At 40.3% G+C, this 469553-nt stretch overlaps 10 protein-coding genes across 14 annotated transcripts; 5 read left to right on the forward strand and 5 right to left on the reverse strand.

Annotated features, from left to right (window-relative positions):
* The first annotated feature begins 41188 nt into the window (after positions 1-41188).
* On the forward strand, positions 41189-54995 carry chrna4b (cholinergic receptor, nicotinic, alpha 4b). The gene is made up of 6 exons (XM_022211119.2): positions 41189-41648; positions 45337-45488; positions 47862-47906; positions 48002-48111; positions 49534-50959; positions 54370-54995. The coding sequence occupies exons 1-6, from the start codon at positions 41597-41599 to the stop codon at positions 54493-54495; spliced, it is 1911 nt and encodes a 636-aa protein (XP_022066811.1). The 5' UTR covers positions 41189-41596; the 3' UTR covers positions 54496-54995.
* A 19385-nt stretch (positions 54996-74380) lies between these two features.
* zgpat (zinc finger, CCCH-type with G patch domain) lies at positions 74381-80957 on the reverse strand. Its single transcript, XM_022211118.2, has 7 exons — positions 80790-80957; positions 78566-79200; positions 77010-77143; positions 76635-76799; positions 76361-76483; positions 75300-75705; positions 74381-74819 (listed from the first exon to the last, which is right to left on the reverse strand). The coding sequence occupies exons 2-7, from the start codon at positions 79147-79149 to the stop codon at positions 74681-74683; spliced, it is 1551 nt and encodes a 516-aa protein (XP_022066810.1). The 5' UTR covers positions 79150-79200; positions 80790-80957; the 3' UTR covers positions 74381-74680.
* Positions 80958-81395: 438 nt separating this feature from the next.
* tti1 (TELO2 interacting protein 1) lies at positions 81396-120948 on the forward strand. Its single transcript, XM_051949106.1, has 14 exons — positions 81396-81525; positions 83325-84064; positions 86887-87224; positions 87313-87595; positions 88649-88826; positions 89066-89352; positions 91923-92327; positions 92498-92657; positions 93141-93308; positions 95696-95847; positions 98953-99093; positions 99754-99958; positions 113450-113537; positions 118705-120948. The coding sequence occupies exons 2-14, from the start codon at positions 83339-83341 to the stop codon at positions 118922-118924; spliced, it is 3351 nt and encodes a 1116-aa protein (XP_051805066.1). The 5' UTR covers positions 81396-81525; positions 83325-83338; the 3' UTR covers positions 118925-120948.
* An 830-nt stretch (positions 120949-121778) lies between these two features.
* On the reverse strand, positions 121779-201920 carry LOC110962969 (V-set and transmembrane domain-containing protein 2-like protein). Its single transcript, XM_051949107.1, has 4 exons — positions 201568-201920; positions 132919-133088; positions 130625-130669; positions 121779-124387 (listed from the first exon to the last, which is right to left on the reverse strand). Exons 1-4 carry the CDS (start codon positions 201683-201685, stop codon positions 123926-123928), a joined length of 795 nt encoding a protein of 264 aa, XP_051805067.1. The 5' UTR covers positions 201686-201920; the 3' UTR covers positions 121779-123925.
* An 8247-nt stretch (positions 201921-210167) lies between these two features.
* Positions 210168-297031, reverse strand: ctnnbl1 (catenin, beta like 1). The gene is made up of 16 exons (XM_051949794.1): positions 296865-297031; positions 295961-296185; positions 293188-293294; positions 292610-292751; positions 289757-289852; positions 282421-282514; positions 277371-277462; positions 275115-275187; positions 273775-273833; positions 273240-273388; positions 265290-265471; positions 252230-252327; positions 246848-246928; positions 226141-226278; positions 222855-222927; positions 210168-210878 (listed from the first exon to the last, which is right to left on the reverse strand). The coding sequence occupies exons 1-16, from the start codon at positions 296892-296894 to the stop codon at positions 210790-210792; spliced, it is 1728 nt and encodes a 575-aa protein (XP_051805754.1). The 5' UTR covers positions 296895-297031; the 3' UTR covers positions 210168-210789.
* A 39871-nt stretch (positions 297032-336902) lies between these two features.
* Positions 336903-340176, reverse strand: LOC127534576 (uncharacterized). Its single transcript, XM_051950149.1, has one exon. The coding sequence runs from the start codon at positions 340093-340095 to the stop codon at positions 337351-337353; it is 2745 nt and encodes a 914-aa protein (XP_051806109.1). The 5' UTR covers positions 340096-340176; the 3' UTR covers positions 336903-337350.
* Positions 340177-399494: 59318 nt separating this feature from the next.
* Positions 399495-411001, reverse strand: e2f1 (E2F transcription factor 1). Of its 2 annotated transcripts, none has more exons than XM_022214699.2 (7): positions 409667-411001; positions 408089-408188; positions 406483-406702; positions 406183-406335; positions 405629-405743; positions 405245-405527; positions 399495-402730 (listed from the first exon to the last, which is right to left on the reverse strand). In XM_022214699.2, the coding sequence occupies exons 1-7, from the start codon at positions 409916-409918 to the stop codon at positions 402489-402491; spliced, it is 1365 nt and encodes a 454-aa protein (XP_022070391.1). In that variant the 5' UTR covers positions 409919-411001; the 3' UTR covers positions 399495-402488. The 2 variants fall into 2 exon arrangements, with proteins under 2 accessions (XP_022070391.1, XP_051806164.1); XM_051950204.1 differs by having other exon boundaries at positions 399495-402733; positions 409667-410997.
* A 4117-nt stretch (positions 411002-415118) lies between these two features.
* Positions 415119-427249, forward strand: znf341 (zinc finger protein 341). 2 transcript variants are annotated; one of them, XM_022214694.2, is made up of 16 exons: positions 415119-415200; positions 416202-416312; positions 417308-417498; positions 417797-417946; positions 419277-419615; positions 419716-419899; positions 420189-420282; positions 420373-420463; positions 420572-420752; positions 421324-421574; positions 421754-421962; positions 422466-422562; positions 422759-422891; positions 424835-424946; positions 425158-425228; positions 426366-427249. In XM_022214694.2, the coding sequence occupies exons 1-16, from the start codon at positions 415170-415172 to the stop codon at positions 426920-426922; spliced, it is 2802 nt and encodes a 933-aa protein (XP_022070386.2). In that variant the 5' UTR covers positions 415119-415169; the 3' UTR covers positions 426923-427249. The 2 variants fall into 2 exon arrangements, with proteins under 2 accessions (XP_022070386.2, XP_022070387.2); XM_022214695.2 differs by having other exon boundaries at positions 420192-420282.
* Positions 427250-429376: 2127 nt separating this feature from the next.
* Positions 429377-445379, forward strand: LOC110965592 (mitochondrial carrier homolog 1-like). Its single transcript, XM_022214697.2, has 12 exons — positions 429377-429793; positions 431627-431711; positions 431790-431896; positions 432733-432792; positions 433401-433458; positions 435638-435689; positions 437721-437780; positions 437883-437976; positions 439435-439482; positions 439559-439626; positions 442546-442621; positions 442901-445379. Exons 1-12 carry the CDS (start codon positions 429641-429643, stop codon positions 442973-442975), a joined length of 936 nt encoding a protein of 311 aa, XP_022070389.1. The 5' UTR covers positions 429377-429640; the 3' UTR covers positions 442976-445379.
* Positions 445380-446059: 680 nt separating this feature from the next.
* On the forward strand, positions 446060-462202 carry phc2a (polyhomeotic homolog 2a (Drosophila)). Of its 3 annotated transcripts, none has more exons than XM_022214692.2 (7): positions 446060-446389; positions 449540-449702; positions 453102-453180; positions 454654-454765; positions 456662-456788; positions 457452-457686; positions 460620-462202. In XM_022214692.2, exons 2-7 carry the CDS (start codon positions 449565-449567, stop codon positions 460772-460774), a joined length of 846 nt encoding a protein of 281 aa, XP_022070384.1. In that variant the 5' UTR covers positions 446060-446389; positions 449540-449564; the 3' UTR covers positions 460775-462202. The 3 variants fall into 3 exon arrangements, with proteins under 3 accessions (XP_022070384.1, XP_022070383.1, XP_051806165.1); XM_022214691.2 differs by having other exon boundaries at positions 446061-446271; XM_051950205.1 differs by lacking the exon at positions 446060-446389 and adding an exon at positions 448874-448892.
* Positions 462203-469553: the final 7351 nt, after the last annotated feature.

Below are 469553 nucleotides of genomic sequence, written 5' to 3' on the forward strand. Positions count from 1 at the left end.
TTCCAAATTGATAATATTCCAGTCCTGTGTCAACAATATTTTAAAAATTGAGGTAATACAGATATTGTTTCCTCTTGGAGAATAATATCTCAGACCAAACCTAACTGAGTGCACACAGCTCATCATTAATCATCAGAAAATTACTGAATTGAATTGATCTTAATTCCCTCAAGGCTTTTGCCAGAAGCAGGTCTAGTCATCATTTATCAGACTGTGTAAAGGATATGACAGTTTTATTGATTTATAACCTGACTTGACTAATTAGCTGAATGTACTAATTTGCACAGCAAAGTCACTCTAATTTTTAACTGTGCTTGCATTGGAAGACATATATAAAAATAAGGAGAGCTAATTTCATGGCCTTTACAATTACATAACAGCCAATGCTATGCTTGTGATATCCTAAGACAATACAAAATTGTTGTTCTAAAGCCACTTTCTTTGAAGGATAAAAATCTGTGATACTTTCTTCAGTTTTAACTATGGTTTAAAACTCATCTTCATAAACTTAGCAGGAATAGCCACACTAGCAATGCCGCACTCAGAGGTAAAGCAGTGCATGAGCTAAATGCTAGTTTCAATGTTAGCTTAGCATATGTTACACTTAGGGTTGCCAACCATCCCTTAAAATATGGAATCGTCCCATATTGAGCAACAAAATTTCGCGTCCCATACGCACTTTGTCCCATATTACCATGAGAATCAAAAATCAGCCTGAAAAAAGGCAACCTAATCAATGAATAACAGGGTGCTTCATGTGAAAATTTACGGTAATCTCATTGCCAGCCCTCTCTTACTCTGTGACCAATGAACTGACAGCACACTCACACACGAGTAAGACAATACAGAATCTGGCTCATCTCATTGGTCGAGGTCCTTTCACATGGAAAGAAGGTATACCGGCAAACAAGAGACAACAACAAAGCAGCATGGATGACACTGACGTGGATGACAATTTTCAGGCCTCGGACACTTCCGATGGAACTCCTCCAAGGAAGATTAAGAGGCTACAGAAATACAGAAGCGAATGGGAATGAGAACACATGTGGGTGGAAAAAGTGTGCGAGAATATTTACAAGGCGCATTGTACTGTCTGTCGGCGCGCGTTTTCTATAGCTCATGGCGGACTTTATGAAGTTTAACAGCATGCATCTAGTGCTGTACACGTTAAAACCACAAGACACAACAAAACCAGGGGAATCTTTGACCGGTTTGTTGTCCACCAGGCAACGCCAGAGGCAAATATGGTATAAAAATAAGAATGATTTCTTTTTACCCTTTAAGTCCCTAGTCTGTCATCAGTGTTTGGGTAAGCACACTTTGTAATACCGTAATTATGTCACTGTTTATGCTATCGGAAAAAATCCAATGGTTTCTGAAAGCTGAGTCGTTGCACTTTACAGGCAATGTGTAGTTTTATGTCATTTTATTTTTCATTGACAGTACCCTTCATACCCTTCCAGTAAGCAATAGAAGCAGCCACTTTGTTCCCAGAGAGAGAACTGCCCTGTGCGATTAAATAAAAGCTGCAAAAAAGCTTAATTTCATAGTTTTTTCCCCACTAAAACACTAAAATCAAATTCTGTTTGAGTGTTTTTCTTAAACCATCAGTACACTCTTGTAGCAGGCGGTAAATTGTAAATAACATAACCTCATTATCGGAGTCATTAGGTCATTCCCTCACACAGTAGGGTTTGTTAAGTGCCCAAGTGGCCAGGTGTGAATGGGTTGTTATTTTGCACTGAGAAATAAATTGTTGAATAATTTGTTTGCTATGCATTTGTATCACTCAAAAACATGCATCTAATTAAACTCAGGTTTGACTCAAAAAAGGTTAAAAATCGTTTCACGCACAAAAAAAAGGCAAAAAAATTTTCACCTTGCCGGGAGGGGTGAAGGCAATCGGGTCGGCCAGCCCTGCCAGCGAGGTGTCCCTTATTTATTTTTCAGGGAGTTGGCAACCCTAGTTACAGTAAACACACATCACTGAAGCAGATCAAAAATCTGTTTGTTTGGCCTGTATTAGGCCATTAAACAAGGCATTGGAGTACAAAAATTAAATCTTCATCCTGTGTTGTATCCAAATTTTATGCAATAAAGAACCCTGAGGGCCTCGTGAACATCTTTACAAAATACATCCACTTTTTTCTAGACATGTCTTTAACAAATTATGTGCCAACTCACATAGTAGTGTTGAAGTACAGTGGTTTGAGTATCCTTTTTCCTTTCCCTAAAGTTGCTCAGGAGCACATCCGTGGTTATGAGGGAGTGCCAGATTTCTGGTCACCTTTCTCAAGCCAGTGGTGCATAAATACCCACCGCCAGGCCTAATGAAGACGAGGGTGACTTATTTAGCTAGTCCTGGTGATTAGATAGGTAGAGGGGAAGTTTCCTTTTTTGTTGTTGTTTAGGCCTTGGCGCACACTGTTAGCCCTACTTTATCGCTGTCTCGTGTGGTGATGCTCATCTGAAGCATGGATGACTTTGTAAAAGCATTGTAGCTGAGGCTGACAGTTTTGAGACTCTGCATGACCTGACGACTTTGAAGCAATTTAAGAATTTTGTTCCAGATTGCATTGTCACTTTTTTCAGTGAGCAAAAGGTTAAGATGGTAGCTGAAGCCGCTGCGTTTGCTGACGATTATGTGTTAACTCATGGTAAGGATAGTTGGTCTCCTGGTGTCCGTGGTGGCCGGGGACACAGGGATGAGGTGAGTTCATCGTCTGGTCATCCAGTAGGACATCTTGGGAATCAGCATAAATATGGACAGGGTGCTCGTGAGTCTGACAAGGGCACTAGAGCAGGGACTGCTTTGTTTTAAAAGATAAGAATAGGCAGTCTACAGGGAATAGTAAACCCAAGCTAGCAATGTGCACTGAGCAGTTTGCTAAACAGTCGACAAAGACTTTGACTGGTGAGCGTTTGGTCTATATCTTGAGTCCTATTTGCCTTTCATCATTGAAGGATTTGTTTCTTTGGTCAGAAATGAGAAGGTTCGAGTTGAGATATTATGAGACACTGGTACTTTTGATTCATTCATTTTAGCACCAACTTCACCATTTTCAGATGACACCTATCTAGGTTAGTGTTTGGGATGGACTTGGAGGTGATGCAGGAACCGCAGCATAATAATGTTGTTTTGTGATTTGTTTCACGGTGAGGTGGAAGTTGGTGTGCATCCTGCTCTCCCTATTTTAGGTAACGATAAAGCAGGGAATCGAGTGTGGGCTGATGTTTTTCCACCTGCTATAATTACTTGTGCACTTTTGGTGAGTAGTGGGCCTGACAAGAAGAATGAAAGTGAATTTGTGTTTAGGGCCTGTGCTGCCACTCGTGCAATAAAGCATGCACAGATGGATGACACAAAGGTCACTAAAAACCATTATTCTTTACAACATGGGATGACTATTCCTGATATTCCTTAGTCAGCTTCTCATGGTGGTTTGGTGTCAGAATAGTGTATTGATAATTCCTTCAAGGTTCTGTTTGAGATGGCTCAGCCTTGTGGTGAGATGGAGAATGAAGCTCAGTGTTATTTAATTAAAAATGACAATGAGAAAGCGGATGCCTCAGGGAGAACATTTTGTTTGTGAGCCTTTTGTCATCCAGGTTTCATTGTATGGTGTTTTTTATTTGGATGTTAAAAAAAATATATGATCGCATCTTGAGGTATTTCTTCTGGTCTCGGCTGAAGAAATATGTGTCTGCTTACATTAAATTATGCCATACATGTCAACTAAATAATAAGACCAATCAGAATCTTAGGCCTGCTCCTAGGTCATAAGTCATCCTTTTGAACATCTGATTATTGCTTGTGTGGCTTCCATCTAAATCTGGTGCTGCTTACATGGTCATAGTGACTTGCCAGTGCACAAGGTACCCAGCTGCATTGCTCCATTGCACCCTTTTAAATTCTGTTTTATTACCCAAAGCAAATTCCTCCAAATTGCCAATTAGCCTAGCATTAGTCAATTTGGGGCTACTTTCAGGTGTGGTCTCCTAATCCCTGTCCCATTTCTTGCTTTCCAATTTCCTTTACTCATATTCACCCTTTTGTTTTTTCCTTTGTGTCTTAACATGTTTCATGTGTCATAGTTAGTTGTTGGTATTGTCTTAGTTTAATAAATGGACCTACATATAAGTTCAGCACCTCCACTGTCTTGTTCACATTTCGGTCACTAACTTGTCTGGAGTACAGCTACTGAGCTTCTTGCATGAACAACAAGGGGTGCTTCATATTCAGCATTATTATTTTTAATCTGTTGTAAATATTTTGCTGCTCCATTGCAGTTACATTGTGTAATATTTCTGCATAAGCATTTAAACCCATTTCAGCAGAAACATTTAGCCTACTTAGCCTACATCTGGCAACCATGGAGCAACAGAGTTCTTGCACTGTCTTGAAATATGGTGCTCTTGTAAACCCAAGTAAAATGGAACACTGAAATAGTTTTGTTGGCCATCAGGCAGAAAGCCTGCTCTGTTGATTTTTATTGGACAGATAAGCTGTCAGTCCAAGTGAGTAAGCCAATGGTAGCACACCTTGACCCACCCTACACCTGTGCAGCTGAATTAATGCATGCATGCAGTCAGTCAGGCCAAGCAATGAAAGACCACACAGTCAAGCTGAAGTTCTCAGCAAAAAGTAACACTTTATAATAACTATACACTATTAAGCATTAGTTAAGCATTGGTTCAGCATAATTTAAGCATTAGTTAATCCTTAAATCCTCATGAACTCATCATGAATTCACCATTAGTAATGCATTACAAAGCATGAGTAAAGACAGTTTTAAATGTTCAACTAACACATTATTATGTATATTATTATTACCTGTTTGCCTCTACGATCAGCTGCCATCTCTCCAGCGTGACTTCTGCATTTTGGAGCATGCGCACTAGCGTTTTTGACGGTAGGAGCATGCGCAGTAGCGTCCTACGCGTCCCAGAGTCCTACGCGTCCCAGCCTCCTCCGCGGTTCTGGAGAGCGAGACCGCGCGGTTTTTGTTTTTTATTTTTCTCAAATGCGGAAGTCGGAGAGAGAACCATATCACGCTGGAGAGATGGCAGCTGATCGTAGAGGCAAACAGGTTGCAGAAATTATCTAGTGTTATCTTGCAATATTTGAAAACGGTATATTTGTTTTACTGTAAAGCACTTTGTGCAATTCAAGGGCACACACACACACCAGAAGTAGGTGGCTGCCTGATTCTGGGATTCCGCCAATGTAATTCAATGGGAAACGAGCGGATTCCTCCTCCTGCAACTCTTACCTTTGGCAGGAGGAGGAGTGCACTCGTTTCCCATTGAAATGCACTGGCGGAATCCCAGAATCAGGCAGCCACTTACTTCTGGTGTGTGTGTGCCGTAAAGAGATAGTTCACTGGTTTACTTGAAATGTTAAGGATTGCAAAGTGTGTATTTAAAAGAGCTTGTATTTTATTTTTCTATTTTATACGATCACAGACTGTTGTTATTTGAAGATGTTTGTCAAGTTTACTTGAAATTTTATAGATTGTATTTGTTTAAAGTGTGTATTTAAAAGAGCTTGTATTGTTTGGGACCAATAAAACTGACACTTTGTATATCTTTGCTTCTGTGTTATTTATAAATGCTTTATAAAGCATAGATAGTCCTCACTTTAGATGGGCTCACGGAATATACTTAACTAATGAGTAGTAACCGCATTAATAAGTTATTCATTGAGTATGAATATGTGTTTGTGAATCATATACTAACACAGTTGCTAACCCTTTATAAAGTATTAACAACTGAGGTTATCAATGAGCAACAAAACATTTTTAACTGGGTTTATTAAGTGCTTAGTAATGCATAATAAATGCCATACAGATCATGAATTCATGATTAATTAAGCACGTATAACTAATTAGTTACAAATGATGAGTTAATGATGAATTAAGCACTTTACTAATGTTTAACTAATGCTTAATAATGTGTTAGTTGAACATTTAAAACTGTCTTTACTTATGCTTTGTAATGCATTACTAATGGTGAATTCATGATGAGTTCATGAGGATTTAAGGATTAACTAATGCTTAAATTATGCTGAACCAATGCTTAACTAATGCTTAATAGTGTATAGTTATTATAAAGTGTTACCAAAGTTTTATTTTCAACCTGGAAAAGACTGGAATCTGGACTGACCAACAGACCTCAGGATGTGCTGCTTGGGACAGTCTCTATTTACAAGCCGCTGAAGAGATGGTCAGGTGTTTTTTGTTGGATTGGACATGGTAAGCTAGAGAACCCTGCAAATCCTGGTTCAGTGCAGGCCTCAAGCCTGGTTGCATTATTGTTGTGGCAGTAGGAACAAGCTGTGCCAACAGTTTTTTTTCTTCCTCTTTATTCATTTTTCCTTGAGATTTAGAAAATCTTAAACGGGCATTGTATTTTTGAATGGTATGATTATGTTTGTGAACTTAAAGGATTGAAATTTATTGAATTGCATAAATTAGATACTTCCTATTTTATTATTTTGTAATTTTTAATTTGGTTTATTGTATGTGCTGTTTTATTTGATTTACTTCAAGTGTTTAGTTTTAGTACAGTTTGTTAAAAAAGAAAATTGTGTTTCACTAGTTTCCCTCCAGCTCCAGAAACCGTACTTAACTAACCAAGTGGTTAGTGGTGTATAGATAATGGATGGATGGATGTCTGGTGGTTTATATCCTAAAGTTGCTCTGTGGGCCACAGACTTAATTCCAAACAGCCTAAAACACCTACTTGACTTTATATCTACATTTGGATGTGCACTTAATTTTACATGCGGATTTCGTACAGCTACTACAATTTAAGAACTGCACTAATTTGTCTTTGCAGCACTTGTAAATTAATTGAGATGCAGCAGAAATTACTTAAACAATAGAAATAGTTGCTGAGTCCATTAAGGCCATTCAGCGCATTTCAATAAATCCTACTTGGCAAAATGAACAAAACCTAATACAATTCGAAACAAGCAAAAACAATTAAAGTCCAAGCAGACAAAGAAGCATTGCTAATAAAACAACAGAAGTGAAAAGTTTTTAGTTCATAATAGGAGCTTAAATTTGTTAATGTAAAACGTGAGCACACATCAGCGTGCTGCAATGGAAAGAAACCAGAATCTGCCCTGTCCATGACCTGCAAACCTGAGCTAAAATGACTATCCTGTGCTGTCTAGAAATGGACTTATGCAAAAGGTGACCTTTATGGCTGTGTGACCAGACAGGTGAACAGATTTTGTACCACAGATTGATAAATCAGATGGGGAAACTATATTCACAAATATTTCTGTATTTTTTCTTTTTTGCCTGCTTTAGAGGCCTCTCCTAAGACTGAGCAGACTGTTTTACCTGCTTGATGCAGCAAACTATCAGCATGTAAATATTTCTAGAACCTAGACACTATGCAGAGCGAGAGAACACATTTGGCCACAGAGCAGTGAAGACGCTGTCATTGCTTCTACATTGATTAGTGTTCAGTGTGAGCTACATTGTTGATCTCACACAGACATTGGATGAAGCCATGCTGATGATCCTAGAAACTGATAGAGATGGGTTCATCTGAACCTGCTTTGTGTTTTTATGTAAAAATGCTCCTGTGGACTCATGGATGCTTTAGTCTGGAAATGATTCAACAGTAGTTAATTATGTGAAGATGCTGTCCAGTCTTTGGAGGATGGGTGGGATGCAATCATCTTTGTTGATTAGCGGTATTAAAATTTAATATTTCTGAAAGAGGGGAAATGAAAAGGACAAGGAAGAAAAAAAATAATCAGCATATATTTGACAGAGGTGAATGAACTGGAACTAAATGCAGGGTTGTCTTCTTCCACACGCTTCAGATGGAAAATAATTTGATAATTGATTGGTGCCATTATTGTTGCTTTGGGAATGTGCCAGCTCTAATTAACAGTTTGGCAGAAGATTTTGTGATGAATATGGGTTCCTGGAGAGATGTGTGATTGGCATATGTTGAGTTAATGTAATTTCAGAGCGGTTCAAATGAGCTACAAAGCTCTCAGAGCCAACTAACAGAGGCTATTTAGTCACATTGTGGTTGAGGACAGTGTTTGAATGAAGGCAGTGAGGTCTGAAGTGAGAAATAAAGGCTTTAGGAGGAAGTGGAGATTCTTTTTTATAATTCCCTTGAAAGTCACCTGGTGTGGAAATGGGAAGTTGAAGGTCAGAGAACCAGTCAGCAGTTTTAAAGAAGAAATTTGTGCCACTGAAATGAATGTGACTGTAGGAGGCTCCAAAGGGGAATAGACATTAAAAAAGGACGACTGAAGGTCTTGAAACTATTCCATCATATGAGGTAGATATGTGCATAAAGAGCATAGCTGCAAAGGATTGCACCAAGAGCTGACACAAAGGCTGGTGTTTATGTTTAAAGTCTATGGATGCTAGTTTGACAGGGGTGACATTAACTGAGATGAAAATGTGTCAGTTTGAACAAAATTAGTGATTATGCCAGACTGTATAAGTCTACTTCATTAACATGCAGAAATTATAGGTAAATGCCAGGGAAACTACAGAAAAACTAGTGTTCTGAGTGAGTTGTGAGATCCGTCTGAGGCTGAGCTGTCACACAGACAGGAAAAACTTCTACATACAGCGCTAGCTAGCTTACATCTGACGTTGGCGTAACCAGCATATTGGCTGTTTGCGGCAAATAAACATGGACCGTACAGACTATCCAATGGTTAAATGTGTACAAGTAATGTGAAGCTTTGCTGTCAGGAACTAGTCTGACACCAAAAGTTTTAGTTTCTGAGGGAAAAGCACCAAAAAATGCCACTGATATGCCTGCTCTTCAATATTAGCTGCTGTTGGGTTGTTATGAAAGAAAACAAAAGTCATACAGATGAGTGTAAGCAAAAAAGATCACTTAAACCTTAAAAGGTGGGCGTTATTTGGCCATTTTGTGTAGTTATACTAAAATCATTTTTTGTAGCAACTTGTTGACCACAGGAATGAGGCGGACGCCGTTTCCTTTCTTCATTTGACTTTTGTATCTTCTCCTCAAACTGTCCGTGGGATTTTAGTTTTGTAACTCTTCCAGGAAAGACACTTTCTGAACACAGTAAGAATGTACTCCACTTAGTGCTTGCATCACTGGGGTGTAGTAGTGTGAGTCTGAATTAATGTATCTATATGTGTGTGGTCTGTACGTGGCAGGCAGTAGAAAGAACACAGATGGCACCATGGTTTGTACTCACACAGAATTGCCAGCATTGTCTTTCAGCAAAGAAGTTACAGTCATGAGTAATACACATCAATGATTTGAGCTGGTGGATGGGAGACTAATGTGTAAACTAATTTCTTAACCTTTGAAAATCCTTGAAGCTCAGGTCGTAAATACATGGAGGCAGGGCTGAGATGATGTCAACAAGTCAGTAGCCAGACCAAATTGTGAAACCTTAGTCACATTAGTAAATGTAGACATCTGTGGTCTCCTCTGAAAATATCTTTTATCACCCACCGGTACAGTGTACAAGAGAAGTGAATACAGTGCAGTATCACCTAAATTCCTTGAGTTGCATCCCTTAGCACCATGCTGCTTGGTCACCCCAGTGTGTTTTAAACACTCCATTTGTTTATTAGACAAGGCCCCACTCAGTTAACCCTGGTGACATCACTAGGGGTTTTTGGATCTTACTGAGATGCTTCTCGAGGCTTACATTTCTCTTTTGGCTATAAGAAATTCTCTTGATCTTTTGAGTGATCTCTGTGGGAGTGGATTCGTTTTCTGGGATAATGTGTGTGGTGTGAGCTCTTGAGCACATTGGAATCAAAGTAGTCAAAATATTGATTTTGCTCTTCAGTCCTTTGGAATGATTGGCTTAAATGTACCGTCAACCCTTTCTCATTTCTCATAACAATCTTTAACCAATAAGCTATCCCCAGCAGTTCCTAAGTAATGGCTGCCTTCTGTGACCTGCCAATGTTTCATTTCTAACTGCTCTCACTGACTTAAGCAGTTATAGTGTTATAAGCAATTTAAAGTCATAAACTGAGCTAACTGTGTAGCTCCAGTAACATAGACGCTAAATCCACAACAGTCCAGTGTGTAGTTAAGCCTTCTGTGTTAAAAGAAAGTTTGCCGTGAAGATTTCCTTTGTGGGTGATTTGTGCTCTTGGGAATCTTATAGTACAGGTTGTATAGACACATTGAATATCATCCAGGCAGGATAAACCAGTTTTCTGACATCATCTATCAATAGAAGACGTAGAGACTCATAATGTTTGTTTTCAAGATCTAAAAATGAAATAGTTAACATATCATCCCTCTATTTTTAAAATGTGAACTAATTAGAACAGAGTAACTCCAAACTTGGCTCACAATCAAAAAATTAAAGTAGGGAGGAAATACTTGGCATATGAATGGTGTCGCAGTAAAAAGTAATCTAACAGACAGGGAATGAATAACTTCAAATTCAAGCTTTAAAATGTCATGGACAACAAATGAAATGGGATATGTTGGAAGTCGAAATGTTTAACTCAGCAGTCTTTTAGTCTCTTTACAATTTCTTCCTGACACTTTTGGATTGGAAACGATTTATGACACTTTTAAAGGAAACAAGCAAGAAGGTACCCAGACCTCTGATGCATTAGTGTTACTTGGGAGAGCTTTAAGTTACTGTAATAAAAAAAAATCTTCAGGTTGAAGGCAGTGTGAGATACCAACATACATGGCAATTTGTCTTCCTGTAAATACTATATACTTAAAAAGCACTAATGTGATCAGGGGACTCGACAGAAATTTCTGCATGTCTCAGAACGCCTTCTCACCTCTCACTAGCCGACGAGGATATTCCTCATTTTCAGGGGTCAAAAATGAGCATTAAATATAAAGCAAGACACTGAAATTAGCTGTAGATTTTTGCAGCGAGTGAGCTAAATTGCACATTTATGTTGATTTAAACAGACAGCTCATTACAGCACTAAAATCTAATACATAACAAACAATACACAACTTCCTGAACTTCACTACATTCTCCCAGGCAAATGATGGCAGTGCTGTGATGTATGTCTCAAACCACAGTGGGTGGTGGGGGAAACACAATGGGGAACCCCAGGAAGTCTTGTCAAGCTCTGCTTCACAATTATCGCTCATCCATCTTTAAAATCTCATCCCTTTTCTCCATGTCCACCAGCACAGAGGTACTCACCTTCCAATTATTATCACAGCTGGCATCCAAATTGGAGGAATCAAATCTTCTGCCCTCCAAAAATGACTGATGTGGACAAAAAATTGTGGAAATAGAAATCAAAAATCTATCTGCACTTCACAGTGAGATGTGCCTCACTAATGAATGCAAACTCTGATTTGATCATTTTCTGATACCATCCTCTGATTCTATTTTGTTGTCAGATTATCACCTGTCTATAATGCAAAACAGCTTTTTAAAGTGATGTAGGTAATTGTATTTTTGGAAAGCTTACCCTGTGTTTTTCTCAGGGACTTCCTACTTTTCCCAGAACACTTTTAGTAACTCCCAGTAAACATATTACCTTGTTTATACATTCTAAACAAGCGAGTAAGCATGCTTTTCCGTTAAGTTGTCATGGAAACTGCCAGAGGTACTGCGGGAACTGTAGCTACACATCAGGGCTCCAGGGGCAATACAGATATCACACAGAAACCCCACAAACTATGGCTTCTCAGCCTGGGATGCCTGTGTTTTTCTCCTCTTTGTCTCTGATGCAAACAGAGATATGAAGCAGGTTGTTACCGTTTCATTTTCATTGTGGATAGATGCATTTTACTTTTTCAGAATGCGTTAAATGCATTCCATACAAATGCTGTCCCTGTTGCAACTGCTGCTTTCTATCACAAAGTGCAAAAAAAGCATGTAAATGGCATGCTTGTCACAGTCTGATTAAGTATGACACATACATGGGCTGTTGCGGTGGCACTAAATAACAACAAGTGAACTATGAGTGAGCTGAACTATAAACATAATTGTGAACAGTCATAAATCTGACCATTTAAATTTATGGGGAGGGACTCATCACTAGTGCAGTGACAAGGACTTGGTTGTAAAACAGGATCAATCTGACAGGACTGTGAATCCAATGGTGCCTTTGTGCCACAGTTCGGTCTATAGCTCTTGAAAGTTTTATGTTTATAGTTTGGTGTTTACCTCCTTGGTTTATTGTTCTGGAAGTACTGGAACAGAATTTATTTACTTTTTGGTTCTGTCCCACTGTCACCGACTGCTTGCTGAAATGGAATCCGAAGACGATTTTGGATTGTTGGTTCTCTGTTGAAAATTTGTGAGGTCTTCATTTACTATGTGAAGTGTGAAGAAATTATATATGTTGTGAATTGACACTGATAGCCCTATAAGGTGCAGTCAATTCCAGCCATTTTCAGTACAAAAAATCGCTAATATTTCATTTGTAAATAAAAATATGACGAGAAATACAGAGAATATTGGACGCGCATCACGAGGTACATTTCCTCGAAAACGACCTATTCGTGGATTATATACCGACTTCAAGACATGTTTTGGACAAAATATTTTACTGGCTTGTTTCGTTTGGATGTAAAAGGTTGGATTATGGCCGTTTTTTGTGGAATATTTTCATCTGTGTGTAAAACTCCGCAAATGTGAGTCGCGCTGTGTACGTTGAAGCCATGTATAGACAATGGATGGATGAATATTCGTTGTTTGTCGGACAAATGTGTTTATATTACCCGCTGTGGTAATCACATCTGAAAGTGGTTTATACCGGCGGATTCATGAGAATCTAAGCTTTCCATCGGCGTATAGTGTTTGTATAATCGCGTTTGCAGCTTCAGACATTTAAGGAAATGTTTATACAGATCTCAAAGCGTTCCGCGGGTGGTAATGTTCAAAACTTTGGTGCCACTTTTTTTGCGATGAAGATAACATTAAATTAATCAGAAATACAGACTAGACATTGTTAATGTGGTAAATGACTATTTTAGCTGGAAACGGCTGATTCTTAATGGAATATCTACTTGGGGTACAGAGGAACATTTCCAGCAACCATCACTCCTGTGTTCTAATGCTACATTGTGTTAGCTAATTGTGTTGAAAGGCTAATTGATGATTTGAAACCTTTGTGCAATTATGTTAGCACATGAATATAAGTGTGAGGTTTTATGGAAAACATGAAATTGTCTGGGCGACCCCAAACTTTTGAAGGGTAGTGTAACTACAAATAAACTGAAATGAATTAAAATGAATTTGGCATAATTACTACATTTAATACGATGATGTATTTGTTCCTCACAAGGTTATTTATCTTAATATTATTTTTAAAAAACAACTAGTTCTTACTTTGCACACCAAATATGAAACTTGTAAGACTTTGAACAAGGAATTAAGTCTGCCTTGTTGCTGCCTCATGGGAGCAAGACGAGCGTAAAGCAGCTGGCCCTTCAATTTGGACACGGTTAAAACAACTTCCATTAAATTGAAAGCACCACTGGATAAGAGCCTGAAGGCATGAGTGCTCATCAAATGAATTAAGAGGTGTATATAAAGACCAAGGGCTTTGGTTAAACAGCACTCTCAATTAACTGCATTGCAAAGTAATTTTGCAGCGTGACTAAAAATAGACTGATTGGCCAAAGCCACTTACCATTTGCATTTCATATGAGCCCCAGTTGTTGTATGCACTTCTCATGTAGTCGTTTATTCCTATATGATGTTTCTGTGTCTCAGGGGAGCCAAAACTAGCACTTATCTATTGAGAACAGGCTGTGGTATTGATGAGAGCCCACCCCCACCAGGCCTCAGATGCTGATATTAAAATCAGGGGAACAGCATTAGTCATTCAAGCTGCACTTAAGTGCCCCCCATTTAATTAAAGCTATCAAAATGGGGTGCTCTTTAAACAGAGGAATCTGTGGGCATTAGTGAAACACTCGTGACAACAGGCAAATTAAAAGTAAAATTAAAAAGGTATTGTGCCACTGCGCTTTGGTTCAGGTAATTAATTATTTTAATTTGTGGAAAAAATGTACATTCGTTTCTTTTTACAAAAGTGTGTCCCTGAAATGTATCTCTGAAACCAACGAAAAGAAAAAAAAAAGTTCTGTCTTCATTTGTTTGAGGGACTTTCAGGACCTTCAGGAAAAAATCTCCAAAGCAAACGAGCTATTCATGCTGCGGTGTGAAAAGAAATGTCTCTCTTCAAGAAAGAATTAGATTTTCATAGTGATGCAGATGTGGTGTTTAATGTTACTCAGTTATTCAAAACAGAAGCCAGTCTGTCATCATATGTCCTCCATGTATTCATCTTATCATATGGCATACCTCTCCCTGAATTGCTTTGAAATCTCACAGTAATAAATGCTTTCATTTTCTGAGCTGTATAGGATTACCTAAACTTGAATTTATTTTTCACAGCAACATGTCTCTCCAGCAAAATGAACTATGTGAATTAAAATCTAAAGAGGTTTTTATTTTACTAAATATTTCAGGGTTTTATAGGCAAAAACATTAATTACAAAAATTAATTAAATATGAGCCTTTAAAAAAACTATACTGCAATTTTCCTTTGAAAGCAACAAAATCATAAAGAAACTGAAGCCTGGAGAGAAAAATGGTGTAGTCCCATTATGCCATACACAACGCAGCCGACAGCAGCAGGAACTCAAAACCAGCAGCATCCTCACCACTTACCTTGGCTTGGTACCACACAGGGGATTTACAGCACTGAGGTCCAATTCAAAGGCAGGACTCTCTACCATTTTTTAAAATGTATTCATCTGTCTTGGTCAGCTGTTTCACACAGAACTCACCGGCTCAGTGTCATTCCAGAGGGATTTATTTCTTATAAATAAAAGATCGTCATGAAACAAACTAACACAAAAACCTTTCTTCCATAACTAGACAGTATTTCCAACATATGATGACAGAGAATGTGGAAAGAAACACCCCAGACACCAGTGTGTGGACAGCTCAGTTAGTGCAGTGCAGTGATTGTTCATCACTTTCAGACTGGAAATGTGGCCACTTTCATTAAAGCTGCAACAAACAAGCTGCAACTTTTGCCAAGTTTCACTCATCAAAATATATTCTACAATTGAGGCCTAAGCATGATCAGCCCAGAGGCCTGCAGGATGTACAAATATATTTGCAAAATTCTATCACCAAACAAAGTTGAAATGTTGCTTAGAATATGTGTGTTAGTGGTGCTTGCAAAGTTCCTTCTTGTGACTCGAGCCCCAGATGGCAAAGTTATTCTAGACTCTTTTTCTTTATTTATGACCAAGACAGCATGAATTATAAACTGGACTTGAAGTTGTTTAGTAGAGAACTTAACAGACTAAACCTGAGCTCTGAGAGGTGATAACCTTCACATCATCAGCAGACATTTGTATCTAAAAAAAAATTGCAACTCAGTGTCAACTGTCAGTCATGAGCTATTGTGGTTGGTCCCTCCATGAATTTGTGATGTGATTGCAACAATTCAAGAATTGAGAATTCAAGCAATCTCCGTGAATTCTGTGTGACCTTGCAATTTTGTCCAATCACCACAACTTTTCAACAATTCTAGCCAGCCTCCTTTGAGTTCCAGCAATCACAGCAGTCCCCAGCGCAAACGTAATGCACGTACATTACAAAATTCACTTACTTGTTTATAGTTTGAAGATTCAGACATGTCCAATTCTAATGTCTCTCATTTTGCAAAAAAAAATTAGGACTGAAGACTTTGCAAAACAATTCCCTGATGCTCTTCATGAAAGCGGAGGTAAACTGTTTTGCACCCCATGCAATATTGTGGTGGAATCCAAATGAAAATCACTGATTGACAAACACTTTTCTACTGTGAAACATATTAGGAGAATGACCGAAACGAGTGGCCCACAGACCAGACAAATCACCATGACAGAAGCTGTTACATCCAAAACTGTTGTGAGCACTGAAAGATGAAGGTAAGTTAGATTAATTATTCCGCCAAGGAATGTGGCAGAGTCATGTGATGATCGGCGGATATGAATCATTTCTGTTCGCAACATTACTCAAAAGCGGACTAATGGATTTGGATGAAATTATCAGGAAAGGTCAGAAATGACACAAGGACCAAGTGCTTAGATTTTGGCAGTGATGCTGATTAAAGCCTGGATATACAAATTTGTTAAGGATTTCCCATTGGGGTAGCGGCAACCATGGCAACAAGTGAACAATACGTCAGCTGCCTGCTGATGATCACATGATTGCAATCCTACTACAAATCCACTGCTGTGGACTTATTGGAAATGATGCAGGGAACAATTGATTAAATTGTGGGGATGTTTCCAAGTCCCATCAATTCCCGCCATCTGCTACATATTTAGGTCAGGTGATTTGGTATCCGTACATAACGTGCACATGCATAACACACACCTGTGTTCAGCGTAAGGTCAGGTAATGATGGAGTATTGTGCTCTCTGAGTGCTTTTCCTGTTAATTGATGTGACAAGCTGTGAGTGTGTGTGTGAATATGTGTGCTAGGATATGAAAATAACTTTGTAAGTCACTGACAGATATGTCCAATTATGATTCATTTAACCATAAATTACCATTTTGTGCCTTAAATCTACCAGCCACTTCATAACCAGTATCTGGCTGGTGCTAGTTTCTCACCATGGTGTTCTAGCTTGTGTAAATGGGTTGGAGTGTGTTAAAGAATTAGTTAAATATTGTCAGTTAAAATGCTGAAACATGTTGTAAAAACTGAAAAAAAATGCAACTTTTCACCAATTGCTACCATCTCCCACAATTTCATTGCAACAAATACGCTTAAAACGTTGCAATTAACATCACAATTTTTTTTAGAAAAGCTGCAGCGAATTCAGACATTTATGCCCGCAAAATCGTGGAGGGACTGTGTTTTGTCAGATTAAGTGAAGAAACTGATGTTTTGATGAAAAGGTAATGCAGTAAAGAGGGACCAAGCAGCAAAGCAGGGAAACTTTCAGACTTTAAGGCTTTATTTCACCAAAGGAAACAATCAATAGAAAAAACAGCATTGCAAAAGATTAAAATACATCAGTAAAGAAAAAGTATCAACAGAAATTCTAACCCTGGGCCCTTTAAATAAACTGAGATCAACAAAACAACAACAGGAACAGAAGTTTGAACTGAACAAACAAGACCTTCTGAATGACACAAAAGAATGTAAATCATAATGTAAATCAAAGGAGTTAAACATTTTTAACCAAAAAATATGTTGGCGATTATTGTTTGAAATGAAAGGAAACACAACACTGCATGGTGCCAATTGTTGATAGGTCCATCACAGTTGATCAAAAAAAAAAAAACCCAACAACTAAAAACAAAAAATTAATTTCCCCAAATGAACGTTGACGAAACAACATCTCTACCAACACCCTCCAAACGTCAGACTGGGTGGCCTGTATCATAGTTTTTGTAACTTACTCAAAGTGACAAACTGACCAGCAGAGGTAAGAAAGAAAACTGTTGTTTAGGTAGAAGCTCGATGTACTCTTTCATATACTTTTCCTCCTTCACACAGCTAACTGTGTCACCTTTAGAGTCTTGCCCTTGAGGAGAGACTGTCTGTAGGTATCTGCTGTTGTCTCAGTTTATACGAGTCACAGCATTGTGAAAGCAAAGTCACACGAACAACAGAGTTCTTGCAGAGGCATGATTCAGGATGGGGATTCAGCCAGGACAAGGCAATTACACCTTTTAAGTGTGACCAGTGTGGAAAAGATAGAAATCCTTTTGTCATCTGTTACAAGCAAACTTTATCTGCAACTGTGTTGGTAACCACTGTTGAATGTTGTTCCCCTCTTTCCTCTTGCCTCCAACTATCCATCCTCTATACACCGCTTTATCCTCACTAGGGTCGCGGGGGGGCTGGAGCCTATCCCAGCTGACTCGGGCGAAGGCAGGGGACACCCTGGACAGGTCGCCAGTCTGTTGCAGGGCTACATATACAAACAATCACACTTACATTCACACCTACGGGCAATTTAGAGTGATCAGTTAACCTTAGCATATTTTTTTGACTGGGAGGAAGCCCACACATGCACAGGGAGAACATGCAAACTCCATGCAGAAAGATCCCAGGCCCAAGCTGGGATTTGAACCAGGGATCTTCTTGCTGCAAGGCAAAAGTGCTAACCACTAAAGTACTGTGCAGCCCTGCCTTCAACTAGCCAAATTAAATTTAGATGAAAAATTAACCATTGAACCTCTATCCAGGTTTAAAGTATTTAAAAGGCTGTCTAGTGAGACAGCTCAGACTTGTAATAGAAACAAGGTTCTCCCACCAAAATGCAGCTGGTACCTTCTTCCCAGCTTGAGCTCAGAGTACATCCATCCATTGTCTATACACCACTTTATCCTTACTAGGGGTCACAGTGTGGGGGTGTGGGGGGGGTGGGGCGGGCCGGCGGCTGGAGCCTATCCCAGCTGACTCAGGCGAAGGCAGGGGACACCCTGGACAGGTCAGATCAGAGTACAGAGTATACTAAAAACAAATTTACCAAACAAATGCTTCAAAACCCTTCACCACCTGCAGCAGTTCCTTGGTGTATTTTGGACAAACAAAAAGAGCTGTAAAGATTTGCCTATCTAAACCGAAGACCGCTGTTACGATCTAAAAGATGTTTAGGGAATGAAGAAAGTAACAATGTAAAACCCAGGTTAAATAAAGAAAATCGAGACAAATTCTGAGAAGAAAAGGTGATGAATGTTTATTTATACAACTTGATAACGTAAAACTGGAAGCCCATATACCACCTAGTAAAACTAAAAAGCTAAAGAACAAAGGAAACTACCCAAACTACTGCAGGCTCCTCAGCCACTGGAGGCCTGCAAAGCTCACAAACCCTCACAAAACTACCCCACAAAGCCGACAGGTCACCACTGCTCCACACAGGACTGCTGAGAGAAGAGGCCAAAGAGGGAGAGCAAGACCACAGCTCACTCCGGCTACCTGTACTCTCCTGCTCAATCAGACTAAACACCGGCACCTGCCACACCTTCACAGCAGCAGCAATCAGGCTAATCACCAGCACCTGCCACACCTTCACAGCAGTAGAGGAGCCTGAAGAAAGAGAGGGAGAGAGAGAGAACACAAAGCAGCACACCAACACACAGGGCATGTAACAACCGCAATATGTACACAAACATGGACTGTGCTATGGCTGATATTTAGTACATGCTAACCATGATGCTGCTGCATTTTTACATATCATTCTCCCAGAGGAGATGACATCATAAATTCAGTCCATAATTCAATATGCTTCATTGGTGTCAACATCAGGTTTACAATACTGCCAATAACTGACATATTCAGGGATATTTTAATCATATGTCACTCAGCCTGTGACATGCAGTCATATATTGTGCAGCTCAGTACCGAACAGAATCTGTTGTTTTTCATTGTTGTCTTGTTCTGTGAGGTTTGGGATTGACGAGCCATAATTTTTAAAGTATTCCTGTCTTGTATTATTGTGGTTGGCTGTCATTAGTGGTTGGACAGCAGTGTCAGTCTGAGGTTGTTGTCTGATCAGTGAGTCTCAGGACTGGCTGACAAAAGGAATTTCTTTAGCTTTTGGGTTTCGACTTGAAATCTAAATGTGACTTGGGGACTCGATTTGAGATGAAACCAAAATATATGTTTTCTTCTTTAACCGTAAAAATCAGTGAATAACGGTCTCACATGGCCCCTGCAAATGTGACAGATGGATTTTGATTAAGAAGCTAGTGGTTTCATAAATAAGGAAGAGAAACAAGAAATTCATCTGTAATTTAATGTCATGTAAGAAAAACTTTAATATTAGAAGTTGTGTAAAAATCTGATATTGTAAAAGAGGTTGAAGTGCATGTCTAAAAACAGTTGAAGACACTATAAAAACTGTTAAAAATGTATCAGTAAGCTGAGACGATATCGGGAGCTTTGATCCACTTGTTCAGACTTAAGGGTTAATGATTATGATTGGTTGCTCATGCCTGCAGAGGCCAGAAGGGTGAGCTCTCAACCGCCATGCTCCATTCGGACGGAAGCTGTGTGTCTTTCTCATATCGCCTTCTTCAGGTATGATCTGTATGAAATGTGGTTGTCAACTTGTTCACATGTTTTTTGTTAATGTGCTAGGTGATTTATGAGTGGTTTTGGAGTGTTTTTTCTGTCCTTGAAAGTGTTAAACTGTTTAAATGAGTTATCTGCTAAACGGCTAGCCAAAAGTGCATCCTAGCTGTGACCAGCATGGACAGCAGCGGTATGTTGCTAGTAGTGACTGGGCTGCCAACTTATGACCAGACGTTAGAGTGAGATTTGGTTTGTGTGGGACGCTGAAAATTAGAGGTCCTATTTCCTGCATTCTGGTGTAATTTAAGAGCATTTTGCCTGTTGAAATCTTATTATAGAGATAACATTAAAAAAAAACACTGAGCTTAAAAAAATCAGACAAGAACAGAGCAAGTGCAGGCGGTACCTGGTCAACTCGTGCGTATTCAAACTCGTGCGTATGCAAACTTGTGCGTATGCAAGGGTTAGGGTTAGGGTTAGGGGCGACAATTCAGCAACTGCCAGTGGTATATAAATCCTTGTTTGATCACCATAAATAAATAATAAAACACTGATTTTACATTCACTCAATACCCACAACTGATGACTTGCCCCCCCCCCCGCCACCCGCACGTACATTCACACAGCCCCGACAGAAATACACAAGAAATAAACATGCCACCTTCTCCGCCCCCTTCGAAGAGGAGAGATATTAGAAGTTTTTCTCAGCCAGCAGCAGCAGCAGGGGACACTGTAAGTAATGTAAAAGACGTCAATGTTGTGGACGTGGGGAACACACCACTAATGTTGCTACTGAAAGTCCAACCTGCATCAGAGTTAGCATAACATTAAACTGTGTGAACTTGCTAACCTGCAAAACTCGAGTAGGAAGCTGCTTAGAGAGAATTGTCCTCCTGTATGTGTTTTCTACTGTTAACGTTAATTAAACTGTGAGAAATGTAGTGAACTCTGCAGGAAAATATAGAACCAGAAAAACGTGAGCAAGAAGCTGCTTAGAGAGAGAGGTCCCAGTCTGAGTTTCACAGGAAAGTGTTGACAGTCAAAAAAAAAAACACATGCTGCTGCTTTTCTTCTTGTAAACGGCCTGGTTTTGAAGGAAAGAAGGCTAGAGCATGTTGTGACTTTACACTTTTGAAACCAAATGCCTATTAGTGTATTTATTTATTAATTAAAATGTATTTAATTACTATCACCTGAACCAATACACATGAAGTTAGTATAAGTCAATACAGATTTATTTTGCATTGATCATTTAGCTTATCAATTAATTAGGTTCATATTCGTGAGAAATGTAGCCCTGACCCCCGTTCACCCAATCTGTTTGGTCTTATTAATGTCCCGTCCCCAGCAAAAAGTGTACATGCAGGTTATGCTGTTATATCGTCCCTACCAATGCTGAGACCAAACCTACGCCCCTGGTGGACTTGCTGAAATAAGCTGCAAGACTTTCCAGAGTCTTGAAAAAGACTTTACATTCAGCGATCATCTGTGCAGACTGCGACAGGACGAGGTTCAGTTTGTGCCTGTAACAGTGAGTAAAAAACAATGCTTCCGGTACTTTTTCTCTGATTTTTGCCTGCACTCCATTTAGCTGCGATGCCATCACTGATGCACCATCATATGTTTGCGCTACCAACTTGTGTGTACAGTTTAACTTGTCCAGTACACCTAAGACATAGTCAGCGATCGCTGTCGCTCTCCTGTCATCACTGACATCGTCAAAGCCCAGAAAAGCCTCCTTCACCTCACTGCCAGACACATACCTTAAAATAATAGACAGTTGAGCCTTATTGGTGATGTCTGTCGTTTCGTCCACCTCCACAGCAACAAACTGTGTCACACTCAGCTCTTCTTTTATTTTGTCCCTCAGAACATCTGGGATCACCTCAATCAAGTCATTCTGGATTCTGTTTGACGTGCCGGGAAACACCGTAGAAGACACCAAGTGGGAGGCAAGATTTTCATCCTTGCTGGCTAGCAGGTGCAGCAGTTCAATGTAATTTCCCCGATTTGATGAAGTTTCAATTTCACTGTTTCCACGGAAAGCCAGCTCTCGTTTACCAAGGAAACACACATCTATGAGACTCTGAAGAATTTCTCTGTTCTTCTTAACCTTATCATTGTGTATGCTAATGCCTAGCCGCCTTTGCTCATCCAAAGCCAGGTCAATTCTGCTGTGGCCTAATGTTTTCAGAGCAATATGGCTCTGAATGTGGACCACCAATTTTTCATGTTTGGCTATGGCACAGGGCAAGTTGTTCAAATCACAATATCCAGCATTAGTCCAGACCTTGTCAGTGGTGCCGCCAAAAAGCAAACATGGAAAGCAGGACAGCCGGTTCAGCGTAGCGCATCCACAGAGCCAATCCTTCCTTTTGTACCATTCACTCTGAAAAGTACGAACAATTTTCTGCCCTTTCCTTTGCTGAAGATCCAGTAGCTCAGGTGTTGGTCTCCCATCATTCAAAAGTTTACGTTTTTCTTCAAAAGAAAGACGTGCAAATTGTTTTAATCTCTCTAGCGATGTCATCCTGCCGGTGAGCCCGCCAACTAGCTTGAGAGCGAAGTATCAATTCACTAATTCTCTGTGAACGTACGTAGAACATTGGCAAACCACGGTAACGTAAAAAAGGCAGCGTAGCGATCTGCCTTTTTACGTAAATGATATTTATATGGTGAAACTGACTGCGGATGCGCGAGCACACATCGTTGCGATGATATGAGAGATAAAGGCAGAGCAGCGCTGTGCCTTCAGGAGAGGGTGTGGCCTTCACTGTACTACAGCGCAAGTGTGAGTTATTTGTGCAGCTCTTCTGCCTGGCCAGGAGGAGTGTTGAGTCATTTTTATTGGGCTGTGAAAAAGCACTAAATGCCGTCACTTTCAAACCGAAAGGTACTATATATAGTACTATATCGGAAATTATAATTTGAAAAATTATATATATATATATATATATATATATATATATATATATATATATATATGTATATATAATAAAAGCAATTGAAAAAATATAGAAACGAATTATGAAAATGGAATGATTTCATTTATTCCTTTCAGCCTTGGGTAGGCAGTGCCTACCCTGCCTACCCTGACTGCACATCACTGAATATCTGACTCTGAAGTTGAACATAAAGTTCATTAAAACCGGCACTGATCAGTAAATTATCATTTATTATTTTATTAGTCCTTCAGTTTCTGTTGGTCCAATCAACCGAAGGACTGAATTACTGAACTAGAAACTGATTAAAACAAGTCAACGGACAGTAAAACTGTCTGTGGAAAATGTGCTGCTGCTCCACCGATAAATACCAACAAACTAAAACAAACTGGAAGTGTTGCTTTTAGTGATTTTTAATAAATAGCAAATATGAGGCTTTTATTTTCCTGGAAGTAAAAGGAAACACTGCTTTTCCGCAGTTTCGCTACCTTAACTTTAGCTCCACTTGCACCATGTTCTAACTGACAGATCTTTTTTTTTATATTAAAATAGCTGCATTTCTTTTGTATATTTGGTCTTTTCTTATGTTGCTGCTGTTTCATTGCAATTATATTTGAATAATGTCACTTCAAATACAGATAACTGAAAAGAAAAAAACTGGCTCTGAACTACTCAATGAACTGATACGTCATCTAGAGTAAAACTGAATAAGAAATCTTAATAATATAAAATGGAACTGACTGAGCTGTATTAATTAAATCCAGATATTTCAAATTGAAAGAAACACAACATTGACTGAAAGATTTAAGTCAATTAAACCTTAAATTCATTTACCAAAGAAAATCATCCATGTCTTACCTTAAAATGACCAACATTTTAAAAATATATATATAGCTGCAAAGTAAAAGTTTTACACTAAAGATGAATTTCTGATGAACATTTAATGGCATTAACTCAATTATTATGAGGAAACAGATATCCATTTCTAATATTTCTATCAAATTTGTTTATGTCTATAAAATATACTGGACATCAACAAAAATGTCTGCATAGTGAAATATATGATGTCCATCTGCATTTCTAAATCATATTGATGTTTGAATAACGGGAACTGCAGCCCACGTTCAGTCGAGTTAGCAGAATTACGGATAAACAACGTTTTTAGGTTTCTCTGACAAAATAAATGTCGTGATTTGTTTTACAGAAAACTTGATGATTTCAAAAATGTGACTGTGAAAATGCATATCAAACTGTAATAAGCGTTAGCTAGCTGCTCCACTTGCTCTGAATATTTCTGTTTTCGTCTTTGTCCTGCCCAAACGAAAAATGAATCCATATTCTGGCTATATTACCGACAACAGCATCCCTGGAGTGACCGGAAGTAAACCGACCTAGCGAAAGTGCTAATGAGGTCTGCTCTGGCATGTATTATTACCGTCCCACATGTAGCTTTGAAAATAAATCTTCTACAAGACACAGAGATGTAGCTCTTTATTTTTTTGCCCGTGTGATATTTCGAGTGAGGTGTGAGAGCGTGTGAAGGGACTGAGTTGTGTGTGTCTCATGGCCAAAGCGTGAGAGTTGGCAGCCCTGTTGTGATAAATAGGACAAACGTATTCAGTTTGAGGTTGTGTTTTTATGTGCTTTGGAAATTCATGTGCTATTGTGTATATTTCAGAAACAGGGCTATGTTATATACAGTACTACGATTATTTTTGAGTCCTTGTTTATTATTTTTTAATTGTTGCTAAAAACCAATAGAATATATTTTGGCATAACTACCTATTCACTAGAAATAAAATATATATTTGTTGTTTGAACACATATGTCAGGAATGTTGTTGTTTGTACATATGTTTATTTGTAAATAAATTTGGACTGAAGGTGCCAGAGGAAGCATTGTGTGTCCTTAGCGTTCTTTGTCACGTCTCCTTCAGGCCATAACACAAGTTGGTGACCTATACGTGACCTATGTGTCTATGCGACCTATGACCTATACGATCTTGCATGTGTTACTGTCTTGTCCCATTAAGTTTTGTCCTGCAAATTGGGTGAAACCCAAACTTCTCTATCATAGAGGGTGAATGGATAGATACAATGGCTGATATTTTTTGCCTAAATTTTAATTGGTATTTAAATTTTTTTCAGTGTTCTTCTACTTCCATAAATTGCTCAATGTGCTTTTAGTTTCAAGCATTCAGTGCCCTTAAATATCTCCAAAGCTCTAAACTCACTTCTCTGCAAAGAGACATACTGGATGCACACTTGTTTGATGTGATGTTTTCCCTCTGACATAATGAACTGCTTAATTTATCATACTTCTTCTGAGTTGTCACCTTTGACAGATGTTTGTTCTGTACTTTTCATACTTTTATTGGGATGGTTTCACTTGGACCTGACCTCACCTGACCTGCCCTCACAACCATTTCCGTCATCAGTTTCTTGCTATGATTCCTAGCACCAGGAAGCCAGCATCACTTACTACTACTCTTGCTTCAACAAACCTCCACTTTTACACACCAGGCTGTCAAATTCTCAGTCTGTATCAGTGCAGATACCAGCAGGTTTGCTCCTTCTGTAGTAGCGATCACTCTTGAGCTGCTTGCCCTCACAAGCTCACAAAACACGACCGAATCACGAACCCTACGTCACGTTTCTACAACTTCCATCGACATCCCAGTGCCGAAATACACACTCAGAACTCACCCAGCCCAGATTTGCTAATTTCCACATCAAGCGCCTTCAGACAGTTTCCACTCGACAGTCATCTGCAGGCCCTTGACATCAACAATCTCCTGTCCTCATTCTGGCACAGAGATGCCAGTTTACTCATCTCTATCATCCCATTCAACAAATTCAGCTCTCGTTCTGGCACCAAGATGCCAGTTTAACTCATTTGTATCCCTCACTTAAACAATTTTGGCTCCTTCTGGCACGGGGATGCCAGCTTAATTTATCTCTATTATCCCAGTCAACATATTCGCCTCTCATTCTCTTCTCATCGAACACATTCTGTTCCGTTCTTCTGTCACCATCTCGAGCTCATGACCATGGATTAGGGTGAGAATGTAGACTGACCATAAATCGAAGACTTCACCTTCCGGCTGATCTCCCTCCTCATCAAGAGGGTTCAGTACAACGCCTGCATTAATGCTGATGGTGCATGTGTTATTTCACAGATATTTCTCAGAGCGTGGTGTGGGCACACACATCTGGTGCAGCAACAGTTCAGCGAGGAAACACAGAGGTGAGGTAACCGTCACGCACAGGTGAGGTAAACAGTGTGACACAGGTGTGAGCCTGTGTGCAACCGTCATGAGTGGGTGGCAACAACAGAAGCAACCAGCTCAAAACATGTCTTTTGACTACACTGTATCGTGCACTGCACAAGCTGCTAGTGGAGCATTTTATATCATATCTCTGCCTTCTCTTAATCATAGTTTTGATCACTGTAGGTAATTTTAAATATGTTAAGGAAACTCTGTGGGGCAGAACATTGTAGTTTCCTTTTTGTTCAGGACTGTAATGAAGATTATCTCACAGCAACTCCAGGTGTCTATCATTAGTGTGCTTTTACAGATTTTTGAATTTTTAAGTACATTACATTGAATTGTTCAGGAAAGTATTCCACTAATGTGATAAACCTTCAATCCAGAGTGAAGTAAGTTTTGGAAATATCTCAGTTTTCCCCCGAGGTTACTGTCCAGCACACTAATGGCCGGATGTTTACAGTCGGTGATGTTGTCAGCAGTTGTACACATCTATGCGTTGTTAAAAACCAGGTCACATAAACACAGTGAGAAACACACACATACCCATATATGTGCACACACTCCCTTGATCCTCTTTATACTGAGCAGATGACAGCAGGTCGTGGGGAGACAGATTAAGATGGATAGTGACCCGAACAGGGACAGAGAGTGAAAGGAAGAAAAGCAGGAGAAAGACAGAAAGAGAGAAAGTTGGGATGAAAGTGGTCATAAAGTAGAGAGTGAAAGTCAACATGATAACTGTCCTGCTAAGCCAAACACACACATTGTGCCTATGTGCAGAGGTATTGCTGTGGATATTGTCTGTATTAAAAGGTAGAAATACAGGAGTTATGTGAACATTGTTTCTAAATGACTCAGCAGTTCAGTGACTATCAGTGTTCAAGGCTTCTGTGTTGAAAGCATTTATATTCACAGAAAAACTATTTGCACCTTTATTCTGACTGACAACTTAAAACTTTTAAAAGTGGAAAAAGCTGTAGGTTCAGATGTTTAATAAGAATACAAATATAATGCAAATATAATAATTCAAATTATGATGAGGCTTTACACTGATCAGGCAAAACATTATGACCACTGATAGGTGAAGTGAATAACACTGATTATCTCTTCATCATGGCATCTGTTAGTGGGTTGGATATATAAGACAGCAAATGAACATTTTGTCCTCAAAGCTGATGTGTTAGAAACGGGGAAAATGGGCAAGTGTAAGGATTTGAATAAGTCTGACAGGGGTCAAAGTGTGATGGCTGGACAGCTGAGTTAGAGCATCTCTAAAACTGTAGCTCTTGTGAGAGGTTACCGGTCTGGTGGCAGGTGTCAGGTGTCAGAATACACAGTGCATCACAGTTTGTTGTGATGGGACTGCATAGCCACAGACCAGTGAGGGTGTCCATGCTGACCCCTGTGCACCGCTGAAAGCTCCAACAATGGTCAGGTGACCACAGAGCAATGGAAAAAGGGCTGGTCTGATGTACCACGTTTTCTTTTACATCACGTGGATGGCCGGATGCGTGTGTGTCACTTACCCGGGAAACACATGGCACCAGGATGCACTATGGGAAGAAGGCATGCCGACGGAGGCAGTGTGATGCTTTGGACAATGTTCTGCTGGGAAACCTTGGCTCCTGCCATCCATGTGGATGTTACTTTGACACATACCACCTACCTAAGCATTGTTGCAGACCAGTGTGGTATCTGATCTGTTACATGTATTACTTAATAAGTTAGTAGTATAGAATCTGTTTTGTTTGTTCTAGTATTTGATATGAGTTGCTTGTTATATGTAGTGTTTGCTCTGGTGTCTCTGACCACAGATGGAACCTGCATTATATTCAACCCATGCCATGGGAAAGTGTTCTCCTGTTTACGGAGCCCTGTTGGAGGTGTTTTTATGAGGGTTCTTCTGTCTAAAATACTGATTTAGGGATTCTTCAGCTGTTGTAGACAAGGGGGTTTGTTTGGGGATGCTCTCTGCTTTCCCCATATGGTAGGCAATAAAGAACCATTTGTTTTAACCCCTCCTATATGTTGAAAACCTATAAAACCTGATTGCTAGTCATTATCAAGCGAGGAGGATTCAATTGGCCGGCTCCTTCCAGGCAGGTTCTGTCTGTACTGATGCTGCTCTTTCTTTTAATAAAATACTTATAAAGAAAGTCAGTGTCACGGACATTTTCTCCTTCACCTGCACATCATGGACACCAGAGAGAGAAACAACGACACCAGGTACACCCTTCCATGGAAATGGTATCCCCTGATGGCTGTGGCCTCTTTCAGCAGGATAATGCACTGTGCCACAAAACAAAAATGGTTCAGGAATGGTTGGAGCAGCACAGCAGTGAGTTTGAGGTGTTGACTTGGCCTCCAATTTCCCCAGATCTCAATTCAATTTGTGGGAAGTGCTGGCTCCACCATGCAACTTCCAGGACTTAAAGGACCTGCTGCCAACATCTTGGTTTCAGATACCACAGCACACATTCAGGGGTGTAGTGGAGCCCGTGCCACGTCCTGCCTTTTCAGCAGAATGCATGTTATAGAAGGAACAGAGGTAGTGTCAACTGTAACTGATGACTGTTTCAGTCCACCTAATTTATTGACATTTTCATTTGAAGCATAAAATAATCCAAAGTGGACATTACAGAAATTGCAAAAAAAGAAGAAAAGTATTGCAAAAAGGAGTTTATGCTTAGCAAAGTGTTAAGGTTAACATAAGTACCATATTTCCATTATATTTTCAACTTCATTATTATTCATTTTGAGGTTTGGCTAATGTTCTTTAAATGACATTATCTTGTTGGGCATCCTCTTCTACATTGATATATTAACACAGAAGTAGAAAATTAGCAACAGCTGTTTATTTTGAGGGGCTGCACAGTGGAGTAAGTGGTTAGCACTTCGCCTTGCAGCAAGAAGATCCCTGGTTCGAATCCCGGGGTGGGCCTGGGATCTTTCTGCATGGAGTTTGTATGTTCTCCCTGTGCATGCGTGAGTTTTCTCAGGGTACTCCGGCTTCCTCCCACAGTCCAAAAACATGCTGAGATTAATTGATGACTCTAAATTGTCCGTAGGTGTGATTGTGTGTCTGTATATGTAGCCCTGCGACAGACTGGCGACCTGTCCAGGATGTCCCCTGCCTTCATCCGAGTCAGCTGGGATAGGCTCCAGCACCCCCTGCGACCCTAGTGAGGATAAAGCGGTGTATAGAGAATGGATGGATGTTTATGTTGATGTAGCTCCTAATAGTTGTGCAACAAAAGTGGATGTCACTGCACATCAGCGTAACGTTTTTGCTGATTTTGTATACATCTGGTTAAAATTTGTTAAACTTAACTGACCCCCAAAAAACCATGAAAATTACAGCAACACTGTTTTCCAAGAGAAGTTGTAAAGGTGAATTTGATAGTCGTGATTTTTGGATACCTGCCAACTAGTAAAAAGGAAAGTAGCCACACTGAACAAAGATATATAGAGGGCATGAACATGGTCTTCTTTTCCCACACAGAGATTAATCTTAAAATCTTGTATATGTTGTTTTGATAAGCAGTGTGACCAAAACACAGACACTCCTTTGATCAAAAGAAGACGTTAAAATGCAACTTTAGTCAAATGACACAATGCCACGGATGACAAGAGAAAGATGAGAACGGGCTACTGCCATCCTGGATACAAACATCTCAGTTGGGGAATGTTCACAATTTCACCATTTGTGGTCTAAAGAGTAGTTTCAGAGGACGTGGTATGACAATCTGCCACATCACCACAGACCAAGTCTCACAAGCCAAACTAAACATCACATCTGGCTCGACCATTAGCAAAGTAATTTGCCATCAGTCACAGAAACTGCGGATGGTGTGCACAGAGAATATCTCAGACTGTGAACAAATTGCAGAATGACTTCCTTCACTCCACTCATGTTCATTGGACAGTAGCTACATGCAGGATAGTTCTTTTGACTGATGAATTTAATCGTCATTTTAGCTGTACAGAGCAGATAGCAGACGCTGGTTTGGCATCATATAGGGAGATGCTATGAGAATGTCAGCATCATGGACAGTGAACATATCTGCATTTCATCAGTGGCAACCTGAGTGTCCAGTGATAGAGATAATATACTCACAGCCATGTTTATCTCGTTGATTTCTTTCCATCATGTCACCAGAACATGCACTGCCTTTACTTGGCCTCTGGAAATGTTCCACATTCTACAACATGAACATGTTCCCTATAAAATCCATCAATGTGATCAAGGTGTCAGGTATCACCCAACAACCATATGAATTCTCTCTAGTACAGATTCATGACACAATTGATTTCTGGTCTATGACCCCAGTCTTCATCTACTCATTTTTTTCCAATATGCATAGTGGTTGATCCATGACGGCCATTCTGGTGTGGAGATGCAGTGTGTTGGAACAAGTACTTCCTCCTTTATGTCAGAAGGTATATGCTGTGTCTATATTTTTATTTAGCATAGTTGTGATGTTACACATCCTGCTCCCTAGTACACCCCATAAACTCTTTTAAAAACAATCTTCAAATGTTGTTTTCTGCACCTATGCTATTCAGGAAAGTGCGGCTCAAACATTTCACTCATGATTCATACTCTGAAAATTTAACTCAAAGTAAAGGAATGGTTTTATTTTTCTGCTTACTGACAGTGATGTCCTTGAGTGGTTCAGTCACCTAGGAAGACCTTTGGATCATTCAGTTGCAAAGGCAGAAGAAGCGCTCAATAAACTCAGTGTGACTTTTGTGAGAGAAGCAGGAACAGATGCACACTAAACAATCTGACAGATAATGTAACAAAACCTTTAGAACAATTACAGGTACGAATAAGGTGAATAGGAACAGCTCAATTAATTAGCTAAATTGTGTTGTCTGAAATCAGTTACTGCACTTAGAAATGATGCATGACCTAGAAAGAGAACTGATTGAGTTCCGTTTACTCAATAGATTACCTTAAAAAAAGTGTCTACAGGCTTACATTATTTCCTAGTTTTCCTATTGAAACAGTGTTTGCCTTAAAGTGTGAAGAAACACAGTTACAGTGTGAGCCGTGGGGTGTGTGGTTGAATGATGAAGGTAAATGGTATTGTAATTTTTGCAGATTCTTAATATATTGGGTGGAGCACAGTGACAGTTAAAACAGAGGGCGGAAACGAGATGCCGTGCATACAATAATTTATTGGCAGGGAGCAGTTTTCTTTAAAATCAAAATAACCAGGTTTAAAGCCGGTGGGGTCAATGTCCGTTAAAACTAGAAGTCTGGACTCTTCTGCTTGAAGGCCACCTGGAAGACACAAAACCACTGCCAGCATGGATGTCCAACACCATCAACCCTCCCCCAGGGATGTACACACACCAGAATGTTACTAACAGCCCAAAGGGATACTCACACACCAGGCAGAGCTATTAGCCCTGCCGCTGTGAGTGTGACGCATCGTAACATTCTGGGTCTTTTCCTGCTTCGCCTCGGCGCTTCCCTCTGCCCCGGTTCCCGGCCTCGTGCTGTCTCCTCTTGTCACTTCTCCTCTTTCCTTCTCCACCAGTTGGAAAAAAAATCACACATGGCTTGTTCGGGAAACACACTGAGATGGCCAACTAAGGGTCAGAGGTGAACAGTAATAGAAGTCGTCCAGGCACATTGTCAAGTCGTCGTGTTGACTGGTGATGGATGAGTCAGGCTGTTACTGCATGCTAGAGAGAGCCAAAGGATAGACAAGATCCTGGTGTCACCATGTGGAGCGCCCAAGACAAATGGCTCTTAATATGCATTGGCGATTTCCCCTAATTCACTTGACATTTCAGAGACATCTTGTTAATTCCACCCTGTCTCAGTGTATTCGTATGCAGCACTAGCATTAGTGCTTAATGGAAATGCTGAAGATAAATGTAGGAAGTAGTGTGATTTTCACATACTAAAGATAAAAGTAGGAATATCTCTGCAGTTTCATTTAGCAAAATTCAAGGATATTAGATCATAAAACAGTATATGATTCTGCTCCCTGCATAAAAAATAAGGAATTACCTCTTCAACTAAATCATAAATAATGAATAAAAATTCAAAGACATGTAATTGTGACAAACATGAGTTAGGTAACGTCATAGACTGCAATCACTATAAAATAATGTCTGCAGTTGCATCTTACTATGTTGTCTAAAATAGTTTATATTTGTGACATTTTCAAACTCATGTAATATTTCTATAGAGGGCCTTTAACATCTTCTGAATGCATAAGTCTGTTATTATATCTAAATATTAGATCTTTGGTGGTAGAGGGGGATAAGAATGCCCATGTTCTCAACTTATCTCAAGCACTCAGTGCTTGCAGTTTTATTGATTAACTATTGACAAAATCATGATTTTTACAAGACATAGATATTCAATTGTATATTCAGTCTAATGAGAAGAGTCCTGTAAAAAAAAAAAAAACTACATGGCACAAAAGAATCTTGAATGTTAGTGATAATTAATGTTTACAATATAGGAATTTATTATTTAAAGGAATTCTTCTTTTGCATACAATGTGCCACATTCAGTAAGATGAAAAAAAGAAGAAGTTTTTTATACTGAAAAGTGAATCTGTGCCCATGAACTGTTTCCCTGAGGAGCCTCCTCAGCTGTTTTTTAACTGATGTTGCTGACACACCAGGGACTTCCCACTGTACTCCTCCACATACAACACTATCCTCTAAACACATCCTCCAGATATACCACCTTCTGTAGCCATATCATTGAGATGATGTATGGGGCACATATTTATCATGGCTTATTTACTCTGTGAATTGGAAGTGAGCTGGCATCAGAGTTGATTTCAAGCCATTTTGCTGGCGAATATTATTTTTATTGCATTATGAGGCAATATAATAAGGAAACATGAGGAAAAACATGCAAAATATCTCTGCATTTCAAAACCTGTGTGCAAGCACAACCCATATGGTGTTCTCTCTTCTGCTGCTGCTTTTGTAATCACTTCAATATGCTGTATCCATTTTTGAATCAAAGTGGAGCTGGAGGGTGTTGTATGTTGATGCCTCTCTTTGTGAGTTTTTTTGCTCTGGTAAATGACAGTCTTTTACCAAGCTCATGCATTTTGGTTTTACAGAGGGAACATACAAATTCTAAACAAAGGCTGCACCCACATGAAACAGTGTCTTTCCCACAGAAAAGTGTTTGAAAAGGATAAGCATCAGCTCCAGATGAGCATAATTTTCATGATTCAAAATCTCTCTGAAACTATTAAACCTGTAGGTGTGAATGACCAATTTAGGCAGAAGTGTTGACAGATTTTTTTAAACAGAGATTATGCAAGAGCTAGACAACAATTTCCAAACTATTCACACCAGGACAGACTAGTTCCTTCAGATCAACATTACATTACATTGAATATTTTTAATCTAATTAGAGCTGTATGCAGAAAAACAGGCAGTAATCAGTACTAACAGTATTTAGTTGGACATTTCAAACTGGGGGGCTGCACAGTGGCTTGGTGGTTAGCACTTTTGCTTTGCATCTAGATCCCTGGTTTGTGTCCCAGCCTTCCTGGGATCTTTCTGCATAGAATTTGCATGTTCTCCCTGTGTATACGTGGGTTTTCTCGGCACTCCAACTTCCTCCCACAGTCCAAAAATATGCTCAGGTTACTTGGTAACTCCAAATTGTCCGTAGGTGTGAATGTGAGTGTGATTGTTTGTCTCCATGTGTAGCCCTGTGATAGACTAGTGACCTGTCCACAGTGCGCTCTGCTGCCTTCAGTTGTGGTCAGCTAGGATAGACTCCAGCCCCGCCATGACCCTCATGAGGATTAAGTAATGTAAAGACAATAGATGGATGGATTTCAAACAGATGAGGGATTTCTGAGGGTGAGTTCAAGACAGTGAGGTCTCTGTTTCACTTGGAGAGTGAGCCAGCTACTGGGCTTCATCATTCAAAGAGTTCAAGTCAAATCAGCACTGTAGCGGGTGTTCCTTTACCGAGGCAAATAAACGTGCACCTCTGGGAAGAACAATAGTGGCACACTTACAGCTGCCTCTTATTTCCCATTTGTAATTATGCTGTGTCCCAAGTGTTCACATACTCTCTATGATGTAAACGCATGCCATGAAATCCCCTCACTTCCCTCATTTCTTTCCCCAGGGCTCATTTTACGTACCGCCTCAAGGAGATAGAGGGGGGTCATGGGAAGAGCATGAAGAGATGGCTCTTGCAATTAAAGTCAACATGAAAAGTGAAGCAGGGATGCTGCTAAATTAGTCTGTCTCCAAATCTAAACTGTAACTTTGTCCTTTTTGCATATGCTGCCCCTTTGTGTGCGCTTCACCAGAAATCGATAGCACACACTGGACATGCCTTTGCATAGAGAATACTGAGTCAGCAGAGGCAGTAGAGGATTGCAGGGCTCAAATCTTTTCTGTGTAGCAATTAAACTGTAATTGAATTTTGCTGCAGCCACTGTGTACCAACTGATTTTACAGTATTATCTTAAACCTCAAGAGGCTGTGGAGTTAATCATGTCCATATATGTTGGGTAATATCAACAAAACCACTGAAAGTGAAGCTCCAATGTGCACAACTTTGTCAATAATTACAGTGTATGTGATTTTTCATTAGTTTACCGTAGCACTGTTTAATTATTTCTTAAGAAGATATAAGAAGAGATTGATACTGCTCTTATGTCTCTGAGTGGAGGAACAGTGGAGGCTGAGGGAGGTTTTCTGACCTGCTGTTTGTCTTCATTATAAAGAACAACAGGGAAATCATGAATACAGGGAATCTGATACTCTGAAAAGTAAAGTCTTTGCTCCAGTAACAGTCCCAGCACTAGACTTTTTTTGTCCTTCTTCAAGAAAATTTGTGCTTCCAAATAGCCAGTAGGTGACAAATTTAGGGTTTAATCCACACAGTGTCTGCCCACTATTATAATATTTTAAAAAAATTAAAGTATGTGGCATGTTTGAATGTACAAGTCAAGGATAATTTATCATCACATTAGTATGTGATGATTGGTGTATGTTTGTCCGTCTGAGATCGGTTTTGTTAATAGTAAAGAGCTACAGCTGAAATGATTTTAAATAAATCTCTATCCCTTTCTGATTGCTGGGTCAAGTTAGGTGTGGCTACGGATTTAGATGAAATTTTCAGTTAAGGTCAGAAATGACACAAGGATCAAGTGATTAGATTCTTGCAGTGATGTGGCTTATTGTCTGGATCCATGGATTTGTTAAGGATTTCTGTATGATTGTGAGACAGCGTCACGGCGCCCTGGTAACTATGACAACAAGTGAACAGCTGCATGCTGACGATCACATGATTGCGATGCTACTACAAATCAACCGCTGTGGACTTATCGGACCTTATCTGTAGGAAATGATACGACTCAGCAGCCTTGGTGGAATACTGCGTTATCTGAGAGATTTTCTTGTTCTTTTTGACCTCTATCATACTGGAGGTTAAACATGCAGACATGCAAAATGGCATTCTTGGAAATGTATCTTAACATGTTGCCAATCATGCCAGATGTACAGCCCAAACATAATTATGATACCTAAATGTCAAAAAGGTTGGAGTGGCACAAATGGCACAGTTCTGAAGTGTGGTGAAAATGTTGAAGACATAGAAACTTCTGACCATTCATCTCCTTGTCTATTTTTGTTTGGCATCTGATGATAATTTTTCTGTATATCCTATGGAATAAAGAATTTTATTTCCCCATCATATAAAAACAACAGTATATAGTACTAGAATATAAATGTCTTCTTCCACTGTGTCCACTGTAACATGTGCTGCTCTAACTTAACACTGAAATAGTCTACCATGAAGGTAGCTACTAATTTTACTGACTTGTAGCGGCCATGAAGACCAGTATAATGTAGGTCTAATGAATCTGCAACATCATGTTGATCCATTTATTAACAGTCAATGAACAACACAGGGAGCCATGACCACTATTGTTCATGGACCGTTCATCATTTGGTTTAATGATGTTTGTGCCTATTGATTTTTACTGTAATCAAAATAATATTGATCTTAAACAACACTTATATCAGACAGCATGAAAGGAAGCAAACACAACTGTCACAATTATTCTTCGTAGTAAAGAGAAGTCCTTTCTTTCAAGAGCAAAATGACTTACATTCATGTAACCACTAGAAACTGTAGTGATATCCTGTTGAGACTGTGTGCGTCCAGCTAACAGATGGTGTTCACCTCTCAGATGCCAGAGGTGCCCCATCTTTGTTGTTGCCTGTTCACTGGCCATCTCAGCTAGCTCACCCCTGGGCTGTTGCAGGTGTGATCATGGTTGGCATCCAAGCGTGTCAATATTTGCCTTTGCAAACGCCTGCTCCAGCGTTCAGGATAGCTTCAGCAACCCTGCTTTTATTTAAGTAAGCAAACTCAACAGAAAGAATATGACAGCAAACGCAACAACAATGTTATTATTTTCACGATTTCAGCATTTCGTTTTCAGGCCTACAAGGCTACATAGGGATGTACATGTAAAACACCTTAATTTTACACAGACAATCCAGGAAAAGTGCAGAATTTGTGTATGTGTTGAAGAAGCACTCCCCAAGATTGACAGGTGATCTGAGCAGACTTAGTGGGCTGAGTGATTATGCATGCATGGGATGAATCCCCATGTCTGTGTGTGCTTATATGTCTGAAGGTGGATGTCTATATGAGCGGAGCAAAGAAACCTGTATGAATCACAATGGTGAAACATGCGCTGTTGAGTGAAGCCTGACCCGGTGGTCTCAGATCCTGGGGCGGTTTCAGGGAGCTCTCTTCACGGAGCCTGGCTTCAGTGGGAACACACTCTGTGATCTAGTCAATACTACAGATCCCTCACCAGGTTTGGGGAACCCATCAATAATGCAACTATTCCCACATATGATTCAATCCCCAAATGACTGCACACCACTGTATGAATAACATAAAATCTATAGCTCTCGTTATTTAAAAGTCCCTGCTAACAGGGCTCCACACAGTGATAGCCAATGTAAGGCATCAGTCTTAGGACCATTAGAGTTTAGAGTAGTAGGTGGTGGTTATGGGGCAGTTCTGGTGTTAAAAGCCTTTTCTTTTTATTTTTTTTGTCAAGGACAGAAATAGATGACTATAGTTAATTTCACATCTAACCTGATTAGTTTGGTTTAAGTTCTGGTGAATATGCCTGGTTGGTTCATCTATTGTTGGCTGATGTGAAAGCTGTCTATTGAACTCTGGTGTGGACCCAACAAGTGGACCAAGACGATCTAAGAAGAAGCATCTCTTTCAAGTAGACTCTAGTGCAGTTTATTTGTAGTAAACAAAAGGGCCAGCCACAGAATTATATGATAATACATGTGATTGTAGCATGAATTCAACAGCTATGTCTATAAAATATGCTAATTGTTCCCTCACAAGAGAGAAAAGGAGACTCCCATGGTTGAACAGTTAGAAGAGGTTAAACAGCAGGGTGTTGTACTTGTTATATGATTTGAACAACTGACATTGTTTTCTTCACTACTTCTTTGTTTTAAATCTGACTTTGTGAGTCTTCATTTAAAGCCAGGCTGCATGTAGAGATTAGCAGTGAAACCTTTTTTAATCACACATTTTGTCTTCAGGTCTTATAAAGTCCTCATGAACATAAAATCAGATCCTTTTTTTCTGCTGATTCTTTAGGCCAACATGAAGGAGACAAAGAAAACCACTGTTCCTTGGTGGAAATCTCAGAGATAGCAAGTCATGAATTCAATAAAACAATGTTGTAAATACACTGCCCGTCTTTTTAAAAGTAATTTTACTATTAAATGGAATTAAATTAATATAATTTTTTTTTATTGGTCCAATTTATTCCATTTTCTTTAGGTTGCTCTCTCCGCAGGCACTTCCAGACATCCAGCATTCAACTAATTATTCAACCAATTATTCATCCATCCATCCATTCTCTATACACCGCTTTATCCTCACTAGGGTCGCGGGGGGTGCTAGAGTCTATCCCAGCTGACTCGGGCGAAGGCAGGGGACACCCTGGACAGGTCGCCAGTCTGTCGCAGGGCTACATATACAGATAGACAATCACTCTCGCATTCACACCGACGGGCAATTTAGAGTAACCAATCAACCTCAGCATATTTTTGGACTGTGGGAGGAAGCCGGAGTGCCCAGAGAAAACCCACACATGCACAGGAGAACATGCAAACTCCATGCAGAAAGATCCCAGACCCACCCCGGGAATCAAACCGGGGATCTTCTTGCTGCAAGGCGAAAGTGCTAAGCACTACACCACTGTGCAGCCCACCAATTATTTAATAAATGTAATTTCTTCTGATTTTGAAACACGTCGGTCCTCTGTCATCGAACTTGTCTGACCTGTATGACCAAGTTGGTAGTCAGATTTAGCATAGTAGTTCCTGGAGTGAGAGCCTCCAGGTGGTGTTGTCGGGCTTCTCACTTCAGATATTGGAATTGAATTCCTTAGTCAGAGAAGACCAAGCTAAATTTGTTAGGCTCAGATTGGTCCAGCATATTTGGACCTAAACCTCGTTGGAACTAGCACATTGAATGCATAGTCCCGAAAATGAAGGACATAGGTAACCATCTGGTATGGCGCTGGGGAGTGTTGGTAAGATGACACTGCAATCCTTCGAGTCCTGCTCTGAACACGACTAAAAGTTTAAAAGACTTATTAACTGGCAAGGCACTGCACATACAGTAATTACTCCGCCAAGGAATGTGGCGGAATTATGTCATGATTGGAATTTTTTTGTCTGTGTTTGTTTGTCTGTCTGCAACATTGCTCAAAAACAGACTAACAGATTTGGATTAAATTTTCAGGTAAGGTCAGAAATGGCACAAGGACCAATGGATTAAATTTTGGCAGTGATGCAGCTTATAGTCTGGATCCACAGACTTGTTAAAGAGTGTCGTCACTGTAACTATGACTACAAGTGAACACTACATCAGCTGCCTGCTGACGATCACACGATTGTGGTCCTACTACAAATCGACCACTGTGGACTTATCAGGACTTACTCGTTGGAAACTATACAAGGAACAATTGATTAAATTGTGGGGGTGTTTCCGATTCCCATCAATTCCTGCCACCCGTTACATATTTAGGTCACGTGATTCAGTATCTGTATATGGCGTGCACATGCATAACACACGCCTGTGCTCAGTGTAAGGTCATTTTGTTTGTGGATACATCTATATTAAATGGCCACATTCTATGTTGCCGTGATTTCTGATCATCAATCACTAATTAACAAATACAGCTTTTCTAAAAAATAATGCTGCATTTCTGACAATACAATATGGGGTAATGAACAGCCTTGGCGGAGTACTGCGCTCTCTGAATGCTTTTCTTGTTGTTAATGCCACATTTTAAAGCTAAAGAGAAAGTATCAATAAGTATTTGGATTCAGATTTCGATTATGTTTTGTGGCTGCAATGTACAACGTTTAAGACTGAAACCATCCAGCCTAACTGTTTCAACACAGGCCACTATAGGTCAGGAACTGTGTTTGGGTTGTGACTTTGTGAAGTAGAGGTCAGAGTGTCTGTTTAAGGATCAGCAAAGGCTTTCCAGCATCAGGACAAGGTGAATTATTAAAGAGTCTGCTGGAAGAGGTGACTGCTGCCTGCCTTATACTCCATTAACATTCGGAAAGCAATGAAGCACAGATGGTTCTTCTCATCTGCTGCAATGTCCACAGAGGGAGCTTATATGTGTCTGTATGTGGGTGTGAAATAAACTAATGTATGTGTCAGCCACCAGGCTGTAGTTGGCCTATTTGTGCATCCTGCCCTTATACTGAAAGTGAAATCTCCTCTTATAGTACCCCCCTGCTGCTCACGTTGTCCCACTTGCAAATTCCTGCTGGAGTCCTGTCAGGAATCCAAGTAAATAATCTGCAATCAAATCTTTGATAACAAGAACGTACATCTGTGCTTGTGGCGGTAACACTGGGGAGAGGAATCTGTCAAGTCACTGTTAGTCATCACTGGATCAAGAGAACTGTGTCTTTGATTAGAAAAAAATCAATGTGTGCACTGCGGAGGCTTTTCTCTGTGGGCTCATAGTGTATTGAAAAGAAACATATCTGACAAAAGCATCTACAACAGCAAAATATATCTCCGGCTGGACCGCTTTTGTTGTCCTCTATCATATAACGCAGTCAGAACGAACTGTCAGAAAGTCTAAAGCTGGCTTCTGCTTTGCCCATTGTCAAGTAAGCATGACTCTTAAGTCAAGGTTTTTTAAGTGTTTTCAGTTGTTCGATCAAAACATGACATGATGGTATTGCTGGGGAAAAGTAAAAGATTTGCGACATGAGTAAAGCAAACTTAAGCAAATGCGACTGTCTCAATGGATGGACAGCCTTGGCACTGAGCTCTGCTGACGTATAAAAGCTGTGAAGGAGACGGGTAGTGAAGCACCGAGAAATCTCCGTCTTTGTGTATGAAATTACATGAAAGAAATTGACAGCAGTTGAGGGTCAATAGTGTTGAAAGGAGAAAGGAGAAGCTAAGATAAAAGAGGGCAGGTTGAGATGATGGGTTCTGGGAGCCAGAGCAGAGATTGAAGACTATCCAAAGGTCCTATGACTCACCGACACTTCTTTTTTTTTTTGTTTTACCACAGAGGATGTTGACAGGTAGCTATAAACTAGCTGTACGCACAGTGTAACACAGCTCACACACTACAAATACACACAATCACTAACACGCACAGAACTGTATACTGCATAGACACACTAACTGGCAAAAAAGTTCTGTGTTTTTAATGGAAAAAGTGAAGAAGAAACAAAAAACTGGAACATGGAGGAAATAAAAAATAAGTGGGAGGGAAGAGAGAAAGCAAAGAGATGAATTTGTGTGTGTGTGTGTGTGAGAGAGAGAGAGAGAGGAAGAGAGAGAGTAAAAGAGAGAGAGAGATGAGCAGAGGAGGCGGAGAGATGAGAAGTGAGGGAGGGAGCGCTGTAGACAGGGAGGGTGGAGAAGAGACGCATCAGCTACACTTGGATGAAGGATTCCGGGGGAACAAGGAGGGACTTCCAAGTGCGTGATGAGGAAAACTACACTACATGTCTGTGGTCCCTCATGTTGCTACAACAGGACAGAAGAGTGACTGAAAGGATGGACAGATGGAACCAGGAGGAACGCCGAACCCTCTGCTGACACACACTGACATGACCTCTCCATCCGGCTGTTTAACCTGAACTGAACCTCCTAAACACGTGCTGTGACGGGAGAGAAATTCCCAAGTTTGATCTTTTCTGGGATGACTGACCACCTGGACTGAAATCCAGCCTAAGTTGAGAGGAGTTCAGTCACAGAGTTGGATACTACTGGAGGCGAGATGGATATATACAAATATTTGAGCTTACTGATCTTCACTCTTCCTCCACAGGGTAAGTCATTTTTGTTTCTGTCAGTTCCAGCTGCTTCATCTCTCATTTTCTCTTTTTTTTTCTCTTCTTTTTTGACAGGAGAGACTGTACATAAAGGAGTTAGTGCCAGAGAAAAAACAGTAGGGCTGTATATACAGTGCTCAAAAATTTTAGGGAACCGTTAACTGGACAGATCGATATCCCAAAAGTTCAGTTGAATTAATATTATACTGTGATGACCAAGTGTTCCCTTAATTTCTTTGAGCAGTACATTTAGTTTTTGCTGAAGAGAGACTATTGCACATATGTTGGAAGAGTAAGGAAGAGGTGATTCAACTTTTACTCATCTCAAATTATAATTCTTCATTTATTTTTCATTTGAAATGTTGCAGTGCTCGAGTCCTTCAGCAACAACAAAGTTGGTGCCTGAACTCAGTTCACTCATTGCTGACCACTGCCGCTCTATGCTCAAAAATAAAGCCTGTATTTTTATTATTTTATAATGTTTGTCCTAATTTACAGGAGCAATACAAAAACGATCGAAAATTTAGCAATGGGTCTTGTTTTTTATAAAATAAAATATGACATTCAGCCCTTCTGCTTATCCCAACTGTCTTTGTACAATCCAACCTCAGCTTCATTATTCATTTGGAAGGATTTTTGTTGAAGTCTAATTTAATAAGATGAGTGATACAGTCACTAAAGGAAGCACACAACGTCTGAGATACAAAAACTTGTTATTTATAGTTATTTTTAAATTGAATAGGCATAAAAACTGCCTCTATTGCTGTCTAATCTTTGTAACTTAGTAACAAGCCTAATCTGTTGAGTTCAAGAGCAGCACCTACTTGGTACAAACTAAAATTACTGATGCAGTATTGGCTAATGAGAATGCATTGATCAAACATGGACGGAATTGGGTCCAGTAGCTATGACACATTGAAATAATAACTAACCAGGATGAATCTGCTTGGCTTGTGTCTTGCAAAACATGGAAATATCTAGTAAAAAAATGCCACTTAGAAGGATTGCCTCATCCAGACAATGTTGCTTTTTTTATTTAAATTGTCTGCATTAATAAATACCGAGTATATGCAATAAATTAAAAGTTTCAGTATGAAAAGTAAATGTTCTCAGTCCTAGAACACTGTAAATATCCCAGTCTGTATCAGTGCCACTGATAGTTTACTGTAAAGCACATGATACAGAACTCAGCCTACTCTACAGAAACGACTGACATGACTTACACATTGTCAAAGTCAGGACACCCCGCGAGCTCTCTCATCTAAACCCATTAGTTAGAAGGCTGCTTTAGAATCTACAAGAACGTCCCTTTTTATTCAATATCGGCTGCATTCAACAGATAGTGTTTTGATCTGATGTGATTAAACAAAAGCTACCTGTGTTAGTTTCTCTCATCTGAGACATTAGAGACATTTCAAGGTTGTTTGGTGTCTGAATGTGTCAAACTGTTTCAGGAAGAGAGGACGTGATGGAAAAAGAAACTCTTCAATGAGATATTGATCCTTAGCCTTTAAAAACTGTGGATGCCAGTTTTCAGGAAATTGAGGGACAGCCCATCAGCTCTGATTGAGTGAGTAGGAGGAACCAGGAGAACCCTAGCAGCATGACAACAACTGAATCCTTGTTTTAACAATACAAGTTTATAGTGAGAGACAGAGTGTAACATGCTTGATTGTATACAACAAAACAATCACCTTTCTGCAAATGAAAATTCAACTGTATTGTTTTACTTTACAGAAACAATGAGGTAATTGTGCATAATATAAAACATTGCATAAAGATGCAGTAGTTCAATGTATAAATACAGATAGATGGGGGTAAATTGAAAGAGTTCATGGAAATATATTCCTTGGGGTGATAATAGATGAGCAAATCAGTTGGAAATCACATATCAAACATATACAAGGCAAACTTTCAAAAAAAATATTTCAGTTTTAAACAAAACAAAACATGCTTGTCACCATAAATCACTATGTATCCTGTACTGTTCCATTGTCTTACCATATTTCAACTACTGTGTAGAGATCTGGGGTAATAATTACAGGAGTTAAATCTGCTCATTAACTGTTCTTCAGAAAAAGGCAATACGGTTTATTCACAATGTCAGCTATCGGGATCATACTCACTCACTCTTCACACAGTTAAAAGCATTAAAATTTACAGATATAGTGAAATTCCCAACCACACAAATTGTGTACATAGCTAAAAATAATGTTTTGCCACAAAATGTACATAGATTGTTTAGGGATCGTGAAGGGGGAAATCAATTTAGAGGAAAATACAACATTAAAATGAACAAAATCAGTACAAATAGAAGAAGATTCTGTATTTCATTCTCTGGCGTAAGACTTTGGAACAGTCTGGGAAAGGAGATCAAGTAATGTCCAAACATGCAATAGTTTGAAACAAAATATAAAGTTTTCACAGTGGGGGTGTGACAGTCACTGGGTGTGCACTGGTTACTGTTATTAATTATTTGTTTCTTTAAAGATTTGTTTTCTGTATTTATTTATGTGCATTATTAGTTGGGACTTTTTCTTCTGTTGTGTTTTGCTATTGTTAAATCCTTTTGTCTTTGTCTTTTTGTGTAAATGTAGACAGATATTGGTGTATATTTATTATAAATCATGTTCAATATTAGTATTATTGTTTGTAAATGGATGTATTTTGAAGAAGCAGGTAGAATGGATTTGCAACAATTTGTGTAAGGAGAAGGAGTGGGATTAGATTAGCTTTGACTTCTTCCCACTCGTCTTTGAGCAAGTTATTCATTTTCTTTTGTTGTTGTCTGCTTTGTATGTTTAAATGTCCAAAATAGCTTGAAAAAAAAGAGATGCCACTGAGGCCTGCTAAATAAATTACAGCCTCTGATGTAATGTTGTGACAATGAAGTATTGCACAGAAGCACAAGCTCCAGAAGGAAAAGAAAGCCAAATTGAATCTGAAAAAAAAAGGACCAAACTACAAAAGACACTGCACTGCACAGGCCCTGGGACGACACATGTCTCGTTAATTGTTGCCAGACCTCGTTAGGCCATCCTCAGAGCAGAACGATGTGACTGGGTTGCTCCTTGTGGGTGAGAGGGAGGGATGAGACGTCTCGACAGATCGCTCCATCAGCATGTCCATTTGGAGACACAACGGATGTCCTCAGATTCAGATTCATCCTTCTTCTTTTTCTGTTTCTGTCCTCCCTCCCTCCCTCCCCCTCATCACATACACACCACCTCCTCCCCCACCTCCATTCATCTCATCCCTCAGATACTGTCTCATGTAACCATACGCCACCTGTATAATAGAGGTCACCCTACTTTTAGATTGCACTCCCTATTCTCCCGTATGGCTGCATCAGCTAAATACATTACAGATGAATGTATTGTGAATGGGAGCAAATATATTCCATATTTGTGTCATGTATTTGAAAACACAGGAGCTATTTCATACATAAAAATGTAAAAAGAGAAATCATTCAAAATGGGAATGATGGTATAGAAGCTCAATGAGGAAGGCTGCAAAGAAGCAGCTGTCACAGAGAATTAGAAATAATATCTGATGCATGTGGAAATGTAGTTTTAAACAAATTAATATGTTCTATATTGTTTTTTATGACTAAAAATGGCATTAAGCTGCACATAAATATCTAGAACTTCTCTAAACTTTCTTTAATCTTCTTCTCTGCCCTCAGTTTGTTTCCAAGTTCGACCTCGTGCCCACGCTGAAGAGAGGCTGCTCCAGAATCTGTTTGTAAATTACAATAAGCTCTCCCGACCAGTACAAAACACGACAGACACAGTGCTGGTCCACTTTGGACTGTCTATTGCCCAGCTTATCGATGTGGTGAGTAAAACCTCACAGCCTTGCTAAATTTCATCAATAGCCAACTCTGGATGTTATTAAATTCCAGCAGAAATTAAATTGTATTTTTTTTTAACCTTCTTTGTAAATGTCCTGTGTGTTCTTCCATTTAGGAAAAAAATATCTCCTCCTCTTCCACTATTTATGTGTTAAAATTTTTGAAATCAGCTTCACTACAGGAAACAACAACCATCAAGCAGCAACCTTGAGTGGATGCTGTTGCTTAGCTCCGCTCAAGACAGCTGTAATTGGTTTAAAGAAATACAAAAGAGAATGTTTCTGTACTCTATAGAAGAGACCATTCTGACACAGCACTGTGTGGAATAGTCTGAATGTGAGACTATTTTCATGATGGCATCCAATATTTGTAATACATTTATTCAAATTAAATAAGATATACAATATAGTTCAAAAGTTTGAGGACACCCAGGCAATTTCATGTTTTCATGTTTTCCATGGAAGCTCACACTTTTATTCATGTGCTCACATAATTGAACAAGGGTTTTCTAATCATCAGTGAGTCTTTCTACACCATTAGCTAACACAATGTAGCATTAGAACACAGGAGTGATGGTTGCTGGAAATGTTCCTCTGTACCCCTATGTAGACACTCCATTAAAATCAGTTGTTTTCAGCTAGAATAGAAATTTTACCACATTAACAATGTCTACACTGTATTTCTGATTAATTTAATGTTATCTTCATTGAAAATATGCTTTTCTTTCAAAAATATGGACATTTCTAAGTGACCCCCAAACTTTTGAACTGTAGTGTATATGTTTATTAAATTGAATAATAAAATAAATATATTGTTTATTTCATTTCAAACAATATTTGCATAAAAAATTTGAACATCACCATTCTATGAAAGGCTGATTGTTACAGTTTAACCAGACAGCTGAAGTCCCTTTCTTATCACTTCCAAACATGAAGACAGACCATGGCTTGTTGAATGAGCTGTCAAACACACATTCACCAACGAAAAGAGAATTCATGAGTCTGAAAACTTTCATAAATGCTCAGCTACAGCAGAATAAACAGCACATACTATTTGCATCACCGTAAGTGTCATGTTACCATGGCGACTGTGTAATTTAACTGTGTAATTCATTTATTTTTAATTGTACTTCTGTTGTATGTACATTCATAATAACCAGCTCAAAGCTACACCAAACAAGTGAGATAAATTTAAATACAGATCACTTATCAGGGGAAATGAAACCACAACAGAAGAGATTGCATTACTTTCCCAAATTAAATTCACTTGTCAAGTATGCTAACACTGGCAGTAAATATTCAAAGCTGTCTCTTGAACAGCTTTCCCAGACACAGTTGGTCTCACCAAAATAACATCTTTATTGTCTCTTACTCCTATGGTATCTTTGCTTTCCAGACAAACTGTGGTTTTAAACATGAGCATGCAATGTGTATTTCACACAATTGCTGTGTTGATTCTGTTGATTCAAGGAAAAAGTTGTTTCACCCCTTACTGCCATTTCGAATCCATCCCATTGCATTGTGCACCTTAAATATTGTACAGCCTGCATTACTGCAGGTATGATTTCCAGGTTTTTGACACACAATTAGTTGTCAGTACTTGTTCCACTTGCATAGCAGTGAGTCAGCTCTGGGTGAAGTTGTCTCCTCCTATAGAACGTATTCACTGTCTGCTGCATCTTAGATGTTGCTGTGGAAGAGCTGGAGAAAGCAACTTTCTAGTGAGGGTGTTTTTGCATGAAATACTGCCTCATATTTACTTTCCTAGGTTTATTGCACAAGCAGTTGTCTTTGTAAGGACAGTTATGTACATTAACATTCAAAAGTTTGGGGTCATCCAAAACAATTTCATGTTTTCCATGAAAACTCACACTTTTATTCATGTGCTAACATAATTGCACAAGGGTTTTCTAATCACCAATTAACCTTTCAACACCATTAGCTAACACAATGTACCATTAGAACACAGGAATGATGGTTGCTGGGAATGGGCCTCTGTACTCCTATATAGATATTCCATTAAAAATCAGGCCTTTCCAGCTAGAATAGTCATTTACCACATTAACAATGTCTAGAGTGGATTTCTGATTAATTTAATGTTATCTTCACTAAAAAAAAAAGCTATTTTTCTTTCAAAAATAAAGACATTTCTAAGTGATCCCACACTTTTGAACAGTAGTGTATGTTGATTTGTTTTATAACTGATTCATGAGATCGTGTGGCTGCTTTGAAAATATAAATGACTAAAAAATAATAAATTCTGCCTATGTGATGCTGAAGAACAGACTGACATACAATTCACCTGGAAGAAAATTAATGTCATAGAATTTTCATACCATTTTTTTGTTTCCATCAAAGGATGAAAAGAATCAGATGATGACTACAAACGTCTGGGTCAAGCAAGTATGAAATGATGAGAGATTAAATGCAGGCTAAAAATACACTTCAATACATAATAAAAAGTTACTGTATAAATTATGACAAATGTTCTCCTGTAGGAATGGAATGATTACAAACTCCGCTGGAACCCTGAGGAGTATGAAAATGTCACCTCCATCCGCATCCCCTCAGAGATTATCTGGAGGCCTGACATTGTCCTCTATAACAAGTGAGAATCTGTATCAATACTTTGAATGTTAAATGCAGTTCAGACTCTTCTCAGTCACACAGTGTGCTTCCTGTGCTCCTAAATGTTGTCATTTTCAATGCAAAAAATATTCATATCACAAGTGCTGTTCAAATTGTGATGATTTAATTCCAACAGATGGCATGACTAGAAGGAAAACGTGGTGCTGTTGCACCACACATCTTGTCCTGTGCCAATGCCATAAAGTAATTTACCTGAAATAAATGTGAACAAGGTCAGTCTTAATGGATGTGCTCACAAACAAAGCTCAGTATCACAAGAAGTAGTACATTAGGCAAGGAATTAGAAGATGAAATGTAATTGGATGTGTTTCAGAGGGCTGGAGATAAAACTGTCCAGTGTGAGCGCCTCAGGTCAACCTGTATTAGTTTAATTTAAAATTCAGGAAATTGACTAATACGAAAAACTGTACCAACTGCATCACAATTTCCTAAAAAAAGATGCATGTCACAACAGGATATGAAATGGATAGAGTTGAATTAAATGCAAAATAATAAAGATAAAAAGGATCTTTTAACTTTATTAGATCACTACGTTTCTTAGTCTGTGCAAATACTTGAGCATTAGTGTTCTAAATGAGCTACAACTAAACTGAAGACGACTGAGTGGTTTGCAGCAGGTTTGCAGTGATTTGAGAGGTTTAGGGTTCATAAAGAGATGAATCAATTGAACATAAGGCAGACGATAAAAGAAAGGGCAGGTTTCACAGAGAGAACACTACCCTCTAGTATTTTGTCTTTGTCATAAAAACATATTTGAATGTAGTACATCAGACAATGTAAATGTGAAGGCCATTGGTATCAATGAACAACTATTCTTGCTTTATTGCAAAAATTCAGTTTACAAAACTGTGACAAGTGTGAACTGAAAAAGAAAAAGAATTCAATTAGAATATTGTGTAGTGATGTACAGTCGTCAACAGAGATGAAAAAGTTGACACTGTGTTACTCCTCAGCAGATACAAAAGATATCACCATTTATGCAGTGGTTTAGTCAATCATTCAACTAGAAATAGCGCTAGCTTTTAGTTTCTGGAGCGCACTGATTGTAAAAACTGATTGTTTATTCTTGTTCAGAAATTGTATTTATAAAAAAATAAATTAAAAGCCTCTAAATCTTTGGTCAAGTTCCACTGACTTGCTGTTTCTGGAGATTTCAATTGAAAACATCCTTTGAATCTTCCTGGCTACTGAGTAAGCATTACCTGCTGAGGACGACCGTGTGATGAGGTAGAAAATGTTAAAAAATCAGCTGACCTTGACCAATCAAAAGTTCTGCTCCAAGAGATCACACATAAGTAAAACCTCACAGGACAACTTTTGTTGGAGGTAAAAATGTAAAGTGTTTGATGAATGCCCTTTATTTCCTATTCTTCATCTGCAGTGCTGATGGCGACTTTGCAGTAACTCACCTCACAAAGGCTCATCTGTTCTATGACGGTCAGATAAAGTGGATGCCTCCCGCCATTTATAAGTCTTCATGCAGCATAGATGTCACATTTTTTCCTTTTGACCAGCAAAGCTGCAAGATGAAGTTTGGCTCTTGGACATATGACCGTGCCAAGATTGATCTGATCAGCATGGCCAATGACGTGGACCAGATGGACTACTGGGAGAGCGGCGAGTGGGTCATTGTCAATGCAGTGGGCAAATACAACACAAAAAAGTACGAGTGCTGCACGGAGATCTATGCAGACATCACTTACTACTTCATCATTCGAAGGCTTCCCTTGTTCTACACTATTAACCTCATCATCCCCTGTCTGCTTATCTCCTGTTTGACTGTGCTGGTGTTCTATTTGCCGTCACAATGTGGAGAGAAGATTACTTTGTGTATTTCAGTGTTACTATCCCTCACGGTGTTCCTCCTACTGATCACAGAGATTATACCATCCACGTCACTGGTGATTCCACTGATCGGTGAATACCTTTTGTTCACCATGGTCTTTGTCACACTCTCCATCATAATTACTGTGTTTGTATTAAACGTACATCACCGATCGCCACAAACACACGGAATGCCCCACTGGGTGCGGAGAGTGTTCCTGGACATGGTACCTCGAGTCCTCTTCATGAAACGTCCACCAGGCACAGCAAAGCAGAACTGCAAGAAGCTTATTGAGATGATGCACCGTCCACACACGATAACTACTACAGGCAACTCACAAGCCCTTTGGACGTGGTTTGAGACAGGGTCCAGACAGATGGCCCAGACAGAGAATACACTCCCAAAGACACCATCCGACAGTCCAGGCATCCTTGTCTGCTCACCGTCTCCCCCCTCTTCACCTCTTGAGAACCACAATGAGGAAGGTCTCCCACCAAAAGCCAGCATTTTCAGCCCAGCCATGTCTGGTCAGTATTCAGTCCTTTCAGAGAACCAAACTCTACGGGGACACAACTCTGCTGCCATGTCCTTTTCCCAGTTGTCCTTGCCCCCATCTTTGCCACTGTGCTCACTTCGCAGCCTGTCCAGGGAAGACACAAGTACACTGGCCCCGAACGGTCGTTCTGTCAGTGCAGAGCAAATGTGTGACCAACAGCTCCCTCAGAGAGATGGACATCGGTGTCGCTCCCGCAGCTTCCAGTACTGTTGTCTGCATGATGATGGGCTCACTGGGATCACAGGACAAGTGAAGAAACCAGCCCTGATAGATCAACCAGCAGAAACCCCAACAGCAGAGGCCACTAAAGACGCAAGTACACAACAGGATACTACGATTCCAACTATATCCCCAGCAATGCAACAGGCCATCGAGGGAGTACAGTACATCGCTGATCATCTCAGGGCAGAAGATGCAGACTTTTCAGTGAGTTGACAGATTTTTTCATTTAAGTAACCAGTACAGCCTTGTCCATGACAAAAATGCTGATTATGATGTGCAGAATCTGTATTTCAAGTTTCAGCTCAGATTCTGCACATGTTGTTCATGCTACCATTCTTATATTACTGTTGATTTGAGGTTTGTTCCAGACTGACTATTTTAGAGTCTGTATCTTTAAAGCCAAAGGAATTGCTGTTGCGTCCACCTCTTTCATGAAGAGAGGGTGGTATTTTCTCTTAATTTGTGAATCCTTACACATACTGAGGATACATGCAATAATTTTCATTGCATGAAAAATGTGATTTTGACATAATATGACCATATATTATTTAATATTTTTGGAATATAATCCTTGTAGAATGTGCAACAGGTATTTTTACTGCAGATTTGAGCAGTTATTAGAACATGTAAAACTGTGATATTAAATCTAAATTTTTAATATACAACCCCAATAGTTTAAATTGTACCCCAGTGGGTCAGCATTCCTAACATCTCATTTTGTTTGTTACAACACAACACAACACAACACAACACAACACAACACAACTACCTGTTAATTTTTTCTTGTCATTCAACTGAAGTGAGGCAGAAAAGGTACATTAAATAACTAGAAAAGCACTCAGAGAGCACAGTACTCCGCCAAGGCTGCTCAGTCATTGTAGGATTTCTGATGGATTAAATCTTTAAAAAATTTGTGGTCCGCAGCGGTCAATTTATTGTAGAATCGCAATCCTGTGATCATCAGCAGGCAGCTGATGTAGTGTTCACTTGTTCTAGTGCAGAAAAACAAACTATATAGTAAAATAAGTAGGGCTGGCCCGAATAGTGGTTTCTGGCCTTCGAATATTCGGGCCCTATTAAAGACGAATATCCGGATATTCATTACGCCCCATAACGTCCAACCGGGGGGGTGGGGGAGACGGGGGAGACGGGCCGAATATTTGGATCCGTTTGTGTGGTTCGTGCGGCGGCACGGCAGCGGCGGCGGAGATGGCCCGAATAGTCGGATTCATTTGTCTGGTCTCCTGGGTCCACATTTTGCCCTCGTTTAGTCTGTAGTTAAACTGAAGAATTCCCAAACACTGGTCTTCAGCATCTTGTCTTGTGTTTATGCAACGAAGTGAAGCGTGACTTCAGAGTCAGCGGATATTCAGATACCAAAATGAATATCCGGATAGTGCCGTAGCGAACGAATATTCGGATATTCGGGTCCAGCCCTAAAAATAAGTGTTGTTGTCATAGTTACAGTGATGGCGTGTCGCTATCTCGCAGAAATCTTTAACAAATCTGCGGATCCAGACTATACATCGCATCCCTACCAAAATCTAATCACTTGGTCATTTCTGACTTTACCTGAAAATTTCATCCAAATCAGTTAGTCCGTTGTTGAGTAATGTTGTTAACAGACAGACAGACAGACAAACAAACCAACAGTGATTGTCACATAACTCCACCACGCTCTTTGTTAGAGTAATAATCAGACTGAATTTTACAGAGGGAAATTTATGATATAATAATGTGTGCATAAAGCAGGAGGGACAGGGGACAAGCATAGACAGAGTTGTAACCATTAATTGTAATGGTTAACATGTACACCAGCCAAACAAGTCTCTGTAATTCTGGCACTCGCTGCAGTCTTAACTGTTCTCTCTACTCTTGTCATCATGCAATAGAATATCAAACCAAAGTATTTCCTAAATGACAAGCTAGCCTTTATGGTTGTCAGAATGAGCTTTTGGTGAAATGAACAGTTCGTATTGTTTGCAACTGGTAACAACAACATATATCTGACCCCCTTCATTATTGTGGTTAAAGTACTTTATCTGCAGTGTCTTTCATGTAACTTACCGTTCCTCATGCACTTTCATGTCTGATGTGGGACACTGTAGAGTCTCCCTGTTGATGTATGACATAATGCACGACTGATTTTGATGCTCATATCAGAAAGTGACATACTACATTTGCCTTTGATGATGTTGCCTAGCAACACAGGCAACTCTTAGGCTCCACCTACAGACAGCCAACGGTCTGCTGAGTACCTCAGAAGACCCTGAACTACCCCCAAAAGAGCCAACACTGATGCAAACAACTTCAAACTTGACACTGCACTTAGGCATGTCCCTAGCGACAGATCAGAAGTACAGCGCACAAGATCTGTCAAGTACAGAAAGAGACACACATGAACAGACAGATCCTTTCATTTGTTGGTAACATTAAATACGTGTTTTTATCACTGTGTATGCATAGCTACCAGCATTCTTCATATACTTTTATTTAAATATGCTGTGCTTGGAGGTTTCGCAAGTGCATCTATGAGGGAAAGATATAGACCAAATCATCTGTGCCAACACTGGTAAAATAAATAGTGATAAATTTAGTCAGTAATAACAGCAACCAGCATTTTCTGATTATAAAAAAATTCTTTATAAACTTGTTTTTCTTACAATGTGGAACTTAATATTACCAGTTACACAAACACTACTGTTTAAAAGTTTGAGGTCACACAGGCAATTTCATGTTTTCCATGAAAACACACATTTTTTCATATGCTAACATAATTGCACAAGGGTTTTCTAATCATCAGTTAGCCTTTCAGCACCATTAGCTAACACAGTGTAGCATTAGAACACAGGAGTGATGGTTGCTGGAAATGTTCCTCTGTACCTCTCTGTAGATATTCCATTTAAAATCATTCATTTCCAACTAGAATAGTCATTAACCACAGTAACAATGTCTATAAAAAATTGCTTTCCTATCAAAAATAAGGACATTTCTAAGTGACCCCAAACTTTATAATGGTAGTATATGAACAATGACATAACATAAATAAATTCTGCAAAACAATTGGAGAAGTTTGGTGAAACTGATTCTTGTGTTGAGTCGTACTGTAAGGCTTTAGTTTTGGCAGAGTAGAGAGAAACATTGTTCATCTTAATTTCTTTGAAATATGTTCTTGAAAATAATTTCAGTTAGAAGAGGGCTAAGCATAAAATAGTTAAGTATACAGCAATGACACAGCATTAACTGCTGAGTTGCTAGGCAAAATTGCAGGGTCTGCGTGGAATGGGGGGAGATGTCTGAAATGTAAAATATAATGAAACTTATTGTATTTACTGACATTAGTCACTGTCAATGCTACAATGCATTTTCTCCAGCTGCGGCCAGAAAGGGTCTGCCTTTAAAACAACGGGACCTCAGCAATTTGACCTTGATGTTTTTTTATGAGAAACACAAGCAAGGATTGACTGACATTTAGGAGATAGCAGCCTCATAATGAAAAAAATCAGCCATTCGAGAGAAATCAATCAAGGGTGAAAACTGACAGCTGGTAAAAAGAAAGGTGGTGTGGTGTGCAATGTGAAATGTCCCTCTGTGCTGTTTCTCTTCTCTGCCAGGTGAAGGAGGACTGGAAGTATGTGGCCATGGTCATTGACAGGATATTCCTCTGGATGTTTGTGTTGGTGTGTATACTGGGATCTGTGGGACTCTTTCTTCCACCTTGGTTGGCTGGAATGATCTAGAATCAACATCGAGGACACTGGACGCTAACTGGAGAATGTGCTGTATTATATTGTAAAAAAAAATGGTGGGGGTTATCATTGATCTTATAATTTTTTATTATTTTTCAAAGCAACTACAAGTCCTTGCTCTTACCCCGGGTTATCAAAAGGTTACTCATGGAGGGACAAGATGAAATTTCTATCATTGATTCCAGTAGGTATTTCAATTATTTATGAGGGCAAAAGGCCAACAGAGAAAATATCCTTCCACGCCACTCCATTCTGACATTGAGAAGTAGAGCTCAAGCTGTCACCTTTGTAAAGAAGTAAAAAACCAGACCCATTTACAGCAGCAGATAACACTACAGAAAGACCAAGCAGGTTTGATTTACATATCTCACTTTTAACATTCCTAAAACAATGTCAGTGCTGCGGTATCTTGACAACAGAACAGCCGACAGTGTATCACGCTCACCAAATATTCATAAGAATATGTTCATTAAATAATGTTGTTTCTGTGAGTCCTGATTGTCAGAATTCTTTGCTGGGAAGAGTTTCTGTGTAAATTCAGTTTTGTGCAATGGTCACTGCATAGATAAGCACACATACATGTTTGAGGCTTTCTAATCCTGACAATTAAACAATCACATTTATGCAATAACTCTTAATAATAATTTAGCCTTTGGTGGGGGAAGTGTTTAAATTCACTCTCTCCAGTTGCTTAAGCCCTCCTCCCCTCAACCACAAAAACTTAAAGAACATATAAAAGAAGAGGACATGTCTACTTTAGTTCCTTTTCTTGATAAACAGAATAGGAATAGACAAAAATGAGTTTCGCAGCCAAAATTATTCCTTTTGGCATTGATACTAAAGTGAATTTTAAAAAATATGCACCACATTAATTATGAAAACATTTCAATACTTTTTTTAAAAAAGAAAACCAGCCTCCACTCTGCATTATGAGCTGAGTCCTGTACAATCAGCTCTGAAACTGAACAGCTTTATGGGTGTAAAAGAAAAAGAAAGCTGCCCTTGACGCACAAACAGGTCACAGTTTTCTGTCAGTGACAGACAGTAGACGGGGTGAGAGGCTGAGGATGAAGTCAGGTCTGAATTAAACACACCCAGAGTGATGCCAGCAAGTTTATGGTGACTGTTAATTTAAAAAAACATTAACGTAAGACACCAATCCCCAAGCTATCACATGTTATTTATTTATTTATTAACCTTTACTTAACCAGGAGAAATCTCACTGAGATTAAGAACCTTTTTTTCAAGGGAGTCCTGGTCAATATAGGAGCAGCAAATACAAAACAGTTACAAAGTTACACATTTAAGACACTAGCAAAAAACAAATGAAAAACTGCATTTACAAGCAAGTTATGAAACACAAGTGCATTTTGTGACGTCAGCCTCAAGAAGTCGCAGTTTAGATTTAAAAGTTCTCACTGAGATTAACTCGGTTAATTTCCAGTCTTTCTGCAACACATTCCATGCAAAAGGTGCAGAGTAAACAAAAGCCTTTTCACCCAATTCAGTGCGGGCATATGGAATAGAAAGCAACAAATGATCTTGTGAACAGAGAGAGTAAAGATCAGCACTTTTCTGTGCAGTTAGAGAACAAATTTAGGTGGGCAGTAGTCCAAGTATTGCCTTATTTACACTACCATTCAAAAGTTTAGGGTTACGCAGGCAATTTCATGTTTTCCATGAAAACACACACTTTTATTCATGTGCTAACATAACTGCACAAGGGGTTTCTAATCATCAATTAGCCTTTCAACACAATTAGCTAACACAATGTAGCATTAAAACACAGGAGTGATGGTTGCTGGAAATGTTCCTTTGTACCCCTATGGAGATATTCCATTAAAAATCAGCAGTTTCCAGCTAGAATAGTCATTTACCACATTAACCATGACTAGACTGCATTTCTGATTATTTTAATGTTCATTGAAAAAAAATAGTTTTCTTTCAAAATAAAGGACATTTAAGTGACCCCAAACTTTTGAACAGTAGTGTATGAAAGTAAACCAATGACGGATCCTTCCTGTGGCTAAAGCCGGCCATCCCACCCGAGAGTATAACTCGCAGTCATGTGTTGACACTTTAAGTTTATGTGAAACGATGTTAGTAAATGTGGTAAATCCATTACAATATATTATTATCTTAGGATGGCTTTATAATTGAATGACTCCAACGTTTTATGAAAACCATCACATTTAGTTCATTATCATATACAGTGAGGCAAAAAAGTATTTAGTCAGCCACCAATTGTACAAATTCTCCCACTTAAAATGATGACAGAGGTCTGTAATTTTCATCATAGGTACACTTCAACTGTGAGAGACAGAATATGGAAAAAAATCCAGGAAATCACATTGTGGGATTTTAAAATTATTTTTTTTTAATTATGGTGGAAAATAAGTATTTGGTCAATAACAAAAGTCCAACTCAATAAAATATAATATAAAGAAGTAATGTAACCTTTTTTGTCAATGACAGAGGTCAAATGTTTACGGTAGTTCTTCACCAGGTTTGCACATACTGTAGCTGGTATTTTGGCCCATTCTTCCATGCAGATCAATTGAGCAGTGATGTTTTGGGGCTGTCGCCAGGCAACACAGACTTTCAACTCCCTCCACAAATTTTCTATAGGGTTGAGTTCTGGAGACTGGCTAGGCCACTCCAGGACTTTTAAATGCTTCTTACAGAGCCACTCCTTTGTTGCCCGGGCGGTGTGTTTGGGATCATTGTCATTCTGGAAGACCCAGCCACATTTCATCTTCAATGCTCTCACTGATGGAAGGAGGCTTTGGCTCAAAATCTCACAATACATGGCCCCATTCATTCTTTCCTTAACACCGATCAGTCGTCCTGTCCCCTTTGCCGAAAAACAGCCCCAAAGCATGATGTTTCCACCCCCATGCTTCACAGTAGGTATGGTGTTCTTGAGATGCAACTCAGTATTCTTCTTCCTCCAAACTTGACGAGTTGATTTTATACCAAAAAGTTCTATTTTGGTTTCATCTGACCACATGAAATTCTCCCAATCCTCTTCTGGATCATCCATATGCTGTCTGGTAAACTTCAGACGGACCTGGACATGTACTGGCTTAAGCAGGGGGACACGTCTGGCACTGCAGGATTTGATTCTGTTGGCGTAGTGTGGTACTGATGGTAGCCTTTGCCACTTTGGTCCCAGCTCTCTGCAGGTCATTCACCAGGTCCCCCCATGTAGTTCTGGGATTTTTGCTCACCGTTGTCATGATCATTTTCACCCCACGGGATGAGATCTTGTGTGGAGCCCCAGATCGAGGGAGATTATCAGTGGTCTTGTATGTCTTTCATGTTCTAATAATTGCTCCCACAGTTGATTTATTCACACCAAGCTGCTTGCCTATTGTAGATTCACTCTTCCCAGCCTGGTGCAGGTCTAAAATTTTGTTCCTGGTGTCCTTCGACAGCTCTTTGGTCTTGGTCATGGTGGAGTTTGGAGTCTGACTGTTTGAGGCTGTGGACAGGTGTCAGTTATACAGATAACGAGTTCAAACAGGTGCCATCAATACAGGTAACGAGTGGAGGACAGAAGAGCCTCTTAAAGAAGTTACAGGTCTGTGAGAGCCAGAGATCTTGCTTGTTTGTAGGTGACCAAATACTTATTTTCCAACGTAATTTACAAATAAATTCTTTAAAAATCCTACAATGTGATTTCCTGGATTTTTTCCCCATATTCTGTCCCTCACAGTTGAAGTGTAACTATGATGAAAATTACAGACCTCTGTCATCATTTTAAGTGGGAGAACTTGCACAATTGGTGGCTGACTAAATATTTTTTTGCCCCACTGTAGACCTGACTTTTGCTGAATGGATCTTTTCAAAATCTGCACCAGCAAGAATTGAACATAATTTAAACTTAACAATCAGAAGAATGATAATACATTTAATTTAAAAATCACTTTTAATTTACAGAAATCTCAAACTTGCTAAAGATTACCTCATCAGTTTTGTGTGAAACATTTTTAGCTATTAAGTAAAGGTTTATTGTTTCGCAGGACATTGAAACAACTTGGCACAGAATTGTGAGCTGTGTTGAGTCATAAATACTGTATAAGAGGACCATGGATGTTTTCCTCCGTATTTTCAAAGATGCTGACCTGGCATGCTCTCTTACATTAGTAGCTCGGCCCGAGGGGATGGCAGGTTGGTCTGTCTGTCATTTGGTAAGTACCTCTTCCACTCTGGTCCACACTAAAAAATAAGACAATGTGGGCGTTCATGGCTCTCAGTGAATGAGTTCTGTGACTCTAGTGATCTTTACCTCAAGCATCAAAATCAGGTCGACATTTCCAGTTTTCAGTGTTGTATGGGCAATTGGACTGACATGAAATCTGGTACGTGCCTAATGCTATCCTCTGAATTACTTTCATTAATTTTGGTTATCCCTTCACCTTTGCACCATTGTCAGGTCAAATTTAAGGTTGACAGAAGGGCTGCATGGTGGTGCGGTGGCTAGCACTCATAAGGTTCTGGGATGGAATCTGCTAGTTGGCTGAGGACTTTCTGTGTCTGGGTCGTGATGGTGGATTAATTTGTGATTCTAAATCGGCTGCAGGTCTGAATGTGCATGGCTGTCTGTCCCCTTCCATTAGCCTGCTGATGGACCAGTGACCTGTCCAGGGTGAACTCTCACCTGTCACCTAGCATCATATTACAGAAGCCTCCAGCAGCTCAGGATAAATCAAGTCTAGCTAATGGACCAATGATAGCCTAGCCGCGCTAGACAACCCACGGCAACGAATTTAATTCTCTGCCAGGGAGGGTCTAGTTACCCTCCATAAGGCTCGAGGCTGGATTCTCCTAAAACTGGCCGGACCAATCACCATGAAGTGTAGAGTCAGAAGGCGGGCGTAACGAAGTGACGACAGAGGCGTGACGATTCTGACCGAAACAACCAGCGCACAATAAACAGTTATCTTTCGACTCGGCTTTGGCCACAGCCCTTAAAGATTTGAAGCTAAAATTCAACTTGAAAGATAAACAAAGGACGGCACTTAAGTGTTTCATTGAGAAGAAAGACGTATTTGGACTTATGCCGACGGGATATGGCAAATCCTTAATATACCAGTTGGCTCCGCGGCTCCGCTGGTTGGGAAGCTAATGGGACTTAGCCACAATCCGCCAGTGCCCTCGGAACTACGTCAGCCTATTCGTTGCGTTGATTAGTTGTATACCTACCCAATTGCTGCAGAGGGATTTGATAGACAACCTTTTAGCCCGCCTCCCTCCCTGTCGAGCTTCCCTAGACCCTTGTGCCGTCAGAAACATGGGTGTAGCATGGCTAGGCTAGACCAAGGAATGAATCAAATCAAAATTTAAGTTTCTCCACGCATTCGGTTTATAACCAAACACATCATCCTCAGCTGCACTCTGTTTAGTGCAAAGAAGCAAATACTACTTTGACAACACACTTAACTAAGGCCTTGAAGCCACCACGTTGGCATTCATACAAACAAAACACCTGCTTTATGCTAAATGGGTCTAAGCCAAGTTAATAAAGAATTGGTAATGGGAAAAGAAAAGTCATGATTAAGTACTTGTACTTCATGGGAGGAAGCAGGTCTTTTACACACACACACACACACACACACACACACACACACACACACACACACACACACACACACACACACACAGATATATATGAACTGTTGGTTTGATTATTTTTTAATTGTGATTTAACATTTTTTTGTCCCAAAACATTAGAGTACACATTTGGGAGCTCCTACACAATTTGAACAGAATTGTGTGAATTTCATTAAATAATTGTGGCATAGAACAAATAATTGAAGGATCTGCTGCCTGTACTCTTTTTGGTTCACAACAACTACATTGGACTTCAATCTAGTTCTCATAATCAAAATAATGTGTTCATAATTTTATCATTTTTCAGGCATTCAAATGAGCATACACACATTTATAGTTTCCACATTTTGTCAAACAGAAATATCACTTCTTTAATACATTGTGTACATAAATTTTAGGTTGTTTGTCAGTGTATTAACTTTGTTTCTGTTCTTTAACACCATCGGGCATTTTACTAAGGGTTGCTTTGATTGCTAGTTCTTGTTTTTCAGTGTCAAATTCATTCTTGCCTGTGTCTTGAATTTCGTGTTTCAGTATTTTCTGTTCTTCTCCTATGTTTTTGAAAGAATCCTTCCGTTTCTTTATCTCACTTGAACAGTTACTGTCACGTTTACTTTTCATCGGTTTTATGTACAATAAAAGACAGTGAAATTAAAAAAGTTTGTATAAGACATAAATGATGTCATAAAACCACTCCACTACAAGTTTGTACATTTATTTTACTTGAAACTGAAAGACAACGTGACAAATGTCCTTGAATGGATAGAGAATGAACAGTGAAAGTACAAGATTAATGAATATAAGGGAACAAAGCTAACATATAATGCTGAACTATACCCAAAACCAAAAAAATATTGAATCACTGTTTACCAGCGAGTCATCATCAACTCCTGTCTGCTTTAAATCTACTCTCATACATCTGCATCCTGCTGTTTAAACCTGAGCAAGCCCTCAGACTGATTAGATTTTAAAGCATGTAATGTTACACCTGAATGTCAAAAGTGATGACATTGGTGTTGACCTCAGCCAACAAACTATTGCATTTCCACTTCCTCAGCAGAAGAACAACATTGATCATTATGTAAAATCACAGACAGGAGAAAATAGCAATTTAGCACAATACGGAACCAAAGCATTTGTTGAGGTGAAACACCAGCAGCACTGTGGATGTATTCATTGATTTCAGCACATAATCTGTAGAATAAAGGTTAGAAAATAGACTGAAATACAAAGTAGTACACAGACTTTGTTGCAAATTCAAATGAGTTAGAAACACAGTTTTATAACACAGATAAGTTCAAGTGAGTCTTCTGTCTGTATGCAAAAATTCATAAATGACAGGATATTAATTTCCATTTAGCCTCCAGTTTTCAAAGAAAACGCAATACCACGGTATATTGTTAACTGAATTCTGAAAGGAAAGCTGGATGGTCTTTATGAAACTACAAACTCATTTCCATTAAATGATAAGACACGGCTTTTTAGCAGGGATCTCATCTGCATAATTTCGCTATTAAATTGTTGTAGAAAGGCAAATAATGTCAGATGGTTAAGCTCAATTCAGATCCTCTGTGCTGGATCCCTAAAGAGAAAAAAAGCAAAATGCCATACAAGTAGACAAAGTTATTAATAACAACTCAATGTCAAATTATTAAATGTACCTTGATGAAAAATTGACCTTCAGTGTGAATTTCAATTAAGTGATTGGCTTTGGAGATACATATGCCAAGGCTTTGATAATTAATTCCAACAAGGAGAGGACTTTAGATTTAATAACTTTGGCTAAATCCACTGATTAGATGCTTGGCATATGATGAACCTGATTCTAATGCTGCTAGCTGCTTCCTGATAAACTATTTATCAGTTCAATGATTTTCTGGATACGTACTCATGCACATTATGCATGTGCTGTCGCTTCAGAAAATATTCAGAGCCCTTTCTTTTTGCACATTTTCTAGTCCCATATATTTAATCTAAACTTAATGCAATTTGCCTTATTTTCATGAAATTATACCCAGTAACCCATAATGGCAAGTTTATGACATTTATTAAAAATCAAAAGCTGAAATTTCAATTTCTGAAATTATTCAGAGCATTTGGTTAGTGGAATCTGTTGTGGCAAATTGAATTAATTGGACATAGCAACTCACTAACACATATTGTCTTACGGGGCGGCTTGTGGTTCCGATGGTAGAGCAGGCTGTCCACGAATTGCACAGTTTGCTGTTTGATGCCTGGCCCCTGTACATGCCAAAGTGTCCTTGGGCAAGACACTGAAATTGAAGTTGCTCACGATGGCAGGCAGGGACCTTGCATTGCAGCTTTGTCGCCACTAGTGATTGGTGAATGGAAAACATATCAAAGAACCACTACGGTAAAAAATAAATAAAAATACTGTATAAGTGCAGATAATTTGCTTACACTGTGTCCACCCCACTGGACAACGTTTCTGTTTATTTATCACCAAAATGGGTTACATCTGGTCAGTCAGGTACTGTTTGGTTGTTTGGTCAAACTAAGGGGTCCCAGTGAATACATTCCTTACTTGACCAAAATAAATTACACTCACAATTAAATTTTGGAAGCATTATTACCATGGCCAAGAGTAAGGGTGGAAAAGCTTCTCTTTCAGGGTCTGAGATTTGTGCACAGGCCATTGTTCTTCAAAATGCAGGAAAAACTGCTAAGCAGGTAGCTCAAGCCCTTGGCTGAAGTATCCACTGGGTGCAAAAGTGGTGACAAAGGTACAACAAAGAAGGATCCTTCAAAGACTCGTCTTGCTCAGGGCGTCCATCTGGCCTAACTGCAAGAGCCAAGGGTCTGATGAGAAAGGCCACAGGTAAAACGCAGTAGTCAGTCAGAGGCTGAAAAATCTTGGACAAGATGTTTCTAAGAGCACTGTGTATTGTTATTTAACAGAAACTTTGGTGCTAAAAGCTTACAAGAGGCAATGTACCCCACTACTCACCCAACTACAAAAGAAGAGACTGGCTTTCACAAAGAAGTACATAGCTCTGACTCCAAAAGACTGGGAGAACTGGATTTTCTCTGATGAATGCCTTCTCTACTTATTTCCAACATCCAACAGCCAAAACAACCATATCTACACAGGTGATCGTGAAAAAGTACCATCTTCTGATCAAGCAAAATTCAGTGCCCATACTATGGTCTGGGGGGCTATGGCCACTTCAGGTCTCTTAGAGCTGCACATTGTGCCCCAAAGTACCACTGTTAATGCACAATACTATACCAACAACATTTTAGAAAAGATACTATTTCCAGTTTTGACCTGTGACTGAATGAAAAATGTTTAACAGATGTTCGAAACTGGTATTTATGCAAGATGGTGCCCCTGCTTGCTCTGCCCATATGACTCAGCAATGGTGTTCTGAGCATCTACTTGGCTTTCTGCATAAGGAGGAATGGCCACCAAACTCACTTCACTTCAACCCAGTTGAGAACTGTTGGGGAATCCTGAACAGTCGCATCTTTACCGGTCCACCACCGACCACCACGAAATAGCTCAACTCTAGGGCTGTGCAGGAGTGGATGAAGAAAGAACCATCCACACTCAAGAACCTCGTACATTCCATGCCTGAAACACTCAGAGCCACGATCAAAGTGAAAGGGGGTAATACTGGTTATTGAATAAATTGATGATATTGCATATTCAGTCTTTGAGCTTTGTTTTTATGGGAAGAACAAACTTTTGGGACACAATGTACTCACACTGTAGCCTAGCCACGCTAGACCCATGCTCTGAAGACACAAGGGTCTAGGCACGCTCGACAGGGAGGGAGGCGGGCCAAAATGTTGTCTATCAAATCACTCTGCAGCAATTGGGTAGGTATACAACCAATCAGCACAAAGAATAGGCTCCTAGAGCGCCGGAAATCAGAAGATGCGGTAGTTCGGTGAAGCCTCATTTATACAGTCAATGTCTGAAGCTCAAGTATATCACAGACATGTTAACAGAAACATTATTCAGATTCGGTGCTAATGGAGCTCAACGACTGTTGTCGTTTTTGTTGTCGACCCTGGCAGAGAATTAAATTCGTTGCCGTGGGTTGTCTAGCGCAGCTAGGCTAGTTGTTTCCGGTTGTTTCTGTCAGAATCGTCGCGCCTCTGTCGTCACTTAGTTACGCCCGCCTTCTGACTCTACACTTCATGGTGATTCGTCTGGCCAGTTTTAGGAGCATCCAACCTCGAGCCTTATGGAGGGTAACTAGACCCACCCTGGCAGAGAATTAAATTCGTTGCCGTGGGTTGTCTAGCGCGGCTGGGCTACTCACACTGTGTATCAGGACAAAAACCAAGCAATGAAGTCCAAGGAACTCTCTGTAGATCTCTGTGATAAAACTGTGATGAGGCACAGATCAGAGTAAAAGGCCTTGAGCTTCCCCAGGAGCACAGCAGCCACAACAACTGTGAGATAGAAGAACTTTGGAACTACCAAGACTCTCACCAAACTGAGTAACCAAGCAACTAGGTCCTTGGTTGGACAGGTGACTGCAGCCCAGTGGTCAAACTAACAGGGCTTTACCAGTCCTCTGCAGAGACTAGAGATTCTGTTGGAAGGGCAAACATCTCAGCTGCATTACATTAGTCAGGTCTTTATGGTGTAGTGGCCATATGGAAGACTCTAAAGTCCTTTTCAGACATCTGATACGTAACATTGCTGTTTCAGTCTGTATTTCAAACATGCTGTATGTCACTTAGCAAGTAATACTCCTAACAACTTCATTACACATACCCACCACAGTGCCAGAGAGACCACAGCAAAGTGTCATTTATGTGAGATTGTGCAGTACATTAAGTGATGTATAATACATAATAATGCAATAACCAACAAAAGACTAAATCTGAACATAAATCTAAGCTAAGAACAGAAAATCAAACTGTCAAAAATAACTAACATTCAAACTTTCTTTAGCATTTCCTAAACACTGAAAACAGTGTTTATATGTGATGATAATGTTTCTACTTCTCTGGCTGTGATACAGTTCAGGACTTAACCTGAGGACAGCTGCTACAAATAATGTAATTGCAGCTGATAAACTGTGATTCTGTGTGACGACTCACCCGTCTGATGTTAAGAAAAGTACCCAGAGTGACTTGCTGCTCAACCCTGATTGATGCTGTCTCCGTGTCTTGTCTGTGATCAATTATGAGTAATTAGTAAAGTTACTGATGCTGTTGTTCAATATGCGTAAATTCACACAACTCTCTCTCTTTGAAGATGTACATATGGATGCTGCTGCTGTTTGATGTATTTAATAAACTCACAGGAAAGACTCCTAGAAACAACTGGAAGCAACACACAAAAGTTCAGCTTCATTGCGTTAATTCCATTAATTTTTGGTAAGCATCATGTTTTATGGATATTCCCGTTTGTAATGGATGTAAGATGGTGGGGCAAAGTGAAGTGAATGGGAATTGTGATTTGTGATTTGACACAAATTGTGCCTTTTGTGCTGACTGTGATATTTGTTTGTGATATTTTCTGTACCAACATTGGTAGGAGAAGCCTTTCCTAATCCCCTTCACACAACTGAGTCCACATACCCTGTGTGAACCTATCCATTAACCCAGCTCAGACCTGCGACATGTTGACAGTGAGTTAGTAAGGCTGGTCTTGCAGCTCTTATAAAAGTGTCCAGTACCTAATTCAGGCATGAAGCCAACATGTTCAGATGCCGTCAGATTATCGGAAAGGAGGGTATGTCTGAAGGGGGTTTAAGTGAAAGGCACATGACAGCCTGCTTTGAGTTTGCCAAATGGCTTTGAAAGGAGTCTGAGAGATTCTGGTCTGAGACAGGAATTGATCTCTCTGGGCAGAACTCCAAGCATTATGTCTGGTGAACACCAGGAACTGAAGTGCTTATGGCTAAAACCATGCCTACAGTGAAACACGGCGGCAACACAAGGGTTTGAGAGGCAGAGACAAAGAGATGGGTCAGAACTGAGAGGAGGGTGAATGCAGCCAAATACAGAGAGATCCTGGAAGAACACCTGCTCCCGAGAACAGCAACCTGAGACTGGAGCGACAGTTCACTTTCAGTGTCACAGAGAACCAAAGCATACAGCAAGACAACACCAGAGAGACTTCAGGACAGTTCTGTGAACTGTGGTTGGGCCAGTCAAGGACAGTGACACTGATGGTCAAAAGTGTTGATTTTGATCACTTTCAAAATAAATCTACAACACAAAAAAGGCTCTAAAAAATGAAGGGGAAAGAATCCCTTTTAATGAGACTGTATTTGAAAAGCTGAGCGAGACATAGTTCATTCTGGGCGCTTCACATTTTCATTTTATCTTCTTTCATTGCACTTTCAGGTATTAAATTTAAATAATTTATTACTATAAACCACATATGTGACTTAAATGAGACTCACTCACAGCAAGACTCACTGTCTGAAAACCAGTAATATGAGGCCAACATTTTCACAGTAGAGCAAAAAGGTTCAAAGCCAGCTGGGTGCAGTACATCCTGTGTCTGTCAGGAAGGAATAGTCAGAAGATTATTGGCAATCTTAGCCATTAAACCACTTCTACCATGACTGTGAACCTGAGTGGAAACATTTATATCTCTGATGTAACCTGAAATTGTAATACGTGTTGCAAGAGTCATGTTTAAATATAAATGTTAGAATCTGAGATCGGGTGTGGAGTCAAACATAGTGTGGAATAGTTGCATGGATATTTACTTTTTACTTGAAGTCATATTTTGTTCCCTGATTTCACTCAAACCAACTGGCACATGTACATAAAAAGCTGTACTCATACTGAACTGTACGAGCAAACATGGCTGCTTGCAATGGGCAAAAACAGACAGAAGACAGCAATAAAAATTCAAGCTGGTGGGTCAGCTGGAGCTAGGCTGCAGGTTGCAGTCAAGCTCTGGGGCTTTCAGATCAGCCAGGGCAGGTGTCGGGCCTGAAGCGTTGGCAGGGCTCTACCTGCACCTTCCAATGTTAGTAGAGGGACACCAGTGAGAGGAAAAAGAGGAAGCAGCATATTATGATGATCTGAACAATCTAGTGTACTAGTTTAGTTGAAAGTCATTTTGGTAAATAATTGACCCCATTCTCATTTATTTACACATATATTTGTGGCCCAAACTCTGTAGGAAAATATTAGAATCCTGCAGCTGAGGTAGTTATATTCTCTGTAGGCACAAAAACACATTTTACATTTGAGCATGAAAGATAATTTTTGACTTTTGACTAAACAAGTCCAACTCAAGTTCCACTCAGTACAGTGCCATAAGATACAATATAATTTATTAGCTTAGACTGAAATCCAAGTGCATCCTGAAAACCAGCTTTATCAGAGGTATTTTCATGACCACATTTCACATGTAATCGTTTACCCGATTGTACTTGGACATAATGACCATATAAATAACAATTTTAAGAAACATACATAGACAAAATCAGCAACTAGTAATACACTAATCCTGCTTCAGTAGGAGAATGTATTGATGTCTAAAGGAGCTCCTCAGCCTGAAACATTTAAAACGAGAGACTCTCAATCGCCTGTTTGAGGGCAGAAGTTGATACTTTCTATTTAAGCCACGTAAAAGATTAGAGGAAATATTACTAGCAGGTCTGAGCACACTGTTGCTGTGAGAAGCTGACAAGAGTGTTCTAGAGGTTGGTCAATAATCCTTGAACAAGTACAAATTTATTTATATAGTTTGGTTTTAAGTTTCACTGACAGGTTGCTGAACCAGGCTGTACTGCAGTACAACATTGCACGCTGAATCACTGATTTAAAAAATAGAAGCCCAATCTGGCTATTTGCTCCAAAAGATCTAAGCCTACAAAGAAAGTAAATACGCTGCTGTATCAAATAAATGTTATATGAGGAATCCATTAAAGGGAAGAATCTATCTTAGGACAAATATAATTAGAAGAAGAGATCTGTCTGATATTTACATTGGAACTGTCTCTGGTGGTAACCGATATAAGGAAGGATTTCCTCAATTTTTCATGTGTTATTAATGAGAGCAGTTTTGCCACCCCATTCAATTAACCCCTCAGTAGTACCCTGCTACAGAGTGGAGTCATCTCTGTCAGTCAGCAGGAACTGTAAGGTGGAATTGTGAGTATTTTCTCACAGTGTTTTGAAAGAAAGCGAGTGGGCATGCAAATGACTCAATTAGCAATGAACAAAGTAAATGATAAAGGTGAACTGTCTGATCTGAGGAGGAAGCACATCGCTCACCTTTACCAGCTGTATTCTATAAGTGAGAAATTACTTGTACCAGTAAATAACTTATGGATCTAACTGCCACTGAACCCTTTTCCTCAAAAGTAAATCACGCTGGATTGTATTAAACGCTGATGTGAAGTTGAGGGGAAAGGCTGTGGTATACACTACCAGTCAAAAGTTTGAACACAGCTTCTCATTGAATGTGCTTTCTATATTTTCATGACTATTCATGCAAATTCTCACTGGAGGAATGAAAACTATGAATGAACATGTATAGCCACATATACATATATATGTTTTATGTTTTAGATTCTTCAAAGTAGCCACCCTTTGCTTTGATTACTGCTTTGCACACTCTTGGAATTCTCTCGATGAGCTTCACGAGGCAGTCACCTGAAATGGTTTTCCAACAGTCTTCGAGTTCCCAGAGATGCTTGTTGCCTTCACTGTGCAGTCCATCTCATCCCAAACCATCTCGATTTGGTTTAGGTCAGGTGACTGTGGAGGCCAGGTCATCTGATGCAGCACTCCATCACTCTCCTTCTTGGTCAAATAGCCCTTACACAGCCTGGAGGTGTGTTTGAGGTCATTGTCATGTTGAAAAATAAATGATGGTCCAACTAAATGCAAACCGGATGGGATGGCATGTCTCTGCAGGATGCTGTGGTAGCCATGCTGGTTCAGTGTGTCTTCAATTTTAAATAAATCCCCAACAGTGTCACCAGCAAAGCCCCTCCACACCATCACATCTCCTCCTCCATGCTTCATGTTGAGAACCATGCATGTAGAGACCATCCATTCATCTTTTCTGTGTCGCACAAAGACACAGCGGGTGGAACCAAAGATCTCAGATTTAAATCATCAGACCAAACCATAGATTTCCACTGGTCTAATGTCCATTCCATATGTTCCTTGGCCAAAACAAATCTCTTCTGCTTGTTGCTTTTCCTTAGTAGTGTTTTCGTAGCAGCTATTTGACCATAAAGGCCTGATTGGTGCCGTCTCCTCTGAACAGTTGATGTAGAGATGTGTCTGCTACCAGAACTCTGTGTGGCATTTATCTGGGCTCTAATCTGAGGTGCTGTTAACTTGTGATTTCTGAGGCTGGTGACTCAGATGAACTTATCCTCAGCAGCAGAAGAGACTCTTGGTCTTCCTTTTCTGCGGCAGTCCTCATGTGAGCCAGTTTTGTTTTAGCACTTGATGGTTTTATGACTGCACTTGGGGATATATTCAAATTTTTGCTACTTTGTGGACTGACTGACCTTCAGTTCTTAAAGTAATGATGTACTGTTGTTTCTCTTTACTTAGCTGATTGGTTCTTTCCATAACATGGATTCTAACAGCTGTCAAATAGGGCTGTCAATTGTGAACCAACCTGACTTCTGCACAACACAACTGATGGTCCCAACCCATTAAGAAGGCAAGAAATTCCACAATTTAACCTTGACAAGGCACATCTGCCAAGTGAAAACCTCTTCAGGTGACTACCTCATGAAGCTCATTGAGAGAATGCCAAGAGTGTGCAAAGTTGTCATCAAAGCAAAGGATGGCTATTTTGAAGAATCTAAAATATAAAACACATTTTAACTGATTTCACACTTTTTTAATTACTACATAATTCCACATGTGTTCATTCATAACTATGATACCTTTAGTGAGAATCTACAATGTCAATAGTCATGAAATTAAAGAAATACCATGAAACAAGAAGGTGTGTCCAAACTTTGACTGGTAGTGTGTAAAAAGGTTTTGTCAAGATGCTCGGAAAGACTACTGCCTCTTCTGTACTGCGTTCATTTATGCAAGCAATTGAAAGAGATCTTGTGAGTCTCCTATTGCTTTGTTGAGCTGTTAAACTATTAGCTCAATTGTCATTGTGACCGAGAAACAGCTCTAACTCTTCCCTGCATCCCAGTACTGAGCCTGACTGCATAAGGCAGCCTGCAGGAGAGCCACCACAAGCTCCACTGGTCATACTACACTGCTGGAGCTTGGCAAGAGACTAAAATGCGTGTGTGTTTTTTTAAGCTACAGTATACAATAGAGGTGAGTACAGCCCTGAGTAGTATCACTTAAATCTTCAATGATTCAAAACTGTATCTCCTTACAGTAATTGCATAACTGTGGAGTAGAACAGTAACATATTTGTTCAAATGTTAAATTAAAAAGTAAAGCCTTAGATTTACTATATTCAAAAGTCCCATAGTAGGAACATTTTCAACAAAGATCACGATACATTTAATTACAGAGATTCCGAATATTTTAATTTTTTCAAAACTTCCTGTATTTACACCTTTATTTCTGATGACAGACGTAATCAATCTTGTTATAGAGGATACCACATTTCTAGAGAGATGTTCTGATGTTCTTCAGACATATTGTTTTGAGCTGTTCTTTAATGGAGGGGTTGTTTTGCTCTATGTTTCTCTTTAAAATACCCCAAATGGATTCATGTCAGATGACATACTTGTCCAGGTGATAGTTTTCACTTTTTCCTTCTCTAGAACCTGTTGAGTGATTTTGGCAGTGAGCTTTGGATCATTATCATGCTGAAATGTTTCTCTTCTGCCAAGCTTCTGCAGACTGAGAGTCATCTTGTCAGCCAATATTTTGTTCTCTTACATTCATTAATGGTGCATCTATAAATGTCATGTTTTAAACACCCTTTCCACTAATGCAGCTTTTTATCATCACACTCTCAACTCTGTGCTCTCCAGCTGGGACTTTGCATTCACTGTGGTAGTCCTTAATAGGTTCAGGTCAAACACGCTGGACCCCATGTACGTTTTTTTGTTTTATTTGATTTTTTCTTTTTTTTATTTCCTTATCTGACCAAAGGATGTAGTTCCAATATACATCAAGAATCTTCTCCTGCATTTTGGCAAAGTTTAGTGTTGCAGCTTAGTGCCAAAAAGGAAAACAGCGTTTCTCTTGGGACGTGTCTAAAGTTTTGAGGTCATGCAAAGTCTTTCACACTGTCTGAGCTGTCACATAAATTCCTAATTTAGATTGGTAACCCTTCTGCCAAGTCTGAAGCACCTGCTTCCCTGTTTTTCAGAGCTAGATTGTGCAAGTATTGCACTGTCACTGTCATTTTAGGAGGACAACCACCGCAGCTCTGTTTCGTGGTACCGTGTCTTGTTGTACAGCTCCTGATTACTGATGCAGATGTGTTTCATAGATTTTCAGTTGCTCACTAATCTTCCTGGATCCTTTTTCATCGTTGTGAAGCCTCAAATTAAGATGTTTTCAATTCATCTGGCAGTTCTTTTCCCCGTGGAGACATAACGTCGACATGTAGCCTACATGTCCAAAACTGGGAAAGCTCATGCTCTAACCACATTCATGGAGTTAGGCTGATTGGAAACAACCGGTGTGTTCAATCGAGTTTCTACTTTGGGGCCAGTGTTTCTACTTTGGGACCAGTGTTTTCAATAAAATCTGCTTCTCAGATTGGAAATACTGCAGTTACTGTAAAGTTATACAATTTTTAATCGTGACATTTCAGTGACACTGCACAGGATGTGCTCATTTCTGATGTATACTGTATGCATTTCCATTCAGTTTCTGCTATAGAAATAAACTCTATTGACTAGCTAGTTTGCTACAGGAAGAATTGGAAGAATGTAGAAAGCATGATCTTTTTTTAAATCACTTTCTGATCGCGAAATGTGTGATTTCTGTAATGAGAAAGTTGTGCAGGAACCCTTCCAACGTGCACTGGGGAAAACTTTCCATTGATATGCACAAGTTTGTGGTCACATAGAAATGCCCTTATTTTTGAAAGAAAAACATTTTTTTATAGACATTGTTAATGTGGTAAATGACTGTTGGAGCTGGAAACAGATGATTTTTACTGGAATATCTACATAGGGGTTCAGAGGAACATTTCCAGCAACCATCACTTCTGTGTTCTAATGCTACATTGTGTTAGCTAATCGTGTTGAAAGGTGAACTGATGATTGGAAAACCCCTGTATATTTATGTTAGCACATGAATAAAAGCGTGAGTTTTCATGGAAAACATAAAATTGTCTGGGTGACCCCAAACGTCTGACCAATACTGTAAATCTAATTCTAAATACGTGTCCAAGCATTGTTCCTGCCTTTATTTGATTGTTTCTGATATTTCCACACTTTAAATGTGAGATTGATTTTCCTGTTTTACAAAGTCACTTTTGATGTTTTGTCTCCATCTTTGTGACAATAAACTTGCTCATGCTAGAGTGAAAATCACATTTACTTAATGTCTTCATTTACTGCACAGTACATTTGCAGTATGCACATGAACTAGCAGTTGTCGTAGCGGGTGTAAAACGATTACAACAATGATGAACAAACAAACAAAAATAATATATTTTTTTTAGCTATTCAGCATCAGTTAAATGTGTGACTGAACCAGCTACAAAGTATTTTAATGCTCGGCCTACTACACATTCAGAGACTAACCCCTGTAGACCTGCAGCCCTCAGGTGGACAGCTTAATGTGAATTCCCGAGTAAAATGTCACTCAAGGTGGCCTCCCAATCAATTCCCCCATAACACCTCCTTAATCACATAATCCAGGCTCTGATAAGTGCCGATTAGCAGTGAAATCTCCCCTAATAGGCCCGTCTGAATCCATACATGAGACAGACGTCGGCAAGAGTGTGCTGTGCATGCAGACGCTCAGTAATGTGGACAACACACCTGAACCAGCTAATGGCCAGGCAGCAATACCCTCAGACACCCGAGGCTCGTAAGTGGGGTAAAGCGTGAAGCACAGACCCTCGAGGGATCCCATTAAATCAATGTACACAGTGCATTTTGCCATTTTCCACAACCATCAGCAAATACAGAGTGATCCCTCCTGTAAAGGTGCTGCCACTCAACAGAACAGAGCGAGCAGGATTTCCCTCAGGACACTGGGAAAGCTCTGCATGTGTGGCTGCCCTCTGCTCCTCAGAGTATCCACAGACTTCATGGGTGGCTTGCACTCTATCTCATTCTGCTAATATTGCTTTAAAATGCATTTTCATGTGACTATCTGTTTCCCATAAGATGCAAACATAACTGCTTGCTGATGGTAACCAGTTTCTAAGTTACATGGACTCAGGCTCACACTAAAGTTCAGCACAATGTGACTCATGATATTTTACGAATGCAGATGTTTAAAAAGTTGCTGTTTTTAATCTTGCCTTGTTATTATGCCATGTCATACTTAAGATTAAAAACTGGTCAGATGTAACAGGATGAAGACCTAATCTACAGCCGCGTTACATAAATCACAACTATTTACTTGAGTTTGAAAGGCAGCGAGGCAGACGCAGTCACTACCCGACCTGCCAAGAGACAATGTGTGTCAGACTTACAAGCAGACAAGCTGCTCCCCACATTCATTATTTAATAGAAAGGTTACGCTTGTGGCTTCAAAGATGCTGTGTATGAGTTGCAAGAGTCATGGGCATAACTTCAAAACTGCGCAAAGGTCCTTCAACTCCTGAGGATGTGATTTTAAAAGCAGGGTGAAAGTCAAAGTCTGCTGCACTTAGCGGCGGAGCAGCTGCTGGCCAGAATGATTGAAACCTCTGCCTGACAAGTATAACACAGACGACATTAAACATTCTGTGGTAGAGACAGCTTTCCTGAGCTGGAGTTTACTTGTGTGAAGGTGTATGGAAAGGATTGGAGGTCAAGTAAGCTCGACAGTTTAAAAAGCAGTACAGAAATATGGTTTTCCTGATCCACGGGGGGGAGTGACTTTGACACTGGTATATCAGAGATTATTTAATATTTGTTTATTTACATTATTTTCTATTTTGTTTGTAAATACGTACATAAATAACTATGGTGGTAGGGTACTGAGTGAATGATGGAGTAAATAACCCAATGGTACTACTTTTTGGATATGTTGGGTTATTATTTTTTGCTTTGTTATGCTTGTTTTTTTAGTTGTGTTTTATTGTTTTGAATATGTTGATTTGTTTGTGTGCCTTTTTTCTTCGTGTCTGAGAAAAAAAAACATTCATTCATTCATTAAAACAAATGAAAATGGACAGCAGTTTCTCCAAATAAATTTTTTACTTCTGTAAAGGATAACAGACAAAGGGAAAAATAAGCATTACGAATAAAAATCAGCTTTAATCATTATTGTGTACAGTTTGAAACCAGCAGTCATCTATGCTGAGTAAAATGAGGATCAGCAGACCCATCCTGCCTAAAGAGAAGCCAGTGAGAACTAATGTTTTAAAATAAATTGGTAAAACAGTGCAGGAAGTAACTAACAATGGCAAAGAAACAAAAGTTCAATTCAGGAAAGCTGTGCTTCCCTTTATCCTCCAGAGTTTTTCAGAGACCTGAGCTCAGAACTCAGTCATCTTCTTGTGTGTGTCAGCCTTCTTGTGCTCTCTCTGGATGGACAGCTCCTGGGCTTTCTGCTGGGCCAGCAGCCGGCGGGCTGCTGACAGCTTCTCTTCCAGCTGCTTCACTCTGGATGAATCCCTTTGCACACACAAGGAACAAATAGATTAGGAAGGGGGAGAGATGACGAGTCAAGTTGGTTTGAGCTGCTTTCTCCGGAGTAAGCTGGAAACAAGCGTCTAATCTCGAATATTCACACCTTATTTACATTTTCACACAACTCCCACAGTCCTTATTTGTGAATTCAAATTAATTACCACTTTAGTTGACAGGAACATCACAGCAACTAGTGCTCATTTTCACAGTAAATTATAGTTGTGTAAGCCTTTGCATATATACGAGTTACACAATGGCTGCTAATGTGTCTGTATTCATGATGCAGGAGATAACAGCTGCTGAGGAACCGTGGGGAGACACGGAACAATTCCAATGCAGTTAACTTATCATTAATGACATGTTGACTCATTCAGTCTCATTTCCCAATCCCAGCCTCCACAGCAGTCAAATCAGACATAAAGAATTGTGCAATGAATAAGAACATATTGGGATTTCAGTACTGACCTTCCAGTCTGTCTGCTGAGTGACTCATTCAGTTTCTGGATCTCCCTCTCAGTCTGGGACACCCTCTCAGCAGCTTGGAACAGCTTCACATTTAGACTCCTCTTGGTGCTTTGCCCTCCCCTGTAAGCCTCCACCCCAGTCGCTGTTGACGGCGCAGCAGCACCCCCCTCAGCAGGATCAGCGTTCTTGCCTCCGAGCTTGTGGTTGAGAAAGTCAAAGACAGTGTGGCCCCCTCTGGTGGCGACTCGGGGCTTTTTGCGCCGCTTTGGATGGCCTGTGCCATCTTTAGCGGCTTTGCTCTGGGTGCGTTTCTGGGTGAGTTCGGCACACTGGTCCAGAGACTTACCTTTGGGTAGGACGACCGCCATCACTGGCTCTACTCGACCTTCCTGCAGCTTTCCCAGGCCTGAGAAGACAAATCGACTCAGTCCAGAAGAGGAGAAAACACTGCATTGGATTTCTTGAGGGAACAGTAGCAAACTTTTATGTTCCAGTGCATTACTGAATGTAAATGAGTTTCCTTTCGTACGTCTGCTAGCCTGATAACCACTTTTTATGAGAATATTTACTTATTACAAACATGTGAATATAAATAAGTGCATTTTCATTCTGATCCACAGTCTCATCCAGCCTCTGTAATGTTACAGAAGCATGTGCAACATATGCTGTAGTTCAGTATCTCTGTGCTTGCTGCTTCTGGGATCTTATCCAGCAGTTGGCATGATTTAATTCTCTGTGTATAAACAGTTTTAGTGTGCCTACACCACTAAGCATTTTGACATAAGATGAGTATTCTAAGAGGATTTATTATGACTATGTAGGTTTAGAAACACTTTTCTAAGGACCTTTTTCCACTGGACCTTTTCAGTGATCCTTGCTGCCCCCTAGTGTCCCAATAACTACTAGCAACCACCTCATTATACAAATAAAATATATTACATGTTTGTTTTATTTACTGTATTGTTTCATAAAAAAAGCAAACCTCAAAAATAATATCTGAACAGGAGAATACTGTGACTTCAGACTGTAAAACGTTATCACTGTTGCACATTTGTACTGACCTTTCCCATATTCATAGCCCATTTTGAGCAGAAGCTTGGACCCGATCCCTCTGGTATGTGCCTCCCAGCCACCAAAAGTAGCACTGTTTGACGTTTCTGTGGATTCCACTGTGGAGTCTATAACTGTGGAGTAGCAAGTAAAAGAAAACTGTAGTCAGTTGTTTTGACAAGGAGAAAAAAGCAGGAAACAAACTAAGCCACATCAAAATGCACAACCTTTTGTTGGCAGGTAGAATTATAAAGCTGTTTCACCACGTTTTTTTTTTCCTCGTACCTTTTGCGAATCCCATAGCGTCTCCATCTCCAATCTCATCCAGCTCAGAGTCAGAGGAGAGCGGGTCATTTTCTCTCAGCGGTGGGATAACGCAGTCGGCCTCGACCACAACATCTTTCAGCAACAGTGAGTCAAATTTCACAGTGTAGAATCCACTGTCAATCTCTGCAGCAGGAGAAAACACTCCAGTCAACAAATCATACAAACAGGAAGCACTTCATAAACTATGGTTCTGGTTCTTTTTGCTATACTGTGCAACTGTATTCAGATGGCTTGCACATTTTTGGGAAATGGAGTTCATATTATTAGCAGTCATATAAAATGCTGACCAGAGTTTACTGCAAAGTGTAAAGGCAAAAGCAGCTTTTGTACTACCTGTGATTTTGGCTGGGTACCAGATGCCGTCCTCATGTCGAGCCAGGCAGGAAGAGCCTTCTTCAAGATTACTGAGGTCACACTCCACAAAGTCTCTGAGCTCCGAGACATACACCACATCGCCATGAGAAAACCTTCAATAACAGGAACGTTTTTTAGAAACTCTTTTTTGACAGAATGGAGATTGAAGTGGATTATGCAGTTAATAATCAAGGATTAAAGGTCTTCCTCAAATCAGATTTTCAATAAATGAATCTCGTCAGAACATAAATTCAGACACACAATTTAGGACAACAAAACGCTCTACTGTCATATAGGTTAGAAGAATTATTTCAGAAATGTAAATTAACAGATCAGAGATACAAAACAAACAAACAAAAAAAAACATTTAATGTAACTTGCTAAGCTATGGTCAGAAGAAACTGGATGAAATTTTTTAGTCGGGTCCATAAATATTTGGACATTGACACAATTTTCAGCATTTCAGCTCTGTACAGCACCAAAATGGATTAACATGAAACAATCAAGATATGCTTCAACGTTCAATTGAGGGAATTTACATCCAAATCAGGTCAATGGAGGAATTACAACACATTTGAGATGTGCCCTCCACCTTTTTAAAAGGGACCAAATGTAATTGACAATTGGCTCCTCAGCTGTTCCCGGACCAGGTGTGTGTTATTCCCTCATTATTTTATTTGCAAGGAGCAGATAAAAGGTCTGGAGTTCATTTCAAGTGTGGGATTTGCATTTGGAATCTGGTGAGGTCAGCTCTCAATATGAAGTCCAAAGAGCATCACTATTAGTGAAGCAAACCATCATTAGGCTGAAAAAACAAAACAAACCCATCAGAGACATAGCAAAACATTAGGTGTGGTCAAATCAATTGTTTGGTACATTCTTAGTAAGAAAGAATGCATTGGTGAGCTCCGCAATGCCAAAACACCAGGAAGACCATGGAAAACAAGTGTGGTGGATGACAGAAGAATCCTTCCCCTGGTTAAGAAAAACCCCTTCACAACAGTTGGCCAGACCGAGAACACTCTCCATGAGGTCTCTATGTCTTAAAATACCCCATAAACAAGCAGGAGCTGAAGGCAGCAGCAGTAGAGGCCTGGCAGAGCATCACCAGGGATGAAACCCAGTGTCTGGTGATGTCTATGGGTTCCAGACTTCAGGCTGTCATTAACTGCAAAGGATTTGCAACTAAATATTAAAAGTAACAATTTGATTTATGATTATGTTAGGCTGTCCAACTACTTTCGATCTCGTAAAAAGGTGGAGGGCACATCTAAAACGTGTTGTAATTCCACCACTGTTCACCTGATTTGAATGTAAAAACCCTTAATTGAAAGCTGAAAGTCTGCACTTAAAGCACATCATGACTGTTTCATTTCAAATTCATTGTAGTGGAGTATAGAGCTGAAATGCTGAAAACCGTGTCAGTATCCAAATATTATGGCCAGACTGTAGTTGCTACTCATGCAGATTTATGTAAGTTAAATGAATGTAATAACCTGCTATAGATGTGGGTGTGAAAAACAGCCAGATTTTACCTGCAGTTATCTGGAAAGCGACATTTGTCCTCCAGGTAGAATGGACAGGGCTTCATGGACTTCTGGGTGGGGTAGATGTAGAGTACTCTTACTTGTGCCTCATCTCCATCTGGCAGTTCTGCCCCCACCACCATTGCATTGTGATACTCCAGTGTCCCCCATGAGGTCCTGTAGGGCGCTCTTACTTTGGCACCACTAAGCGCATCTTCTTCTTCCTCATTTTCTTCTTCCTCGTCTTCACAATCCACAACCCCACCTTCTCCCGCCTTATCAGAGCTACTGCCTGACGACTCCCCCAGTTCAGAGTAAAAAGCAGCAAACTCGGAGTCCAGACCACCATTTGTACCGTTCGTATCAGCTGTTGCCTCTGGTCCACTACTGTCCTCAAGGCTGGCCAGCAACTGACTCTTTTTGACGGACACTAGACTGGCCTCAGTGAGCTCTATAAGCTGGCGAAGGTCTTCCTTCAGTTTGAGCAGGTCTGACTGCTGGGTGGAGTCCTCGACAGCAGACAGGGCCAACTCCACCTGCTGCAGCTGGGCACCATAGGCAGTGATAGCTGCCTCGAGGCTTTCTTCATCCATGAAAGGTGTCAACCTTTCACAAGGCAGGACAGGAATTACCACATCAACCCTCTAAAACACAAAAGAAGAGAAAAAAAGATGAGGGATTTAAGGTGAAAGCAAGTCAAGAGATGTAAACAGAGGAAGGAGAGTGGCTGATACAGCTGTATTTTCTTCTTTCTCACGACAAGCAGCCATAGTTCATGTCAAATCAGTTTCATTTGCAAAGAATTTTACATACACATGTTAATGTTAAGTGCTTTACAGTAAAACATAGAAAAAAATCAAACAGATGGGACAGAAAACACTTATTCCACATAAGTAATCTTTCAGCCACCCATACAACACACACACACACACACACACACACACATAAAATTCAGCTTTCTATAACCTCTCTCCTATTCCTGCTACAGTATTCACACATGGATTGCATCATTAACGTACACAAAGATGCACACACCCACACAAAACGTCACCAACCGAAAGCCTGAGAGAGAAGAAGTGTATTATTTTTAATTCCAGGGACCAACACATCCTTGATGATCTGAGGCATTGGGTTGGAATATAGCCAGCGAGTAGCTTGGAAATATATTTAGGAGCCGCTCCATTTAAGGCATAGTAAACAAGCAGTAATACTTTGAACTCAATACCACACAAAGCCAGTGTGGTGCCAAAAACTGACTGCTGTGGATGAAATTGTGTGCTTCTGGTTAAAGTTTTGTTGTGCACTTTATATACATCTAAAACTGCTCTATAACAGTCACAACATGCAAATAAACAAAGCTGTACGTCTGTGGTGAGAGCAAAGCTGTTTCTCTGTAAAAAAAAAAAAGTCACATTCGTTCTAACCAAATATTTGTGACAAAAAAATCATTGCAATTCATAGTGTAATCAAGTATGAAATTTACAATAATTATATGGTACTATTTCCAATGTTCAGGCTGTATGTGTGTGGTATGGCGAACACTTGTTTACACAAATTATAAACGATTTACAGATGGGTATTACAAATAAAATAAATAAACTACATCCGCAATCAGCCTGGGCCATAATCTTTAAAATATGACCTTCATGAATGAGTCATTTTATTGAATTAATAACATTTGACAATGTTGAGGCAACAATCACAAAGGGAAAACTGCATTATGAGTTGAATTTGTCCTTTAAAGCTATTTCACCCTTTGAAAAACACTGAGTTGTTATAATGTAAACACAGCAAGTAAGAGTGCAGCAACAGAAAGATAATGCTGAAGGAGGGTAAGATCACATTTTGTTGCAACACCAGCAGTCAGAAAAGTGTTTTCAGTAAAGGTGGGATGTGTTGTACTTTCCTAATCCTGGATAGAACCCATCTACTTATGGCAATGACTGCAAACAGACAGAAACTTCAGAGTATTGGTGAACAGTAAAGAAGCACAGCTGTGTGACTGAAAAAATCCTACTGAAACAAGAAAAATGTTTTAGAATTCAACCATAAGAACTGCTCAGTGCAGGGTGTCTATGCTATGGAAAAGTTCGTGTCATTCATAAAGCTCCTCTTTGTAATTAGGTACCATCACACCAGAATTGTACTGTTTATAACATTATCGGAGACTGGTTTAGCTGTTAGCCGTTTAGAGGCTACCTTTAACAAATGAGTATAATAACACCTGCGTTACCTTTTTAACTGGACTAGCTGTCGGAACCGACGGAAAAAAGGACAGCCATAAAAAAAGCTTTGATAATAATATAAGTACTTTCAAATGAATAAATCCTGCTAATGGAGCACTACACACTGTTAGCCCAGAGCCCGTTCTGTGCCAAGCTAACCGAACTAGAAAGGTGAACTTCCGTAATGAAGTTTTGTTTTTCAAAATAAAGGTGAACGTCTAAAGGACTTCGGGTTGTACTTGTGAAAGCAAACTACAGAGAGAATAAAAATAACATACAACTTGCTAGTCCTGAAATAATCCCTAAAATGATGCCGAACACACCATTTTACACGAGATTATCGAAGGTCATATTTTTCTTTCTTAGAAGTGGTTTATTTTAAATTGTTAAACAACTTCAGTAAAATAATTGTCGTCAAAAGGGAGTATTAACCACAAAAATATTGAATTTATTTTTATGTATTTAAGTTAATGACAAAATGACCATATTTTTCCAGTAAAATAATTTTTAACTATACATTTTTATAGGGATTCTTTGTCACCTTCAAACTGTCTGCTCTTATATTCTGAAGACATTAGAAGTTTTCCGATTGCGACAAACCTGAGCGACGTTGACGCAGTTTAATGACGTCGCGTTTAGCCTGCAACTTCATCACTGTAGTATTTTATGTTTCATGTGAAAGTTAAGCTCTTCAGTGGATGTACAGTTCGGAGTCGTGGTTCCAGTAAAGCTTCTGGTGTGAAGGTAGTATGAATGTTTAACCACGCTTGAACTGCAGCGCAGCTTCAGCTCATAAACTGCATCGATTAGCTAATTCTTACTGCTCACACATGCTCCTGTAATGTGTGTATTGTCTTCACTTCACGTTTGTCTGTGTTTCTGTAGTCATTTGGATACAATAACGAGTCGACAGACCTGCGTATAGCTAAATTAATACTGCTTGATAAAGAATGTTAAATCCAGGGCAGGTTTAAGGTAGTGTCAAACATCATCATGACTGTCACAATCAGCAGCATCTATGCCAGGGGTGTCAAACTCATTTTAGTTCAGGTGCCACATACAGCCCAATGTGATCTCAGGTGGGCTGGACCAGTAAAATCAGAGCATAGTAATCTATAAATAACCAGAACTTCAATAGTTTCCCCTTTGTTTTAGTGCAACAACTATATTCTGAAAATGTTTACATCTAATGAACTGTCTTTTTACTAAACATTATGAGCAACATGAAGTTTCTTGAGAAAAGCACATGCAATTTCAACAATATTAATCCTCAGTTTATCATTTGTGCATTATAACTTACAGATCACAGTATGTCAACAAAGACACAAAACATTCAGTCACAGTTATCTGGAACAAAACGATGTATATTTTTACTTTATGATCAAAACAACTTGTCAAGATCTAGGAATTATATCAAATTTTACACATTTACAATTTGCAGTCAGTCTTCTCTGTATTTTTTTACACTTTCCAAAGTCTTCCCTCTGGCTGGCCATATGTTTGACACCCCTGATCTATGATGATATGTACCATATTCTTCTTTTTTCCTTTCTGTTTTCTTTCCTTCATCATCATCAGTAGCAGCATTTAGAGATAATGGCTTTACATTTGTTACCCCCTAAAATGTTCTGTCCCCTTTTGTTTACTTATTGTTAAGAATATGCAATATAAGCGAGTACAGCCTTGTGCAACATCATTTATACCTGAGTCTGTCTTTAAAAATAGAGGAAAATATGCAAAACACTGGGAAAAAAAATATCTGAGATTTGAATCCCAGTAATAATGATGTTTTGTTGCACTGATTTGTAATATCATAAGTCTTACTTGTTAGTTAGGTTTAAATCTATGACATTATTTTTTAGAAGACCTCCATTGATGATACAGATTATAGATGTTTTAGTTTAAATGCAATTTTGAATAATTTGGCATTAGAGCAATATTGCACAGGGGTAAGCTCAATGTTCAGATAATGCTTGTCACTCAATGTACTGTATTGGGTTTGTAGGCTTAGTCTATTCTTATGGATGCTACTCATCCTATTAATCAGGGGTATAAGTTGCTCCCCTCCGGCCTTCGTCTGGTGGTAACCCAGGTCACAAAAACAGGTACAAATTCTCCTTTGTGCTTACCTCCATCCGAGCTATAAACACTGAGAAGAGAAGGAGGTAATACACGGTTTTTGCTGCTGTAGTTTATCACGTCCTGTGCTGCACTTTATCCTGTCTTGCTGCTGTACTTTACTTTGTCCTGTCTTGCTATCTATTAAAGTTATGTACTGCTACTGACTAAGCGGCTGTTTGCACTGAAGTACACCTGATTAAATGACCTAGCTTGCTGCAAATGCACCTGTCTATTTTATGTTTTGGGTGATGTTTCATTGTTTTTATTGCGTGTTTCTTTGAATAGCTTTTTTGTTGTTTTTATTGTGAACGCTTGTGTAGCTACTGCATAACAAATCGCCCTTCAAGGGACAAATAATGAAGTTGAACTTTTGTTTGACCTCTAACATTCTCCATGTCTCTGTCCATGCTCCCTCTCTAAAGTGGCCCCTGCTGTGATGCCTTCAGCCATGTCTCAGATTAGTGATCCAAAGATCGCTTTTGCTTACCTTCGCCCAGCCTGTGTCCTGCTCACCCGAGAGCCCACTGTGACTAATGTAGAGACTTTGAACAGCCAATTGAAAGAAGTCAATGATGCAACATTGCAGCAGCTCCAAGAGTATGTCCTCTTCCCTCTTCGCTTTGTCCTTAAAGTCCCTGGACCAAGGCAGGACAAGCTGGTGCAGGCTGTGGCCGAAGCCATGAGCCACGTTTTGGAGAACACTTGTGTCCAGAGCTGGGAGACCCTCCATGACCTCTTCTCAGAGCTCTGCCTCTGCCTCTGCTCTCCAACTGATCCTGGGAAGCCTGCAGATGTGTCAGAGGAGCTGAAATCAGCTGTGCTGAGGTGCCTGGATGCCCTGATTCATGCTGCCTATGGTGATATAGTCTTCAAACTCTTTGAACCAATTATGCTGCCTGGATTGGGTGCTGCGATATCACTGCTGCTAGCTTTAGCAGAGAAAGAGCAATCTCGCGATATCCAGGCAAAGGCCTTGAAGTGCCTCCAGGCTTTGACTCTGCACTGTGACTGTACTCAGGAGCATGTGGTCCCATCCTCAGAAGAGCAATGTTCTGTAGGCAGCACCATGGCTTCATTCTTACCTGGGATCACTACGGCTTCAACCCGGATCATTACAGGAGATCTGAGACAAGGCCATGCAGTCACTGTTAGAGCCATCAAGGTAACATATCTCTGTGTTTATTTACATGTCCTTATGTAATGATGGAGCAGGGCAAAAGCACTGTTATATATTCTGGCTATAATCTACCTTGTTACAGGTTAGTCCCTGTATAGTCAGAGACCTCTCTCTGAATCAGCTCTTACAGTGTTTGTATTTTGACTGGATCTCACCAAAGTATTTAGAACTGTAAGTATTATTATTTTCAGTTCAAGTTGAATTTTATGTATAAGTGTATCTCATATAAGACATCGCCGAATATAAGGTTTAATATTTTTCATCAGGCATTGCTCAAAGTGAAATAAATATATATATATATATATATATATATATATATATTCTAGACTCAGTACACATAAATTAAATATTGATGACATCTTACAGCTCATGAAATCCTCAAAATATTAGGATATTATCATCAAGGTTCAAACAAATAAATTCTTGAAATATTTCAGTTTATGGATACTGTGTTCAAAATATATATATTTATCACTTTGAGCGATGTCTCATAAAAATTATTCAACCTTTTTCACCACATTCTAATTGTATGAAATGCATTTGTATATAATGCCAGTAGACAACATACATCGTCTCAGGGGATTTCACACAGTGAAATGACCATCTTACTATATAACAATGTCGCAAGAAATCCAAAGATTCCCTTTGAGCAGTTCTTTGATGACAGTGGGCAGAAGAAATTCCCTTGTACTAGGAAGAAACACCTACCAGAGCCTGGGAGGGCGGCTGTCGGCCTCGACTGGTTGGGATGAGGGCAAAAGTAGAGACAGGAAAGATAGTGGAGAGAAAACAGATGAAACAATGTGTCACCATTGGTGAGGTTAGCAATTTGTAGCTGCTGACCTACTTGTAGAGAGGACGAAACACAAACTACAGGAGAGAGAAGAAACAAAGTTAGTGACATACAATGGTGTGTTACGGCCCCAGGGCCTTGTTCTTCTTCTACGGCTCTGCTTACAGGCTTCCAGCTGGGCGGAGCTGCAATCAGCTAACCAGCCACACCTGGGAAATGCACCAGGCTATATAAGCTAGCTGACTGAGCCAGAGCTGTCTGCTGCTCTGCCACTCTGCTGCGCCCCTGTCTTCAGCTCTGCTCTGCCTTGCCTCTGCTCTTTGCCTATCCTTGCTGCTCCACTCCACACCTAATTTGTAGTGTTGGGGTACGGTGGCTGGAGCATCCCTTTTCCCTATAGCTGCTCAGGAGCACATCCGTGGTTGTAGGGGGAGGTTGCCAGTTTTCTGGTTGCCTTTCTCAAACCAGCAGGCTATAGTGCATAAATACCCACCGCCACGCCTCATGAAGAATAGGGTGAGTTAGCTAGTTAGCTGTGTGAGCGGGCAGTTAGTTAGAAGGGAACTTTCCTTGGTTGCGGCTGTTTAGGCCTTGGTGCCCACTGGTATTCCCCAGCACTTTTCTTTGTCTTGCTGTCTCATGTGGTAGTGATAATCTGAAATATGGAGGATTTTGTAAAGGCATTTGTGGATGCAACGTGTGAGGAGTTTATAAATGGCTGCACAAAGGAGCAGTTAATAAAAATTACTGATCACTATAATGTGGATGTTGGTGATAAAAAAAATAAAGAAACCGTAAAGGCAAATTTGAAATATCATTTAATGAAAGTGAAAGTGTTGGACACAGAAGAACCTGTTTCAGCCTCTGAGAAGGTTGAGAATGTTTCTCCGCCATCATCAGTGACTCCTGCTGTAGGTTTAACTTTTGAACAACAAAAGGAGTTACTTTTGTTACAAATGAAATTAAAAACAGACAAGCAAGTGGCAGTAGAGAAAATGAAACCTGGGATTGAATTAGAGAAGGCATTAACAATTGAGAAGATGAGACAGGAAAATGCAAAACTTGAGCTGGAAAGGCAAAAACTATCTCTGATTAGAAAAGGAAAAGTTGCAGCTGATGTTCTGCTGGCTGACGCTAGTTCAGGTTGTTCTCCAGGAAGGGTGGATGCTTTGAAGGAGTTGAGGTTAGTTCCTAAGTTCAATGAGAAAGATCCTGAAATTTTTTTGTCCTTTTTGAACGCCTAGCTGAGACACGTGGGTGGTCTGATTCCACTTGCACTGTATTGTTGCAATGTGTGTTAACTGGAAGAGCTCAGGAGGCTTATTCCTCCTTGACAAAAAGTGATCAGATTGTAAAATCTGCTGTTCTAAAAGCAAACGAGCTTGTCCCTGAAGCTTATCGTCAGCGATTCAGGAGTTGGAAAAGAGGCAGCAAGTCACATTTAGCGTTTGCTCGTGATATATCAACTCAGTTTGATCGCTGGTGTACTGCAGCTGAGGTGGACAATTTTGAAGATCTGCGTGACCGAATGATTTTGGAGCAATTTAAAAATTCTGTTCCAGAACATATTTCCAACTATCTCAGTGAGCGAAAGGTTAAGATAGCACCTGAAGCCGCTGCGCTTGCTGACGATTGTGTTAACTCATGGTGAAGATAGTTGGTCTTGTGGTGTCCATGGTGGCCGGGGACACAGGGATGTCTCCTTTTCAGTGAGTTCATCTGGTCGTCAGGTAGGTAATTTTGAGAATACTATAAATGCGTTGCATTATACTGTAATGCATGCAGTATCCATGTTTCGTTCATTTTCGTCTTTATACGTGTTTGGGGGAAAAAGTGTCGGTTGGCTTTCTTCATTATCACAGTAGGTTAAACGTTCCTGTGTGCAACCTTAACTAGCTATAAAACAAAGAAAACGTGCAAATAATCTTGGATCAAAGTAAGAAAAAAGAAAGTTGAACAAATACACAGACGTGATTTTCATGATCATCTTTTTTTCACTCTCGCTGTCCTTCAGGTTTGGTCCAGGACTGTGGGAATTGTCATGGAAGACACTCAGCTGCAGTCCAGAGACAGTTGGAAGACTCCGTCACCAGACCTGGGGAGGATCGGACAGCTGATGGTCCATCGCACACCAGATTGGGTAAAGGGCACAGCAACAAAACTGTCTGTGTTGCTGAAGAAGATCATCTCCTGCACCTCGGCTCACAGGCACTGGAGGGTTAGACTGGAGATGGTGGAACTTGCTGACCACCTGCTGGCCAGGTGTAGTCAGACACTGGGAGAGTGTGTTCGATTGCTACTGGAAGCCTTGGTGGGAGCGATCAATGATGAGGAGCCCAGAGTCAGAGAGAGGTTTGGTTTGAGTGACAATTTTGTAAGTAAAAGGAGCGAAGGCTTTTTGATCCCAGATTCTTACCTAAACTCTGGTCCTCTCCTCTAGGTGTGAGGCTGCTCTCAACGAGGTATCCCAGAGGAATCAGAACTGCAGAAGTGAAGTTAACAGTGAATGGAGCAGCGGCCATCAGACCTTCACCGATGTCTTGTCTGAGAATCTCCACTCTTTGGCCACCTCCCTTCCCAGACTGATGAGAACCTCTGATGACCAGAAGAAGCTGTTTGTCCTCAATGTGTTTCTGGGCTACCTAAAGGTCCTGGGGTCACTCGTCTCTGTGGTGCTCAACTCTGCTTCACATCTGGAGAGGATTTCCAAAGCCTTGATGCAGGTAACGTAACAGCCAGAGTATCGGATTATTCTGTTGCTATACTGTTGCACCCTCAACATCCATGAATTTCAATGTAAAACCATTATATACCTTCATATTTATATATTTTTGGGGCAGTTTTCAGACTTCAAACGCATTCTGACTTCTAGTTTTCGGCTGGTATCAGCAGACCGTATGAACTGATAGAAGAACCAGCAGGATGTGTAGAGCTGGCAGTAGCTTGACTAAAACATGAGATTAGTTATAAAGAGCAGGTTGAAGATGTCCCTGTACCGGCCTTCTTTGTTGACGTCTTGAGCCTGAGAGCCATTAACCTTGAGACAAATAAATATTTACCTACACCTTCTGTCAGAAACCTGTAAAAAAAAAAAAAACTAACAGGCTATCCAAGCAGAATTTTTTGTTTTCCATAAACACTGTTTGGGGGTCTGCACAGTGGATTGGTTGTTAGTAACTGTCGCCTTGCAGCTAGAAGATCGCCAATTCGCATCCTGATCTTTCTGTGTGGAGTATGCTTAAGCTCCCTGTGCATGCATGAGTTTTCTTTGATTAGTCCGGCTTCCTCCCACAGTCCAAAAACATGCTGAGTTTAATTGATAACTCTAAATTGTCCGTAGGTGTGAATGCGAGTGTGCTTGTTTGTCTCTCTGTGATACACTGGTGACCTGAGGGTGTCCCTTGCCTTCACCCTAAGTCAGCTTAAATAGTCTCCAGTTTCCCGCGACCCTAGTGAGGATTAAGCAGAGTAAACTGTTTGGAACAGATGGTTTTTTTTGGGAGGGGTTTTTAAACGAGGCAAAAAGTGATTTTAAGCTTGTTTTTGGTTATTAGTTCTGATGGAACATCACGACACAGATCAAATAGTTACTGACTGTCAGAAAATAAAGATTTTAAGATTGTTTCCATTTATACTGTTTGCAGCTCTGATGAATGGGGTAGTTGATTTAAAAAAAAAAAAAAAAAAAAAAGCATAACATGCCTTTGAAACCATTTAGAGGGTTAAGTACATGTAAAATTGTTAAAACCACCAAACACTTTGGTTTGTCTTTATAGGTGCTTGAGCTGGACGTGATGGATGTTCGCATTGTGGAGGAAAGGTGTTACGCTGCTACCATGGAAACCAGCCCAGACTCTCATGATTCTTACACTGCTCACATACAGAGGAAACATTTTCTCTACTTCACAGATGCGAGGATTTTCTCTGTGCTCATGGAGATCTGTAGAACGTTAGGTATGAGTGCTGTTTGATATGAATGGAAGGGATGGGCTCTTATCTTTATACCTACATAACATAATTCATGCCGTCTCAGTTCATTGTTAAAGGAATGTAAAGCATTTATACATAATCACATTAGTCTAATGACGGTTTTGATTGCCGATATCAAAAGAGTTAAACCTTACTGTACGTTTGGCCTATTTTTGACTTTTTTGACAGTTACATAAACTAACTTTCCCTTTTTCTATCTTCAGGTTACTACGGCAACATTTACCTGCTGACAGATCACTTCCTGGACTTGTACCGCCAGTCTTCAGCTTACAGAAAGCAGGCAGCCATGGTGTTAAATGAGATCATCAGAGGTGCTGCTGGCATCGCTGTGGCAGCACAGCGTCAGGGTTTGGAGAATCAGGAGCAGTCTGCCACCCAGGAAGATCTTACAGCCGCAGCAGTCTCTGTCATGGAGGAATACATCAGTCTGAGCAACTGGAACTTGATTACTGTCAGTGAGGAGACAGATAGAGACCAACAGGATCAGCAGGTGAGATCCTCATTTATCAACTGTTTCCACGCAAATGTAATTGAACAATATTATCTTGTCTGTGTGAGTGTGCCGAGTTCAGAAAAACTGCTGACCATGCCTGCAAATATTTAGATTCCTCTAATGGAAAATAATTACAATACAGAGCATAAAACACTCATTCAGTCCTGTCAGCAGAGTTCAGCTGCTGGATGAAGTTCACAAGTTAGAGATAGTCTTGGCACATTTAACTTGTAAAGTAAAATTATGGAAAAGATACACCCACACAATGAAATACTGCAGCCAGTAGCCTTATTGGAGGAAATGGAGAGAAATTTATGGTCTACAGGGAGTGATGATTAATCAGTGGATTGTATTTGTGCCCAGTCTTACCTAAGTTGTGCCAGCAGCTTGCTCCTATTATAGAGAGACCAACAAAGTGCACAAAGTCTCCTAGTGCACACAAGTCTTGTCAGTTCTGGGTTTTCACAATCAACAGTCAAGTCCATAAGTACTTGGGGTATTTTTGCTTGGATTTTATGATTCAAAACTTTAGATAATGATTTATCATTCATTTATGAAATGATCAGAGTGATAGTTTAACATTTTAGAAGTGGTGTAGTTACTTTCTCTGAGAGAGACTAGTTAGGCTGAGCATAAATATTGGAGGCACCTGGACATAAGCAGCCAGACTCTGTTGGGGTAAGAAGAGTCTTACTGTAGCACTGTGGTATCTTGTTTCTTCAGAAGCAAGATACCACAGTGTTCTCTAATCTGAAAAATTAATCTTCTCCTCAGCTTTTGTCAAGCAATGAAGTATGTGCTTCCTAAAACATTACACTATTTCTTTAATGTCATTTTAAAGTTGAAATTTTGATGTGGCAAAGGATTTTATAATGAGCTATAAATAGCCATTATATAATACAAATATCGCATCAACATGAGCTGACTGTGCTGATCATCTAACTCTGTGGGGATGATCTTCATATATAATAAATGATGCCAGTGTTCATTAAATGATGCTCTGAATGAAGAAGTGATCTTTTTTCCATTTAAATTCTAAATTTTACATTGCATTTTGTGCTCTGTACATTTTCTAATCAAGTGTGATATTAGGTTCCATGCTGAGTCTTCAACTCTTTTCACATAACTCTTTTCTGCATTTAAATTTCCTTTTTGCCATATTGCTACATTCCAAACAATAGGCTTCAGGCTTTATTAGGAAACATATCCAAACTTCATCCAGTCGATGGCCTTGAAATGATCGTTGTTTGCTGAACAGATTGAACTCAGGGGACAGCAGCTTCAGGGTTTGAACTAACATCTCTGAACTATCAAGATTAGATTTCTGAGCAGAGAAAACATCTCAGGGCCTCTGCCCACAGAGGTCCCAGGACACTGGCAGCTCTGTCTTACCTTGTAGATTAACTTGCCTTGAGACACCACCAAATGAAAAGAATTCTAAAAACCTGAAATATGCATTAGATAAAAAGTGTTTGGCCAGTAGACAGTGCATTATCCTGCTGAAAGAGGCCACGTCCATCTGGGAATACCATTTCCATGAAAGGGTGTACATGGTCTGCAGCAGTTCTTAGGTAGGTGGTATGTGTCAAAGTAACATCCACATGGATAGCAGGACCCAAGGTTTCTAAGCAAAGCATTGCCCAAAGCATCACACTGCCTCATCCAGCTTGTCTTCTTCCCTTAGTGCAATCCTGGTGCCATGTGTTCCCCAGAGACTCAGCCAACATTCACAGGTAGAGCAGACATGTTTATGCGGCCTAAAGAGCGATGCACAGCACCTAGCCGTCCATGTGATGTAAAAGAAAACATGAATCATCAGAACAGACTACCTTCTTCCAGTGCTTCATGGTTCAGTTCTGATGCTCACGTCCCCATTGTTGGTGCTTTCAGCGGTGCACAGGGGTCAGCAGGAAACCCTGACTGGTCTGCTGCTATGCAGTCCCATCACAACAAACAGTGATGTATTGTGTATTCTGACACCTTTTTATCAGAACCAGCATTAACGTCTTCAGCAATTTGAGCAACAGTAACTCCTCTGTTGGATTGGACTACATGGGCCAGTCTTCACTCCCCACATGCCTCAGTGAGTCTTGGCCGCCCATGACCCTGTCCCCGGTTCACTACTGTTCCTTCCTTGGACCACTTTTGATAGATACTGAGACCCCTGCAGACCAGGAACACCCCACAAGAGCTGCAGTTTTGGAGATGCTCTGAGCCACAATTTCGTCCTTGTTGAACTCACTCAAATCCTTACGTTTCCTCTTTTTTCCTGCTTGTAACACACCAACTTTGAGGACAAAATGTTCACTTGCTGCCTAATATATCCAACCCACTAACAGATGCCATGATGAAGAGATGATCAGTGTTATTCATTCGCCTGTCAGTGGCCATAATGTTCGATGTTCTCATTGATGTCTTCTTCTTCTTTTCCTTTTGGCTTTTCCCTTCAGGGGTCGCCACAGCGAATCAATTGCCTCCATCTAACCCTGTCCTATGTCTATAGATATGTATATTTCCTCAGAATCACAGACTACATCTTTAACTTTTGTCTTTTTTTCTTTCTGTAGCTGCTCAACCTATCCAGACCCCTCTCCATATCCTACGGTGATGCCAGCAACTCCCTCCAAGTTATTCCTCCTTCGTCTGGCTCCACCTGTCCTTCATCATCTACCTACACAGTCCACCAGCTCAACAGCAACATCTGGCAGCTGTGCATCCAACTCGAGGGCATTGCCTGCTTTGCTCAGGCGCTGCGACATGACTTCCGTCCCCTCTTGATGACCTCACTGTACCCTGTGTTGGAGAAAGCCGGTGAGGAGACGCTGCTGGTCAGCCAGGCAGCGCTGAGCTCCATGCTGGACATCAGTAAGGCCTGTGGATACCCCTCCTTGAAGGACCTGATCAATGAGAACTCGGACTACCTGCTCAATTACATATCACTCAACCTGCAGAGGCTCAGCCAACATCCACAGGTAAAGCAGGAGCCAAAAATGACAAGCAGATAAAAATTATGGATGCAAATGTCAGGACTGTAGTGCATTTACATGATTTCTATGACCATTATCACCAGGTGTATATGGATCTATATAAGCTTGTGCTGCCATGAATGTGTATGTCATCATTTTCCCCTCTTATTGGCCAGGCTCCACGGGTGTTGACAGTGATGTTGACTCACTCTGACTGCAGCCTGCTGCCTCTGGTTGAGGACATCGTTCAGGATGTGCTGATGGCTCTGGATCTCAGCTACGAACACACAGCCGCTCTTTTCTGCTCAGTGCTGCACGCGCTCATGAAGGCACTGGGTAAAGTTTCAAAAGTGGTGTCAACTTGTTTATCACATATGCTGAGAGCTAAACAGGAACAAAATGTGACTCATAACATACTGTATCCTAGATTCTCGTAGCCTTTAATCATAGTAATTTGCTATTTTGTAAATACATTTCCCTTGCGTCATTGCTTGGTAAGATCTAAACCTCAGATTCTTTCAAATGCATGTTTTTACGGTTTTATATTGGTGAGTTGTGTATTTCTATAGTGTCCAATTTGGTAGAATGGGTCAAATATGAAGGTAAATTATGGATTTTAGGTTAAATGATGAGTTGACACCATTCTCAGGCTAAAGAAATCCAATAAAAGAAAATGACAGATGAATGCATAGAAAAAGACATTTTACCACTTGCGTTGATCATCAAGATATGCTAGGTTGAATGATTTTGGTTTTTACAGCCTTAATAAAACCGATGTTTAACCCAAGTTCATATATCTTCGTGTTCTTTTTTTGTTAGCAAGGTGGTTTCCCTCCACCAGCAGCAGGACCGGCAGCTGTTCCAGCTCCAAGCAGACCTCCGCTGAAGAGGAAGACCTCAACATCCATCAGTTCCTGCTGGATTACCGCAAACAGAAAGAGCTGGCAGAGGGCATTGGGATAGAAGAGGACGACACAGAGGACCTTGGTAATATGGAATGCTATGAATTCTGCTGCAGGTTATATTAGCTTCAACATGTAGGGAATATGGGTTATTTAAGTTAAAGGTGAAACAGAAATGTGAACATGGCCTATAACCCTCTGAACCCCATAACTCTGAGCTAGAAACTGTAAATACAGAAAGGACTCTGTAAATTCTATGTATTTTAGATGTCTGATTCTGTAAAAGACAGAAAGTTCTTTGGTCCTTGACACAGCTATGATGCCATTATTTTTTTATCAGCTGTGCCAAGAGTCCCATTACAAAAAATTAGGGACTTTTATAATCAGCTGAACTGCAGGATGTGTTGTTAGAGCAGGAGGAGCCAAGAATGGAAAGCAAATTAAAAAATAAGTCAGTAGGTAAAGGTCCATAGTATGTAGAGCCACCATTTTTTCCAATATTGACAACACCTGTGGGCACTTGAAAAAGTGTTAAACATGGACATTCCAGGTTTTAAAAATTTGCACATTGTTTATGGCATTGTAACTTTGACATACTGCACATAAGACATTTTTGAGTTCTCTCTAGTTCTGTCCATGGTTGTGCTGTTTCCATAGATGTGCAGGACTTTATATTGCAGTAAAAAATATTTTGAAAAAATAACCCCTAACAGTAAATGAAAAGGAAACTGCTTTGGGTTCATAGGGTTAAAACATATGGCAAATCAGGCATTTTTGGCTGCAGCAGTGGAGTTCATCACCAAACCATCTACACACGTGGACAAAATTGTTGGTACCCCTCAGTTAAAGAAGGAAAAACCCACAATTCTCACTGAAATCACTTGAAACTCACAAAAGTAACAATAAATAAAAATTTATTGAAAATTAAATAATCAAAATCAGCCATCACTTTTGAATTGTTGATTAACATAATTATTTAAAAAAACAAACTAATGAAATAGGGCTGGACAAAAATGATGGTACCCATAACTTAATATTTTGTTGCACAACCTTTTGAGGCAATCACTGCAATTAAACGATTTCTGTATTTGTCAATGAGTGTTCTGCAGCTGTCAACAGGTATTTTGGCCCACTCCTCATGAGCAAACAGCTCCAGTTGTCTCAGGTTTGATGGGTGTCTTCTCCCAATGGCATGTTTCAGCTCCTTCCACATATGTTCAATGGGATTCAGATCTGGGCTCATAGAAGGCCACTTTAGAATAGTCCAACGCTTTTCTCTCAGCCATTCTTGGGTGTTTTTGGCTGTGTGTTTTGGATCGTTGTCCTGTTGGAAGACCCATGACCTGCGACTGAGACCAAGCTTTCTGACACTAGGCAGCACATTTCTCTCCAGAATGCCTTGATAGTCTTCAGATTTCATGGTACCTTGCACACTTTCAAGACACCCTGTGCCAGATGCAGCAAAGCAGCCCCAAAACATTACTGAGCCTCCTCCATGTTTCACCGTAGGGACAGTGTTCTTTTCTTCGTATGCTTGGTTTTTGAGTCTATGAACATAGAGTTGATGTGCCTTACCAAAAAGCTCCAGTTTGGTCTCATCTGTCCAAAGGACATTCTCCCAGAAGCTTTGTGACTTGTCAACATGCATTTTTGCAAATTCCAGTCTGGCTTTTTTATGAGTTTTTTTCAGCAGTGGTGTCCTCCTTGGTCGTCTCCCATGAAGTCCACTTTGGCTCAAACGACGACGAATGGTGCGATCTGACCCTGATGTACCTTGGCCTTGGAGTTCACCTTTAATTTCTTTGGAGGTTGCTCTGGGCTCTTTGGATACAATTCGAACGATCCGTCTCTTCAATTTGTCATCAATTTTCCTCTTGCAGCCACGTCCAGGGAGGTTGGCTACTGTCCCGTGGGTCTTGAACTTCTGAATAATATGAGCCACTGTTGTCACAGGAACTTCAAGCTGTTTAGAGATGGTCTTATAGCCTTTACCTTTAAGATGTTTGTCTATCATTTGTTTTCGGATGTCCTGGGACAATTCTCTCCTTCGCTTTCTGTTGTCCATGTTCAGTGTGGTACACACCTTTTCACCAAACAGCAGGGTGACTACTTGTCTCCCTTTAAATAGGCAGACTGACTGATTATGAGTTTGGAAACACCTGTGATGTCAATTAAATGACACACCTGAGTTAATCATGTCACTCTGGTCAAATAGTTTTCAATCTTTTATAGAGGTACCATCATTTTTGTCCAGGCCTGTTTCATTAGTTTGTTTTTTTAAATAATTATGTTAATCAACAATTCAAAAGTAATGGCTGTTTTTGATTATTTAATTTTCAATAAATTTTTATTTATTGTTACTTTTGTGAGTTTCAAGTGATTTCAGTGAGAATTGTGGGTTTTTCCTTCTTTAACTGAGGGGTACCAACAATTTTGTCCACGTGTGTAACTGTATATTCACTGTTATTCCAGAGGTCCCTCCTGCCACAGAGTGTGAAGACATCGGAGATATTGATGGTCCAGATGTGAAAGCTGAACTTCCCTCCCACCTCAGCATAGCTAAGGATGTTATGGAGCGCTGCATTCATTTGCTGTCAGACCCCAGCCTCAGGATCAGACTCAAGGTACTGAGCAAAGGAAAATACTCTATGGAAGCAGCACAAACATGGCTAGATATAGATTGATCTCAAAAATATCTTCAAAAAAAGGAAACATTTTTGTAAGTGTGCAAGTATTTCAAAAACTGAAAGAAATGGTGACTGTACATATTATTACAACTACTGGTTGCACATGGGTTATTATTTGATTCCTGTTTGTAGTGAGGAGCATAAAAGTTTAAATTTTTTAATAGAATATGGCTACTGCAAACATCTTTTTTTTTTTTGCAAAATTTTAAATGAGAAATGTAAAACCAAGTGATTTTGATCCCAATTTCAAGTAGTTCTAGTTTAAGGAGAGTCTAAAAGTCGATTCTGCTTGTTTTCACAGGTTCTTACTGTGATAAATGGTGTCATTTTGGTAATTTAAGAAAAAACTGCTTGCGTTTCTGGTGTGGAGCAGATCAGGGTCTCAAGCGTGAAGCAACAGAGAGGCTCAGCAGACCAGCATACAAAACAGTAATGGATTTAGTACAATAATATCCACAATATGTTGCAAAAGATGTATATGAGCAACAGGGGAACTGACGTAATGGAATCAACTCGCACCTAATGCTCCCAAGGGAGGTGACTACTGGACAGGAGGAAAAACTATACAAACAAATGATAGAAATTATAAATACACTACAAACCTATTCAGATGAGTTTTTAGCGAGGCAGGAACTAACCATGTTTTGGTACGACCAAGCTAGGAAAGCTAACTAGATTGGTACCAAACACGCACACAAAGTGATAATTACAAATGCTAGCACAGTGGATAAACAGAGTGGATTTAACATACCCTTAAGGTACACAAACACTGACCCTACTATGATCCACAGAGAGAGTGAAGCAAAATTAACCAACAGCCAAACAGGGCAGAGAGGATGAGGGAATGTGGGTGGATTTGTGTGGTGTGGCAGGAGTGGCATCTCGGCAGATCCAGGGGTTAAGTGATGTTTCCCAGAATGGAATCAGGAGATGATCAGGTTGGCTAAGAAAGGTAGATTGAAGAATTGGACCAGGTACAGGTGCAGCAGGCACAGTTGGTCGTAGCTGAGGTACAAGGGATAACTGGTTAGAATACAAAACATACGAACAAGAGGAGATCAGAACTGAGACCAGGGTTAAGCTAACAAGAGTTCTTTAACAGTCCGGTGTCAAGTAGTGGTCTGAGTCAGTTTTTTTTATGGCAGAGGTAGATGGGTTGCAGGTGAGCCAATCCCCGCGGCACCACTCAGGTGATAACCATTTAGACTTTTTAACTACAATAGTCTGCACCTGCCCGCAGTCCACGCACCTCACTCCAGCCCTCCTGGGGAAAAGAAAAACAGGGAAAGGAGGAGGCAGGGAAAGGCTGGCACCAAGCAGAGCTGGAGGCGGAAGGCTTGACAGTTTCAAACCCGCTGGAGGGTTTGAGGGTTTTGGGGTTTAAAGGGTTTAAGTATGGACACTATCTTTTCTACTTTGTAGTGACTTTGTATCAGTGTGACAAAGTTAGTAAGGACTCTGAGTTAGTAAGTGAAATACACCTGTAAATAACACACAACACACTCTTTAGCAGTCTACAGTTACTTAAAGGAATGTACACTCTGAAGAATTTAAGAAAAATAACCAATAAATTTTGATGTTGGCGCAGTGTATTATATTTGTTAGCTGTATACAGTAGAAGCCTATATTTGTGCAGCCAGGTCCAGGTTTCAGACATACTGATTTTAGCAGATATAACTCCCCATTTTTGCCATCATAGTTTAGAAAAGTAGCTTGCAGATGATAGCTATGTAGCAGTAAGTGTTGAATTAAAATTTTGATCTGATGATTTAGCTAGGTGAAAAATGAAGGATCATGAAAATTATTACAATTGAGCCTGAGATAGATGTCAGTGTGTATACCAAATCACAATCCACCCAAGAGTTATCACAACATTTTTCTCAAAAGCAAATATGGCAAACTCATGAATGAATATTTGCTCTTGACAGAGTGAATGGCTTTCCTCCTTTGGGCATCATAGATTGCTGATCTAAATTTCAAAGCTATTCATCCAATGTTTGCTGAGATATCTCAGTCTGACTCACAGTGGTAGACCTACTGACTGGCCAACAGTGCAGCTAAAAACTGCATCAGTGACAAGTTGGTCACTGGCTAGTGAAAACAGAAATAAGCAGTCATCTCTAGAGTACCGTTACTTTTTAACCAACAACTGAATAGGGAAAAGATGGTTTTTACCTTGCTGACATGTTTCAACCGCATCTGCAGTCTTAATCAGAGCATCGTGTGATGACATATCGTTTTTATCAGGTGATCGCCCTGACAGATCCGATGGTCTCTGGAGGAGGGAATCCCAGATGGGTGAGAGGGTGTAAGCCCCCTCGTCCTGGTTCATGGAATTGCTCGCCCGCTTCCTGAGCTCCACAGCCTTCACAATCCACCATTTATATTTGTTTGCCTCCGATGTTTATGATCCTCCCCTTGTCCTTGAAGAAACATTTGGACGACTCACAAGAATACAAAAAGACAAAGTCGAACAAGAAAACTCAAAATCAGCCATCATGGACCGCTGTAAAAGAAGTATTCACATTATGGAATGGGACAAGGTGGAGGATCAGAGCATCAGAGGCTAACAAATACAAACGGTAGAATAAGGAGGGGGCCTACATCCTCTTGCACACCTGGGTTTCCATCCTCTAGAGATCACCGTCGGTGGGGGGCGTGGCCTGCCTGACACATTCTGACAGATCAGTCACATCGGTCACCTGATAAAATCATCACACTTCAAATGACACTGAGGAAGACTGCAGACACAGTTGAAACATGTCAGCAAGGTAAAAACAATCTTTTCCTCGCTCAGGTGTTGGTTTTAAAGTAACGCTATAAGTAAGAAATGACAAAATGAACATAATCCATCGAGCCATCATCTCTGCTGAAGTAGGCATGTAATAACTTTAGAAAGACAACCAGCTGTCTTTGCCCATGAGTTCACAATCTCAAACAGATCACCAGAGGTGGTTCTGCATCATCTGAAAGCTACATGTGCACATGTATCTGCATATGAAAGTTATGTCTTTGTTGGCTGCTCTGTCTGTCTGTGTGAAGGCCCTGGATGTTCTGGAGTTGAGTATATCTGCACTGAGTGAGAGGGAGAATGAGCTGCTGCCTCTGTCTCACCGCTGCTGGCCAGCCCTCCTACAGAGACTCACAGCTGATGACCCGCTAGCTGTCCTCAGAGCCTTCAGGGTTTGTAAAACTGAATCATTACTAATTGTTACCATCGCCTGTTTCTGAGTATCTTTGAAAAGAAAATAGATAGTTCAATGTGTTGCTGTTGCTTTTACCTTTAATGTTGTGTTACATAATCTGGGTCAGGACATTATGCGCAGCAACTGAATGTATTTCTAAATAATTTTAAAAACATTTACATTTTTTCAAGAATATCATGTTGAATCAATCAAAAGTTGCAGCTTCAGACCCCAGTACAGTCTCAATTCCTTATGAAAAAGCTAACATAGTGAGAGAATCGCGTAGGAGAGACATGGTCTTCTGAAGAATAAAGACCTCAGCTGTGATCTTTCTTCAAAGCACAAGTGTCAGCTGATTCAAGTTGTCACTGTCAGTTAGTGTACTTGTCGGCTCCTGTCTTCAGTTAAGCTATATTTGTACCTTTGTGTAATTTTTGCTGATGAATTGACAAATTTGGACATAATCAGTGAACAGTAATTTAGACACTCAGCGCTACTGCTGGCAAACTGTGTTCTAGTTATTAGCAACATGTCAGATTTTGAGTATATCCAGGTTTTGTAAATACAATGATTCATCCACAGACACTGCACGGGCCCACAGTGGGAACATATTATTGCGGTCTGATAACTCAATGCTGCATTTTTCATTCCACGCCAGGTGCTGTGTATGCTGGGTGAAACGTGTGGTGACTTCATGAGGAGGAGGGTTTCTAAAGAGGTTCTACCCAAACTGAGTGCCTCTCTGGTACGGCAGGCTCCCATCAGCGCCAAGGCCAAGCCCATCTACACTCACACCATGGCCTACAAACTGCAGCTGGCTGTACTGCAGGGGCTGGGCTCGCTGTGCCAGAGGCTGGATCTCGGTAAGACAATAGAAACACAAGATGCGCAAACACACAAGTCACCTAAGACACAGCAGACGGTGTGATCCAATTAGCCTTAGTATGGCAGATCCCTTAATACAGACTGGTGCAACATGATGCCTGGTTAAGTAAGAATGATTATCTCTTTATAACTCTGATATTTAGCTGTGTTATGCAATGAGAGCTCTGATGAATGCCAGCAGTATAATTGTGCTCAAAGTCAAGCATACACACGTGGACAAAATTGTTGGTACCCCTCAGTTAAAGAAGGAAAAACCCACAATTCTCACTGAAATCACTTGAAACTCACAAAAGTAACAATAAATAAAAATTTATTGAAAATTAAATAATCAAAATCAGCCATCACTTTTGAATTGTTGATTAACATAATTATTTAAAAAAACAAACTAATGAAATAGGGCTGGACAAAAATGATGGTACCCATAACTTAATATTTTGTTGCACAACCTTTTGAGGCAATCACTGCAATTAAACCATTTCTGTATTTGTCAATGAGCGTTCTGCAGCTGTCAACAGGTATTTTGGCCCTCTCCTCATGAGCAAACAGCTCCAGTTGTCTCAGGTTTGATGGGTGTCTTCTCCAAATGGCATGTTTCAGCTCCTTCCACATATGTTCAATGGGATTCAGATCTGGACTCATAGAAGACCACTTTAGAATAGTCCAACGCTTTTCTCTCAGCCATTCTTGGGTGTTTTTGGCTGTGTGTTTTGGATCGTCGTCCTGTTGGAAGACCCATGACCTGCGACTGAGACCAAGCTTTCTGACACTAGGCAGCACATTTCTCTCCAGAATGCCTTGATAGTCTTCAGATTTCATCGTACCTTGCACACTTTCAAGACACCCTGTGCCAGATGCAGCAACGCAGCCCCAAAACATTACTGAGCCTCCTCCATGTTTCACCGTAGGGACAGTGTTCTTTTCTTCGTATACTTGGTTTTTGAGTCTATGAACATAGAGTTGATGTGCCTTACCAAAAAGCTCCAGTTTGGTCTCATCTGTCCAAAGGACATTCTCCCAGAAGCTTTGTGGCTTGTCAACATGCATTTTTGCAAATTCCAGTCTGGCTTTTTATGAGTTTTTTTTCAGCAGTGGTGTCCTCCTTGGTCGTCTCCCATGAAGTCCACTTTGGCTCAAACAACGACGAATGGTGCGATCTGACACTGATGTACCTTGGCCTTGGAGTTCACCTTTAATTTCTTTGGAGGTTGCTCTGGGCTCTTTGGATACAATTCCAACGATCCGTCTCTTCAATTTGTCATCAATTTTCCTCTTGCGGCCACGTCCAGGGAGGTTGGCTACTGTCCCGTGGGTCTTGAACTTCTGAATAATATGAGCCACTGTTGTCACAGGAACTTCAAGCTGTTTAGAGATGGTCTTATAGCCTTTACCTTTAAGATGTTTGTCTATAATTTTTTTTCAGATGTCCTGGGACAATTCTCTCCTTCGCTTTCTGTTGTCCATGTTCAGTGTGGTACACACCTTTTCACCAAACAGCAGGGTGACTACTTGTCTCCCTTTAAATAGGCAGACTGACTGATTATGAGTTTGGAAACACCTGTGATGTCAATTAAATGACACACCTGAGTTAATCATGTCACTCTGGTCAAATAGTTTTCAATCTTTTATAGAGGTACCATCATTTTTGTCCAGGCCTGTTTCATTAGTTTGTTTTTTTAAATAATTATGTTAATCAACAATTCAAAAGTAATGGCTGTTTTTGATGATTTAATTTTCAATAAATTTTTATTTATTGTTACTTTTGTGAGTTTCAAGTGATTTCAGTGAGAATTGTGGGTTTTTCCTTCTTTAACTGAGGGGTACCAACAATTTTGTCCACGTGTGTATAACAGCCAGTCATGCTTTCAGGGTTCATGCAGATCTCCTCATAATGGCAGCAATATTTTAACATATCATCATGCAAAAAATCCTACTATGAATTTTAATGGCACATTTGGACGGTTACATCTTTTCAACATGAATTTTATGAGTTTTTTTAAAGGATTAGTTCAATATTTTTGATAAATACAATTATTACCTTTATTTCTAAGAGTCAAATGAGGTCAGTACTAATTTTGTGCATTAAACTGGAGTCAGACTATGGTTAGCTTAGTTTAACCGGATCAGAGGAACAATAAGCCAAAAAATTACTCTAAAACCTGTAAATCGGTCGTATTTACACTTAACCCATGTTGAGTAGTCATTATTTGTGATACACGTGAACATTTTTTGGACAAATGGGTGCATTTTTTTGTTGTTTCTGTTGACGTGGGTTTAGTTTAGTCTGTTGTTTTGATTTGACACAGACACGCCCACACACACACACACTCAGTGTTCATCCATATTTAGACATTCAGAGTGACTTTTCTTTACCACCAGGTGGCAGTCTTGAATAACAGTAAAATTCAGCTTAGGCCACCGCAGCATCATCCATCCATCCATCCATTCTCTATACACCGCTTTATCCTCACTAGGGTCGCGGGGGGTGCTGGAGCCTATCCCAGCTGACTCGGGTGAAGGCAGGGGACACCCTGGACAGGTCGCCAGTCTGTCACAGGGCTACATATACAGACAAACAACCACACTCACATTCACACCTATTGACAATTTAGAATAAACAATTAACCTCAGCATATTTTTTGGACTGTGGGAGGAAGCCGGAGCACCTGGAGAAAACCCACGCATGCACAGGGAGAACATGCAAACTCCATGCAGAAAGATCCCAGGCCCAGGCCGGGATTTGATCTGGGGATCTTCTTGCTGCAATGTTTAAAGTGCTAACCACTATGCTACTGTGCAGCCCGCAACATCATTCAATGTGTCCCAGTTCTCTTTTTCTATTTTACTATCAAGACCTGAAGCCGTGCTCCTGTTTTGAGTCTTAAAAATGTTATTGTGAAACTTAGCATACAGGCATCCGTTTAATGAAACGGAGTCGTTTTTTTTTTTATGTGTATATTCTCTTGTGTTGGAGATGGTGGTTTTCATCAGTCAACACCCTTTAAGATTTTGCGTCCACTTAAGTTAGCCTTGTTGTATGTGATAAAAACTATACATTTAATTTCCTCATACATAAAATCACTAAAAATGCCTTTACACATTGGCAGTGTTGGATTTAACGTATTTTTAAGATGTCGAAGGTGCAGCCAGCTGAGACAATAAGTTCTCACAACAGAAGTTCTCCCTCAAGCTCCATTTCCCCACAATCAAGCGAGAGTTGCTGTTGAATGTGCACAGTAATCAGCAAATCAAGACGCTACAGGAAGGAATGCTGTTTGACTGTCAGAAAGAGCTTTTTTTGTAGTTGTTTATTTTGTCCTTGACATAGCTTCAGCTTGGCTAAATTGTTGTCAGTTATTATGCTCATTAAACGTGTCCCAGTCAGTGTCCAACACTGCTGAACGCTCTTAAGGGGAAACACAGTAGTTACAGTGAAATTAAGAGTGCCTTCATGCTGTGTGGGTCTACTTTTCACTCTAGAACAGGATAAATACATTTTCAAACAACTCCATACAAATATCATTAACTGTAATAGGAAGCAGTGGTTGCAATGACAAAGATGCATGGAAAATTCAGTAAGTGTAACAACAGTGTAATTACTTCTATTGGCCAAGAGAGTAGCAAGAATGCAAGAAGTGATTGCAGCAGCAATCAGGGTTTCTTATTTCTGCACTTGAAACTGATGTTTTTTAATATGAAAATCTGTGTAAAATCAGATTTACGAGTACTGCAGGTTTTACGTTTCCATTCACTGAGAAAACCAGGGAACTTGATTTTGCGTAGTGGTTTCTTCAGCAGATTGCACAGTGATTCAGTGGTTAGCACTGTCCCCTCACAGCTCAAAGATCCCCGGTTCACATCCCTGATCTTTCTGTGTGGAGTTTGCGTTTGTGGGTTTTCACCAGGTGCTACGACTTCCTCCCACAGTCCAAAAACATGCTGAGGTTAATTGGTAACTCTAAATGTTCATAGGTGTGAATGTGAGTGTGATTGTTTGTCTCTATATGTAGCCCTGTGATAGATACACATGTGGACAAAATTGTTGGTACCCCTCAGTTAAAGAAGGAAAAACCCACAATTCTCACTGAAATCACTTGAAACTCACAAAAGTAACAATAAATAAAAATTTATTGAAAATTAAATAATCAAAATCAGCCATCACTTTTGAATTGTTGATTAACATAATTATTTAAAAAAACAAACTAATGAAATAGGGCTGGACAAAAATGATGGTACCCATAACTTAATATTTTGTTGCACAACCTTTTGAGGCAATCACTGCAATTAAACGATTTCTGTATTTGTCAATGAGCGTTCTGCAGCTGTCAACAGGTATTTTGGCCCACTCCTCATGAGCAAACAGCTCCAGTTGTCTCAGGTTTGATGGGTGTCTTCTCCAAATGGCATGTTTCAGCTCCTTCCACATATGTTCAATGGGATTCAGATCTGGGCTCATAGAAGGCCACTTTAGAATAGTCCAACACTTTTCTCTCAGCCATTCTTGGGTGTTTTTGGCTGTGTGTTTTGGATCGTTGTCCTGTTGGAAGACCCATGACCTGCGACTGAGACCAAGCTTTCTGACACTAGGCAGCACATTTCTCTCCAGAATGCCTTGATAGTCTTCAGATTTCATCGTACCTTGCACACTTTCAAGACACCCTGTGCCAGATGCAGCAAAGCAGCCCCAAAACATTACTGAGCCTCCTCCATGTTTCACCGTAGGGACAGTGTTCTTTTCTTCGTATGCTTGGTTTTTGAGTCTATGAACATAGAGTTGATGTGCCTTACCAAAAAGCTCCAGTTTGGTCTCATCTGTCCAAAGGACATTCTCCCAGAAGCTTTGTGGCTTGTCAACATGCATTTTTGCAAATTCCAGTCTTGCTTTTTTATGAGTTTTTTTCAGCAGTGGTGTCCTCCTTGGTCGTCTCCCATGAAGTCCACTTTGGCTCAAACAACGACGAATGGTGCGATCTGACACTGATGTACCTTGGCCTTGGAGTTCACCTTTAATTTCTTTGGAGGTTGCTCTGGGCTCTTTGGATACAATTCCAACGATCCGTCTCTTCAATTTGTCATCAATTTTCCTCTTGCGGCCACGTCCAGGGAGGTTGGCTACTGTCCCGTGGGTCTTGAACTTCTGAATAATATGAGCCACTGTTGTCACAGGAACTTCAAGCTGTTTAGAGATGGTCTTATAGCCTTTACCTTTAAGATGTTTGTCTATAATTTTTTTTCGGATGTCCTGGGACAATTCTCTCCTTCGCTTTCTGTTGTCCATGTTCAGTGTGGTACACACCTTTTCACCAAACAGCAGGGTGACTACTTGTCTCCCTTTAAATAGGCAGACTGACTGATTATGAGTTTGGAAACACCTGTGATGTCAATTAAATGACACACCTGAGTTAATCATGTCACTCTGGTCAAATAGTTTTCAATCTTTTATAGAGGTACCATCATTTTTGTCCAGGCCTGTTTCATTAGTTTGTTTTTTTAAATAATTATGTTAATCAACAATTCAAAAGTAATGGCTGTTTTTGATGATTTAATTTTCAATAAATTTTTATTTATTGTTACTTTTGTGAGTTTCAAGTGATTTCAGTGAGAATTGTGGGTTTTTCCTTCTTTAACTGAGGGGTACCAACAATTTTGTCCACGTGTGTAGGTGATCCATCCAGGGTTGGATGGATGGATGTATGTTACAAACTGCCACTGAAGCTCATCACTGACAGAAAAGTTAGCAGCTGGTGACAGAGGTGGCAGAACTGAGTATGGCTCTTGCTGGGCCAACAGTAGATTTCTTAAAATTTTATAATTGTGTCAAAATTGGACTAATTCTTTTTGATATATATGCTTCTTTCAGTTCACAGCAAAAACAGCAGCTTGTGTGTTTCCCCTCATTGCTCATGTGACAGCCAGTTCCAGTATAGTTGAGTGTTTGTAGGTTTGGTTCACAGTGGGTGGGTGTCTAACATGGAGATGAACCAGCAGTAGTGAAGGAAACGTGGCATGGTGTGGCAGAGGGACATTTATTGGATGAAGAGCTCACCTGGTCAGGTACAATTGGCAACAGGAAGCTCTTGCTTTCTTACTATTCACAATACCTCTAAAGCCGCTTTTCGATCTGCACTTATGTCTGTCAATCTGATGGCAACGCATCATTTTATGTCTGAATTTCTTTTACTGTCAGCACAGCACCAGTCTGAACAGTAGTCATGTTATGGGTAGACATGCACAAGCAATAGTACTTTAAATGTTTGTGTAAAGCAGTTTGGGGAATAATGTTTGTACATTTTCAAAAGTGCCAACTCCCAAAATACGTTTTGCACTGACTTTGCTCTACAATTGTACATTTATTACAAACTGAATAAAATTTCACTGCATTGAAGAAGAAGTCTGTACAAGGTCATATTAATGAGACTATTATCAAAATGACATAACATAGCATAGCGTGTTTTTTAGGAGTCTTTCCTCTAAGTGAATTAAAGACCTACAGCTCCAGACAGCAGGTGAATCCATAGAGAAACTCCAGAAAGAGACATTTATCAAATTTATCATGTGCAACAACAGCAGTACCTTCACTATTACGCAAGTATAAATGATCTCCATCATGGAGAAAGGATAGATCAGAATTAGGATCAATTTATCAATATACACCATGATTATGACCTATTTAGAATTTAATAGGCTTGCTTTTAGTTTTGATGCACTCTTTTATTTATTAATGCTTCATTATATACTTTACATCACACAATGAACTGCTCAACCTCAGGTGTTACTGTGGTTGGTAGACTCTCTCTCCTCACTGAAACAGTGAGGCCAAATCCTTTATTTTTGCTGTAAACTGAAAACATCTGGGTTTGACATCAAATGATCAATATGAGACAAGAGATCAACATTTCAGCTTTTATTTCTAGATATTTACATCTGGCTCTGACGCACAACAGACTGCATCCATAGTTAGGTGTAACCAACATGAAAACCAGACAGCTGTCTATGGGTGACATACAAGCAATTGTGAAGCTGAGAGAAGATTGAAAGTCGATAGCGTTGCTTATTTAAACCAAAAATTCAGTAAAGAAAAGTTGTATTACCTTGCTGACATGTTAGTGTCTGCGTGAGGAATAGGAATGAGGAATATTTATGTTATCGTGGCCTATGTCTGAATGGCAGAATGTCGTCACTGTAATAAACTGATAAAGCAGTAATGTTATGTATTCCACATCTGAATAGGGTTTAAGTGAGGTGCAAAGAAGAGGTGAGAGAAGCCATTAAGTGCACCAGCAGAGCAGTATTTGTCTCGAATAGACAGCATTTTTGTCACATACAGTGAGTACGGAAAGTATTCAGACCCCTTGAAATTTTTCACTCTCTGTCATTGCAGCCATTTGCCAAAATCAAAAAAAACAAATGTAGAAATTTTTGCAAATTTATTAAAAAATAAAAACTGAAATATCACAGTCTAAGGCACACCTGTGCACTAATCATGGTGTCTAATCAGCATCTTGATATGGAACACCTGTGAGGTGGGATGGATTATCTCAGCAAAGGAGAAGTGCTCACTATCACAGATTTAGACAGATTTGTGAACAATATTTGAGAGAAATGGTGATATTGTGTATGTGGAAAAAGTTTTAGATCTTTGAGTTCATCTCATAAAAAATGGGAGCAAAAACAAAAGTGTTGCGTTTATATTTTTGAGTGTATTTCACCAAAATATGTAAAATAAACAGAAAACAAGTGGGGGAAAAAAAGCTAAATATAGGACTCTACTTCCACAGCCTACAATGCAGCTTTTAACACTGCAATGTGACTTTGCATGTCTTACCTGTAATTCAGCGTTTCTTACAATATATTTCAAAGTGAAAAAATTATATTTACTGACCTCTCACCTAAATTGTCAGCAGTGAGGCATAACTCTGGTAGTTTGATTACCTCCTACTGTTTCTGTCCTGTCAATATGGAATAGCCAGCCCATGATAATAAAAACTCAAAATTGTTTCTCTTAAATGGGTTAATTGGCTCAGTGGTTAAGTTTCATTAAGGCAAATATTACTACAGTCATTTAACAAAAAATGTTAATAGACCACAGATAATTTTGGGAGCATTCAGTGTGTCACAGAGCAAAATTGCTTCACTTGAACTATTTTGCAAAGAAAAGTTGGTGAAATTCGGTTGCTGGGTGTTGTTGGAAATTGTCTTTCATGCTCTGATATAGGTCTGATAGAAGGATGGCCCTCTCTGTGTTACACCACATTTATTTGTTTATTTGATTCTTGTAGGTTTTATTAAATAGTACAGTTAACATCAATTTATCATGGAAATAACTTGTGCTTTATACCAGGATTTGTTGGCTTAAATGATATTTTTAGAATGAGCTGAAGATATCACTGTGCAGTGACAAATACCACATTATTTACAGTTCATTCTCGCTTTCTTTACTGATTTTTGTCACTACTTGTTCTTTATGTAAGACAAATATCACACTCAAAGAAGGAAAAATGCGTTGTGGAATTTTCTGTTTAACGAGGTTCAAGGTGAGAAACAAATGCTTCAATCAGACTGGATCTGTCTTTGAGTCATTCATTATCGTGCAGCAAAAGGAGAAGGTCAAACACAGCTTGCAGGCTGTCGGTGAGGTTCTGCGTGCGATACAGAGTACAGAAGTTCCTTTATACAAAAATGTGACTGACGTCAAATTCCTGCTGTTGCCTGGTAGATTACACTTAAGACATTGTTGTCTGTCACCTTACTCAGTTCTTGGTACCAAGTCGGAGTTTGTAGTTTACACATCCGGTGAAGTTCCTGCTATAGCGGCGTTTGATGTGGAACATCTGGAGGCATGATGACCTTATCTTCACCTGACAGGAATCAGAAGCTATACCTAGAAGTAAGACCTATAAGTTCAAAAGTTAACTGGAGTAAAGGTTACACTAAAATGTTATACTAAGGTTAAGTGGAACAGAAGTTATACTGAGAACATGAAGCAATTTTTCCATTAAACTATAAGTCACAATATTTACTATTATTAAGTGTCCCATTAAAATTAATGCAGTAAACCCTTACTGACTGCAACAAAGCTGCAGGAAAGTGGTGGTGATGTGCTGTGTGATGTGCTGTGCCATTGTGCAGCATTGATGCTCAAACAGGGTCTACATGGATGACAAAGAAAGCTTACTTGTCCTTTCATTATAGAAGTATTTAAATCGTCATTTGCATAAGCCAGACTCATTTTGGAACCAAGGGTTCAGCATAAAAGTGGATTTTACTGTGGGAACGTGTTGCAGCCATTTGCACAGGATTTGAGTGGAAAGAAAGTATCAATAAAGACTGGATGCAGATGTCATACGGTCATAGCCTAGCCACGCTAGACCCATGCTCTGAAGACACAAGGGTCTAGGCACGCTCGACAGGGAGGGAGGCGGGCTAAAAGGTTGTCTATCACATCACTCTGCAGCAATTGGGTAGGTATACAACCAATCAGCGCAACGAATAGGCTCCTAGAGCGCCAGAAATCAGAGGATGCGGTAGTTCGGTGAAGCCTTATTTATACAGTCAATTGGTGAAGCTCAAGTATATTACAGACATGTTAACAGAAAGATTATTCAGAGTCGATGCTAATGGAGTTCAACGACTGTTGTCGTTTTTGTTGTCGACCCTGGCAGAGAATTAAATTCGTTGCCGTGGGTTGTCTAGGCTAGTTGTTTCCGGTTGTTTCTGTCAGAATCGTCACGCCTCTGTCGTCACTTAGTTACGCCCGCCTTCTGACTCTACACTTCATGGTGATTCGTCCGGCCAGTTTTAGGAGCATCCAACCTCGAGCCTTATGTAGGGTAACTAGACCCACCCTGGCAGAGAATTAAATTTGTTGCCGTGGGTTGTCTCGCGCGGCTAAGCTAATACAGTCAGTCATTAAAGTGAAAGTATTTTAAAAAGTGCAAACAAAAGTGCTGCCTTCCTCATTGACAATCTTTGTGGGGATCCTAAACATGCTGTGTGTGCAACACAATCAAAAATGTATGTCAGAACTTGAAGTTCTGTGAGGGGAAGCGACAGGACAGAATAAGCCCCAGTTACCTCTAAGAACATGTTAACAAGGTGCTGGTCCATGGTTTGCACAATACTGTAGAATCACACAGTTACATTTTGAGAAGTAATTCTGAGAATCTTCCATCGCAACCTGATTCTCAAGATGCTGTATTGTATTAAGAGCTACTGATTTTCGAGGCCATCTGAGTACACTGAACTCAGCATGATGTTCATGGTACCAGCTTGAGAAGATATGTGCCGTGACAAGAAGCACTGAAAGATGGGTAGCATGTGCCCAGAAATAGATGCTCACGGTCACCGACAACACTTGGGTTGGCTCTGTCATCGAAAGCATGCTCAGTTGGTGTAAATGTGAATAATTAAAGCCAAGAAAACATTCCCTACACCAATACAGCAGCAGCACCAGCCAGCACAGATCCAGGACTGGTGCTGTTTCTGAGCCTACCATCTGCATGTGACAGCAGAGATTGAGATTTATCAGATCAGCTAAAATTTATTCCAGTTTTCTACTGTTCAGTTTGTTTATGCCTGTGCCCACTGTACCCTCAGTTTCCTCATGACAACTTTGCATGGTTTCATACAATGCGCCACTGCCAAACGATTGCTTGCACAGAGCTTTGCTTTAATGAGCAGGTATACAGTTCTACACTACCAGACCAAAGTTCGGACACACCTTCTCATTCAATGTTTTTTATTTATTTTTGCTACTTTCTACATTGTAGATACATACTGAAGACATTAAAATTATGAAGCAAGATATGTGGAACTATGTAGCAAACAATTGTTAAATTACTCTGTTTTATATTTTAGATTCTTCAAAATAGCCACCCTTTGCTTTGATTACTGCTTTGCACACTCTTGGCCTTCTTTCAATGATCTTCATGAGGTAGTCACCTGAAATGGTTTTCACTTCAGAGATGTGCCTTGTCAAGGTTCATTCTTGCCTTCTTAATGGGGTTGGGACCATCAGTTGTGTTGTGCAGAAGTCAGGTTGGTACACAGTTGACAACCCTATTTGACAACTGTTAGAATCCATGTTATGGCAAGAACCAATCAGCTAAGTAAAGAGAAGCAACAGTCCATCATTACTTTAAGAACTGAAGGTCAGTCAGTCCGGAAAATTGCAAATACTTCGAAAGTATCCCAAAGTGAAGTGCAGTTGCAAAAACCATCAAGTGCTAAAACAAAACTGGCTCACATGACGACCACTCAAGACCAAGAGTCACCTCTGCTGCTGAGGATAAGTTCATCTGACTCACCAGCCTCAGAAATCACAAGTTAACAGCACCTCAGATTAGAGCCCAGATAAATGACCTAAACCCAATCCAGATGGTTTGAGACCGCAGAGTGATGGGTATCTCTGGTGCCTTCAGTGAGAATCTACAATGTCAGTAGTCGTGAAAATAAAGAAAAAAATTAAATGAGAAGGTGTGTTCAAACTTTTGACTGGTAGTGTACCTAATAGAGTAGCTACTGTAACGTGGTTCTCCTCAGACTAATTGTTTGCCAAAGGAAAAAATTCTCAAAGAATGACTTTAACTACAAGTTGTAGTGAAAGTCGATCTTCGGGTCTCCGGTATGGGCAGGTTTCTATTTCAGTGTAAGACATGCGCATCTCTAGAAGAAAAGTAAGCAGCTGTTTGAAATTCAAGGACTTTAGTCCCCAGACTTTATGCACAGTGAACTGCACACAGAACATTTTCTAATTTGTGATTTACTAAAAGGGGAGGATTCAGATCCAACATTTGAGAGTCTGGCTACGTCTGGGCAGCCTGTTAACTTGCTGGTGTGTGCAACACAATTTATGCTTAACAATTTCCCAGTGGGATTTTTAAGTATAGTCCATTCACATGCTTTCCTCTGTGTCTACACATGATACTAGAATTTAAGCGGTGCCAAAGGGAAAAACCCTTAAGGGCCATTTTGGGGTTCTTTCTTCTCTTGCAGTACCATTTGGTGATGCAGTACTGCCAAGTGCTGGACCAGGCAATCTCTACATAGAGGTTACCATGAAAGCAACCTCTACCCACATCATGACCACTGGAGATTGTTCTAGTTATAACCATCACATGACTGTCTTTTCTGTCTCATTAAAGAAAGAGTGGAATCTACGCTTTAAAGATCCTTGTACTTGATTTTTCTTACTCGCACTTGACGCTGTCCTCCTTCCTAGAAGAGATTTAAGGGGAGAGATTTGGTCTTGGTGATGGAGAGAATGTGAAAGAGCAGGAGAGAAACAGTCAGTGGCTGCAGTCTCACTCATGTGAATACCGATTTGGCGACAGCTTACCTCTGGGACGCCTGCAGCAAGCCAATTACGGAGCCTTAGTCACAGCCAGAGAAAGACAGAAACATAGATTGACTGAAGCAAATAATATGTTTCACCTCCAGTTCTAGCTTCAGTTCCAATTCCACCCTGTTATTCATTTACAACAAAATCTAACAGCACCTGGCCCTCTCTTCTTTAGTGTTTCTCACTTCTTTGCTTCCCTGCAACAACCTTGATTCCACAAAAGACTACAGGCTATGAGTGCAGCACCAGAAATGGAGTAAGAAAAGGGATAAAAGCAGTTGCTAAATAATCCCATTTAACTCTGAAATGTGCACTGCTGCTTTTATTCTTGACACACAGTGAGCAGGCCTGGTTCAAGTCGAGTGTGGGTTGAATTGGCAAATAGACTAAGCACAGAGGGAGAGAGACGTGTTTTGAAATGAGGCTTGAAAGGCAGCCCAGTTTGCAGCTTAGGGAATCACTAAATGTCTGCTGGGAGGGATGAAGGAGAGAGAGACTGAGGGAGAAAGATAGGAAGAGGAGATGAAATAGTGGAGAGAAGTCAAGTGGCTGGAGGGAGCTGGCAAGGTTATGAAAGGTACGGTCAGCGAATGGGAGGCAGGTCGGAGCGAAAGATAAAAAGATGGAGGGAGGGTTAGCGGAAGGAGGTAGCTCCTCTTCCTGCACATCAACTCCTCAAAGGGAAAAGAGTGAATGTGTGAAATCCAGAGATGTGCAAACAGCCCGCTGTGAAATTTTTTTCTCAGCCATCTCAGCAGTTTTTCTCAGCTCATTAGGAGCTAGCAAAGGTAAAGTCCAGGCTTGGATGATTTTTTTTTCTCTTTCATCTTCTTTTTTCTTCTCTTCATCTTTCATCCGTCTTCCTCTTCTCTTTCCAATCTTCATCTTTACCTGCATGTTCTGTGAAGTGGGATTTTATTTTCATGGTTTGATGAGTTGCCCTATACACACAGCTAAATGAAACCTACTGTGATCTATTAGTTGTTGTTGTATTGATATTTTCCATTGGGATGGGGAGGAGTTTAATGTGATTTGGATATTCTAAAGATGTTTCTTTTGCTGATAAAAGGCTGTACGCTTTCTGCTCGATATGATTTAAATTTCGTACAAGTCCTGTGCTTTGTTTTCTTAGGTGAAGCCGACTTGGATGCTGTTTGTGAAGCCTGTCTGCCCTACCTCAGCTGCAGACAGCCCAGCAGACTGCAGGAGGCCTGTCGAAGGTAAGACTTTATTAAAGCTCACTGCAGTGGTGGAAAGTAACCATGAACATAGTCCATTGCGCTATAGTTTTTGGATGTTTACCTTTTGTCTGTCATTAAGCTTTTGCTCCGCGTTTGTTAAGTTGGAAAACATGTTGTGTTGCTGTAAATTAAGATGACTAAAATAACCTCTCACTTAAATTGTAAAGTTTAAATGCTTACGGCTTAAGACATAAGTGATATACGTGCACACTTATACAGTACATCACATATGCATACCAAGAAGAGCACTCAGAGACTGCTGTACTCCGCCAAGGCTCAGTCCTGTCATTTCCAATGGCTGAAATGTTGAAAAAAGTTGTGGCAGAAATCACATCACCATAGAATGTGACCATTTAATATAGATATACCCACAAACAAAATGGCCTTGTGCTGAGCACAGGCTTGTTTGATGAATGTGTACGTTGTGTACGGATAGCAAATTGCGTGACCTAAATATATAGCGTGCGGTGAGAATTGATGGGACTCGGAAACACCCCCACTAATTAATCAGTTGTTCCTTGTTTGATTGCTGATGGATAGGTCCACAGCAACGATCGATTTGTAAAAGGATCACAATCGTCAGAAGGCAGCTGACGTAGCGTTCACTTGTTGTCATAGTTACAGTGACGCTGTGCCGCTATCTCGCAATGATACAGAAATCTTTAACCCCTTAAGCTTCAGTGTACCGCCGGCGGTACACCTACTAATTTGCATAGGAATTTCAAGAATGTCCGACGGCTGCAAACACGATTATACAAACACTATACGCCGATGGAAAGCTTAGATTCTCATGAATCTGCCGGTATAAACCACTTTCAGATGCGATTACCACAGCGGGTGAGAAAAACACATTTGTCCGACAAAAACGAATATTCATCCATCCGTTCTCTATACACGGCTTCAACGCACACAGCGCGACTCACATTTCTGGGTTTATTATTACACACATAAAAAAAGATTCCATAAAAAACGGCCATAATCCAACCTTTTACATCCAGACGACACAAGCCAGTAAACTATTTTATCCAAAACATGTCCTGAAGTCGGTATAAAATCCCCGAATCGGTCATTTTCAAGGAAATGCACCTCGCGATGCCCGTCCAATATTCCCTGTATTTTTTGTAATTTTTTTTATTTAAAAATAGAATATTAGCGATTTTTTTGTACTGAAAACGGCTGGAATTGACTGAAGCTTAAAGGGTTAACAAATCCATGGATCCAGACTATAAGCTGAATCACTGCCAAAATCTGATCAGTTGGTCCTTGTGTCATTTCTGACCTCTGAAAATTTTATCCAAATATGTTAGTCCATTTTTCAGTAATGTTGCACACAGACAGACAGACAGACAAACCAACTCACATAACACTTCCAAGGCTCCACCCCCTTGGAAGAGAAATAATTTTTCCCAGTGCATTACTACAGTAGATAGTAGATGGTTTTCTGTTTTAAATGATGAGTGTGATGACGTGCAGAAATGTGATACAGTAGTTTGGCTTCAGTGTTCTATCAGAGAGGGAGGACCAGACTGTTTTTGAGTAATGTTGCTAACAGACAGACAAACCAGCGCCAATCGTCACATATACTATTATACAGCTACTTCACCGATACTCGGCCTCCTTGGTAGAGTCATTGTATAAAAGTACTTTTGATTTCGATACTTTGAATTTATTAGATTGGTAACATTTTAGTATGTTACTGAAATTAAGTGTTTTTTCACAGTTATATTCACATGGCTGTAAATCATCTTCTCTCTTAGATCCTTCAGTAAATTAACATTTTCTGCCCAAGTTTCCTTTCATCTGAGAGATGTCTTTGTATCGGTTTTTGTTGTTCTTTGATTATTTGAAGCACATAGGTGGCATTGCATATTTCTCTGCACCAAACAGGCTTTAGAAACATTTGGGTGAGAGTCTTTTAATAGTTCTGATCAAACTACAACCACACAGTCTGACTGAAACACATTACCAGAGAGCAGTGTTAAATCAGTGTTTTCTCCTGACTATGACTTTGAATGTAGTTATTCAAACTGCAGGGCTTTCTCTCATATTTGTAGGACTTTATTACTTCAATAATCCAGTTGACTACTTTTTCCACCACACTGTCCATGTTAGTAGTGACACAAGCCATGACCTCTGACTCTTGTCTCAGCATTTCAACACTGTACTAAGCAGAATGCAGTATATTTAGACTGTACTGTCCAAATGAATTGTTCCTGCAGCTGTCTGACATAATGAACCAAGACATAGGTGCAAAAGCCACTCAGACTGAATCCAAATGTCAGTGGCTCAGACATGTGGGCTGGTCCCTGGTGGCTCCTCGGTTATACTGTGACGTGTCTGAAATGTTTACCATCACTGCAGCGCAGCGCTGTAGGAAGTGAAATGTACAAGATGTGACTTCAGGCCTCACTCATTGCCATGGATACAACAAATACTAGACTCCAGTGTTGGCATTTCATACAAAAAGTATACACTGTCTTGAGTAGTGTTGTAAAGAACACAAATAGATTGAGAATTGTTCAGTAAGTCTGAACAAGAATCCAGAGCTACTGGCTGTCTGGCTCTTCCACATTTTTGTTTTCTATTATTGTGCAGCCAACTTGTGTTGGTTTTTGTCTTGGTCTTTCCTCTACAGCCAGCTTCACTGTCCAATCGTCACTTTAACTTTAAAATAAGAAATGTGGGACTCATTTTACATATAGTTCATAACTGGTAAATGCAGTATGACTGTTTTCCACGCTAATGGTCCACATAGTGCAGCAAGTAGATATCTACAATTCTACAATTTCTACAGTTTCATTTAGCAGATGTTTTCATCCAAAGCAATGTACATCTGAGAGTAGATATAACTCAAGCAAGGATCTAGTCAGGAGAAAACGTGGACACAGACACATATTACTCTCTGTGTCTTTGTGGTAGCGACTGGGGAGGGATTGTGTTATCGTTGGTATAAATATAGGTGTGTGTGCGCGCGCGCACCTTTATGTACACTGGGGGGTGGGATTATGCATGTTAGTGTCTCATTGTACTCTGAAATGAAAGAATAGAACAAATAAACAACTGAAGTTAAAAAAAAAATCAGTTTAGAAACCACAATGTATTTTACACTTTTGGAAGCAGCCACCTGTGGCAGATATAACAGCTGAACACTCATGGCATTCTTTCCACAATGGAAATCAAATATTCTTCAGAAAGTTCTTCCCAACTCTGTAGCAGAAGTTCCCATAAATGTGTGACACTTGTAGGTTGCTTTGCTTTCACTCTTCTGTCCAGTTCATCCCAAACCAGCTCCATGGGGTTTAAGTCTGGAGACTGTGCTGGACACTCCATGTTTTCAAGCTTAACATCTTGTTCCGTTTTCCTAAAGTAGTTCTGGCATAACTTGGACTTATGTTTTGGGTCATTATCTTGCTGTAGGATGAACCCCTGACCAACTAGGTCAGGGGTACTGCATGGTGCTGCAGAATGCTGTAGTAGCTGTTTAGGTTCAGGGTTCCTCTCACTCTGTGCAAGTCACCGACCCTGGATCCAGGAAAACAGACCCAGACCATCACACTTCCTCCTCCATGTTTGACAGTTGATGTCAAACACTGAGGAACCATCCTTTCACCTACTTGACAGTGTACAAAAATCCTACATGATGAACTAAAGATTTTAAATTTTGATTCATCAGTCCATAATACCTTCTTCCAGTCTCCAGTAGTCCACTGGTGGTGTTTCATGGCCCAGGCAAGCCTCTTTTTCTTATTCTGATGTCTTAGCAATGGCTTTCTGCTGCAGCTCCACCTGTCAAACCTGCAACTCCAAGTCTTCTCTTCACAGTTGAAGCTGAGACTTCTTACTACGACCACTATTAAGCTGTGCTTGAAGCTGTTGTTCTGTGAGCCTCCTGTCACCAAGCTGTTGACTCTCAGAAATTTGTCTTCTGATTCTGTTGTGGCTTTGGGTCTTCCAGATTTATTCCTGTCAGTTTCCTCCAGTTACTGAATGCCTTTTGATGGTGAAGAGAACTGTACTTATTGACACCTTGACTTTCTTCACAATTTCTCTGTAGGAACGATGTACATTTTTAAGTGTTATGATGGTCTGTCTCTCTTCTATTGTTAATTGCCTTTTCCTCACCATTTTATAGCAACACATTACTTTCTGCAGTGTAGTTCTGTTCAGATAATAGTCTCGAGGGTATGGTGCCACGGTGTGATCTAACACTATTTTTATGCAGACAGAGGGGGTTGTAAGTAATCAAGAAAAGCTGGGACCAACGTTCAAGGCTTGATCAGCCTCCATATCTTTAAGTTGTTAACCCATTTCTTGTTCCCTGAAAAAGGCCTTTTTGTATAATTCTGAAATTTACATTATTTTTCAGTTTTGGATAACCTTACCTTTTTTTTTTTAACTTCTAACAGTTCACAACTTACCTTTGTACCATTTCAAGCTGGCCATTGGACTTGAACTACTTGAATTTCAATAAAAAAACTGGACAAATTGAAGCGTTGTAAAACCTTTGACCCATATTGTATGTGTGTATGTACACCGATCAGCCACAACATTATAACACAAGTGAAGTGAACATCGATCATCTTGTTTTAAACGATGTTCTGCTGGGAAACCTTGAGTTTGGACACTCTGATGATGTTTGACATGTACCACCCACCCAAGCATTGCGGGGCATGTGCCAGGATAAGCCTGATCGAGGTAGGTCCCACCCTGCAACCCACAGGACCCACAGAATTCACTGCCGCCATCCTAATGCCATAGAACATCTCTAGAGGTCTTATGTCCATTTCCCACTGGGTCAGAGGAATCTTAGCAGCATAAAGAAGACAAACACAATATTAGAGAGGTGGTCATGTTAAGTCTGGCGGGTGTATGTATTGATACTCCTTTTTTTTCTGGTGTTTATTGCAGCTTAGTTTATAAGCAATATACAAACACTTTCCTTGGTGAAGGTAACACATTCAAACAATTTGAAGGTAAAAGACGGTGTTGAATTAATGAGCTTACAGTCAGAAAAGTCAGCAAACCTGGTCAATCTGTCACTCTGAATTACAGGAAGGTGTTTGTCCATACAATAGATATTACGTACAAAGCAAAAAGCAGCCCAGAGCTAATCCTGTTGTCATGTGTCTTTCATTCCTCTACACAGCGTTTTCCGACATTTAGTCCAGGTGGACCCGGATGCCTTCTGGTTTACTCTAAATGAGCTGCACTGCCCATCCTCCTACATCCCACCTCACCCCGACCTCCACGCCGTCCAGTTGAACGGGATGGGCAGGCTGAGAGACGAGTGCTCGGACAATGTGCTCAAACTGCTGAGGGAAGAGTTTGGCCCAATCACTGAGACAATTAACCAGCCAATCAGCTAATGAGCTGGTGATCGATGCAACTAACTCATCTCTCAGAGGAACAGCTCATTGAACCACTGACTGCAACAGCTCCGACTCACTGAAAGAAAATCTGATAACCGTGCTGAAAATCAGCCATCAGATATGCTCATGATAATCCTCATAGTGCACGCAGGTCTGATGAGCAGCAAGGTGGAAAAGGAAGATGATATTAGAACATCTGTGCTGCAGAAACCAGGAACAAACCTGACAGGACTTCCACATTGGACACATGCAGTGACAATGCTGATGCTTTCCATATCATGTGTTTCACAGATATATATACTGTGAGCGAAAGTGTTAAATTTCCTATGTCTATGTATGATAGTTCTTTATTATCTGAAGAAATACTTTCTTCTAAACTACCTTGCTTTGTAACAATCAGTGTTTCAGAGTGTTTCTGAACACAGAATATGTTGGCCTTGAAAATACATGTTTTTTTGTGGATTCTCCAATAATTCAGAAATAGCTCTGTTATGCATAATGCTGATGTCAAAGCAGCCCCTGAAAAAGCACTGAGTTTTGACCCTCAGACTTTTCTGTTACTGACTAAAATGTGTTCACAGCACATAATATTGAAAAGCTTGTCTGTCCAGACTGGCAATGTTTCGAAGTCAAACTTGAAGAGATATTTCCAGGAAAGACGTTCATATTTTCTAAAGTGCAGTAACAAAACTTTTTGCTTTTGCATCCATTCAGATGGAAACTGAAGTATTTCTTTACCTGAATAGTAAAAAAAAAAAAAAAAAAGCTCAAATTGACATTTCCTTCTTATTAGGAAATTCTACATTTAGTCCGTGATGTGTACAGTGGTTTTACAAAGGTACTTTCCCAAAAGGCTTCTGTCTCTAGTTCAACATCTCTCAAGCACATCTGGCCTCAAGATTTTTTTTAAAACCCTGTCTGGTAAATCAAGTTTTCAAGGTTTTACTACATGTATATGTCCATATGGTGTTTGTTTTTTTACATACAAGAAGTCACATCATGAGTGAAATAAGTAGTCAGCACCATGTCTGAGCATTTCCACCTTAAAACTGCACCATGATGACGACAAAAACACAGATTCAGGAAGCTGGATTTTCATTCTGGTTTCAACCTGTATGGCTGACTTACTTCAATAGAAAGAAAATACTGGTTTACAGTGCTTGAGCCGAATTGCGATGAGCTGCTGTGCTTGAGCTACAGCAAGTGGGGAGGAGTGAATGGAGGGAAAGGTAGGGACTTCTGCAAAGAGGAAAACACAATGTACAGTTACAGCTAAGCCATTTTAACGCAGTACGATTGTTTTCTTGGGAGAAAACTTACTTTTTATAGATGTCGAAATTTACTGATGACCGGAGAGGCCATCAGAGCGACAGCACTGTATTTTTCTTATTTTCAACAAATCACGTGAAAAGACTGAGACTCGAGATCTAACTGCCATCCAAAGCAGTTTCAAACTGCTTTTTTCGAATATTATTTTTGATGCACACTCCTACAAAATCACCAGTCATTCTAGAATGATTGAGGTGAAAAATACGCAGTGGCTTGGTGGTTAGCACTTTCGCCTTGCAGCTAGAAGATCCCTGGTTCGTGTCCCGGCCTTCCTGGGATCTTTCTGCATGGAGTTTCCATGTTCTCCCTGTGCATGTGTGGGTTTTCTTGAAGTACTCCGGCTTCCTCCCACAGTCCAAAAACATGCTGAGGTTAATCGATGATTCTAAATTGATCGTAGGTGTGAATGTGAGTGTGATTGTCTGTATATGTATGTATAGATGATGGATGGATGGATGTAAGCTATGTTTCCCACTTTATTGCTTAATCACCCATAAAGACACTACTCTGCAATTAAGCAGTAAGTACTCGGTAAGGTACGACCCAAAAATCTTCTTTCCTTCTACCTGTTATTCCAAGCTTAGTATTCCCATTGTATTATTTTTTTTTATTTAAAGCTGTATGCACTAATTAATACACTGGCTTTTGTGGAGTTGCAGCTGTTAATGAAGGTTATCCTCTTTACAATGAAACTGTACTGTATGTTTGTGGGTCATTTTCGAAGCCTTATGTCTTCAGCAAGAGCCTGTGGACTTGAGAGACAGTTAACATATTGTTGTTTTTGGTCTCCATAGAATTTCCTACAGTTACAGAGGAATAGATGTAACTAGACCAATTTTCTAGGAATTCTATGCCAAGTGTTGCTATACAAAGGCTGGAGGACCTCTGCCCTATTAGAGCACAGGTGGTGTCGCTGTGGACAAATCGAAGACATCATGACAGAGACACTGACCAATCCATCATTGTTACCAGACTGGGCCCTGCAGGGTTCAGGAGCTGTGTAAATGACTACCAGAGCAGCCCCCCCTCATTGCTCCATAATGAATGTATGAGGCCTCTGGTGTGGGGAAACAAGATCGCCACGTGTTTTGTATTTAGCTGGCCTGACTTAATGCTAGTCAGCATGGCACAGCGCCTCTTTATCTCATCCTGTGCTGTTGCTATTTATCCTGCTGTCAGTGCTGACAATAGCACCATTAGTCATCAACAGCAATGGGAGGGGGGCCTTTGGCAGCACCTATTACACTACTGCCTAACACAGTTTCTGCTTAATGCCCACAGAAAGACACACACACACACACACACACACACACACACACACACACACACACACACACACACACACACACACACACACACAGTGAGCAAAGGCTAAAAACTAAACCACAGCTGACAGTGAACAGAGCTGTAAAGACACCTCCAAGACCTGCTTACATATAAATGTGCAGTGCCTCTTCGGGGGGCTGAAAGAAAAGTAAGCTGTCGCATCTCTGAATCAAGGATAAGATTACCCAATTTTCACTGTTGTTTCATATACAATTTATTTCATTTGATAAAGGCATACACTTAGTGTGAGACCAAACATTCTAGAAGAAATGTACATTTTCCCTCTTTTTTTCAACACTGATCTCTTTACAAAACATCAAATCAAAGTTACTGGCTGAAAAAAAACAAAAAAACAATCCCACTGATCACTGCTCCTGCAACCCAGAAGCCAATAACAGAGGCGCTGTTGTTCCTGTGAAGCAAAGGAGAACTGCTCGTGGTCTTGAGACACAAGACTATATTTTGAGGCAGAATGGACAGCCAATTTCAGTGTTTCACTAACAGCCATTACTTCTCACCCTCACTGCTCAAGGCTTTATCCAGTATGTTATCCACATTCATTTTGTCCTAATTGATCCCTTCAGAGTGAACAATTACCCAGAATGCCTCCATCGCCGTTACAGACAGGGCTCGAGCTTCACATAAGTGTCTAAGCAAAGAGATTATCATTGAGTTTGTGCCATTGTAAACAGCAGGAGGAAAATGGCCTCCCAGGCCTTTTCCAACCAAGTTACACGCATGTTCAGGCTCATTGAAGTATAGTAACACTCATGTTCACAGTCCTGCACATACAGTAAAAACACTGCGTAAGTACTAAGATACATTAAGGAAACCCCTTTTCTGAGCAGCTATGAAGAGAATGTGTCATTCATCTGTCTGTACAGCACTTTTGGAGGGCAGTAAAGCAACAGAAAAAAATAGATCTAGTTGACAATATTTCTAAAGTAGAAAAAGATCCAGAAGGAACAGACAATATTTTTAATGAATCAAATTAATAAATGACAAAAAAAATATATCCTGAACTAGCACACTGTGTATGATTGGTTGAAAAAGTTTGTTGAAAAAATTACTGAACATGCACTAACTTTATTTCATATTATACAGTCATATATACAGAGTGGATTAGAGGCTTGTCGTGGGGAGGATTGAGGCTTTTTGAATGATTGATGAGCACTGGGCCAGAGCTTTGGAGTCAGGAACACAGCCCTGCTCTTCATTGACAGTATCTTTCACCGCTATCACATTTCTTGTATTTATTTATTGTCAGGAGTCAGAGGCACACCAAATCAGATTGTTAATTTACTGGCGTGGATTGGATCTTTTCATGGGTTTCCAAACTGGTAAAGTCCACATGGAACAATTCCATTGATTTCTCTAAGCCTTAACGGCCATGAATGATTGAGCCTGCAGCACAAGGCAGGGCGAACAAAAATCATATTTTCTGATGGACTGCAAATTCATGAACTCAAACATACTGTGAAAAAAAAGTACAGCCTGTGAATGTTCTTTGTTTGAGTTGAAATCCCACACTTTCTACACTACCGCTGTATTTACTTGGACTGAAATGAATTGCGACCGTATCTGTCCTTGATGAGTCCTGCTGCTCTGGGACCTTGATGAATTCCTGCTGAAGAAAGCATGTTTCTATCTGAGCAAACACGGAGAAATGACTTGCTGAATGTTAGGGTGTATACAGCTTTTGCACCATTTTCATGACCATTATTGAATACACAAAAAATATGTGATGAATTTAGTGCTTTAAAGCTAAGAAGTCACGGAAAGAATTCAGCTGTGTTTCATTCAGTGCACTGTCAGAATGAAAGGAACAAGATTTTTCTTTACTGGGGATAGACCCAGTTACAAAAAAAGGGTGTATTATTCTGAGGGTGAATCAAACAACAGAGTAAGGCAGTGGAAGAAGTATGGGCATCAAAGCAGATTGTGTCATTTACAGTATCTAAAGTACAAGAAGGAGCAGAGCGCGGGTTAATAGTACGACAAGAGTCTTTGTTTTGTTTTTTTTCGTTTTTTTTCTTTTCTTTTTTTTTTGTTGGTGCTGAAACCACAAACAGTGGAGCTGCCTAGATCTACACACCAGCCCCCATTGCTGAATGTCATGAAGCCAGGCTTTTCAGACAGTGAGCAGTCCAACCTTGACCCATGCACAACAAGAAAAAGCTACGTTTCCTGCACAGTTTACAGCACTGTGCTCTGAATACATTTCTAGGGGTTCTGTATTTGTACGCAGGCCTGCACTGTGTGGGAAGAATAGCTTTTTAATGCTGTGACACACATCATGTTATGCAATCCTTGTGTAATCTATCACTCAGGTGGAATAACCGTCTATGGCGCGCAGCTCGGCTCGTTGATGCAGTCATTGTGGCTGTGGTTCCTGTCCATGTCCCTCTTCCTCAGCTCCCTGCCAGCCTTGTGCTGCTGACTGCTGCCGCCGTGGCTGTGGCCATGGTGGGTGGGTGACGAAGGCCGCTTGCCGTGCTCTTGGTGGTGCCCATGGTTCTGGCGGTGGCTGTGCTCTTTGGTGCCACCGTGAGGCTCCACCTCGTCACCGTCGATGAATCTCACTCCCTTCTTGGTATCATCCAGAGCCTCAAAGTTGTCGTTGTGGTTGCTGTTGACGACGGCGCTCTCTGGCACCACCTGCAGGTAGGCTCTGACGTGGTGGTGACGCGCCCCAGCGTAATCACTGAAGTCAATGACGCGGCACTCGTAGGTGCCCTCATCAGATGGCTTGACTCGGGAGAGGCGGAGTTTGTGAGAGATGTTGCTTCCTACGACTTTCACAACCTGGCAAGGATAGGCATAGTAGAAAAGAAAAGCAAGGGATTATGGTGAGATTGTGGAAGAAATTAAGCTCAACATAACGTTTTCCAAACAGACTCCACTGTGCCCACAAGTGGCAATTACCACTTACAGGATATTGGTTAGCAAACACTAAATTGCATTGCAGTAGAAGCTGTAATGATGAATGGATTTAAGTACCAGACACTATAAGCTGCTGATCAACCAGAGGTCTGTACTATGATGCGGGATTTGATTTTAGCAAGAGAACTTCAGGTTTAACTCTGGGTTTTTAGGACTACGACAGTGGTTCCCTTCTTATTCCCATGTTACTTGTGCTGAACACTTAACCAGCTCCTGAGCAAGTTATGTTCGAGATAACATGGTTTGCTGACCAATTAGTTTTGATGGAGAGCAGCATCACCATTCCTGGAAGATCCTGCAGAGCTCAGTGTGCAGATATTGAGAGGACAAAGTCAAATGTTTTAGAGCTACAAGCAATTTCAAAACTATGTCAGTGTTTCATATGTCTTTGCAGAGCAACATAATCCTCAAACAGAAACGGATGTCTTCCAGCCTGCTCATTGACTTTAAAAGGTTTGCAGTAAGTTTGTATCAGTTTGAACAATGTTTTGATATTTATTACATGCTCCCATAACCATTAAACCACCACCACACAGCTGAAGAATGAAGCTAACATTGTCTTACATGCCCTAAGAATGAGACTGAATGTAAGATTACTGAATTCATCGTCCACATCACCATGAAGATAGTTTCATTACTCGATTGTTTATTTGTTCTTTTTTGTGGTCAGTGTTAAGGCACTACATCTGTGACTTCATTTTACATTCACAGTCTGTAGCTTTTGCAGCTTTCCTTCCTGCCTTTGGCTCAAAGCAGGCACCTTTAGTCTATATTATCTTTCTAAACTCCTTGTTGTGTTTTAAGGTTAAAGTTTGCTCTTACAGCTCTAGTCTATGTTTGTGATTGGTCATACAGTTATACTGAGAAACCCTTGGTTGGCTTATCAAGTTAATGTGCAGCTTCATGTGACCCCTTAGCCTGACTGCAGTTGTTGGGTTTAAGCCAGATACCAGAAAGACTCTGACTACTACCTGGTACAGGCACTAGACCAAGAAATTCCTGTCTGAATGTTCTGAATGAAACAAGGTTGCAGTTTTTATACAATTTTAATTTTGAAGTGGAAGAAAATGACATTTCATCCTTTGAAAATGTTAAAAAAAATTTTTTAAAACTCTTCAATTTTCCAGCAAAAAAAATGTCTGTGTTTTCATTTTGTGGTGCTAAATAATGAAATAATTTACATCATGTTCATCATATTTTCCTAAAAGGCAGTTTTGAACATGTCATTGGTTGTTTCTTTCTTTTCATGCACATTAATTCCAACCCCCAGATGTCAAATCAACCTCAGTTTACCATGTAAATGTTTTTGGACTTGTGTTTTTTGTTGCTCTTTTTCTCTCCATCTTTTCTTCACTGTCCTGTGTTTCTCCCTGTCCATGAATCACCTCATCTTTGCCAGCCTGCCCCTCATAGTCTTTGCCCTTTTATTGTACATGCAGCTGCAGAGGAGCCTTCAAAATGAAATATCGGCAGTGTCATAGCAACACACACAACACGCACACAAAATAAGCTTTTACTTTGCAACACACAAAAAATGTATTTGTACTCTGTTACAGATTTCTCAGTCAGTCAAGCTGTCTGGCAATCAAGTCAGAGGACTAATGAGAAAGAGAATGCACTCACAGTCATGCATCTCACCACATGTACTGATTGTTAGTGCCTTTAACTGCCTATAATTCTTGAAAAGGATATATAAAAGAAATATTAGATAAATGCAATTTGTCAGAGTAAATCTGTGTCATAAAGTTAGTCACTGCTTCCTGACAATCATTTGACACCTAAAACAGACATGAAGTCTCCATGTTTATTGCCATATTTGTGTAATTAAACCTTCTGAACCCCAAAGTCAGCCAACTGGTTTGAAAGGTTTGCGATCTTTAGGAAATAGATTTCTTAATGTCCCTTCTCTACTTCTCTGTGACATGACTTTCCATCAGGAAATTTGTCCAAACTGAAGATTTAATTATGATATTTAATCTAAATCACTATATTCTAAATGTCTCATATAAAATTTTCCAGACACTCAAATTCATTAAAAAAAAATAAAAAATTAAATTTCTGTGCTCTCTGCACGACTGATGAGTGACTCATTTGGGGCCAATCATCATGTGAAAACATTTCTGGGAGTTTTATCTAACCTGCAGGCTGAGTTTACACAAAACAGATGGAAGAAGAAGAAGAAAACAAATGAAAAATGTAAGTGATGTAATATGTTTAGTATGTAGAGTCAACATTTTTACTGTGTTGAAATCATGCGCTTTCATTCCAGGTGTTTTTCAATTTTTATAAAATAATCATCCCAAAGAATTCAATTTTAATGATTTATGACATTATAACTGTCATTCTGCACAAAAGACATTTGAAAAATCTCTCTGAAAAAACTGCTTGAAGTTCAGAGGGATAATGGAGATCATTGGTATGTTACTTTTTCATTTTGTTGTTGTTTTTGTGACATGGTTAGCACTGTTGCCTCAGCTAAGGTAGAAGATCCTCGGTTTGTGTCCCGGCCTGGGCTTGGCTGGGATCTTTCTGCATTGAGTTTGCATGTTCTCCCTGTGCATGTGTGGGTTTTCTCCAGGTACTCCGGCTTCCTCCCACAGTCCAAAAACATGCTGAGGTGAATTGGTAGCTCTAAATTGTCTGTAAATATGAATGTGAGTGTGATTGTTCAGGATGTTCCCTGCCTTGACCCTAAGTCATCTGGGACAGAATAAAACCAAGACATACTGTACAAACTGTGTAATAACAGGACCATGGTATTGATCTTCTCATCTAGTGCTTAGCAAGTATGCAAATGTTCACATTATTTCAAAATGTCAAACTATTCCGTTGATGGTATTAGTATCCTTCTTGCATGCACGTTCAGTAAAACAAGATTTATGTGCTTATAACCCTCTGAACATTTTTATGTAGATTATCTGTTTCATATGAACGGTTTATGGTTACGAATCATAAATTAGGTTTTGCTGTGCTTAAAAAGAATAATGAGCTTAGCATATAATTATAAAGATGCAAAAAGTGACGGTTACAAAGAAAGAACGGGAGAACTACAGCCTTAATGTGAAGCTGAAATCCCTCCTGTATTTCAGGTTATTCATAGTGTTTTGTAAAAAGATAGTTCATTAAAAATGCAAACATTTTCGGAATGTACTTTTCTGCACTAAAAGAAAGGTGGGAAAAAAAACTGTTGTTGTTGTTATTGGTTATTATTATTACTGTCATTTTACTGGTTTGGCCCACATGAGATCAAATTGGTCTGTAAGTGGCCCCTGAACTAAAATGAGTTTGACACCCCTGTTCTAGGGACATCATGAGCTAACCCTTTATAAATACAACTTCATTTATCACCCACCTTCCTCCTCATGCAGATCTTGGACTGTGTGCGTATGTGTGCTGGCATCATCCCCTGCATGTGTGGAAGTGTAGTTATAAATATAAACTCAACACTTAAGGCTGTTCTGAAAGCATGATATGTGACTTTGTGTCTTCATATGTGGGCATCTGCCATGTTTTTGTTGGACTGTATGGATGTGAGCCAGCATCCATCATATACGGAGGACTCATAATGATTTTCCAGCTGTACAGTCTGCTGTTTGGCTCCACCCACACAAACACACACATCCACATATTCAGTCACCCAAACCACAGCTGGTGCTTTCATTACAGCGAATCAGCGGCAGTTACCCTGTTGGGAGGAAGGAGAGAGGTTTCATCTTGATGTACGTGTGTGTTTCTGTGACACATAAACAACAGCATTAATGTGTATTTATGCTCTATTACTTTACATATACTGCTTTTGCACGCAATCCTCTGAAATGCAGTGATTCTGTGATTAGAAAGTATCATTCATTGCTTATTTTTGTGGCTATAAAGTCAGTGCAGAGAGATTTATCCAGGGGAGTCGGTTAGGGAATGTGCAGTAGCTCTCTTCTACAGTTAATTAGAAGGAAAAAGTCCATAATTTTAGGCGCTATATACCCTTTGCTGCTTCTGCGGTCAATAGCCCTCCCTGCTTTTTGTTGTAAACCACTTGCCTGTGCGGTGTACTGAGGTGCAGAACATTCCAGAGTGACACACAGCGAATCCAGAGACCCTTTCCCAATACTGTAAATTTGGTAAGAAACCATTTCAGAGGACAGCTTAACTTGAAACTCACAGCTGAATGGAACATCTGTAGATCGGATGTTTACTACTACTCATGGCCCTCTTGGAGGCAACAGAAGGCCTACTACCTCCACTAGAACCTGATGAGTCATAAAGTGTCTATTGTGAGGAAAACCACACCTGGAGAAGAGAAGATTGTCCTCCTGACCTTTCTGTCTCACTAACACCTCAAAGTTAGTTAACGGAACAAATTTAAAACCTCAAAATAAAGAAATTCAGCATCACTGGGGTGATGATCCCAATGTCTGGACTCAATCTGTGATACCAGGTTGATCAGGACCAGTATCAAAGAAGAACGCTACAAAACTGAAGTGCGACAGTACTAATGGGAGTTAGAAAGAGAGATCATATTCCTTCTATTCTGGCTTCTCTTCACTGGCTTCCTGTGAAATCTAGAATAGAATTTAAAATCCTTCTCCTGACATACAAAGCTCTTAACGACCGATCTCCATCGTATCTTATAGACTGTATACTACCGTATTATCCTAGCAGAACTCTTCGCTCTCAGACTGCAGGCTTATTTGTAGGTCCCAGAATTTCTAAAAGTAGAATGGGAAGCAGAGCCTTCAGTTATCAGGCGCCTCTCTTGTGGAATCAGCTCCCAGTTTGGGTTCGGGAGGTGGACACCCTCTCGACTCTCTACTCCCAGGCTTAAAACATTCCCTTTTGACAAAGCTTCCAGTTACGGCTGACAGGCTTTGTTTTTCTATATTTTACTTAAAGTTGGACTTCTAAAGTTAACTTTAATAAAGCAACAGCATGACAATTTTCTTTATAACTATAAGCTTCAACTCTTAGTGCTTTTACTTTGGCACACTTTTGCAATGGAGCTATGCAAAGGTTCCATCTTGTCTCTGCGTTCCTGAGCCAACTCATCCAGCAGATCATCACAGCTTCACATCCTGCAGCAGCCTCCCCTTCTCTCCTATAAAGACTACACAAGTATCACTTTCCTTCTGCGAAACGGATGAATTTACAAATCAGAATTGGCTTCCAATTCCGCAGTGTTACTAAACTGACCACCACTCCACCAACTGCTTCCAGTGACAATCACAGTTAATTAATTAGTTTATCTATATTTATTCATTCATGTATTCACTGTTTGTTGTTTGTTATGTCATTGTTGTTTATTGTTTGCTTATTGTATTGGTTAATAAGTGTTTTTTGAATAATTATCATTGGTTCTACTGTGTTTGGGAACTGAAGGTCAATGAAATCAGAGATCATGACTTTTGATAATGAGATTGATCAATACAAATAAATTTGATTAATTATTACTACTCAATCTGAATAATTATTATTTTTTCTTTAATATTGGTGGTGTCTGATAAAGTTCAATTTTAATCGCAAAGTCAAGTGTCTACATATGTGGTGTGGCCATGTGAGGGTACACATTTCACATATTCTTTAATTTGTGCTACACTGTAATTATAATTACACGTATGACGCTGTTTATGCTACACCCGTGTTAGTAACTGAGGGGCTGTATGGAGACTAGAGGAGATGTAAACATTGTGTCTATTTCCCAGCCTGTCTCTTTCACTGTTTATTCTTGGAATTTGTTGTTGTAGCTCTAAAAATGCAGGACTGTTTATTAGAATCTCAAGTTGATGCACTGCAGGCCCTGCCCCATGAGGAGGACGCTTAACCACCCACAAGCACCAGCACTGCCTGCTCTTTGGCTGACACTGTGATTCCACAAAGCCACTGAAGATGAAGTGAACATGTTAATGCGTCGTCTGGAGCGCACACTGCAATGAGTGTTGCTACGCTGATCCTTGTGTGTAATACAGCATAAGCACAACATCTGTGGATCATTCAGGACAAGAAATTTCAATGTAATCATAAGCATTTGGTGCCTCATCTCCTCATATAATAGCAAGGCAAACATAAGGGCCGTCTCAAGAAAATAACAAAACATAGAGCTTAACTCACACTTATCTTAGTAGCATCCTTTGGCATCTCCTCCTCAGGAGCCACCTAGAAAAATAACAAACATGTGCAGAATGATTTCATCTTAATACGTTGAATTAATGCAGTTTAACTGGGATTGTCAACATAAAATGGGAAAGCACACATATTGTGTTCTTAATGTTAAGTCCAGACTGGTAATACCTGACAATAAATAACAATAAACATGATTAAGTGAGCTGAGATTTGCCAGTTTTTAAATGTTTTTTCACCATACTGTTTTTCTTGGGATTATTGCTTATCTTCTCCTGTTTTATAGCTGAATTCACCAATTTTATTATTGTTATATTAACGAGTCAATGGTTCTATAATGAAACAAATGTCACTCATAGCACTTAAATTACCCGACTCTGCAGATGTATGCAGTTTTTTGTCTTCTTCTCGATTTGTTTTCTATACATTTAATGCATATTATTCAGTCTGACCACCTTTCATCAGTGTCTATGCATCACCAAAGACAGACAAAGCTGCCAAGTGGCCATGGACATCTAGCAAATAATGCAACAATAATATTAATACCATATTTAATATTGGACTCAAATTTGCCATGACATGAAATGTCCCTCTTTTTACGATTGTACCTCCCCCTCCTCCCGCGCCAAACAAAATATCCTAGTTTTGGATGCTAACATTAGCATTGCATTAGCATAATATTTGCACACAGAAACAAAATCATTTAACAAAAACCAAAAACTACCAGGGTCAAAATGATTATCCCTCTTGATGCTAATAGTCAATTGTTTCCTTTTTGCTGGATAACAGCTTGCAGCCGTTTGTTGTAGTTTGTAACAAGTCTCTGACACATCTCATGAGGAATCCCAGCCCATTCTTCTTTGGCAAATCTCTCAAGGTCCTCCAGATTTGATGGTCTTCTGGCAAGACCCTGGTCTTCAGTTGACCCCACAGATTTTCACTGGAATTCAAGTCGGGACTTTGTGCACGTCAGTCAATAACGTTCACTTTTCTGGAGCTAATTCGTCCACGGGAGTGGCGTATGTTTAGGGTTGTTGTCATGTTGGAAGACAAAGTGACGACCCAGACTCAGTTTTGCAGCAGACTGCTTGAGGTTTTCTTTCAAAATCTTCATATATCCTTCTTGATTCCTTCAACCTTGACAAGATTCCCACTTCCAGATGCATTGGAGCATCATCACATCATAATACTGCCACAACTGTGTTTAACTGTGGGGACGGTGTTCTTTGAGTCATACACCTCTCCCTTCTTTCTCCGAAACATAAGCAACAAACTCAAAGCTTGGTCCCATCTGACTAAAGGGCACGCTTCCAGTATTCATAATCTTTCTCTGATTGTCCTCAGCATACTTCAGTCTGGCTTGAAGGTGTCTCTTCTGTAGACGTGGAGTTTTTCTTGGCCTGCATCCTGACACTCCATATCTGTGCAGGGCTCTAGCGATGTCTTCTTTGATACTACAATTCCTGACTTGGCTAAGTCATTAACTAGTGTTTTGGTGGTTGTTTATCATATTTAGACACATCTCTCTAAGTTTTCTGTCCATAGTCTTTGAACTCTTTCACTTCCTACCTCTGCCAGACTTGTCTTGTACTGGATCTCTTTGACATTCTTGATGAGACTTCTCTCCCCGCTTCTTGACACTTGGAAACACTGTGATAATGTTGTATACCCTTCTCCTGCTTTGTAGGCATCAATAATTCTTTTTCTCAAGTCCAAACTGATTTCTTTTGTTTTTGGCATTATGTTTTTTCAAGTGACTGCTCAAATCCTTCAGGAAATGTTTATATTGCGAGTAAAGTGTAGGACAACCCTCAGTTTTAACATGATTGACTGATTACAAGCTGTGAGCATTACAAAGTTAAAGCATGTGATTACACAACAATGGTTTGTGCTTTGGCTCCATAAAAAGGTCAGTTCTTCAGGGGGCTAACAATATTGACTCTTCTAATTTTTAATTTTTCTAAAATTATTCTGTTATTGTGTGCAAAAATAATTAATTTATGCTTTCTGAAGAAAACTAGTATGTACAGAAGTCCTATGTTGAAAATCCTCTCTTCTGTTAAAAATGCACCTGGGAAAACTTTGAAAAAAAATGTCAAATTTCATAGGATCGCTATTCATTTTGTCTCCAACTGTAAAGGACATTTGTTAAATACCAAAAAGACACTTTCATTTAAGCTAGCTATGCAAAAGGGTCTGATTGATGCAAAGTTTATTTACAGACACTGTAAGAGTTACAAACTACTCACATGAGAAGATAGTCAGAATTACTATTGTGAACCTACTTCATTAGTTGTCCAGGGCTGTCGGTCCGTCCAGTCGAGATGGTTCCTGATGTACCACCACTGGATCTCCAGTGAGTAGGAAGGTTTTCCGGCCCCTCTGAAGGAACAGGCCATCTCCACGTCCTGACCTCTCTGGGCAGTCATATCATGAGGCACCTCTGTGAACATGGCTGGACAGACACAGAATCACATGATTAATGGTTGGGTGTCGTGACTGGCTTGCAGTGTAAATGAGAGACTTAAGATGAAATTGTATCAAATCTGTAATGAGCTGATAACAGTGATCGTGGGTTAAGCCTGGCAACATCCATCCATTATCAATACACCGCTTAATCCTCATTAGGGTGGGTGGAGTTTATCCCAGCTGACTTAGGGTGAAGGCAGGGGACACCCTGGACAGGTCACCAGTCTATCACAGGGCTATATTTAGAGACAAACAATTACACTCGCTTTCACACCTACGGACAATTTAGTCACCAATTAACCTCAGCATGTTTTTGGACTGTGGGAAGAAGCTGGAGAACCCAGAGAAAACCCATGCATTCACAGGAAGAACATGCAAACCCTATGCAGAAAGATCCCGGGAAGGCGGGGACACAAACAAAAGTGCAAACCACCAAGCTACTGTGCAACCAGCCAGATAAAGAGAAAATCTTTGGTGCTAAAATATACTGACAACTAGGTCCTCAGATTTAGTCTCGGATTGGTCGGAAATTATTGAACCAACAATGGGACACAAAGTGAGGCGAGTTTTATACAGTATATCATAAATGTAACACCCGTTAAGACAACAGAAAATGCTAGCAGGTCTGTTCGTGTGTGACACATTTTCGCAGACATTAAAAGTGCTGCAGAGGCTTAAATTGATGGAAGAAACACTTTGTGATAAATATCAAGTAATTGTTTCCAATGGCTGAAATCTTAAAAAATAACTGTGACAGAAATTACTCGACCATAGAATGTGGCCTTTTAGTATAGATACAACCACAAACAAAATAACCTTGCACTGAGCACAACATTACAACAGCCCTAACACCCAACACACTAATCAGTGAAAGACAATAAAAAGTTCAGTTCTGTTTTGGTTGTGTTTTCAAGATTCTAAAGCTGAATGATAATTGTCTGACAGTGACACACTCCCACCTCTGTGCTTCACTGTCAGGACTATCTATTCACTGTGGCAGTCCTAGTCAGGTTCACACCAAACATGCTGGACTCCATCTGAGCCAAACAAATTCATCTTGGTCTCATCTGACCGAAGAATGTTTTTCCAACATTCATCATGTTTAAAGTATTTTAGCAAAGTTTTAGTTTGATTTTGAAATTACTCTCATAAGTCCATGTAGAGGAATGATGCAGACAAGCTGATACATGGATTACATGTGTTTATCACTAACAGATGACTTGTTTCTTTTTTGCAACAAGATCTTTCTTTTTAGTGTTTCTGTCCTGTTCTTCGCTCGATTTCTGGGCACATGTGCAACCTGCATGTCAACAAACTGTCTGTCATGTAAATAAAGTAAAACAAAACTTGGTGACTGCAAGAACTCTTTATTTAAAGTACATTATGTTCTGTCCGACTTCTCTTGTTTCTCAGGCAACAAAAAGGTTATAACCTGATGTGACTGAGTTAAGATGCCTTACTTCAAATCACATTTTCTGCGATGTGAGCATGGCAGCATGGCAAAACTGAATGCGAAAACAAAATAGTAGGATGCTGTGTTGTTCCAATTCAAAAATAACCGAAATTGTATTTTCAATTTTATGAGACCACACACAGATTCAGCTGCTCTTTTAGAATACCAGATTGATGACTCTGACCATAATTTGCTTATTATTAGTAAAAGTAAATTACTTGTTCATATATCGCTGAATTACCTTTAACACTGTAACTATGTTAAGAATGACTAGTTGGCGGTTCTTGTCACTTTTGGGAAATCCTGTAAGACAGACAGAGAGTTTGATTTTAAACTAAAGAATGAGCATTACATGATTTTCTGCAGTCTGCATGGTGGATCGGTGGTTCTCACTGTCGCGTTGCAGCTAGAAGATTTCTGGTTCATGTCCTGGCCTGGGCCTGGAGTCTTTCTGCATGGAGTTTGTATGTTCTCCCTGTGCATAGGTGGATTTTCTCCAGGTACTCCAGCTTCCTCCCAACTGGTAATTGATAACTTTAAATTGTCCATTGGTGTGAATGCAACTGTGATTGTTTGTCTCTATGTGTAGCCCTGTGATAGACTGGCGACCTGTACAGGCTGTCCCTTCCCTTCACCCTAAGTCAGCTGGGATAGACTCCAGCCCTCTCACAACCCCACTGAGAATTAAGCACAGCATAGACAATGGATGGATGGATGGATGGATGACTTCCTGCTTCGTAAAGAAAAATGTAAGCTACTGTTTAATGATATTGAAGTCCTTCTGTCCTTTTCAGCTTTTCCCTGACAGAAGAGTGACAAATCAGAGGACTGTCTGTGTTGTTAATTATTGAGCTATCCCAGAGTGAGCCTAAGTCCTTCTGCAACCTTTAAAATTTCTTGACCCTTGTCAAGTACCTATATTTGATATTTGCCTCACTTATCCAGTCAGTAAAACTGAGTCAAACCTGTGCCAACTTTCATCCTGGTTCATAGATTAATCTCAACTGTTCGACCAGCGAGCTGTGCTATGGATCTGTCTTGTATTACAAGAGCAGTACAAGCCTCAAGTCATACATCCCTCTTGTATATTGATCAAATCTGCTTGTATTTTTCATTTGTGAAAACCGAAACGTACAAGGTATCGATTTGACATTACACAGCCGGAGCCAGCAACAATGCCCACAGCCCTTCTCTTGTAGATGATATTCAAAGCTGAGACATAAAAACTGCTGTGTAAGAGATAGAGCCTCTGAAGTTGCTCTCGGCAATGATAATACATCTTTCCCCACTTAGCTGTGAAGCTCACAATGCAAAATCCATGCGCTTTATTTTTTTTTTTTTGGTCTAATTCTTCCCAGATTTGGAGACCACAGGAAAATGTCATAATCATTTAACGTTGGAGAGATCATATTCACAAAGCAATTTACAAAATCCACACATCACATACTAATCTGATCATATGACGTGTAATTTCTGCCTACCTTTTTCAGTCTTTCTCTAAATTTGAACACCCACTTCAAAAAATGCTGTTACTGCAAAGAAAACAGCACAATTTTCGCATATTATCATGTTTAACTTAATTATCCTCTGCTACTTAGCAAGTGTCAGTATTGCACAGATTCTTGTATGACAGTGATTTAAACATGTGGATCTCTAATAACGTATCTCTTAGTAAAAGTCAAATCTAATATCCACACTGTCGTTGTTGAGGTAATAAAAGGCTGCGATGAGTTGGTCCACTCACCCTGAAGCATTATCAATATCTCCAAGATAAACAGTGGAAGAATCTCAGACGGCTGCTGCAAGTCAGCGCTCAAAACGGCAACCAAGACGGACTCTGTGTCAAACCATTTACCACAAGAGAACGAGGAGATCGACACAGAAATTAATACGAGACAAAGATTTTTCACAAGACGGAGAAAAAGAGATTCTGTATGCGTTTGTGTGATGATCAAGAAAATAAATCATTACAAGAAACTGAATTAATGAGCAAGGCTTTATGAGAGTGAGGTTCTGTGCGTTTGCGAGAGATTAATATATTGGAGGAATAAAAAAAGGAATTAATATGAAACTATGTGTGTCAGAGGTAGGAGAAGAGGAGGAAGATAGAGGACACAGGCAGGGGCGGATCCAGATTAATTTTTGTGAGGGGGCATGGGGGTGTACAACAGATTTTTTTTTTTTTTTTTGGGGGGGGGGGGGGGGGCACTGAAAAGTTGTAAGAAAAATTGAAAGCTGTAACCGACCTCTCGCTTTTACAAAATATTTTTCATGTTTTCTTATTTTTGGCTCTTCAACCCAATAGGAAAGCTGTATATGACCTTTCATTTTGGACTGTTAACATTCAAATTATGATGGACTTGTTTCATTGTTTATGTGAATTATAGCATCATTAGCTGCAGCATCTGCCGGTTATGTAAAACTAGTAAGCTCAACGACAGTATCCTGAGGGCAATTAAGTGACAAATAATGTGCAAGAACAGCACTATATACAGCCTTGTCAATTTCCATTTCTTAGAATGTTTACTGACTATTATCACACCCAAAATAAGAAATAATATTCTGTACTTTTAGCAACTAGTTCTCAGCTGTAAACCAGAAACATCACAGGGTTCTGTGTGCTAATCAGTCTAAATCAAAATGAGTACTACCCAATACACAGTGAACAACAACAATCTGCACCCTTGATTTGTGGTAAAATAATCTGAAATGTTCTGGCACCGTGTACTTCCTAGAGCACCTCCTCTTTTTGCATTCTTCATATGGGGTGGAAATAAAGTAACGTTGGTTTAGCACGTCGATCAAAGGCCTGTAGGTGTGAAGCAGGAAGCCCTCCACAATGAGGATTGGAGTCTCCTCCTCCTCCTTGTGGTCAGACGTCGGGACGATCTCTGTGTCCAGGGTGTTAGACTTCTCAAATTTCACCGGGTTCTCCAGCCACATGTAGATCCTACTCATCATGGTGTCCATGTCCAGAGCAGTGATGACTTCTTAAAGCCATCTTCACCAACTTCAATCTGATCTTGGGACTTGAAGAAGCCATCCTGATGGACCACACAGCATTTGGGCAGGTTCTTGATCAGGCGGTTGGTGAGGGTGGTTTTCCCTCCATTGGTTATGCCGCCGATGATGTGCTTCGTGTTCTCGGATTGGTCAAAACTCAGAAAAAGGGTCAAAAACATCAACAAAAACCGGGTCGGGAGTGATCGGATGTGGAAGAAAGCTGCAAAAGAGAAGGTTGCAGCAGGAAACGCCAACTACTGGAGTCCTCCATGACGCTTGAGTTCAGTGAGTAAGGTAAGAGCAGAAAGGGAGCTGCCACTCGGACGCGGTTCTTCCACCCAGAGAGGACCTCTTTCTGCTGTCGCTGCTACACATACTGCCCTATTTGAGGTTTTAGGTGGATGTGAGGTAATGTTTTTTGAGCAACACACCATAATATGACGTTTTACAATGAAGGTTCTACTATGAAACCACTTTGACATGTTCAGGCGTTCTATGTGTGAAAACTCAGAGATTTCAGGTATCAGAAGGTGGTTTTCAACTTTCTTTGTTAACTTTCTGCTTCAACTTTAAACTAAATTTACTTCACTAAGCCAGCCCTCTGGACTTCCAGTAAGCTGTGTTCCTATTGGCTGTCCAGGTGGCTGCTTGGTGTAATCAGTAACACCTGAGCAGCTCAGTGTCTTCCTGCTTTATGTCTGCAGTCAAACATTTCCTCTGTTTCTCTTCACTGAACCGGGTTTGACTCTGTTGCTTTAGTTTGCTCTTTGGGTGTTGGCTTGCAGCTTCCAGCAGTAAAATCCTCTTTAACGTGTTTCGTGGTGTGTTTTAGGGCTTTGTACTGGATAGTTGTCTTGGTAAATGTGGTTCTTTAGCCACAGTTAGCACATGGTGCTAATGTGTGCAGTGATTAGTGGATTTGGTGCAGCTGAGTTGTGTCTTTATCTTGGCTGTAGTGAGTCTTTAGAGGGTTTTGGTCAGACACATTCTGTATTCCTGTTTGTGAACCAACGTTGGTTGTTCAGAAGGTAAGAGTTCCTGTCCTGATTCTCTGTTTAAAGAGGTTCTCTGGTAGGCTGCAGGAGACTTTAGCGTTTGGGTTGTACTAGTTTGGGTTTTGTACGGTTTTATTTGGACGACCATCTTGAGGCCCCTCCATGTGGTTTAGTGAGGTTTTCTGTAACAGTTCTACAAAGAAACCTACAACAGAAGAGACTTGAAGAGTTTTTAGGAAGTTCTGGAGACCAGACTTCAGAGCAGCAGAAACGTTTGTCAGCAGTTTGAGCAGGAGAAGGTGAGCTTCAGAGTAGAAATAAGAAGGAAACATTCTTGACCTATGTGGTGAGGTCCTGTACCAAGAGTTTGAGCAGGTTGTGAAGCGTCTGTAGTTCTTTGGCCTGAAAACACCAGAAGAGTCGATTCATTAAAGGAGAAAACCGGAGATATTGTTGGTTCTTCTGTCACTCTGCAGTTTCCACTTTCTCGAGACTGAATATCAAGTTTCTATTTTAAATGATTTAACATGTGAGCCCAAGAAGTCTTCAATAAACTCCCTCCATCCCCTGGACACAACATATATTATGATGATCTTTTTTTTTTTTCTTTTTTTTTTTAATGTGTTTGAGTTTTAGTCGTTTAGTTTTGTAATCTGTGTGAAAGGCGCTAAACAAATAAAGTTAAATTGATAAACTGAATATCTGACGATCTCATGATTGTGACAACAGAAGAATTTTTATTGTGATTTAAGAGATTGTTTCATTTTTAAGGTTGAGGTTAAAATCTTGACAGAAAAGATTAAGGAAATAAACTACATAAAGCAATTAAATCAAAGGAAAAATATTTAATACAATAAAACTTTTAAAGAGAAAATTAAACATTAAATACAATTAAATTATATTAGACAATTAAACAGATACTAAACATGTAATTAAAAAAGTAAACTTAGAAGAACACAAACTTTGTTGATACGTTCTTGTTTTGTTTACAGATGTTAAGTTAAAGGAGTTTTATTCGTGATGTATAACCAATCAAATCACTCCAGAAGACAGAGTGACCACAGGTAGATAAAGATTCAGAACCAAAGTAGCACCATTTATACATTTATTCATTACCATTGACAAAAACTAAAATACTGATAATCAGTAAATCAGTCAGCTCACAATTACTACAATTCTACAATGTATGTCTCTTTCCTTTGACTTGCTCTTTGTACAATATACAATGTATATGATGGTGTTTTTTCATGCCAAAGGCTATACTATGATGTCTTCTAGAGCAGTGGTTCTCAACCCTGTTCCTCAGGACCCCATGTCCTGCATGTTTTAGATGCTTCCCTGCTCCAACACACCTGACTCAAATCATCAGCTCGTCATCAGGCTTCTGCAGAGGCTTGATGACGAGCTGATCATTTGAATCAGGTGTGTTGGAGCAGGGAAGCATCTAAAACATGCAGGACAGTGGGTCCTGAGGAACAGGGTTGAGAACCACTGCATTATATTGATGTTTAAATAACAGGAACTGCAGTCAGTCAAGTTAGCAGGATTACGGATAAACAACATTTCTAGGGTTCTCTAACAAAATAAAAATTGTGATTTGTTTTCTGGAAAAATTACATGATTTCAAAAATGTGACTTTGAAAATGTAAATCAAACTGTAATAAGTGTTAGCTAGCTGCTCCACTTGCTCTGAATATTTTTGTTCTCGTCTTTGTCCAGCCCAAACGAAAAATGAATCCATATTCTGGCTACATTACTGACAACAGCATCCCTGGAGTGACCGGAAGTTAACCGACCTAGCAGAAGTGCTAATGAGGTCTGTTCTGGCACGTATTATTACCGTCCCACATGTAGCTTTGAAAATAAATCTTATACAAGACACAGAGATGTAGCTCCGTTTCAGTGTGAGGTCTAACGTTTCTCTGTGTGACTGTGTTTGATTTCCTCTAACAAAACCCTCCTGTTTACTGGGACCTGCAGCCATAGATATATATATCTAACTACTGATTCATATCTATACATATTAGTCTGGTCCGATGCAGTCTCGACGATGATGATTTTCACGAGTACGTGAGGCCGCAAGTACGGACAATTACGGTACTGAGAAACGGCCATAGTCTTCTTACTGCAAAAGTACAAAGCTGCTCGTCTTCTCTGGCATCAGGAAACCTCTTCAAAGCTTCTTCAAATACAAACGAAATACAATCAAAAGATCAAACTAGAAAAGCACTCAGAGTGCGCAGTACTCCATCAAGGCTGCTCAGTTGACGTATTATTTCCAACGGATGAAATCTTTAATAAAAAAATGACCTTCTGCTGAGCACAGGCATGTGTTATGCATGTGCATGTTATGTAGTCAATAACTGACCGTCAAATCAAATAAATTCAGTACATTTCAAAAAAACATTTTAACATTAGTAAATCATTTTTGATATAACTGTACATAAAGTGCAGAATTTCAAAAAAATAGTGACTGAACAACCTGAACCAACTTATAGAGATCTACTATTTATTTACTACTATATCTACTTATAGAGATCTATAGATATACATCAGTGTCAAAAAATGAAAACAATTGAACACTAACATTTTTTCCTGTCTTATATCCCTGCTGCTTAATGGGAGAACTGAGCTGCAGCTGTCAGTATTTTAAATCTGATTTGAACAGTGTCAGGGTCATTCTCTAACACATCTGGAGCTCATTGGTGAGTCTGGTACGATATTTAGTTTTGATTATGTTCATAACTGAGAAAGCTGCCTCTCAGCTGTATGTTTAGCCGAACATAGTCAGCATGTGCAGGGCTACTTTCTTCTCGGTGTCGCGTTATTTGTCTTTCTACTTTGTCCTCCTCTCGTCTGTCCCTCACCTGGGGTTGCCACCTTTCAGAAATGAAAATAAAGGACGCCCACCGCGGTTCTTCAGAGCCATGGTTCAGTAAAGTTGGAAAGATATTCACAGATTCGGACTTCTGGCATCAATAACTCATTAAATATACTTTGTCAAAACATAAATGATACCTCTTTCAAATCGTTGTAAGGTGGACAATATGCTACAAGCCCAGTTTGATCTAAAGTAGCTGTCTTTTAAGTTGCAGGAATAACACTGGTGTCAACAAGAGCCAGCTGAAGGCTGCAGTGATTTTGGTGACACTGCAGTGTATAAGAGTGAGGTTATTGAATATTTCTGTGTCTCTTCACTGTTGCAGCAGTTTTGCAATTTGCAGACCATACCTGTTCCCTCCATAGACACCAATGTTGTTTCTGAAGCTTGAAAGACAGCTACTTTTGATAAAATTCACATAAAGATGACAGAAAAGGGTTCCACGCTGTTGTTGTCTAGCAAAGGATGTGTTTAAACTTATAAGCACTTTGCGGGGAAATGCTCTTACAGTGAAGAAATGAGGGAAGGACAGAAAGGTGAATTTGTGTTCAAATAAGGCTGATGGCTGAACTTAACATGTCTGGCTGGGGTTTGCTACATCGCGTGACCTAAATATGTAGTGGCTGGCAGTAATTGATGAGAAACACCCCACAGTTTAATCATTTTAATTCATCTATTTATTTTTAAATTATTTTTAAACAGTTTAAACAGTTCATTTTCATGTAAATACGAGGGATTATATATATATATATATATATATATATATATATAAAAATTTGTTCCTTATATGATTTCCAACTGATAAACCACAGTCATTTTGTAGTAGGATCACAATCATGTGATCGGTAGCAGACAGTGTTCACGTCATGGTTACAGTAACACTGTGCAGGCTGCAATATCTGGCAATGGGAAATCTTTAACAAAGTTGTGGATCCACATTATTAGCCACATCAATGCCAAAATTTAATCACTTGGTCCTTGTGTCATTTCTGACCTTCCCTGAAAATTTCATTCAAATCTGTTGCTCCGTTTTTGAGTAATATTGCACACGGACAGACAGATTCACAGACTAACAGGCAAATGTACGCAGATCGCCACATAACTCCACCACGCCTTGGCGGAATAATAATAATAATAAAAATAATAACAATAATAAAAATAGCAACTAATGTCATTGGTGCATTCAGGTGCAGTCGGACAATAAAGTTGCGTTCAGGAGCGTCGGAAATCGGAATATCAGCAATGTAAAGTTCCAACGAAAATACTGGGGGGGGCACACGGGGTGGCCAATCAGATCATAGAGGGGACCCCCCCCAGCAGTGATAAAAGGGGAGCAGGACATGTTTCTTTGCAATGTAATCTTACTTCAGCCTACCTAAACTTCCACCACATTCTTAATATTTACGCCTACAGTCTAAGTTTTATGAAAGGACCAAACCAATGACTTTACATGTTTAAGCCAAATTCAAAAACATGCATCTCTATTTCAGCCTCTCATATTTTGCAGAACTGTCTGATTCTGATAGACCCACCTTGAAATTTGAGATGTCCTACCCACAAGTGCTTCAGAATAGACTGTACTTCATGATGCAAGTCTCACTTTATTGAGGTGGGATGCATTGGGAAAGGAATCCTGTGAGACCTAATGCGAGTCCTGCAGAGGACAGTTATAACTGCATTGCAGTTGGGAGCATATGGTAAAAACAATCAACTGAGTCAAAAAAAAAGTGAAGTTGAAAATAAGAATAAAGCAGGTGTTTACTAGCCTAGCTTAGCTAGACTGTATTCCCGTTATAAGGGATATACGGGAATATGGTCTAGCCCTCCTCCATTGACACATTTTGACAGGTTTTCAAGCTCCGAGCAGATCAGACCGAACCAATCAGAGCACCAGAGGCGGGAGTTAACGATGCGACCGCAACAGAGCAAGGTTTCTCTCGTGCGCTTTCCTCTGTTTTGCACGGGCTGAATTTGTCCTTAAAACCTCAACAAGAAGCAGCTCTTAAAGCTTTTCTTTTTAAAAAGGATGTATTTTTAATTCCGACAGGCTGTACGATAGAATGCGCAATGCTGCCCTCCACTGTTGAAAGGGAGAGCTTAGATTTTCCTCAGGACCCCTGTACGGCAAAGGAAGCTGTTAAAACTACAAAACATCATGGCGGAAAGGCAATTGTTAGGTCGCTTAGTGATTGCGTCACACATGTGTTACGCTGATTGGCTCTCTCCAATTCAAGCTGTGATCGGTAGTCCCGCCTCTGGGCTAGATTTGGTTCAATGGAGCAGTTCCAGACTGACTTTATGTGTATTTGTAATACACAATATAAAGGCTGTCTGGTCCCCAGGCAAGGTGTTTACAACCAGAAGGTAAAGCAAGGCCAGTCTGACATTTGGACAAATTTCACAATTATATCGAGAGAGACTGAAAAGATTTGGACTGTTTTACTCGCAACAAATATATGAAAGTAGCCTATTGATATACAGGGTGTCCCTAAAGTCTGGAAACATAGGAAAGCTCATTAACTAGATTTTTTTTGGCCTCCACAGATAAGAAAGAGTTGAACTGCTACTATTCAATGGACATGAAGGATGGACATATCGAAAGATAAGGTTAGGGGTAGGGAAGTGATTTTTTGGGGTGCTAGCATGAATTTTAGCCATGACCGATTCTTTAGTTTCAGCTGATACATTTGGTCGTCCAGAACAATGTTTGTCCATGACACTGTTCATTTCTTTAAACTTTTTAACCACCTTCGGAAAAGTCAAGTGGAATCCTCCTTGGATGACATGCATTAAATTCATCTGCTATCTTTTGATGTGTCCATCCTTCACGGTTTTGTCCCAAGAGTAATTTGAATTGGTGTGCACTGCATCCGCTGTTGGATAAACATAGTGCGTCTCATTTGTCGTCCATTAACACGTGTAACTGCAGGCATAAATTAAATATTTAGTGCACAAATGCACATTGTGCAATTTAGTACAGAATATTAAACCAATAAAATCCATACCATCATAAAAGACACCTCTTATTCCAGTGTTTGTTGGTCTAATCATGATCTCCGACTGGAGAGACCATGACAGAATTTGCCCCTCTTTTGCAAAAAACTTTTTAGCTGCTCACTTCCCCTCTCCATGCTTCAAAAAAAGTCAAATACATCACTTTGCCAGCACTCACACGTTATTTCACAGTTGCCTAACAAGGATATTGAGAGACCCGTCATGCATTTGCTTCCATGCATTTTGCTTTGGGACTTGTGTACCCAAGACTCAATCCTCTCAGAACCACAACGCACTGCTGCAACAGTCACTTTTTAAAAAAATGCATAACGGCTCTGGCAACACTGAGCCTTTTCCGCTCTCCACCTGAATCCATCATGATCGGGCAGCCAGCAGCATTAGCCTCTGAATGTCAATGCAGTTCAGTGTGTGAGATGGCTGCTAGTGCATCAGGCTGCATGCAGTGATCTCTGGAGGTTCTTGAAAATGGCTTCATAACAGCTGAGGAAGTGGCTACAGTGTAATGTGACTCTCAACCTATTATACAATAGTATAATTATGTACTGGTAATTAGGCTGATCTCTGCTACACTCTGAGAAAGAGACATGTATATATTGCTGAATTACAATTCTGTTAAATAGAACTATATTTACATTATACCACTAATTTAGTTAAAATTTCCTGCTGGATATCTTTTGTATGAGCCTAGTCTCCCAAAAAATCAGTTCCTTTAGAACTACACAGCACTGGAACATAGTTGACAATGCAAAAGAAGCATATAGCAACAGGCCCCAACACCAACACCCTCACACCAGACACCACAGGACACCAGTAGAGGTCGTGTAGGGGCACGATATTATCTTTATGTTAAATAATAAGGGTAGATGATTAGTGCATGTTGCCATTTATTGTACTGTTCTTGTATTATTTTTGAAAGATTTTTTTTCAATGAAGATAGCATTAAATTCACCAGAAATACAGTCTAGACATTGTTAATGTGGTAAATGACTATTCTAGCTGGAAATGGCTGATTTTTAATGGAATATCTACAAAGAGGTACCGTTTCCAGCAACCATCACTCCTGTGTTCTAATGCTACATTGTGTTAGCTAATGGTGTTGAAAGGCTAATTGCTGATTAGAAACCCCCTGCACAATTATGTTGGCACATGAATAACAGTGTGAGTTGTCATAGAAAACAAGAAGTTGTCTGGGTGACTCCAAACTATTGAACAGTAGCATATGTGTGATATGGGGTGTGCAATCACTAAAGCATTTTAGTGATTCTGATTCTGCATTTTAGTTACAGTGGGTGTCATACTTATTTCATTTTTATATTTTTTTATCTGTATTTTGTCTCTTAACGTGAAGCATATTGAGGTGGCTTGAACAAAACTTGCCATTGTCACAAATAAGATGGAACTCATCACCCTAAATGTCCAGTCCACCACCACACCTCCATCCTCCTAAAATGGGCTTTGTAGCTTTTTGAAAATGAAAATGTTTTTCCTACTACATCATTCAGCTACTTTACCAGGGGAAGATATGTTTTCCTAACTGAACATGCAGTTTAGTTGTAGAGAAACGTAATTTCTGGGAGATAGGGGTATCTACAAAATCTAAATATATATGTAGCAAAATGACCAAAACTAAAACTGAATATTTCTTAGTGGCTGTTGTTCATGCTGCACAATGTATTTGGAACAGATCAGACGGTTGGCCGAGGGTTGTATTAGCAAGCTTGGCAAAACCTAAAACCCAATTCACAGATAATGGGTGTCAGTCGTTCTTTGTTAACCAGATTCTCTTCATCAGGCTCCGAGTGCGCTCACATGAAAGAGGCAGTCTGATATGTTATTTGACTCTTCAATGCGGGTGTGTCACCATTTTCAGTCAAGAGGAACAGGTTGTTTTAATAGAGAGCTGTGAAAAATATGAAAATGTATTTTCATAAAAACCACTACTACTGCAGAATATCCAAGAGAGGAATGCTGAGAGAAAAGAGTTAATAGATAGTTAATGGAAAAGAGTTAATGTAAATGAATATTCAGGTTTTCCCACCCAATGTCTCTCAGTGCATCAGACCCTCCTCTGGAGCAAGTTACGAGCAGCATCAGTTACCATGGTGATCTAGCAGTTTGAAACAGAGCTACTGTCATGTCCCTGAAAATTCTGATTTCATGCCCAACATACCTGGTATCCCATTAAGCAGCCCTCAGACTCTTGCCTGATATCACAGCATGATGGAGAAGAAGCTAAACGTCTAAAGTGCCTGAAACTTTTGCACAGAACAATACGTCATAGAAGGGATTGACTTTGCTCATGGTCTTCTCCACAGGGAGGTCATAGGCCAGGCTTAGCAAGAACAGCAGCTCCAGAGCTGTCTGGAGTTTAATCTTTCTCAAGGACACTTCAGGACAGAGCAATCAAATCAGCAGCTCATAAAGTTACAACACGGTTCTGTGAGCACTGCTGTTTTACCCCCACGTCATTCATTCTTTTAGATCTAAAAAAAAGTTTCAGAAATACTCGGTATTCGAGTACCACGAGTGCACAGTCTTATCTCAGATTAGAAGACAGAAACACTTTGTGCTCTGGAGTCTTCAGTAATACAGGCTTTACATTTAGCACATGCTGTCATACTTTCTGTGACTTTTCCTTCTTGGCACTGTTTTCAGCTGATGGACCAGCAATGCACAATCTGCCTTCAATAAGCCACAACTACAAACAGTAATTCAATAGTTATTTAAAAACTAATGAGAATGTCAGCTGTCGGAATTGTATGTCAGCTTTAAAGAGTAACTTTTTCTGCCTTCTCTGGTGAAAAGTCTGGTGCTCTATCATGGGTTAGGCTTATAAAACCTTTTCATAACCTATAGCTATATAAATAAAATTGAATTGAATTGAATTGTTAATCTGGATAATCCAAAATGTGAATAGTTTTAATTAGAACTACTTTCTGCTGAAGAAATAGTCCCTTATAAGGTTAGGGTTAGGTTGATGGACCGGCAGCACACCTCTGTGAGGCATGCTGTCTGAATTGCACAGGTCTGCTCTATGCGATTCTATGCTCCTTTTTGTTGTATAAACAGCTTACCAGAAAAAGAAAGGATTTAAAAATAAAATCTTTTTCACAAAATATCACAAAGGTGGCACAACTGTTGTTGGGACTATTTCTTCAGCTCTCTCTCATTCCAGGTTTGTACAGATCCTATGTTGTGTGATGCCACCGTTTGATCAAAATTTTTTTTAAAAAGAAGGAGGCATTCTGGGAAACATTTATTGTTACTTGAAGGAAATTGAAATTTCAGTATCACAAGGCCAATCTAACCCCTTTGTTAAACAGTAAGAAATGGAACTACCAGACAATATTTTCACAGAGTGATGAGAAACATTGCACACTTCCAGGAAAAGCATCTCAATTATCCCCTTGGTTTGTGTTTTTAACCATTTCATTAATATAAGCCACAACATTCTCTGATTTTAGCTCTGGCATAGAATATAAAAACTCCTTAGAAAATACATGTTATTCTGTGTTTGAGTCTGCTATGTTGTCTATCAGGCCTTTGTTTATGGACATGTAGATTAATCAGAGCCTTGTCAACCATGCAGACAAAAAAAAACAAAGAATGAGCTCCAGGAGGTGAAAGTGTTAAGTAAAGCTGCAGAAATTAGTGATAAATCTGAGAATGTGTGTGGTGTCTGGTCCATAGATGTACTTATGTATGAGTGCATCTGAAACAATTAGAACATTGTTAAACATGAACAGCACTCAGAGAGCACAGTACTCCACCAAGGCTGCTCAGTCGCTGTAATTTTTTAACGAATAAGTCTTAATAAGTCTGCAGTAGTGGATTTATAGTAGGAACACAATCGTGATCATCAGCAGGCAACTGATGTAGTGTTCACTTGTTGTCATAGTTACATTGATGCCGTGCAGCTATTTTGCAATGATACAGAAATCTTTAACAACTCCATGGATCCAGACTATAAACCGCATCACTACCAAAATCTAATCCTTGAGTCCTAGTCCTTGAGTTTCTGACTTTCCCCGAAAATTGCATCCAAATCCGTTGGTCCGTTTTTCAGTAATGTTATTTAAAAACATCTGGAAAGTACTTTTTCACCTCAAACTACTGCATCAATGCAGTGTGACAGCCTGTAGCTCTGCTGAAGTGTTACTGAAGCCCAGGTTGCTTTGATAGCAGCCTTCAGTTCATCAGGGTTTTTTTTTTTTAGGTCAAATGTTTCACATCTTCATGAAAAAAACCCATATGGGAGCTCTATAGGGTTCTGGTCAAGTGAGTCAGTCAATCCAGCACAGTAATATCATGGTCAGCCAATCATTTGCTCTCAGTTTTGGCTGTGTGGGCAGCTAAGTCCTCCAACAAGCAGGTGCTGAACATCGTGGACCAGCATCAGCACTCTCACAAGTTCTTGAATCAACTTGCTCCATCAATCTTCTCAATGTTGCAGTTATTCCTGTTGCCTGTGCACATTTTCCTTCCAAACTATTTCCTTCAGGTCAACTTTCCATTAATATGCCTCAATACAGCACTCTGCCAACAGCCAACCTTTTCAGCAATGACCTTCTGGGGCATCTTGTGGAGGACGTCAATGATCATCTTCTGGACAGCATCCAAGTCAGAAGCCATCCCCATGACTGTGGTTGTGTGTACTGAACTAGAGAGATGCACAGTATATATACTATCTGAATAGTTATTTACTCTAAATGAAACATTCTAAGATTATGAGATACTGGATTTCTGAATTTCATGTGCTACAAACTGAAATCATCAACATCACAACAAAAAAAAGAAGTCTAATAATTTAGGATATTTTCAGTTTTTCTTTTCTCGATTAACTGTCAGTAAATATGAATGTTTTTCCTAACGTTTGTGTGTTTCTGGCCACAATGTGTCTGTGTCCTCCATAAAACAATGTTTTCTGCAAGTGTATGTTTTGGTGCATTCTCTTGCACACTCAGAGTAATATATGTACATGCAAGTGTGTATATAATAACTGTGTGTGCGTGCGTCCGTGCGTGTGTGCGTGTACTTCACCACCCTTGGCTTTGCCAGCTCCTTCACTTGAGCTCAGTTTCCTGCTGTTCTGGCCCAAATCCCAGCTGCTGGCCGGCCTCCCCACAGAGCAGGTCAAACACTGTTTTCCCTCTTAATCAAATGAAAAAGGTTAAAAGGAGAACACGGCTTCCTGAGCCAGAGGGTTCAGCCAGAACACCAAGGACGAGTCTTTTTTTCTGTAATTTAACACAGTAAAGGTGCCACCTTTGCATAAGAAATTATTGCCTTATCATCACTCAGCGATTACTTCCTACCACAATCACAATGAGAGCAGAGAGTTCAGAATAACAACTAAGCCCTTGTGCAGTTGTTACTACTCCGCCAAGTAAAGCGACGGAGTTGTGTTACAATCGGCCTTCGTTTGTCTGTCTGTCTGTTCGCAGCATTATTCAAAAACAGGATTTGGATGAAATTTTCAGGGAAGGTGAGAAATGACACAAGAACTAAGTGATTAAATTTTGGCAGGGATGCAGCTTATAGTCTGTATCCATGGGTTTGTTAAAGATTTCTGTATCATTGTGAGATAGCAGCACGGCGTCACTGTAACTATGACAACAAGTGAATGCCACATCAGCTGCCTGCTGACGATCACATGATTGCGATTGTACTACAAGTCGACCGCTGCGGACTCATTGGGACTTATCCATCAGAAATTATGACAGTAATGAGTGATTAAGTTGTGGGGGTGTTTCTGAGTCCCATCAATTCTCTCCGCCCGCTACATATTTAGGTCATGTGATTCAGTATTCGTACGTAATGTACACATGCATATCACATACCCGTGCTCATCGCAAAGTCATTTTGTTTATGGATACATCTATATTAAATGACCACATTCTATGTTACCGTGATTTCTAATCACCAATAACTAATAAACAAATACTGCATTTCTGACAGTGCAATCTGGGGGAAAGAACAGCCTTGGTGGAGTACGGCGCTCTCCGAGTGCTTTTCTAGTTCTGGAATATCAGAGTCTCTGCTGATGTTAGGTGTGTTGGTTTTGCCCTAATCAATCGGGTAAAATGATAGATGTTTTTATAGACGGTGTGATGTGTTCTGTATTCTCACATGTCCATATTATGTCCAATAATCCTGAAGTACAAAGCAGTTTGAGATAAATGTGCTTCAAGCATCTTGTTTCACCACACGTGTAGCAACAGGCGAGTGAAGAGGCTCACGTCAAGAGTGAACAATATCTGAATAACACTCTTTCATTAGAAACAGAAAATTATCTGCTACTTATATCTGCAAATGTGGCACAGTCTGATTTAGTTTAATAATTGTGATATTACCTGAATCTGGTTTTAGCATAACATACAGCTTTACCTCGCACAGCAGATCTAGCAGCCCTCTGCATGGTACAGAAAACTTACTAAAGAAATATCACTTCTCACTCTACAGGAATATCAGGAATTATTCAGCCACATGAATCTGGTTTCTCATCCAGCAGAGACCTTTGTTTGCTTTGTAGGTCCACAGCACTTGTCTGGCTCAGATTCTCCAGTTGGAACAACAAGACATTCAGGACCTGAGCTCAGGCTACTTCTGTCCTATGTGGTATGCACAAAAACATAGCCTATGCAATTCTTCCTTTCTTCTTTGGAAATAGTTAGAAGCACAACCAAGTCAGATATAAATGAGAATCAGTGAAGATGGGTAATGATAGATAAAAACATCCACCATAAATGGTTGTGCTCAATTTTATAAATAGAGGATGGACAGTGGAGGATCTGATATTTAGAGAGCAAACATGTTGGTGGCAGCCAGACGGTAGGTCCCAACTTCAACATTGTAGAAAAGGAGACACTCCGGGGACAATGACACTCAAAACAGTGCAGAGCTGTGCTGAGTGATATAAACTGAGAGACAAAACATCATCTCTGTACTTTATTCAGCTTTATGGATCTGAATGCGTCAACAACCAAAATGTGGACAAATCAAGAGAAATTAAAAGCTGCTCCAGTCACTGTTTATTAAAAATATATCAAAAGATGGAGAGTGAAATTGATGTGTCATCATTAAAAAAAACACACAGAATTATTACCGCTGACTAATTATTGCAGTTATTGCAGTCTTTTACAGTGTTTCTCTGAGTTTGTGAAACACATGTAAATATGAATTTAGGTACAAAAACAGCACATGAGGACCTTTGAAACTGCGAATTAATTTGCAGATTTATTACAATTTTGTGTGCACGTGTGTGTATATATGTATATATATATATATCCACACACACATACATACATATCACATAACACCCATACACTCACAAACTGAAGTGAAAATTAGACAAAATCCACTGAACTGTAATTCCCATCAGGTAAGATTGTCTGACACATCGGTGTAACAGCTCCATCTTCCTGCTGTACTGCATCACTCTGATTCTCTCCCTTCATTTCCATTCACACTTGCCAGGCAGCTCCTCAGAAATAATTAGCGGGTAACGAGTCTCTCACATGGCCTCATAACAAGCTTCACACTCTAATAATGAGCTTCTAAACAGTTCGGTGGTAAACAGCTGCCATCAGTTAGACAGAGAACCTGCCGGAAGCCTTAAGCCCAAGCAAACCCAAAGACAAACCAGCCTGAGCAAGCAGAATCCATGAGATTGTTTTGTCTCTTTGGAACACATTTGAGTTTTTTTGAAGATTGCTAATGAGAAACCACAAATGAATTCAGTGCAGAAAGGCACAGTTGGAATTTGCTGCCTATTGCCTATTCATAAGTCCACAATACTTCACAACTTTCATCAGCAGTCCAAACAACAGAATGAAATAAAGTGTTTCCACAGCATAATAAATGCAAAGTATCTTGAGGGTAGGGAAATTGAGATGCTGTTTCAAACTTTAATGAAAAACAGACCTTTCTGAAAAGAAGCTAGCTATTCCTTCCAAAGCCAACTTCAAAGTTCCTTTGCAGTGAAGAAGTGGCTGCTGGTGATTCCACCACCTCCTAACTCAACAATCTGATTATCTGCCATCTGGATGAACCTGCTCACCATCAGCAGACACCAGAGGTCCAGGTAGGATGGAGGCGGTTGTCAAAGGCAGACATGTGACTGTGAGTCAAACTTCAGCAGCTCTCCATCTCAAACTGCTTCAACCCTCTGGCAAATGATTACCCTGACCAGCCAACATGGTCTGTCCCTGGAGTCGACCCGAACTCGCTGGCTGCTGCCAACATGAATCCAGCGCTCACTGGGATGTTCAGTGAGCTTGGTATTTGGTTAAGTTCAGGCACCAAGACAACTCGGTTAGATTTAGGTAAATGCAGCTGACATAGTTGGTCTGTGCAATGTCTCTGTGCAATTCATGATACAGTTTTTTTCAATTGCTAACAAGCATTGGTCCAAACTGAAGTCACATGTTCAAAACTCTTAACACAGCCTGCATATCCATCATGCATCTCAGCTAAACCGTGAATCTCATCCCCAAAAACTGTTTCATCAACAAAACACTTCATACATGTCTCAAAATAAGCTCATTCAACCACAACACTAGCAAATAGTCTCACTTTGGAAACAAACACTGTCACTCTGAGCACACTGAACTACAAAATACTAACAACAGAGAGCATTACATGAAATAAATTGTAATCTTCCAAGTTTGAATGATTTCTTTTTAGATAAATCAGTATTTTATTATAAAATATGATCTTTGCACTTTGAGTGTTCTAAATCATTGAAATATATATCAACGAGAATGAATCAGTTTACTTCAACAACATTTACGTATTTTCTATATGCCTTTGCATGAAACTTTAGGACCTTACAAAAAATAAAGTTTACTGTAAACAAAAAAAAAATGCAGAATCTCAGAATTCAGGGGGCAGAATAGAAATCAAGAGACAAAAATCAAAAACCTACAACATGTACATACACACGTGGACAAAATTGTTGGTACCCCTCAGTTAAAGAAGGAAAAACCCACAATTCTCACTGAAATCACTTGAAACTCACAAAAGTAACAATAAATAAAAATTTATTGAAAATTAAATAATCAAAATCAGCCATCACTTTTGAATTGTTGATTAACATAATTATTTAAAAAAACAAACTAATGAAATAGGGCTGGACAAAAATGATGGTACCCATAACTTATTATTTTGTTGCACAACCTTTTGAGGCAATCACTGCAATTAAACGATTTCTGTATTTGTCAGTGAGCGTTCTGCAGCTGTCAACAGGTATTTTGGCCCACTCCTCATGAGCAAACAGCTCCAGTTGTCTCAGGTTTGATGGGTGTCTTCTCCAAATGGCATGTTTCAGCTCCTTCCACATATGTTCAATGGGATTCAGATCTGGGCTCATAGAAGGCCACTTTAGAATAGTCCAACGCTTTTCTCTCAGCCATTCTTGGGTGTTTTTGGCTGTGTGTTTTGGATCGTTGTCCTGTTGGAAGACCCATGACCTGCGACTGAGACCAAGCTTTCTGACACTAGGCAGCACATTTCTCTCCAGAATGCCTTGATAGTCTTCAGATTTCATCGTACCTTGCACACTTTCAAGACACCCTGTGCCAGATGCAGCAAAGCAGCCCCAAAACATTACTGAGCCTCCTCCATGTTTCACCGTAGGGACAGTGTTCTTTTCTTCAAATGCTTGGTTTTTGAGTCTATGAACATAGAGTTGATGTGCCTTACCAAAAAGCTCCAGTTTGGTCTCATCTGTCCAAAGGACATTCTCCCAGAAGCTTTGTGGCTTGTCAACATGCATTTTTGCAAATTCCAGTCTCACTTTTTTATGAGTTTTTTTCAGCAGTGGTGTCCTCCTTGGTCGTCTCCCATGAAGTCCACTTTGGCTCAAACAACGACGAATGGTGCCATCTGACACTGATGTACCTTGGCCTTGGAGTTCACCTTTAATTTCTTTGGAGGTTGCTCTGGGCTCTTTGGATACAATTCCAACGATCCGTCTCTTCAATTTGTCATCAATTTTCCTCTTGCGGCCACGTCCAGGGAGGTTGGCTACTGTCCCGTGGGTCTTGAACTTCTGAATAATATGAGCCACTGTTGTCACAGGAACTTCAAGCTGTTTAGAGATGGTCTTATAGCCTTTACCTTTAAGATGTTTGTCTATAATTTTTTTTCGGATGTCCTGGGACAATTCTCTCCTTCGCTTTCTGTTGTCCATGTTCAGTGTGGTACACACCTTTTCACCAAACAGCAGGGTGACTACTTGTCTCCCTTTAAATAGGCAGACTGACTGATTATGAGTTTGGAAACACCTGTGATGTCAATTAAATGACACACCTGAGTTAATCATGTCACTCTGGTCAAATAGTTTTCAATCTTTTATAGAGGTACCATCATTTTTGTCCAGGCCTGTTTCATTAGTTTGTTTTTTTAAATAATTATGTTAATCAACAATTCAAAAGTAATGGCTGTTTTTGTCCACGTGTGTATATACTGTGACATTCACACCCTGTTGTCTGCATTTGGCCTCATGTTTCCATCCACATCACATCTGATGTCTTCTCTCGCGATGCATTGTGGCTAGAACCTTTTTGAGTGTCTCCTTCTATATGGTTTCTGATGAGGCCAAACACAGATCACCTGAATCGGTTTTCAGCTGACAACTGCACTCAGCTGTGTTTGGAATTACATTATTTTTCTTATTCATTTTTATTGTCAATACTTTGATATGATTTTCAACAGATTTCAATGTGGCTGCAGCACAATTTCCTCATGTTTTTCCTCCATCATTCTGTTTTGATTGTGTTTTTAACAGTTTTGAACAAAGGGTGTTAGCATTTGAAAAATGTGCTGTAAAAGTCTAGTGTTTTGCAGGTGGTGAACTAGAAACTGAGAAAAGAGTTCATGAATTTTGGTGACTTTGGTCACTGAATGCATTTTGTGTGAAAGCAATGGAAAGTGATTCACAGTTGATTCACTCACTCTGCTGTGAGTTTTTGAAGTGTGTATCTCCATAGCTTTGCTCTAATGTGCTTTTTGGTTGTTGTTTTAATATGTACACACGTGGACAAAATTAATTTGGAGGTTGCTGTGGGCTCTTTGGATACAATTCGAACGATCCGTCTCTTCAATTTGTCATCAATTTTCCTCTTGCGGCCACGTCCAGGGAGGTTGGCTACTGTCCCGTGGGTCTTGAACTTCTGAATAATATGAGCCACTGCTGTCACAGGAACTTCAAGCTGTTTAGAGATGGTCTTATAGCCTTTATCTTTAAGATGTTTGTCCATAATTTTTTTTCGGATGTCCTGGGACAATTCTCTCCTTCGCTTTCTGTTGTCCATGTTCAGTGTGGTACACACCTTTTCACCAAACAGCAGGGTGACTACTTGTCTCCCTTTAAATAGGCAGACTGACTGATTATGAGTTTGGAAACACCTGTGATGTCAATTAAATGACACACCTGAGTTAATCATGTCACTCTGGTCAAATAGTTTTCAATCTTTTATAGAGGTACCATCATTTTTGTCCAGCCCTATTTCATTAGTTTGTTTTTTTAAATAATTATGTTAATCAACAATTCAAAAGTAATGGCTGTTTTTGATTATTTAATTTTCAATAAATTTTTATTTATTGTTACTTTTGTGAGTTTCAAGTGATTTCAGTGAGAATTGTGGGTTTTTCCTTCTTTAACTGAGGGGTACCAACAATTTTGTCCACGTGTGTATGTGCAAAATGTGTCTTCAGATTCTATTTGCATGTGAACATTCTGCTGGTGTGTACAGCTCTGGTGACTACCATTAACCCTAACCCAGTGAAGCCCATACTTCATGACTACAAAGCCCCATCATCTATTATCATAAATATATTCTTGTTCACACTAAAAAAAAAAAAAGATCCTCATGTTAGTATTCACCTCAAGTTGTATCAGCGTTTTTTGTCTTCTATAAGTTATTTTTATAAGCGCTGATGAAATGCCCTGTGGGATGTGTGTGGTCAGTGCAGCAGGAGCTGAGCTAACAAGCCATAAAACAGTGATGGACGATGTGAAGGTTTAAACAGCCATGTGTAAATGCCACTGTGTTTATGAGCCGTTCCTTGGTGTTCAGGAGGGTTTGGAAATGACTGCTTGCATACTAATGTCTAAGTAATATGGATATTAACATTGTAGAGAATTAGGTGTTGTTGGTCATTCATTGATTAACAATGTAAGGTTTCATTACGTTAAACTGAATGTGATCTGTAACTATTCAGAAAGCTCAGCTCAATGGTGGATTTACTATATTTTAGAGTCTGCAATTCTACAATTTCATTTAGCTTGATGCTTTTATCCAAAGCGACGTACATCTGAGAGTAGATACAACACAAGTAAGGTTCTAGTCAGGAGAAAGCATCCTGGATAAGTGCCATAAAACAAGTTCAAGTGTGATAATAGGACCTTGGTGCCGACAGGCAGTGTGGACGTAATTGGATTTTTTAATTTTTTTGCAATCTGTCAAATGCAAAGGTGTTGAGTGAAGAGCTGTTCTTTTAGTCTTTTCTTAAAGACTGAGAAGGATTCTGCAGATTGAACAGAGTTTGGTAACTTATTCCACCACCGGGGAACCACAGAGGAGAAGAGTCTAGCTATGGCACGGCCCTGTTGTAGTGGTAGGATCAGGCGTCTTTTGTTGGCCGAGTGTAGTCAGCAAGTGGGAGTATAGACCTGAATGAGAGAGTTCAGGTAGAAAGGAGCTGTTTTCATTGTAGTTTTGAATGCAAGTGTCAGAGTTTAGAATTTTACACGGGTAGCAGCTGGATGCTAGTTAAACAATCTCAATAGCGGGGTAACGTGCTGCTTTGGGCTGGCTGAAAACCAGATGTGCTGCTGGATTCTGGATCATCTGCAGAGGTTTGATCGTGTATGAGAGGAGGCCAGCCAGTAAGGAGATGCAGTAGTCAATGTGTGATATTATGAGAGCCTGTACCAGGAGTAGTGCTGCATGTTCAGACAGGAAGGGTCTGAGCTTCCTGATGTTGAACAGGGCGAAACGACATAATCGAGCAACAGAAGCCACATGCGCCTTCAAGGTTCATTGGTCGTCGATCATGACACCCAGGTTTCTGACAGCTTACTGCTTGTAAAGACAGGGGTCAAGGGCTGATCAGAGAAAAATCAAGTTAAGACCGTTTGAACGCAAGTATCATTTCTGAGCTCAAAATGTTGAAATTTTAAATGTGTTTGGTTGCAAAACATTGATGGAGCTTTTATTTTTATTGTGTGAGTATCCTTCCGTAGCACTGTTGTTTGTCACTGCTTAGTTTCTTTTTAGTCACTTCAGTCCCGTTTTCTGTTTTGTAGAAGTTTTGATTAATAAACCCTTTTTTCATTATGGCCGGTTGCCTGTCTGTCATGTCTGCACCTGGGTTTTCCAACCCACCCCGTCGTAACACAAAATGTTGAAACTTTAAACATGTTTGGTTGCAAAGATTGATGGAGCTTTTTCTTAACATTCATTACAGTCACCTGGCAGATGCTTTTGCTCAAGTTGATGTACTGTAACTGCATTCATCAGAATCAGAATCAGCTTAAATGGCCAAGTATGTACACAACATACAAGGAAGTTGGTTTTGGCTGTTGGTGTCACGCAAGGAATCAGGAAAGAGAACAATAAAAAAAACGATGTAAAGAAGAAAAGGAAAAAATAGTTGTCATAAAAATAAATTTAACAAAATATATACAGATATTTACAAGCTAGAAAGGAATATATAAATGCAGTACTGCAAAATGATAATTGCTAGATAATGATACAATACAAAAAGCAGAGATTGCAGTTCTTTGTGCAAAAAATAATGCACATGTACATTGGTATTTTGTACAGATGAGGAGGAATGGCTCAGCTGTTTATTTGGGTGATGGCATTGGGGAAGAAGCTGTTGTTGTGCCTGGTGGTTTTAGTGTACATGGCTCTGTAGCACCTGCTGGAGGGGAAGGGGGAGAACAGTTTATGTTCAGGGCGAGTGCGGTCTCTGCTGAGGTTCCCTGCCCTCTTCCTGGTTCTAGTGGAGAACAGCTCCTGGATGGAGGGCAGGGGGGCTCCAATGATGTTTTCTGCAGTCCTTACTGTGCTCTGTAGTCTGTTTCTGTCCTGCTGTGTCACCGTGTCAAACCAGGCAGTGACATCTTCCCCTGAATCTCATGTATGATTTAGCAGTATTAACACTCTGAACTCCAAGCAGTTTCTGTGTGGTTTTTATTTACTGTTGTTCATTTTTCACTGCAATATAAAGTTCTGCACTTTTATGGAGACAACATGCTTCTAAGGCTTGCTAGAAGTACAGAAAACTCAATTTAAAAAAAAAAACTAAAAGTTTAATTGCTTTGATTACTTACTAAAAATATTAAAAACCTTGAATTAATATGGCCATGTTTTTTCCCAAATCCCCATTGGTGTTAACAGTAATGAAAAAAAAAAAAAAAAAAAAGGTAACTCAACTATTATAGATATTATCTATTTTAAATTAGTTTCTATATTTGTATCCTATGTGTTCTGTGTAACTAAGCCTGCAGGTGAATCACTAATGGCTTCTCAGTTGTGCTGTAGAGCTATTGGTTTATTTTTGGTAAAATTTCTAACGAGACATCTAAAACTGATATTTTGGCACGACACAGATGAAGAGATTGAGGATGCTGCTGATGATTTTACTTAACAGGCCTTTGAAACCTGCAGCAAGTTTGGGGATTCTGTAGGTTAAACAAAAAACTACTTCATTTTGTTTACTTTCCATCATTATTGAAATATTCACAACATATAAATAGCAAGCGGTCTGTAATAAGACACATCAGAGGAGACAGTTGTCAAAACGTGTTCAGGTACAACTAACTTAAAACACTGACGCACTGGTAAATACAAACGGCACAAATACAAACATGGTTTCTTCACAGAAGAAGAAGAATAGATATGAATGGAATTTGATTTTAGTAATTCCCAGGTCTGGATAAGTATGAAAAAATAAAAGAGAGTATTAAAAATATTAAATTTCAGTTTCTAGACTACTGCCTCAATTTTATTCGAAAATGAAAAATTCAAAAATAAATTGATCATCCACATGTCTCTCATGTTATTTAACTGATTACACAATCCTATGTAGCATGGCCAATACACTTCTACGCCACAACCTCCAAACCAGCTCTGCACCAAGTGCCTTATAACTTCACCAACTCAAGACATCTGCAACCACAAATAATCACCAAACCTTTATAGCTTTGCTCATCGTCATTTCCATGTGAATAAACAAGGCTGCACACACTTTTGGTTGTTAATTATTGAAGAAACAGAAAAATGTGGGGGGAACAGTAACATACCATTATTAATTCATTCACTACCTAGGTCCTCACCATCGATTCAAAGCTTGGTCGTTTATTGGATGCAAAGGATCATTATGTTGGTCATGGCTGAGATGAGCTGATCAGCAGCGGCTCATGGGCCGCCAGACCTCCAAGGAGAAGGAGAAGACAGGAAAAGGAGGCAGATATGTATAGGGAGGATGGGTGTGGCATGAGAAGCGAAAAATAATAAGTGTGAAGGGTCATATAGTCGTACGACAGGAAAGGGAGTGATTGAGATGTGGTCATGCTCCTGAACCTCAGCTCAAGATTTGATCTCATTTTATGTGAATGGGAACTAATACGTCAGTCCACTCTGCTGTTCGTTTTGTTTCTGCAGTTTGAAGAAAATTCTGTGCACTAAATTTGTCTAGATCTGGTCTGAACTGATATTTATTATCTACATCTATCTACAATCTGGGCTGCACAGTGGATTGGTGGTTAGCACTTTCGTCTTGCAGCTGGAAGATCCCCAGTTTGTGTCCCAGCCTTCACAGGATCTTTCTGCATGGAGTTTGCATGTCCTCCCTTTGCATGCATGGGTCTTCTCCAGATACTCCGGCTTCCTCCCACAGTCCAAAAATATGTCGAGGTTAATTGGTGACTCTAAATTTCCCATAGGTGTGAATGTGAGTGTGATTGTTAGTTTATATGTGTAGCCATGTGATAGACTGGTGAGCAGACCCATATAATGGATGGATATCTACAATCTTTGAGAGATTATTTGGCGCACAAAGTCACCACGCTACCATCATACACCTCTATTTATACTCAGATATCAAACACGCTCTGAAAAAACTGCAGAGAAACCTGCAAATTTGACTTTGGAAAAAGCAAGGAATATTCTCCTGATACACCTGCTTCTCCACAAAGGCTTAATTTTGCTGTTCCCACCATTACAGCGTACAAAAACACAGCAATTAAAGCCCCTCACCCAACAATCAGTCAATGAACTGAGTATAGCTCACCCCGAAAGACAGAATGATCAATAAAGCCATCTCCAAGGTGAATCTATTGCAGCGCCCAACAGACACAGAAAACCACGATGCAGAGATACAGCCACGTTTTCAGCAAAACACCCAGTGCTCAGACTGCTAAGCAGCACACCAACATTTTCTTTTCCTTTCATTCATAAAGTAAAACACAACACTGCCTAGCCTTTTTGTATGCAGTATGCTTATTTTCTGCAGCAGTGCATCCATTAGATGAGGACTAGCTTCAAAGAAGACAGCAGAAGAGGAGACAAAGTCAGAGGGAAGAGAAGAGTGGAAATGAAAGGAACAAGCCTGCAGAAATCTCAACAGGGAGCATCTTTCTTCCTCTGCCTCCACCAGCCTATTCTCCTGGGCCAGGCAGTGGTGGCAGAGAGGAGACGTAGCAGGAGAGACGGGAGATATCAGCACTCTGTATCTAATCTCCCTACCCTCTCTAATGCGCCCTGGAGTATCATCTCCAGCACGACACAGGCACAGAGATACAAGTCGACAGCTGCACAAGCTAAAACCCAACACTGAGCTTTACAGCTGAAGGTAAGCTTTCTCTGCTGGGCCTGACTCAGAGCAGAAGGAGGGCAAGTTTGTGGGTGGAGTGAAAAGGTGTTAAAGGGGCTATAAAAGGCTTATCAATCAATTCAGTGGTCTACATAAGCAGGACATCCACACAAACATTTACAAGTGGAAAATCTGCCAATAGGGTGATATGAAGTCACCTGCTTCCAGTTCATTTTGCACGACTTTCAGAATTTTCTAAAGTGTCAGTATCACTGAAAAAGGCAAATACATACTGTACCTGCACTAGTAAACAGATATGCTTCCTCCTGCAAGGGGATCTTTAAAACCTGCAGATTTGCATTGCAAATCCCATTGAGGATTTGTTTCACTTGTTCAAAACACATTTTTTTCCTCCCACTGCTGCATTCCCACAGGTACATGCATAGCCAGTATTTAGAGTAGGAAAATAAACAGATTTTTAAAAATCCCTTTGAAAACATCCGCTAGAGCCCCACCAGCAGCGCACAGTGGTATGATCCTTTATATATCCTTTATCTTTTAACTGGGTCAGTATCATGTTTCATCTAAGTCGTGGAGTATTTCCTTGAGAAAATGAACATAAATCCACTTATTTTATTAGCTCTACTTTCAGGGCTTTACATCACATTGTAAGGAATTCCTAAAATTACTGAATGGTGTTCACATAACCTATAGTCGGCAGCCAATGGACAAATGGATGATTTGGCCAATGTGCAAAAATGTGCAATTTTGTACGTAATTAAACATGATGAAGAATACAAGTTCTAATGATAAACGAGTAAATTGATAAGTTGTTGGATCTGTACTGAAGACATCACCGTACCCATAAAGAAAACACAAACATATTTTCTTTGGCAAAGATGTGCTAGTAGTACAGCTGAACAATTTGGGGGAAATATTTAATTGTGATTTTTCTAACAATTATTGCAAATTACGATTTAATTTTCCAAATTTTTGCTAAAATGATACTGTGATAGATTTAGACATGTAACATTCAACTGCACTCTACTCTAAAACAAGAATAGACGTAAAACTCCTCAAACATGTATTTATTTAATGGTTTTAAATTACACTGGAGACAGAACAATGATCACAAAAGCAGGAAATAGTAATAAAATAATAACAATGAAAAATATTGGGATCTAGGTCCGACATGCTGAATAATGTATATGTTCATTGCACTGTTTTAAATTATGATTTTGATTTGAAATCAATTAATTGTTCCACTCGTGGGTCTGTGAGGCTGACCTCCTGTAAAGTGGTGCTTTAAAAAAAAATGCTAACATCAGCATGCTAACCGGTAAACAATGATAATACCTACATGCAGTTTTTGACCAGGTGTAATGTTTACCATGTTCATCATCTTAGAGTAGTGTAATAGTTTGCTAACTATGGACACAAGATACATGTAAATCTGGTGGAACACAAACTGGATCCAATATCAGAAAATAAATGAAGAAAGTGTCTTTCAAGCTGTCACATGAGCCACTCATCCAGCTCTACACAGCACTCATTAAAGGGGAACTTCGTTTTTTTTCAACCTGGGGTCTGTTTCCATATGTAATTTCATACATGTGAGTGATGGAGAAATGAATTTTCGACATAGCTCCAGTATTTAGCCAGGCAGGCAGCTTAGCAGCTCAGCTAGCAGCTCGGCTAGCGAAAAGTATGGGGCAGCTGGCCCCCCCGCGTCAGAGTCCGCCCTAACGTGCTTTTTGCTCCACACTGACCGGCTCAGATAGTCTCAATGAGTGTCCCACAACATACTAGAGACAAAACACCGGTTTTGGCGCGAGCTCTCGCACGATTTCGGAACAAGATTTGCGTTCTAGCGTCCTGAGATTTGGATACAGACCACAACAAAGAGCGATCGCCAGGTAATGTGGAGGTTTTCGTTCACTTCTCATTTCTAGTATGTTGTGGGACACTCATTGAGACTATCTGAGCCGGTCAGTGTGGGGCAAAAGCACGTTCGGGCGTACTTTGACGCTATATGAAATGGCCACATTCTATGGTGCCGCGATTTTTGCCACTGATTCTTTACAAGATTTTACCCGTTGGAAATGATGCAATGACTGAGCAGCCTTGGCAGAGTACTGCGCTCTCCGAGTGTTTTTCTTGTTAGACCATGTGCTGTTTTCTTTACAAAATCTACACAAAAACATTGCTAATTTTGTAAGAATTTTATCATAAATAATTATAGCACCTTCCAAAGGAACTAACAAAAGTCTTTTAGTATTCAATAGATGCAACATTTTATCACGTTTTGAAGTTGTAAACATTTTAAAATGAACACTAAATCACAATTTCTAAGTCACTATAATTTTGTGAATAAGCTGTATATGCTAAGTCAAAAGATCATCCAAAATAAACTATCACTAAACAAAGCCTAAAAGAAAGAAAGGGGGTGCTGAAAGGTAGCCATCAAGTAACAAATAAGGAGTCAGTAATGCAGCTGCCCATTACAACTTTAAGAAGCAAACGCAGTAGAGCTGCACCAACAACCACAAGGGAAGAAGCAAAAACCATCGACCGTGATTAGGTGATTAGGGCCTCTCTTGTGCACAGAATAATGTCTGCTGACAGCAGAGTGGACATTTAAATGTGCAGTGTACAGCAAAGACTGTAACTTACAGGATGGAGCTGTACATCAGTGCAACACAGAAGAGCCACACTTCCATTTGCTTAAAAGATAAAACTGATGACTGGGCATGTCATAATTACATCCAGGCACGCTGTATACAAAATAAATTATCCATGCAGCATTTACAGTGCCTTGTGAAAGTATTCGGCCCCCTTCAACTTTTCAACCTTTCGCCACATTTCAGGCTTCAAACATAAAGATATAAAATTTAAATTTTTGTCAAGAATCAACAACAAGTGGGACACAATCGTGAAGTGGAACGAAATTTATTGGATATTTTAAACTTTTTTAACAAATAAAAAACTGAAAAGTGGGGTGTGCAATATTATTCGGCCCCTTTACTTTCAGTGCAGCAAACTCACTCCAGAAGTTCAGTGAGGATCTCTGAATGATCCAATGTTGTCCTAAATGACTGATGATGATAAATAGAATCCACCTGTGTGTAATCAAGTCTCCGTATAAATGCACCTGCTCTGTGATAGTCTCAGGCATAGGCGTCAGTTTCGGGGGGGGACGGTGGGGACGTGTCCCCCCACTTTTTGTCAGGGGTCATTTTGTCTCCAACACATTCAAATTTTTCACATGTAAGCCGTTGTAAACCCAGTTATTTTCAGCAGTATAGAAAATTCCTGAACGCACCATCTGCACTCAGCCGAGAGTTGCACAGACATGCAGCACACCTTCGTGAGGTTAAAAAAAAAAACGTGCAGATGCTAAATTTGCGCCCGTGCCAAGTGGAAGCTCCGACCAGAGGCATGCAGGGGCAAAATTTCGGCCCGGGAGAATTAGTACTATAGCGGCCCACAGACCCCTCTACCAGCAAGTACTGATAGCTCGACAGGTTGAGCCTCCGCCTTTGGTGCGGTGGTTGTGAGTTCGAGCCCAGCTTGTGGCATTTTGCCGCCGTTCTTCAACATTTTCTCAAAGTGCTGTGGTCTCCATCCCCCCCACTTTTATAAACAAACTGACGCCCTTGGTCTCAGGGTTCTGTTTAAAGTGCAGAGAGCATCATGAAGACCAAGGAACACACCAGGCAGGTCCGAGATACTGTTGTGGAGAAGTTTAAAGCCGGATTTGGATACAAAAAGATTTCCCAAGCTTTAAACATCTCAAGGAGCACTGTGCAAGCAATCATATTGAAATGGAAGGAGTATCAGACCACTGCACATCTACCAAGACCCGGCCGTCCCTCTAAACTTTCACCTCCAACAAGGAGAAGACTGATCAGAAATGCAGCCAAGAGGCCCATGATCACTCTGGATGAACTGCAGAGATCTACAGCTGAGGTGGGAGAGTCTGTCCATAGGACAACAATCAGTCGTACACCGCACAAATCTGGCCTTTATGGAAGAGTGGCAAGAAGAAAGACATTTCTCAAAGATATCCATAAAAAATCTTGTTTAAAGTTTGCCACAAGCCACCTGGGAGACACACCAAACATGTGGAAGAAGGTGCTCTGGTCAGATGAAACCAAAATCGAACTTTTTGGCCACAATGCAAAACGATATGTTTGGCGGAAAAGCAACACAGCTCATCACCCTGAACACACCATTCCCACTGTCAAACATGGTGGTGGCAGCCTCATGGTTTGGGCCTGCTTTTCTTCAGCAGGGACAGGGAAGATGGTTAAAATTGATGGGAAGATGAATGGAGCCAAATACAGGAGCATTCTGGAAGAAAACCTGTTGGAGTCTGCAAAAGACCTGAGACTGGGACGGAGATTTATCTTCCAACAGGACAATGATCCAAAACATAAAGCCAAATCTACAATGAAATGGTTCACAAATAAATGTATCCAGGTGTTAGAATGGCCAAGTCAAAGTCCAGACCTGAATCCAATCGAGAATCTGTGGGCAGAGCTGAAGACTGCTGTTCACAAACGCTCTCCATCCAACCTCACTGAGCTCGAGCTGTTTTGCAAGGAAGAATGGGCAAGAATTTCAGTCTCTCGATGTGCAAAACTGATAGAGACATACCCCAAGCGACTTGCAGCTGTAACTGCAGCAAAAGGTGGCGCTACAAAGTATTAATGCAAGGGAGCCGAATAATATTGCACGCCCCACTTTTCAGGTTTTTATTTGTTAAAAAAGTTTAAAATATCCAATAAATTTCGTTCCACTTCACGATTGTGTCCCACTTGTTGTTGACTCTTGACAAAAAATTACAATTTTATATCTTTATGTTTGAAGCCTGAAATGTGGCGAAAGGTTGAAAAGTTGAAGGGGGCCGAATACTTTCACAAGGCACTGTATTATAGCTTTCCTTAGACTGTAATACACCATTTGCACTGTTTTTAATCACTATATGTTGCTTCTATGCCTCAATGTCAGAGAGACTATGTTTAGAATATCTTAGCTTTATGTCCATCCATCCATTATCTATACACCACTTAATCCTCATTATGGCAGTGGGGGTCAGCTGACTTAGGGTGAAGGTAGGGGACACCCTGGACAGGTCACCAGTCTATCACAGGGCTACATATAAAAACAAACAATCACAATCAGTTTCGCACCTACAAACAATTTAGAGCTACGACTTAACCTGAACATGTTATTGGACTGTGGGAGGAAGCTGCAGAACGTGGAGAAAACCCACGCATGCACAGGAAGAACATGCAAACTCCAGGCAGAAAGATCCCAGGAAGGCCGAGACATGAACAAGGGATCTTCTAGCTTAAAAACCGAGACACCGTGCAGGCCTCTGAGATTTATGTGTTATAGGATTGTTACAGCTGCAATTGAAATACATTTTCACAAACAGAGTTACAGGTTGAATCTCCATATTCAGAAAATTGCAAAGGGGAGCATGAAGTGGACGTCAGAAATGGACTTTACATCTTCCTTTGACACTAACGGCGATGGATGGTGTGTTCAGTTTGACTGAAGGCTCAACATTGGAAGTTATATGGAGCTGTTTGTAAAGAGCCAGAAGAGTCTCCCATTATCTCCACACTGCTGAAAGCCAGAGCTGAGAAAGCCTTTGTGTTCAGTGCTAGAGGCATGCAGGCAGCAACAGGGTGGAGGTGGGGATGTGGTGATGGCAGACAGGACAGCTGGAAGTGAGCCTCAGTGTCTGGCAGGGAGGTGAAATTCCCTTCCACCAAAATCACACCTCTTCCTCCTCCTCCCCCTCCTCCTCTTTTCCAGTTACTCTCTCGGTCTACCTCCTGTTTTCCAACTATTCTCTTCCTCCTCCCTGAAGGTTACTGTTGTGTATCGAGGCTCTCATGGGGCGAGCTGACAGCACAGATAAATGAGTGAACTGGCTTGTTGGATGCACACGCACACACACACACACACACACACACACACACACACACACACCTTTCCTCACAGAGAAATACACTCTTACACTCGCTTTTTAACACTCACTAATTGGGAGTAAATATCCCTGCACACACGTGTATAACATACAGTGGACTTTTTTAAAGGGAGCACAGTCAGAAGAGGTTGAAAATGCACACATACACAGCAGCAGATGTATAGAAAGTCACAGGAGGTTTACCAACAGGGCTTCCTTACACTGCTTTTCCTCTCTGCCTCTATTAAGGCTGACGTTGATGAATGACAGAGATTACAGGACAGACTGCCGCTTAGCTTCATCACAGAGTGAATGTAATCAAACACAGAGGCATGGAGAGCATCCAGGGAACTTTATACTCTGCAAGATGGAGGCAGTAAAGGTAACAGAACAGACAATGTGAGTTTGCATACGAGGAAGCGAGGTTGTACTTTGCAGAAAGAAAAAAACGACAGAAGGAAAAGAGGTTTTCCATCCTGCATTCTGCATTCACCACGCATCTCAGGGCAGGAAATCAATCCCAGTTGGGTAAAAAATTTGTAGGGTGGCATCTGTACGGTCCATCCAAGACATCTAAGTAGTTAGTTTTTCATCAGCTTTCAGCATACGGTTCATTCCAGAAGTGGAGGACATTTTATGCCCCACCCATCAAATTTCAAATAATGCATGTACAAAATACTAAAACGTGCAGTTGTTGTGTAAATTTACTTGCCTGACAAAAAAAACCCGGAGAAAATAATGTTTGGAAATATTTTAAAAAATAAATGAATCTGGAGTTTCCCCTAACATGCCATTTTCTCTTGGTGTGTTAAAAAAATATTAATTTTACCCAAAATTCCCACTTGTTTACGCTTACATTGTTTTTTAATGTTCTTTTGTTCTTTTTATCATTATTATTGTGTGTCTATTCTTTTTGGGGGGTGGGGTGGGGTGGAGGTCACTTTCTCTCTGCTCCTTTCCTCAGACGGTCCATGGTCCCGATGGGAATAGGAGAGTGAACAGAGAGCACTTTCCGTTTGCAGCTTTAAACACAGAACAAAAAATGCTAGACTGTGGTTTAAAATCTGTTTTATTATTTTGACTCATTTTGCTTGTTGTCTAAGCTGGGTTCTGTAAAGTGTCTTGAGACAATTTGACTGTAATTGGGGCTATGCAAATAAAGCAAAATTGAAAAAAATCAGAGTTTTATGCTGCTATTTTTCATGGAGTACAGCAGTTCAGTGAGGACTTCGGCTAGCTGGCGAACCACGCCTGGTTTCACCTTGGTTTGCTCTCTTTTCATTTCTCCTTTTCACAGCCGCTAATGTGACACCGCATGATTGCTGTACCTAACGTACTTTATTTTTACCAGAAAATAAATCGACGGGCATGCAACAAGGTGATCTGCTGTTATCATTCTTTTTTACGACTGATTATTGATGAATATATAGCAGAAAATTATAAAAAGAAGGTTTATTTTTCAATTTTTTTAAGCCCAAATGTCCTCCAATTCTGGAATGACTCATATATTTACACTCTTCTCTTCGAACATTCAGTAGAACACCTAACCTGTTGGAGGAACAGACAGTCTGGGTGATACACTTCACGAATGACTTTTCTTTGCAAGAGACCGATATCAGAAACTAGCTCCAGTTACACTGACATATACAGTATGTTGGTTGCCTGGGGACCAGACAGCCTTTATATTGTGTATTACAAATACACATAAAGTCAGTCTGGAACTGCTCCATTGAACCAAATCTAGCCCAGAGGCGGGACTACCGATCACAGCTTGAATTGGAGAGAGCCAATCAGCGTAACACATGTGTGACGCAATCACTAAGCGACCTAACAATTGCCTTTCCGCCATGATGTTTTGTAGTTTTAACAGCTTCCTTCGCTGTACAGGGGTCCTGAGGAAAATCTAAGCTCTCCCTTTCAACAGTGGAGGGCAGCATTACGCATTCTATCGTACAGCCTGTCGGAATTAAAAATACATCCTTTTTAAAAAGAAAAGCTTTAAGAGCTGCTTCTTGTTGAGGTTTTAAGGACAAATTCAGCCCGTGCAAAACAGAGGAAAGCGCACGAGGGAAACCTCGCTCTGTTGCGGTCGCACCGTTAACTCCCGCCTCTGGTGCTCTGATTGGTTCGGTCTGATCTGCTCGGAGCTTGAAAACCTGTCAAAATGTGTCAATGGAGGAGGGCTAGACCGTATTCCCGTATATCCCTTATAACGGGAATACAGTCTAGCTAAGCTAGGCTAGTATGTTGGACCCTGCAAATATTCTGGTCCCCTACAAATAAACCACTTAATAAAATAACCCCGTCTCTTTGGAAATAATGCCTTCATAAGCTTGCACTGTTTTGCAACAATTACTTCACTGCAACAATGATTATTTAGATGTGTCACAACCAGTAATTTTGAAATAACAAATAAACTTGATTGCAATTACACTGGGTTGAATAATGCAGATTAATTTAACCCCCCACTCAGTGTGAAGCCATGGAGAATCAAGCTGCATTCATTTCAAGCACTTTATTATTTCTAATTACTACTGGCAGGACTAGAATATGTAATCATATGTTGAGGCTTTATATCATGAGGCTGGGTGACATTACATTGTTAACATCAGAGGATTCACATATTCACAGGATCATAATTGCAACATAGTTTCTGTCTGTACTCAACGCTCCCCCCACCACCACCACAGAGGAAGAAGCAGACAGTGATACTTTTGTTGGGGGGTAAACAAAAAAAGGGTTTAACCACTCAGGTAAATCATAATACATGGATTATTGCATTGGTTATTCAATAACCAGGGATATAGATGACTGAATCCCAGGGATTTGGATAAATGAGTGCACATATTTAATTAGATAATTAAACTGTTCTCGTATTCACAGAGTGAATTAAAAGACAAAAGCCAGAGCTGAAAAACCATAGATAGTTCACTTCAGTATATAAGAAGATTCCTACCTTTGTATGATCTGAAAAATGACCAGTAAACAAGGTTTTCCTGTTTGGACATGGTAAAGCAGAATAAAATGAGGCAGTAGTCTGAAGCTGTCAGCTGCAAGATAAAGGGCTGGACATACTGCAGGTCAGACTTATCTTAGTTTTGCTGAAACAAATTCAGATAGAGCTGAGATTAATTTACTCGCGGGGCAGCTTTGCCTATTTTCAGATAGTTTAAACTTGTTTTCCACAAGAAAGAAAAACTGTGGAACAATCAGTTCTACTCATGAAATAACCCGATTCATCCCATTTGCAGATTTTCTTCTCAGTATATATATATATATATAAAAAATAAACTATTTTTAGGTATACTCTGGGAGATGCAATTATGCCAACCCTTTTAATCCAGAGGAAAAAAAAGATATTCAGCATAATTATGCTGAGGCTGTGAGTCTGCAAAGAGTTTGCAGATTTTAGCTCATTACAGTTGTCCAAACATAAGTTAAGACTAATTTGGATCTCATACAGTCCTGCATCATAGCTGCAAATCAGACCTTTACTAAATGTCATTCCCCCTTCTGTCCCGTCTTTGCTCTCCTTTTCCACATCATAACATCCAATAAATAAGAAATGCCATAGGTATTCAGCAGTGACGCACAAATGGCATTTTAAAAAACAAATTATAGCTGCAAGCACAAACAAGGCAGCACAGCTCCAGATCTGCATTTTAATCACAAACACAACAAAACGCACAAAAACAATTAGATTTTTTTTACATTAATATGTTTTTTTTAAACCCAATGCCAAGAAAATTGTTCCCACAATTTAACCATTTAGCGTAACTTTACGAGAAGTCAATTTGCTTTGTGCGTTTTCAAAAAGGTAAATTCATTCACAGCAATTAAAAAAATAATTTTCTTAAATCAACACGTTTAATAAAAGATAAAGAAAGCAGCAGATGAAGTCAAACACACTGTTTCTATCCTGTACAGGGTGTCCCTAAAGTCCGGACACATAGGAAATCTCATTTTATATATATTTTTTTACCTCCACAGATTAAATATGGCTTTATCGAAAGGGGAAAGAGCTGAACTGCTACTTCTCAGTGGACATGAGGGATGGACATATCAAAGGATATGGTTAGGGTTGGGGAAGTGATTTTTAGGGGCCAGAATGAATTTTAGCCATGACCAATTATTTCGTTTTGTCTAATACATTTGGTCGCCCAGAACAGTTTGTCCATGACACTGCCATTTCTTCAAACGTTTTAACCACCTTCAAGAACATGGAAAAGTCAGGTGGAATCCTTCTTGGATGACGTGCATTATGCAAAAAAATATAATTAATGAGATTTCAGGGACACCCTGTATAGTAAAAAGTGGTAGATTGAGATCAAATCTCTTTGTTACACTTACAGCCTTTCAGTGGCAACAGACAGCCTATAGAAGAGAATCTAGCATGCTGTGTCTGTTTTAGGCACCTGCAGCCTGACTGATTAGGACAGATCACCTTACTGTCCTAACTGTCCTAGGTGCCTAACAGGATATTCTAATTTGCAGCAGACTGACACACCTTTAAACCCACTGATCTCTTACTATAATCTTCTGGATCATATTGTTTATTGCTACTTAAGACAATATGACCCTATGAAGATAGCACACTGACATTGCATGGCATTGACATGGGATTTTTTGTCTACCCTCATAGCCTGCACCACCTTTATAATCTGATATCTACTTTTATTCATATTAGGTTCAATCACCGTCATATAGTGCAGTTCAGAGAATGCACCCATACAAAGCAATAAACATACCAGATTTGAATTTGGCCTTTATCTCTTTCATAGTACTCTTCATGTGCCACGTTTAGAACACTGATGACTTGCAAGTGAGCATTTGCGATTTCGCTGTGGACCTCAAACTTAAAGAGAAAGCAGACATCAAATTCTGTGTCAAAGTCGTTTCTCTAAGCCATCCCATCCTATATTATAGAATGACCTGCTGCATGGTGAAATCATTCTGCTACAAGGAGACAAAACATCCATTACACTGCTAAATCCTCATTCTGGTCTCAGGGGGACTGAAGTCTATCCCAGCTGACCGAGGGTGAAGGCAGGAGATACCTTGGACAGGTCGCCAGATTATCACAGTGCTACATATAGAAACAAATGAACACACTTGCATTCACACCTACAGACAATTTAGAGTTACTAATTAACCTCAGCATGCTTTTGCACCTGGAGAAAACCCACACAATCTCCTTGAAGAAAGATTAAAGGAAGGCCAGGATGCAAACCAGGGATCTTTGAATTGCGAGGCGAAAGTGCTAACCACTAAGCCACTGTGCAGCCAAACAAAGACAGAGACAAAACATTCCTTTTTTTATTTCTTTAAATCGGTCAAAATCATCTTGGCCAGAGCTACCATAAAGATGTGGCTTTGGTTTTCGTTGAAAACAGTAATCGGGAAATAATTTTAGTGGAACATTCACACACAAGGAGGTGAGAACTGTGATTAAAATGGCAAATCCATAGAAGACAAACTAGCAGCTCTGCCTTACTAGGGAATCCAAATCCAGTTTTTTTCAGTGTAGGCTGCTGTCAAAAGATTGTTGTGGTTGGTTGTGCCCCATAGTTAGGTGACTTTTGAGAACAGACAGTAGAGGGGGAGCGGTCAACCTGCAGCCTACATTCAATGACTCAAACTAGTGTCAACCTGACCCAGCCTTCATCTCCCCAGGAGACTGGGTGTCATCCTTGACAGCACTCTGTCTTTTCAATTTCACATCAGTAACATTACCAAGTGGGCCTACCTCCACCTATAAAACATCTAATGCATCTGCCCCTCCCTCACCCCCTACATCGCCGCCATCCTTGTCCACAGCCTCGTCACGTCCTGTCTAGATTACTGTCACTCTCTCCCGCTCGGCCTCCCTCACAAATCCCTCTATAAACTTCAACTGGTCTCAAATTTAGCTGCCCGTATCATCACTTGAACCCCCTCCATGTACCACATCACTCCTGTCCTCCAACAGCTCCACTGGCTCCCGGTTCAGTTCCACATCCAATACAAAATCCTACTGTTAACATTTAAGGTCATGCACAACCTTGCGCCCCCCAAATATGTCCAACCACCTCCATGTTTGCACTCCCTCCCACTCCTTCAGATCCTCTTCCTCTATTCATCTGTCTGTCCCTTTGCTCTGCCTCTTGTGTGCGTGTATATATATATATATATATATATATATATATATATACATATATAAAATGCATATATATATATATATATACATATATAAAATGCATATATATATATATATATACATATATAAAATGCATATATATATATATACACATATCTGTACGATGTCCTTGAGTGCAAAGAAAGGCACTTTCAAGTAATTACTTTTACTATTATTACTAATATCATCTCTGCATTAAGCCCAGTGACAGACTGGCGACCTGTCCAGGGTGTCCCCTGCCTTCGCCCGAGTCAGCTGGGATAGGCTCCAGCACCCCCCGCGACCCGAGTGAGGATAAAGCGGTGTATAGAGAATGGATGGATGGATGGATCTCTGCATTATCTGTGGTGAAGAGGCTCAGATCTGTGGCTGTAATCCAGAGACCAAACAAGCAGTTTCAGCTGAAGATCCTGCTCTTTCAGAGAAAAATGTGCATCAGCTCAGCAGTGCGACCAAGAGGATAGTTATGTTGTACATCATGCATGATCTGATTGCCAGTGCATTATTACAAGTTCTACTGTTGAGTTGTCAGACATCTGAAGGAGAATGTTCATCAAAAACAAACTGAGCTGTGAATATTGTGAAGGGGAAAATGCAATTTTACACCTTTTACAGGGACAGTCTTCGCTTTTTATAGCTGTGGACTTTAGATGTGTTTAAAGGCTTACTGGACACCTAAACATTTCATGGTATATTGTAAAATATTAAGTTATAGAAAAATTATGAGACATTTTACAACTCTGGAAATGTCACTGGACCACCAATAGTGGTCCCACTTCAATGGAAGATGAAGTTCTATTACTAAGTGCTTTTGTCTATCTGCATGTTGCTTTATTACACCTGAAAAATGACAGATTCTATTCACACGTAATCACGTATTGGGACTGAATTGGAATGATTGTTCGCTCATTAGAAAGCTGGTGGAGCAAAAGGAAAGGAAGCTGCTACCTCTCTGTACCAAGCGGCCTAAAAAAATTGTAGATGATATATTGAAGTGGGTGGACACAGGACAGACAGTGACTTTGTAGGCCATGACTGTGAATGGAACAGTGAGCCTTGTTAGGAGACTGGCAGGACTGCAATTTATTGCAGTGTCCTGATAGCAAAGCTGAACATAAACAATACAGCAATACATTCTCCTGTGTAATCGCTTGAGATGGTGGGTTTGCTCAGGATAAATACCAAATAATACATTTTGCTTAACGCAGTCTTTTTTAGAACCACATTTTCTTGACAAACTAGCTGTACAAACCAGGAAGAGGGGAACATCATTTTCAAATAACTGTGCAGTCTCAGTTCAGTGCAGCTCATTACATAAACAAAAAAACTCTAACACAAGAAGCACCTCAGGACTCCAGACAGAAGAACATGTAGCTCAGGGGGAAAAAGAGGTAACTGGCATCCTTTCCAAAACTTGTCCAGAATTTTAAAACGAATCCCATTTGATTAATCAGAGGTGAAAAAACAGTTTGGCTGTGATAGACGACTGTCTGCCCTGCCTGCATCAGTCCCGGATCTTTTCATCTTCTCAGCAGCTGCCACACCGGCGACACCTCAGCCACAATGACGTGTAGAAAGAAAGAAGAGGAACGGGGGAAGGAGGAGGGTAAGAGAAGCGTGAGATGCAGCCAAACAAGAGCGAGAAAAAGAGAAAAAAATTCAAAGAGAAAGCCTGACTTTGACATAGCAGACTAAAAAAGAATAACAGGCGCGAAAAGTGTCACATCTAATAGGGACACGACCCATCAGGCCCCCTTCGAGACACCGAACTGTCACACAGGAACATCTCTCTCTGAAAACGGAATGAGCACCGTGTTTGCAGCGCTAATCAGAGCCGACGTTGGGAATATAACTCCTCGATTGTAATCTATTTGCACCAGTGATGCTAAGCTTCATTTGGAATAGATTTCATGTGTTTGTCTTCTTGAAACTACAATTTGGTTGAGCTAATGAGCTCGACGTATTGTACAGCTCAGGAGAACAGAGAGACATCACAGCTTATTAGAGGCTCACTGTTATAACAATAGGATTTAACCTAGAAACAATGACATCTACAAATTAACTTGTTCAATCTGTGCAGAAAATCTAACTAGTAAAGCACTCAGAGAGCGCCGTACTCCGCCAAGGCTGTTCAATCCTCCATATGGCATTGTCAAAAATGCAGCATTTTTTTTAAAATACAATATTTGTTAATTAGTTATTGATGATCACAAATCATAGCAACAAAGTGGCCATTTAATATAGATGTACCCAAACAAAATGACCTTGCACTGAGCACAGGCGTGTGTTATGCACGTGTATGCTATACACACGTGGACAAAATTGTTGGTACCCCTCAGTTAAAGAAGGAAAAACCCACAATTCTCACTGAAATCACTTGAAACTCACAAAAGTAACAATGAATAAAAATTTATTGAAAATTAAATAATCAAAATCAGCCATCACTTTTGAATTGTTGATTAACATAATTATTTAAAAAAACAAACTAATGAAATAGGGCTGGACAAAAATGATGGTACCCATAACTTAATATTTTGTTGCACAACCTTTTGAGGCAATCACTGCAATTAAACGATTTCTGTATTTGTCAATGAGCGTTCTGCAGCTGTCAACAGGTATTTTGGCCCACTCCTCATGAGCAAACAGCTCCAGTTGTCTCAGGTTTGATGGCTGTCTTCTCCAAATGGCATGTTTCAGCTCCTTCCACATATGTTCAATGGGATTCAGATCTGGGCTCATAGAAGGCCACTTTAGAATAGTCCAACGCTTTCTCTCAGCCATTCTTGGGTGTTTTTGGCTGTGTGTTTTGGATCGTTGTCCTGTTGGAAGACCCATGACCTGCGACTGAGACCAAGCTTTCTGACACTAGGCAGCACATTTCTCTCCAGAATGCCTTGATAGTCTTCAGATTTCATCGTACCTTGCACACTTTCAAGACACCCTGTGCCAGATGCAGCAAAGCAGCCCCAAAACATTACTGAGCCTCCTCCATGTTTCACCGTAGGGACAGTGTTCTTTTCTTCGTATGCTTGCTTTTTGAGTCTATGAACATAGAGTTGATGTGCCTTACCAAAAAGCTCCAGTTTGGTCTCATCTGTCCAAAGGACATTCTCCCAGAAGCTTTGTGGCTTGTCAACATGCATTTTTGCAAATTCCAGTCTGGCTTTTTTATGAGTTTTTTTCAGCAGTGGTGTCCTCCTTGGTCGTCTCCCATGAAGTCCACTTTGGCTCAAACAACGACGAATGGTGCGATCTGACACTGATGTACCTTGGCCTTGGAGTTCACCTTTAATTTCTTTGGAGGTTGCTCTGGGCTCTTTGGATACAATTCGAACGATCCGTCTCTTCAATTTGTCATCAATTTTCCTCTTGCGGCCACGTCCAGGGAGGTTGGCTACTGTCCCGTGGGTCTTGAACTTCTGAATAATATGAGCCACTGTTGTCACAGGAACTTCAAGCTGTTTAGAGATGGTCTTATAGCCTTTACCTTTAAGATGTTTGTCTATCATTTTTTTTCGGATGTCCTGGGACAATTCTCTCCTTCGCTTTCTGTTGTCCATGTTCAGTGTGGTACACACCTTTTCACCAAACAGCAGGGTGACTACTTGTCTCCCTTTAAATAGGCAGACTGACTGATTATGAGTTTGGAAACACCTGTGATGTCAATTAAATGACACACCTGAGTTAATCATGTCACTCTGGTCAAATAGTTTTCAATCTTTTATAGAGGTACCATCATTTTTGTCCAGGCCTGTTTCATTAGTTTGTTTTTTTAAATAATTATGTTAATCAACAATTCAAAAGTGATGGCTGTTTTTGATTATTTAATTTTCAATAAATTTTTATTTATTGTTACTTTTGTGAGTTTCAAGTGATTTCAGTGAGAATTGTGGGTTTTTCCTTCTTTAACTGAGGGGTACCAACAATTTTGTCCACGTGTGTATATGGATACCAAATCATGCAACGTAAATATGTGGCAGGGAGCAGGAATTGATGAGACTTGGAAACACCCGCATAATTTAATCAATTGCTCCTTATATGTTATTCGATGGATAAATCCTGATAAGTCTGCAGCAATTGACTTGTAGTATGATCGCAATCATGTGATCGTCAGCAGGCAGCTGATGTAGTGTTCATCTGTTGTCATAGTTACAGTGACGCCATGCCATTATCTCGCAATGATACAGAAATCTTTAACGAATCCGTGGATCCAGACTATAAGCCGGATCACTGCCTAAATCTATTCACTTCGTCCGTGTGTCATTTCTGACCTTCCATGAAAATTTCATCCAAATCTGTCAGTTTGCTTTTGAGTTACTCCACCAGTCCATGAAGTCACATTTTACATCCATTTCTCCCCCTGTTCATGAATTATGTCCTTGACTAATGACAGGAACTGCTTCTGCATGTGTGTGAAATTTTGTAAATATTACTGTATGAATTCTTGAGTTACGACTGAAATTGACCATCAATATCAAATCTCTTCATCCTTGAATCCCAGTGAATATTTGTGCCAAAGTTGAAGATATTTTCCTTAATGCACTTAAGAATGGAAATATTATGGCCCTGCACCGACGACAGGTGTGGTCTGAAAACATAAAAACTGATCCTGTCCATTTTTGACCATCCTGGAAACACTTGTGTAATTAGTCAGGATAAGCAGCAGTAACGTCCATTAGCTACTAAATCTCCTACTAATATCATATCATGCCTTTCAATCAAACAGCCTGCTCTGTTCCATTAGGGGAAATTATTTAATATTTTTTTCAGATTAGGCAGAAGCAAATCAGTTTACATCAGGGAGCAATTTCACTTTATTTAGTGTAAAATATGGATACAATTTGATCAAAGAACCCCAACCTATTGTCCATTTACTCACTTGTTTTGGTCCATTTAACTGTATCTTTTTGTGCAATAAACTGTTAAACTTTGCTTTTAAGCCAAGAACAGGATATTTTTGAGGCATAGCAACCCTGTCTGATACAGTAGAAAACTCATACACGCTTGAAACTGGACTTCAATTGAAGCTATTGTTTCACCCACAGATAAAAATATATAATGATGTACTGCTGCGTAACATGAGCTGTCTTATTCTTTTTATTACAGTTTAGGCTGTACATTATGTTGTTTCATCATGGAACAGGAAAGACACACTGAAAAGGAAGATTTGTATGATGGTGATGAGGGAAAAGCCAGATCTGCCCATATGAGAAACAAACAGATAAATCTAATTAAATCTAGAAACATGATCCAGTTGCCTGACAAGCGGTATGCAACATTTTGGTCAAGCTGCCATCTCAGAGCTGTATGAAAACGCAAGGAATAAGTTAAAAGAAAACTGTCACAAGTGAAATATTATGCAGCTACAGCTGAACAACTGAGCTCTACATAAGTGTTACTGTCTCCTTCATTCATAAGGACAAGTGACTGAAAAGTGGCTGTTTGCAGATGGCATGCGTAACAACAGATAATGTGGTAAACATGCTGCAGGATTGTAAGTCAATATTATGCTGTTCCAGTTTATTACAACTTGGTCTTATTTTCATTTTCATCAATTACTGTATGTACAGATATATTTGGTAAGATCTGGGAAGGGTGCAGTAGAACACTGACAAAGAATCTTTTCAGGATACTAAATCTAAGCAGCAAAATATAGCCAACAGTGAGAACCATTATCCATGAATGGAGAAAACATGGAACAGTTGTGAACCTTCCTAGGAGTAGCAGACCTACCAAAATTATGCCAAGAGCACAGCGACGGCTCATCCAGGAGGTTACAAAGGAACCCAGGACAACATTCAGAGAACTGCAGGCCTCCCTGGCCTCAGTTCATAACTCAACAATAAGGAAGTGCAAACAAACATCTGAATGATCCACAAGACTTTTGGACTGATGAGACGAAAGTTGAACTTTTTAGAAGGTGCGAGTCTCATTACATCTGCCGTAAAAGTAACAGTAAAAAGAATATCAACCAAAGGTCAAACACGGTGGTGGTAGTGTGATGGTCTGGGGCTGCTTTGCTGCTTCAGGACCTGGATGACTTGTTGTGATTGATGGAACCATGAATTCTGCTCTCTAGCAGAAAATCCTGAAGGACGATGTTCAGTCGTCAGTTCGTGACCTCAAGCTGAAGCGTACTTGGGTTCTGCAGCAGGACAACAACCCAAAACACACCAGCAAGTCGACTCCTGAATGGCTCATAAAAAAAATAAAGGTTTTGGTGTGGCCTAGCCAAAGTCTAGCCTAGCCGCGCTAGACAACCCACGGCAACAAATTTAATTCTCTGCCAGGGTGGGTCTAGTTACCTTCCATAAGGCTCGAGGCTGGATTCTCCTAAAACTGGCCGGACCAATCACCATGAAGTGTAGAGTCAGAAGGCGGGCGTAACTAAGTGACGACAGAGGCGCGACGATTCTGACAGAAACAACCGGTGCACAATAAACAGTCATCTTTCGACTCGGCTTTGGCCACAGCCCTTAAAGATTTGAAGCTAAAATTCAACTTGAAAGATAAACAAAGGACGGCACTGAAGTGTTTCATTGAGAAGAAAGACGTATTTGGACTTATGCCGACGGGATATGGCAAATCCTTAATATACCAGTTGGCTCCGCTGGTTGGGAAGCTAATGGGACTTAGCCACAATCCGCCGGCGCTCTAGGAACTACGTCAGCCTGTTCGTTGCGCTGACTGGTTGTATACCTACCCAATTGCTGCAGAGTGATTTGAAAGACAACCTTTTAGCCCGCCTCCCTCCCTGTCGAGCGGTCCCAGACCCTTGTGCCTTCAGAACATGGGTCTAGCACGGCTAGGCTAGCCAAAGTCCAGACTTGACTCTGATTGAAATGCTGTGGTATGATCTTAAAAAGGCTGTTCATGTTCGAAAACCCTCTAGTGTTGCTGAATTAAAACAATTCTGCACACACAGGCACACATATATAGGCACACAATACCTATAAAAAGTCCACTTCTTTAAAGGTGTTCCCTTTTAATTGTTTTAACCTCTTAAATCATGGTCAATTTATCTCCACAGAAATGTGAAAGACTCATTGCCAGTTATAGAAAACGCTTGATTTCAGTTGTTGCTGCTGAAAGTGGCCCAACCAGTTATTAGGTTTAGGTAGCAATTACTTTTTTACACAGGGCCAGGTAGCTTTAAATAGCCTTTCTTTCCTTAAGGAAAGAAAGACCCCAGGTTGAAAAAAACCGAAGTTCCCCTTTAATAAATAAAATCATCATTTCTAAATTTTTTGTGTGTACTTGGTGTATTTGTCTGATATTTACATTTTTTTATGGCTTTAAACATTGAAGTGGGCTAAAATATGTAACAAAATAAGAATTTGAGAAGGGGACAAACACTTTTTCACGGCACTGTGTACATATGGTGCTAAAAATGCCACTAAAATTAGCTTTACATCTGTCTTACACTTCATAAAGATCAAAATATCAGAATTAGACACACTGTTGGAACACTGTCCCCATAAATACTGACACACTGACAGTACCCATAAAAATAGATACAGATGAGAAAATTTAGTTTGTATGTTTTACACCAGGGTCCATCTAAGTGATTCCTAAACACTGCATACACTACCTCTGAGTCCTGAATCCTTAACATGTGGGTTCCTTGTTGTCTCTGAGTCACTTTATGAGTCACATCAGCTGATGTATCAGGTGCAGCACAGAGAGTCAGAGATGTTTTTTTGCCAGTTTTCAGACAACGGTAAGAGATTATTCAGTTGGTTTCACATAATAATTTCCTGTGTGTCTCTACACAGTGATGGCGGATAAAGAATGATATGTTTCATAATGAATCAGACCTGTGACACTAATCTATAGGCTGTAAAGATTTGATTTAGTGTGTATAGTGATGCACAATAGTTCTACAGGGGTTGTCGGAGGATGCAGCAACAGGAGGACAAATTAGATTTTCTGGTGTATCGTAATGTTAATGCCATTAATTTTAAAACCGTTTCTCTCATGCAAGGTGGCTCACTCCTACACTAATCTGAGATCCTGAAGACATTACTGCAAAGAAGGTAAAATGGCCACTGCAGTGGAGCTGCAGTGAAAACAAGCGAAGCCAAGAATCCTGGGAGAGGAGACTGGAAATGTCTAAATGTGCTGCTTAGAAACCATTATCTCTGGGCAAAGCATCCCTCCAGTCAAAAGGTGATTTGATATGCAACATATTCTCATCACTAATCCCTTGTCTGGAGTTATAGCTTCAGCACTGAGCAGTTTCATCCCTCCAGTAGCAATTCAGCTGAATACGCAGCATGCTCTCATCGGTGATAGTGTGTCATGTTTCGGGCAATATAGCTCCAATATTGAGCTGCATCCTCTCTGGCCAAACTGTTCCTCTCTGAGCTGCACAGTCAGATGTAGACAGAAATCCACCCAGGGGACAGTTAAGCAAAACTCAGAGCAGCCCCATTCACAGCTTTTTCTGTTGTGGCAGAATGTCCTCAGCATGTCTCAGCTGTGAAATGTCTCGACTTTCTTCAGCGTGTAGGTACTTTGCACGTCGTTCTCTGTGGAGCCAGCTGTCACTGTCCTGCAGAAGCCTTGTATGAAAAATATCTACTTCATTTTCTAATAAACATTTGCTTCCTTGCTGGGACTCCAAAGGACTGAGATGAGAACGGCAATGTGGTTAAAAAGTTAATCACAATAAAGTTATTCATTTTGGCTGATATCAATAATTATTGATCATTTTTGAATGATTGCCAGAAGAAAAAAAAGTTTGTTTTCATTGAATCACTTAAAGGGGAACTTCGTTTTTTTTTTCAACCTGGGGTCTGTTTTCATATGTCATTTCATACATGTGAGTGATGGAGAAATGAATTTTCGACATAGCTCCAGTATTTAGCCAGGCAGGCAGCTTAGCAGCTCAGCTAGCGAAAAGTATGGGGCAACTTGCCCCCCCGCGTCAAAGTCCGCCCTAACGTGCTTTTTTTCCCCCCACTCTGACCGGCTCGGATAGTCTAAACGAGTCTCCCACAACATACTAGAGATGAGAAGTGAACGAAAACCTCCACATTACCTGGCGATCGCTATTTGTTGTGGTCTGTATCCAAATCTCGGGACACTAGAAAGCAAATCTCGTTCCGAAATCGCGTAATAGCTCGCCATGTGCTGCCACCAAAACACCGGTGGGGGAAACAGCTATTTTCCCCCACCGATGTTTTGGCGCGAGCTATCTAAGACAAAATGAGCAATTTGAAGCTGGCATTTTGGGGGAACCATATATTACAAAAACATTTTACGGACCAAACGGAAAATGCTGTTTTTTTATTAAATGAAAACATATTAATTGCAGATCTGACAATGAATAATATTTGCAATAAACTCGAAAGGACGCCCTGAACCCCAGCTTTCATCTACCATGCAACCGACTGTTACAAACCTCACTCAGAAAATAAATTTACCCTCATGCAGTTCCACCACGCCAAGCTGAATAATGGCATTAGTGTGTATGTGTATGTGTGTGTGTACGCGTTTATTTCTACACTGTTGACAGGTATCAAGCTGTCCAGCTCAGCAGCCCTTTGTAAATACCATCCAGGGCCTCAAACATGGCCAAGAGCCTATTAGTTGGACATGAAAGACAGAATATATGAATCACTGGCAGCCGACTAAAGCAGAGAAAGAGCATGATTGGATTCAAGTAAAGTGCGGCTGTCAGTGTGTGTGTATGTGTGAAGCCCAAACAATACTTTGAACAGCTACACATGTATGCTGGTTAATTTGGCTCCAGTTTTGGTAATTGCAAAACCAAGCACTGCCTGTAGAGCCATTCACAGGCTACAAACGCACACAAATACACACACTTCGCCTGTGTCCATATACATTCACAGCCATTGTGTAGAGGAGAGGCTCTCCACAGCAGTGTAATTAGGCCCGGTCACTGCAGAAATGCTGTAATGGATAACCCTGTCGGAAAATGGCCGGGGGCAGCACACATAATTGAGCATGCCATGTCTATGCGCGTGCTTGTGCATGTGCACTTCACAGAGGAGTGCGACAGAAATGGCATTTCTTGCTGCTTTCTTTTTTGTTTCAGCTTTCTGTATTATGTGTGCAGTAGCACCTAATGAATGTGGAGTTCAAAGACCTGTGCCATTTTACTGTATGTGGGTGCTGCATTCTCAGGACTGCTCTTCCAGACATTAACAGAGTACACTTTAATATCTCTGGCCATCAAGGACCTCTCTGTTAAGAAGCTCTCTGTTTATATCGTATCAGCATGCCCATCACGTTTTTAAAGCTATACTTCAGCAAAAAAAGCAACGCAAAAGTGCTTGGGGCTGCGAGTTCAGAGCAGCAGCACACAGCACAGGTGCACAAAGTGTAACGGAAAACGCATTCTGTCTTTATCACTTGTGATTTAGTTACAGAGATGCGATAACAATCCACAGCTGGTTTCAGACATGAAATACGGCTCTGTCTGTAATGTTTGTAGCCACTTAGACTTACATGATTGATTAATTGATTTTCATGTCATGCACACAAGCGTGCCCAACTCGCCTGGGTTTACAAGACCCCAATATACTAACATTGCAACAATACATCCAAAACACACATTATTCTGCTGCTCAGTTCTCAAATAAAATATGTTGCCTTCTCTCCCAGGCCTGGCAAAGAAATTCTGCCATGAAAAAGGCCCCCTTCTAAAACATAACTCAAGTTGTTCATGTTCATCCAACCAAAATAAGTCAAAACAAGAAAAGCACTCGGAGAGCGCAGTACTTTACCAAGGCTGTTCATTCCAACATATGGCATTATCATAATTTTTTTTAAGGAATGCAGCATTTGTTTATTAGTTATTGATGATCAGAAATCACAACAGCATAGAATGTGGTGATTTAATGTAGATGTACCCACAAACAAAATGGCCTTGCGCTGAGCACAGGTGTGTATACTGAATCACGTGATCTGAATATGTGGTGGTCGGCAGAGAATTGATTGGCCTCGGAAACACTGCCACAATTGAATCAATTGTCCCCTGTATGATTTCTGTCCCGATAAGTCCGCAGTGGTTGATTTGTAGTAGGATCACAATCATGTGATCATCAGCAGGCAGCTGATGTAGTGTTCACTTGTTGTCATAGTTACAGTGACACCATGCCGCTTCCTCACAATGATACAGAAATCTTTAACAAATCCATGGATCCAGACTGTAAGCCGCTTCACTGCCACAATCTAATCACTTGATCCTTGTGTCATTTTTGAACTTCCATGAAAATGTCATCCAAATCCATTAGTCAATTTTTGAATAAAGTTGCTAAAAGAAAGACAAAGACAGACAAACAGACGGACAAAATGTATGCCAGTCATCACATAACTCCGCTGTTCCTTAGTGGAGTAATAAATCAGAATCGTAGCCCTCCCACTGAAGGTACATGATGTTTTATATGTAACATATTCAGACAAATATTTTAATCTTGCAATGTTTTTAAAGGCTGCACCTTTAAATGAAAAAGAAATATTTAGTGCCAGTGTACACTTTATGGACCTGATGAGGTTAAAGAGGTTCACAGAAAGAGCCAGCACCTTTTATACTGTAGCATGACAGACTACAAATAACGTAACCTTTTAATGGTACACTTGAAACAGTGCTTCAGAAAACCATCGAAATGTAAATGCTTGCTTCGATATCAGCCACATGAAAGGCAGCGTAAGAAGCAAACACATTAAAGCTATCTTCAAAGTCAGTTTCCCCCATGTGCTTAAAGTCCGGGGATGCCGCCTGCTGATTGTGTGATGGGTTGATTTCAAAGAGCTGACACAAGGCCATAACGTCATTCATACAGAACAGCCGGATTTACTTTCCTCAGAGCGTGAGGTCCTTCAGAGATAGTTGCCATGGTGAGGCATCGACAGGTTAGGAGAGGCAATGGGTGTCCAAAACAATAAAAGCAACTTATGATTTGGACCACCTACGTTGATGAATCACATATTTAAAAGCAGCTACAGGCTCAGCAACTGACTAACAAGCAGACTTCTCATTTCTGGCCAATGATGAATCAGTTTCTTTGGTAAACTGGCAACTACTGATTGGATCTGCTATTTCTGGCTTCTATAAACTAGACTGTATATGCAATATAAAGAAAAAGACTGAGAGGCCACTGAAATGTCTTTAAAATAACAGATACTTGGGACAGATACATGTATGAGATTAAGGGTGCTGCTCAGGGTTATAGGGTTGATTGGACTACATGTTTCCTTATATGAACAAGTTCTGTCATCAGAGTCAAATCTGATTGAACAGGGCTGCACAATATATTGTTGTGTGCAAAAGTCACATCACAGGAAGTGCAATGTGAAGTGAGGCAACTTACCTCAAAAACATCATGCAACAAAAAGTGCCACCGCTCTCATTTTCCATGACTCATGTACAAAAGAAGTCTGTCTGATAGAACATTATTTATTCTGGTTTCCGACATCTTGGAAACAATGTTTGTTTGTAGCTTTATGTACATGGCACAGAGTTTGTTGACATAAAGGCTCCACATCTGCACAGCAAAATGATTCAGGAATAGCAGACAGACACTAAAATGAAAGATGTGGTTGCCAGGATATATAGACACTACAGATATAGATGCTCATAGAAAACAACCCATGTAAATATGATGACTAGGTTTGAGCTCAGGTAAATCTGACATTAAAACTTCTTATTTGAGTCTCCACAAAGTCTCTGTCTGTCTCTGTCTGTCTGTCTCTGTCTGTCTGTCTGTCTCTGTCTGTCTCTCTCTCTCTCACTCTCTCTCACTCTCTCTCACTCTCTCTCACTCTCTCTCACACACATAATGTCTAAAAGGCCAAAAAATAACAAAAATTAATGATAATTGTGATTATCACTCTTTCCTTAATCTGCCTGCCATAGTCAGCTGTGTAGAAATATTTCAGCTACAGAAAAGATGATGTTGACAAAAAAAAGAGGCTCTGTCAGCAGTCTTTCGATTGTTGCAACCACACAAGGCAGCACATCTAATTAGTTTGAGCAGTCAAATCAGCACCACAAAGTTGTGTATCAGATCTGAAAGTCGTCCAAGGCTAAAAACTATTTCAGGTGCCTTTGCTAGAGTTGCACCATAAGGGAAAAGTTTCCAACAGTTTACACTAATGAAAAAATGTCTGAATGCAGCTTTAAAATAATAATAATTACAACGCAGATATACTTCCTGCAGTATTTTTCCACGTATTTTCTTAAATATTCACTACTGTTTAAAAGTTTGGGGTCACTTCGAAGTGTCCTCATTTCTGAAAGAAAAGCTTTTTTTTTTTTTTCAATGAAGATAACATTAAATTAATAAAAATATAATCTAGACATTGTTAATGTGGTAAATGACTGTTCTAGCTGGAAACGGCTGATTTTTAATGGAATATCTCCATAGGGGTACAGAGGAACATTTCCAGCAACATCACTCCTGTGTTCTAATGCTACATTGTGTTAGCTAATGGTGTTGAAAGGCTAACTGATGATTAGAAAACCCTTGTGCAATTATGTTAGCACATGAATAAAAGTGTGAGTTTTCATGGAAAACAGTAGTGTATATATTTTTGCTATATGCGTCATGTTGTTTGCCCATGTCAGACTAAGCCAGCAATCAGTAACACTTTCTTACATATTCTTAAATAATTATTGCTTATTGTTGTAAAAGGGCTTAGCCAAATGCATGTGCATCTACAAAGTATGCCGCAGTTTCACAGAAGCAGTCTTATCTGGCCTTCAGTGCAGCCTGTAATATGAATATTAGACAGTAGGCTATGGATGTGTATTTTACTGTGAGCACAATGCAAGTCTCAGCAGTATGTGTTTTATAAATTCACTGCAATTGACTGATGAGGCAGCTTTGTAATGGCATTTCGACATTAAATATGATTAAAAGGCAGCTTTTTTAAGCATGTGGTGAACTTTTCAGGTACAAACAATTTGTAATACTGGCTTTAGAAATGCCTTTGTTTCGCGAATAATTTCTTAGATTCCCCCTGGGGAGATTACACATGGTGTGACGTCTATACAGAAACAGGATTTTGTGCTTTACTGTATACACAGCATCATCTTGAAAGCCTTCTATTGTGTGATTATGAGTGAAATAAAGGCAGAAATGAAGAGTAGAAAAATAGAATAATCAACGTCAAACTAACAGGTTACTTAACCCTTTAAGCTTCAGTCAATTCCAGCCGTTTTCAGTACAAAAAAATCGCTAATATTCTATTTTTAAATTAAAAAAATGACGAAAAATACAGGGAATATTGGACGCACATCGCGAGGTGCATTTCCTTGAAAATGACCGATTCCTGGATTTTATACCGACTTCAGGACATGTTTTGGACAAAATAGTTTACTGGCTTGTGTCATCTGGATGTAAAAGGTTGGATTATGGCCGTTTTTTGTGGAATCTTTTTTCTGTGTGTAATAATGAACCCGGAAATGTGAGTCGCGCTGTGTGTGTTGAAGCCGTGTATAGAGAACGGATGGATGAATATTTGTTTTTGTCGGACAAATGTGTTTTTCTCACCCGCTGTGGTAATCACATCTGAAAGTGGTTTGTACCGGCAGATTCATGAGAATCTAAGCTTTCCATCGGCGTATAGTGTTTGTATAATCGCGTTTGCAGCCGTCGAACATTCTTGAAATTCCTATGCAAATTAGTAGGTGTACCGCCGGCGGTACACCTACGACGCACTGAAGCGTAAAGGGTTAAAGACACAATTGTATAGTCTAAACAAGTCTAACACAAATCGGAGAGGCTCTCCAGGGGACAATGATACTTGACTAAATTATGTGGCAGCCTGCTGGAGGCGGAGGAGCTTCTTCAGGCTGCAAATGACTGATCCAAGACCATAGATACATCATGTTCCTCTCTCCGCCTGTCTTCTTCCTCCTCCTCCTCTTGCCTCCCTCAGTGAGAATACCAACAGATGAGTCCTGCCAAGTGCCTCCCCAGGAGAAGTGTGCGTCTCTGAATCAGAGAGTCTTGTGTGTCTTTGTGTGTGTGCGTCTTTCTCCTTTGATGGCAACGTTGGCAGTAATGTGTCTAATGGAAGATAAGCAACACTCTCTCAGACAAGTCTTCACAGCCAAACACTTCCCCAAACATCATCACGCTGAGTGCAATAGAGGGAATGCTCTATCCTCCTCTCCATGTCTGGGAGCGCACACACACCTCGCACCACACACACACACACACACACACACACACACACACACACACACACACACACACACACACACACACACACACACACACACACACACACACACACACACACACACACACACACACACACACACACACACACAGGGTTTGGATCATTTGTCTCAAAGCTGCCTTTATCATCTCTCACACAAAGTCCACAGAGCCTTGCACGAGCAGGAACACGCACACGCACACAAGCACACACACACACGCAGAGTTGGTGATGAGTCCCGCAGATGAGTTCCAGTCATACGGGGACACCTCAGAGAAAGTGTGGCTTTGAATAGCCGCGCTCAAAGCTGCCTGTAATCATTTCTCCTCCAAAGTATGTCCACACACAAACACAAACACACAAACCAGCTGAGTGCTTTGTAAGAGAGCGAAGGACGAGCAGACGACACTTTCAGAGAAAGACGGAGGGAGAGTCCTTGACTGTCGACTGACCTCGCAGCTTGTTTGTGTCGATTTTGAGGAGAGCGTTCTGATCAAGGGGAGGAGAGAGGAGAGGATTCAGAGTTTACTACACACAGTACAGCGAGCGGTTGCAGGCGAGGGAAGGAAGGAGGAGGTAAGAATGATGGAGGACAAAGGAGGTCTGAGTCCACATTGTCAGGCATTGATAACAGCTGAACTGTTCTTTCACAGGTTAGATCGACAAATTGGCTCCGTGTGTCGGATACAACCAGTCAGTTTTATCCATACGATGTCCTCTCTGACCGCAGCCACAGAACAACTGTAAAACATCTGGAGTGAGGTTTCGAGTTAAGCACAGTCATTCCCAGCTCTGCATATGCAGAGACTTGGACAGAACCAGCCCAGATCACATTTAAATGCACTTATTGGGCTGAACAATTTCAGGAAAATATTTAATTGCAATTTTTTTACTGACAGATTTTGCAGCTCGATTTAGATATAGTTTTATTAAGTCAAGCTTCAGTTCAACATGTGATGAAGCATTCCCACATCAGACACAATCAACAGCGAGACTGTATCAGAACTTGTAAATCTACTGACAAAATATTTTAAACCCAGACAGCTTTTGCAGTTCTGCTAATTGCACTGTTTCAAATTACAAATTTGATTTGAAATCTAAAAATTGTCACACAAGATACCATTTAGTATAATCTTTCAATGAGCAAGGAAACCTTCACAGTAGTTTTGAGCCCTAAACTAAACCAAACAGCAAAAGAAAATTACACGTTAGTCATAAAATAAACTGAGACTAAATGGAAACATAATGGTCCAACGCAGACATGAACATCAGTGTAACATGTGAAAGTCCTGTGAGTAATACCGCTGACAGCCAGACATTCCCATTATGAGCTCCTATACGTCTGCTGGCATTGCATACTGACGCAGATGGCACCAACATCAAAGGACACCATGTGCTTATCTCTCAGATGCCAGCAGCTTTCACAGAACAGGAGTATTTCATGCCCTGAAAAAAGATAATGGATTGTCTGAGTATATCTGCTTATGCTGTCACGCAAAACAGCAAACACGCTACAGAAACATTTAACAAAAAAAGCGCATTTAATGCGGACCTACGTGGTGAAAGATTTTTCGCATTTATACAAAATGAAGGCAAAAAGGCCAAAAGAAATCACATGTTCTGAGCAGTATGCAGAATTTTTAAAAGTTGTACCTGCTAAAGGAGATGGATGAACCAGTTTTCTCCATCAGAATAAACTGAGACGATCACACAAATGTTCTACACTCAGTGAAGGACTTTAAAAGTAACTTCAAGAAAAAACATGCTTTTTGAGATTCTTAGGTTTAAAACAATACAGGGCTGGATTACGAACCACATACAGGGAGCGTACTGTCCAGTTACCTAGCATTTCAGGGGCCTCAGCATTAGTTGTTCTGTGATATTCTGATTGGAAATTTGCTTGGAGTCAAATGAAATGATAAAGACCTCAGGAGCAACTTAACCCTCATGTTATCTTTGGAGTCAGTTTGACCCCATTCAGTGTTGAACGTCTCTCAATAAATTATTGACATCATTTTTTTTCTTCATATTTAATACCTTTTCCAAACTTAATGGGGACATCTGGGTGAGTATAAAATTAATGTGACGATATGTTTTCAATGTCCTGTACACGTGTTGTACACATCAGAGTTCTTTGGGGTCAATTTGAACCCATGCTTTTAGCTGCATAAAACATAGATGAAATATCAATGTTTTACACAATTTTGTTTGGTTGTTTTGGATGATACTGAGGTCACTATAACATGCAGTTTTACAATCTTCACAAAGCTTTAGGGCAATAATTTTTTTGAGATTGTGTTTGTTTTTTCTGGGGTCAAATTGACTCCGAACATAATACATGCTACTATACTTGATAACAGAAATTGTTTTTGAATTCCAAATGTTATAGAACAGACACATAAAACTGGGGAACAACTTTAATTATAACAATTTTAATAATAATTTTCTGGAGGTTTAAATTGTTGGAGTGAAATTGACCCTAAGGATAAAAGATGTTAGTAAATTTGAAGGTAATATGAGAGATAAACTCCTTGTTTTAGCCTCAACATGAAGTCTTCACTTCACAGATATCCTCTGTCAAAAATGGCTCATTTCTTTTTGACCAAACAAAGCTTGTAACAAGGCTCCACAAGCACATGTAGCTCAGGGCGCCCCTTGCAAGTTAATCCAGCCGTTGCCGGAAACAAATCTCAGCAGCCATTAACGTGCCAAATGTGATGAATCACATGAGATTCTGAGAACACTGTAAGAGATTTACCTTCTCAGCTTCCAGGATATAACTATTAGAACACATTTTCTTGCCATCAAATCGACTGTGTGATTCCACATTCTGTTTTATTTAATTAACCCCCGAAAAAATCAATTTGATTCCCACCATCTTGTAGCAATGCTCGAAGTTCAACAGCTATCATGAAGGTGTAGCTTGAAACACATCAGTGAATGGCACAGAGCAGCAAAGTCAACACCTCTTAATGTGAAAATGTCACAGATTTGAGTACATTTTGCTCATGACAGGGTAAGTACAAAAAGCCAGGAGACGTGTAAAAGATTGATTTTTAAGTACTGAGACAACCAAGCTGTGTATCAGGTGGAGGGGAGCAGCAGCTACAGTAATATTTTCTCTCCTTTGTGTAGTTTGTCTCAGATCGCCCTCCAGCTCTTGCTTGTCAGTGAGGAGTATATGCTGAGGTCAGGGCCTAAATGCATCGGCTCTACCTACCGCTGAGTCGTCCCACCCTCCTCACCCATCCTTCCTGTTTGTTGTGACACTTTCCTTCTGCTATTTTTATGTCTCTGAGCAGCACAGGTACTGACAGTGGGAGACAGATGGAGAGAGTATATGTCCGAAATAAAATTAGGCAACAATATCAGAAAGAACACGAAAGCAAACAAAACATCTATTGACTTTACACAGCACAATTATTTGGGGCTTTAGAATAAATAGAGCTGAATAGCTGGTGGGTGCAACAAATTACATTATTATGCCTCCAAGGAGCAACGGAGTTATGTGATGATCGGTGGACGTTTGTTCATCTGTCTGTCTGTCTGTCTGTTAGCAACATTGCTCAAAAACAGCCAACAAATTTGGATTAAATTTTCAGGGAAGGTCAGAAATGACACAGTGTATTTTGATTTTGCAGTGATGCAGCTTATAGTCTGGATCCATGAATTTGTTAAAGATTTCTGTACCATTGCGACATAGCGGCACAGTGTCACTGTAACTATGACAACAAGTGAACGCTGCGTCAGCTGCCTGCTGACGATCACATGATTGTGATCCTACTACAAATTAACTGTTGCAGACTTATCGGGACTTATCTGTCCAAAATGATGCAAGGAAGAATTGATTAAATTGTGAGGGTGTTTCCAAGTCCCATCCATTCCTGCTGACCGCTACATATTTAAATCACACAATTCGATATCCGTACACATGCATAGCACACACCTGTGCTGATTTTGTTTGTGGGTAAATCTATGATAAATGGCCGCATTCTATGATGCCATGATTTTTGATCATCAACTAATAAACAAATGCTGCCTTTCTGACAATGCCATAGGAGGGAATGAGTGCTTTTCTTGGCCATGATGAAGGTGCCACGCTGCACTGAGATTAAGATACAGAGTGGACAGGATCAGCTTGGAGACCTTGACTCATCACCCATGTACATCCTGACTAACTCAATCAGCCTTGGGATTGGACTGCTGTAAGTACATTGTTTGGGTGTAGGAGGTGGGGGACATAGTGTGTGCTTGTTTTTTCTATAGAAGGGCAAACACTGGTTTCCCATTGCAGATGGGGGTGACAGAAGACTCAGGTAGTCACAGACGAGCCTGCCTTGGCATACCTGCATGTACGCCATGGCAAGAGTGACAGAGGGCCAAGAGGATCCATTATCATGGTATCACAGGCTGTTTATGAGCCAGGGAGGTTGTTTATCTGTTGGGATTTCTTCACTATAGCAAGCTGTCACAGAAAATCACACAGACATTCTTAATGTTGCCTACAAAGCTTTTGCTGATGCACCAGATTAGGTTTGCAGATAGGATCCATACTTAATTGTTTCTTAATCGTGTTTTTAAAATGAATGGGACATGACTGCAATGCCATAAATGTGTGTGCTCTGTAACATCAAAACACAACTGAAAGCTATCAAAATTGAGACCAATATATTTTAAAAACAAAATACTATTAATTAGGGAGAAATTCAAAGGTTTGTTTTGAAACACCTTATACACTACCATTCAAAAGTTTGGGGTCACCCAGACAATTTCATGTTTCCCATGAAAACTCACACTTTCATTCATGTGCTAGCATAATTGTACAAAGGTTTTCTGATCATCGGTCAGCCTTTCAACACCATTAGCTAACACAATGTAGCATTAGAACACAGGAGTGATGGTTGCTGGAAATGTTCCTCTGTACCCTTATGGAGATATTCCGTTAAAAATTAGCCGTTTTCAGCTAGAATAGTCATTTACCACATTAACAACGTCCAGACTGTCTAGACTGTATTTCAAAAATGAGGACATTTCTTAGTGACCCTAAATTTTTGAACGGTCGTGTACGTGTCAGAAAACAGTTGCTGAAAACGTGGAAAGACTGAACAGTGTGGAGTTAAACCAATAAACCGTTTTTCATAATTTTCTGCTAAGGTTTCATGGTTCGATATAGCACTGGAACCAAACACTACAGTGTTCTAAAAACTGGAGTTTATCAGCATCACTGGTTCTCCTGCTCTATGCTGGCCATGGTCATAATTTTCCTAAAAATGATAAGATGCAGAAGAGGTGGATTGATTTGCAAAGAGCCACATTAATGGGCTGCTGAGGATCATCACCAACAACCACCTCTGTAGAGACTGCTGTACAGGTTTTAGAAACTATTTAGACAACTGGGATTTAATCCACAAATAACTCGCTTCTGATGAATGGGGCTGAACTGACTATCTCCCTCCCTGGCCTTCAACCTCCTGTCCAGCTGACACTGGTGGCAGTACATGCCCATCAATGAGTGTAAGCTGCCTTGTGTGCTCAGCTTATCATAGCAGGTAACTTACTGCAAAGAGACAGAAATAATCTACAGTTGCCTTTGTGATTTTACATTTTACCCATTTGGTTCAGTTTAGAGAAGCTCAGGTCCATTTGTATGATTCACTCAGTTCAGCTGGTGTAAAAGCTCACAATCAGCACCTTCGGTGGACAAACCCCCTCAGAGTTTCAGAGCAGAGAATATTGAATATTTTTTCACATTTTGAAACCTAATTTTTGGAAGTTAGGCGTTTTTTATTATTTGAATTTGACTGCGAAGTAAATAACTTTCACAAACTCATAACACACACTTAGGTTATAATGTACACTACCAGTCAAAAGTTTGGACACACCTTCTCAGCCAGTGCTTTTTATTTAATTATTTTATACATTGTAAATTAATAATGAAGACATCAAAACTACAAAAGAATATATATGGAATTATGTTGGAAACAAAAAATTGTTAATCTTCAGTATTATTCTACAATGTAGGAAATAATACAAATAAATAAAAAGCATTGAATGAGAAGATGTGTCCAAACTTTGGACTGGTAGAGTATATACCATGGATTCTGTGTAATTCCATTCATCCATTATCTATGGACTGCTTAATACTCATTAGGCTTTTATAGGTATATCTGATTATGCTGTAATATATTTAATGAGCAGCTTGTATGTACAGGTATTTACATCTGGATCTGATACACAACTTAGAAGTCAGCATTATTTGTAATGGAACATCAAATTGTTAGGTGAGCAAAAATATTGGAAAAGGGTCTATTTATACATCGCTTTGTCCTCACTAGGGTCGCAGGGGGGTGGAGTCTATCCCAGCTGACTTAGGGTGAAGGTAGGGGACACTATGGACAGGTCACCAGTCTATCACAGCTACACATCGAGACAATCGCACTCACATTCACACCTACGGACAATGTAGCGTTAGCAATTAACCTCAGCATGTTTGTGGGCTGTGGGAGGAAGCCGGTGAACCTTGAGACAACCCATGCATGCACAGGGAGAACATGTAAACTCCATGCAGAAAGATCCCAGGAAGGCAGGGACATGAACTGGCAATCTTCTAGCTGCAAGGCGTTGATGCTAACCACCACGCCACTATAATTACAAAATAAAATATACACATTCTCTTCAGTTAATTTAAGCATAACGGATTCAAAAATTGCTGTGTGTTCACACTTTTTAAACAACCAGATGTGACAAACTGCATTTCTCCTTCATTTAACTGAATATTCTTACAAAATCTCTCTGATGAGATGAGGCAGCTGTTCCAGTCATTATTTTAGAAAAAGCCAATACAGCGCAATGTTTATTCAGTGCTACTTGGATCGGTGCCCATATTAGCTGACCCAGTTAACACTGTTTTCTAAATCTGTAACAGTAAATCAGTGCACCTGACAGAGCTTCCCGTGGCAGTTGTTCTTCTGCATTGACTGTCATGGTGATGATGGGATGCCGCTGTCATGTCAATGCTCTGCTGGCACATGTGAACTGTGAGTGAGCGGGAGGCGAGAAGCAGACGGGGACATTTGGTGTCTGACTCCATAGAAGACACGAGTAAACCCCACAAGCTGCTGCTGAGTGTTTGCCAGGGATGCTGCATTGGCCACTGTTAAATATTTAATAGCAGTTTGATGTCATTGCCTCAGTGTTCCGGTTTGCTTTTAGTGGAAGTCCCCCATCCCCCACCCAACATCACATTTACAAACCATCATCACAGAGATACTAGAGTTGATAAAGACAGTTCTGTAATGGAGGTTTAACTATCACAGGCTGTGACTGCATCTGTGCCAGACCCGGGTTTAGGCTCAAACATCAATCCACTATATTCTTTTCAAATACTGTTATGGCATGGAGGGGCAGCCATGCCTGAAGCTTTTTCAGACGGTCTAGCAGCCATAAAAGATTCTGTCTTCACTGAATAGCGAGCGAATGCTTGTTGAATTACAAAAAAGATGGTTCAAATCCAGTCTGATAATGGGAGTCAGAATGGCGCTGGTTTCTCTGGTGATGGAGGTCAAAACGGGGTGACGATACATGACTGGACCTGAGTGAAGGCTCAGCTTTGGAAATAAATTTTGCTGCTTTTTTCTTTACAAAGGTTTCACAGCAGACCTTTAACATTGATAATTTAGTTAGAAATTCGAGAAAATAGTTACAGCATAAAATATTCATAATAATTCAACATATGTAATAAATTGTGTTAGAAAATTTGACATATTTAACTGTATTGAAATGTACTGAGTCACCATAATTTGGTGCATGCGCTGTACATGTAAAGTCAACAGATAATCTAATTATCAAAGTGCCTAAAAGAAGAGAACTGCAAGACGACGAAAGACAGCCGTCCTGGTGTTTAACAAAGAGGAATAGAGCTAGAAAGTCATTACTAATCAACAAAACAGGTGTCCATTACCACCTTAAGAGCAAAAATCCGTCTGGCTCCATCAAGAACTGCAAAGAGAGAAACAAAAACATGGTGGTAACAGTGCTCTAAGAATTATATTTTAGCTACTACAATCAGGGGAACCAAAATTGCATTTTCAATTTACATTAAAGTGGAAAATGGATTTTCATTTAAACTGATACTAAGGAAACTGTGAAAGTTGATAAATGAAAAAGGGAAAAAAGTAGAAGAGTCTGTTGTCTCATTACAACTGTTGGTTCTATGGAAAGCTTTAGCATCGTATTTGCCCAATGGCTCATTTGCCCTTCACTGATTAATTAAAGCAATTGATTGGGTGGAATAATCGCCTCGCTTGCTACTAATTGGGAGCTAATTGAAAAGTATCAGTGACTAAAACAGCATCTGGGCAGATGAGGATTGGAACATTATGAAAATTGACCTAAGTTTTACAAACTGTTTGTCTTTCAGTGTATTTATCTCCTCCTACTTCTCTCCTGCAGTGCCAACGAAGAAAGAGGAGGATGAATTATGACCCCTAGAGACGTGGACACCTCCAGTACACGGCAAAATTATAGCATAGTCAAAAAAGCAAATGAGTGTCTCTCAATTCCTTCAGTCCTCATGCCATTTGTTTGATATAACTTATTGCAGCATAGCCCACTCTGTGAATTCACCTCATAACTATGGATGTCATTCTAAAATAAGTGGCTAAATTTATTCTGCAAATATAAAGGTGTTAACAGAGTTCAAGCAGGTTTATCCTTTTATCACTCCCATCCTGTAAAATATTATACTAACAATCCACATGAAAATCCTATTAGACTTAACTCTATACTACAGTACAAAGCACTGTGCTTTGTTAATTATTACACTGCAAGGCCAGTTAGTATTTCAATTAGGACTCACACTACATGAATCTAGTAATGCACTTGCATCTGCAGGAGTTTTAAATCGCTTGTTGCCCTCCTCTTTTCTCTCATTTTATCCTTAGGACAAAACAAAAACAAGTGTATCTGCATGCACTCATTTCCATAAAAATCCCTCACATCCACTGTTCAAAAATATCTTTTCTCATGAGCACATTATTCAGTGTGAAAACAGATTCTATATGGTACGGATGCGCCAATCTGCTGTCAGATACCATTTCTATTGATTCCACATGGGGAAAAAAATGATAACTACTAAATATTTAAAGCTGAAATCCAGAGATCTTTTAACATGATGTCTATACATAGACAGAAAAGATCTAATGGACACAACAGCCAGCTAGCCTAGCCGCACTAGACCCAGGTCTGAAGAGACAAGGGTCTAGGAACTCTCGACAGCGAGGGAGGCGGGCTAAAGGTTGTCTTTCAAATCACTCTGCAGCAATTGGGTAGGTATACAACCAATCAGCGCAACGAATACGCTGACGTAGCTCCTAGCGCACCAGAAATCAGAGGATGCGGTAGTTCGGTGAAGCCTTATTTATACAGTCAATGGGTGAAGCTCAAGTATATTACAGACATGTTAACAGAAAGATTATTCAGAGTCGGTGCTAATGGAGCTCAACGACTGTTGTCGTTTTGTTGTCGACCCTGGCAGAGAATTAAATTCGTTGCCGTGGGATGTCTTGCGCGGCTAGGCAAGTTGTTTCCGGTTGTTTCTGTTAGAATCGTCGTGCCTCTGTCGTCACTTAGTTACGCCTGCCTTCTGACTCTACACTTCATGGTGATTCGTCGGCCAGTTTTAGGAGCATCCAACCTCGAGGCTTACCGAGGGTAACTAGACCCACCCTGGCAGAGAATTAAATTTGTTGCCGTGGGTTGTCTAGCGCGGCTAGGCTAACAGCCAGCCAGAACTCTGAAACTACTGACAAGTAAAATGAATAACATGATGATCTATTACAATGTAGTGATCTGCTAGGAAGCCTTAAGTCTCAGCGTGGATGTGATTTCCACTCAACGGTAAGGGCACTCGCCGATCGCAGCAGCCTCCCCTCCAGCAAGAAACATGCTTGGCCACGCCACAAGAATTGATCAGGAACAACTCCAAAAACACTTGACTGGTCCCCATCAAACTGAACATTACTGGGATGTACCTGAACATGTTTGATTCTTAAGACTCCCCTACAATCCTCCCAGAGCAAAAGAATCTGCTGCCAACTTACCAGACACCGCAGGACACTCCCAGCATGTGAACTAAGTTATCACAAGACCCTAGTTCAGCACAATTGTTAAACATTTAAACCAAGCAAATTTGAGGACATCACTTGTCATGGAAATCTGCTCTTTGGAAAAGAGTTGGATGAGAATACTTAGGGTGAAGGTAGGGAACACCATGGACAGGTCACCAGTCCATCACAGGACTACATAAAGAGACAAACAATCACACTCTCATTCACACCTATAGACAATTTAGAGTAACCAGTTAACCTCCGCATGTTTTGGACTGTGGGAGGAAGCTGGAGTACTTAGAGGAAAGCCACGCATGCACAGGGAAACCATGTAAATTCATGTTTTAAATGTATTTTACAGTGAATGCTGGACTGAAGCTTGACTTAAAAAAAAATAAATCTATCCATATATTTATTTCTTCCATGTATCCAGCAGCAAATGTCCCTCTCCCCAACAAAGCTTTCTAGTTCATTCAGTGCGATCCAGAGATGTTCCCAGGCCAGTTGAGATAACACTACCACTCAGAAATTTGGGGTCACTTAGACATGTCCTCATTTTTGAAGAAAAGCAGTTTTTTTCAATGAAGATAGCATCAAATGAATCAGAAATATAGTCTAAGACATTGTTAATGTGGTAAATACTATTCTAGCTGCAAACGGCTGATTTTTAATGGAATATCTACATAGGGTACAGAGGAACATTTCCAGCAACCATCACTCCTGTGTTCTAATGCTACATTGTGTTAGTTAATCATGCTGAAAGGCTGATTGATGATCAGAAAACTCTTGTGAAATTATGTTACCACATGAATAAAAGTGTGAGTTTTCATGAAAAAGGGTTAGGGTTTGGGAAATTGTCTGGGTGACCCCAAACTTTTGGATGGCAGTGCATGTAATTCTGCAGCAAGTTCTAGGTTTACCCTGAGGTCTTTTTCTAGTTGGATGAACAGGAGGCATCCATCCATCAGCTGGCTCCTTTCAACGGGAAGGAGCAACGACTACTTGGAGCTCTCTCCAGACATCTGAGCTCCTCACACCATCTCTAAGGCTGAGTCCAGCCACCCTAAGGAGCAAACCCATTTGCGCCACTTTTAAATACAATCTCATTCTTTTGGTCACTACCCAGAGCTCATGACTACAGGTGAGGGTTGCAACATAGACTGTAGGCCACAGTTCAACTCCCTTTTCATCACGACCCTCTGGGACAACATTGTAATGTTGCTGCTGCACCAATCTGTCCATCATTCTCCATTTCCATTACTACTGATGAAGTTTAAGATCAGATTGTGTAATCAAGATCACGAGCTACAGAAATGCCTTTGTTTTGGGCAGCAACTTCCTTTGAACCCAAACAGAACAATCCACCGGTTTCCGCGACAGAACCATTGTCTTAGTTAATGTCACAGTTTGATATTGTCCCCAAAACATTCAGCCTTACTTTGGGCAGAGTCAGGTCATCTGTTTTCACCTGTTTAGTCTTTAAATGAAGCATCTCCAGACTGTAGCTTTATATTTAATGAACAGATATGAGAGTGCTACCAGTCTCATCATCATTTCTTAGCTTGAAAGCCAACAAGTGTAATTTCCCATAATGTTAACCTGCTGCTTTGACATTCTTTTTTTTTCTTTCCAGAAATACCTCAGCTTTCTTGCTTTCACTCATTGTTGCTTAGAAAAACAGGTTGCAGCTGAGGTCAACCTTTGAGGATTAATTATTCACTTTAAGTCGGTACAAATGTGATCAACCCAGACAAGATTATTATTACATTATTATCTATCCATCCATCATCTATACACCCATCCCAGCTGACTCAGGCGAAGGCAGGAGACACCCTGGATAGGTCGCCAGTCTGTTGCTACATATACAGACAAACAATCACACTCACATTCACACCTACGGGCAATTTAGAGTGATCAATTAACCTCAGCATGTTTTTGGACTGTGGGAGGAAGCCGGAGTGCCCAGAGAAAACCCACGCATGCACAGGAGAACATGTAAACTCCATGCAGAAAGATCCCGGGAAAGCTGGAATGCAAACCAGGCGAAAGTGCTAACCACCACTGTGCAGCTCCTATTATTATTATTATTATTATTATTATTATTATTACAGTTTCTCCCTCTAAGAGGATCTTGTCTATGCTGTACTGTAATTAAGCTGTGTGGGACATGAACTGAGTCATGAATGCTGTTTGTGTAGCTCAGGTGCTGATGAAGTGTCTGCTAATGAAGAACAGTCCAAAGGAAAGTCCACTTTCTGCTCTTCACTTCAAATTTTCCACCCACACTAACATCTGCCAAGCTGGCAGCATGACACCTGTGGACATTACCAGCCAAAGTTAGCAGGACGAGGCAGAGAGCTGTGACAGTGTTCCACTGTATGACGTAACCAAGTGAAACACTGGAGGACATTTAGGGAAGCTCCTAGTGAGACAGGAGGGCCGATGTGAGCCAGAGGAAAGGCTGTTCAGTAAAGGTTACAGAGGGAATATTAGCATGGTCTATCAGCTGACAATACCTCTGCTCTGCTGAACGAATCAGATCAGGACAAAAGAGCTACAGCTCTAAAACTAAACCCTGTCACTCACCAGAACACAACTCATTGAAAACACAGTCCGATTTCAGCTCCATAGACCTGAGTTAGTTTCATTTTAATTCCAATGAGGTTGCCAGCGCACACGCCTTAACTCTTTTTATTACATTTATGCATGACGGCAACAAATCATGCACTTTGAGCGCATTTAGAGAAAACACACGTGCATCAGTTGCCACATAATAAGCAGCAGCTGCATAAAGAGGTTTCCCTCCATCGACCAGCCTCCTCCACCTACCGTTCCCAGAGATGTGGTTCTCCGTGTCTCCGTGTCCAGCACGCCTGGTGGAGGCACTAAGTTGCATGTAGAGTCCAACGTAATGTAAAGTCCCCAGCAGCAGCCTGAACGCTCCCATTTCTCTTCTGGTTTGTCTGCTCTCCTTTCTCTTCTTTCTCTTCACATCAGGTGGAGCGCACGTCGAAAAAGATGTGTTTTTTTTTTTCTTTTCCCTGTGCTCAGTTTAAAATCCAGCTGAATTGTTACGGTTAGGAAGAGCGAGAAGTCGTTGTCGCTTCTCACACAGCTGATCACCACTGAGGCTCCGGTCCGCTCAGCAGCTCTACATGCGGCGGAAGGACACCGCTCCACGATGGGAGGTGCAGCGGCTTGCAGGGGGAATATCAATTACCGGAGGAGTGATATGAAAACTTCACGAAACGACATTTTTCAGCAAGAAAAGACATTTAAGACGCTGCAGGAGACCAGAACCACAACATCAGCGCGTTATAATAATGTTAACTAAATACTGAAGATGTGTTTTCTACAGACGAGCAGATTTGTACAACATTAGCTTAACAAAGTGTTTGCTAGCAGGGAGCAAGCACCCTTTAAAGAGCACATTGAAAGTTCAATTATACACTTCAGCCTTCAACAGAAGCCTGAATAACATGTCAGATCTTTTTTGTTTTAAGTTAGGTTTTTGGCCTTTATGATAGTGCATAGTGGGGAGAGAGACAGGAAACGTGAGGAAAAGACATGCAGTGCATGGCGGGGTCGGATTGTAACCCATGACCACTTGTTTATGGGTCGCCCGCTCACCCTGTTGAGTGACAGGGTAGAATAACACATTACATTTTTGTTTAAATTTTTGTCTAAAAAACAGCATCACTTCTCATAACTGCGTTACTTCTCGGTCAAACAGTGGAACATTGGCTTTTCTTTGGTAAAATTAAAAACTAGATCTTCAATATTACAAATTCAGACCTGATGGTAGGAACACAATGCAAGCAACAACACACCTTCCATTACAGAGATTCAAGTCTTCATTTTATTGATTTATATATATTTATTTCCTTGCAGTACTTCATAGTCCAAGGTTATTATTGATGACAGACTCGATCCTCAGCATGGAGGAGAGATGTTCTGTTGTTTTCAGTGATTTATTGTCTTCAGCTGCTTTTTACAGGACCGGTTCTCTTGCTCCATTTTTCTCTTTAAAATACCACAAAGATGTTCTACTGGATTCATCTGACATACATTACTGTTTAAAAGTTTGGGGTCACCCAGAAAATTTCATGTTTTCCATGAAAACTCACACTTCTATTCATGTGCCAACATAATTGTACAAGGGTTTTCTAATCATCAATGAGCCTTTCAACACCATTAGCTAACACAATGTAGCATTAGAACACAGGAGTGATGATTTCTGGAAACGGTACCTCAGCGTAGATATTCCATTAAAAATCATCCGCTTCCAGCTATAATAGTCATTTACCACATTAACAATCTAGACTATTTCTGATTATCTTTATGGTAAAAAAAGGGGGGGGGGAGTTCTTTCAAAAACAAGGATATTTCCAAGTGTTTGAACAGTAGAGTATATATGTGCATATGTGTGCTTGCACTATTGAGTATTACCTGTGTAGGCCTGGAAACTCAGTGCAACAAAAGTGAATTTTGTTCCAGCTTTTAATTCACTGTAGCTAACCTCTAATTAAACAGCCATGGGAAGTCTGAATTTGAATGGGGGCAAACTCAACTGTTTCCTGTGATGTAGCCTTCAGTCAGCCCATTCATTTGTTCATCTGTGGCATTATTTCAACCACAAAGCATCTTACTGTAATGAGCTCCAGCCCTGGTTTGGAGCTGCAGTGGGTGTTGCCTGTCAGTGAGTCCGGTTCGCTCTCCGTGGTGCTGAAACACAGCCTGAGTATTGGTCTCATACTGAACACTGGAATGCACTAATTCAAATGACAAACCGACTATGATATGGGCTATTGACTGAATGGAATGTATAAAAGAAGTACTTTGTTCTCTACAGGACATCACAGCCAAGAGGATAGTTTGTCCATCTTGTCAGGCAAAATAATATAACGGAGAAACTCACAAGCAGTCTTTAACCAACTGGATTTCTGCCTTAAATCCTTCAAAAAAATTGGAATCGACTGTGTCTGTGTGTAGATATTTTCATGATAAACTGGTCTATGATTGCTTATGTGTTGGACATTACATTCAAGATGATCATTTATACTTGTTGCACAGCAAAAGAAAGGCATGAGTTTTATAATATTTATTCTGTGTGAGTGAGAAAGGGTATAAGGTTCAATCAAGTGCAGACCTGTGAAAGTGCAAGTTGTTTCTATTTATTTAAAGTGCCTGGGCAAGGGTGCCCAGATAGCCCTGTTGACTGAGTGGGTGACCCATATACAGGGGCTATAGTCCCTGATGTGGTGGTCATGGGTTCAAATCCAGCCCCTGGCCATTTACTGCATGTCATTCTGGCAATCTTCTACCAACATTTTCTGTCTCTCTCCACTGTCCTATATATAATAAAGGTCAAAAAAGTACTTGGGTTAAGATATCACACAGATGTGTTACTATAAGGTGATCCAACCTCTGCTTCACATAAGAAATAGCTGCAATATTTATACCAGTTGTAACTCAGTGTGTCTTTGTAACTGCAAACTATCCAGATCTCATGACAGCCAACTATGTGGTTCTCCCTCCACGTGCACATCAGCATAACATAGTACTCTCAAACATAAACTGTGAGTTGCTTTATGAAATGTATTCTTGAGAAAATTTGAGACATTTTCAATGGTCATTCTTCTTAAGGTTTTATTTCTCTTGAGTGCTTGTTTTTCCACTACCACCAGTTCAGCTTGGCTTTTTGTTTTGTTGCTTTTTTTCCAAGTTGTGACCACTGAGTACAAATACTAGTGAGTGTGTGTAATACACCCACAGCTTCATAGTCATTCATCTACAGGTTTTTGGAACGACCTGTCCTAATCTTTACCCTTTTGAATACTCTGAAATCTTTTAATACAAGTATTTTTCATCACAGTTATGGATAACTGAGCTATGGGTCTCTACCCCAAATCCAGGTGTTAAAACACTGATCGGATTACCCGACTCCAGTTGCCACTTCTGACAAGAAGGTTTTGTGGCGCTGCTCCCCCTAAAAACACAAAAAAGAAACTGCTTCCACGACTTTACAGAAGGACTAAAGGAAACAGTGCAAAATGTGCAACATACGAGGTATTTTGCTTCTAATACTGGCTATAATGCTTTTATGATGATCACCAAATGGTGGTCAGTTTACCCCTGGGGTCTCATTAGGCCACTCTGACTGGGATTCTGCATTACTAATATTTATGCCAGACCCCAATAAAACAATCACGGAAAATGACTGTTTCCACAGCAGGGAGTGAGAGAGGCCAGTTTGGTGGTAACAGCTCATACAGTTGACTGCTTCTGCAGCCAAGCAGTTGGACTAGAACAGCAATTAACAGTTTGTTAGGAGTCTGTGAGCGTGAGTGATGACAGCTTCATGTGTTAATAGTAGCCTGATGGGTAAACACTGCTACTGTCTGCGTGTACACCATGTCTACTGACCAACCAACCTTTCTCTGGAAATCACATACTCCTGCAATTAAAGAAATCATAAGACTTAAATTCAAACTCACCTACACATTATTCTCATTATAACAGCTTTTGTCTGTCTGCGTCAAAACTCTCTGTATTTTTTTTTTTTTTTTTAAATTTTAGCCATTAATAAAAGTCCTGCCTCTTTGCTGGACTCAGACAAAAATGAAAGGTGTAAAGCCACACTCCATTTTGTAGTGAAATTTGTCTCTTACACACCTCTCTGTGTTTTGTCTAACTGTTCTACTAACATCTGTGAGAGATAAAGCCCTCATTGCACTCCAAGACACCTTGGACAAGCTAGCCTCCTTCAAACAAGAGTGGATGAGAGGGAAACCTTCACAAGAGCAGGCAAACAGTAAATCTATGAGATATCCAAAAGAATAACACACTTAGTGTCAGCTGTTATAAAAACTAACAGTAGTAAAATACTGAATTTTCATCACAGGGCTTTTCATCTTTTATTTAAAAAAACAGCAATCAGAAATTACACTAAACTGTAAGAGAAACAAAAATACTACTTCTTTGTTTAAAAAAAACATAAAAAGAAATCTCAGTTGTGGTACCAGAATGTGGGATGTTATAGTTTGCCAGAAGTGAACCCAAACTGGAGAGTAAGTGAAAACGAATGACTGAAACAGTGTTTTATATACACTGGGGTCACAAAGACAATTTCATGTTTTCTGTGCAAACTCAGACTTTCATTCATGTGCTAACATAATTGCACAAGGGTTTTCTGATCATCAACTAGCCTTTCAGCACCATTAGCTAACACAGTGTATCATTAGAACACAGGAGTGATGGTTGCTGGAAATGTTCCTCTGTACCCCTAAGGAGATGTTCTATTAAAATCAGCTGTTTCCAGCTATAATAGTTATTTACCACATTAACAATGTCAAGACTGTATTTCTTATTATTTATTGTTTTCTTCATTAAAAAAAAACTGCAGTTCTAAGTGACTTTTGAATGGTAGTGTACACTGTATATAAAACACACAATCAAAGTGACCCCGACCCGTTGCAGTTGGAGACAGTAGGTGTCATCTCACCCCTTATTATGCAATTCTTCAGTGAGCTTTTTTTTTCTCACTACGTTTGCACTGAGAGTCTAATCACAACAGCTTTTAAAACACCAAATTTCAAACCCAAATGAAGTGCTGTGGAACTGTAGTAACTTAAGTCTGACTAGAGAATTTCTTACTGTGTTTTGTTTGAAATGGAGGAAGCCATCATATAAAGCCTCATACAATATATAGTATACAACAGAAGTGAGTACATTCCTGTCCAATATCACAAATTGTTCAGAATTGCATCACTAATTGCATTAGTAAGTTTCACAGCAGAGTATTTCCTCTAGAGTATGTTGTCTGACTTAAATCATACAGAAGCCCTTTGGGGTATTTTAAAGAGAAAGTCAGAGCGGCAAAAGCCCCTCCAGCAAATAGCAGCTAAAAATACAGTCTCTGAAGAATGACGGATCATCCCTCCAGAAATTTATCCTCCAGAAAACTATCCTCCCCGCTGAAGAGGACTGAGTCTGTCAATAGAAATAAAGTTGGATCAAGTGGTTGTGGTTAGCACTGAAACCTCACAGCTAGAAGGTCCAGAGTATGATTTTCCCTGCTGGGTTCTCACCAGGTTCTCCAGCTTCCCACCACGTCCCAAAAACATCCTGAGCTTAAATGATGATTCTAAATTGTCTGTAGGTGTGAATGTGAGTGTGCTTGTTTGTCAGTTTCTGTGTGTCCCTGTGATAGACTCCAGCCCTTGATACCATACAGTGGATGGATGGATTTACCATTGTGGGGTGTGTATTTTTAATGTAGCAAATCTAAACTGTTAGTTTTGGATTTTACATCAGATAACATATCTATTGCTCTCCTCAGAAGTGATGCAAAAATTGATTTTCAGTCATTTGACATTTAATTGCACAAAGGTGTACTGCTTTGAAACTTTCATGCTCTGCAAAAATGCATTCATTTAATTATGCTAACACTTGCTAACTTACAAATGACAGCTAAAGTCAGCATGCCAGTTTTGCAGTTTTTGGTCAAGAGACACAATACTCTGAGTGTAAATTTGCCCGAAGGGTCAAAGTTCATGTAATTTCTTTCAATAGCTGTTGATATACAGAGTGTCCCAAAAAATGTATACACACTTTAAATAATTGTAAACTAGGTGCTTATTATAATTTGTTCATTTTAAGTCTGAGAGGTGGACTAACTGACCCTGTGACTCATGATGCTGTTCATGGAGCCTCCCTGCTAACAGGTCTAAAACAAGAAGTGTATGTCTTCGTGACACTTTGTGAAAGATGTCACTTTTGAGCTTGCATTTCAGGTTCTGGAGGCCTGTATACATCAGAGCTTTAAGTTGCATGTTTCGCACACTTTATCAATCCCTGCACTCACTCTCAATGTCAGAATACCTCCTTCTTTCAGTCCCTACGAAAAGAGAGGAGCCCAAGAGCACAGCGGTGCACAGTGTTTGCACTCAGTCACTCGGAAAATACAATTATTCTCCCTCCCCTCGGCTGTGAAATTGCTGTACAACTGCTGTTAAGCACGCTGCAGTCATAATCACTGATAAGAGATGCATGGGGCTGGGCCTCCTCTGCCAATACAGTGTGCAAGCAACACCCTGCTGTTCTACCCATCGTGCTACAGAGTGATATTAGGGTTGGTAAAGACACTTAGGAAAGCCAGCAGATGTGGCAGCTGTCAGTGAATAACTCCCGTTAACTCCCATCATCGCTGCTTCCTGCAAGGAACCACGGTGATGGATCTAGAGAGGACACAATGCACTAAATGAGTGATAAAACATAAATATAATAAAAACACTAATATTAACAAATGAGTTAGAGTTTCCTACACAAAAAAGATGTCCACATTGTTAGTGCAACTTGGAGTCAAGGAAGGGAAAAGCTCCATCACCTCTGAAGTCAACAGGAACATAATGATAGATAAATTTCAGAAAAACTGACATTATAGAATGAAGCTCTTGTGCAAAAATAACTAAAGTATAGCTGTGAAGCTATATTGGTTAGTGGGTAGACTGTAAAGAAAAAGTAATTTGATGAAATATTTACATTTTTTTGTATTTTATACACACAAAAAAAACAAAAATAATAAAATTACAAAAACAGACTAAATATACATTTAACAACTTGGGGTTAAAAGCTGTAACTTTGGATAACAACATATTTTTTTAATGAAAATGCTGTTTTTTTAAAAACATGAAATTACAGTAAAATATTTTTGCAAATGCATTGTAATTTCACAATTTCCTTTTTTTTAAATTAAAGGAAACTCCAAGTATATACAATTAATGACAAAGAAAAATAAGTGTTGGTTCTGTAATTTTACATAGATGTTTGTTAAAAGAGATACACTCCGCTCCAAAAGTATTGAAACAGTGAGGCCAATTCCTTTATTTCTGCTGTAGACTGAAAACATTTGGATTTGACATCAACAGATGAATATGAGACAAAGGATCAACATTTCAGCTTTTATTTCCAGGTATTTACATCTGTATCTGATACACACAGAAGAAGACAGCCCCTTTTGTTTGAACCCACACATTTTTCATGTTAGCAACAGCACTGGAACAGGTGACTGATAGGTGTGTCCTATTACATTCATTATTAAATCAGTAAGTGGCATTCAATGTCTACATTCAATTTCAGATTTGGGTTTTGCCTGTGCAGATCTATAGTTAGAGGTGTAACCAACATGAAAACCAGAGAGCTGTCTGTGGGTGAAAAACAAGCAACTGTGAAGCTGAAAGAAGATGGAAAATCAATCAGAGCCATTGCGCAAACATTAGCCATAGCTGGTACAATCATTTGGAATGTCCTGAAGAAGAAAGAAACCACTGGTGGACTAAGTAACAGACATTGAACAGGTAGAGCAGAGAATAAGAATTGGCCTCACTGTTCCAGTTCTTTTGAGGTGGAGTGTATCTGGTATAATGAAGCACTAGTATTTTTGGTAAATCATTGCATTTATCATTGTTAGATAACAACATTGTTTTACACTGTTAAATATCCATTAAATATGAAAACGCTGAAACCAGTCAGAATGAACTAAATTACTGATAGATAATAATAAAAATAAGATACAGCTACAGTTTAACATCCACTGATCTACAACTAGATGATGTTCAACCACAGGAAATCATGTTACACTCCATTAAAAACTATTTCTCTCTTCTAGTTTATGCCAATCTAAATTCTAGATAATATTTTCCAGTTTTAGCAGAGTCCTTTCACTTCAGCAGTGGATTAGAAGGTCAAGTATCAGATGGAGTGCTGCACCAGTGGCTGCTTATTTACGACAGCAGGGATGAGGTTTATCTTGATGAAGCTGGCTGTGCCCTGATAAAAAAAAAAAAACTCTCTAATTTATGTATTTAGTTAACTGCTGTTATCTGCAATTTGATTGACACTACTGTGTGCTGTGAAAATTACATAAAGATTGATATCAGACTAAATATAGTTGGTAAATGGAGTTAAGTGGGTCACTACGAGTCAGTGCAAAACAGTTCTGTCTCTCACACTTACAATGTAAGTAACTGGGAATGTTTTTGTTTCCTTTATGCTTAAAGAAAGTAGTCTGGTGCACAAGACAGGGAAAATAATAGGTTTGTTTGTGTATACAGCTGTACCGTAATACACCTCCACACTGATGTGCGTGAACAGCGTCAAATGAAGACAGCAGTGGGCTGAGAGCTCCGGGAGGCTGCTGAGATCCATCCGTGGGTGGGTTCAGACAAATAAAGATGAAGCAGTTCTGCCTTTCTTTCAGGATTCTCACACTGCGAAGGAAGCTGCAGATATACTGCAGGTCTGCCGTCTCCATCTGTGCAACAGTAACCAGGAGCAGGCAGAATGAGATGTGCACAGACGGTTATCAGCATGCTGTGCCAGTGTCACTCGCTAAACCGAGACATTAATCAAACAGACCAAACAGGCAATCAGGATTTTATTACCAAATGTTTTATTAGAAAATATTATACACCTAAATCCAAAACAAACAGAGCAGGTAAAGTAGGGGAGCCGAGGGAGAGATATTGAGTTTGCAGATCTCTGCAAAGTGTCCACAATTATCCCGCAGTGTTCAACACCACAGAACAGAAAATAAACAGCGCTGTCGCTCCGAAAACATCTCACGTTGGCTGTGGGCTTCTGTCGAGCTACAGTTTTCTGCTTCCACACATACTGTTTTCATTAGACCGATAACAATTAAATAACGAAAGTTTGAAGTTATTTCTCGAGTTTCTCTGATATGAATTTTGCTTTCTTTTCCCCAAAGTAAAAGTTGCAATGTACAATGTGTTATTAAATTTTTACAAAAGCATAAAAATAAGTCACTAAGGAAGGATTGCTTTTAGTCCAATCAGTTTTAGCAGTGCTTCTGTGCCTTTATCAGTCCCACGTGGAAGGACAAATCATTTGTATTTGAGTGTGTATGTATGTGTGTGTGTGTGTGTGAGAGAGAGAGAGAGAGAGAGAGAGAGAGAGAGAGAGAGAGAGAGAGAGAGAGAGAGAGAGAGAGAGAGAGAGAGAGAGAGAGAGAGAGAGAGAGAAACGGTGAGATTAGAAATTGTCAACAAGGTCCATGATCCTTTTCCGTTCGGCCTCTTTGAACTCATCACTCTTGCCGTCTCCAATGCTCTCAGCGTACTCTGTGGAAGAAAAATCAGCGGATTAGTTGGTTTGACAGCACAGGTGTAGCTGTTTGACTTTAAAGGTTAAACAGAACATCCTTGGAATCAGAAATTCACAAGATCGATGACTACCCTGCACTGAGAAGAAGACAAATGTGAAAACAAAAATGATCCACTTTCGGTTTAGAAATCTGCTTGAAAATGTTTTATACCTTATACCTTCTACTGTAGGTTTGAAAGGGACACATCCACACCTCTCACCCACACCAACAACCCCCGTCACACCTCAAGCTGCACCCCAAACCCGCCCCCCCGTCACACTCACAGTGTGTGAAGAAATGAGCTGGCTCATCCAGAGGCAGAGAAGCAAGAAACCTGGCGCAGATGGAGTGTCACCCTCCTATCCTAAAGCCTGTACTCACCAGCTGGCTCCAATCTTCACCAGGAGCTTCAACAGTTCCCTTGAGCAACATGAAGTCCCCTCTACATTCAAACATTTCATCATCATCCCGGTTCCCCAAAAAAAATCCTTGATCACAGGACTGAACAACTACAGACCAGTGGCTCTGACATCTGTGGTCATGAAGTCCTTCAAGAGACTGGTGTTGAGCCACCTGAAATCCACCTGGACCTCTGGCAGTTTGCCTATTGGGCAAACAGGTTGACAGATGATTGAGTTAATGCACTACATCCTGCAACATCTAGATGACCCTGGGAGTTATGTGAGGATCCTGTTCATGAATTTTTGCTCGGCATTCAACACCATCATCTCTGAATCCTCTCCACCAAACTCTCCTGCCTCAATGTGTCTCCATCCATCTGTCAATGGATCACCAGCTTCCCGATACATAGGACGGAGCAGGTGAGGCTGGGAGACGTCAACTCAACAATCAAGACTGTCAGCACCCAGGGGTGTGTCCTGTCTCCACTGCTCTTCTCCCTCTACACCAACAACCGCACCTCCAAGCACCCAGCTGATAAACTCCTGAAGTTTGCAGATGACACAACCGTCATCGGCCTGATCCAGGACGGTGGTAAGTCTGCATATCGGCAGGAGGTTGAGCGGCTGGTGATCTGATGCAACCAGAACAACCTGGAGCTGAACACGCTCAAGACTGTGGAGACGATCGTGGACTTCAGGGGACAGCCCTCAGCACCATCAGCAACAGCCCTGTGTCAGCTGTGGAGTCCTTAAACCTCCTGGGGACTACAATCTCTCAGGACCTGAAGTGGGAGACGAACATCTGTTCCATCCTTAACAAAGGCTCAGGGGAGGATGTATTTCCTGCAACAGCTGGGGAGACACGGCCTCCCACAGGAGCTGTTGATGCAGTTCTACACTGCAGTCACTGAATCTGTCCTGTGCACCTCTGGAGCAGCCACACAGCAGGACAGAAACAGACTGCAGAAAACATCAGTGGAGCCCCCTGTCCTCCATGCAGGAACTGTTCACTAGAGCCAGGAAGAGGGCAAGGAACAGCAGCAGAGTATGTACAATATTCTTTCCTTTTTGCACTATATTCTCACTTCAGCTATTGCTCTCACTTTGGCTATTATCATTTTGCACTCTGTCTATATATTTTTCTGTATAAATACATTATTTTCTAGACGTGTAAATCTCTTATGTATTTTTTTTCCTTTCTATAGCCATTTCATTATTCTCTTTTCCTTATTCCTAGCATGACACCTACAACCAGAACCAAATTCCTTGTATGATGTGTAGGTACTTGGCCATTAAAGCTGACTCTGATGTCGAGTGCAAAAGCAGAATGAGTAAAAGGTGATGCCTTTTGTGTTCTTACACTATTCCACAGAAAGTGGAAAGATGCACTGCATCAGCTGCATCAACATCATCATCATCAAGTGTTCCTAACTGCAGCTGAAATAACCTGTCAGGAGCTTCCATTCCTCCTCTTGTCTTTGTACTGTGTATATACCTGCCGAGAAGCACTGTGGGTTCAAAGGCTACACACAAGCTGTATGTTATTCTATTCAAAACAGCTGCAAGGAAATATTATTGTCATTATCAATTTTCTTGATTAGTAAATAAATAATTTAGATTTTTTCTTCATATTGTTTGTTTTTCCAACAAGCAAAAACTCAAACATTAATTTGACAAAAATAAAAAAGCAGGGATTTTTCACACAAAAGAACAAAATGATTGAAAACTTGGATTAAAATTCTAATAATTTTCTGCTAATCTTCTCAATTGTTTCATGTTTTTGCCCAAAGCTGCTAAAGCAGTACTTAGCTTAAACAGTGCTCCTGTACTAGAATACAGCCTCACTCCAGGTTTGCTTCGTGTCACTTTGTGGAAATGTGACTTAATATAGATTTAGTCTGGAATATGAAGGAACTGATCATGAATGAGGCCAAAGGAAACACTTCAGTGGGAAATTTTCCTCCATTTGTCCAAGTTTGGTAGAAAGACAAAGACTTGCTGTAACGTCAGGGGAGAGTAAACCTTTTCCAGAAGATCGCAATACCTCAGAGTGAAATTAAGCTATTCTTTGTTTTTATTTCAGGACAAAGCTGAGAGAGACGGTGCTTTAAAGAACTGCTATCACTCAACGGCCTTTCACTCCAGCAGACGCAGTTTCTAATCTGTCACTTTGCAAAGAAAAAGTCATTCACAACGTCTCTCCTTTTGAAGAAAAAAACAAAAGTTTTCATATAATGAGATGTCTTATGACAACTTCTGTATTGAAATCCAGCCTGTGTCCTCAGGAACAGGTCCAGGTATATTGTGCAGAGCTTGTACTTCATTGTGTGCTTCTGAGCGTTTGATTGTTTTCTTCATTTCTGGTTTCACAAGGCCTCTGAGACCGTCCGACGGTCGATTTGTGAGTCTTATGGGCACGAAAGAGAAAGTTGCAGCTGCCGCAGTGCTGGTGAAAGCCGGGCATCCGCTCTGTCTCTCAGCCAGCCTCTGAGGCAGGGATTACACATTAAACCCAGGGATGTCGAGGCAGAAACATGAAAAAAAAAGACTATTTTTGTCTGGGAGACACTGCAGAGAGGAGAAAATGAAGGGGGCTTTCCTGACAAGATACTGCAAGGGTTTAAGACGAAGAAGCATGGCTGTCAAAGACATCGAGGAGATTCAGAATTTTCGGCCGTAGAGGGATGTTTTTATGTTATTAATTTATACATAAAAGATAGTGAAAGGTGTAATAGGACTGAGCAGGGATCACAGAGATATTGTGGAAGAACACTGAGTGTTCTCCTGAGTGTTGGAAGAACAAGAAAATTGATTTACTTTTGCAGGTTAAGTCGCTTCTAAAAACAACAAAGCAATATTCTTAAAATCAACAGATTACATATACAGATTAATTTCATTTAGTCTGGGTTATTTGCTCTGAAATGGAAAAGAAGAAAAGGGAATAAGGGACCCCGACCAGGCGTGAACTAACCGTGACGTCACCCGTTGGTTTCAACGCCGAGAAAATGAAGCCCGGATTTTGCTACTTCCTGGTCGCCATTTTGGATTTTTGGAGCTAGTGACGTAAAAAGCATCATCAAACAGACTGGACCGGAGAGCAACTAGGGGCAGGATTGGCTGAAGCCTCTCTTATCCCGCCCACATTTTACCGCAGAAGCTTCTGTTGCTGTCTATCAAGTATAGCCACGCCCCATGGCTCCGCCAACTTTAACGATTTATTTAAAATTCAGTATTGATTTATTTTAAGATCGGCCACCCGATCTCTCATTTTGACCATGAAAACTAACGGAAAAAAAATCTTGAGCTGTAGAAAATTAGTCTATCAAATTTTCTTTTTTCCAAAAATGAACTGGGGTCTATGGAGCAAAAGCTTTTTGGAGCCAACCCTTGCGGACTGCGTGATATTGCAAGCTTTTGACACTTCCGTGTGGGCTTCAAATTTGGAGCCAGATGCTACATCCATCTTTATATACAGTCTATGACCCCGACATGCCTATTCACTGCAATCTCTAGTAGCCAGAAAAAAAGCAGCTCTCTGTGTCCAAAACTCAAAAAAAATCTGTGGGAATTTTCACCGGACAAAAATTGTGCTGCTTTTGCTACACCATCAAGGAGGCAGTTATGAGACCATCAGTGTCTGTCTGTTAGCAACATTACTCAAAACAGATTAACGGATTTGGATGAAATTTTCAGGGAAATGTCACAGGGACCAGTTGATTAGATTTAGGCAGTGATGCGGCTTATAGTCTGGATCAATGGATTTGTTAAAGATTTCTGTATCATTGAGAGATAGCAGCACAGCATCACTGTAACTATGACAACAAGTGAACACTCCATCAGCTGCCTGCTGACCATCACATGATTGCGATCCTACTACAAATTGACTGTTGTGGACTTATTGGGACTTACAGTATCTGTTCGAAATGATACAAGAAACAATTGATTAATTTGTTGGGGTGTTTCCGAGTGCGATCAATACCCCCTGCCGGTCGCATATTTAGCTCACACGATTTGGTATCCGTGCACATGCATAACCACAAGGTAATTTTGTTGTTGAGTACATCTACATTAAAGGCCATACGTATTCTATAGTGCTGTGATACCGCCACTCATTTTTTCAAGATTTCATCCATCGAAAATGATACGACTGAGCAGCCTTGGTGGAGTACTGTGCTCTGTGAGTGTTTTTCTTGTCAAAATCTGCAATCCAGTCCTCTTGCTGTCACTTAAAGTAACAAAGCTATGCATAAATTTAGTGCTTTCACTAAAACATACAAACTAGAAAAGATTACATGTTGATACTTGCTTTTTGAAAGTTAATGGCATTATCACTTTAGTCATTCTACTAACTTCCCTCAAGTATACAGTGGGTACGGAAAGTATTCAAACCCCTTGAAATTTTTCACTGTGTCATTGCAGCCATTTGCCAAAATCAAAAAAGTTCATTTTATTTCTCTTTAATGTACACTCAGCACCCCATCTTGACAGAAAAAAACAGAAATGTAGATTTTTTTTTGCAAATTTATTAAAAAAGAAAAACTGAAATATCACATGGTCATAAGTATTCAGACCCTTTGCAGCGACATTCATATTTAACTCACATGCTGTCCATTTCTTCTGATCCTCCTCGAGATGGTTCTGCTTCTCTATTGGAGTCCAGCTGTGTTTAATTAAATTGATTGGACTTGATTAGGAAAGGCACACACCTGTCTATATAAGACCTTACAGCTCACAGTGCATGTCAGAGCAAATGAGAATCATGAGGTTGAAGGAACTGCCCAAGGAGCTCAGAGACAGAATTGTGGCAAGGCACAGATCTGGCCAAAGTTACAAAAGAATTTCTGCAGCACTCAAGGTTCCTTAGAGCACAGTGGCCTCCATAATCCTCAAATGGAAGAAGTTTGGGACGACCACAACTCTTCCTAGACCTGGCCGTCCAGCCATACTGAGCAATGGTGGGAGAAGAGCCTTGGTGAGAGAGGTAAAGAAGAACCCAAAGATCACTGTGGCTGAGCTCCAGAGATGCAGTCGGGAGATAGGAGAAAGTTCCACAAAGTCAACTATCACTGCAGCCCTCCACCAGTTGGGGCAGAGTGACCCGACGGAAGCCTCTCCTCAGTGCAAGACTCATGAAAGCCCGCATAGAGTTTGTCAAAAAACACATGAAGGACTCCCAGACTATGAAAAATAAGATTCTCTGGTCTGATGAGACCAAGATTGAACTTTTTGGTGTTAATTCTAAGCGGTATGTGTGGAGAAAACCAGGCACTGCTCATTACCTGACCAATACAATCCCTACAGTGAAACATGGTGGTAGGAGCATCATGTTGGGGGTGTTTTTCAGCTGCAGGGACAGGAAGACTGGTTGCAATTGAAGGAATGATGAATGCAGCCAAGTACAGAGATATCCTGGAGGAAAACCTCTTCCAGAGTGCTCAGGACCTCAGACTGGGCCGAAGGTTCACCTTTCAACAGGACAATGACCCTAAGCACACAGCTAAAATAACAAAGGAGTGGCTTCAGAACAACTCTGTGACCGTTCTTGACTGGCCCAGCCAGAGCCCTGACCTAAACCCAATTGAGCATCTCTGGAGAGACCTCAAAATGGCTGTCCACCACCGTTCATCATCCAACCTGACAGAACTGGAGAGGATCTGCAAGGAAGAATGGCAGAGGATCCCCAAATCCAGGTGTGAAAAACTTGTTGCGTCATTCCCAAGAAGACTAATGGCTGTACTAGCTGAAAAGTGTGCTTCTACTCAATACTGAGCACAGGGTCTGAATACTTATGACCATGTGATATTTCAGTTTTTCTTTTTTTAATAAATTTGCATAAATTTCTACATTTCTGTTTTTTTCTGTCAACATGGGGTGCTGAGTGTACATTAATGAGAAATAAAATGAACTTTTTTGATTTTGGCAAATGGCTGCAATGACACAGAGTGTGAAAAATTTCAAGGGGTCTGAATACTTTCCGTACCCACTGTAAGAGATTTTAAACTGTTGACAAAGTTTCTGGAACCAATTGTCACAATCAATAATTAATTAAAAGAAATACACATATGTGTATAGTGATTGCCTGTCCAGAGGCTAAACATGATCAAAATGTAACGTCTGCCAGTTACCCTTACTTACTCTTACCCTACTGAGGATGGATGGATGATATAGTAGTAATAATACAACTTGCAAACGTGAACTGAATGTGTACATGGAACATGATCATTAAAATCTACTAAATCTGAGACTTCTTACTGTTGATGCTGTCTGTCTTAGTTCAAACCCAGGAGAAGCTATAAACCTACACCTGGTGACATTTGTCATCCTAAATAATAAAAGTGACAGTTTGCTAAAATGACAGGTTCCTACCTGAATGTATGATAAGGACGACAGATTCATTTGCGCTTCTGTATTTTGCCAACCTCTCACACTGAAAATACACAAATACTTTGGACATGCTCTGATTTTTCACTGGATATACAGAAAGATGCTCACCCTGGGCTGCCAAAGAGTTAGCAGCTTGAAGTGGTCAAAACATAGCAGAATACATTAAAGAAAGGATCTGTTTTAGTGAATACGAAGCCTACAAGGAGTAAAGAAATAAGTTGGGCAGGCATACTAAAATAAGGAGCAATAACAGACACAAGCAGAGTTGGAGGGAAAGAAGAGCAGCACAGTACGTGAACAGTTTGTTGAGACACAAGTTTTAAGTTCAGGTCAGGTCAGAAGACACAGTGTGACAGTAGTCTGCCCTGGAGTACAGAATTCACCCCGTCATTGTGTATTCTGAGGAGAGTAAGGTTATGAAAGTGTAAGACTGGACCACTATCTGAAGTCGCGGGGGTGTAGGCTCAATGTAGTGATAGCAGCAGCATGGATTTAATTTTGATCTGCAGTGGTGTGGGATTCCACTGACCTAAAACAGGCCGAATTTTAAGGTTGACTGAGAAAAGCAGGTGAGGGTACTCAACAGAATCATGAAGTCTGCAGTCCCTTCTACACCAGTCTGTCATAGTGACTGTCTGTAAGTGTGCGTGTGTGAGTGTGTCGATGTCTATAAATGGCGTTGCAGTCGACCACACAGACAGAAAGGTCAGAGATTCTGTGACTCCTCAACTCTCTGCAGAACTTTTTCTTTGGCATGCTGGTACCCTCTCCTTCTGTCACCACGGCAGCACAGCAGAGTAGAGGACAATACAGTACTGAGCATCGCCATTACTCAGGTCAGTGACTGGGACTGATCTGCCATGAATACAAGGAGATCATTTCCGGGAGCAGTTGCTGCAGCCACGGAGAGTTTCAGTGTGATCACAGATGCAGCTGGAAAGCCAGAACTCATGTAAAACACTTTTATACCAGTCTGAAGCTGCTCGGATCCAGCTGCACAAAGAACAGCTGGCACAGATGATGTTATAGTGCAATCTCACCCCAATCATGTTTGCAAATGCTTTAAAAGTTGTCATGTAGAGTAGTTTATATGTAAAGATTCAAGAAGCACGCAAACATAGAGGCAAGGTTTAAAAAATGCATGATGCAAAGACGTCTGAAAAAAGACCGTGAAAAGGACGCTTCAACAACATTCAGCCATCTGCTGAGCTGTTTTTGAAATTGGCCCAAATGCTTTTCAAGGAAACTGCTGGCATGACTCAGTTTACCTGTGTAGTCAGCAAATTAGACAATATGCTATCACTTCATTACTATATTTGGAGACAAGTTCTGTGTAATGTCGACACTACTGAACATGCTCAAGACCAGTCTCTGTGTTCTACCTTTCCTAATTCTAGTGAGTTACTTTTGACATTAACTAGTTTTGGACAACAGTGGAATTCTGTGGCCCAGAGGCTGTTTTTCTGTCATTCTACATTATTCCTTGATCTTGAAGGTGGTCAAACAATTTTACTTTTTATTTAATAATTTCATCTATAAGATGAAGGAGGATAATATGCAGCATTTTTAAAGATTTTTTTGTGTTTGAAGTGTCAGCATTCTGGGCCACTGTCATGAAATTACAGATCCCATCAAGATGATGGCCAACAGCGCTTCAAGGTTGGATGTGCTGTGCATTCAGAGATGGCATTCTGCATTTCTTAGTGTGATTATTTGAGATACTGTTGCCTTTCCATCATCTCCAACTAATCTGCCCATTCTCCTCTGACCTCTCACATCAACAATGAGTTTTCGTCCACACATCTGCCACTCACTGAATATTTTTCTCTTTTTCAGACGATTCTCTGTAAACCCTAGAGACGGTTGTCACACTGATTAGTCATAACAATATGACCACCTGCCGAATATTGTGTTGGTCCCCCTTCTGTGGTCAAAAATACTCTGAACCATTGCGCCTGGACCAGAGGACCTCTCAGCGTGTCTAATGGAGTCTGGACCAGGATATTGGCAGTGGATCCTTTGGGTACTCTGGGTTGTGCAGTGGGGTTGTTTCACTGCATCCTTTTGATGCTTGATCAGAATGGGGTCTAGGAAGTCTGGAGGTCAAATCAACATCTTGGGCGATTGCCATGTTCCTCAAGTGGTTTCTGATTATTTGATGTTTTTGTGATGTGGCGGAGTGCATTTTCCTGTATTTACTTTATTTGCCTGTTTTTGTCTCATTAACACGGATGCCTAAACTCAAGGTTTTCCAGCAGAAGACCATATAGTACCAATATGATCAATGTTATTCACTTAACCTGTCGGTGATCATTACGTTGTGGCTGATCACACACACATGCAAAAAGCACCAGATGTGGGCATGTTAACAATGCAAGAAACTTAATTTTCATTGGAGGAGTCTGAAAAAAAATCATCTCTCCCATCTCTGCTCAGCTTTTTGATCGGCCGTTGCAAGGTCAGACATTTCATACCGTCTAATTCTTTTCAAATATAGCCCAGCCCTAAGGCAGAGGATTTAGTTGCCCAGAACTGTGGAACAGTCGACTCAACTCCACCAGAAAGTACGTTAGATTTCCCTTACCAGACCCAAAGCTGTGTTAACATTCTCTAAAAGGTTCGATACCGAGTCCAAGCGACTGTCACAACTGAGACTGTTTTTTTCAGACAACGAACGTCTCTTTAACTACATATCACGTAACCTTTTGAAGTTCCCAAAACTGAAAACCTCACAGCAGGTTTTCTAAACATTAGTGAAATCAATGCTCTTCCTTCCAGTGCTGAGCCTTTCTTCCTGCAGAGCTGCTTCTCATTCGGTGAGTGAAAGCCATTAAGGTCAAGATGGCAACACTCTCTGCATGTGTTTAACCTTTTCCTGCAGTTTCACATTGACCAGACAGGGCACTTGAAATGGGCTTTACAGTACAGGCTATCGCAAAGGCTGAGGACACCAAGTACTAGCCGCACACACTTAGACACATTTAGGTGGACTGGTATACCGGCACCTTGCTATTACAGATGTGCACACAATGTCACTTAACACATCATCACCACACAGTTCATGACAAACAAATAAGTCACGTCAAGATCAGACAAGGACACACACATTAGTATGTATAAAAACACACAAGGGCAGGCTTGAATATGCAAACTGAATCACAAAGAAGTACACACATGAATAGATTATCTCAGAAGTATGTTAACATGTAAAAATTATGCACATGAAAGAAAGCAAGGATGTGTGTGCAGCACATAAATATGTAGACACACTGTACACATACAAACCAAGTAAAATCAAGGTAGTAACCAAAAAAGTACCGTGCTCAAGCAAGTCACACATGTATGGAAATATGCAGATGAAAACAAAAGTGAGACACTGCCTCATTTAAGGGCCAGATTCCCACACACACACACACACACACACACACACAAAGGACTGGAGAACTGCCATGCTTGCTGGCACTGCCACGTGTGACGGATGGCTCCATCTACAGCGTTACATGCCACCGAGAGCCAGAGGGTGAACGGAGCCTCGTCCTCCAGCTTTATCCGACAATGATACAGGAAGGATGGATGTCGCAATGGGAAGAAAATAACACACCTGCTAGGTCTTTGAAAACCAAACACAAAAAAAATGTGGCAGGACAGGAAACCTTTGAGTAAGCGGGAAAAAGAATGAATGACAGCCAGAAAGTCTCCTTTCACAGTGACAATATGAAAGCATTACAGTCCATATTCGTACACCAGAACGCATTTTAGCATATTGTTTTACCAGCTGTACACAGGTCAAATAAATAAAAACTAATAAACACTTCTGCCTGGATATCTTCAATGCTGGAATTTACTGTGCACATTAAATGCTGCTATATCTTTCTTTTCCACCTGTACATGATATTTCATTATTAAGCTATCATACTATTACACATCACTCTGCTGTGGGTCTCCTAATAGCCACAAGCTATGTAGGCATTTCAAAGCTGGGCCAACACACAAATCTATACATGTAAATGAAGGCTGTACGAACCGAATAGTGGTCTGACATTTCAGTTTGCCTGGATCTATTCCTTTGCTCAGGGAAAAAGGAGGAGAAATTATTCATAGTATTTCATTATATTCCAACATAACCACTTTGGCAGGCACACAGCAGGGGCTTGTCATCAAACAACAACCACAGCCAAAGAGCAGTGATTATACAACATTTTCCTGTAAATTGTCGCTTCCTTGCCCGAATGAGAAGCATTTGAAGAAAAGGCTTTTACAACACATGTCAATAAAATGCTCCTCTGAAAGGATCATTGTAGGCGTAGAAGCAGCTAGTGTAGATATTGTGTTGTGTTTTGCCTTTCCAAAATATAGTCCTTGTTTTTTTTGTTTTTGTTTTCTTTCACTCAAAGATGACAGATTGGTGTTTTTGTGCAATGGTCAGATCAACCAAAAGGTCTGATTGGGAGTCACAGTTTTGTCACACTGTAGTTAATGGGCAACATTACTTTATTTATCTTTTCTTTCTCTCTTTTGAACCCTCTGAAACGAAAACCTCCTAGTGGATTTTAAAAGGGTTGTTTTGTTGTTGTTGTGTTTTTTTTTTCTTTTTTAAGAGTCAAAACTTCACCATTTATGGGAACCAGAAGCTATATATAAAAATGAATAATAATACAATATGTGTATCATATATATATATGTATATATATATATGATTAGAATTTTTTGCAAATAAATAATAAAAAATTCAATTTTAGCTTAATGTGCCTTCACTGAGGAAAACCCTTTATTTGAGACAGGCTGCAAGCAGAGACAAGCCTTTATTTATCATTAAATCCATCAAGTAAGTACATTTTATTATATGTTAATATTCCTCCATATGTTTCACATTAAAAAAACAGCTGTGTGCATGCAGGGCAATCCTTTTGGGTAAACATCTGCAAGAACTGTTGCTAGAGCAGCAGATTACTGCTAGAATTCTTAAGGAGACTACACTTACAGACACTAAACAGCCGCTACAGACTGAAGAGACTGGCCTGACAGGTATCTCAGACTGAATTAATACTGTGGGAAACAAGGGTACATGAGGATGTATTTTCCTTCTTTTTTATTAAAGTGGGCTATTATCAAATGAGAGCTGGGTTACTGTGAAATCTGGTGAGATTTAAGAAAGTAAAGTTGCTCACCTCTCATGATGTGGCGCACCACTTTGACCGAGCCTCCTCTAAGGTTGAGAATCTGATGGACTCTCTGCTGCAGCTACACACAGAAGAAAAAGAGATTCAGAAACACAGCAGACTTGAGCTGAATTGAAATGAAAATACATTTTGGCTCAGAAAGTGTGTTGGTCAGCAATTTATTCAGTTACCAAGTAGATGAAAAACCTGAAAGTCTGGTGTTTTGACACCACCACAAATGAACCACTAATGCTAGTTAGGCCCCCTGCTTTCAGTAATGCAAGATAAATACTAAATACAGCACTACAAATGCACTGCTAGTTACGCTAGCTTCAATGTTGTGAGCAGAAGGAAGCTTAGTTGACTAGATCCCAATTTTAGAATCAAATGTAAAGTCAATAGCACAATGGCTCAATGGCTCATTCAAAATGTCTAATGTTGTGAAAGGACGACTGTGCTGCCTGAATCTAAGCATTGTTTCTGTTTGAGCGCGTTGTTTTTGACAGACCAACACAAGTTATTATTGAACTATTTATGTAGTATACAGTGCCTATCATAAGTATTCACCCCCTTTGATGGTTTAACCTTTTATTGCTTTCATAAATCAATCATGGTCAATAAAATTTAGCTTTTTTAACAAAAAAAAATATTGGAAAAAACTCTTTAACATCAAAGTGAAAACAGATTTCTATAAAGTAATGTTAATGAAAGAAAATTATATAAATAAAAATAATTGTCTGCATAATTATTCACCCCCTTTTTAATTTAATGGTCTAATTCAATAGAGGTCCATCAAATTGTTGCCAATAGTCTCACAATTAGTGAAATGAAGATCACCTGAGTGGTGTGGGTGTGTTTCAAGTGATTGAGTTGTAAAACACCTGTGTCTGAAGGGTCCAGAGAGTGGTTGATCAGTATTCCTGGCTACCATTACACCATGAAGACAGAAGAACACTCTAAGCAACTCAGGGAAAGGGTTATTGAGAAGTACAATTCAGGGGATGGTTACAAAAAAATTTCCAAGGCACTGAACATCCCCCGGAGTTCAGTGAAATCAATTATCAAGAAATGGAAGGAATATGGCACTTGTGTGAATCTGCCTAGGTCAGGCCGCCCTCGTAAACTGAGTGACCGTGCAAGTAGGAGACTAGTGAGAGAAGCCACCAAGACCCCTACAACTACTCTGAAGGAGTTACAAGCTTCAGCTGCTGAGATGGGAGAGATTGTGCATGTAGCAACTGCTGCCCGGGTTCTTCACCGGTCAAAGCTTTATGGGAGAGTGGCAATGAGAAAGCCACTGTTGAAGAAAAGTCATATTAGATCTCGACTAGAGTTTGCCAAAAAGCACGTGGAAGACTCCATGGTCAAGTGGAAGAAGATTCTTTGGTCTGATGAGACCAAAATTGAGCTTTTTGGCCATCAGACAAGACGTCATGTTTGGCGGAAACCAAACACTGCACATCACCAAAAACACACCATCCCCACTGTGAAGCATGGTGGTGGCGGCATCATGCTGTGGGGAGGTTTCTTAGCAACTGGACCTGGAAGGCTTGTAAAGATAGAGGGCAGAATGAATGCTGCAAAATACACTGAAATCCTGGGGGACAATCTTTTTCAGTCTGCAAGAGAACTACGTCTTGGGAGAAGATTTATTTTCCAGCAAGACAATGATCCAAAACATACTGCAAAAGCTACACAGGAATGGTTAAAAAAGAACCAGGTAAATGTTCTGGAGTGGCCGAGTCAAAGCCCAGACTTCAATCCTATAGAGAATTTGTGGCTGGACTTGAAAAGGGTTGTTCATGCCCGATACCCGCGCAACCTGACAGAGCTTGAGCAGTTTTGCAAAGAAGAATGGAGCAAAATTGCAGTGGGCAGATGTGTAAGACTGACTGAGACCTATCCACACAGACTCACTGCTGTGATTGCAGCCAAAGGTGCATCTACTAAATACAGACTTGAAGGGGGTGAATAATTATGCAAACAATTATTTTCATTTATATAATTTTCTTTCATTAACATTACTTTATAGGAATCTGTTTTCACTTTGATAATAAAGAGTTTTTTCCAATAGATTTTTTTGTTAAAAAAGCTAAATTTTATTGACCATGATTGATTTATGAAAGCAATAAAAGGGTAAACCATCAAAGGGGGTGAATACTTATGATAGGCACTGTACATTTCCTTACAAAAAGTGAGAAGTCATATTTCCTTTTCACTTGACCAACTGGTATTAAAATCTTTCACACTAACTAGGAGGAATGATCCACAGGAAGTAAATGTCAGAAGTTCTTGATTATTACCGTAAAAAAGATTGATCAAAAAAATTCAATTCAGTCACATTTATACAACATTTGCAAACAGTAACTATCAGCTAACAGCTGGACTGTGTTACACATGTTTTTACAACAACCAATAGTTGTGCATTTGCAAATTTTCCATACACAAACTAATGCAGACAAGAAAATAGCACATTCTGTCACTTAAGATTATCCATTGTTCATGCTGAGGATGATCAGTGGAGATGGGAGGTGGGTCTGCAGGAACCACTGACGGAACAAACTGCAGCTTACACAGAGGAAGATGTGCAGTTTCTAAAATTGGACCAGGTGCATCAGGTGAGGAGCACCGGAAGCCTGCCTCAGGAAAAACATGATTGTGCACCTGAATCGAACCACCAGCGTCGGACTGTCAAAGCAGAGTTTTACTGTGGTGTCTGAGAAAGAAGCCCAGTGTACAGCATTTCTCTTTCCATAATGAAATTCAAGTTGAAGAGTGGCTGTTTTGACATAGTTTAAGAGATTCGGTGTTCATCACAGATGGTACTCGACATGTTTACATAACAAGGAGCGTGACAAGCGTTTCACAAGCGCTGCGAGCAGTGCATCATTGCACAACTGTAATGGGGATGGTGGCCGAATTTAAATCAAGTATGCTTTTTGATATTCATAAGCTCAGCATCATAACTTTTGATCAATGCTAGTATGAAGGAATGCAAAGGGAACCACTATTTCTACTTAAAATGCACAAATTGATCAAGGTTAGATTACACCTATTTAAAATGTAGGTAAAATATGTTATGCAAGTCACTTCTAAAAAACAAAAGCAGCACTGCCAGAGTGCAGCTAAGACCAAAAAATTAGCAGTGAAGTGAATGAGCTACTTGGTCGCAGCACCTATTAAAAACCATCTGACTGCTGTCTGCTTTTATAGCTTGTCTGATCAGATGTTCTAACGATAATTAATTGGAGAGAGAAGTCATTTGGCAAGCCACAGTCAGTGTGTGTGTGTGTACCTGTGAGATCCCTGAGTTGCTGATCTCCACCATAATGTAACAGATCAACTGAAGGACAAATAGTCCGGCGTCCAGGCGGCGAAGGTAGAACTCATCCTCCATGCTGTCATCCAGGATCTCCCCCTGACGAACCATCTCCTGCACACACATAAAAAAACAGAACAGGCTCATAAAAAAAAGAGAACACATTGTGATGCAAGCGGAGGTGAATAAATCTCTATTTTCTGTTTGCTGGGAGGTTTTCTATTGTTCTCAGCACATTAATAAAAGATTCGACAAACAGAAAATCAGAGACTAACTTTAATTTAGGTGTTGTTTTTCCAGCTTTTCCCACAAATCTATTTTCTCCATTGACCAGACAAACAAACCAATTGATTTCATGGCTAAGCTGCAAAATAGGGGGGGTTCCACTGCCACTGCTCACACATTTCCACATACATACACACACTTGCATAGTTATCCATCTTGAGAGCTCTGTCAGCACGCCAATAACACAGCGCTGCCAATAAGCACAAACAATCACCATTAGAGATTAAGAGGCAGATCTGAGGGGGAGAGCAGAGCCTGAAGTGTAAACCACTGGAGTGATACAGAAACACAGTGTAAAGTGTTTGGCTGTCACATAGCTTCATAATAATTAAAATAACAACAAAAAGTATGCAGTGTTTTTCTTAGTTATAAAGGGTTTTTTGCACTGAAGATGTGTCAGCCTTCACAAATCATTTCATACAATAATAATAATGGCATCAAAATTTTAAACTGACACAAAGCTTTTTAGTAAACATTTTTACATTTTAATTGATTATAACAAATGAGTTTGTTTTTTTCCAGTATCACTGTATAATTGCGGTGTTATGATGTTGGTCATTTTGTCTCCACTGACTGGTGAGCTGCAGTCAGTTCTCAGTGCTACAAACTGATGATGGCAATAGAATATGATGCAGTTTGAAAGTCTGGGAGAACTTTTGTGTCGTAACACAGCGCCACTCGGACTAGAACCTGGAGGCAAAACACCAGCTCTATTCAGAGCAGTAGGGGTTTCCATCTGTTAGTTTCTCTCTTGTTGTCTGTGCTCAGATATGCTGTGATTTAATTCAGCTGAACTCATTTACATAATACAATGTTTCTCTAGTAGTCAGGCAACAAAACGGTCATGAAATAGTGACTAAAACGCGACTTACTACAGTTGTTCTCGATTGATAAGACACATTCCTGGAAAGCTGCTCTCCTTTTCCCTAAACTCTGAACACAAAACCAATTTTCAAGCTACGGTCACAAAACCTCTGACTCTTCTTGCAAAACCAAACTTTCACCCCAAAACAGTTCAATCTGTGCTCAAAACTGAACTATGCTGTCAAGTCATTCCTCAAGTCGATCTAAATTAAATACTCTACTGAGTAGTCACTAAACACTACATAGAAAAAAGGAAAACACAATGCTCAGAATGAAATGGTAGAAATAAATGTTTATTTGGGCTAAATGCATGTTGCAAAACAAAATACCTGAGCATTTGTAACACTTGTACATAGAAAAAAACAGAAAACCTGTGCATTTACATGTAGCACTTATACGTAAGAATAAAGCACAAAAATAGACAAATGAAGTACAAAGAAAAGAAGTGCATTGCTCTGCCACAGCATCATCTCTCCATATTGGGTCAGGCCACAGGACTTCATCTACATCACAGGCCACATTTTCTCTGGCCAGGCAACAGGGGAAGAAAACCCTGGCATGCCGTATCCAGGCTTGACATGCCTCCACACCTATGGCTTGCAGGAGATTTACCCTGGTGTAAGGTTGGCATTCGTATACCTTCCACCGCCATGAGGAGAAGAATTCTTCAATGGCGTTCAGGAAAGGGGAGTACGGTGGAAGGCAAAGACTGATAAAACCTTGGTTCATATTGAACCACTCTCTAACCTGGAGGCCTCTGTGAAAACTCACATTGTCCCAAACAACAACACAGATGGGCTACTCATCCCGCTGCCCTAACAGAGCATCTCGCATGTGATTGAGGAAAATGAGGAGCTGGTGAGTGTTGTAAAGCCCTAGGTTGGCATGATGGTGGACAACACCATGATTGCTGATGGCAGCACACAATGTGACATTGCCACCACGCTGCCCAGGGACACCAACAATGGCCCGTTGGCCAATCACACTGCAGCCTCTCCTCCTTTTGGGGAGCTTAAACCCAGCTTCATCCATGTAGATGTATTCATGGAGTTTTTCCATTGCATCCAGTTCAAAAACTCTCTGTAGAAATTAGGGCTGCAACTACCGATTATTTTAATAATCGATTAATCGGCCGATTATTTTTTCGATTAATCGGATAAAAAAAACTTTTTTAATTTCCGCCTCTTTATTCAGAAATAGAAGATTTGGAATGACAGAACAAATAAGATCATTATAGGGAAGCCTTCATCTTCAACCACTGACAGAGGCCTCACGTCAGTGACATTCATATTGAGGATGCTCTCAGTCAGACAGCTGCTTGCTGTGGTGGACATGATGTCTTTCTCATCATAAAGCCTATCAATGCAATTCATCCTGCCTCACTCCAACACAAACCAGTGTCTTCACTCAGATGTTGTCAGAAAATTAAAATTCGAGGCTTAATCTTCAAAGTATTACCACTATAGTGTGCAAATTACATTCATTTGTAATGCATATTCAAACCATGCTTTAGCTAATGAAAGTGAAATAAAACCTATCTCTCACAGTCACACACGCCCCATCTCTGTCATTAATCAGTTAATAAGCTAACCCTAGCATCAGACAAGCTACCAGAGAGACTGATATTACGTTTCCTCACTTTAAAACAGAACAAATGTAGGATAATGCAGTGACTTAAGATGCGTGTCCACTTGATGCGACACATCAGATGTGGCCGGTTGGTGCGTTTCCAGCTGCGATCCGGTGTGTTTACCTGCTGCTCATTTCTATAAAGTAGACTCGACTTCTACTGTCCTTAAACATCTAAACTAGCCGTGAACTAAAACCAGGACAGGTTCAGCTGCTGCACAGATTATTTCTCGCCTCAAATGCTTTAGAAATACTTTTCCCTGAAGTGTTTTCAAAATAATAGAGAAAGTTTGCGGCCCAGCCGCTGTGTTTATCAGACTCATCGACCTGTCAAGCTGAAAGCGCGGTCACGTCACCACGTAGCGGCCCGCTCGTGACCGTCCGGCACCAGTACGATTTTCAGAAGCGTGCATTCGCATGTAGTGAACACGCAGCATGTCTTTGTTCTGTGAAGCATGAAATGCTCTCATACTTTTTTTTCTTCTCTTTTTTTTTTGTCTGTAAATCCGCTCAGAAATGACACCAACCACCCATGGCGTCATCACTTAAGCTTCATGCAATGCTCTCATACTTTTGAGGACTTCGGTCAAACTGTTTTCTCCATGCTGGTCATGTTTCATTTGCTGAATTTACTTCCCTTTGAAAATACCTCCTCTGCTCTGCCTCCACCTTGCTCTGTTCAACTCGCTCTGCAGGTGAAGTAGACGGCTCCACGACCGCGATATGACGAGTGAATCGGGCGACAAAACGAATCGATAATGCAATTCGTTGCCAACGCTTTTAATAATCGATTATTATCGATTTTATCGATTCGTTGTTGCAGCCCTAGTAGAAATAGATATATATTTTTGTAAGTGATACAGAAAAAGTGATGTAGGCCAACTACAGTAAATCACTACTTACAGTAACCAACATTTATGTGTCTGGATATATACCAACCTATACATACTGGAATCTTTGCTTTTTGACTCTATCAGAGTTGCGTTCAAAGGGCACTCTGTACAGCTGTTTCATGCGTAGTCTGTTGCGCTTGAGGACACAATCAACAGTAGAGAGGCTGACACTGTCAATACCCTCAAAATGCACATGGTCCTCAATGATCCTCTGCTAAATTTCATGAAGTTTAATGGTGTTGTTCTCACAGACCATGTCAACAATTAGGGTCTCTTGGTGTGGGGAGAACATAGATGTCCTACCACCCCGATGTGGCAGTCTTTCATTTCTACATAAAGAGAACATGCACTTACAAAAATACATACATGGAACAGGCCTACAAACAGTCAGACTGACCCTCCATTACAATACTACAGTAGACTGGCACAGTGATGTACTGAAACATGTTTACTATGGTACAGTATATAGTACAGTCATTGTACATATGTAATTGTTGTCAACATTTACATACTATAATGTCTAAAAAGGTAATTACCTGTTCTCTTCTCTAGATCTTCAGATTATGGTGGACACAGTGAATCTACTGATGTTTGGTTGTACCCTTAGTCCGGCCTCCCTCATCGTCATACCATGGACAAGAACATGGTCAATCACAGTAGCTCTGATTTCATCAGATATTACTGTTCTTTGTCCTCACGGACCACCTTGACCTGCTTGACCTCCTCTCACACGAACTCCTCTTCTTAGATTTCTATCCATTGTAGTGCCTCACAAACCAGTGCTCTGGCTTATACAGTGCCTTGCGAAAGTATTCTGTCCCGTTGAACTTTTCAACCTTTCGCCACATTTCAGGCTTCAAACATAAAGATAGAAAATTTTAATTTTTTGTCAAGAATCAACAACAAGTGGGACACAATCGTGAAGTGGAATGAAATTTATTGGATATTTTATACTTTTTTAACAAATAAAAAACTGAAAAGTGGGGTGTGCAATATTATTCGGCCCCTTTACTTTCAGTGCAGCAAACTCACTCCAGATGTTCAGTGAGGATCTCTGAATGATCCAATGTTGTCCTAAATGACTGATGATGATAAATAGAATCCACCTGTGTGTAATCAAGTCTCCGTATAAATGCACCTGCTCTGTGATAGTCTCGGGGTTCTGTTTAAAGTGCAGAGAGCATCATGAAGACCAAGGAACACACCAGGCAGGTCCGAGATACTGTTGTGGATAAGTTTAAAGCCGGATTTGGATACGAAAAGATTTCCCAAGCTTTAAACATCTCAAGGAGCACTGTGCAAGCAATCATATTGAAATGGAAGGAGTATCAGACCACTGCACATCTACCAAGACCCGGCCGTCCCTCTAAACTTTCACCTCGAACAAGGAGAAGACTGATCAGAGATGCAGCCAAGAGGCCCATGATCACTCTGGAGGAACTGCAGAGATCTACAGCTGAGGTGGGAGAGTCTGTCCATAAGACAACAATCAGTCGTACACTGCACAAATCTGGCCTTTATGGAAGAGTGGCAAAGTGGATATCTCAAAGATATCCATAAAAAGTCTGGTTTGAAGTTTGCCACAAGCCACCTGGGAGACACACCAAACATGTGGAAGAAGGTGCTCTGGTCAGATGAAACCAAAATTGAACTTTTTGGCCACAATGCAAAACGATATGTTTGGCGTAAAAGCAACACAGCTCATCACCCTGAACACACCATCCCCACTGTCAAACATGGTGGTGGCAGCCTCATGGTTTGAGCCTGCTTTTCTTCAGCAGGGACAGGGAAGATGGTTAAAATTGATGGGAAGATGAATGGAGCCAAATACAGGACCATTCTGGAAGAAAACCTGTTGGTGTCTGCAAAAGACCTGAGACTGGGATGGAGATTTATCTTCCAACAGGACAATGATCCAAAACATAAAGCCAAATCTACAATGGAATGGTTCACAAATAAACGTATCCAGGTGTTAGAATGGCCAAGTCAAAGTCCAGACCTGAATCCAATCGAGAATCTGTGGGCAGAGCTGAAGACTGCTGTTCACAAACGCTCTCCATCCAACCTCACTGAGCTCGAGCTGTTTTGCAAGGAAGAATGGGCAAGAATTTCAGTCTCTCGATGTGCAAAACTGATAGAGACATACCCCAAGCGACTTGCAGCTGTAATTGCAGCAAAAGGTGGCGCTACAAAGTATTAATGCAAGGGGGCCGACTAATACTGCACGCCCCACTTTTCAGGTTTTTATTTGTTAAAAAAGTATAAAATATCCAATAAATTTCGTTCCACTTCACGATTGTGTCCCACTTGTTGTTGATTCTTGACAAAAAATTAAAATTTTATATCTTTATGTTTGAAGCTTGAAATGTGGCGAAAGGTTGAAAAGTTGAAGGGGGCCGAATACTTTCACAAGGCACTGTATGTACCCTCACATCATTAGCCACAAGTGTGATCAATTTTGAGTTGTTGTGTTCAACCGGTGACACCTGAGCTTTAATTGTGTTTGACTTTTGCCACCTGTGCTCACCATTATGCAACACAAGTGCATCACAATGACAATGTGTTGACAAGATGTGTCTAAACAGGTGAAAAGTGCTAATGGTTTTGCCAAAAGAGTGACTGGCTCAATAAGTGGGTTCAGGCAACTGAGAATTTGGTTCAGACAATAGGGTTTAGTGTTTTAGCAATTGAGAAAAACTGTAAGACTTGTTTCTATAACTGCAAAGTTGTCTTAACAAATGCACTGGTAACAGAATTTAAAGATGATGACTGCTGTAAATTCAGCTGTACTTTCAGGGTTTGAAGCTGCAACTAAAATCAGACAACAACTACGCAGCAAGGAAAAAAGGAGTTGCATTAGCTGGTCTGTGCTTCAAAAATATCCATTACATTGATGTTACATTTTAGTATCATCATTTTGTAAAGAGGTTTAATAGAAACATTTGTATTTAAGTTGCACAACTGGTTTAAATAATGAGCCCTCTTTCTAACTTCCAGCTTCCAATTTACCTCTACAGTTTTGCACTTTCATATTAAAACCTTTGTTTGAATTTCATACTGTGCTGCTTTTCACAGTGACATACAGTTTGTCAAAACAAATTACACTTAGATGAAATGGTCATTTTGCTCTTTTGGTGGAAATTCTGAGTTTAGACTAATCAAATAATTGGTAAAGTAGCCAAGAGATCAATTAATTAAAGAATAGTTGTTAGTGGTGAACCAATTTATACATAAGCATGTCCCAATACTTGGTTTCTCTTTAGGTCTTAGAAATTTGTTTCTTAACCTACACACTCCAATCATAGCTTGCAGAAAGTCTGCATCATTAATCTGTTAACATAAGTTTAATTAGTATCTGTTTCAGTCAGAGAGGCAAGACTAAGAATAGCACAACATAACAGTACATGACACAGAGAATCAAACTGTTTTCTAATGAAAACAAACAGATTTAAGTGTTCAGCTAAAGGGTACCGCACATGACATTTACATCCCAATGATTTAATCTCAGACAAAATTAAAACTTTCAAAAGGCCTTGTCCTTAAAGATCAATCACACAGAAAAACCCAATTATAGCTGTGAAGTTCAGCTCATTAACAAGCCTCAATTGAAGGGCTGCCTCTGAGGACTATAGTACAACAACACTATTTAAAGTCCAGTTTGAAAATTGGGGACATAAAACAACATATCCACTTCTGTGACATCGTGTTACAAGACCAGGTTGTCATCCTACTTTAATGCTTTCATCCTGACAAGAAATGACAGGTAGATACACCTTCAGAACAAAGTCCTGCTCTGCAGTGTCAGTTGTAGCTTGTTAAAGATCAGAACAGTGCTGATAATTAAAACAAGAACCATTAAAAAAATCCTCTTTAGATTCAACCAGGTCAGGTAATCTTAGGAGGTTCGGCAGAAACTGGATTTCTCTTGTAGGTTCTTGAAGACATTACACCTCTAATCAAAGAGGCTTCTTCAATTCTTACTGCCTAATGGGGAGTTACAGAATTTATAGTCATTACAGCTGACATGGCTAATGGTTCATTAATGCACCAGGACTGACATGAGTCAAAGTGCGAATTGTTGTGAAACCAGAGGGTCCACCAGCAACAGTGGTGCCACAGACCCCCTCCTCTGTTTAGAGATGACTGTTCCACTTTGAAATATATGGATTCCTGTACTCTTCTCAAACCATCTGTCCTCTCTAAAATGTGAACATTGCTGTCCTCAAAGGAATGTCCCTTATCCTTCAGATGTAGGTGGACTGCTGAGTCTTGTCTTGAGGAGTTGGCTCTCTTGTGTTGAGTCATCTGCTTGTGAAGTTGTTCTTTGGTCTCTCCTCTGTACAAGTCTGTGCACTCTTCACTTCATTGGATTGCATACTTAACATTGGTCCACTTGTGCATTGCTGTTTTATCCTTGGGGTGAACCAGGACTATAAATTCTGTGACTCCCCATTTGTAGTCAGAACTAAAGAAGCCTCTTGGATGAGAAGTGAAACGTCTTCAAGAACCTTCAAGAGAAGTCCAGCTGATTCCACTGAAGCTCCTATGATTAATAATAAAGCCATTAACTGAAGGGCATTTGCCTCCTGTGCAGCCTCTGGGTAAAACAATGGCCTAGAATTCTGTTTTACTATAAAACAGAGAGTTATCGCATTGTGAAATAGTCCCAAAGCTTGGCCTTGGCTGTCAACTCGTGCTCATTAAAAATGCACAAAACTTGAAACAAAGCTTTTTAAATGTAAATTTTGTCTCCATTTCTTCCAGTAGGGAAAAAAATTATCTTGGTTTCCAGGACAACTCAGCTCTGTTTTGGGAGGGGATATGGTAGCTTGTGGCACATTCACACAAATCTCACAATCTGACTTCAGCGAAGACACAAAAACAGCATGTAAGCCTAAATTACTCATAAATAACACACAAAAGACACATAACCTCTCTGTTTACATTTTCTCTCACTGTATCACACAGGAACCAAGTCTATTTCATGTCACCCTCAACAAAGCAGAGCTTGTAAAAGGCCTTGGACAACTCGATTACACACCGCTTTTCATTTCTAGTGATCAGCTTTTCAATATGGGAATTTATCCTAAATAAAGGAAACAATGCTACTGTGGTCTATCGTGTGTAAAGGCTAGGTTAGTGGTAATATAGAATACTGACCCACAAAGTGTGTCAGCAAGAAGAAATTACAAAAAAATGACTCTGAGACAAAGTAAAAGAAACATCAAGGCAACACTTGAAAAACTGACTTCTGAAGAAATAATTAGTGAGAGGTTCTGTGGTGCTTTTGTCCCTGAGCACAATCCATGTTACTGTAACTGGGAAGCTACCAGCTACAAAAGGTATTAAACAAAAGAAAGTCCACAACTTGAAATCGAGCAGAGCAATTTGGATGGATGTGTCTGACAAAGTGATCCTGTTTGCCAAAATATCAGCTTTTTGCTCAGCATACTTGAAATATTTAGCCAAAAATATTGGATAAAAGTCTAAATAAAAAGTAATGGACACACTACTGGATGATTTATCTAACAAGTAACAGTGCAAGGTTTAAATTATTAGCTTTACATTTTGGATAAACAAATGAAATAATCAGTAAAAGGAATGGGTAAGTCATTTGTGATTTTTTTTCGGTCTAATCTCAGGGTCATGCTTTCATTTGTGTTTGTATTTAATGTGTCTTACCATTGTGTGCGGTGTTAATGCAGTCATCACCTTAATCTGAGACAATTTTCACGTTTAGCAAATCATAAACAATGTCAACCCAGGAAAAATTTCTGAAATATGATAGCTTGGAACATCCAAACTGAATCTCCATGTAATCTCCTATCTCCATGTTAGGAGATACAGGAGAATCAGTTTGGCATTGGGTGAATTGAATCGCATTTCCCTCCCGGGAAAGTTTGGTACGACCAATCATAGCACGGGAGGCGGGAGTTAATGCTGCATCATCTTCAGCGCCTGGATTACCCATAAAACACCTGCGCACCTCCCGTAACCAAACACAAACATTAAAGTTATTCCTAACACCGCTAATCGTTCGGAAGGAGTCTTTTGTTGCGTAGCCTTTTCAAAAATAAGTGTTGTACTTGAGAGTACCCCATGTATTCGCAGATTTTTGTGACAAAAATGGCAGTAATTCACCGCGACGCTTTCTCGGCTGCATGCCATTGTTGTTTGGACTACATGGACGTCAAGGTCAATTTGTTTGTGCGTCACATCAGTGTTACGCTGATTGGTTCTTTCTCGTTCAAGCTGCATTCGTTAGCCCCTCCTTTTTGAAATCGTCTCCTATCATCACAATGCCAGACTGCCTTTATTTGTATTTATATTAATACATAAATAAAGTCAGTCTGGATTTTCCAGGCAAGAAATATGATCATACTTCATGAAAAACCACATTAAAATCAACTGAATTTCATGATGAAGCAAATGAGTTCATGTAAAGTGCTGCCTGCTATGTGAGACATAAAAAGTCAGAAACCTCTGAAATAGAGGCTTGTAGTCCTTGTTAAATTCGTTTGACACTTCATCTACTGGCACTGTATGCTACATGACTTAATTAGCGAGACCATAAGGAACTAACAGCTTCCAACTGCTTAACCTTCAGTAATTCTGAGAAAATCGTGTTCCTGTTGTGTTATATTCTCAAGGTGTCAGGAATTCTACTGTTGACTACTGCCTTCTAATACACTGTACACAAATCAGTTATTCTGTCTCAAGATTTTGAAAATATGGCAAATACTAGATTGGCATAATTTATTGTCATGTGATCTAACAGTCAGAGGCTCTGATAAGTTTATTTACTGAAGAAAGACTGCTGAGGTGGGAGATGTGCATGTGAAAATGACAGAAGAGTAACAGGAAAAAGCTCATGACAGTTCTCTGTATGAACATGGCAGGGAGGAGCAGAGTTTTAAGAGCTTTATCAGCTCCACTTGTAAAGGAGACAGACTTTCAACAAATTCAGACACATTTATACCAGCCTTCAGTATGATTTTGAGTTTTTAGGCAAGTGAAGGCCAGAGATGACAGTTAAGATGATTGTGAGCTAAAAAAGAGTGCTGAGGTATTGTTGACCAATCAGGAATCAGCAGTGTTAGACTGCCCAAAGTGTTCTTAAGACAGGACATGGAAATGACTGACAGGTCCCAGGTGTTAAACGTTTTAGTTCAAAGTTTTTTTTGCTTTCAAAACTTTGCAATGTGCTCAGAATCAGCAACTGATTCTCAAAGGTTTTTCAACACTGACTGTAACTTCACACACTCACAGGAGTGTCCTGGATTTTTTAGCAGTACTATAGGTACTAGTACTGCAATCCTCATGATCCTGAAGCTACAAACCTATGCAGAAAACAGTGATATGAAATGTTACAAGTCCACAATGCCTTTTCATTGCAAGCTTTTAAGTAGCTGCACATGCTTACACTTTGGACTTCTACAACCAAGAAGCAGAAGGACCCTTAAAATACTCCATCTGTAAGAAATTGTCTATGTGGGATGTTTACTTCTAGAAGTCCTTTATGCCAGTAATAATTCCTCCTCTTTGGCTATAGCAACATGTGTTCTCATGCAGGAGAAAAAGTAAGAAAAGCATTTTCAATTAAGGTCTCAGATAAGTCAACTGCTGCACCCTCCAGGGAGGCTCACTGTGATGAAATAGTGAAGAGATGTTCAACACGTGATGAATCAAGCCAGACCTTTGAATCCGTGCGGGGAGTGGAAGGTTTTGAACAATGGCTAGTGCATTAAATATTCATTATTGTGAGTAGTGGAGGCAGGCACTTGTGATATTAAAACAGAAGGCGACATGGGCAATATATCAGCATTCACTACAGCCGCAGAGTTTTGTCTACTCCTGAATTTTGACATTGCGGCCAATATCTTTTGTGTGTCAGCTCAGACCCTCTGGCAAATACCGGACAGAAGAAGTGGAGAAAGAATAATGTGTTGAAAGCAGGGATTGGACAAGTAAATTACTGCAACCTCAGGGGAGCCTGGCAGCCTGGCTACAGTACAGACAAAGTAATAAGCAGTGATTTTCGGTCTCAGTCCCTTTACTGTAACTCAGCCACATTGTGCTTGTGTGTTTGCGTGATGGGGTGTGTATGATTTATGGAAGACTGTGTGTGTACTGCGAGTCTTGTCGTGCCCATTGTAAACCATGCAGTTGAAGTTTGCGTCTGTGTATGGCATGTGAGCAAGAAATGACGGAGTATCTTTGAACAAGAGCATTTATCTGTCATGTTCCTTGAACGTGCATCAGCTTTTGGAAGAGGGACTGTGTCTGGTTGTTATTCCTTGGCTTGGGTACTTATATGCAGAATTAAAGTGATTTCTTTGTCAGAAATTTTGCAAAAACTCACTGTGACTATGTTGTGTGTGTGTGTGTGTGTGTGTGTGTGTGTGTGTGTGTGTAGGACGCAATGCTCTGTATGAGGCTCAAGCAAACAAGAAATAGAGGTTGGATAGCCTCATCATAAAGCAGCGATACAGAGGCTGATAATAGGGTAAACTTGGAGGAAAGAAAACAGCAACTTTGTGAGAACATGAGACGGCGTGTTGATTGGACGGATGGACAGTCCGTGCTGAAGTCTGTCCAAATGCTAAAATGTCAGACAATAGAAAACAGTTAAGTCAATGTTATGTTCCAAGAAATTTCTTATTCCTCATCTTTAGCAGCTTCCTTCAGTGTTTCTGTGGATACAGATTAGAGCCCAACTGACACTAGATTTTTGGGAATTTTTAGGGAGGCTTGAACCTGGCCAAGACTACCACAGTGAATGCATACAGTAGTCCACAGAGTGAACCACAGAGGTGGGAGTGTGATGATATTGGGCTGAATTGGTACAAAAGCTGTTGGGGAGATGACAACTACAGATGGCACAATGAATGTCAAGGGACATCCAAAAATATTGACGGACAAGATAACTCCAAGTGGGAAGCTTTAAAGAGAAAACAACACAACCCCTCCAGCAACGAGCTCCTGAATCATCTTCACAGAAACTTATCATCCTTATTGAGGACGATTCTTTATGCAGAAATGACAGACTTCCCTTTGAACTGGGCTTAGGAGTTAAGACCTCTTGAACTGAAATAAAATAATCTAAACATGAATGAGCTGGTTGCACTGCAGTCAGTGTCTCATAACAATCTGTATTCACATGAATGAATGGTCAATCAATCAAATGCCATGCCATTCTGCATAAGCGATCATTTCCCTCCATCTAATCAAATCTTTTGCTTTCTGAATTGTGACTGTTGCCCGTCCCATGTGCAACCACAATGTCAGTTTGTCTATCATTTTCCATCTGCCCCATCCTCTCTTCCTATTAATTTTTTCCAGTTGTGACGATATATTCCAAGGTCTCTTTCCATATGATGTATACAAAAAATGTTGCTAGCCGTTTCCTAATTTTGTTCAATAGAGTATAATTTATGTTTAGTTATTTTAAAATACCTTCATTGCATATTCTGGATATATAAGATACGTATATGTAGCATGTGTCTATAAAATCACGTCTCTGCTGCAGTGATTTTGTTTGACATTTTATCATTTATGTTCCAAGATTCATATCCGTACATCAGAAGTGGCAACAGCTGAGAGTCCTCATGCAGATGCCAATTGCTATCTTCTTATTTGTCAGTTTATTTTTCATTTTCATAAATGCTGTTCTTGCCATCTTTACTCTACATCTGATATCTGTTTCACACCTCCCATCTGATGTCATCCATGAACAGAGATATTTCAAATGATGAACCTGCTTCAGTATTCCTTGGTCTAATTCTATGTGACAGGTTGGAATTATATTTTTCTTTGAATTTACCAGTGTCCATACTGGCCATTGATCTGTGGATTCCTCTACTCTGTGTTGCGATTGCACCACCATACATTCACTTTAACTGAATCTGTTTGTACAATCATCCATCCACCTGCATGTCATGGTTTCACGTAACCCAGGTGAAATGAAAGGTGACTTTTAAGAAACAGAAAAGAAAGAGAAGCAATGACAGAAAGATAAACAAGCTGCAAAACAAATAAAATGTCAAGTGTGTGAATGAGGATACAGGCAGAGAGAGAACGTAAAGGTGAACATTTATTCTTGGTCGTAATTTATGAAAACTAAATATATCACATCCAGGCGCAAAACCAATTCCAACTTAACACAGACAATTCTTTGAAAATGCCTACAGTCAGCAAAGCTAAACTAGTCCGTTTCAGCTGTATGGTTTCGCTGCAGCCCAGTGAAGGAAACACACACACTCTATCTCACATATACACAACAACCAACTGGGTTCTGAGTGTTAGGAAAGTGCACTGAGGCATTTTACAGTATTGAGGTCGGCTTCAGCCACGTTTTGCTGAGCTTCATCAATCTCAAAGAGCTGTTACCAAAAGAAGAAAGGAGGTTTGGAAGAAAGGGAGGAGAAAGAAGGGTGAAAGCTGTAGCATTAGACGAGAGGAAGAAAGAAGTAATAGGAAGAGGGAAGGAGGGACAGTGAGAAGGTGTGACGTAGAACAGAAATGAGCATGAAGGGAAAGTGAAAAGGATGCAGAAAGAAGACTAAAAGAAGAGAATTTGCGAATGCGCGTATCAAAAGCAGGCAAGAGATTGGATGTAAAAAAAGATGGGTTATGGAAAAGAGGAGTAAAAGAAACAGAGAAGGGAATCAAAAATGAAAAACACAGCAGGACGGAGAAAGTAGCTTTAAGGGAGAGAAGGGGAGAATCAGAAGGATAGAAAGAGGAGAGAAGAGAGATACCGAGGTGGGAGGAAAATAAGCAGCTTATTAAAGGGACTGCGCTGGAGATGCGGAGAAAAAGCAGCAGCAGCTTTTTCTTTGCTATCCTCCTGAGAAATCTATGGATAATATGTTGCAGAGGAAAAACATTTTGCTTACCACCCCTAAAATACAGGCTTAACTAGGGAAAACCAAAAGGCACAGCAGAGAGAGATAAAACACTGCTGCTGACAGCAGCCGATTCAGACGAGGCGCTGGACAGAACTGGGTTGGCGTCTTTATCACCTTATTTAATGCAACATGGCATTCGGTGGAAGCTTTGATTCACAGGCTTAAAATATCATTTGGGTGTTTTCAGCATTAGACAGGAAGGCCTACTGGGCTACAGAGGACATAGAAAACAAATGAGGTAATGTGCAACAGCAGTATCTTTTCAAAGCCAACACAACACAGCAAATAGAGGAAATCTCAACACTGTGAAATCTACTTGTTTACAAGATGAACAGTGACATTTTGTGAAAGTAGCTTAAAAATCCGAACAATGCAAAACAATTTCAGAATTTCAGTGAAATGAGATGAAGGTAAATTCAGTATTTTGAAAAGACACGGACAGGCGGTGTAGGTTTGGAGAAATGAACGTGTCATCCGGAGGTCGACCGCCCCCTGCTACGTGTGCGTGTGAGGGGAGGGGAGGAGGAGCAATTCTCTCCCTGGCTGCTCAGCCTGTTTACAAAGAAGCTGATGCAGAGGCGTGAAGAACAAGGTGCATGATGCTTAATGCAGCGTTTAACCGACTAGTAAAACACTAAACGTTTAATAAATGAGTAGGCGGTTAAACGATTAAACGACTAGTCGCGCACATCCCTAGTAGTGATATGGTCTCTCCCCAGAAAGTTTTGCCATTGTTAACATTTTGAGTCACTCCTGATTTTTCAGATTCTTTGTTGTGTAAACTGGGAGTTCCGTCATCATGACTGCTGTCTTGGTTTCACAACAATTCACACCTTGAGCCATGTGAGTCCCGGCTTGTTAATGGGCTATTAGCTATGTGAGCTGGAGTGACTATAAATTCTACAACTCATTATTAGTCAGAACTAAGGAAGCCTCTTGGATGAGAAGTGAAATGCCTTCAAGAATCTTCAAGAGAAGTCCAGCTGATTTCCACTGAAGCTCCGATGACTAATAAAGCCATTAACTGAAGGGCATTTGTCTCCTGTGCAGCCTCTGAGTAAAACAATGGCCTAGAATTCTATTTCATTATAAAACAGAGAGTTATCGCATTGTGAAATAGTCCCAAAGCTTGGCCTTGCTGCTGTCAACTCGTGCTCATTAAAAATGCACAAAACTTGAAACAAAGCTATTTGAATGTAAACTGTGTCTCCATTTCTTCCAGTAGGGAAAAAAAATGATCTTGGTTTCCAGGACAACTCAGCTCCGTTTTGGGAGGGGAAACAGCAGCTTGCGGCACATTTACACAAATCTCACAATCCGGCTTCAGCGAAGACACAAAAAACAGCATGTAAGCCAAAATCACAAATAGATAATAAACAAAACACACATAACCTCTGTGTTTACATTTTCTCTGACTGTATCACACAGAAACCAAGTCTCTTTCGTGTCACCCTCTCAGAATCAGAATCACTTTATTCTCCCAAGCAGAGCTGGTAGCATTCCTGAAAAGACCTTGGACAACTCAATCACCCACTGGTTTTCATTTCTAATGATCAGCTTATCAACACGGGAATTCATCCTAAATATAGGAAACAATGCTACTGTGGTCTGTCGTGTGTGTAAAGGCTAGGTTAGTGGTAATATAGAATACTGACCCACAAAGTGTGTCAGCAAAAAGAAAATACCAAAAATAATTCTGAGATGAGGTAAAAGAAGCATCAAGGCAACACACGAAAAACTGACTGAGTCATTAATGGCCCATGTGAGCTGGAGCGACTTGCAAATTCTGGAATTCCCTATTAGTCAGAACCAAAGAAACCTCGGATTAGAGGTGAAACATCTTCAAGAACCTACAAGTTGATTTCTACTGAAGCTCCTTCAATGTGTCGAATGTTAACAAGCACATAAGAGATGGATTCTGCAGGGAAAAACATGCTTCCTTGCACAAAGAGTGAATATGTAAACCTAAAAACATCCCAGCACATATAATATCCTTCCTCCCACAACAATGCACTCACATTGTTTCATGAATTCTCTGGCATGGTGTATTTCAGCCGCAGCAATATGCATTGAACCCTTTGATAAATTGGATCACTCTACATACGTGAAAAAATACAGTATTTTCAAAATGCTGACAATGTTAAGCACGTTATGCTTAACATAACTTTTTGATTTCAACTGCAAAAAAATCTCTTTCACAATATCTTACATCTTTTAAAATGCACTAGTATGTCTCTGAGTGCCACACAATGATGTTTTGCATGGAACAGTAAAAAGTTACATATTCCGGCTTGGAGTGAAATGAAGAGAAAATTGTTGCTATGCCACAAATAGACATTTTATCATGGTTTGCCTCACGTGTGTCTGGCCCACAGTATGGCTCTTAAGTGGGGAAGACTAACCATATGGCTTCAAAGATAGCTGCACACACAGACAAGACTTCTTATCACCAGGTTATCACAAAGTCATGCTTTTGCCATCCTGGAGGAAGAGACGAGAGAGCGACAGAGAGAGACAGGGAGAGAGAAACGGAGAAGGAGGGAGAAAAAATGTCAAACTGTCTGGCCTTTTCTTGCCAATCCCTCCACGATGTCTGTCTGAGAAATTAATCTTCTGTAATCTTTAGATAGGAATCTCACACTTATCTGTCTCTACCCACACCTCCCTGCCCCTCATCATTTCCCCTTTAACTCAAATTCTTTCTCTCGTCCTTTTCCTGTTTCTTTTTTTCCCTGCATTTCCCTTTCTATTAACTCTTCTTCTTGTATTCACAATTTGTCCATGTGTCTTTTTTCTACCTTTTTAACGACAGGACACTCTTTGTCTCTGTGTTCATGCCATTATCTCCTGCCTGGTCACTTATCTTCCATCTGTATCCCTCCATCGGTCTGTCCAGCCAACACACTGACAGCTCAATAGGGCCTCATACGGATATCAAACTTTCCATTCCTCTGTAAACTGTCATATGGTTATCAGCAGGATTGTGATGGTATTTTAGGTCTTTTCCCTCACGGCTTTGGAAGTGACGCTGTGTGGAACTGCACATCTTATCTACCAAAATAGACATTTTGATCACAAAAAAACAACCCTTTATAACAGGGATAGTGGTTTGTATCTGAACATCTGGAATGCAATTTGAATGTTCTTTTTTTCATTTTTATCTAGCGACGATAACAAAACCCTACTGAGTGATGATATTGCACTGAAGACTACATTTTTCCTGAATGTGACAGTTCTAATGGATGGTTATCGCTCCTGCTTTATCTTTCCTCAACTGCTCGATTTGAGGTTTAGAAAAACCTCAGTGTGTCACAGATTTTGCACATTTATACCACAGTTTTCTCTGCTGCATGGGTCAGTATGAGCGCATGAATTGGTTGCATTCCTTTATCCCATACTTTGCACCTCAGAACAGGATTGCCTAGAAGTACCGGGCTTTGCAAAAGTTCTGTTGCATGGTTTCATGATCTTTAGAGATGTTTACATATCGGAGTGAAAAATTCCATTAAATAAACTGAAAGTTCTACCTTATAGGCAGGTGTCCTTAATACAATTTTTTTATCCGGTGAGGTTGTATCAAGATGGAAGTCAAAAGAGTTGAGATATCTGCTCTCCTTCATGCTGGCCACAAGTCTGACAGAGCCAAGCAGCTGAACATCAGCCGGATGACCGTCCACAGAGTCGCGGAGAGGCTCAAGAATGGTGAAGATCTTTCAGTGATCTTTCAAGAATGGTGAAGACCTGAAAGATCTTCACCATTCTTTAGCCTCTCCGCAACTCTGTGGACGGTCATCCGGCTGATGTTCAGCACAAAGGAGAGCAGATATCTCAACTCTTTTGACTTCCATCTTGATACAACTTCACCGGAGAAAAAAATTTGTATTAAGGACACCTGCCTATAAGGTAGAACTTTCAGTTTATTTAATGGAATTTTTCACTCCGACATGTAAACGTCTCTAAAGATCACGAAACCAAGTGTAACAGAACTTTTGCAAAGCCCGGTACATATCATAATTCATACAAAAATAACTACAGAAGAGTGACTTAATAGCCAAGTGGTGAGTACACAGTCCATATGGGCACAAATATCCCTGAGCAGCAACTCTCGGGCTCAACGTTCCTCTGGCTATTTATTGTGCATCATTCTCCTACTCTCTCCTCATATGTTCTATTTGTTTTCTGGTAATATCAAATAAAAAGGCAGATAATGGCCCAATAACGTCTCCAAAAAAAGTTCCCATCTCATTCTCCACCGAGCCTTCCACTACTAGCTGCAGCTCGACACACCGATGACTCTGTTAAGCTGTTCTAAGCAAAGGCAAGAAGTGGTAATATTGGAATAATTCAAACAAACATGTTTGAAATGGAAATGAATGAGACCGAGAGCTCCACCCTGCAAGTTGACAAGCTTTCTTCCTCAGGTCTGTAATGACGGAAATCCCAGATGTCAGAATCTGTTTTTTTGAGATGGTCATCAGTAATTTGTTTTAAGGAGAACTATCCAGTTATGATTTTAATATTTGCTAATGATGTGCCTTACAGCATGTGAAAAATAGCATATCGACAAATTTGTTCTCATCTTTGTATATGTATATGTAACTGCTTGTTTTTGTCAAAAACAGTCTGATTTAAAGCTGTAATGTATAATAATGCATGCTACTGTATGCTATTTAAATAGATCCAAGCAATATTGGATGACCTTTTGGAGGAAAAAGATTGATACTGATGCTGAAAGGCATTCATTAGGTTAACGTGACTCATCATTACTAGTACATGCAAGCAACAACAATGATACTACAAATCTCGTCAGGATTTCTCCAGCTACAAACTTGAACAACCTGCTGGTGCAACCGTGTTCAGTCACACTCTGTTGCTGGTTGGTTCAAAACCCCTTGACTCTGCATTGTGTTTGTTTTTAAAGAAGTCGGAAGGCTGAAATGTCTTCTCTGTGCTATTTATTGTACCATCTGGTAAATGTAAGAAATAATCGTGTCAGTGGACTCAGGTGTCTCGTGTACGCCTCTCAGGAACTGACAGTGAATAATACACAGTAATACAATATCAAAACAAAGAAATAAAACAAAATATCTATCCATTATCTATGTACTGCTTAATCCTCATTCGGGTCGCAGGGGGGCTGGAGTCTATCCCAGCTGACTTAGGGTGAAGGTAGGGGACACTCTGGACAGGTCACCACTCACATTCACACCTACGGACATTTTAAAGTTACCAGTTAATCTTAGCATGGTTTTGGACTGTGGGAGGAAGCCAGAGTACCCGGAGAAAACCCACACATACACAGGGAGAACATGGAAATTCCATCCAGAAAGATCCAAGGAAGGCGGGGACGTGACCCGTGAATCTTCTAGCTGCAAGGCGAAAGTGCTAACCACCAAGCCACTTTGCTGCCCAAAACAAAATATGTACCTGGTAAATATGAGAAAACACTCTCATCAGTGGGCTCAGGCATCTTGTGCACGCCTCACTATAAAAATAGCAACACATTCATTTAGGCCAATGCTCACGAGATAGCTAGCTTACAGAGCATTTCAAGCTTCACATACACATAATTAAACAAATCAAAACATAAAATATGTGTCAACACACTCCAATGAACATCTGCGTAGATCGTAGTGCACATACAGTCATAAAATAAACAAAGGAACATAAAAAAATATGTATTTATGAGCCTGTGATGTGCTCCACAACCTAGCTTGTGCACGCTTCTTAGTACCTAACAGTGTGGCATCAATGCCAGTTGCATACTATAGCTCCAGAGAGGGCGCTATTGAGCCAACAACTACAAATTAAATCAAAGCCAAATTACAGCAAGTGGAAATATTTATCATATATACACTGTTACACTGGCCACATTGACTATACCCACATTAAAAACAAATGTGGAACAGCTACTTCTAATGTTGCAATGAGACAAGTCCTTGATGGTTCTTTTTTTGTGATCTACAAAGCAACCCTGAAGATATCCATATTTTGTGTTATTCCATCAATCCAACAAGCTGCATGGGATAAAGCCAGTAAATAGAGAGGCAGATCAGACAGGAGGGAGATGGATGAAGAGAAGGAAAGAGGAGAGATGCTTACATGTTTCTCCCCTTCGATCCTCTTGTCAGCCTGTTGAACAGCCTCCAGGTACTTAAAATGCAACTCCATCAGTCGATCAACCTGGAGAGAGAATGAAATAGAGGCAGAGGGAAAGTGAGAGATGCAGCATACAAGAAAACAGTGAAAATAGGGGAAATGTGAAGGGTACAAAGCAGAGACAGAACAAGATATGCGTCATGATAAATACACAGCACCTCTAATAATTTGCTAATAGGCACTTCATAATAGATATGAATCGTCTACTTCTTATTTGTCAGCATTAAATGAATTAACTACAAATCTTTTTGCGATAGAACTCTTGCAGAGAGGGTTAATGAAGTGATGAACAAAGAGAACAAGTATATTATTTTTAAGATTCTAATTTACTATATCAAGATATGACCAAAGAACTCTTGTGTAAATGCTAAAATGAACAAACAGGTGCTGAAGATGAATGACAGAAGTGAAATTCTAGGATGGTGTAGCAGTGAGAAAGCATTTCATGTTTGTCTAAAATGACAGGTAGTTTCAAAACTTAAGTGTCCTATCAAGATTGCCTTGAGCAACAGACTGTAAATCAGACATTTTTGCACATTAGAACTGTGGGAGTTGCAAGAAAAAAAACTTTACTTGAGATTACTTTCTCAAGTTCCGTAGCCTTTGGCAGCCAGCAGCCAGCATACAGCATGCGCAAGTACAGAGTGATTGTGTGACCTGAATATGAACATGAATGTATTTAACTGGCCATGTAAACAGACTGTCAAAATGGATAGAAACTGATTGTTTCAGTCAAATGTTTTCTAATATGACATTAGAAGAATTTAGAAGCCAGTTTATTCAAAGGAATGTGATGGAGTTATGTGACGATCGGTGTACGTCTGTCTGTCCGTCTGTTATTCCATCTGTGTGCAACATTACTCAACAACGGACAGATGGTTTTGGATGAAATTTTCAGGGAAGGTCAGAAATGACACAAGGATCCCCTGACTAGATTTTGGCATTGATGTGGCTTAAAGTCTGGATCTACTGATTTGTTAAAGAGTTCTGTGTCATTACGAGATTGCAGCACGGCATCACTGTAACCATGACAACAAGTGAACACTATGCCAGCTGTTTGCTGACGATCACATGATTGTGATCCTACTACAAATGGACCGCTGCAGAATTATCAGGACTTATCCGTGGTAAATGACATAAAGAGTAACTGACTAAATTGTGAGGGTGTTTCCGAGTCCCATCAATTGCCGCTGCTCACTACATATTTAGGTCATTAATTCAGTATGTGAACACAACGTACAGATGTATGACACACCTGTGCTCAATGGAAGATTATTTTGTATGCAAGTTGACAAAGAAACCAAGGACAGTACAAAGAGCCACAGCTGCTAAGAAACACATCGCAAATTCAGGCTTTCTTGTAACATTATGAATTTCTGAAACCATAAAATCTTGGAGAAAATGTATGAGATTTTCCCATGGTGATGACTAAAGCCTAAACAAAGAAACAAAATAAATACTCAACTCCTCGAAACTCAAAACCAGCCAGCAGGCTTAAAACATATGTTGTCTTTCAACAAAATGACACCATTAATCAGAATGAGAAACTGTAAAAAACACAAAGTGTTCTCTGCCTTTCAACCTTAGAGCAGTCCTTGAACTACTTACAGTGCCTTGTGAAAGTATTCGGCCCCGTTGAACTTTTCAACCTTTCGCCACATTTCAGGCTTCAAACATAAAGATAGAAAATTTTAATTTTTTGTCAAGAATCAACAGCAAGTGGGACACAATCATGAAGTGGAATGAAATTTATTGGATATTTTATACTTTTTTAACAAATAAAACCTGAAAAGTGGGGTGTGCAATATTATTCGGCCCCTTTACTTTCAGTGCAGCAAACTCACTCCAGAAGTTCAGTGAGGATCTCTGAATGATCCAATGTTGTCCTAAATGACTGATGATGATAAATAGAATCCACCTGTGTGTAATCAAGTCTCCATATAAATGCACCTGCTCTGTGATAGTCTTGGGGTTCTGTTTAAAGTGCAGAGAGCATCATGAAGACCAAGGAACACACCAGGCAGGTCCAAGATACTGTTGTGGAGAAGTTTAAGGCCGGATTTGGATACAAAAAGATTTCCCAAGCTTTAAACATCTCAAGGAGCACTGTGCAAGCAATCATATTGAAATGGAAGGAGTATCAGACCACTGCACATCTACCAAGACCCGGCCGTCCCTCTAAACTTTCACCTCCAACAAGGAGAAGACTGATCAGAGATGCAACCAAGAGGCCCATGATCACTCTGGATGAACTGCAGAGATCTACAGCTGAGGTGGGAGAGTCTGTCCATAGGACAACAATCAGTCGTACACTGCACAAATCTGGCCTTTATGGAAGAGTGGCAAGAAGAAAGCCATTTCTCAAAGATATCCATAAAAAATCTTGTTTAAAGTTTGCCACAAGCCACCTGGGAGACACACCAAACATGTGGAAGAAGGTGCTCTGGTCAGATGAAACCAAAATTGAACTTTTTGGCCACAATGCAAAACGATATGTTTGGCGTAAAAGCAACACAGCTCATCACCCTGAACACACCATCCCCACTGTCAAACATGGTGGTGGCAGCCTCATGGTTTGAGCCTGCTTTTCTTCAGCAGGGACAGGGAAGATGGTTAAAATTGATGGGAAGATGAATGGAGCCAAATACAGGACCATTCTGGAAGAAAACCTGTTGGAGTCTGCAAAAGACCTGAGACTGGGACGGAGATTTATCTTCCAACAGGACAATGATCCAAAACATAAAGCCAAATCTACAATGGAATGGTTCACAAATAAACGTATCCAGGTGTTAGAATGGCCAAGTCAAAGTCCAGACCTGAATCCAATCGAGAATCTGTGGGCAGAGCTGAAGACTGCTGTTCACAAACGCTCTCCATCCAACCTCACTGAGCTCGAGCTGTTTTGCAAGGAAGAATGAGCAAGAATTTCAGTCTCTCGATGTGCAAAACTGAGAGACATACCCCAAGCGACTTGCAGCTGTAATTGCAGCAAAAGGTGGCGCTACAAAGTATTAATGCAAGGGGGCCGAATAATATTGCACGCCCCACTTTTCAGTTTTTTATTTGTTAAAAAAGTTTAAAATATCCAATAAATTTCGTTCCACTTCACGATTGTGTCCCACTTGTTGTTGATTCTTGACAAAAAATTAAAATTTTCTATCTTTATGTTTGAAGCCTGAAATGTGGCAAAAGGTTGAAAAGTTCAAGGGGGCTGAATACTTTCACAAGGCACTGTATTTGTGACATATTCTATTATCAAAATAATGCTTAAACAAGTGACAATTCATCAAAATCAAGTTATTTTATGTCTTTTTTTTAACCCCCAAATGGCCAGGTCTCCCTCAGAAAAGAGATTTTTAATCCCAAGGAACTTCCTGGTAAAATAAAGCTTAAATAAAGAAAACAATTTGCCCTAACCAGATTAAATATATAAATGAACGGACGGACGGACGGACGAACGAACGAACGAACGAACGCTGAGCTCTTCGGCAAAGACATGAAGTCAGCAGACAAGTACTGATGTAATTCAAAAATCTGAGTAGCTGATTATGTACAGTCGGTTTTTTTTTCTCCAGTATTTGAAATATCTGTGCACTTGAAGTGTTTTATGTGTTGATTCAAGAAATTCGATTTTCATTGTTTCTACTGTTTTTGATATGTGGCGTTATAATTTTGGTATGCAGCACACAGGACATGTTTGTGTTCTCTCAACTTCTAGCCATGGTTGTTCTGTTTCCTTATAGGTGCAGGACTCTTAGGTAAAGTGTCAAATGAACAAATAAAAATGTGGCAGGAGCGAAAAAGACTCAGAAACTGCTTGAAATTTAGAGGATGAAGGTCATTTACCACTCCTTTGCTCTACTACCATGTTCTTATGTCGAAGCTACCTGGAAAAAACTATTAATATCCAATATATATAAAGCTGCACAAGGCTTTAGGAAATAATCTGTTAAAAACAGATTATCAAGTCTCTAAAAGTAAGTCAGGTATTTTTAGGAACTTAGCGACTAGCTTCAATTAACAAAGCATTTTGTGACATAAGAAAAACATTGCTTTTGCAAAATGTTCCATCCAGGGTCATGCAAGAAAAATTCATTTTCATTATTGATTAATCTGTAAAAAACAATTTTGGAATTGGGTAATTCTCATGACAGCTTCCCAGAGTCTAAAGTGATGTTCTTAAATTAGTTATCTCAGTGTCAACCAAAATCTGAAAAAAACTGTATTTATGATCATATCTAGTATCATAACAAACAGCAAATATCATATTTGGGAAGCTGAAACCAAGAAAAAGATGTCATTTTTGCTTGAAAAATCACAAGTAATCAGTCACACTAACAGTTACGTTTTCATTTGACAAACTGACTATTTACTGCAGTCTTAAAAGAATGCAATCCATAAACTAAAAATACAGAAATCATGGGTCTGTACAGGATGAAAAAAAATTGTTTGGTCTTAATCCCTTGACACCTGAATTTATTTACAGTTATATAAGATAAAACATTATTTGTGTTTTTGCTTTCCAGCTAATGCTGGATTAAGTGGAGATTGTTAACTAGTCTATTACACATAGAACAGATTATATAATAATTAGGTCCCATGCCAACCAGTCTTACAAGAAATCAGTGTGCGCAAAAGTTCAGAGGTACGTATTGAATATGCACAAGCCGGCACTGGGGGAATGGATACGCTATCTCAGCTGCAGTCTGAATGAAGGTGGTATGATGCGAATTTGCGACAATAGGCGTCAATGGATTAATATGCTCTTAAGGTCCCCCGAAAATATTTTTTAAAAAACTTACATTTTCATAATTCAAAAAGCAACCATTGAAGTTAAAATACTAATCTTATAAAAGTTCCAGTTTAACACAAAAAAAACTTTTCCAATTTGCTCCTGCAGGATTGATTAGATTTGAATGAGAATGGTCAGGCAAAATCCATGAACAACCAGATGTGTGCACAACTGAGCACAGCCCACAAAACAGCAAAAAGAGTTCAGAGAAAAACACTAATCCAAAAGTCTCTTGTGCGAAATAACAAAACAGCTTGGTAGAAAATTGTGTGGTTATGTAGGGTCCTATTGCCTGTAGTAAGAAACTGATTGAGGCGGTATGTTTTCAGGGCATTTAAATTTAGAAAATACAAAGACGTGTTCTGATTCAAGGGGCTGCAAATAACCTGTAACCACAGCATATGGATGATGAACACACATGAACACTTCAGCTGAGGCTTCTTGATGAAGCAATCTGCTGGCAATCAAAAAAAAAAAACTGTGAAAAAGGGAGAGAAACAAAAGAAAACAGCAGGAAGATGATGAAAACTAACCTTCTCACAGTCGTTCTCTGTGAACTTGTTGAGGAGTCTGCTTCTCTGTTGGGACTTGAGATTTCTCAGCATGGAAGCGATGATGGAGCAGACGTGCTCTGAAAAAAAGTAAAGTGAGAAGTGAAGCAAAAACTTCCTTGTTTTTATTACCAAGCAAAATTCTCAAAACTTTTCCCTTCTAACGTCAAAAAGATAACTGCTACTCTCAGACAAACACATGCAGCAGGTATACCTACAGGAGCATCAAAGAGATCAAAGTGCTAAGATTACTGAGCTTAAAATAACCTATGAGCCACAGTTATATTCCTCAGTGTGGTGTCAAAACAGTCTCAAATTCAAAAAACTAACTGCAAAGCTCATTCACACCCACATTCACAGCCCTCAGAAAGAACAAATCGATTAGCACTTGATAATTTGCAATTACAGCACGCATCCAGCTAAGCGTGGCCACTATAACAGAGAGAGCACAGAACAAGAGGAGGAGAAGATGTTAATGAAATTTAGAAATCAATTGTCATTTTAGGGCATGCTGGAACATGTGCAAGGGTTTTGGCTGTGATTGAATTACAGTTTTTGTGGTGATAAACAATTTGTCTGTGGCAGCTCTGGGGCCATTTACTGAGTAGGAGCTATAAAAACCTGTTAATTGACTAAATTAGCAACAAACACTAGCTAGTCACATTGAGTGGCCCTGTTAAACCAATTCATGCTATATAAAACTTGCTAGCTATCTCATTTAAAAGACCTTCTTAGTCCAGGCTTCACTAGTATGTGACAATCAGTAGAACATTTCCCTATGATACTGAATGAAACATACACTGTATGCACAGGGGGAGTAGAATATGACACTGCAACATCTCCGGATATACAGAGCGGAGGAAAAAATGTAATTGGACTTTATCAACAAGAGGTCAATATTCTCTCTCAACAAGGCTTTCCAGTTGCTTAGCAACAGGAGTACAGGAATCAATTCCATTTCTGCTTTTTAAAGGGGGTCATGTTTGCTGTCAATTCCCTTTGTGCAATCCCTTATGACCTGCAGCGCATTTACCCACAAGACAGGGTGGCTGAGAAACCCAAAGGCTCCAATACCTGCTAATGTCAGTTCTTTCAGACCACATAAATATCCATGATAACGTGAACAATATACGCAGAACAAGGCCTAAAAATGCACTGAAGCACAAAACAAAACAAACTGGAGTCATGCTGCTTCAGAAAAAAAAAGGTCCAGTGGAGAATATATTCCACTAAAAGCTGAAAGAAATTGACAAATGCTGATCACTGCTGAATCTGTGAGTCAGTAGCCTTCAACTGAATGAAAGAACTGCTGATGTGAAACTCTTCTGGTCTCCTCGGTTAATGTTCTTACCACTAAACCAAATCTTTTCATGTTCTAGCTCAACTTCCTATCCATTTACTCATTATTAACAAGGCAATTAGAGCCTGTGAGAATGTGGCTTTACATCTTCCTAAACAACAAAATTTCTATGAATAAATAAGCAGCATCACAAGTAAATAAGTCACAGCATCGTAGAGAGTGGATGAGGTTTTCGATGCTGGCTCCTGGAAGGTCTTGGTGAAGGTGGCAGACATTAGCCAATATCACATTTATACACAGCCAGTATGAAACGATTTCTTAGACCTCAAATGCAAGAGTTGTGAACATTCAAGTGCCTGGCTATGAGCCTAGCTGACAAGCTCAAACCCACACCTTTGTCTACCACACATTTTTAAGGTGGCCTTTTACATGCACCTGTTCTGTTTTTGGTTGTCTAACCACTGTCCTAAAACACTCAGAAACTCAAAAATTCTTCATCAGGGCTGTTAGGTCATCAGGCCAGACGTCACATCAGTGAGAAGAGCATGGCAAAACAAAAGAATACAAGTTCATCAAACCTTATGTTACTCATAAACAGGAAGTCATTAATCAAAACAGGGCTTTGGGGCCTTTCAGCTCTTTTTAAGCAGCGAAAACACCCTAAAATTGACCAGTTAGCATGAGAAAACATTTCTTAACTACACTCCTTATTCCTTAAAAGATGCACTAATCTTGTAATTAATTTTAAAAAAAAACTGCAGATTGTAATCATGCAACCTGGTAAATTTAAAAGGGCTCTATGGAAGGCAACATTCACTTTGGTCTTTGGTACAAAAAAAAACCTGCATGACATTTTAAGTAATTAATTAACTATATAAAACTTAGAATAAGTGACTGCATAACTATTCACTTCCTTTAAAGTAATTCACCAAATTCAACACAGGTTCAGCCAATTGGTGCTAAAAGTCACACAAATATTTAAATAGAGATCATCTGAGTGCATTCAAAGGCTTGTAGTAGAGACCTGTATCTGGAAGGTCCAGTCATGGTGAATAGTTCTTCTGCTTATAAGTACACTGTGAATGGTAAAGTACATTCCAAGTAGCTCTGTGAAAAGGTTATTGAAAAGCACCACTCGGGGGATTCTACAAGAAAATTTCCAAGTCACAGATTATCTCTTGGAGTCCAGATAAACCCATCATCAGGAAGTTGAAGGAGTGCACCATGTGCAAATCTGACAAGAGCTGGATGTCCTCAAAAACTGAGTGACCAAGCAAGAAAGAGATTGGTGAGGGAGGTCACCAAGACAAGTATGACTCCTCTGAAGAAGTTAAAAGCCTCAGCAGCTGAGATGGGAGAAACTGTGCATCCTCTAGCATTGCCCATATTAAATCTGGACAAGAGATCACTAGAAGGCATGTAGGAGACTGAAATCAACTAGAAGACGGTTTTTGGACGATGAGATCAAATTTGAGGTTTTTTGCCAGATGCTATGTTTGTTTTTTGCAAATTCATGTCAATAAAAGTCAAATTAAATCTACCATAATTCAAGGCTGAAAAGCAATAAAAGGGGGAAGCTTCAAAGGGGGTGAAATCTTTTTATAGGCATTGTATTGGCATGGTGAATAATTAACAGAGAACTAAATATGGCTTAAAATGTGCTTACTTTAGGGGTTTTAATTTTTCTTAACTAGTGCAGTGCCTTCTCTCAATGGTTAAAGGTTCTGAGTGCAACATTTCAGAACCAGTGGAAGTCACTGGAACATCAGCATTTCAGATCAAAACAAACAGGCACAGCAGTAGAAACTCCTATGTTGAGCTAAAATTAAACAAGTGGACATAATTTAGTTGAGATAGATAGAATAATATGTTTTTAATTTCATAGGATTTTGAGGGCACTTGCTGAACATTGAACTTCACTTTCTCTTTTCCAGTGTCATGTGGGAGATTACTCTCACCATGCTTATAAATACAGGGAGGGCCAACAGTTTCAAAGGGAAGGACTCACATGTAACCTGGCAATAGTCAGATTAATAATTGTGTAGTACTTGATAGTACTCCACAATATCAATCTGGGACCGCTCCATGTAAATCCGTTCGGAGGAAAGAGGCACGGATTGGACAATGCAACAGTATGTCCCGCCTCTGACAGGTTTGTTTTTAGCCAATCGCGGGATCTTCACAACGAGCGGAGCCAATTGGCAGATTAAACTCTTACCAAAACCCGTAGGTAAAAAAGCACAAACATCTTTACCATCCAGAAATGCGCAAAGCGCCTCTCGTTGTTGTTCTTCCTTCAAAAAAGTGACAGGAGATTCAGCTAAAACTGACTTAATAGCAGCATCTACACGATCGTTGTCCTCCGTCGCCATGTTTGTTTTGATCTACTGGCACTTGGTGTCGTCGTCACACCCGGATATCCCGCCCCACACACGAATACTGCTGTGTGATTGGCCCAAACCAACTTGGTGCTGTACGAAAAGTGAAGGCGGGAGCGGAGCAAGATGGTTTCTTGAGAGATTTGTGAACTCACAAATATCACGAGAAATCAACTTGCTGGCAAGGTTAACTCACATGCACTAACATACACACCGGGTCAAACCAATGACATAAACTTAGAACACACACACTCAGATTACAGTATACACACACACAGAGAGGGATTTAATTCTCTATGAAGCGCACCATTATTGCAATACACCTTACAGTTACAGATAAATTAATGCTATATTTACGTATCAAATCTTGCATCTTGCACCTTTAAACTCTGGTTTGCCCACTAACAGGCACAAAAAAGGCATTTACTTCATAGTGTGCTACAGTAATATCCCTTCAACATTTCTTTGAAAATAAATGAGATCTAATGGTATGTGAGAGGAGCAGTTGAAATTCTCAACAGACTTCACAGTTTCAATAACTGACTGGTACAACAGGTATTACATGCAGTTAAAGCTATGTGGTCTAGCTGCACACTGGTTCAGTCCACATATCTCTTATTTTAATGTAGACAACCTTATTTCCTGTACACAATGACAAGGAGGCTAACTGCCATTTCCAGAAGGACACTACTTTATCAGCTTGAACCAAGTGGTAATTGATGTCGCCACCTCCACGCCCTGCCGGGGAGACTATTGATCGCTGGCTGTGGAATGTTCTCCCCAAAGAGTTTAAAACTAAAGAGAGACTGCTCCGTTGAGATTTGCAAAGGGGTGGAAGCAGAATTACATTGTGGGTACCAAATAGAGGGCAAACTGCAAAAAAAACTGCTTCCTCATCTGTCTTTAAAAAGGTGTGCAATCAATACTTCATTTACATGTCTTGCTTTACACTTTAATGTTGGGTACAAATATAAGGGACACAATCTCCCACAGAACAGTAATAACCAATTTTACCTTCCAAATGTACGCAACTTCATCTGGGGTCAGCTTGCACATGGTACGAAAAAGGTCACCCTCAAGAGCAGGCCGAATCGATCATGACAGATGGGGTAAAAGTCAAATCCATACACCATAAAACACGTTAGATGTAGTAAGTAAACTCCAGTTTGTAATTCTGTGGTTAACTCAATAGCTGCATGGTGGTCGTGACAGCAAAGAACCTCCTGCTGCTCAGAACAATCATATACATGAGCCGTCCAAGTTCACTGCGCCGTTTTTAGAATCCTACATAATTGCTTTTATTTTAAAAGAAACATAAAATTCAGCACATACAGCACAAAACCACAACATAAAAACTGTGTAAGAAGGAGAAAGACAAGTCGACCATGTCCATTTGGTGTGAACTGACTCAGCCATGCTGTATATTTGGCAGCAATGACACACCGCTAATGGAGTTGGCATCTCCTCAAAGTAATGCATGAAGCCTTCCCATCACCGTAAACTACTTTAGAGCAGTGAACAAGGTCTCAGTCAACTCTTCCTAGATTGATATACGCAGCACATTTCTAAATGCTAGCATTCACTCATGCTTCATTAATTATTCACTGTTTGTCTCATCTTTGCCCCAGGAGTTCAAGAGTACTAAGTTAACATGCAAATAACCCCGTGGGGCCTGAATACATTTATTGATTGAGAGTAGTTTTGAACAACAGAGGAACAGATAGGTGGTACTGCATTGATAGACAGACTGAGTCTGGACTAACTGTGCCCTGGGGAGAGCAATCAGCTTCTCTGCACCACATGCTAGCCCGTCTAAGAGGGTTATAAAGTCTGCATTCACTGTCTAAAAGAGCAGCACTAAATTCTGGCTCTGAATTCCATTGTAACTCTTCATTAACACATCTCTTGTGTTAAAACTGTGTTTCACAATATACAGAATACACTAAATAGGCTATTGGTTCCTGAGATTTGATACTCGTGAGTAGAGACGTTTAGATTAGCAGAAATTATGGCACAAGGACTACACTTGAACTTGGCTCGAGGGGTCACCGTAGGAGTTTTTCCAGTACAGAAACAGCCCCGTAATCAGCCCTTTTATCTTTCCGTTTCGTTACTAGTGTAGGATCCATGGAACTCACGAGGTGACAGTAATTTTGCAGCTTCAGTGTCAGATCACAGACAAACAAGAAAAGCACTCAGAGAGCGCAGCATTCCGCCAATGCTGCTCAGTCGTCATATCATTTCTGATGGATGAAATCCTTAATAAAAATGATGCTGCACTGAGCACAGGTGTCTGTTACGCATGTATATGTTATGTACAGACACCAAATCGTGTGATCCTAATACAGTTTTCCCCTGGGTTGAAATGGCTGTGAGGTGGTAGGGTGTACGCAAGGGCCAAAGCAACTAGGGGGGGTCCGGGGGCATGCCCCCCGTAAAAATTTTGAAAATCAAGATGCAAAATGGGGCATTCTGGCACAATTTGGAGCACATTTTGTTGTATTTGTAGCCATTTCCAAAAACTAAATTAAATAAAATGTTCATGTTTCTTTTCTAAAAATTAGTCATAGGGAGAAAATATGACAAATATAAACCCACTTGTCCTTGCGATCAAAACATGTCAACTAGTCCAGTCTATTATATTCTGGTCAGATTTCCACAAGCCATTCCAAAATGCCACATCAGTTCTTATTACAAATTTGAAAAAGATGACAAAGGACTTGAATCTGGAATCAAGTGGTGACTTTTACTTTTTTTCTAAAAACAACTACATGTTAGGTACCAAATCCCCACTTCATTTTTATTTAAAATAAAAAGGTTATGTCATGACCTTCATTTTACTTAAAAATGTGAAAGAAAACTTCAACTCTGGATTAACAACTGGTTTTCTGAAGGAGTTAGTTCTGTTTTCAAAACTGTTACCTTTTTGAACAAAGAAATAACTTCTTTAGAATACCAGTTGTTAACCTTGAGTTAGAATACATAATTTTGCACTGTGATATGTGTCAGGCAGCTGAATTAAAGACTTTAAGTAAACATTCCTGAAAACACAAACACCAAATTTGAACACACGCTCTCTTTATTACATGAGGCAAATCAAATATAAGTGGGAATTAATGTTGATCAATCTAAGCTTTCCATGGGTGTATAGTGTTTCTATAATCGCGTTGGCAGTGTCGTTCTATTTTGAAAAATGCTTATCAGATATCAAAACGCCCCGCCTGCGGGCCGGTGAACCGTTGAAATTACAGAATTTGTTTTGCCATTGAATGATATAATTTCGAGCACTCTATAAATCATTTTATCAAAAGAAACTAGGAACTTTATATTTCGTTGAAATCATTTGTCTCGTTCGTGAGAACGGGTTTTGTCGTGCCTAAATGTTTTAACGGGAGCCATTTTTGCAGTCACTATCAATTCGTATCGCCGCGGACAACAAAACAGTAAGCAAACTCAGTAAAGGAAGCGAGATCGATGCCTACACTGCGTTGCTCACTTTATTTTGATGACATGCGATAGTTTTGATACTTAATTTGACGTATGTCTGTGATGCACACCTGCTTTTAGCCCCGAAAAATGAAACCATGGAGCGCTGCCGCTTCTTGTCTGCAATGGGGATGTACCTTCCTGTTTTCAGCCACGGCGAGAAAAGGCTGCCATTCTGGCTTGTTGATTTCAGCGGCGAATATACCGGACTTATGTGTCAATGCTTTCTAATATTTAGCATTACTTTTTTTTTTTTTTTTTTTGGCGCGGACCAGTGAGGCGTCAATGTCAGCAAAATTGTAATGAGGCGGTGGCCTATACCAGCGAGGCCTCGTCGGTCATATAGGTGGGGAAACACTGCTAATATGTAGCGGAATTGATGAGACTTGAAAACACCCCCACAACTTAATCAATTGTTCCTTGTAGCATTTCCAACAGATAAGTCCTGATAAGTCCACAGCGATCAATATATGGAAAATTTTAGAAGACCACTACTTGAAAAGTAGGTCAAGACTACAGAAAGAAATGCTTATTTTTATTGCTTTTTCCCCCCCAGGTTTAACCAATCAGCATTGAATCCTTTCTTCCCTAAAGGACTGGGTCAAACATTTTCCCCATTCCTGTAGGTCAAAAATAATATAAATTTTACTAAAACTTTCATAAAGCTCAAAGTACACAGCAAACTCATTTCAACTTGAGTAATGACTCGTTTCAAAAAAACTTGCTGTACATTATAATGGCTGATATGAAAAAGGTCTGAGTTATTAAATTCCTCCTACTACTGAGTGATAAATTTTGTCTTGATGTTAAGCATGTCCCTTCACAAACAGAATATTAAGTGTTCTGAGTAAAATCTTTCATATACAGCTAAATATGCCACAGCATATTTCATTAAAGTTTACAGGGATGAAATATGATCAATCCCCAGCAGAGGAAAGACCAAACGTGAAGAAGATGTTAATTAGATGCATCTTTACACAAGGATCTAACAGCAAATCTCTCCCTCTGAAATGCACTAATAATAGGATAATAATAGGATTACACAGCGTGACTCTGACAACACAGATTCCAATCAAACTTGTATCATGTAAAATATTACTGATCTCAATCTGAGCCAAAGGCACTCTGAGCTGGGAGGAGGATTAAATGAGAGTTCCATTTAAGTCTCTGCTTTTGACTGAAATATGAGATGCAACATTCATCATTAAATTCAGATAACCAAGTCCCTCTATTAAAGTCACTTATCTAATGTCATATACTCTGCTATGAAGACATGCTTCAAAATTTCCATTTTGTTAATATCAGAGGAGCGATACCAGTGATAAAGTAATGGCCTGATAAAATTCCATGTTTTGTCTCTATAATGAAACTGCCATCATTTTGAGTTTTTGGAATCGGAAGAAGGGCTGCTTTAATAAAGGCATCCTGTTTCTATTAAATGGGCTATTCCATCTTTTAACATCCACCAGAGCTGCAGAGGGATACAATATGACAGTGTTTCTAATACAGGCCTCTTTCTGCCAGCATGCCTCACTCATTACCTATTTTAGTGCATTCATTAGAAAATAAGGGTCATGGTAAGGGCATTCGCAGCACTGGAAGGTGTTTGTGTGGCATTCAGAACCTATCAATTACAAAGGCCTCTGTTCGCTCTCTCAGCCTCTCTTGAGAACTCTCTCTCCGCCAAGCAAACACACAAATGCACACGAGTGCACAAAGAAACACTTTTCCGAGTTGGAGACACAGCTAGGACTATTGTGCCTCACCATGTAAATTAGTTGTTTACTTCTGTTCCCTCTCACACTTGCTCGCATCATTAGCCACCTAAATATAACAACCGGCTGCCACCAATTTCCATCATACAATCTCATTTCAGTGGTAATGACAGAGTACATACACCAATAAACTGAGACCCTAAACCAAGGTGAATGTCAGTGTTGCGACAAGAATACTCATGAGGAGAAAAATGTAATTTGTTGTTTGGATTTTTTTCCCCCTCTAGTTTCCTTTGAGGTTTTTCTTCCCACTTACAATCGCTCTATTAATTATGCTATTCTGTATGCTAATATGGCCTGGCAATGCCTGGTCATTTGGGCTACATCAATTTCAGTCAGGATTTCACAGGGATCAATCTTTGCACGGAGGTCTATGATAGAGAGAGGACAGAATGAATGTGAGAGAGCAGACTAAAGATACAAGGACAGAGAGGTCTCTACCTCCTAATTACTTTTGTTTGAAGCGTATGATAGTTAATTAATCTACAGTGTTGTTGTGTTGTTCAGGAGAGCCACTTGATTCATAGCACTTTCAATTAGGAGCCTTACAGGGAAGGAAGGTTCACTCACTGTGTTATATATTATGACGGGCATCTCATTACAACTATGGCTGTTTGACAAATCAATGGAGACATGAAGGGAAATCCTATAGAGTACACGTTCCAAGTCTAATCAGAAAGAATAATGTGATTTTATGATAGACTAACGATTAAATCATGAATGTTAAACCAATCAAAGCTCATTGTTTTCAATTTGATGATGTCAGACAGTAGTTTATAGTTGTGAATTTTAATAAAAACGTGTATTTGTATAAATGCTGTCTTTCTGCGAGATAAAAGCAGCCATGCAAGCAAATAACTATCTGTTTTTAGCACTTGGAAACATAATGCACTGTTCTGAGAGTCAGTCTAAATGTGTAGTTTTAGAAAGCTTTAAACAAAAAAAAAAAGAAGGCATGAACTAGTATCTGACCTCTGCAGCATGGATTTGAAGGTTTTGCATTATTTGAGTCAAGCCAATAGATAAATTTACTTATTAACCATATCCAAGTCACTTAGTATTGAATATCTGCCAATACCAAGCCCCAAACTGATAACATTTTCCTTACAGTTGCAGTCAGTATACCTCAAGTAAGAAACCGTTATTAAATCCAATGTATATTCTCAACAAGAAAAAAGTGTTCATCAAAGCTACGCCCTCACATTATTTGTATTTTCAGTGTAGCATTATTTTTAGTTGCTATAATAAACAAGTAAACAATGTAAAATATGCCTTTACGAATAGTTTGCAATTCCATTAGTGCTGCATTAATGGCGTAAAACTAGAGCACTCAGATATAATCACAATTCCACTTTAAAGAGGTGTAATAGATTGACTTTCACATTCACAGTCACAGCACACTTGGTGCAGTGTTACAATAAAACCAGCATACTGAAATGGTAACAGCAGTCACAGCTGGTAAAATACCTCATAGGTGGTCGTGATCCTTGTTGTAAAGCCCAGGTGCTGCGTATAAAGCGCCACTATGATTTAAATCACGTGCAAACAGTCAACTTATGGTACTTCTGTCTTGTCACACAAAAACTCCTAAAAATGTCGAAAACTTGTGTTTTCTACTAAAGCGATGGGCTGCTCATCCAGCACGATGAATGTGTACACCTTTTGGCCTTGTCAGTGTCTTGTAAATAGTTCTCTCTCCTTTTTTAAAGTCTCCTACAAGATTAAAACTGAGGGATACTAACAGCTAGACAATTGATTAACAATCACCAGTTATTATGATTACACTATACCATGCAGTATGTTCTATGGGATGTCTTGGACATTTTTTTGAGTGAAGGCTTTACAAATGCAGCTTGAATTCTAAATATTTCACTAGTAACTGATGAAGTCTGTGTGCGCCAGTCTGTTTTTTTCATATCTCAACAACCATTCATCTCTTCTACTTTACAGCTGATTTTGCTCATCAGCTATAGACCATCTCTTCTTTGGAACATGGCAACAGCTTAATGGATTGCCTCTCTCATAGGCAGGAAAAGTGCAGGTAGAACAGACCGACCAAGTCAGTGAAAACTACAACTGTCACCCCAATACATTATGCAGTAGTTACCGTGCTGCACAGAGGGACAGCAAATCAGCCCAATGATCATCATGCACTCACACAAATGCAAAGTCTAATTCACACACTTTCAAAAAATGGCTGCATATGCATCTATTATGGTTGCAGTCTGAAAACTCTCTTTGGCAGTTATGGCCACCTGCTTACTTTCACCTTCACCCTGAACTTCTCTGTAACAATGCTTATTTAAACAATGACTTGTGCAAAGATTTGAAGTCATTGTCAGGTTTATATAGTGGTAGTTGGTTTTAAAGGCCACTAAAAGTCTTACCACAACATTTACTGCAAACATCTTAAACTCCCAGCAAAAGAGGTGTCAATAGACACAGCTGCTGATTTTGACCTCTCCAAGACCTACTCCTTTCATCATCATAGTGTGGATCTCCAGCAACAGCTTTCCCTAAGAATTACAATCAGATCAAGACCTAGACTTGCCAAACTTTACAGAAGAGAAGAACCTCCACAGTGGTTTTTCACATCTCTGTAAAAGTCTGTCTCTTTGGAGTGTGTCTGCTTTGCCAAGGCCACGGTTTCACTGCTAGGCTGGGTTATCTCCCCTACTGTTTCTCCTACTGCTCAGTGGGGTCAAAGGTTAATTTATCAATTCCCTGGGTGAGATGGGACACAATGGGAAACAATTTGCTCTCCTCGGCAGAGCTGGGGAGTCCCACCGGATGTATGGAACTTAATCATTACAGACAGAGAGATGGGAGGGCTTTTTGTATTTTGAATGTCGGAAATCAAACAAAGAGCAGAGAAACGGATAAGGTTCCTTTTTCTTTCAGCTTCTCCTTGTTTTATTCTCTTGTCCTGTATGACATGGACCTATGTCTTTCTTGCTCTCTCTCCCCATCTCTTCCTCTTGTTTGCATTTCCTATCTCTCACTCAGAGACAAGAGAGGTTCAAGAGCGCAGGCAGGAAAATCAATCAAGATTGGATTGATAGTGTAAACTGACAGGCCAAAGAAGCAGCAAACCGTGATACATGAACAGATTAGGACTGAGTGTGTCTGCAGGAAACCGGTGTGACTACACATTGCAGAAAACTAGAAGCTGGAGAAGTAGGAAATGCACACATCTTCAATAATTTAAATTAGGACACTCAGCAATTTATGTTTTTTTTTTTGACAAATCAAAATTGTGACAGTTGTAGGTTGTTAAAGAAGTAGCTTTCAGTCATTATCTACAACATATGGAACAGAAATGCTATATTTTGCTCATTAGTTATGAGTGATTTCTCAGAATACTGAGAAAATTGACAGCTAAGTGAACGAAGCTGTGAATGTCTATGGCAATATATTATATGCAAAACCATTTTTGCTAACATAAACCAGTGACCCTTAGCAATTCGTGTCCTGTTTCTGAAACATCCGAATACAATGAGATAGTGTTTGAGTTCATTAATGCAATAGGAAGCTTCTCTCTTTTTTAAAAAAATGTAAATTATGAGGTAAATGTTTTTTGAACAATAAAATTGCTGAAGAATAATGAACACTGGCATTTCGATGGGTTCTTATAAGCCTCGCTTTCAATATGCAACACTGTAGAAAGTCTGCAACCAGGTCCAAAATCTCCGTGGAAAATAATGGCACGATTTACAGCACAATGAACAACTCTTGAAACTGGAAAGATGAGTGATAGAAACGGAGGTAAAACAAGAGACATAAACAGGCATTTACAACAAAGACCAGTTGAGATCAGCTAGTTGCAGTGCTTGAAGTAGTCCACAACCAGGGCTTTTCAGAGCATGTGTACAGACAATTTTCACTGTTTCTGTGGAATCCATTGATCTCAAATGTTTTATCAGGGAGACAAATGGTAACCGCTGCTGGTGATGGTATGCAAGTGAACAACAGGTTAATGATGTATCTCCCAGTTTTCACTGCTTGCCTCAACAAGTCACACTACTAAACACAGTGACATGCTTTCAGCTGCAGCCTTTGTGAAGGATCCTGTTACTACTGACTCATTGAAATATGTGACTGACCTTCATGCTCTTTCTCTGAAGCACCAGTTTTCTTCATCTTTTGGGGGTTTTCATGAAAAGAGGAAAGATGGTTCCTCAAGCCCAGGATGTCCACAAACTTGTGGCAGTTATCTGCTCCCTCTGGTCCAATCATCCCATGGTCCAGGACCTTCAGAGCACTGGTTCGAGACATTTTCTTTTCTCTGGAATCAAGACAAAGAAACAAGCAATATGCAGATTTACAGTAACAATGGCTGTGTCTCTTACATGGCAATTGAAAAGCAGTTCATATGCCGATAATGAAATCTCACAGTTGTGCATCTGCTCAAGAAAAGTGGCATTCATCAGGCTGAAACAAATTATTTACAAAAACATGTGATGTTAAGAGAGCTTGATAGAACTCATTTGAAACACTTAAAAACCTTATTGAAAAAGCAAGAAAAATGGAGAATAAGGAGGAGAAAAGTCCTTGCATAAAGCTATTGCTAAGAAAATTTCATTAGTTTTATATTAGACAGTACTGTTAGCCCAGTATATAACAAGTCTATGTGAATCCATTAATTATTTAAAATGCATAATTTATAATAAGTATTTATTCAACAAATAAACTCTAATATACAGTAGGTATGTGTCTGTTTTAGATCAACAAAGCATTGCCATTATGAGGGGACCAGTAGTGCCCTGCTCTGTCTACACCCCTTCCCTCCCACTCCACACTTCTTGTGTGTGGAAATGTAGCTGTCTGTCAAAGTGTCACTTCCTCCATTCCAACCAATGACAGATGACAGTGTTATTTCAGAGGAAGGACACATATTTCAGGCAGTAGTGTCTGGTTCTGTAGACAGACATATACATGATAGACAGCTGTGGAGGGCACAGGGGAACGACACGAAGGGTGCTTTCTGAAGAGAAACTAAGGCAATTGAGGTGGTCGACAGCTGATTTAACTCAACATACTGGTGTACTAAAGTTTACTGCTGTCACTCCAAAATGGATTGTGGATCGTGTTAGAGGATATTGGAAATCTAAATCACTCAAAGATGGATCCTACCTGAAGAGTTTATTAACCTGTGTACAGTTCAAAATACTGACCAAACACTCAGATGTGTCCACATCAAATGGCTACATCCAATTAGAAAAAGAAAGGGAGCTCTACTTCGAAAACTCACGAAAATCGATGCACTTAAAACTCTATGAGATTATTATCTGGTTGTCGGACATGCCTTTGGCACATCTTAGGTTCCCGTTGCAGAGCCTAGTCTGACAAACAATTAGCTGTCTGCTTATATAGCATAAAGCTGAAGAACTAAAATAGAGTTTTGATGAAGTGTCTCAGTGAGTAGAGCGGTTTTGTTTTTTTAACTTTTATTCCACTCCCTATGTTTTTGTTATTTTGCGGCTATATTGTGTCTTGGTTAAGAAGCAGGAGCTGCTCTGAGCCCAGCGGCGCTCTTTGTCGTCATCATCAAAACCCCAACTGAGGTGACATCTAATGGAATGATGAAGTTTATCCCTCCAGTAGAGTTCCAGAGACTTGGAAAACATATGCAAAGGTTCACTAAAGCGGTCAGGCAGCATAAAGAAACTTTATGTTGATTTTCCTTTAATTTGTGACCTGTCTGTATATCCCAAAGCTGCTTTGGTTGGCCATGATGGAAAGAGGAAGGAGGAAAATTGTGTGATCTGAAGGGATCTGGTATTTAAGCTTGAATGAGTCAGTGTATTCCGTACAAAGAATAACTGCAGCCACTGAAGCTTGTTTGTATGCATTTGTGCAGAGCAACATTGCAGGCTCAATAGCTGCATATACTCTCTGAATAAATGTTGATACCACAGGAAGACGTGTGAATGCTCAGCTTGGGCTGCATGTGTTTCCACCCAGAAGTTTCTGTTGATAGTGGTAACATACAATAATTCATTCTGCTGCTTTTCAGCTTATGTTGAAATTACTGGTGCAATAAATGTCTGCATAGTAACAGGGCTGCTTTCAGTAAGAAGCAGAAAGACAAATGCTTACATCATTACTTTTCTGTACAGAAAAAAAGTGATGAAATGTGATTACTGGGGTACATGACTACTTCAAAGAGATTTTGCATTTAAATATAATCCAAAAAATGCAATTTGCAACTATCGCATTAAACTTTGATAAACTAATATGGAGATAGTATGAAGAGCTGAAAACACGTCTGATAGCTTCTGCAGTAGGATTGTTCATTAATATGATAAATCCTATGTGTTTGTGTCATTCTCTAACAAACATCATGTATTTTACCTAACTTTGGGCCTGTTATAGAAAACACCATTCATTTTAAAGACCACACTGCCAAAGTCATATCTTGCTCTGTTCTTGTACCTCCTATGCATTTTTTCTGTCTTTATCTTCTTTCTTCCCTGGTGGAAGATTTAATAGAAAAGGATTTCTGCATTTCAATAATGAGGTATCGATCGAAGCCTTAAATCTACGTGTCCAGCGATGTGATCATTAGTGCACAGGTGCAGCAGCTGTGAAGGTTCATAAATGCGTGTAATGTTTCTTTATGACTCTTAAGGTCACATCTCTGCCTTGCTGCGCTTCACCAAGTGTTGATTGATTGAACTGGCACCCTCACCAGGCAACAGAAGAGATGGATGTACAGCATGAGGGAAGGAAACAAAGTTCTGTACTGAGATGTGAATGCCAGACTGTATATCAGGGATTTCCATTACAGAATATGTACAGGTGGGTACGGAAAGTATTCAGACCCACTTCAATTTTCCACTCTGTTATATTGCAGCCATATCCTAAAATCATTCAACTTCATTTATTCCTCATTAATGTACACACAGCACACCCATATTGACAGAAAAACACAGACTGTAGACATTTTTGAAGATTTATTAAACAAGTTTTGACACTAACGTGTCTATGTCCCCCGCCGAAGACATGGTATTTGAAAGTCACAGTCAACAAATGCTCGGTGTGACCTTGAAAATTATGCGAAGGTCACCCAAATTGACTGGTGTCAGGGGATCATCCTAATAACATGTTGACATCAAGTTTGACGAAGATCCCGACAATTCCTTCATGAGATATCGCGCAGACAAGGATGCGGAACGTACGGACGGATGGACGGAGGCGAATACTAGGTCCCCCTCTTCGCACGTTCGCGCAGCGGGGGACAAAAAGAAAAACTGAAATATCACATGGTCATAAGTAGCCAGACCCTGTGCTCAGTATTGAGTAGAAGCACCCTTTTCAGCTCGTATAGCCATGAGTCTTTTTGGGAATGATGCAACAAGTTTTTCACACCTAGATTTGGGGATCTTCTGCATCCTCCTTACAGATCCTTCATTTCTGTCAGGTTGGATGGTGAACGTTGGTGGACAGCCATTTTGAGGGTCTCTCCAGAGATGCTCAATTGGGTTTAAGTCAGGGCTCTGGCTGGGCAGTCAAGAACAGTCACAGAGTTGTTGCAAAGCCACTTTCATTATTTTGGCTATGCCGCTTTGGTCATTGAAAACCAAAGCGTGTTGAAAGGTGAACCGTTGGCCAGTCTGAGATCCTGAGCACTTTGGAAAAGGTTTCATCCCAGGACTTGGCTGCATTCATCTTTCCTTCAATTGCAACCAGTCGTCCCATCTCTGCTGCTGAAAGCACCCCTACAGCATGATGCTGCCACCACCATGTTTCACTATAGGATTTATTGGGCAGATGATGAGCAGTGCCTGGTTTCTCCACACATACAGCTTAGAATTAAGATAAAAAACAGTTCTATCTGGTCTCATCAGATCAGAGAGTCTTATTTCTCATAGTCTGGGAGTCTTTCATGTGTTTTTTGACAAACTCCAATTGGGCTATCATGTGACTTGCGCTAAAGAGAGGTTTCCATTGGGCCGCTCTGCCATAAAGAATCGACTGGTTGAGGGCTGCAGTGATGGTTAACTTTCCTCCATCTCCCCACTGCATCTCTGCAGCTCAGCCACAGTGATCTTTGGGTTCTTCTTTACCTCTCTCACCAAGGCTCTTTTTTCCCGATTACACAGTCTGGCCAGACAACCAGCTCTAGGAAGAATTCTCGTCCCAAACGGATTATGGAGTCCATTGTGCTTTTAGGAACTTTAAGTGCTGAAATTATTTTGTAACCTTGGCCAGATCTGTGCGTTACCACAATTCTGTGTCTGACCTCTTCAGGCAGTTTTTTCAACCTCATTCTCATTTGCTCTGACATGCACTGTGAGGTGTAAGTCTTATATAGGCAGGTGTGTGCTTTTCCTAAAGTCCAGTCAATACAATTAAACACAGCTGGACTCCAATTAAGGTGTAGAGCTATCTTGAGGATGATCAGAAGAAATGGACAGCACCTGAGTTAAATACATGAGTGTCACAGCAAAGGGTCTGACTACTTATGGGCATGTGATATTTCAGTTTTTCGTTTTTAATAAATCTGCAAAAATGTCTACAATTCTGTGTTGTTCTGTCAATATGGGGTGCTGTGTGTACACTGAGACGAAATGAAGTTAAATGGTTTTAGCAAATGGCTGCAATATAACAAAGAGTGAAAAATTTAAGTGGATCTGAATACTTTCCATACCCACTGAATATAGCACTGAATGCTTACTTCTCATAGTTCCACCCTGCTGTAGCACTTTAGCATGTTACACAGTATATGACACCAGAACACACAGGAAACTGAAGAGCTTTTCAAAAACATATCTTTTAAATGACACAGATTACCGATTTAACATTTAACAGTAGTATTGCAACAGATATTTTCTTGTATCAAAAAATGACGGCAAGTAAATGGCATGTAACGTCATCGTATTCTGCTCAAAGAGTGCTTACATAGAAGGTCTTTGTTTGCATTTAAGTGATACGACTTAGATGAACTGAAAACAACTGACGCACCCACTCAAAGTTACATAATCTACAACAAGATGTAGACAGGACTGAAATTCTGAATACGTTAAGGCTACTTGTAACGTAGTTAGTGTAACATGAGACTGTTGTGCTGTTTGGCAGCTGACACTGAGGTTTCAGAAACCATAAGTTTCCTCAAGCAACGTGCTTTTCAAAACAAATCTATGAGGACATTGTCACAGTTCTCTGTTCAGTCAAGATTTTCAGATAGAGGATTCTGCTTGTGCACAAAACCTGGGTATCTTTTATTTTGTAACAAAACAAAAATGTTTTTAAATATTAACATAAAACTTTGCAACTGCCTTTCCATATTTTAACCTCTAATAAGCATACTTAATATTATTACCTAGCCAAAATACAATATACTACCAGTCAAAAGTTTTAGAATTCCCTCATTTTTTTTATTGAACTTCAAGTAGTTCAAGTCCAATGAATAGCTTGAAATGGTACAAAGAGAAGTCATGAACTGCCAGAGGTTACACAAACTGAAAAATAATGCATATTTAAGAACTATAGAAAAGCCTTCTGCAGCAATGGAGGTTGATCAACCCTTAAAGTTGGTGTGACCAATTCCTATAGGTGTCCCAACTTTTCTTGATTACTTACAATCCCCTCTGTCTGCATAAAATGAGTTTTAGAACACATCATGGCACCATACCCTACAGAGTATTATCTGAACAATATTGTATTTTAGAAAGTAGTGTGTTGCTATAAAAATGACGAGGAAAAGGCAATTAACAATAGAAGAGAGACAGAGCATCGTAACACTTAAATGTAGGTCTTTCCTACAGAGAAACTGTGAAGAAAGTCAAGGTGTCAGTGAGTACAGTTCTCTTCACCATCAAAAGGTAATCAGAAACTGGAGGAAACTTTGACAAGAACAGGTCTGGAAGACCCAAAGCCACAACAGAATCAGAAGTCAAGTTTCTGAGAGTCAACAGCTTGGTGACAGGTGGTTCCCAGGACAACAGCTTCAAGCAGAGCTTAATAGTGGTCATAGTAAGAAGTCTCAGTTTCAACTGTGAAGAGAAGACTTGGAGTTGTGGGTTTGACAGGTGGAGCTGCAGAAAGAAAGTCATTGCTAAGACATCAGAATAAGAAAATGAGGCTTGTCTGGGCCATGAAACACCATCAATGGACTACTGGAGACTGGAATAAGGTATTATGTATCAATGAATCAAAATTAGAAATCCTTGGTTCATCACGCAGGATTTTTATACGCCATCGAGTCAGTGAAAGGATGGTTGGATGTTGGGTGTTTTACTGCATGTATGGATGGATGTGACTCTTTCAAACATGGAGGAGGAAGTGTGATGGTCTGAGGCTGTTTGTTGGATCCAGGGTTGGTGACTTCTACAAAGTGAGAGGAACCCTGAACCTAAACAGCTACTACAGCATTCTGCAGCACCATGCAGTACCCTCTGGTATGTTCCTAGTTGATCAGGGGTTCATCCTACAGCAAGATAATGACCCAAAACATAAGTCCAAATGTTGACAGAACTACCTTAGGCAAAAAGAACAAGACAATAAGCTTGAAAACATGCAGTGTCCAGCGCAGTCTCCAGACTTAAACCCCATGGATCTGGTTTAGGATGAACTGGACAGAAGAGTGAAAACAAAGCAACCTACAAGTGCCACACATTTGTGGGAACTTCTGCAACAGAGTTAGGAAGAATATTTGATTTCCATTGTTGAAAGAATCAGACGAGTGTTCGGCTATCATATCTACCTAAGTTTTTTGTTGTTTTAGGAATGCAGCACTTATTTGTTAGTTACTGATGATCAGAAATCCGTGTTATGCATGTATATATGGATATCAAATCGCATGACCTAAATATGTAGCGAGCGACGGGAATTGATGGGACTCGGAAACACCCCCACAACTTAATCAAGTTTCCCTTGTATCATTTCTAGTGGATACGTCCAGATCCACAAGTCCAAAGCCGTCGATGTGTAGTAGGATCACAATCATGTGATCATCAGCAGGCAGCTGACATAGTGTTCGCTTGTTCATTGTTACTCCATTACGTTCCTTGGCAGAGTAACAATGTAAAGCTGGATATTGCATAACATGTGCCCTTGAATACGGAGCCCCCTAGGGGACATCCTTCCTGAAAGGAGCGCTCGTTTTGTCAACGTTTCTACTGACCAAACCGCGACTGTTTCTCTGAATGTATAAAAAGCGCACCGTCCCGCGCGTGGTCCCACTGAACAAAAACGAGCGCTCCTTTTAGCTTCATGCTGGCGTGCAAACCGAAGCAGTCCAACTGCGATAAATACAGAAAGGGCTAATGTGACTTGAGATCAGCAGAGTTCAGAACAATAGACGAAGCACAGTGGTATTCATTAAAATAATTATTTACCGTTTGGCGTGTAATGTCCCAAGGTGATGATCAGCTGGTGTGCCAGGCAAAGCAAACCTCCAAACTAAGTTTGGACAGGAAGTAGTACCGTAGGAATCCGTCCTCTGACTCCCCTGCTGCACGCTCAACAGACTGACTGAGTGACACTGCTCGGGCCCAAGACGGAGTTCGACTTTGAACGCGGAGTTCGTTTTTAAACGCGGAGTTCGACTTTGAACGCGAACTCCGTCTTTGAAAAACAACTTGTCAACAGCAAAAATGACAAAAGTGTTCCTTAAAAAAATAAACGCGGAGGGCAAAAATGACAAAAGTGTTCCTTAAAAATAAACGCGGAGGGATAAAACACAAACGCGGAGGAGAGAAAGTACAACGCGAAGGAAAAAAAACACAAACGCGAAGGAATAAAATACAAACGCGGAGGAGAAAAAGTACAACAGGAAGGGATATAACACAAACAGGAAGGATGTCCCCTAGGGGGCTCCGTACTTGAATGCAAGATGGAGACGAAAAGTTGAAAGATCACCTAGCTATGTCTTTTTGAGTTATCTCAAGTAAGCCAGCAAAGTTGTCCCCTACAAAACCTTAATCTCATGAGGTCATATTTCAGTCTAGCCCAAGATGGCAGATGGGCTGACCACCAGGCATACCAAACAACAATATGTGTAGAAAATTTAAGTGTGTCATGGCATTACTTTTACTGAGAAGCCTCACCTAAGCATGAGATTCATTAGCTGAAGCCCTTCTCCTCTGAGGAAGCGGTCCCGATTGGTGGGAAGCATGAGGCAAGAACATAGACCGTCAAACAAGTTCTCCATCATTTCCTGTTCTTCAGCTGTCGACGGGTTATGGCGCTTGAACACCTGAGATGGAAGGAAGGAAAAGAAAGCACTGAGTGAGGATGTATTTACAAAGCATGCACTGGTATGCACATGCCTATGCATGAGTGTTAAACAAAAAGTTCTAAGACTGTTTGTGGAGATCACGTCTCTTAATTCATCTATTGGAGAATGCAAAGGCGATGTTAATTGTAAGATTAAAGAATGGGTAAAATTAGCTCAGTGTTAAGACTGGCTTGGACATGAATGCACAAGTGAGAGCACCAGAGTTTGCTGCCTAAATTTCTATCTCGGGTGTGGAAAAGCTCACAGTATAATTACGTTTTACTCCTATGTGCCTCAAGAGGATGGTGAGTGAATATGAAGGGTAGTGAGCAGAGCAAACTAAAAATAGTGTCTAAAAAGCTTACAGATAGCTGCTGCAGTAACACATCAATGCCATCCATCTCACCCAGTAGCTCTCTGGTATCTGTGGAAGACAAAGAAAGAGAGAGGAAGATTCAGAGACAAAAATGGAGAAAAGGACAGGAGAGACATAATATTGACATGACTGCCAAAAAAAAAGATATTTGGGGAGCGGTCCGACAGACATAAAACAATTTTTAAAAAAGATCAAGTGGATTGGTAAAGAAAACAAAAGAGAAATGGGAAGGAGAGAGGCTTCAGAGGCATGCAAAAGATCAGAAATACTGACGAGCACATCAGACATGAGGGACGTCCAGAGAGCCAGAAAATGAGGACATTGAAAAATATATCCTAACAAGTTTTTCTATGTAGACTTGAGTATCACACAACACAGTCGTGCTTCTGAGTGGCCACAAATGAAACGCACTGAAATATTGTAAAATTACATGAGGACGTGGCATGACGAACACCCACGTTTACAAAAACAACAATAGCTTGTGCTTTGCATTTGTTACTCTGTCTAGGTTATGTAAACAAAAGCTGAAATTCATTTGAAAAATGTAACTAATCAAAAGCATCTTGAGTAACATGGATGAGATGCTGCATCTTGTCTTATATTAAACTCAACAGTACGACGTGATAATTACATGCAATTTCCATTCATTTCCTAAATAGAAACTGTGTGGCTTATTCTTATTTCAAAATGCTGATTTAAAATATGGTACCTTTTTTGTGCAGGCACTTTCTTCAGTGCAAAACAACATTTTTCAGATTTCGATTTTATTCTATATTAGAAGGCCAGGTGAGAGAAGATGAATGGAGGCAGCACCAGTGAGGAGGAGGGGAGTGAGTGTAAAATGAGACACAACTCCCACTGAATATCAATGTGGCTCGTACCATTAATGAGAATCTGTCCAGTTACTTGATAGTCCTATGGCTATCTGAGGATTTTACCACGTTTGTAGTAAGGGAGGCTACAACAGAAAAGACATCAAAGCTACAAGGAGATACAGTTTAGAACATGAAAGGTGACATAAAATCCAAATGTGACTAAATAAAATGAGGAATAAAAGACAAAGGAAGGAAATAGGGGGTGATAAAAGGAGGAAAGAATAAATCTGTGAAAGGAAGGGAAGTGACAAATGGAAGGAGTGATAACAGAAAGGCAGGCATGAAAAGAGTGGAGAAAGACACAAAGAGGTAGGACTGTGATGGAACATGCCTGAGCCAAGATGAGTAGAAAAAGGAAAGGAGGGGATGAAAAGAGAGAAAAGAGGGTGGGAGAATGTGAAAAATAAACTAGCATCATTTGGAATCTGCAAACCATTTACTGAGACACACTTACTGTCATTGTTTTGCAGCAAGATGGCCAGAATTTCACTGCAGTACAGCTTGTTAGCATCAAACGGCATCTTTGCCTGAGAGGGAGAGAAAAAGAGACCAAATTCTAATTACCACTGGTCTCAAGAAACTGTTCTCCAGAGAATTTAGAAAACCACCATGTGTTCTATCAGAAAATCTGCATTTTTTTAACCTTGAGCAGAGATTCTGCAATATATATTGTATAAATTAGTGGGATGCAACCACAGCAGTTCGAAACACATTTATTCATTCATAACAACTCTGAGTGTTGAGTGAATATACAGGGAAAAAATGACTTCTAGAAGACCATAGCTAGGGCTAAAACAGTTCCTTGAATTATTCGAGCAGTTCGATGGCTAAAATTCCTTGAGCCAAAAATCTCTGAATTGAGGCTTCGTTTAGACCATTACATACTAGACCTCAGGTCACTAACTAGTAGACCACAGGCCGAGTCCGGACTCAGACTTCATCCTATACGAACCCAGACCTATAATGAATAAACTGATTATGAGTTGGCAGGATACTTTTATTTTAATTGATGCACACTTTTCAAGTGTTTACGGCATTTAGCAGATCGGAAACTGAACTACGAAGGCACTTTAACATAGTCAGACTTTTCTTGAGTGGGCTCGACAAAAACTAAAACCTCAATCAGAGTTAACAGGTATGAAGGTGGTTTTCAACTTTCTTTGTTAACTCAGATTTTCTGCTTCAAACTCGTCACACAAACAAGAGTTTTAAAGCTTCATTTGACTTGTTTTCTGCACTAAATGAACCAATCACAAACAGGTTGTTTTGATGGAGAACAACAAGGAACATAAGAGTTTAAGACAGCAAAAAGCTCCTACGGGAAATTATATAATACAGGAATGCTGGTAGAAAACTGTTAAACATGTGTGATTATATTTAATTTACTGACCAATGCAGCTGATTATTTCTAACAGACAGCTGCGCAATGAAATGATCAAACTTGACATTGTATTGAAGTGCATGTAGGTCTGACACTGCCTCATAATGAAGGAAATTACTTAAATTTGTGGCCAAATCAAAGTGAAACTAATGTCACTGATTGAATATTCTCTGTAATAAATACTAATAAATAATTCTGTTTTCTTATTTGTGTTCTATCAGCTGCAATACCAGCAGTTTAAACAAACCAAACATAAAAACACATTTATGCAATTTCTGCATCACAAACTAAATACATGAAGGTTCCCATGGCTTTGAGTTTTAGTTGAATGCCCTGTACTATACTGCATGTGTACAATACACCACTGATGATGTGTCGTGTTCCACCAGGACGGTTATTTCTGCTGCACAGCGCACTCACTCCCACTTTTAATGCTGTAACATGCATGCCAAGTGTGGAATCTGATTATTCTACTAATCGGCATAATAAATCGATAGAATATCCAATTGCCAAAATAATCAATAGCTGCAGCTCTAAACATAATTTATACTAAGTGGAACTAGTTATGGAACAGAAGGTTATGCGATAAACGAGGACACAACTGAAAATATTTATTATTAGATTAATTTGGTTATTTTCTTGATATATTGATTCTTGTTTGATCTAGATTATCTCAGAAAACACCAACACAAAAAAAGCCAACCCTGGCTTCTCAGAGGTCAAGGCAATGCCATAAAATGTCTTGTTTTGACCAACCAAACTAAAACCAAAAATATATTAAATTCAATACAGCATAAAGACTGTGAAAAGCAATACATTTTTAATGTCTGAGAAGATTAAATGACCACATTAAAATTTCCATTTAAAAAGCATATCGCATTTACCTTTATGGGCTTATAATTATATTTATGAGGCAAACTACAATATTTTTACATGCTGTACTTTTCAAAAAACACACTAGACATTACTGCAGCACATCTTCTGACTTTCTGTCTGAAACGCTCAATTTTAGTTCCTGTAACTCCTCCTAAAAAGTCCAGTCTGTTCTAATTGGTCAGCTGGACAGAGCAAAGCAAAAACTCTGGTTATAGACTACAACCTCCAGACTTATGAGTGTCTAGAGTATCGATGAGACTTTTTACATGTGCAAAAAAAGCCATAACAATCTGTAGGAAAGGGAAAACACCAAAGCATAATATGGGCTCTTCAAATACTGACAGATGAACAATTAATTGAATAAAAAAAGCCAATTAATTTTCTATCAATCGGATCATTTAAGTGATTAACTGATGCAAGTTTGAAAATGACAATACTTTGCAAAGTTCTTACCTTGATTCTCTTGAGCAGCCACTGCATAAGTCCCTGCTGGGCTGCCTCGGTGCACAGGCCTGGTCTGAACTCGGCCATATTTTCTGTGATAGCTGAAGAAGATGTTAAGTGTCAGAAATCAAAATTTGACATTTAAGGTGTATGTGCACCCTGCTAAAGCATCCTTGAGAAAGTTTCTATCAATGCTCCTGCTCGAGATCAAATAAGTTGGGGTGGCTGTACCAAATTTCAGAAGTCCAATCAATATCAAAACTGATCTTATTAAGCGGATGTGGTATCAGCCAGACAGCATGACAAATCCACATTAAATAGTTTCTCCCTCGCTGTTTTTCTCTCATTTTATGACATCCAGTGCTTCCACAAGCACAAACAACTTTTACATACTCTGTGTTGTTGTGTCTGCCTTAGCACCTAAAAACACCTGAGTGGTCTTTAATCTAAGGCCAATATCAAAACCTTCAATCAGGAAAAATTAACTTTTTTCTGTGAAATTTGACAGTCGTCTTTTTATAGAGGGTTTGTCTGGTTTTTGTCCCAGCTTCTTCTAATATTTTCATTAGGAAGCTGTCGCTGGCTGTTACTTGATGTCTTTATGAGAGCACTGAAGCAAAAGAGGATGGAGAGAGGGGAGACTGTGGGATGGTGATGAAAGGAGAGGAAGACTAAGAGGAGGGAGGGGAGAGGAAAAGCAGAAGGGAGGAAACAGGGGTGGAATGACAAGCCAAAGATGCAGCATGGAAAGCTGAGGGAACCAGGGACCTGAGAAGGGAGAGAATGAGTAGATAACGAGATCATAAAAGGAAGAGAGGGTTGTGAGAGGATTAAAAAAAATTAATAAAACAAAACAGCAACATCTGGAGAGAAGGGCTGGAGATGACAAAGAAATGATAGAGTTGAAGTGGAAGGATACTGAAGGAGAGAGGAAGGGCCTTTATCAGTGGTTCAAACAGAGCAGGCAGACAGAATCCTGGAGGACAGCAGGCTCAGAGCAGAGAGCAGCCAAGGCAGACAAAAGGCTTATTCAAGCTTGGAGGGCTCCCCTGGTAGCTCACACAGATACACACACAAATAAACTAGAACAGGCAATGCACAAGCACTGCTGCCACGATATAACCCTCATACACAGAGCCAAACACACCTAAACAGGCCTCCTGACACCCGGCCTCAATCTGGCAAAAAAGAAAATATCATCTCAGCACACTCATTCAACACAAAAAGAGCTGAGAGGCAGTAATGTCTGATTCATGTGAGGCTAAATACAGAGACCATGACTTTTCAAGCTATCTGCTAAACCTTGCTCTCTCCAGGACCTTGTCTACACTTATTGCTGTCAAAAACTGATTCTCCATGACTAATGCCAGAGCTGAGTGAGTGTTTTAAAACACCTAAAATGAGACATTGACGGCTTCCTTTCACAGTCACTGAAAATGTCACAGACCCTTCCCAACAGGCAACAGCTGAACGAATATAATAGAAAGTTAGTTTACACCCTCTGCGTGATGTCAAACCCGAGCCTGTGGGAGATCCCTGTCACTGCACTGCCCAAAGCTCTAACAAGGGTTCAAACACACCTTGAAGGCAAACCTCCCTCTGGAGGTGCCTGTCATGTTTCACTACAAGTAAACGAGACAGGGTTTATCAATTATTCTTGCTCAGAACATTCAAATTTTTCAGAGCTTCTATTTCTATCCAAGCATGTTTTTTTAATACAGTGTACTTATATACAGAGCACCTGTAGTGTGCAGTGAATGTCACAGATTTCTCCCAGATATTTGTCCGACATGTTTTGAATATGAAATACACACGTGGACAAAATTGTTGGTACCCCTCAGTTAAAGAAGGAAAAACCCACAATTCTCACTGAAATCACTTGAAACTCACAAAAGTAACAATAAATAAAAATTTATTGAAAATTAAATAATCAAAATCAGCCATCACTTTTGAATTGTTGATTAACATAATTATTTAAAAAAAACAAACTAATGAAATAGGGCTGGACAAAAATGATGGTACCCATAACTTAATATTTTGTTGCACAACCTTTTGAGGCAATCACTGCAATTAAACGATTTCTGTATTTGTCAATGAGCGTTCTGCAGCTGTCAACAGGTATTTTGGCCCACTCCTCATGAGCAAACAGCTCCAGTTGTCTCAGGTTTGATGGGTGTCTTCTCCAAATGGCATGTTTCAGCTCCTTCCACATATGTTCAATGGGATTCAGATCTGGGCTCATAGAAGGCCACTTTAGAATAGTCCAACGCTTTTCTCTCAGCCATTCTTGGGTGTTTTTGGCTGTGTGTTTTGGATCGTTGTCCTGTTGGAAGACCCATGACCTGCGACTGAGACCAAGCTTTCTGACACTAGGCAGCACATTTCTCTCCAGAATGCCTTGATAGTCTTCAGATTTCATCGTACCTTGCACACTTTCAAGACACCCTGTGCCAGATGCAGCAAAGCAGCCCCAAAACATTACTGAGCCTCCTCCATGTTTCACCATAGGGACAGTGTTCTTTTCTTCGTATGCTTGGTTTTTGAGTCTATCAACATAGAGTTGATGTGCCTTACCAAAAAGCTCCAGTTTGGTCTCATCTGTCCAAAGGACATTCTCCCAGAAGCTTTGTGGCTTGTCAACATGCATTTTTGCAAATTCCAGTCTGGCTTTTTTATGAGTTTTTTTCAGCAGTGGTGTCCTCCTTGGTCGTCTCCCATGAAGTCCACTTTGGCTCAAACAACGACGAATGGTGCGATCTGACACTGATGTACCTTGGCCTTGGAGTTCACCTTTAATTTCTTTGGAGGTTGCTCTGGGCTCTTTGGATACAATTCCAACGATCCGTCTCTTCAATTTGTCATCAATTTTCCTCTTGCGGCCACGTCCAGGGAGGTTGGCTACTGTCCCGTGGGTCTTGAACTTCTGAATAATATGAGCCACTGTTGTCACAGGAACTTCAAGCTGTTTAGAGATGGTCTTATAGCCTTTACCTTTAAGATGCTTGTCTATAATTTTTTTTCGGATATCCTGGGACAATTCTCTCCTTCGCTTTCTGTTGTCCATGTTCAGTGTGGTACACACCTTTTCACCAAACAGCAGGGTGACTACTTGTCTCCCTTTAAATAGGCAGACTGACTGATTATGAGTTTGGAAACACCTGTGATGTCAATTAAATGACACACCTGAGTTAATCATGTCACTCTGGTCAAATAGTTTTCAATCTTTTATAGAGGTACCATCATTTTTGTCCAGGCCTGTTTCATTAGTTTGTTTTTTTAAATAATTATGTTAATCAACAATTCAAAAGTAATGGCTGTTTTTGATTATTTAATTTTCAATAAATTTTTATTTATTGTTACTTTTGTGAGTTTCAAGTGATTTCAGTGAGAATTGTGGGTTTTTCCTTCTTTAACTGAGGGGTACCAACAATTTTGTCCACGTGTGTAATTCACAGGACTGCAGCAACTGCTGTGCCTTGGAGTCTTTAATGGTTGTCCTACTCACAGGGATACGCGCTGACAGCGACTGAGGAACTGAGATGTATAGTCACATGGAAACATTTCAGCAACTCTGAGCAAATCATACATTTGCTGTGTTTTCATGATTTCTGAGGTGAAGATGTAAATACAACACCTGCAGCCATAATAACAAGAAAAATACCCATAGAGCGCAGCACTACACCAAGGCTGTTCAGTCGTTGAATGGTTTCCAACAGGTAAGTCCCGATAAGTCCGCAGTGGTTGATTTGGAATAGGATTGCAATCATGTGATCATCAGCAGACACCTGACGTAGTGTTTACTTGTCGTCATAGTTACAGTGACGCCGTGGTGCTATCTGGTGCTATATACAGAAATTTTTAACAAATCCATGAATCCAGACTATAAGAAGCATCGCTGCCAAAATTTAATCACTTGGTCCTTGTGTCATTTCTAACCTTCCCTGAAGATTTCATCTAAATCCATTAGTCTGTTTCTGCATAATGTTGCACACAGGCAAATGAACAGAAGTACAAACACACAGCAATCGTCACATAACTCCACCACATTCCTTGGCGCAGTAATGAGGATTTCTTCAATGTTGATACAGTTACTTATTTAAAATTGAGAAGAAATTAAACCGTGACATTTGAAAAAATTCAGGAATGCTAAAACTTTGAGAAACTGACAGTAGGCTGGTTTCATAAAGGGCTGACACACAGGTGAGAGATGTCAGGTTAACAACTGGTGCATGCTGGCCCTTAAATCACCTACTGACTATCCAAATACATTACTGTACTTTACAGTTCCTGAAACCACGGTGTGATAGTGTTAAATTATGACACTTGATGAACTGACCAACAAAAATGGCATCAGTTTGAAAAAAATGGGCATATTTGGTACGAAATTAATATATTCTGACTTTAATCATTTAAACTGCAATGTATGTAAATAAGACAAATATATCTGTAATTTAAATAAATATGACAATGTAGCATTAATCAATTCTAAGACACTTCTTGTACTGCTACTTCCCTCCCTGAACAACAGGACAGACAGGCTCTATAAAAACAGTTCAATATTTCATTCCTGGCGCCTGCTTTGTTTGGCCACTCTCATCGGTCTAGGATTCAGTTCAAAACATGATGAATGTTTGAATGCAGCAAGCCAGGTTTTTCAACTATTTGATTCAGATGTATTTTGCGTACATTGGACAGGTGACAGTGAAATGACTATTGGACACTGTTGGTGTCCTTCTGTAACTATTTCAGTCAATCCATCTATTCCAGCATTTACCTACAGAGTCTGCTCTGCTTAGTAATGTAAGGAGGAAATTTATCCAGTATTTACGCAAACCCAAAAGCTGAAAATGTGTGTGTCTCAGTGAATTTGGACAAAACTGATTACAGGAATAAAATGTGGAACTATTTCGCTTTCAAAGACAAAACACTTTCTAGTGGTGCTTTTACTGACAACTCCAGTTGATCACAGTAAGTGTTTTGTTTATGCTGATGGCAGTTTCATTTAGAATAATCAAAGAGTGGAGTGTTATTGCTACAACCTTGGTGTACATTTCCTTACCCAGTGTGTTGTAGATGCCATCAGCTTCCTCTTTCACCTGCTCATCCAGCCGCTCCATGTTCTGCACCAGCAAGGCCACCACCTGACCTTCCAACTATAGACACACAAAGATGAAGCTGAAATCAAAGCTTATATTCATATTAGTTGATGATCATGATGAATTAACCCTCTTCAACAAATTGCTGTAGTGCCTGGTTGCACCACCAGGAACAAAATACTGCAGCTCCATTGCTATGTTTAATCCTGTAGTGACTCAAAGAGGTGGTCACTCACTCTGCAAGCAATTCCACGTTGGCAAGACAGGAAGCAATGTGGAGGTCTAACTAGCAACGAACCACCAAGACATGAGACTTCTGTGGGGTCGCCCTGAAACTATGTGCCAACCAACTGGCAGGAGTTTTTAGGGATACTGTCTCTGCAGCTTTCTACAGTCACCGTCAGCCTTAAAACCTTCATTGTTGTGCCTGTGCCTAAAAAAGTCAGCGATCACCTGCTGGAACAATGACCACCCGGTCACTCTGACTCCAGTGATTATGAAATGCTTTGAGAGCATCGTCCGAAAGCACATCAAGGACATCATCCCTGCTGGTCTGGATCAATATCAGTTTGCCTACAGGGAGAACAGATCAACAGAGGACGTAGTCTCCACGACACTTCACATGGCCCTGACCCACCTGCAGCTTTCGAACACCTATGTGAAGATGATATTTGTGGACTTCAGTTCAGCTTTTAATATGGTGTGCCTGGACAAGCTGACACTGAAGCTCCACAACCTGGGACTGTCCACATTGCCGTGTTACTGGGTTGGGGACTTCCTCACTAACAGGCCTCAGGTGGTGAGAATGGGAGACAGTACATTCTCCTGAGCACAGAGACACCACAGGGCTGCATGCTCAGCCCATCCCTCTTCACTCTATTCACCAGTGATTGTTCTTCCATCCACTCCACAAACACGGTCATGAAGTTTGCTGATGACACCAGCGTAGTGGGTCTCATATCTCAGAGAGGAGATCCAGCACCTTATTCGGTGGTGCTCAGACAACAATCTTGTTCTGAACAAGGGCAAGACCAAGGAGGTCATTGTGGACTACAGGAGGTCCAGGAGGACAGAGCACACACCTGGTCACCTAGTGAAGAAGGCTCAACAAAGATTCTTCATCCTTAGGAAGCTGAAACATGCTGGTCTCTCCCCTCAGCTCATGACAAATGTCTACAGAGCCACAATAGAAAGCATCTTCTGTATCACTGCAACAGCATGGTAGGGCACCTGCACAGCTCAGAACAGAAAGAACTTAGCCCAGGTGGTAACAGCACAGGGGATTGTGGGAAGTCCTCTTCCTGACTTGGACTCAACATTACACGGGCGGGGTCCAGAGGAAAGCCCGGCTTATCACCAGCGACCCCACCAACCCAGGAAATGGATCGTTTGATCCACTTCCCTCAGGTAACCAGTACAAAAACATAAAAACTCAAACTACCAGATTGAAAAACAGTTTTTATCCCAAACAGCTTTTATCCCAGAGCTGATCCTGTCCACCCCCCCACCCCACACACAAACAGACACATTATGTACAATAAAGAACTGAGCCTTGCACTGGATTGCACTTTACCACTCATTATACTGCTCATTTTGCACTAATTCAGTTTACATATCTTTTGAGTACAGTGAACCCTCGCTATAACGCGGTTCACCTTTCACGGCTTCGCTGTTTCACGGATTATTTTTTTTTGCGCAGTTTTTTTATGCTTTTTTTAAACAGTGCATTGTGTTCTGCATCCTGATTGCCTAAGGGACTGACCAACGTGAACAGTCTCCGCGCCTCGTCTCCTCTGCCATACAGGCCAGCGCTGCCTGCTGTGGAGTGCTGGATCATTTCTCTCCTTGATCTCCATGTAGTGAGACACCCTGAAAGACGGAGCAGCCTTATTCTTTTCCCCCGCCGTCAACCGGACAGTGGACGTGGTCCCCAGCCGTCTCTGGCCACCGCAGCCGCGTTCCCCAGGAGAAGAGCGCCGGCGCGAGCCTTCCCCACCCCCGACTGCTCCAGTTGATTCAGCCGGCCCGCACTCTGAGGCAAGAGTACCGCCGCGGCGTCCACCTGGCTGCAACTGCAGCGCTCCCCCAAGTGCAGTATTGTATAATATATGTAAAAAAATAAAGCTGACTACTTCATGGACTTCTTTTTGGAATGTAACCCCCGCGATAAACGAGGGTTCACTGTATTTTATTGTGTGCCTTTTTCTATTTGTAATTTACACCTGGGGGTCACCAGTTGAAATTTTGATTCTTGATTGATTTTTTTGATCAAAGGCTTCTGGCTCACCTACTAAAGCCAAATCGTAGTTTACAAGTACAGTTGTAGCGTTGCCACTTTTGCAGCAAATATAATACTGGATCGTTTGGATTCAAAAATGGCTTTTTCTGAGAGAAATGTCCAGTACACCACAATAGTTTAAATTATTAGCTGATTACTGATCGATGACGTAATCAACTATCAAAACAAGAAAACTGGTTAAAACTTCCATTCGTAGTTCTGATTGTTTAACCTCTGACCTGACTTTTTAACCACAGGCCAAGACTTTTCATTCTGATCAAGGGACTGTTGTGTAATATGAAGCACCACGGTCACTTTCAAATCTCTCAATGTCAATGTTTTCACTTTGAAGTTTGTGTGTTAAATCTTTCTCTTTAAATTATTGTTTAAAGTGACACTAAAGAAGAAACTGACACTTCACAAAGAGAAAAAATACAGAGGGCTACAAAAATGACAGAGTCATAGTTCACTTTTAAATCTCGGTCTTGGCAGTAGAAAGTGACTGCTTCTCTGAAAATGCCCACGTTATCAGTCAAGTCAAGATTGGAGACTCATAGCCAAACAAAGCTTGTGGGGTGCCAACCGGCTGGATAAAAGTACTATTACAGACGAAAGAAGACGGACAGTCGACACAGATGTATGAGCCACCAGAGACTGTCGTGGATCATTTTGATTTATCTTATCAAGGATACCACCTGGCCTTCTGGCAGCAAGGACAGAGGAGCTGTGAGCATTACAGCAAAGAGGGGAGACAAATGGATTCAACCAACCCTTGCTGCCCTGAAACCATTTCCCCTGGAAGTAGCTGTAAAGAAGTGTGAGGTTTGTGGGCGCTCCATTGCATGGTAAATGGACTGCATTTGTATAATGCTTTTATACTGAGAGTGCTGCATAGCCACCTGAGCTACTACTGTCACATAAGAGGCCAATTCACACAGGCACACAGCTTTCCAAGAATCTTTGATATATGTCCATCTGGCTCTATGATTCTTCATGTCAGACAATAACCAGGCAGCTAGTCAACAAAAGTAAAGCCTCAGAGAAATGTACTCTTTAGATGCAACACTGCATATTTAGCATACAGTGGATATGGAAAGTATTCAGACCCCTTGAAATTTTTCACTCTGTGTCATTGCAGCCATTTGCTAAAATTAAAAAAGTTAATTTTATTTCTCATTAATGTACACTCAGTACCTCATCTTGACAGAAAAAAAACCTGAAATGTAGAAATTTTTGGAAATTTATTAAAAAAAGAAAAACTGAAATATCACATGGTCATAAGTATTCAGACCCTGTGCTCAGTATTGAGTAGAAGCACCCTTTTCAGCTAGTACAGCCATGAGTCTTCTTAAGAATGACGCAACAAGTTTTTCACACCTGGATTTGGGGATCCTCTGCCATTCTTCCTAGCAGATCCTCTCCAGTTCTGTCAGGTTGGATGATGAACGGTGGTGGACAGCCATTTTGAGGTCTCTCCAGAGATGCTCCATTGGGTTTAGGTCAGGGCTCTGGCTGGGCCAGTCAAGAACGGTCACAGAGTTGTTCTGAAGCCACTCCTTTGTTATTTTAGCTGTGTGCTTAGGGTCATTGTCCTGTTGAAAGGTGAACCTTCCACCCAGTCTGAGGTCCTGAGCACTCTGGAAGAGGTTTTCCTCCAGGATATCTCTGTACTTGGCCGCATTCATCCTTCCTTCAATTGCAACCAGTCGTCCTGTCCCTGCAGCTGAAAAACACCCCCACAACATGCTGCTCCTACCAGAGGGCTGCAGTGATAGTTGACTTTGTGGAACTTTCTCCTATCTCCCAACTGCATCTCTGGAGCTCAGCCACAGTGATCTTTGGGTTCTTCTTTACCTCTCTCACCAAGGCTCTTCTCCCACCATTGCTCAGTTTGGCTGGACGGCCAGGTCTAGGAAGAGTTGCGCTCGTCCCAAACTTCTTCCATTTGAGGATTATGGAGGCCACTGTGCTCTGAGGAACCTTGAGTGCTGCAGAAATTCTTTTGTAACCTTGGCCAGATCTGTGCCTTGCCACAATTCTGTCTCTGAGCTCCTTGGGCAGTTTCTTCCACCTCATGATTCTCATTTGCTCTGACATGCACTGTGAGCTGTAAGGTCTTATATAGACAGGTGTGTGCCTTTCCTAATCAAGTCCAATCAGTTTAATTAAACACAGCTGGACTTCAATAAAGAAGCAGAACCATCTCGAGGAGGATCAGAAGAAATGGACAGCATGTGAGTTAAATATGAATGTCGATGCAAAGGGTCTGAATACTTATGACCATGTGATATTTCAGTTTTTCTTTTTCAATACATTTGCTAAAATTTCTACATTTCTGTGGGGGGTTTTTGTCCAAAATGAACTTTTTTGATTTTGGCAAATGGCTGCAATGGCACAGAGAGTGAAAAATTTCAAGGGGTCTGAATACTTTCCGTACCCACTGTATGTAGATAAATCATCGACACATGATGCTTTTAAGTGAAGTGAAGCTAATGGCATAGAGCTTCAGTAACATCACAAGCTAAGATGTTATATTATGAGGCATAACATTAAAAGCACCTGCATAACATGGATTCATCAGACCAGGCCACCTTCTTCTAATGCTTTACGATCCAGTTCTGACATTCGCGTGTTCATCGTACGTGCTTATAGCAGTGGACAGAGGTCAGGATGGACATTCAGTCAGCCTTGTATCATTGCAGCATTATTAGAGTTTTCAGCTGGAAAACTCTAAAGCTGGAGTTTTCAGCTACAGCAGCTTTATAGGGACCTATAGGGACCACACAGGTAGCCTTTACTACTCACATGCATCAATGAGAATTACCAGTGCCAAATGAGAAGACAGTCAATGTTATTCATTTCACCAGACCGCTGTTTTAATGTTGTGGGTAACTGGTAAACGCAGTGTGCATAATTCAATAATACATCTGCATACTTACATATAGTTTTGGTTTTTTTTTACCTTCACAAAAGGAAGAAAACAACACAAATACTTAAAGAATATTCCTTTTCTGTGTTGGCAAGTGGAAGTCAGAGGTTTTTAATATTCCAACACTGTGGGCTCACTGTCAAATGGAGTCAATATATAATACTGTCCTATTATGTATTATCAATGAATGACTCCATTAATAGCATGTCGCATTACTCATGAACTGCTTCAATATACTAATGAACGTACAGAAAACAATAACAGGATAACTTCAATAGTAAAGAAAAAATTTAATGAAAATAAGATCATAACTGCAATATGGATAAGTGTAGCATCTGACTCACAGGGGCAGTGTGTTTGTTAGGCACAAACCACAGCAAAAGGATTTATTTTTAAACATTTATCAATGTAACATAAAATAAATTATCAAAGGACCATTCCCACTAAAATGGTGGTGCATGTTGCAATGGCATTATCTGTCAAAATTATCATAATAGCATTTTTTGTTGACCTAGTATTTCAATAATCATTTTTCTAAGCAGATTTGCACACTTTTAGAAGTCACACTGAAACAAAAAAACTACTGGTATGGGTAGTTCGGACTGAGTAAAATCCTCGAGACACTTGATAAAAGCCTTCGTTCATGACAAGCCAACAGACAGTGTCATAGTGACTCCCGTGAAGAAGCAGAGGGTTCATAGTGCTTTTCTCCAATATAGGCATTACCGCACATTATTGCAGTTTGACCTTTGCCTGTGTTGCTCTAAATGTCAGAAAACATAATGGGATATCAAGAACCCTGATGCCCCATAATGCACGGGTCTCCCTGCTTCATAGACAGCATGACAGCCTCAACAACCAAAAAGAAAGACGTTGAGAGGGCGAGGGAGAGACAGAGAGAGATGCCAACACACAGCTGGAGGGTGACAAAGAAAACTCCAAAAGAAAAAAGTAAGAGGAGAGATGGTCTAACTATGCAGATGGAAACAGACATTGAAATGCATTTTTTTTCCTTCACTAGCTTCTTAAGAAAATTTAGAAAAGCTAAATTCTTGTACCAAGTACTTGTTAGCATCTACAGAGGAGAAATAGAAAGCAACGTCACTGGAAACATGCCAAATGGTCTGGGATGTACACAGCTCTGCAGCAGGTTAAAACCACCCAGAACATCACCGGTACCCATGTTCCAAAGTCAGGGCTATCAGGCAAACGAAGTGTCTGTTAGTAGACAATTTGTATTATAAAAATAAATTTTTAAGTAATAGTTATTTTAAGCACAACCCCAGACGTAATAATAATAATAACTATGTTTTTCCTGAAGAACAGCATTCCCAAGCTGCTTTGGCATTTAAAACACAGACAATGAAACAAGACATAAGGAGACAAAGCAGAGCAGTGAAATAAAATAAATAGTAAAAATGATAAGTTAAATGAACAATTAGCTAGATTAGCACAAACATCAAACAAAGGAATTGGGTAGGTTAAAAAAATAAAGAAAAAGAGAAGGTTAAAAGTTAGAAATTAAAAATCTAAAAATTTGAGAAATTAAAAAAAAAAATCTGTGATGACATCATACCAATGAGCTAGGCAGCTAAAAGCAAGATAAAAAAACAAGAGCGAACATAAAATAAACAGGGCATAATACAGAATAAAAAAATAAAACCAACGAAAGCTAAAAGTAAACTTACCATAAAAGCAGGTCTAAAACAGTGGGTTTAAAGCAGTGATTTAAAAGAAGTTACTGACTCTGCAAGCCTTATCTCCTCAGGAAAGGTCATTCATCATTCATTATAAATTAACCAATGAAAGTACATCACAATGTTCTATAGCATCAATGTCAATCAATATATCAGATGTAGAAAGATTTTTACTTCCTAGAATCATGGCAACAGACTTACGAATCCGAAAAGCTATCTACAAGTCCGCATGTAAGGCAGAGCCAACTGAAGCTTTGCTTTTGATTCATTACCAGAGTGTAAGGAATCAATTTTTCTCTCCCTGGTTTGAAAGAAAGCCCAGAAACATAAGTACTGACTCAACAAAGTGCTGCTTCATCAATATCATCAAAGACAGATGTAAATTTTTAACTCACCAGAGCATCTATGAGCACCTCAGCACCCTCCTCACTCTCATGGAGTGTGTCGATATCTGTCAGCTCCTGCAGCAGGTCCACCACCGCTATGGCCACATGTGGATCAGGCTTAGGATAATAATCTCATGTTAAAAGAGGACGTAACAACTGTAGCAGTGTACACACACACCACTGTAAAAACAACAAAAGGTTAAAAACTGATGCCGTTCAAATCTGACACCTACATTACCCATAATGCAAATCAACCAGCCAATCTGATCTGATATCTGGGTGTTTCTCAAGTTTTTGAAAAATCGTCTTGTTTCATCAGTGTTCAAGGTAATAATAGAGACATTATAGAGACATTGCTGGGGACTAGCAGTGTCAATTTTGAAGTCATTAGAATGTTTTGTGGTCTATTTGGGGTCCTCACAGTGCCCTGCCTATGAAAGGAGCCTAACTTTTCCCTGTTGTTGTGCAACATTATCAAAGTAAGATTCCAAAATGTCCCAGATTGACCACTGGGATCATGTGCTGCACCAGTGTAAATATACATTAAAGAATCAGTTTGCTCTTCACGGATCTCAGAAACTACCCATTAGCAGGATTTTGAGTGGGTGTGGCTGGAGCGTAACTCGCCCATTAGCTGGGCAACAGCATGACGGCATAATGTACAAGGACAGAGTCTGACAAGACACAGATATTGACAAAAGTGTCAATGTCAGTTTAGATCCCACAAAAAGCTGCAATGCTTTACTCTCTCAGATTTTCCTGTATTGCATGCGGCTCTCAAGCCCAGTTATTCCAGCTTAAAACATAACAGGGTCATTCCATACCAAATAGACAAAAATCCAGAAAAGTGGTTACACCCACCACCTCAAAATTGCTTCACATTTTTTCTCCCATTCTTTGGTACATTTCATTGGGAAAGCCAAAATTTTGAGGTCTTAAACCCAATCCTCATGGTTCTACAGGCCCACAAAGGGAGAAGGGTCATGTTTTTAAGTTTCCGTCTGTAATTTTTTTCAGTTTTCACAACTTTATATCTCAGGAACCTCTCAAGATATCTGCTTGAAATTTTCAGGACAAAAAATATGTATATAGTACATAATATTTTGAGCTTCAAGCAAAGTATATGTCTCATATATTTTGTATACCACACCTCTCAATATGTGAAAAAATTCTTCAGATGAGCTTTTCATCTAGCCATTTCCTGGTCAAGAGAGATCATTTGGTCCTCAAAAATGGTTCAGTTTGGTAGGATACAACATAAAGTAAGTATCAAAGCATGACTAGTACTGAAAATGTTATTCACAACCGTGCAATAATGTCTCAAACATTGGTCATTGGCAAAAAATGACTATTTTGAGCTAAAATTTCAGAATGTGGACAAGGTTGTAGAAGTTTCATACTTGGCAGAATTTTTAATCTTTATCTTAACTTAAAAAAAACTAGAAAAGAACTTTGGTTCTGCTTGTCAACATCTTGAAAATGAGGCACAAAGTGTACAGGGGTGGACATTTTTGACTAGCTGGTGGTTTCTTACAAATTACAATCTAAACACAAACTAGACAATCAAATGTCACTAAATTAAACATTAGAGACATGGAAGTTATTTAGACAATATTTTTTGACTTTGATCTCCACAAGTCCTCAACTCTCTTCAAAATGCTTGCATCAGGAAACCTATAACGCCTCCCTAAACCAACTGCATCAGGCACTGGGGCAACACGCAGGATATGTTCTTTGGGCACCCAGCACTCATCCGTATGTTTTGGCCAGTAAAAGGACTTGGCTGGTCCATGCGGGTGCATAAATTGTACTTCAAAATCATCATGCTGTGAGGAATGTGACTTGAAATTGCCAAGCCACCACTGGCCATCATATAGACATGCTACGTACTGCCCAGGGGATATGTCTTCTGACTCAGCTGTGGATTCTGTAGTGTCACCTGGTTCACTAACTAAAACATAAGAACAGATATGATTTGTTCACTATGTTTCCAGCACCACCTGAAAGAGAAAAACGTCCTTATTGGTATAAGCTGTGGAGAATGAATACAGCAAGACCAAAGTTCATTTTAAGTTTTTCTCCAAGGTTTCATGTGAATCTTCAAACCTACAAAATTTCAAAAATGTGCCACCTTGTCCACATGGAGTAATTTCAGCCTAAATATGGTGAATTTTGGAAACATTTAGTGTCCCATAAATGTTTCAAAAAATTGCTTATGACCCAGACAACAAAATCTGACCTATCCTGACCCAGCGGAGTAATGTTAAGTACCTAATAAATGCATTTCATTTTGGAGCTTATTGTAATCTTATGCACTTTTTAAATGGTTGTGCCTCAACAGATTTTCATCATAACACTTGTCTGACCACTTTATTTTATGCATCTGTATACATTTAAAAGAACTTGAAAATTTGAAGAAGATATATTGAGTACTTCCTGAGTTATTAGAGTTTGAAATCATCAAAAAATGACAGACAGATTTTGGACATTAAGGACCCCCCTCCTTCAACAGGCTGTAAAATGAAAACCAGTGGGCCTGTGAGGCTGTAACTTTGGGTTTTTCAATCATTTTTACCCTTCTGCAGAATAACAAAAAATGAAGACAATCTGAGATGGTGGTGCAACCATCTTTTGTCTATGTGATGTGGAATGACCCAACACATTTCTAAAAACTGGTCAGTTTTTGATTTATAAAAAGGTACCGTAGCTTCATAAAACTTCTGGGCTGTTTTATTTTGACATCGATGATATGTTTCTCATTGCTTCTGGACAACAATGGAGGAAGAGCAAAAAAAAAAACCCAACATTGAAGTCTGAAGATAAATGGACCAAAAAAGAAAGCCAGTCTGCAAGTGAAAGGATATCAGTGTTTTCATGACTAAGGAGACCCAGCAGTGAGTGGACAGCGTTGAGCTCCACCAGCAGGTGGTACAGATCTGGCATCGTGGCGATCACGTGCATTTCCTGGATAATGTCATTCAGATCCAGCTCTGACTCCATGAACCTGGTTTAAGGAAAAAATAAAACAGTAAAAATATATATATATATGAATGATTCATTAGCAATATGTTCCGCTTTCTTACAAATGTTATCAAACTAAGAGGAGAAACATTTTCATTTAGTGTTAGTCTGGCACACAGTATAAATTCACAAAAAACTCAATACACCACAATAAACCAGGGTTCTTCCTGCATAGAATTGTTTGTGCCCCCAAAGAGGATTTAGCTTCAACCGAATACAGACCAATAATGCTTAATATTGTACATATTCCCCTCCAAAAAGGCTTATTCTGAGCTAGGAAAAACCCTTTAGCACAGTTAACAGGATTTTTTTCTGAACTGAAATATATTTAGTTTAACTGACATACAATGTGTTTGTTAGAACATATGAATTTTATTTCAAGTTTCTAAAACAATGAGGAATTTCAGTTTCAGGCTTACTTCTCTGGATTGTCTGGAAACTTAATCCTCAGTTCCTGGTTTTTGTACGACCTTTTTTCAAAGGTCAAGATCATTTTCTTCACTGAGCTCTCATCGACCGGCTCTGCCTGTTTTATTAGTACAAAAGGTGAGAAGAAGGAAGGAAAAAGTGGAGAAAAGAAGAACAAGAAGAAAGAAAAAGAGGATTTTATTGAAGCAAATGCTGCAATAACAACAGAGACATCAGGGTCACCTTAATTATGTGAGTGCTGCCTAGTGGCCTGACATTTTCTCCAGAGGGAATCTGACTGTGTTTCAATGAAAAGAGAATGCATCTGACCTCCTGGTGGCTCAAAGTGGTTGACAAATAATGGCAGGGTAGGACATTTCAATTGTCTGACATTATTGAACAGTGCAGCTCTTTGCTCTGAGTAGATCTTGAAGCAGTTAACCTTTGAAAAAGCTGCAGTGTGGGACAATAACAACAGGCTGATAGACATACAGTTTTCTAATGTTTTATACAGTATGGCACCGACAATCACACAGAAACCTTTATGGTGCAGAGCTTTCCCACCAATTTTGTTGCTACATTATGTTCCTTCCAGCAGCAGTAGTGCTTTAGTACCTCAGCTCACTATGGGTGCTTTCACACATACGCCTTTTGGTCCGCTTAAACCGGACTGGAGTCTGCAACACCTGCAAGTACGGTTTGTTTGGGCTGGTGTGAAAGCAGACCAGATGTTTTTGGTGCGGACTAAAGAACCGGACCAAGGCCACCTGGTCTCGGTCCGCTTCTATGTGAACTCCAGTTCAGTTCGCTCCTGGTGAGAACACAAACCTGTCTCCATTCGGACTGACTTGATGGCGTAGCAGACTTTTTGGTCTACGGAAGCTTCCGTAGCAACCTGCACAGGGAATTTTGGGATAACGATAATGTCTTGCAATGCATCTTCTCCGTGCCAAAAACGACTGTGTAATTTTCTCGTACCGAATGCGAGCTTCATGCTGGAACAACAGCAGTATTTGTGCTTGCTGCATAAAGCAATGATACGAATATATGGCAACAAGAACGAACAGGAGAGCATAGTTCATTGTTTACGAATAAACCTCGATCCATGGAATAAACACAGCCTGTTGCTTTCTTCTGGGATTTTTCTCTCTTCACATGCTGCGCCAATCAGCGTTCACCTACGTCATCTAAAACGCCTTATTTTGTGAACAGCGCCGCCAAACGACTGGGGGGAGATATAACATTCATCGTAGTTGGTTCAACTGCAAAAACACTGGTGTGAATGTGAACCGAACCAGTTGAAATTAGCAACATTGTAACAACTTTTGGGTCCAAACGAACCACTCTAACGGACTAACAGGTGTGAAAGCACCCTATGGGTTTCTAGCTTTGCAATAGTCCCAAAAATAGTCAGTTGCGATGTCCAATTCCTTTAGGGGACCTTAACCAAACCTAAAACTGTAATATACATCAAAATCACTGTATTTTACAGTACCAATCAACACATAGTGGACACGCCTCATTCAATGTTTTTTTTTATGTGTTCTTTCATAGTTTGGATGTCTTTAGAATTAACCTACAATGTAGAAAATAATTAAATAAATAAAAACTATTGAATGAGAAAACTCTTGACTAGTAATATATGTCTAATTTTAGAATTTGCCAAAAGAAAAGTTTTAACTAACCATACTTTGTAAAAAATAAAAAATAAAAAACTGTAACCATAAAGCCACTACATATTAAGCTCCATCAACAGTCACATGACAAATAATCTGGGACTTTTCAGCTGAACGACAGGCTGTGTTTACACAGAACAGGTAGGAGACGACAACGGAAACAAATTAAAAATGTAGCAAAAATCTAGAGTATGCAGAGCTACTGTTTTTCCAGTAGTGGTAAGCACTTTTTCAATGTATGTTATTAAACATCAAACATACAACTATTTTAATGATCCGTGGCTCTATAACTGTGTCATAGTGCATAAAAGATATTTTTAAATCCCCGTCACTTCAAGCTATGGTTGGCTGTTTCCATACAAGTGTGAAAAATGTGTCCACAGTGAGTAAAAATGTGACAGTAGCAAAAATATACAGCCAGAAACTGCTTAGGTTCCAGAGGGAGAATAATGTCGTCACTTTCAGCAATCTCTACATGCATTTTAAACTTGTACATGAAAACATAAGCAGCCCAAGCTGACCAGTCACAATTCTTCTTGTCTCTTCTCTATATGTCTGAACCAACATAGTAGTATGAAGGAGAAGTAAATTAAAACTTTATTACACACTTAAATATAAATCCCACTTCCCAGCATACTGAGTGCAACTGAAACAATGCAATGCAGATAAACAAGAGTGACACAAACACAACTGTAAAGCAGTAAAACATCCTAATTTTTTTACTGGTCAATGAATTTTAAGAATCCTGAAACCTCTCCATGACATCTAACATGAGAACACCACAGGCCATGCCACTGCTACTCAGCAGCACATGAATAAATCTCTTCTGACTTTTACATACCACGTGGAACCCACAGTGTTTTTTTCAAATAACATGTTTGAGGTTGATGATGGGTCTCCAAGTGCTGACAATTCAGTCTCAATGAATTCCTACACAAAGGTGCAGACAAGCTGCCTAGTGGTAATTTCTGTACTAATAATTGTATCTCATTTCTCTGCTGAGACAATAAATATTAAGACAGGGGAAGTCAATTTTAAACAAAAGCTCTAGAATTTATGTGAAAAACATTGAACAGCTCTGTAATAATAATACAGTGGTTTTCCCTACCTCCAGTTCTTCTTCATCCTGGTCCATCAGTCTGTCCAGGATCTTCTTCTTGTCCCCGGTCAGCTCTTCATTCTCTCTAATATCAATTCCTGCTTCTATTCCTATGCCTACTGCTGCCTCCCGGTACCTAGACAGTCCTTTCTGCTGCTTCCCTCCCCTCAAGTCCTCCTCTGCTCCTGCTGACCCTCCATCCTCCTCCCTGGGACGCTTTGCTCCTCTGTCAGGCTGCAAGGTAAAAAGATACAAAGTGAAGAGGTCTACAGGGACCTGTAGATATTTATTTGTGTGTAAGTGTGTGTATAAAAGTACGGATATTTACTTAGGTTTATATACTTCTATAAAGTATATGTAATATGCATATGTAATGCAGCATGTTATATTTCATCAGTACTTGCTTTCCAGCGCGCTGCAAAACAAAACATAACCAAGTACAACTATATCGGAAATGCATTTCTGCGAATTGTGCCGTATAGTAAACTAAACTCCACGAATAAATTAATTTTTGGGCATTAAATTACAATATGATGGACGTAAATGAACTTTTTTTTTGATTGAACAATAGCACACGAGCTAAACTCCTCCGTTTGTTCAACTTGTGTAGAAGTGAGAGCCACCGCAGGGACACAGTTAGCAGCCTTTGGCTAGCAGGTAGCTGGTATCGTTCTTCACTGATAAACGCAGACTACGGTGAAGTTGATCGTCTGACCAGCAGGAGATGCACAGAAGTCGCCGATAACTATTCAGCATAAACAAAACAGCTCAAAACCGGGCTGAACTAAAGTTTGCCTGCTCATGTTCATCAGTAACCTAGCAGCGGTGTTACATGCAACCAAATGAATGAGAGAAGTTATGGTTGGCTAACTTAGCCTTCCGCTAACAGCTATGGGCAGAACACAATGTCTACCTGATAGTTCAGGAGCTCTCCGACATCCATTTGTGCAGGTTAGAAGCCTTAACTTCGTTTGGTTTGGAAATTTAAAAAAGAGTCTGCAGCACTAAGCAGTTAGCTATTCAGCTAGCAACAGCTCTCCATGTACACACGCCTGCCGTAAAGCAGTCTTTTTCATTGTCGTAGCATCATAGTGTCGTAAACCTTATCAGCGGTCCAAGTCAGTAATGATACAATAGGCTATTTAACTACTTCTTTCACTAAGAACATGAAATAAACATTATTCCGTTTATCTATTTGCATAAAGCTGATAAGCACACATATACGTCAAGCAAGACTGCAGTTCTTAGTTTTTTTAACCGGAAATATGTGTTCACCATGCGATGCAACAAATGTATGATACGGTGCACATTGAACACGCTGTCAGGTCCACAGTTGTAAAATTACAAATAAGAAAGGAAATTGTTGTTTATTTTTAATTAAAAACAAATAAACATATTTTCATAGTCAGTGGGTGCTATTGTTAATTCTAACAATGCATTTGCATAGTAGATGAGTGTACAGGTGATGGAGCCACGAACTCAACCTCATTTACTTGTCTTATTGACTTAAATGTCAAGATTTAAATGTCTTAATACATACTGGTATAAATTATTTAAAACTGAAATCAACTTATACTATAGTTGTCAAAAGTGTAAGGAATTTGATCTCATGTATGAATAGGTAAAGTCATTACAGCAAGTAGGTTATAGTTTGGGTAGATTACTTTGAAATGTAGTTAGTGACTGAATACAGACTGTGTGGCATATAAAAATAATGAGGTACTCCGCTAGATGTCATACAGTGTAGTCTAACCTGAATTAATCTCTTTAAAAATGTCAAAACACTGAAATCAAATAAAGTCCATTTGCACATTCGGCATTTACAGTCACTTACATCCAGTTATCCTTACAAAAAGAACTGACACAAACACACTGACCACCCAAAAAAAGTTGTACATATTTCACTGGACTGCCTTTAGTTCTGAGAACGCCACACATTTGCCGTGGCATAAGGTTTAAATAATGTGTTAGACAGTTCTTAACCCAATTGTAGTAGTTCCAGAAATCTCCTTAGTTCTTTTGTTTGCTTGATGCAGACCAACAATTTGACCCTTCTAAAACAGATTAACACCCTTTCCGCAACCACAGTCTTCCAACATTGTTGTTTAAGAAATAAGAAGCTCCTCACTGCATCAGCTAGGGTTAAATAAGTTGTTCCCAGCTGAAACAGATTCAGAATGTTTCAAAATTAAGCTAATTAAGGAGTTCAGCAGATATTAGTTAAGTCACTTTTAACAAAACTGGCTACTTATAAACCTGAGAGGAGTTACTTACTTTGATATACAGTACACGTTCTTCTGTTTCACACTTCTGAGGCTGAAGTGATGTCATTATTGCCAGGAATGAAAAGCTATTATGTGGGGACGGCTGCTGCTTGAACTTTCTATCTTGGCTCAACACACTTTCTTTTCCCCCAGCCACAAAGTGGAGTACTGATCTCAGAGGCTCCTTATGTCAGACATGGTTTTCATGAGTTAACAGCATTGGGCGTCTTGAAAAATTAGTTAAATCATTTTAAAATTGCCACATTTTAAAGAAGTAATATTTGATGGTAATCTAGTTATTATTGGACATGTAACCAAATCTTAATTTCTTTTTGCAAAAGTAATCTTTAGTTACTTTTTATAATCTAATTACCCATACACCATTACATATAATTCGTTACTACCCAACGCTGGAATTACTGCAGTGACACATCTTTTATTGGTATGCTGCATCAAACTACACTACTGGTCAAAAGTTTTATAACACCCCAATTTTTCCAGTTTTATTTGGAAATTGTGCGTGTTAATGTGTCTTTTGAAATGAAAGCATGGGACAAATAAACTAATGGAGTTTTAAAAAAAATCTATTTCAAAACCAAAATATATCCCAAACATTTGACTCAAATTAGCGCTGCAGAATGCTGTGGTAGCTGTTTTGGTTCAGGATATCTCTCACTCCAAGTCTTCTCTTTACATTTGAAACTGAGACTTCTTACTATGACCACTATTAAGCTGTACTTGAAGCTGTTGTCCTGTGAACCACCTATAAACAAGCTGTTGACTCTCAGAAACTTGTCTTCTGATTCTGTTGTGGTTTTGGGTTTTCCAGACCTCTTCCTGTCAGAGTTTCCTCCAGTTACTGAGTGCCTTTTGATGGTGAAGAAAGCTGTACTCACTGACATCTTGACTTTCTTTGCAATTTCTCTGTAATAAAGACCTACATTTTTAAGTGTTATGATGGTCTGTCTCTAGTTGCCTTTTCCTTGCCATTTTTATAGCAACACACTACTTTCTGGAGTACAATATTGTTTAAATAATACTCTGGAGGGTATGGTGCCACGGTGTGTTCCAGCACTACTTTTATGCAGACAGAGGGGGTTGTAAGTAATCAAGAAAAGTTGGGACCTCTGTAGGATTTGGTAGCACCAACTTTCAAGGCTTGATCAACTTCCATTGCTGCAGAACAGCTTTAAGTTATTAAACCATTTCTTGTTCCCTGAAAAAGGCCTTTTTGTATAATTCCAAAATGTACATTATTTTTCAATTTTGGATTACCTTACCTTTTTTTAACCTCTGGCAGTTCACCACCCACCTTTGTACCATTTGAAGCTATTCACTGTACCTAAGCTTTTTGAATTTCCATAAAAATTTGGGAAAATGGGGGAATTCTAAAACTTTTGACCAGTAGTATACAATATAAAATGTTCAAGTAATGCACTCAGGTACCATTTAAAGGTACTTAAGAATACTTAAAATGAACTCAACTAGTAGCAATATCAAAATGCTATTTAGATGTCAATGCACCATTAACACAAAAATAGTAATCATGATGTAATATTATGATATAGCAATCTTAAAATGATCTTTTCATTTTCAACATTTAATGTAAATTTTGCTGATTGTAAAAATGTAGTTATCACAGCTCTGACTTAACGGAATGTTTTTGAATACATTTGTATTACTAATCATCTGTTTCATTTACCTTAACAAAAAACACGTTGTCTAGTTGTGGTGTGACTTTATGAATAGCAGAACTAAATGTATTCACATATCAACACCTTTTACCTTACAATTCCATGTTTACAACAAACAAAAAACACAATAAAAGTGTTTTTCTCCATATGGAACCTTCAGTTATACGGAAAATTAGATATTAATGATTCCTCATCAGGTCTTATACATGAAATCCTGGTTTTATGGGATCATTTTTGCTTTATTCATAACAAGAGAGCTTTATATGTCAAGCTGGCTCACTGTTCCAGACAGGCAGAAAATCACTTTTTCAATGAGCATCCCTGGAAAATGTATGAGTGGTGCGTGGCGTAGAAGCCTCTATTGCAACTCCAGTCTCTGGCCAGTGATGTGTGACAGAAGAGCAATAGAAACAACATTTAAAAGGAATCCAGCTGCCAAGGAGTCAAGCTTGACGTCCCACCAAACTTGAGGGGAAAAGCACTTGATCAAAGGAATGAGAGAGAAACCAAGAATAAAAGGGAGCAAGAGAGGTGAAAAAAGGAATTTATATGGAAATCCTCTGGCTGGAGTCAACGAGGCAATTTCAAATGAATAGAAAGCCTTGATTAGGCAAACTAGAGAGAACTCTTTCTATGTGACTGACAACTGGATAAAAACTAATGAATGTAAAAATTATTTCTGCAGAAACTCTTGTCTATGATGCTAAGCAGCAGTCTTGGTGATGCTGTATCTTTATCACAGTGTTGTGTAAAAACCAAAGCTTAGAATTAGATTGTGTTGGCGACAGATGGATGAGCAGCCACTGTACGCTCATTCATGTTCATCCGATGTAGACAGGCCTGGATGGCAAAAGTTGAGGACTGCAGTGAAACATCAAGTATTAGTCAAAGCAAGACATGTTCAGTACAGCACATATCTCAGCCATCAGTGAGTTAAAAATGTGGTAAACTGGTGCACAAGAAATCAAGCATCATATTTGATCCGATAAAGCAGAAATGTTCCTTTCATCACTGTGAATCGCTTTAGTTCAATTAAGTTGTATTAATATGGTATCAATTCACAACATAACTCATCTCGCTGCACTTCACATAATAAAATATATATCTTAAAATATTATAAAGAAACCCCAACAAATAAAAAGATTCAATTTGAGTGGACATTGGGAACAAAAAAATTGTTCTTTACCAGGAAGAAACCTCCAGCAGAACCAGGCTCAGGGTGGGCAGCTATCTGCCTTGACTGGTTAGGGTGAGGGTAAATGGTGAGAGAACAGGGCCGCAGAAAAAACAGACAGACACTGAATGAAAAACAATAAACACTTCGGACGCAGCTGAGGCCAGTAGCAGCAGATCATTTAATAAAACGTTGTGATCAACTGCTTGAAAAGCAGCGGTAAGATCTAGTAGGACAAGAGCAAAAACAAGTTTATAGTCTGAGGACTTTCATCAGTCTAAGTTCCATATTTATGAGTTATTTTTAATTTCACAGAAGACATCTTGATACAGGGCTGCACAGTGGAGTAGTGGTTAGCACTTTTGCCTTGCAGCAAGAAGATCCCTGGTTCAAGTCACGGCCTGGGCTTGGGATCTTTCTGCATGGAGTTTGCATGTTCTCCCTGTGCATGCGTGGGTTTTCTCCGGGCACTCCGGCTTCCTCCCACAGTCCAAAAAATATGCTGAGGTTAATTGATTACTCTAAATTGCCTGTAGGTGTGAATGTGAGTGTGATTGTTTGTCTGTATATGTAGCCCTGTGACAGACTGGCGACCTGTCCAGGGTGTCCCCTGCCTTCGCCCGAGTCAGCTGTGATAGGCTCTAGCACCCCTCGTGACCCTAGTGAGGGTAAAGCGGTGTATAGAGAATGGATGGATGGATGGATGGATGGACATCTTGATACACCACTTTACAAATAGCACAGATGTAAAGGATAAAATTACTGATTGTTGAATTCCAGTTGGCTTCACATACAGAGTGTCTATTTTGGCACTGTAGGATTAAAACTAAAGAACCATCGTTACTGCTAGCAACACCAGTGCTTTTCCTTTTTGAAAAGTGGTGTGGAAAAGGCCTATAAAAAGTGTTTTACCTTAAACTTTTAAATGCACTGAATAATACATAAACAAAACATATAATACAATGTCATAAATGGAAGAGATCTTTAAAGATGAAGAAATAACATTAACACACTGATTTAATGAATACACCGTGTAGAAATAAACGTTCGCAAATTAAAAAGAAAAAGTGGTGAAAAATAGAGAAAAGTTTGTATGAAATAAAGGAGTTTAAAGGAAGAAAACTAAGCCTCTTAAAAATGTGTTCCAAATTCACAGAGGCTAAGATATGCTTTATTTTGATGTTTAATACAGTTGTAAAAAAAAAAAAAAAAAATAGAAACAGAAAACACCCCAAGTCCTGGACATTCCCAGCACAATGTTTGACTGGGCCAATCCCAGTCTTCACACTAATACCAAAGAACTAAAGTCTCAGAGACCTCAGAGAACATTTGCACATGACTTGACCTCTGTAGTATTTGAATGTGTGAGTTAATGAGAGCTCCAAATTGTATAAAAGAGGAATGAGACACTCTGGCATGACAGCACTGGTTGGTTAGAAACAATGAAGTGGCATAAAAAAACATCTAAGAATGTGAATCTGGACCAGCGACATTACAGTGTTCATACATTTTAGAAAACTTAAAATCAGGACAGTTGTAAACTAATGGAAAACCTATTTTTAACTGAAAATACAAACTTCTCTATAAATATGCAAAAAATAACCACAACAGCAAGCAGTCAAATACTGTCAATCAGATAAATGCCATACTCGATTTTTTCCTGGCACCATCCATGCACAGTTTGTGCACATTTTGCAGAGAGCTGAAAACTACATTGACCAGTTTTGCTATGAACTACTCGAAAATCCACGAAGTCCACCAATCTGCCTGCATGCACTTGATGATTTGCTGTTAGAACAGCAGCAAGCCTTAGCAGGGACGAGTCTCAAAGGGTGTGAGTCTGCTACTGGGTTTGACCCCCTGTGGGTTTGATCCTGTTGTCTTGTCCGTTTGTCTCCTTGTATAAACCTGTCTGTTACAGCCATCACAGGTCAGACTTGGTTTCATCAGTAAATAAAATGTTTGTGTGCTGACCTACATGAAGTGTTGCATTGATCTTCTGACAAAATGGAGTCTTTGGTCTGCTTTGAATGCAGCTGATCCAGTGAGTGCCATACATTGTTCCCTTCACGATTTGATGCTAAGAAAGACCTTCTTTGTTTAGAAAAACTATAAAAAATCTTTCTGGCACTTTCAGTTTTTTCTGATACTTAAACATGAGTGAGCGATGAGACAAATTTAGCCAAAAATGAATCTTTAATATTTCTACGTTATTCCTTTATTTCTGAATCCTCAGACTTTCAGATTATTTTCAATTTTACATAAAAACATGAAGGGTTTTCAATGTGGTCTTATGGTGTTTGTTTCTACCTAACGTTTCATAATGTCCTCTTTCACCACAGCCTTTGTTCAGCAGTGAAGTCAAACCAGATTGGACATTTGGTCATTTGAACCAAAACAACTTCATTATGAACTTTCACATTTAACAGGTATGACATGTATTCTTGCAAAAATGATTTTTAAACAAAAAGTAAACAAGACCTACCCTGACACAAAGAGAGGTCATGGAATTAAATAAAGTCACAGGTTTGAGTATTTGTGGGGATAAGTGAAAAGGAAAAAACAACAGGTATAATCATTACTTTAACAGCTGATCAGCACAATGTCATATTTGGGATTTTTTTACGTAAACATGTCAGCTACAGTAATAAACTAACCCTGACAGAATCTTGCCTTGAAGCCTCCATAATTGCAAATCGCTTTTGTTCCACACAATGATTAACACATTCCACAATTCCTGAAGGAGCCAAAAAGCTTTTCTGACACAAATGTTTGCTTAATGACATTGTCGCTTCATTTCCCTGCAGAATTGTTCTGGGGTGACGCTGGTAGGATAATTTCCACAGAATCGTACCCCATTTCCTTTGAAACAGAACAATACAATTTCACACAAGCTGTGAGGGCTGATTGCATTAAATCACATGAGGTCAGTATGATTGTATCATGCTGCAGAGATCAGCATAAGTGTGCTCAAAATTCAGAGCAGCACAGCTATTTTTAAAAAGAGAGAAACAGGGAAGGAGATGATGAGGACTGATAGGCCTTATCATTTCCCCTCTGCTAAGTCAAGCGGTGCAATCACAGGATTTTCTCTCCTCTTAGACATGATTTGAATTATGCATCACATCAGCAGAGTTCTTCAAAGCCCCATCCCCCACCAATGTGCAAATCAACATTAAGCACTTAGCTCGATTTCCACAACACTCAAGAGTTAACAAGCTGTTTGGGTCATGATGAGTAATGGACGAACAAGATAAAGGCACAACCATCCTTCAAAGGCAAACAAAAACAACTTAAAGTGTCCAGAACAGTCTGACATGGGTCAAAACCAAACAAAAGGGTTCAAGAAACAAGACAGCAAAGAGAGAATCTGCTACAGCAAATTCAGCCCAAGAGCTTACCACATGATGCAAAAACAATTCTCCGACAAGCCCATAATGCCAGCACAGGATCTGCAACTAATTGGTGCAACTATTGGTGTCAAAGTGCTGTGTGTATAATCAGAAAGACTTTGCACAGCTTTGATCTGCAAGGAAGGTGTCCAGAGAAATAGATCTTACAGCCCAAACGGAACATTAAAGCATTAGATTTTGTCACTAAGCATACAGGCAAGATGACAAATCAACAATAGAGTTCTTTGGCTGCGGTAACAGTGGGCATTTGTGGTGCAGATCAGACACAGGAGAAAAACTTTGACACCTGCGAAGCATGTTTGGAAGTAATGTTCTGGTTTGCGTTCAGCACGCAGCAGCTTGTATTGTCGTTATTGCTGACTCCACTATGAATTCTGCATCACATCAAACAGTGAAAGTCAGTGAAAGGAGGCTAAAACAGCCATGGTTCTTGTTTAAAGCCTGGTGGTTGAGCCTATTAATGGAGTTTTGTTTGAGACAAGCGAAGTGACTGTTGCAATATTGAGGCAAAATCTGTACATAAATGTTTACTAAAGTGGCTGACCATGCAGGTAATAGGTTACAGCAGACACGCCTTTCTTGACAGTGTCATGCTCACATTGAGTAAAGAAAGTTCAGCACTTAATGCACTGAAAAGCCACGAAACACAAAAGAATACAAGCTGAACTGATGCTGATACCAGCTCTCGCTCATACTTGCTGCCCTCAACATTCTCCATATACAGCATAACAATGAACAAAGCAACCGGGAACGTCTGGACTATCGATGTACAAAGTCACAGTGACCCAGTGCTTTGTGAGCCTCGTAACTTCTTTTGCCTCATGCTGTGTTAAAATGGCCTGAAAGTGTGCAAGAGCCGGTCCTTGAAAACTCAACAATAAACATTTAGAAGTCCAGTCCTGGAACTAATGATAGTAGAACTTAAGTTTGTAGTAAACTAAAACTAAAGAAGGAGGACTTGTCAAATAAAATACCACAAACAGACACATGGGCGGTGGTTTTCTTGTGTTTGATGCTGTAATATTTGGTTTGCTAAAAAACATGAACTGGTTGAGTGTGTTCCATGTGGTAAAAGCAGATTAGTACACAAACCCTTCAAGCATGTTGCTCTGAGAGCAGGACCTGAGCAACATCACCTTCAACTAATGTATTATTGCTGTTGCAGCTTAGAAAGGTCTCAGTTTTTAAATGGCCCATCAGCTGTGGAAAAGCAGGCAAAGCTGGGGTTGGTTCCAGCTTATTTAAGAGCCTGAAGGATTTTATGGCTACCATTATCATGCCTGGGAAAAATATAAATTAAGTATACATTTTGTCATTCTTATTCTGCTTTGTTGGGAAATTGAATGATAATAACGGCTAATTAACAGATGCTTATTTTGCATAGGTTGCAAAAGCAAAACTGAGCTTTTCATTATGTTAACACACTGAAAATGGCAAAAACAAAAACAAATGTATAGATGAATGCATGGTGCTCAACTGATAAAGAGTGAGAAGAGGCTAAAGCCTGTTTCCCATAAATGCTTTCAAGGAATCCAGCATGTGCCTAATAGCTTCCCTCTCCATTGTCTGCTGCACAAATCTGACACCAATAGGGACTGGAGGCTTCTGCCTGTAACATGGCAGTGGAACAAAGACAAAGACAGAGAGAAGATGGCAAGAGGCAGGACAAACACTTTGGAGATAAATGCATGCAGGGACAGTGTGGGAGGAAAGAAAGGGGAGAAGAACAAGGGATAGGGGAGGTGGAGAGTGGCAAGCAGAGATAGAGGAGAAGAAGGAAAATTAATTTTATCTCCATTATGAATATGAAGGCTGTGGTGTGCTGTAGTGGTGGCCCATGCCTTTGGGTGATAGCAAACTAAGGGCAGCTAATCAGAGCAGCACAAAATGACACATTCACTGTTCTTGGCTGGATGGAAAAGCCTCTGAAACAGACTTCAGAACAAGATGTGATACAAAAACTCTCAAGTGAAACTGATATTCATGAAAGTGTTTAAGTTGGATTAGCAGCTCCTTGAAGGCATGAAAATTAATTAAATTAATTAATCAGCACACCCCTGTGTATAGTAAGTTAAAACCTAATTTAAAGTCACAGAGCTTCAAAACACAGGAAGAGTAAAGTTCAGAATGTTAATGGTCTTTCAGAGATTGAAGTTTTACATGAATTAGTTCACTGGTTTACTGGCAGTGTTGGGGAATAACTAGTTACACTAATGTCATTCAAATTGTAAGCAGAAACAGTTAGTGAGAAGGAATAAGTAATTAAATTGCAGTGCTTGATTAAAATGTTGATTAAAAAAGGATGACTTCTGAATATATTCTTTTTGTTAAAGCGCTTATACGTGGACTCCAACATTCACTCTGTTGCTCTGCATCTTTTCTGTGTGCAGGAATGTCTTCTTTTGGCGGAGTTCAGGATGACACAGGTCAGTAAAGCCGTTTAAATAAGATGGCTTACAAGGAGCTGTATCTACACTTCGACAGCAGGCTCCATTCATGAAGCAGCAGACCATTAAATTTTAAATATTGTTATTAACAGCATCTCTTGTTTGATTTTGTAATTGTCTGAAAGTGAATTCAGTACATGCTGCTCTGGGTAACCTGCCACGGCTGTGACCAGCTGATCACACTGAGGCAGGTGATCATTATTTTTGTCTTGACACCAAAATTTTGACATTGATATGACATCTGCCATTATATTTATATATATTTATTTTATATAATACCATGTATTTCAATACCGATACTGAAATGATTTCACAGTAAAAATGTACAGTCCCAGCACAGCAATGGAATAATAACTAAAAGAATGTAGGTGAATTTGTATTTCTTTGTTATTTTGACAATGTCAGTGCAGAGCAGAGGTGAACATAAAAAGAAGTCACAAAACCACTGGAGGGAAATACTGTACTACAGTGTGTTCATACATTTTCATATCCAGCCAACCTGGAGTAACTCTGATTTAAGATCAGCTCTGCACATGCTCACAATTTTCTTCCTTCACATATCCCACTGCTGCTTAGACAAGGATAAATCGTTGCAAGTATAAATGCAGTATAACTTCAGTGCTTTTTTTAAACAGCCGCTTAATCTATTTACTGGGAACACCTGACTCTTAGCAGGCTGATGCATTGGTTTACGAAGATGTTTTCCATATTAGTAAGTTAGCTAAAAAGACAAACAGAAATTAAAGAATTATTTGAAACACTGTTCAGCAAAGCTGATCACAGCTGATCAATTATAGTACTGGTTCTGATGAAACAGGGTTTGGTATTCCTTCCAACTGCAAAGTATCACAATACCTTTCTGGTATTGCTGTATGCATTTAAAAATCAATAATATTTTGCATATAAAATGAGAAAAGGACTCTAAAATGATTGTATAGTGTAAAGACTATTTGGGTAAATTAACCAGCTTGACTGATGACAAACGGACTCAATGAAATGAAACAAAACAACCACAAAGAAGCACAGAATGATCACAGTGTAATGCACTTTTACAAGCTGATGTTTATGCAGGAAGAGATTGTACAGTTAATTGTTGGGAAACATTCACAGATGTGTGTGTACACACACACACACACACACACACACACACACACACACACACACACACACACACACACACACACACACACACACACACACACACACACACACACACACACACACAGACAGAGCCATCCAGAAAAATAATTAAAGTGTCTTCAGCAACAGAACCTGCATAAATTCTTCGTGTCAAACTTACAGCAAGGTGTTAGAAACACTCATTTTGGTTCATACTGACATGATAGCATCACACGAGTTGCTGCAGATTGGTTGTCTGCACATCAATGATGCCAATCTCCCATTTCACCACATCTCAAAGGTGCTCCATTGGATTGAGATGCGTTGACTGTGGAGGCCATTGGATTGCAGTGAACTCATTTTCATGTTCAAGAACCCAGTTTTAAATGATCTGAGCTTTGTAACATGGTCATAAATGGATGGACATGGTTAGCAACAATACTCAAGTAGGCTGTGGAGTTTAAAGCATGATCAGTTGGTACTCAGGGGCCAAAAGTGTGCCAAGAAAAATATACCGCACCAAATTACACCACCACCAGCAGCCTGAACCATTGATACAAAGCAGGATGGATCCATGCTTTCATGTTGTTTACGCCAAGATCTGATCCTACCATCTGGATGTTCCAGCAGAAATCAAGACTCATCAAACCAGGCAACATTTTTCTCATCTTCTATTGTCCAATTTTGGTGAGCCTGTGCCAGTTGTACCCTTAGTTTCCTGTTCTTAGCTGACAGGAGCGGCAGCTGGTGTGGTCTTCTGCTGCTATAGCCCATCTTCTTCAAAGCTGAACATGTTGTCAACCATAAACCTCCTCCCCAACACACAAGCTGTCTTGAAAGAACAGCTATACCCCAAGACCCTCACAACCACAGTCAGACGTGCAGTACGGCTGACTGTGGACATCTGCCACTTTACTGTGACAAGCAGGGACAGTGCAACCTCTGGTAAAGGTGTGTCCAGATAAAGGTGCCAGAAATGCATGATTTTCCTGCATTTGAATGCAAACCAGCAATGCTTCTTACCATACCAGAAATGAAGTGGATTAAATGCCCAAAAACATTTGTGCAGCTTCACCACCAAACAACAGACCAACTTTAATTTATTTCTGCTGTAGTCTACAGTTTATTTGAGTTTTTCCAACATTTGTTTGTATTTAAAGTTATGTATGTGTAGAAATGGCTTTTATTTCAGCTAAATACATAAAAATGTATGCAGATTCTTGAAATTGTACTTTAACCATGAAGTGACAGCTCAACCGTTTGGCAGAAGCAAATATTTCAAAAACTGCTGGGGCAATTAATAGAAAAAACAATTGATTGATGTTATTATTGTTATTAGTTAACAAGTAACAAGCAATTGAACAGGTTTATTATTATATGTGTGTGTGTGTGTGTGTGTGTGTGTGTGTGTGTGTGTGTGTGTGTGTGTGTGTGTGTGTGTGTGTGTGTGTGTGTGTGTGTGTGTGTGTGTGTGTACATACTGTGCATACTCCAGAGCAGGCAATAATTCATAGAAGACAGACAAAGAGAAATTCCTAATATTACTCTCATTGTTGAATGTAGTCTTTGTCACGCACAAACACTCTTTTCAAATCCCTGCACTAACGCGTAGCTCCACCTTTAAACTTGAGTCACAAGTGATGCTTGAAAATCAAATGTGTCATTATCTCACATTTTTAATGAATTATTCACAACATTGAAGAAATCCCTTTGGATTAATGCCTCCATCGCTCCTTCTTAACACTCACACACAGGATCGAATCCCTGAAGCTTTGGTTGCTTTGAATGACATTTGCAAACCACCACACACACACACACACACACACACACACACACACACGCACACGCACACGCACACACGCACACAGTTCACATGCATACACAATGTCGCGGCTGGACACAAAAAGTCGTACACACTGCTTGCTCCCATTGAGATGCTGTTTATCTTTCCCTCACACACGTTTCCACACACATAATCACATTCCCACAATACAGACATCTGATAGTGGGATTAGCTGTTCAGAAACCACACCAGTGCCCTACGACATCAAAGAGTTCAAAGATTAATTTCTGCCAATCAAAGAAAGGCTTTTTTCTTCTTCTGCTTTTTTTTTTTTTTTTTTTTTTTTTTTTTTTGGAGGACACAGCATTTTCTGTTCAGCTGAGTCCAGGGACAATTTATACAATCTCTTCTGCAAATGTGTTTTAATCATCTAGGAAATCCCCACTGCCAGCATAGGCTAGATACAGAATAAAAGAGTGGTGGACACTAGTTGAAAGATATTAGTGCTTATTCAGGTTCATGTTAAAACTTTTTAGAGTTTTTTTTCTTATAGTGAACAAACATGAACATTCGCTAAAACTTGCATTCTATATTGTACAAATAAGTCCCACTACAGTGTGTAGCATAAATTAGGGTGACCATACGTCCTCTTTTGCCCGGACATGTCCTCTTCTGAGAGGCTGTCCGGCCTGTCCGGCCGGAATGAAGTCCTTCAAATGTCCGGGTTTTTGATCTTGCCTAGCTTGAGCGCGTCACAGACCAGTGTATTTATCATTCACGTTGAATGGTTCCTTTGGAAACACGCTCTGAGAGGCGGAGTTTGAGCCGAACCCCGGATCACAAAGCAGTACAGAGGCGCTCCACACTCACTCACTCCTCGCAGGCTGACAGGCAGGTTGAATGCACCCTGCTAATTTTCATTTGTGAATTTTAAGGACAGTGCTCTAGGTCTCCCATCACTATTTTAAGTGAACACTGTGTGTGCATCATGTTCTTAGCCCCACCCAAGACAATAAAGATTGGCTTACACTCACTGAGCTTGGCATCTCAGGATCAGCCTTCCACTGGTTCAGGTCCTACGTCTGAGAAAGATACTTCAGAGTATCTTGGAGACTAAAAGCATCTGAATTACACAGCCTATCTACAGAGGGTCCTCAAGGGTCAGTGCTCGGTCCTCTCCTCTTCTCAATATACACAACCTCGCTTTGTGCAGAAATTCATTCCCATGGTTTCTCATACCACTGATATGCTGATGATACCCAGCGCTTCCTGTCGTTCCTCCCAGACAACCACACTGTCTCTGCCGAGATCTCATCATGAATTGCAGATATCTCAGCATGGATGAATAAACACCACCTTCAACTCAACCTCTCCAAGACTGATCTCTTGGTCATTCCAGCCTGTAACTCTCTACAACAAGAAATCAGTCATGATTGATGACCTACTAACCTTCAAAACTCAGGTGGCTTCTGTTGCTTGGTTGTGCCGATTCGTCCTGTATGACATCAGGAAGATCAGACCCTTCCTGTCTGAACATCCAATACAACTCCTGGTCCAAGCTCTCATAATATCATGCATCAACTACTGCAGCTCCTTCCTGGCAGGCTCCCTGCATCTACAGTCAAACTTCTGCAGATGATCCAGAATCCAGCATCACATCTGCTGTTCAGATCACTTCACTGGCTTCCAGTTGCTTCCTGCATAAAATTTAAAACTCTGACACTTGCATTCAAAACTACAATGAAAACAATTCTCTCCTACCTGAACTCTTTCAATCAGGTCTACACTCCCTCCCGCTCATTACGCTCGACCAACAAAAGGCGCCTGATCCAACCACCACAACAGGGCTGTTCAATAGCTAGACTCTTCTCTTCTGTGGTTTCCCGGTGGTGGAAGAAGTTACCAAACTCTTTTCAATCTGCAGAGTGTCTCTCACTCTTTAAGAAAAGACTAAAAACCAGCTCTTCACTCAACATCTTTGCACTTGACAAACTGCAAAAAATAAAAACAAAAAAAAAATCTGCCTATAGACACCACAGTCCTATTATCACACTTGAACTTGTTTTATGGCACTTATCCAGGTGGTTTTCTCCTGACTAGATCCTTGTTTGTGTTGTATCTACTCTCAAATGTCCATCGCTTTGGATAAAAGCGTCTGCTAAATTAAACTGTAGAATTGTTTTAAAAGATAAAAACACAGCACAGTATTTTTTTTTTTGCTTATTGCAGAATGATAATAAGGTGCAGTCGGATCATTCTACACAACACTGTCAACAGTAGAGAAATGGACAGCACTAGAGAATGGTCTGGCTATGTATGTATTGTTGCTGATCAAGCTGACAGATTGCCTTAGGCCAAATGTTCCTGTTCTCCACACATCCTGTCCACATGTGTTTACCTCAACCTAACCCTAAAAAAATATCAGCCCCACACTGTAATAGTTAAAAACAGTGTTCATTCTGCAAATGAGAGATTTGAACCAACCAAAAAATTCTGCATTTCTTTTTTTTTAATACATTTATTTCCCTCTGCATAATGTGTTAACAAGAACTCTGGGTAATGTGAACAGCTGGTCAGAATGAGCACAGAAACAGCTGGGAAATTTATGATGAGATATGAGCTGAAGTATAGAAAGTGTAATGTTCAGTTATTTCTAATCCCCTCGCCATCCACAACAGGTGTAAGAAGGGTCTTGCTCTGGAACACTTTAGTGGCACGCAGAGGGACAGCAGTGAACACTATTCAGGCATCGTCACGCTCTGCTGGAAGTTTAAACCACTGCTAAACATAAAATATTCAGTATGTGGTCACAAGCTCTAGCACTTATCAGCTTTACTGCTGTTGGGATATTACTGCACCAGCATGTATGAATGTATTTCTCTGAGCAAAGGCAAGCCCAGGATGTGCAGGATGTCACCTCCCCTCTCCAGGTACCCTAGGGTGGTCTAAATAGGCAATGCAAAGCAACTTCAATCCACATAAAGCTACTATAGACAGAAATAAAACAAATCAAACTGCCAACAGGCGGCTTGAATTGCAAAATACATGTCAAAAATGGGATACTTGCGGATGAACAAGTAAGATGAGATGTTTACTGTCAGTTTTTGAAGGACGTAAAGGACACAATCTGCATTTAGGCAGGGGGAAGAGAAATCCAATTTCACTGTGTATACTGCTGCCGCATTTTAATGTCAGTCGTAAATGTACTCTAGCTGAATCATATCCAGAAGCAAACTGGATGTGAGATGAATGTTAAAGGGGCCATAAGAGAAACTGTTAACTGCCTCGTAGCACAGAACGACTGTAATATATCTGCAGGGCTCGGAGAAAGGCCTCTGCTGTAATTAGCAGGCATATTTGTCTGTTTTGTGTCAATCTGACTTTTGTGTTTTGTGACAGGCCACTTTTGCTCAAGGTGACAGTATATGGAGCATGAAAAACTTGTTCCGCTGTTGGACTGATTCCTACTTGGACTTTTTTTTGTTGTTGCTTCGCAGCAGACGATCCGTATCACTTAAGGTCAAATGCCCCTTCACTTCAGGTGCAAGTAGAGAGGGTGTCCATCTGCATGTCATTCTGTCGGTCCGTCTCTTTGTCCGTGTAATCCCTACCTACAGTCCTCTGCAGTGGTGAGCCACTGATGGCTGGCCTCTCTCTGTGTGAGTCTGATCCCCACCGCCTGTGAAGTCAAATGTTGACAGAGAATCACGAACCACATCAGAATACTAAGGAGGCCAGAGAGTGCTTTTATGAGAAAGAGAGAGAGAGTAGGAGCAGGAAACTCTGTGTGTGTGTGTGTGTGTGTGTGTGTGTGTGTGTGTGTGTGTGTGTGTGTGTGTGTGTGTGTGTGTGTGTGTGTGTGTGTGTGTGTGAGTGTGTGTTCATATTTTTATACTATAAAAAGTATAAGCTTGGCGAGGGCTTATATTTTGTAGTAAGAATTATCACCGTTACTCCAGGATATTTTGTGAAGCTGTACTGCTGCTCGTTCGCTTCAATTCTGCTTGTTTCACTTCAAATGACCTCTTTCAGGGGAATAATCATAAAGACTGCAAACAAAAAACTCTGTGACTCTGTGTCTCTCTTTTTTGTAGCAAATGTCATAAAACAACTCACATTATGCTGGGAGTCTGCGGTAGAGTAAGTAGACTTACGCCATCTCAAAATGAGGCTTATAAGCTTTGATAGCAAACAAAATCTCCTGGCAACCTTGTCATTTTTTGCAGTGCGTGCCTATTATTCTTTGTGCCTAGCAGTGTGAGTGTGTGCTCGAGTGAAGAAAGGGAATAAGAGAATAAAAGCGATAAAGACAGAGATGAAAGGCCAGTGTTGGCTATAGCGGCTGGTCGGCTTGGGTCTGTGGTTTCTGAAGGGTGTCTTGGCCTCTCATGCAAATGAGCTTGCATCTTATCAGCTCTCCATGACACCGAAGTCCAAATAATGAATACTTGGCTGTAGTGGTTGGGTGCGCTTGATTTGGTCTGTCAAGCACACTAAAAGAATAGAAAGCACTAAGCCTTAGTTGCAGTAAGAGTCAGGCTGAATGAAGTGTGTGCAGCCTCGGCTGAAACGATGTAATCTTTGCGCCTGAAGACTCAGCATATAGCATTTGTTCACTAGTGTTAGAGAGTTTTATTCTCAAGTCTGGTGCAATTTCAATGGACTACAAAGTGAAAGCTTCAGTGTGATCATGTGACTAACAGCACAGCAACCGGATGCCTGTCTATGTTGTTCCATCTGTAAATCTGATTATGGCGAAGAGCTGATTATACACACATGCGCAGCTGCTCTGCTCTAATTGCTGCATTCATACTTAGAACTCATCAAATTTAGGGAATTTGTAGTTTCTAATTTGGGATACGAAAATGCAGATAATTAGATTTAAAAATTGACAGTTCAGCATTTTTACAATTAAATGTATTATTTTAGTTCCTCAGAAAGGCATCAGTATATTTTCCATTTTCTTCACGTTTCTTTTCAGATTATATTGCAGGTAGTTGAGCTGTGATTATCACTGACCCTAGGAGAGGGGAAGTGCTTGTTTCCTGCACTTAATGTTAAATGAAGCCATCAACTGCCAATATCAATAAAAAACAAACGAAAAGAAGAAGAGACTTGGTGTTGACACAGAAGACAAAGTAAGTAAATATTCAGCTATAACAAGTAATTTTATTTGTTTAGGATTCCTTCTTTTTAAAAAAAGATCATTATTACTCTGCCAAGGAACGCAGTGGAGTTATGTGACGATCGGCATGCGTTTGTCTGTCTGTCTGTTTGCAACATTACTCAAAAACAGTGAACGGATTTAGATGAGATTTTCAGGCAAGGTCAGAAATGACACAAGGACCAAGTGATTAGATTTTGGCAGTGATGCAGCTTATAGTCTGGGTCCACAGATTTGTTGAAGATTTCTGTATCATTGCCAGATAGCAGCATGGCATCACTGTAACTATGACAACAAGTGAACACTACATCAGCTGAGTGCTGATGATCAAGTGACTGTGATCCTACTACAAATCAACTGCTGCAGACTTAACAGGACTTATCCATCAGAAATGATAGAAGAAACAACTGATTAAATTGTGGGGGTGTTTCCGAGTCCCAGTAATTCCCACCGTCCACTACATATTTAGGTCACGCAATGTAGTCACACAAGCCTGTGCTCAGCACAAGGTCATTTTTTCATTAAAGATTTAATCCGTTGCAAGTGATACAATGACTGAACAGCCTTGACAGAGTGCTGCGCTGTCTGAGTGCTTTTCTTGTTTGTTATGTGCGTGATGACCAGTCCGTAGAAAATTGTCTGACTTGAATCTGGCTCATGGTGCAAAAAAGACTGGAGACTGCTGTTATACAGAATGACACAGTTAAAATCAGAGAACACAAATGGTGAAAAAGACATCAGACGAATAGAACTGAAACAATATCTCAATATCTTTATATCTGCATCTTTTATCTTTTAATTTAATGGGTCTGATGAAGACATTTGTGTTTACTTCAGTATCGTCTTTCACATTATCTTACATTACATGCTGTCTTTGTTGTGCTTCTTGTCTTGCTGTTGCAGTCATCTCTTACCCTCATGGCAATCATTTAACCTTAACCTTATCTGGAGATCACATTGATTTTCTTGCCAGTGCTATTGCTATTAAAACACCTACTTGAGGACATTAAGTCAATGCCTGTGTCATTTTCAGTGTGAGAGGATGTTGTGTGCTTCTCCTCCCAGGCGCCTCTTTTCCAGTGACATTATCCAAATTCAGGAGTTTGTTTACCTACAGCAAAAAACGTGGGTTTGAAAATGACTGCGTCATTGCTGTGCCCTGCTGATGAAGTGAGCAGATTGGAAATGGGAAGGTTAATGAGATTTTCACAAAGTGTCCGTCTAGCGGTTTGAACTCAGATTAAATTGACACACTCTGATTAAAATTAATTGACCTGTGAAATGAGTGTGTCCCTCAACAGTTAAGGATTGATGGATATCGCAGAGGGGTCGGGAAGAAGACAGTGATAAAAAAAGAAGAAGAAAATGAACTTAGTTTGATTTGAAGTAAAGGACAGATATGGTAAGAGACAGCTCATAGTCCATACTAATTACTGAGCTGGGGGTGCTCTGTTTCACAGTACTGTGCGTGTCATACAGTGAATCTTGTCATTTAACTTTGTTTTTGAGAATGTTTTTGTATAGCATGGAGCTTTTATCTGTTTGCGATGACCAGTCCCCTGTACTTTGCAGTGGTCTGCTGGGGAAGCAGCATCACAACCAGTGATAAGAACAGACTGAACAATCTGATCAGGAGAGACTGGATGAATGGATATTTGTAACTGATCACAAACAAATGCAATCCAAAATAAGTTTACCTCAAATTGAAATTCATCCATCCATCCATTCTCTATACACCGCTTTATCCTCACTAGGGTCGTGGAGGGTGCTGGAGCCTATCCCAGCTGACTCGGGCGAAGGCAGGGGACACCCTGGACAGGTCGCCAGTCTGTCGCATGGCTACATATACAGACAAACAGTCAGACTCACATTTACACCTACAGGCAATTTAGAGTAACCAATTAACCTCAGCATGTTTTTGGACTGGGAGGAAGCCGGAGTGCCCGGAGAAAACCCACGCATGCACAGGGAGAACATGCAAACTCCATGCAGAAAGATCCCAAGCCCAGGCCAGGATTTGAACCGGGGATCTTCTTGCTACAAGGCGAAAGTGCTAACCACTACTCCACTGTGCAGCCCCAAATTGAAATTGTCAATGCAGTTTAATTGTACAGGAGCCAAAATTTTAGAAGACAATCTTCAGTATATCCACAAAACTAGAGAGTATAAGAAAAGACCATCCCCTCATTTCTGCCTTTTGTCTGGTGTGTCACACAGTGTGTCTGTAAACAAATTATTCAAGTTTGCAGCCTATTGTGATTTCACAGCAGGATAAGCACTGCTCTCAACCTCTGAACCTTGAAATACACATCATGGTGAAAAATGAGACTTATATCAAGTTGTTAAAAATTAGTGTAATATGAGACTTTTAAGTCCGTTAAGTTGCATAGCAATTTTACTGCAAATTGGACTTATTACTGCATATCCCACAAATGGGATTCGGGTCAGTGCTTGAACTCTTTGTCATGCTCCTCAAACCCTTTGGACCAATGTGTGCATAATGACAAAAATGCATTGTCTTTCTGAAAGAACATGCTTCCCCTGGGACTTTCACTGTTGTAATGGGCATTCCTGGTCTGCAACAAAGTTAGGTGGAACATGTCAAACTAACATCCATATACATGTGAGTTAACAGAACAGTTCCTAGAGGATCAGACTGCCTCTACTGGCTTCTCTACTTCCACAGGTTAACTATGAATATGTACACACATGAACCATCCCTCTAACTACAAAGACAGATCTATCTTGATAGATTTCAAATGTGGATTGATACCAACGGAGGTTTTAGCACCAAGTACGCACATTATTAATAAATGTTAACCAAACCATTAAATATAAATCAAGAAAGCTGCTGCTGTGGACAATGCATAGTTGCAAATAAAGGAATACAAGGAGTTGTGTTTTGTACTGTAGCTTTTTCCACATTTTCTGCTGAATGTCTTTGAAAAACACCCAATAAAATGATTTGAATAGGAAACAAAGAATGATAGCAGTGCTGTGGTGTAACTTGTGTGGTTTCTGAAATGACAACAAAAGTCAGTAACAGCATATTGTGTCTTATACTGTATACACCACTGGTGACCGAGCTCAATAAGATGAAAATTGTGTCTGCATGGCATTTAGTCCAATTGGGGCCACAGGGAAATTAGACCGTGTCTCCTCTGCAACAGATTTCTGCCTGATTGTTGAATGTCAGCGTAAAGTGGTTGCTCTTGAAAGAAGGTTTTGCTGTTTGCTTCTGAAGGGTGGGCGTAAAATACTTACCACTAAAATGGGTACTTGGACTTCCTTGAAAGTGATTGCTTCTAGCAACACTGAGCATACTCATGTTGACTCACGGAAAGACTCTTAAAAACAGCTGGAAGCGACAGCCTTAAACTCTAATGTTATGTCTCATAGCTCACCTGTGTGATGTAAAGGAAAGTGCAGTGAAACGTACAGTTTGGACTAATCGTGACCTGGACTGATCCTCTCTCCATGTTGGAGATCATTTGTAACTGCATGTAATCAATGCAGTTACCAGCACTTTTATTCTACATGGTGCACAACTCTCTCCCTTAGGTGAGAGTTGTGCACCATGCAGCCCCTATCTATGTTGAGCATAGATAGGGGTCTGACCTAATAAGAGGGCTGTCACGCCTGTTATAGAAACATGACCAGAGGGTCCATTAAGATATGCAGCTGGCACGTTCAGTTGTCCTTAGATTAACGGAAAGGAGTGCATGTCTAAAAGTGGATTACATGTCACTTAACAAAAATAATAGCTAGTACATGTTATTTTAAATAAACAGTCATCTTCACTCCATAGTCGCAAAGACAACAAAACAATCTTTGACAAAAAATTTAGAGAGTCTTGTTCAGTCATTTGAAACTGTTGCTAAAAGTCATGTCTTTGTAAGTTAGATATTTTAATGTTTTTTCCATCAAAATAATCTCCTCAGGCCTTAAAATGACACTGAATGTAACACAGTTGCTTATTACCGTAAATGAACAAGTCTTTGAGGTCCCGTCCTCTCCCTGCACTCTTAGCTGCAGTTTGAGCACACCAGCTCACCTACAGCTCTGCTCAAGATTGATTTGTTAGGTCTATGAAATGTTCCACCTGTTTCCAGGTGGAAATGATCCACAATGACATTGCCTGGAAATTGTGCTGATGAAATATCTTCCAGCTTTAAAAAACAAACAAACAAACAAACATATTTTAACAAATTAAATTACTATATTTTTATTGAGGCGGGTTGGTGAAAATTAGATAATCTTCAACCGTCAATGGAAAGAATTTGAAAGGGGACCTGCATCCAAAGTCCATCCAAAATTGTCTTTTCTTGTTTTTAGACATTTTAAAGCCTTGGCTGATAAAGCATTTTTATGCCCAAATATAGATTATTCTCTCAGCGTACAGTCTGTGTGCAGATGAAACTATCTAGTCTCTCATTATTGTAACAGCCCTATGATTTCATCCCTGAAGTAAAACCCATCTTCACACCCCAAATGGCCCCTTTGTATAAATAGTTGACTGCAGTGCATAGACTATAGTGTGTGGCTAATTCACTCTCAATTCAAAGTGATGGAAACTCTAATTGAACAGCCATTAAGACAGTAATGAAGAAACCACTCCATGAATTAACTGTACAGAAACTGAGCTGGGTATTTGTTCTGTGATGAGGAAACAGTTGATCAAGCTGATTCAATCTCACAGAAACATGTTTATGTATTCATTAAAATATATTGTCCATGTAAAGATGCAAGGCCAGATAGCAAGACTACAGATGCTACAAGCCTTGCTGGGAGCAGGGATATAAAAATCAGTGTTCCCCGCATTTGGCAAGGCCATGCCTCACAAACATAACAAGGATGCTGATGGTATTAGAAGAGTCCAATGAGTGGGCATTATACACACGTGGACAAAATTGTTGGTACCCCTCAGTTAAAGAAGGAAAAACCCACAATTCTCACTGAAATCACTTGAAACTCACAAAAGTAGCAATAAATAAAAATTTATTGAAAATTAAATAATCAAAAACAGCCATTACTTTTGAATTGTTGATTAACATAATTATTTAAAAAAACAAACTAATGAAACAGGCCTGGACAAAAATGATGGTACCTCTATAAAAGATTGAAAACTATTTGACCAGAGTGACATGATTAACTCAGGTGTGTCATTTAATTGACATCACAGGTGTTTCCAAACTCATAATCAGTCAGTCTGCCTATTTAAAGGGAGACAAGTAGTCACCCTGCTGTTTGGTGAAAAGGTGTGTACCACGCTGAACATGGACAACAGAAAGCGAAGGAGAGAATTGTCCCAGGACATCCGAAAAAAATTTATAGCCAAACATCTTAAAGGTAAAGGCTATAAGACCATCTCTAAACAGCTTGAAGTTCCTGTGACAACAGTGGCTCATATTATTCAGAAGTTCAAGACCCACGGGACAGTAGCCAACCTCCCTGGACGTGGCCGCAAGAGGAAAATTGATGACAAATTGAAGAGACGGATCGTTGGAATTGTATCCAAAGAGCCCAGAGCAACCTCCAAAGAAATTAAAGGTGAACTCCAAGGCCAAGGTACATCAGTGTCAGATCGCACCATTCGTCGTTGTTTGAGCCAAAGTGGACTTCATGGGAGACGACCAAGGAGGACACCACTGCTGAAAAAAACTCATAAAAAAGCCAGACTGGAATTTGCAAAAATGCATGTTGACAAGCCACAAAGCTTCTGGGAGAATGTCCTTTGGACAGATGAGACCAAACTGGAGCTTTTTGGTAAGGCACATCAACTCTATGTTGATAGACTCAAAAACCAAGCATACGAAGAAAAGAACACTGTCCCTACGGTGAAACATGGAGGAGGCTCAGTAATGTTTTGGGGCTGCTTTGCTGCATCTGGCACAGGGTGTCTTGAAAGTGTGCAAGGTACGATGAAATCTGAAGACTATCAAGGCATTCTGGAGAGAAATGTGCTGCCTAGTGTCAGAAAGCTTGGTCTCAGTCGCAGGTCATGGGTCTTCCAACAGGACAACGATCCAAAACACACAGCCAAAAACACCCAAGAATGGCTGAGAGAAAAGCGTTGGACTATTCTAAAGTGGCCTTCTATGAGCCCAGATCTGAATCCCATTGAACATATGTGGAAGGAGCTGAAACATGCCATTTGGAGAAGACACCCATCAAACCTGAGACAACTGGAGCTGTTTGCTCATGAGGAGTGGGCCAAAATACCTGTTGACAGCTGCAGAACGCTCATTGACAAATACAGAAATCGTTTAATTGCAGTGATTGCCTCAAAAGGTTGTGCAACAAAATATTAAGTTATGGGTACCATCATTTTTGTCCAGCCCTATTTCATTAGTTTGTTTTTTTAAATAATTATGTTAATCAACAATTCAAAAGTGATGGCTGATTTTGATTGTTTAATTTTCAATAAATTTTTATTTATTGTTACTTTTGTGAGTTTCAAGTGATTTCAGTGAGAATTGTGGGTTTTTCCTTCTTTAACTGAGGGATACCAACAATTTTGTCCACGTGTGTAGCTGCAAAGCCATAACTGGGGTGTGGTGGATGGATGGCAGTACAGAGAGAATGTCATGCTTGGAAAGGCTTTATTATGTCTGTCATCAAACAACGTGCTGCTCAACTGGCAAAGGGTGAGACAACATGCATAGCACAGTAAATGCCTCACCTCGCCTTTCTTTTTTACATTTTTTATCAATTTAGTCAGTCCTTTTAAAATGTTTCATGTTTGCTGTTTAAGTAAACAGTTCTATTTCTAAATCTCAAAAGATCTACCTGAATTCTGGAGCTTAATTAATAGTCATAACCTGTCGCAACAACCTGAAATTAAGATGAGCTCGAGCTTACTTCCTCCTGGGGAAAAATGAGCCACAGATGCTCATTTAGTAAAAATCAATATACAGATGGTAGCAGAAGATAGTCATCCGACATTTATATACATACAAGTACAGCCCTAAAGTGTTAACCGAAACTTGGTTGTAAAAGACCTGCTGTGCAATTTATGTCTAATATCATCACTGAAATAGTTTTTCAATCAACATAATGGATTGAACATTTCTTGTCTCTTGTGATTGCTTCCTTCCAACTGCATGTCAAAATAAAGACATCCCACAGCCATCGTTTGTGACTGTGATTTAAGTGTTGTTTTTATATTTTACACCTGTCAACTATTACATTTGAGTCAGAGACCATTATTTTATTACTATTGCTGTAAATAAAGGAACCATTTAGCAGTATCACAAGACATATTATTTCAGAAAAACCCATTGAGTCAAAGTAGAACTTTGTCTCACTTATTCGAAAAATTAAACAAATTCATCATCTATTATATATGCAGCTACAGTAATGAGAAAAGGAAAATGGTTGTTTTTTTATGTATATTAACAACATTTCATCCTCTTTAAAATGGTCCTAATTAATAAAGGTGTTAAAGTCAAACAAATGGCACAATAAATATGTTGTAGTCATTTTCTGATCATTTTTGTTTACTAGCTAGGATTAGATCATCAATTTGAAGCTTGATTGTTTATTGCATGCAAATTAGTGATATGTTGGCGATGACTGAGTAGAGCTAATGCAGTGTTAGGACAAATTTAGTTAAGGATCAGCAGCGACGCCTTGGCTGGTGGACACCCAAAAAGCTTTTGAGAATGAAACAAGAAGTGGGCGTAATGTAGGTTTTGAGAGATGGAACGGTTGAGGAACAGCCCGTACACTTGAGGTCTATGGCCTTGAAGAGGCGGCCTGGAACCCCTCCACTGGATGCTGCATCAATACAGAAGGAGAGACCATTGTACAGGATTCTGGAAGTTGTCAGGGCTTACTCAAAGCAGAAAAGGAATCGAGATAAGGTTGTGACTTGGCCAGTCTTTGTGACAAACTGAGGGTCAAAAGGCAGAGGGTCCTGAGATTCCTCCAGTTTGTTTTTGAAGTACTAGAGATTTGCAAGGACTTAGGCATGAATCTAGTGAGAAGTACATGATGGCCATGGACTACTCGCTTGATTGGTTTGGCTTCATTTGAGGAGCAAACTCGGGTGCCCGTAGAGCTCAATGGGTTAAGCGGGCGACCGACGCTGGTCTCCGACACAGCGGCCCGAGTTCGATTCCCGCTCGCGGCACTGTGCTGCATGTCTTCCCCCAACTCTTCTCCCTGTCTATCTTTCACTGCGACTATCAAATAAAAGCTGAAAAGGCCAAAAAAAATAACTGGGAAAAAAAAAAAAGGATCGAACTCGACTCATTAGTCAACATTGCCCTGGACTCTGTGTGCTGCAGGAACAAAGGAAAGCACTTAAATTCACTGTGTGGCTTAAACTTGAAACCCCCCAAAACTGGCAGAAGGAGCATGCTTGGTATAGCATCAGTAGTAATGCAGGTGTTGTACTGGACCATCATCATGAGGAGGGAGCTGAGGATCTTGCTGGAAATTTAAGAGAACTGGATCAGCAGTATAATAGAGTGGCCGTCTCGCAACCGGACGGTTGCGGTTTGATCCCCCGGCCCGTCGTGCTCATGTCGAGGTGTCCCTGAGCAAGACACCTAACCCCTAATTCCTTCTGATGGGTTGTCATTAGCGCCTTGCATGGCAGCTCCCTCCATCAGTGTGAGAATGTGTGTGTGAGTGGGTGAATGTGATGTATCATGTAAAGCGCTTTGGATAAAAGCGCTATATAAATACACTCATTTATCATTTATTTACCATTTATAATGGTGGAAGAAAATGGTGTCCCAGTGCCAGAAGTGTGAGAAGCAGACTGTTGACAAGGTATAATGAATCTAGTTAAACTGACATCCTGGTTCAAGAATGAGCCAAAACTGTTTAAAGTGGAGGGTAGAAATAAGAAAAACTGGCATTTTGGTGTCAGAATTAAAGCTGATTTTTTTTTTTTAGCAGGAGGATCGAGATGAGTGAAACTGGCATCCCGGTGCCCGAATGAGCCAAAACTGTTTAAGCAGGTAAAAGAGGTGAGTGAAACCAGCATCTCAATGCTAGAATGAGAGCATAACTGTTGAATGGGAGGGAAGAGATGAGTTGAACTGGAGTGTTAGTGTCAGAATCAGGGCAGAAGATTGTCGATTTTGGAGTCTTCAGACTTCTTTGACCAGTGGTGGATCTGCAGCCTCTGGATCTTCTATTGCAGACTGAAACTATGGAACTCCCTGAAGGAAGCTAGATGATTTGTGGGTGGAAGCTGTCTGAAGGTGTTCGATGTTGAAATTAAAAAATCTGGGGCTGGATGAGTTCTGTGTGCGTTTTAGCACTTGAATATTGATGGGAATTGTAGCAGATGTGACGCAGGGTTAGTGACTTGGTTGTGTTTTGTGAGGTTGTGAGGGCAAGCGGCTCGAGAGTGGCCGCCGCTGCAGAAGAGCAAACCTGCTGGTACCTGCATCTTGGCCTCGATACATACTCTGGAGCCACCGAAGCCAACTTAGGTGGCCAAGCCTAATACCTGATGAAGGGAATACTGTCAAGATTTAGCCTGCCTTCGCTACTTCTTGGGTCTACCACTAATTTTGTGGTCTGGGGCTGTTTCTCTGCCTGCAGTCAGAGATTAGTGAGCAACTTTCCAAAAGAAGCTACTTGTGCAAAAAGGGCACCACCAGTTTCTGATGGCACCTACTTTTTAAACCAAATATTATACATCTATTGATAATTTTGATGAATAAATGACAGAAAAAGTTAACTTTCTTTGTTGTTGTTTTATCTGTCTTCTGTCTTCTTTTCTTTGTGTTGATTGTTTATATGCTTAGGTTTTAGCATCAGATTGTAAGTCCTTCAGTGTTTGGATGTTATATATGTCCAAAATTGTGATTGGGTCGATTCTTTGTGGTTGTTTCCTTTGTAAGTTATAGGGTTAGGGTTAGGTTCAGGTAAAACCTCTGATAAGAGCATTGTGAGGGGCCCGGGCTGAAGGGGACTGTGGAATTTAAAAATCTTGATATTCCTATTAAAAAAAAGGTTTATAAAAGACCCATTGAAATCATCTGTGTAGGGTCAGTTGGGCCACTGTGCAGGTAGTTTGGCATGCACTTGATTTATTAAACAAAATACTTTGTTTACCAAGGGCCTCAGTGATAGAAGTGTGGGTCTGTTGATAAAAGAATCCTGAAGGCATTTGTTAAAATGGTTTTTGACTAAAGAATTAATACATATATGTAGTAAAAGAAATCATAGGTAAAGTCAGTTAGTGCTGGGTATCACTAACTGCTAAATTTATGAAAATAGATTAAATGCTAAAATAGTTACATGCTTAAAAAAACAACCAACACATGCACACATAAAAAAAATCAGAACAGTTTAAAATAATATATGTAGACATGTATGATAACAGTTCCATTATGTAATAAATTTAAATAAAAACCAGGATCTAAATAATTGTGGGAGCTCTCCCCTAACCGCTAAGCTATTGTCTGGCTAACTAGTCTAGCTTTAGTTATTCAGATTACCTTAGGGTTAGTGTTATGGATTACATAATGTAAAATAAAATCCATTAAATTCTCCCTCAGACACATCTGTAAAGCAGGGACAGTGATCCAGAATGGAAAATATATATTATACTATCTGTAGTTAAGTAGATACTATAATCCAACATTGTGGCACCATTACAAACGATGTAACTACTTAATATGCAGATTACCTTCCCCCTCTTTCGCGATGCAATGCATAAATAGAAACGTTGCATGAAAATACAATTACCATGCAAATAAGTCATGCAAATGACACTACTGTAAGGAATGCAGCCGTTATCACTGCAGTCCAATCTCTGTTGTTCATTCAAGCCCAGTAATGATAGAAAAAACTAATAAAGCTGCTTTAAACTCCATCTGAACCTCCATTTGATAGACACATACTTAAAGTATTTCTCTTAATGATAACATTTTTTTTCAAAAAATCATTTAAATAAAGGAAGTTTAATTAATTAGTGAAAAGAATACCCCCCTCCTTACCTCGTCTTTTCTTTCGTTTACCTGTCATCATTTCTCTCTCCTCTCCTCATTTCTTCCGTACTCCGCCTCTCCTCGGCCTGACTGATGGTGTGCTGGGGTGAGGCAGACGGACTGTCGGTGAGGGATTGCCCCAGCCAGCCTTTGACACTGGACCCTATTCAGGCTGGGGAAATGATCGATGTTAAATCTAATTTTAAACACCCCCAGTTTAACTCTGGCAGACAGACGGAGAGTAGAGAGTAGCGTCTGGCAACACAGCTGGGGCAACCTGATAAGACCTATGGTTAAAATCTACCTGCGGGTGTGTCTGTGTGGATGCATGGGTTGGTGTGTGTTGCCTTCTTACCTGACACAGCTTTCTTGACACAGGAGCCATCTGTGCTGAACTTAAAGGGGAGTTGGAGGGCGCTACTTCACAGACAGAAACACAGGCTAGGTGATACAGCTGAAAAATGCATCATGAAGAAATGGTTGATTTCAGTCATATCGCTAATTGTTGATAATGTTGAAAGAAATATTATAATAAGGACCAGAAAAAAAAGTTTTAATTTGAGAAAGGTAGCAATTTCATTGTTACCACAATATTTCAAAACACACATTGCACAATAATTAAAGTAAATAATGATAACTGAATGATCCCGTGATGCACATGGATTGAACAAAGCAAGAAAAACCTGAAGGTTCTTGGAGAACAAGCAGGGAAATGCATCAGACCAAGACAGAGAAGAAAACCACTGTGTGCTTAGTACTAGATCTGCCAGTATTACTCAATTAAACAGCACAGATACCTGTGATTGCTGATATACAGCTATAGAGGAAAGTTTTGCTGATGTAATAAAAGCAATGGATTATTTAATGACCCGTGAAATGTGTTTTACCAGCCAATTTGTTTTGACTGGACTCTGCATTTATTAGAAGATGCGCAAGGTAGGATTTCTCTTTTAGAATATTTTAAATATGAACGAATTTGGGGCAAAGTACCTGACATTTGCCCATGAGGAGTGAAGGGGCCAGCAAGAGCTAAAATGTCAAATATGAGGACTTGCTGGATAAGTGTCATAAGCAGGGGTGGCTGATGCTGTTTGCCTGCAGAGAGAGTTGTCAAGGGGCTTCAAGTCTCACTGAAGGGCTTGTGGGATCTGGAGCATTGTGGACATGCACAGGCAAAGGCAGTCTGTCAGGTTGAAGAGAACACTGTGAGAGGTGTGGACTCTGGGGTACACTTAATGCTAAAAAATGTAGAAGGAGTTCAGAAAAATCATATATATATATATAATTCTTACATATAATCGATTCTGCTTCCATTTGTTTTTATTTAGTGCATTCATTTTTGATCAAAATAATTAAAGATCATTCATGAAAGCATAAAGCATTAATTACACTGGAGCTATTTTATTGTTTTCTTGAAAGCGTCCTTCAGTATCTAATTGGGATTTGGTTGTCAAGATGGAGTTTGCATGCAAGTTGGCAGTTTTGCTCTTCCTAATTATCATAATTTTTCACAAATTAGAACCTTTGTTCTTATAAAATGATTGTTTATATATACACACAAAAGTTGAAACATTTGTGGTCACTTAGAAATATAATTATTTTTGAAAGAAAAACTGTTTTCTTCAATGAAGATAACATTAAATAAATCCAAAATACAGTCTAAACATTGTTAATGTGGTAAATGACTTTTCCAGCTGGAAACAGCTGATTTTTAATGGAATGTCTAAATAGGGGTACAGAGGAATATTTCCAGCAACCATCACTCCTGTGTTCTAATGCTACATTGTGTTAGCAAATGGTGTTCAAAGGCTAACTGATGATTAAAAACCCTTGTGCAGTCATGTTAGCACATGAATAAAAGTGTGAATTTTCATGGAAACATTAAATTGTCATAGGAAGAGAGGACAGGGGACTGTAGGTGGAGGAGCTGTGTGGCATAGCAGGAGAGATGTGGAAATGTGGTTCTTCTTGTGGACTGAGTCTTTCTTTTATGGCAGGAGAAGATTATGGTCAGGTGAGTGGTTCCTCGTCACAGGTATCCTCACTGAGCTAGGAATTTAATCAGACCTGTCCAATGAAAGCCTACACTCACACACCTCAATCATTCTCACAAGGGGAAGGGGGAAAGGGAACGAGGGAGGACGTCCAGCTAAGCAGTGGAGATGGAGGGCATGACACTACACTGTGTTCCAAAAGTTCGTTCTCCCCAGAAAAACAAAGCTCAAAGACTAAATATGCAATATAATCAGTTTATTCAACAACCAGTATTTCCCCCTTTCACCTTGATCATGACTTCAGGCATGGAATGTACAAGGTTCTTTAGTGTGGATGGTTCTATCTTCTCTGATTCGAACACAGCAATAGAGTTGAGCTGTTCCATAGTGGTCGATGGTGGACTGGTAAAGATGTAACTGTTCAGGATTCCCCAACAGTTCTCAGTTGGGTTGATATCAGGGGAGTTTGGTGGCCATTCCTCTTTATGCAGAAAGCCAGGTAGACGCTCAGAACACCATTGCTGAGTGATATGGGCAGTGTGAGCAGGAGCACCATCTTGCATAAATACCAATTCCAAACATCTGTAAACATTTTCCGTTCAGCCACAGACCAAAACTGGAAGTACCTCTTCCAGAATGCTGTTGGTGTAATATTGTGCATTAACAGTGATACCTTGAGGCACAATGTGCAGCTCCGAGAGGCCTGAAGTGGACATAGCCCCCCCAAACCACACTGTGGGCACTGAATTTTGCTTGCTCAGAAGATGGTACTTTTTTTACGATCATCTGTACAGATACAATCGTTTTGGCTGTTGGGTGTTGGAAATAAGTAGAGAGGGCATTCATCAGGGAAAGGCCAGTTCATCCAGTCTTTTGGAGTCAGAGTTATGTATTTCTTTTCAAAAGCCAGTCTCTTCTTGCAGTTTAGTGCGTCTTGCATCTTGTAAGCTTTCAGCCCCAATGTTTCTTCCAAATAACAATACACAGTGCTCTTAGAAACATCTTTTTTCAGATTTTTCAGCCTCTGACTGACTGCTGCCTTTTACCCTTTGTCTTTCTCATCAGACCCTTGGCTCTTGCAGTTAGGCCAGATGAATGTCCTGAAGGAGGCAAGTCTTTGAAGGATCCTCCTTTGCTGTACCTTGGCCACCACTTCTGCTCCTAGCGGATAGTTCTGCCAAGGATTTGAGCTACCTGCTGAACAATTTTTCCTGCATGTCGAGGAGCAATGGCCTGTACACAAATCTCAGACTCTGAAAGGGAAGCTTTTCAACCCTTACTCTTGGCCATAGTCACAACACTTCCAAAATTTGGTTGTGAGTGTAGAGAAATTAGAAATTTATCTACTGGGACCTGACAGTTTGACCAGACAAACAACCAAGCAGTACCTGATTGACCAGGTGTAACCCATTTTGGTGACAAACAATTAAACATGTTGTCCATTGGGAAGAACGAACTTTTGTGACACAGTGGAGGACAAACTCTTTAACCCTAGTTTGTAAGGAAACACACCACAGATAAATATTGTACAAACTGAAACCTGTGGACATCCATATCCATACAACAAACTTGTGAATTACAGAAACAAAGTTTGTCAGAGGTTATGATAGACATCAACGATTGTCCCACAAGATGTGAGCAGAGAGGTGATTCATTAATAAATGAGAGAACAGAGATGAGTTTCCCATTATTTCGCAGGCCTAGTTACATTGATGTCACAACTTTTTCCAGAATCCAATCACCCCTGCACTCCCCTGGACCACTTACCTACAAACCCACATGCGCTCAAATCCTCAGTATACCTTACAATGGATCATATAGCCATCCATTATCTATACACCACTTAATCCTCATTAGCATCACAGGGGGGCTGGAGTCTATCCCAGCTGACTTTGGGTGAAGGCAGGGGACCCCTGGACAGGTCACCAGTCTATCACAGGACTACACGTAGAGACAAACAATCACACTCGCATTCACACTTATGGAAAATTAAGAATCACCAATTAACCTCAGCATGTTTTTGAACTGTGAACCCACACATACACAGGGAGAACATGTAAACTCCATGCAGAAAGATCCCTTCCTGGGACGTGAACTGGGTATCTTCTAGCTGCAAGGCAACAGTGCTAACCACCAAGTCACTGTGCAGCCCATGGACCATGTACTTGATATGAAATAAAAAAATTTAAACCAAACAGAAATCAGAGCAGCAAGGCTATTCTTAAGGAACAGTGGTATAGATTCTGGTGTTTGTCTGTGTTTCTCCTTTAAGCTTTTGCAACTCAGCCTGATGATGATTTATGGCTGGCTGAGTGAGCTGATTAAATCACTGAACAGAACGCCAGGTAGCATTACCACGACCATCACCTCATATATATATATAGTTGCATGGCAACCACAACACTACCATCTACCTGTTTGTCATTTGAACTGCTAGACTATCTCTTACGTCTTCTCCTTTTTCTTCTCTCATTCCATTTTCCTTTCCTTGCAGCTATAGACTGTAAAGAAAGAATGCAAGAACTCCAATGAATCTAGTAATCTCTATAGATATGGCAATGCAGACTTCAGTTCTTAAATTCTGTTAGTTGACACAGCACAGACGAAAGGAAACACAAAAGAAAGCAAAGGCACAGAAGAATTTTGTAGCAGGGTTCATATGAATAATTTAATCTTACATGCAGGTCTGGTGCACATATATTCATGCACACTTCAGCTACACCACTGCGATCACAATGCAATTCTCTCCAACGGATTATGTTTGGCACTTTGTTCATTGTGTTTCTGCAAAGGTGCCTTTCTGTGATGGTTTCTTAACAAAGACAGTTCAATGTTTCAAAAACAATTCTGACTTGAAAGCAAAATCCTTGTGTGATCCGCTACTACTCAACATATGTCTCTGAGTTACAGCATCCAGACTGAGAGTTTTGCTGCAGCTCAGTGGGGTTACAGACTCAGTTGTTGTAGATTAAATCTGCTCAGGTCCCCAAATGGCAGCAAACAGGAAAGGGACTGCGGGTTATAAAACTGGTATGAATGCTATGGAATCGTGCAAACACGGGGGAAGTTACGTAATATCAAAGGCAATGCTGATATGTTGCACCCTTTTCGTTCAAAGCTGCACTATACCTGCAGTAAATGCTCTGTCATGTCAGGCACATAATATACCAGTTAAACAGCCTTCTAGCAGCCATGGCCAGCAGTTGATGGCCTGTAAATTGTTGATCAGTGGCTTGGCACAGGCAGGGTAAATTGATTCCAGGAGAATCCTCCAAGAGTATGGCTGGCTCTACAAAGGCCAAATATACAGCCATGCATTAGAATGAGGTGAGGGAGAGGAAGTTAGAGAGAGGCTGAGTGGAGGTGGGTGTAAAAGAAGAGAAAGCAAAAGAGAGAGAAAGAAGGATAAAAATGTCAGTGATTCTATGTGTGTTACAAAGGAGAGACGCTCAAGAGACACAGCAGAGGGTGCAAGAAAGAATAACAGTGAGAATGAAAGCAATTGAGTGTGTGTGTGTGTGTGTGTGTGTGTGTGTGTGTGTGTGTGTGTGTGTGTGTGTGTGTGTGTGTGTGTGTGTGTGTGTGTGTGTGTGTGTGTGTCTTGCTATCATTGTGGGGACATACCATTGACTCCCATTCATATCTAACCCCTAACCCTTACCCTACATCCTAAACTTAACCAAACCCTAACCCTAACCAAAACAATGCCTAACCCTAAAGAAACGTTTTTGCACTTTTAATTTTTTCAGTAACAACAACATGGCCAAGAAAACACTGTTTAAACTTGTGGGGACCTCATTTCGGTCCCCACAAGTGACAGTTTTGGTTTTCCTACAGTCGTGGGGACATTTGGTCCCCACAATATAGCAAAAACATGGACACACACACACAGTGTGTGTGTGTGTGTGTGTGTGTGTGTGTGTGTGTGTGCCTACTGCCAGTGGTTAAACTCGGGTGACTTTATCTGTGAAAATGCTCTAGAATCGTGTCCAGCACGCACTTGAAACACAATTAAAATAAATTTCAAGAACCTTGGAAAATATCAAAACACAACTTGATTACACTCAAACGAGGCCACAAAGATCAGCTGAGCATTTCTGGATTTGATTATACAGCTTTTAAGAGAGAGAAATGTTACTTCTTCCTCAGCTGCCATTGACCAGATAGACACTTTGATAGAAGAGAAATAATTCTGTGTCACTAACTCTGCTACACACCTCAGAAAAGCCAATCACAGCAAAGCACACCACTTAAAACCTCAGGAGCTGTGGGACTTTGCTCATTACCTTGCAAAGATTTGGAACCGCACTGAGAGCAAATTCATCAAACAAAAGTTTAGAATGTTATTTCTGCCCCGCCAGTGTAATTTATCACGTTTAGGGAAGCTGTCACGAGTTAAGTGGATTGCCAGTAATTGTGGCTGGCCCACCACTAAGCAGAACTGACTAAACCAACTCATCAGGGACAGCCTTGTGAAATGGAGGGTAGCGATCTCTTTATCACTTAGCAAAGAATTGAATCTCTCTTTCTCTTAACTTGCCTGTCTTTTCACTTTTTGTTGTATTTTTCTTTATTCTTTGGCTTCCCACTTTAATGCATTAAAACTGAGTGTAAAACAGATGTATTACTAGGAATTGGTTTGTTTTGTAAATGTGTGACACATTCACTAAATGCAGAAGGATTTGTCTAAATGTATAATTTCCCATATGAATATGGGTAAACACTGCAGCATAAGCTGCTGCTCATGATTCTGCAGCATATTACATTATTTCCTCCCTAAGCTCTCTATGTATTTTACATCAGAGTTAATGTCTTTACGGCTTCACTGTAATAAATGTATTTCCCAAATGGCTTCATTTTTATTTTCTTAAATAAGCAGCATTCTGCCAATATGAGCAGCAAAAGTATGACTTCTGGAATTTCTGTGATTGCTCACATCTCATTGTGTTACGGGGTGAGCTACAGAACCCAGGTGCAGGCACAGTAACAGCAGACAGGCGAATAAAGAAAAGGGGTTTTATTAAACCAGACGAAAACTACAATAATGAAAGGGAAACTCGATTGTGGGGAAATCAAGAACAAACTCTTCACAAAATTAACAACAAAAAAAGGGGAAAACTAAACCAAAACCTACTCAGGGCTGACTTAAACTGTCAGCTAAACAGACCACAAAACCTAAAAGTGAACAATACAACTAACTAAAGCAACACAAACAACTGGACTGGCTAAACTGGGGTACTCACAAAAAACAAGGAGACGGGCTTGAGGAACACAGAGTCCAAAAATACTGAGGAGACAGAGAACATGAACTGGCGAGAATCCGGTGGGGAAGAGAATCCAAAAGACAGAAACTGAGTCCAAGACGGGGTATGAGTCTTAGGGTGCTTTCACACCTGTTAGTCCATTAGAGTGGTTCGTTATGACCCAAAAGTTGTTACAATGTTGCTATTTTCAACTGGTTCAGTTCGCATTCACACCCGTGTTTTCACAGTTGAACCAACTACGATGAATGTTATATCTCCCCCCAGTCATTTGGCGGCGCTGTTCACAAAATAAGGCGTTTTAGATGACGTAGGTGAACACCGATTGGCGCAGCATGTGAAGAGGGAAAAATCCCGGAAGAAAACAACAGGCTGTTTATTCCATGGATCAAAGTTTATTCGTAAACAATGAACTATGCTCTCCTGTTCGTTCTTGTTGCCATATATTCGTATCATTGCTTTATGCAGCAAGCACAAATACTGCTGTTGTTCCAGCATGAAGCTCGCATTCAGTACGAGAAAATTACACAGTCGTTTTTGGCACAGAGAAGATGCATTGCAAGACGTTATCGTAATCCCAAAATTCCCTGTGCAGGTTGCTACGGAAGCTCCCGTAGACCAAAAAGTCTGCTGCACCATCAAGCCGGTCCGAATGGAGACAGGTTTGTGTTCTCACCAGGAGCGAACCGAACTGGAGTTCACATAGAAGCGGACTGAGACCACCTTCGGGAGGTGGTCTTGGTCCGGTTCTTTAGTCCGAACCAAAAACATCTGGTCTGCTTTCACACCAGCCCAAACGAACCGTACTTGCAGGTGTTGCAGACTCCAGTCCGCTTTAAGCGGACCAAAAAGCGTATGTGTGACAGCACCCTTAATGATCCAGCGGATCATTAAGCAGAGTGTAAGTGGAAGAGCAAGGCTTAAATACCTGGAGGTGAGAATGTATGCAGGTGAGTTGAATGGGCTGATGCTGCAGCTGAAGCTTGTCATAGCAATCAGCAGAATGGATACAGGTGATGCAGGAGAGTGAGTGAGAAAGAGAGAGAGAGAGACACAAGAGAGACCGAGAGAGAGAAGATAGGATGAGTGTCTGAAATACAACAGAGACAGAAGACAGGAAAAAGAAGGGAGAAGGAAGAAAAGAGGAAGGAGAAAGCAGGGCAGGGGCTAGAGCAGGATCCTAACACATTGATGTCTATATGTCCATACAGACTTCTAATGTTTGCATAACTTAAAGGAAATTTTAAAAATTCAAAGTAAGTGGATCACTTCACACAGCAGGTCCTCAGACATGCAACCACAGTGCTGCATTTACCATCAACTGGCCCTGTGATGGGGACTATCTGAGTGTCTATATTTCACTAGCAAGGACCACACAATTGATTTGAAGCTTGATTGTGTTTTTGGATGTGAAGGATCATTACATTAGTGATGACTGAATTAAGCTGATGTGGTGCGGGGGAAAAGCTTAGTCTGACATCAGCAGCAGCTCTTGGGTCAGCGGAGAGTGGGCGTAACGTACATCTTGAAGGTTGGAGCAGACGAAAAGTCGATAGACTTGAGGCCCATGGCCTTGATTAGGTGGTCTGGAACCCCTCGGCTAGAAGATGCAAAAAAGGAGTGGCCAGAGAACATGCAAGGAATCCGGATGCCGTCAAGATTTGCTCGAAATGGAAGAGGAATTGGGATCAAATTGTGACTTGACTGGTCTTTGTGGCAAACTAAGGGTTGGAAGTCAAAGAATCCTGAGATTTTTCTGATTTGTATCTGGTGTTCTAGAGATGTATAAGGGCTTAGGCGTGAATCAAGTTTGAAGTACATGATGGGCATGGATGCCCCACTTGATTGGTTTGGCTTTGTTTGAGTGAATGGAACAGTGGTCTTTGGAGATGCAGGAAGGTCAAAATAAGATGTGCACTTAAAATGACTGTGTGCCTTGAACTTGAAACCCCTCAAACTGGCAGAAGGAGCATGACTGAAGAGCTGACTGTTGGTTGGGATCTTGTTCATGGGTGACGAAATAATGGAGTGTGAGATAGGCAGGCGGCTGTACTGAACTATCGTGATGAGGAGGGAGCTGAGCCAGAAGACAAAGTTCTTGATTTACCTTTCAATCGACATTCTAACTGTAACCTATGGTCATGAGCTTTAAATGGTGATGGAAGAGTGAAATAGTGTATACAAGAGGCTGAAATGAGTTTTCTCCATACGTTGGCTGGGCATGGTCTTTGACACAGGGCGAGGAACTTGCCATCTGAAGGGAGTTGTGGGAGAGTTGTTGCTCTTTTGCGTCAAAAGGAGCCTGTTGAGGTGATTCAGATGACTGATTTGGATGCCTCTTGGACGACTTGTTGGCATGGCCGATGAAGATTATGTGCCACTGGCATCTTTGCTGGGAATTTAAGCAGAAGGATGACAGGGGTATGAAGCTAGGAGAAAATAATGTTGTCAGAAGTTGGTACTGTTTACCTTTGTTTTCAGCTCAGTAGCAGGTAAAGTCTTTCTCTTTGCTTTCTGAAGAACTGCAACGGTCGAGTCGGAGATTTGGTGTGAAGGGAAGTCAGAGCATCTGTCTGGAGTGTAGAAGTGCGCTGCTCTTTTCTGGATGCAGTGGCTTCTCTGGATGATAGCCTGCTTCAAGAATTAACGCTGGAGCAGTTACATTTTGGTATTCCCTGGTTGTAGCCGGGTCTGGATGAGGAGTGTCTGCTGCACTGAAGAATGGAGAGAGGAGTTCTGATTGGAGTCGTCTCTTTGGGATGGATGATGTGGTTAATGGTGTTTCTGGGGCAATCCCCTCTTCTCCAGGGCCTCGTTTTGAATTAGACTGATTGGCGTGGAGGAGACCTGGAGATTGTCTGAATGTTTCCTCATGGACGGCTGATGGATGGGTGGTTTGTGGTAAGTCAGAGTTTCTAAAACTTCCAGACTACCAGTATGGCTGAGTGATGGCGTGTGTTGCTCCATGCACGAAAAGCCATAATGAACATGAGGGAAGGGCAGATTGGTATATAAAGGCACACAACAGGAAGGAGTGTGATTGAGGTGTGGTCCTGCTCATGAACCTCAGCTAAAAATGTTACCTTCATTTAAAGCAAAGAGATTCAAATGTTTATTCAGGTCTGCTGCAGTGACTATTGCCTCTCAACTCTAACATAAGATTTGTTTGTTTTAGAATTAATTTAGCAGAAAGAACTGAACTAAACAGTCACAATTTATCCACTTCCAGCTGTTCAAGCATGGCAGGCTAGCACAGTTCAAGATACACTGCAGCTCTTTCACTCACTGTTGTAGTGGTTAGTTTTCTGCAGTATATAGTGTGATTTTACAGGAGCTTTAAATGGCAAAAAAACATCAGATGTTAACTCTAAGACCTTTATTCCACTAACCTGAAGATAAACACACAGACAGCAGCAGACACCCACGCGCACATAGTTATTGCTGTTACACTACTTTTCTAGCCTGCAGTACTGTGCTTGAAATTGTCTACATACTGTATATCCTAGGTCTACGTATTCTTTTATTACACACAACTGCCAAACATACACACTATTGCTAATGACCAATTCAGGCTTCCCACATCCATGTGTCCACAAAGGTACTTGTGCTGTCCTCACAACACGTACCTGTGTGCTGTTATACAGCCAGCGAACCTTTCAAAAAAGACTCCGTACGCCGGGTTTCCTTTTATCAGCTTTATGGAGTCTTCTTGAAGCCAGTAATCGGCAAATGGTAAAAAGACTTTGGTTTTCTCCAGGTTCAACAGTACAGAACAAACCTACTCTCTCACAAAGTTTTTCTTCCCAGTTGTATAAAACAAAGATCCTCTCTATCAGAAATGAACACCCACTCTGTGGTAAAAAAAAAGAAGAAAGTAACAGAGATCCTCAATAAAGAGACGTTTCACTCTGGCTCTGATGACAGTTTCTGAAAATCAAATTCAAACAACATATCTAAACACAACTCATCCGACTCATCAGTCATCAAACTCTTAACATCTTAAAGCAAAAGGCATAACACTCCCCGCTTGATATAATCACATTATATCATTATAAATCTCCAAATAACACACATCCAAATAACCACATTTGCATAACATTAATATCATCCCACATGAAATTGAACACCTTACTCAGTCTCTGACAGCAAAATTACAATCTCTGAGATAGGCCTTAGAAATACCTTCGCAGTCCCTCCTTTTACAACTCGCACTTCTACTTTGCGAACTTTTTTGTCACTGCTGGGTAGAGTTTTCACCACCAGTCCCATAGGCCACTCATTTCTGCTTACTTGAAGGTCCTTAAGCAGAACTACATCTCCTTCTTTGACATTCCGCTTGCTGTCAGTCCATTTTCTGCGTTTCTGTAAGGTAGACAAATATTCTCCCTTCCACCTTTTCCAAAATGTCTCTGCTAACTGTTGAACTCGTTTCCACTGTTTCCCAAACAACTGTCCTGAAGAGAAGTTTCCAGATGGAGCAGAAACCGTGCTTGACTTTTGTGTGAGTAACATCGCTGGAGTGAGTATTGTTGGACAGTCTGGATCGGTTGATATTGGGACAAGAGGCCTCGCATTTAGGATAGCCATTACCTCTGCCATGAATGTGCTCAAGACCTCGTGGGTGAGACGTGTCTGAGTGTTCTTTAATAACATGGCATCTAAGATACGCTTGGACACCCCTATAAGCCGTTCCCACGACCCTCCCATATGGGGTGCGTGTGGAGGGTTAAGTGTCCATGAGCATCCCCTCTCTTGCAGGTATCTTCCTACTGCTTTGTCATCTGTGCCTAAATCCAATTCCTTACAGGCTCCAACAAAATTAGTCCCTCTGTCTGAGTACAGGAGCTTTGCTGGGCCGCGAATGGCAAAAAGCCTTCTCAATGCATTTATAAAACTATCTGTGGACATTGTTTCAATCAGTTCAATGTGAACAGCCCTGGTTGACATACACGTAAAGAGGACAGCCCACCTTTTGTTCTGAGCACTTCCACCTCTAGTGCGACGCGTGACAATGGACCATGGGCCAAACACATCCACACCTACGGTGGTGAATGGAGGCTCCGGAGTCACACGGCCTGCGGGCAAATCTGCCATTTTTTGATTCTGAAGTTCACCTCGCAGCTTGCGGCATGTGACACAGTTGTGTATGACAGAAGACACAAGACGTTTTCCTCCAACTATCCAAAAACCAGCACCACGGACAGCTCCCTCTGTAATGTGCCGGCCTTGATGAGCTGAGCGTTCATGGAAGTGTCTCACAAGAAGCGTGGCAATGTGGCTGGCAGAAGGTATAATCAAAGGGTGCTTCTCACTGTCTGTGAGATCGGCAGAGGAAAGGCGTCCACCGACTCGTAACAGTCCTTCTTTGTCAACAACTGGACAGAGTTTTTTGAGTGTGTCATTTTTGTAGTTCATCTGTCCTTCTTTCATCCCTTTGAATGTCTCTTTGTATGCTTCCTGCTGGACTGACTTAATGACAATATTTGCAGCTTGAGTGAGTTCTTTGCTGTTTGTATGTTCTTTGAGACTTTTCCATCCTCTTTGTCCATTTGAGTTCTGTTTGAAGGACGTAGCAACATGAATGAGTCTGGCTACTGCTCTACATAACACTGTCCAGCTTGAAAATCTTTTGAAACGTTCTGAACTCAACTGTGACTCTGTCGCTGCAGTAATCAATATTTTGACTTCAGGTCGTATCTCTTTGTCATTTTCAGGTTCAACCAGTAGGTACTGACTGTCTTGGTGTAATTTATCGATACTGTCTGAATACAGAAAATTTGGGCCTTTGAACCAGTCAGTGTTTTTAAGCTCACCTGCTGGGACTGATCTAGTTGCACGATCAGCTGGATTTAACTCAGTTGATACGTAGTGCCACTGGTCAGGTCGTGTGGATAGTCTAATGCGTGCGACACGATTGGCTACGTACATGTGGAATCTTTTGGAAGAGTTGTGTATGTACCCCAACACGATGCGACTATCAGTGAAAAACTTTACATCCTCTATTTTCATGTCTAACTCTTCCTTAATCGACTCATACATTTCAACTCCGAGTACGGCCGCACAAAGTTCAAGCCGCGGTACAGTGTGAGCAGGGCGAGGAGCGAGTTTAGACTTCCCTAGCACAAAACCTACATGGTATTGGCCATTGCTGTCTACAGAGCGCAGGTAAGCTACAGCTCCTATTGCTACAGTAGAAGCATCTGAGAAGATGCAGAGTTCGTTACTTCTCATTTCTCTAGATGAGCCCGGATTGTAACATCTTTTGATCTGCAGGTCTTCGAGAGCTTTTAATGAATTTTTCCATGCGACCCACACCTTCTCCTTTTCTGGAGGAAGTGGTGTGTCCCAGTCCCTTTCTTCAGATGACAGTTCCCTGAGTAGTGCTTTGCCCTGCATGATTACGGGCGCAGCAAAGCCTAAAGGGTCAAACAGACTATTTACAGTTGACAGGACTCCCCTGCGCGTGAATGGTTTTACCTCGTTTGAAACCCGGTAAGTGAAACTGTCAGTCTGTAAATTCCAGCAGAGCCCTAAGCTTCTCTGAACTGGGAGAGGGTCTACTCCGAGCTCTAAATCTTTTAACTCTTTTGCCCGGTCTTCTACGGGAAAGGCTTCCATGACTTGGTTACAGTTAGAAGCCACTTTATGGAGTCTCAGGTTGGACGCGGCTAACATGTCTCTTGTCCTTCTCAAAAGCTCGACAGCCTCTTCAGGCGTGGCCACCGATGTGAGTCCGTCATCAACATAAAACTGTCTCTTAACGAAATGTTTTGCATCGGTGCCATGTTCTCGCTCACCTTCTTCTGCAGCCCGTCTCATACAATAAATTGCAACAGCGGGTGACGGACTGTTGCCAAAAACATGAACTTTCATTCTGTACTCGATCACGTTTTTTGTCAAATCGTTGTCTTGGAACCATAGGTAACGAAGATAATCTCTGTGGTCTGTGCACACTTCAAAGCAATAAAACATCTGTTCAACATCTGCAGTCAAAGCTACGGGTTCCTTCCTAAATCTCAACAGAACTCCTACTAGAGAATTATTGAGATCTGGTCCACTAAGAAGCACCTGGTTTAGCGAAATGCCCTCATACTCCGCATGTTATGGCCCTCACAGACTAAAAAAAAAAACACACAGGCTCAATGGGGGAGAGAGACCGCAGCATATACAGAAGGACGCCACACAGGATATCTCCAATTAAACCCACAGGCTTTATTTGGCCACCCCAAGATAATCAATAGAAATAACATAAACGAAAGCAAAAACAAAAGAGGGCTGGAGACCCCAGACAAAAGAACAAAAGTGGGAAGACGCCGGGCCAACCACGCAGTGGGCCGTCGCTCCCAGCGTCTCCCCCTAAACTACCCAAAAATAAGAACTAAGGCTGAAATAAACAAAAGACGAATAACGAGACTGTCGGTGATCTCCAGCCCAAATTAATACAACGAAGGAAACCAACAAAAACCCCGGCACCTACATGCACGGGGAAAAACCTGCCTGGAGGGGAGAAAAACCACGGAGGAAGGTAAACTCCCTCCTACCTGTCCAGGTGTCTGTGCCAAGTCGTGCCCCCAATCTCTACACTCCCTGTCCCTTTTATTCCCTCCTCCTCCTCTCATCACCTGAGTGCCGATTGCACTCAGGTGAGCAGCAGGCAGAAGGAGGAGAGAGAGCCAAACCAGAGAGAAAGAGAGCGAGAGAGAGAGACTGTGGCACATAACACCCCCACCCTAAAAACGTGAATGGGGGGAGCGCCGCAGACATCATTCACGCACCTAGCACCTAGACAATGTGTCGGCTAGGACATTTTCTCGGCCCTTGATGTGCCGGACCTCCACATTAACTGATTGTAAAAACAATGCCCAGCGCATGAGCCTCTGATTGGCGTTTCGCATCCGATTAATAAAAACAAGAGGGTTGTGATCAGTGTACACAACAACGGGCGCACTAGCGGAGCCAATATATACTTCAAAATGTTTAAGTGCTAAAATAAGCGCCAGAGCCTCCTTTTCAATGGTCGAATACACACGTTGATGGTGGTTAAATTTTTTTGAAAAATAAGAGACTGGGTGCTCAACACCATCATCTCCATCCTGAAGGAGAACAGCACCCGCCCCCGCATCGCTTGCATCAGCGGACAATTTAAACGGACGATTAAATGTGGGCGCAGCTAGAACTGGGGCATGAGTCAATAGAGCTTTTACACAGTCAAACGCACGCTGACAACTGTCAGACCAACGGAAGACAGTCTTTGGACTCAGTAGGTCGGTGAGCGTAGCCGCCACAGCTGAGAAGTTCCTACAGAAGCTTCTGTAGTATCCCGCCATCCCCAAAAAACGGCGCAGCTCCCGACGTGAAGCAGGAGCAGGGAACGAAAAGATAGCTTCCACTTTGGAATGGACCGGTTTAACCTGTCCCCGACCCACAATTTTTCCTAGGTATGTCACTGTAGCGCGACCGAATTCACACTTCGCCAAATTAAGTGTGAGGTTGGCATCGGACAGCCTCCCAAACACCGCTTGAAGCTGCTGCAAATGGTCCTCCCAAGAACTGGAATACACAACAATGTCATCTAGATACGCCTCGCACCCTGACAAGCCCGACAAAACCGTATTTACTAAACGTTGAAACGTAGCAGGTGCATTACGCACGCCAAATGGCATCACCGTATACTGCAGAGAAGCATCAGGGGTCACAAACGCAGAAATCTCACTTGCCCGAGGAGTCAGCGGCACCTGCCAATACCCTTTTAAAAGGTCTAGCTTTGTCACATAATTGGCACTGCCGACGTGATCTACACAATCCTCAACTCGAGGCAAAGGATAACAATCCGGCTTCGTGACCCCATTCACCTTTCTAAAATCCGTGCAGAACCGGTCAGAGCCATCAGATTTGCCGGCTAAGAGACACGGCGAACTCCACGCACTAAAACTGGGTTCTGCAATTCCGTTCTCCAGCATATAGTTCACCTGCTGTTGTAAACGGAGGCGCTTATCGGGATTCACCCTATATGCGTGCTGCTTTATTGGTGGGGAATCTCCGACATCAATGTCGTGTTGCAACACGTGGGTGCGAGACGGCACATCTGAAAACAAAGAGATGTGAGATTTTATCACTCTAACCACATCCTCATGTTGCACCTGAGTTAAATGTTGTAAACATTCATCCAGTTTAGACAGCATCTCAGAGTTCTTTAATCGGCCCTGGACCACAGCACTCGACAAACCCACAACATCCTCTATTTCAGACGCGGCCAAAACCGCCGGTGATTGCGTGGGATCAGCACTGGACAGCGCCTCTGCTACCTGAGCCTCATCAATGCCGTCAGCACTGGACAGCGCCAAAACAGCTTTACTGTCAGTAACAACAGAAGACAGCGGGGCTGAATCTCTGTCCAGGTAGGGCTTCAGCATGTTCACATGGCACAAACGGCTCCGTCTTCGACGATCAGGAGTAGCGACGATATAATCCCGCTGACCAACCTTCTCCTGGATTACATAAGGGCCGCTGTAACGCGCCTGCAAAACAGAACCAGGCACAGGCAACAACACCAAAACTTTTTCACCAAGGCTAAAAGATCTGCTAACAGCACTTCTGTCAAACCACTTTTTCATCTTCGTTTGTGCAGCAGACATATTTTCTTTCGCCAATTCACAGGCACGGTGTAGTTTAAAACGAAAATTACTCACATAGTCGAGTAGATTTTGTGGCTCACCATCACCCAGCCATTTCTCCTGCAACAGTTTAAGAGGGCCACGCACGGTGTGGGCAAACACCAGCTCCGCCGGACTAAAACCCAGGGACTCCTGAACCACCTCGCGAGCCGCAAAAAGGAGGAGATGGACCCCCTCATCCCAGTCCTTATCGGACTCCAAGCAGTAAGCACGGAGCATGGATTTCAAGGTTTGGTGAAAACGCTCAATCGCCCCCTGACTCTCCGGGTGGTACGCACTTGAATAACAGTGAGAGATGTCAAGTTGCGCCATCACCTGTGCAAAAATTCGTGACATAAAATTAGATCCCTGATCGGTTTGAATTACTTTTGGCAACCCAAACACAGAAAAAAACTTGACCAATGCTTTCACGACAGTCGGAGCTGTGATTTTCCGCATAGGTATAGCCTCAGGAAACCTAGTTGAGGAACACATAATGGTCAGAAGGAACTTATTTCCAGCTTTTGTGCGAGGAAAAGGACCGACACAATCGACAACAACACGCTCAAAAGGCTCAGTCACCACCGGGATTGGATAAAGGGGAAATGGTGGAATGGTCTGATTTGGTTTCCCAGAAACCTGACATATGTGGCATGTTTTACAATGCTGCTGGACGTCCCGTTTTAACCCCGGCCAGAAGAAACACCGCAAAACACGGTCATAGGTCTTATTAATCCCTAAATGACCACCTAGTGGATTATCGTGCGCCAACTTAAGAATTTCACGCCGGTATGCTTTTGGTACTACCACCTGTCTCACTACACCCCAGTCATCCTGTGGGGACATCTGTGGCGGTGTCCATTTACGCATAAGCACGCCGTCTTTCAAAAAATAACCGGAGGACATCTTTTCAATTTGGTCCACCGGAACAACCGCATCGACACAAGAAACTAAAGATACATCATGTTTTTGCTCAACAATAAGCTGCTCTCGTGACATGCAAACTTTTGAGCTTTGATCGTCAACGGGAGTAGAAACAGGCGAAGCAGCAGGAGTGACTGCAGGTGGCAGAGGCGGAGCAGGAGGAGAGATTACTGGCGGAGAGGCCGGACAGACAGGATCGGCTATAAAAGTACCCGTCAATCCTACCTCATCCACCTCGTCATGTAAATCCTGCTCTTGCCTCTTGGACATAGCGCGCGTGACAGCGCAAACTGAGAACACCTCTGGGAATTCTCGCCCCAAATCATCCGGGTGTTCAAGAAGAGGAACCGCAGTTACCTCGGGATTCAACAGCACCTTGCCACCAGCTAAATCGTTGCCCAAAATAAAAGAAATCCCCTCTACAGGAAATTTTGGACTCACTCCCACAACTACACGTCCCTTAACCAATTCAGAGTCTAGATAAATAGAATGCAAAGGCACACCCACAAACTGCATCCCAAACCCTCGGACTAAAACCTCAGTTTTAACAGAGGACTGGGCCGACAGCGGCAACACTCCTTGCAGAATGACCGACTGAGAGGCTGCGCTATCCCTTAGGATGGTGACAGGAGTTTTTGGGCCCTCTTCTGACAGTGAAACAAAACCTTTCATAATAAAAGGAGCATACATAGCAAAGTCAGATTTAGCTACAGGCTGTTTATGACAGGATTGCTGACTGGGCAAAACTTCAGTTTTCAACAGATTAACTGCTTTTGGAGACTTATTTCGTTTATTCAGGACAAAACAATGGCTGATGGTGTGGCCACGCTTCTTGCAATAGAAACAAACCGGCTTGTCCTTAATGTCACCGTCTTTATTAACAATCTTCATCTCACCCCGAGAGTGTGGTTTAAATGGAAAAGCAACAGCCCTGGCAACAGGGGCGCCACGCTCAGGGGACAGATTGGACTTGTCAAAATTATCCCTGTGCGTGAGGACGTATTCATCAGCCAGGACTGCCGCCTCAGACATTGTGGATACTTTTTGTTCATTAATGTAAGTAGCGATTTTATCTGGTAAGCAGTTTTTAAATTCCTCCAGCAATATTAGATTACGCAGATCATCAAAATTTTTAACATTTTTAGATTGACACCAGTGATCAAATAGAGCTTCCTTTTCACGCCCAAAGTCAAGAAAAGTTTGATTATCCACCTTTTTGCCTCGGCGAAACCTTTGGCGATACGCCTCGGGCACTAATTCGTACGCCCTCAACACAGCTTTTTTTACTTCGTCATAGTTCAAACTCAAATCAAGTGACAGAGATGCGTAAGCTTCTTGAGCCTTCCCAGTAAACACACCCTGTAAAAGCAATGGCCAAATGTTTTTAGGCCACTTCAATGTCTTTGCAACGCGCTCAAACAAAACGAAATACTTGTCAACATCTTGACCGCTGAACGGAGGAACCAAACGAATACATTTATTTACATCAAACTCGCCAGATTGAACTTGAGACACACTGGGTAAGGAGGACTGCTTCAACTCGAGCTCTTTCAAACGAATCTGTGCTTCTACTTCCAATCTCCGCAAAGCTACTTCATTATCAAGTTCCTTGTCTCTAATTGCCAAGCGACGCATTTCAACCTCCAGCTCTTTAAGACGGAGCTGCCCCCCCGAATCTTCCGGTCCGGCAGGCGACCGCGTCGCCGACCCCTCAGGGATGTTCAACACAACGCCTTTCTCAGACAAACCAGCCCACAACTCATCTTTGATTACTTGTTTTTTCGCCTGCTTAGGCACAGCAACCTCAAAATGCCCGGCGACACTAATTAACTGCTCCTTCGTGCAAAGGTGCAACTTATCAAGGCTGGGATGCGCCACAAAATCATCGAAGTGAAACTCCATAGCCAAAACACCACGCACAAAAACAGATCACAAACCCCTGGTCAAATCAAACAAAGCCACAGGTCAAAAGAAAAAAACACCAGTCCAAAACTGGCACAGCACACGACAAAAAAAAAAACGGCACAGACCACCATACAACCAGAGTGGCGTCCACAATAGGAAAATATGTGTGCACAAAAATCACAAAAGCACACACACACACACACACAAATGGGCAGTGTGCAAAGTCGGCGGCAAACAATATAAAATACCAAAGGTAACAAATCACAGCGTCAAGCTACGCGTCAATTAACACCGGGAAGAAAAACAGTTACCATGATACACATCACCGACACAAAGAACTGCAACAGCAACAAACTGCCCAGTTTCCACGCGGAGGCAACAAAGCCAAACGCGAAGGGACGAGCCCCCAAATATGTTACGGCCCTCACAGACTAAAAAAAAAAACACACAGGCTCAATGGGGGAGAGAGACCGCAGCATATACAGAAGGACGCCACACAGGATATCTCCAATTAAACCCACAGGCTTTATTTGGCCACCCCAAGATAATCAATAGAAATAACATAAACGAAAGCAAAAACAAAAGAGGGCTGGAGACCCCAGACAAAAGAACAAAAGTGGGAAGACGCCGGGCCAACCACACAGTGGGCCGTCGCTCCCAGCGTCTCCCCCTAAACTACCCAAAAATAAGAACTAAGGCTGAAATAAACAAAAGACGAATAACGAGACTGTCGGTGATCTCCAGCCCAAATTAATACAACGAAGGAAACCAACAAAAACCCCGGCACCTACATGCACGGGGAAAAACCTGCCTGGAGGGGAGAAAAACCACGGAGGAAGGTAAACTCCCTCCTACCTGTCCAGGTGTCTGTGCCAAGTCGTGTCCCCAATCTCTACACTCCCTGTCCCTTTTATTCCCTCCTCCTCCTCTCATCACCTGAGTGCCGATTGCACTCAGGTGAGCAGCAGGCAGAAGGAGGAGAGAGAGCCAAACCAGAGAGAAAGAGAGCGAGAGAGAGAGACTGTGGCACATAACACCGCACTCGAATCAAAAACGACCCGTATTTGGTCGGGTTTCTGCGGGTGGTATATACCAAACGTAGGCAGATACCAATGTTCTTTACCTATTGGCATAGGTGGCGCCAGTTCCGCTTGATCTTTCTCTAACATTCTCTGCATGAACTGAGTGTAGTGATCTTTCATTTTCGGTTTCTTTTCTAAAATCTTTTTGAGTGAATTCAGGCGTTTTAAGGCTTGCTCTCTATTGCTTGGGAGCCTTCTTCTCTGCGCGCGGAACGGCAGTGGAGCAACCCAACTGTTTGCTTTGTTTTGACTGACTGACTTATCCATGATAGTTAGGAAGGTTTTGTCATCTATAGACGGTGCAACCTTGTTATCTGACTCGGATCTATCAAACACAGAGTGTCCTAGTTTGTCTATGTTATCTGTAAGGTCAGCCATGTTCCTACACTCTGTGGCTGTCTGCGTCTTTTTGTGTGATGTGACACTGTAGTTCTCCTTCACAGTAATAACATTTGAACATGGTTCAAAATAAGATGTCCGACCACTGTCTAACACGTGTGTCCTGTAAACATTTACTTCTGAGGTGCTGTGAGTTTTTCCTACACAAACCTCTCCTACGATGACCCAACCTAAATCTAATCTTTGGGCATAAGGAGCATTGTTAGGCCCGTTAATCTGCTCTCGTACCTTATGTACTCTTAGGATGTCTCTTCCCAGGAGCACGAGGATCGGAGCGTGGTGGTCAACAGGTTGGATTTTGTTTGCTATTCTGAGCAGATGAGGGTGATGCTGAGCAGTCTCAGGTGTAGGTATTTCTCCTCTGTCGTCTGGTACTGAATCACACTCTATCAGGGGTGGCAGCCGGATGTCTGTTTTCCCGTCCATGGACTGTATGAAGAAGTTCACAGCTCTTCTTCCTGTAGTTTCTGCTTTTCCTGAACATGTTTTCAGTGTGTAAGGAGCAGGCGTGGTTTTGATCTCAAACAGATTAAAGAACTCTGACTTAGCTAGAGACCTATTGCTTTGCTCGTCAATCACAGCATACATGTTAACTGCTCTGTCTCTTTGGCCTTCTGGATAGACTTTCACTAAACAGATCTTAGAGCACGAACGTGGGCTATTGTTTTGGCCACAAACCTCTGTGCACTTGGAAACAACAGAAGGAGGATTCTCAGCTTGCTCATCACTTTTGGTCTGTGGATCACTTTCTGATGCTGCATCCTTGGAGACAGGAGTAGGACCTGGATGAAGTGCTGATAGGTGTTTGGGACTGTTGCACTCAACACACTTAAGAGCCACTTTACAGTCCTTTGCCATGTGTGCAACTGAACCACAGCACCTGTAACAAATGCGATGCTCTCTGAGGAAGGCTTGTCGTTCCTCAATAGGTTTGTCTCGAAACAGCTTGCATTTTCTGAGTGGATGTGGCTTTTTATGAATCGGACACTGTCTATCTGGTTCCTCTATTTTCCTTCGTTCAGGACTGCTTTGAATTTTGTCTGCTGCATCTACTTTATGCACCGACACAGTGAGTTTGCGATTGTATGGCGTGGACTTTTCTGTGCGCATAGAAGCTTGACTATTAAAACTGGGTGTAGCAAAGCTCGGATCATTCCTCATTTTAGCTTGCTGTTGTATGAACTGTACAAAAACTGAAAAAGGAGGAAATGACACACTGTGATTTTCTTTGTATTGGGTTCCTACAGTTGTCCACCTTTCCTGTAGGTTGAAGGGTAGCTTCTCCACTATTGGTCTTACTCCCCGAGCTGTGTCCAGATATGCCAGACCTGGTAGCCCACCATCTGTTTTTGCACACTGTAGCTCTAAAAGAAGATCCCCTAGTTCTCTCAACCTATCATTGTCTTTGTTTGTCAGTCTTGGAAAGTCCTCTACCTTTTTTAAGAGTGTGTCTTCAACGGCTTCTATGGAGCCATAAGACTCCTCCAGGCGCTGCCAGACTATCTTCACGCCTGCAGAGGGGTTTAGGATGTGTACTGCACGCATCCTTTTGGCCTGCTCTGATGATTTCGGTCCTAACCACTTTGTAAGCAGGTCTAGTTCTTCTCCAGCTGACAGATTTAAGTCTTTAGTTGCACTAACAAATGAGGCTTTCCATGCCCAGTAGTTCTCAGGCTTGTCGTCGAAATGTAGTAAACCGGCGTTGACTAGCTCTCTGCGGATGAGATACTTAGTAAATTCTTCTCCTCCATTTGACTTAACTGAGTTGTTGTTTGCAGGTTGAAAAACGTGGGCTGCAGGATTTAACAGATGAGCATTTCTCATGTCCTGTAATGTCTGTTGTTCTTGTTTAATATCTGGCTTCATTGGTGGAGAAACACACTGTGTTGCGGTTATTAACTGGTTAACTGGCGGGTCATCTTTCATTTCTGTGACCTGTCTTGGTCTCTCTGACATTTCAGAAAGGGGTAGCTGACAATGTTGTGCAACATACTCACTGGTGCGCTGCCCAGCATCCAGAGGCTCAGCTTCAGTGAGAGACCTTATGCTTCCCTCCCCGCTCTGATTTTCTACCTCTTCATAGGCAGCTACTTCCGCTTCAGCTGCAGCGACTGCCTTTTGCGACTTTAGAACGTGGAGGCTGGCATCTAAATCTGCCTTTTGTTTTATTATGTCGGCTTCCTTTTCGGCAAATGCTAGTTGAGCCTTAGCTGCTTGCGCCCTGGCGTAGGCCTTGGCTGCCGAAGACGCTGACGATGATGACGATACGTGGGACCGGGACCGTCTGCTGGTAGCTCTGGACCTGATGTCTAATGGCGGCGGAGCTCCTTGAACGTCCGCTGCTCGGCCCGTAGCGTCTCGTTGCTCCGCGTCGGCGTTTGGACAATGTGCTGCGTCGTTGTCATTTTGCAGCTCGTAGTCTTTCAGATAGCTTTTTCCCGAACGTAAACTCATGCTTACTTGCTGCTCTGTGTTGCCCGAACCCGCTGAGAAAGACTTTTTCTTGCTGAAAATGTCGTGGCAAGTCTTTTTACTGTGCTGTCCTCACAACACGTACCTGTGTGCTGTTATACAGCCAGCGAACCTTTCAAAAAAGACTCCGTACGCCGGGTTTCCTTTTATCAGCTTTATGGAGTCTTCTTGAAGCCAGTAATCGGCAAATGGTAAAAAGACTTTGGTTTTCTCCAGGTTCAACAGTACAGAACAAACCTACTCTCTCACAAAGTTTTTCTTCCCAGTTGTATAAAACAAAGATCCTCTCTATCAGAAATGAACACCCACTCTGTGGTAAAAAAAAAAAAAAAGAAAGTAACAGAGATCCTCAATAAAGAGACGTTTCACTCTGGCTCTGATGACAGTTTCTGAAAATCAAATTCAAACAACATATCTAAACACAACTCATCCGACTCATCAGTCATCAAACTCTTAACATCTTAAAGCAAAAGGCATAACAGTACTCATGATATAAGTTTCATCATTCATCCAAATCCACAAGGGTTCATGTGCAGACCAAAATTTGTGGCCATGAGAACTGTCTACACTGCAAGCACACTGGCTGTATATGTGCCAGGAAAAGAGAAAACATTTGCTCAATATGAGGAGAGACGAGGAGATTTTTTGTCATCCACACCTTTATAATTTCTCCTCACAAGATTTGTACTTACATTAGTTCCCAGACTTTGACACTGCTTTGATTTGTACATGCCTTTCATTGATGGTGCCAAACACAGTAGGAAGTTGTAAATTCTCCAGCTATGTACACTGTACTTGACACACCTGAGAAATAATCACTGAAATGGTGTTTACAGCCCAATCTGTTATTGGTGCAAAGTCACAGTCTTTCTGAAACATCTGTTGGAGCTCTGTGTGTTCTTCTATGTCTGATGAGAAGCAAAGTGATTGTCTGCCAAGCAGACTGATGCATGCTTCTTGTAGTAGTAAGAAAAATTGTGCATCTGCTAGTCCACATTGGTCATGTGAAAGCCAAGACCAATGCAAGCCTCTATAGCATAGTTGCGAATTTTGGACAGCATCACTCAGTGCTTGCAGGCAAAGGAAGTAAAAGGCTGTCTTTGCTGCCGTCCTCCACAAGGGTACACCAGGGCCTGCTAGAGTTTGCATGGCACTTTGATATTTTCTGAGAGAATATTTAGGTAACAATGAAGCCATATAAATACAAATATAATAAAGGCATTTTGCACTATGGTCCCAAACCTTGAATTAATATATTTTTTGGGTCCCTGATCAAACATTTTTTTGTAGGAAAGGTGCAGCTTTAACTGCATTAAGGATCTCATCTAACCACCAGGAGTCTTCCTAAATGGAAATACGTTCCTAGCTAAGAGTTTCCACTTAAGACATACACAAAAAAAACTTTCTGTAAAAAACTAAGATAATGCATAAGTTAACAGATTTCTGATCTGTTGCTATGAATATCAGGAATTATTTTCACTAATCAGTGGATTCGGAGTTACTTATATCCTCAAAGGATGTTCTGTGAATCCAGTCCCTAACCACCAGCACTACTGTATGAAACAGATGAACAACTAGATGGTAGAGTGTCATAGTGGTCATTGTGACTGACTGATCACACATCTAGAGGGGAGGAATGATGTGAGGTCCAATGTAATTACCTATGGTGTTCTGAAGGTTCGCTGTTTATCTCAGAATCTCTGGGTTCTTCCATCTCTCTTAAAAAGCAGTTAGCTCTGAGAAATTGTCATGGACCTCAGGCATGAAAAGGTCTGGTGTGGTGTATGGGGTCAGGTTTGTGAATTTCTGTGAGACAGGAAGACTGAAGGAGAGTTGCTTGTCTTCTTCTATGACAAATAAATGAATCCAAATGAGGACCTCAGGATAATTTGAGCATATACATAATATTCTGTTTTGTATAGACATCAATGCATTATTTGGTGGATTTACATATTCAGGTTCCAAGTTTTGAAACGTGACATCCATTAATTGCTTCGCCAATTGTTATGTATTTCTGTCTTGCGTCTGATGTTTGTTGGTGCTACAACATCTACTACCACATGTTCTTTATGAGAAGCTGTGATGTTGCACAGTATACAAGTGCAGTGTTACCGCTATACGACAGCAAAAAGCTTGTTAGCTTTATTATTAAAAAGCTGATTTAATGTGAATGTCGCAGGTTCCCTTTTGCAACTTGACAGGTCAGTTTGGCAAAGCTCTGCTCCCATCCAACTAAATATGTTTCTTCTACCGATTATCTTTAATTTTCTTTTGTAAATGTGTAGTCATCAACCAACTTTGTAACTTTCTCCAAGCCTAGACTTAAAGGTGGAGTCTGTGACTGAGTTGTAGCTCTTTTGGATTCTTCTTGCAGCAGTGCATCAATGCTGGTCCATACCCCTTCTCGCTCACCTCTTGGAAGACATTTTAAATCCTGAAAGCATGAGTTCAGGGCTGTGGCCTCCTTGAGCAATTGATGGTTTAGTGTAGCTTGGTGTTTGGATAGATCCTTCATGACGGGAGTCTTGATTTTCACTATGTAGGATGAGTCCTCCTCCGAGACCTTCATGGTGCAGACCAGGTGGTGGAGAGCAGGTAACACCACAAAACAGGAGACATAAGTCTAATCTCCAAGGAGCGTAGTCACATATGTGCAGCAAATAATTTTTAAAAAGTCAGATCATATTCAACACTGAATTCTATCTTGTGGACCCATCTTGTCTCAGTGGCTCTTTTTTTCCCGCCCAAGTGCTGTTTGCTCCTGGTGGAGTTCCTCAGAATTGGCTGGGCTATGCTTAAAGTGACCCACTATCTTGCAGCACTTTGCCAACACATCACTAAGCCCAAAGATGTGAAGGCAAACAGTGATAGTTCTCTGCAAAATGTGAGCAACACAAGGCATGTGCTGGAATGGCAGTTGCAGCCATCATGGTTCGGGCGCTGTCACCAGATCCAATCGTGGTGATATGTTCAATTCCCCAGGCCTCTGCCACAGAAAGAAAATGCTCTGTGCAGTTTACCACATGTCTAAACACGAAAAACTGAAGACGCCATTCCCAGTCTGTCACAATAACAGTGTGCGCAGTAACACTGGCATAATTAGAATTGCTTACCGAGGTCCAATGATCTCCAGTCAGAGCAACACATTTCGCTTTCTTCAATAAATCCTCTTTAGTCTGCTTTTTGGTGTCATAAAGTTGCTTAATTTTGCTTGATGTTGTCTTTCTGCATAGCAGTTCATAAACTGGATCAGATGATGCCATTTTTCCAGTCCCTTGTCCTGTACCACCGAAAGTGCTTTGCAGTCCCCTGCAATCCATTTCACCAGAAAGTATGTTAATTTGTCAGACGTAGTTTTACTTATTTTGACTCTGAACCCAGCCATCTGGTCTAACGGGGGCTGGCTACACTTTTTGCCTGCAGCAGGACCGTCGTTGCTAATGTTAGCTCTTGTGTTTGTGCTCACAGCAACATGTTTTGGATTGAGGTGATGCCATAGGCTTAAATGCTGTGGTGATAAGAGAACTCCTTGTTGCACAATTTGCACATAACCATGCTCTTCCAGCATCCAAGCTGCCATCGGGAATTTTTTTATGAAAAAAAACTTTCCTCCGAACAAGCTAAGCCATGTGGTCTTGTCTTCCATCGCTTCTTACCAAACTTTCTTGTGTGCTGACGCCACTCAATGCATCCTGTCCATCTTCTTTGTAGCTGGCAAACAAACTTGAGGTATGTTACCATCAGTGTTACTGTTGCGCCAGAAATGAGTGACCTGAGAAAGGTATGACTAAATGCGATATTTTTTTAACACGGTATTTTTTCTGTAATTAATTGATCAAGGTTAGTGTGTTAAAGTCCCAGCCCTAATAAAAAACTATTGGAATTAAACTATATTCCATTTTTTAAAAAAAAGTTAGATATGCAGTCATATACAGTATATGGTCCTCTCTAGATCACACTGATAAAGAGACAAGGGCTGGCTTTCAGTAGACCCAATAAAGTTTGATTTACCTGGGGCCATTTAAAAAGGGGAGCACAATATTCCCTCTAATGTGAATTGAAAAGCACTGGAGGAGAAAATCATTTCATCACTCTATCTGTGATGGTGTCGCAGAGGGAGCAAGAATTGACTTATATCTGTGTGTGCGTGTGTGTGTGCGTGTGTCAGACAGTCGTTTGAGTGGATCCACAGAGGATAAATGATTACCTCTGTTAAGATGGAGGTTTGAGCTGAAGCGACTGTGTGATGCTGCGATATTGAATGCCCCGGTGTGAAGCCTATCGACCACAGTGCATCACCACCCACGCAGCCTGCATTCATATAGACCTGCTAGATATGCATCGAGGGTGCAATGTCACCGCAGCACCTGCTGAATATTGAGCTATGCAGGATTAATGTTTTAGGATCTTCAACTCTTCCTTTCAGCATTTGTCTTCATTTGCATGTCCCCTGTCAGAACAATGGTCAATTTCAAGGAAAGGTCCACCCATGTACAACCTGGATAATGTTGTGTGTAGTCTCAGGCCAGTGTAGCAAAAAACAAAACAAAAAAAACCCCAAAAAAAACAGAGAACATGAAGCTTATCACGTAATTTGTTCATTTTGAATGTCAAAAGATTTTGAAGGGGAATATACTGGTTCAACTTTGACTTGCTGTAGTTGTGAAAAGGTTTTGTGTTTCACTGAAGTCATAGAAGGTGATTAGATTTCATGTTCTACGTGCATATTTTTTTTGCTTCACTTTTTATTGTTTATGGAGTTGCTATTGTGCCTGAGTTTAAATTGTTCTCCAGAAGCCAGGACATGAAAGAGCTTGAATCTGGATCAGAAAAGAGGTTATTTCAGTTTCTGTTATTGTTGCAACCCCCGGTGCCAAACCAGAAATAACAGTATTGGTATTATTATATGTGAATATGTGATTTATTGACTTGCGTCAGCAGTGTCAAATTTAGAATAGATCCCATTAGTGGTGCTCACTTTTGGGGTCTTTCCAAGGGAGGCCTGTGGGAGGAATCTATTTTGTGCAATGTCACGTGATGATGTCACATTCTTATCAGACCTGTCAATGTATGTTTAGACCTGTGAGGTCACAGGTGATGTCATGCTTTTGTGTGTTTCACCTCCTTTCATGCAAGAACCCATGCAAGCCCATAGAGGGCACACTGAAAGGCTTATAGGATATTTACACTTGCTCCGCTAAAGAGACATTGAGATGCACATGCACACACTCTGCAGAGGATTTGGTTGCTATAGTAACATCAGCAGAGTGATACATCGAGCATCTTGTTGGTCACTGCCCTTTTGAAATGTTCGTCCCGCGGTGCTGTGTTCTGAGGAGAAGAGAGTGCAGGCTAAAGATGTGAAGTATATGGTTTCTTTGCCTACAACTACTGCTACTGGACTTCTGTTTAAGAGGTGGAACATTAAAGGTCAAACATGATGCTATGGTAGCAGCGCTTGCTGAAATATCGTAACCAATAAACATTTGAACAGCCAAGCTTAACCCAAATCCTTACTCAACAGGATTTAGATGTCTAAATAATGACAAACAAACCAAAAAGTACCATCCATGTATTCCTTCAAAATTGCCTTGTGTATGGTAGAATTAGCTCAGTGTTGTTCCTTTGTTGTTTGCTTCTTTGTCTACATAATGTGAATGACATGTCAAATAAAATAGGGATGTAAATCTTTGAAGATTTCCAGATTCTTTTCAGAGTCATATCTCAGTTTAAAATCAATTCAATTAAATACAGACAGATAATTAAAACTTAACATCAAGCTGAAAATGTATATAATTCTGCCCACCCCTCCAAGGCCCACTGGTTCCAGGGGAGTTTCACAGTCCACCAGGTTCATCTACTTTTAAGAGCAGCTTCTGTTACCTTGTCCTGTTGTTGCTGTAGTGAGGTGCCTATTCAGAGGTCTACAATATAATTCCAAGCACAACATGATCTGTGACCCCACAGATCCAGACATACACTGACAGGTTTGCCAAGTGTCTGAATGGCTCTTCTCAGAATGTGACACCATCATGTGACATTGCACATTTGCATTTGATGACGATGACTAGCAATAAAGTCAAAGGAGATTCTACTCACAGGCATCCAAAAGCTCACTGGGGTCTCTCTTGGAAAGACCCCAAAAGTGTAATGCAATCTATTTTCAATTTGACATTAATGATACAAGTCAATAAATCACACACACACACACACACACACACACACACACACACACACACACACACACACACACACACACACACACACACACACACACACACACACACACAGTAATTTTTCAAATAGATACTAAGTGTATTGAAAATATAAAATATGCACCCATCCATCCATTATCTAAACACCGCTTAATTGCTTATTTCTCTGAAGTTGTAAATTAGTAGGAAAGTAGTACAACAGGGAAGTGATTTGTTTATTTAAATGTAAAAATGCAATCAAAGCATCTTGTCTCAAAAAATTGTGAATATTTGTACTAAAAAGGCTAATCATAATCTCAGTATAGATCTAAATAATTGTGATTACCGTACTATGGTGACTAGAATCATGCAGTCCTAGTCAGTGTGGAAATATTTCAGCTACAGAAAGAATAATGTTGACCAAAAGCAGCTGCTTTGATGCTAATGCTGCACAGTTATTGTTTCTGTACGGAGCAGCACAGCTAATTTGTTTAAGTATTTAAGTCAGAACCACAAAACTCAGCATAATGAGTTCAAAGACAGATCTGAATGCTGTCCAATACAAGAAACTATTTTGGATGCTTTAGCCAGTGTTACAATAATGCTCAAACTGGTTCATGCTCCAGAAGTCTTCACAGTAAAAAGTCATTTTTCTAAATATTTTTGATATTCTGTGCTGATGCGCTCAACTACAAAACTCTAATCATTCCAGAATAATGAACTATTTCCAAATGGAGTTACTCAAAACATCTGCTGAAAAGTCATATTTTTCCAGGTCAGCATGTACACTACTGTTCAAAAGTTTGGGGTCACTTAGAAATGCCCTTATTTTTTCAATGAAGATAGCATTAAATGAATCAGAAATACAATCTAGACATTGTTAACGTGTTAACAATGACTATTCTAGCTGGAAACAGATGATTTTTAATTGAATATATATACATATATATATATATATATATATATATATAGATATATATATATAGATATATATATATATAATAGAGGTACAGAGGAACATTCACTCCTGTGTTCTAATGCTACATTGTGTTAACTAATGGTGTTGAAAGGCTAACTGATGATTAGAAAACCCTTGTGCCAGTATGCTAGTACATAAACAAAAGTGTGAGTGTTCATGGGAAACATGAAATTGCCTGAGTGACCCCAGACTTTTAAACGGTAGTGTATGAAAAACACAATATGTTCATTTTTTCCCAATATCATGCAGCCACATAACAGTACTCTTCTGACATTTTTCACTGATTCATTTGCATAAGAAACACAGATGAACCATTTGGAAGAATCCAGAATTTGCAGATGCAGATACCAGAACATCGATCTTTTGCCGTTTAGCATTCAGAGGGAAGACACCATAATTACCGACTACAGACGAATGTCTCACAAGAACAAGCTGCTAAATTATTATTATCAGAGTAACTGATGGTGTCTGCCACCCAGTGTGCAATGAAAATGAGAACAGCTACTGCAAATTCAAGAAACAGATCAGCCTGTTTAAAATACAACTCAGTTCTGATGTGATGTGTTTTAAGTTCTCAATGATTTGAAAATCCACGGACATGCTGATATTACTTTAACTGAAGATACATTCCATCTCCATTTTGTGTACGCTGAAAAATCTTCAACGTGGCCAAAAACAAACCACTGTCTGTTGATTTTAAATGTACTGCCAGTGTTTTCTTGTCATACCATGATGGATCTCATTTTGAGTCTGGCAAATGATCACATCAAATCAGAAAGCGCTGCTTGAGGTAAATATTTAAAAAAGAGAGTGTTAGGCAGGGCAACAGAGACAGAAGGAAAAGGATGTTAGATGAAGGAGAAAGAGATGAGAGGACTGACATTTGTGTATATATGAGAATTATCTTTGCTGTAATTGCTTTCTCACTTGTGCATGTAGAGCATGTTTCTTCATGCCGGACTTGGTTTATAAAGTCATCCATCATTGTTCGTGTGTCATCACACAGTCTGTAGCACATTTTAAATTTTAACATGGGTGTGTGGTGAAGACAGATGCCCGTTATGTGGTGTGTGTGTGTGTGTGTGTGTGTGTGTGTGTGTGTGTGTGTGTGTGTGTGTGTGTGTGTGTGTGTGTGTGTGTGTGTGTGTGTGTGTGTGTGTGTGTGAGTGCAGTGGACTCAGTCTTTTTGCTCGTACTGTAACCTTCATTCACACTTTGATATATTCACTCTGGCCTCCTGACCAGGGTCAGTGCTAGAAGCTCAGATGGCATCTAGAATGACATCTAGCAGCAAAGTTGACAGGCTACTCGTGTATCCTAGCTTCTTTGCTAATGCCTTTCAAGTCAAACAAGTGTCTGAAAAGCATTTCCTCCTTAGAGCAGCTGAGTGAGGAGCCTGGAAAACTGGAAAAAGCTCGGAGTAGAGTGGGATAGGAAAGAGCCAAGTGATGCTGTCACAGCATCAGTAGGATCCCTAAAGTAAAAAGTTTAAACTGGTTTGAAAAGTACCGTGTATCAGGTGCCCAGATAGCTCAGCTGGCTGAATGGAAAATGGAGCTATAGTCCCTGATGCAGCGGTCATGGGTTTGAACCCAGCCATTTACTGCATGTCATTCCCTGACTCTTCCACACACATTTCCTGTCTTGTTCTCCACTGTCCTATATGTAAAAAAGTCCAAAAAATATAAGTTTAAAAAAAGCACCATGGATACCAGATTGGCAGAGTATGATTCATTCTGGGGCTCTACTATACATACATGTTGGTCAAACAAACCACACTACAACTTTTCTGTTGTTGTTTGGTACTAAAGAAAACTTGCACATTTCTCCTTTTCCAAATCTAATCTACAAGAGGAGTCGTTCTAATTGAACATTATTTACTCTGATTTAAGGGTTCTTGAATAAAGAAACCAAGTTTGCAAAATTAAAGGAAAATCAATCATCAAAACAACAAAAAAAACATCATTTTGGCCATAATCATGCAGTCCTAGTCAGCTAGATGGAAATATTCCAGCTCCGGAAAGGATGATGTTGATCAAACACAGCTACTCTGTCAGCAAAGTCTTGCAATTTTTTCCACCACAATGCAACACGATGGATTTTTTTGATCATTTAAATCAGTACCAAAAAGTTTGATGAGTGCAAAGTCAGATCCAAAGCAAAAGGTAGTTTTGGATGCCTTAACCAGTGTTGCACCATTTGAGAAATGTTCCAAACGGTTCACAGTTGAAAAGACTTCACAAATAAGTCATTTTTCAGCTTTTGCAAATTATGTTTTACTTTCTCTGCAGATGCACTCCCCTACAAAATCACCCTAATCATCCCACAATGATTAATTCTTTTCAAATTGAGTTCTTCAATTCATCTGATATAATTGTCAAGGGATATCAGAGACTCAGGGGCAGACACAGCAGATGAACAGATGCAATTATATGGTTTATTACAAGATTTACACACTATACAAGAAAAGCATTCAGAGAGCACAGTACTGAGTCAAGGCTGCTCAGTCGTTGTATGATTTCCAGTGACACTATAGAGTATAGCCATTCTCCTTGGCGAAGTAAATATACAGAAAACTGGACTGACGTCACTAAGGAAAGTGCAGAACTGGGCTGAGTGCAGAGGTAACCTAGAAGTGGTAGAATAGCGGACTAGCACAAAGCAGAACAGAAAGCTCAACGCTGGCCTGACTGACTGACTGACTGACTAGAGCAGTTCAACAGTCTGGCACTGAGTAGTGGTCTGGGCTCTGTCTTTATTGTCCTTGGTTGATGAGCTGCAGGTGAGCCACTGCCAACTGCAGTTGTCCACAAACAGGTGATAAACCAATGAGCCTGACCTGCACACATTGCACATGCACCACACTGACACCCACATAAGGAAAATGGAAAGGAGGGAGAGAAAGAAAAAGTTGCCACTAAGCAGTGATATCAGCATCACCAGTAGGTGGACTGCATGATTCTGATGTACAGCACAGAAAAAACAAAATATTGCTTGTCAATCTTTTTTCAATGTGGTGTAGCTCTAATGGATTTCTCATATGTCCTCACTATTCATGGGTATCTTTACCAATCTGCATGGCAGTTAGTCCAGTATTTGTTCATATTTCAGTCACTTATCTCGAAGGATGTTAATGTACTGAACGTTATCACATGAGCTAACTTCCTTCGTGGCTCAGCTCTATAGAAAATCAGCTGCTGCTAAATTTTGCATGGCTTCTGGTGACACACTGCTGGGCGTACGTTTGTGTGAGAGATGCCCTCTGTAGTCTGATTACTTCTGACTTGGCCATGCATCTCCCACATAGAGCAGCAGTGACTCAGCTGTGGAGCTAGCTCACTGTACAGCCATCATCTTCACAGCATCTACAAAGTGATCGGCTCGATCTACAGAGTAAGATTTTTAAAAAAAAACAGATAAAGTCAAGGACTAAACTGAAGATTCTTTGAAAAACAAACTTTTTTAGGGGACTTTTTTTAAGGATTTTTTCTTTTCATTTGTGTAATAATCACACAAGAACAGCGTGATCGCCTGCCTTGTATTGTCTTATGTGTTGTAGGCCCTCATAGCAGTTTCTTTGCTCTATAAATAGCAGCAGCTCTAGGCGGGTAAAGTAAAGCAGGCAGGAGGTTGCTGAATGCTGAGGAAGAAAGAATTCTAACAGAGCTGGAAAATACTGGGATGGAGTTTTTTTTTTAAATTTTGCTCTTCTTTTTTTTGCTATTTTTGAGATGTAAGTTTGTAAAGAAGCCATTTTGAATGTAGCTGGTGATTTAAAAAGCTGGAGGTGTGGAGAATGTAGGCATTATAGTCTTATATTATTTCCAGTGGCTAACTATGGATGTTAGGTAAGTTATGAGAAAAAGAATATGTGGATGGATGTTCAACCAGTGATGGTATATTTATTTTTATTTTGTTTTTATTGTAGGAAACAATTGTCGGAATATTTTGTTGTGCATTTTTTGCTGGGTATTTTTTTTGCGTTGTTCCATTCAGAAAAACTCAACAATGCCACAATCAGTGAAAGCCCAAATAACCGTAAATATATAGAAAAGGTGTCCTTTCTCAAAGCCAGGGTTAACTCACCAGCAAGAACCACTTGCTACCTTATGATATACACACACACACACACACACACACACACACACACACACACACACATGAATACACTGTATGGAATCTTCTCCCTCATCCATCCTAATACTTTTCAGACAAGCCCTATACCTCTGTGTTTGTGTCAACAGTGGGTGTGCTGAGGTGGGAAATGACGATATCATGTATCAGCAGCTCAGCTCACATGATAAATGAGCTGACACTGGAACACAAAGCAACTGTCCAAAGAAAAACTAAAAGATTCAAAAAGTCAAATTTTTATCACTGCGATAAAATAGCCAGCTGGCTCTATCAACACACATCTCTTCGTGCATGGAAATGTACAACAGACAGATTTTTAGAGGTAGCACAATGGCAAAAGCGTCGATAGAAAGACATAATTAGGCAGAAGTTGCCCCACGGCAGCACAATTTGACAGAAAAGGTACATCCTCACAAGTTCAAAAAGTTTCAACCTGAGGGAAAAACTCAGACTTATCCCAGGGCTTAATGAGTCTTCTGACACATACAGATGAGAGGAAAAAGGAGACAGAGGGAAGTAATGGAAGACAGACTTGCCGAGTTCTGAGATCAGTGAGTGGCTAAAGTGAACCCAGAAACACTAGACTTAAGCTTTTGGGCAAATTAAGCAGAAATTCCTATAGATTTTTTAAAAACTCCTCCAGAGAAAATATTGTTTCTATTTACTGCTCTGGGCACACAGGTCAGTTTAACTACTGCAGGAGAAACAGTCCGCACACAGTCAGGTCCATAAAAATTTGGACACTGACTATTTTTAGCATTTCAGCTCTGTACACCATCACAATGGATTTGAAATGAAACAGTCCAGATGTGCAGACTTCTAGCTTTTATTTGAGGGTCTTTACATCCAAATAATTATTAATTGTAAACAGAGTATTTGAATGTCACAACATTGTTGCCTTCAGTAGGTTAAAAGCATTTAAGAGTTATTGAGATCAACTTGTTGAACATCACGTCATGAAAAATCAGCTGTATGACCAGATTCTGACATTCTACGGTATACTGTCACGGAGCACAAGTACCCTAAATTCATCTATGATCTACCACCAGAGAAATGTATAAATGCTAAAGTGCGGTTAGAGCGTCTGGTCGCTGAGCCGCGGGGTCCCATGGGAGCCCGATCTCACGAGGATTCGTGAAACTGTCACGTAAGTTTTAGTTTCGGTTTCGTGCGCACCAACACGATTTCGTCATGTTTTTCGTGCCGCTCACCACGAAATGCGCACCAATGTATTTTAAACGGCGGACTTTTCGTGCCACTCAGAACGTATTTCAAAAGAATGTGTATATTATATTTTTAATGTAAAACCGTGGCGAATCCAACGCTATATTTTGCATGACATCGTTCCTAAACATAACCCTAACCATAACCATAACCATAACCTAACCATAAGCCGGTGGTACACTTACCAATTCGCATAGGAATTTCAAGAATGTCCGGCGGCCGGCGGCCGCAAACGCGATCACACAAGCAGTATACGCCGATGGACAGCTTAGATCGTCATGAATCCGCCGGTATAAACCACTTTCAGATGTGATTACCACAGCGAAAAACATTTCGTGGTGAGCGGCACGAAAAACATGACGAAATCGTGTTGGTGCGCACGAAACCGAAACTAAAACTTACGTGACAGTTTCACGAATCCCCGTGAGACCGGGTTGCCCATGGGGCTCGGTTGGGCACAGCCCGAAGAAGAAACACGGGGCCACTGCCCAGTAGGCCCACCACTTACAGGGCAGGAAGTCGGGGTCGGGTGCTATGTTTACCAGGCAGTAGGCAGGAGCGGGCGCCTGGGCGTGCCACCACCTGGTGGCACAGACTAGCTCTGGGGATGTGGAACGTCACCTCACTGGCGGGGAAGGAACCTGAGCTGGTGCGGGAGGTGGAGCGATACTGGCTAGATATTGTTGGGCTCACCTCCACGCACAGCAAGGGTTCTGGAACCAGAATCCTGGAGAGGGGTTGGACTCTCTCCTACTCTGGAGTTGCCCAAAGTGAGAGGCGCCGGGCGGGTGTGGGGATACTCACAAGCCCCCGGCTGAGCGCCGCTTTGTTGGAGTTCTCCCCGGAGAACGAGAGGGTCACCTCTCTGCGACTTCGTGTTGCAGAGGGGAAAACTCTGACTGTTGTTTGTGCTTATGCGCCAAACAGCAGTTCAGAGTATTCGGCCTTCTTGGAGTCTCTGGGTGGTGTCCTCAAAGGGGTATTGCCCGGGGATTCCATAGTTCTCCTGGGAGACTTCAACGCTCACATGGGCAACGATGGAGAAACCTGGAGGGGGGTGATTGGGAGGAACGGCCTGCCCGCTCTGAACCCGAGTGGTGTTTTGTTATTGGACTTCTGTGCTAGTCATAGATTGTCCATAACAAACACCATGTTCGAGCATAAGGTTGCTCATAAGTGTACCTGGTACCAGAGCACCTTAGGCCAAAGGGCGATGTTCGACTTTATAGTCATATCGTCAGACCTGCGGCTGTATGTTTTGGAAACTCGGGTGAAGAGAGGTGCAGAGCTGTCAACTGGTCACCACGTGGTGGCGAGTTGGATCCGATGGCAGGGAAGACTGCCGGACAGACCTGGTAAACCCAAAAAACGTGTAATGCGGGTGAACTGGGAATGTCTGGCGGAGGACCCTGTCCATAGGGTTTTAAATCCCACCTGCGGAAGAGTTTCTTCTGCATCCCGGGGGAGGTTGGGGACATGGGTTCTGAGTGGTCCATGTTCAAATCCTCCATTGCAGAAGCAGCTGCTAGGAGCTGTGGTCTGAAGGTCACTGGTGCCTGTCGTGGCGGCAATCCAAAGACCCGCTGCTGGACACTGGCGGTGAGGGAGGCCGTTGGGCTGAAAAAGGAGGCTTTTCGAGCCTGGTTGGCTCGGGGGTCTCCCAAAGCAGCTGACAGGTACCGGCTGGCCAAAAGGGTGGCAGCTGTGGCAGTTGTGGAAGCTAAAACTCGGGTGTGGGAGGAGTTCGGGGAGGCCATGGAGAAGGACTTTTGGTTGGCCTCGGGGAAGTTCTGGCAAACCGTTCGATGCCTCAGGAAAGGGAGGCAGGGCTTTGCTCAGGCTGTGTACAGTCGGGGTGGAGAACTGTTGACCCGCATTGGGGATATCGTCGGGCGGTGGAAAGAGCACTTCAACGAACTCCTGAACCTGGTAAACATGTCCTCTATGGAGGAGGCAGAGCCTGAAGACTCGGGGGGATCTTCGTCCATATCCGTGGCAGAGGTCGTCGAGGTAGTGAAGAAGCTCCTCGGTGGCAAGGCGCCAGGTGTGGACGAGATTCGCCCTGAGATGTTGAAGGCTCTGGACATTGTTGGACTGTCTTGGTTGACACGTCTATACAATGTCGCATGGGCATCAGGTACAGTACCTGTGGAGTGGCAGACCGGGGTGGTGGTCCGCATTTTCAAAAAGGGGGACCGGAGAGTGTGTGCCAACTACCGGGATATCACACTTCTCAGCCTCGCCGGGAAAGTTTACTCTAGGGTGCTGGAAGGGAGGCTCCGACCGATAGTCGAACCTCGGATTCAGGAGGAGCAATGCTGATTCCGTCCCGGTCGTGGAACAGTGGACCAGCTCTTTACCTTCTGAGGGGGTCATGGGAGTTTGACCTGCCAGTCTACTTGTGTTTTCTGGATCTGGAGAAGGCCTATGACCGTGTCCCCCAAGGGGCTCGTTGCTACGAGCCGTTCGGTCCCTGTATGACCAAAGTGAGAGCTTTGTCCGCATATTTGGCATTAAGTCAGACACATTTCCAGTGGGTGTTGGACTCCGCCAGGGCTGCCTCTTGTCTCCAATCCTGTTTGTGGTCTTCATGGACAGGATTTCAAGGCGCGGTCGTGGTGGGGATGGTTTCCGGTTTGGGGGCCTCGGGATCGCATCTCTGCTTTTTGCAGATGATGTGGTTTTGTTGGCATCCTCAGACCGTGACCTCCAGCACGCACTGGAGTGGTTTGCAGCCGAGTGTGAATCAGCAGGGATGCAGATCAGCACCTCCAAGTCCGAGGCCATGGTTCTCTGCCAGAAACCGGTGGATTGCTCCCTCTGGGTTGGTTGGGGGGGTTTCTTCCCCAAGCGAAGGAGTTCAAGTATCTCAGGATCTTGTTCACGAGTGATGGGAAAATGGAGCGAGAGATGGATAGGCGGATTGATGCGGCGTCTGAAGTAATGCGGGTGTTGTACCGAACTGTCGTGGTGAAGAGGGAGCTCAGTCGTAAAGCGAAGCTCTTGATTTACCAGTCGATCTACTTTCCAACCCTCACCTATGGTCATGAACTTTGGGTAGTGCCTGAAAGAACAAGATCGCAGATACAAGCAGCCGAAATGAGCTTCCTCTGTAGCGTGGCTGGACTCAGCCTTAGAGATAGGGTGAGGAGCTCAGACATCCGGAGGGAGCTCGGAGTAGAGCTGCTGCTCCTTCACATCGAAAGGAGCCAGTTGAGGTGGTTTGGCCATCTGATTTGGATGCCTCCAGGGAGACTTCCTTTGGAGGTTTTCCGAGCATCTCTGTCTGGGAGGAGACCCCGGGGTAGACCCAGAACTCGCTGGAGGGATTATATATCTCATCTGGCCTGGGAACGCTTTGGGATCCCCCAGGAAGACCTGGAAAGCATTGCTGGGGGGGGACGGACGTCTGGAACGACCTGCTTCGCCTGCTGCCTCCGCGACCCAGCCCCGGATAAGCGAAAGAAAATGGATGGATGGATAAATCGTGGTTTAGGCAAACTGTCAAGCCCTATCATGCAGAAACAGGAATTCTTTACTATGGAGGCAAGGAAGTTCTTATACAAAGCCAATTGTCCAGTGCCATGAAGGCATGTCATGACAATCTCACTTCTCGAGGACACTTTGGTCTCCGCTTGATCTGTGTGTTCTCCCTTTGGGTTCATCCCCCCCACATACCGTGATAGTAGGATCTCACCAATATGAACCCATAGAGCAAACAGAGTGGTGTCAGACTGTGCCAAACCCCCCACAAATTCACCAGGCTGTAGCTTGCCAGGTGGTGGGCCACTGTGATCAACTACAGTACTTAGGCAATTAAGTGAGTCAACTCGCAACATGCTGGCACAGGTGTGCAGACTTTCCAATAAGATGGCAAAGTTGTCAGCATTATTTACTCAGCAGCCTCCACAGCTGAGTACAAGCAGCATCTCTCTGGCTGATTTTGTTTTGGCCAGGGCTCCTCAGTATTGCATGAACCATTTGTACCTGTTCCGGAGCAAAATGCTGATGACATGAGGACCTGCCAAGCACTCCTCATGCAGGTCCCTCTGGTCTCTGAGTTACAGCCCCTCACCTACCATTTTGACCACTCATGTATCTCTTACCTCCTCAGCCTCCTTACGGGGGTGGTTTGTGACTGGGGATCGGCGGTCTGGGAGTCGCAGTCAGCTGTGTGTCACTCTTATGAGGACTTCACCCAGGAGGTGAGAAAGGTGTTCAATCATGCTGTTCAAGGCAAGGACACAGGCCACTGCCTCATCACACTTCACCAAGGATCGGAAGCTCAGTGGAGTAAACTGGAGGCCCTGCAAGGAGTCCTTCTGAGTGAGTTGAGTGAGACTGTCATAGACAAATTGGCCTCCAGGGAGGAGGCAGCCACCCTTGACCAGCTCATCACCCTCTCCAGCCAGGTGGACAACCACCTCCAGGAATGTCACCAGGAGAGAGGAGCCTGGCTCCTGCAGTCCTCTGCACGCCCGACCACACTCGCCCAACGCCTAGCCCGATAAAGAACACCCCAGCCAACTGCAGCGTCTTTGGAGGAGGAGCCGATGCAGCTCTGAGGCACTGGGTTTACATTATAGAAGAGGAGTCAGCGTTTCCGAGCCCATGCTGCCTCCACTGTGGCGAGGCGAGGCACTACATGGCCACCTGCCCCTCCAAGGCAGCAAAAGGACAGGCTCGCCAGTTACTGTTGGGAGTACTGCTGGCAGGACTGCCTAGTTCTGTCCACATTTGAAGGATTCAATCATTTGCTGGAATTGTGTTTCTACCTCTTTAAAAGGTCCAGGACCACCTTGATGACGTTATGCAACCCAGCCACTTTGGGCATCAGGATGCCCACTCCCCAAGAAGGACCTGGCTGCATTTCAGGCTGCTGCCACTCTCCGTCATTCACCATGGACACTGACATGTACCTCCAGACTGACAGTCCTCAGGAGCCTGCCTGCCCCCATTCCTTCCCCAGTGGTGAATATAGCCTTAGTTTATTTTAAGTTAAGTATTTCATTCTCCAGTCTGGTGTAGTTCACCTTGTTATTGTTAGACTCCTAGTATTATTTAGTTCCACTTTCACCTCAGCTTTATTTGTATTAGTTTTAGTTGTAATAAAGCCTGTTAAATTGTGATCTGCCTGCGCCTGCTCTGTGTGTTCTCATGTTGGGTTCACCCCCCACGTACCATGACATACTGAATTACTGATATTCCCTGAATGTCTCACGCACAGGTCACCGTAGAAGCTGGCTGGGCAGCTGTGCACAAAGAAGCCTTTAATTTTTAATCAGTTACTGCAAAGCTGCAGCTCAGACAGATGTGTGACCAAAAATGACTTTGAAAAAAGTGAAATAATGCATTCTAATGTTAGACTTACCCAAGCTGAAAAGGAGTGATTTCATCTACATGGTTTCTTTTCTATAAGCAGCACTTTTTTAAGCATTAATTTCACAGTTGATGGTGTTCATTTAATTGTGAGAAGACATGATCATTCATGATCATGATTAATATTCTATTAATTGTGGAGGTCTACAGCCGATTGCAACCAAATCTTCCTTTTTTAGCATTCTTCTCCTGTTCCTCATTGATTTTGCAGTGCACTTCTAGAGACTGTCAACAAATTATGTCAGTTATTAAAGAACAAAAAATGATTTAGTTTATCAAAGTAACCTTAAATGAAAATAATTGATGTTCCATCAGACAGACCTCTCTTGTAGATTAATCATGATAAATGACAACTTCTCAGATTTTTTTTTTTGTATTAAGCAACACAAAGTTGTGTGGCATTATATGGAAATTTGCAATACTTTACCTGACACCTACGATGTGAGTGTTGTACATCACAATGACAGTATGATACATTAAGCAGTCCTAATCTTATTGTCCATAGTTCTGGACCAAAGTGGTAGATTGTCTGACCAAAGCCACACAGCATGACTAAAGATCTACACAAATTAAAAAAAAAAACACACATATCAAGGTATTTTCTGAGTAAATGAAATTGTTTATAGTTTAGGCCATAGCATTATCAAGTTGTTCTTTTTATCTATGTCTATTTTCAGGAAGCTGTATACTTTATGCACAGTTTGAGCTGGTTTGGATTTCAACATCAATCAAAATCATGCATCAGAAAATCTGAATCCTTTCTTTCTCGTAGCCTTCCATGAGATTCATCCTCTGAATGAGTCACACTCAGGGCAGTCGCCATCATTATGCAAAGCCTTTATATACCACAATATCTGGTGAGCCAGTCACTCTGCAATTCTCCAAGAAATCCAGCACCTCAGGCAAGGTTCGCTTGGTGTTACATTGCAAGTGTCACTATGTTGAGAGGGGTCAAAAGTGAATCACCAGGAGGCAAGGCACGTCTGCAGGGATAGAAGCTGAGTGGTTTCACCAACTATGAGAGCCAACAAATACCATTAACAGCAAAGTACTGGACCATGGATTAATTTGATCTGTGTGAATTTCTTCTAATATTCAGTATATTTAAAAAAAAACATTTCACTGCCAAATGCTTTATAAGCTCCATAACACAAGGATCTGCCTCAAAGACCTTTGTGTTCTTAACCTTCACTTGAGTCCAGAAAAAAAATGAAGGCATTTTAAAAGCACTGCACAATTCATTTGAACAAAGCTAAAGACAAAATGTTATTAAACACTGAATGAATTGAATTATTTCCCAAACAAAATTCTCCTTATCTTATTTTCCCTTCTTTGTAAGTGTATCAACTTTAATTCTCTTTGGTATGGTGACTTTTGGCAGAAAATTAATCTTCATATTTTCTCTCTCTCTCTTTGTCTCTCTCTTTCTCCCTGTCCCTTTTTGTTTTCCGCCCTCTTCTCTTGCTGGTATCAAAATGCGTGCAGCGTGAAATTAAAGCCAATGCATTTCTGACTCTGAAATAAATTTACCCTTCTGATGAGGTTGGAGTTGGTCCAAGGCTCCGCAATGAAAATAGTTTTTACACTTATTTTCCTTCATGGTGGAATTATCCACTGCTTATATTGTTCTGCATACATGACTCTTTCCTGTGGGATGTGGCTGCCATGTCTAACAGAGCTCATTGTGCCAGCAGTTTATTCATTTCTCCGTTCTAGTATGCAGACAGTGTCTTGGAGGATCCTTGCGTTTCTTTGGATAATATTGGATCTGACCATGTAATTTCAAGGCATTTCTGTGTCCTCCACATACACTCCTAGGTCAGTAGTTAAATTAGAGACACAGAGAAAGCATATAAGATTAAAGAGCATACAGCGTCATTAGTGATCAGATAGAATAGGTTCTCTTTGTGTAGCTTTTCAGAGGAGCTAGATTTCCAAGCTTTCTTCAAAAATCTGCCAAAATTAACAAGATCTACCAAGATTCATTGATGCCATTGAGGCTCTGCTCACCCACTCATACATTTTGAGTTATTCTGATCAGTACTCTGTTCAGGTTGAAAATGTAATGTGTCTCACCCTTTCAGCACATATAAAAGTCTCACATGCTCCCAGAATGTCCCTTAAATTTTTTTGTTCAAAATACTGAAAAGATGGTTCATTTCACAATGACTGTATAACCCCAGTTATAGCTCTGATCTAGAACAAGCTGTTTCAGTGTCTGTACCTTTAAATGCAGCTGATCTGCCGCTTTCCCCACCCGTTCAGGAAGAAGACTCTCTCTGTGGTTTCAAAGCGGTGATAAAGTTTCCACCATCTCTGAATGTCCCAGAACTTTACAATTTCTGCACAATTCATATAGGCCATAATGTTAGCCACATTAGCTGCACTAAACTCTTACAGGGTTTTCTTTTTACTTTGCCTTTTTAAAAAAAAAAAAATCAAATTTTTCAAATTTTCTCAGCAAATGCATCCCCAGTATAGCCTAGCCACGCTAGACAACCCACGGCAACGGATTTAATTCTCTGCCAGGGTGGGTCTAGTTACCCTCGGTAAGCCTCGAGGTTGGATGCTCCTAAAACTGGCCGACGAATCACCATGAAGTGTAGAGTCAAAAGGCGGGCGTAACTAAGTGACGACAGAGGCGCGACGATTCTGACAGAAACAACCGGAAATAACTAGCCTAGCCGCGCTAGACAACCCACGGCAACGAATTTAATTCTCTGCCAGGGTCGACAACAAAAACGACAACAGTCATTGAGCTCCATTAGCACCGACTCTGAATAATCTTTCTGTTAACAGGTCTGTAATATACTTGAGCTTCACCCATTGACTGTATAAATACAGCTTCACCGAACTCCCGCATCCTCTGATTTCCGGCGCTCTAGGAACTACGTCAGCCTATTCGTTGCGCTGATTGGTTGTATACCTACCCAATTGCTGCAGAGTGATTTGAAAGACAACCTTTTAGCCCACCTCCCTCCCTGTCGAAAGTTCCTAGACCCTTGTGTCTTCAGAGCTGGGTCTAGCGCGGCTAGGCTATCCCCAGTATTCATTTATGGTAGTAACAGTATGGTCTAACAGTCTACTGAGTCCTTCCAGATTTTAATTAACTGAAAACAGGCATGTATTTTTTGTTGTTGCTTTTTTTGTCAAATGTTTTTCTGTTTTTTTTTCCATTGATGGGATGGGTACAGAGATATACCAAGAGATTACAGATGCACAGCAGTCTTCATCCCTCAAGCATATTAAACTTTGCTACAGGTGAAAATAATGTCTCCCTTGAAACCAAGGAGCATTAGAGGCCACGTACCCTTTCCCTAAACAGCTCACTCAATCACACTCATGCATACCACAAGTAACAAGATGTACAAGACAATTAGAAGATAGGAAGTATCGATAAGTGGAAAAATAATATAACAAAATTAATAAAAGAACGAGAGAAGAGGAGAAAATAACAGTAATAATAAATACAATCATCAGCTCAGTGATTCACTCGTTTTCAGTTTCAATATATAAGGTGTTTACATGAAGTTTAAAAAAAAAAAGCCTACACATACAATCCCATTGTTCATCAGAGATTGTGATCCCGAGGTCCTGGTCCCAGACAACCCTCAGGGAACAGACAGGTCTTTAAATGACACCAGCTCACACATGATAGCAATAGATACAATTTTTAGATCCAAATGCAACATCTTGTTTTTTGTAAGGTATGTACAATGGATCTCAAGTTCTGCTATTTTGCAGCGCTGTTTCCTCGGAGCCAGCTTTAGCAGTCGCTCAGCTTTGATAGTCTAATAACACCTTTCACGGCAGCGACTCAATTCTGATGTATCCTGGTTCAAAGATACTTAAAAAGGAGGTAAAGGGAAATGAAAATTACTCGGTAGCTCATAAAAATATAGATTATTGAAAAATAGTCTGGTTTTCTTGAGTCACAGCCTTTTGAAAGTGATGAAGGAGAATGTGAAGAATTGTAGCCAGTCCTGTCTAATTCATTACTTTGTTCCTTATAGCCCCCAGAGGCGTCGTTATCGTTCAATTGGCAAATAACCGTCTCTGAACCTTTTTTCTTCTCCACTCATTCAGAAAAATTGCCCATGAATCATCATCCCGAAAAGCTGAGAGCCCGGGCCATATTTAAAATTTGAGTTTATTTCCCCTTTAATCTTTGATGATTATAACTCACGCAGCAGCTCTTCAGCACTCCGGTGGTGATTATTCATTCACCGGCCCATTTCTCTCTTGGCTGAGGTTGCTCCCAGTCCAGTCATATTAATCAAGTGCTGCTCTAATTGACTGATTAAGTCATGTCTCCAGAAGCCAAAATGGCTGACCGACTCATTAAACTATGACACATATTCTGGTTGCAAAATGGCTGACTGCAATCCAATTTCCCTGACTTTTATGGGCACTATAATAGCTTTTTGCCCCCCTTTTTCTCAAATTTAATGTTGAGCAAACGAGGAGTCAGCAAGGCATCTTCTATGGGACTACTCATACCTGTTTGCAAATCAGGAAGCATGCTACATTTACCAAAGCGTTTTCAAAGGACATTGTGGTTTTGTCAAACTCCTTGATAGATGTTGTGAGAAAAAGTCACAAAATCAAAAGAATTGAATGATAGTAAAATAAGTAAATATTTAAAATAAATGTTTGTGCGTGTACTCATTGAAATGTGTTTCCACTGTAATGTATTATTGCCACCACAGTCTTCAGTCTTTATTTTTTGTGTATTTTCTGTTAACACATGACAAATTTTAATAGATAAATAATCCTGCCACCTCTGTGCTCACAGAGAAGAAGTACACAGATCAGGCATAACATTATGACCACCTGCCTAATATTGTATTGGTCCCCTTTTGCTGTCAGAACAGCCCTGACCTGTTGCGTGGACTCCACAAGATCCCTGAAGGTGTGGTTTGGTATCTCGCAGCTGGAAGTTGTGAGGTGGGGCCTCCATGGATCCGACTTGTTCGTCCAGGATCTCGCAGATGCTCAATTGGATTGAGATCTGGGGAATTTGGAAGCCAAGTCAAAACTTCAAACACGTTGTTGTGCTCCTCAAATCATTCCTTAACTATTTTTTTGCTTTGTGGGACATCATCCTGCTGAAAGAGGCCACAGCCATCAGGGAATACTGTTTCCATGAAAGGGTGTAGCTGGTCTGCAACAATGCTTTGGTAGGTGGTACGTGTCAAAGTAACATCCACATGGATGGCAGGACCCAAGGTGACCCAGCAGAACATTATCCAAAGCATCACCCCCTCCCCTCATTTTGTCATAGTGCACCCTGGTGCCATGTGTTCCCCAGGTAAGCAACACACCCATTCATTCACGTGATATAAAAGAAAACAGGAATCATCAGAACAGGAAACCTACTTCCTTGGACCACTTTTGATAGATACTGTCCACTGCAAACCTGGAAACACCCCACAAGAGCTGCAGTTTTGGAGATGCTGTGACCCAGTCATCACAATTTGGTTCTTGTCAAACTCACTTACATCTTTACACTTGCCCATTATTTCTGCTTTTACCCTCCTGTCGTCCTTCGGGTCAAATTGACCCGTTTTAAAAATGTGGAAAATATATATATATAATTTTCACAGTGAAAACTTCCACATTTTCAAAATTGTTTAGGAAATTTTTGAACATTTTTTTGGTGAAAAAAACAAAAAATGTTTAAGAACATTCAGAAAAAAAAATTAACCAAAATCCAGTGAATTTCGCTGTCAAATTTGGGGACTTTTTGATTTAAAAGAATAAAATTTGAGGGAAACATTTCAGGAGATTTTGCAAATTTTTATAAATTTGGGGAAAATTTTTTCTGAATTTTTGGACTTTATTCAGACAAGGCAACAACATTTTTTGGTAAGGACAAAATGAGGGTTTATCACATCAACTTTGACAACAAAATGGTTATGCATGTTACGGGGGAATCAGTGAACCCAGGTGCAGACACAGAAAACTGGCAGACTGGTGGGATATTGAAAAAGGTTTTAACAAAAACTAAAGCCAGTGCAGGACATGGGAAACTGAAGAGAGGGGGAAACTAAACCCTACTCGAACCTAAGCAACACTACAACACCTACAGAAACTTCCAACTAAGCCCAAAAGTGAAACCTACAAAGAATAGAATTTAATAAAAGCACAATTAACTAGCGGAGTTGACTAAGCGGGGTACTCACAAAAATGGGGAACTGAACACCAAGAGGAGAGGCAGGCTCGGGGAAGCCAGAGTCTGAGTTAGAGGTGCCAGAGCTGAGCTGGTGGTAGGCAAGGCAGGTTCAGGTCAACGAATACATCGCCAATGCAGGGTTGGAGAAGCTGGAGCGGAACCAGCAGCAGTCAAGGCCGGAGCAGGCCGGCGAGTGTGTCACCAAAACCGGCAGGCAGAAAGCAATGGTCTGGGGAACAGCAGGCTGGAGACAGAGCCGGGATCAGCGGGAATACAGGGGGCAAACTGAGTCCAAGTGGGGCTTTGGCAATCTATGGTGTGACAGAGAGTGAATGAATGAGCTGAGCTTGTATTGCGGGAGGTGTGATTGCCAGCAGGTGAGCCGATCACTGCAGCCACCTTTCATCACTGCAATCAGGGAAATGCTGAAGAGCAGGAAGACAGGAGGGAGAGAGAGAGACAGGGGAGAGAAACAGGGGAGAGAAACAGATGACAGACAGATGTAGAGAAAAGGAGAAGGAAGAAAAGGACAGGGGCTGAAGCAGGGATCATGATAACTTGGTGCCCAATATATCCAACCCACTAACAGGTGCCATGATGAAGAGATGATCAGTGTTATTTACTTCACCTGTCAGTGGCCATAACGTTGTACCTGATCGGTGTATATGTTCACTCCCAGTGCTCACTTTGTGGCAGGTCAACAGAGAAAATATACACATGTTCAAATCTAACCTGTGGAGGTTGCTGCTCAGAGGTTGCTGTTTTCTGTACTTAAGGGGATTTCAAAAATGGTAACATGCACATAGTGGAAGCGTAGGAGGATGCAGCAGCTGGTTCCTGCCATTTTGTGTATTTTGCACAACGGGCTAATGGTTGTGGCTGGGTTATCTTTTGTTGGTCTTCGTTTACACTACCTTTCTGATTGAATAAGAAAAGAGAGGGGAGAGTAGAGGTGTAACTGACATGTCCTGTTTGGTCTGAGATGGTGGTGCTGTAGTGGTATCAGCAGCTTTCAAATTTAACCCTTAGTCTTGTTCGTTTGGCTATTGTGAAATAAAATTTACACTGATCGATAAATTAATGAATAAACAGCATGGTTGACGTGTGAATAATTTCATAGTAACCCTAAATAAAAAGTAAAACAATCTTTAGTAACACATGCTATAATCATAAAGCTAAAAATAATTCTTTCCTGCAGGAATCCCACAACAGTAAGCTAGATGTATGATTCCTTTCAGGTGCAGAACACTACCTATTATTCCTGACAGGATTAAAGAGAAACACACAGCACATCATCAACGTTTTACAAGATTTCATTCAACTCCCCCGCCTTCTGTTCAGTGTCTATAAGATAAAACGACACACAAAATGACCAGTGTTTCTATGTCAAAATTAGCAATATGTTTTTATTAGCCTTGGTCCCAAAATGAGGATGAATTTGTCATATGGGCCCCAGGCTGAAAAATAAGGCCTGCATTAGAGAGGCAATATGTTATCGGTGGGCTGCCAAGTTTGTGTGCAAAAACCTGCTGGGGCCACTTCATTTATATCAGGATGCCCCATATGCAGCAATGGCGAGAGTTTGTCTACAGGAAAATGCAGGAACAGATAGTGACCCTGGATATCCATCTACTGAGCTAATGAGGCAGCACTGGGCTAGTGAGTACCACTCATACTGGAGCAAACTCACACACTGTTACTCATTTTTTTGAAATGCAGGATTTTCTAAAATAGCATTTTGTTGCAATGTGTTTTCTTTAATGTTGTGTTTACTGAAATGTGACTTTTTTGTTTATTTTTTTTTAATGTATCAGTGTGCTTGCTGAAATGTTCTGTTATATCGTATTGTTTTCTTGTCTGAAGCTACATTTGCACATCAGGAACGTTTAATGGGGATCAAGAATCTTCTGAGGAAGTCCAGAATTAATTTTTGTTACCTGCATTTACACCAGAAAAATAATTACTGCTACTGAAAGGAGTCAGTTATGAGTCAAAGGATTGAATGGCACACAAACACATACCCTAGATCAGGATTAAATAAACACAGAATGTATGCCTACACACCAAACAACAGACTTAATCTTACAAAGTGAATATTTTAATTAGGGCAGGACCTAACCAAGACTTGGTAATACCAAGCTAGGAAAGCTAGTCAACAGGATACAAAATGTGTCCATGATGAAACAGACAGTAACAGCCGTACACAGAGCAGGATGAAACACACACTCAAAAGTACAGAATTACTACTAACTAGGATACTACAAGAGAGGGGGGTAACTTAGCTGGCAGCCTTGTTAGAAAGAGGGAGAGGGAGTGCAAGAGGTTTGTGGCATTGTCAGAATGGCGTCTGAGAAGGCACAGACCAGGTGTGAATCTGAGAGTGAATCCAGACAGAACCAGGGTGGACATGGCATGCGAGAGCTGAAGCTCAATAGCAGGAAGGTGAAGCTGGCAGGCAGGGTCAGCAGGGAGGATCACGGACTGTAACAGAGAGAGAAGCAAGTTAACCAGACGTAACAACAGAAGAATTCAGATGAGCAGGCCAAGGCCTGTGTTGACTAACTGGGTTATTCAATGGTCCAGCATCGTGCAGTGGTCTGGCTTTTATGGTGAGGCTTGATGAGTAGCAGGACGATCTCTTCCCACTGCTGGTGTGTTCACTCAGGTGATAATCCAATGGCCTGCACCTGCCATGAGGAAAAGGGAGAAGGAGGGAAGGGGAAGGAAAGCAATAAAGGGCTGCAACTACCTTACCTAGAGCCGGATGTGGAAGGATGTGAGCATTTTACATTAATCCATCCATCCGTCCAACTACTGCCTTCCAATTATCTGGGGGTCAGGCCTTGATGGCAGTAAGTTAAGTAGGTGTCCCATATCATTCACAGGCCAGAGAACATATATAATCTCCCCATCAAGGTCCACTCTGAGCTCCTCCAGATGCTTAAACTCCTTCATTTGAAGCAGCAACTTACTTCAAACCCAGGACCATTTAAAAAAAAAAAAACCTGCAAACCATCCGTCCATCCATCCATCCTCTATACACCGCTTTATCCTCACTAGGGTCGCGGGGGGTGCTGGAGCCTATCCCAGCTGACTCGGGCGAAGGCAGGGGACACCCTGGACAGGTCGACCTGCAAACCAGTTTGTTTGATTTTTGTTTTCATTGCATTTTCACTCAACAACATGGAGCCACAGAAGAAATCCTATGATAGATTGACTAGCAACAGAGGCACACATCTTCAGTAAGAGGGTCGACCTGTGCATGTGTGGGTTTTCTCCAGGCACTCCGGCTTCCTCCCACAGTTCAAAAATATGCTGAGGTTAATTGATAAATTGCCTGTAGGTGTGAGTGTGAGTGTGATTGTTTGTCTGTATATGTAGCCCTGCAACAGACTGGTACCTGTCCAGGGTGTCCCCTGCCTTCGCCCAGGTCAGCTGGGATAGGCTCCAGCACCCCCCGCGACCCTAATGAGGATGGAGCAGTGTATAGAGAATGGATGGATGGATGGATTTAATATGAATTTTGTGTAAAACAGTTTCCTATTGATTGGCATTTCTTTCTATGTTGTTTGCGGTTTTTTTCTAGGTAAATACTTTGTGTGTTTTGCCCAGCGTTAGCATAGCTTTTGACCTCAGGGCCACTAGACAAAATGTCCACATAAATACATTACCAAACACTCGTGTACACGGAGACACACAGGTAGTCACACTGTCCCTCAACGGTAATGAAATCCACACTGATCAATACTGAAAGACAGTCCAGTCGAGGAGCAATTCAGCCGCTGCCGCAAACAAATAGCCTGGCTTGACCAATGCACCTCCTGCAATTGTGGGCTACATCACACAGCAGCATTAGCCAGCGTTGCAAATGAGCTATTACAGCAGTGACCTTTGGGACAAACTCATTACCAGGTGACAATAGAAGGCAGACAGAAGCTAGATTCATTATCATAATTATCAGGACCACCTTTATTGCAGCTCGCTGGGGTTGCTGTTTGAGATGCATTCGAGTGTGTGTCCGTGTGTGTGTGAATGAACGCACAAGACAGAGAGCGTTACAAGCAGTTAGAGACCATTACAATACTGTGAAAAATTATCTCAGTGCCTGTGCGATAGCTTGGAGCATTTTGACCAGAATTCTCTCATATTTTATCGGCTGTAATGAGGAGACCTGGTCTTTCAAATAACATTTGGACAAGTTCATTTAGACCAATAGAATGATTTTCTTTTTTTATTTCTTTTTGCCATCACCAGTTGAAGTGCTAGCTCTGAGTCTGGAGAAAAGGCTCATTACAAATCCTGTCTCAGCTTGCTCAGATGAATTTGAGGATGGACGGCCACTTCAGGGCTTTGCAGCTGTTCCATCTGTTCAGCCGAATCCATCAAATGCCCATCTATCAATTTGCTCCCTCACTGCTCCCTCTCTCGTGGAACTACAGCAGCAAGTTTACAAACTCACGGTTCTCAGGCTGCAAGACAAAGGGCGGTTTGGCAGCATTAGGTGAGCCATAAAATGATGACTTATCATTGTATTGGCATTTAAAATGTTGAGGAACAATAGAGAAGGAGAGGGAGTGAGGGGTAGAGAGAAGATGAAATAAAAAAGTGACTGATGCAAGAACAGAAGTGGAGTCTAGTATTTTTACAGGAGTGACCACATTTGAAACAGTAGACTCACAATTTTCATACCAAGAGCCTGAAAAACTATGGATGTAATCTGCAGGTCTGAAAAGTGAAGCCAGCACAAAACCTAAGTGTGAGGTTCTTAGGTGTTGTTCTTATCAGTTCTTAGCCATTATTTTTTCTTAGCCACTGTTTTCATTTTCTTTGCCATTGTTTTTATTTTCTTAGCCATTGTTTTTATTTCTTAGCTATTGTTTTATTTCTTAGCCATTGCTTTTATACATTTTCATTTTATTGTATTTTAGCAGTTGCTTGCTCTGTAAAGTAATTTGATTTGAAAGTGCTATATAAATGAAGTTATTATTTTTATTATTAAAAGTGCTTTATACCGGCATTCTTTCAGCCAGCAGGGGGCGACTCTTCTGGGCACAAAAAGGAATCCAATTGTATAGAAGTGAATTAGAAAATGACTCTACTTCTCCTTTGATCTGTTACTTCAGTAAACCTTTTTCCTAATGACTTTCTGGATTTAATCCCTAGTTTCAAGTCTCCTTTAATACAGCACAGTGTTCATTTTGCAAATTAGGTTTCTTTTAAAGAAAACTGAGCTTCAAACAAATCTAAACACTGTTTAGAAAAATAATGCTATTTTTCTAAACACTATCTATCTGTAGGTAATGACTGATGACTTTCATCTCGATAATCTATGACGATCTTTGATAATGTTGCCTAGCAGCAGGAGTGACTTAGGCTCCACCGAGAAGCAGCCCCAAGCCAACTGAGGAGATTGTTGCAACAGTATAGCGAGAAATAACTTTTAGACAAAACATTAGAACGGCTTAGACAAAACATTAGAACGGCTCATCCAAATGACTTCAAACTTGACACTACACTTCCTCAGGTCTCCAGCAATATAACTACCAAGCTTAAAATAGATCAGCTGTATGGTTGTTAAACTATACAGCAGAACAGAGATTCCTTCATTTATTAGAGATACAGCATTTTCATCACAGCCTTCTTTCTCCTCTGACAGCAGCAGCAGTTTTACATTATAAGTAACCCAAAAAGAGTCCATCTAAGTTGAATCACTTTATACAAGAGCACTATAGACTGATTCTTGAAACAAATTTCTTACAACACAGAACAGAAAATGTCCACAAGGTCTACTAAGTAGCTTTGAGTGAATACCAAACAAACTAGACGAGCCCTCAGTAGATGGCAGAACCACGCCCATGCATGATACTCTGTATCAATTTTGATCATTCTACGTATATCCCTTCCTATACAAATGATGCAATATGCAAGAAAGTGCTAAGTGACCCCTGTGACCTTGACCTTGATCTGCTGACCTCTAACTCCACAACTGAGCAGGGGACCTTAGACCGATCTTCAGTGCCAAGTTTGATTATCCTGACTTCAGCACTTGCAGAGATATCTGACCGGACATACACACACACATACATACTTACCCAGCCAGCCAGATACCGAAGCGAATGCAGCAACCCCACTGACGTGTACGTCAGGCATGGTTAATTATCTTTTTGAATACATTTTAATTTACTCCTAACTCTTTTTGCAAAATCACCTAGGGACACTGACGTCTTGACTGGGAACACTGGGCATACATGTGCAGCTTCCAATATACATCAGTATGGGCTGTGTATGGCTGCAGGCTCTCAGATAGACCAGCCAGTATCAGTAAGGGGTTAACACATTATATTAACACTTACTTTTTCACCTGTAGGGGGATGCACCATTTTAAAATTCTCACAGTCTGCAGTATCAATGGTGAAGGACAGAGCGTGTTTAACTGCAGGTCTGTAATGGTTTGCAATCCGTTTTTCATGCAGTTTCTTGTGTATCATCGCATGTACCACAACTAAACCAGCCTACACACCTTTACTTTCAACCTCACTACGTATACTTTGAATTTAATTTGGGACTGGACATACAGTGATGGGCAAATTGTCCTTTATGAGTGTCATTCCTAAAATACAGTCCTAGATTTGAGCATGTTTGCTTAGCGCAAAAATACTGAGCTATAGCAGCTGTCAGTCAATCAAAAAATATATTCAGAAAGATTATTCAGAGTCAGAAAGTCTAATGAATTCATGTTAAATACATTGAGCACATAAATGAGTTTTTAAACACTTTGTATTCCATACAATACACACTAGTTTCCTCAGGATCTTTCCTCCATCTAAAATAAGTTGACGGGTCTAAATAAGGTGCTGTATTGTGCAACCTTTCATATTTTTAAAAAAAACTGTAGCCTTTTAATTTTTTATTGCTCACTATTGCATTTCTGTAGCCATCACAGAAACAATTGCAGAAAAATAGAAAGCAGAAAAATAGTGTGACACTTTATGAAAAATTGAAAATTAATGTGTACTCTGCATTTATACTGAATTGAAACATTTTCCGCATCAGAGTTGTCAAAATGTTTTGATTCTTTGAAGATTTTTGTGGTTTCTGTGACCACTAACCAGTCAGGCCAAACGGGTGGATTGGGTGCTTTTCTGATCCAGTTGAGTAAATCTCAGTCTGAAGACAACATTTTTAGCGTACAGATAGAATCTACAGTTCCACCCTGGTAACTAATCATCAGCTGGTGCTTGTCTAGATTATATATTTTTAAAAATCTGTAATAGTCTAGTGGACAGAAATAATCGTGACAAAAATAAATATCAAACACAAAGCTGCAAAATCATATGGGTCTATTTAAACCTGTCAAAGGTAATTCAACAGACAGAAAAGACCAGAAGAGGAGAAAGCGACATAGGAATGGATGGGAAATTGATTAAAAAATAGCAAAAAAGAATAACAAGAGATAAGGATACTTAGAGGGGGAAGAAGTGATCAAGATTAACAGGGGAACAGGTAATAAAGAGCAGATGGATGGGAGGGATGGAAATTAGTAAAATCAAAAAGCAGGTAGAAGTAAAGGACTAAACGGAGGGTGGAAGACAGATATGGACAAGGAGGAATAGAAAAAGAAGATGAAGGAAGGAGAGAAAGGAGGTGGTGTCGACATCCAGGAGCCAGGAAGGAGGAAAGGATAAACAAAAGGGAAGGCTGGAAAGAGCGAGGGATGAGGAGAGGGAGGCTGTGACAGGGAGCCATTAATAATTTATGATAGCCTCAGCTTTTCAAAGCAGCCCAGCGGTCCCACTCCCTGCTTTCCCCTGACGTTTAATTTGTCTGAAAATCAGCGAGCGTGGAGTCTGATTATCGTCTCCGTCTGCCAACGCCTCTGCCTCAATCTCTCTGACACCGAGGTGAGATCACAAGCTGTTCGGCACACACATGTCAGCCTGGAATCCTTTAGGTTAAAACAATTCTGGTCTGTAAGCTGCAGCAGCCGTGGAGACACATAGTGTCTCTGTGTAAAGCTGCTATGAATCTCTCAGAAGTGCCTGAAATGAAACACCCAAATACAGACTAAGAGCTTTTATATTATTTGAGTTAGAATACCTTATACATGCATGCCCACACATACATATGCATACACTACTGGTCAAAAGTTTTGGAATGCCCCAATTTTTTAATTGAAATTCAAGTAGTTCAAGCCCAATGAATAGCTAGAAATGGTACAAAAGTACGGTAAGTGGTGAACTGCCAGACATTTAAAAAAAGGTAAGGTTACCCTAAACTGAAAAAATGTACATTTCAAAATTATATAAAAAACGCCTTTTTCAGGGATCAGGAAATGGATTATCAACTTGACACTACGGGCCAAACATTTTGGGTCACTTAGAAATGTCCTTATTTTTGAAAGAATTGAAAGAAAAGCAATTTTTCACAATGAAGAGAGCATTAAATTAATCAGAAATGTGGTCTAGTATACATTCTTAATGTGGTAAATGACTATTCTAGCTGGAATAATGGTATATCTATATAGGGGTACAGAGGAACATTTCCAGCAACCATCACTCCTGTGCTCTAATGCTACATTGTGTTAGCTAATGGTGTTGGAAAGCTAACTGATGATTAGAAAACCCTTATGCAATTATGTTAGCACATGAATAAAGTAAGTGAAGTTTCATGAAAAACATGAAATTGACTGGGTGACCCAAAACTTAGTGTAAAAACAGACAGGGGAAAAGTACAGATGTGCTGTAATGTGGCCATACCGGAGCTCACTCAGTATGGTCTTCTTCTGATCCTGTTGTGGAAAGATCAGAATTTAACTAAGCTTAAAAATGTAACTTCAGTTGTATTAGGAACCTTTGATGGTATTCTGTTTCCAACTTCTGTCCTTCACAAACTCACTTGTGTCTATATTTTAAGACAGAATAAATAATTCCATTATGAAAAGAAATAATAGAAGAGAAGTGATTTTGTATCATTAATATTATAAAGCAGTCAATCTGGAAGGCAGAGAACTTGACAATATGCAGGCAACAATTCTTGAGCAAGTGACTTAAACGTTTGTGGCCACAATGTGTCCCGTCAGCAGCCTACAGCAAAAGAAATAAGTTCACAGTTAGCATAATTAGTTTTTTTTCTGTGTAGGAGAGCCAAACTTTTCCTGGACTTGACAAAAAATCAAAACAAAATTATCTTACTTACATGTTGAACTGTGGAGAAATATAAAGCAAGCCACAAAAAAACTAGACACTCCAATGCTGCCACCTGGTGGTAAAACCTTGTTACAGCAAAGCAGGTCAAATTGAAAAATGGCTTTAAAAGAGGAAAGCCACCAACTTTAGGTTTTGTTAACATTGTTTTCTAGACTCTATAAATTTCTCTGAACAAGCTTCATGAAGTTTGTGTGACAGGACATACCACATGGGCTAAAATGTCCTTATCACCCAAGTTCTCACTTTGGTTCCTGGCTTGACTTTTTCAATTCAATTTTATTTATGTAGTGCTAATTACAATTCAAATTGTCTCAAGACGCTTTGCAGGACCCATATGCCTGAACCCCGAGAGCCCTAAAGCGACAGTGGCAAGAAAAAAACTCCCTTTCAACAGGAAGAAACCTTGAACAGAGCCTGCTCATATGGTGGAACCCATCTGCTGCTGGTCAGCTGGGTTAAGAGGGACAGAAGAGGGAGAGGGATGGGAGAAGAGTGGGATGGGGGACAAGGAAACATAACACCCATAGGGATACATATATGATCACATTAACATAGATGATACATACAAAATACAAGCCAGCACTGTAACTGATTCATAAGTTTACTGTTATGGTGTAAGGCTCTGGCATCAAATATACTACATATATGGCTGGGAATAAAAACTGGTAGTAATTGGTGCTTTTCATGTTCTCCTGCTTCTCCCACATTTCCACTGTGCTATCTAATAAAGTCAAAGTACCAAAAAAACATTATGATTGTATAAATATATATTTTTGTAAAGTATAAAACAACAGTGAGTACACCACTGTGCAATATCATTTAGATGTCAAAGGATACAAAATTGTGTCATCTCTCACAACTGTATTATTTCTAACTTGGCAGGTACAGTATTTAGCTTATGACCAATTAAAATAATACATTGAAAACACAGGCCCCAAAGTAGAAATTCTGTGATTCCTGCAATAAAATGGAAACTTGCTGTGATTTCCAATCAGCCTAAGTGCATGGACATGGTTATAAAATGAGCCGTGAACAACAGAACTTTCTCAGTTTTGGAACTATGGATTATATCTATCTTCAGTGAATGACAAATCTGATTCTGGGACTTCAAAGAAAGATACAGAAAGATCTGTGACCACCTAAAAATGGGTGAGAACACACTTGCATCAGTAATCAGGAGGAATACCTGCACTACTTAGACAATCTAGCTCAAAAAAAGCACATGACAGACTTGGTAGAGGGATGATCAGTGGAAATTCCAGATTCTTTAACAGCTCAGACAGTGAGAAGTACATTGCATAATGTCAATCTCTGTGGAAGGTGTCCAATAAAAAACAAAAACTTGCTTGCTTGTCAGCACTAAACTACACGAGCAAAGTTTGCTAAAGAATGGGAAAAGAACCCCGATAGATACTGGGAGTGCATTCTTTGGTCAGATGGGCCAAGATACATTTGTTTGGCTCAAATGAAGTTCAGTATGGCATGAACCTGTTCAAAATTCCATTCATCCATCCATTATGTATACACTGCTTAATCCTCACTAGGGTCGCGAGAATGCTGAAGTGTATCCCAACTGACTTAGCGTGAAGGTAGGGAACACCCTGGACAGGTCACCAGTCTATCACAGGGCTACACATAGAGACAAACAATCACACTCTCATTCACACCTACAGACAATTTCGTATCACCAATTAACCTCAGCATGTTTTTTGACTGTGGGAGGAAACCAGAGCACCTGGAGAAAACCCACACATGCACAGCGAGAACATGCAAACTCCATGCAGAAAGATCCCAGGAAGGCCGGGACGCGAACTGAGGATCTTCTAGCTGCAAGGCGTCAGTGCTAACCACCAAAGCACTGTGCAGCCAATATTCAAAATTACAGCAGTAAATACAATACTGAAATTGAGGTGGTAGTGTGATGTGGAGATGACTTTTACAAATGTTATCATGACTCAAGGTGAATATATCAAAATAAGTGCTAATACGATTTTTCCCACACTGCAGAAGCTTTGCAGAAAAGGAATTTTCCAGCATGACAGACAACCAAAGCACAGAATCACACAAGAATTTCTGAAGAAGTTAAAAAAAAAAACTATGACAAGTATGACTTGAATCCAATACAGTGCCTTTTAAAGAGAAATGCAGAGCAACACAACCCTTCAGGGAAAGAGTAGCTGAAAAAAAAGTCACTGAAGAATGACAGAACATCTATCATCCATCAGAAATTAAGGTGGATATACAATATATTGAAAGACACAAGAGACTTGAAGTATTGCGAAATATAGAGAGTATTCTTTTGGCATACATATTTTTGATCTAGTCCAATATACTACTGAATTGCATTATGGGAAAGGTAGGATTAAAGTTTTGTACTTGGGAGAAAAGAGTGAGGATTTGTCATCCTCTGTCACCTTGTGTTTGTTGTTCAAGCCTCTCTTATTTCAATCTTTTACTTGGAAAGAAAGATCAAAGGAGCCACTTTACTAACCAGACCAGGAGGAATCAAAGCCAACTAAATGTTGTCATACATGACCATGCAGAGTGAAAAAAAATCTAGATGAATAAAATTCATCCATATGAAGGCACTTAAAACATTTCAATATATTGAAATTGAGACTACAGCTCAGTTTCAGTCGTCATCTGCAATATCTACAATTAAATTCGCTGGGTGTCGCTTGTAGCTTCTAGCTTGTGAAGGTGTAGCTTTACTAAGACACATAGTTGTGTTCTTAACTTTGGAAACAGCAGCTATCCGGTCATTACTACATCCCAATGTTTGTCACATGAGGTACCTGTGCCAAGAAGTCTTTCTGGCTTCGTGTGGCGTGGTGGAACCTCTTCACAAGCAGAGCGTGGAACTGCTTCAGAATCAGAGTGACACCTTTCACCTGCCTGGAGCCCTTTCCTGCGCTGCTATCTGATGCGTGGTTAGTGTCATTCACACCATTATGTTCTATAGTCAACAGAAATACAAACACTAAGTATTAAACTAAAAACACACATATGGAAGATAAAATGTTTTCTAAGAAGGGCAGTGGGTGTAGGTCAGCTCTACTGCTGAGTGTCCACAAAGCAAAGCCCTTAAACCTGAGATTTGTTTTTCTGAGTGCCAGGCAAGTATAAAGGCATGAAACTGAAGCAGTTCTGTCCTGGGTGAGAATAGCAAATTCAAGCTGCAATATACACTAACATTCAAAAATTTGAGGTCACTTACAAATGTCCTCATTTTTGAAAGAAAAGCATTTTTTTCAATGAAGATAACATTAAATGAATCAGAAATACAGTCTAGACATTGTTACTGTGGTAAATGGCTACTCTAGCTGGATACGGCTGACTTTTAATGGAATATCTACATAGAGGTACAGAGGAACATTTCCAGCAACCATCACTCCTGTGTTCTAATGCTACATTGTGTTAGCTAATCATGTTGAAAGGCTAATTGATGATGAGAAAACCCTTGTGCATTTATGCTAGCACATGAATAAAAGCGTGAGTTTTCATGGAAAATATGAAATTGTATGGGTGACCCCAAATTATTGTATATGTGAGAAGACATATCATGAGGGAAAAAAACATTCAGGAGTATAGTTGAGCATTTCTACCTTAAAACCACAGTGTACCAATGGCAGGTTCAAAAACACAATTCAGACTTCTGGGGTTTCACATGTAACAAAGCTGAGAAACCAATCCTGTCATCTTGCAGGTTGGGGCTTTCATCATCATTATTCTTCTTCAGAATCGGTTCAAACATGTATGACTAAATTACATCAGGATTACAGCTTGCCACTGTGGAACACAACATAGCTTTACAATGTTTGATCAGCAACAAAGATGAGTTTTTAGGTGTTTAATCAAAGACTGGTGAGAGACTTTATGTCATTGTAATTGCAACAAGATAAATTCCCTCCCATACCATCCTTACTAAACCTCTTACTAAATAATGACAAACTGTTTTAACCAGAAGATTTATCCTGTGTCTTTCTTATCTAATATACAAAATGACCCTGGGATCCTTCCTGCGGTGCACAAGTGTTAGATAGAAACCGACTCCGAAACAGCTTTTGAGGGAAAGGGGGGACCCGCAGCAATGCAGTTGCCCTTTGGAAATGATGGTGATGCGGTCGCTCAGCAGGTCCGCCTTGCCCATGTGATGTGTGGACAGAATCACTGTACGGCCTGCACAGGGAGCAAATTCTTTTAAAAGCACTTTCATTGAAACAGACAAAAAATTCAACTTAAACTACCTTTGCCGGCATGTTTTAACCTTATTTTCTGTGATCAGACACATAATTTTGTCAAAAATTTATACCTGACATGTTTCGAGAGAACCTTCCATCTTCGTCAGAGGTGTCACTAGGTGGTGTGTGACGTAGTTAAAAACCAGCTGATGTTCACTGGGGTGGTGTCAACCTGTCAAATTTGGACACAAATGACCAAATCCTCCTCAGTTTTTTGGAAAGTCCTTCAACATAAGGGACAACAATGTTCTTTCTTTTGTTGTCTGGGTCTTCCCTGGTGGTAGTTGGCTCCCTATCTTTCCTTCTCATGGTGGACTTTAGGAAGGCCCAGTTAGGATAGCCACAGGTTTTTAGAAAAACTGAGGAGGATTTTTTCTAAACACGACATCCCGGGTCATTTCAGACCTGAAAACACACTCAGACAAAGACTGGTTCACCCAAAGGACAAAACACCAAGACACAAACTCAACAATGTAGTTTACGCAGTCCAGTGCAGTGAGGACTGATTCAAACTCAGGTCCGCTGAACCAGAATCATTTTAGCATAGTGTAATTCAAGTGGTCTAGACTTCTTTTCCTCCCCTTGGTTCTTTTTTCAGGCATTACAAAACCTAGATTTCTGCGTACTGTAGCTTTAGCAGACGTTAGTTTCCATTTAACCCAGACATTTGTGGAATAGTTGTCATGGCTTGACTGACGAGGTAAGTTAACGGTTGTCTATACAAACAGCAGGACAGAGGACTGAAGGAAGGTTTGAGGTAGCAGGGACATAAAAAAGCATTTTAAGTGCACCTCAGGAACAGATTTCAGTTTGCTGGGAAGACGGATGAAACAAACTGTGAATGAGAGAAGGTCCTGAGTTAAAGAAGCTGGTAGAACAGAGTCAAACTCGGTGTGATGCCTTGTTTTTTCTGTGCTACAGATAAAATATGTGTTTTAACATTCTTATTCATGAATGGTCATAGATGAACATCCTCAGACAGATTGCTGAAGTAAGAATAAACACCAGGTCTCATACCGATGGGTACCTATTTGAACCATTTATCCACTCATTCAGTTACTCATCTCTGCATTCCTTTTATCTGTCCATCATTACAGTTCACTGTTATCCTTCCTCTCAGGCTCATTCAGACCCATAAATAGTTCAATAAAAGTTTAGCATCAGTTGTTTCAGTTGAGCTAATCTTTCCACTAATCGCTGCTGCTGCAGACAACCCACCTGAGGTGTTTGTACCACGGTTTGGGAATCACTGATCAAAACAACAGGTGTCTATTCTTGTTGACTTGTAGCCAGTAATGAAGACTGTGTGAGAAATTGTATTTCCCTTATGCTCAACAGCATGTGGATTAATTTATTCAATAAAAACATGCAGGGAAGCAAAACAATAAATTCAAATAAGAAACATAAAGATAAAATCAGATATGAAACAAAACTCAAATAAGGTTCCCAAAGTCAACTAAAATACAAAACAAAAAACAAAACTGAAAAAAAGGAACAAAAAAGCTCAAAACTCAAATGCAGTCAGTCCTCGACTGTGGGACGCCAGCAGCAGCTAAAGGCATCCCCGAGTCGGCTGAAGAATTTCTGAATCCTGTTCAGCATTTTTCTTCCAGAACCAGAGGAGGCTGAGGCTCTGAGGTCTCTGGATGTATCTCCATCAGAAGACATGGGATGTGGTTCTTCATCACAGGAGTCAAAAACTACATTAGAAGTCGAGACGAGTGATTCTTCACCATCAGAAGACCAGAGGAGTGTTTCTTCGTCTTTGAACCAGAGAGGTGGTTCTTCATCATTGCAGTCAAAGGCTCCATCAGAAGTCCAGGAAAGTCCAGGTTTAGAGGCTTCTGATATGTTCAGCTCGTCTGCTGAGTCCTCCACCGGGCAGATGCTCATCAGGGCTTTCGAGGTGGTCAAACTGGATAAAGTAAAAAATCAGTTAATCACTAACTCCATCAGATCATCCAGCCTCATGTGTTCTCTACTATTGGTGTAAACTTACTATTCTATGCTGGTAGGGTTCACAGGCAGGTGGGACATGGTGATGAATGGGTGCTGCAGAGCTTCACGGGGAGAGATTCTTTGATCCCCGTCAAGATGCAGCAGCCGTTTCAGGAAGTCCGCAAAAGCAAGTCTGTCCTCAAATTCAGCACAGTCTTTTCTCGGATAGATCTGCATTTGGAAACAAAGTCAGGTTAGCTGACCAGCTCTCAGCTTTCAGAGAGAAATCAACAACTGGAGCTGATTCAGTCTAAACTAGTACAACACAGCAGAGAGCACCTACATCCACCAGCTCCTCCAGAGGGCTGGACAGCCCCACCGAGTTGCTCCACTCCTCTGCTTCAATGCCGTTGACATCTGAGAATTCCTCTGGTGTCTTAAGGAAAAACACAAATATATGAAAACCGCTTTAGAATAGCTGACAAAAAATATTTCACCAACAATAATCGAGACAAATTTGTTACTCTACCATCAATCTCCAAGATGGACCATCAGCAGCCACCTGCTCAGTGAACAAGGACTTGGTGTATATTCCAGCGTGGAGCAGGTGGTCGTCCGGCAGACCCAGAACATCAACAATGCACCTCATCTGCAAATATAATATACATTCACATCAGCTGATGTTGTGCATGAGACTTCCACTTGGTTCTAGATATTTTTCTGAAGCAGCTGACCTACCATGTTATATGGGCAGCCAACAGGGAAGGGGTTGTCAGCAAGGTAGAGGAAGGCCAGGATGCAGCCCACGCCCCACACATCAACAGCCTCAGTGAACGGGAGGCCGAGGACAACTTCTGGAGCCCTGAGGAAGGAAGACAAGAGTAAAATATGAGACATCTGTTGGCGAGGTTTGAGGACGAACGGAACCAGGTGGAAGTTTAGACTTCTCATCCAGAAAAACGTCTGAGCCAATCAGGAGGAACCCACCTGTACCCGCATGGCTGAATTTCCAGCCCAGCCTGGATTTTGGAGGCTGACATGGCTTGCCCAAAGTCTATTAATTTGACCCTGAGGGGCTGGTCCTGCAGATTGACAAACATGACGTTGTCTGGTTTGATGTCTGCGTGGAGGATACCAAGACCCGTCAAGGCGTCCAAAGCAACCATCAGCTGCAGGGACAAAACAAGAACAGACAGGTTTGGGATTTAGTCGACCACATGTTGCAGTGCAGGATTAGAGGTAGGGTTATGGTTACATTCACCGATCAGCATAAAAACAGAGGATTGGTTCTATAGTACAATCAAACAAACCTGCTTTGCAATAGGCCGGATCTCCTGGGGAGACAATGGCTGATAGTTTCTTTCATCAAGCAGGTCATAGAGACTTCTGTCCAGCATCTCAAATGCCAGACAGGTGTGGCCCGATGTGTTCAAACTGCTCCAAGAACTTGACCACATTAGTGAGGTCTGGATCGAGGACACTGATCTCTTTCAACATGGACAGCTGGGGAGAAAATAGGAGGATGTAGTCTACATTACATGAAGAGAAAATTCAGCAGCTCATGGTACATATTCTGCTGGAGAATTCAACACCTGAGTATGGAAATATAATCAAAAGGAGTCAAAATTTGTACCTCTTTTTCAGTGTCCTCGGCAAAATCGTTGTTTTTGAGGATCTTGACAGCCACTGTCTTGTTGGTGTCCATGTTACAGCATTTGGCTACTTTTCCAAAGCAGCCTTCACCAATGAAGTCCAGAACCAAGTAGCGAGACGAGCTGCTGAGCAGGGTTTGACCCAGCTGGACCTCAGGTGCTGTTGGTGCGACTGTGGAGAAAAATATGTTTTCAACATGTGAGGACCATTCAGTCACACATCATAAACATTAGCTAGAAATATATCAAATACTGATGATCGTCTGACCCTTTTAGAAGAACACATTTGAAATAAGAGAGATCAGATAAACGTCAAACCACTGACTTCTAGTCTGATTGCTGTAATTTAAATGGAACATTTAGAGCAACAATACAATAACTTTATTAATCCCCGAAGAGAAATTCAATTGTCTGGGTCTCATCTGTTTACTTTAAAAGTAAATAGTCTAATTGCTGATGGTAGAAAGATTTTCTGAATCTTCCAGTCCTGCAGGGATAGGAGCCGTCCACTGATGTTTTGTTGCTCATTGAGGCAGATGTGAAGTGGATGATCCATGTTTGTCAGAATGGCCTTCATCTACTGATAAGTGCCTTCAGTGAATGGAGTCACTAAAACTGCCTGCTACTCAACGCCTCGAAGACAAAGGAAATGATCATAGATTTCCACAAAGTCAAGATTAATCTGAGAGCAGCTTAACAATTCAGGACAGATTGAGAAAAAAAGTCTAGTGGAAATGTACAGAAACATTCTGACATATTCTGATAGCCTGTTCAACCGTTCTGCAGGTAAAGACTGATGTGATGAACTAAGGCTAAATGTTGTGGGGGTGAGAGTATTCAACAGAGACCCGATAGAATACGTTTAGATCAACATGACAGAAGCAACTGATAATGGAGGAAACAGCAGAGAATTGGACAGAATCATTTCATGGATGAAGCAAAACATTTACAACTGGTTCAGAGAAAAAAGAAACTGATTTTTGATGTGGAGCAGAAACATGATGATGTGAAGACTGAATAAGTGGTTTAGAGAATTTCAGTTCTGTTCTGAGAAATGAACCAAAGTGAATGAGAAAAACTGTATTACAAGTGGCTCAGGATGTTGAGTCTGTATCCTAGCAACAGTATCACGCAAAACATCACATGGAACCAAGTCTTGAATGGGATGTATACAAATATTGTTATGACATGACTGAACTCCCGTGGAACATAATATGGCCGAAGTCTAACTGCCAACAGTTTGATATCTGGACAACACAGCTTCTCCTGAACAGTTCTGTGTGAGGAGTTACACCATCTCTGGTTAACAAATAAAGCCAGACCACCTCCTTTCTTCTTGCCACTAGCTTTAGCATCTCTGTCTGACCTTATGAGGGTGAAGCCAGGTAGACACACAGCTGAGGCTGAGTTGTTTTGATTCAAACAGGTTTCATTAAAACACAGCAGACTGCATTCACCATATGTTTTAACCATCTTCACCGGTGTCTCCAACTCACCACTTTTGTTTGGCAGAGATTTAACTTTTCCCATCATGACTAATGGAAGAAAGGGCTTATATCTATATCTATATTTGCTAGCCTTCACCTTTGCACCAGCATGGAAACCACAAAAACAGATTTGTTCTCTCACTGAAAATAAAGCTCCTCTCTTGAATAAACTCTTCTCCCAGCAAAAACCTCTATCAGCAGCCAACAAAACACGACAAAAACATGAAAAAATTAAAGCAATAACAGTTAAGAAACACCAAACTTTGCAGCCACTTTCAGAGGCACAGGTTCCAGAAAGAAAAAAACAAACAAACCAAAAAAACCCATAAAAACCTAGCAGTGTTTGCAGCAGGCAACAAAGAATGGCATTAAAATTCAGATAAAAAACAATAATCACTTTACAGTATCTTCTATAATGTGAAGTTACCTGAAATTAAGACATAATGCTTCAAAAACACATGAAATAAAATGTTATGTGACTAACTAGTGAAGTGAAAACCCTGCAGTGACACATTTAGAAGTTACAGCTCTACAACAGTACACATGAAGACACAACTAAACTGGAGATTCCCTTTTTCTTAAATAATTTGCTCTTATTTTGTTCTACTTTTTCATTGTATCTGAACAACAATCTGTAGCAAATGCTGCTCTTAAATAAAACAGAGAAGGATTTTTCAGGATTTTCAGAGAACCCATAAAGAATCTGACCTGGAGCTGCTCTGTCCATTTAGAGGACACGTTTATAACCGTGCTAGTGTTGAGCTTCATTTACCTGATGCACCAGAGATATCTGAAGTTGGCCACGATGACATCTTTCAGTCTGATGTTCTCTTCCTGGTTTCAGAGAGGTTGAGATGAAGCTTAGTCCTCAGTGTTGCTGAATGCACAAGTTTTGGTCGTCTTCAAATAACTCTTGTCCCAAACGTGTGGATGTGTCTCTCAATGTTGCTGGAGAATGACTACAAATCATCTACAAGCTGCACTTATCTGCCCTGATGACACAGTTCTGTTTAGAATGTTTTTTTTTGTTTCAGAATTCAAAAATACACAAGGTGAAAATCTGAGTTCAGCTTCAGAAAGTGTAAACATTTATCTTTTTTACACAAAGCAACAATTTAAAAACACAAAAAAGCAATTAGAGATGCAAGAGGAAAACACAGACACAAAACAGCCGAAGAAAATATACAAAACAACCAGAAAGACACAAAACAGCCTAAGAAAATGCACAAAACAACCAGAAAAACACAAAACAGCCTAAGAAAATACACTAAACCACCAGAAAGAGACACAAAACAGCCTAAGAAAATACACAAAACAACCAGAAAGACACAAAACAGCCAAAGAAAATACACAAAACAACCACAGAGACACAATATAGGAAACACCACCGTTCAGATGTTTGGGGTCACTTAGAAATGTCCTTATTGTTGAAATAAAAGGTTGTTTTTTTTCCGGTGAAGATAGCATTACATGAGTAATAAATCCAGTGCAGACATTGTTAATGTGGTAAATGACTATAGTAGGTGTAAACGGCTGATGAGAGGAGGAACATTTCCAGCAACCATCACTCCTGTGTTCTAATGCTACATTGTGTTAGCTAATGCCATTGAAAGGCTAATTGATGATTAGAAAACCCTTGAGCAGTTATGTTAGCACATGAATAAAAGTGGGAATCGTCACGATGACCCCAAACTGTTGAGCTGTCGTGTATTCTGTCATTAACAGCAACAAAGCGCCAAGCTATAGATCTAAGATTTATTTTTTATGCAGACATTCCCTGATTCCAACAACCCTCCGTGACATTCACTGTGTACATGTAAAGGGAGTTTTGAAAAATCTCTCTTCTTAAATCCTGAAGGTAAACAGTTTGTAGATGCAGTATTTCAGTATCAAACAGAATGCATTCAGGTCTTCCTCTGGGTGCTTCTCTATGGCCAGGCCAGTCATCAATCCTTTGGGATCGTCACACATGCAGACACATATGACATGTCAGAGTTAATCTGACAGCCCAGCTCAAAGCTGGAATGAGAGTTTAAATTGTGTTTATTACACCGTGCCTGTAATCTGACACCTTGTCCATTATCCATCAGCCGTCCCTCGGACCAACACGGCCGTTTATTTCATGTGGACTCAGACACAACATGAGAGCACCCAGGTGAACACAGACAACACACCATGATGTATGCACGGACTGAGGCTTCACAGTCCAACACAAGTTTAGCTTTTATTTTTTTATCTAGCATACACAAAATATTAGATTTTACAACCAACCTTTGTATGCTGTGGAGACATCTGCCTGTAAACTGTGAGTTCATGTGTTTTTCTACCGTGTAGGTTTTGGTAAACGAAGCTGCTGGGAGACTTATGAGAAGAAAAACAGGCATTCAGTGTCATGATGAAGGACTGAGGACAGATTCCACCTTCTGCTGCTGCTGAGGTATTCTGGTTCATGTCAAAAAAAAACATCCATCCATTCTCTATATACCGCTTTATCCTCACTAATCAAATCAAATCAAATCAACTTTATTTATATGGCACTTTTCATACAGTACAGTAACACAAAGTGCCTCACAGAGGATAAAAACAAGAACAACACAATATAAAACACTATGAAAAACCCGAAACCTCCCACCCCCCACAAATATACACACAGATACACAATCACATATACATTCACACACATACGAACAGACATACATACCCACACACACAAACATACCAACATACACACACCCACATACACCATCTGTCGGTAAAAGATATAGAGGAGACATGGCTGGGCACCGAAATCCGAGGTGAGGAAGAAGCTACCTTTGGGGGCCACGCACACCGAGAGGAGTCATGGACCATGACTGCAGGGGCACCGACACAAGGACCACCCCAGCCCAGGCAGACAAGAGGCTCCATACGAAGGTGTAAAGCTCTCCAGCCACCCGGGCCAAGGCCATCCACGGGCCAGCACCCCCATCAGTGGACCAGAATCAACTCCAGGTGTGGTAGGCCCCCAGGAGGAAACACTGGGAACATCGAGGGACTAAAACAGTAAAACAAAATAAAAGGTATGGAAGCTAAAACTGAGGATAAAAGAATAGGATGTATAAAGTAAAAATTTATATATAAAATAGTAATAAAAACTATAAGAATAGAGGTCAGCTTAAGAAATTATAAAGAGTTAAAATGAGTCAATTAAAAGCCTGATTAAAAAGATGGGTCTTGAGCCTCTTCTTAAAAGCATCAACATTCTCTGCGGCCCTGAGGTCCTCTGGGAGGGTGTTCCACAATTGGGGGCCATAATAACTGAATGCCGCCTCCCCGTGTGTTCTAGTTCTAACTTGTGGTATCGTTAAAAAGCCAGCACCAGAGGACCTCAGGGTCCGTGAGGGTTGATAAAATAAAAGTAGTGCAGACAAATAAGAAGGCCCAAGACCATTAAACCTTAAAATCGATCCTGAAGCGCACGGGGAGCCAATGCAGCGATTTTAAAATAGGTGTAATATGCTCCCGCCCTCTGGTCCTCAACAGCACTCGTGTGGCTGAATTTTGTAATAATTGTAAGTTATGCATGCTCTTTTTAGGAAGACCACTAGGGTCGCAGGGGGTGCTGGAGTCTATCCCAGCTGACTCGGGCGAAGGCAGGGGACACCCTGGACAGGTCGCCAGTCTGTCGCAGGGCTACATATACAGACACACAATCACACTCGCATTCACACCTACGGGCAATTTAGAGTAGTCAATTAACCTCAGCATATTTTTGGACTGTGGGAGGAAGCCAGAGTGCCTGGAGAAAACCCACGCATGCACAGGGAGAACATGCAAACTCCATGCAGAAAGATCCCAGACCCACCCCGGGATTTGAACCGGGGATCTTCTTGCTGCAAGGTGAAAGTGCTAACCACAACACCACTGTGCAGCCCATAAAAAAACAGAAATGCTAAATCCAAACACAAGCTGACCCTTAAAAAACCAACTGTGAGAAAAGAAACACAGTTATGGAAGTACAGTTTTAGAGAGAGCGCTACAGTAATGCTCTGTTAGAGACGGACAGCAGAGCTTCTATTTCTGGTGGTAACAGGTTCATTATTGTGCTGTCAGATGGTGTAGTGTGGGTGTACTAGTGTTATCATGATCTGACAGTGATTTACCTTTCTTTAACCATGAAGTACACATAATCTGTCTACAAATTTGTTCAGATACCATCAGCTAAAAATGTCATCAACTTCAAAAAATGATTTCACCCAAAATTGCCTCATTTGCATTGAAATAAATATGAAATAAATAAACCACCAAGAAACGAAACAAAAGGAGATGAATATATTGTTTCCATATTTGCTGTTTGCTTATAAACTGAAATTTAAGATGGAATCACACAATGAACTTCAAAAAGGTTGTTTAACTTTTGCATGGAATAAACAAATAAGACAGAAATGAACTAAAGGTGCTTTGACCTGAGTCTAGCCATTTCATCCTGGTTCTAGTCTTTATGCTAAGCTAAGTTAGCCCAGCGTCAGTGATACAATGAACACTATGTAGCTGTGGGTCCTTACTCTGGTTAAAGGTGTTCTGAGCACATCGATGTCATCGTTCTATGATTTCTGATGAATGAAATCTTTGAAACATTGGTGGTGGATTTGTAGTCGGATCTCAATCATGTGCTCATCAGCAGGCAGCTGACATCACGGACAGTCTGGACTGGTCATTAAACACATCATCACTGGCCAGACGGGCTCAGCAGCGTCTGCACTAATAAAGAGAGCACAGCTGTCCCCCCATCCTGACCACCTTCTACAGAGGAACCACGGAGAGCTGCTGACCAGCTGCATCTCCATCTGGTTTGGCAGCTCCAGAGCCTCAGACAGGAAGTCGCTGCAGAGGGTGGTGAGGACAGCAGAGAAGATCATCAGGACCTCTCTTCCATCCATCCAGGATGTTACACACAAGCGCTGTCCCAGCAGATCTGTCTCAGCAGAGCCCACAACATCATCAAAGCCTCCACACCCCCACCATGGACTGTTCTCCTGCTCCCCTCTGGGAAGAGGTTCTGCAGCATCAGAACGAGAACAACCAGGTTCTGGAACAGTTTCACCCCCCAAGCCATCAGACTCTGAAACTCACAGTAATCCTTCTGGGCACCGATCTACGTGAAAACATAACTGCTGCTGCTTTTTCTTTGGTTCAATGTACATGCAATGCTGCTGCCAGATATCACTGTGAAATAAACATGTGTGGGTGTGTGTCATAGTCCAGCTGTGGTCCCTGCCTGTCTCTTAGCTCCGCCCCCCTCTGTCTGCTGCTCATCAGATTATTTGCTGCAGCTGCAGAGGGACCACAGCTGGAGGTGATCAGCAGTCAGTGGCAGCTAAAGCCCGGCTCGGCCCTCCAGTCCCTGCTGGTTCATTGTTGCTGCTGACTCCTGTTCAGACAGCCTGCCTTGGCTCTGCTCTGCTGCTCCCCTTGTTTGGACTTTTAATTTGTGAGTCGTGTCGTTTTTCTTAGTTTAACTTTAGACCATGTAGTGGCCTGTTTAGTTTATCATCCTTAGTTATTTTTGTACTCTGTTTGATTCCTAGTTTAGTTCTTTATTTTCTGTATGGAGTTTGGTGCCTTAATTAGTTCAGTCTGTGGTCAGTTTCTGTGAAATAAATCAGTTTCTATCTCAGTCTGTTTTTGGTGCCTCACACTGGGTTCAACCCCTCGCCCGTGACAGTGTGTATGTTCACTGCTGTGTATATATTTATAAAAATATTTATATAGTTGTTTACATGTATATATTGAAACTGTTTTTAATTCAGAAAAGTTTTGTGTCTGTTTTTGTATCTATCAGTCTGATGGAGAGCTTGTTGCACCAAAATTTCAGCCTTTAATGTGCACCAACAAGTGTATATTCTGTATAACAATAAAGTGCCTATTCTATTCGAGTGTTCACTTGTTGTCATGGTTACAGTGACGCTGTGCCACTATCTGGTAATGATACGAAGATCTATAATTAATTTGTGCAGATACAAAGCATGTCATGAGATATTGGGATGGAAGACCATGTAAATTTACTAATTTAATAGCCAAATGACCTCAACACTGATGGACACAGATAACACAAAAGTTCTACTTTCTAAGTTATGTGGAAGTATGTGATTATGGAGAATAACACGCAAAGCACATTTATTTTGCCAGAACAAACTAAACAAACACTAAATCAAACAAATGTCACCGAGAGTAAATCATACTAGTGCAATATTATTTTAACGTTGGTTTTGACTACGGTTGTCCAATATTGGCTTTTTTTGTCAATAACCAATATGCCGTTATTGTCCAACTCTCAATTTCCGATTCCGATATCAGCCAATACCAATATATCTGGGCTATTTAACAAATTTTAGGTAACATCGCATATCTCCTGCTGTGGAATTAACACATCATGCCTGATTTTATTGTGATGCCCCATTGGATGCATTCTCAAATGCAACAAGGCTTTTCAAATGTGAACATTGTCTGTGCAAAAAAGTACTTCAACTTAAGCTATGGAAAAAAAGACTTTTTAAAAAACAATTTTCACAAACAACAGTTCACACTCTCCTTCTCTCACACACACAAAACCTTGCTTTTTTAGTGCTTTTAATGAGGACAAATAGTTTCTGACATGACACCAGAGGGCGATATGTTTCACCTACTGACAACAGGCAGGTAAGTGTTGTTGTTGTGGGACTATACCAGATGGTGGCGGTAATGCCCCAGTAGGTTGTAAAAAAGCTGAATGAAATTGACCTTTTACTGTGTTGCACTTAAAATAGCTTAAAAATTGAATACTACCTTGATTATTTAAATGTCATTTATATAATTCAGTCATATTAAATGAATAATTTCTAGGTTGCAGCCCAAGCAAACAGAGATATTCTTCTATCCATGAGCAACGCTAAGTTGAGTAAGCCCTGCTTTACACCATTAAGAATTCTGTACTGAAGATAAATGAAGTGGGCAAAACATTTTTCAAGATAATGTATGAAGATACTGAATGAAAAGCCACCACCCACAACATTAAAACCACTGCAATGCAACATTCTCCTGGGAAACCGTGAGTCCTGGCATGGATGCAAATGGTTCAGTGTTGTTCTGTTTTTGGTACGAGGTTTATACTCCACAAAGAGAAGATGTAGTGCAAATGGGTCAAATCAAAATAGTTCACTTTTATTACCGTCAAAGAAAATTTTATACAAAAAGACACTGGGACATATCAGTCATTCACAACCTGTATTTTATTAAACCAGAATTTAGGAAAAATATATATTTGGAAAAACACAATTAGTTCAGCTTTGTACAGCAACTGAATCAGAGCTGGAGTAAATTTATTCTCACACTGGTAAACCAGAGAAGTTTTATGGCATGTCAGCTTGTTTTGTTTTAAATCATAATAGAAACCGACTTCAATAAAAGGAAAAAAAAACATTTTAAAAGGAATGTATTTATAGTGTTATTAAACCCAGATCAATTGTCAACGCAGCCCTGATCCATTATTTGAGATAATCCCAATATTTCCTTTCACAAGCTTTGAGTCCTACAATTCCAGAAGATTCTTGTTTGAGTTTAAACTGAAGGTGCAAATTCATCAAACAAAACTCCACAAATGCCACACAACACGCCAAAAAAAATAAATGAAAGAAAAGAAAAGTCATGAAATTCTTCCACCATGATGGCACACAAAAGGAAATATTCTACCTCAGCAAGGCATTGCATTTGTCCTGCAGGGAACCAACACACGACACAAAGGGGCAACAACACCAACAGAATCAGCTGGACAGACACAAAATATGGTATATTTTGAATGTTACATGAATTATAAAAGGAGCCTGATGGCTTGTAAAAAGGCTGTCAGATGCTGTTGAAGGTATATGCTGGATTTGAAGGTTTCCAGAGCTGAAGACAAAAGAAAACAAAAGATGACAGTAGTTACAAGGCCTTTACATTTACACATTCAGTGAGTCCGTGACACCCAGAGGCTGAAAAAAATAACACATATACAACCTTAGATTAGCAATGTTGCCTGCAACATGAGGTGGTATTTAATCTAAATTGATGCAATAGAGTCAGCTCAATCAAAATGGCTAAATATTGTACTTCTGAAGATTAGCTCTCTTCTTTTTGGAATCAATGCAAAGGCCGCACATGGATAATGATAGGTTGAGATAGAAAATTATAAGGTATAGTAGGAAAAACATGGCAAAATATAAATGCGCCACAAATAAGAAGCTCATTTACAAAGAAAACACTTCTTTTCACCACTAAAGGGCCCATTTTTTAAGATTTACAAAGGAAAAGTCCGTTCCTGCCAGAAAATTAATGGACATTTTTGTACCTTTTTTTTTTCCCTCCAATAAACCCCATTTTTAATAAATATGAAATTAAACAAAATTTTTGTAACACACATGCACCCATACATATTAAAATCTGATAGTTGAGGAATGCAAAAAAAACAAACATGTTAGCTTACATAACTTAGGATAAGAGAAAAAAAAAAAGGGGGTGACACGGACGTTTGGAACAAGACACAACACGTAGCAGGACAGTGAAAAATGGCTGTTATTGCTGCTTTTTCCAATTGAAAAATCAATGTAGTTTCTACAAACACACAGTCAAGCCATAGAAACACGAAGCCTGATGCTGAAACAAGAAAGAATTGATCACTGGGGGCTGAGACAAGATGAACCACCCTTTACCTGATAAGTCATTGATTTAAGGCATGAACATCAACTTTCTGAATTGATTTGAAGCCCAGACACAGAACAATAAGCTGTCCCTGTTATGAATTCCTTTCAAGAGCCCGTCACTTCCACTGAATCCTTCCTGAAGTCAACGCTGCTCTGCTCTTATTCAACCGCTAAAAGAAAGGATGCAGATGTGCTTTAATTTGGCCATAATGACAACCAGTGAACAGTTAGTGAGGACAAGTTCTCAGAACCAGACATGAACAGTTGGGTGGTGTTGGCATCCACCGTCTACAGACATCTTCTCTCACTTGAACCCCCAGCTAAAAAGTCAAATGACAAATTTAAAACACACAGCTTTAAGAGTCTATTATGAACCTACACAAAACTCTAAAACACTCTCATACACGTTTGCATCGAGGTCCCCGATTTAAGACTTTGCTCTGCTCCGACCTGAGACTATGGCTAAACGCCTAGCTAACTAATAGAGAACATATTCAGTATTAGTTTTTGCCTGCTAGCATAACCGCAGCAGTCTATTCTCGCCTGGTTTCCTACACATTGATAAAAAACATATGTAGGCGATTCAGACTTGACTTTTCTTTCAAAGCCACTTTTGAGCAATCTTAATGACTAATGTGCGCTGGTAAGCCTTTATGTTACCATTTATGGAAAGAAAGGTAAAGTTCTAGCTTGCCAAAAGCATCTTAGTCTGTGTTCAGCACACAAAAACAAATTCAAATTTACTGACTGCAAACAAACTCTTGTTAATCCACGGGGAAATGGTGCAAAGCTAGCTGGGGATCAGGATGTCCTGGTTGATTACAGGGAAGTTACACAATCCAGTTTTTTTTGTTTTTTTTTAGGATTCCAGTGTTTAACACAAATTATTTTTGTGCTGACATCACATGCTGAAAATATGTGAAACTGCCACATAGCTCAAAGATGCTTTTGGAAACCTCCTCCCTGAATGTGTACTACTATTAACGCTGGTTTCAGCCTAAAGCTGCGGCACTGCAAACTTCTTCCTTTGTAGAAACGCTTCAGACTGAGTTGTTTCTGAAACCAGCTTTAAGAGTTGCAGTATGTTTGTTCATCACTGTGAAGGAAACCATCCCCAAGAGTTCAAACACGGCACACAAAAAACACCTGCATAATCCCCTTGAATAAAACATTATCAACAACAGCAAAAACCTCACTTGGTACAAAATAACATTTATATAAATAATTTAAATAGCTATTCTAAAGCTCAAGGCTTGGTCTGACATTTTTAAATGGCCGAAGAGAAGTGCTAATAATGTGCTGCACAATCTGGGGGGATTTATTGAGCTGGGGTGGTATTTTGCGGATCACTGGAAAGGTTCCCCAAACCCAACATTTAAAACACTAAACGTGTGTGTTTCTGAAACAAGACTTGCCTATAAAATGTTGATTTTTTTTTTCAGCCCTCCTTCAGAAGCCCCAGTGGATAGAGGTGAAGTTCTACATAGACAATGATTTGCCTACAGGCTCCTCCTATTCCTTTTCTTCTAATCGTCCCCCAAAACTTGCGATAAGTCACCAAAGTCACAATCAAACAGTTCGCTGATGCCTTCATGATCTTCCAGGCCAAAGTGGTAGTCGTGACTGTGAGGGGGGGACAGGTTGATGAAACCATCCAATGGGAGAGGGAGACCCTCACCAATCAGGAAGTCCGAGGAGGAGAGAGGGGAGAGGTCGAAGTCTGGTAGATCTCCCAGGCTGGAGAATGGGTCACCGTCCAGCAATGATTCTGCTGAAAAATAAAATAAAATAAATATTTTACAGAATGGAATCAAAATGTACAACATTTTTTCCAAGCTCCACATGTGTTACCAATGCTGAAAAAAAGCAACTCTCTGCTCTGTGTAACCACAGCCCAAAGTTCAGCCAAAGAGTTGAACAGTCTTTGTCACATGAGGGTCATTCCAGAATTGGAGGACATTTTACATCACAACCATCAAATTTCAAATAATCCGTGTACAAAATATTAAAACATGCAGTTGTGAAATTTGCTTGTCCTGAGACCCAACCTAAAAAAGATTAGGAGAAAAGAATGTTTGAAAATATTTCTAAAAATACCAAATAAATCTGGAGCTTCCCCTAAAATGCCATTTTTCTGTTGTCTCAAACTGATGACCAAATTGAATCTCAAATAACAGTTAAAATCAAATTTAAATCTCCTTTTTTTGGGTATTACCTTTGCACTGAGGTCTCTTGTAATTCTGGGAACATTTTTTGAATCAACATAATACTATAAATATTAATTATAATTCATTGAATATGTGTCCCACAAAAACCTGTTGGCATAACCTTTTTAGCTGAAAGAAGGAGGAGAAGAAGAAGACAGTGAATCACAAACAGTTTTCCAAAAAAATGTGAAGAGCAAAGCTATGTCCTCTCTTCTGTTTTTCATAACATTGTCAGCCTTGATTGAATGTCTCACTCTACCTCACATTATCAAGACAAGACCTTTTCGTTGTTACTTTTTCCATCAGTAAGTCTGCCCTCTTGGTCAGCAGTAACAGCTAGATAAATATCTAGCTTCTACTCCTGAGAGAAAAGCTAACATTAGCATGGATTAGCAACCCTGTTACTGTGATGAGAGTAGTGTTAGCAAACAACACATTCAGAGGTGTGTATAAAAGAACCCCAGCACAACACAATATCATGGGAGTCATACACAGAATTAGTTCTTTTTTGCAAGGCACCATGACTTTATGTTCCGTTATTGTAGCATGTTTATGGATTCAAAATAAAGTATAATAAAGTGTAATGTCTACATTATTTTGTATGACACAAGACTTTTGTCCAAGCAACATCTGACCTTTCTGTCATAATTAAATTAGAAAATGTATTGAATGATACAAAACTTTATTTTGGTATAATAAGATAATGTTCTGGAGGACCTTCATTCCTGTAACCTTACAGTCGACATGGCCAAGGACAGGGATGAATGGCGACAGCAAGTTTGGGCTACCACCTGACCGTCCAACCCCCTCGCTAGGGGAAGAATGGACTCTAAAACGCATGATGATGATGATGACAAAACTTTATTTTGGTATAATAAGCATAGGCATTCATTAAAGCCATTTCTGATTCCAACTGATCAACTACAAGCTGTTTTTTGGATAAGCGACAACACTTTTGTCAGGGACTGTACATTGCGGTGTCTCATGCCAGAATAAACATGCTTCAGCCATCGACAGCACACAGACAGACTTAACACTAAAAACATAAGATCGTCAAATCTACAGGTGTAACATTGTGACCAAGTATTTTATGTCCCAGCTGTGTGGACACAGGATGCAACAGTACGCACTTTGCAAGAGCAGCAGAACGTACTGACAATAAAGAGGAAAAGTGTGCAGTTTGGGATGTTTGTAACACACTGAGCACATAGATAGGGATAAGAAGCACAGGAGCAGGTAATGCTGCAGTGGCTTCAGAAGTCTGTGTTACACCACCAAGGAATGCGGCAGAGTTATGTGACAATCTGCGTACGTTTGTCAGTCTGTTTGCAACATTACTCAAAAACAAACGGATTTTGGTAAAATTTTCAAGGAAAGTCAGAAATGACACGAGGAGCAAGTGATTGGATTTTGGCAGTGATGCGGCTTAGAGTCCGGATCCACGGATTTGTTCAAGATTTCTGAACCATTGTGAGATAGCAGCACAGCATCACTGTAACTATGACAACAAGTGAACACTACCTCAGCTGCCTGCTGGCCATCACATGACTGTGATGCTACTACAAATCTACTGCTGCGGATTTCTCTGTTAGAAAACATACAAGGAACAATTGATTAAATTGTGGGAGTGTTTCCAAGTCCCATCAATTCTCTCTGCCCGCTACATAATTAGGTCACATGATTCAGTATCTGTACATAACGTACACATGCATAACACACATCTGTGCTCAGCGCAAGGTCATTTTGTTTGTGGGTACATCTATATTAAATGGCCTCATTCTATGTTGACGTGATTTCTGATGATCAATAACTAAGAAATAGAGAAATGAAATGGATAAATGCTGCATTTCTGACAATGCCATATGGGGGAATGAACAGCTTTGACAGAGTACTGCACTCTGAATGCTTTTCTAGTTTCATTATGAATCCATATTATCTGAACTGAAGCTGCTGTTCTCCACGAGGAGGAACGTTTTTTTTTAGCTCCCTTTCAAGATTCCAGGAGGAGTATCACCTTCATTGTTACTCAGAATAGAGACGTGTGGATTTATTCACTGAGCTACACAAACACTCACCTGTGTCACCACCTAACCCCAGAGACGAGGGGTCCTGCTGAGACGCTGCTGTCACTGTGGATGAGGTGGATGCAGGCGATGACAAAACTGCTTCCGGTGCTGCTGTGCAGGTTTTGGGTTGCGATTGGTCTGTGGGCTGTGTAGGAGGCGGGACCGAAGATGGGTCAGCAGTGGGCTTTGAGGGACTGCTTCCTGTCACGGGGCTGCAGACTCCTGAACTGTCTTCTGGACAGAGGAAGACATCAATTGGACCTCGCGAGCTTTTAAGTGACACCTGGTAACCCTGAGAGACAAAGATAAATTTGCACAGTTAGATGAAAATTAACACAACATAAAATGAAGCACTTTTCACATTGTTGAAAAATGTGTTTTTAAGGTCCACACCTCACTGGGTTCTGAAACTTGCATCTGGGTTTCTGGAGGAGCTCTGATCACCATGACCAGCTGGTCCGGGGAATCGAATGACTGCCTCAAGTCCTGGCAGTGCACATAGCCCAGCGTGATGAAAACAACCGTTAAGGAACACAACACAGGCCCATGAGCCTTCTCTTTTACACTTCACATTTTATTTATTTAGGGCACAACTAGTTTAGGTTTAAGTCCTTTGCTTGAACACTAAGCTATGGCGACAGTCCTGTCCATATCCTTCACTTAACCACCACATCTTTAGTAGACTGGGCCACAAAGCACTATGTGAGAAAAATAGAGACGTTTAAGTTAAATTTTCATATCGTTCATAGGACTGTGATGCACAGTTCAGCAGCACTGGTGCTGCTAAAATCACTTTCCATTCGTTCAACTGGACCTCATCATGGGAGAACATACAACTTTATGCATCTGCAGAGTAAGTATGTGGCAACACTAATCAAATCTACTGTAACTAGTAAAGGTCTACAAGTACCACTAACCACTCGACCCATCACTGGTTAAAAGGATATTTCTTGTTCTGTGGGTCCTCTGTGAGCAGTCGGAGCTGTACGTTGCATTTGGATATGAGCTCATCCAGCTGTTCCTCAGCCTCTGTGAGGTCACACACCTCCCTCTGCAGCTCCTTATGGCGGGAAACCAGTGCTGCATCAATCCGATTACCACTGAGGGGGAAGAAAAGTTGAAATGGAAAGAGTGAGAGGTTTATTTATTCCAAACAAACATGAAAATATGGGATCGATAAGTACCGTTGACAGATTTTTTTATTTCCCGTATTTGTGCTTATTAGTCTGGGCCTCATTTCTACTCACAGCCACTGAATATTGTTCTTGGACTTCTTGGAGATGAGCTGGATTCCCTCCAGGACATTGGTAATGTCATAGATGCGTCTCTTCTGGACATCCAGCACCTGCGAGGCCCAGTTCAGATCCACCACTCCGTCGGCCGACTGGGACAGCAGGTTCAGAAAGCGCTTGGTGGTCAGGTTCAATGAAGTGTCATACCGAGACTTCTCCGTCGAGGTTCGAGGAACTGGAAGGAAAAACAGCACATACGAGTTTAAAACTCTTATTTATAACCACTGTAGGCAGATTTCTTTTTTAGACATAATACAAGGACTCAGTAAAATACACATTTACTGGCCTACAATTTGAATTAATACAACCATAAAGAAGACCACTCTGTGTCCTAACTAAAGGACTACAGGTTCATCTGGTTTGGCCTGAAGAAAGTGAATAACTAACTCGAGGGTGAATACTAATCTTGGAAGAAAACTTCAATAACTGAATATTTTAATTAAATAAAGCACTTGACATAGAAGAAAGATTTAAATTATGTTCCAATCTGTCAAATTTCACCACATTTGCATCCTAGACAGTACACCTCCAGTACTTAATATTGCAACAATCCCAACCATTCAGCAAAAAATATCTCTTTCACTAACTAGAGTAAAGTTGCACTCTAATATTTCATTATACCGCCTTTAGCTCAGAGAATGAAACACATTCACTGGGGCATCGTTTCAGTAAGCTTCTGCAATGTCACAGCATTTATTTCTGTCCAGAGTTGCATAAGTTTTTCACCAAGAAAACACATTTATGAAGGGAGAGTCAGAACGCTGCACAAAGTTTTCTCCAGAACATCCTAAAGATTCTCAGTGGGGCTGAGGTCTGGACTCTATGGAGCCCAATCCATGTGTGAAAATGAAGTTTCATGCTCCCTGATCCACTCATTCTCAATGCGAGCCCTATGAATCCTGGCATCATCATCTCGGAACATGCTCATGCTATCAGGGAAGAAAAACTCCACTGATGGAAAGACCTGCTCATTCGGTATATTCAGGTATCAGCTGACCTCGTTCTTTGGGAACATAACGTTACTGAACCTGACCAACCTCAGATCATAACCCTAAACCCAGGCTTGTAAGCACAACAGGCTTGTAGGCACTAGGCATGATGAGTGCGTCACTTCATCCACCTCTCTTCTTACCCTGATGCCCCCATCACTCTGGAACAGGGCAAATCTGGACTCAGACCACATGACCTTCTTTCATTGCTCCAGAGTCCAATCTTTATGCTACCTAGCAAATTAAAGCCTTTCTGCCTCTGATTAGCCTCACTGATCAGTGGTTTTCTTAGAGTTACACAACTGTTTTGTCCCAATCCTTTGAGTTTCCTTCATACTGTGCATGTGAAAAATGCTCTTACTTTCACTATTAAACACAGCAACGGACCGATAGTTTTCATACTTTCCAGTCAGCCTGGTGCAGATGGAAAGATTGGCAGGCTGTCTGCTGTTTATAGAACAATGACAGCTGGAGCAAAGGTCACAGTGTGTATGGATTGGATAGATGAATGGATGCATGGATGAATGGGTGTAGTGCTCACAAGCAGCTGTGAATTTAGGGTGATTGTGTACCTCTGGGAGGGGCAGGTGTGGAGGGTGGGGCTTGGCCTATGGAGGGTCGAGAGGTGCTGACATACTGATGGTCACTATCCAGGTCCAACTTCCTCTTTACCTGAAGAAATGGATTAAAAAAGAACAGTTACACCATCATAATATACAGCATGTTGCGACAACCACGTACTAATTGTGTGTTAAAAAGAGGAAAGAGAAACCAACCAAGAAAGAAACCCCCTTTTTTTTTTTTTTTTTTTTAGCCATTGCTCTAAAGTGACAGCTGGTTAACATGGAGTCTTAATGAACTGTGCTTCAGTCACTGTTTCATACTCGTTCTGTTGTTTGACAACAGAAACAGAAAAATATGTAAATGAGAACAGCTTTATTGGGAACTCAGCTGTATTAAAATACAGCATATGTGAGCACAAAGCGCATCAGAGAAGCAAACAGATGTAAATACGAAGTCCAGGCTGCACATGTAAACATAGTCTCCCTCCCAGTTCTTGTTTTTCGGTTTCAAATTGCTCTGAAAGTTTCCAGCATCTCTGAATGTGTCTCAGCGTTACAATTTCCATCTGATCAAATTTAACAGTAACATTAAACACGCTAATGTCACAATAAACTAAGACTACAGACTGTGCTATTGTTGTGGTGACACTACCATCAAAAGTAAAATAAGAAATGTGTCTTCATCTCCTCAAGATGCTGGAGGTGCATGAAGACTCTTGTGTTCAGTCTTGTGGCCATCAACAGAACATTTGATCACTTTACAGTTCGCAGAAGCAGCGCCAGCAAGTAATTAAACCTGGAGGACTGAGGTGTAGAGGCTCAGTGAGGGAGGACAAAGGATAAAATAAATCGTTTTTAACTTGATGAGTACTGGCTCCTCAGTTATTACATAGAATTTAAAAAATATTCTCAGTGGGAGGTTATTTAGTCCTTTGCCTTTACTAACAAAGTCTTCAGATGTTTTTCAGATGGTGAGACAACTTCTAATGCTCCAAGAGTGGAGATTTTCTTTGTGTTTTATGTAACTTTTCCATCCATAAGGAAACGACACCAAAAACCAAAACAAGTGTCACTGTGGTCTGAGATTTGCAATATTTGCCCAGATGGATGTACTGACCAGGACACCCTCAGCATTACAGCAGCGGTTAGTCAGTAATTTGAGTCCCCTAGTCCTGTCATATGGTTTAAGAGCTGAAGAGAACAATTTAGCTGTGCAATTATTTATTCTGTGCACTTTTAAGGCTATGCCAGACATCTAAGCGTTTTACCATATTTACTACAACTCATTTTACAAGAAATGTAAATAAAAGCTCAATGCAAATATCTGCAAATCATGTAAACCCTTTCGTTTATTTAAAATTATGAATACATGTGCAGTTTGTGGAATAGTAGAAGTACGTCTCTTCATATTCTCATGGCTCATATTTTACATCTCATGTTTTGGAGACGAAGAAAACACAATAAAATCCACCATATGGGACTTTTAAAGCAACAGGCGTACAGACTTAGAGAACTCCTCAGTTAACTACTTCCCCTTTCATCACTTTCTCCAACCCTCTCCCCACATCTCCCCCCCTTTCTCCTCACCGGAGGTCTTCCCAGTGCCGGTCGTCTCTTGTCCTGGTTCCCCACATCTGCGGGGCCCTGCGGGGTGGCAAACAGCAGGATCTCCCCCGTGCTGGTTGGGGCTGCTGCTGGGTGCAGTCCCTCATTGCTGGGGCTGGTGATGATCACTATCTGGTGGTCCTCGCCCAGGCTGATCCCACCAGAGTTTAACAAAGTCTCAAAGTCTGCCAGAAGATCCTCCGATGTCTGCCCTGTTATCAGAGTCTCTGACATTGCAGTGTGACAAAGGGAGCCCCTTCTCTGGAATCTGGAGTGTTGAAGGGTCTCAAACTATGGCGCTGGAGTTTGACAGAGTATCAGCACCTACTCACATGTGCTGTACAGCAGTGAAATCTCCTGAAAGTCCTTTGCATGTGTGGGAACATTTCTCAAGAATGTTCATAAACAAATCAAACTAGTGCTAACAATATAACTGGGTGAAAACAGCGGCAGGCGACATCAAATTTGGACAAAGAGTGAAACAGTAAGATAGGATGCTTTGCCAGACTGGAAATTTGGAAAATGAAGTAACACAGCTAAATGCATAGTAACTGTGTGTCTTAAGGTCGAGCCGATGATGTGTTGTGAGTCGAAAATTGGCTCTGGAAATGATAAACTGTGGAGTACAGCGAGCTAGCAAGTGAGCAAGCTAATATTGTGCTGTCATCTGTCCTGTCAGTGCAGCGCTGCCGAGGCCTGGACTCCCTGCCATGGACAGCTGCCAGCCTGCTAACCAGCTAGCTCACCGGCCAACAACAAACAAGTTCATAAACAACCCCCAACGGCCGCTACGGGCAATCCGCGGCCGTAAAACTGAACTATCCCTCCTTCTAGCTAAGATGAGGCTAAGTTAAGAGGCTATCAAAACTTTATAGCAGCTTACAGAAGTGAGCGATCAATACAAAATGTCTAAAATAGAAAAGGCATCGCCACAACTCGAAAGCATCTTAAACAATGCGTATATAAAAGCTAGCATTAGTCCAGCAGAGAACACGGCGGTATGCTTGAACATTAAAATATGTGGCAGATTAGCATGCTAGCTAAGTTATTAGCCGCTCGGTCCCCTCGTTTTGTTGCGGCACGCAGGAAGCTCTCGGACAAAAATGGAAATATAAGCTAATAAAACGACAAAAAACACATGGATGTAGTTTAAAACAGCAGCCGCTAGTCCTCTGGATGCTTACCCCAGTGGTAGTCCATTTAGAAAAGCGACATCTCGACCCTTTTATCAGTCCTTATTGTTGTTATTGTCCCAGCTGATCTACATCTAAACAAGCCTCTGACGGTTTTCGCGCGAAATCTTTTTTGCCGCGAAACCGGCACGTGCATCAACCCCAGGATCACCATTGGTGGAAAAGCTGCGCGTTCAGCAGGACAGGACTGACACGCTCTGATTGGTCCACATAGCTGTCTGTCAGACTTCTTCTTCCTCCTATTTGACGCTTGTCGGCGGTCGGCAAACATCGGATTGGTGCATTTCTGCCACCACGTGGTTGGAGTGTGAATCAGCCTGTCCAGTATTTATAATCCGCAATCTCCTGTCCATATTTATTCTATTTTATTGGTTTCTATTTGATCTCATTACTTCCTCAATGTATTGTATATATCTAGCCTCTTTGTTATATTTTGGAATTCTTAATATAGTTTTGTTCTATATGTACATTCGATTTTCTTATTTATTGTCTTTAATTTAGCTTGTTATCAATGCACTGTCCAGTGGCAGTTACTTATATTTTCATCAAGCCGCCATGTATGATGACAATAAAGCTATTCTATTCTATTCTATTCTATTCTATTCTATTCTATTCTATTAGTTAAGATACTGATATATAATTTGATAACACTCATTTCATGAGTTCTTCGCAAAAATCTATATTATTCATTCATTCAATCTTTATTCAAACTCAGAGCACATTGAGATATGCACTCCTCTATTACAATGTAGTGAAGTAATAAAATACAACACCAGTAAGCACACAAATAGGACACCTGGATAACAGTACAATATTAAAAGAAACAGTACAAAAACAACAAATAAAACAAAAAATACATAAATTAGAATATTTAATTTTCTTTTAAAAAAGTGAAGCAACTAAAACAAGAGCAGCTGGAGGCAAAATGCGATGAAATGAGAGGCCTGGATTGTCCAGAGAAGGAGTCAAACTTTAAACTGTTCTGCAGGTTCTACAATTCTACAATTTCATTTAGCAGAAGCTTTTACCCAAACCAAAGAACATCTGAGAGTAGATACAACACAAGTAAGGATCTAGTCAGGAGAACATAACCTGGATAAGTGCCATAAAACAAGTTCAAGTGTGATAATAGGACTGTGGTGCCTACAGGCAGTGTGGGAGGTAATAGGAATTTGTTTTATTTAATCATTCATTTTTATTTTTTTTGCAGTCTGTCAATTGCAAAGGTGTTCAGTGAAGAGCTGTTTTTTTTTTAGTTTTTTTTTAGATTTGTTCATTTAATGCTAAAATGTGTATTTCTGTTGCATAGCTGCATTTAGAAGTAGACATAGTTCCCGTTTTCTCATCTGAGCAAATTACAAAAAAAAACGTTTGTGTTGTTGCGAGAGGCATTTTTTTTGGCACTTATGTTTTATTAAATTTTACAATACATCAATAACAAAAACAAACAAGAAAAACAAACAAACAAAATGTCTGGGTTGCACAGTCTTAATTATTTTGTGTATACAATGTCCATTTTTTCCATTTTTTGTCCATTTGTGGTTCTTGTAGTCTCAATCGCTGGGTTAGCTTTTCCATGATGAACATGTCCTCCATTGTGGCTATCCAGTGTTCCTTTGATGGGACAATATTTTGTCCCCATTTCCTTGTTATACATTTTTTTCCCAGCAATTAATATTATCTTTATCAAATATTCATCACAGTCATGGACAATACCATCATCAAAATTCCATAAATAAAAGAATTCAGGTTTCATCGGGATTGTATAACCAAGTACTTTTCTCAGGACATTATAGATGATTTTCCAAAATTCTGAAAGTTTTGGACATTTCCAGAAAATGTGTGAATGGTCAACATCTAATCCTTCACATTCTCTCCAGCATTTCTGATGTATCTGAAATTGTTTACTTTTTAGCTTTGGTGTAATAAAAAATCGAATGAGATTTTTCCAGGCAAACTCCCTCCACATCCGAGAGCTAGTTGTCGTGTGATGAAGTTTCCACATGTTCAGCCAATCTATCTCTTTGATTATTATATTGGATTCTTTTTCCCATTTTGTTTTAACATTTTTAGTTGTATGTTTATCTGCATTTACTAAAGCTTTATATAGAATTGAGATTGTCCTAACATTGCTGCCTTTGTATGCTTTGGTCAATATTTGACCCATATCGCTCTCTTCCGTGGAGGAATCTACCTTGAGTTCTTTTTATAATAGTCTCTCATTTGAAGATAGCGAAAAAAAATCATGTTTTCCAAGTTGGTAATTTTGTTTCAGGTTATGGAAACTCTCCAGCTTCCCATTATTCTCCAGAACACACCAAGCTGTAACTCCCCTAGTTGTCCAATATTTATAGCTTTGGTCAAATATCGCAGGCACAAATTTAATATCATACGCTATCCATCTTAACTTTTTCGGGGTTTTTTGGATTTTATGTTTCTTGAGCATTCCAAACCAAACATTGAATGTATGATTAGTTATTGAATCTAAAAGTATTTTATTTTTTTCATAGGTTTCTCTGTCACCGAGGAGGTTTTGAATTGGCTGTTCTAGAGTTCCCTTCTCAATATCTTTCCACTTACTACTATAATTTGGATTATACCAACAGTATATGTATGTTAACTGTGCTGGTTTTTACTCTTTTCTGAAAGACTGAGAGGGACTCTGCAGAACCAACAGAGTTTGGGTGTGGATTTTTTAGACAAGTGAGTCTATTGAGAAGAGGAGGGGACTAAGCAATGACCCTTGAGGAAACCCTGTGGATAGGCTGTGCAGTTCAGATGCTTGTGCGTTCCAAGATACTCTGAAGTATCTTCCTGAGAGGTGGAACATGAACTAGCGGAGGGCTGATCCTGAGATGCCAAGCTCAGTGAGTGTGGAGAGGAGGATTTGGTATTTAACCGCTCTAGCAGAACTCAGTGATTCTGTTACCGATAGGACTGCAGTCTCGATGGGGTGACCCTGTTCAAAACCAGACTTATACAGGTTGTTTACAGAGGAAAGCAGAGACTTTGTTGAAGACAGTTTCCTCAAGTATTTTAGACAGGAAAGGCAGGAACAAAACTGGTCTGTAGTTTTTGACCTGGGCTGGGTCAAGTGTAGGTTAGGGTTAAATGCAGCAGGGAACACACCCACAGCAGGTGGTTATTCCAGGTTGGTGTGCAAAGTTAGTAAAACTGGATTTTCCAAGCTCAAACAAGCTAAAAACATCCAGCATCTGCAACAGTAAGTGCCGTATTTTAAAACCCAGTCTATCACACCTTGCAGAGAGGGAGGCCATCCGACCTTAACATAACGCTCACAGAAGTGAGTATTGTACTTATCACTAGCAATAAACATTAATGCAGAATGATAAATACTACATAAAATATTATCATAGTCCAACAGTGACAGAAAAGTTGCCTCAAGAATGCAGTAGGAACCATGGAAGGCTAAATGTGACTCTTGGTTAATGAACTGGACACCTTGATGCATCTGTGCAGACATGGACATTACTGTGGTTAACTATCAGTGTATACCTGAACAATGTCAGTAATTCAAAATAAACTTCTTGTCCTTGTTCTTCACTTCCAATAATGTGAAAATGGCCATAGTTCCAGGACATATCCAGGATTATGCTGCTGGTAGTGGTTCTGTTGGACAACTGAGCTACTTTTAGTTTAGGTTCTCTCTGGGACTCCCTCCATCCAAAAGTGTTTGTTCTCAGATGTTGCTTTGCTGCAATAGAAGCTGTTTCAAAATGCATCGGTACTGAGTCATATTTAACACTGAAAGATGTGTCTGTGTTGATCCATACACCACATAATTCTAGCCAGATATTGACTACCACTTCAGTCTCAGCTTCATGTCAGAGTGCCGATTCATCGATTCGAAGGTGCATTTAAGTTCAATGGGAAAAACAGGCTTATTACCATCGCTTTCACTGTGTTTGTTTACTTAAAATGAACGCGTTTTAAAAATATATATTTTTATGAGATGCGGGTTAATTTCCAATTTTAACTACTGTCGAGGTTTGGCTCTTCTGAAAACATAAATGTGTTACTTTAATTTTCTGCTTGAGTTAGTCAACAAAGACCTTTTGCATCACGCTTTGAAGTTTCAGACAAACAAACAAGCTGTATTTCCATCGTGCTGCATTTTCCCCAGTCTGTTATGAACAATAATTTGCGAGCGTTTTACTAAAAACTAGCGGCTTAAAGTATTTTCGTCGCATTTCCTTGACTTCGTGAGGATTTACCTTCAGGTACCAGACCTAACTAATCTACCGTCGAGCGCTGAGCAGGAGAGCTACAAGATGGCGCAGGCAATATTTGAAGTGCTTGAAGGTAGGAATATTTTTTCAGTAACTACGTATCTACAACCACAATAACACGTCAATGGATATGTTAAATGATACAATATAGCAGGCTCATTCGGAAATCCATTGCAAATCCACGTAAAGGCGTTTGTTTTTCTGGAACAATCAAAATATCTCATACAAGTTGGAGTGTGTAAGGATGTAAACAAACAAACTGATTGATGACTGTTCGAGTCTTTTGGGATGATTGTTATGGAGGTTGCCTTCACTGAATTCACACGGTAAAATTATGCGCTATTCAGAGTTAATTCGACACTACTGCTGTAGGCCCTTTTAATGTAAACCTTCTGTGTTATGCTATAATATACCTACAAGGGCTAACAGTGTGTTTGCTGTGAAACAACTATGAATAGTTAGTCATTATTATTACATCTGTAGGTTCACTGTGAATAGACGCTACAGAATAGGTGAGTCATGACACTATGAAGAGACACAATGAGCTAAGGATTGCTGTACATTGCAACAAATCTGCTAAAATGTACTATGAATAAAATACCTAAGAAAAGCTTCATGTACAAAGTTGGGAGGAACAGAACCTTGCAGTTTAACATGTAAAAGGTTTTTTTTTAGGTCAGTGTCTCTAGAGATCTTGTGACATTTTGATGTAAAAATGACTTGCAAGAAATAGGTGAAACAGAATGTGAACATTCAGGAGCTGATTAGAAAAGAGTCAGATTACAATTGCACATTAGCTGGCTTCACAAAGACAGATTCTGTGACACATTTGGTGCAGTTTGGGAGCTGTATGTATGAACAAGCAGTGCTTCAACACTTTAGTTGCCCTCGAGGTTGACTTTGTTATGTTTCCTATGTTGTTTACAATAATCCTGCTAGTGGACTGAAGATGACTGACTCTGATCTTTCTCTATTCAAATATATTAGCACAGTCCAGTGAATGTGGTAGATAGAGATACTTCATAGCAATATTTACAGCATGTAGCACTGTGTCTGCACCCTCCTCTTCTTCAGGCATGGACAACCAAACTGTGTTGGCTGTTCAGTCTCTGCTGGACGGCCAAGGAGGAGTTCCTGATCCAAACAACCAAAACGTCTCTGGGACCCCCACTATCCAGTCAATGGGTATGTAACAGCAAATACAGTATGTAACAGATGGAAGACGGTGTTATTCTCTTGTTTTCCTCCTGGAAATCATGTATGGCAAGAGGAATTTGGATGTTAGCTTCATCACAGTGGACGAGATCCTGATGTTATTTTTTTGGCCAAGATTGTATACCAGAGAAATCCTGAATAATCTTGTCTCAAGATCAGTAAGTGTCAGCTTAAACAACAGGCACACTTGTTCAGAATATAGCATTTAGTCTATAGAACAGTGCCAGTGTTGCCTTTTTTTAACTCATACTTTGATTTCTTAATTCCCTGAAATAGTCAGGGATATTATTGGTGTGTGCATGTTGAAATGTGAAAAGCATCCTCACATTCTGCATGCAAAAATGCTTTTTGACCTAACAGGAGCAGATGCACAGCAACAGCAAAAGAAAACCTCAGTATGGAGTGACAGCTTCTATGGTTTATTATTGGCAATACAATGCAATATGTGAATTATGCATCATCCATCTGTGTATCCATTATCTATACACAGCTTAATCTTTGTTAGGGTCAGGTGGAGCTGGAGTCTATCCCAGCTGACTTAGGGTGAAGGCAGGGGACACCCTGGACAGCTCAGCAGTCTATCACAGGCTACATATACAGACAAACAATCACACTCACATTCACGCCTATGAACAATTTAGAATCACCAATTAACCTCAGCATATTTTTGGACTGTGGAAAGAAGCTGGAATACCCAGAGAAAACCCACACATGCACAGGGAGAACATGCAAATTCCACGCAGAAAGATCCCAGGCTCAGGTCAGGACTTGAACCGGGGATCTTCTAGTTTCAAGGCGTCAGTGCTAACCACCGTACCACTGTGCAGCCCATCACACAGCATATCATCAAAATTTACTTTGCAGTATTGTTTTTATGAAAATGCTTGAGGTGCTGACATCTCTATCCTTCTCTTCTTTGTTTTTTCTGTATTTGTCTCAAACCTCCATCTTTGTCCTCTCTGCAGACGATGAAGACGTGTTCCTCTGTGGGAAGTGTAAGAAACAGTTTAACTCTCTGCCAGCCTTCATGACCCACAAGAGGGAGCAGTGCCAGTCGAACACCCCCTCCCTGTCCACAGTGTCCTTGGCGTCCACCAACGCCTACACAGCCGTCCCGCCAATCAGCTCCGTACCACAGACTCCTGCCAACAGACAGGTGAGCACAGAGTGGGTTATTACCTATTTCAAAATCGATTAGATGACGAATCACTTAGGCCTTATTTTGCTGCTTTGTCTGTGAACACGCAGAATTGGAAAGAGGAAAACAAATGTGGGATACAGTAATAGTGAACAGGATTCTAGAAATATCTTATTTAAAAAATGGACAGCAATAAGACCAGGACAGTAGGAATGCATGTGAATTTCTTTCAGGACATATGTGTAGCTGTTGCTGTTTGGAAAGCTATACAGATGCACCTCGAATGTTTGTGTGTTTCTCCTCACTTTTACATCAGGTATCCACTTACATCACAGTCCCTCCATCCCCTTTGACGCACACGCTGGTCCAAGGCAATGTGCTGGTCAGTGACGACGTTCTAATGTCGGCTATCTCAGCCTTCACTTCTATCGACCAGCCCATGGCCACCATGCAGACACCTATACAGGTAACACAACAGGGAGCGACATTACACTGTAGATGTTTCCTGTCACTTCTGTTGAACAGTCTGAGGCCCAAACCCAATCTCCACCCTCAGGCAGAAGCGCCAAACCCTCACAGACTTAACTGATGTCATGAGATGGAAATTGAATGAAACATTTTATTGTGACAGATTATAAAGTAGAGACTCAGCGCTTATGGAATCTTGAAAATCTCTGTCAGAATTCTGTAACACCAGAGATGTCACTTGTCTGATCATTTCCTGCCCTCACATCAAAAAGGCAGTTATTTTCTTTATAACAGCCAAACTGAAAAACATCGAGCCAGTGATGCAAGCACTGTGTGGTGAAATTTTAAACATGTCTAGTAGAAGATGCAGGCTAAAAAATGTGTTTTAAACCTTTATTTGATCCAAAGTCAGAACACCTTTTAAATTTTCTTTTTCCTGATGTGAATCATGATTCTATCCATTCAGTTTTTATCTACAAGTTACTATTAATATTACACTTGTGGTTCTCTTCTTATTCATTTAGAATAGAGACCCTGGTCTTGTTAGTCCCAAGTAATTTCTTGGGAATGCTACCAAACAGCTGCCAAGTGGTGAAACATGCTCAAGAGGAACTTTGATGCCTGACTGAAAACACAAACGTCTTTATAAATGTAGAATAAATAACCTCAACAGTGAGCAACAAGATTCTGTCACTTACAAATGAAATTCTTAGCAGATTTTGTACATGTATCAGCTTTGCTTCGTTTATGTACACTACTGCTCAAAAGTTTGGGGTTACTTATAAATGTCCTTATTTTTGAAAGAAAATCTTTTTTTTCAGTGAAGACAACATTGAGTTAATGAGAAATACAGTCTAGACATTGTTCATGTGGTAAATGACTACTCTTGCGGGAAACAGCTTATTTTTAATGGAATATCTCCACAGGGGTACAGAGGAACATTTCCAGCAACCATCACTCCTGTGTTCTAATGCTACATTGTGTTAGCTAATGGTGCTGAAAGGCTAACTGATGATTAGAAAACCCTTCTGCAATTATGTTAGCACATGAATAAAAGTGTGAGTTCTCATGGAAAACATGAAATTGTCTGGGTGACACCAAACTTTTGAACGATAGTGTATATTTTTAATCAGAATCATTTATACGTCAACACTTTCTCTATGAAAATCTGCAAATGTACAGACTCACAGAAAAGGCGCATGATAGTGTTGAAAAGTCTTCATGCACTTGATTTGATGGTAGGACATCTCTGAGCTTCTCAAAGTCTGTGAGTCTGTGACCGAGGTAACTGCTGCACTATAAACAAATCTAACTGCTTCTTTTTACAGAGCAACCTGAGCATGCACACAGCTGGTGTATCCTACCTTCAGCACCATCACCACCACCACCACCACCATCATCATCATCATCAACAGCAGCAGCAGCAGCAGCAGCAGCAGCAGCAGCAGCAGCAGCAGTCCTCCCACCCACTGACCTCCAGCCAGACACCAGCACACCCCCTACCAGCTGGACAGCCTGCCCAGCAGCCGCTGTCTTCACAGGTCCCAGCAAACCACAGCAACTCAGTGGTGCAGGTGTACAGCACACTGCCCCATATGGCCGGGGGTGGTGGTGGTGGTGGTGCTGAGATCCACACCCTGGGCCTGCAGCCTTTCCATCCTGTACAAGTGAGTGGAGCTTGCCGTTTGGTTCCCACCTCAGTGTAAAGTATGTTCAACTCCTTTTAATTCCAAGACAAAGCACTAAACGCATGTGTGTCTCCTGTAGGTGCCCAGTCAGTGTGTGGAGAGTCAGTCATTCACTACCCCTCCTGTCTACAGCCCCGGCAAACAAGGCACCAAAACAAAAACCTGCAGCATCACCACCAACATGACAGAACTGGGTGACTTTGAAAAGGTTATCATTCCCAAAAGACCAAGGAACAGTAAAAAAAACTCAGATGGAGCCACAGGTATTTGAGGAACTGATTAAAGAAGATGTTTTTTTTTTTTTAATATATCGCCCATGAACTTCTTATATCTGACTAATTTCATACCATACTTTGAAAATTCTCCACACATCTTCACACATACACACATTGAATTGAATTGGATACTTCTATTAAATCCACTGAAAGTCCAAAGTTTTAAAGTTTGCATGGTACCTTTAATCGATTATTTTAACTGTACGGTACAGCATGGTGGCCATAGATATGAAATATGTGATGATGGTTGCAGGATAATTATTCCTTCACTCCTCAGCAGAGCAGCTGAAGGGAAAAGGCCCCAAACTGAAGTGTAATTTCTGTGACAAAATCTTCTCGAAAAACTTTGATCTTCAGCAGCACATTAGAAGGTGAGTTCCTTACCAGCATGTAGACTGTATTCAAATAAATACATATATCTATCCAGAAGAAAATGAATTGTAGCTAATTTGGGGTTGCAGCCACACAGGAGAGAAGCCGTTTCAGTGTATCGTCTGTGGCCGCGCCTTTGCCCAGAAGTCCAATGTGAAGAAACACATGCAGACACACAAGGTATAATATATCATACATTTCTGTGAGGTCATTTTGAACCATTAAGAGATTTCTTCAGTTATTCCCCTGAGTTGTGAATGCAGTAACAACAGCTGTTTTGCTCTATAGGTGTGGCCTATGAGCGTGGCCAGTACGGTGTCAAGACTACCAATCACAGTAAAGGTGGTCCCGATGTCATCCACCGAGGAAGAAAGGGACGGTGAGCAGCAGCAAGTTCAACAGGATGAGGAGGGACCACAGCAGCAGAGCGATCAACAAGCAGAAGCAGAAGAAGAGTCGGCACAAACGGGTAATGTCTGTTCAGTAATACACTGTGAAAAATTTAACACTGACATTATGACTGTCCTGAGTACCACAGCTTTGAATATAATTTTGACCTCCTCTCAATGCTTCAGAGCTTTACAGGATGGCCACACAGCTAGCTTTTGATGAGCTACGATGAACTGGAGGGCAGAACACATGGCCACTTCTGCCCTCTGAATTCAAAGCAGTTTCTCAGTGTTTACATCATCGATCAAAGTTTGGGGTCACCTAGGTGATTTCATGGTTTCCATGAAAACTCACACTTTTATTCATGTGCTAACATAATTGCACAAGGGTTTTCTGATCACCAATTAGACTATAAGCTGCATCACTGCCAAAATCTAATCAGTTGGTCCTTGTGTCATTTCTGACCTTCCCTGAATATTTTATCCAAATCCCTTAGTCAATTTGAGTAATATTGTTAACAGACAGACAAACCAACGCCAATTGTCCCATGACTCCGCTGCATTCCTCAGTGTGGTAATGAAGGCAACTCATCCATCATCACAGTTTCAAATCCAGCTCTCACAGTATTTTTGTATCATTCTTTACTGCAGCAGCACCAGGGGATTTAGAGGAGAGTGTGACTGAGGCTCAGGCTGATCTGGAGGGAAACCAAGAGGGAGGCATGCAGAACGGCCATCCTCAGGCCCACATGCAGGTGCAGCCCACCCAGAACCAACAGTGTCAGACTCAAACCAAGCAGATCGTCGTGATAGACAGCTCCTACCAGTGCCAGTTTTGTGCTAGCAAGTTCAAGACCTACTTCCAGCTCAAGTCCCACCTGACCCAGCACAAAGGGGAGCAGGTGAGTATAGCAAAAGGTGGAGATAATGCATCAGTGGTGGGACACATGAATTCAAATCACATGCTGAGGTATGCATTAAAAGAGAGCAAGGTAAATTATAAATTATTTGGAGCAACTGGAATGAAAGACCAAGACATACAGGATCAGTGACTATTTATTGCACATCTCTTTGCATGCAGGTTTATAAGTGTGTGTTAAAGTCCTGCTCTCAGACCTTCCAGAAGTTGGATCAGTTTTTGGAACACATCCGGACGCACCAGGAGCAGCTGACCTACCGCTGCCACCTCTGCAGCAAAGTGTTCCCCTCACTGTTTGAACTGGGAGTCCACCAGTACTCCCACTGTTTCTGCCCACAGCAGAACACACGCAAGGAAACTACGATCTTCAGGTCAGCTTATCTTCTTTTGGGTGTTTTACACTACATGTTTGCTGTGGGAACACTGGCATCGCAAAGTTATCAGAACTGACTTCAGTGTTTTTGATCTATAATCTAGAAAAAGGGAGTTTGGGCAGGTGGAGAAAGTATGTGATTGGTTAGACTTTGACTCAGCAGAGCACCAAATGTGTATTCTTCTGCAACTGAAAATTATCCCAGACAAAGGTTTGAGAAATGTTGGCTGAAAAATACAGTGCAATCTTTTAGGATCTCTAGCAAAAATGAGTGGGAATGGGGCTGAGTGCCCTAAATAGAGGTGAAATATGGATTGGCAGACATACATGGAAGTTGACAATAAAAATATATGTAAGAATGTTAGCAGCTTTATCCATCAACTCACCTCATTTTTCATTCTTGCTTTTCTGCTGTGACTGTGGAATGTCTTTGTGCTTTGGTCCTGTTTTTGTGACTGTCGATGATTTTCATTTCACCACATTTTTGGCCTTTTGCCTCAGGTGTGTGAAATGTCAGAGCAGATATTCTACCCAGGAAGCACTGGAGCAACATCTACTGACTGCCTCACACAGCTTTCCCTGCCCCCACTGTCAAAAGGTACATTCTACATCTGACATTCGACCCTTTTGAATTCCAAAAAGCTGAATGTACTCATGGAAAGAGCAAACATGTTACAGTAAACAGCAAGTGCAAGTCTCCCCACGCTCAATTTCTTGGCTTTAAAATGTGCAGCTCTGAGCTCAGGTTTAACATGTGCAGTGTTTCTAATTTGCTGTCTTTCTGGTGTTCCCAGGTTTTCCCGTGTGAAAGATACTTCAGACGCCACCTCCCCACTCACGGTGTTGGAGGGAGGTTCAAGTGCCAGATCTGCAAGAAGGCCTTTAAGACTGAGCACTACCTCAAACTACACACACGTATTCACTCAGGTCCGAAAGACACTCGGCTGAAAACAGTCATAGAACTTTATTAGCCTAGCCGCGCTAGACCCAGCTCTTAAGACACAAGGGTCTAGGACCGCTCGACAGGGAGGGAGGCGGGCTAAAAGGTTGTCTTTCAAATCACTCTGCAGCAATTGGGTAGGTATACAACCAATCAGCGCAACGAATAGGCTGACGTAGTTCCTAGAGCGCCGGCGGATTGTGGCTAAGTCCCATTAGCTTCCCAACCAGCGGAGCCAACTGGTATATTACGGATTTGCCATATCCCGTCAGCATAAGTCCAAATACGTCTTTCTTCTCAATGAAACACTTCAGTGCCATCCTTTGTTTATCTTTCAAGTTGAATTTTAGCTTCAAATCTTTAAGGGCTGTGGCCAAAGCCGAGTCGAAAGATAACTGTTTATTGTGCGCCGGTTGTTTCTGTCAGAATCGTCGCGCCTCTGTCATCACTTAGTTACGCCCGCCTTCTGACTCTACACTTCATGGTGATTCGTCCGGCCAGTTTTAGGAGCATCCAACCTCGAGCCTTATGGAGGGTAACTAGACCCACCCTGGCAGAGAATTAAATTCGTTGCCGTGGGTTGTCTAGCGCGGCTAGGCTAGAACTTTGTAGGATTTTCTCAGAAATTTTTTAGAACAAAAAGAAATCTAGCTGGACTACTATCCCAATTCGCAACAAGAAAAACACTCAGAGAGCATAGTACTCTGCCGCAGCTGCTCAGATGTATCATTTCTGACGGACAAAATCTTTAATAAAAAATGACCTTGCACTGAGCACATGCATGTGTTATGCAGGTGTACGTTATGTATGGATACCGAATCGCATGACCTAAATATGTAGCGGGCTGTGGGAATTGATGGGACTTGGAAACGCCCCCACAATTTAATTAACTGTTCCTTGTATCATTTCTGACGGATAAGTCCCGATAAGTCTGCACCGGTTGATTTGTAGCAAGATCACAATTATGTGATCTTCAGTAGGCAGCTGATGTGGTGTTCACTTGTTGTCATAGTTACAGTGATGCTGTGCCACTATACAATGATACAGAAATCTTTAACAAATCCTTGGATCCAAACTATAAGCCGCAGCACTGCCAAAATCTAATAAGTTGGTCCCTGTGTCATTCCTGGCCTTCCTTGAAAATGTCATCCCAATCTGTTTGTCCGGTTTTGAGTAATGTTGCTAACAGACAGGCAGACAAATGTATGCCGATCATCACATAACTCTGCCATGTTCGTTGGTGGAGTAAAAAGACTTTGAGCCAAGCCCCACAGACAACAGAGCATTTTACTACCCCAAGAAACGTGGCGGAGTTATGTGACAATCAGCGTACGTTTATCCATTTGTTTGTTTGTCTGCCTGTCTGTCAGCTGCCTGCTGACAATCACATGATTGTGATCCTGCCTCAAATCCACCGCTGTGGACTTATCGGGACTTATCCATCGGAAATGATACAAGGAACAATTGATTAAATTGTGAGGGTGTTTCTCAGTCCCATCAATTCCCGCTACCCGCTTCATATTTAGGTCACACAATTCGGAATCCGTACATAGTGTACACATGCATAACACACCTCTGTGCTCAGCGCAAGGTCATTTTGTTTGTGGGTATATCTATATACTAATTGGCCACATTCTATGTAAACGTGACTTCTGCCATGAAATTTTTCAGGATTTCATCCGTCAAAAATGATGCAACGACTAAGCAGCCATGGCAGAGTACTGCGCTCTCTGAGTGCTTTTCTTGTGTTAATTCTGTGGCTGTCATTGCTGGGTGTGTTGATATTTCTGTAGGTGACCGATTAAATTGTTCAGCCCGAGCAAACACTTGAATTTAATTCTTTGTTTGTCTATCATGTAATCTACATAATTACTGTTTAGGGAATTCATCAAAGTAAAGGTATTAGTTTGATGAACATTTCATTTTACAGGTGAAAAGCCTTACAAATGTTCCCTCTGTGAGGCGACATTCAACAGGAAAGACAAAGTGAAGCGACACATGCTCATCCACGAACCCTTTAAGAAGTACAAGTGTCCCTTCAGGTGAGGCTCGCCCATGAGGTAGCTGTAGTCACTGAAATAGTTCCACTTTTATACAAGTCAAACTTCCTTCAACTTTTATTATTCAAGCTTTTTCAGCTTTTCCTACAGCAGTTCTTTCTTTTTCTTACAACTTTTCCTATTCTTATATTATGTACATATACATTATATTTACATTCTTAATTATATACTAACTTTTCTGTTTTCTTATCAGGACACATGTGGGCTGCACTAAAGAATTCAACAGACCAGACAAACTCAAGGCCCACATCCTGTCACATTCTGGTGAGCTCATTACACAAATAGAAAATGTTAATAAGCCAAAAATAACAAAATATTACTCCCCACATGACTTATTTCATAATGGTCTGAGCCTTGTAAACAGTACGTGTGTTTTTTGCTTCTGTCACATTTTCACTCACTGTGGGCTATATCTTAACTGTGATATAAAGTCCTGCATCTATATGGAAACAGCTCAGCCAGCGAGAAGTAGAAGCAACTCCAAAGTGTCCTTTGTGCAGTATGACAGTTATAATGCCATAAATCATGAAACATAAATATACAAAAGGTCAATTTCTTTGATTAGTTATTTTTCAAAAACTGAAAGTTTGGAATCAACACATACAACATTTTTCCAAGTGCCCACAGATGTAACCAACACTGGAAAAAATGGTGATTCTACGATGTTTTACTCCTGTTTTAAACTTGTTTCATACTTGTCTCCTATTTGCTCTCTGTAATCTGAGTCTGCAGTTCAGTGAAAAAGCCCCTGAATTTTAGTGACATGACCAATGACTAATGGTCTTTCAGTTCTGCTGAGGAGCACAGACTTTTTTTGGTTTTCAAAGAAATGAAAAAAGCGCAAACTATATTATTTTAAGATTTTTAATGAAGTAGTGACAACACATCATGCGTGATTAGTTCAAGGTCTGACAGGAAGTTGAAATTCTGTTGATTCTTGCTTTTTTTTTTTTTTTAAACAGTTCCTGGCTCTGATAATTGGTGTAATTTGGGGGATTTTTAAAGAGAAAAAACATGCCTTTTTAAACCCAAAAGCAGATTTTGTAGGTCAAAATGAAATAATGAGTGCATTTAACTACAATACAGGGTGTCCCTAAAGTCTGGACACATACGAAATCTCATTAAAAATTGATTTTTTTTTGCCTCCACAGATTAAATATGGCCATTATATTAAATATGTATTTGAGTAAATATAAAATATATATTAAATTCAATATTTTTAAAAAATTGAACAGAATGTTGTTAAAAATGTTATTTTTCTTGAAAATATGTATTTTTGCCTATGTGTCCAGACTGTAGAGACACCCTGTAGATTAACCAGATAACACATTAGTCGTGACCCAGATGTGGAAATATTGCTTATTATCGTCTCTCTGTTTTATAACCTGCTCTCTCCTCTAGGTATCAAACCCTACAAGTGTCTGTTTTGTCAGAAGGTGTTCAGCCGCAGGGCTCACATGCTCGAGCATCAGCAGTCCCACACAGACAACTACCGCTTCAGGTGTTCCACCTGCAACAAGGGATTTACCAGACAGAGCTATTACAGAGATCACAAATGTCCCGCAGCAGGAGAAGGAATAGGAAGTGAACAAACGACGGGAGAGACAGAGGGAAACGAGGTTGCAGGAGTCCTGAGGGGTGAGGAGAAGGATGGAGAAGATGACGGGAGAAGAAGCAGGTTCATGAGAAAAGCAAAAAGGCCACGGATTGGGGGAGATAATGGAGAGGGGGATGAAAGCTCAAACGGCAGCCAACAGCAAGAGGAAACACATGGGGAGGAGGAAGAAGAGGAGGGGAGGGAGACTGACGAGGGTTGTCAGGCTGCTCTGTCTATTACTGCAATTGAAGAGCAGATGGAAAGAGAAGAGGAGGAGGATGACAGGGTGGAGCATGGAGACGAGGCCCTGGAGCAGATTCAGAGCGCTGACCAAAACTGTTTGCAGCAGCCATGTTTGTAGTCTTAGGAAGGTTTTCTGGATATGGACCAACTAAGAAAAACTGAACTCATAAAGACTCTGGGGGATTTCTGTTATTACTTGTTTTAAATTAAAACGTTATTTAAATTGTTCACACTGCTTTTCCTTATTTAAGTAAGTGAAAACGATGTGGGAGAGATGTTACCTGTTGCATCTGTACTGTCCAGACTACCAGGAGACCATTTCCATGTTCTTGTGTACTAATTTTATGCAAGTTCAACAACAGTGGTTCATTTAAACTGATGTCAAATGCAGTGACAGCATTTTTTCTAATTTTAATGCAGCAAAAATTAAATTATCATAAGTTTACTCATGTTTCAAAATGTCTTTGTGTCCATTTAAATATACTTGCATGGGAGAAGAAGGCTCCATACTTCAGTACTCTACCTCTTGAGTATAATCAGTTTGATTCAGTTTCTGGTATGTAGATTTTTTGGTATGCTCACTTTACCTCAACCTGTTTTATTTACTTTTACTCCAACAAGTAATACCGTTGATATACTGTATATTGAGAGCAGTGTGAGAAGGACTAATCAAGACTGTTGAGTATAACACGTCAGTGAGTACCTCCCAGCTGAGCCTCTCAGAATCAGCTGATTCTTTGTGTATAATAGTTCATTTGTTGTGTTTGAAATTATGCTGAAGTCCATACATTAAATAGGTATTTAATGTGCATTAAAGAGACTTCAGTATTTTTATTGAAGCCATTCAAAATTTAGTCTTCACACTGAATATTTTCCTAGTTCAAAACCCTTAAAACATGTATAGTTGGGTCAAAATTTCACTTTATAATTCACATAGTTTTTCCAGCATTTTTGACTCTGAGCATTGTTGCAGACCACGTACAGGTCTGCAACAATGCTTAGATAGGTGGTACGTGTCAAAGTAGCATCAACATCAATGGCAGAACCCAAGGTTTCCCAGCAGAACATTGCCCAAAGCATCACACTGCCTCTGCATGCTTGCCTTCTTCTGGTGCCATGTGTTCCCCAGATGAGCCATGCACCCAGCCATCCATGTGATATAAAAGAAAACATGACTCATCAGACCAGACCACGTTGTTCCATTAGTCCATGGTCTAGTTCTGATGCTTACTGTTGGTTCTTTCGGCAGTTCACAGGGGCCAACATGGATACCTTGAGTGGTCTGCAGCTATGCAGCCCCACAGGCAACAAACGTGATGTATTGTGTATTCTGACAACTTTCTATCAGAACCAGCATTAACTTCTTCAACAAACTGAGCAACAGTGGTTCATCTGTTGGATTGGACCATCACTGAGCCTTGGCCACCCATGACCCTGTCCCCGGTTCACCACTGTTCGTTCCTTGGACCACTTTTGATAGATCCTGACCACTGCAGGCCAGGAACACCCCACAAGAGCTGCAGCTTTAGAGATGCTCTGATCCAGTCTTCTAGCCATCACAATCTGGCCCTTGTGAAATTCATTCAAATCCTTATACCTGCCCATTTTTTCCTGCTTCACACATCAACTTTGAGGACAAAATGTTCACTTGCTGCCTAATATATCCAACCCACTAACAGATGCCATGATGAACATATGATCAGTGTTATTCATTCACTTCTCAGTGGTCATAGTGTTATGCCTGATCAGCCTACCATACATATGATCTTCAGTGACTCTGACAGAGTAATACAAACCAGTTACGGTATATGATGGTGCACATTTGGTTGAAAAATGTTCCTGTTTTTTCTCTCCAATATTCAATCAACAATAAGATTTTACACATGGTTAACTGAATTAATATTCAACAGTTAAGTCAAGTTAAAGATGGCCAGGCATAAGGCACTGACTGAATGACCTAACTTTGTAGAAAGTAAAACATGGCTCAGACACTTGTAGGCAAAAAAAAAACCAACAGAAAAACAAAAATAAAAGCTTTTTAAAGAAAATGGAAAATGAAACTTTCAGCACAAATTGAGAAATTTGAGAAACTAAGGGAACATAGCCATATTTCCTAGGTTAGCATGGTTAGCGATAACTATTTTTTAGTTTTGGTGAATGCCTTTCTTGACTACTATGCTACTCTAGGTTTTGGTAGTTAGCATGGTGTGTGTGTGTGTGTGTGTGTGTGTGTGTGTGTGTGTGTGTGTGTGTGTGTGTGTGTGTGTGTGTGTGTGTGTGTGTGTGTGTGTGTGTTTTCTAGCTTTTGCTACATTGTGGGGGACCAAATGTCCCCACAACGGTAGGAAAACCGAAAACTATGTCACTTGTGGGGACCTCATTTCGGGCCCCACAAGTTTAAACAGTGTTTTCTTGGCCATGTTGTTGTTACTGAAAAAAGTAAAAATGCAAAAACGTTTCTTTAGGGTTAGCCATTGTTTTGGTTAGGGTTAGGGGTTAGATATGAATGGGAGTCAATGGTAAGTCCCCACAATGATAGAAAAACATAATATATGTGTGTGTGTGTGTGTGCGCGCGCACGTGTGTTTTGGTTCCGCTGACAGATGGCATCCTGCTATTTTTGGGGCAGAATAGGTTCTGAAATCACAATAAAACCCATCTCTGCTTTTCCTCTGTCAGAGAACAAGTTCCATTTATTCCAACCGCGTTCCGTTTAACAGGACAGGGTTGAAGCTGAGAGTATTAGACTGAAGGTTTACAGCGGAACATGTTCAGCTAGTGGCGGGCTTGACGGCTGTGTGGGATGCACCGTGTCCGTCCTTCTCCGTGATTACAGATGGAAGAATCAGAGAACCTGTCCGGTCAGGCTGCCGGTGTTGAGCAGAATGCTACACCGACCCCCGTGAACGTGGACGCCGCAGTGCTGCTGCTGGGAGCCGGGGTAACAGTCAGCACACACCCGCTGCTGTACGTCAAGCTGCTAATACAGGTAGCCGATAGCTTGGTCAGTCAGCACGATGCTGTTGTGTTGCTTTGGAAGTCCTTTAACTGCCACTTCCTGTTTAAATGTTTTCATTGAAATGCTGGTGATTACATCCATGGTCGTTAACGAGACCTACAAGTTGGCTGCATTGCGTAGTTGTTTCCTCGTCCATCTGAAATGTCTTTAACTAGACCACAACCTGAACCTAGTCCTACCGATGTACTGATGTACCGCCCGCTGAAAGTAAACGGTTATGTCTTCCACCATGTCTAACTTAAGGTTGTATTGATTAACCCTATCAAACATTAAGGCGAGTTTTCATCAGAAGTTGTATTTTATTACACGCTATTGTTCACAGGCAATTAACTGTGATGCACATTTTCTCAGTTTTCTGTGTTGTCTGTTCCTGCATCTCTGAACTACCAGTCTACTCTGTACATTTTCCAGATCTTTGGTCTCCTTTATGCTGCTAAAACTCCTCTGACCCAGTGAGGCATGGACACAGGACCTCTAGGGATGTCCTGTGGCAGTGAATACTGTGGGTCCTATGGGTTGAAGGGTGGGACCTATCTAGATCAGGCTTATCCTGGCACATCCCACAGATGCTCAAAAAGATTTAGATCTGGGGAATGTGGAACCCGGGGGAACACCTTAGCTCTGTCGTGTTCCTCGGCCCACTCTAGAGCAGTTTTTGTGGCGTATCCGGGTGCATTGTCCTGCTGAGGGTGGCAGCTGGCATCAAGGACTGGTTTTGTCATGGAAGATGTGGAGGCTAAGCCAATGCTGAAGACCCTGAGATGCTTCACCAGGACTTAAAAAGTTGATGCACCGACAAACTTTACAGCATCTGATGAAGAGAGCCCGAGACAAAAGCTTGTGTTCTAATAATCTGTGCTGTTATTGCACCAAACAATTGTAGTCCAACATTCTTCATCTAAAATAAACAATTCATCATTATCGGCTTCTTCGGTGGTCAAAACTGTTAAACCTTCCAGGCAGAACACCTGCCCGGACAAAGATTGCTTCCTACCTATAAAGTAGCGCTCAATTGGCTCCTACAGGAGGTAGGGGGTTGCTTGACCTTCAGTGTTTAGGTGCATGGTACATGTCAAACATCCACATTAATGTCAAGATTTCCCAGCAGAATGTTGCATTATATCAAGATGATCGATGTTATTCACTTCACCTGTCAGTGATCATGACATTGTGGCTGATGGTGCAGATACTAACTTGCCAGCGTGACATCTGGAGTCAGAGCGCAAACAGCTTGTTTATGTGACGACCCAAACTAGACTCCAATGTTGACCACATTTCCAGTGCACTTTGTCCATTGTTGTCCCTGTCTCACTAAATCATTTGCAACTGTCTTGAAATTGTTGACTGAAGGCAGGTGGACTCTAGGCACTCAAGTCTTATGCACTTGGAGCAGCTTTTTTAGAGACATCTCTTCATTTGTCTGCATTGATCTGTAACTCAATGCTGGTGAGAAACACTCCCACTGCATGAGGATGCCACCACCAGATGAGTTGGTCTTCCTTTCAACTGGTTCTACCACCCCAACTCTAAGTGAAATCGCTAAGAGAGCACGGCAATTTTAAAATTAAACAATGAACAATGCAATAAAGTGTACCCCATGCTTTTGAATACCTTGTAAATTCATTTAGTATTCAACCAGCCCACACTGACCTCTGTTACTTGCTTGTATCTTAAACTACTGATTTCCTTTACTTGTGTGAGATGCAAGGTAGCATTTAAATGCAAAAAAAGGGGTCAAATTCAAGAGGGGTAATGTGGACAGGAAGAGAAGTTGTGTGTAATCTGAGTCTTTGTGGTTTCCAGGTGGGACATGAACCACTTCCACCAACTGTGGGCAGAACTATGTTTGGAAGAAGAGTTTTTTATCTGCCTGGCTTCTTCTCCTATGGTGAGTAAAGTGAGGTCAGTGAATGTCTTTTGACTGGACATTGTAGGAGCAGCTGACTGGAAGTGAATTTGTTTTCAGCACAGCACATTGTGAAAGTGGACGGAATAATGGGACTCTTCCGTGGTCTCTCGCCTCGTATCATGTCCAGTGCCATCTCCACTGTGGTCAGGAGCAAAGTTAGGCAGGTAAGGTACAGGGGCTGAGAATAAATTATCATTAGTTTGACAAATCGTGTGAATATGAAGACTGATGCCAAAATGTGTTTTTAAACATCAACAAATTTTGGAGTATTGTATGGAGAAAAGCTGTATTTTGTTTTTTAATTTTTCATTGGTTATGTTTTAACTTCATGTTTGTCCTGCATTTAAAGTTTTGTATCTTTTGAGCAGTTTAAGGCTATCTTTGTTGTGTACAGTTACCATTAATGCAGATATCAACCCATCTGATGCGGTTGCTAGAAAAGGCTGTTTTCTGGTTTGGCACACACAGTATCCATGTAGCTCTGCTCTTCAGTAATGGCTTAGAGTAAGGTTAATGTTACATTAGCATCCCACATTAGCTTCTAAATTATTTAGTTGTAACATCCTGACTAAATCTTTGTGGATTATAGATGCATTTCTTCTGTACTTCTGTTTCTTTCGAGAACAGATAGCATACGTACAAAGATAATCTTGCTGAAATTAATTTTTTTTGTTATTTTTAGTAATTCAACAAATTACATGGCTAAATTTGCTCCTAAACATGAACTATTTTGGGTGACAAATTGTTTCACTAATGAGGAGCTTATGATAATATATAAATAAGACTATTAAAACAGAACATTTCTGCAGTGCTTCAGCTTTCATGTTATCTTTACATCTTTATTTGTTGATGATCCTGTCTTCAAATGCTACTTTTAATTTATTTTTTTGTCTCATTCTATAAAACAGGCCATCAGTGAATATTTTTCTTCAAGGTTTTTACATTCTAATTACACTGAAATGTCTTGACAAGGCTTAAATTTTAATTCTTCATTCTTCAGACAGAGTTTCTGTCCAAGGGAGATGAACCACAGACTTCACTCCAGAAAGTTGTCAAAGAGGTGAGTGGTCAGCTGCTTTCCAAGAACAAGAAAACTGAAATCTTTCACCAACTTTTTTCATTTAGCACATAGCAGATGATGTGAAAATATTGTCTCCTTATATCCTTAAACTGTGTCCATAAGGGGGCACAACCACGCTTTTGTACAGAAATTACTAAATAATACCTTAAATAAGGTAAGGCTGGGCTAGTAGATGAACACAGCATCAAGTAGAAAAGCACTCAGAGATTGCAGTACTCCTCCAAGGTTGTTCATCCCCCATATGGCATTGTCAGAAATGCAGCATTTGATTATTTAGTAGTTATTGATGATCAGAAATCACAGCAACATAGAATGTAGCCATTTAGTACAGATTTACCCATGAGCAAAATGACGTTGCGCTGAGCAAAGGTATGTGTTATGCATGTGTACGTTATGTACGGATACCAAATCACGTCACCTAAATATGTTTTCAAAACTATATAAAAATACTATGTATTGCTTCAAGCTCAATTATCAAAAGGAAACTGACATATTCAGTGGACTGATAGTGTACTTTTGTATTTCTTTCTTTCTTCTGGAACAAACATTTATGCCGGGTGGTGTCTTTAACTGGTTTTCTCTCTTAGACGTCGCATGAGATGATCATCCAGGGCCTGTCCAGAATAGCCACCCATCCTTTTCATGGTATGTTCTCAAAAAGGCTGTTAACATTTTTCTCCACTATAGAGCTGTCATTTCAGTGTTCTAGAAGTTTCCTCATATCTTATCATTACAGTAACAATTGGCTGGGCCCCAAATGGGATTTTGTATACATCTTTTCTCAGTCTACTGTGCTTTCACTCCTGCCGGTTGAGGCAGATGCACCGCTACTTTGAGCCTGTTTCTGTTAGAGCTTTCTTCCATTTAAAAGGGAGCCTTACCTCCCCACTGTCACCAAGTGCTGCTCAATGGGGAAATTTCTGCGGATCGACAAATTATTGGCCCAACAGATTATCAAGGTCGATTGTTGGCATTTTGAGATAATTTATATTTTAATTTTTATTCACCAATTATAGTAAAATCAATAATATGTCGCCTCTGGTTCTGATGCAGTTGACTCTCTCTTGCTCTAGTCACGCTGCAGTCTGAAGCAATGTCCTGCCCACAGCTCTGTATGATTGTCTGTCATCAGTAACAGCTAATCAATACTGAAAGCTGTTGTTTACACGGAGATGAGAGAGAGCACATTTGCCAAGCAAAGCAGCTCCAGTAAATTAGCGAAGGTGAGGTAGCAGATACTGCTGCTCTTCCACAAGCATTCCTAGTGTTTCACAGGGTTAGGGTTTGACAAAGACCCCAATAATTCCCTTGTAAGTGTTAGCAAGTGTTGCAGCTTGGACTTATTTTGTTGCGGCGCCAGGCTAAGGCTATCACTCAGAGGTTTGCAGTGCCTCTCAGGCTGCAGCTAATGCTGTCTGGAGTACTGTGACATCTTTCTAAAGTCAGATTCGCTTTAATAATCTGTTCTGACTGACAGACATGTTGCTCTAGCAGAGATGGAACCTGCAAAAACTGAACAAGAGGCACAATCATCTTCACAAATCATGACATTAGCTGCTTTCACAGTGGCTAAGGCCACGCTGATGGCTAGCAGCTAAGTTAATAGTTAGCCACATATTACCCTGAAACAGTGGAATAAGATATAATTCAAGATCTGTGATATCTGGACATTAGTGGACAAAAAAAATATGATAGAATAGAAAAGAACTAACAAAACATGAAAAACACACAAACAGAACTTCAGGAGATAAGCTGTTATTGATCTCAATCAGTTGATCTATCTGTAAACAGGAGAGCAGAGGTCATTATTCCTGTTTCTGTTGTAAATATTCAATTATAGCAATCATCATTAATAAAGGAGCCAAATTATGAAAGATAAGTTCCCTGCTATTACACACTGTTGTTCTACAGCACCTAATGTATATCTGTATTTATTCAGTAGCAGTAATCCTAATTAATGAAGTAGTCTAGTTATGAATGGCAGGTTCCCTACTATTACATGGAGTTAATATATAATGTTTATTGTGTATACATACACTACCAGTCAAAATTTTGGACACACCTTCTCATTTTAATGGTTTTTCTTTATTTTTATGACTATTTACATTGTAGATTCTCACTGAAGACATCAAAACTATGAATGAACACATTTGGAATTATGTAATAAATGAAAAAGTGTGAAATAAGTCAAAACGTAAAAAAATAAATAAATTGAATAACAGTAATCCTTATTAATGAATAAATGTATTTTTAAAAACAGGTTTCCTGCTGGTAATAAATAACATTACATATATATTGATTCCAGATATCAGTTATCATCCTTTCTCAATTACTAATAATCAATATCAGCACTGCCCTGAAAAAAAACATATTGATCGATCCTTACTTATTTCTGTTATGCTGTAAGGTCTTGACCTCACTACGTAAATAACCTTGACGTGACATATGTTAACATTTCACGTTATATACATAAAACAGAATTGAATTGAATCAGTGTCATAACAAAAACCCCAAAACATCAAGATGTTACTTTTATTACTGATTGGTTGTGAAAACCAGCGACAATCAATTTAGTGACTTAAAACGGAGAAAAACATAAAATCCTTATGTTGAACAAGCTGAAGCCATTGTAACTTTTTAAATCGCTATGAAATGATTAGACCATCCATTAATTTTGTGCTACCCTCAGTATGTACAATGTTATCAGTCCTGTCACAGCTGGTATTACAAGAGACATAAACTGTCTCAGTGAACAGTAACATCAGTAGAACCAAAAGATACAATGGTTGTTTGTCTGATGACGTGTTCTGTTTTCCTTTGACAGTTATGTCAGTGCGCTGTATGGCCCAGTTTGTTGGCAGAGAGGTCAAGTATGGGTAAGGCTGTGCACGGTGCTGCAGACATGCTACAATATTTCTTTAAAACTCTTTTTCAGATGTTAACTGTCTCATCAACATTACACAGTTATGACTGCGTAAGCAAGAATCAGAGAAGAAAAACATCCTTGGCTGATGTTTAGTTTAAAACTACCGCTATATCTGTTGTGGGTGTTTCACAATAAATAATTTTTTGGTAATTTTAGACATTGTAGATTAATACTGAAGACATCAAACTATGAAAGAACACATATGGAATTATGCTGTAAACAAAAAAGTGCAGAATATGTTTTATATTTTAGATTCTTCAAATGGCTCCCTTTGGCTTTGATGACGGCTTTGCACACTCATGGCATTCTCTCAGTCAGCTTCGTGAGGTAGTCTCCTGGAATGGTTTTGAATTTACAGTTGTGCCTTGTCAAGTGTCAATTTATGGAATTACTTGGCTTCTTTATGTGTTTAGGACCATCAGTTGTGCTGTGTAGATGTCAGTTTGATACACAGTTGACAGCTCTGTTTGACCATATTATGGCTAGAACCAATCAGCTAAGTAAAAAGAAACCACAGTCCATCATTACTTTAACTGAAGGTCAGTCAATCCGGAAAATTGCTAAACTTTGAATGTATCCCCAAGTGCTCTCGCAAAAACCATCAAGTGCTACGATGAAACTGGCTCACATGAGGACCGCCCCAGAGAAGGAAGACCAAGAGTCACCTCTGCTGGATAGCCTTATTTGATATACTACCACAGTATGGCAAGAACCACCTCAACTTATTAAAGAGAAACAACAGTCCATCATTACTTTAAGACATGAAGGTCATCTGTCTGGAAAATTTCAGGAACTTTGAATGTATCCTGAACTGCAGTCGCAAAAAAACATCAAATGCTTTGATGAAGCTGGTTCCTATGGGGAAAGAAACACCAAGAGTCACCTCTGCTCCAGAGGAGAAGTTCATCTGAGTCACCAGCCTCAGAAATCGCAAGTTAACAGCACCTCATGTTAGAGCCCACATAATTTTTTCACAGAGTACAAGTAGCAGACACATCTCTACACCAACTGTTCAGAGGAGACTGCCACTCAGGCCTTCATGGTGGAACTGCTGTACAGAAGCCACCACTGAAGATGAACAACAGGAAGAAGAGAACTGTTTGTGGCAAGAAACCCACAGAATGGACATTAGACCAGTGGAAATCTGTGCTTTGGTCTGATCAGTCCAAATTTGAGATTTTCGCTTCCTACCCAAATGTCTTTGTGTGACGCGGAAAAGGTGAACGGATGGACTCTACATGCATGGTTCCCACGATGAAGCATGGAGGAGGAGGTGTGATGGTGTGGGGGGCTTTGCTGGTGACACTGCATGGTTACCACAGAATCCTGCAGTGACATGCCATCCCATCCAGTTTGCGTTTAGTTGGACCGTCGTTTATTTTTTAACAGGACAATGATCCCAAGCACACCTCCAGGCTGTGTAGGGCTTTTTGACCAAGGAGAGTGATGGAGTGCTGCATCAGATGACCTGGCCTCCACAGTCACCTGACCTAAACCCAATCCAGATGTTTTGGGATGAGATGGACCACAGAGTGAAGGCAAAAGGTTCCAACAAGCATCTCTCGGAACTCCTTCAAGACTGTTGGAAAACCATATCAGGTGACTGCCTCATGAAGCTCACTGAGAGAATGTCAAGTGTGCAAAACAGGGCTACTTTGAAGAATCTAAAGCGTAAAACATATTCTGATTTCTTTAACACTTTCTTGTTTATTACATAATTCCATATGTGTTCTTTCGTAGTTTTGATGCATTCAGTGAGAATCTACAATGTCGAAAATAATGAAAATAAATAAAAACCATTAAATGAGAAGGTGTGTCCAAACTTTGGGCTGGTGCTGTACCTTCTCCTTTTCTAAATCACAGAGCACAGCAGCGGTACAAACACATCTTTCTTCATTTAACTAAAACTGCTAGTTGTAGCACATTCTCTGAGGCTTTATAGAAGAGCCTAACGTGTTAATGGGGTTTGTCACATTTGCAGTGGTTTGTTCAGCTGTATTGCCAAGATTTTTAAGGAGGAAGGAGTTGCTGGATTCTATGTGTAAGTCATGCTTTTCATTTCACTGTTGATTAGTACAATTCTTTCTGCATATTTGCTTTAACCATTAACCCACACCAGTCTGAGCCGTGTTTGTGTTTGCAGTGGACTCATACCGCATGTGCTGGGAGAGGTCCTCTTCCTGTGGTGTTGTAACCTCCTGGCTCACTTTATCAACACCTATGCTGTAGATGAAAATGTAAGTCCATCACGTTTTTGTGGGAAACAAAGCAAACTATGGTCTGTATGAACATGTACTGCAAATAGAAACAGAAAATGCCGTACATAAAGTGCTAAAGGTCTGTAAAGGGATAACTTTGGGCTGGCCACATTCAAAACACATATATTGTAAATAGTGTAGACCTCCTCTCAGAGGGTTCTACCTCAAAAAGAGAGATACTAGGACATCAGTTATAACTTGGTAACTGGGTCATCATTGGTAGCATTCCACAACAAAGAGAACAAAATGAGATAAAGTTTTTATATAGTTTTATACAGCATCTGATTTGCTGAGAAAGCAGCTCGGTGCTGATTCAGCTCCCGCACTGATCCTTGTTCTGCACTCCAAACGCACTCCTCAGGTAAAGGAGAGCGGTTTAATGTGGTTAAGAAGTGTCACTTTTACAAGATTGTGAAGCTCATAAAGAATTAACACTGTGATCATAATCACAAAAATGTTTGCTTTTTAACCACAGTTCAATATTGAATCCTAGTTGGATCCCTATCTCTATTTCTAACTTTTTAGCTGCTTATATCAGGGATGTGATTTTTCCGCGAATTCGCGGAATTCTGCTTTTTTTCAGGGATGGGACTTTACCGCAGATCCGCGGATTTCCGCCGATTTCATTTGTTCGAACACCGATTTCACAAGTTTGAACACTTTATTGTCCCTGATACTCCAGCGCGATGGTAACGACGTTAACGATAGCTTGTTAACGGCAATTGTTAACAGCCCAGCGATTGGAAGTCGCTGCGCCGTCCCCCCGTCGTCAATAACTTTCCGCTAGAATCAGAACTTGCTGATCCCATCCCTGTTATATGTCTATTATGTAGTGAAGGCTTTGTTTCATTACATCACTGGTGGATCATGTAAAATGTTTTTTCTTTGGTTTCATGTAGTTCTGTTGAAAACTGCATAAATGCAGTACTACAGTGCTACTCGCAGGTACAAATGCTTCAGTAAATCTCACCCTGACTTTTATTTAATCTATTTCACAATGAAAGGCCTCTAGTAGCTTAAATAATTGTTTTTGCACCTGATAGGCTTTTTCTTTGAAACATGCAGGAAGCATGGAGCTGAATTGACCTTTAACCTGAGGAGTAAAAGCAATTGGAAGTTTTCAGCAAATGAAAATACTTTTGATGTTAAAAAAAAAACCAAAAAAACACCAACATAGAGATACTGGATCTGTAGTAGAGAGTTGCCTTTATTTGCTTGTGCCAACCACCAGCTATATATATATATAAAGCGGTGTATAGAGAATGGATGGATGGATAAAGTTGTTTCTCATATGATCTTAGATTTGTCAAGACCTCATTTAAATCTACGTTATTAAAAGTTATTTTAAGTCCATTAGTTGTAATTCATTTGAGTATCTGGATACATGTAGACTAATGGAGGACGACTTTAACCACCCTGCTTGTATTTATGTTGCAGTTTGGTCAGGCCTCAGCTGTAAGAAGCTATACGAAGTTTGTCATGGGTGTAAGTTCACTGTTCAAACTATTACTTGAAATGTTTCTGGTGTGTATTCAAAATAATGCAGTGTGGATTTCTCTAGATTGCAGTGAGCGTTCTCACGTATCCTTTCATGCTGGTGGCTGATCTTATGGCAGTCAACAACTGTGGGTGAGTCATTTAGCAAACTATGATCAACATTTTCATATAGGTGAGCATTTTACTGCCACAAGTGTGATTTATAACAGAAAGCTAGTTCATTCAGTCTGGCTGCTCATACAAAGTTAAAAAAAAAGTTAAACCAGCATTTAAATCTTCTTACAAACACAAAAAGTCACATGAATTTCACATGTACACGTGACCATGTGTACATGTGGTTTTGCATGTGTGGAATGTAATGTTCGAAAACATGTTAAAATTGCAACTGAAAAATGGAAAAAATTCTCCACCTCACCTGGAAACAAAGGAGATAACTCTGAGGTATAACGGTATACTGTAATGCCTTATATCACTGTTCACCTAAGCTCAATTTTTGAAGCAGTCAAAGAAAAAAGGAGATGAAAGTTTTGGGCGACATGCTGTTGATACAGGATAGTGGTGTGTGGGTTTCACAGGGAGATATTCATGGGTTCCACATGTAATCCCATGGGTTTCACATGGGTTTGCATATATGTTTAACATAGGAATATTCATGGGTTACACATTATCTTATGGGTTCCATATGGGTACACATGTGGACAAAATTGTTGGTACCCCTCAGTTAAAGAAGGAAAAACCCACAATTCTCACTGAAATCACTTGAAACTCACAAAAGTAACAATAAATAAAAATTTATTGAAAATTAAATAATCAAAATCAGCCATCACTTTTGAATTGTTGATTAACATAATTATTTTAAAAAACAAATTAATGAAATAGGGCTGGACAAAAATGATGGTACCCATAACTTAATATTTTGTTGCACAACCTTTTGAGGCAATCACTGCAATTAAACGATTTCTGTATTTGTCAATGAGCGTTCTGCAGCTGTCAACAGGTATTTTGGCCCACTCCTCATGAGCAAACAGCTCCAGTTGTCTCAGGTTTGATGGGTGTCTTCTCCAAATGGCATGTTTCAGCTCCTTCCACATATGTTGAATGGGATTCAGATCTGGGCTCATAGAAGGCCACTTTAGAATAGTCCAACGCTTTTCTCTCAGCCATTCTTGGGTGTTTTTGGCTGTGTGTTTTGGATCGTTGTCCTGTTGGAAGACCCATGACCTGCGACTGAGACCAAGCTTTCTGACACGAGGCAGCACATTTCTCTCCAGAATGCCTTGATAGTCTTCAGATTTCATCGTACCTTGCACACTTTCAAGACACCCTGTGCCAGATGCAGCAAAGCAGCCCCAAAACATTACTGAGCCTCCTCCATGTTTCACCGTAGGGACAGTGTTCTTTTCTTCGTATGCTTGGTTTTTGAGTCTATGAACATAGAGTTGATGTGCCTTACCAAAAAGCTCCAGTTTGGTCTCATCTCTCCAAAGGACATTCTCCCAGAAGCTTTGTGGCTTGTCAACATGCATTTTTGCAAATTCCAGTCTGGCTTTTTTATGAGTTTTTTTCAGCAGTGGTGTCCTCCTTGGTCGTCTCCCATGAAGTCCACTTTGGCTCAAACAACGACGAATGGTGCGATCTGACACTGATGTACCTTGGCCTTGGAGTTCACCTTTAATTTCTTTGGAGGTTGCTCTGAGCTCTTTGGATACAATTCCAACGATCCGTCTCTTCAATTTGTCATCAATTTTCCTCTTGCGGCCACGTCCAGGGAGGTTGGCTACTGTCCCGTGGGTCTTGAACTTCTCAATAATATGAGCCACTGTTGTCACAGGAACTTCAAGCTGTTTAGAGATGGTCTTATAGCCTTTACCTTTAAGATGTTTGTCTATATTTTTTTTCGGATGTCCTGGGACAATTCTCTCCTTCGCTTTCTGTTGTCCATGTTCAGCGTGGTACACACCTTTTCACCAAACAGCAGGGTGACTACTTGTCTCCCTTTAAATAGGCAGACTGACTGATTATGAGTTTGGAAACACCTGTGATGTCAATTAAATGACACACCTGAGTTAATCATGTCACTCTGGTCAAATAGTTTTCAATCTTTTATAGAGGTACCATCATTTTTGTCCAGGCCTCTTTCATTAGTTTGTTTTTTTAAATAATTATGTTAATCAACAATTCAAAAGTAATGGCTGTTTTTGATTATTTAATTTTCAATAAATTTTTATTTATTGTTACTTTTGTGAGTTTCAAGTGATTTCAGTGGGAATTGTGGGTTTTTCCTTCTTTAACTGAGGGGTACCAACAATTTTGTCCACGTGTGTATGTATAAGAGCTTCACATGGAAATATACATGGGTTCTACATGTAGTCCCAAGGTTTTACATGGACATAGGTATGGGTTTCACATCTGTTATTCCAAGCTTTACACCTTCACCCCTCCTTAAGTTAAGTTTTCCTCTCATAGTTCAGATCTGTTGCTCCAGCAGAATGCAATATTGCACTTGTTGTAAATGTCATGATCAATCTTAGAAACACGTGGTATTTATGACATGGTATCACATTACACAACATGTGGAAACATGTTCTCTACATGTTGTAACCCATGGTGACGTGTTTTCACATGTGCTCTACATGGTACCACGTATTTCACGTGTCCCATCAGGCTGCAACATGTGGTGACATAGAAAACATGGAAAATTCCTGTTTTTTTCTGTAAAGGCCTTCATGTTGGAAAGTGAAATGTACAAAACATTTTTGTGCTAAATTTTCTTGTATTTCTAAAATTAGAGTTTCAGTCTAAGGCAGGGGTGTCAAACTCAGTTCCTGGAGGGCCACTATCCTGCATGTTTTAGATGCTTCCCTCTTCCAACACACCTGATTCAAATGATCAGCTTATCATCAAGCTCAGCAGAAGCCTGATAACGAGCCTGATCATTTGAATCAGCTGTGTTGGAAGAGGGAAACATCTAAAACATGCAGGATAGTGGCCCTCCAGGAATGGATCTTGACACCCCTGGTCTAAGGGATTGTGCTGTCTTTGTGTTTTCAGTCTGGCTGCAGGTCTCCCTCCTTACTTCCCCATCTTTAAGTCCTGGCTGCACTGCTGGAATCATCTGAGCCACAAGGTACACTTACTGTGTCACTGTTCAGTCTACCTAACACCTCTGGAGCAAATGTAGTGACATCACATGACACAAAGGTGTAGTAATGAATATCTTTTCAGTGGTGTTATATCCGTTTTAGTTTTGAGGGGAAGATATTTGTACTAAGTCAAGAAGAGGGTCCAAAGGAAATAGTTACTCTGGCTTCCACCCCAGATAATTTCCATGGAGTCTCTAAGTTTGATACATTTTCATAATACTCACGTTATTCATAAGCATTTATACTTAATCCCCTCCTATCAGGGCCACCTCTTCAGAGGATCCAGCTTCTTTTTCCGACGGGTGCCTGTGACCTTACCACCTTACATTGAGGACTGACATCTTAATCATCATCACCTTCTCGGAGTTCTTCCTCCTCCTGTTCATTAAATTTTCCAAAGACATCAACCTTTTCCTTCCCCGTGAGCCTGTCATCCTCTGCTGCTGTCCTTCAGACATCCAGACATTGCAGGAGCACAGCACATGGAGTGCCAAAGGAGCATCGGTTCACTTCAGTTTGCCGAGGATGGATCTGGTTCTTTTCAGAATTCAGGGATCATTTCGTCTGTTCGAATCAGTGCAGAAACTACAGAAAACTGTATTTTGTTCTTGTTTGACCAACAATTCTGATTCCATGGTTTCATCCCCACAGCAGCAGCTTTAGTATGTCACTGCAGTACAACAGACAAATCTAATGGCCATGACATATATTCACATCAACTTCTTGTCCAATTTCTTCTTTTTTCTTGTGAATTCTGCTTACTATTGTTGGCAATTATAAATACAAGTCAGTAGTTTCAGTCTTAACATATCAGTTCTTATTCTTAACATTATTTGATTCAATTCCATTTTATTTGTATCATGCCAAGTCACAACTGACATCATTTCAGGGCTCTTTGCTATATTCCAGAAGAAAACCAACATACAGGGTGGAGAAGCAAAAATGTCCTACTGACAAATTTGAATGTCCTGCCTAAACAGTGAGGGTAATCAAAACAATAATTAAAATCAAAGTTCCTTACCTTTAACCAATCTTTTCAGTATTTGTCAGACCTTGGTGCATTGTGAAGTGAGCAAGCAACAAGCAAAATGCAATAGGGTTTGTGATCTCCTGGATGCCCAAATCCCTCAGAAGGACATTGCCAAGATTGTTGGCATCAGTGAGAGGACCATTTGCTGCATCCAGCATGCCAGACAATCCAGTTTGGGCACCAAGAGATCTCCAGATAGTCCTGGGAGTCTTGGGCTCAGATGGCAATAAGATGCCCCCCTACTTCTTCAAGCCAGATCAGAAAATTGGGGCTGATATGTACAACAAAGTTCTGAGATACACCGTTTTGCCCTGGCTGAAGGCCACCTACCCTGACAACAACTATGTGTGGCAGCAAGATGGGGCTCCTGCTCACACATCAGTCAAGGTCCAAAAGTTCTGTGAGTAGAATATGGCAAACTTCTGGCCCAAAGGCATTTGGCCTCTGAGCTCACCTGATCTAAACCCCCTAGATTTTTTTCTGATGGGGCGCCATTGAGTTGAGGACTAATGCCACTCCTCATGCCAATATGGATTTACTTAAGGCTGCATTCAGGGAATGGGAGGCCTACCCCAAGGAGGATATCAGGAGGGCCTGTGCCTCTTTCAGAGGCTGTATCGAGGCCTTCATCATGGCTGATGGAGGACATATTGAATAAACATGATCTGAAAGCTTTAAATATGTGTTCTTCAAAAAAATCAGTTCAAAATTCCAAAGAATAAAAAAGTTATACGCATTTATAGTTGTTTCTACCTGACAGGACATTTTTGCTTCCCCACCCTGTATCCAGTGATTTCCTTTGAACAGTACATATTGTCAGAAAAAGAACTTCAAAAACTAAACCAGGCCATTTTACAATGTTTGTCTTGGATGGTATCAAATGTGTTTAAAAATCATGTTCATTAAATTTTATTTGGATTAATCAGCTTGTTCCACTTACATATTCGACAGGTTCACATTATAATTAGATAAATCCTCACTGTAGAAACTTTGTAAGGATACGATCATGAAAGTCTTCCAACTCTGTCACTGCGTCTCGGTCCATGTAAGATTATGGGACTACAGATATGTGATCAAATGCAGAGGTAGGGCGATCACAGTCAGCATATATGAACCAATAAAATGCAACACACTAAAATTAAAAGATAATGACGGTTGGAGCATGTCCCTGTTCCTGAAATGCTTCATCACTTTTTACAAAAGTTCCACACTCTTACCATCAACTTTGAAATACTGACTTCAGTGGCACTGCAACAGTAAACACACAGCAAACACTGAAATTAACAAAACATAAGATATTTAATTTCATTGCCATACCTAACCCTTCTCTATGTCTCATATAACCAGTAATTCCCTCATCACTCACTCCAGTGAGTTTTCTTTTGTGAGTATCCTTACTATTACATCTTTAAAATACTAATCATTAAAATGAAGCCACTTCAGTGTTGAATCTATTTGTCTTTGTGTATTTGTACCTATGAAATGCATGGAAAATCTCATGGGTACAAGTTACAATCTTATGTATGTTATGAACTGCTGAACATGATAGTTAAGACTGTAGATGTACACAATATTTGGGAGTTTTCTCCTACGCCAGAAGAGCGGTTTGAAGTCAAACGCACATGCGTTGTTGGATGATGTCTGTTACCTCTGAACCGAATGGCCACTCCTGAGACTGATCAATAAAGAATGATGGTCATATTGTGACTCCAGTGAAGTCTCACCTGTCAATCTGTCTTTGTGATTTGATTATTATTATTTTCACAGTGAAACTTCTGATGTCAACATTTTTTGGATTTTTTTTCAGCATTTTCGGTGGAAAAAAATGTTAAAAACAAGTTTCTTTAAGAACATTAACATTCCCCAAAAAAATCTAACAAAATCCAGTGGATTTTGATTTTTTTTGTGAATGTTCTTAAAGGAAACAGAAGTTTTACTAATACATATGTAATCCCTACATATTTTTCGGATTTTTTTTTTGAAGATTTTTCACATTTTTTGAAAATATTTACAAGAACTTTCTTGCCAAAATTGGGGGATTTTTTTTAAATCCCAAACTTCGAAGGGAAACTTTTAAGGAACTATTGGAATTTTCTGAAGTTTTTGCAAATTTTCAGAAATTTAAAAAAACTAATTTGCTGAATTTTTGTATTTTTTCGGACTAGGAAGCAATATTTTTTGGTGCCCGTAAATGAAGACGACAGGAGGGCATTTTCTCCAGTGTTTTCTGTTCTTAATTTAAGGGGAAATCAATCTGCCGAGAAGGAAACCAGCGCCACTTTATTGAAGTATGCGCAGACGGACACAGAAACTATGCATTGGCCTTATAAGACATCATACACTCTACTGTAAACATATAGGCTTTATTTTGAAGGTTCTTGCCGGAAGTGCGCCCTGAGGATTTCTCCGACTTGATAACAAACACAAAACACGCACTGTCGTTGATGGCAGTGTCTGCAGCGTGAAGAATAGTGAAACATTGTGAGGATATGAATCCGTGGCTGACTTTGCGTGTGTTCGTGTAGCGGTCCGGCTTCAGCTGCTAGCATATTTCTCTTCGTTACAAGTGGCGGACTGGCTGCTCGCCGTTTTGGCGGAGGGAGTGTAAGTAAATGAAAGCGTTGTTTGGAGCCGTTGAACAAAGAGCTTCTCTTCCCTCTACCATTGTTACCAAGCGGAGCGCCTGTTTTTAACCGATTCAAAGGCGGTTCGGACTGTAAAAGTAAGCTAACTACTCTTGAGTCTCACTAAGGCAGTGGAAACCTGTCCGTTAATGTTCAGTAGTTCAGTAGTTCATATACGCGAACAGCAAATCTGTGTCAGGACTCGGTTAAACTGATTCTACTGTCAGTTTACGCAACATTGGCACATAACTAATGTATTGACCATAACTTCTACTTAAATTTCCTCTGTACCATTGAAACTGAAGCAAGAAAGTTTTAAAGGTTTTATTTTTGTCAACTTACCTGTTCTTAACCGTCTGTAAGTTAGAATTATTTGCAAGTCAGCCAACTTGTCAATAGCAGTCATAACGTTGCCAGATGACATTATTGTGTATTGTGGGTTTTTTTTTTTGGATTGTCGTGGGTTTATATTAAACCAGGGGTGTCAATTTCATGTCATTTCAGTTCAAGGGCCACATTTAGCCCAATTTGATCTTAAGTGGGCCGGATCAGTTAAATTATGGCATATTAACCCATATAACTCCAAATGTTTCAATATGTTCTTCAAATGTACACATTTAATTAACAAAACATTATGAACAACCTGAAGTTTCTCCAGACAAATAAATTTAATTTTAGCAATAATATGCCTCAGTTGATCGTTTGCACATTACAACTTACAGACACAGTGTGTCTACAAAGGCACAAAACATTTAGTCATGGTCAAAACAACAACAGTTGGACAAAAAATAAGACAAAATATTACAAAATGAGACACAAAATGACAAAAAATGAGACAAATGACATGAAACAAAACAGAAAAGAGACAAAAAAATAGATGAAAATGTTACAAAGCACCAAAAAAATGGACAAACGGCAAAAACGAGGCAAAAACTTACACAAACGACACAAGCCAGACAAAAAAACCTAAACAAAACACAAAACGATACACAAAACAAGACCAAAAATACAAGTGTGACAAAAAAGAAACAAAACGATAAAACATGAGAGAAACAACAAAACTCAGATAAAAAACAACAAGAAGACAAAATATTACAAAAATGAGACACAAAGCAACAAAAGAACAATGAGCATTATAATATTTTACTTTATGATCAAAACAACTTGTCCAGAAATTATTTTAAATTTATGGTTTTACAAATTTACAATCTGTAGTTAATGTGTTCTCTGTACTTTTTACTCTTTACAAAGTGCCCCATGGGGCCGGATTGGACCCTCTGGCGGGCCGGTTTTGGCCTGCAGGTTTGACACCCCTGTATTAAACCTTCAGAAGTTATCAGAAGTCCATGGTGGTCTACAGCACTGCTCCTGCTGTGAGCACAGACTCCATTCTGAAATGTGGCACTGAAGTATTGGCTGTTATCAACAAAAAGGAGAATAATTGGAAATTGGATTGTGACACATTTGGAGCCTCTCTTCATATTGGCACAGATCAAATAGATCAAGCACTTCATTCTCCTGTACACAATTAAGTGCAAGAAGATTATTGAAAAAATGAATTTCACCTAAAAATAATCGTGTTATCAAAAATAATGTTTTCATAGGCTAAGTCTTTGCAAAATTCAGAAATGTTGCATAAACCCCTCTCACATACACATTTCTTAGTTCCGTTAATCTCCCAGCAGCTAAATGGGTCAGCTGCAGTCTGAAGCACTCGGGTCACTTATCCATGAAAGTCACAATAACAGACAAACAGTGGTACTCTGAGCTGTGTGACTTGTTTTAAGGAAGGATTTTTCCATGTTTCAGCATCGATACTCATCAGAAAAGATCACAGAGACTCTCTTAACACACATTTTTTCACACACTTTGCTCTATAATTTAAAATTTATTATATAACGAATGAAATGTTATAATAATACAACCTTATTGTCATGAAAACAGACACTAACAGAACAAGAAAAGCACTCAGAGAGTTCAGTACTCCACCAAGGCTGCTCAGTTGTATCATTTCTGACAGACACATCCACAAAGGTCAATTTGTAGTCGGATCGCAATCATGATCATCGGCATGCAGCTGATGTAGTGTTCACTTGTAGTCATAGTTACATTAACGCCGTGCCACTAACAGTGATGCAGAAATCTTTAACAAATCTGTCGATCCAGACTGTAAGCTGCATCACTGCCAAAATCTAATCACTTAGTCCTTGTGTCATTTCTGACCTTCCCTGAAAATTTCATCCAAATCTGTTAATCCATTTTTGAGTAATGTTATAGATAGATAGACAGACAAACCAACCAACGCCAATCGTCCCATAACTCCGCTACGCTCCTTGGTGAAGTAATAATGTACTCACCAATAATGAATGTAATATGAGTGTTTCCTGAAATGTTAAGATGAGCTCAAGTGTTTCTTCCAGCTGTTCAGAACAGCATCAGGCAGAGGAGGGTCCACGAGTGTCTCCAAAGAGAGAAAGAGTAACAGAGCAGCAGTAGTAGCTTCACTAATTTGGTTTGACTTCAAATTATCCCAAAGAAGAGAAAGGGTCTATCAGGATCTAACAGCAGATCACGTGGTGAACATTTCTTCACCTCAGACAGGTGAGCTGTCACACAGAGTTACAGTTTATCAGCTGCAGCTTAATATTTTGTCACATTGTCATGGTCCTCAGGTTGAGTCCTAATGTTTCAATTTCACTGTTTAAGAAATGAAAAATGACCTGGGCTGTTAGTTATTCGGACACTTTTATCAGCTAATGTCAGTTTGGATTTAGTCTGTTATTGCATTATTATGTACCATACATCATAAATAGGTTACTATATATTGCGTTTGTAATGCGGTGCTCTCCATCACTGTGGGTCTGAATGCAGCCATGAGGAACATTAATGGATAAATAACCTAGACTGTCAGTCACAAGTTTGGACACACTTTCTCATTGAATGTTTTTTGTACATTTTTGCTATTGTAAATAGTCATGAAGATAAATAAAAACCATTGAATGAGATGGTGTGTCCAAATGTTTGACTGGTAGTGTATACGTGAAAGGGGCTCAGTGACAGAATGCAGCCACTTTAATGGATTGAATGACCCAGCAGTGTTGCATGTCTGAAAATGACTATTAAGAATCACAATAACACTTGCCATATGTTGAGAACTGTGTATTCTTTGTGTATTTAACAGCAGCTACAGGGGGCCAGCCCCACGTTGCCTGCGCTTGTTGAGTATTCCATGCTGCTTGTGTTGACAGGTGAGGGGCGGCCTGTGCTCCAGTCATGACCTCCGGGAATGGGAACACTAACAGCAGCCAGCCCAATGGAGAGAGCAAACCAGCCCAGGCCCTAGTCAAGTCCCACATCCTCACCCATCTGATCGAAGGCTTTGTTATCCAGGAGGGTGCTGAGCCTTTCCCTGTGAGTACTGGTGTGATGGATGTCTGTCTGTAAGGTTACTAAGACATGCACAATGCATGGCCATTATATAACAAGGAGAGTAATCAAAGACACTCTATAAAGACAGGCACCTAAACCAGCCATACACTGCAAAAATGCCCCTCTCAAAACAAGAAAAAAATCATTTATTTCAAGGAACTTTTACATTGAAATAAGTGGAAAAATCTGCCAAAAGAACAAATGAAAAATGGCTTGGTAAGATTTCTTGAAATAAGATGTGATATTTAGAATGTTAAGATCTTAAAATTAGCTGGGAAAACTAGGATTTATTTTACCAAGATTGTCAAGCTTAGGTGTCTTAAACTAAACCAGACATGCTAAAAAAAATGGAAAGTAATTTTTCACTCAAAAATAGATTTTTACCTTCATGTAACCTCCTAATTGGAGTTGTATGAAGCTTATTTTGAGTTTTCTTGTAAAATGCAATTCAAAACAAGATAATTTCAAGATTGTTTGACTTAACAAGATATTTAAGATGCATTGTCTTAAAACAAGTCCCATCTTGTTGAAATGTCACGTGTTAAGTGAATTTATCTTAAATCAAGTGGGATGAGACATTTTGACTAAAAATAAGACAAATAGACTTGATAAGATTTTGAGTTTTTGCTGTGTACTGACTGTTTCACGAGGAGCATGAGAATAAACATAAGCCTAGTTTCTAGGCTGTCTCATTGGAGACCTGCTCATGATTCTTAACCTGTTGTTTGTGATGTCACTGTCCCTGATGTAAACTAAGGGAGTGCAGTGATATTATGCAAATAATAATAATATTGCAAAAAATGTCCCTGTACTCACTCAGCTTAGATCAGAGAATACAGTGATGTTACTAGTAAAGTTATTGCAAATAGATATGACAAAATGTTCAAGTGTTGCAAATCAGACTTAAGTTGTGATGAACTCAAGTGTCTGTTCTTTTAAAGTAGAAAAAAATATGGAATTGTGAGCTTCGTAGATTACCGGTAAGATAATATCCCCTTTGTCCATTTCTGTTTGTCCCCATGCGTCTAAATATCCATGAACATTAGCTAAGTGGTGTTATAGTGGCTCAAAAATGCATTTTCTATTGATGTAATTTTCAGAATCAACACAGAGCTGTCCTGTTCTTGTTTTATTTATTCTTGTTCTACTCTAATGTAGTCAATAAATGTATAGAAGGTTGGACAGAAGACTGAAGACTTAAGAAAACCTTTCTCCAAACTAGTAACAATTGTAAAAGTAAACTTAGAAAGATTATGCATGTCATGGTCATGTTGAGCTTCCAGTGACTCCTTCAGCTCTTAATTATCTATAATGACATGATTGAAACATGTATCTTTGTTACAAAATAACAATTATGCATTTTTATCCTTTCGTAGATTTATTATAGTTCTTCTGGAAATCTGACAAAGTCTGCTTGGTCAAAAATCTACATACGACTTGAATTATCAGTTTTGGTAAGGTAGACAGTTATGTAATCCAGTTTTTTCAATTGACTCAACCTCCTAACTTCTCTGAGCAAATTTAAATAGGGCCCATTTGATACACTTGATCATTCGACTCAGTCAAACGTGCTACAGTAAGAAAATCTCTGCACAGATTTGAAAAAGCAAGTCATTGGCTTGAACAGGTCAGGTAAATAACTTGGAGCCATTTCAAAGCAGCTACAGATGCCAAAATCAATTGTTCCATCAACTGTTTGTATGTGTAAAGTGCATGGCACAGTTATGTCACTACCACGATCAGGAAGAAAACACGAACTATCACCTGCTGCTGAGAGACAGCTGGTCAGGATGGTCGAAGATCAACCAAGAATCCCCAAAAAAATGGGTTTGCAATGAATTAGAAGCTGCTGGAACACGTTTGTCAATGTTCATAGTCAGGAGTGTTTTACATCACCATCTGATGGGAGGCCGTGCATGAAGGAAGCCCTTGCTAAAGATGTGGTACCTTAAGGCTCAACTGAAGTTTGCTGTTGATCACATGGACAAAGATTAAAGTTCTATGATCAGAAGAAACAGAAATTCTGCTTTTTGGCCACAATGACCAAAAATCGGTTTAGAGAATAGAAAGTGAGGCCTTTAACCCTAAGAATACCAAACCTACGGTCAAGCATGGTGGTGGTGGTATTATGCTCAGGGACTGATTTGCTGCTGGTGGAATTGGTGCTTTATTCAAACTAAATGGAATAAAGGAGAATATATTAATATTATTTTCCACTTTCACTGAGTGCATTTTTTTGAGTAACATCAATCCTGATTGTAACTATTAATTCATTTTCAGGATTTTACTCCCTTAAATCTTTTGGGATGATCAATCTGGCATGTGTCAATGATGCATTATATGTTTTACAACAGTAGAAGATTAAAGAATCTCACGTCTTGTGGACCTATAGTCCATGTAAAATGTCTACTACTAATGCTTTTTTTCTTCTGATTGGCCTATTGCCTTATATTTGGAAAATCAAAAATACAAGATCACTTCAAACAAGATTTATTTTTCAAACCTGAATAACATTTGCCCTTTTACGAGGCATCTGAATCTTGCTTGTTGTCCACATGCAGCAGAACCAGTTCCAAAGCATTTTTAAGTTCAGTTTAATTCAGTTTTATTTACATAGTGCAAATTCATAACAATGAGTCATCTCATAGCACTTTACCTGTAAGGTGGAAGACCTTACAAAATTTTAATCAAGAATCCAACAAATCCAAAGTTCCCTTTTGAATTCTCATTGAGCAGGCTCTTGATAACAGTGTGAAGAAATCAATGTCCCCTTCACCAAGAAGGATAAAAAGCCCTCTGACTGAATCAGGGAGGGCGACCGTCTGCCTTGACCGGTCGGGGTTGGGGTGAGGATGGCATGGAGTAAGGGTTGGGGTGGGGATTGCAGGAACCGTGAGGCCAGTGACTGAATATCACAGACAGACTTCCTAAACTACTGTTTCTATACCAGCACAAGTAGAAATAGTGAGGGAACCAATAAGCACAATCAAAAATACACTTTTTTTTCATGATTCCTTTAGAATCAGAAATTTGGAACTGCTTCTTGATGCCCAAGCTTATTACTGAGGTGGAAACAGGTTATTGTACTAATGTAACTAAATAATACAGAACCATGTAATTATTTTGCCACTGAAGCAGGCGGCTTTTGTCATCAAAATCTTTAGGCACCTTCACCACGACCACCCCTTTCTCTTCATGTTGTTTGTCATTCTCCACTGTCATCTATTTATAAAAACTCTCCATCCATGCATCCAGGTTCCACACTTGACCGTGTAATTCAAGAGTCAAAGCATGTTAGTGTATTTTTAAGGTGCTCTGTGATGCATTTGGGTCGTTTGCAGTGCAGTCAACTGTATCAATGATTTTTTTCACTGTCTTTAGGTGGAGCGTCCATCTTTCTCAATAGAGAGCCTAAGAAGAAACACAGCAGATTCAAAGATGGACAACATCTCACCAAAGGGTAAGGCGTTTCAGATTCTAAGTTTTCAGACACGTAGTGAAGCTTCATTGTTTTCTTTCTAAATCTAAGTGGTTCATACTAAGAACTGACATTTCCTTCTTGTACTTGTGTAATACTGTTGTTACAGGGCGGCACTTTTCCCCATAATCACGGAGTTTTTCAGTATCGGATGGCTTCATAAAATTTACTTGCATAATAATGGCGTTTTTCCAGAGATGAGTCTGAAAGAAATCTGTGTCTACAAGTCATGTGTGGTGTGAACTGTCATGAGATATATGCTGTATACACACACCAGCCACTTTATTAGGTACAACTGTTCAGTTGCTTGTTAACACAGGATTGTTAAGCAGGATGTTATTTGCTTGATGCACTTTGAATGAAAAATACCTCACACGGTTTCTTCTAAGTGAGAACACCCAAGTATTCCCTATCAGATTTTACACTCAACAAAAATATAAACGCTACACTTTTGTTTTTGCTCCCATTTTTATGAGATGAACTCAAAGATCTAAAACTTTTTCCACATACACAATATCACCATTTCTCTCAAATATTGTTCACAAATCTGTCTAAATCTGTGATAGTGAGCACTTCTCCTTTGGTGAGATAATCCATCCCACCTCACAGGTGTGCCATATCAAGATGCTGATTAGACACCATGATTAGTGCACAGGTGTGCCTTAGACTGCCCACAATAAAAGGACACTCTGAAAGGTGCAGTTTTGTTTTATTGGTGGCGGGGGGGTCTGGGGACTCAGGGGACTCAGAAAACCGGTTTCTGACAGTTTGTGCAGAAATTCTGTGGTTACGCAAACCGATTGTTTCAGCAGCTGTCCGAGTGGCTGGTCTCAGACCATCTTGGAGGTGAACATGCTGGATGTGGAGGTCCTGGGCTGGTGTGGTTACACGTGGTCTGCGGTTGTGAGGCTGGTTGGATGTACTGTCAAATTCTCTGAAACGCCTTTGGAGACGGCTTATGGTAGAGAAATGAACATTCAATACACGAGCAACAGCTCTGGTCGACATTCCTGCTGTCAGCATGCCAATTGCACGCTCCCTCAAATCTTGCCACATCTGTGGCATTGTGCTGTGTGATAAAACTGCACCTTTCAGAGTGGCCTTATATTGTGGGCAGTCTAAGGCACACCTGTGCACTAATCATGGTGTCTAATCACTTCTTGATATGGCACACCTGTGAGGTGGGATGGATTATCTCAGCAAAGGAGAAGTGCTCACTATCACAGATTCAGACAGATTTGTGAACAATATTTGAGAGAAATGGTGATATTGTGTATGTGGAAAAAGTTTTAGATCTTTGAGTTCATCTCATAAAAAATGAGAGCGAAAACAAAAGTGTTGCGTTTATATTTTTGTTAAGTGTAGTTTTGTATCTTCTCATTCATTTCACTATTCAGAAATTTGCAAGTCAGTTCTGTGTGCCTTCAGCTTACTATGTGCAATGTCTTCCCTCAGAGATGAAGTCACAGCAGGAGCCCATGCTGACCTGTGAGCTGTGTGGCAGGGTTGATTTTGCCTACATCTTCAAAAGGTCCAAGAGGTTCTGTTCAACAGTGTGTGCTAAACGGTAACAGTTTCCTTCATCTTCATAGTTTGCCCTGTGGTGGAGCTTTAGTGATGATCTGATGTCTTATCCTGATCAAGATTTTTGTCATTAATCTAAGTTCTTTAGTAATGGTTATGATCTGATACTTCCCTAAATGATATTTACCTACATGTTTATGGCTTCACCAAGGAACACAGACAGTGTCACAGCGTCACTGTAACCATAACAACAAGAGAACGCTACAGTATGTCAGCTGCCTGCTGACAATCACATGATCGCGATCCTACTAAAAAATCGACACTACGGGCTTATCGGGACCTATCCATCGAAAATCATACAAGGAACAATTGATTAAATTGTGGAGGTGTTTCCAAGTCTCATCAGTTCCACTACATATTTAGGTTATGCTATTTGGTGTCCGTACATAACACACACATGCATAACACGCGCTCAGTGCAATGTCATTTTTATTAAAGATTTCATCCATCAAAACTACAAACGAGTGGCAAATGACTGTTAACTGGGCTGAACTCTAGTGACTGTGAAGGTCATATCATATTTATTGAATCATTTAACTTATTTTACATAATACAACATGAGTTTTCTTTAGCCCCCTTGCAGATACAGGACTCCTGTCATATTTGAAATGCTCTCTGGAAGTCCCATTCTGCAAGTGCATTAAACACCATCTGCAACATGGGATAGATATCGTCCACTGTGTCAAAACAGCGACACTTCAACTTGAATTTTATTTTGCGGAGGAGGAAGAATGAAATCTATGGCAAGAAGCATATGGCCAGAAAACTTTTGATTTCAGCGTGCTGTGACGAGGCATTTTCTTTAGAAAGTTATAGTAGATTAATGGTGCACTACCACATCAGTGTCAAACAAAACAATCATATGCTTGGCTGCACTGTTGACCCCATGCACTTTAGGAAAGGGCCTTCAAAGACTGCATGCTTTACCACTGAAGTCTGGTCTCTAAACCACAGCCATAGAGTGTCAGGGTCAGTTTGACACAGAAGTTGGTGTTTACTTTAGGTGAAAGTTTGAAGTTCGTGGTGGAGTTGCAAATACACAACTGCAAGATGTTGAACTGGACTTCCACAGAGTTTCAAAGATAACAGGAATGCTGGTCGAGATGTATCACTTCACAAAAACACTACTTACAAGAGGATCATTTCCAGATCTGGTATTGTTTTTGTATTTTATAGGGACAGACTCTGAACTTGCAGATTGTACCTCATACCTCTATAATCTGCTGCTCCTAACAAGTGACAGTCAGGGACAAGTAAACATGGGAAGCTGCCACCTGAATGTTTTGTACATTGATTTAATTCAGTTGATTCAGTTTTAGTTATATAGTGTCAGTCCACAACATCAGTCATCTTAGAACACTTGGCATAAGCCTTTTACATGTCCACAAAAAAAAAAAAAACAACTTTCCTGCGATTTATACAGATGTTAACCGCTTAAATTATTGAAACTCACCAATAATGAAGTTTTTTTTTCGCTTACAAGATACTAAAACAAGTTTGTTTTAGTTTTAGTTTGTTTCTTCCAACTGTTTAGGATTACTTCCTCTGAGTTTATTTTATACCTACAACATTAGGAGGATCCACAGGCATCTGCAGAGAGAGAGAATTGCATGCATTTGCACATATTAGAACAACTGTATCTGTAACTTAAATGCAACATTAAATTCTTGTTATTCTGAATTATCCCACAGAGAGCATAAAGAGCAGATCACCTGGCCAGGGTCCGACTGCAAGTCACTCTGTTTGGCCCACTTATCTTGTCTTCTGTCACACACAGAATTGCAACTATATAAGACACCCTCGCCTCTTGCACACACATGTAGATTATAGACAAATATGTGGATGAAGTATCAGCTGACCATGTTAACTCTTCTTGCAGCTACAATGTGGGATGCACAAAGAGAATGGGTCTTTTCCCAAACCGCAAAACCACCCTGGAGAACATGAAGAAGCAAAGAGCACTGAACGGAAACCACAAAAACGGCAGTTTAGAGTCTAAAAAGAAGGTGAGCTTTTGACTTCTGCATGTGTATTATTATTGTGTGCATGCATTCCTTGTTTCTAAAGTTAAAACGGTCCTTCCTTTATTACAGAAAACCTGCACAGTTTACATCAATACAGTTGTTTTCAAAAATATTAAAGCAGAAATTGTGGCATGTGGAGAAGTTCAAGCACCATCAGAGCTTGATTAACAGATTGGGACTTAACTGACTCATTCAGCTGAACTCCAGTTGACGTTTTTTGAAATCTCTCACCTGAACATCTTTTAAAATCTACAAGGAGATCTTAAACATGCTGTGTGTGCAAGACAGCCTGAAAATATGAGAATTAGAAGTGATCTGCAGGAAGAATGGCTGAAATTTATCAGTCAAGAACCGAAAGACACTAAACTTAATGTGAAAAACGATAGACTTTCCTTTAACTTTTCCACATGCTGCATTTCATGTTTTATTTCTTTTTTCCTTTTTTAAGTTCATGAAAGCAAGAGTAACAATGACAGTAATGACTATATTGCCATGTGAAGAAATGTTAATATCAAGTGTGTGTTTGTTGCCCTGCATATGTAAACTGGCATCTTGATGAGCACGGCTGCTCTTATCTCATTTCTGCATTATATCATGTCAGGCCACTCTCATTATAGTCATAATCCAGTTGCTCCCTCCATGCAGAAGCCTGCTACAGCTGCTCTGTCCACTGGTCACTCAGTCCACCCTGCACAGGGAGAGTCCAGTCAGTGTTCAACCTTGTCTGGCTACAAAAGACCCCTGACTCCCCTCTCACCTGCCCAGCGGGTGCCTACGACACAAGGCTCTGAGCATCCCCTGCTGCCCCCCAGTTTCCTGCCCGGTGACCCTGCCCAGTGGAACATAGAAGATGTCTATGAGTTCATCTCCTCTCTACCAGGTGGGCTTCAACTGTCACATTAGTTCACATCTGGACGTTATTCTAATTTTTTAGCACCTTTGCTTGTAAGCTATTATTAACCACACTGGTTAAAAAAGGCTTTCCTGCAATTGAAACAGATGCTAACAGCTTAAATTATTGAATCTCCCCAATAGTGAAGTTGTTTTACTCCTACAAGATGTTAAAAAAGCTGAAGTTTTTTTTCTTCCATGTGTCATGATTTTCAGTGGGTTTTTTCCCCCATGTTCCATTGTAGAAAGGACAAAAAAAACTGGTGGGTCATTCCGTGTGGTTTCACCAAATGGTGGTTGCCGCACCATTTTCAAATTAGTCCCAAATTTGCATGCCATTAGACAGTCACAAAAGTACTTTCTATGCAAAATTGTAGGTCTGTAGCTCAAACAGTTTCTGAGTTGTGGGGTTCTGAAATTTTCAGAATTTGGGCTATAAAAAGCCTCGCCAGCGTTTTTTCCATCTTTAAATGGTTATTTCTCAGCCTCTAAACATACCAGAGAGCTGTGAGTTGGTAAACAAGGCCTCTGCATGTAGCTAGTGCCCCACTAACATCCCCAGGTGTTTCCCTACACTCTGCAGGCCGTGGGGGCTTGCTAAAAAATTAAGAGACACCTACTCACGAGTGGAGTTTGGGACCTTAAAAGTACTAGAAATACTGCACAGAAGTGTTCTAACACCCCATGGGTTCCATTCTACACAAACTTGTGTGATAACTTAGCAAACTGGAGCTTTCTAGGTACCTCAGTTTGGAAAATATGAGCTCCCAAAGTTGGACAAGATTTTAAATTGGCTATTTTGGGGGGGAAAAATCTCAGTGTGGGACAGGTACCAGAGACCCCAAATTTTTCTACGAGACAGTTCTATCTGCCGTCTATCACTGTACAAAAAACAGCAGGGTTATATTTGTAGTTACTGAGATATTCTTACTCAAAATGGCATGGGTAATGTCATAATCATTTTTTGCTTTTCAGTACTTTAAATTGGGATACAAGTACTAGTATTCATTCCAATGGTAGTATTATGTATGTTTTGTTCTTTTTGAAATGTTAGTTGTTAAAGGTGACAACCTTCAAAAAGTGTAATGGTATAACTTAGGTATACCTAAGTTATAACTTAGGTATAGGTTCTTTTGCTTGTAACATGGCAGTGTACAATTAAATTTAACATGTTTAATCCCACTGCACTGATACTGTAAAATACAACATTATTGCTGTTATTTTTAAATTAATCAACCATGAACTACTACAGAGCTCCCTGAATTCAAGTTAGTACATGTAATTAGTATGTGTATGTTATAATGTATGCATTGCAAATGGGTGTCAACATGTCATTACACTTTTTGAAGGTAGTCACCTTTAACAACTAACATTTCAAAAAGAACAAAACATACATAATACTACATTGGAATGACTACTAATACTTGTATTCCAATTTAAAGTACTGAAAAGCAAAAAAGTGTAATGCCCTTTTTGTGTCACGAGGTCTAATTTAGAGCCATACCTGTAGATATCATGACATGTTGACACCCATTTGCAATGCATAAATGTAATTATAACATACACACAAATTACATGTACTAACTTGAATTCAGGGAGCTCTGTAGTTGTTCATGGTTGATTAATTTAAAAAATAACAACAATAATGTTGAATTTTACAGTATCAGTGCAGTGGGATTAAACATGTTAAATTTAATTGTACACTGCCATGTTACAAGCAAAAGAACCTATACCTAAGTTATAACTTAGGTATACCTAAGTTATAACTTAGGTATACCTAAGTTATAACTTAGGTATACCTAAGTTATAACTTAGGTATACCTAAGTTATAACTTAGGTATACCTAAGTTATACCATTACACTTTTTGAAGGTAGTCACCTTTAACAACTAACATTTCAAAAAGAACAAAACATACATAATACTACCATTGGAATGACTACTAATACTTGTATCCCAATTTAAAGTACTGAAAAGCAAAAAACGATTTTGACATCACCCATGCCATTTTGAGTAAGAATATCTCAGTAACTACAAATATAGCCCTGCTGCTTTTTTGTACAGTGATAGAAGACAGACAGAACTGTCTTGTAGAAAAATTTGGGGTCTCTGGTACCTGTCCCACACTGAGATTTTTGCCCCCCAAAATAGCCAATTTAAAATCTTGTCCAACTTTGGGAGCTCATATTTTCCAAACTGAGGTACCTAGAAAGCTCCAGTTTGCTAAGTTATCACACAAGTTTGTGTAGAATGGAACCCAGGGATGTTAGAACACTTCTGTGCAGTATTTCTAGTACTTTTAAGGTCCCAAACTCCACTCGTGAGTAGGTGTCTCTTAATTTTTTAGCAAGCCCCCACGGCCTGCAGAGTGTAGGGAAACACCTGGGGATGTTAGTGGGGCACTAGCTACATGCAGAGGCCTTGTTTACCAACTCACAGCTCTCTGGTATGTTTAGAGGCTGAGAAATAACCACTTAAAGATGCAAAAAACGCTGGCGAGGCTTTTTATAGCCCAAATTCTGAAAATTTCAGACCCCCACAACTCAGAAACTGTTTGAGCTACAGGCCTACAATTTTGCATAGAAAGTACTTTTGTGACTATCTAATGGCATACAAATTTAGGACTAATTTAAAGATGGTGCAGCAACACCCCCAAGGAATATCTGGTCATTTCACCTGGAATGACCCTGGTGAATTTCACAGCTCTTAAATTAATATTCTGCTCATATCAGCAATCTTATCTGAGAAAGACACTTACAGATTTTAGTTAGACTTTCATCCAGATACAGATTAATTTGATGCCAGCCCTGTTAAGAATATTCTGTTGACAGATAAATGTAGTTATTTCCCATGAGATGGTGAACTGATGGAGTTATTGTGCAGAGCTGCCCCTGAGGCTGACTGCTGTTGGTCTGTGGCTGCAGGTTGTCTGGAGATTGCTGAGGAGTTCCGTTCTCAGGAGATCGATGGACAGGCGCTGCTGCTGCTGAAGGAAGACCATCTTATGGGAGCCATGAACATCAAACTGGGTCCCGCGCTCAAGATCTTTGCTCAGATCAGCATGCTCAAAGACTCATAGACATTCACACACTTCCCTACGAGGCAGCTCTACTCTTAAAGGACAAACACGATGTACTCAACATCACACACTGAAAAACACTGAGCTGAGTTCAGCTTCCAGGCCAGAATGATTTGATGGACATTTGGTCTTTGTCTGCTTACATCGAGGACCTCAGCTGTTCAACTTGTTTTTTTACACTGTTACCTTCACTGTGCCACTACTTCAGGAAAACTTTTACCCAGGGTCAGGAAGTAATGCTGCGTTAGGTAGGTTGTGTTGGGAAAAGGGTTGGATTAAGAATACATTCAGTTTTTATAGTTTGTTACTGTACCTTTATGACTTAAGGTCTTAAGTTGATTTGTTTTTATATTTCTGACTGGAGGATGACCGTGAAGATTGTGCATCTGTGCTTGTTGTCACAGCCCAACATTCTGGTAAACATACTTGCTCATACCTGCTTAGAAGAGCAGCATCATCTCTGCGTCCTGTACAGAGTTAGCCCTGATCCAGAACCTTTGTACTGCCTATCACTGTCCTGCATTGCGCTCTCCTCACACTTTCGGCTTTTCCATCAGTGAGCAGGTCAAAATTTGTCACAGAGGGAATATTGGAAAATATAAAATCCAAAAATGGAAAAATCCTGTCTTTCATCAAAGTCAGCACAAACTATGTGAAATATGAAACAAAGAAAACAGAAATAATAGAGGGAAGATAAACTCCAGGAAAAGGACTATCATTTCATTTTCAGTATTACTGCAATAAAGTGGCAGCACAGAGCTCACTGCTCTCCAGTTGAAGGGGGAAAAGTAGATTTGTGTTATTTCTGATTTGCAGGTTTGTTGGGACAATTAGTGTTTTTATTCATTGTGAAAATTAATTCTTGACCAGAGACATAGTAGCTCACAAAATAGTCTTCCACTTCATAGGTTTTTATAGAGCTTTTTTTGTTACATGATCTGGCAATGCAGGCCGATGATATTTTCTGTGAGGAGCCTCGATGTCCAGAATGTGTCTGTTAGCCTCAGGGCCGAGGTATAATTCAGCTGTTACATGCTGTCAGAAATAAGAAGTGTCTTCTGAGCAGCTACACTGGGAGTAGAACAAGAGGAAAAAGTCTGCCATCACAGAACTGGACTGGGATGCAATAGTTTTAAATAGGAATGTTACAGGTAATAATTTCAGACACTTTCTGAAAGAATGGCAGTTCTGAAAATACTCTCTCCTTTAGTCTATCATCAGCTGGGAAGAATTCTATAGAATCCTCCAAGGCCGTCTAATGACAGACGTTGTAGTTTGCAGTAGGAGTTATTTATTGACCAACAACCTGCTCCTTCACAGTGTGCAAACTGTATAGTTTCAAGTTGTTTGAAGGTGGACTTTCTCTTGTAGACCATCTACATCTCTGTTTTGTGCTAAACCTGATTAAAGATATGACCAGTTGCTTAATTGTTGTCAAGGAAATAATTGAAGAACCACCAGCCTGACCATATAGTTGTGAACACATGCTTGTATACACTTTTAAAGACCATATATGTCATGGCAGTCTTCAGTTTACAATGCTTCCTATAATTCTCAATTTTCTGTGATGGTATGATTGAAGCACATGTGTCCGTATCACGAGAGAACAACTGGTTCACCCCCAGGATATAAAACCAGCATACAAGTGTTGTATATGCAGTCCAGTGCAGTGTTGAGTGCCACTTGAACATGGGGGAGACCAATGAAAATAAAACGATCAACCAAATAAACAGAAGGCTCAAAACAGGAGAGCAGCTCATGAGGACAAGACTCAGTCTCCAGCTGCATCTGAAGGAGAATGGACACTCCTTTGACGACAGCAATGTACACATTTTGGACAGAGAGGACAGATGGTTTGAGAGAGGATTAGAGGTCTATGTCAAATTGGAACAGCCATTTCTATACAGAGGAGGTGATCAAACACCTATAATGCAGTGATGAGGTCTCCCCGGAAGGTTTTGCCATCCTAAACACCTTGAGTCCTTTCTGACTTGACATTGACATGCTTTGTTGGGTAAACTGCAGCTCCATCACCACGATTGCTGTCGTCGTTGGACCACATGGCTTCACAACAATTCACACTTGGAGGCACATGAGTCCTGGTTGTTAACGGGCCATCAGCCATGTGAGCTGGTCGACCATTCTGAATTCTGAAACTCTTCATCAGTCAGAACTTAAGGAACGTCTTCGGTGTAACGTGAGACGCCTTCAAGAACCTTAAAGAGAGGTCCAGTTGACTTTGACTGAAGCTCATAGGTTTGTCACATTAAACAATCATAGTTTTTGGTGCTTTTATAAATTTATTATACTTCTTTGGAAATTTGACAAAATCTTCTGGGTCAACAATATACATACAGCAACTTGAATAATCAGTTTTGGAGATGTAGAAAGCTATGTTAGTCAAATTTTCTCAGTAACATGGCTTCTTGCTTCATGAGTGATTAGGATTGACTACAGCTGCTGACTTCTCTGGAGCCCATTTGTTACTCTCCTTAGATTCAGTCACAAACACTACAGTGGGGAAGTCTGAGGAGCTCAGCACAAATAATTGACTTAAACAACTTTGGAAAGTTAATTGGATTGATTTGAATGCAGCTAGAGATCGCAAAATCAATAGTGCAAACAACTGTAAGTATAAAGTTCACACCACAGTTGTGTTGTAAGAGAACGCAAACTATCATCTGTTACTAAGGTACATTTGGTCAGGATGATGAAGAGTCAACCAAGAATCACCATAAAGGTCTGCAATGAATTAGAAGCTGCTGAAGTGACAGTGTCCACAATCAAGCCTGTTTGATATCACCATGGGCCGTGAGGCTGCCATGCAAGAAGGAAGTCCTTCCTCGAGAAGCTGCACCTTAAGGCTTGACTGAAGTTTGCTGAGAAAAAGAAGGTATTCTGGAGGAAAGCTCTGTGATCAGATGAAACAAAAAGTGAGCTAAATGGCCAGAATGACCAGAAAATGTGTTTGGAGTAGAGAAGGTGAGGCCCTTAACCCCAAGAGATTTTACAATGGAGAAGTAGGATTATCCCCACATTCTTCAGGAAAACCTAAAATCATCAGCCAGAAGGTTTGGTGTTGTACACCAACCTGTACACAGTTGTTCCAACAAGACAATGACCCCAAACACACATCAGTAGTGGTAAAAAAAAGTGGGTGAACTGCTGGATATATTGGTTATAATGACACTGACTACAAGCCCGCAGACTCAGTGTTACGTAGTAAAACAACAGTTTGTAGGCCAACGCTGATCAGATCTGTACATCTGTGTTGCAGTGTGTCCGTACAAGGGCTGGACATGACAACATGGATAGATATAAAATACAATGTGATTTCTTGTGATTCTATTGATTTGTGTCAGTTTTGTCTATTGAGTATCCATTTTGTCAGCTTGGTTTGTTTTCTCCTACATGTTTCTGGTACAAAACCACTTTAATGTAGACTTTCAGCTCACAAAATGAATGCCTTCAAGAATCTTGTTCCACAGTAGTCAGGTTGAGTCTACGCGAACAATAAGTCACTACATCAAGTACTTGAGGTGAAATATAACTCATGCTGGAAAAATGAGAAAGGCAGTTTGTATGGTCCATTATATTTTTAACAATATAAAGCACATCTGTGATCACGAAGAATTATTTTTTCAGATACAAATTTGTAAGCCACATCATGCTGCCTGTTGGTCACTTTACTATGGATGCCATAGTTGTTTATGGAACTTGCGTGCTTCTGCTGTTTATTCAGTCTTTTGTGCTGAGTCATTGAAGTAATGTCCCAACAGCAGTCACATGTGTTGTCATGAGGATGTCATACACCATTCAGGTCATCTTCACAGGAGGGGTCCAGCGAATGAGTGATCTTTGGACGTTGAAAGGTAAAAGCTGTTAAAAGACCGTTTTAACTGACAAAGCCTTTTGTCTTTGTGGGAATGTTTTCAGGACTCAAAGATGTGGCATTCATCATTGTTAACTGCAAAACGCTACACTGCAAAACACCAACAAGTGTTGTACCCAGTGCCCATTTTTATACCAGCCTACTACTGGTCCAGAGTTTGAGAACACCCCAATGAAAAGTCCAATGAATAGTTTGAAATGGCACAAAGGTAAGTAGTGAACTGCCAGTAGCTCAAAAAGAGACCAAGTTACAAAAAATTGAAAAATAATGTACATTTCAGAATTAAACAAAAAGGTGTGTGTGCTACAGTTCGTTTCTACAAAAATGGCAAAGGCAATTAACAATAGAAGAGAGACAGACTATCACAACACTTAAATGTAGGTCATTCCTACTGAGAAATTGAAGAAAGTCAAGGTGTCAGTGAGTACAGTTTTCTTCATCATCAAAAAGCACTCGCAAACTGGAAGAAACTCTGACAGGAAGAGGTCTGGAAGACCCAAAGCCACAACAGAATTAGAAGACAAGTTTCTGAGAGTTAACAGCTTGGTGATAGGCGGCTCACAGGACAACAGCTTCAAGCACAGCTTAATAGTGGTCGTAGTAAGAATTGTCAGTTTCAAATGTGAAGAGAAGACTTGGAGTTACAGGTTTGACAGGTGGAGTTGCAGAAAGAAAGCCATTGTTAAGATTTCAGAATAAGAAAAAGAGGCTTGTCTGGTGCATGAAACACCACCAATGGACTACTGAAGACTATGAGAAGGTATTATAGACTGAGGGCTGCACAATGTGGTAGTGGTTAGCACTTTCGCCTTGCAGCGAGAACATCCCTGGTTCAAATCCCGGCCTGGGCCTGGGATCTTTCTGCATGGAGTTTGCATGTTCTCCCTGTGCATGCGTGGGTTTTCTCCAGGTACTCCGGCTTCCTCCCACAAAAATATGCTGAGGTTAATTGACTACTCTAAATTGCCTGTAGGTGTGAATGTGAGTGTGATTGTTTGTCTGTATATGTAACCCTGCGACAGACTGGCGACCCGTCCAGGGTGTCTCCTGCCTTCACCCGAGTCGGCTGGAATAGGCTCCAGCACCCCCTGCGACCTTAGTGAGGATAAAGCGGTGTATAGAGAATGGATAGATGGATGGATGGAATCAAAATTTCAGATCTTTGGTTCATCACACAGGATTTTTGTACACTGGTGTGTCAGCCAAAGGATGGTTCCTCAGTGTGTGACATCAACTGTCAAACATGGAGGAGGAAGCATGATGGTCTGGGACTGTTTCACTGGATCCAGGGTCAGTGAATTGTACACAGTGAGAGGAACCCTGCACCTAAACAGATACCACAGCTTTCTGCAGCACCATGCAGCACCCTCTGGTATGTTCCCAGTTGGTCAGGGGTTCATCCTACAGCAAGACAATGACCCAAAACATAAGTCAAAGCTATGAAAGAACTACTTTAGCAAAAAAAACAACAATGAGAAGATGGTGAGCTTGAAAACATGGAGTGGCAGCACAGTCTCCAGATTTAACCCTGGTTTCGGATGAACTTGACAGAAGAGTGAAAGCAAAGCAACTTACAAGTGCCACACATTTATGAGAACTTCTGCTACAGAGAGTTGGGAAGAACTTTCTGAAGAATGTGTGATTTTCATTGTAGTAAGAATGCTACGAGTGTTCAGCTGTTATATCTGCCAAAGGTGGCTGCTTTGATGCGTCAAAAGTTTAGAACCATTCTGGTTTCTAAATTGATTTTTAATTTAAACTTGTTTGTTTGTGTACTGAAGGAATTTGTCCCCTAAAAGAAACAATTATAAACTCTAAATTGTGTTGCAGTGTTGACAGTTTCCATTTGATGATTACTTCCAGTTCTTCTCTTTAAATTATGATGTGATAACAGAGGAAACCATAAAAGTACACACTGTCTCAAAGAGCGCCAGCAGGTACTGGGATGTCATGACTAACAGATGCCTCTTGACACATTGAGTAGATACAGAACAAAATTCACATTCTTTTTGTATTTATATATTTATTTGCCAAGTTTGGGTCCAATATTCACTCCTAATTTTGAGTTGATCACCACCAACTTCTGAAAAAAATTGATCTCTTATGCTGCTAAATGCTCTACTATTCACCAGCTAGCAACATTTTAGGGTTATAAACCTAGAAAATATGGAACAAATTGACAACATAAATATACATTTTTTCTTTCAATTTATGACAAAAATCGACTGTTTTGCTTCAATTGTACAAAGTCACAAAGCATACATTCCAATCTGATAATGCTATAGCCATGAGCTCAATAAATTAACTTCTGTTTTAATTTTTTTTCATTAAGGCACACAATAAAAGATGACAAAAAGAGATTGAATAAAAGTTAAAAAAAAAGAAAGAAATTATAAATCAATGACATCACAATAATCTCCATCAACAAGAAAATGTGTCTTCAAATATTATTTCACTTCATTATGTTATTAATATTTAGTCAGTTATTTCTACCTTAGGAACAAGCCGTAAGGCCGTATATATGTAGACCAGCTGTGTTTGACAGTTGTCACATACACCATATATTTATTAAAATCACAGCAGGCAGAGGGATGATTAGTAAAAGTAAACATATTTGCCATTTTTGGTGCTTTTAAGGGCCTTTGCCCCTAATGAGGAAGTGTATATTTTAAAATACCCCAGTCGGTGATAATCAATACGCTGCCACGGGCAAATATTCACTGTGACCGATGAGGACCACTGATTAAGATGTGTGTGTTTGAACCATGATTGTATTAAAAGAGCTGCCGTCTCGTAAGATTATTACATTATTACAAACCTCTTAACTCTTCTGTCTGAAAGTCAGAAATCACAAATTCAAAAACCAAAAAAATCCCCTTTCGCTCAAACAATGTTTTCTACAGAAATCACCATCATAAAAGACTGCACAGGACACTGCGTCCAACTGCAAACAAGCTGAATTTTTACTCCTTCTATTTGGAGGGTTTTTCCCATAGACGTTTAGAATATTGATTTATATTTGCAAGCCGTCAGCCCTATACAAACACTGTAAGCTAAGCGAGAGCCTGTGGGCTGCACAAAGCAGAAGAAAATCCAGGAAAGCTCAAACATTTTGGCTTGTGCAACATGACAGCAATTTGTATTGAAACAAAGTGGCTATCAGTTGTTCCTATTGTACACCCGTGGCTTCAATTCACCAGAACAGGATTACTAAAAGAAAGAGTTATGTACATTTTGAGCCATCCAGCCATCAATTCTATCAGTTACGATATAAAAGTTTTATACAAACAAACTGACAAGTTGTTTTTGGAGGTAGCACTAGAAGACGTCTGTAAAGCAACAGGACATCTGGGTATGCATTGTCTCGAGACACAATGCACACAACTACAGCCACCCAGGAACTCTTTGCTTTGTCATTTTTAGATCGGTTTGTCTTATCTATAGGTTTATTTAGCAACCTCTCTCTGATCTCATTGCCAAGCAAGTACTGTTACTACTATTGTGACCATCAAAACCAATGGCCACATACACAGTGATAATCTAATAAACTATAGTTTTCATTTTAAAAATTTTAGTTGGAAGATTTATTAATGAATAAAGTGATGGCAAGAAAACTGACAGTAGATAAAAGGCTGATTAAGTGTGACACAAATTTAGAAGATGTTATAGAATGTAAAGAACTAAAGTTTTAACAGGAAAAAAACAGAGCAGACCACAGGAAAAGCTGGAGAGACGCAGTGATAGACTAAAGAGAACCCCCTGCAGAGTCTTCAACACACTGCTTTCACCTTCATCTAATCTCAACAGGACAACAATGTTGACTAAGGTTCCTTTTATTACTCATCTGCATGCTGTGGCCAATCATCACTGTGCTAAGAATATACTGTGGAGGAAAGACAGAGATAGCATAGGTACAATGACTGTTACCGTGGTAACACTGCCGAGGGTTTGTCTGCTAACTTTATAACCATCAAAGTATTCAAACTTATTAAATTCCAAAGACAGGATCAGATTGTGCTACACACCAGAGTTTTCCTAAATTTCCAAAGCAACTGTCTCATTTAGCCACAAACTAAACTTTGCCAGAATATTCAAACGACCTCCAGCAGAATACAACCAGCTTTAGACTACAGCCGTGGATACGGTCGGAGCTGATTAAAGCGGAGGTAAATCCTGAGAAAAATGAGGCTCTGGCAGATGACCAGCCTCCCTGAAGCTGGTCATCTGCCAGAGGTTATTTTTCCTACCCACTGTTACCGTGTGCTTTTTCAAGGGACTCCAAAAGAAATTTTGGATTTGTGGGGTTTCTCTGCATGAAGGGGGTAAGGTCCTATCCTTACTATGAAGAATGCCGTGAGAGAACATACAGCCATGGCCATAAATTTGGACACAAGTACCATGACGCTTGTGAATCTTAGAAAATACCACAAAATTGTCACTTACAATATAAATACCAGTCATAGCCATCAACCAAAATGAAATATATGGCCATGGCTGCACATGACCACTCAAAAGTTTGGGGTCACCCAGACAATTTCTTGTTTTCCATGAAAACTCACACTTTTATTCATGTGCTAACATAATTGCACAAGAGTTTTTTAAATTATCAATTAGTCTTTCAACACCATTAGCTAACACAATGTAGCATTAGAACACAGGAGTGATGGTTGCTGGAAATGTTCCTCTGTACCCCTATGGAGACATTCCATTAAAAATCTGCCGTTTCCAGCTAGAATAGTCATTTACCACATGAACAACGTCTAGACTGTATTTCTGATTCATTTAATGTTGTCTTCACTGAAAAAGGGCATTTCTAAGTGACCCCAAACATTTGAACGGTAGCGTCTGTTGTGAAATGTTGCAGCAAAAAAAAATGAATTGAGCTGT

Source organism: Acanthochromis polyacanthus, chromosome 6 (genome assembly GCF_021347895.1).
Source record: "Acanthochromis polyacanthus isolate Apoly-LR-REF ecotype Palm Island chromosome 6, KAUST_Apoly_ChrSc, whole genome shotgun sequence".
Classification (NCBI taxonomy): Eukaryota; Metazoa; Chordata; class Actinopteri; family Pomacentridae; genus Acanthochromis; species Acanthochromis polyacanthus.

Coding starts and splice junctions, on each gene's coding strand:
- znf341 (XM_022214694.2), top strand. CDS start 415,170: ATGGCGCAGGCAATATTTGAAGTGCTTGAAG. Junction 420,464..420,571: donor AACACATGCAGACACACAAG/GTATAATATATC, acceptor TTTGCTCTATAG/GTGTGGCCTATGAGCGTGGC. Junction 422,563..422,758: donor CCTGCCCCCACTGTCAAAAG/GTACATTCTACA, acceptor TGGTGTTCCCAG/GTTTTCCCGTGTGAAAGATA.
- chrna4b (XM_022211119.2), top strand. CDS start 41,597: ATGGATATATACAAATATTTGAGCTTACTGATCTTCACTCTTCCTCCA. Junction 41,649..45,336: donor CTTCACTCTTCCTCCACAGG/GTAAGTCATTTT, acceptor CTCTGCCCTCAG/TTTGTTTCCAAGTTCGACCT. Junction 50,960..54,369: donor CAGAAGATGCAGACTTTTCA/GTGAGTTGACAG, acceptor CTTCTCTGCCAG/GTGAAGGAGGACTGGAAGTA.
- LOC110962969 (XM_051949107.1), bottom strand. CDS start 201,685: ATGGGAGCGTTCAGGCTGCTGCTGGGGACTTTACATTACGTTGGACTC. Junction 133,089..201,567: donor GAACCACATCTCTGGGAACG/GTAGGTGGAGGA, acceptor GTGTCTGTCCAG/CCATGTTCACAGAGGTGCCT. Junction 124,388..130,624: donor AGGATGCTACTAAGATAAGT/GTGAGTTAAGCT, acceptor TATCCTTGCCAG/GTTGTGAAAGTCGTAGGAAG.
- e2f1 (XM_051950204.1), bottom strand. CDS start 409,918: ATGTCAGAGACTCTGATAACAGGGCAGACATCGGAGGATCTTCTGGCA. Junction 406,336..406,482: donor AAGAACAATATTCAGTGGCT/GTGAGTAGAAAT, acceptor CTTCCCCCTCAG/TGGTAATCGGATTGATGCAG. Junction 402,734..405,244: donor GGGGTTAGGTGGTGACACAG/GTGAGTGTTTGT, acceptor TTTATTTTTCAG/CAGAATCATTGCTGGACGGT.
- ctnnbl1 (XM_051949794.1), bottom strand. CDS start 296,894: ATGGATGTCGGAGAGCTCCTGAACTATCAG. Junction 273,834..275,114: donor CTTGCTGCAAAACAATGACA/GTAAGTGTGTCT, acceptor TGTCTTCCACAG/ATACCAGAGAGCTACTGGGT. Junction 226,279..246,847: donor GGATCGAAGGGGAGAAACAT/GTAAGCATCTCT, acceptor ATGTGTGTGCAG/GAGATGGTTCGTCAGGGGGA.
- LOC110965592 (XM_022214697.2), top strand. CDS start 429,641: ATGGAAGAATCAGAGAACCTGTCCGGTCAGGCTGCCGGTGTTGAGCAG. Junction 431,897..432,732: donor TCAGGAGCAAAGTTAGGCAG/GTAAGGTACAGG, acceptor TTCATTCTTCAG/ACAGAGTTTCTGTCCAAGGG. Junction 432,793..433,400: donor TCCAGAAAGTTGTCAAAGAG/GTGAGTGGTCAG, acceptor TTTCTCTCTTAG/ACGTCGCATGAGATGATCAT.
- tti1 (XM_051949106.1), top strand. CDS start 83,339: ATGCCTTCAGCCATGTCTCAGATTAGTGATCCAAAGATCGCTTTTGCT. Junction 88,827..89,065: donor GGAGATCTGTAGAACGTTAG/GTATGAGTGCTG, acceptor TTCTATCTTCAG/GTTACTACGGCAACATTTAC. Junction 93,309..95,695: donor GGACGACACAGAGGACCTTG/GTAATATGGAAT, acceptor CTGTTATTCCAG/AGGTCCCTCCTGCCACAGAG.
- LOC127534576 (XM_051950149.1), bottom strand. CDS start 340,095: ATGAAAGTTCATGTTTTTGGCAACAGTCCGTCACCCGCTGTTGCAATT.
- phc2a (XM_022214692.2), top strand. CDS start 449,565: ATGACCTCCGGGAATGGGAACACTAACAGCAGCCAGCCCAATGGAGAG. Junction 454,766..456,661: donor TCAACAGTGTGTGCTAAACG/GTAACAGTTTCC, acceptor CTCTTCTTGCAG/CTACAATGTGGGATGCACAA. Junction 456,789..457,451: donor GTTTAGAGTCTAAAAAGAAG/GTGAGCTTTTGA, acceptor CCCTCCATGCAG/AAGCCTGCTACAGCTGCTCT.
- zgpat (XM_022211118.2), bottom strand. CDS start 79,149: ATGGATGAAGAAAGCCTCGAGGCAGCTATCACTGCCTATGGTGCCCAG. Junction 76,484..76,634: donor CGCTATGGGATTCGCAAAAG/GTACGAGGAAAA, acceptor GCTACTCCACAG/TTATAGACTCCACAGTGGAA. Junction 75,706..76,360: donor GGGCTATGAATATGGGAAAG/GTCAGTACAAAT, acceptor TTGTCTTCTCAG/GCCTGGGAAAGCTGCAGGAA.